The sequence below is a fragment of the Schistocerca gregaria genome, chromosome 3, assembly GCF_023897955.1.
Source record: "Schistocerca gregaria isolate iqSchGreg1 chromosome 3, iqSchGreg1.2, whole genome shotgun sequence".
NCBI classification, from domain to species: Eukaryota; Metazoa; Arthropoda; class Insecta; order Orthoptera; family Acrididae; genus Schistocerca; species Schistocerca gregaria.
In genome coordinates, this window is record NC_064922.1 from 470497521 (window position 1) to 471074236 (window position 576716).

General features: G+C 42.4%; 1 protein-coding gene across 2 annotated transcripts; it reads right to left on the reverse strand.

Moving 5' to 3' along the window:
• Nucleotides 1-86190: 86190 nt before the first annotated feature.
• Nucleotides 86191-413903, reverse strand: LOC126354277 (allatotropins-like). Of its 2 annotated transcripts, none has more exons than XM_050003818.1 (3): nucleotides 413798-413903; nucleotides 107678-107900; nucleotides 86191-87414 (listed from the first exon to the last, which is right to left on the reverse strand). In XM_050003818.1, the coding sequence occupies exons 2-3, from the start codon at nucleotides 107896-107898 to the stop codon at nucleotides 87282-87284; spliced, it is 354 nt and encodes a 117-aa protein (XP_049859775.1). In that variant the 5' UTR covers nucleotides 107899-107900; nucleotides 413798-413903; the 3' UTR covers nucleotides 86191-87281. The 2 variants fall into 2 exon arrangements, with proteins under 2 accessions (XP_049859775.1, XP_049859774.1); XM_050003817.1 differs by lacking the exon at nucleotides 413798-413903 and adding an exon at nucleotides 289383-289488.
• Between the last annotated feature and the right edge of the window lie 162813 nt (nucleotides 413904-576716).

Here is a 576716-nt window from a genome sequence, read left to right on the forward strand (position 1 = left end):
CCACTCGTGAAACTACCTTTTATTTCCATCACTGCTTCTTTGTTTTAGAGTCTGAACGCTACAAGTGAGAACTGTATCCCTGTCTCATACCCATTTTAAACTTAACACTTTCTTCTAGATCTTTCACTCTTGTTGTACGCTGCTTATCAAGAAAAGAATAGAAGCTTTTAACGCGTTATGCTACGAGACAGTGATGAAGATTAGTGGGGTGGATGATGTAAGTAATAGGGAGGTACTGAATACTATTGTGAAGGAAAGAAATTTTTGACACAACTAATGAAAATGAGGAATCCGTTTATAGCACACGTTCTGAGACCTCAAGGGATTACCAGTTCAGTATTGAAGGGAAATTTGATGTGTAAGAGTTGTAGAGGGAGATCAAGAGATGAATACAGTAAGCAGGTTCAACAGGATGTATGTTGCAGTAGTTATTCGGAGATGAAGAGGCTTGCAATGGAATAAAATGGAGAGCTGCAACCAACCAGTCTTCGGACTGAAGATCACATCTACAACACGTGGGTTCTATTACATATTCTATGTTACCCGTCTTTACCTAGAGCTTACTCTTGTTTCACTGTGAATTTCGAAAATCTGGTTGAGTTACATTGTCTAACGTACTTTCTAGCCCAACAAATCTTACGGATCTTTTAATTTTTCTTGTGTTTTGTTTCAGTTATCAAGCGGAAACGACAGTTTATACATTTAAGTTCCCTAAGAGAGGACTGGTCATTCTTCAGTATATTATTTTTGTGAGCAAATTCATGCATGAGCTGTTAAGCTGACTGAGAGATAGTGCTAGTACTTACCTACCATTCTGATCTTCGGTGGCGAGTGGTGATAATTTTTCCGATGTCTAATGAAATGTCTCTGGACTCATATCGTCTACAAACCCTATGGAATAGTCGTTTGGCAGCAACTTCCCTCAATGATTTCACAAGTTCCGAAGGATTGTTATATTTTCGTTCGGCATTCTTTGACTGCTATTCAAACCTCTGTTAAACTATGACCCTAGTAATAGCTGCCTTATATCTGACTCACATTTCTTCTTCTATCAAGTCATCAGCGAGTTTCTTCTCCTCGTAAATATACTCTTTCCTGCTTTCTTCTCTCTCCTGTCTCCCCTGTATATGTAACATTGGAATTATCCTTGCAATCCTAATTCCACGGATGGGTCCTGGTACTCACATTTTTTGTCCATTAATTTCTTCCGCTACCGTTTTCTTCTCAGATACCTTCCTTTCGTCTGCTTTGGTTTACGAAACTTCTATGACTGGCCGTTTTAGATCAGTAAATTCCTCATCTGCCAATTGTGGTATTTATTATCGCAATATTTACAGCTCTAGAGAAGTTCAGTCGCACCTCATCATTCTTCAGTACTTCAGTATCCCATTTCTTACCACATTGACTCTTCTGGACGATTCTCCCAAACTTCTCTTCCTGAGTACGCCTTGAAATCCATTAGCTGAATTCGGAATATCTCTCAGACCATTATGTAATCCAGCTCGAATATCCTTTCTTCCAGGGTGCTAGTTCTACTAGGTTCGCAGGAGACCTTCTGTGAAGTTTGGAAGGTAGGAGACGAGGTACTGGCCGAATTAAAGCTCTGAGGACGGGGCGAGAGTCGTGCTTGGGTAGCTCAGTTGGTAGAGCATTTGCCCGCGAAAGGCAAAGGTCCCGAGTGCGAATCTCGGTCCGGCACACAGTTTTAATCTGCCAGGTAGTTTCAATTTTATTGTTCCGTCCTGGATACGAAAATAATAATAATAACTTATTAGTCCGTTAATCCCATTCAACAAATCCTATAACTCTTCTTTACTTTCGCTGAGGATAGCAATGTCGTCAGCGGTAATATCCTATCGCCCTGAATTTTTATTTCTCTTGAAAGTTCCTTCGTTTTCGTCATTACTTCTTCACTATGGGCCTATATTCTGAATAGAAGGCGTGAAAGACTGCATGCGAGTCTTACAGCCTTTCTAATCCGAGAACTTCGTTTTTCTTTTCCGATCTTATTGGTGCCTTTTGGTTGTTGTACATCTTGTGTAGTACCCTTTTGTTCATATAGACAACTCCTACTTTTCTCAGAATTTCTTAAATATTGCACTATTTATTTCACGCTTTCGAACGCTTTCTCTAGATCGACGAGTACTATGAGTGTGTCTTGATTTTTATCCAGCCTTGCTTCTATTATCAAGCGCTTTGTGAGAACTGTGTCTCTGTTGGCTTCAACTTTCCGAAAGGCAAACTGATCGTCATCTGACTCATTCTCCGTTTTCCTTGCCATTCGTCTGCTTGTGATTCTTATCAGCAGCTTGATTGCATGAGCTATTAAGATAACTGTGTGAAGGCTTTCGCACCTATCTGCCGCTGATATCTTCGATATTGTGGGGGTGACATTTCTTCGAAAATTGACGATCATTGCGGATCAGCTATTACGAGAATTTTACTGCATATTTTTGTTGTTGAAACACTACATTCTCTGATGCACTGTTTCATGTCTATCCCACTTCGGCGTCATGGATGACTCAGTTCCTCTCCACTGGAAGGTTATCCTCCTGCTCACATTGCCTCTTACTTCCCGTTTCGCCTGAAATGTATCAACAGTTTAGAGAAGACTGATTAGCTGTTCTACATGATACAGCATCCGCCGACTTCAGTATTCACACTGTTCGCTCATCATTCTCCTCACGTTTTCCTGAGCAATGGCAACATGGCAGCCTTTGACTTGCTTCTGCTCCATTGCTCCGACAGTCTTAAAATTAAATGGGAATTAAACTGTAACTGGATTGCATCAATTAATTGGAAATTCCTTACTGCATATTTTCTAAACTATTAAACATTAACTTCAGTTATTCATTTCTTAACTTACGTTATTACGTAAAATTATTTTCTGTAATGACTATGGGAGGGAACATGAGATACCACTGGTATGTCGTAACAGTACTGGTTAACAAAGCTGGAAACCAGGTTAACGTAACTGCAGGTTTTCCCAGGCCTATGTTTAAGGGGAATTCAGGCGTGTTGATACAAAAACCCTTTGGTGTAGTAAACAAATATACTCTTGGGTGTGACGCTTACAGTATTATGAAGCAAAAAAAAATTGTGGACAAAATCTTTTACTAGTCCATATCTCAATGCGTGAAAGTCTGTGATTTAATAACTTCGGCTGAAAATTCTGCCAAAACGTGTAATCACTGGATATTATACAGTTTCAATCTGATCTGTTAGAAGATTTTGTCCAAAAAGTTTCTTTGCTTCATTGTATTTTTGGTGGCTCATCTCCTTCTAGACAATGTTAGGAAGTAACATAATTTTAAAGTAGGTGTTACAGCTATGAGCATTTTATTAACCGGGATAGCAACACAAAAATCCATAGATTAAAAGTATGTTATGTAGTCACGCAGACAAACATAATCAACTATCAAACCTCTAGTATTACATAGTGTTCTGTACGGTACATAAGAACCATGTATTTGTACTATTGAAAGGACTGGTTTTATGGCAGTATAGTGTCGCTCACGAAGACACAACTGCACACTCATCCTAACTCGATCCGAATCTAACTTGTTATCCCTAGCTACTAACCATCCAAAATAAATCCTACAAAAGATTAAAACTACTAAGAGTCCGAACATGGGACTAAATACTTGTGTCGTTCTCCATACCTACGAGAGCCTCATCTGTTCCATTGTTACCGATGCCAGTTTTCCATGGACCTCCACACCTCATAAATTTTACTACCCCCTTTATATAGGTGAACGCCAACACTCCATACTGTACCCATCAATCAGAATCCTGGCCTGCCACTGACCAGCTCTCAACAGATCCCATCTTCCCTCCATCGCCATGCACTCCATTTCCTTTCCAAATGGAATTCAGTCAACTTTCCCTCCCAGACCGTGAACTCGTTTCTGAAACCGACGTATGTCTGCAAACATAGACTGCCTTATCCATCACATCCGAGAAAAAAGAACACTGCAACCCGCTCTTTCCTTGCCAACCTGTCTTCCCAACAATATCCTGACATACTAATCCCAATTATCAGTTCCTTCTCTCAAATACATCCCTTATACGTTTCCATACAGCGTCAGCTCAATACTTCTCATATCCCAGTCTTCTCTCACACTTAACAAGACCCTTTATCAGATTATCCACTTTTTGAGTCGGTTTATACCTGACATCTCATTCATTATCTTCAAAAACATTGTAATCTGTATAATAATTGCCCGAATTGTTTGTTATTTTAATCTAAACTATTTTATAAAAATTACTGGTTGAAGATGCGCAATGAAGCTGCTTCCAGCTTGTCCCTCCTCACACCCTCAACTCACTGGGAGGTGGATGAATGTAAATAACTTCTAATAAATGAAACTAATGCTAACATTGGGCATATAAATTACCGGTAACATTATTTTAATTAATTTTCTAATATGGACAACTGCTGTATTTTGAACACGTTAGATTAGTTCATGTAAGTACTGCAGAGCACGTACATTTAATGCATGTGGAATGCCTAATGTTAGTATTTGTTATTGGTTGCAGCTTTGTCGAAATTCCAATAAATATTCCAATAAATATTGCGGCTTGCAGCGAAAGTGTGTAGTTCAGTCCATGATGAAAGTGTTGCAGTTCGCAAATTTCAACGAGACAAGTATAATTTTGTTGTTGTAAATGTGTGGCAAAATGTGAAGAATAAGGATTAATAATAATAAGTGATACCATTTAAAACACGGAAAAATTTACTTTCGTGAAACAATGAGCTATCTGCAAAACGAGGAGCACTTTGAAAATTTCAGTTATCATCATCCCGATAAGGTAAAGTTCTCTAGTTATTTTTTTAGGCATGTGTCTGAAGCCTTGGTGCACGCTGAAATCTCCGCTCCAAAAATCCATGCTGCGGTGCCAGATGTGCACATCAACAATGTATCATGATAAACGAGAGTGATTAGGTGGCGTAAACGCCTGAAGTGTGGTCATACAGGTCTGAATGGCGAAGAATGACGTGATAATCCATCCCTCTGTTAAGAACGTGGCGTGCAAGAGAATCACTAATGCTCAAAGCCGTATCACAATCGTTGCATTAATGGAAAAGGTGAAAATTAATCACGGATAATTATTTAACATATTACATGACATTCTGAACATGACAAAGGTAGTCTTTCAGCGGGATTCGGTAGTTGCTCACACTCATTCAGAAAACACACTGAACTGAGAAAGCAGCAAATGTGTTGTAGAGTCGGCCGGTGTGTTCGAGACATTCTAGGCGCTTTATTCTGGAACCGCCCAATCGCTACGGTAGCAATTTCACATCCTGATGACCTTGGGTTAGTTAGTCTCAAGTAGTCCTAAGTCCTAGGGGACTGGTGACGTCAGATGTTAAGTTCCATAGTGCTCAGAGTCATTTGAATCATTTTGAATATGTTGTAGTTGTGTCAGGTCAACACAGATGACTTCCTTAGCTGCCCAGTAACATGCAGGGCGAGTACAGGCTGCGCCACTGTGACACAGGGACAAATGAGCAAACCAAGCATGGGAAATTTGTGGCTGCATCACTGCTGAAAATTATGCATTTGTAACCATCGAGGAAGGTGACACTGAGTGTTTATTGATGTAGCGATAGATTGTGATCGTAAGGGGCAAACCGTCGCAGAGTGCAGAGTGCGCAGAATTACGTGGCAAGAATTTAAGCAATAGGCAGGGCACGTGTGGGAATAGCAGTAATTGCGGGGCTTGTGGGCATTCGCTGTAGGCGGAATGTCGAGCCCTTGAGGGGAAGTGCCGTTCTAAACTGAAGCCAAGGCTCATATTTTCTGTGAGTATTAAATGGAGCCCCTCCACAGCCACACTTGCATGGTGACCGTTGAAAAAGATCTACCGTCACCCTGCTTTTATTAGTATCTAGAAATAATTACGCTGAAAATATAAGAAAAGCAGCGATTTGTGTACCGCTGGCTTGCTATCTATTTGTTACTTTCAGAGAAGCGTCGTAAGTGTCGGTTTTTCAATAAACCTACATTTCTCTTTTTTTCACGTTAGAATGTGCTTCTTTTACCAAACACGGAGTTAACACAATGTCATTTCAGTAAATTGTTGTGCAGACGCAATGGCGAGAGAATTCTGAAACAGAGATTTATCAAGTTTGTGAAATAAGGAACTGAGGAAAACGTCAATAGCTTATGAAAAACACATACACGGTACAAAAATGAACGTAATATGTCTGCACGTAAGTTGTACCAAAACTCTTATCATTTCTTCGTCTCACCATAAAAATTACACTCCTTCACCGAAAGAGTATGTGGAATAATACTGTATATAATGAAGTTTTACATAATAACCACATGGCAAAAGACATTTAGATGTCTCAAATAGTTTACAATATATGAGGAATGTTGTGGATATTTTGTTGTGGCTTTATCGCTGGCGCGTTCGATGCAAATGTATGTGCTACATCAGATCAATTTTCTCGAGTCTAATGGAAAGTCAGTATTTTAGCTAAATTTCAGTTGCAGTAGCATATTATACACTCCTGGAAATGGAAAAAAGAACACATTGACACCGGTGTGTCAGACCCACCATACTTGCTCCGGACACTGCGAGAGGGCTGTACAAGCAATGATCACACGCACGGCACAGCGGACACACCAGGAACCGCGACACAGCGGACACACCAGGAACCGCGGTGTTGGCCGTCGAATGGTGCTAGCTGCGCAGCATTTGTGCACCGCCGCCGTCAGTGTCAGCCAGTTTGCCGTGGCATACGGAGCTCCATCGCAGTCTTTAACACTGGTAGCATGCCGCGACAGCGTGGACGTGAACCGTATGTGCAGTTGACGGACTTTGAGCGAGGGCGTATAGTGGGCATGCGGGAGGCCGGGTGGACGTACCGCCGAATTGCTCAACACGTGGGGCGTGAGGTCTCCACAGTACATCGATGTTGTCGCCAGTGGTCGGCGGAAGGTGCACGTGCCCGTCGACCTGGGACCGGTCCGCAGCGACGCACGGATGCACACCAAGACCGTAGGATCCTACGCAGTGCAGTATGGGACCGCACCGCCACTTCCCAGCAAATTAGGGACACTGTTGCTCCTGGGGTATCGGCGAGGACCATTCGCAACCGTCTCCATGAAGCTGGGCTACGGTCCCGCACACTGTTAGGCCGTCTTCCGCTCACGCCCCAACATCGTGCAGCCCGCCTCCAGTGGTGTCGCGACAGGCGTGAATGGAGGGACGAATGGAGACGTGTCGTCTTCAGCGATGAGACTCGCTTCTGCCTTGGTGCCACTGATGATCGTATGCGTGTTTGGCGCCGTGCAGGTGAGCGCCACAATCAGGACTGCATACGACCGAGGCACACAGGGCCAACACCCGGCATCATGGTGTGGGGAGCGATCTCCTACACTGGCCGTACACCTCTGCTGATCGTCGAGGGGACACTGAATAGTGCACGGTACATCCAAACCGTCATCGAACCCATCGTTCTACCATTCCTAGACCGGCAATGGAACTTGCTGTTCCAACAGGAAAATGCACGTCCGCATGTATCCTGTGCCACCCAACGTGCTCTAGAAGGTGTAAGTCAACTACCTTGGCCAGCAAGATCTCCGGATCTGTACCCCATTGAGCATGTTTGGGACTGGATGAAGCGTCGTCTCACGCGGTCTGCACGTCCAGCACGAACGCTGGTCCAACTGAGGCGCCAGGTGGAAATGGCATGGCAAGCCGTTCCACAGGACTACATCCAGCATCTCTACGATCGTCTCCATGGGAGAATAGCAGCCTGCATTGCTGCGAAAGGTGGATATACACTGTACTAGTGCCGACATTGTGCATGCTCTGTTGCCTGTGTCTATGTGCCTGTGGTTCTGCCAGTGTGATCATGTGATGTATCTGACCCCAGGAATGTGTCAATAAAGTTTCCCCTTCCTGGGACAATGAATTCACGGTGTTCTTATTTCAATTTCCAGGAGTGTATATTATGTGCCACATGGAAAACCATAACGATCCCCATGTTTTATTGCAAACTTTTTTTGATTCCACGTAGTGTCTTACTTAAATAGAAACGTCACAATAATTATAACGGTATGATAGGCAGGTTATTACGAAGGTGGCATATAAAGCTACAAGCAACGAAAAACTGATTTTTTTGCCATATAGTTTCTGCAAAAACCGTTTGAGAAAGACTGGAGGCCGTAACGCTTCGCCGACCGGCCGAAAGTACGCAAAGAACGTCGGCCTCCGGTGCTTAACTAAAGAATGAAGTCGCCCGGCTTGGATTCTACCACTGAAATCGCCTGAGGAGGTTACGGGACGGAGCAAAGACGAAGGTGCGTGGAAACCTCTCGTAGGCTTCGGTTTTGCATCACAACAGCCCTCCAACATGTCCTGTGCAGGACACAATCACACATGTGCTGGTTGTTTGGAGTAGTACGTTCTTTCGCCACATCCATGTCCTCCTAACATGCCACCCAGTTTCCTGAAGAGCCAAAATACAGAGTTTCACAATATCGTAGATTTCCGCCAAGTCTTCTTCCGGAACATGCGTCACATTGAATGGCACAGTAAACATGCAGGGAAGGACTGCCAGCTTCTCCAAGTTTCATGGTTGCAGTTTGGTTTCACAGTTAACCGTTTACTACGAGGGAGTGCTGAAAAGTAATGCCTCTGAATTTATTATGTGAAAACTCTTAAAGCTTTTTAAATAAAACAAACGTTGTTAACATTCCACGATTTCCATTTCCACATGTCTATATATTTATTCCTCAAAATAAAAATCAAATATGCGTGAAATCTTATCTAAGGTCATCACTCCCTGAGCTTACACTCTACTTATTCGCGGCGGGGTCAGGGATTTTCTCTGCCTCGTAATGAGTGGGTGTTGTGTGCTGTCCTTAGGTTAGTTAGGTTTAAGTAGTTCTAACTTCTAGGGGACTGATGACCACAGATGTCAAGTCCCATAGTGCTCAGAGCCATTTTGAAGCACACTCTACTTAACCTAAATTACCCTAAGGACAAACACACACTCACACACACCCATGCCAGACGGAGGACTCGAACCTCCGCCGGGACCAGCCGCACAGTTCAAGACCGCTCGGCCAATCCCGCGGGGCTTTCTCAAAATTGTCACCCTGGCGATGAAGACATATCTCCCAACGAGAGACCAGTTGGTTGGCACCGTCATAGTTTGCTGACGAGCAGCAACCTCACCTCAGTTGCACCGTTCCCTCACTATCAAAGTGAAGTCACACACGTTTAAATTAGCACCGCCGTTTCCCTCATTACGAGCAGGAACAACCTAACATCACACATAACTGATCTCGATAAAATCATCACGACACACAGCTTTCGTTCTGCAAAGGATTTCAATGAGAAGCACGTTTCCTGATTTTAGAAACTCGGTTATAGCACGCTGTCTCTCAGGCACCGCCACAGTTACGTTACATAGCGCCGTGTTACACGCTACGGTTCGGAGCCATCTTGCGACAGCTCGTCGCAACTTCCGTCGGTGAAGCGGGAAAGTCGACCGATTGATATGAATGACATATAACACCGCTACCGATATTCAGAACTCAATAAAAAATTCGGAGGCACTACTTTCCAGCACTCCTTCGTATCTTCAACTGTCATACGTGATAAGTGAAATGCTACTATCAATTGCGTTGGGCAGTTAAGCTTTTTTATCGTAATACGAGACAATTTTAGATGTTAAATCACATTTTAATGCGTAAAACGTCTGTTCTTGAGATTGCTCTGCCACTTAACAGATGACGCAAATAGCTATCAATTAGGGGGCTTTCGCAAGACTGCACGCCGTGTGCTTTTCGTTATCCGAAAGTGCCTTCTTCTTCCTTTTCTTGTGGCTTTGTCCCGCATCAGCCTTATTGTCGTCATGGTTAATTTAAAGGGTGACCGGCTGCCCCTCCTATCACCACCGCGTTCACCCCCCACACCCCCTTTCTCCCCGGCACGAAATATTAGTACCTCAACTTTCTGCATGTATTGTTAATTATGTGGAAGCCTTCAGATTTGTTGTGAATTGTGTAACCGATGTGGGACTGGGTCCCAGACCGGTATTCACCTAATGCAGTGGTTCAGAACCTGGGGGTGATTACCCCCTGAGGAATAAAACGAAAGTTTCTGAGGGGTTAAAAACTAAATGATTCGATTTTGTGAAGGTCACGAAACTAAATTGTTTTCAAGGGATAATTACTTTTATACAATTCTGTAAGACTCTAGTACTGATTATACAGGTTACGAATAATTGCTTTTTCTCAATTAGTGGCATCAGTGCGACGGAGGTTACAGGTTCCTCACATAGTCCATCCACTACCCGCATATGTTGTGCTTTGTCCTGTACATCGGTGATGATAAAAATGATATTATACGTAACAAATATTAAATAGCCCAAGAAAATGTCTTCTTTAAGTTGTAGATAGTACCAGCAGTAGTCCAGAAATTGCTTTATTACTCGCTTCGAAACAGATAAATGAATTAAGAACAGCACAAGACAGCAGTAAATACGTAAGGCCTACTATTGTTCCATACACAATGTTATTGATATTACTGTTGCTATTAGCGGCCGTGGTCAGACACAAAGCATTAACAGTCTGAAGTCTTTCAATTTGTGCCAGTTCAGAAATAAAGAATGCAGCAGTCAAGTGATTTAGGAGCAGTAACTATGGTGCACATATATCAGCTATGTTGATTTTATATGGGGCTGCAGTGTGCAGTTCAGGCAGATGGCTCGATGTTTCTTTTTCGTTATATCTTGTTTTATGGTTCATGGGTCTCGTATCCACCTACTTTTGCTATTGTACATTATAGGTTGCTTTGTGAGTGGTGGGTCACGTATCGAGCTACTTTTACACAATCTGGTGAAACCCAAAAGGGTGAAACGCTTAACTGACATTAAATAATTAAGCCAACAAGACTGTTTTTGTTCGAAAAGAATCTTAGTAATATCAGTAGGTTTCGTGAACTATGCGGTGTTTCTTGATTCTTGCCAATTTATCTAGCATAAAGAAAACACTGATGTGGTGTATGTAGATAACGAAATTTTGTGAGCAACTAATGGTATTTTCTCGTTATTTGAAGGAACATTTAGTAATCTGAAAAAACATAATCAGCAACATAAACAGTTCGTTTATCTGTGTTACGTACATTATGTACGTCCGTGGCTTTTATAGTTGCGGCAGATTACTTCTACGGGAGGAGAGTTCCTCAGTTTTGTATTCTAGTTTGGATATTAGACTTTGGACGAGGGTTTTCAACAGGCGACAGTGATTATAAAACTTGCTCTATGTATTATATTTTGCTTCTTTTTTTAAAGCGACGATTTCGCCGCGGAAATATCCGTTAATGATATGCAATTTGGTAATTTTAATGATAAATGTCGGCAATCTTCAACATCCGAAGAGGAAGAGTCATGTTTGCCATCAATATGCGAGTGGCGTGTTTAATTCCTCTTGATATTTAAAATAATGGCCATATTGTGTTTTGTAAACTGTGACAGGGCAGCAGCCAGTCGTCTGCCTTCAGGAGTGAGAAAAACCGTGTCAAAAACATAATAATTCCTGTCTCATGAACGAGCGTTCTCAGCGAACTGTAAGATTTATGGTACTATTTATTTTCGTACATTCTGTGAAGTAAAATTACTCGTATGGGTTTTTAATGAATGAAATGGGCAGCGTTTTTATTCTGATAAATCTGGAACAAAGTCTGCCTCCTGCTGATACGTGCTCTTATCAGGCTTTCGTATTATTTCTCAGAACCACTTCTACCTGTTGACGCAAGGAGAGAAGCGAAATGCAAAGGAAAAAACCTCTTGGACTTCAGAATGGCTAACAAACAATCTCTACAGGAGCTACAAACGTCATCAGTTTAAAGTGTTCGCCGTTATTCACCTCTCGCAATCGAAGATCAGCGCCCTTTGAAAGACTAAATTTCTGGCGAATCCGCCTCAAGTGTGGCAGACTGGTCACTCTGTTACAATCATTCTGCACTCGTTCCAGTGTACCAATGAGGAGCTCATCACCAACTACAATGCAGAACTTCTTTTAGGAGTACCATGTAATCGTCCTTCTGAAAACATGTCTCATTACAGCTAAGAGTAATACAAGTGTGTGAGATATTACTTCAGCATTTAGCGTCTCATAAGTGCGAGAATAGTTGCAAAGTTAAGATCAATAGCCGTCGGATGTTGGAGCAAGACTGTTTCGTTCAGAATTCACGAACCCGCAAAACAGTATCAGTACCTACGCAATGTTGTAGCAAATCAAAGACTTGAGGGATTTGCACAGATGAGCTACGACATTATCGCTCATAGTGAAATCACACCCACGAAATATATTTTTATATCTGAAAAAAATTCGGTTTGTCCAAATTAATATGGATCTCACACATTTCTTCAGTATTTCATGATGGGTCACACGAGAGTTTTGCTTGAAATATCACTTGTAGCACTTCATCACAGATAACTGCATCTTCTGCGAAAAGTCTGAGGTACCTGTTAATATTGTCTGATAGGTCATCGTTCACGTAAACAGTAAGTGTCCTACACACTTCCCAGGAGCTCGGCTGTAATTACTACATGTGTTGTCTATACCCCATCTCAGAAATATGCTGTGTTTTCCATACTTGCATACTTGAAATTCCTCTATCAGGTCAATAATATCGTTTGATACCTCATATGATTGTACTTTCGTTGTAAGTGTCGCCGTGATTTAGACTCAAACGATTTTGGAAGTGAGAACTATTACTGCACTTCCCTGACTGCTTTGATTAACGACTTTCAGATTCTCGGGTGAGAAAAAGCCGAGAAGCGCTTTGGAATGATTTATGTTCTCGGAATCGACGCTCGTTTCTACGGAGGCGGTAACTCTGTTCGAGATATCTAATTACGTTTGAGGTAACAATATATTTCATGATTCCACAATAGATAGATTTCAGTAATACTAGTCTGTAGTTTTGAGAGTAAGGTGTGGTAGCTTTTTGTGTTTGGGTGTGTCCTGCCTTTTCCTCCACTTACGGTTTTTGTTCGAGGATGTCCCGTACATTGTGGTTAAAAGAAGGGTTAAGACAGTCTAGTAATCTGCTCCTATTCTGACATGGATTCTATTAGGTCGTGGGGCATTGAATTTAGAGACTTACAAAATAAGTATCACTCATTTTTGTAGAGTATTTCTGAATCTTATTTATTTTCAGCCTTAATGGCTAATGTTTGTATACCGTGACTGTGTGGGAAAATTATTTACTTCAAGTTTCTGCTACCAGTCACTTTTTATTTTATGTTACCAGTCACTTTTTATTTTATGTTTAATCTAACATAGATTAAACATAAAATAAAAAGTGACTGGTAGCAGAAACTTGAAATAAATAATTTTCTGAATTTTGCTTTGTAAAGGAACAAAAATGGAAATCAGCATATCCGCTACCGTCAGTTTCAGTTTCTATATCATTCCTAAGTACCCGGACACGAAATTTAGTGGCACCAACTGCGACAACATATGATTCTCTAGGATTTGTGAGAGGACTTTGATTAGTTGCTGCTGATGTAGTTGTTGGCGGCTTCCGGCATTACCCTTGTGAAGCCCAAACGCATTTGGTTCTGCACCTCTGTATATATAGTCTTATGATTCGTTCAACACTTGTATAGAAGTCGCTGTTTCTTTTCAAGCATTTTACATAAACCGTGTACCATAGCTAACTGCTCCCCTAGGTACATGTCTACGTACTGGACGGTAAATTGTTCCTTTGAACTTGAACCACGACGTTTCTACGTTCACTTCCTAAGAGGCAAATGATTTTGATTTCTTTTCGAAATATCACATTCCTCTTTATCTACCTTAGTGAAAATATAAAACTTTCTACTTGTTTGCCTTAAAACTTTGGGATAATATTTGCTACAATTCTCTCATGGTCATCACTACTGTTCAAGTCGCAAATGGAGAAAAGGCAAACGACTATATGTATGCCTCCATACGATTCCTAGTTCCTCTTACCTTGTGTAGTGCCGGGTGTGTATGGTGCTTCATCTGAACTAACGTTTACTGAAAATCATATTTTTATCTGTTTTAGCTACTGAGGACTACATAAAGTAACCTATGTGTTCTTTCTTTCCAGTAGTTTTTCATTCGTTACCCTATGCTTTTCCCTTCTTTCTTCTGTCCATAGCCTGTATTTTTACTCTTTTCTTGTGGTAGCTCATGAAATTTTATCTTTTGCTATAAACTTTTTTCCTTCTCCTATTTCTTCCTTCACTATTTCCAGTTACCTCAGGGCTGTTTTAACATCTTTGATCCACATAATTAATGTTTTATGGGATCCTGTCTAACATTTTAAAATTAATTTGTTAGTCTTTGTTCATGCAGTCTTTTTTAGGTGTCCATAGAATACATCTCTTCCTATTGCATTTAATATCCGTTCGGTTTTTTTCATGAACATTTTATTAATTTTTTATTTCCATTTCCCATTGAGAAATTTTTGCTCCAAGATTTTCCTGATCATTTTTCCTTTCCTTTTTTTCTGTTTCACTAATTGTGAGTGTGTACTTAGAGAAAGGTATTCTGAAGCACAAAGGCAGTTTGGTCTAATGACATTTTTGTAGTTCTGGAATTTTGCATTTATTTGGATTTCTTATCACACATGGTTTTTGTTCTTCGTAAAGGCACTTCCAGTTTCCTCCCCATTTGCTAAATTAACTTCTTTGTCCAAAGCATTTGGTTGTATTGTTCCACATACATATTTAAATTTTGTAGCCATTTTTATTCTTCCATAATCAGTTTCCATGTATTTTGGGTGCATCCATTCTATCTGTCATATATTCCGTATTTTCAAAAAAATATTCATTGGTCTGCTTTTGACTCTATCTCGTGTAGAAGATTTATCTGCTTTGTTTCATCCTCTACATATTCAGCTAAGATGGCAATATCATCACCAAAATCCTAAAAATTAAAACTCGTATAAGCCCCTTTCTCTCAACTGTGTTTTCTTTAATTTAATTCTTCTTTTCTTCTTTTGTTCAATTTCATGAGTACCCTTTCCAGCACACAACTGAGCAGAACTAGGCACAACCTATGTCGTTGTCTTACACCTGCTATGATCTCAAAGGCCTTGGAAAATTCGCGTTGTTGTGTATGACTTTGTACACGTTGGCAAGGAGAGTTGGCCTACAGAATGGTGCGGCAACTGTCATCAGAGGACACCTCGAGAGAAGAAGAAATTATTAGTGAACAAGTTAACGCAGCAAACAAAAGAATTGATAGACTTGTATTTCTCCAAGCGACTGAGGACTCATTGCAAACACTGCAGAAAGGAAAAAAAAAAGTCAGGTTCTCAATGTCAACAAGGATGCGGCTCTCAGAACTGAAGCACAGACGATGGTGTCAGAGCTGTGACAGGTAGCGTCTGCGTATTATCATGTTGCGAAGCGGCTCCAAGTGTGAGTGGGCGGTGTGGTTGGCGGCGGCAATCCTGTATCATGGCGGCAGGGAGCGCTTGTAGTCAAGAGCTGCTGCAGGCATGGTTCAGTGGGCATGCACCATTGAGTCTACTAGATCCCTGATAATGCCATCGACGTCTGACGTGAACATGCAATTATATTGCCAACTTTGATGCCCTGGAATGAGGATCGCTACGTGATACACGTCCCTTCCCAAGAAACCTCCTCACCATTGCTATGTAATGTGGATGAGCGAATGACGAAAGGGGGTCGAGGATGACTGGATGCAGTTGGCAATGAGGAGATGGGAGCCGAAACTGATGCCAGTGCCGAGCTCCTGCCCACGCTGCGCCATATGCTCTGAGCCGACCTTGGGAACACCAACTAAAAAACGGGAAGGGCCAACATTCAGAGGTGGAGCAAAAATTGAAGACACAGACTTCTCAACAACTGCAGAGGGACATGAGGCGGCCTGTGTGATAGCTGCCAAGCGCAATGTCCATGCCAGGACGATGGTGGCGGTCACGATGGTAACGACGGTGAAAATGCATTGAGCTCCATCAGCCGACGGCGCAGAACACGCTAGAGCCAGATGCAGCGACGGCTGCTGCGTCTAGGCATGTATGGAATATGAAAGCACAATGCCTGCGGCAGGATCACGCAATTCATGTGGAAGAATTTGATTCTGATTACGTCTCAGCAGTCTGCTAGGTACCTGCAATAAAAAGAAGTCGTAAAATGGCGCCTTCGTCTCAGCACCTCCGCGCTATACGATCTCCACAATACCGAATCGTTATTGTGAGTTTTGCCTGTCTAGGCGGAGTGTACGCCGTCCGATGGGCAGTGCAGAAAGTGAAGCAAAGTGTAGCTATTATGTAACAAATATATTAGTGATGGTCCTCACATGGCTGGGAGTAGTAAAAAGACAACAACAGTAACAGAGAGGGGGATACCAGGTTCGTCTATCTGTTGCTCAATGTTCGTACAACGCGTTCAGCTTCAACGTTGGATTGCGTGGGGAATGGTGCACTAGTAATATGGTTGATGCTGGAGGCAGTGCAAAACTGTTCAAACTCGGTGGCAGCAAGTTCAGGTCTGTTGTGTCACAATCACTTCAGGCAAATACTCGAGGCAAAAGATCGACGATCATGCCTTAATTGTGGAACAAGCAATAGTGGAGTGCATAGGAACCACGAAGGGAAATTTGCTGAAAGCGTCAATGATGTTGAACCAATGTGTACACCAGTAAGGACGAGCAAAATTGAATTGCAAGCCCTGCTGAAGTGTCTGAAGATTGAGGCATTTGAAGAACTGCTGAAGTGGGGCGCTGAGATGTCAACTATTCCGTTTGAGCATCCAGAATATGCCAAGTGCAATGACCATGCGCCAACTGCTTTTTGTGAACGACATCGCTGTGCCCCTGGTATAGCAAACGAGGCACATCAGACACTTGCACCATTTGTTGACTCTAAAACTGAGTAAACTAAGTTAGATCGGCTGCAGGTGGCGCAGCAGAGGATTGCGGCGCAGTAGCGATTATAACTTAAATAACGTGTAAAATAACAAGACAAATAAGTACAAAGAAAGAAAAAAAAGTGAATAAGGAGCAACCGCGTAACCTAGAACACAAAGAGTACAAGCAAGGCAAACACTAGAGACACAAAAGACAACCACGACCACCCAAATCCAGTCAAAAAGACGGCAGAACAGGAAAAAGTCAACAAGCCACATGTAGATACTACCGCTTTGCTCTAGGGATGTTGTGTACGACCTTCGTAACCAATGGTAAGGAGAGGTGGGCTACAGAGTGTATGGCAACTGTCGTCGTAGGAAAGCTGGAGACGAATGGAAATGATTAGCGCAAGTTAACGCAGAAAACAGAAGATTTACTAAAGTTGTATTTTTCCAAGCCAACGAAAACTCTTTAGAAATGCCGTAGCAAGAAATAAAGTCCAGCTCTCAATGTCATCAAGTATGACACACTCTCACCTAACGAACGATGATGTAAGAGCTGTGACTAGGCGGCATCTGCTTAGCATCAGTGAGCTCCAGGCGTGAGTGGGCGATGTGGCTGCCGCCGTCCATCCTACATCGTGATGACAGGGAGCGCTCGTAGACCACAGCTGCTAGACGCATGGCTTAGTGAACACGCACCGTTTGGTTCGTCGGATCCCGCACGACCACGTCGACATCTGACGGAAGCATACAATTCCGTTGCCAGTTTTGACGCCCGTGGGGTAGTATTCTTTTGTAATGCTCTTGAAAACATTATTTAAGTCAATGGAAGGAAGAAAATTCCTCTATAGTTGTTGGAATTAGTTTTATCTCCTTTTTCAGTGTTCTGTACATTAAGTGGTAAAAGTGTAACTCTTATGGTATCAGTTTGTTGTCGTATTTGAAAGACTCCGTGTAGCTTCTTCAACGTTTCACTTGACATTTCAGCAGTTACTGAATCATTCTCAGGAACCTTCACATTCTTCAAATATTTAGTGATATTTTGGATTTCTGCCATGCTGGGGGGGGGGGGGGGGTTCTGAGTTTGCTTAAATGCCTCCTGGATATTGTTCTGCAAATTTTGCTTTGGTCCATCACAATTTAACCACTTCGTGATATAGCATTTCACAGTTTTCTTAGTTGTTTAATGCTAATTTTTCATCTTCACTTTGAAACACCTTGATAAGTTTGGAGGCTTTGTTTAAAGGTTTTATAGAAGTTCATGGTAAATTTCATTTGGGTGTCTTCCTCAATTTGTGACAGAATTTCCCTTTAAGTGCCCTTATAGTTTTTGTTGTTTGACGCATTTGTTGGTTAAAGCTGAGAAACTTTTCACTTGTTTTGGTGGCGTACCAATCCTGCCAGAACTTTTTTCTAATCTGTAATACTTTTCCACTCTTTTCGTTACACCATGTTTTTCGTGACTTTTGACAGGGACTGTTTCAAGCGCTGTTTTGACTAACTTTGTTCTAATTTCCTCCCAGTTTTCTGTGGCAATACTTAGCCATATCAGACATCGAGGTTTCAATCGCCACTGTTTTGTTAATCAACTCACACTTACTGTTGAAACGTCCCCTTAGAAAAATTATTTAATTACTGTGCTGATAAACCTCTTACATTATTTGATTTTCAAACAGCTGAGCATAACTGAACGTACTCAGACATTTCTCTTTATACCTATTCGGACCAACACTAAACGGAAACACAATATTTTTAGCGCAACCCAATCTGACTTTCAATAATCCCTACAAAAGAATGGCGCTGACTAACATTAACCTTTACCTTTCACAAATCACTTACCTCACAAAATCTTCGTTACTCGAACTACTGCAAAACAGCGAGCACCACTACTGCCAGCTAAATATAAGATTGAAACTACTGAATGCACTAACTACTGTTAGGCATAGTTAGCAAAGATTTTGATAGAGAACAAACAATGTATTTACCTTAATAGTGTTCAAAAGTCAAAATATAAATATCAGTTCATGACATCCATTCTTACAAATGTACTGTTTCTGATGGGCACACGTCCTCATCATCCGCTCTCGAAAATCCGCCATCTCAATTCCACACATCCACCTCTGCTGGCGGCTCACCTCCAACTGCGAAACGCTACGCTCCAGTTGCCCAACACTACAATAGCGAACAACAATGCAAACCAGCCATAGACTGCGCACAGGACAGCCAGTGATTTTTTATACAGAGCGCTACGTGGCGTTACCATTATAAAAACCTAAACAGCCTACTTACACTGTTATTTCAATTGTATTGTCATTCTGAAGTTCTCGATTTGTAGATGTGATGTTACTTTTAAACTTCACATTCTGGCTTTTATACAATTGTGCGTTATATACTTTGCCAGACTAGCAGTTTCCCATTATTGTTCTTTGCACTTTTTGTGTGGAATTTGAGTGTCGATGTCATTCCGCATGTTATAAGTCAGTTCATGTTTCATTGTCAGATGCTCGTTTGCCATATGACGCTATTTTAATTAATGACTAGCATACCGCAGTTTAACTATTAAATTTACAATTCCGATTACTCAGATAGCGTAGCTATAGTTCCCTCTGCTGGCCTCAGTTATTAATATAAACACTGGACTAATCCGGTCCATCACCAGCATTTACTATGTACCTAGATTATAAAGATTTTGACATTGATAACTACATAAGAATATTTTATAGTATGAGTTGTTGATATGCATGGCTTTTAATCATGTAACTGAAAACGGTAGTAGCTGGACCTGGTAATTCTGAATTGTAAAATTTGGGTAATCAAGACGGATCATTACATATCAAGTGCCATAAATCGGTCGTTGATTCATTTACAGACTTTATGTCTTCAGTCGATAGAGTTTGTATCGATGGCTGTGAAATTTAGTTAACTAATTATCGAACTGAAGACATGGTATAAACAAAACATGTACACCTACTTCTAGGGAGATAAATTATATGCAGACTTTGACCCAGTGACGATAAATGTTTAACTACGACTAGAAGCAACGCTACACAGACAGCTGCTTGATAATTATGTCTCTGATATTCATGAGAACTCAAAGGCCATTCCTTTGTGAAGGCTGCTCCTTAGGCGTCGAGAACCGCAAAAGGAGCACTGCGAGGAAGAAAATGTCTCCTAACAGCAGCCGAAATTTCGTCTGTATAATTCAGGTAGGTATATTTATCTGGTCAATGCTTACATTGCCAGTTTGCTTGCGATTATCTTGTCGTCCACGAGACAAGGCCACCACCGGTAAGCGTTGTCGCTTTTTAGGAAGGAATACCCACTTATAATAATTTCATGATTACCACACAACTCTGACATTCAGAAATTTTCACCATCACTTCACTGTATTTATGCTGTGCAATGTAAGTCTATCCCAACTTTCTGCCTTTCACCGTTGGCTACAGTATTGTATACAAATAAGTCTTGCAGTGGTAATCGTAATTAGAAACAATATGATTCGTTTACACATTTAATGACTCGTTTCCCTTAAACTATGACACGAATCTTCCTTATAATCACTATATGACTTGTGTACTTCGAAACCAAAGGTATTGAAAAATGGTTCAAATGGCTCTATGCACTATGGGAAATTCAAAAACAGAAACGATTTTAATGATACAGTGTTAATAACACTGATTTAGACCAACTATTGGACTGATAGGTTGTAACTGAAGACCTCTGTGTTATTAAACAAATAGCACAACTGCAAAAATAGTTGAATCAGTTATTATAAGTCCAATTTTTCACAGATTCAAATTTCGGCACTTTTTCATTCCCCATCTGTATTCTCCATATGTATCTGTGTTGAGGACGTCGTGAGTTTCTGTCTTTAAAGCCAAGAAAGTCGTTGCCAAATTCTTAGTTGGTATGAAAACGTCATGATTCCAGAACATGACTTTCTCATACTACATCTTCTCATTAGTTTTATATAATATATTTTAAATCAACGGAAGTAGCTTATGGTTTATCTCCCTACATTAGCAACAGTCAAATTTTACCAGTACCGATTTCATGATCTATTGTTGGTACCAAACTGTAAGACAAGTCTTGTGTGGTTGTTGTCTCGTCTTTCATTCGTAGTTGCAATTTAATCAGAAAAGAGAGCAGGGACTCAAATGAAGGAAGCTAACAGCCATAACAAGGCGAAAGGTGTACGGCATTATGATAAATACAAACACATCATAATAAATAAGTCTAGATTACGAGTAGAAGCGTACATTAACTACAAAGGACAAAACATTCTTGCAGCTGGTAAGTTTGAAAAATACTTTGCTAGCCGGGAGCACTCTTTCCTACCTTGTGATAGGGTGTTTGGAGGTATAGAACAAAGTTATGACAAACTTATAGAGTTTATACAGTGAAAGAATATATTGAACTTATTCTTCACTCTGCCAATAAAAGAACTCATTCATTGTCAGCTACCTTGAGGATAACATTGTTAAGGAGTATATAGTCCGGTGACCAGATCTTTTTAAATGCAATTCCCAGAGTTCATAAACAATGGGAAAAGACAGTTTAGTGAAAGTCAGCTCAGTGTTTCACAGTACGTATGTTTGAGTATGACAGCCATAACCCAGGGGTATCAGTAGCCCGAACATTCATTAATGGACTGACTCAAAACCCTTTCAGACTTTTAAAACCATTAGCAAATACCACTCTCCCAACAGCCTCAGCACACGGAGTGAGATGTTCTATGAACAAAGTTAAGATAAGCGATATAAAAAACTTGAACAATACATCCCAGAGGAGCACAAAAACTATATTGATTTACTCACTTGGCGGGCAACAGCTGAAGAAAACGAAAATGTATCAAACCTACAGAAAATGTTGCTACAATGCTGTCTGTAATGATGATTTTATTAAAATACTCGTTGTAATTTGTGTTTATTCATAAATCCTCAAAATTCTATAGTTTTATTATTATATATTTTAATTTGGTTCAAAAAGGTCATGAGTCCAAGAAAAAAAAGTAATTTGAAGAATTTGAAAATAAAAATTGATGATTTAAAGATGTAGATTTAATGGTTTCCTATTACACCAGAGTATAAAAGTCCAAGTACTTCATATCTTCTACCACTGAAGCAAAGAACAGTTTTCTCTGAATATCTCAAAATCATGTTTTATGGACTTATGACCTTTTCATAATAACTGATTCAATTGTCGTGGCACTAGTGGATCAAAAAAAGCAGCTTTGACTGGAAAGCTGTTTTTCTATTAGACGCGCAGAAAGTTTTAAAGCTCTGAAAATATTTAAGTGATTGAAATGCCAATGCTCACTTCTCTTGGTGGGGAGATGACAGCATAATGCTGAAGTGTTCGTAAGATAACATCTTTGGGGGCGCTGCCAGTTTGCTGCATTATACAATTTCCTCGCAAGATATTACTACATTAGTCAGAGGCAATAGCATCCACACCATCGCAGAACAATGGATCTCAATAACTCACTGTATTCCGAACTCGTCTGATTGCTTATAAGTTACATTGGGGCTAGAGGTGATAACAGTTCCGAGTAATGCTGCGCCATTGTCTACGGAGTGCATTGTAACTGGAAATCCGCATCAGCTAGTGGCGAAATTTTAGTCTATCTCTCATCTACCTGAAACCGTCCCACTACTACCCTTTTAACAGCTGACTTAGCGAAACAAGTGACAGGTATAGAGAGACCAGACGACATTATCCTTGTATTTTTCATACTAAAAGAAAAGCAACTTCCCTAACATTAAAGTAAATGGCTTGCGATTCAGTCAAAATGATTATCTCTGTAACGAATGAACTACTTACGATGAATCATACTACTGTCATATTAACACCTGTAGTTACTATGACTGGCTTAGAATCGACTGTATAAACGTCACTCACTGGGGATTAGTTTTGATGTTAGGTCAGAAAATGAGCTCAAATTACGAATTCCTTATGTTGTAAAGCACTAAATTTGGATCCACTGAACAAGGTACATTGCTTATTTAAACTGACACGACACACGATTTGCAACACCGCGACATCAAATATTGACACTGCTATTGAACTATTCAAGCCTAGAGAGCTTATCTGTATGAGATCTTAAGTTGTTATTCACTGCTGTCCATCACTATATACTTAACGATTCACTGCAGATAGAAGTTCCCTATGTTTCTCTGCCATTCTCGATAAAATATCTTTAGACTTTTCACGTTAATTACGAGTCATCTCCAAGAACTCTTAGGCAGTAGTTATTAGCTATACCCAGTACTTACATCACAGATATTTTCCTTAACGTAAACTTACTGATAGGAAAAAATGTTTCCAGCTGTATGGGAGTGTTAACAACTTCTTTAATATTTACGGCTTTTAATGCTGTATTTGCACAAAAATTTTTTAATTGCTACCAAATTTCACTCGCGCACTGTAATGCGTCTGTTATGTTTACCGAAGTGGGCCCCTGTTACCTGAGAGGTCAGCGCGATAGAATGTCAATCCTAAGGGCCCGCGTGCGATTCCGGCTGGGTCGGAGACTTTCTCTGCTCAGGGACTGAGTGTTGTGTTGTCCAAATCATCATCATTTCAGCCCCAACGACGCCCATGTCGCCGAAGTGGTTTCAAACCAAAAGACTAGCACCCGGCGAACGGTCTACCCTACGGGAGGCCATAGTCACTTGACTTTTTTTTTTTTTTGGCTCTTCCGCATAGAACTGTCTCTGCAGGAAACTTAAAACACGTATTCTTGTCGCGCAAATGCCGTGGAGTGATGGCCTTAGCGTGGGGCGGCATGTCTAACTTAATTTTTGAAGTACACTCATAGCAGAGCCTCTTAACTTTTCATTGTAAACATTCTATGATACTGAATCAACGTCAAAACAATATTAGTGAGGCACACACTCCGACAATTTACTATCCAAGATATTCAATCAAAAGCTTACCCAAAGAGTCTATTTTATGATCTGTGGTCAGAAAGGTTCTTAATTAGCACAAGAATACTTCAAAACGTACCGTGAACACAAGTCCTACATGATTTCTTATTCAGGCAACACCTCCAGAAACCTATGGAAGTTACCAGCTTCTAGAGGATAACACACTGCATATACCTTTACTGGAGCGGTGTGTGAATGTGTCCTCTCTCTCCAGGATCCATCATTGGACAGACATGTTGATCGAGTGCTAGCCTCGATTCTGTCAGCTGGTGGCACACAGCTCAGAGTTGCTGGCCAACTTCATTCAATGATATGTCACCATAGATTGTCTATTCAGACACAGAACCAGAGACACACTCATGAGCTCCTGAGAATCTAGCAATGGGATCTTTAAAGACAGCTAAAGAAAGACGATTCCAGTTACTATCATTGACATAAGAAAAACTGAAAAAAACATGCATTAAAATTTGTATGATACTTGTTACTTCTATAGAATTGAACTATTGTGTTTTTAATGTGGGTAAGAGCTTATTATAGATTGGGTTACGAAATGTATGGACCCATTAGTAGCTAAGGCGTTTCACACTGACCTACTGAAACAACTGTGGCTTTACTATAGATATTTCTCTCCTCTGGTTGATCCAAGAATCACTTCTGACCATTAGAATTCTTGTGAATAAAATCTAAATGTGATTGTTTATGAACTACGTATTATTTTAAACAAAATAGCAACTTTTATGGTCTCGAAACAAAGGAAAAGCCGCATTCCTTAAAAATTATGTCCTTTTTTTTACTCATTTAATCGCATAATGCGCACATTCTGTCTTTGGACATTTTTGGAAAATTCTCAAATAAGTCGTAGAATTCTACACTTGCTTCTATGATTCTTCTTTAGAGACATATCATCCTTGAAACGTTATTCTCATGCCATTTAACTGATCATTTACAAAATTATAAGAGTGTACCCTTCTCTCAAATGTTTTCGTAAATTAAATTCCAAATCTTGTGCAGCATCTTTCAATCTGTAGGACACCTCTGTATTTCAGCAAGTATATATCGAAGTATTTTCTGCCATTTAATTACTGTCTATAATTATTGCAAGGGCAATTTTCACACTCATCAGTTAGTTTTTCACTTGTGATTAGTTATCTGCTAGTTCCACGGTGCTTGGCTTGTTTTATTTACCATGGCTAAACTTTTCATCTTACTCATGGGTTCGTTTTTTTCAAATTTGCTTTTGGTCAGTAGTCAATAAGTCTATCACGCCTGCGGAGCAAAGTTTTCTCTTCGTTAATTTTTTATGTAAAATATACAATACACTCTTTCTCCGATTTTCATTGGTAAGAGCTGTTTCGTACAAATCATTTATCACTCAGAACCATATCATGAAATTTATCAATGCTTTCTTCTAATTTAACATCATTAGGACATTCTTTGTGTGGATATCGTTCTTTTTTATTTATTTATCTATTTTTCAGTGCAGACAGACAAACTAAATGAAACAGTGATCGTCATCTAACGAAATGCCTCTTTAGTATTTCTCATCCTAAGGTTACATAGTTGTATCATCACTGGTTTCGACTTACTAGTAAGTAATTATCAGATATTCTGAATGTGTTACATAGTTTCACATCAACTGAATATGTAAAGATGTTGTTGTGGTCTTCAGTCCTGAGACTGGTTTGATGCAGCTCTCCATGTTACTCTACCCTGTGCAAGCTTCTTCATCTCCCAGTACCTACTGCAATCTACATCCTTTTTAATCTGCTTAGTGTATTCATCTCTTAGTCTCCCTCTACGATTTTGACCCTCCACGCTGCCCTCCAATACTAAATTGGTGATCCATTGATGCCTCAGAACATCACAAACTTCTCTTCTCCCCAATCCTATTCAATACTTTCTCATTAGTTATGTGATCTACCCATCTGATCTTCAGCATTCTCCTGTAGCACCACATTTCGAAAGCTTCTATTCTCTTCTTGTCCAAACTATTTATCGTCCATGTTTCACTTCTATACATGGCTACACTCCATACAAATACTTTCAGAAATGACTTCCTCACACTTAAATCAATTCTCGGTGTTAAAAAATTTCTCTTCTTCAGAAACGCTTTCCTAGCCATTGCCAGTCTACATTTTATATCCTCTCTACTTCGACCATCATCAGTTATTTTGCTCCCCAAATAGCAAAACTCCTTTACTACTTTTATTGTCTTATTTCCTAATCTAAGTCACTCAGCATCACCCGACTTAATTCGACTACATTCCATAATCCTCGTTTTGCTTTTGTTGATGTTAATCTTATATCCTCCTTTCAAGACATTGTCCATTCATTTCAACTGCCCTTCCAAGTCCTTTGCTGTCTCTGACAGAATTACAATGTCATCGACGAACCTCAAAGTTTTTATTTCTTCTCCATTGACTGTAATTTTCTTTTGTTTCCTTTACTGCATGCTCAATATACAGATGGAATAACATCGGGGGTAGGCTACAACCCTGTCTCACTCCCTTCCCAACCACTGCCTCCCTTTCATGCCCCTCGACTCTTATAACTGCCATCTGGTTTCTGTACAAATTGTAAATAGCCTTTCTCTCCCTATATTTTACCCTGCCACCTTAGGAATTTGAAAGAGAGTATTCCAGTCAACATTGTCAAAAGATTTCTCGAAGTCTACAAATGCTAGAAACGTAGGTTTGCCTTTCCTTAATCTTTCTTCTAAGATAAGTCGTAAGGTCAGTATTGCCTCACCTGTTCCAGTATTTCTACGGAATCCAAACTGATCTTCCCTGAGGTCAGCTTCTACTAGTTTTTCCATGCGTCTGTAAAGAATTCGTGTTAGTATTTTGCAGCTGTGGCTTATTAAACTGATAGTTCGGTAATTTTCACATCTGTCAACACCTTCTTTCTTTGGGATTGGAATTATTATATTCTTCTTGAAGTCTGAGGGTATTTCGCCTGTTTCATACATCTTGCTCACCAGATGATAGAGTTTTGTCAGGACTGGCTCTCCCAAGGCCGTCAGTAGTTCCAGTGGAGTGTTGTCTACTCCAGGGGCCTTGTTTCGACTCAGGTCTTTCATTGCTCTGTCAAACTCTTCATGGATGCGCAGCATCCCAGCATACTGGCGCCTGTCCTGACCTGATCAGTAGACGAGTTACTATGTAACGTGTTAAAATTATCAGATGACGACTTGGTGAGAGATCGAAACCATTCATGACACTACTGTCAGTCCTGAGGTGGAAACAAAAACTAAAATATTTTCTGTATTATACACTTACTGTTTTCAACTCCTAAAGGTAGATGGAATCGTTCAGGATGTACGCTATCGCAGACTGAAGAGTGTTTCAAACCATATACCAAACGAGGTAGTATTTAGACAGAGGAACTGTAGCTTTAAAGAATGCGGGGGAAAATTTCCGGTGCAGGTAGCCGCGCGGCGGAGGTGCCTTGCTACGGTTCGCGAGGCTCCCTGCGTCGGAGGTTAGAGTCCTCCCTCGGACATGTGTGTGTGTGTTGTCTTTAGCGTAAGTTAGTTTAGTAGTGTGTAACCCTATGGGCTGATGGCATCAGCAGTTTGGTCCCATAGGAACTTACCACCACAAAGTTTGCACTTGGCTTCTGTTGCCAAATAAAAGTAAACACAGTTCCAAATCGAGAAAATTGTAAAATGTTATTTCTTGCTCATTCACTGCTGTGACAGACGAAATTGTTCTCCTTGTATCTAGATGCCCGTAGACGTAGGTACATAATGTTTCCTTCTGAAGTGTTTCAGTCTCCGTTTCAATGGACAGGCGCGTAAGAACAGCAATCAAGCCACAACGAAGATTTATTGTAAGGCAAAGTAAAGTCAAAGTTTCGCGTTCTGGCTATTGACGAGCCGATCAGGCTACACCGATCGCACAATTAAGCGCTGCCAAAGGCGCCAAAGTATGCAGTACTGGAGAGGCATGTGACCAGTACACCGCTCGGCTGGTCATTTTTGGGTTTCTTGATCTTGACTCCGTTGCTACATGATCGAGTAGCTCCTCAGTTGGTCTCACGAGGCTGAGTGCGCGCCGTTCCAGTCCTGCCACCGAGGAAGAGTCCCTGATAGTATCGGTAATCGAACCTTGGGAATCAAACGTACTGACCACTCAGATGCAAAGACAGACGACATGGCCCTAGCACTGTGATCTTAATTTCAATAACTTTTGTATTAGTTGCAGGGATAATGTCATTCATCCGTGGACGAGTTTGACAAGAATGTTTAAATTTTTACAACATTGTAGTTTATGAACAAAAACCAATAATTTTATGTAAAGGAATTTACTTTCATACTAGTCTAGTTCGAAGACGATGATACGGACAGTCGGTCTGGCCTGATAACAGGAGCCAAGCAACAGTCCCAGACTTTTACTGAAACAGTTTATGGTAACAACGGAAAAACTAAATCATGAGTGTCGGACGGAGTTAAGAGCCTATATTGTCCTTCATTATATCCGCAGTGACCAGTAGTGCTACGTCCATACATTTACACAAAAAAGTTAATTTCGTGATGCAAAACGCCACTGCTACACTATTCATTCAGTTCTAAACACCAATCACTGCACGAGCTTTACAGCCCCTAGTTCATAATGTAAAAACCTAGTCCTAAACCATTTATCTCTCAACAGCATTCACTGTACAGGTTCCAACGGTCTTGCTCTCTGAATTCGAGAGTCCCCATCAGATCGTCGAAGTTAAGCAACGGATGGCATGGCGTGTAATACGATGGGTGACCACTGGGTACGCCAAGCGCAGTTGGCGGCTTTCCGTCTGACTTTCTGATAATGAAGTGGGCATACGACACATTGAGGGTGATCCACAGGGTGCGTACGTTAATCTCAGCGGCCTGCTCGGTGCTAACTCGCGAGGACATAATCCGACTTAAACAAGACACTACGTTACACACACAATCTTTACATTCATCTGCAGGAAATTTCGTGAAGAAAAAGGGAGAGTATGCAAGAAGAGTAGGAAAAATGTTTCGAAAGACATTGAGGTGAGAAAAATCATGAGATACCTCCTAAATTCATGTGGAACCTCCTTTCGTGTGCCATAGTGCAGGAGCTCGACGTGGCGAGGACTAAACGAGTCGTTGGAAGTGCCCTGCAGAATATTGACCCATTCTGCCCCTATAGCCGCCCATAAATGCGACACATTACCTGTGCAGTATGCTGTACACGAACTGACCTCCCGATTTTCATTCCCCAAATATTTGATGGGACTCAAGTCAGGTGAAATGAATGGCCAGGTCACACGCCCGAACTGTCAGAACGTTCTCCAGCCCAGTAGCAAACAAGAGTGGTCTGGTGACATGACCTCGTTGGTTGGGAACATGAAGTCCATGAAAGGCTGCATATAGTCTCCAAGAAGCGAACATAATCATTCTGAGTCATTGATCGGTTTAATTGGATGACAGGACCCAGTCCATTCCATTTAACACAGCCCACAGTTCAAGGGAGCCTGTGCTGGGAAAGAACCAGAGCTCCAATCCCTAATAGAAATCACTGAAGCTCAAATAGTTGGCTAAAACCGGAAGTAAGTTCAGCCGAAATTTTTTCAAACGATCGAACAGTGTTCAGGAAGGATAGATTAAATACAGTTGGTGGTGGAGTATTTATTGTTGCCAGAAGTAATTTGCCTTGTAGTGAAATTGAAGTAGATAGTTTCTGCGAAATAGTATGGATAGAGGTTATACTTGACAATCGGTCTAAACTATTAATTGGATCGTTTTAGCGACCCCGTGACTCAGAAGATATAGTTGATGAACAGTTATAAGAAAAATCGAGTCTCATTTCAAATACGGACCCCACTCATACAGTTATAGTCGGTGGCGACTTCAATCTACCCTCGATATGCTGGAAAAATTATACGTTTAAAGCCGGCGACACGCATAAAACATCATCCGAAGTTATACTGAATGCTTTCTCAGAAAATTATTTTGACCAATTAGTTCAGGATGCTACTCGAAGCCTAAATGGTTGCGAAAGCATACTTGACCTCTTAGTAACAAATAATCCTGGACAAATAGGGAATATCATGACGAATACAGGGATTAGCGACCACAAGGCAGTTGCCGCAAGGATGAATACCGTAACACCAGAAACCATCAAAAAGAAACGCAAAGTACATCAAAAAGCTGTTAAAAATGCTCTTAACTCCATTTTAAGATACAGTCTCCACTCCTTCTGACCTGTTCACGAAAGGGTAGAAAAGATGTGGAATGATTTCAAAGAGATAGTATCGACATCAATTTAGAGACATATGCCACCTAAATTAATAAGTGATGTTACTGATTCCCCATAGTACACAAAACGGGGCAGATCGATGTTGCAGAAGCAACGAAAAACCATGCAAAATTTAAAAGAACGAAAACCCCGAAGATTGGCAAAGCTTGACTGAAGTTCGAAATATAGCGCGTACTTCAGTGCGATATGCTTTTAATAATTTCCACAATGTAATTCTGTCTCGGAATCTGGCAGAAAACCCAAAGAGATTCTGCTCATATATAAAGCACACCAGTGGCAAGCCACAATCAATACCTTCACTGCGCGATAACAACTTTGAAGTTATTGATGACAGTGCCATCAAAGCAGAGTTTTAAACACGGTTTTCCGAAACTCCTTCACCAAAGAAGACGAAGTAAATATTCCTGAATTCCACTCAAGAACAACTGCCAAGATGAGAAATATAGACATAGATATCCTTGGTGTAGCAAAGGCAGCTTAAATCACTTAATGAAAGCAAGGCTTCCGGTCCAGATGGTATACCAGTCAGGTTCCTGTCACAGTGTGCAGATGTAATAGCTCAATATTTAGCAATTATATACAACCGCTCAGTCACAGAAAGTTGCGTACCTAAAGACTGGAAAGTTGTTCAAATCACACCAATACCCAAAAAGGGAAATGGGAGTAACCCGCTGAATTGCAGGCCCATATCATTAATGTAAATTTTCAGTAGGGTTTTGGAACGTATTCTGTATTCGAACATTATGAAGTAGCTCGAAGAAAAAGATTTACTGATGTATAGACAGCACTGATTCAGGAAATATCGTTCTTGCGGAACACAACTAGCTCATGAAGTAATGAGTGTTATAGACAGGGGATGTCAAATTGACTCCATCTTTTAGGATTTTCATAAGGCTTTCGGCACTTCCGTGTTCTAACCAAACTGTGTGCCTATGGAATATCGCCTCAGTTGTGCGACTGGATTCGTGATTTCCTGTCCGAAAGGTCACAGTTCGTAGTAATAGACGGAAAGTCATCGAGTAAAACAGAAGTAACATCCGGCGTTTCCCAAGGAAGTGTTACAGGCCCTCTATTGTTACTGACCTATATTAACGACATAGGAGACAATCTGAGTAGCCCTCTTAGATTATTTGCAGATGATGCTGTCATTTACTGTCTTTTAAAGTCTTCAGATGACCAAAATGAATTGCAAAATGATTTAGATAAGATATCTTTGTGGAGCGGAAAGTGACAATTGACAATGAATGAAGAAAAGTATGAAGTCATATATATGAGTACTAAAAAAAATCCATTAAATTTCGATTACACGGTAAGTCACACTCATCTGAAGGCTGTAAGTTCAACTAAATACTTACGGATTACAATTACAAATAACCTATGTTGGAACGATCACATAGGTAATGTTGTGGGTAGAGCAAACCAAAGACTGCGATTCATTAGCAGAACACTTAGAAGATGCAACAGATCTATTAAACTTGACCGCTCTATTCTGGAGTATTGCTGTGCGGTGTGGGACTGACGGATGATACTAAAAAATTTCAAAGAAGGGCGGCTCGTTTTGTATTATCGCGAAATAGGGGAGACATTATAAGTGAATTGTAGTGGCAATCATTAAAACAAAGGCATTTTTCGTCGCGACTGGATCTTCTCATGAAATTTCAATCACCAGTTCCGATTGCAAAAACAATCTTTTGGCACCCACAAAAATAGGGAGAAATGATCATCACGATAAAAGAAGAGAATTCAGGGCTCGCACCGAAAAAGGTAAGTGCTTGTTTTTCCCGCCCCGTTCGAGAGTGGAACGGTAGAGAGACAGTTTGAAGGTGGTACATTGAACCCTCTCCCAGGCTTTTAATTGTTAATAGCAGATTATTCACTTACATGTGGACACTGCCTCTTGATCTCTTGGTCTATAGCCTCGTGGGGTCCGTGCCTCACTGGAACCCTAGCGTCAGTTCTTACCAATTGAAATCCTTACCCATCTGACCGCATCACGGTTTTCCAGTCGTCTAGGCTCAAACCGGTGGTTAAGAGATAATCTGAGGTGCTGCAGGCAATCTCGTGCTGTTGGCAAACGCAATAGCGTCGGCCGTCTGCCTGCCCATTAACGACAGACTTCATCTCACTCTCGTAACAGATACGTCGTACGTCCCACATAGATTTCTGTGGTTGCTTCACGCAGTGTTACTTGTCTGTTAGCATTGACGACTGTACGCAAATGCCGCTACTCTCGGATGTAAATTGAAAGTCTTTGGCCACTGCATTGTCCTTGGTGAGAGCTAATGCCCGAAATTTGGTATTCGCGGAGCACTCTTGACAATGTGGACCTTTGGATATTGAATTGCCTAACTAATTCCGAAATGGACTGTCCCATGCTTCTAGCTCCAACTACCATTCCGCACTCAAAGTCTGTTAATTCTCATTGTGCGACCATGAGCACGTTTGGAACTATTTCACATGAATCACCTGAGTACAAGTGACAATTCCGTCAACGCACTGAACTTTTATACGTTGTGTACGTTTGGCTTCAGTTTTGTGTATGCAACTTCTCATTTACTTCGCTGAAAAACTGAGTGAGCATCCCTCCATAATGAATGAGATGCAGATTTTTTCAGAATAAGACAAGAAAGTGCGAAGATATTTTATGAAATGACAACAATGTTTCATTATTATTATTATTATTTACATTTCTAATCGAACTCCTACAATGTGTTTTCTAAGTAATCCTTATCGTATACAACGTATTACTTAAAACTTAACGTTTTAACTGCATTTGTTGTAGTAATCTCTTTCGGCAGTTTTTGATGTAATTTTATTCCTTCGTAGAAAATTCCGTTTTGAGAACTTGTTTAGTCTTTCTTGGTATATATGTCTCCTGTCTGGATCGTCTTCCATGGATACACCTGTTCTTGTTGTGTGACAAGTATTCTCTTTGATATTTGAGTATCTTATTGTCAGATGTATTCAAATAGCATCGTTAAAGTCCACACTGTTTTGAAGAACTCTTTACAACGAGTGAGGTTACTAATTGTGATTACTTCGTGATATAGCCGTTTTCTAAATTTTTTAATTCCCTTGTAACTAATTTCGTAGCTAAGGATTAGGTATACATACAGACTAAAAACCACCGGGTGGTAAACGACAATTATAGGTTTCTAAGGGAGTAATGTATCAATGATAGCTTTTTATCCTAACACCACTTCAGCTGGCAATCAATGTTCATTCTCATAAACTTAAATTCGTTACAAAATCTTTTTAATTTAAAAGAATCACTTTTCTCTCGTCAGACTGAATCTAAGTTATTTTCTTTAAGTTAAAATTTACTTTGGAGGTTTTATTTGCTGACCTTTGACGAGTCAGAATACTAGAGGTAGCTATAAGTGTTTAATTATAGCCTCAAACAATAAGTTTATGTAATTAATCATTTGTTTGTTTGCAGGTATATGTCTGCAGTTCCGGTACAATTCAAATATCCGAGCCAGAGTAGCGTAGCACGTCCATAAACAAGCAAAAACTAAATGGCGCAGCCAATTGATGAGGCGGAACGAATTGCGGTAGTTCGTTGTCGGCAGTGACAGAAATGTTGCAGTTGTGGTGGGCGAATCCTACCGACTTAACAACTCATCTCCAAAGTGCTGTTTTTGCAGTCACAAAATTTTATTTTAGCATTTCGATTGTAGTACAGTGCAGAGAACATCTCCGACGCCGATGTGCGTGGGTGGTACGAGGTTGTTATCAACTACGTGTTGTTTTTTTTTTTTAATCAACGTACGTATACCTCAGGAGTGCCTTTTAAGCTTTGACTCCATGTATTGTAACATGATATTTTTATCAAGTTCTACAAGATCAGATGATGGCAGCATAAGACTGTAGAAACTGGTCGTCCTGGAACAATAAAAGTCTCATTATGGCGATCACGAGATACGAACTATGTTGTTCGTTTCTAACAATACACATCGGCCCACAACACATGGCAATTCTGATCACATGGAAAACACGGTAAGTGTTATAACCCGTTTTCTCAGAATGTCTCCTCGGTGGAAGAGCGGTCAAAATAAAAGAACACGTGTCTCGCCTAACCCGGAGATACTCGGCAGTTATTGAAAAAAAAAATTAAAGGTTTCCTCACGGTACTTTATATGCCTTTTAACGCACGGTACCTCCAAACCAAATAGTGACACAGTGGTTAGCATTGCAGACTGTTTCCTTTTTTTAAATTTGCACCCCGTTTTCGAGATCAAAATATTAATTTTACTGTTCTTTTCCATTTATATACCCATGTCAATAGAAGATTACTAAACTGATCTTTTACAGTGAAAAAAAATCGTTGTCTTTATTTGTTTGGTAATCACACATCAGATGAATGAATTAAAAGAAAGAAGAGTGGGACAATTATTTCAAATTATTTTCGGTGATATCCTTATCGTGTATCTTGATTCATAATCAATTGCAACCCCCTGTTTTCGGAAAAGTGATCTATTATACGTGAGTTTCCGCACAATTATTGCCACCGCGTGAAATCTACACCAACATTAATGACGTTTCTTTTCCAAGTGAGAACCGTACAAAGAAATGTAACTGTAGCAATCCAGCTTTGGTGTTGTGCATGTTTCTGCTGCGGATGTTTCTAGATCGGTAGATCCAAGGGAATGCACTAAAATATGAGAATTCATGTAAGAATTAATATGGAAATGAAATATGGGATACGAGAATTGAAAAAGTTTAAGCCCTCAACGTACCACACACACTTGCACTGTCTAGCGTTAAAATGTTTTGCTTTTCTCATTTAACCAAATATAACATTTATGATGATAATTTATGGCAATGTTTGCCGACAAGGTAAAGAATGCAACCTTTAACACTAGACTGCGTAGTCACGGCAGTTCTTCTTGGCCGTTTTTTGGTACGACGTGGAAAGAGAGAAACATTAATGAATTATCGCCGATGCGTCGGTTCTCGATTGTGTGCACGAGAAGTACAGATTGATTGCTCGAAAATAGTTTCTCAAACGACCTCTCTACCCGGATTGCTTTCACGCAATCAGACTCTTTAATGAAATTACCTAAGAGACCTATTTGAATACTTAAAAAAATTGGAAATGAATGCAAAACACTGAAATTTTGTAAATAAAGTTGTCAGATCGGAAATTAAACAAACTAATGTTCTCCCAAATACAATCGAGACACCACGATAAAGAGCGAACCTGTAACAAAGTTCATTTGAACATAAACATTTTTTGTGGTTAATTTAAAGAAAAGAATAAACATACAATCCTGGAAATTGAAATAAGAACACCTTGAATTCATTGTCCCAGGAAGGGGAAACTTTATTGACACATTCCTGGGGTCAGATACATCACATTATCACACTGACAGAACCACAGGCACATAGACACAGGCAACAGATCATGCACAATGTCGGCACTAGTACAGTGTATATCCACCTTTCGCAGCAATGCAGGCTGCTATTCTCCCATGGAGACGATCGTAGAGATGCTGGATGTAGTCCTGTGGAACGGCTTGCCATGCCATTTCCACCTGGCGCCTCAGTTGGACCAGCGTTCGTGCTGGACGTGCAGACCGCGTGAGACGACGCTTCATCCAGTCCCAAACATGCTTAATGGGGGACAGATCCGGAGATCTTGCTGGCCAGGGTAGTTGACTTACACCTTCTAGAGCACGTTGGGTGCCACAGGATACATGCGGACGTGCATTGTCCTGTTGGAACAGCAAGTTCCCTTGCCGGTCTAGGAATGGTAGAACGATGGGGTCGATGACGGTTTGGATGTACCGTGCACTATTCAGTGTCCCCTCGACGATCAGCAGAGGTGTACGGCCAGTGTAGGAGATCGCTCCCCACACCATGATGCCGGGTGTTGGCCCTGTGTGCCTCGGTCGTATGCAGTCCTGATTGTGGCGCTCACCTGCACGGCGCCAAACACGCATACGACCATCATTGGCACCAAGGCAGAAGCGACTCTCATCGCTGAAGACGACACGTCTCCATTCGTCCCTCCATTCACGCCTGTCGCGACACCACTGGAGACGGGCTGCACGATGTTGGGGCGTGAGCGGAAGACGGCCTAACGGTGTGCGGGACCATAGCCCAGCTTCATGGAGACGGTTGCGAATGGTCCTCGCCGATACCCCAGGAGCAACAGTGTCTCTAATTTGCTGGGAAGTGGCGGTGCGGTCCCCTACGGCACTGCGTAGGATCCTACGGTCTTGGCGTGCATCCGTGCGTCGCTGCGGTCCGGTCCCAGGTCGACGGGCACGTGCACCTTCGGCCGACCACTGGCGACAACATCGATGTACTGTGGAGACCTCACGCCCCACGTGTTGAGCAATTCGGCGGTACGTCCACCCGGCCTCCCGCATGCCCACTATACGCCCTCGCTCAAAGTCCGTCAACTGCACATACGGTTCACGTCCACGCTGTCGCGGCAAGCAACCAGTGTTAAAGACTGCGTTGGAGCTCCGTATGCCACGGCAAACTGGCTGACACTGACGGCGGCGCTGCACAAATGCTGCGCAGCTAGCGCCATTCGACGGCCAACACCGCGGTTCCTGGTGTGTCCGCTGTGCCGTGCGTGTGATCATTGCTTGTACAGCCCTCTCGCAGTGTCCAGAGCAAGTATGGTGGGTCTGACCCACCGGTGTCAATGTGTTCTTTTTTTCCATTTCCAGGAGTGTAGATTTTCTGTACAGTGAAGCATCAATATATTCTCAAAGAACAAAGATCTTAAACTATAAACATAACAAATTTACAATGAATACAAAACTTACATTTTTATGTTTTTCTCATACATGGGGCAGTCCAACAATCGCTGCTTTTGTATGTGTGATATTTTGTAAAAATTTAATGTCCTGGAGAGCGCGTAAGTATTTCTTATCGTCACAAGGTTTACAAAAGCGTTTTTTTTTCCCTGGTGATTACGGGGTTGGTTTCACACTAAATGAAATACAACTTGTAGTGGTGCTACACAACTCCTCTTAACAATTCGACGACCAAACATCAAAGGTAATGAAGTACATGTTAACATATCGGCGACCAGAAGTACAAATAAGTATAAAGACTGTAGACTTTTCCTAACAAATGATAAATTGTTTTCTCCTCTGTTTCGCAACTTCTTGCTATCAAGCGCTGCGGCAATGATTTTAAATATCTGCGCCCAGAGAGTCATAGTGTTTAAATGTACCGCGCCGCGCGTCTTGGTATATGCGCACGTTATAAACATATTTCGTTTCTTTACTCTCTCGTTGTCATGCTTAGTATCATTACAAACTACAGCTCGATGGCTGCCCTTTTCTCATATGCAAAATGTCTGAAATCCTATAATATCACAACTGAGATGATAAAGGTCATTGGATAGCGTTGTGCACATACGCAGCTGGTGCACACAAGGCATAAAATGGCAATACATTGGCGGAGTTGTTATTTGTACTCAAGTGATTCATATGAAAAGATTTTCGGCGTGATTATGGCTGCACTACAGGAACTAACAGAATTAGATCGCGGGTTGGTAGTGGCAACTAGACGCTTGGGACGTTTCAGTTCGTAAATCGTTACCGAATTCAATATTCCGAGATCAACATTGTCCAGAGTGTGCCAAGAATATTAAATATCGAGCGCGGGCCCTCTTCCTGCGGACGATACATCGCCTGCGTACTTCCGACAAAGACACCCTCACAGGTATACTGATTCAGGAGGTGGTGCCTTAATCCTTCCGTCCACCGATTCCTGTTGGACATATCACGCCAGGACAGGGTCACATTCGCACCTACCAGGTCGACATGAGTTATCTGTTGGGTGTCTTGCCGACCACGCGAGATCCTAGAACCACCGATCCATCCCGACGTCACTTACTTCCCTGCTACTCGTCATAACGCCACGCTGTAGGTTAAGCGTATGGCATAATCATACTTTTTAATGAGACCGTTGCAGGGTTGTTAGATTTCTGGCTTTATCTAACGAATAACTACACGATTTTACAGCGCAGAGCGTCGTGTGGTACGCTCTTTGCGAATTACTTGGTGTCGCTGTTTTCGCGCCCTCCAGACCCAGTGTGAGAAGAGACTGAGGTATTGCACATGATGGACTGATGAGAGACATCAACGGTAATTATAGGGTATTTCACCCGCGCTGAACGAGAAGACGACCAGGACATCCCGCTATCTGGCTGCTGTGGGCACCCTTGAAAAAAGAAAAAAAATATATAACAAAAAAAATTACAAGTAAATGCACACGAACAAACTGAACAACAAATCAAATGTAATAAAGTATTGTACCCCTTCCTTTATCCTTTACTTTTTTTAATAAAATGTTCAGAGGCATATTTTATTTTAGTTCGTGGGTGGAGCCTGAAGTAGTGGCGCACGACCGTCCTAGTTAGCTTTAGGGTGAAAGTGGCGGTGGCACCAACTTTGTTTTTGGTTTTGCGATTAAATAGTTTTTTGGGGGGTAGTATGGGTGATAGGGGCCAATGCCTGAAGTGGAAGAGGTCATAAATGAAAAAGTGGTAACGTGCTTGCCTTCCATGCAGCGCGCCCAGGTTCGATTCCAGGCGGGGTTGGAGATCTTCTGCACTAGTTGACTGGGTTTAGTGCTATCCTCATAATCATTTCATCCTCGTCACCGGGTCGTCCAATGTGCCGTCGGCTCGCACTCAGCGACCGAGCTTTCCCTGATGGAGCCTCCCAGCCAGCAATGCTATACGATCATTTCATTTTTTATCACTTAGGTACCGTACTGATGCTATTCCGGGGGTAACACCGAGGCCCATCGAATTTCTCTCCACGTATTCCAGGCAATTTATTGCAGAGGCTCATAAGTTGTGGTTTTCATTCCGAAGACTGATTTGATGCAGCTCTCCATGCTACAAGCAAGCTTCTTCCTCTCCGAACAACTGCCATCAGCTTACTGCATTCATCTCTTGGTCTCCCTCTACAATATTTGCCCCCTCACACTTCCCTCAATTACTAGACTAGTAATCGCTTGATGTCTTAGAATACGTCCTATCAACCCACCCCTTTTTCTTGCAATATTGTGCCAAAAATTCTTTTCTCTCCAGTTCTATTCAGTACCTCCTCGTTAGTTAATTGACCTATCACATAATCTTCAGCATTCTTCTGTAGCATCACATTTCAAAAGCTTATATTCTCTTCTTGTCTAAACTGTTTACCGCTCCTGTTTCACTTTCATACATTGCTACAGTGTCGCCCTAACCGCCGTCTGCTTCACGTCTGCTGTGCAGCGAGCTACCTTAATTTAAGTATTATCTGTATTTTTCTTACTTGTCACTTCTTCTGTGTGTTTTTGCTTTTAGGAAGCTTTAATAGTCGAGTGCTATTAAGTGTTCCATAGATCTCGTGTTTGTTTTGAATACAGTCAGAGAGTCCCTTTAGTCACTCATAGTGCTAGTAGTGCTAGTGTTTGTTTTCAATACAGTCCAGAGACAGGTAGTGCTATTTTCCTTGTTTTCTACAAGAAGTGGTTAGCAATCACAGTTTAGTCAATAATCAACCGCCTTTAGTGAATTAGCAGTCTAGTTAAAAGCTGATTAACACTCTATTGTAAATTGATTTCATAGGATGTGTGGCTGCTGTGTACGGACGCAGGAGGAGCTGGCCACTCTTCGCGAACAGCTGAGCGTGTTGATGGCCGCGGTCAGCCGTCTTCAGGCTGCTGCCTCGGAGTGTAGCGGCAGTGGGGAGTCTGGTGCGTCGCAAGGTACACCCCAGGTGTTACATGCTTCACCCATTGTCCCTGCTGTCGAGACATCTTCGCGGGTACCGGGCGCGGTTGGGCCACCCTCTCCCCAAGGGGAGTGGCGGGTTCAGCGGCGTTCGCGGCGCACGAGGCGGAGGGTCAATGTGGAGGCTGGCCGTGTGGCATCGCCCGCTCTGCCTGTGAGTGGACATGTGGCCGCTCCTTCAGCAAGGTCCGAGCAGGCACACGGGGGGAGGGGTTTATTAGTTATTGGGAGCTCCAACGTTAGGCGGGTGATGGAGCCCCTTAGGGAAATAGCGGAAAGGTCGGGGAAGAATGCCAGTGTTCACTCTGTCTGCTTGCCGGGGGTCTCATCCGAGATGTGGAGGAGGCCCTACCGGCGGCGATAGAGAGCACTGGGTGCACCCGACTGCAAATTGTTGCTCATGTCGGCACCAATGACTCCTGCCGTCTGGGTTCAGAGGTCATCCTCAGTTCGTACAGGCGGTTGGCGGAGTTGGTGAAGGCGGAAAGCCTCGCTCGCGGGGTGGAATCAAACTATTTGTAGTATCGTTCCCAGAACTGATCGCGGTCCTCTGGTTTGGAACCGAGTGGAAGGCTAAACCAGAGGCTCAGACGATTCTGCGGAGAGCTGGGGTGCAAATTTCTCGACCTCCGCTATCGGGTGGAGAAATGTAGAGTCCCCCTGAATAGGTGAGGCGTGCACTACACGCCGGAAGCGGCTACGAGGGTAGCGGAGTACGTGTGGAGTGCACATGGGGTTTTTTTAGGTTAGAGAATTCCCTCCAGAGGCCCGACAAGACGCCTCCTGAGACGCGCCAAGGCAGGAGTAGGCAAAATGCAACAAGGAATAACAATATTAATGTGCTAATAGTAAACTGCAGGAGCGTCTATAGAAAGGTCGCAGAACTGCTCTCATTAATAAACGGTCACAACGCCCACATAGTACTAGGAACAGAAAGTTGGCTGAAATCAGACGTAAACAGTAATGAAATCCTAAACTCTGATTGGAATGTATACCGCAGAGATAGGCTGGACAGTGAAGGGGGAGGCGTGTTTATGGCGATAAGAAGTGCAATAGTATCGAAGGAAATTGACGGAGATTCGAATTGTGAAATGATTTGGGTGAAGGTCACGGTTAAAGCAGGCTCAGACATGGTAATTGGATGTCTCTATAGGCCCCCGGGCTCAGCAGCTGTTTTGGCTCAGCACCTGAAGAATAATTTGGAAAATATTTCGAGTAGATTTCCCCACCATGTTATAGTTCTGGGTGGAGATTTTAATTTGCCGGATATAGACTGGGAGACTCAAACGTTCATAACGGGTGGCAGGGACAAAGAATCCAGTGAAATATTTTTAAGTGCTTTATCTGAAAACTACCTTGAGCAGTTAAACAGAAAACCGACTCGTGGCGATAACATATTAGAACTTCTGGTGACAAACAGACCCGAACTATTTGAATCAGTTAATGCAGAACAGGGAATCAGCGATCATAAAGCGGTTACTGCATCGATGATTTCAGCCGTAAATAGAAATATTAAAAAAGGTAGGAAGATTTTTCTGTTTAGCAAAAGTGACAAAAAGCAGATTACAGAGTACCTGACGGCTCAACACAAAAGTTTTGTCTCAAGTGCAGATAGTGTTGAGGATCAGTGGACAAAGTTCAAAACCATGGTACAATATGCGTTAGATGACTATGTGCCAAGCAAGATCGTAAGAGATGGGAAAGAGCCATCGTGGTACAACAACCGAGTTAGAAAACTGGTGCGGAAGCAAAGGGAACTTCACAGCAAACATAAACATAGCCAAAGCCTTGCAAAGAAACAAAAATTACGCGAAGCGAAATGTAGTGTGAGGAGGGCTATGCGAGAGGCTTTCAATGAATTCGAAAGTAAAGTTCTATGTACTGACTTGGCATAAAATCCTAAGAAATTTTGGTCCTATGTCAAAGCGGTAGGTGGATCAAAACAAAATGTCCAGACACTCTGTGACCAAAATGGTACTGAAACAGAGGATGACAGACTAAAGGCCGAAATACTAAATGTCTTCTTCCAAAGCTGTTTCACAGAGGAAGACTGCACTGTGCTTCCTTCTCTAGATTGTCGCACAGTTGACAAAATGGTAGATATCGAAGTAGACGACAGAGGGATAGAGAAACAATTAAAATCGCTCAAAAGAGGAAAGGCCGCTGGTCCTGATGGGATACCAGTTCGATTTTACACAGAGTACGCGAAGGAACTTGCCCCCCTTCTTGCAGCGGTGTACCGTAGGTCTCTAGAAGAGCGAAGCGTTCCAAAGGATTGGAAAAGGGCACAGGTCATCCCCGTTTTCAAGAAGGGACGTCGAACAGATGTGCAGAACTATAGACCTATATCTCTAACGTCGATCAGTTGTAGAATCAAACACGTATTATGTTCGAGTGTAATGTCTTTTCTGGAGACTAGAAATCTACTCTGTAGGAATCAGCAGGGTTTCGAAAAAGACGGTCGTGTGAAACCCAGCTCGCGCTATTCGTCCACGAGACTCAGAGGGCCTTAGACACGGGTTCACAGGTAGAAGCCGTGTTTCTTGACTTCCGAAAGGCGTTTGACACAGTTCCCCACAGTCGTTTAATGAACAAAGTAAGAGCATACGGACTATCAGATCAATAGTGTGATTGGATTGAGGAGTTCCTAGATAACAGAACGCAGAATGTCATTCACAATGGAGAGAAGTCTTCCGAAGTAAGAGTGATTTCAGGTGTGCCGCAGGGGAGTGTCATAGGACCGTTGCTATTCACAATATACATAAATGACCTGGTGGATGACATCGGAAGTTCACTGAGGCTTTTTGCAGATGATGCTGTGGTGTATCGAGAGGTTGCAACAATGGAAAATTGTACTGAAATTCAGGAGGATCTGCAGCGAATTGACGCATGGTGCACGGAATGGCAATTGAATCTCAATGTAGACAAGTGTAATGTAATGCGAATACATAGAAAGATAGGTCCCTTATCATTTAGCTACAAAATAGCAGGTCAGCAACTGGAAGCAGTTAATTCCATAAATTATCTGGGAGTACGCATTAGGAGTGATTTAAAATGGAATGATCATATAAAGTTGATCGTCGGGAAAGCAGATGCCAGACTGAGATTCATTGGAAGAATCCTAAGGAAATGCAATCCGACAACAAAGGAAGTAGGTTACAGTACGCTTGTTCGCCCAATGCTTGAACACTGCTCAGCAGTGTGGGATCCGCACCAGGTAGGGTTGATAGAAGAGATAGAGAAGATCCAACGGAGAGCAGCGCGCTTCGTTACAGGATCATTTAGTAATTGCGAAAGCGTTACGGAGATGATAGATAAACTCCAGTGGAAGACTCTGCAGGAGAGACGCTCAGTAGCTCGGTACGGGCTTTTGTTAAAGTTTCGAGAACATACCTTCACCGAAGAGTCAAGCAGTATATTGCTCCCTCCTACGTATATCTCGCGAAGAGACCATGAGGATAAAATCAGAGAGATTAGAGCCCACACAGAAGCATACCGACAATCCTTCTTTCCACGTACAATACGAGACTGGAATAGAAGGGAGAACCGATAGAGGTACTCAGGGTACCCTCCGCCACACACCGTCAGGTGGCTTGCGGAGAATGGATGTAGATGTAGATGTAGATACACTCGATAAAAATACTTTCGGAGAAGACTTCGTGATACTTAATGTTCGACATTAAAAAAATTGACTTCTTCAGGAACCTTTTTCTTGCCATTGCCAGTCAGTATTTTATATCCCCTCTACTTCGTCCATGGTCAGTTATTTTCTTGCCCAAATAACAAACCTCATCTACTACTTTAGGTGTTTCATTTCCTAATCTAATTCCCTCAGCATCACATGACATTCCGTTAACCTTTTATTGCTTTTGTTCATGTTCGTATTACATCCTCCATTCAAGACACTGTGCATTCCTTTCAACTGCTCTCTCAAGTCCTGTCTCTGACAGAATTACAGTGTCATCGGCAAACCTCAAAGATTTTATTTCTTCTCCCTGAACACCAATCCTACTCCACATTTCTCTGTCCTTCCCTTTACTGTGTCCTCTGTCTTAAGATTGAATAACATCGGCGATAGGCTTCAACCCTCCCTCACTCCCTTGTCAACCGCTGCTTCCCTTTCCTGTCTCTCAAGTGTTATACCTACCGTCTTGTTTCTGTACAAGTTGTAAATAGACTTTCGCTTCCTGTATTTTAGTCATCGTTGCAAAAAGCGTTCTCTGAATCTACCAATGCTATAGACGTGGGTTTGCCTTTCTTTAAGCTACTTTCTAAAATAAGTCGTACGGTCAGTACTGCCTTACGTGGTCCTACATTTCTCCGGAATGCGACGTGATCTTCCCCGATGTTGGCTTCCACCAGTTTTTCCATTCTTCGGTAAAGCGCTCTTGATTAACAGATGTTGATCAGAACATGATAATCGATGTGCTCCTGTCATATGTCGCAGGATTTATTTTATTGAACCAGAAAAATTTCGAAGTAAGGTACATCACATAAGTGATACTTACAAGAATCAAATCTTCGGTTTAGCGACAGTTGCTACTTGAAATCAAACTAAAATGAATATGATTCACTGCACGCTTCACAAATGAAGAGGTATTTCTGAGATAGTAGGAAAAGTGATTCGTGCAAAGTAGGGAGCCTCCACTGCGTACATATGGAAGGATACGACGCAATTAAACGCAATTCTCAGGAATTAAATACATCTGCTTTATACTGAAATGATTCCATCGTGATATTTCTCTTATGCAATGGATGACAACTTCGGAAAAATAAGCATGAGAGCTGGGGAAGATTTCATGACTTCAAGGTACTCATTCAATAGTTTCACAAGCGTTAACTTGGCTGTGTGTCGTTTTTCTAATGGAGACATCACCGTTTACTTGGACGCAACCAGCAAGTAGTTTCTTTCCCACAGTTTTTACCCACTTTACTTCAGAGCTGCGTTCTGCGACCTGCCTGAAGGACGGAATGGCACTTTAAAGCTTTTTTAATCTGAGCAATACCAAGATAATTTCAGTCAGATATGATAATCTAGATTCCTTAGTAAGCCAAATGTAGAATCATTAGTTTCCCAACATACATGCATAGCGAGAAACTGTAGCGCTTGTGCTTCATAATAAATCTGCTTCTTCTTCTTCTCATGTCACAAGCCTTTTTTAGCCTAGAAATGAATTGCTTTAACTTTGAATCAGGTATCATCATCATTATCTCCTGAAGTTCGTTTATCGGGTGGTGTCTAAACGTATCTTGGATATTTATCAGGTATTTACTTGATAATGTGAAAATTTGAAATTTAATGCACAGAATATTTATAAGGATTGTATAACGAAAATCACATTAGGGGGCTAGAGGCATGAGACAGATTACTATGACCATTCAATTCTCTCTCATTTTATGTTTTCTGTTGAAATATACAATGTGTTTCATTACTGAATGGACGATCGTAATCGTTTTTCTAAATTTCTTACGAACTTAATATAAAAGTGATCAGTTTCCAGAGGCTGCAAACGATTCACATGGCATCATATTATCATCTCCAATCAACAGGAACATTAACACCTAACACATTTATGGCGTCTAAATGTTTTCTATTACACAGATATATAAAAGCTAACATCATCACTAAGTTTCATACACGCATCATGATTCCTGATTTATCAGAAGGAATCTAATCTTCGTGCTATTATCACATGGAAACAACGAATTAATTTAGGCAATAAGCGATTATGTGATCTGCTTGCACGTTGCCACTAAGTGGTTAAACACGTGTCTTGATTGCAGAAATAATCTTAAAAAACTCGAATTCATTGGTTTAACAACTTACATATAACAAAAATTTCTACCTAATAACAACGTATAGTAAAAAATTTATTATTGCGAATGTGAATTACTGTAGAAATGAAGAAACAATGTGCATGCATATAATACATGTACTCTGTGTTACAGTCAGTTTCATTTTCAGTAATATCTTTTTAAACAGTGTTCCAGAGAATTTGCATAAACATAACATTGTTTTTGAAATTTAACTGATAATCCTCTCCGGAGTTAACACCTCATCATAATTATAATTCCTAAGAACGGAAGCGAAATTTCTTTTGAGACACAGAGGAAGTCGCTGCCATTTCCTTTTCCTTACACGCCCTACGCATTAAAAATGCTGCTGCATTCAGCTGCTTTCTGGACTTTCAGAAATAAAATAACTTACAACTCTGTCCCCTTTGTAGTCAGGAAGACGCTCATAAGACATCTACGAGGCTACGTAATAACGTATAATACGGGAACATTTGCCTTCCGCATGTCTTTTGTAGCCATCCACGCTGTTTAATTTACTTCAGTAAATATATGAAATTTACGGTGTTCCTTACTGGAGTAAAATTTCGTGTCAACGTTCGAGGATTCGATGGCAATGTCGGTGGTGAAAATCTAGCTACAAGGACTAATTTCGTAGTTCCTTCAATAACACAATACAAAGAAAGAACAAAACTGAACCAGCTGAATTTGAGATTATGTTTGATAACTAAGTGTTTGTGCCACCACTTTTCGGATACTTCTATGGTCTTTCAACTAGGACCAACACATTTCCTTGTCAAGAACACCTCATAAGAGCACTGTGGATACGATAATCCTAGACTCAGTACGAATGACGTATTCGTCTTATAGTAGGTAATTTAAAAATAGGTTCCAACCACAGGATTACTCCGTATACACTATTGGCCGTTAAAATTGCTACATCAAGGAGAAATGCAGATGGTAAACGGGTATTAATTGGAACATATATATTATACTAGAACTGACATGTAATTACATTTTCACGCAATTTGGGTGCATAGATCCTGAGAAATCAATGCCCAGAACAAACACCTCTGGCCGAAATAACGGCCTTGATACGCCTGGGCATTGCGTCAAACAGAGCTTCGATGGCGTGAACAGGTACAACTGCCCATGCAGCTTCTACACGATACCACAGTTCATCAAGGGTAGTGACTGGCGTATTGTGGCGAGCCAGTTGCTCGGCCACTATTGACCAGACGCTTTCAATTGGTGAGAGATCTGGAGAATGTGCTGGCCAGGACATTCGCAGGTTCGAACCCTGCCTCGGGCATGGATGTGTGTGATGTCCTTAGGTTAGTTAGGATCAAGAAGTTCTAAGTTCTAGGGGACTGATGACCTCAGATGTTAAGTCCCATAGTGCTCAGAGCCATTTGAACCATTTTTTTAACCTTACATTGTTTTGCGAGGTGTTCTTGGCGAGGAAAAGTTTCTCAAAGGTTTGATATTGTGTAAAAATTGTTGCAAGTTTTTAAGATCTATCTGTCTCAAATACTGTATGAATAAAATCAGAGAATTCGCGCATCGCAGCTACACCATTTTTTCACCACCACCCTCTTCTCTTTAATAGGTTCAAATTATGCAAATGGCTCTAAGCACTATGTGACTTAACAGCTGTGGGCATCAGTCCCCTAAATTCAGAACTACTTAAACCTAACTAACCTAAGGACATCACACACATCCATGCCAGAGGCAGAATTGGAACCTGCGCCATAGCAGCCGTGTGGTTTCGGACTGAAACGCCTAGAACCGCTCGGGCACCTCGGCCGGCCCTTTAATAGGTAGGTTGTTCTTACCCCACAGCGATTCCTTCCAGAAAGTGAGTGAAAAGTTTACTAAGTTCGGCAGAAACAGATCCGGTGTTTTATGAGGAAGTAGAATATAAATACATGCATGCATGCATACATACATTTTTACGATGTTACAGTGCCTGTGTTTGTAAGAAGCACGACGGAATGCTTGCATGCAATGCCTTTATGCCTGAAGGTACGTTGGTGCTTGTGTTTGCGAGAAGGACGATGCAGTGCAAAAACACAATGCATGCTTGTCCGAAGGAACGTTCCAATGTGCTTCTTACAAATTCAGGCAGTGCATTATCGTATTTATCCGCCGATACCAGGCTAGCCACTTTCAATGAAGCGTCTCCCCTGTACGGGAATTACAGAAAGTCCTAATGTCCGGAAACTAATGAAAGATGGAACATTTGAAAACAAAATGATTCAAATTTAAATATCGTATCATATATCCTTCAAACAAGTCGTCAACAAGTTTCTTGACAACTGAAAAGACATTGAGTAGGAAAATTAGTAATAACCATACTGGGCAGCTTCAAAGTGTTGGATACGTCAGTGAGCTTCAAGCTGTCCTTTCCTGTAATTCAGCGTCAGCTGTTTTGTAGAAAACTTAGGTGCAGCGAGTGAGGAACAAAGAGAAAGGTTTCATCAAAGCATTAAACAATTGAAACGGATGAACCGAGATTGATGGCATCGCAACATGTTAGCTGACAACTGCTGGATACTGCATCGGGAACGTCCTCCTTCAGTAGATAGAAGAAAAGGTAATGGAGGGCTGAGGACAAAAAGAGGAGACATTGTCATTTGTGCCTTTGTGTTAGAACTGAAGAACATTATACTTAACTATAATATCAGGAGTACCTTCTGTTATCATGCTTTTATTTCAATAAAGTTTCCTTGAATGTATGTGTTTTGCACGAATTTTCTGGGTATTCTTCATAACTTCGTGAAAAAACCTTATGTGATAGCGGAAAACACTTTGCATTTGTAATGTTAGCGCATCAATAAACATTATAATAACCTAAAAACGACAATGCACACTTCATCTGGAACGATGCCTCCCCCGTCAGTCTCATCAATGCGCGGACTCACAACATCGTGAATACAATTCATAAATAGGTCTAGATCTCGAGCGCGATAAATATTGAAAATCGCAGTATACAATATTTCCTAACGGCAACTTTTCTCTTATCCCGTGTTTTTGCTGATGAGGTATGATACCATCTATATGTATGTCTGATGTGTGTGTGTGTGTGTGTGTGTGTGTGTGTGTGTGTGTGTGTGTGTGTGTGTAGAATTTTCAGTCGCTGTCAGCATAGCGAAACCTTGTGCAGCTGCTTCGATCATACTTTGTGTAGTTGCTAAATCTAGAAAATGACAGCTTGTGCACATATAGATACAGTTGTAGAATCTGTTGATATGTACTGGTACAGCTATCTCACTGTACAATGGAATATGTTTCTATCTGTATGGGGGCAAAGTATTACAATGTTATTTATGGGTATAGTATAACGTAATGTTTTTTGTTGTACTGTTGAATTGCGACTAACTTTGTTACTGGTTTCATACGCATCGAGTTCGAAGTGCGACATCGCTTTGTTCACAAATATCCAAAATTTTCTCATGCCTCATGTACTACTGGATATAAATAACTGTGCTTCCGTATGCGACACACTATTTTAATGATATGGCAGAGATTTTTGGTTCATCAACTTCTAGTAGCTGTAATACCTTACCCGCAAAAAGTTTCTGAATCATTTCAAAGAAATTACAGTGCGGAACGTAAACTTGACCGTTCGCCTAAGAGACGAGGCATAATTTATTTTCTCGTATACATGTTACCAACAATAAATTGAGGCTTCCATTGTTTCTCTCCTCAAAATTTCACAAAAATATCCCGAATCGTCATCAAGCTTTATACCAACTTCACCATTTTATAGGTCTGTCTAATGTCGCTAAGAAGTTTTTGTTTCCATTAAAAGACGTAGTTGCATCAAAATCGTAATAACTAGAACGTTTGCGACTTTTAACCATACAAGTAAATATTCACTGTATCACGTACCGAACATTAAATCCTTCATGATATCATTGGCTCTCCGTATGGCTGTGGTTGTCTAGCCCGGTAGAGCCTGGAGATCTCTTGTTAAATACCGGTTGGCAACGGCGAATTTTCGTAGTTCCAGACACTTCCAGGATGCCTCTGAATCTAGCATCAAATTGAGTGTCGGAGTACTTTTCCTGGGGTAAAAGGTGGCCGGAGCGATGTGTTCCCCACTCTCCCTGTTAGTTACTTGTGATACAACAGTCACGATCGCAAAATGTCGTTTATTCAAGATGACCGGTTTCGGCGCATACAAGTAGGCCATCTTCGAGATTGATTGCACCATTTGCTGTAGCTGGCAACGTGCCAAGTAGGTGTGTTTTGTCAAGACGATAACTGTGAGTGTGAGTATTTCTTCATAAGTAATTATCACAAGTAAGAGCGCTGACACTCCCAACCATGTTGGTTAAAATAACTCCTGTTAGTTCTACTGCGAACGAGAGACCGCGCTATACCTACAGTAAAGCCAGACACCAATTCACGGAATGAGAGCCAAGTAGTTTATGCATTCCCTTTTTAACACTATTTACACAGAATATCAGAGGTAGCTGTGACAGTGTTTAAGCATTGTGCTACATACTAATTACTGAGGAGAATACTTACAGAAGTAAGGGAAAGGACAATACATCATTGGAACGCATCTGAAATGTCTTCCAGCTTTAATTTCTCATTTAACACAATGTGACTGACGGACTATTTCACTGGAGTACCGAAAGGAACGAAAGAAAATTGTAGCTCAAGCACAAAAGTGTACGCACAAACACACACACACACACACACACACACACACACACACACACACATACACATACTCTTTCCGCTAGTCGAGACTGATTTGTATGAGCCGTTTTAATGGATTGATTGTTTCATATACTTGTTCATTTCAAAGGTTCTCCTACTACACGCCTATTTCGCCGACATTTTTAGCATATGCGTAGCCTGGCCAGAAATGAAAGTAACTGAAGTGAGAGCTCCAGATGGCCGAGCGTGTGGAAAATACTACATTTCTGAGGTGGGACCGGCAAGCGTGAGTCACTTATGTCAGCATAGTTACGAGGCAGAGGTTGGCGAAGCGTAAAGTGTACAGAATGTTAATCCAGGGGCTGTGCGTTCGAGTCCCTATGCTCAAACTCTTATATTATTTTCAATTATTATGCTACTTACACTGCAAATAAACTGATATAAGACATACTGCTCAATGTCCTGAATGTTTTCATGACAGACATGAAATAAAAAAGGTAATGATGATGATGATGAACGATGCGAGAGACGCGGCGTAGTAAGCGAGGTCCTTGTGGAGGTGGTTGGCGATTGCCTTCCTCCGACCTTAAAGGGGATGAATGATGATGATGAAGACGACACAGCAACACCCAGACATCTCGAGGCACGGAAAATCCCTGGTCCGCCGGTAATCGAACCCGGGACTCTGTGCTCGTTAAGCAAGAACGCTATCACGACACTACGAGCTGCGGAACATAAGGTAAAGGAACATAAAAGATAAATGGAAATAAATAGAAATGTAAGGGGTACACGATAAGTTCGTAGACGAAAACAAACACCTTTGTTGTTTTGTCTGGAACCGCGCTACCGCTAAGGTCGCAGTTTCGAATCCTGCCCCGGGCATGGATGTGTGTGATGTCGTTAGGTTAGTTAGGTTTAAGTAGCTCTAGGTTCTACGGGACTGATGACGTCAGAAGTTAAGTCACACAGTGCATTTGAACCATTTGTTATTTTACAAATGATGATTTACACGTGCTGGGGAGATATTCATTGCAAAAGCAGGAGAAGCAGTACTTGTATCGACATCTTTTACATATTGTAAGCAACATATTTTTACAATGACATGGGTGTTGTAATTTTCTATAGACGGACAAACATGGTATATATTCATAAGAGAACCTCTCTAGTCCCACAGTTTGGCATAATAAGACGCGTCACGCATCATTTAGTAAAATACTGGCGCGAAATATTGTCGAGGATACGCAGTGATGTACAATGGAATGTATCTGACGCAGTATTCTGGAGATTTGATTGTTTTTTATTTCTCGATGCTCCGATTTTCTCTGCAACGGAACCTGCTGTTCGCGTGCAGCTGCCGAGGGCACTTGAAGGCCAAATGAAACTAACGGAATACGAAGTCTTGTATGCTTTAATTACAGTCCCATGTTAGAAAGTTATTTGTACAGTCCTCGTGGAGGCTTTTAAGTGTAATCCTTTCTTGGAAAATTATTTGCAGTTCCAAATTTCATTCCCATACGTTATCGGAAAATGTTAACATACACAATATACTAAGTATTATTTCGCTTTATTTACAAGGTTAGTTACGTGAAAGATGAAAACTAAATGAAATAAAAACTTTTCCGCACAGGGACTCCGACTCGCGGTCTCCAGATTGCCGGTCTCCACAATTTACTCTGCGCTAACTTCTTCCTGGTATCGACGATGGCACCACTGGTTCATGCCTCTCCTGACCCGAGCCAAATATTCTATTTTTTTTTCAAAACACTTTGCCATCTGGAACTCCCACTACCGTCACTTTTACTTCTGGCCAATTCCTACGTATGTTATAAGTGTGGACAAAATCAGTAACGGCGAAATGGCGTGGTCGCCTTGTTACTTCCCTGAATATGCATTCGGACTCTATGCTCGCCGGTTAGGTTGTTACCTGCGCCACGAGACATGATACCCCGAACTCGCTTCGAGCATTTTCACGTATGCTCTCATCTTGCTATGCGGAATATAAAACTTTTGGCGATGAAAAATTCCTTGTTAATGTTGTGGCCATCTTGGATAAAACGGTTTTTAAGTACAGATGCAGTACAGATGCAGATTCAGGAGGAACAGCAGCAAAAACAGCAACAGCCGAGACGCCTAACGACCCATTCCGACAGTACGCCCGTCCAGCCGCCTTCAAAGGTTACCACTAACGTCTCCGATGGGGATTTGTTTCGCTAGTGAAACTCACCAATTTTTCCACATGCCAATCTCTCGAATAAACATGTTTCCCTGCAACAATAAACTCTTTTGACGCTGCAATTTGTAATGACACAATCCGACGCAGATGCATACAATACCTTAAAGGCTGCGCCAAAGATTAAATTGAGAGGGAGGTACAATATTATCTCTGTAATGTTCATAATGGATTCTCTTTTGTTTCATACTCAAAGAAGGAGTTGAGATACACTTTCGATTATTACCTTGTAGGAGATGGACGTAATTTTTGATGTGTGCGGAAAGGCAGCCATATTGTTAGAATTTATGGTTTGTGCGACGAGCAGAGCTAGTCTTATTGTCTTGTGAATAAAAAATAGTGAGAAGTATCTAAGTTATACCAGAATTATTTAAAGCGGCGTAGCATTGTATTCCTTGGTTTCCGCCGTCTTCGTGAAGTAAACCGATGGCGACTAATGACTTAATATTGTGGCAGATGGACTAATTCTACATCTAAGGTAAGAACACTGATTAAATCAACAATGACGTAGAATTCAAAAAGTAATTAATCGGCAAATTTCACGCAGCACTGAATTTGTTCGCATTGAAGCCGGTCAATACAGTCCGTAAAAAAGCCTTTCAAAAATTCAAAAGTTACAATTCCATATCCAGAATTTATTCTCTTTTCAAAATGTCAATAAATTTAATTAATTTATTTATTTCGACACAAATTTGTGCTAGCTCATGCAATACTGGATCCGATTGGGCTAATGCTTTCGTCCGTACTGTCCAGTTTGGCACCAACCCCATTACTACACTGAAGAGCCAAAGAAATTGGTACACCTGCCTAATAACTTGTTGGTCCCACGCGAGCGCTCAGAAGTGCCACAGAAAGACGGGGCATGGACTCGAATAATGTCTGAAATAACAGTCGAGGGAACTGACACCATGATTCCTGCAGGGCTGTCCATAAATCAGTAAGAGTACGAGGGGGTGGAGATCTCTTCTGAACAGCACGCTGCAAGGCATTCCAGATATGCTCAATAATGTTCATTTCTGGAGACATTGGTAGCCAGAGGAGATGTTTAAACCCAGAAGAGTGTTCCTGGAGCCACTCTGCCCTAACTCTGGACGTTTGGGGTGTCGCACTGTCCTGCTGCCAAAAGTCTGTCAGAATGGACAATGGACGTGGTTGGATGCAGGTGATCAGACAGGATGCTTATGTACGTGTCACCTGTCGGAGTCGTATCTAGATGTATCAGGGGTCCCATATCAACTCTACTGCACACGCCCCACACCGTTACAGAGCCTCCACCAGCTTCAACAGTCTGCTGACATGCAGGGTCCTTGGATTCATGAGGTTGTCTCCATACCTGTACACGTCCATCCTCTCAATGTGAATTTGAAACGGGACCAGACAACATGCTTCCAGCCATCAACAGTCCAGTCGGTATTGACGGGTCCAGGTGAGGCGTAAAGCTTTGTGTCGTGCAGTTATCAAGGGTACACGATTGGTCCTTCAGCTCCGAAAGCCCAAATCGCTGACGTCTTGTTGAATAGTTTGCACTCTTTCACTTGTTGGTGGCCTGGCACTGAAATCTTCGGCAATTTTCGGAAGAGTTACACTTCTGTTCAGTCGTCGTTGGTCCCATTCTTGCAGGATCTTTTTCCAGACTTAGCGATGTCGGAGATTTGAACTAGTAGCAGAGAAGTAAACTTCATGCTTCATGTAACAGTTTTTCACGCTAAATGATGTTTACAGCGTCATATCTGCTGAACTATTATAGTTAAAACTAACCCAAACAGCAACTGTTGAATGACAACAGTAAGAGATATGTAGACCAAGTTTGGTTAAAATTGATCAAGTGTTTTGGGAGGAGATGTGAAACGCACACACACATACACATACATCCGTTTTTATAATACACTCCTGGAAATTGAAATAAGAACACCGTGAATTCATTGTCCCAGGAAGGGGAAACTTTATTGACACATTTCTGGGGTCAGATACATCACATGATCACACTGACAGAACCACAGGCACATAGACACAGGCAACAGAGCATGCACAACGTCGGCACTAGTACAGTGTATATCCACCTTTCGCAGCAATGCAGGCTGCTATTCTCCCATGGAGACGATCGTAGAGATGCTGGATGTAGTCCTGTGGAACGGCTTGCCATGCCATTTCCACCTGGCGCCTCAGTTGGACCAGCGTTCGTGCTGGACGTGCAGACAGCGTGAGACGACGCTTCATCCAGTCCCAAACATGCTCAATGGGGGACAGATCGGGAGATCTTGCTGGACAGGGTAGTTGACTTACACCTTCTAGAGAACGTTGGGTGGCACGGGATACATGCGGAGGTGCATTATTCTGTTGGTACAGCAAGTTCCCTTGCCGGTCTAGGAATGGTAGAACGATGGGTTCCATGACGGTTTGGATGTACCGTGCACTATTCAGTGTCCCCTCGACGATCACCAGAGGTGTACGGCCAGTGTAGGAGATCGCTCCCCACACCATGATGCCGGGTGTTGACCCTGTGTGCCTCGGTCGTATGCAGTCCTGATTGTGGCGCTCACCTGCACGGCGCCAAACACGCATACGACCATCATTGGCACCAAGGCAGAAGCGACACTCATCGCTGAAGACGACACGTCTCCATTCGTCCCTCCATTCACGCCTGTCGCGACACCACTGGAGGTGGGCTGCACGATGTTGGGGCGTTAGCGGAAGACGGCCTAACGGTGTGCGGGACCGTAGCCCAGATTCATCGAGAAGGTTGCGAATGGTCCTCGCCGATACCCCAGGAGCAACAGTGTCCCTAATTTGCTGGGAAGTGGCGGTGCGGTCCCCTACGGCACTGCGTAGGATCCTACGGTCTTGGCGTGCATCCGTGCGTCACTGCGGTCCGGTCGCAGGTCGACGGGCACGTGCATCTTCCGCCGACCACTGGCGACAACATCGATGTACTGTGGAGACCTCACTCCCCACGTGTTGAGCAATTCAGCGGTACGTCCACCTGGCCTCCCGCATGCCCACTATACGCCCTCGCTCAAAGTCCGTCAACTGCACATACGGTTCACGTCCACGCTGTCGCGGCATGCTACCAGTGTTAAAGACTTCGATGGAGCTCCGTATGCCACGGCAAACTGGCTGACACTGACGGCGGCGGTGCACAAATGCTGCGCAGCTAGCGCCATTCGACGGCCAACACCGCGGTTCCTGGTGTGTCCGCTGTGCCGTGCGTGTGATCATTGCTTGTACACCCCTCTCGCAGTGTCCGGAGCAAGTATGGTGGGCCTGACACACCGGTGTCAATGTGTTCTTTTTTCCATTTCCAGGAGTGTATGTATGGACTTTTTTCTAGTTACTGTATTGTGTAATTATGAATGACTTGTAACTCCACTTAAGCGAAAGCCTGTGGGAACTAGTCTTGTGATACATGTTTTTTCAGTTCTGTTTCTTGGAACTGGTGCACAAATTCAATATATTCTACAATGATGCTTCGATAAGCGGCGTTGTGACCAGTATTGACGTTTAAATTAACTGTGCTGTGAACCCTCGCTCATGACACTTTTAAATGATCTATCTCAGCTTATTTGGTACAATTTTTTAGGACTCTCATTAACTCATATGTTGTTTTTGTTAAGTAATATTGCTTATAAATTCTTCAGTTAATCCTACTCGCGGTGAGTTCGATCGCCTATGACACAAGATCTGGGCTCTTTGAGCGGTAGCATTGACATTAACGTGGCTCTCCTCTTCTGAAATAATAACTATTTTGACGCACAAGTTGTGGCGAGGTTTCCTATAGGCCTACTCCAGTACTACAACCCGTAATAAATCTACAGTAATTTTTTCTGTTACTTGTACTGCACGTATATCACAGATTTTAAGTGACTTTTAGTTACCTATATTCCGAAAGTGGTCATTCTGTCACAAGATCAGTTTTCTAGCAAAGAGGTGGCATGCTCAACTCACAGTCAACTGTTGCTCAACATATTCCGCAGTCGCAATGGCAGCTGTTGGGCCAATAGTCCAAACAGTCCTAATTTTACAGCAAAGTGAAGCACATTTAGAACTATTCGACCTCGGCCGTTTTTTCACAAGTGTTCAGTTTATTGTATCCTGCTCGACCGACGTGTTTCGGACTTATAAACTATTTTCAAGCGCAGCAGGTGGCGATGTGTTGCACAATTATGCTGTTAAGAAACAAAGATAAAGCAGACATGAAAGAGAGCTCATAACGTGCAGGCGTCAGCAGAACGCTTACTTGCATGTTATGTACTCGCTTTCATATCGGCTATATCGATGTTTATTAACGGGATAATTATAAAACGCATCGCCATCTCCTGCGCTTGAAAATGGGCTGTAAGACCGGCATTGGTCAGTCGTGCAAGGTACAATAAACTGAACACGTGTAAAAATAAATAAATAAATAAATTCGTCCGCACAACTTTGGTAAAGAACTTGCCCGCGAAAGGCAGGGGTCCTAAATTGGAGTCTCGGTGAGGCACGTAGTTTTAAACTGCCAGGAAGTTTCTTCAAACTTTAACAAATATGACGCTGTCGTGTCTCACATGACGAAAACGATGTGCAGGAATTGTTTTCCACCTGTTTTGGTAGATGAAGAGGTAGTCGTAAGACGTTTCACCTCATAACGCAAACTATACGGAAGAGTGATTACATGACTCAACACACAGACGGTAATCTTTTCAGAGAAGACAGGGAAGCTGATATACGATTACTATAAATATCTTGGTCACCGCGATTTATGATGAAATTACATTTCCCAATACAAAGGACGCCCTCAGAAGGCATGGTCGAATGCCAAAGTAATCTGATACACGTTCACACCATTGACGGCTATTGCTTCTGGATCACGGGGACCCGGGTTCGATTCCCGGCTGGGTCGGGGGTTTTCTCTGCCTGGGGACTGGGTGTTTGTGTTGTCGTCATCATCATTCCTGACAGTGACTAGACTGGACTGTGAAAAAAATTAGACTTTCTACGGGCGCTGATGACTGCCCAGTTGAGCGCCGCACAAACCAAACATCATCATCATCATTATCGACGGCTATCGAAACCATTACTGACGCGATTGTCTGTGACGGGTACATGTTGATCCATCGTGGATGCAGGACCGCGGCTAGTCAGATATTTAGCAAAGAAAAATAGCCGAATAGCCTTACGTTTTCAGAAGTTGTTATTCTATTTACATGGCTTGTTTCGGCATTTCGTTAATGCCATCGTGAGAAAACTTATCCAATCTACCAGGTACACACTGCAGAAAAAAATCCTCGGAATCCAGGTGTTGTTGGCTCCGGTAATGCATGCATCGATGTATCTGATTCTCCATTCATAGAATGCATAGAAGCAACAGTGAGATGCCGAAACTAGGCATGTAAATAAAATAATAACATCTGAAAACGTAAGGCTGATTCGTGATTTGTTTGGTTAGGAATTCACTAGGTTTGTTCGTGTTTAGTGTTGGTAGCATGTTTGGTAGGGCATGTAAGGCGCATGAACAGAGTCAGATGAACGATCGCTGTAAGAGACTTGGAGACTGCATCTGACACAGTTTGGCCGGCGCGAGAATTGTGCAGTATTCAGATTTTTGGGACATTAAGATGTAGCACTGACCCGATGTTGCACTGCATGGAAATATGAGGGCAGGGATACTCTTTGTCAAGTTTCCCGATGATCACGTGTGACAACAAGAAGTGTGGAGTACTGTATCGTGCACCAAGGGCGAGTGACCCCTTCACAGTTTCGCCTACCGTTATGGAACGTATAATGGAGTCTATGCAAGCAACTTTGTGTTGCCCCCCACCTTTGGTAGGAGATTAGCTGCAACCGAATCAGGGGATTACCGTTCCATGCGGCGGCTGCCGTTAACATCACATCACAAAGAGCTATGTTAGGGGCTTGTGATCAGGAAGCACTGATTGATGAATAATGGCAGCGCATGGTGTTCAGAGCGAGACTTTCTGCTCCAGTATTTGAATAAAGTAGCAACATTTCTAAAAAAATCAAATTGTTAAATGAATTCAGTTTCTTTCTCATTCAGCAATGGAGCAACGGTAATTTGATGGTGGCGTAACTTCCGCGCAAATTTGTGTTTGTATGCTCGCTTCCGAGAGTAAGTCGCTTACATTCGCGAGGCCAGATTCTGATACTTCAGTATAGCAATCTGCCTTTTGTTTGGTCGGCACGACTGTATTGTCGCCATCGACTGGCTCAAAAATGGCTCTGAGAACTATGGGACTCAACTTCTGAGGTCAATAGTCCCCTATAACTTAGAACTAGTTAAACGTAACAAACCTAAGGACATCACACACATCCATGCCCGAGGCAGGATTCGAAACTGCGACCGTAGCGGTCTCGCAGTTCCAGACTGCAGCGCCATCGACTGGAATTTGCTTTTGTGCGTCGTGACCTACCTTAATTTTTCCCAGGACTTTGCCATATTACTACAACTGAATCTCTGAATTTCATTATTATTTGCGAAATAAGAGAAAGACTAATTACTGAATTCAGCGTACACTTAATGCATATGCGCCACAACAACATTACCCAATCTAATATTACAAAATAGTCGCAGATTTAAAACACAGAAGAATGGCTAGCAGTACATCTTGGTGAGGCACTGCATTGTAGCAACCATGTTAGAAAATCTCAGTTTCAACGATGCTTTCTGTAAGTTACTATGACGAGGCAATAATCTGATTTTCATTAAACGTAAAGAATGAGCCACACATTAGTTACTAGAATTTTGAGAAGTTGTCGATCACGTTATGGTGAGCTTACGTGTTAGTCCGAAATCAAGATTCTCATGCTGTCAACAGTACCTTCGAATCACATTTGTCTTCCCACAGGCTGGGTACATGAAAATAAATTACGTATTAGATATACAAATTTTTATATCATGCCCACGTTTGGCGGCAAAAAATAAACTTGGCAAATGAATTTAATTTTTTACTCATTGACCAGTGGAGCAACGGTCGTAGTTGATGATGGCACGCATTATTTCTAATGCATCTCACAGACATCTAAAAAGAATGTAATGATTTCAGAATAAAATTGGTTCCTGAAGTTTTTACCGTTTACGAGCAGTAGTAATTTAACAGCACCATCAGTTCTTTGTAGCCTGTATCTGACAGAAGTGAGAGCATCAGATTCACAGTTCGGATTCAATGGCCAAATCATACCTAACTTGCACTTGCTCAGAATGGTAGCAACTCACTGTCAAATGATCCACAAATAATCTCAGGGACACGATTTGCTTATGGCCAAATGAAATCAGTGGCTGTAGGTCAGTCGCACTCGGCACATTGTGTTTCTTTGTAAGGATGTGCTGAGCTCGTGGTTCCAGTTTTTTTAAACAAATGTTACAAAAACCGCATTGAACGCACAACTTACTGATGGCTGAAGACTATACTTGTAAATGACAACAAGAATACAGCCCCTTTTTAATATATTTAATTGTAAATCAAATATACATCTACTACAGAGACGCTTACGCAGAATATGTCTGATCAAATCGATGGAGACAAGAGAAGTGGGGAAAATATAATTCGATGAGAGGAGCTTCGCTCATCGCTCTGTTTTTGAAAACACATATGAATATACAAAGTGGGGCCCATATAACCGACCCGAATCGACATGTGAACGCGCGTGAGTAGCATTACTAGCTTGTCGGTTTCTTTGCCACATTCAAGCAGGAGTAGCGTGTGAGTAGTTCATACGGAAAGTAGTCGTTATAAACCGTGTACTTCATTGTCATGCCTTACTCCATCGAAGAACGTGTGTTCATTGTTGAAGAACGTGTGCGGTCTGATTCCACTTTTCATGAAAAGTTTCCAGAAAGTAATATTCCTGCAAAATCAACGATTCAGGCAGGATCTAGTGAGAAAGTGGCGTTCGACAGGCAGTGTTGTTAATTCAAAGAGCCAAAAGGCACCGACTGTAAGTAGACCTGAAGTTGGGGCAAACGTGACAGCACACACTGAAAGAAGTCCCTACAAGTCAACACGACAATTATCACAACAATGTGTGATACCTCACAGGTCATCTCAGCGCATCCTTCATGGCTTAAAAATGAACCCTTACCGTGTGAGTGTTGTTCAGCAAATAAAAGAAGCGGACAGGAGTAAGCGACCACATTACTGTGATTGGTTGCTGGGAAATGTCGCTGGGGGACATCTTAATGCGTCCTCCTTTTTTCGACGGATGAGGCTTGTTTTCATCTGTCGGGGTACGTTAATTCACAGAACACAAGAAACTGGGGTACAGAGAATCACCATGGCATACTGCAAAAGCCGTTACACGATTTAAAAATTGGTGTATGGTGTGCTGTATCTGGTAAGAGAATTATCGGGCCATTATTCTTCAACGAAACTGTGAACACCCATGTTTACTTGTAATTATGCAATGAATTTTCGGCTCTTTTAGCTCCAAAGGAATAATGTTGTGCATTTACCCAGCAAGGTGGGGCAACTTGTCATACGTCGGATTTGTACTTAGCTCGTATACTGATTTTACAGAGGAGAGGACCATTAGTAAAGGCTTGTGGCATCCCCCGCTCTTCCGACTTCCGTCATGTGACTTTTACCTCTGGGGATTTCTAGAGGCTAGAGTCTACCGCAACAGTTCCAGAACACTTGGCACATTGGAAAACAACATATGTGAAGAAATTTCGAACATCCTTCAAAGAGTACTGAAAAGTGTTTTCCTTAACATGCATCGACGTGCACAAGTTTCCTAGGATGTTGGCAGAGAACATTTTGAACACAGACTTTAAACTCCTTTCTAAAATATGCTTGTTAAACTAATAAAAGTAAATCTGTCACTTAGACTGTCAATTACTCAGTTAATAATGAAACTGTACAATAAAAATGTAGGAAAGCGATGATTTTCTTCATTCATAATCCTTTCAGCGCAGGGCCCGGTTTTATGTGCGTGACTCTGTACAATTCCTCCCTTTCGTTTCAGTTATATCGTTGATCTCAATTTAGAGCTCATACAAGTCTTAGTACATTTTTCTTAGGTGACTTCAGATAGTTTATTAATAAAGGAGCACACATTTGTATAACGTAAATTACTATGAAATACTTTACACATGAAAGGAGATGTCATTCTTCAAGTATGGCTACAAGCGATGAATTGCGTTTTTGCACTATCCAGGATGACCGCCGTTGACGAGCACGGCGGCGTCCTGAAGAGAAGTCCTACTCTTCCATTGTGTTGGAGAGGCACAGATGTGTTAATCCTCTACTACTGTGGTCAACGTGTGACGAGCCAGCGGCACTCTTCAGGTCGCCGCTGGCAGTCATTGAGGACACTTTGGCGGCATTATGGTACGACACAGACATCCAGCGTGTTCGTGAGTTACCTGTCATACAACAATAACGTTGTGCCATTTTTCAACACAATAACGCTCCTTCACGCATAGCGCATATCCATATGAAATGTCAGCGTGATGTTGAAGTACTTTCGTGACCAGCAAGATCCCCAGATCTAATATATCCGTCAAATCCCTGATAAAACTGAAAAGAAAATTGGAGATGTGTTAGACGACGATGACTTTCCAGAATGAGGTTCGCAGAAGAGCTTCTGTAAAGTCTGGAAGGTAGGAGAAGAGATACTGGCAGAAGTAAAGCTGTGAGTACCGGGCGTGAGTCGTGCTTCGGTAGCTCAGATGGTAGCAGTTTTAATCTGCCAGGAAGTTTCATATCAGCGCACACTCCGCTGCAGAGTGAAAATCTCATTCTGGAAACATCCCCCAGGCTGTGGCTAAGCCATGTCTCCGCTATATCCTTTCTTTCAGGAGTGATAGTTCTGCAATGTTCGCAGAAGAGCTTCTGCAAAGTTTGGAAGGTAGGAGACGAGATACTGGCAGAAGTAAAGCTGTGAGTACGGGGCGTGAGTCGTGCTTCGGTAGCTCAGATGGTAGAGCACTTGCCCGCGAAAGGCAAAGGTCCCAAGTTCGAGTCTCGGTCGGGCACACAGTTTTAATCTGCCAGGAAGTTTCGACGATGACTTTAGTTTTAGGTAAAGGCTTCGAATAGGCAATTCTGACGTTCAGTTGATAAGGCAAGCAAGCCTAAAGAAAAATCAAGACACATTCATGGGATTTGTCGACCTGGAAATAGCGTTCGACAGTGCAAAATGGGGTAAGATGCTCGAAATTCTGAGAAAAATGGGGTTCAGCTGTAAGGAGAGACGGGTAATATATAATATATACAAGTGTCAGGAGGGAATAATAAGAGTGGACAACCAAGAACGAAGTACGCGGATTAAAAAGGTTGTAAGACATGGATGTAGTCTTTCGCCTCTACTGTTTAATCTGTAAATCGAAGAAGCAATGATTGAAATAAAAGAAAGATTCAGGAGTGGAATTATAATTCAAGGTGGAAGGATGTCAATGGTACGATTCGCTGATGACATTGCTATCTTGAGCGAAAGTGAAGAAGAATTACATGGTCTGCTGAATGGAATGAATAGTGTAAGAGGTAAAAAATATGGACTGAGAGTAAATCGAAGAAAGATGAAAGTACTGAGAAGTAGTGGATAAGGGAGCAGTCAGAAACTTAACATCAGGATTGATGGTCACGAAGTAGATGAAGTTAAGAAATGCTGCTTCCTAGGGAGCAAAATAACTAATGTCGAACGGAGCAAGGAGGACATCAGAAACAGGCTAGCACTGGCAAAAGAGGCATTAGAGGCCAAGAGAGGAGTACTACTACTATCATACGTAGACCTCGATTTGAGGAAGAAATTTCTGAGAACGTACGTTTGGAACAAAGCATGGTGAAACATGGACTGTGGGAAAACTGAAAAAGAAGAGAATTGAAGCATTTGCGATGTGGTGCTACAGACGAGTATTGAAAATTAGGTGGACTAATAAGGTAAGAAATGAGGAGGTTCTGTACGGAATTGGGGAGGAAAGGAGTGTGTGGAAAACACTGACAAGGAGAAGGTGCAGGCTGATAAGACATCTGTTAAGACATCAGGGAATGACTTCCATGGTACTAGATGGAGCTGTAGAGGGCAAAAACTGGAAGACAGATATTGGAATACATCCAGCAAGTAACTGAGGGCGTAGGTTGCAAGTGCTACTCTGAAATGAAGAGGTTAGCACAGGAGAGGAACTCGTGGCGAGCCGCATAAAGAAATAATGACAGCTGTGGATCATCTTGTCTGAGGAGTCAGTGCGCGCTTTCACCTAAGACAGGGTGCAACGTCATACAGATAAGTGAGCTTTTAGTTCCATGTTCTCTGTAAAGTTGACAATTTCGCAATCTTTGAAATAACATTACTTACCCCTCTCAACACGTGAAGTTTCACTCCACCCTTTCTGGGTACTTCGCTCTTTTGCTTGGGTGTGTAATTAATACAGTTGCGTTTTAACTGTTCGCAAACTATTTCTTTAAACGTCAATTATCTTTACAAACTCTATAACACGTAACTCTCTAATTAAACTACGGAATATTCGCCAGTGATCGTACAGAGGTGTTTTTATTTATTTATTTATTTGTGGAAGTGCTGGAGAATCCCTATGACTGACAAGTAACAAGTATCGTACTTGCGTCAGGAGTTGATTATAATCGACATTTCTCGACGCTGCGAACTGCACGTACCCTCAGCAGCAAATGTAAGGGGAGAGGAAGTCACATGAAAATGAGATGGCAAAAAATGGCTCTGAGCACTATGGGACTTAACATCTGAGGTCATCAGTCCCCTAGAACTTAGAACTACTTAAGCCTAACTAACCTAAGGAGATTACGAACGTCCTTGCCCGAGGCAGGATTCGAGCCGCGACCGTAGCGGTCACGCGGTTGCAAACTGTAGCGCCTAGAACTGCTCGGCCACACCGGCTGGCCATGAAAATGAGACAGATGTTAAAAAGGTAAATAAACTTTTTGTTATGCCAAAAGCAATCACCATAACTGTTAACACATTTTCCCATTGTGACATCAGATGCTCAACGCCGGTATGGAAAAATGTTTGGTGTTGCCTAGGGAATCTCAGGTTATCAAGGGTGTTCCGTTTACGCTGTAGTTTTGCTGGGACGTCCTCACGCATTCTCTATGCAGTCAAGAACAGTCCACAGGCGCTTTCCATATTTTAGGATGCCTGAAGAAAACATTCGCGGTCTTCGGTCTGCTTCGGACGAAAAGGTGTACGCCTGGGTACAAACGTGGTTCCTTACAGAACGGCAAACATTTTTCTATGAAGCTAAAGGTATTAACAACCTTGTCTTAATGTGTGATAGATTTATTTACAGTAACGGCTATTAGTTTCGAAGTAACAAACAGTTTACACACCTTTTTTCCATCTGTCTCGTCTTCATTTGACTGCCCCTTATACGTCAGCAATATCTTGAAATTAACAATGACCTAGGTGTGAATCATCCTTACAAACAACATCTCACACATCAAACACCTGTCACATTGAACATTGTGATAAAGTGAAGATTAAAATTATTATTCGCAATTATGCCGAATATGCGATGAGAAAAATCCTTTAATTGTGGTGACTGCTTTCGGACATGACGTCCTATATCAAACTATCAACATGTCCGAAACTAATCACCACATCTTCCTCAGAATTAGAAACAATAGTTTTAATAAAAGTGAGATGATGACCCATTTTCCCTGATTCGTGCTGCAGGCTCATAAGGACTGAGCATTCTCGAACTACCGACTACGTGGAAATGATTTGATTTCATGGGTGCGAAATGTGAATTCTGTACATAAAATGCTGTTGCTGATTTGTTGTTACTTGCCGAGTTTTTTTTAACGGTTAGTCTTCTGCTGTCCAGCAATACTGTATTTATTAATGAAAATTAGACCAACAGATAATTGTAACTGCGGTTTTGCTAATATAACACTCTGTCGCAAAATCAATACACGTTATGCTGAAATTATATAAGGTTATATGTTGCTATTTGTTTCATAAAGTAGAAAAGTAGGTGCGCTAATGATGCAGTCTCATAACTTTACGTCGCTTCTAGCGTGTCAAGTGGTTGACAGCAAGATAGTGCTGATACTGTGAGGCTTCTGTTTCGGCTACGACAGTACACACGCAATGCTGAAATTCGTAGTTGCGGTCATGCGCGTGCAAGTAGATGTCACGCTGATTCACATACCCAGCTCGCACAATGAAACATTTATGCTTACGTTTCCAGTGCAATTGCTATACTGTATAAGAGGCCTAGACTCACTATTTCTTTAATAATAAGAGGTTGAACGTGTACTTTTTCTCTTGTTACCTTCACTTCAGTTTTTGGATATTGGTGCCAGAAATGTTAAAACAAAAATAACATCTAAAGGTTTGGTCAAAATGGCTTAAAAAAAGATGTTGCAATCTCGCAGCTTAATGTAAGTGCAAAGAAAGCCATTGGAAATGTGTAACGCCGGTTGAATTGCATCGTACAGATTCAAATTGGTTGAAATGGCTCTAAGCACTATGGGACTTAACACCTGAGGTCATCAGTCTCCTAGAACTTATTAAACCTAACAAACCTAAGGACATCACACACATCCATGCCCGAAGCAGGATTCGAAACTGTGACCGTAGCGATCGCGCGGTTCCAGACTGTAGCGCCTAGAACAGCTCAGTCACACTGGCCAGCCTCGTACAGGTTCCGGATGTCAGTCTGTGGGATGGATTTCCACACCTATTGCAGTTGGTAGCTGAATACAGGTTGGTTAATGCTGGCTGTGGATGACGCTGATGTTGTTTCAGACGTGGTGATTGAGTAGGCTAAAGCAACACGCTCTGGAACATGTCAGGTTACAACAGTGGTATATGGGCGGGCGTTATCCTGTTGGAAATACTCCTTGGAATGTAGTTCATGAAAGGGAGAAAATCAGTTCGAATCACCAGACTGACATACAAATTTGCAATCAGAGAGCGTGGAATACGAAATCGACCTCATGCCTGTAGGTACTAAAGTGAAAGCTGTACTAGAGTTAAAACTGTCTTACAAAGCAAGCTGGTTCAAACAGATAAGCGCAGTGCATATGTTTGTGCAAATGTTAAGTGTAATATAAAATCTTTTTTGAACTGCGGATCTGTTCTGCACTCTGTGGTTTTTACGTTGGTTCAGTACGGAACTTCCTATTGAATCCCAGTATTATCAATAGCTATATTCTCTTATATGAATAAATCGTTCATATACACTGAAGAAAAAAATGCAATACCAAGAAGCAGTTGTGCGACGTAGGCATTTTTCTACATCTGAAAGGTTATGTCTATTCATATTTCGAGCTAGTCGCATAAGACTGGCGCTAGTAACGCCACGATGAGGATGCAAATCAGGTTCGGTTTAAATACACGCTGTAACGGTCGTGGGCGTTAGTTACCATTGAGATTGGACGTGGTGAGTTGATGTTAGTCATAAATGCCTTTCAGACGACAAAGACTCCCTTATCAACACCTCAATGAGATTTAACAAAGGCCACCAGTTCTCCGCTGAAGCCAGGTTGCCCTGTGATTGAGACGGTTGCCGTAAAGTCCGTGCGTCAGTCCCCAACGGCAACTGGTGCCGAAAGAACTCGGGCCGACCCCCAGAGCTGAAGTTGACATCTGACGGCGAACGGATGACTCCCTTCGAGCTGGAACAGACTTCCGGAATCGTCACCTACGAAGACTGAACATTCGTACACGGACCAGTCCGTCCTCAGATCCGAACTCCTTCCCAATGGCTTCTGTCTGTTGCTGCCTGCGCTCCACTATTTATATCCGCCAGGAGGACGTTTTTTCCCTCGTTGGTAACTTTTTGTTAGTACTCGCGCAGTATGTTGCAGCGTAATTTAGCGTGCTGGCCTCCTTACTCAGCACTCTCCACGCTTCGCACAGCGCTCGGTCTGTGTGCGTCCTTGCGTCAGTTTGTTGGTAGAATGCAACTGTCAGCAAGGCTATCTGTGCCGTGCTTACTTCGCAACGCCTCAGTCACGGGCTGCCTCTGTTTTGCCATTCTCCACTGCGTGAAGCAACGCTTACTTCATGTGGCCGCAACATGTACGTCAGTCTGGTGATTCGACCTGCTGCCATTTATGAACAGCATGCCAGTGGGTACTTTCCAGTAGGATAACTCGCCCACATACAACAAAAGAGGGAACAACAAGAGTTGAAGACGAAGAACGAAATGCTCGTGTTCAGAAGGGTGTAAGACAAGTATGTAGTCTTTCGCCCCCACTGTTCAGCCAGTAAATTGAAGAAGCAATGAGGGGAAAAGAGGGCGGTTCTAAAGTGGGATTAAAATTCACGGTGAAAGTATATCAGGGATAAGATTCACTGATGACATTCCTACCCTCAGTGAAATTGAATGTGAACTGGATGATGTGTTGACTGGAATGAGCAGTCTCTAAGTACGGAATATCCTGTTTCAATACATACCTCTAAAACAATGAAGATTTATGCGAGGCACTCCATCCCCCTGCCGCATCTTGGGCATAAAATCGAGTCTTCAGTTTCGTAATTACGGTGATTCTAAGTTCGCGACAGGTGTTTGTGAGGTACTACAATACCCACGTATACATCTACTTGACAGATGTCCTGTTTTTGGAGCTAGTCGCGGCATGACTTGTAATTTCACATGTCAAACAATGCTGCTATGCGTTTGTCCTTTTTTTTTTTAGAGTCATTTTCCGTTAGTATAGATCATTTTATATAGGACTGATACGAGCATAGTATAATTTTTTAACCGTCATCGGATGTGAATAGTGGAGGCTATACACCTCTGGAAGGCTATATTTTACGTCACAAGGAATCAATGTTTTAAGGAAGTAGTTTTTCATTTTACAGTTTATCACCATAGTTTATCGTAGAGAAATCTGAAAGGAGTATGTAAGTCAAGCGCTGGAAATATATTTCTTACATTGGGATAGTAATAGTGTTGCATTCCATACGACTAATAGCTCGGAAACGGCAACGCTCTAACATTATAGGGTGTTTTAAGTGCAGAATATTCTAGTTTTAGGAGTGCCTGTGTTTATGTTCTCTTATACCAAAACTTTCTTGCTAATGACCCCAGACTCTAGAACAATACTTTAGAACTGCTCCATCCGTCTGGTGCTCCATCATGCGAGAAAACTTCCCGTTTCTTGTTCTTAACCGTCTGTTATATCATCATCATGACGGTTTCGTATCTTCTGTACTCCTCAACATTCGCGCATCTGGAGAAATCTTGTACTGTTGGATGGGTGCTGGACAGTAGTCACAGCGTCGGTTCGCACTGTTCCTACACGAAACGTCGATTGTAGCGGTCTACTTTTGGTCAGATGCAGGGAGCGTTGGTCAAAGACAATGCGAGGTGATCTTTCGATCTCTAACTTTATTCCAAGAATGCGAAAATGCCCTGTGACTTACATTCACATAGAGAAAGGTCGTAAATTACACACTATGATCGAAGTGCTGGAGATACGTAGGTCGCTGTCCGACATACTTTTGTGTATATGTTCGAGAATTAACAATGAGTGCACATACTGCACAGTCATCTACTTACACTGCTGATGGTACTCGCAAAGAAGTGGAGGGGCTGTTTAGCATTGATACAGAAACTGGTAAGCATGCTGCCGCGTCATTGGTCTGTGTTGAAATTATCATAAAATTGCTAAAATTTGATGCTTATTATTACAGTACGTCGATGGTGTCTTTTCCATCCCAACACTCCCGGTACGCTGTGGATTACCACACAATGTGATTTACACCGTGCATTGTCTAGTTTCCTAGGGGAGTCGATGGACCAAATCTGTTAATGTCACTTTAGAATGTGACACACACGTCAAAGTCATGGCGGAAAAAAAAGTATGGCTATGTACAAAGCTTGATACAGCAGAAAAAGCTGTGCACCAAGCAACGAAACATGGTCCCTCTCCTGTGCCACATTTGTTTGGGTGATAGACATGAAAGCACACTAAGGGATTTCCTTTGGAATAGTTGTATGTAGTTTGGAGATGTGTCGCAAAATCTTCGTCCTTTGTCCTTCCTCCACGCCATGTGCGATGCGTAGTCTTTCCAACTTTCCCAACAAGAAACACCACCACAACTGCTCGTACTATGTCTCCTACTAACTCGTGTTGCAGGGCAAAGCTTCGTTTGAAACGTCCCCTTAGAAAAATTTATACAAGACTGTGCTTAAACTGACACACAATATTTTTAGCGCAACGGAATCTGACTTTCAAAAATCCCTACGAAAGAATGGTCCTGACTAACAATAACCTATACGTTTCACAAATCACTTACCTCACAAAAATCTTCGTTACTCAAGCTACTGCAATACAGCGAGCGCCACTACTGCCAGCTAAATAAAAGATTCAAACTACTGAAGGCACTAACTACTGATAGGCATAGTTAGCAAATGAAAGATTTTAATACAGAACAAACAATCTATTTACCTTAATAGTCATAATATATATATATATATCAGTTCGTTACGCCGATTCTTACAAATTTCAAAATTCCGCCATCTCTCTCCCCACGTCCACGACTGCTGGCGGCTCACCTCCAACTGCGTAACGCTACGCGCTGTTAACATCCAGCTGCCGCTGCCCAACACTACAATGGCAGACAACAGTGCAAACCAGCCACAGACTGCACACAGCACAGCCAGTGATTTTCTTACAGAGCGCTACGTGGCGTTGGCGTTGGCGTTACCAATAAAAAAACCTAAACATCCTACTTACACGTTTGGCGCTTGTATTATGCACTGTACACGGCTGGCTGAGATATGACAAAGTGTCCCAATTTCCACCGAGTGGTCAAAACGCGCTCCTGTCGCATTAACTCAGCTTGTCCTAATAATATTTTCACAACTTGGATTCGCAGCCATGTACGATTTTTTGAAAGACATAATGTTCATACCAGTGACTGTTAAACTTTTTATTTCCACTATTGCAATTTAGGCCTTAGGCTTTTATCAAGCGCAGATGTTTTGGCTTTAAGCCATATCAACTTTATACATGCTCGCACTGCTTTGCAGCGTTAGGAATGTTTATAACAGCAAATGACAACGACATATAAATGTGTCAGCGTGTATAAAGTTGACATGGATTAAAGCCAAGACATCTTGATTTGATAATGGCTTAAGGCCGAAACTGCAATAGTGGAAATAAAAAGATTAACAGTCAGCTCGTCCTCTTTTCCTGCAGGATGCAGTAGGTCTTAGCTATAGTGCTCTCCAAATTCCATACTGGTCAGACTTTAATTGTTACGACCACATGGACTAACCTGCAGGGAAGACGGGAGAGAGACTTCGGAGCAGTTACACGATGCAGAGGGACTGTCTGCAAACAGTGCTGGAGTTCCTGTTGTGTGGGATCCTTAGCAGGTAGGTTCGAAAAATGTGACACATTTCGAGATACGAGAGTGCCACGAATATGATTCACTAGTGGCTGTAATCATTAAAAGATGTCTCTACAGGATCCAACGCAAGTAAATGGTTGAATGGAGAGGTCTGATTCCAAATCGATTACAGCATTTCTACCAGAAGCCGTAACACTATCAGCGGCTCGTGTATGTACCTGTAGACTCTTTTTAAGGCAGCTTTTTATGCATGGTGACGGTAATGTAGTCGCGAAGATCGTGTTTTTAACATCATGGTCCTTAGGCGAAATTTATGTTGTGGGCTGTAGAATCCCTCTGTGGTCAGCTTCAGATGTCATTTCTCAATAGTATTCCTCGAAAGAACATCGTGTTGCCTCCACGGAATCCCATTTGACCCAATTGGTGAGTGTAATCCGACTACAGGAAAAACAAAAGCGAAAATTACTCGCCATGCTAAGTTACTTTTATGATCAATTTAATTTCGAAATAACGAGGACATTCTGCGGTGATCGGTAGTTTTCGCATCCAAATAGTCGAAGATATTTTTTTCCTGATTTTATGCAGAATGTGTATGTCTCTGCCGATCATTTGTGATCGGTGGCGGTACACTTCAGTAGACGTCACAAAATAATGAGATGCGACTGCAGTCGAACATAAAAAGCTATACCGGTTTTGCTCATAAAACTAAATGAAAATGGGCTTTGTCTATTTTCATGGTAAGAGGACGTTTATTATGTTTTTTTATTCCTTTTTTAAAAAGTTGCTTTATTATAGGAGTCGGTTTGGTGTTAAGTAGTCGAGCGCAGAATGGCAGGTGAGTTCTCTAGGAGATCGTGGCTCTGCCCGGGTCCCAGGTGGAGCGTCCTACGTGACAGCAAACAAAAGGCGAACCGTATTGGAGGCATTGAGGACCTGTCTGGTCTATGACAGCTCGTCGCTGCAGCTGCGACCCCTAACCATTGGGGGCAGCTGTGTCACTGTACTCTAGACAACCAAGATGCATTTGGGAAAGCCGCCCTTTTATCTTCTATTGTTTACTTAACTAAACCTGCTTTTGTGTTTGAGAAAGACCATCATCTCAAGGAGGACGGCGGCCAGCACACGTAGTGAGGCTGCTGGTGGAATAGCTCCCTCCTTCAGTCCATCCTGTAGATGGAGGTACGGCATCATTTTTCGGCAGTTTGTGATTGGACATGGAGGAGAACGCACGTTCAACTACCACCACCTCTGCACTCTTTCAGGCGGACGATTTTCCCCAGTACATGTGCTTCATTATGACCCGTTCAATATGAGTGCTGGTTTTTTAACGACGCTTTCCAACTGTAATTAGAATTGTGACGCATTCTTTCCATCAGCTGTGATAGCGTATATTGACTTCGATTAACTGGCCTGTAGGTTAGTTTTTAGTAGATGTGTGTAGTGACCTCTAATGTCAAACAGCTGTAGATGCTGCATACTTGCAGGTAATATACTTTTTTAACTCCTCTATGTCCAACACCGTCATCCAGTCACTTGAATATTTCCAAGCAAAAAGAATAAAGATAGTACCTTACACCCAAGCCTTTTCCCCCCTAGCGTGTTTTGTGTTTCTGTAGCAGGTTTGGCGTGATATTGCGAAAGTTTTTCCCATCAGTAGCACCACATCTCAAATGTTTCGATTCACTTCTGTTCTGGTTTTCTCGCAGTCCATGTTTCACTACCATACAACGGTGTGCTCCAAACATATTGTTTCAGAAATTTCTTCCTCAAATTAAGGCTGCTAGTAGACTTCCTTTCGCCAGGAATGCCCTTTTTTTATGCTAGTTTGCTTTTGATGTCACCATTGCTTATTTTGGTGCCTAGGTAGCTGGATTCATTAACTTCGTCTACCTCATGACCATCAACTTTGATGTTAAGTTTCTCGTAGTTCTCATTTCTGCTAACCTCTCATTACTTTCATGTTTCTTCGATTTACTCTCAGTCCGTATTCTGCATTCATTAGACTATTCATTCCGTTCAGCAGATCATAAAATTCTCCTTCACTTTCACTCAGGATATCAATGTCATCAGCGAATCGTATCATTGATATCCTTTCGCCTTGCATTTTAATTGCACTGCTGAACCTTTCTTCTATTTTCGTCATTGCTTCTTCGATCTAGAGGTTGAACAGTAGCGGCGACAGACTACATCCGTGTCTTACACCATTTTTAATGTTGGAAATTAGGCTCACTGGTAAGTTAAAGAACGAAGAAGTTCCCTACAGCTATAAGTTCACTCAAGCTGGTGTTTGATGTGAGAGATGGTCCGTTAAAGTTAGAAAATTACATTCGTTTCAGAATAATTTGGAATTTTTTTTTTGGGGGGGGGAGAAACTTTTCTCGGGAGTGCTAGCCTGTTTTTACTTTTTACCTTGAGACGATTCTTACGTACATTACAGGGACCAACGTAAATCGTCGATACTGCTAGTAACAACTTTAATCCTCTTCATAATGCTGTTGATCCACACGAACGCTGATCTTTTAACTGTAGCGGTGTTGAGAATTGATCAGTTTCACCACTGAACCGTTACTTGTTAATCAGCGATGCACTACTTCCCATTATTTTATCTCTGACGCCACGCATAGAAGCACGTGGGTTGTGAAAGCGGGTGAATCTTGGCGCAGTAGAAAAGCATCCCCAAAGATGGTTCACTGGAATATATCACCACAGGCAGCGTTTATACGGTGCAGTTATGCATATGTGTTTACAAACCATACATGTGGCATGAATTTTTGCATGTATGTAAGATGGATGTATCTTACATCCCAGGAAGCTGCATTGTATGTATATTCACTGTTTTCAACCGCCATACGGAAAAACAGCTTCCTCCACGAACCATGGATATTGCTCTTGGTGGGGAGGCTTGCGTGCCTCAGCGATACAGATAGCCGTACCGTAGGTGCAACCACAACGGAGGTGTGTCTGTTGAAAGGCCAGACAAACGCGTGGTTCCTGAAAAGGGGCAGCAGCCTTTTCAGTAATTGCAGGGGCAACAGTCTGGATGATTGACTGACCTGGCCTTGTAACACTAACCAAAACGGCCTTGCTGTGCTGGTACTGCGAACGATTGAAAGCATGGGGAAACTACAGCCGTAATTTTTGCCAAGGGCATGCAGCTTTAGTTTAATGATGATGGCGTCCTCTTGGGTAAAATATTCCGGGGGTAAAATAGTCCCCCATTCGGATCTCCGGGCGTAGACTACTCAAGAGGACGTCGTTATCAGGAGAAAGAAAACTGGCATTCTACGGATCGGAGCTTGGAATGTCAGATCCCTTAATCGGGAAGGTAGATTATAAAATTTAAAAAGGGAAATGGATACGTTAAAGTTAGATATAGTGGGAATTAGTGAAGTTCGGTTGCAGGAGGAACAAGATTTTTGGTCAGGCGAATACAGGGTTACAAATAGAAAGTCAAATAGGGGTAATGCAGGAGTAGGTTTAATAATAAATAAAAAAATAGGAATGCGGGTAAGCAACTACAAACAGCATAGTGAACGCATTATTGTGGTCAAGATAGACACGAAGCCCACGCTTACTACAGTAGTAGAAGTTTATATGCCAACTAGCTTCGCAGATGACGAAGAAGTTGAAGAAATGTATGATGAAATAAAAGAAATTATTCAGATAGTGAAGAGAGACGAAAATATAATAGTCATGGGTGACTGGAATTCGGTAGTAGAAAAAGGGAGAGAAGGAAACGTAGTAGGTGAATATGGATTGGGGCTAAGAAATGAAAGAGGAAGCTGCCTGGTAGAAATTTGCACAGAGCACAACTTAATCATAGTTAACACTTGGTTCAAGAATCATAAAAGAAGGTTGTATACATGGAAGAAGCCTGGAGATATTGACAGATTTCAGATAGATTATATAATGGTAAGACAGAGATTTAGGAACCAGGATTTAAATTGTAAGACATTTCCAGGGGCAGATGTGTACTCTGAGCACAATCTATTGGTTATGAACTGTAGATTAAAACTGAAGAAAGTGCAAAAAGGTGGGAATTTAAGGAGATGGGACCTGGATAAACTGACTAAACCAGAGCTTGTACAGAGTTCCAGGGAGAGCGTAAAGGAACAAATGGCAGGAATGGGGGAAAGAAATACTGTAGAATAAGAATGGGTAGCTTTGAGGGATGAAGTAGTGAAGGCAGCAGAGGAACAAGTAGGTAAAAAGATGAGTGCTAGTGGTGATCCTTGGGTAACAGAAGAAATATTGAATTTAATTGATCAAAAGAGGAAATATAAAAATGCGGTAAATGAAGCAGGCAAAAAGGAATACAAACGTCTCAAAAATGAGATCGACAGGAAGTGCAAAATTGCTAAGAAGGGATAGCTAGAGGACAAATGTAAGGATGTAGAGGCTTATCTCTCTAGTGGTAAGATAGATACTGCCTACAGGAAAATTAAAGAGACCTTTGGAGAAAACCACTTGTATGAAAATCAAGAGCTCAGAGGGAAACCCAATTCTAAGCAAAGAAGGCAAAGCAGAAAGATAGTAGGAGTATATAGAAGTTCTATACAGGGGCGATGTTATTGAGGACAATATTATGGAAACGGAAGAGGAGGTAGATGAAGATGAAATGGGAGATACAATACTGCGTGAAGAGTTTGACAGAGCACTGAAAGACCTGTCGAAATAAGGCCCCGGGAGTAGACAACATTTCATTAGAGCTACTGACAGCCTTGGGAGAGCCAGTCATGACAAAACTCTACCATCTGGTGAGAAAGATGTATGAGATAGGCGAAATACCCTCAGACTTCAAGAAGAATATAATAATTCCAATCCCAAAGAAAGCAGGTGTTGATAGATGTGAAAATTACTAACACGAATTCTTTACAGACGAATGGAAAAACTGGTAGAAGCGGACCTTGTGGAAAATCAGTTTGGATCCCGCAGAAATGTAGGAACACGTAAGGCAATACTAACCTTACGACTTATCTTAGAAGAAAGATTAAGAAAAGGCAAACCTACGTTTCTAGCATTTGTAGACTTAGAGAAAGCTTTTGGCAATGTTGACTGGAATACTCTCTTTCAAATTCTGAAGGTCGCAGGGATAAAATATAGGGAGCGAAAGGTTATTTACAATTTGTGTAGAAACCAAATGGCAGTTACAAGAGTTGAGGAGCATGAAAGGGAAGCAGTGGTTGGGAAGGGAGTGAGACAGGGTTTTAGCCTCTCCCCGACGTTATTCAATCTGTATATTGAGCAAGAAGTGAAGGAAACCAAAGAAAAATTCGGAGTAGATATTAAAATCGATGGAGAAGGAATGAAAACTTTGAGGTTCGCCGATGACATTGTAATTCTATCAGAGACAGCGAAGGACTGGGAAGAGCAGTTGAATGGAATGGATAGTGTCTTGAAGGGAGGATATAAGATGAAGATCAACAAAAGCAAAACGAGGATAATGGAATGTAGTCGAATTAAGACATGTGTTGCCGAGGGAATTAGATTAGGAAATGAGACACCTAAAGTAGAAAAGGAGTTTTGCTATTTTGGGAGCAAAATAACCTGATGATGGTCGAAGTAGAGAAGATATAAAAGTAGACTGGCAATGGGAAGGAAAGCTTTTCTGAAGAACAGAAATTTGTTAACATCGAGTATAGATTTGTCAGGAAGTCGTTTCTGAAAGTATTTGTGTGGAGTGTAGCCATGTATGGAAGTGAAACATGGACAATAACTAGTTTAGACTTAATTAGAAGAAGTAATCGGTTGGTAGTACATGTTCTGAGGCATCAAGGTATCACAAATTTATTATTGGACCCAGCGTGGAGGGTAAAAATCGTAGAGGGAGAGCAAGAGATGAATACACCAAGCAGATTCAGAAGGTTGCAATAGATACTGGGAGATGAAGAAGCTTGCACAGGATAGAGTAGCATGGAGAGCTGCATCAAACCTGTCTCAGGACTGAAGACCACGACAACAAGGAAAAACAGATTTAGAGGATCGATTGAAAGGTTAACATGGCTACTAAAGTCTATTGCTATAATTTTTGAACGACAGTAGTTAATTGTGGAGTTTCTTTGGGTTTCATTACCAAGGCATGGTTTCTTTGGCTACTCGGTAGGTGAGGCCCTTCAAGTTCCTCGACGGGGATAGCTCATACTAGCTCATGCTAGAGGTCGGTCTGCTGGGGGTTGATTGTCGGCGAAAGAGTCTAGGAGTCTCTCTGGACTGCAGCCGAAGCTTGCTAGCCGTGGAGCTTCGCTCGAGCATCTGGGTGGCGGATGTTTACTTTGAGGAGCGTGCCTGGGCCTACTGAACAGTCTCTGCTTCATCCTTCCTGTTTGGTAGCGGGCCACACTCTGGAGCCTGCTTCCTGCTAACTAGGTTATTTGGCGTGGCCAGATACACCGACCTTCATTCTTCTACGCCTGATGCAGGAATAACCGGTGAGTACCATTTTTTGTTTGTGTTAAGGTATCTGCCATAGTTCATGAAAACCCCCGTGCTTCTGATATTGAATTTGGTTTGATGTTATTGCCATAAGCTGATATGGACTATATTGCTAGCTGTTGTTTTAGCCAAAATCTTCAGCGTGGATCAACATCACCGTAGGAAAGACTTGTGGGAGTTAAAAATTTATTCAATTGCAAGAGTGCTTCCATTTAGCTTGTTCTGTTTGTGAGTACCTAGTTTAGAAAGACTTGCTTTCACCTCCACTACTGGTGCGTATTTTTTATACGTTTCGGTCATTTAAAATTTTTATTTAATTGCCTCATGTACTCAACAGGTTAAGGTATATTTGATATCTTTTATTGTCAGTTAAGATTAATAGGCCTCTCTGTAAGTGGCATAACTTATTTAATTATGTAAAGTCTGCTGTGTTTACCCCAAGTATCTGCGAGTCAGACGGACCCAGTATTGTGTCGTCATTTTTCTTCACGGTTGCTCTTGTGCTGTTGGTCATTTATATCTTAAGCCAATTAAATCTGTATTCTGTGTGTTTGTTTCAGGACCTGTATTGAATATAGCAACGGCTCAAGCCAGTTACCATGAATTTGTCAACCCAAGCGTTTCAGCCCCATCATTTGTTATTTTTGTAGAAGTTCTGTATTCTGTTACCTCGAAAGTTATTTAATTATTGCAGCTTTTGCACATTTTGGTCGTCGTAATGCTTTTGTGAGATCCAGTAAGTGATTCTGGAGGCAGTTCCTACTCTTATAGAACTTAAAGACTTCATCTGGCTATAAATAAAAAAGCAATTCTCTGTACTATTAGAAAACCCGTAATTTAAAGTTTTGCAAACTTGGTTGCACAGTTCCCATGAGACTGGTGGTTTGTAGCTGTTTATGTAAAACTGGACCTCTGTGGTGCATAAGTATTGCTCATCCTTTCTTATGTTAAACTTGACCTCTATAGAAATAAATGTGTTCAAATTATTGTTTTCGTTATGCTCAGCACCTTACCACAGCCAGATTGTAGGTCATCACCATTTCAAATAGTCTGCCACACAGTCTGCCGTAACTTGTATCGCGCTACCCGTCACTCGAACATATTTCGGTTACAGTCAAAACTTACCTTTGTCAGGCAATGTTAAAGTGCAGTTTGGTGGGTAGACTTTAACGTGACACAAAGTTTATCTTGAGCAAATGTAGTGCAACGTACGACTTGCTAGTACTGTTAGAGCTCTGAATGCATGAGAGCTTGACTTCCTCAGTTATCCCTTAAATTCCCACCCGCATCCCTTTCAGAGATTCCTGTTCACGGTTGTGACAGCAAATAGTTTCTTTAGTTTTTTCTCGCTGCTCCTCGTGTCTTTTTTTTCATTCAAAATGTATGAGGGTGGGCAATGTCAAGCTGTAAGTGACAAAATCATCGACTAATCAGGTAATGAAATGTTTGTTCTACGTTTTAAGGATATCGATCTGCCTAGGTTTAACGACGTCTCCAGTTTTTTTTTTTACCTTTTTTATAAAATGATATTGACAGTGAACTAACGATGAAACTGTTTTTCGTAATCCATATACAAATTTCCTTAACTGTCTAAAATGTAACATGTGGAGTAAGTCGTTAGAAATATAATGTATTAGATTGTCTTCAGTATGGAAATGATCATTGACAGAAACATTTCAGACGTTACTTGTGAATATTAGGTGAATTTTCTGGTTCTGATATACATAAGATGCACGTCTTTATTTTCTAGTTAGTGAGTATGCTTGTTTGAGAGACTTTTGTTTTTGAACGCAGTTACTTTTGTGTATGTTTATTCGCAATGTAGTTCAAGTATCAAGGAAGCTACCAGAGGCTGTGGTTAGTGACTATACGAACCAATAATCACCTTGATTCACAGTTGCTCCATCCAGCTAAAATGACTGATTTCAGTAACGCATGCTAATACACTGCCAGAAAAGTAATAGTACACCTGGAAAGACGACTTCGATTTTGAGTTGATGATGGCATATGCCACGTGGTGGAAAATAGATAATGGTTTCAACGTCGTTCACCAACTTATAGCATAATGTCATATGTGCCAGAGCGCAGTTTGTGTCTACCCTTTAATAGGGACTGCTTACAGCCAGAAGCCTCAGTGTGGCGCAGACGAGTCGACCATTCAGGCAACCGAGCCACGGAGGCGCACTCCTGCATCCTACAGCCAAAATAGCAAGTTTGAAAGGGGTTAGATTGTGGCCTTCCGAGTGGTGGGTTGTCCTGTCGGAGAGTTGCCACACACGTGGGATGTGCTGCGTCAGTTGTGCAACGATGCTGCTACCAATGGTCACGTGAACATTCTCACATCCGTAGCCGAGGTTCTGGACGTCCACGCAGTACAGACGCCCGCCGGGTAAGGGCACCAGTAGCACATGTATTGCTACCACAGCACAGACAAGGGGGCCTGTTAAGACAGATGCGTCAGCACTAACTGTTGCGAACCGATCATTAACAGTGTGGCCGTGGTCAGGCACGCCTCTAACCCATCCAGCACCCACGCGACAACATGGAGACTCGATTGGTGCCGCCAAAGGATTATGTGGAAGATGGAATGGTGAGCTGTGGTCTTCAGCCATGAAAGCAGGTTCTACATGTACCCAGGTTATGGCCGTTCGCGTGTACGACGTAGACCTGGTGAGCTCTCTCTCGCAGAGTGCATTCGTCCGAGACACACTGGGCCCATCCCAGGCAGTATGGTCTGGGATGTGACAAACTACAACAACTCGTTCACCATCAATGTCTTTGGAGGGGACGATATCCAGCGCTCGATACGTGGAGTGTGTTGTCAGAACCGTTCTTGTGACATTCTTGCAACAGTAAGATGTTATTCCAACAGGATAATGCTCGCCCACACACTGCCTGTAAAAGTCAACGTGCTGTGCAAGACGTGCAGAAAGTGGTCAGCACGATATCTAAGCTTGTCTCCAAATGGCATGTGTGGGGTATGATGAGACGAGAAGTGACATTTGTGACTCGTCAGCCAACAACTTTTACAGAAACAAGAGAAAAAACCGAGTAGGCGTGGTATTCGAGGGCAGTATTCGCCATCTGTACGATCGAATATTTGCCAGAGTCAGAGCCAGCATTTCTGCTGTGGAGGTTACACCAAGCACTAATATTGTTATTTCAGCATGGGACGATATCTGGTACCACAGAATCACTTGTGCTATTAATCTGTAAATGTAATCATTTCATGTACTCGATATGCACTATGTATCAATTAATCTTGAATGAGTTGAAAACTTCTAAAAGGGTATACTTGTTCGATTTCACGCACTGTGTGTTACTGCTTTACTTGTTGCTAGCCGGTTCTAGTTTTGGTGTTAAAAAAATATTTACCATCAAATATGACTAACTAAAGGAGTAGATGCGGTAACAGACAGTCACCAGATATTGCTCTTGGAAGAGGGACAAGGGCTATAGAAAGGCGAGGGTAGCACTAATCAGAACAATGGACAAAATGCTACTACATTACTTAATCCTCTTCCTTGACCATCTCCTCTCAGAAGCACTAATACAGCGCTTCTCTCTCCACTCTCTGTTCGCAGTCATCCGTACCAGGAATTAGCATTTTACGGCAGTGAATTCTCGTCCCGCTTGACAGTTGGCGCCAGTGCTGGTCATGTGGTCCTCCAGCGGCAGAGGATGTGCGAATCTGGTAGTGGCGAATGCAGTGCCACGGTGAGGTTAGCAGTGCTCGTATCAGGCAGCGGAGAACGAGTTGGTGCTGAGTGAAAGAGGTGGTGTCAGCTGGAAGAAAGGTCCAGAGGCCTCGGTAAGAGTGCGACGAGCTTTGGCCTGTGGCATGGTGACGAGCTTGGCATGCTGCCTGATCTTACATCCCTGCATTTTCTAGCTCAGGGACTTGGCCAGTGCCAGCGGACACGTGTATTTGGAGGACGTAGCGGCCGCTGTCGCCTTAAGTGCGAGGACTTCAGCAGAGACGTGGAGTATGCACATGGACACCGACTATCTGAGTGGCAATCAGGACAAGGTGGGGTAGGCTGTTGGTGCAGCAAAACAGAGGAGACGGCCTTGTGGAGCTCTGGGCTTGAAGCGGCTCGCTGTCATCAGGGGACATGGTTTTCTGTCTGGGGTAAGGGAAAGTGCTTGGCTTTGTGGATCCAGGGTAGGCGTTACTCACAACTTACAAGCCACGGTTTGTATTCGGTAATAACAGAAAAGATTGTATCATTTGTATTCAGCGAAAGCGTGTGTGTGTGTGTGTGTGTGTGTGTGTGTGTGTGTGTGTGATTGTGTGATTGTGTGTGTGTGTGTGTGTGTGTGTGTGTGTGTGTGTGTGTGTGTATGATTGTCCTGTATTATACCATAAGTATCTGTATTTCACTGTGAACTATGCTCATCGAGAGTTTAGCCTGTTTCTTTTTTTGTTTCTTTTTCTGCTGGCGTTAGCTGAATCATTAATGTCTTTTATTGCGGCCTGTGATCAGTAACGCTAATCTGGGTCAGTGTGTTTTATCATTTACTGTATTTACTGACTTGTTGTTATTGATTGTATAGTTTGATTTGGGGTGAAAGCTTCTTCTGGGACACTTTCTGCATATTGAGTCCAGGGCTAATATCGGCTTATATTTTGTCTTTCTTTTAAAGCCTACATAATTGTTTATGGTGTTCTGTATTTTAAATTGTAGTATATTTTAAATTTACGTTTTGTGGTTTGAGTCCTGGCTGTTTTACTTATGTTTCTTGTTATACGTACTCTCGGATTTGTTGAGTTGGCTAATAAAAATATTTAAAACTTGTTAAGGATTTGCACTCACACAACTCCCAGCCACTTTAAAGTCCCAGAATTTCCAGCGCATATGTTGTGCATACAAACATTTAACAAGCAAGACTCACATACAACGAAAGCTGTGTTTGAAGGAAGAAATCCTTTCCTGCTACGAGGTTGAAAAATCGCTTTACAGTCATGGTAGCCTACCGTTTGCTACCGCGGTTGTTACTATAAACCGCTCGAGGAAGTATTACACACTTTCTTTACCTGAGTTATTTGTAATTCTTCTTTTTTATATTAAACCTGTTCCCCAGTATTCTTTCGATCGAAGGAAAGCGCTACATACACCCATCTACGTACTGGAGGTACAAGTAAATTTGCATTCTCAATGTAGTTCAGTTCTCTGTGTCTCCAGCTGTGAACGCAACAATGTGCATACTGATCACTCCATCGAAAGAGTTTTCTGTACGTTAACTTTCCTCCTGAACTATAATTTAGCACACCTACGGCAATCAAAATTTCGACAGCTATTTGTGAGACACAAAGCAAACGAAGAAGGGCCCTGTAATAGTTTTGCGCAGTCAGTGAAACCAGCTGTGGATCGCTACTAAAAATTTACCGTTTGCAGGCTGCTACAGAATGGTGCTCACTGCCATTGGATGTGTTTCGTTGTGTTATATCGATCCAGGGAGAGCGCAATCGACTTCACACAATCAATTTGGCCAACAGGTGTCCATTACGAGCAACAGCACAAATCTCTGAGCACCATCGAGCGCCAAGAATTTGCGCAATAGATCACCTACAGTGAAACTTAGATCATTGGCATCGGGTTCCTTTTACCATTGGGTGCAGGAGTTATTTGGCGTCTGGTGAGCAGCATAGAAGAATGTGGATGTGGACAAGTACCAGTGGGCGTCTTACGGGGTTGGTATAGCAAATCTTCAGGTCTTAACAATAATAGCGACAACACTATATCTCCTAGTACGAACGCGGTCTCTTGATTATGTATGAAATTTTCGATATTTGTTGTTAAAAAGGAACAGGACTGCTTTTCAGTCTTTCCTATGCTTCTTTTGGAAACTCGCTGCTGGAAGGATGTGTTAGTCTTGTAGCTAGAATTCTGCTGTGAGATAAATAAAGCAGGCTAAATGATCTATATTTTGGCAGTAGTGTTGTGTCCATGAAATCTTTTTGCCTTTTTAAATTAGTTGTAAAAAGTCGGTTTGATGACGCCAAAAGCGCGTTACCGTTTTTTTTTAATCATCATATCAGTGTTTGTAAGGCGAACCTGAAATCAGATTATACTCATTGTTATTATGCAGACTATTTCTTTGCATTGACAATTAACAATAACACTGTTTTGAATCACCAAGCTCGATGCTTTCCAGCTATGACCTTCGGGCCTGAAGCTATATTTAAAAGTTAATATGTGTGATAAAAGTCAGTTTATGTCATAAGAAAAGATTTTATGAACATTTTTTATAATTACCTGTTATCTTTTCTTGTCGGCAATGAGATGTATCCTTTCTTCGATATCATACTACTCTCATGTACGAATTTCAAATATCATTAACAGCCAGGCGCAAGGCAGTCAGTTGTCCAAGCGTTCATCACAGCGGAGGGCACACACATTGTGGGCCGGTGGTCATCTACAGATGTCGGACGGCTCTTGTTGCCATCGAAAGTAATTAGAGATCTGTACAGCATTGTGACATGGTTTTCAAGCCTATCACCTTATCCTAAAGTCAACATTTGGGCACTGGGTTTGTCTTTCAAGACGATCATTCGCGATTACGCACTTCATGAAGTCCTTTCTCCAGGAGGCTTCAATCGACCGAATGAAATAGCCTGTGGTATGTGCTGACATGGACCTGGCACACAATGTTTAGGACCAGTTGAAAATTGCAGAGCAGTGTCGCAGAAATCCTCCAAACACTTGCCGGTACGCAATGCTACCTAGTACACTCCTGGAAATGGAAAAAAGAATACATTGACACCGGTGTGTCAGACCCACCATACATGCTTCGGACACTGCGAGAGGGCTGTACAAGCAATGATCACACGCACGGCACAGCGGACACACCAGGAATCGCGGTGTTGGCCGTCGAATGGCGCTAGCTGCGCAGCATTTGTGCACCGCCGCCGTCAGTGTCAGCCAGTTTGCCGTGGCATACGGAGCTCCATCGCAGTCTTTAACACTGGTAGCATGCCGCGACAGCGTGGACGTGAACCGTATGTGCAGTTGACGGACTTTGAGCGAGGGCGTATAGTGGGCATGCGGGAGGCCGGGTGGACGTACCGACGAATTTTTCAACACGTGGGGCGTGAGGTCTCCACAGTACATCGATGTTATCGCCAGTGGTCGGCGGAAGGTGCACGTGCCCGTCGACCTGGGACCGGACCGCAGCGACGCACGGATGCACGCCAAGACCGTAGCATCCTTCGCAGTGCCGTAGGGGACCGCACCGCCACTTCCCAGCAAATTAGGGACACTGTTGCTCCTGGGGTATCGGCGAGGACCATTCGCAACCGTCTCCATGAAGCTGGGCTACGGTCCCGCACACCGTTAGGCCGTCTTCCGCTCACGCCCCAACATCGTGCAGCCCGCGTCCAGTGGTGTCGCGACAGGCGTGAATGGAGGGACGAATGGAGACGTGTCGTCTTCAGCGATGAGAGTCGCTTCTGCCTTGGTGCCAATGATGGTCGTATGCGTGTTTGGCGCAGTGCAGGTGAGAGCCACAATCAGGACTGCATACGACCGAGGCACACAGGGCCAACACCCGGCATCATGGTGTGGGGAGCGATCTCCTACACTGGCCGTACACCTCTGGTGATCGTCGAGGGGACACTGAATAGTGCACGGTACATCCAAACCGTCATCGAACCCATCGTTCTACCATTCCTAGACCGGCAAGGGAACTTGCTGTTCCAACAGGACAATGCACGTCCGCATGTATCCCGTGCCACCCAACGTGCTCTAGAAGGTGTAAGTCAACTACCCTGGCCAGCAAGATCTCCGGATCTGTCCCCCATTGAGCATGTTTGGGACTGGATGAAGCGTCGTCTCACGCGGTCTGCACGTCCAGCACGAACGCTGGTCCAAATGAGGCGCCAGGTGGAAATGGCATGGCAAGCCGTTCCACAGGACTACATCCAGCAGCTCTACGATCGTCTCCATGGGAGAATAGCAGCCTGCATTGCTGCGAAAGGTGGATATACACTGTACTAGTGCCGACATTGTGCATGCTGTGTTGCCTGTGTCTATGTGCCTGTGGTTCTGTCAGTGTGATCATGTGATGTATCTGACCCGAGGAATGTGTCAATAAAGTTTCCCCTTCCTGGGACAATGAATTCACGGTGTTCTTATTTCAACTTCCAGGAATGTACTTTTGATTTCACAAATGTGCGTTCTCCAACAGACTGCTTTGGCTTAGGAATTGGGACAGTTTTGGTTTCGAAAGTGAAGACCTATTCTTTAGAACTGTGAGTATTATTCTCTTGTTTTCTCCACTTGAATATAAGCCCATACACGTTCAAAAATTTGCAAATGGTGCAAAACGTTCAGTGCACATTTTATGCGCTACAATGGATTGTGATATATGCCGAGCTCCACTTCCGGCTCAGCAATCATTCATGACGATATGCTCACTTTCATCTGGGATTATGAGCAAAATTTATTTGAAACACTTAAATCGACTTTCAGATGGCTCTCTAAGCTAGAATTATGTAGAATCTGCTAAGAAGTAATGCTACCTTCTACCTTTTAGGAGTGTGAGATATTTGGCCCTGTAATATATTCAATGAATACGATTGTCACGTCGTGATAATTGAGATCAGCGTCTTGAGCAACCCCTTTAAGGAATTCCCTAACCTGAAAATAGTTCCCAACTACTTACTGCTTTTGAAACGCCTTTCATTTTAGCAATAAAGTATTTTTTAATAAGTAACTACTATTAACTTCATCTTTGACTCTGTATAATGCTTTCAGTGGATGTCAAAAGAACTCGTGCGTTGTTGATACCAATGGAGGCCGTAAGTCTTAAAAAGCTCTGAGGTCATGGTAAGCATCAAAGCTATTTTTATTATTGCAGTACGTATGCTCTACATAATACACTCACTATAATTGTTAAGTTTAAATCAGAGCAATTCGTTGGACATGAAAGAAAAATGGAAGTTGGTTAACAGAATTTTTGTTTTATTTTCAACTAAACGGTCTGTACAGAACATACACGAGGTTATATTCATCTTACCTAATTTGTGTCTTACTTCCTCTCGTACTCTAAATCCAGTCGTTTGAGAGGATTATGATAAATAGCAGGAAGGCTGACGCGAATCTTCCACACTACCTATATTTTTTAGAATATCTGCCCTTAACAGGAATATATTCCAGCAATCTGTGCGAAAATAATCCCTCTACAAATTATTTACAACATACACATATTACATACTTCAGGTAATATTTTATTTGATCATTTGTTAGATGTACATATTTAAAAGAACTAGAATGTACTGGAAACTTTATCTTAGTAACAGTTCTACTACAAACAAAATCTCATTCTAATTAGAGAAGTCACATATGTAAAGAAAGGAAACGACAAGTTATTAAGGAATTTTTTCTACAGGAGGTTACTATTTCCCAAATAACTGATAAAAATATAGTCTACTGTTCAAGGTTTTCTCAGCTGTGTATCTACACATGCCATAGTTACATCAAGAAAAACGTTTCTCATCTCTCTATTATTTTCGTAAGTGAGATAGAACAAGTTGAAAGACATAGAGTAGCTAGAGGTTCTTAAACATTAGGCAAGATCTCAGTATATTTTCAGTTATTCGTATTTTATCACTCGGAATAAAGTATGAGACTTAAACTATAATTATCAATGTGTAGGTAGGAAGTGTAATGTTTTCCCACACTCAACTGCCTTGCAAGACATGAACACGAGTTTCAGTCTAACACTGCGCTATAAATAATCTGATTCAAATATTCGTATGCCGTAAAAGAGCATGCAAGGAAAGGAACAGGAGAGTGTAAATGTTTAAATTTTTTAAAAGATCCATTCAGGCAATGAAGTGCTACCACTTTCTAGAAGGCTAGGGATCTGGTCTGAATCTGCAAACAAAATGAGAGGAAAGTTCTTACGAAACATTGAAAGTTATTTTATTGGAACATAACGATACACATATGTCGACATTACAAACAAGTGACTCAGAGGTGTGGGAGTTTCTTAATATGCCTATGGCATGTGTAAGTTTCAGGTGGGGGACTCAGTAAGTGGGCCTGAGGAGTTCCTCTGCCGTCAGTTCTCCATCCTGGTTAGCGTCCACGAACTTGCTGACGATCATGCGAGCCAGTTCCGGGTTGTTCTGCATCTCGGCGGCGAACCATTCCACAGGGAAGCTGCACAAACAGAGACTTTCTTAGAGCAATGAACGTATGTTTGAACAAAAAATTTATGACTGATTAAATTCTATTCACAGGTGTGATACTTTTAATAAATAACTGAATCATTATACTTTTCTCAAACAGTTTCCTGTGAGATAAAGTGTTTGTTACTCGTTAAGATTAAACTTTATTTTTTTCGGAGAAAATGTATTCTAAATTGCAAATATGAGCCGAATCGGCTGTGTATGGAAGGGTGACGGCGAAAATTTGTGCCGGACCGGACCTCAGTCCCTAGATTACCCCCGCTTTACGTAAACAGTCGTCTTCATCGCTTTTGCTATAAGTGCACGGCCAGACACAAGATGTCGTATGTCGTCGTCCATGTGTCACAACTTGCACTTGGACGTTCATCCATGAAGGACATATTTACTGAGAGTCGAGGGCCGGATGTTGACGAATAAATAGGAGATAGCAGCGCCTGTTTTATTAAGAAGTTTATTGTGCTTACTGAGCAATGTAACAGTTGCGTAACATGGAAAACATTTTGCAGTATTATTCTCGCCGAATCTTGGTAGCCAATGAAATTTTTGGTTGGTTTGTTGATCTTGGGGAGGGGACGAAACAGCGAGGTTATCGGGCCTATCGGGATAGGGATGGATGGGGAAGGAAGTCGGCCGTTCCGTTTCACAGGAACCATCCAGGCATTTACCTGAAGCGATATAGGTAAATTGTAGAAAACGTAAATCATAATGGCCGGACCCGGGTTTGAAGCATCATCGTCCGGAATGCGAGACCAGTGTGCTGACCAATGCGCCACCTCGCTCGGCAGTGAAGTTTTTGTTTGAAAGAGGAAGACAGGTGACTCCTTACCGCATCCAGTCGAGAAAAATGTTACGGGCCTCACTCTGACCCACTAAAATGGTTTTATGAACTTTATCGTGTTGCTGGCGGCCAGTCCGTCGGGAACGCAGTGCCACGTTAAATGTCCGCCTTAAGTTGTATAGCAGCTTTCCCTTTCATGTCAATACTATCCGTAAAAATACAAATAAATGATCAAACGACGTAAATAAATATACGAAAAGTACAGTTATGATCTTATACGACAAATAAAGTTATGGTAAGACTGTAGTAACGGATGTTAAGATTAAGTAAGGAAGGAAAACTGCTTGACATTCAGATAATAAATGTCAAATATGTAGATGCCGTGGGCTTTTACCTACCTGTATGATCCTGAAACATTGAAACAAAGCGCCAGTCGTTTCTTTGGGAGAGTCCAACCTAACGACGGAAAAAAACTGCTTAGACTGGCAACTACCAGAGGTCACATAAGGAAGGAAATGAGGCAAGACATGTGAGCAGTACAAAAGCGAACGATCCCTATAAAACTCTAAGACAAATGAAAGAAGAAAAGACACATTACAAAATGGAATAAACGCAGAGTTACTGAATTATGAAGGATCACTGTTACAGCTACATTTACTGAAAGTAAACAGTACGAAGGTAATGCCAGACTACTAGGCAACAACGGACGTAACATTACCTTTTATAAAAGAACATCTTAATAACTATGAAAAGCCGATTACGTATTCCTAATAAGTGTTACAAATTATAAACACAAATAACCACTACTATATACTAGGAGAAAGACCCAGCATAACAATTTGAACTGTGGACACAAAGAAAACGATACCCCGGAAGACCACGGAAAAGATCGCTAGATGAAGACCAGAATGGACGAGAAGCATACTTCTCAAAATAAAGACGAATAAGATGAGCAAGAGGAAGGAGAAGAAGACTGTGTACACTCTTTCACCAAGATAGTATATTTACTAATAAAATGTTGGCTCCTGCTGAAATGGAGGTGTTCGATTATGGAAAACAGAGATTCGTGGTACATTCATGGTGGTACTGCACTCTAGGCGCGAAAATTCCTCCCTAATTACATGGTCACTGCACGATACTGTGATAATCACTACAGCTCTGAAGTGGATGGAGACTGAAACTCGAGCGTGACCGGTCAACTTAAAATGTAGAGAGTTTAATCTGCTCTGGTGTTACGTGGATGAGAACCTGCAGACAACTTCATTTTTTTTCTTTATGTTTTGCTTACGAGATTTGCAGAATTCTGCAGAAACAATTTGAAATGTTTAATGACTGTCTAAATTTAAATCCGTCTAAGATAAACCTTTTATAGAACTATTTGATGAACGAGAGTACAAATTTTCCACACGTTTTCGTCATTTGGTTTTTGATACCGTAGCACCAGCCTAGTTTGTGAATTGTGATTAGCTTGTTTGTCTAATACCAATGTGGGGCAATCAGAGTCTTATTTTCATGCTTGTCATCCAGACAAAAGTTGAAAACACCGGAGATCGCTAAGGAGAGTGTATGGTTATATATAGACATTACACGGTTAGCGATCTACTGCGGGGATGATTGGACAGTTTGAAAGAGCTTGTAGATGTACCAGCTTAGATGTTAACAAAACTCTCAGGTTTCAAAGTAAGATGTGTTCCATCATCGTGACATTATAAATTCACATTTAGTGGGAAATTTAGTTTTATTTTTTTGAGTCACTAGTCATCTGAATGGTTTGCTGCTATCAGCTACGAACTCCTCCCTGTGCCAACCTCTTCATCCGAGAGTAGCGCTTGAAACCTACGTCTTCAGTTAGCTACTGGATGTATTCCAATCTTTGTCTTCCTCTACAGTTTCTGTACTCTACAGCTCCCTTTAGTACTGTGGAAGTCATTCCCTGATGTCTTAACAGGTGTCCTACCATCCTGTTGCTTCTCCTTGTCAGTATTTTACACACATTCCCTTTTTTTTCCGATTCTGGGTAGACCATCCTCATTCCTCAACTTATCAGTCCACCTAATTTTCAAAATTCGTCTATAGCACCACACCTCAAATGCTTCGATTCTCTTCCGTTCCGGTTCAAATGGCTCTGAGCACTATGGGACTTAACATCTAAGGCCATCAGTCGCCTAGAACTTAGAACTAATTAAACCTAACTGACCTAAGGGCACCACACACATCCATGCCCTAGGCAGCATTCGAACCTGAAACCGTAGCAGTCTCGCGGTTCCGGACTGAAGCGGCTAGAACCGCACGGCCACAGCGGCCGGCTCTGTTCCGGTTTTCCCGCAGCCCATGTTTCCCTACCATACAAAGCTGTTCTCCAAATGTACATTCTCAGAAATTTCTTCTTCAAATTAAGGAATATGTTTCTTGCTAGTAGACTTATTTTGACTAGGAATGCCGTTTTTTCAAGTACCTGTCTATTTTGATGTCCTCCTTGATCCATCCACCACTGGTAGTCTGCAGCCTAGGTAGCAGAATTCCTTAACTTCTTCTATTTCGTGACTATCAATCCTGAAGCTGCTAGTTCTCATTTCTGTTACTTCTCATTACTCTCGTCATTCTTCGATTTATTCTAAATCCATGTTCTGTACTCATCAGACAGTTCATTCGGTTCAGAAGATCATGTAACTATTCTTCGCTTTCACTCAGGATAGCAATGTCATCGGCGAAATGTATCATTGATATCCATTCACCTTTAATTTTAATTCCAGTCCTGACAGTTTCTTTTATTTCCACCATTGCCTCTTTGATGTGAACATTGAACACAAGGGGCGAAAGATTATATTCCTGTCTTACAACCGTTTTAATACGAGCTGTACGTTCTTGGTCGTCCACTCTCATTATTCCTTCTTGGCTCTTGTACATATTGCCCGTCTCTCCCTATAGATTTCCTCAGAATTTCGAACACCTTGCACCGTTTAACATCGTCGAACTCTTTTTCCAGGTCGACAATTCCTACGAAATTCTCTGGATTTTTCTCTATTCTTGCATCAGTTAACAACAGCGACATCAGAACTACCCCTCTGGTGCTCTTACGTTCCCTAAAGCCAGAATCATCGTCGTCTAATACACCCTCCATTTTCCATTCTTCTATATATTTTTCATGTCATGCCGGCCGCTGTGGCCGAGCAGTTCTAGGCGCTTCTGTTTGGAACCGCACTGCTGCTACGGTCGCAGGTTCGAATCCTGCCTCGGGCATGGATGTGTGTGATGTCTTTAGGTTAGTTAGGTTAAGTAGTTCTAAATCTAGGGGACTGATGACCTCAGTTGTTAAGTCTCATAGTAATTAGAGCCATTTTTAAAATTCATGTCATCAACTTGGATGCATGATCTATTAAGCTGATTGTGAGATAATACTCGCACTTCTCGGCTCTTGCAGTCTTCAGAATAGTGTGGATAATATTTTTTCCAAAATTCAGATGTTATATTACCAGACTCGTACTTTATACCCACCAGCTTGAATAGTCTCTTTGTTGTCACTTCCCAAAATGATTTTAGAAATTCAGATAGAATGTTTCTATCGCTTATGCTATATTTGGTCTTAAGTCCTCCAAATCTCTCTTAAATTCTGTTTCTAATACTGAATCCCCCTATCTTTTCTAAATCTACTCCTGTTTTTTCTTCTATCACGTCAGGCAAACCTACCCCCCCCCCCCCACCACCACCACCACCCCTTATAGAGGACTCTTTCCACCTATCCGCTGTCTCCTTTGCATTTAACAGTGGAATACCCGTAGCACTCTTAATGTTACCACTGTTATTTTTTCACCTAAAGTTGCCTTGATTTACCTTTAGGCTGACACTGTCCTTCTGACAATCATTTATTTTTCGATTTCTTCACGTTTTTCATGTGGCCATTTCGTCTTAGCGTCCCTGCATTTCCTATTTATTTCATTCTTCGGCGACTTGTGTATTCCTCAATTTCCCTGAACATTTTTGTACTTTCTTCTTTCATCGATTAACTGAAGAATTTCTTCTGTTACCTTCTTTGAACCTATGTTTTTCTTTCCAACTTCTGTGATTGCCCTTTTTAGAGATATCCATTTGTCTTCAACTATACTGCCTACTGACCTCTACAGCCTTAGAGAACTTCAAGCATATCTCGTCGTTCATTAGTGCTTCCGTATCACACTTCATTGAGTATTGATTCTTCCCGACTGTGTTTATCATAAGAATAACCCTATCACTGAACTGTTCACAGTAACGCACTCTCTTACCTACCGTGCTATTGTTAACGATTCCTACTCCTGTTACACCATTTTCCTCTGCTGTTGATATTATCCTGCACTTATCTGTCCAGAAATCCATGTCCTTTTTCCATTTCACTTCACTGCCCCTCCTATATCTAGAGTGAGAGTTTGCAATTCCCTTTTCAGATTTTCTTGTTTCCCTACCACGTTCAAGCTTCTTACATTCCTCGCCCCGTCTCACCGACCGTTAGCCTTTCGTTGGTTATTCATGCTTTTTCTCATGGTCACCACCCCCTTGGTGGCAGTCCCCTCGTGGAGATCCGAATGGGGGATTATTCCGGAATCTTTTTTCAATGGAGAGATCATCATGACACTTTTTCAATTACAGGCCACATGTCCTGTGGATACAGGTAATGTGTCTTTAATGCAGTGGTGTCCATTGGCTTGTGCAGCCTCATGCCATTGACTGCTGCTGATTCTTTCGCCTTTTGGGTGCAGTTTCCCACCCCAAAGACAAGAGAATGCCGTGAACCTCTGTTGGCTTTTCCGCCATCTTTGGCAAGGCTGTTGGCAGAATGAGGGCGACCTCATATGCCGGAAGTCTTCGGCCGCCAACGCTGTTTATTAATCAAAATTTTAACGGTAGCGGGTTTCGAACCCGGGCCGAGGGTGTTTTGATTATTAATGAAAGACGCTAACCCTATTTATCCAAATTAACCCGACCTCATTGCTTGTTTAAAGGCTTCAGCACACGTACTGCTTCTTAGTAACTGCTAACTACTCATTTATTGCGTAACATTCAACGTAGTTTGTGGGACAAATAAAGAGTTGCAATGAGGGAAATGGTGTTGCTAAGTGTTAGCTGGTTCATTACCTTGAAGGATAAAAGTTGCATCACGCCACTGATAACGGTACTATCTGCATCTGAAACGAACACCAGGTACTTTTCCAGTCTTGTTTACCGGTGTGTCGCGTCACTAGTTGAGAAACAATAGCCAGCATAAACCTGATACTAGATTTCGCAAGTGTGTCACTGTGTTAATGAAGCACTTACGCCGTTTTCGAAACGCATCACTTAGTGTAGCCGCTGACGCACAAATGGGGAGGGACGTTTCTGCCTTTCTTCTTCGTTTCAGTGCGTCGCCGAATCTGGCAAGTCAATGCACACAGATCTAGTAGGAAGTTGTGCTGCACATTCCTGCGCTACTTTGCGACACTTTTGTTGACGCCATTAATCTGTCATTTAGACGTATGTGTGTCGCCTCTGAGTCTCTTAATCAGTTATTATGGTAGATAATGAGAGCAGACAGTTTAATCTGGGATAAGATGCAGGGCATGGTAGGATTAACGCACAAAAGTACGTGGTGTTTGGCTAATGCGTTTTGTTCACATGTCATATAATTAGAGTCTGAGAATGACTGCTCTGTTACAATAGCAAGTGAATAAATAACTGAAAAGTATGATTGGGCTATATTTTGCAGACATTGATGGCAGTTAAAATGTTTCATTGGTTGAACTCATTCATAATAATTAGAAGAGAATAGTGGTTACTTAGAGTTGCCCAGCGTCTCAGCTGTCGTATGTGGGGGACCTTTGGTGTTTAACGCCCCATCAGAAGCGAGATCAGAAGGGACAGACCGTAAGTTCGAATACTAATATGATTAAGCCAACTGGACGTTTCTTTGTCATTAAATCGTTGAAGTATACTGCCACGTCATCATTTGATATGCTAAACTACTAAAATCAGCGAAGTTTCAGACGTGCTGCAGCCTCGTTCCTTGGGACGTGGACTGATGTACGCACATTAATGTAATACCTGAAGAAGACTGTTACACCATGGTTCGGATTTAGAATTTTAATATTTTTCTAAGGTGACGAGACAGTCGTCTCTGAATAATTTTAATGCTATCGTCTCCGGCCATGGGAATCTACGTATTTGTATTGCACGTGTATTAGTCGTTGGATCACTCCGAAATTTGCCGTAATCAGATTAAGGAAACCCCAGAAATATTAAATTCTGATGATCTTGCAGGAATTTAGAATTGGTCCTTTCCATATGTGTGTTAATATTAATGCAAGTATCTACTTAACAAGCCGGTATATTACTAAACGGCTAATAAGGTCACACACTCGTAAGTGCAGGTTGCCTATGTGAGAGCTTCCAGGGCCAAAGTATTTATGATTTTTTATTATTTCGTATAACTATTGACCTAATTTAAAAATTTAAAATTGTTATCGTCATTTACTTATTAAGCTGTATAAGTTTACGTTGAAAGCTTATCTCTATAAGTCAAATATGAAAGCTAGAAAATGTGTCTTGAGACAATTCATGCCGCGCAAATTCCCCACACTATACTCAATCAGTATTTGATAATAAGAGCACTGAACGACTAACAACAAAGATAATACATAATATGAAGTCTTCCCGATACTCATCCCCACTGACATCCCCCACAAATTGGTGAAACGGAAAAGCTTTACACTCAGTACATTTCCGCTGTTCGTGCAATACAACTTCAACAGGACGCGTGAGGTTTTAATTTATCACTTGTTACCACAAACACTACGCAAAACAAATTTTTCAGACAGTATCCACATATACAGCTAAATGTGCCTGCAGAATTGCATTGTAGTACGACACCTTCTGTAGGCGGGTAAAAATGTGGAAACCCTTGAGCGAACAGCATGCCTGAACATGATGCAGGTGCTAGCCAATCCTTCAGGCTATGCTGTTGTGTTTGATCACGAGCGACACATGTGCAACGTTTCAAAGCGTTACAAGAGGCTTTCGCGGTCAGAACGGTGTTTTTTTGTAGTGAGTACATCATGTCGGAGCTCAACGCCACGGGCGAACTGTTAGTTGGATTAGTGTTTTTTTTAACGTCCCGTCGACAACGAGGTCATTAGAGACGGAGCACAAGCTCGGGTTAGGGAAGGATGAAATCGGCCGTGCCCTTTCAAAGGAACCATCCCGGCATTTGCCTGAAACGATTTAGGGAAATCACGGAAAACCTAAATCAGGATGGCTGGAGACGGGATTGAACCGTCGTCCTCCCGAATGCGAGTCCAGTGTGCTAACCACTGCGCCACCTCACTCGGTGTGCGAACTGTTGGTGCTCTTGTGGCGAATGATACCGTCACCTAGTAACCGAAGTGTTGGTTGTGCTACAAGAGGCACCGCTTTGAAGATTTGTACCGTATATATCGAAAACCCAAAGGCGTCATCTGCGAAGTCACAACACATTCCAAAGTGTGTTTTCAATTGTCAGACGGTCATCCAAGAGGTTTGTGACAGGAAATAAATGAACAACTGCTGCAAGAATCACTGCGGAACTAAATGTCACACCCGCGATCGCCGTCAGCACGATAACAACACGACTCTTGTTTCACACTGTTTCCATCTTCTGGCCGAGTATTTATCCAAGAATGAAACATGTCGGTGGTTCGTCGATGAGTTGAGAAACCATATCGTAGTATTCCAAGGGCCTTGTTGTTGCTCTGAAACATCGCTTAACTGCCAAGAATGATAACCATTTTGGTTGATCAGATCTTCCCTTGGTACAACGTATGTTTCCCCATGGTTATGTTGTGTTCCAAGACGACAGGGAATCTATCCACACGTCCAGGACTGTTTTCGGGACCACTTGGGTAAATTGTCTCATGTCCACTAGACATCACTATCAAAAGAACTGTGTTACAGAGCCTTTGTGGCCCACTCTTACTTTGGAGAGAAGGGTGCGTGATTGTCGGTCATCTCCATCATCGGCTTCCTGAACTTGTCGCTATTTTTCAGGAAGAATTCCATGAAAACTATACAGACTATGTATTTATACACTGAAGTGAGAAAAGTAATGGGATAGCGATATACACATCTACAGATGGCTGTAGTATCACGTTCACAGGGTATAAAACGACAGTGCGTTAGCTGAGCTGTAATTTCTACTCAGTTGATTCATGTCAAAAGGTTTCCGACATGCGCCGGGAATTAACAGACTCTGAATGCGGAATGGAAGTTAGAGATAGATGCGTGTCACATTCCTTTCCGCACATCGTTACGGAGTAGAATATTCCGAGGTCAAGAGTGTGCCGAGAACACCAAATTTTAGGTATTACCTCTCGTAATGGACAACGCACTAGGCGACGGCCTTTACTTAACGAGCGACAGCAGTGGCGAGTGCGTAGAGTTGTCAGTGCTAACGCACGAGGAACACTGCGCTCAGTTATCAATGCGGTACGCACGTCGAACGTTAGGACAAACCGGCGAAATTCGGCGTTAATGGGCTATGACCCAGGCGATCGACGCGATTTTCTTTGCTAACAGCACGATGTCGCCTGCACCCTCTTGGGCTACTGACCATGTCGTTTAGAACCCATACAACTGGAAAACCGTAGCCTGGTCAGATGAGTCCCGATTTTAGTTGGTAAAATCTGAAGGTAGGTTTCGAGCGTGGCGCTGACCCTACGAAGCCATGGACGCCGCTTGTTAACAAAGCACTGTGCAAGCTAGCTTTGGCTCCATAATGGTGTGGCCTGGGTCCTCTGGTCCAACTGAATCATAATTGATTCGAAATGCTTATGTTGGCTATTTGGACACCATGTGCAACCATTCATGGACTTCATGTTAAAAAGACAACGATATAATGTTTATGGAAGACAATGCGCCGTATTACCGCACCACAATTGCTCGCGATTGGTTTGGAGAACATTCTGAACATTTCGAGCGAATGGTTTAGCCACCCAGATCGCTCGATATGAATGGTTCAAATGACTCTGAGCACTATGGGACTTAACATCTATGGTCATCAGTCCCCTAGAACTTAGAACTACTTAAACCTAACTAACCTAAAGACATCACACAACACCCAGTCATCACGAGGCTCGATATGAATCCCATCGAACATTTATAGGATTTTATCCAGCGGTCAGTTCTTGCACAAAATCTTGGACAGACAACAATTTCGCAACTAGAGAGGCAGAATAGCTCAAAATTTCTGCAGGAGTCTTTCAAAGAATTGTAGAGTCCATGTCCCGTCGAGTTGCTGCATTACGCCGTGAAAAAGGGGGTACCACATGGCTTTTGTTACCTCATTGTACATTGCAAGACGACTGCAAGCTGTTTTGAAGGCCGTAACGTATTAGGCATGATACTGTGTAGTGCTTTTTCTGTTTCCATATGGTTGATCAACCCCTGTAGTTGAGATGATATGATGTCATAAACATTGAGAGGAGTAAAAAACTAACTATCCTTAAAACGTAGCGCAAATTACACTTATTATAAGAACACTTATAATAAGAAAACTGGTGTTCTACGGATCGGAGCTTGGAATGTCAGATCCCTTAATTGGGCAGGTAGGATAGAAAAATTAAAATGGAAATGGATAGGTTAAAGTTAGATATAGTGGGAATTAGTGAAGTTCGGTTGCAGGAGGAACAAGACTTTTGGTCAGGTGAATACAGGGTTATAAATACAAAATCAAATAGGGGTAATGCAGGAGTAGGTTTAATAATGAATAAAAAAATAGGAGTGCGGGTAAACTACTACAAACAGCATAGTGAACGCATTATTGTGGCCAAGATAGACACGAAGCAGATGCCTACTACAGTAGTACAAGTTTATATGCCAACTAGCTCTGCAGATGACGAAGAAATTTATGAAATGTATCATGAAATAAAAGAAATTATTCAGGTAGTGAAGGGAGACGAAAATTTAATAGTCATGGGTGACTGGAATTCGTCAGTAGGAAAAGGGAGAGAAGGAAACATGGTAGGTGAATATGGATTGGGGCTAAGAAATGAAAGAGGAACCCGTCTGGTAGAATTTTGCACAGAGCATAACTTAATCATAGCTAACACTTGGTTCAAGATTCATAAAAGAAGGTTGTGTACATGGAACAATCCTGGAGATATTAAAAGGTATCAGATAGATTATATAATGGTAAGACAGAGATTTAGGAGTCAGGTTTTAAATTGTAAGACATTTCCAGGGGCAGATGTGGACTCTGATCACAATCTATTGGTTATGACCTGTAGATTAAAACTGAAGAAACTGCAAAAAGGTGGGAATTTAAGGACATGGGATCTGGATAAGCTGAAAGAACCAGAGGTTGTACAGATTGTCAAGGAGAGCAGAAGGGAAAAATTGACAGGAATGGGGGAAAGAAACACAGTAGAAGAAGAATGGGTAGCTCTGAGGGATGAAAAAGTGAAGTCAGCAGAGGATAAAGTAGGTAAAAAGACGATGCTGCTAGAAATCCTTTGGTAACAGAAGAAATATTGAATTTAATTGATGAAACGAGAAAATATAAAAATGCAGTATATGAAGCAGGCAAAAAGGAATACAAACGTCTCAAAAATGAGATCGACAGGAAGTGCAAAATGGCTAAGCAGGGATGGCTAGAGGACAAATGTAAGGATGTAGAAGCTTATCTCACTAGGGGTAAGATAGATACTGCCTGCAGAAAAATTAAAGAGACCTTCGGAGAGAAGAGAACCACTTGTATGAATATCAAGAGCTCAGATGTTAACCCAGTTCTAAGCAAAGAAGGGAAGGCAGAAAGGTGGAAGGAGTATACAGAGGGTTTATACAAGGGCGACGTACTTCAGGACAATATTATGGAAATGGAAGAGGATGTGGATGAAGACGAAATGGGAGATACGATACTGCGTGAAGAGTTTGACAGAGCACTGAAAGACCTGAGTCGAAACAAGGCCCCCGGAGTAGAAAACATTCCATTGGAACTACTGACCGCCTTGGGAGAGCCAGTCATGACAAAACTCTACCAGCTGGTGATCAAGATGTATGAGACAGGCGAAATACCCTCAGACTTCAAGAAGAATATAATAATTCCAATCCCAAAGAAAGCAGGTGCTGACAGATGTGAAAATTACCGAACTATCAGTTTAATAAGTCACAGCTGCAAAATACTAATCCAAATTCCTTACAGACGAATGGAAAAACGGGTAGATGCGGACCTCGGGGAGGATCAATTCGGATTCCGTAGAAATGTTGGAACACGTGAGGCAATACTAACCTTACGACTTATCTTAGAAGAAAGATTGAGAAAAGGCAAACCTACGTTTCTAGCATTTGTAGACTTGGAGAAAGCCTTTGACAATGTTGACTGGAATACTCTCTTTCAAATTCTGAAGGTGGCAGGGGTAAAATACAGGAAGCGAAAGGTTATTTACAATTTGTACAGAAACCTGATGGCAGTCATAAGAGTCGAGGGGCATGAAAGGGAAGCAGTGGTTGGGAAAGGAGTGACAGGGTTGTAGCTTCTCCCCGGTGTTATTCAATCTGTATATTGAGCAAGCAGTAAAGGAAACAAAAGAGAAATTCGGAGTAGGTATTAAAATTCATTTAGAAGAAGTAAAAACATTGAGGTTCGCCGATGACATTGTAATTCTGTCAGAGACAGCAAAGGACCTGGAAGAGCAGTAGAACGCAATGGAAAGTGTCTTTAAAGGAGGATATAAGATGAACATCAGTAAAAGCAAAACGGGGATAATGGAATGTAGTCAAATTAAATCGGGTGATGCTGAGGGAATTAGATTAGGAAATGAGACACTTGAAGTAGTAAAGGAAGTATTTAGGAAGTAAAATAACTGATGATGGTCGAAGTAGAGAGCAAATAAAATGTAGACTGGCAATGGCAAGAGGTGAATACACTAAGCAGATTCAGAAGGATGTAGGCTGCAGTCGGTACTGGGAGATGAAGAAGCTTGCACAGGACTGAGTAGCATGGAGAGCTGCATCAAACCAGTCCCAGGACTGAAGAAAACAACAATATTTATTCAGTTTCAATTGTGAAAGCACTCAGAAACCTCCAAGAAACTTTTAATGTATTATGAGAATCTGATTCATTAAAGAATTGGAAGTATTGAGAAAGTATGCGGCAAGCAGTGCAGGTTCTGCTGCTTCGGTCTAAATCAATATTGATTGCCATGTCTGTAAGGTATAACTGCTGTCAGGCGAGTGTGTTATTGTAACAAATGACAAACTTGGTGACTTAGCACTTAAGTGACAACTACGAATCTAGAAATTTGTAGTTCGATCCCCTGTCAGTCCTAGGACTCTTATCCGCCCCAGATCACTTCTTTCACGTCTTGTTGGTTCCCGTAGAACACGGGCCGGTAGGTCGGTTAAAAGGTCGAAGGAAGGAAAAGCACGCAATTTCCAGCAGAACTCTGTCAGATAAAGCACAATCGTGATCAAAAGAAACTTCACAGAGAATAGTGAGAAGCATTTGTAAGTACCACTGGATCAGGGAATGTTGCGTCCTGTACCCATCCGCGATCGCACTGCTATCGTGGGGTGCAAGTAAACAGCTGTTGACTTCAAGTTACTCAGTATTCCTTTCGCTCATTTAATGGAAAACTATTATCTTGAAGTCTACCCTGCATCTCATTAACGGCTATGGGGCTGACTCAGTTTTTTTTTTTAGAGGGACAAAGAGGTCAATATGAAGGATTCAGTAGAATGGAAAGAGTCGTCAGAGTCCTGATGCAAGCCGAAAACGTGTGTTTCTTTGCGTGTAGTGTGAACAGTGACCGAAGATGGCGCCTTTGCAAATATTTATAAAAAGATCTCAACGTGTTAATTCAGATCTACATGAGATAATACAGCTGTATGCAATAATTATTAAAGTTTCTAAAATGGTTTCCTTTGTCTGTTAAGACCGCTCGTCTGACATAATTTTGTAAACGACCTGTGGATGAATAAACCAGCAACCTAAAACTAATTTGATCGTATTATTTTTTGGAACTCAACGCACAGAAGGATATTCGTGGTATAATCTAGTAAAACAATACATAATTTATTGAGGCTGGTGTTGTTGTGGTCTACAGTCTGAAGACTAGTTTCGTAAAGCTTCCCATGGTTACATATCCTGTGTAAGCCGCTTGATCTCTCGGTAACTACTGGAACTTATGTTCATCTCAACCTGGTTAGTGTATCCAGGCCTAGGTCCACTCTGACTACACTCTTAACCATCAAATCTGAGAACGAATCACAGAGGAAGAAAGGAACGTAGCAGTCTGGTTTCAACCATCCGCCTCAGTTCCTCTGCCCTCCTGTGCCACATCCTTCATCTAAACATTCTGATTCCATTTTCTTTAAATTCAGATCGCTATCGTGGTTTATAATTTTTGCCTTCTACTGCTCCTCACCGTACAACAAAAGTTACCCTCGGAGTTCTCCACACCTGTCTTCTCATCCTGTTCGTTCGTCTGGTTAGTGCTTTCCGTAGACGCCTTTACTCGACTGTTTTGTACATAAGCTTCTGACCTTCTACCAGTCCGTGTAATGTTAGGCATATTTTTTGTGAATAATATTTGCATATTACAATACGTAATGAAATGTAGGAAAGTTTCTCTCTTTTAGGTCTAGCGTACTGGCTAGAAGTATTAGCTCATATTCAGAAACTGCAGGTCGTTTCAACTGATTTGAAAGCGATAATCAGTGCTAGAGATAACTGAGACAGAAGAGGCGAAATCAAGATCCAGAACGTTCCTCACCTGGTTATTTAATTAGATACATGTGAATGCAGAGATAAAATACAACGGCGAGATTCCACACTCAGGAAACAGACTTTGGTTTCTTAAATTTATCTAGTTTTCCCTTACATAAGGTCTGCGGCTAAAGAACTGTACATTTCACGTTGCCAGTTTACTGTCTTTGAGAAGTACTCTGGATGGACAAAAAGTTGACAGGTCCCCTGCGCTCCACATTCTTCCCAGATGGCTATTTCTCACACCCTCTTGTTCTGTTGCATTTACACATTGCCTAAATTTTTATTGTTTTCCTTTATTGTTATTATTTGAAATTATCGACGCCTTCTCTGACTTCTTGCAGAAAACAAGATATAAAAGAAACCCATCGAAAACTTTAATAAGTCTGTGATATATTTCGTCTTTGCCACAATGATGTCCATCTCTTCAAACTGCAGAAAGTGGTACTGGAAATACACTCATGATCTTGCAGATACTGTATGTTATCCATATTTCCCTATAGCTTAAAACCATTTTCCTGATAATTCCGAACACTTTGAATGATTTGATAATGACGAACACATTTTGTAAGTCGACAAATCCTATAAGCGTATCTTGATTTAAGTGTTACTTGCATTATCTTGTGCAATGTTGGGACAGCCTCTCTAATGCCTTTAAATCTTCTAAAGGCAAACCAATCATCATGTAACACATCCCCACTTTTCTTTTCCATTCTCGTGGGTATTATTCTTTTCAGTGACTTTGAGCTCATTGTGCGATAGATCACGCGCACATATCGATTCTTACAATCTTCGGTGTTGTGTGTGTGGTACTTTTCTGGAAGTCTGATGGTATTCCTCCAGATTCATGAACTCTACAAAACAATTTGGATAGTGGTTTGGTTACCACTTCCCCCAATGATTTTAGAAATTCCGGAATGTTACCTATGCTTCGAGCCATATTTCATCTCAGATCTTCTAAAGCTTTATTAAATTCTAATACTACATGTATAAGGGCTTCCAGAATGACTCCTACTTATTTTGTCGCACCTTCAGACAGTTCCTCACCGTCGCAGAGGCCTTAATCATTCTTATTCAACTCTTCTTCCGCTTTCCCTCCGATGTTCCTGGAAATAATGACGCCTTTGCTTTTAATTCACCTAGCTAACATATTATTCGTAACTGGCGAACATAAGTAAAAAGCGAGAAATCAAATCAGTATCTTAGTTCCAATAAGACCCACGCCACCACAGATTTATTGTTTGATAATAAAAGCCACAGTCGCTGTCATTTGTTGGATTAAAATACTGTTTTAGTTTGCAACAGAAAAATACTTTGTACTGAGAGATAAAGGCGAGTGCAGCAGAATTTTTACAACGAAAAATCAGACATCATTAGGTTTCGCTATTATCTCCTATACGCTTTTCACTGTTCGTTAATCCTATTGTAAATAATCAGTATATACTGATGATCTCCATCAAACTTGAACATAAATATAGAGGATGTCAGTACTGGCTGGTGCTCACTTACAAAATGGGAACGGAAGCTATGGTTAAAGCTCAAACCATCTAAAACCCAAGTGGACTTCGTTGGTTATTCTAGGCTAACTAGACAGAAAATCGGGAATCCCTAATACCTTTGATCCTAAATGGAATCAATATCAAACTCCCTTCTTCAAGAAACCCTGTAGGTTTCGTAATATGTGAAAATGTAAATTGGTCTGGACACATTCCTTTACTTTACAGTAAGGCCCAGAAATGTAAAAAACCCTTTTTATTTTATCTGAGAAATAAATTCGTATAAAAGGTTATAATAGCAATGTTCTCCCGCGAGATCTCGCTCAGGAAAGCTTACATCGTCTGAAAATGGTTATGAGCGCATGTGTTCGATATACCTGTGACGTCCGACTCAGTAATAATTGTTCATTACCTAAGACATACCTACTCTGTCTACCTGTAGACAAGCGCAAAGATCCCCATACTCTCTGTCTGCCCTACTGTCGTATCTATGTAAACTGTCTGTCATATCTCTCTTCGACCTTAACGTTCTTTTCTGAACAGCATGGCTAAAAAACACCTGTTGCCATGACAGCAAAATACTGGGCATCCCTCTGCTGTATAGTTGGCACAGAATGACCAATTAGGTCCACATGGGTTTTAGATGGTTCGAGGTTTAACCCAAAATTTCATGCCCATTCTGACAGTGTACACAAATGAGTGCTGACCTCCTCCATATCTGTTTCCTAGTTTGGTAGTTTTTCACTCAGACGCTTTCTCGAATTCCTTTTCGCTAAGATGATCGCGACTTTGGAATAACCTCCCTCATTATATTAGAGAAGTGAGTAAAATCTCCAGCTTCAAAAGAGAGTTAATGATATATTTACTCAAGCAAGAATAACGTGTACATTTGTCCCTTACGTACTCGATACACAGCTAGATCCTTATTACTAACCACCACTTTCTCGCTTACGAGTGCTATTTGATGCAGTCTACCTACATTTACTTCTTTCAGAACTCGCTTTATCAGAACACATCACTTTCATACACCTGTCATTACTTTTATATCTGCCTGGGTCACTGTTGATGGCATCAGGGGCAGCGGTGTCAGCAGCAGCAGTAGTAGAAGTACTGCTAACATCAACTTCGTTAGATCTTAGTACGTTTTATACACATTTTCTCTACATACATTCGAATAACTTTTGATTCTATTAATGCTACTTTATTGCTATTTGCCATGTAAATTATTTTTATTTCTTGGGTAACTAAACTTGGAAACAGAACCGTAATTGTCTAACATTCGAACACGTAAGTTTGAAATTTGGCTCAAAGGTGCCCGAAACCTTCCCCGGTAACTGTGCAAAAGCGTGGCGCCCTGAGGCTTTATCCAGGCTCCACGACACATCAAACAACAAAATGTCGACACATGCAGAAATATGGCCAGAGCTCAAGTGTTCGTGTGATGTATAAGGTGGTCTAATGATGTCACATTCGCACAAAATATTTCCCTAATTGTGCCCAACGGCACCGTAGATGGGTCACACGATTGTATGGTCGTTAGAGACATTCCTATCCACATTCCACAGTTCTTCAGACGCCTCTGCGATGGACGTCAGAACCGCGACGCCCAGAGCTGCAATCACGCGGTTGGTTTTCTTATGAGTGGCTAAGGAAAACATTGGAGACACACTGCTGCTCAAAGTCGAGACGAAAAATGCAGTGGTAAGGATTCCTCTAAGATCCCTCAGTTCGACAGAACCGTAAGTGGCTCCTATCCACTTTTACTGAGTATTTTACAAACATGAATATCCAGAGAAAATACTCCTTGGTACATGCAGCCAGGCAACTGACCACAGGGGTGTGTCAAGCCACTGCGTACCTGCAGCTACCTTGGGCTAATCGCAAGTGTAAGGTCACAATTTAAAAATATTCAATAAAAGTGAACTGGTGTCATCGAGGATTTGGCCGAACGCGAGAGGTCTTAGAGGAATCCTTTGCCTTTTTATTCACGCATGTGTCATGGCGCATCCTTACATATGACTCCACAAAAGGGTATAAAACAAGAGAACCGAGAAAATGTAAGGATTCATAGCTGCTTCAGATCACTTTCAAATTTCGTCGAATGATTTCAAGTGGTTTATGCCCATCATAATAAGAATTACAGTCGATCTTCAGTCCAGGGGGGTGAGATTACGTTCAAGAGGCTGCAGCGTCATGATGTCCATCGAGAAGGGATGAATCGCCCATGACATGTCAGCAGTGCCACAAGCAGCAAGAACGTCAGGATTTTGTTCATCACACTGCGAACTGTCGTTTCCGACTGGAAAATGCGTTGGAATCAATGTTGCAAGTAAAGTGTTGGTTTCATTGAAGCCCTTTATGCACTACTGGCCATCAAAATTGCTACACCAAGAAGAAATGAAGATAATAAATGGGTATTCATTGGACACATATATAATACTAGAACTGACATGTGATTGCATTTTCACGGAATTTGTGAGTATAGATCCTGAGAAATCAGTACCCAGGACAACCACCTCTGGCTGTAATAACGGCCTTTATACGCCTGGGCATGGAGTCAAACAGAGCTTGGATGGCGTGTACAGGTACAGCTGCCCATGCAGCTTCAACACAATACCACAGTTGATCAAGAGTAGTTACTGGCTTCTTGTGACGAGCCAGTTGCTCGGCCAACATTGACCAGACGTTTTCAGTTGGTGAGAGATCTGGAGAATGTGCTGTCCAGGGCACCAGTCGAACATTTTCTGTATCCAGAAAGGCCCATACATGACCTGCAATATGCAGTCGTACATTATCCTGCTGAAATGTAGGGTTTCGCAGGGATCGAATGAAGGGTAGAGCCACGGGTCGTAACACATCTGAAATGTAAAGTCCACTGTTCAAAGTGCCGTCAGTGTGAACAAGAGTTGACCGAGACGTGTAACCAATGGCACCCCATACCATCACGCTGGGCGATACGCTAGTGTGACGATGACGAATACACGCTTTTAATATGCGTTCACTGCGATGTCGCCAAACACGGACGCAACCATCATTATGCTGTAAACAGAACCTGGATTCATCCGAAACAAATGACATTTTTCCTTTCGTGCACCCAGGTTTGTCGTTGAGTACACCATCGCACGAGCTCCTGTCTGTGATGCAGTGTTAAGGGTAACCGCATGGTCTCCGAGCTGACAGTGCACGCCGCTGCAAACGTGGTCGAACTGTTCGTGCAGATGGTTGTTATCTTGCAAACGTCCCAATCTGTTGACTCAGGGATCGAGAAGTGGCTGCACATCCGTTACAGCCATGCGGATACGATGCGTGTCATCTCGACTGCTAGTGATAGGAGGCCGTTGGGATCCAGCATGGCGTTCCATATTAGCCTTCTGAACCCACCGATTGCATATTGTGCTAACAGTCATTGGATCTCGACCAACGCGAGCAGCAATGTCGCGATACGAGTAACCGCAATCCTTATAGGCTACAACCCCATCTTTATCAAAGTCGGTAACGTGATGGTACTCATTTCTCCTCCATACACGAGGCTTCACAACAACGTATCACCAGGCAACGCCGGTCAACTGCTGTTTTTCGGTTGGAAACTTTCCTCATGTCAACACGTTGTAGATGTCGCCACCGACGCAAACCTTGTGTGAAAGCTCTGGAAAGCTAGTCATTTGCATACCACAGCATCTTCTTCCTGTAGCACATCATCTTCGTGGTGTAGCAATTTTAATGGCCACTAGTGTATCAGACGCTGAGGTTCTTACGTTAAGGTTCTCAACGGCGGTAGGTCTGAGATGGTTTGCTCGACCAGTCACAAGAAAACATCGTGATTTCGAAGCTGGGTATGGCAATTATGATCTCCATCGCAGAGACGTCAAATGAAAGAGCCAAATGTTAGTAAGCTGGTACGATGTGACAATCTTTCCATTGTGTGACACGTCCACTGTGGCGCCATCTTACTGTCTGAAGGATCGTCGAGCCCGGGGGTGAGCCACCGGCCGCCACTATTTTGCACCATTACAGAGGAATGCTGTAGACACTTTTTCGACAATTTTCAAACTTCTGCGTCGGTAAGGGAGGCATTTATGAGGTTTCGAAATGTATGTGAAAAAGTACTGTGTATGTTAAACCCTCGTCCTATGTAAGAGATAGCTTGAAGGCGGCAATGTCATGAGGTTGAATAAAGAAACAAACATTAAACGGACCCTTCGGTTTGAGGGAGGCGTACCTGTCCGGGAGGGTGGTGTCGCGGTCAGCGAGCGCGGCCTCCAGCTGGTTGCCGTCTCGCTTGCCGAAGCCCCGCGCAGTGGAGAGTGCCACGTTCTTGAAGCCCCGTATCGTGCGGGGGCGGGAGCCGCGGCCGTAGTGAGCCGCGGGGGCGGCGGCGGCGGCGGCGCAGAGGGCGGCGAGGGCGACCAGCAGGCACAGGGCGGCGGCGGCGCAGCGCATCTCTGCAACACCCAGACACTCACCTCACTCTCCAAACCACCTCGCACTGGCGTCGCACTGCAGCGCAACGGAACTTCTGCGTTACGACGGTGATGCCAAAATTACAGAACGTTGGCAGCGTAATTCTGCCTCGTCCCTACTGCCCTGTCGTGTTGTTGATGTGGTCTTCCATACAAGGCTACACTCTGGGCATATACCTTCAGAAAAGATTTCCTAACACTTAAATCTATATTCCATCTTAACAAGTTTCTGTTCTTCATAAACACTTTTCTTGCCATTTCATATTACTCTTTATTTAATATTGTCTCTCCTTCGTGCTTCATCAGTCATTTTGCTGTCCTAACCTAATTCCCTCAGAATCACCTAATTTAATTCGACTAATTTCCTTTATCCTTGTTTTGCTTTTGTTGATGTTCATTTATATCCTCCTTTCGGAGACACTGTCCATTCCGTTCAAATACCCTTCTAAGTCCTTTACTGTCTCTGACAGAATTACTGCTACTATATCATCGACAGACCTGCAAGTTTTTATTTTTTCTCTCTGAATAATTCCTAACCAGATTGTTCTTTGGTTTCCTTTATTCTACAGATAACACCGGCGGTGAGCTACAAGCCTCTCTCACTCCCTTCTCAACCTTTGGTTCCCATTCATGCCCCTCGACTCTAACTACCGACTGTTTTCTGTACAAGTTGTAAATTAGTTATTTTAACCGTTGACGCCAGTTCGACGCTATCAGCGACCAGGAACGTTTATCGTCTATTTGTACGGTTTTTGTAATGTATCACAAAATTAACACTCCAACTAAGTCTTAGATTCGAAGTGTAATACGGTTTTTTGAATAGTAATGAGTCCATTCTAGAAATACTATGGACAGAAGGTCAGCTTTTAAACGTTAAGACAAGAATAGCAAGGAGATTTTGAGCTACAGTTTCACCGGCAACTACACCAGCTGTCCTCATAAAATCTTAGAAACAGAACGCGAACCAATAGAATGATATCCATTTAAGAACCCCAACAGTAACGAAAATATTCAGATCTTAGCACCGAGAAGGCTATGGCCACAATATATCGAGTGTGAAAGGGAATCTTGATCATCGACTTTAAGCCTACACTTGTTCTTACATTGTTGTGTTCTACAAGTCTTCGCCTCAACTGATTACCAACATTTTCCCAGCTTGAAGGACTTTTTGGGCGGGTAACACTATCGATGGCATCCTGGAAGTGGACGTTCGTAACAACTAAGTACGCAAAAGGCATAGGAAAGCTTGTGCAGTTCCATGAAAAAGGTTTGAATGTCTCATCTCTGGTGACGATGCTAATCAGAAAATTGTTACCTTCAGCTTCATATTGGTCCAACAGGTCCCGACAAATTTCCATTCGATGAGTTTTTTTATTCTGTAAACATCCGCGGGACCCTTGCGCATAGACTTTGCGACAACCAAGTTAATCCAACATTGTTTCTAAGGCATTACAGCTGACATTCAGCTTTGCACACAATTTTCTGCTATTTATCCGTCGATGAGCACGGGTGGTCTAATCAACATGAACTTCATTGCGAGGGAGGACAGCTGTGCTGGGTCGACCAGGTCGCGGCTTTCCACGCACACCCTCCTCTCCACCTTCTAAATGGCGTGCCCATCGCCTCACATTGTTCACGTGTGTTGTATCGTTTCCATACAATTTTAGGATAACATGCGTCGATGGATTTCAATTGGCACAATTTCTTTAGCAGCGGGGAATTCAATCGCACATCGCTGTTTTACATGCGCGTCGAAATAAGACTGGCGCCAACTACCACAGAACGACAGAACCACCAGCAGATGAGAGGGGAAGGTTCAGGCACTAGCGCTACTTCAAGAACATCTGACATGGACATACAAAGTCACCACACAAAAGTAGGAGGCATTCCTTTCGGTACGATGCTCGTACAGACGAAACTCGTCAGTTTATGCTGGTCGTTTGTAACTTCAGATTACAAACTTCAAAGACATGGAACTCGCCGGAGAGCGTCAATACGCTGCTTTCTCGATTCAGAAAGCGGAACCAGCCGTGAACCGAAGGCGGCTCGTGGATTTACGACTAGAGCCATTGGGCCAGCCAGCTAGGATGTTGTTTTTTGGTGGTTTTCCGCATGTACCTAGGTAAATACCGGGCTGTTACCCACGTCCCACCTGAGATAGACGCTACACATACACTTAGAAAACACGTTCTCACATTTGAACTCGACTTGACTCTAAACGCAGGCAAATTGATTGCAGAGATGGTGGCATCTGGAAGGACATCTGGCCACCAACTAACAGTAACTTTTACAGAATCCATATATGAAGGCCGACTCCGTAGACAAACAGGGAAACTTAGAGAAGAAGTAGGGAAGAAAATGAAGGAGAAACTTGTAGGAGTTCTGGAAAGGGCTGAGCGCACAATGTTTTGCATAGGAACCTACATCCGGAATCGTAGCTTCTGGAATATGTGTTGATCCTATTAGTCACCATAAAAGCCAATTTCAAGACGCAACAACTGCCTCAACAGTAGGCCAGTAAGTATCTAAAAACGTTGTGGTTGTAGGTCGAAAACAATATGCATTCGGATTTGGGTATATGTTCAGATTGTTTGTACCCATTCCCCTCTACTAGTTCTTAAAGCTTGTAACAGAAATTAAAGCATGATCCGTAAAATCTGCTAGTAGAAGGATACCGAATGTTGTGTAGTTTTTCACGTGTTAAGTAACGTAAACGCTATTTATTTGTCAGCACCATAACACAGGAACTTCCTTTCTCTGGAAGAGAGCACACGTTAATGCGGAAAGACTATCCAAAATGTAAAACACCCTATTGTGAACTACCTGTTTCAAAGAGGTTCTTCTGGTTGTGACTAGACTGCTACGTAGGACACGAAATTACACTTCGGACTTCTGTGTCACTCTGAAACGAATATTTGAAAGGGAATGACTACCAATAGTTCAATGTTCCCTTTGAAATAGGTGTATGTACGTAGATGCAGTGTTTGTTAAGTCTAAATAAAATGCACTTCTTATCACAGTTTATTGTCATACAGAATTACCTAATGAAAGCATTTTTTGACATCGTAGCAAGCTTTGAGTACGTTTGCGCCTGTAAAATTTAACCAGAGAAGAATTTGGCTAACTGCTTTACCGTTACTTAAACATCGTCCAGAGGGCAGTGTTGACTTAACATTCAACAACGAAAGATCCTAGCATATGTAAGTCTAAGGTGGTTAGTATAGACCGACTCCAAACTGCTTTGCAGACATGTGCGCAAAGCAGTTTTTGGATCGGTCTGCAACTTCTCATCATTACATGGCAAGGGAAATGCTGGACCTCGTGTGTACGTAGAGTTTTTGCTCCGTATAACAACACGTTGTCAAACATTAACTGTTTTGTATTGTTTGATGAATTTCTGGAAACTCGCTAGTGTAATGAATTTCCATTGTCAATAAACAATGCACTCGAGGTCTGCACTTTGTAATTCCTTTTCCGTTGAAATATTTGGAAACATTTCAATGTTGTCACTTTATCTTTATGTGGCATGGGTCTGAGAAGCAGTGAATCACTCAACTATCATTGCTGCAACATATGCAACTCTTTAGGCTATCTCTCCTAAGAATCGTAGGCCGAATTTTCTGTGATGTTTCGCAGATATTTGCAATTTCGTTTTTTCAGTGTCTAACGGAAATCATTCCAAGCAAATATTCCTTGTCACATTTTCGATGCGACATCCAGTGTCGATGTAAAGAGTTCGTTTGTTTCCCGCTGCAAATAAAATGTCTTTTTAATGAAAGTTTATGTGTCCATTCAATAGACCGATCCCAGAATTGTCTAGTGCGATGTTCGTTGTGTGGATATGTTTAATAAGAACAGTAAAGAACGAAGAATAACCAGTACTCCAACATGAACTGGACAGCACTGCTGCATGGCGGCACCAGTCAGCGTGGGTCTACTGCGGTACGGTTTTGTTTTTTTCGTGTTTATCACTCTCGTTAGAGAAAACAAATATCGCGCCGGAATAGTACGGCACCGCTCAATCGAATGGGCACGTAAAATTGCGCTTTAAAGCTCATTTTGTTTGGAACGAGAAACGAACCGAAGCATTTCGCCCACGCTGAGCTTCGCATAAAAGACGTGATGAGCAGCATTTGTTTGGGCTGAGTCCAGCTATACGCTGCACAAGTTAAATTGCAAATATATGCCGAAACACCAGAGGAAATGTGCCTGACGACCCAAAGGTGAGACAGCCTGTATATGCTTTCGGACTTCAGGCAATAATCCTAATAAGCTACTATGCTTTTCTTAGTTTGAGGAGGGGGGGGGGGGGGTGGAGTATTAGGTTTTCATGTGCAGGACGATCCCCATTGCTCTCCATCCATTTTCAGTGTCTAAATACTCACTTTCTCGTATCTCCACTCGAAGGGGCAAGCACCGAGAATTGCAGTATTGACTACCTGTAGGTTCTTCATAATAGTGCCGAGAAACCCGCCATTTCGCCAGACGGGACTGTGTTGCTATGCGTGGAGCTCTGAGTAATTATGAGCACCCTGAAGTCACCCCCTAGGTGCATAAAGAGGTAAGTGACATTGCTCTCGGCATAAACGTAATACTAAAGTTTAATTTAGGAGTTACCAATATGCCAATGATAGATACAGTACTCCTGGATCCTTAAATGTGAAACACTACTTGAGAGAAAATGCGGTATGATGTGCAACATACTTAACGAACCAGCGAATACTGAATATACCGCAACGTCATAAGTTTCGAGATCCTAAACAGCTGTCATCCGATATTTCCTGTTTCATTGTGCTACAAATGAATGAAAAACAGAAAGAATTATTTGCTCAAAAACAACATAAACACTTGCCACACAACATATTCTCAAAACAGAATTTATCAATCATTTACCAACGACATTTGGAGGTGATAATTTCAACATACCTATGAACTTCTCTAGCAGTTTAATCACCCCGGATTAAAACTAGTTTTTTTTGTTACAGATATAGCAGCATTATATGGAAAGGACTGCAGCACAAGAGACAGAAAACAATTTTTGGGTACCCAATGCAGATATCAGCGTTTCCGGCGTAACAACATGAACTCATCGAACTAAAACTTCCTTCAAAGATAGAAGACGGAAATCTACTTCTGTGCGTAATAGTTAGTACTCGACAAAGTTTTATCACCTCTCATAACAGTGGTAGCCCGTGTCTTCTCCACGTTCAAACATTTTCCTTACATGAAGTTACATGTTCAGTGGCTCTCCATACGACAGCAAAGCCCTTCAGACATACAAATGACACGGCAGCTTTTAACAAGCTACTTCTGCTCTCGTTGTGACTAGTTTCCTTATTATATTTCCCTGTATTACAGATCCGTGTGGTATGTGTATCTGTGCGGTGAACTAACACTCCACCAATACATAACGAGTTTTCGAGACCGGAGCTACTTCTGAATCAAGCAGCTGCTCAGTTTGCGTCACAAGGGCTGAGTGCACCCCTCTTGCCAACAGCGCTCGTCAGGCAGGATGGTCAACCACCCAAGTGCTAGCCCAGCTCGACAGCGCTTAACTTCGGTGATCTGACGGGAACCGGTGTTACCACTGTGGCAAGGCCGTTGGCTGACTATTCTCTCTGCCACCCCCCCCCCCCTCCCTCCCCCAGTTCATTCAGTATACTTCGTCCATTTTGTTATCTTATATTTCATACTTTCATTCATACAAAATATAATTAATTCTATCTTTAATTCAGAATTCTTTATTTGATCTCCCAGAGTACATCGTTTCCCTTCCCTTAAAAATTTAATCTCAACTGACTGTATCCTCTTCCTGTCTGTTTTTGTTATTGTCCTGGTTTCACTTCCTTATGTGAGCATAGGAGTTGCCAGAACAGAAACAAAGAAAGACAAAGAAGATACATTCAGCCGATATTAAATTGTTAAGGAAAGTGAATGGATATACTCTGAGAGATCACATCCTTATGCGAGCATAGGAGTTGCGATTATTTGGTAGAATTTTATCTTCGTTTTTTTCCTGATTTTGTTGGCTAATGTTCTATGTACGATGCCACGTATCTTTTGAAACTTGAATAACTTATTGGGTATGTCAGTGTCGCGTCTGAATAGTTGAGATTGAGACACCATTTCAACTAATTTCCATTTAGAGTTATTACAGAACGTAACAAGGATTTTCCTTTAAAAGTCATGACTTTGGTTTTATTTCGTGATATTTTCAAGTTATTGAATGTACCTGCTAAGTCCAAGGGATGCAGTGCATATTATAAATCATTCTCAGTCTCTTTTGAATAATTTGATCATCAGCGAAAAGCAAAGTATTTAAATGTATGTTTCTAGGTATTAATTTTATTCCTGGGTTAACTTCCTGTTTCCTTTGTGTAACAATGTTGGCAGAATTTTTCAACCATTTCATACTCCCCTGTTTATTCCCCCTGGTTATTTACCTACAAACATTTTATCACTTGTATTAGATAATTTTCAACCTATCGAATACTTTCATAATCTACAAATGCTGTATGGTTCACGAGATTATCTTCTCGTCTTTTTTAAATTATCTACCTCTCTGCCACGCAACGACAACATTCACAATGCATGATGTACATTTCTGAAAAAATTTTCTTTCAAAGTAAGAGGTCGTCACGTATTCTTCTCAGTCTTTTATTAGTTATTGGCACATATGATATATAGCCAGTATTCGGCATATTTAATCCTCTGTAATATTTACAAACATTTCGAGTTTTCTTTTTTTGTGATGTCACCTCTGCCACTCTCCAAAAGCCTTCATCTTTTAACATCAATTTAATACATGCAACAGCCTCAATCCTAATGTTAGTCCTCCACATTTGATAAGTTCTGTATTAATATTATCGGGTCCTGTTGCTTTTCTATTCTGCCTCAGGAACTTTAATGCTACTTTTATCTTGTCCAATGTAACATGTTCTTCTTTTTCCTGGTCTATGTTCGTTGGATGAGTTATATCATTGCTTTTTAACGGTAAGGCTTGATATGTTTTATCTAAGTCTATCTGTTACGTGTAATCATGAGGAATCGTTTTCCTGTCTATTACTTCAGGAATTTATAAGCCCTCTTTTGTCTTCCATATAGATCATGTTCGATATCACTCCATCCGACGATTCTTGATACGCTTCTCTCACTATTTTCTTAGCACAGTCAAACTTTTTGGTACCACTCTATCATTTCTTCTGTATTGTCCATATATGTAACGTAAGCTTTTTGTTCCTCTTTAATTGCATTTGTTACATCTTCATTCCCTATTTTGATTTTCTCCGCCTAAATTTCTTTTTCGTCCCTATCGCATCCGTCGCGACCTGGATCACGCGCGCTTTTATAATTTCCTATTATGTATTATATTATTTTCTGTAAATTTGTTTTGTATATAATGCGCGAGTCGCAGTCGGGACAGACTTTTTATACTGCCTTGTTGCAGCCGGCCGGGGTGGCCGAACGGTTCTAAGCGCTACAGTCTGGAACCGCGTGACCGTTACGGCGGCAGGTTCGAATCCTGCCTCGGGCATGGATGTGAGTGATGTCCTTATGTTAGTTAGGTTTAAGTAGTTCTAAATTCTAGGGGACTGATGACCTCAGAAGGTAAGTCCCATAGTGCTCAGATCCATTTAAACCATTTTTTGAACTTTGTTGCAGGAGGTAGGCTTTGCAAACTCGAAATTTCGTGCATCTAGTAATCAGGTTTCCCTTGGCAGTAGCCAGGAAATGATCTATGTCGCTATCTCTATGTAGTTTTACATCTTATACTAGTCCTACGGTTTTTTGTTCGCTGTGACATAGACAATAGTCTGTCAACAGTTCATTGCTCTTCATTTGAATTTTGAATATCCCTCATTCTTAAGAAATTATTGGTAATTTTCATTTGATTATGTGTTAGAATGTGTTGTAATTCGTGCAAATTGTTATTTATTACCTGCTCTCCAATTGTTCCTATTGATCCAGGTAACGGCATCAATGCATGTGCATTAAGGTCTCCCCTTAGATACTCTTTCCTGTTTTGGTACAATTGCTTTTGAAGATATTCAGGGGACACTTGAGTGTCTTCTTTCCTTAGGGGTAAAAACAGCTGTTATTGTGAGATAGCACCTCCCTATTTTTAGATTTACTGACACTATTCTTTCATTTACGAAGGTAATGCTGTGAATCTTGTTTTTGCATTTGTTGTCGGTATTGCTACTCTACACTTTGCTCTATTCGTTTGGATCACTCCTCTATAAACCGTTACATGAACATCCAAATCCTTTTCCCTTTTAGTTTCTTTTCCGTTGATATTCGTTTCACAAATTATTGTCGAATATTTTGACATCTTCCGAGAAAAGAAATCATTCTGCCTTTCAAAATTGCATTCATTTGTTCTGAAATGACGCTGTTTAAGGCGCCGAAGGCTGCTCTCGATGATTGCGACAATTATTTTCCTGTATAGATTGACAAATTGCCTCTCACAACTCGATAAAGAAACTGATACCCTGAGGGTCCACTTGTAAAGCTTTAGCCTCGACTTTAGAACACTTCAAGTTTATCTGCTTCTGTGGCGATTAAGACTTACACAATAGCGCTCCCAGTAGATAATAAGTTGCTAGAAACGACCCTGTGCACCTTGTATTTTAATTTACAGCGGATTCACCTGTGCATCAATTTCCCAATTTATACCACGATGTAGAATGGTGTTGCTTCAAGGGGAACTGCAACATGAGACAGTTAACGACTGTCTAATCGTCGTGAGTCGAATAGCTGACCATGGAGCATGGCGCTGACGCTGAGACGTGCAGATACTTCATGGGCACACCTATTTAAAGACATACAATCATGTTCAGAAAAAATCAGAACACATTGAACGACTACAGACAGGACGTTCATATTCACACGTCACTTACATTAATATGTCTTGCAGAAATGATTTCCATCTCAGACATCTCGGTTCCACGTGTATCCTGTAGCCTAATAGGCACAGGGCCCGCCGTGGGGCATAACGTGTCCCTGCTTGTTGCCTTCGACATTGTATAAGACGCGAATGGTGTCGTGTGGTATTGTTGTGTACTTAGTTCCGCGTAGTCAGCGCGTACGCAACTTTCCCACTAGTGCGCGCCCCGCTAAGCACAACAGCGCAGGCGCAGCGCTCGTCCGTCTCCGCACTACGAGATGGCGCTGCCTTAGAGACGCACCAAATTCTGCTTCCGCCGATCCGCGTATTAATATGTAACGCAGCCAATGAGATTGCTGCTAACGTAGAAACTTTTCTCCTCGCGGATCACACTCGCGCAGTGATACCTGAACGCGCGAGGTATTATAACGAGTGTACAGACCTCCGATTAGTCAGTCTGCATTTGTCTGCACCAGTCTGTACGCGTCTGCGTTAGCCTGTACCAGTCTATAGTCAAGTTTCAGTCTGCACCTAAGAAGATTATCATATTCCTGTACATAGCCATGAACATAAATGTATAGACACTTGGTCAAATATCAGAGATATGTGAGAATAAGATTAACGTACCAAGACCAAAGGAACTTCAGATTGTCAATTGTAAATAGCATTCAGAATCAAGTTACGTAATGTTTATGCTTGTTATTATTTTAATAAATATATGCAAAAATTAATCAAGTTCTGTTTAAATTTGGTCACCGTCAATCTGCTACTCTAAGTGTGCAAGTGGCATTCCTATCGTCTGACCTAACGGCAGAAGATAAACACGCCACGATAAGACCACGAGACATATTGCTGACACTCGCCTACTTCGTTAGAGCGACAAGCCAAATAATCTGATGGTGTGTGTACCGAAGGTCTTACAGTACGCACACCACAGGTATAGCCGCCCATGCTGCTTTCACCTTGTTCCAAAGTTCATCTGTGGTGGTTGGCATTTGGTCACAGCGCTGCACCCGTTGTTTCTCCATAACCCACAATTTTTAATTGACTACAAGTCTGGTGAACTGGTGGGCCAGGGGGAAGGGCTATCCTATGATTCCAAGAAGGCACGTTTTCGTCCAGCGACATGAGATTGTGCATTGGTGGTGGTGGTTAGTGTTTAAGGTCTCGTCGACAACGAGGTCATTAGAGACGGAGCGCAAGCTCGGGTTAGGGAAGGATTAGATAGGAAATTGGCCGTGCCCTTTCAAAGGAACCATCCCGGCATTTGCCTGAAACGATTTAGGGAAATCACGGAAAACCTAAATCAGGATGGTCGGAGACGGGATTGAACCGTCGTCCTCCCGAATGATTGTGCATTGTCTTGCTGTTAAATGGCATCTGGAGAGTTGTGCAAGAAGGGTGTGTCTGAAGATGTCATTCTCGTAGCTCGCACTGGTCACAGGGCCATTGACACGCACCATCTGTGACTTGTAGCTGTACCCAATAGCACCCCACACACTAGGGCCGTGAGTTGGAGCTGTATGTTTAGTACGAAAGCAGTGACTGCAATGCCACTCCCCCTGTCTGCAGTAACCAAAATACGGCCATCATTTTCAAACAAACGGAACACGGATTCGTCCGAAATCAGCTTGACGTCATGCTTATGCACATTCGTCAAAGGTAGGAGGAGAACCTATGTCAAAAGAAAAGGCGACGGACTGTCATCCCTGATAGTGTAAGATCTGTTACGCTGTTGCACTGTTGTGCTACCGCCGCGGAGGACGCAGATCTGCTCATCAGTGCTATTCAGATATGTCGATCTTGTCGGGAGCTGGTCTGAGTGGTGCCACCCGACCCATCTAGGCGTGTTCTACAGCCTTACGTGAACCATTTTGCACAAATCCGATGCAGTGCCGGAACACTTCGTCAAACACAAGCACCAGTTTACCAGATAGATGCATGTTTCTGGCATGCCAACAATGCGCCGTCTTTCAACCTCACAGATTTGACGGTACGGTTCTCGCATACGTCTGCGAGGCATCCTACTCGTCTGTTCAAGTCATAATGAGCCGTTAACTTCGGTTTATAGCGACAACGAGATGTTGATCCTGAAACCACGGGCCGAGGTCGTTCAAATGCTAATCATTTCTGCAGAAAATACTAATGTACGTGTCCCGTCTACATGAACGTACTATCTCTAGTCGTTCAAGGTGTTCTGTTTTTTTCTGAACATGTGTGTATTACGTTAGCCCTAGTAAGGAATGTGGTAGAGGATACTTCGTGCACCAAATTATTTCCCAATTTTCCTTTCCCATTCGCATACCGCTGATTTGCTCTTTCAGGAGATTAAGGCACTTCTACAATGCCCTAAAATATGTCTCTGTGGGTCTATGTAGTCTCGATGGCCACCGGAGAACCTACTTAGTTCTCCAGGACACAAGCCTCTTTACAATGTGCCACGTATAGCACATAACAGTGAAATAGGTTGGTACTGTTCAAAATGTTAAATTGTGTGTGAAATCTTATGGGACTTAACTGTTAAGGTCATCAGTCCCTAAGCTTACTCACTACTTAACCTAAATTATCCTAAGGACAAACACACACACCCATGCCCGAGGGAGGACTCGAAGCTCCGCCGGGACCAGCCGCACAGTCGATGACTGTAGCGCCCTAGACCGCTCGGCTAATCGCGCGCGGCTGGTTGGTACTGATCTTAGGAAACACAAAAATCACTTCTGTGCGTTATTCCCATCTCATTAGACGAGGGCGCTAAGGGACCCTTTCTCGACTCTGTGACTATGTTGGCGGTGAAACTGTCACAGCCAGTTTATTTCCTCCAAGTGTAGTTTCTCATCACTAGGCGTTTCAGTAACGTCTTTCTTTAAATTACATGGTACTGTTCTCATGGAATGAGAGCAAGTGACACTGTTGATGATGATCCCATCTGATACCGAAGTAGAGCTATGCGGTATACTTGGTGCTAATCGAAAACAGTGTCACCACACTCTGTAAATACTCAGCACAGTCAATTTCCACTACACGAATAAGCACTTTACAGTTCATAAAATATTGGAGCAATGCTACACTTAAACATCTCTGCTTACTCAGGACGGCATGAGGGACACCCTGCATATTCGCCAACGCCCATTTGCTAAGCATAGAATTGAATTTACTTATTATTAGATATCATGCTGATAATATGCCTTCACTACGAACCAAACCTCTTCATTTGTTGTTTGGTAACTGTGTTATTAGCAGGCAAAGATGACGACAATATACGACTCCAGAATCAATGGTAAATGTCTGGAGCAGTCACATTGTTTAAATACGTAGCGCAATAATACGGAGTGATACTGAGGAAAAAACAAATATTATTTGGCAACTTTTTCAATTGTTCTATTTAATTTTCCAAAAAGTAGGTCGAACAATGCACCAACATAGCTCAGAGAAAATGATTTGCGAGAATAATCTGAAAGCAATTTATGCTGTTTACAAAAAATTAGTCTTGAATATCTAATACGCACTAGTAACGTCTCTTATCTGATTTCATTATTTAAATTTTTAAATTAAGTTCCTCGCTTAATGTGACTAATTTGGTGAACGTATAGACGATGGTTATGCTTTGCAGCAATAGTTGATTGCATTTCAGCACAATGAAAGATTTCAGTTAGAAATAATTTGACTGGGTGGCGTTGTTGTAAAATGCCTTACTAGAGATGCAAAAGTCTTGTGTTGGTTTCTCCCTTCATCGTATTTTTTTCCTGTCACTTTTACTTACTTCCTGTATTAAAATCGTGTTTTTGCTCAGTGTTTCTGGGACCACATTAAACTGCAGTTCTCGCTATAACTATCTCCTTAAGGCAGATTACATGGTGAAGGATTGCATGTGAATATCAGTTTACATAGGAATATACGTATTAAAAGCACTGCTGCATTAAATCTATCTCCGAGTTTGACAGATTCGCCTTATTTATGAAGCTGAGGAAAACAGATTAGTGTTTCCCTAAAAGCGTCTACCTAGAAGCGAATAATAACTGTGTGCCTGTCTGGAGTGACAAGTGTTTAGTTACATTTTCAAAGTGCCTCCTTAGTTTTTCGTGCAGTAACTTTCCAGTTAAAGGTAACTTATATTGTTTATTTTTTCGTTTAGGAGCATGCGGGTTTGGCGATCTTAGTCAGAACTTTGTATGGCATATTTTAGAGCTATTTTTTTATGTTTCTCGTTTCCATTCTGTGTGCATTCCAACTTCGGTAATGACACAGTCATGTAATATTGTCTCTTGCTGACAGGTGTGTTTGATCTTTCTATTAGTCATGACAGCTTTGTTTACCTTTCTTGCATTTTTAAGAGACCTTATAAAGGTTTTAACGCCCCGTGGGGTAGCTGCGCGGTCTAGGACGTCTTGTCACGGTCCTGGCGGCTACCCCCGTCGGAGGTTCGAATCCTCCCTCGGGCATGGCTATTTGTGTTGTCCTTAATGTAAGTTACTTTAAGTTAGATTAAGTAGTGCATAAGCTTATGGACCGATGACCCCAGCGGTTTGCTCCCATAACAGCTTACCATATATTTACAATAAAGTTTTTATACAGTATGAAACGGGCAAGGAGTGTGCTTGTTGTGTGCAGAAACAAGGAGAATTGGCCTCTGCCCGAAAACAGCTGGAGCTTCCAATAACCACCGTCTACTTGTGCTCGCAGTTGCAAGGACGTTGAGACACCATTGGAGAAAGCTCCAGCATCTTCAGTACCACTGGAGTGCCTTGGAAACCCAGCTCTCACAACGTCTTCTCATAGGCAACATCTGACCAGTCCGTCTGCTCTCGAACGTAAATGGTGGGCAACGGCGAGTTCATGTGTCTCTGGGTAGAGCGTGCAAGTGGAAACGTGTCTGAATGCTGGCTCCTTACTCTTCAACAACACGTGCGAGATGCTACCCAGTGATGCTAGCACAACTGGATCAGCACGAGATACCTCTCCTGTAGGACCAGTGGCCGATTTTCCTGGCAAGTACGGTCAAGTGCAGAAGGCCGTTGTGTTATCCATTTGCAGCTCCAACGTTAGACGGGTAATGGAGCCCCTAAAGGAAATAGCACGCACGTTGGGAAAGAATGGCAGTGTGCACTCGGAATGTCTGCCGGGAGTTCCAGACAGGGATATGGAAGAGGCTCTACAACCGCTTATCGAACTCACTGTGTGCAACATTCCGCAGATCACGGCATGTGGACACCTTAGGTTCTCGGGTCATCTAGCATCTCAAGCAAAATGCAAACTCAGCTCACTATATGTAGCATCGTACCCACAGTACAGGGGGAGCGCTGTAAAGGTCAATAGTGTGCTACATGCAGAAAGCAAGTAGCCCAGTATCCGTGGCGTGAACACGGCGATTTTAGATTAGAAATCTGCCTCTTGAGGTCACTGATGCTGTCGAGAACGAAGAGAGATACGCCACATTATTCCCACAGAGCGATTGTTGCCACATGTCAGATATACAAAGAGCTAATGTGATATTAGTAAGGTGCATCCAAGGTAATAGCTGAAATGGCTCTGAGTATTATGGGACTTAACTTCTGATGTCATCAGTCCCCTAGAACTTAGGACTACTTAAACCTAACCAACCTAAGGACATCACACACATCCATGACCAAGGCAGGATTCGAACCTGCGACGGTAGCGGTCACGCGGTTCCAAACCATCCAAGGTACGGTCCTGCAATTAGTATCACTTATGAAAGCAATAATGCTAGTACTAAGAACCGAAGGTTTATTGAAACTGGGATTGGAATAAACACTGCACGAAAAAAAATTTAAGGACAGGGAATCTAAGGAGGAAATGACAAGAAACATCACGAATTGAGAGCGTATCTGTGTTATATCGGTCATTACAAAACTGAATGAAATTTGCAGAGAACTTAGAATTATGAGGTTGCGACCTTTGCAATGGATGCAAGCACTGATTCGGTTTCGTCGTACAGCTGTTGTATCCTCCCGTGGGGCAAGCTGAGCCAGAACTATTGCAGGGTGTCCTTGATATTCTGGATACTGACACTTGGACGGATTTAAGTTCCGAGCTGGATCAATATCTATCGGGGACTGATCTGAGGATATTGACGGCCAAGGAAGTGTGTCAGCAACAGGAAAGGAGTTCAGAGAAAGAATTGCCATGGGTGGACAATTATTGCTCTGCTGAAAAATGGCACCAGGTAACTGTCGCAAGAGAGGTAGCGCATGAGAATGCAGTATGTACAAGTTGTAACATCATGGCGCCAGATCTTTCTCAGTCGTAGCTTGAAGTCATACTGTTGGCTCCCCAATCCTTGGTGCGTTTAATCAAAACCATCGAAGAACAGGAGATCTCCACCAGTCTCGCCTCCAGTGTAGTACAGAACCCTTTTCATACGCTGAATACGATGTGAGAGCGTTCATCAGGAGCCCATGCTTCCCGTTCATGGCTCCACTCCCATCGCAGCCTTTTGTCTTATGGTGCTAACGGCATTCCACGCATTGGATGGTTATTTCTTAGCCGAGTTGCTGATAGTCTCCGCCCTTTGGCGCAGAATGGCACACTATGTTTCAAGTATGTTCTCGTTTGGTAGGCATAGATTTCAAGGGTTACGATGTGCTTGCCGCACGATACGGCGATCATTCCTTGTGGTGGTCAGACGTGGACAACGAGTATGTGTGCCCTCATGTTTCCATGCGTCCAACATTGCGACGCTATCACATCCTAATGCTCAACAAATTTGGATGTTGCACAGCGTGACTAGCCTGTCAGAGGGAGACCCAAAATGAGGCCATTTACAAACTCTGTCAAGTGCTGATAACACATTCTCAGACGGCACGTAGCATCTCTGCGTCCTTCAGAGTGATCACTCAATATCAAACACTGTTCACACCCCTTATATGTGCTACTAAGGTTTGATAGAAACACTAAATACGAATAATGAAAGCACTCTAGTGGCCATTCTATCTGTCACAGAAAATGGGATGTCTCCGACGTCTCAAGAAATGAATACAACGAGAAAATCTGGGAAATGTGAGCTAACACAGGTGCTCAACGATAATCATTCTTCGCGCGCGTCATTCGCAAATGGAACGGGGAAAGATATATGAGATATTGGTGCCAGAAGTACCCTCCACCGCACACTCTAATAGATGTAGATGCAGTTATACTGAGGCAACTTGAACTAGCATAGACTCAAGAAGGTTCACTTAGAATTTACCCAAACAAGTTGTCGGAAGGCCAGAGTATTGACATTCTAGGAAGGTTGCATGTCAGTTGTACATTATGTTAGCCCCATCGTACATTTCGTGTAAGGATGGTGAGATTAGGATAAGCTAGCGAAGGCGTAAAGACGGTTTTTCATTTACTGCTTGAATGCATGGAGAGTTGTAGGGAACGTTTCATATTTTTATAAACCGTATGGCGTGCGCCATTAAGCGCGTTTTGAGTTAGTACTCGTCGAGGGAGATCACTATGGCTGATAATTTACAAGACTTTCGTGAAAGTGAAATCATTACCAAAATAGGTAATTGTCTGTACGGAATAAAACTTGTAGTGCGTCACACACGTGAATGTGAATATTGAAGTTACTAATATCACTCTGCTTCTTCCTTTGCATAAGCATATTTATGCGCAGGGAATGAATGATTTGTGGCTAGCACAGTCATGGGGTCCTAGAATTTTACCACACAGAAACATAAAGAGACCTAATTAGCATCTAAACAATGTATTTTATACAGAAAAGATAACTGCCTGTAACGATATCTTTCGTTTTCTGATACTTCGTTCAGTATTTAAGAGGCCTCAAGAGGAGTGTATCTTTCGGTATACCTAGGAAACATTTACGAGGTGAGAGGGGAAGTGGACTGGGCTAATGGAGGGGTTAATGGCCCGCAAATGAAGAGCATGTTAGAGCATAAAGGCCAGATATCAATCGATGCACCTGCTGAACGTATGTAATTTTGTTGGTCTTTCGTGTTTCGAAAGTGCTGCTGTTCCCAGGTGTGTATTGATTTAGTGAATAATCGCTCCCTCTGATAAAAGGTCAGTATTCTAGTCCATGAGTTTTGGATTTTATATTGCAGGCGTTTACTGGTGGAATCTGAATATTGCGCCATGGTGAGGTAATTTGTCTCTATGATGAACTATTTGACCTTGCTTCACTACATCATAATTTTGAGGTACCACTAGGAAGGAAACAGAAAGGCCCACCAGTCAGTTGTTTACCGACGAAGGTCCAACAAGCTGCTAACCAGCTCACTATACACATGAATTAGTTGAAGAAAAAGACAATTTAATTGTTTTTCAATTTTGTACAAAGAAGGACTGAAAAATTTATATAATCATGAATCTTGATCGTTTTGTGCTCGACTGCTGAATGCATTGACGTTTATAAAAGGAGCACCATAGCTGTATTTCAGGTATCCTACGTTTCTTGCGCCACAACCGATATCATTCGAAATGAACATCTTCAAGAGATCGAAAGTATGGAGATTGTTGATGAATTTTCGACCACCTGAAGATATTCATTTAGAACTAAACCGGGTGTGGCGTTGTTAACAAACCTGGAATACAGTTGTCATGGTTTTTATTAACACTGATTAAAACGGCTTCAATATAAATGAAAAATAAAAACCTTTTAGCAGCGTGGGCGTTTATTAGTAAATTCAAGCATGTACCACTGTTTTCTTTCACACACTCTTAAACTTCAGAAGACGTTGCCTTCAGTTCAGAGTCAGCGGCAGTTGTGGCGGCATGTCCTTACTGCTCACAGGTGGCAACTCGTCAATTACATGTAAGTAGTGGGTAATACTGTACTTCCACGGAGCCAATGAGAGGCAAGAACTGAGACAATTAAATTCTAGCACTGATATTGAAACCATTCATTTCTGCACTGATGTCACAAGTATTTGAGCGTTCTTTTTTTCGAATATAGCATAGTTTAAAGTGATAAGAGTGAAAGGAGCTGCAACCACATTTATAACCTCGGAAGTCTTAGGTGTAAGGTTGGTGGATAAGTTCGGAGCGTTTTTGTTTTGCATGTTGGTATTCCAGTTGCTATGGCTTTATATATAGAATATCATTTTTTATGTGTAGTTTAGTGTTGCTATTTGAGTTTATATATTGTCATTCTGTCATTTGGAGATAATGAGTGCAGCTGTGGACGCTAGAAAATAAGGTACAGGGTGGAGAAATCGGAACATTTCGGAAATATTCTTTCGTTTGAGTTCACTGGAGCTGAGAATGACAGGAGCATTTGTGCAGTGTATGGGTGTAATGCCATTGGACAGAGCACGGTTAGAAAATGCTGTTCTCGTTTTAAGGAGGATCGGTTTGGCGTTAGTGACTCTCCACATCCAGGAAGATCCTCAGAGTTTGGTGAAGATCGTTTAAACGCGTGAATCCACATTGACCCCACGTCATTGTACTCGAGAACTGGAAAATGTGATGAACTGTGATCATTCCGCCATCGTTAGACATACACATGCAATGTGGAAGATTCAGGAATGTGGTGTACGGGAACGGCATGCTCTAAACAAAAATAAGAAAAACCAGCGGGTGGCCATATGTGGATCTCTTCTTACTTGTCATCAATTGGCTCGTGGACAGCATCGACCATTCCTCTCCTGTATCGTTGTTAGTGACGAGAAATGGTGTCTATATGCTAACATACGTAAAAGAAGGTAATAGTTGAGGCCAAAGAAAGCTGCAACTCCTCGTACAAAAACTTGTGCGCATACACAAACTATAATGCTATGCATCTGGTGGAACTGCGACGATGTGGAGAACTAGGAATTGATTCCCCTTGGTTTAATCATAACTGCTGACATTTACTGTCAGCTGCTGAGACCCGTTTCAGATGCAGCTTCGTAATAGCGACAAGGAAGACTGCGTGAAGTTATGCTACTCCACGTTAATGCTAGACTCACAAAAAACGTGAGTTGGGTTGGGAGATCGTTCTGTACCCACAATATTCACTTGATCTTCCGCCCTCAGATTTTCATCTTTCCCGTCCTCTATCGACCAACCTTCATGGAACTTTCTTCCAGAATGAAAATGCGCACCGTACATGGCTCGTCGAGTTCAACGCCGTAAAATCACGTGACTTCTACAGGTGCGGAGTCGAAAAGCTACCCCAGCGTTGGCAGACTGTTGTTAAGTAGTGAAGGAAAATACATTATTGCTGAGTGAGTTCTCTGCTATGTAGATCTCTTGTGTTTATTAATATTGTGGAAAAACGCTACGAACTTATGCACCAACCCAATGTATTAACTATTGTTCCCCAGTGTGCTACGATTTACGAGATTGTAGTTAGGTTGCAAATTGACAGTTTGGTTGAAACCTCCTGGCAGATTAAAACTGTGTGCTGAGCTTGGGTAGCTCAGTTGGTAGAGCACTTGTCCGTGAAAGGCAAAGCTCCCGATTTCGAGTCTCGGTCCGGCACACAGTTTTAATCTGCCAGGAAGTTTCATATCAGCGCACACTCCGCTGCAGAGCGAAAATCTCATTGTGACAGTTTGGTTGTTTGCTGGCGAAGCGAACAAATGTGGAAGCTTTAAGAACCCGATTGTGGTGACAAACTGCTCCATAGGTTTAGCTGAAATTTGACAGTCTGATTGTGAGTTGGAGGAGCCTGCGGTGGAAGCCTTATCTGTAGATTGACATGAGGCGTAGGTTGGGTTATAATGAGATTCACACGCAAAAATTAAATTAATCTACATCTTGCTTGTTCAAATATTTGAGTGTCCCTTCCGACTGTGTTAAGGTTTCGTATGCTGTGATACAGTGACGTGAGAATGTGACAATGTTCCTTAGTCTCCTGTTTCGAAACAGGTTGTCTGCCTGCCGTTTTCTTGCTGGCCGCGTAGAAATAGCAACTAAAGCACCCCCTTTCCTTCCCATCATACCTCAAGGAGAGCGCTGACAATATTGCTAAACGGTACACGTAAGTATTCCACCAGTTCTGTTGTAGACTATTGACGGAAACTTTCGTGTTGGCTACAGGAACTATTATAAAGCAAAGCTCTGCGCCAGGAAGAGCTGTGCTATCTGGGACGAACTCCCCGCTGTGTGTATCTGCTCTGAAGGGTGTCGAACCATTATGCATGCACCTGTTGTCTGGCTGTCGCGCTGATTCGACCGGCTTGCGCCGCTCTACGCCGTGTGCTCGCGTGCTGACAGGTGCGTGCTAATGTAATAACGGCGGACTCGCCGCCCCGCCCGTCACACACCGCGGACCTGTTGTTTGTGGTGCAAACATGCGCTCACTTCAACCAGGCGCAGTGGACTGCACGAGCCCACGGTCATCGTAGCACGCTGGCTGTGACCTCTGTGTGTGTGTGTGTGTGTGTGTGTGTGTGTGTGTGTGTGTGTATATATGCCCGCGCGCACCTCTCGTGCTGCCTGTGAATGTAGCAAAGAGAGGCCGGGAGCAGTGGCCCTTCGACGTACTAGTCAAGCACCACTGGCAACCAACTGCTGTAATAGAGGTTACGTCACTATGCTTCAGTTTCAAGGAAGTCCTTGCTAACTTGGGCAGTGGCGGAATCCTGTGTTTGGAGCGAAGACATCGTCCTTGTGCATCTGTTCGAGTAACACAATTCGCAACACTTTTGCCGCCCGGAGTGGTCCAGCGGTTCTAGGCGCTACAGTCTGGAGCCGCACGACCGCTCTGGTCACAGGTTCGAATCCTGCCTCGGGCATGGTTGTGTGTGATGTCCTTAGGTTAGTTAGGTTTAAGTAGTTCTAGGGGACCGATGACCTCAGCAGTTGAGTCCCATAGTGCTCAGAGCAATTTGAACCATTTTTTTTTTTTTTGCAACACTTTTTACGCCTTAGCAAGCGAATGACACATATAAAGGGATTTATATCGTGCCAAAGTGAATCAAAAAAATGTTATAGCATTGTTGCTGTCGTTGTGGTCTTCAGTCCGAAGACTGGTTTGGTGCTTCTCTTCACTTAATGTATCCTGTACCAGACACCTCCTCGCCGTATAACTACCGCAACCTTTTAGCTGCATCCAAGCCTTTCTCCTTGTACAATTTTTTTACCTTCCACACTTTATACCATTACCAAATCAACAATCCCTTAATGCTTCAGGAAGTGTCCATTCTTTTAGTCAATTTATGCCAAAATTTCTTTTTGCGTCTCCAATTCGATCAGTGCCTCCTCATTTCTTAGTCTCCCCCTACAATTTTTTACCTCCCACACTTTACTCCATAACCATAGGGATGCTTCAGGAAGTGTCCTATCAACTGATCCGTTCATCTAATCAAACTCTCCCATAATTTTCCTTTTTCTTCAGTCCGATTTGTTAGTAGATCTACCTATCTAATTCTCAGCATTCTGCTATAGCACCAAATTTCAAACACTTCTATTGTCCGCCTTGGTAACTGCGCGGTCAGCGCGGTGGACTACTAAACGAAGCACCCCCCCCCACCCCCTCCCCCCCGACTTCGATTCCTCGATTTCAGGCCGGATTAGAGCTTGTCTCCACTAGCGGATTGGGTGTTGTGTTGTCCTGTGTCCTATCGTTATGACTCACATTCAGCTATTGAGAGGCTGTTTGAGTAAGTTCAAATGGTTTAAATGGCTCTGAGCACTATGGGACTTAACATCCATGATCATCAGTTCCCTAGAACTTAGAACTACTTAAACCTAACTAACCTACGGACATCACACAACACCCAGTCATCACGAGTCAGAGAAAATCCCTGACCCCGCCGGGAGTCGAACCCGGGAACCCGGGCGTGGGAAGCGAGTACGCTACCGCACGACCACGAGCTGCGGACGTTTGAGTAAGTGACGAAACCGAATAAAAATTAGTTTTCTATACTATTCTTGTCTGATTTGCTTATCACCTATGTCCCACCCCACCTTCGTACATATGCTTACACTTAAATTCCTCTTATTCAGAAATTCGTTTCGTGATATAGCTAGCCTGCATTTTATATATGCTATACGTCCGCTGTTCTCTGCTATTTTACTGCTCAAATAACAAAAATCATCTACTAATTTTAGTTTCGGATTTCTTAACGTAGACTCCCTCACCACTGCCTAATTTAATTCGGTTACTCTACTTTACCCAAGTTTTCGTAACTTTGATGTAAGTCTTACAATCTCTTTTTAAGGCACTGTCAAGTGATTCAAGCGTTCTTCCAAATCTTTTGCCACCTGTGACGGAGTGACAAAGTCATCAGAAAACCATAAAAGTTTTACTCCTTCTCCTTGAACTTTAATCCATTCCGTATTTATACTTGATTTCTTTTACTGATTCCCAGTGAACAGGTTGAACAATATCGGCTACGACGCCGTCTCGTTCCCTTCTCAACTACGATGTACCTTTCTTAATTAAAAATAGCCATTTTCTAGTTTTGTTTACAACGCGTTTCACTTTCGTGGGGCATCTTTGTGTGTGTGGTCCTACCATTGCACAATTCTGACCTGGTGGTATGACTTTATTAAGGTCTCTGCGGTTTCATCTGATTCGAGTGGTACATTAGTCTTGTACAGAACGTTTTATGGTTTTCAAATTGTTGAAAAAGGAAAATTTTAAGATAATCTGAAGATCTCTGAAAAGACGAAACTCACGGTCTAGAGATAGTGTCTTTGATCAATTATCAAAACGTCCTCAGTCGAGGATTCGAATTCCACCATCGCTTATCTTTTGAATAAAAATCAGCAGTGGTGGCCTCATTTAACCAACGGCCATGTCAGAGGGGCCGGAGGAGTGGACAGAAGTTTGCTTTCGGCTGAGAAACTAAACTAAAAGGTGAAAGAATCAGCAATGATCAACGGCATAAGAGTGCAGAAGCCAATGAAGAACGCTGCATTGAAGACACATAATCAACAGGACATGTGGCCTCTAATTGAAAAAGTGTCATCATCATCTCTCCACGGCAGGAGATTCCGGACTAGACCCCATTCAGATCTCCGAGAGGGGACTGCAAACGGGGAGGTGACTATTAGAAAAAGACTGAATTATCAACGAAAGTATAACGTTTTACGAGTCGGGGCGTGGAATGTCTCAAGTTTGAACATGCCAGAGAAGCTAGGAAATATGAATATGGAAATCCCAAGGTTCAATCTAGATTTAATGGGGGTCAGCGAAGTGAAATGGAAGGAAGACAAGGATTTCTGTTCAGATGAGTATAGCGTAACATCAACAGCAGCAGAAAATGATATAACGGGAGTAGAATTAGTTACGAATAGCAAGCTAGGACAGAGGTTGTGTTACTGTGAACAGTTTAGTGATAGAGCTGTTCTCAGTAGAAACGACAACAAACAAACACCTACAACGATAGTTGGGGTATACACGCCGACGTCGCAAGCCGAAGATGAAGAGATGAAGTATGTGAGAATAATGAACGGGTAGCGGAGAACACGGTTGTAGGGGGAGTAGTAGATGAAAGCATTATGGGAGAATACGAGCTTGGTAGTGAGAATGAGAAAGCGGGTGCTCTGGTCAAGAATCACAAGAGGGAAATGTCGGGAGGTGTAGGAAGATTTCAATTAGATCACTTCATGGTCAGGCAGAGATTTCGAAATCACGTACTGGACTGTAAGGCGTACCCACGTGCAGATATAGACTCAGATCGCAGTTTACTAGCGATGAAGGGTAGACTGACGTTTAAGAGGCTACTCATGAAGAACCAAAGCGCAAGGAAATGGGATACGAAGATACTATGGAATGAAGAGATTGAAGTTCTGATTATACATGCTATGATAAGAAACAGCTCAGTAGGTACTTCACTTGAAGAGGAATGGACGTCTTGAAAAAAGGCAATCACAGAAAGTGGAAAGAAAGTCAAAGATACAAAGAATCTAGCTGCGAGTAATCCATGGATAAGAAGAAACACTTGAGAAAGAAGGAAGTACAAAAATGTTCAAGGAAATTCCGGCGTTCAGAAGTGCAAGTCACGTAGGAATGAAACAAATAGAAAACGCAGGGAAGCTAAAGCGAAACAGCTCCACGAAAAATATGAAGAAATCGAAAAAGAAAGGCTTGTTAGAAGAGCCGACTCAATGCATAGAAAAGTCAGAACATCGGTGAGATTAAAAGCAAGGGCTGTAACATTAAGAGCGCAGTGGGTACCCCGGAAAATACAGAGGAGAGAGTAGGTAGGTAGAAAGAGTACATTGAAAGCCTCTATGAAGGGGAAGACTTATATGATGCCGTGATAGGAGAAGAAATAGGAATACTTATAAAAGAGATAAGGGTCCAGTATTAGAATCAGAATTTAAAAGTGCTTATAGTTCTTAAGTTAGAATAAGGCAGAAAGGATAGATAACATTCCATCAGAATTTCTAAAATCATCGGGGGAAGTGGCAACAAAACGACTGTACACGTTGCTGTGTAGAATTTATGAACTGGTGTTACTCCATCTGACTTTCGGAGAAACATCATACCATCCCAACAATTCCGATGATTGCAAGAGCCGACAATTGTGAAAAGTATCGAACAGTCTGCAGAACAGCTCATGCATCCAAGCTTCTGATAAGAGTAACATACAGAAGAATGGAAAAGGAAATTCAAGATTTGTTAGATCGCGATGAATCTGGCTTCGGGAAAAGTAAAAGTACCAGAGAGGCAGTTATAACGTTGTGGTTGATAACAGAAGCAAGAATAAAGAAAAATCAAGCCACGTTCATAGGATTTGTCGAATCTGTAAAGCGTTCGACAATGTAAAATAGGCAAAATGTTAGATATTATGAGAAAAATATGTGTTAGCTTTTGGAAGAGAAGGGTAATATACGAGACCCAGGAGGGAACAATAAAAGTGGAAATCCAAGAATGAAGTTTTCGAATTAAGAAGGATGTAAGACAGGGATGTAGACTTTCGCCCCCGCTTTTCAATTTATACATAGTAGAAGCATTGATAGAAATAAAAGAAAGATACACGACTGGAATTAAAATTCAAGATGAACTTATATCATTGATAAGATTCGCTGATGACACTCCTATCGTTAGAGTAAATGAAGAAGAATAACATCACGTGTTGAGTGGAATGAACCGTCTAATGAGTACAGAAGGTGAATAGAGAATAAATCTAAGAACGTGGAAAGTTGTGATGAGTGTCAGATATGAAAACTGAGAGAAACTTAACACCAGAAATGGTGATCAAGAAGTAGATGAAGTTAAGAAATTCTGCTACCTAGGTAGCTAAGTTACTCATGAAGAATGGAACAGGAAGAAATTTCTGAGAATGTAAGTTTGGAGGACAGCATTGTCATGTAGTGAATGATAGACGGAGGGAAAATCAGAAATGAAGACAATCGAAGCATTTGAGATGTGGTTCTACTGAAGAACATTCAGTACTGGGCGGACTGGTAAGGTAATAAATGAGGAGGTTCTCCGCAGAATCGGCGAAAATGCACATATAAGGAAATACTGACAAGATGAAGGGAGAGAATGGTAGCACACCTGCTGCGACTAAATGAGTAACTTACCATATTACTATAGGGAGCTGTAGATGGTTAAAACAGTGTAGGAAGATAGAGACTGGAATACATCCGGCAAATGATTGAGGATGTAGGTTGCAAGTGCTACTCTCAGGTGAAGAGGTTGGCACAGATGAGGAATACTAGCGAGATCCCGAAGTGGTTAGCACACTGGACTTGAAATCGGGAGGACGACGGTTCAAACCCACCTACAACCATCCTGATTTAAGTTTGTTGTGTTTTCCCTAAATCTCTTCAGGTAAATGCCGGAATGGTTCCTGTGAAAGGGCACGGTCGACTTTCCTCTCCATACTTCCCTAATCAGAAGGGACCGATACCCTGGATGTTTCATCCCTCAGCCAACTAACAGATGAGGAATACGTGGCGAGCCGCATTAAACCAGTCAGAAAACTGATAACTAGAAAAGAAATTGCAGCCCAGACTGTTCTAATTCAGATATTCTAGATATGTTTGCTGTAAACTATTTGATATCCTGCGATCCCTATAATAACACTCTTAGTTCTTGTCCGAGGTTTTATAGTGAAGAAATAAGGAGAGATCGGGCTAATTGCTCACTGCCGTTGCTGATTCATATTTCATCCTCAGTGCAGATTGTACCTCTCCTTTTGTGTTTTATTCTTTGTTATAGGAAATTGCTGACAGATTCAGCATTAGATTCTCTTACGACACAAATAGAACACGACTGCACGTTGTCCATTCAGTTTCCGGCAATGGCGATTACATCCTCTTATGTGCCCCCTACATGTGCCGAAAAGATATAACATGGTTAAGAATAATTGTTGACAAGTAAATACACGATCCTGGAAGACTGACATACGATTCTGCTCTTAAGGCAGATGCTGTGTGGTTGGTTCCGTAAAGGTATGTGGCCTTGTACGACTTTTGTCACTCGTAATATTCCACACGATGTTATCCTACGCATGGTGTACCACAAAATTAAGCGCCATGAGATTCATCTTCCCAAATGCTAGACTGCTGTCCATTCCATACTGATCGAGAAATACGTGCTTATGGGATGGCTTTGACAGAGTATGCTTCTTGTAGAGAAATCCTCTGACTTTACTGGTTCAATGATGGATGCTGTCGTATGCACTGTGTAGGATCAACAGGAAGAAAATAAGTGCCTCTTCGCGAAGCTGAAGGGGAGATAGGGGACGTATGTGAGAGAGGATATAGAGAGAGAGAGAGAGAGGGAGAGAGAGAGACAGACAGAGAGAGAGAGAGAGAGGGGGGGGGGAGGGAGGGAGAGGTACATTATTTACATTCCCCAAATAGTGAATATATTTCATGATTAAAATCACAGAGGAACCTACAAGACCGTACAGGCTGCCTACTCCAGCGCATGACATCAGTCGTTTCATCACCTTGGTAAACAATGTGTAGTGAATATTGAATAAATTTTCAGCTTCCAAGACTGTTAAAATCATTTATTGACACAGATTACCGGTTTGGCATTTCTCTGTTACCATCTTAGTAGCTATGGTCACATCATTACAAATCTACAACCCACAATCTACACTCCTGGAAATTGAAATAAGAACACCGTGAATTCATTGTCCCAGGAAGGGGAAACTTTATTGACACATTCCTGGGGTCAGGTACATCACATGATCACACTGACAGAACCACAGGCACATATATACAGGCAACAGAGCATGCACAATGTCGGCACTAGTACAGTGTATATCCACCTTTCGCAGCAATGCAGGCTGCTATTCTACCATGGAGACGATGGTAGAGATGCTGGATGTAGTCCTGTGCAACGGCTTGCCATGCCATTTCCACCTGGCGCCTCAGTTGGACCAGCGTTCGTGCTGGACGTGCAGACCGCGTGAGACGACGCTTCATCCAGTCCCAAACATGCTCAATGGGGGACAGATCCGGAGATCTTGCTGGCCAGGGTAGTTGACATACACGTTCTAGAGCACGTTCGATGGCACGGGATACATGCGAACGTGCATTTTCCTGTTGGAACAGCAAGTTCCCTTGCCGGTCTAGGAATGGTAGAACGATGGGTTCGATGACGGTTTGGATGTACCGTGCACTATTCAGTGTCCCCTCGACGATCACCAGAGGTGTACGGCCAGTGTAGGAGATCGCTCCCCACACCATGATGCCGGGTGGTGGCCCTGTGTGCCTCGGTCGTATGCAGTCCTGATTGAGGCGCTCACCTGCAAGGCGCCAAACACGCATACGACCAATATTGGCACCAAGTCAGAAGCGACTCTCATCGCTGAAGACGACACGTCTCCATTCGTCCCTCCATTCACGCCTGTCGCGACACCACTGGAGGCGGGCTGCACGATGTTGGGGCGTGAGCGGAAGACGGCCTAACGGTGTGCGGGACCGTAACCCAGCTTCATGGAGACGGTTGCGAATGGTCCTCGCCGATACCCCAGGAGCAACAGTGTCCCTAATATGCTGGGAAGTGGCGGTGCGGTCCCCTACGGTACTGCGTAGGATCCTACGGTCTTGGCGTGCATCCGTGCGTCGCTGCGGTCCGGTTCGAGGTCGACGGGCACGTGCACCTTCCGCCGACCACTGGCGACAACATCGATGTACTGTGGAGACCTCAAGCCCCACATGTTGAGCAATTCGGCGGTACGTCCACCCGGCGTCCCGCATGCCCACTATACGCCCTCGCTCAAAGTCCGTCAACTGCACATACGGTACACGTCCACGCTGTCGCGGCATGTTACCAGTGTTAAAGACTGCGATGGAGCTCCGTATGCCACGGCAAACTGGCTGACACTGACGGCGGCGGTGCACAAATGCTGCGCAGCTAGCGCCATTCGACGGCCAACACCGCGGTTCCTGGTGTGTCCGCTGTGCCGTGCGTGTGATCATTGCTTGTACAGCCCTCTCGCAGTGTCCGGAGCAAGTATGGTGGGTCTGACACACCGGTGTCAATGTGTTCTTTTTTCCATTTCCAGGAGTGTATATGAATAAATGATTTTAACGGTCTTCGAAGTTTAAAGTTGACTCAATGTTCATAATACTACATATCACCCTCATACCGACACTGTCAGCTGTATAATGAGTGGTGAACTGGGACGTTTTGTCTTCTGGGACAGCATTATAGCTATGATACCTCTTGGGTCAATGCTGGCTGGAGTCAGCGTGGTAGCTCTTCGTTGTAATAACACGAAACCTATTTTGTTCCTGTCCTTAATATTCTGTATTTCTACATTCTTTAAACAATTACGTAGCAGGTTTTCAGGAACCATAAATTTAAATAAATATAAATATTTGAACTTCGATTGCTGATGTATTGTGTTACTGATGTTACCTAGATTGTCGGATTGTTTTAGTCCACTATGTAATGACACTATTACATTAGTAAGAACTCATTTTCGGTTATGTATCGAAAGTCAAAATTGTGCTCATGTGGTTGTGTGTTAGTACAGTACTGCGTTTGGATTGCTGAGAATGAGTACGGAATGGAATAAAGAGCAGTAGTCAATCGTTTGGACGCTGTAGAATCTACCCCAGAAAGAATGAACGCAGTCTGTACTGATGCTTGATTCCTTTTGATCAAGAATCGTTGTTACATGAGCAGATACCGTCTCATATTGTTAGTACTTTGCAAAGTAATAATACATCACTCGCTTAACAGCACTAAGATGCAGCATTTTCCGTAACTGTAAAGGCCACGGCTGTTGACATTGGTGACGTGAGGAATGGCGTTCCACAAGTCAGACTCGAGTAATACGTTTGAATAATTCAACACCCTGGTGGCCGCCGAATGTAGCAACCAGGCTTCACACCCGACGGCGGTCCCCTGCGCCTCCAGTGGCGCTGAATGTATAATGTTCTTTTTTTCAGAATACCATCATGAGGCAACTTTTTGGTTTAACAATTTAACATTTCGAGTATACTAAAAGTTACTGTGCCATTCACACATCAAAATAAGAATCGCACACACCACACGAATTTCGCATCACGTGTGGATGTCATAACACATTGCTCGTCAACCTATGTTGACAGAGTTGTAAACATTCGTTCAGAAATACTGTGTACGGCTTTTTAAACAATGTGTAAAACTGCTGCGTTCCCAAGAAGACAATTATCAACGTATGACTGTACACGGATTGTTTCTTTATGTCAGTAAGAGAAGTCGCAAGGCGATTAACTGTGAGCCACACAGATGTGGTACGGATTCACGCCTCCACGTTGAATGAACTTAATTCATACTAAAGAAAGGAGAGGTTCTACACAAGCAACCTGCCAAATTTGAGCCGAATCGGTTGGCCGTGTCTGAGGCCTTCCCCTTGTTAGCCAGGATCGGCGACTACCTGCCCGCGCCTATCATCCGTCCCATACATGTCCGTCCTGCACACACATAATTGTGGTGCAGTAGATACATTCTACTATACCACACTCATGGCGCTGCAGTCCGCTCTCACTTGAGAACACCCGTTGAATACTCAACTGGAAGGTCGTAGCATTTTAATTGCTTAATACGGGTGGGATGTCAAGAAAATTTCTGTAGTGGATTCCCATTGCCTGAACATTGTTTCAGTCCTGAATTTCCCACCGTCTTATTCGAATTTAATGGAAGTTAAGAGACTGATGTATACATTTTTCAGGACATTAACTTATATTTCATGTATAGCTTCTCAAAGTCTGTTAGCACAGATTGTTTTTAAACTGAGTCAGAATCTTTCCCTAAATTTATGCATTCCAGAGTAAGGTGTAATCCGTAGTAATTGCTCCGTTTTATAAGTCAGTTCGCGTTTTTATAATGCTCTATAACGTTGTATTCACTTCCAAAGACAACTTGTTCCTTTCACTGATTAAAAGCCAGTATTTCCCTAACAAGCTGGTTATACTTTAATGACTATCTTGTATTTTGTGGGATGAAGTATCATTGGTCCATCGTACTTAGTTCCTGTGTCACGGCGTTCCATTGTTTCACCAGCGCGTTTGACACCTATCGTATGGTCGTTGGCACATATGGATGCACTGTAACACGTCTTTCCAACGTATAGGGCCTACCACACTTGGTCGATGGAATTTGAGTGGGAGGAACGAGCAGATCGGTCCATTCCCGAATATCCTCTCGTTCTAAGAGACTCTTCACATGCGCAGTTCGGCTTTGTCGTGAATTGTTATCAATTAAAATTACATCAGGCAGAGTGCTCTACTATTTCGAGGTCATTACGCCCATGCAATATTTTGTTACCACACACCATAGCACCCGGCTAGAAGGAAACTATCATATTCGGCAATGGTTCTGGGTGTATTATGTATTCCCACCTTTAACTGTGTGAGGATACGTCCAGAGTTGTGGTACATGTTCATTTTGGTGGTCCAACTGCTATGGTGTAGGGAAGCAGAATGTTGCATGGGCGCACTGACCCCAAATAGTTGATCCTGGTACATTCACCGGCCAAAGATGTACCACTGTATTCTTTCCCTTTGTGCATCTTTTCAGGGGTGTATCAGGCCCTGACTTAATTCGCATGGATGACAATGTGCAAGTGGAGGAGCTCTTGGAGCAAGAGGTAATTTGGTTTGGCCTGCTTGTTCCCTGACTGATGTCGTGTCGAGAGTATGTAAGTTGCGTCCACATGCACCAACGATCATCCAACAGTTACCAACATTGTGGCCAACATGGCAGCGTATTTTAGAGCATGTATTGCCGTCCATGTCCCACCTTCTGTAATGTCCACAGGAGCATCGTAAGTCGGTGTAACCTCGATAAAAATATTGTCTTTGACTAAAAGTGTCGTTTCTGTTCGTCTCATTGCATGTTTCTTTTAGTTAACGTCTGTACTACACTGCAACAGCTTTTCCTATGTGTTATCCAAGTTTAACCGAGCTTTGTTACTAGGCAGTGAGACATAATGTGAAAGTTACTTCCGTTTTCAAGTTCTGCTCAACATTGTAGAATTTGTGAGAGACGCCTTAATTTCATCTTATTGAATATTAATGCGACCGGCAGTGTGGCTCTCTGAGTACGACGAGCGCTGGAGACTGCGTCACGAGTGAATGCCTGCAGCTGTATAAATTTAAATACATTATTGTTACACGAATAAGTGACAGCATATACTTGCAGGCTGTGAAAGCATGTGATCATCCCACGACTTGGTCGTGTTGAACCGAAACCCTCATGTTACGTAGGATTCATACATGTGGGAGAATACTATTAATTCATGTTCGGTGAGCTGTAGCACTTTTCGCATGTCTAACGAAACTCTTCAGAGCCTGATTTGTAGAGCAGTGCTAGTTTGCAGGACGGCGAGACTCCGGTCAGACCGATGAGTACCGGCGTAGTACGTTGAGGGTACACAGACAATGGCTGCAATATACTTCCACGTCCGAAACTTGCTAAGCTTAAATTGATTAAAGAAACGGTAACACGGATCAGGGTTTTCTTGCGATATTCTATCCAGTCAGTGTATACAAACTTAACCATGACATCTCATGTCACAAATGTGGCTTTGTAAACTTCGTGGAAGGTCGTTGTAGACCATATTACGTAATGATCTGGTTATTTTTATTGGACTTGAGAGGCACTCTTATTCCACAACAACTTGTATTCTAGAGGCATCTCTCATACTCTAAATGACGGTCACCGAATCATTGAGTATTAATTCTGTGAGAGTTGAAAATAAAAACTAGATTACATGCTAAAAAGTCATATTGTAATTCATTCTTCTCGTAAAAGGCGAATTTCAATACGTTCTCCACAAATATTCTTTTGAACTCACAAACGAATTGAATGACAATTTTTTCAGACTCGATGTAGAACACGAGGAGAGGAAATTCCAAGAATTCGATAAAGCAACATTTGATGCCTTAGATAGTATCGCAGTTGTTTTCTAAGTATTCTGTCTGATAAGGTACGGTAATTGTAAAATAATGATTGCGCTTCTCAGTAGTTGATAAAGAGGGGAAGGCAATCTCTCCTGTAAACAATTATGGCGTGATTTTTGAACTAGAATAACAGATTACCTATATCTCAGTCGACCTGAACGCCGATAACGAACTTTGAAAATGCAAAACATGTCTATACTATTGATGGGAAAGACAGCGGAGAAAAAATGGTTTAATAATATTTTTAAGAGACAGTGGAATAAGGATATTGGGGCTGTATGATTACGAGGGTTGGAGTGGCTGGAATCAAAGGATAAAACTGTTAGTAGAAACGGCGGTATACTGTTACTTCTTCGCACTTAATAATCAGCGACCATTCATTACACCAGCTACTTAAAAAGATACCCTACATTGTGGCGTAATCCGTAGACACTGGATGCTGTACAGATAAAAGCGTACCAACGTAAAACGTAAAGAACGTTGTGAGACTGCTGCCAAATGCTACCTATGTAACACATCTTGTAGAGCGCGTTACCTGAACCGTTACAACAGCTCAGTTCGATTCATACTTGTGGCTGCGCTAAGCATGATACGTCGATGTCATCACTTTGCTGACAGCTCTACGTTCTTGAAGTGTTGTGTTAAAAATATAAATACACGTTCGTCGGTTTCAACAGCGTAACATTTTGCAGTGCCGTGTGCATCACACGGCGAAATGCTTTTCTGGTGCGACATATGGTTAGTACAAACTTTTCTTAATCACTTGCAGCAACTAGAAATGCGTTTGTGAGACATCTTAATGGCAGTCTTCCTGTATTATGTTATTATTGATGACTGAGGCAAAGGCAGGTTGTGTATCGTTTTCAGCTGTCTCATTAAGATTGTTCTTCGTGGAAATCGTGTTATTTAGCATTCTTCCTTAACACAGTTGTAACATTGATTTCATGACGATCACACAACCCTTCATTCCACTGGATATGCATCCAGCATTCGGTCGTAGTAAAATTGTCAACAAAATCCGGAAATCGTCATCGAGCGCCGTAACTTGAGACTAAGAGTTTCCTGTGCCACAATGTGTGTGCTTGCAAGAAAGTTTTCATAACAAATGAAGATTAACAGCCTTCGATCATCGCGCTGAATGCAGGTATTCACTGCCGTACGCTGGTTCGGGCTCTCAGTGGATGTAAAACACGTGTCTCCGAGCAGTGTACGTGCGTGTGTAACGTGAGCGTGCGTGGCAGCAGTATCAGAGCCGCACGCCAACTACAGCTTCGGGACGGCCGCGACGGACCTCTCGTGCTGCCCTCGGGATTGCGTAAGTCATGCACTTGCCACTGGCTACACTCGAGCCAATCAGAGGAGAGGGATCTCGGACGTCGGACGATTACGAAACTTCATGACATGTTCCCACGAATCGGATGCAACACCTGCATGGTAGATAACAACCGCTGCGAATCAGTAACAGGAATTGAAGGGAAGAATGAAGAACATTATATTTCTTCCAATTTTAGATTAGTAAGTATTGTTATCTCGTATATCAGTGGTGAAACTAATGAAAAAGAAACATTCAGAATAGCTTTAAGTTCAGTTTCTTTAAATCCTGAGAAAAATCGTTATGGATTGTTTATCCATCATTGGGGTAACAGCATTTACCTCTATTTTTGTCTCAAGATGCTGTAATTGAAACCTAAAAACTCTAAATGAAAATTGAATTTTTACCATGTTACGTACACTGTCAAGCACCCAGAAGACATGATCAGATATAAGTGTAACTACGTACCCACACAGATCGGCCGGTATTACACGATTAGTTACAATTATCTGTGACTGGCCACCAGAGTGCATTAGTGTTCTTCATGTCTAGTGCTGTCAATCGGACTGGTGGAAACTTAAGATACTGAGTTTCCAGTCCGAAGGACATGGACGTTCCGAGTACCCGTGAGAGACAGCGTTATCAGCACTGACAGAGTTTCAAATGAGCCACATTGTGGGTCTCCATTTCGCCTGCTGATCAAATTGTATGACATCTAGATTTTTGGGGCATTCAGATGTCACAATGCCGCTGTGTCTGGCTGCACAGAAAAGTAAAGGAGGGATACTCCTCGTCACTTGTGGACGACTAAGTCTGATGACCACAAGGGACGATCGCCCTATTGTGCATCAAACCCTTCGTCACCCCTTCACTTCTGCCATCCGAGAACAAGTAAAGTACTGCATGCAACATTTTCTGACATCCGGTACCATTAGTTGGAGACCAGAAGCAGTAAGCGTAGGGAATTAACATCACAACATCACGTCACTATTGGAAGTTTGACAGGAAAACCATCCGTCACGAGTATCCTGCGTCCATGTGTTACCAGTGCTCGTCCTTACATGACGAGTGTTTCTATTAATCGTCTGCGTGAGGTTCACGTATTCTCGTGGCCAGTAAGGTGCGCAGATCTGTCCCCGACAGAACTTGTGTCAGACCAGCTGGGAAGTCAACTACAGCCCAGTGCAATACCCAAAAGATCACGTACCAATTACAACAGTTCTCAGCTTACCTCAGGACAGGAATTCAATGGCTTTATGAGATCCTTACTATCCGAATCGGTGAATGCTCCCATACCAGAGAAGGTAAGGCGCCATACTGAAAACAGGGACCAAACTCGAAATTGACTGCATAATCTACAATTTCGAGTAATCAATGTTGTTGCTTAAATTAAAATAGAATACCTTTTTATAATTAAAAAAGGAATATTCATAATCTTCGTTATGTTATACTGCAAGATGAATTTCCTTCTTTGGAGGTATGTATATCTGTTCTGTTACATAAAATTCTTAAATCCTTATGATGTTTTAGACAACTAATCCAGTCTCACTTTAGTTTCGTTTCGTTCTTCTGAAGTCCAGTTTCTACTCATTTGGTCCCGGAAGAATGAGTTAAGAACAAATGCGTTGTGGTCCTTGGCAAATTCTGTACCTTTTTACAATTCTTTTATCACATACAAACACTATCTCTAAAGATTCGTACGTTAATTTTCATCCTTCGTATTAAAATCGCCCATTACAGTGGAATTTCCTGCCGATTATCTGCTCTATGCGTCTTCCACTACCTTCGCAGAATAGAAGTAGGTGGCCGAGCGGTTCTAGGCGCTACAGTCTGGAACCGCGCGACTGCTACGGTCGAATCCTTCCTCTTGCATGGATGTGCGTGATGTACTTAGGTTAGTTAGGTTTAAGTAGTTCCAAGGTCTAGGGGACTGATGACCTCAGAAGTTAAGTCCCATAGTGCTCAGAGCCGACCAATATAGTACGTTAGTTGATTTTCGTGGAATGACTTATATAATTTTTAAATAGTTAATGTTGTTGATCTGTATAATATTCATTAAATAACACATCTTATGGTGTTCTTAATTTTTTTGATCATTGTCAAACATAGATCCACGTAAAGCGTACATAAAAAGCATACAGCTCCACTGTTTATACGCCATACAACACACACCTTAATCTTTATTATATGTTATACTTCATACTGTGAACGAGATTCACTTATACGATCACAAGGGGCTTAAAATATTTTACAGTCACTTAGGGTAATATACATAAAACATCTGTTATAATTGGTCTTCATTTTGTAGATGCACTTCTGACAACTTCACTGCATCGTAATTGAAGATACTTTGGTACTTTTAGAACTCCAGTCTATCGAATCTTATTTTCCGTTGCTTACGTTCTACAAACTAATCCACGTAATTAAGAATCAATATTAACGTAAGTATTAAAATTGTTTTGTGCCCTAAAAGTTTGTTAAACAGGGTTAAATATTTTTGGTGTTTCGCGGAGTATATGTTGGAGTGGTTATTTATGGGATATGATATCTATCTACTGGACCGACACTCAAACTCCAACCCTTCCTATTCGGTCCTAGTCTGCAACCAACAGCGCCATCGGAATGAGCCTCAAGAACTGACGGAAATCTTCAATGGAGCACTGATATTTCAGTGCAGGAAGTTGTCTTGTGACGGAAGATACAGCTATGAGGAAACATTTGAGTCCCCTTGGTAACTTTACTTAACCTGATTAAATTATCAAACTGGAGACTGAATGAAAGATAAATCTAGATCCATCTAATGAAGTGCAGTGTGTGAAGTGTGCCGAAGAATATCGATAGACGGTAGCAGTACTAAAGAGAATTTCAAGAACAATGTTTGGGACAGTAAAACCCTTCAACGACCGGGTGTTGCTAAATGACACTGTATACGTCGGTAAAACCGATACTCTGACCCCTTTTCACCGTGACGTCTTTCATGTTAGTTCCAGCGATTTGAGTCTGCAAGAATGATGTGTGGGTAAGCAACTCGTTAAGATGCAGAAAGTTATTTATAACTCGGTAAATGGCGGGTCGTCTTCTACCTTATTGTGGAGCTGCCACCCCACTTTGATTACTGATGTGTACTCTGATCGTTTTTAAGTGTTACTTTGTTTTGCTCTTTCAGTTAATTTACTATCACATAAATAAGTGTAGCCTATAATACAACATCCCATCAACAAAGACATCAGGAAATATGGTCCTTTTGGAAAAAAGAGGCAGTTTCGTTGAACGAATTCACTGGCTAATCATAAAATGTGCCACACTGTACCTCTTACTGTACTGACTATAGCTAAATTGTAATACATGGAAATGAATGCACAAACCCCATACATGTTACTGAAATTCATTCACAAATAATCAAAATCACTAAAATCATAAAAATGAGATTTCAGTAACTTTACTCATTATATGTAGTCTTATAAGCTACACAAGACAATTACTGACAGAGTCTATTTCAAGGAATTTTAAGTTATTTAATATTTCTTCGAAGTCAGCAAACGATTAGACAATCAATGCTGCTGTATAGAAAGTGTAGGCTTCCGTTAGATGTCGATAGCTAGAATTTTTATTTACTTGTATCTTTTGGAACCCTACCTATGACTTCCTAAATGTAGTACACAGTAACGGTTATATACTACGCTATCATCTCCAATAGCTGCTGTAGATAAAGCACATTTGTACATGTCATATGGGTGGTAGTACAGCCTCGCCAGTAGTAATGAAAAGGAGAGGATGTGGTGGCGTCGGACTTTGGATCTAATCCCTTCTGTACATTTAAAACCTTTCCGGCCTGCCTTATGGAACTTGGGCATATGACAATGGATGGAGATGTGGTCTTCGGATGGAATCTGTGTAGGCTATATGCCGACCCTTGTTTTCACGCTCTTCCTCATGTCGTCATAAACTAGTACAAACCAATCATTGAAGTTCGGCGTGCATGCCACCTGCACGAGAAACTTCAGTAAGTCTCGTCCCTACCATTCTATGACAAACAGAATGATTTGTACCACATCGCTAACGCACTAGACGAACCTCGCTGATAGCAAAGGAGAATGTTTCATTAACTTAGAGGTGTACAGTATAAGCAACAATAAAAAAGCACATTTTTATCCATGAATAAATGAACTTTAGCAGGCCTGGGTGGCCGAGCGGTTCTAGGCGCTACAGTCTAAAACCGTGCGACCGCTAGGGTCGCATGTTCGAATCCTGCCTCGGGCATGGATGTGTGTGACGTCCTTATTAGTTAAGTTTAAGTAGTTCTAAGTTCTAGGGGACTGATGACCTAAGAAGTTAGGTCCCATAGTGCTCAGAGCCATTTGAACCATTTTTTGAATAAACTTGGGAATTTATCATCTCCGCTACTTTCATTGTACTAATCCCAATAGGTCATTTGATGATCCGTATCTCACATGGATCCCTACGGCTGACCAGTCAGTTCCGTGGAAGGATCAGTCGCGTACCACTTAAGGATTTATCTCGGGATTTCCATGATGTGATTAACGACTGAGGAAATACAACAGGGTGACAGGATTAAGATTGGAAACGTATAATATTATACTACCCTATGACTGTACCATTCCGAAAACGTATTCTGCTACCATTATTTTTGTCATTTTTTCACTTCTCTTGTTCGTTTATGTAGCGGACAGAATGTTCCGACGTGTCAAACGTCTATCAGTAACACAAAAATTTTCATTCCCCTTGCATTTGCTGCTCGATGTCGTTATTATTTCTGCCCGAATGCGCCTGCCTTTCCAGCACTTAGCAAAATTGCCTTTCGCAGAATAGATGTTATCTCAAGGATGGTGCAAGCAGAGCGCGACCCGGGATAAACCAAACAAGCGATGGCCAATGACAGTTCCATCCAACTCATCACGTCAGACTTGCCTTTCCGCTATTAATTAAAGCCAAGACTTTTTGTTCTGTCGCTTTCTTAATACGAACTCAGTTCTAATATCCACACTAAACGGATTTCATTGTCTGCAGAAACTATGTCACCGTGATCCTAGTTCTAGCAGATGTCAAATATTCTGTTAGAATAACTTGATTAGCTGTCATGTGAAACAAATTGGATGTTGTTAAAAGCGTTAGAAGCGTATTATATTAATCTCTGCGAGGAGAACCAAGATACACAGGAAACGGCCTGACGAGAATTTTTCCAGTTTTAACAGAGAATAACGAGCATTTAAGAAAAACTGTTTCCCAAACCATTACACATATTTGAAGAAGTAGCTCGCATGGATAAGCTAAAGCAAGGAAACGAACTGAAAAAAAAATGTAACAAATAATGTGTCATGGATGAATACTTAATTACAGTATACATTATTTCAAAGTGAAAGAGTGCTTGTCTATGACGAAGACCTCGTTTTCCGAATGTGGAAGATTCGATTCTTATTCCGCTTGAGGATAACTTTTGCAATAAATCAACGAACACATAACTCCTTCGTCCTCGAGTGCTCTTTTCTCTAATGAAATCGATATCGGCAACATGTCAAACGTTAAATTTCCTTTTCCATGAATGAAACTGTCAAAAAGAGCGAGCTGCAGGAAATGAAAAAGAGAAAAGTCTGGTCTGTCTATCAAATATATCAGACAGCCCTTTTGTCTAATTTATGAACGCTATATGAAGATAGCTCAATATAGGAGGAAGTATGAGCTTTACACTAGTTGGTAAAAAGTTTTCGATTGTCAATCGTATATGCAGCTATACAAATTTTAGAATATTCTACTGGTTGATTACGTATTGTACGAAAATTAGTGTACATAATGTAGTGGTTCAAATGCTCCTGAGCACTATGCGACTTAACTTCTGAGGTCTTCAGTCGCCCAGAACTTAGAACAAATGAAGCCTAACTAACCTAAGGAAATCACACACATCTATGCCCGAGGCAGGATTCGAACCTGCGACCGTAGCGGTCGCTCGGTTCCAGACCGTAGCGCCTAGAACCGACGGCCACTCCGGCCGGCGTAGAGATATTTCACTGAGAAAGCACAGAAGCAGTCTGTAGCTACAACAAAATTCAGGTAATAAACCTATATATTCCACAGGAACGGGGGAAAAAAAGCAAAAATGAGAAACAGAGGTTGTCACGGATTAGAATTTTTTAAGGAGTCAGAAGAGGTGTACAAAGGTTGGAAACCAACGGAAAACGCTACAGTTTTTTTACCACATAAGCTTCAAGTACTATCACAATATGAAGAATAAGAGAAAGTTTACAGATCGGTAACAGAACTGAATTTGTAATCGTATTGAGAATCTGGTTAATATTCGAGGGGTATGCAATAATTAATGTAACTTTTTCCTGCTGGCCGGTATGGCCCGAGCGGTTCTAGGCGCTTCAGTGTGAAACCGCGAGACTGCTACGGTGGCAGGTTCGAATACTGCTGCGGGAATGTATGTGTGTGATGTCCTTAGGTTAATTTGGTTTAAATAGTTACAAGTTCTAGGGGAATGATGACCTCAGATGTTAAGTTACATGGTGCTCATAGCCATTTGAACCATTTTGATTTTTTGCTACTTTTTCCCGGAAAGCAGTATACTTTTGGCTAAAAACCGCTATTTGTGAATATAATCTCTGTCTAATACCACGACCTCAACGTACCATACTTGAAGGACCTATATACTCCCATGGAATCAATCTCCTGGTCTATGTCGGAGCCAACGTCCTGCTGCATCAATAACCTCGACATCACATACGTCCTGCCTCCCGCAGAGTGCATCCTTCATTGAGCCAAACAGATGGAAGATGGGAGATTCACTCTGTAGGACGGATGAGGAACAACAGTCCAATGACGTTTCATGAGCTCCTCTCGGGTGCGCAATCTTGTGTGAGGCCTTGATTTGTTATGAAGAAGGAGAAGTTCATTTGCATTTTTGTGGCGACAAACACGCTGTAGTCGTTTTTCAGTTTCTTGAGTGGGGCTCTTGAGAGTAGATCGTTGCACTATGATGGAAGACATCAAACAGAATATCCCCTTCAGAGTCCCAGAAAACAGTCGCTATTACTTCACTGGCTGATAATGAGGCTTTTTACTTTGTTTTTGTGTTTGTGTAATGCCACTCCAAGGACTGCCAGTTTGTTTTCGTTTTGAAGCCATGTTTGGAAGCCTTTGACTAGCTTGGGCAAAAAATTGTCACAATCCGCCTCGTAAAGCTCAATCAATTTCGCACAGATGGTCCTCTGTTGCTCTTTTTAGTTTTCGATTAGGCTGTGTATAGCCCAGCGGGCACACATCGTCGAGTAATGCAACTGCTGGACGAGTGTGTCAGTACTAGCAACAGAGACGTCCAGTTGAGAAGCGAGGCGTCTGATTCTGATCAGTGGATCACCTTGAATGAGAGGGTCCGCACGTTCCAGTATCGGAGCAGTAAAATCTGTTGGCGACGTGACGAAGACAGAGCCCTCGTCCAACGATTCACCGTGCTTTTATTCACTGCCAGGTCTCTGTAGACGTTCCGGAAGCATCTGTGAACATCTGTAATGCTCTGGTTTTCTACTACGAGAAACTCATTGACAGCTCTCTGCCTGGAACCCAGATCCGTTACAGACGCTATTTTGAAAGCTGTATATTGCACCGCAAACTATCAGACGTTCATGAAACTTTAGTGGCTGGAGCGGGAATTCGACGTTTTTTCAATCTAAATTGGCAGAGAACATAAATATGTTGCATTACTAATGGAACTCCCCTAGTTTAATCACAAGTATCAACTAGAAGCCGTCATTTCACATGAAGGAAATACTTAAGAGCATCATGATACGTTTGAAAGAAAGAGCGATTGGAAGGGAAAAGGGGCATCTACCAGCACGACAATGCAATGTGTTACCCCGCTAGCAGTGAACGTGCTCGGTTCGAAGAGCACCAGGTTGAGTTTACCGTACTTTCCTGCCGCTAAACTCTCAGGATTTACACCCAATCGAGAGTCTGTGGGACATCATCGATCGGGCTGTTCGCGCTATGAATCCCCAGCTGAGAATCCTTGCGCAGCTGGGCACAACCATGGATCAGGCATAGCACCACAATCCTGTCGGTGTATTGCAGAACCTTACTGATCTCTTCCTGCACGTCTGCACTGCAAAAGGTGGTATTCAGGCCTTAGGCAGCTGATCACATTAAGCTCATAGTACCTTGTATTGGGCGATTAATCTGTCTGCATCCACATCTGCCAGAACAGTTCGTCTGACTGCCCTGCTGAGGCCGTGGATTCAATATTCGTTACTGTCATAGATGTTTCCTTGATGTGGGAACTGTTAAGAGGTTGTGCATAGGCTCGTGAGGCCAACTGAGGAGCTATTTCAATCAGAAGTATCGGCTGCAAGGTGCAGGAAAGGTGACAACGGCTGGGAGTACGTTGTGGTGAGCACACACACACACACACACACACACTCTCACGCTACATCCAAATGACGCCTCATGGCAGTGGATGACGCGTAGGCCAACACGCATCGCGGGCCAGTAGGGCTAATCACAACTCTCGCCAGAATTAGCACCTTCTTTCATTGAAATTGCGAAATTCGGCACGAACTAGGCTATTCCAGTGAAGCCCGAATCTTTAAAGAACCGAACCCTCACATGCAAAACAGCTTCAAACTTATAATTATATGAGGGTTTTTCGATAAGTAATACAACACATTTTTTGCCTGAAATTTTTCAAATAATCTCCATTCACTGCGACAGCCTTACGCCATCTTACTGAGAGTCGCTGTATCCTTACATAGTACCACTCTACTGGTAGACGTCGAAGCATCATCCACGTATTGCTTTCCGCAGAGAGCATCCTTCATTGGGCCAAAGACATGGAAGTCGGAAGATGCGAGATAGGGCTGCAGGGTGGATGAGGAAGAGCAGTCCGACGTAGTTTAGTGAGCTCTTGCCGGATCCGCAGATTTGTGAGACGTCATGCGTTGCCACGGAAAAGGAGAAGTTCGTTTGCATTTTTGGGGCGACGAACACGCTGAAGTCTTTCATAGTTGTTCGTTGCATCATGAGACGGGAGATCGGACAAGTTATTGTGGCCTTACTGTGATGGTAAGACAAGCGTCGCTCAAAGACTTCCGTGTCAGGTGTCCAAACACATCCCGCAAGCATGTACGAATGCCTGAGGTCCTCAGGTTTTCGGCCAAGAGGAACTCAATGACAGCTTTCCTCTTACAACACTTCTCCCTCACAAACTCCATTTTGAGGGCTACATTTAGCGCCGCCACTTGTCGGAACCTCATGAAATTATGGGACTGAAGTGGAAACATGCCATTATGTCCTACAAGATATACCGCATTTTTTCAACCGCAATTATCTAGGAATAAACAATGTGTTGCACGACGTACTGAACGTGCCTCGTGTAAACAATTATTTGACGTTGCCTTGGAAAATGTATGATATTTTGTTTAAACTTTGTTGGATGTCGTTAGGCGCTCGTATTATCTATACACTAGATAGGCATGTTATAGGTAACTTGCGCTTGGTTTTAAGCCAAAGATAGCTTTTCACGCATCCCAATATTAATGACGTCGTGTCTCCTAAACGATTGCAAAAAGCGTTGCGAATTACATCTAACGTTTGTTGAAAGTCAGCCAAAGCCACTTTTTGCCGTGAAGGTCAGCTGCCCGGGACCAGGCCTGTGTACCTACGAGCTGGGGTAGGGCATATTGACGCTGTATGCCTCGGCTTGCGAGTGTGGGCACCACTGCTGAGGGCCATCTTCCTTTGCAAGAATAGTGGCGGTTGACTAAAGCCGAAGTGCGCTCTGCCTTCAGCTGCAGAGCTGCTGTCGCAGACTGCACGCCAGCTCTCCTGCCCTACCCCGGCGTCAAACGGGCCGTTGGCCGCCTCTTGCAACAGCGCCGTCGCAATAGATGCCTTCACCACACACCCAGGTCGGTATTTTCACTGCAGAGCATCGCTACAAGAGTAGTCGTTTATTCCACGAATAGTATGACTAATAATGATGGATCCCAGAGCAACCATCGGTCATCATCCTAACGACAACCCACTGCCACTATTTAATCCACAGGCCTTTACAGTTCCTTGAGTTGTAAAAAGTTCAAATGTGCGTGAAATCTTATGGGACGTAACTGTTAAGGTCATCAGTCCTTAAGCTTACACTAACCTAAATTATCTTAAGGACAAATACACACACCCATGCTCGAGGGAGGAATCGAACCTCCGCCGGGACCAGCCGCACTGTCCATGACTGCAGCGCCCTAGACAGCTCTCCTAATCCCACGCGGCGTTCCTTGAGTGCACGTTGCCAATGTTCTTGGCTAAAATCGGTATGCCACGTGCTACATTTCACTACCCATGCAAAGTCGGATGCAGCGCTTGTTTCTTACGTGGGACAATGTAAAATGATCTACGAGCTAGTGATTATACACGTAGCTCCGTACGTTCCACTGTCAGTTTCTGCCATGAGTTTTTCAGTTAATGGCGTTTGACTCCTTTCCTTCAGCTTATAGCTATATTTTCACCTGTGGAGATATTTGGTAGCACACATTATATGAGACTAGTTAATTCACTGAATATCTGTTGCTGCATATCTTCTCATTTCACTACGTCATTTAGTTGAAGCTCATCTGTGTTTCACACAAGGTTACAATAAATTTTATTTTTACTGTAGGAGGTTTCTTTTATCTGTTCACCGTTGTCACTCATAGCCTTTCTCTAAATATGATATCTCTTGGACGAACATTGTTCCAAAATAAATATTGTTGTAGTTAGGCTATCGCCAGTTTTACTTTAATTTCAAATTTTGTTTCATATGTAGAAACTTAGAACTTTCCTTCATACTCTGTTTTCATGTTTGACATTTATTTTTAGTTTTCCAATTTATCAACTTAATGTTCACCTTGAAATAGTGTATGAGTAAACAAACGTGAAGATTTCTCCGAGACTCTGAAAGAAAATCTGATACAGCCGACTTTTGGATGACAAGACGCGTGCGCTCCTGTCGGCCTTCAGTGATCGCAAAAGCCGCCCACGTCACCCGGGACCAGGCGACACGGCGTTTCTGCCTCCATTAACAGATTAACGCTAAGCCTGCACAAGGCTACAGCCACCCACCACATTCGCTGTCAAACTTGGACCATTTGTTGCCTGCCGTTGCAGCCTCTTAAGTAGCTGCTGTGGAAGGAACAAGCTGCATTAATATGAGGACTGACAGCTAAGCGGAGCACTTACATTATTTCTTCTTGTTATTAATACTGCTGACGATGACGATGTTTGTTTAAGGTATACATCTCAGTTATCTGCGTTCTTACTAAACCGTTCGAACACCAGTGTGTTTGAAATGTTCAAAGCTTGAATCTGATGGATTAAAACCGCCTAATTCGCAAAGAGGACCTTACAGGCTCTCCGCTCCAAGTTTCCTAACACTCGTAGCATTACAATGTCGCCATACGAACATCAGTTTCCTAAGATGTAGAAGTAAACTCCGTTCACAAGCCGATCCTTACCGACCTACCGCCGTGTCTTCCTCCGCCTATGGTGTCATTGAGGTGTATCGCTCTCCCGGTACTTGTAAATTTGGGTGACATGGAGCAGCTGATAATCGGTCAAGCAGCTCCTCAATTGCCCTCAAGAGGCTTCAAGAGGCCATCCCACCAAGGAATCCAGCATGGACCCCCCGTATGACAGTCATCAGCTCCGAGTACTCGTCTACGGACACGAATAGTAGGACGAAGGGATCAATGCCGAGTTCTTTGAGAAACTTTCCGTTTGACCATGGAATACATGAGACGAATATTCTGCTTAAATGCCATGTGCCATTGTCTCGCTATAGTATTCCCTTTCAGTTATATCGATGGCTACGCTTTGCACGTGAAATGACACTATTGCCCTGAAACCTGGCTGTGCCTTAAATATCTGGCCGTGACGTCGCGAAACGATATGAATCGGAAAGAGCTTGTGAGGACTGTGGCAGGAAAGTCGAATGGTAGGCATCGGTTTATTGGGAGAATTCTAGGAAAGTGCGTCTTACCTGTAAAGAATACCGTATAGAGGACGCTAATGCGACTTACTCTCGACTGCTGCTCGAGTGGTTGGGATCCGTACCAGGTCGGATTAAAGGATGGCATCGAAGCAACTCAGAGGCTGGCTGCTAGATTTTCTACTTGTAGGTTTGAATGTCAAGTGACTGTTACGGACATGACTCGGGAACTCAAATGGGAAATTCTGGAGGGAAGACGATATTGTTTTCGATGAACACTGTTGAGACGATTTAGATAATCGGAATTTGAAGCTGACTGCAGAACGATTCAGCTGCTTCCGACATACAGTGTGCGTAAAGATCAATAATATAAGAAAAATTTGGACTCATACGGAAGCAGATAGACAGGTGTTTTCCTGTCGTTCCTTTTACTAGCGCAACAGGAAAGGAAACAGGTACCCTCCACCACGCGCTGTAAAGTGGACTGCGGAGTATCGATGTAGATGTAGATGTAGATGTGGATAGATGCTCGAAGCATGAACCATGCCACATAAGTGGGCAAACAGGGTCAGTATCATGCCGTATTGCTCGTTCACCTTGGCTTCCAGGAGAGTTTTAGCAGTATCGATGGCGCGATGACAGCTGTAAATTACTTGAAATTGTTCACGAACGATGAAGCAGGACACTACTAGTGCTGTACCTGAACATTACCGGTTTGTTTTTCCTAGTCAGACACATTAACTTACATTTTTTTCTACATTTAGACCCGCAGGGTGACATTTATTGAACTATATGAAAGAAAACGTAAATTGGTTACAAACTACGGCGTGCATATACTTTTTTTAACATGTAATCGTCACTAAAGATATTCGTATTTAGATTATGATATGTTCGATATGCCTGCTATCATTGGCGATGATGTGGCGCAGACAAACAGCGGAATTTGCATGACCTGCTGCAGTGTCGGAATATCGATGCTGTCGATAACCTTCCCTTCTGAATGGCTCTTTCCAGTTCAGCAGTGGTTTTCGGGCTGTTGCAGAACACTTTGTCTTTAGTATATCCCACAAAAAGGAGTCGCATGTGTTCCGATCCGGAGAATATGGTGGCCAATTGAGGACCATACCAGTGGCATCTTGACACCCCACAGCCAGAATGCGCCCCCAAGTGCTCCTCTAGGACATCGAACACTCTCCTGCTTCGATAGGATCCAGATCCGTCTTGTGTGAACAACATCATGGCGAAATCAGGGTCACTATGGATAATGTGGATGAAATTATCTTCTAAAACCTTCACGTACAGTTCGGTAGTTACCGTGTCACCAAGGAATATCGCAGCGATTATTCCGTAACTGCAAACGGCAAACCACGCAGTAGCCCGTTGAGAGTGAATAGACTTCTAGATCGCGAAATTCGGTTTCTCAGTCCCCAAAGGAACCAATTCTGCTTACTGATGAACCCATCCAAATGATAGTGGGCTTCGGTGCGTTTCTTATCTCAAGGCAATTCGCAGGTTTTAGTTCGTCCCTATAAAAGAGGCTCAAGAGTTCCCAATACGCTTCATTTTATCAAGAAGATGTCTGCATTCAAAATTTACATAGCCGCGTGGTTTTACTGTTCTAAATACGACATTTGGATTACATATAACTTTTCATTCAATTACCTTGCTTTGTCTAACAAATAGATAATTTGTCACGTGCGACATTTAACCATCAGCATACCTTTTTGGCATTTGCACAGCCATTCCGGAAAAAAGTAACTGGCATTCTTTTTCGTATTGCACAACTACTGAGAACGTAACGCTGTTCGAAGTAACGACGTAATTACGATAGGTGTCGCACATGAAGTCAGGATGTCAGTAATCTTGCCAAAACCTTTTGAGCACCATAATCGTCACATCATGTGCAAAGAGGTTTTCCGTCTAACTGGGTCGTCATTAGATATTATACGCTACGTACAAGTCAAAATATTCGTTTTTTAATATGGTTTGTAAAGCTATGGAAAGAAGCAGCACAATTCTCATTGAGAACTCTATAAAATTATATCATTGTGACTCACGTTTTCCCGTTGCTTCAATATACTTCTTTTCTTTCAGCAGTGGATAGGGTAATTACGAACCCATCGTATTATTTAAAGCAGCTCTCGTGAAGTAATAACTCAATGCAATCTGTCGTGTCCCCGGAAAGTTATAGAACCCTAGTTTTCTCCATGTTATGCTAAAAGCGGTATATTTGTTCTTGTTCAAATACAAAACTCTTAACCGCACGATTTCATGCTCTGTAGTATATATTACTTACACAGCTTACTAATCTGTAGTACTTGCAAAATTAAACACTTAAAACCTTTAATTTTCCAATGATAAATTCCCAATTTTTGAAAATAAGCTCCTGGCTGATGCAGTGGATTGATGTATGTTAATATGATATTTCATTAGACCAAAGTTGAGTAGGATCGTAATATACCTGAAAACTTACTTTTTCATTGAAATCTTCATGACCTCCAGGAAATTACGTTGCACCCAGTAGTAACGAAGTACAAAATAGGTTTTTGACCAAACGGAATACATGCTCAATAATTATCTTTACTGGTCCAGAACTGTCGTTCTTTAATGTGCATGGTTTTCTTTAGTTTACGATAGGATGGTTTCGTTCTTAAATGGATTGGTTTCCACGTGTCGAGGATAAACCACGAACAAGGCGGCATTACACCGCTGCGAAATAGTATCGACTTCGTTAAAAATCCGAACTGCGCTGCCGTTGACTATACCTGCCATTTCACTTAACTGCCTTAAAAAGAAACGAAAATCGACTTGCTTCCAAAGGTCTGTATAAAATGGCCCTTCCCTACATGCGATAGCAATGAAAGCAATTTGACTGTTCTCAGCAGAAAATGTTGATAATTGACTGTTAAAAAGAGCCAACTTTCAGCTGAGATACTTCCCATGATTAGCGTCTACAGAAGACGATAGTGTAGTGCTATCAAACTTTGCAGGCGCTTGCGATATAGGCAAAGCACTGGCAATTCTGTACCTTTCGCAGATTCCTAGAGTGACACTGGGGAGTCGTAATCACCCACAGTAGCCCCCGATAAGCGTGCAGCCCGCAACGCATGGGTACTATCCGAGGCTAGCTCCCCTTCTCCGTCGTTAAGCAGAATATTTATTTCTGCTTCTCCCTCCCCCCCCCCCCCTCTCTTCCACCGAATTTACGATATGGCTGAATACAAAATTTCAGCTGCACCCACTGGCAGAAGAACTGTTTCGATGCTCCATCAGCAGCACGTTATGGAGTTTCGTGCTGCAGGAACCAAGAACTTGGACAACCAAGACTAATATGGAGTCAAGAAACCACTGGATTTTCGGTAGCTGAAGTAGTGTCTCAGGTTATGTCTTGTAAGGGAACTATCTAAAGCAGTTTGTAACGGACAATTTTTAAGTAAGTTGATGTAAATATGTCAGTTTGCTGTATATATTCTTTCCGGAAAACGACCTGTGCAAAAAATCGTCTACACTAACAAGTCGATGTTGGGTTACAACCAGATCAGTTCCAGTCAAAGCCGCCAGTGTTAACTGTAACATCAACAGTGAGCAATATCAGAAACTAAAATAGCGACCGTCTTGTGACATATAATTGTAAATGGCGAAGTTTTACGAATACTCGAGAATTTAGAGTATACTTATTAATGAAGCTGAAGAATCTTTTATTGTACCAACGAGAGACGGTAGAAGTAAACAGTGAAATATAAAAGTAATGTGTCTTACAATGTGTTTAGGCTACATTTTGAGACAATACAAGAGCTTGCATGTTTTATGCTTACTACAGCAATACTGATTTTCGATGTGTTTACATTTTGGATCTTTCATTTACTTCAGTGTTTCGACTGAGTTTGACTGTCACAAGGTACGATAGTGTGCTTTAGAAATCGATCATGTGAAGTAAACACCAGTAATAAAATAGTGAAACAAATTATCCAATTACTGTAAATTACTGAAGACTATTTACTGTCGTACAATATACTGCTGTTTTAATGATAAGTCACGCTATGAAACTACACTTTTTAAACGATTTGCATCCTTTTAGTAGCTCTATACACGCGAGGAAATATAGAAATCACTAAAATTTCTAAATTTCGTATTCGGACATCTTATGACGTACGAGGATCAAACCTAAGCATTCTGTTTTCCAAACACCAAAGTTCAAAGAGCAGTCCGCAGGATTAACTTCCATACTTTGAAACAAATGGGTACGTACGGTAATAGAACGAGGGCTGTCCAGAAAGTAAGTTACGATCGGTTGCGAAATGGAAACGACTATGAAAATCCGATAAAGCTTTGCAAAGATGTGTTGGGAGGTGTCGCTAGCATGACTCTAGGTAGAATTATGTCGCTCTTTTCATTTCTGAGCTCTTAGTGAGCGCGTAATGATGTTATAGAAAATAGTGTCTCCCGCCAAGCTCGAGGGCCTGGTGAGAATTTTCCCCTGAAGCTATGCAACCAACATTAAATAACTGTCGTGCGGTTTCTTCTTCAAGACAATTCTCAGCCTCATTCTGCAGGGGCAATGAAGATGTTCCTGCATCGTTTCAATTGGAAATGTTTGGTCACCCACAATACAGCCCGTAATTGTCTCCCACTGAGTTTCATCTCTGTTCAAACTAACCGCTGGCTATGAAGACAACATTTTGGCACAGACAACGAGCTTTAGGCCAGCGTAGAGAATTGGCGGAAAGCACTGGCGGCTGCCTTCTACGATGGGGGTATTGGAAAGTCGGTACAACGCTACGACGAATGTCTGAGTCAGAACGGCGAGTACGTAGAGAAGTAGGTGAAAGGTGTAGCTAACTGTTACAAATGAAACGTTTCTGATTTTCACTGTGATTTTCATTTCGCGATCAATCATTACTTAGTTTCTGGACAGCCCTCGTATACACCGATGTTACGTTTAGGGCATGATGAAGATTACATTGAGAGATGGATTTCTCCAGCGTACATGGGAAGCTTATCGTAAAAGTAACTGGGAACCTCACCAAACACATGCATAAAGAGCATTTCCGCACTCACCGAGGATAGCAGCCATTTTTGGTTCTGTGAAACAGTAGCTTCCTTAAGGCGGGAATTTAGAAGATTCCCTGACGGGGTGTCCTTTCACACAACGGCTTACGATCCATACACGGAACAATGAATCTGCACGCAGCCATTATATCCCAGTAAATCAGCTGTGTGGGTCACTTCAAAAACACGTGTCACCCCACGCGAATGTCAAACCCCTAGCACTGACGTCATCTTTTTTTGGACTCAGGAATGCATGAGGCAGTAGAAATTAGTTTCTCGACGAATTTAATTAATATATGTAGCGGCTTCAGAGTATGGACTCTAGCACTTCCATCAATAAACGTACAGAGACGTCGTCTCAGTGCAGATCCTACTGATACATTTTCACTCGATTAGCCAACCACAGATTATGCACAGATCTTTGCCGGCAAACGACGTCCCTTGTGCTGTTGTATCTGTGACCGCATGCGCAGTGACGCGGTCAGCGGGCTTAAAAGAACTGTGTGAATGGTGTAGGTTCATGGTCCGAATACATTTGAAAGACTAGACAAAGAAGAGAATCAGGTAGCAATGGTACCAAGAACGTGGAGCCAGGGCCAACTAGGAGTGTACTTGTTTCTCTTAACAGATGAGAGCAGACTGAATCCAGGTAGTAATACAGCGAGAAGTGGGAATGCACCCAGGACCATTGTTACTCCAGCTTTTACAGTGTGAAAAGGAATAATGTGGCATGGGCGTACTCACCTCCACATCGTTCATCACGGTACACTCACCAGCTCACGGTATAGTGAAGCTGTACGCCTTCTTTAAGTGCGTCTTCTCGGGGGTATATTAGCTCTGTCGCAATTTTGTGCAATATACGACCGTATCGGACCGCTCAGGTGGGGATATTAGGCGAATGGCCTGGCCCAGACTTAAATCTATGGCATACTTCCGCTAGAAGTATTTCAACACGACCACATGCACCAGCGACGATGCAGCAGTTGTCAACCACGTTGGTGTACGAATTCGATACCAACCTTGTGATTAGCATAGGAGCACCTTGAAAAGCAAGCAATGCTGTGCTTGATGATCACACACCCGAATTACGAATCATGTCCCGTGTTTTGTTCAAATGTCTCTGAGCACTATGGGACATCACAAAACATCCAGTCATCACGAGGCAGAGAAAATCCCTGACCCCGCCGGGAATCGAACCCGGGCCGTGTTTTGCAATGTCCAGGGGACCATCATAAATTGCTGTGACTTCAGTGTAATTATTGTCCTTGACTGAAAGGGTCATTTCTGTTAGTCTTATTGCGTATTTCTTTCAGTTATCTCCTGTACTATAATGTAGCAGTTCTATGTATGGTACACGTTTCATTGAGCTGTGGCAGTACACACGTCACACGAATGTTACTTTCGTCCTCAAGTTTTATACACCACTGTATCTGGTGAAGAACTAGTCTTTTGGGGGTCACATGTCCGAAAAATTGTGGGTCGTACTCTTTAACGGGTCGTATTAGGGCCTTGTGTAGGGTATTCATTGCATTTCCTCGGAGACATCCAACAAAGCTTAGTATTCCGTAACGCTGACTTCAAATCACGTCACACTATTACTGCGAAACATGTATACGATGTTACATGTTCAAGATGTTCTTTGTTACAAAAATGGTTCAAATGGCTCTGAGCACTATGGGACTTAACAGTGGAGGTCATCAGTCCCCTAAACTTAGAACTAATTAAACCTACTAACCTATGGACATCGCACACATCCATGCCTGAGGCAGGATTCGAACCTGCGACCGTAGCAGCAGCCTGGTTCCGGACTGAAGTGCCTAGAAGCTCTCGGCCTCCATGGCCGGCTGTCCTTTGTTACATAAATTGTCCTACATTTATCAACGAGTCAACAGAGCTGTGATTCACTAAACGAAGGTGAAATTTAGTCCACGTCTTCCTGCAATTCCTTACCATTGTTTTACAACGACACCGCACACAGCAGCATCGTCACGAAAGACTATATAGGCTTGGTGATTCTGTCTCATCAGTTGTTTTGAGTATTGAGAAGGCTAATGTTACGATTCCTTGGGAACAGTCGATGTTACTCTCGTTTGCTAGATCACCCAGTGTAACCTACTTAAGTCTGACGTATTTTCAGTAGGTGGTGCTCATACATATCTGAAAACGCGACGTTACCTCCTTCAGGTGCTGGAAAATTCTTTATTTACACGACCACCATCAGGTTCCTAAAAGATCAGGTTAGACGAAATACACAGTTATTAACGTCATATGATGAAGCCACGAAGTAGAGATTGTTAAAGATTTGCAATATAATTTATTTGACGATATTATAAAAATGTGTAATTCATCGTTTTATCATCTGACGATATTATGTTTCGCCTAAAGTATTTTTATGTGCCATATGATGGTCCGTCGACCGAAACTGGTTGTGCAAGTAAAGAATTTTGTGAGCGGTAACGTGACATTTTTCAAATACTTAAGCCTAATAGTCAAATATTCCTTGTACTAGTCACATACGTGCTGATATCGTATGATCAGAGCTTCACTGGTAGTCGACATCTCTTATAATGTCGAAGCTTAACAGTAATATTGAACGACAGAACTTACATGAGGGAATTTACCTATTCAGTTATTTACATAATTTGCAAGTTATCAAGTATGAATAAAGCCAGGTGATTTTCACATGAATGGCTTTTCTTGAATCTCTGCTGATTATTTGAGTAAAAATGGTTTCCTCTAGGAACTTCATAATAAATCGGCTTAGTATAAGCTTACTCAAAGCCTATGCATTGTTTTGAGAATCAATAATTCAGTCTGCAGCTGAGTGTTCACTAAAGCGAAATTGCGGTCAGATTAAAATATGTGAAGGACCGCTATTCTGCCCCGATCAGTACAGGTGGAATTCCGCTCGTATTGTGCTGTAATGATATGAGTCGTGCTGTACGGAAAATATATTGGCGTACAGTTTTTTCCATTGGACTAATTAGTGCACGACAGTGGCATGCATACTGCAGCTGCAAAGAGGAGCTGTGTGTAGTAGTGAGAGATGCTTGGCTAGCTGCATTTGTTCCGCAAGCCCAGTATTAATTCAGCCGCACTTAGCGCGTATTACCGATGCTCATGGCGCCAACACCGCATTTGCCTAACATGCTTCCAAATATATGCTGATGAGCTAATTGGACCGCCATGTCACCAGGATTTCCTAGGCCGAAGCGCACTGTCAACCGAAGGATCGACAGAGCAGAACATATCTGTCCATCAGACGATAGCCCAAAACACCAATGGCATTTATTCCTCGGTTACTGTTAACGGACTCGTCGAAATTATTAGCATGAACTCACATACGAGCTTACTTTTAGATTGTTGATGGAACTATCGAGGAACTCGCTGGATGAGGTTTGGGAAATTAATGGATAGTAAAAATTTTGATTGCGATGCTGGTTTGAATTCGAGACCCCTGAATCCAGTGTTTGAATCGAGATATACGCAGCTATTAGGCAATTCTTGCTCCACGGAGAACACCTTGATGTCTTCCTATTCTAACAAGAAATCTCTCAGATCTCCGAATGCTTTCGGTAGTTTTTTCTTAGACAGTGGATGCATTGTTGTCTTCGTGTTCCACTAATAAATCTCTCAATCCTAGATCGTAACAGTGTAAACAGGTTACAATTATTTTATGATTCTGAAGATAGTGAAGATAGGAGGTCCCTTTTCTCGTAACACGTAATTCTCCAGGGTCAAAACAGAGGTCGCAACTTCCAGTATCAGACTTGATTTTAATATTTGTAATATTTTTTGAATCTTCCGATAGGTTTGTTTTGTCCTCATCTCTTCTTGATTTTGATTGATCTTTGCTCTGTCCCCAAGTGAGACAGAATACTGTTTAAGACAAAGAACTCGTAAGGCTATGAGGAGGTATTACAATTCCCATCCCGTCTTCGTGATTTTGGTTTTCCTTTAAACGAGTCGAGTGTTTGTACAGCTCTTTCTACAAGGCCACAATTTCGACTCGCGTCGTTATTCATTAAATGCTCTGGCACTAATGATCTCTAAATTGACCGACGACAAACATTGATATTGTTTCATTTCTTCTTTTAATTTGTCGTCTTTGCAAACCTATCAAACCCAATATCAGCCCAAATCAATTTTGCATTGTCTCTGTTATCCACTGCAATTTTATTCAAAATGTTTCAAATGGCTCTGAGCACTATGCGACTTAATTTCTGAGGTTATCAGTCGCCTAGAACTTAGAACTAATTAAACTTAACTAACCGAAGGACAGTACACACATCCATGCCCGAGGCAGGATTCGAACCTGCGACCGTAGCGGTCGCTCGGTTCCAGACATGGCCGTTCCGGCCGACTGCAATTTTATACCACGGTATTTACCCACAACAGTTATAATTTGTCGGCATCTCGTTCCATCGATGTGTTCAACTATTCCGAGATGACTACGTCTAATTGATCTATCCTTTTTTTCAGTGCCCTACCTGTCCTAGATCCCTTTTATTTTCTACTTACTCAGTGATTAACAGAAAAATGTTAGATTCTCTCAGCAGGGACCTCGGATACACAGCTCATTTGTTTGTATAAAGAGTGAAACTTTGTTAATTGAGCAACCATAATTATGGTTTTAGTTTCATGTAACTTAGTGCTGAGTGAACAGCTTAATGAGTGAACAGCAGGTAATGCATTAACATTCCCTGAAATTCACTCATTAACAGGAAACCTTAAGTTATGCAGACGCTTCTGGATTTTGTTGACTTTTTTAGCACCGTCTAAACAAGCCCGTGAAAAAAAGTGGCGCTTCTTGTTGGATATTAGCGCATGGTAAGAACATCAAATAGACGAGGAATTATACATAACTGACAGAACAAATGTTTCGTAAGCCAATGCTCCCGTGAAGGAATTACACTTCCCCTAAGATTCTCCCATTGAATCTTAAAACTGTCATCTGCCTTACCTAGAGCTAGTTTTGTGGGTTAATTTCAGTTAAAATCAGTTCGGATGAATAATCCTAAATATTTTGCCGTAGTTGCTGTTTTTGTTGATCTGTCGCCAATACCGTTATTGGATAGTAGTGAATGTCTTCGTCTACCTACGCTCAATATGCTAACTTTATTTACGTTCAGGGTCAAATGCCGGTCTCCGAACAAACTGTCGATGCTCTGCAGGTCTTTCTGCAACTCACTACGGCCTTGTCGTGTTGCAACCTCCCTACAGAAAACAGCACTGACCGTGATTAGTCTCACACAGCCTCCAACGCTACCCATGTGGTAATCAATAAAAACTGTTCTATAACACTGCTGAAGTTATCTTTCCAACGGAAAACTGGCTTCTGTAAATTACTTAATCAAGTGGAAAATCATTTTTGGAAAACTCCTGACTGTTTGATACACACCAATAACACGGAATTTTTTGTCGAAATTAAGTATTTCAAACTCAGTACTACGCGGTACGTGACTAGCTTAATCCACCTATTTCCTTTCCTGATGGTGAATAGTAATGAATTCCTTTATTTTCTTAAGAATGCAAGAATTAGTTTCGCCAAGTGCTGAAACTGTTGGCAGAAAGAATCTGATAATTATAAGCTTCAGTGGTTGGGTGAAACCGGTAGCTGATACCTGCCCAATATTATTGGGGAATGTTAAATTTCTCGAGTTCGCGAGACTGCAGTGCACAGTGCTCGCCGTCACCATTAAGACTACGGATGCCTACGTACGGTCGTCCGTATCCGTGATTGACGGCCCATTAGCGTAATTCGCTGTCCACAGTTGTAGTGGACTCACGGCGTGCCAATCAGGCTGACCACCACAGAGCGCTGTCAGCTCCTGGCAGTACTTCCTAAGGGTTGCATTATCCCTCAATTCTCGAACAAAGAGCAAAACACAGTACCTGTTTCGCTTTGTTCCAGTCGGGCTACTTCTGCTCTAATTTTTCCACTTCAGCAAAAATACTATACATGAAAGAAATTTAATGAAGTAGAACAAGTTTCAGTAAAATTCTGTCTGTAGTAAAACATAGTACATATACTAACTAAGACAACTGATACATCTGAATTTCATGCGCTGCGCTAATAAGAGATGTACTTAGCTCTACGGTTAAAAATGAATTCAGAGGATCTTAAAATACGGAGAATAATGGTTCAAATGGCTCTGAGCACTATGGGACTTAACATCTATGGTCATCAGTCCCCTAGAACTTAGAACTACTTAAACCTAACTAACCTAAGGAAATCACACAACACCCAGCAATCACGAGGCAGAGAAAATCCCTGACCCCGACGGGAATCGAACCCGGGAGCCCGGGCGTGGGAAGCGAGAACGTTACCGCACGACCACGAGATGCGGGCCGGAGAATAAACTGTAAAACTCTACTTCTACGTAAAATTGATAATTAATGTTAATGAATCTAACTCTTACAAACAATTAAACATTTATTAGGCAGTAAAATCTGTATTGCAAAAGTCTCGTTCATTTTATATGCCTTTCCGTTGAAAAATCACCAGTCACTTCCCATAATACGTATTTCATCACCCGTATTCACTCCTGTTGTCGACAACCTACAACCTGCACGGACATACAGCTGTGTTATACGTGTGGCAAAGATCTGGTCACGTACTAAATATGACATTGAACACTGTGGCCTTCATTGCAGGACTACCGGAGCGCTGGTACATCTTAAATGATGGTACATGTCTTTATGTTGCAACACAGCAGTTTCTGTTTGAGAAAATATCACTACGTAAGTAAAGCCAGCGATACGTATATAAGAGAGAAATCCATTTCCAAAGGGGGTAAGTGGCTAAAGAATATGATATTATTGAGCTATTTGTTTAATAAATCATGTTTGAAAAGTTGTAAGCTGGTTTCATTAGAGAAGGACTTGTACAGAATGACTTGTAGAAGGCGATAGTGATGAAGTTCGTTGTGGTGACCAGAAAATGTGGAAATATCGAGGCAATGTTGGTAACTGGAATAGAGTCTTTGAAATTCTGAAGACAGCAGGGATAAAAAACAGGTTACCGCATTTAAACAGAATTAATAGTTATAAGGGTCGATGGATATGAATAATATGCAGTTATTGAGAATTATATGAGACATCTTTGTAGACTCTTCCCGAAGTTATTGAATCAGTACATTGAACAAACACAAAGAACGGCAAGGATTGGTTTGGAATTGGAATTAAATTTCAAGGAGAAGTAAGAACTTTTAGTTTTTACGATGACACTGTAATTCTACACGAGACGACAAAGCACTTGGAAGGTCACTTTGTCGGAATGGATAATGTCTTGAAATGGCGTTAGAATTATAAACAAAAATAAAATAAGGGTAACGGGATTAAGTAGAATTAAAGCAGGCACTGCTGAAGGATTTGAATAAAAATGAGACACTAGAAGAAATAGATGAGTAGTACTATTCGGGCACCAAAATAAATGAAGATGACAGAAACGGAGGGGTTATACGCTGTCCAGACACACCGCGCGGAATGGCTGCGCGGTTAGTTGCGCCTTGTCACGGATTGCGCGGTCCCTCCCGCCGGAGGTTCGAGTGCTCTATCGGGCATGGGTGTCTATGTTGTCATTAGCATAAGTTAGTTTAAGTAGTGTGTAAGTCTAGGGGCCGATGACCTCAGCAGTTTGGTTTCATAGGAATTTGTCACCACCACCGCCACCACGACAACAAGTAGTGGTTGCGTTTCTATGTATTGCTTCAGGCAATTATTTATCTTTTTGTCAAATAATTTATTTATGACTCGTGTGATCTTTCGGTTATAATGGCCTGTATGATTGCTTGATAGGTTCCCGGGAATTACGCCTGATAATACTGTAGAAACCGCACAACATTTCAGCGAGACAACTGCACGCCATCTTCAGGTGCTACCTGAAGATGGCGGGCAGTCGTCTCGCTGAAATATTGTGCGGTTTCTACAGTATTATCCGGCGTAATTCCCGGGAACCTATCAAGCAAATGCAGCGCCGGGAATGCCTCAAACAGCAGGTCTGTATGATTCTTCAGCGATTTGCGCTTCTCTAGTCTCTAGATGCGTAATATTTCATCATCGAATTCACACAAACAAAGGGTTTTGCAGAAAAAGACCTTGATTTTTGGTAGAACGCACTCATCCCCACATTTGGAAATCATTTTTATTCGGATTCAGCTAATCAAGCTCATAAGGTAATGTTTTCACTGGTGATCGTAAATGACCTAGATATTTTCCACGCGATAGTCTTACACGCTAACTCTGGTAGCGTCAGAACAATTTCTTCATCTATTCTACAAATCTGTGAAAGGGTAAGCTTCCTGGTGTTGTACCTCTTTGTTCTTATTTACATGACTGTCGGAGTTGGTGTTTTGAAAAAGACATGTTGGATTTTCTTTCCACTGTCGAAACCAAGTATGAGCTTGTCCCCAATGTTGACATCATCGTTACTAAAAACCCTGATACTCCTATTCCGTTTATGAGTTTCGTCGAAATACTATTCATTGTCTTCCCAGCTACTTAATACACTCCAAGCAAGACTACCTTTTTATACACTATCAGACGGAGAAACATGTTCTGGCGATGATTAGCGTTATAGGGTTCTAATGTTTTATAGATTCTCAACTGGACTTTTCCAAAGACGAAGTCCTGTTTGGCACAATGGAAATGAAGTGGTGTCATAAAGAAAATTTCGCTTCGTTCAACTACTTTGAGGCATATTTCCTTGACTGATCTCGTCCGATCCAAATGATTTGCGTGTCTACCAAAAAACAATAAACAGCAGTTCAGTAATAAAATTCTAATGGATTTTAAATTCTGAAACCAGTTAAAAATTTAAGTTTCCTTGATAGGTAGCTGTAGGAAGTCTGTTGATAATAACGAGGCAGGTCAGGCAGACGATCCAAAATCTGGTAGAGGAGTTATTTATTGAGAATGTCACAGTGATCATCACGAAATGAAAATCCAACTAGGTGCGGCATGTAGCTAAACGATTGTCAGAGGATGGACCCATTTCAGTAGTTCGTGAGAGGAAAGTGTGCTGAAGACGAAATCGTGGAAGGTTTGTAGATGATATCTATCATGTGACATGCACACATTTTTACCTAATAGCATTTCTTCAGCAGTGGATGAATAGTACGAGTGAAGGTTCAAAAGAAAACTTGTAAGACTGAGGTATATCATCAATGAGGCTAGCTTAAAGGATATAATTTGGTGTCTTCTCACACTTACGTTTCAGTAACATGAGGTCTTTTCGGGAGGTGAAATGTAAATGACTGCAATTGAGACGTACCTTGTGACTGTTGGAGGCAAACTGATGGTACAATGTCGGTCCCGGATGATACCTGGGAACAACTACATCACTTTTAGCCTTATACGCTTTTGATATCTAACTACACTCCTGGAAATGGAAAAAAGAACACATTGACACCGGTGTGTCAGACCCACCATACTTGCTCCGGACACTGCGAGAGAGCTGTACAAGCAACGATCACTCGCACGGCACAGCGGACACACCAGGAACCGCGGTGTCGAATGGCGCTAGCTGCGCAGCATTTGTGCACCGCCGCCGTCAGTGTCAGCCAGTTTGCCGTGGCATACGGAGCTCCATCGCAGTCTTTAACACTGATAGCATGCCGCGACAGCGTGGACGTGAACCGTATGTGCAGTTGACGGACTTTGAGCGAGGGCGTATAGTGGGCATGCGGGAGGCCGGGTGGACGTACCGCCGAATTGCTCAACACGTGGGGCGTGAGGTCTCCACAGTACATCGATGTTGTCGCCAGTGGTCGGCGGAAGGTGCACGTGCCCGTCGACCTGGGACCGGACCGCAGCGACGCACGGATGCACGCCAAGACCGTAGGATCCTACGCAGAGCCGTAGGGGACCGCACCGCCACTTCCCAGCAAATTAGGGACACTGTTGCTCCTGGGGTATCGGCGAGGACCATTCGCAACCTTCTCCATGAATCTGGGCTACGGTCCCGCACACCGTTAGGCCGTCTTCCGCTAACGCCCCAACATCGTGCAGCCCACCTCCAGTGGTGTCGCGACAGGCGTGAATGGAGGGACGAATGGAGACGTGTCGTCTTCAGCGATGAGAGTCGCTTCTGCCTTGGTGCCAATGATGGTCGTATGCGTGTTTGGCGCCGTGCAGGTGAGCGCCACAATCAGGACTGCATACGACCGAGGCACACAGGGCCAACACCCGGCATCATGGTGTGGGGAGCGATCTCCTACACTGGCCGTACACCTCTGGTGATCGTCGAGGGGACACTGAATAGTGCACAGTACATCCAAACCGTCATCGAACCCATCGTTCTACCATTCCTAGACCGGCAAGGGAACTTGCTGTTCCAACAGGAGAATGCACGTCCGCATGTATCCCGTGCCACCCAACGTGCTCTAGAAGGTGTAAGTCAACTACCCTGGCCAGCAAGATCTCCGGATCTGTCCCCCATTGAGCATGTTTGGGACTGGATGAAGCGTCGTCTCACGCGGTCTGCACGTCCAGCACGAACGCTGGTCCAACTGAGGCGCCAGGTGGAAATGGCATGGCAAGCCGTTCCACATGACTACATCCAGCATCTCTACGATCGTCTCCATGGGAGAATAGCAGCCCGCATTGCTGCGAAAGGTGGATATACACTGTACTAATGCCGACATTGTGCATGCTCTGTTGCCTGTATCTATGTGCCTGTGGTTCTGTCAGTGTGGTCATGTGATGTATCTGACCCCAGGAATGTGTCAATAAAGTTTCCCCTTCCTGGGACAATGAATTCACGGTGTTCTTATTTCAATTTCCAGGAGTGTAGAAACACGGTGTAGCCACTGTGCATTTCACCATTCGACCTTATGCTCAGACTCTCGGCTGGAGGCACGCGTGCTGTCCTGTGCTCCCTGAATCGGCTCTGCCACAGCAGCTGCTAACTGCTGGTAGAAGGAAGGTCATCGAGCAAGTCCGATTGGCCGTTATGTGGGTCTGAAGGCTAAGAGCACCTGCCAGAATTTCTGAGCTGAAGTCTGGATTGCCATGTTAATGTGACATGGAAATGGGGCCAGACGGTATTGATTAAACTCTACACACAGGCGTAGTGATGTGGTGGAGGCATGTAGACCTGTTTGATGAGATATTGTGTGCTGTAGGCTGCTTGTACTCTGTGCTTCAGTTGACTCGCTTGCCAAGCCGTGTTTGCCGATTTCTACTTCCGTGAATTGGACTTTACCGTATGCTTATGTGCGTCTGTGGCCTTTACGTCTTATGCATTTTGGGTAATCCACGAATAGTGAGAACTGTGCCTGTAACATTTACTGACCAAGGAGGCAAGCCCTTTTTTTGTTGTCTTAACTGAGCCTAATGGAGCGTTCTGGTGTTAATTGTATATACATGTATAAATACATATTAAATCTCCAAAATACATATCTGTACATGTAACAAATATTCTGTTAGTGGAACCCAGCCGGGAGGGTTTCTTTTACGCATGTATCTTTCGTCGCTGCCCATTTATTTAATAACGTCCTCTCTTAATTGTAACTGTGCTGAGTTCTCCTTCAAGTTAATTTTCATTAACATTCAGATCAGGTGCGTTTTAGTATGGGCGTTCCGGTACTCGTTATTATTAGAGCCCACTTGTACGTATTTTTATCATTGCGTCACTTCTCTTATTGCATCCATCGACTGTCCTGTCGATTTTCTTGGAAGAATATTTTATATGTTGTGAATGAAAACACACGGAAATGGTGTGATATTGAACAGTATAGAATATTAAAACAGTGCCGCTTGTTTTCATCTTGCAGTGTGAGATTTCTCTTTTAAGTTAATTGTGAGTGCCCATGTCTTGTTATTCGAATCAGCTGGACGCTATGAGGTGAATATTACTTGTAAATGTCTACCATTGCTCATTGTACTTACAGTGTTTGCAATTGTGGCTCACTGTTGATCTGAGCCCATGAATACATGTCCATTCGTATTTATTATTAGGTACTTTTGTTAATGAAGATGTTTTCCTCTTTGTTTCAGTTCTTATGTGCTTGTGCAATACTTGTGAAAACGGAGCGACTGAGGGGCTTAAAATTAGCTGATGGTTAATTATACATTTTAAAACTGGAATTTTTATACCTGTTTAATAGTATGTCTCTAATGTCTTATACTTGAGATATTAAAGAACACAGTACATATATAGGGTTAATGAATAAATGTTTTTTTTCTGACACGGATGTTATTTCATTATGCAATCAGCACTTTACAGCTCCAATTGCTTCGCTAGCTGCACTGTTCCAGAAATGAAAAGAACTTGCAGTATTATTACACATAACCAGAAAAATTTGAAGTGACTACATCAGTGTCACATCTAGTGTTCACACAGGTCAGTAAGGAGTGATATCTGAAGCGACGCTGTCCTCCCACACCGGCACCTCCATAATCTCATCGTGCTGCGTAATCCGCGAATGAGGTGTTCTAATTGTGTAGCGACTGCAGAAGTGCAGGACACGAGGGCGTCGTGACTGCGAGCACAGTGGGGGGCGGAGCGCTGGCGGTCGGCTATTACCGGGTAACAGCTGCGGGCGGCGTCGCCGCTACCTAAACCAATTTGCTCGCCGCTTTTAAATCACATCGACAAGGCATTTCCAAAGCGCTGCTCCCCCTTTAGGCGTCCGCGGTGCTGTCTGGCATCATTAGCGACCCGTCTGACGCCTCCCACGCCACCTACACATGGCGCGTGCTACCAGACGGGGAAGTCGGTAACCAAATAACGATATAAGCAGCTTTTCCAACGGGTATTTAGGTTCTTTTTTCGTTATTAAATTTCGAATTCAAAGACGCTAGAGGAAAAGTATAAATGTACTGCGGTACTTAAGATGTAAAGAATTGAGGCGCTGAGAACCATAAAGGCCTAAAGCTCATCGTCGTCCATTTACAGTTGGTAGCATGTGAATCTTACTGGGGAATCAGCTTTATCTGTGTTGTACACCTATACTGGTATATATGAACAGTTGCCAAAAGTTGCTGTCTCATCATCTCTGTTACTTATTTCCATATGAGCCCAAGGCACATATTTTCATTGCTATAGAATCACTGATTACACAGACGGCCATTTCTTCACAAAAGCCGGAAGCTCTTGGAGGAATGCCCCACTGCAACTTCACATTCGACGGTTTCAGCATTCAAGTTTGTAAAATGGGCACTAAGGATTTCAGAATCTTTTAAGAGTGTAACCGACCTCACGAACAAACCAAAATTTAGTCTTCGTGGCAACAAAGTACATTTCAGACATATTACGCTGATGAAGTTTTCAATACGCTGCAATGAACTGTTGTGTAAAGTAGCATATTGCGCTCGCCATCATTTTCTTCAAGTCACATCCAGGGAGACTGCAGTATGTCATTTCCTCACAGTTATTGACACTAGCCTACATATGAAAATTTTGTCAGTTAGCATCAATACTAACAATAATAAACGCTAACATAACCTAACATAAAGTGGGTACATTGTTCTTAATAAGGAATATGTGATATTGTGACTTGGTTAAAAAACAAGCCAAACCTGTAAGATTGGTGATTTGCCCACAAATTTGATTTTCGCAAATATCTATTTTTCTCAAAATTTTGTGCTTTGGGCTATTATCGTTCTCAGCGCCTCAGTTATTTTGAGAAATGCAGCTGTAACTAATGACCGTACACTGAACAATGGGATGAGACAGGCAATATCGTGCCCGACTGTCAAGAGAGATACTAGTCTATACCCGTATATCTATAAGGATACCTTCTGTGCATGAGAAAGTTTACGAGTTTCCTCTATTATGTTACCTTCTGTGTTTGGGGAAGAATGACCGGCCTTACCAGTTTCTTCGACACGATACGTATGCTGAAGGGTGAACAAGTTAGGAGCTAGTATTATATTCCTCATATCGTTACATGAGGTGTCATTGTGCAATTTTTAGAGCATCGAGAAACGGTAACTGAAAATTGGCAACATTTGGGAGTAGCAAAAGTTCATCATTTGCGACAATAATGTCCACAGTAGCACCAAATCAAAACAGTACGTAATTGTCGTAGAAAAGAACATATGCCGTAGTTTAGCCTCAATACACTGAACGCAGCGTACTCTGTGTAATATTTTGAATAACGCAATGCTTGTTTTTTAATTTCATGCCTAATGCCATGATGTTTCTGGCCCATGATCTTTAATTCATTTCATTCTCACCTCTAAAGGGTAAAGAGGGCTGTTGCAGCTCCAGCCCATGTACGTCCCAGCCACTATGAGTCAAATTCCATGCGATCTGCGAATGAGACTGAGGAGTTCTAAAAAAATGGTTCAAATGGCTGTGAGCACTATGGGACTTAACATCGGAGGTCATCAGTTCCCTAGAACTTAGAACCACTTAAACCTAACTAACCTAAGGACATCACACACATCCATGCCCGAGGCAGGATGTATTGGATACGTTTTCAAACACATTTATGGGGCAATACGTCTCAGATACTCTCAAAAATATGGAGGGCTACTGCATGTTTGAATATTTCATTATGTGTGTCCAAAAATAAAGTCGAACATTCGCTCGATATGTGTAATGTACCTACACAACCATGCGCATATATGTAAAAAATGGTGTAACTATTATTTGAACCATCACTACCACTTCGGTTAAGCATATTATTGGATTTGAGTCCTGCAAGACTGCTCTTTCGTAACTGAGTTACACATTGTAGTAACTCTTCCTGTGAATATCACCTGGCATATGCTGTCTGGGCAAGTACGTCTACGTGTTGCTCCATCTAAGGCCACAGTGGCCCACCTAAATATTTCACACCGACTGAAAGGGTTTGTACATGTAACATTACTTTCATTTCCATAACGTGAAATGAAAGAACGTTGTGATCTCATGACCCATAAATGTCGAGGTTAGTAAAGACGAAACACAAGCTCGCGGAGCAGGAAATGTGACGAATCTTTTGTAGCGAAGATCCTAAAGAAGATCTCAGCATAGGGGTCGGAACGTCGATCATAATGAGTAAATATGATACTACCTATCACCCAAAAGATATCATCATAAATCAAGACTAATCGGAGATACTGTTTGGCGGACTCCTATAACGTAACATCTTCCTTTTCAGCCTTGTAGTCTAACGGATGTTAGAAAGAATATAAATGAATATCTTGGCCAACGGGAGAAAATGCGGTGTTTTAAATACTAAGAACATGATTATTAACATAGATCTGCTGTCTATGGATGTACAGAGCAGCAATAAAAAGCTAAATAGAAAACATTTGAACTATATTGGATTTTATAGAATGAATGAAAGAAAGATGAAGCAAAAGGAAGGAAAATATCACAGTCGAAAAAACCTTTCTCCAGTGGAAATTTTGACAACTCTCAGATGTGGAAGACACAGCAATACCTGGAGACTCGTATTTGGTGCAGGCTCGTGAGAGCCAGACAGAGATATCTGGAGACTTCAGGAATAAGTTGGTACAGAAAAGCTTTGAACATTTATTGAGTAGAGAAAGGATAGCCAAGTATATAAGAGAATGTATATGTCAGTAGAATGTCCTTTTGGAATGTAAGATATTGGAACAACAGTAAACAGTGGGTAATGTGGCACTGCAAGAAGCAGAAAAATGTAAGTAGTAGGGCATCTTTTCATTATCCAGGCTGTCAGGTCCGGCGCCTTCATAGTGATTAAACGACTGAAAGAATGAAAGGGAGGAAAAGTACGATAAACGAAAATAATGCGGTCAAAAAAATTGTGTACCTCTGATCATAAAATACTCATTCGTTCCTTAGTTAATACATAAACGAATAGGTCAGTTATTGTTGTTTCTCTCTCTCTTTCTCTCTGTCTGTCTGTCTGTCTGTCTGTCTGTCTCTCTCTCTCTCTCTCTCTCTGTCTCTCTCTCTCTCTCTCTCTCTCTCTCGTTCTCTCTCTCTCGCGTCCACTCACTCACACGCACTTACTCATAGTATTACACATCTAGACAAACTGAGAGGCTATTCGGTGGGTTTTTCTGTTCAAGGAAATAGTAACTACGATGCAGATTTGTCACCGGGATACTGACTGGAGTACTTCACAGATTCATTCAATTCTGTAGTTGCATTTGCTGAATATTGCTGAGTTCTGTTGAGGGAAAGGTAATGAGAATGCCTAATGTTAGCTATAGAAGTGTAAAGGGGAGTAATAGCATGAGTGAACCAGGGAGCATCATATATCATAGTCGTTCTGTCAAATTGTAAAAACAGCCTAAGCAAAGTAAAGTCGAGATTAATCAATGAAAGAAACATCAGTATGAAATACACTCAGGCATGCAGAGATTTACGTAAACCAGTTGCTGAGTGGGAGGGGTCTGTCTGGCGTTTCCTACACGGTTAATAACGCAGCTTTCATACTGGAATAGGCAGGGTGCTAAAGAGATGAGAGAACACCTTTACAAAACCATTACTCAATATTGACGTCGTCCGTGACGCCACGCTGTTGTTGGCTCTGAGAGATCGATGCTGTGCACTTTGTGAATGGCCAGCTCGCAGCGTGCGACAGCGGTTTGGCCATCGGTCAACTGCAAAAGCAAAGTCTTGGCACTGCAGTGTCGTGGTCTTCGTATGGGTGGTGTTGTACGTCGAAGCGCCCGTTTGGAATGGCCTCCGACCCTCCGACCCTTGTATGCTTTGGACCTTCTTACAGTAAATTGATATTCGCTGTAGGCACTCTATCAACACCGTCAGCTTCCACAATACTTAACGTAACGCTGGTCTACGATTTATTCCTCTCTGACGACCAACTTTTATGTAGACCATAAAGGCTGAAAGTTACGTTGCTCTGTCACTAAAGAATATCGCAAAACAACACGACGTGACAGTTAATATGCAATACGATGGCGCTGACTCATTGTAACTAGTATTACCAAAGACCGATGGTTGATATGCAAAAAATATAAGTAATTGTAAAACATGTGAGAGAGATTATAAACGAAATAGCAAATATAATTTAAACGTAACTCATATAATTTTGCAAGGTCCCCAGATATTGGAAGGTGTACTTTCATGGCCGGCGATTCAGTCTGGAACCGTGTGACCGCTTCGGTCGCAAATTCGAATCCTGCTTCGGGCATGGATGTGTGTGATGTCCTTAGGTTAGTTAGGTTTAAGTAGTTCTAACTTCTATGGGACTGATGATCTCAGATGTGAAGTCCCATAGTGCTCAGAGCCATTTGAACCATTTTTTTTGTACTTTTATGTCCAAGTCAGCTGTAGCCATAAGGAAGGGCGTTATTTTCATGTATACGGCATACTAAACAAAAACGTGTGTAACCAGCGCCTATAACGTGGAAACTGGTAGGGCAGTTGGCCGTAAGTTCCAACTGAGTTTCATGGGTCGGTTAAAAAAAAGGATCTCATAATGAATGTGAAAGTATTTTTAAATTTGTCCCAGATACATGAGAGTGTAACATCTACCCATAAAAGAAGAGTTTGTACATTTGAAGTACACTTGGATCAAATAGAAATCAATAAGTACTGAAAATAATAGCTACAATATTATAAAGATGATTAATAATAACGATAATAATATTAATGAAAAACTTTACACATGCAAAACAATATTACTCAACCTGTGTACAGTGACCCGAGTCAAAAACGATGTGTCCCTTGTTGAAATGATGAACGTTATTTGAAGAGAACTGATATCAGATAGTTCTGCACAGACTTCAACAGGAAATTTAGGAGTACAAGTAGCCGGTAGTAGGATTTCAACAAAATGGCTATACAATGGCGACCTGAGAGTACTTTAACATCCTTGCAGACTAGTTTGGGAATCTATGATAGTGCCAGAAATTCCGTCAAGACCGGGGAGTTCATACCCAGGCACTCAAGTTTCATGCTGACGACTAACACGAAAACAAGTGTTAAGCTACCCAACTCAAATGCAACAGAGCACCAAACGAATACTAAGTAAGCACACAACTACTGAAATACGGGGGTTGCCCAGAGAGTAAGGCAGCGCATTTTTTTCTCAGCCGAAATCAATGCTAAGAATGCGAAACGTTACGTATGTATTATTTTAAGTCTCCTGAGTGAGCTTCCGACAGATAGCGTAGCTGCAGGACAGTTTCAAAATTGCGTCTGTAGATGATGCACGTTACAAGCAAAGTGCCGTCATTTAATTTCTCATTAGAGAGAAAGAACGTGTGGAGAATATTCACGAACGCTTACACAAAGTCTATGGAGCGTCTATTGTCGACAGAAGTACAGTTAGTCGCTGGGTACGGAGGCTGAGATCATCAGAAGGTTGTTCGGGGCAGCGCCATGATTTGCAGCGGTGAGGGAGGCCATCCACGGCTGTCACATCTGACATGTTGCAGCGTGCTGATGTTGTCATTCGTGAGGACGGACGCACTACAACTAGGCAGTTGTTCCTGCGTCTGTCAATCAGGAAAGAAAGTGTGCATACAATTAGCCCCACACTTGGCTATTCAAAAGTTTGTGCAAAAAGGATCGCGCGGTGTCTAACAGTGAATCACAAACTGCACAGGAAAAACATTAGTCTTGGTTTGTTGCAACGTTCTGAAGCCGAGGGGGAGGTCTTCTTGTCTCAGATTGTGACAGGTGATGAAACCTGGATTCACCATTTTGAGCCCGAAACAAAACTACAGTCGATCGAATGGCGCCATCCCTGCTCCCCACAGAAGAAAAACTTCAAAGCAACTGCTTCCCCCAGTAACGTCATGATCGCCGTGTTCTGGGGCTGTGAAGGTGAGATTCTCATTGATGTGATGCAAAGAGGTGGTACCATTAATTCAGAAGCATATGTCAACACATTAACAAAACTCAAAATGCTCTTCCGGCGACTTCGGCGTCAGAGCAACCCGGGAGATGTTTTGCTCCAACACTATACCACTCTGCCCCACTCAATTCTGAGGACTGCTAAACACGTCGCAAAACAGGGCTGGACCTCGTTACCCCGTCCACCCTACGAACCTGACCTACCTGCCTCGGACTTCCACTTGTTTGGGCCGTTAAAGGATGACACTCGTGGAAGACATTCTGAGGATGATGAGGAGGAGATTCGCACTGGCTCCGCCACCAAGACAAGGATTGGTACCGACATGGCACATACGCCCTTGTTTCGCGCTGGAGGAAGGTTATAGAACGAGATGGAGATGCAGTAGAAAAATAAGGTGTGTAGGCAAAACACCCTTCTTTCGTGTCTGTAACTCTCATAATGTTCAATAAAGAACCGTCGAAGCAAAGAAATGCGGTGCATTACTTTCTGGGCAACCTACATATATCCCGACGAGTGGAAAAGAAACTTGACTTCTCGATCGGAAAGTTTTACGACATGAAGCACCAACTTGTTAGATATTAAACTTTGTGGAGAGCTCAACAAATGAGGTAAATGAAATAATTAAATTTTCATTCAATTCGAAGCTACTGGCTGGGGACTGATGTGAAAGTATACGTCGTATCCAGACAACGTTGCTGACAAATCAGGGAACCGAACTCGCCGGTCAAGGCTCCGTATATTCTTCATAACGTTTGCGCTCTGACGTGCAGCGTGCTGGCTTTCACTGTCCTACTCGAACATGCCAGTTCCATTTGGGAACCCTTTATATTAAAGGTATGAGAAAAGAGTTTACAACTCTTTCTATATAGTAACAAGTTCTCATAGTCCAACTGTGACCAAATCAGTTCTGTTCTCATATCGATTAGCTGGCCACATTTGGAGTCCAGCAGTTGTAGAGGTGAGTGCCTCGAGGGCTGCTGCCTGGTCAAGTAACGGACACATCATCGCCAATAGTGACCGCCACAAACACCAGTGAGACTGAACTCTCAAAACCAGAGAGTGCTGTATAATATCCAAATTGTTTATGGTATTGTGTCAGAGGTAAATGGTGTCTGAAACTCTGGATCTGAACCCAGCTCGCAGTAATCAGTTTCTGACAATTCGTGTGGACAATAAATGCAACCTCTTTCCGGATTTCAGTTTCTATCATTCGTGTATTTGTCAAACAAATGGAGCAGACTAGTTAGCTTTTCGTTGTGTACTTCTCCTAGAACGAGGCTATTCTTCTCGCGACTGAATTGCTTTGATCGATCTCGTCATCATTCGTTCTACCATGATTTCAGAAATAAGTATGATATTCCCACGTCCTCGTGTCAGTGATTTGAGTTTGCTTAAGGTCTGAGTGATCGCGACAAGCTGCACCCCAACTGTATAAGAAGTGGACCGGAAACTGAAGAGACTGACAGTCACTATGTACATAGCAACCTCACAGCTTTTGTTTGCGTGTTACAGTAGCAGCAGATTTTGTGGATGCCTTGCTTACGTGAGGAGCCGTGTAAGGAGAAGGGCAGCTCATTGGTCTTTTTTTCTTTCCAGTTTAGGCCATTGGAGGACGATAAATCATCGTTTGTGGCAAATACCGTACATCAGGGGTAAATACTCAGCAGTGGTAGGAACGGACATACGTACATCATCGCGAGATGAGCCTCATCGGATAGTAGCTCATCAGCTCGTCACCACAGTGGCTTATGCTGCAAGAAGGAGTTCCATTCACGTAACGATAGTGCTTATCTTCAGTGCACAGTGACGTCCATGCCAGAACCGAGATCCTAGGGTCAAATCCGAATCCTTAAAGACGCTGCCGGTATCTTTACACCTCATTTGTTGCCGAGAAAGTAATCTTTCAACAACAGTTATACGATAACACAAAATACCAGTTCCCCCTGGATAAATGCTGCTTCTGTTTATTGATTTCAGTTTTCAACTTCGAATTCACTGGTGAACTTTAGTTCGACGTATTAATGACACTACGTTAGTATTTTCAGGAAAAAATCTGTCTTTTTCTGTAAGAGTATCTCAATGATTTTGTACGTTAATTTTCTTACCTGTATGGAATATCATACAGTTTTCTGAATGGTTTGAAAATCACTGTGTAAAGAAATGCACTGTGTTCTCATGGCGAATAGCATACAGTATTACATTTCATTAATATGCTTTACTTTTTAGTGAATTTGCGCCCCCCACTACAACAAAAATATGAATTAACCCTGATTGTAATTCCCCATATGTGGGCATATTAATGAGTTAAAAAAGTGAAAAACACAAAAAATTGTCTGTGTTAACCTAATATTTATTTTACATCGATTTTTCCGGATTTGAGGCCATCACCATCTTAAACCACTCACGTATACTTTTTAATGATTGGTAAATCCTAATAAAAATGTGTCGAATGAAGTGACGCCGTAAAGTACTCGGCCATGATATCTATTACACTGTTAACACCTTTTCGTTAATCAAGGTCTCAATATATAAAAGTTGCGGTTCTGAGAGTGAAACCAAACTTTCCAATCCAAGCGCGAAGTTCCCTTTTGTGATTGAGAAACAGAATGATGCAGAATTCGATTTACAACCGGGTTACGTGCGTTTCGCTTTGATTTCCTCGGCAATGTGTTTAGGAAGATTGTTTCTTTTTTCCTATTAGTCTATGCGCTACAAAACATTCATCTAAAACCGTTATCTATACCGTCACCAACAGCTAATGGATTTCTGATGTCAGGATTGTTGAAATGATTACGGTTCAGTTGGGTGACATATTTCTACCTCCCCTTCACCTTCCCCAACCCCAGCCGCCTCCCCCCCCCCCCCCCAAAAAAAAAAGTTAACAAGAAACAAATGGTGCATGTTCCGTGTCAGGAAACCGGAAACAGAAAATACGTATTACTGCACTTGACATCAATTTTCCATCAAGAACTGGGGAACGTCCGACATATGAATGAGAGATCCTTAGATACGACGAAAGTAAGGAAAATACTCATAAATTGTAAGGTGCAGACACACAACAAAACACAGAGGACTCCTAGTCTGACAAAAACAACAAGGTAAAGACAAATTTCCTCACGAATATAGCTGTCACTGAATGTACAGAACGATAGCAAATGAAACTGACTATTTTTCAGCTGATGTTCAGTTTGTGTTTAGCAAAGAGTAAGAGCACCTTCGCAGCAGCCCTATTGAGTTTGACAAAATAATGGAAGCAAAACAGGTTAACAGGATTTGTCGACCTAGAAAAAACGTTCGGCGACGTACAGTTGTACAAGATGTTCCAAATTGTGAGACTAGTACTAGTAAGCTATAAGGAAAGCTGGTAATACACAATACGTTCAAGAGCCCAGAAATAACAATAAGAAAGGAAGAGCAAGACCGAATTGCTCGTATTGAAAAGGCATGCAGTCTTTCACCACAATTGCTCAATCTATAAATCGTAGAATCAATGACAGAAATATAAAGAGGTTCAGGAGTGGGAATAAAATTCATTTTGAAAGGATAGCAATGATATCATGGACTGGTGACAATAATATCTCCCACGAAAGTGATGAAAAGTGTCAGATCCTGGTGAATGGAATGTGCTTTCTAATACGTACACTCTATGGATTGATAGTAAAACGGAAAAAGTCGATAAAAAATTGTAGCAGAAGCGAGATTAACAAAAACGTAACACCAAACTCGTAACCACGAAGTGTGCAAAAGTATTCTACTGCCTTGGAAGCAAAATAATACGTGACGGATGGCGTAAGGGCATAAAAACCAGAGTACCATAGGCAAAGATGTTATTTCTGACCAAAAGAAGTCAACGAATATCAAGCATTGATTTTAAGTTTATACATAAATTACTGACAATTTTCAATTGGAACACAGTAATGTACGGAAATGAATGTTGGGCTGTGGGAGATTCATAAAAGAAGAGAATCAAAGCGATTGAGATGTGATGTTGTTGGAATATGTTAAAAATTAGATTGTGTTGTGAGGAATGAAGTTCTCCGCAGAAATGCACAAAAACGAACGTATTGGAAGACACTGTCAAAAATAAGAGACAGGATTATAGGACATGCAACACAACGTTAGAGATTAACTTCCATTGTAGTAGAGGGAGGTGCAGGAAGCCAAAATGTAGGGGAAGAGGGATAACTGTGGACGTGTAAGTGCTTTTTTGAGATGAAGAGGTTAGCACAACAGGGGAATTCGTGTCTTACTCCATCAAACTAGCTAGAAGACTAGTGACTCACAAAAATAAATAAATAAAAATAAAAATAAAGCAAATAAAGAAGGGCTTTGCCGGTTGGGAGTCTCCGGCTAATCGCGAACAGTTTTTCCCTCCACACTCGAGGGCTCCTTGCCTCACCCTGTGTGAGTATCTGTTCAGCGTAGGTGACAGTAATTGGTGTTTAATAATGCAGTGTCTCATGTCTGTGTTGCACAGTGATGAGAGAAGGGAGGAGGTTAAACCCGTTGCGGGCACGTAGCCTACACCGCTGACACGGCCATCGCTATCGGACGGGCGAATCACTACCAGCTCTGTCAAATAACTTTACCCCATGAGGCACTCCAGAGAGATATAGAATTTAATTCAAGACACCTGCAAGACACCTCTTTTCTGCTTACCGGCCAAATCCTGTTGCCAAAAATTTCCTCCCCCCTGTATTACGATTAGGGTTCTTCCTAGTCGAGCACAGCCACAGATACGGAGACGAATTGTAAACTTAGTTAGTTGGTTAAATGTTCCACAATTCTTTTATCTTAATGGTTTGATATGAGTCAGTTTACAGCATATGTATACATGATAAGTGTTAACATTAAACCGCGCGACCGCTAAGGTAGCAGGTTCGAATCCTGTCTCGGGCACTGATGTGTGTCAAGTGCTTAGGTTAGTTAGGTTTAAGTAGTTCTAAGTTTTAGGGGAATGATGACATCAGATGTTAAGTACCATAGTGCTCTGAGCCATTTGAACCCTTTTTTTTGCTAGCATTAAGGCACACATTATTATTTCTTTCTCATGTCATACTGTACACCTGAAGAGACATTTAAGGTACGGTATTCCTTTGCAGACGAAGACAGTGTGTAAATAAAAAATGATAAAATGAGGCCGTCTATTGTCCATTGACTAGGAACGTAACACTCAGATCTAAACCAGTCATTATAACACGCACCCAAGATGAAAAATTCCAGGTAAACGTTTCAGATGGAAATGAGATAATCTCGAGACCAGGTCTATTTATAAGGTACAAGACACTGCCTCTTAGTTAGGGTGAGCGTGTGGTTGTGAAGGTTCTTGTCGACGGCGCGCTCCTGCTAGAAACTTTGTAGCCAGATCCGTATCTCGGTGGGATATTCTCATTAGTATGGGGGTGCGCCGTGACAGCGGCTATTACGCGCCCTATTGAAGTCACGGCCCTTCAGGACGGGCCACCGGCTGCAGCCCCGTGAAAAGAGACAAGGTAACCCCTTCCCTTCGCCCCCTGACCCACCGCTGCTACGGTGGACGTCACAGAGTTCCGGAGGATGGCGACGCAGTTTTAGAGGACGTGTTTCACCCAACGCTTAGCTTGTGCTGCAGCGTTATTACTTGTTCCATTGACACGTGTAATTCGTACCTTCATGCCCTGCACACGTCATTTGTCGTTACCATAGCACGAAACCTTTTCCCCGAGAGTCTACACCACACAACAGTAATGTCAGAACTTCGTAATTTTAAGAGCCTTTGCTGTCTGCTTCGCCCACTTCTGCAAACGAAGTGTTAACGCATCTCATGTGTAAGTCCTCTTTCAGTTGACATAAGTTTTCGTTGACGGTATCTGGCAAAATAGAGTGAGGAGATGTGGTGTAGCACCGTTCCTGATTAATGTGATGTTTTAGACTGTCAAAAATGATCTACCTACTCATGAAGCGCTCTATCGGTCTGATTCTTATTATATTTCTATATCTCTAATGTCTCCAGGAGATACAAAGTGCGGTCCTTTGAGGACACTATATGTGTACTCTCCAGTTTTTGTCCACTATCAGACAAATTTATACCAAGTGAGATCCACTTTCTGGTCACTAATGCACCCTAGATTTTACATCAAATTGTCTGCCTGTGTGACTTATGTAGTAAGGGTTGCTGAAAACTTACTTTCGATTCCTATGTTATATCTTAGAACCAATCTTTTGCTATTACTAGCTGACAAACCGGACATTAATGGGTATTCCTTTTTCGAGTTTTCTATTAGAAACGGAAACAATTAGTGAACTTCTTCTTTAATGTAATAGCGGAAGTATTTCATTCCCACGTATTCGACAAAATACGTTTTAAATTATGAATCAGTCGTAGAAATTATGAAACATTCTTAGAAGTTATGAAACATTCCTAAGCATAATGTACAAATGTATTAGTACAACTATTTCACATGTGTTCAATGCGAATCTGTAAACGTCTCTACATATAGCAACCCCTCTTCATAGGTATATAGACGGCTATTGTTATCGCCTACAGGTGTTTGCGCTTCGCAGTTAAATCTTTAACAACGCTGCTAGGTGTCTGTGTTTCCCTCAAGTTGCCTCGACTGTGGGGGCCTCTTAGAAGTAAAGAAGAAATGTATTAAAACTTCATGCGGCATTTATTTCACGCATCTCAGAGTTTGAGAAGCCATATCTCATGAACTGTGTGCCGTAGAATGATGTATTAGTATAGGTACATTCACATCCATATATCCATATATGTTGTGAATGGAGTTAGTAGCAAAGAAGCAAGAAATTTAAACGTCATGCATGATGCGGCAGGTGTTGATGACACCACATCTCCTGATCTGTGATAGGCCGATGGTTCTTATGGCAATAGCAAATTATTGTCTGACAGTGAGGGATACGTATATCAAGTTCGATTGAAGTCGGTCCCGTGATTTAGTAGGAATTGTCGCACACGCACACACACACACACACACACACACAGACACACACACAAACACACACACTCACTCTCTCTCTCTCTCTCTCTCTCTCTCTCTCTCTCTCTCTCTCTCTCTCTCTCACACACACACACACACACACACACACACACACACACACATACACACACACAAATACATACATATATTCTTATAATACTTACGCTTTCTTAGAATCATTTGCAAGTTATAAAATTTGTGCTCGCAGTGTGCTGACGATTGACAAGTCAGACCGCAGAGAAGAAAGGAAAAAGACAGCCTTTTATACTCTAGTCTATAAATTTACATTTTAAAATTCTCCAGTGTCATAGAAGTTGCTGAAAAGACCTTTACTATAACATGAAACGGGACCGTATACTCCTTTTCTCCCTTCCTAGAGCAATGTATCCTGTACGCTGTACAGTATTCAGAGTACAGTATTCTGTTCTAAAATTCTCATGTTTTATAGAATGAATGATGACTCTGCAGCGGAACCTGCACTGATCTCAAACTTCCTGGTAGATTGAAACTGTGTGCCAGACCAGAACTCCATCGTGGGATCTTTTTCTGGTATTGACAGTACTAGACAGATTGTTTGTTTGCAGTTTATAGGCAGAGAAAGTGAGTTACAAAAGAAATTCCAGCACTGTGATGCGTATTATATTGTGTGTGTGAAAAAAGAAGTAGGATACTCTAGAGCGAATAAGTATTGACAATCTGAAGTACGAGTAATTATCACTGAAAGAATAGCTTTATGTGACCACCGGGACGGAATGATATTTGTCGACAGCGCTGATTCAGTCTAAGTGAGGTAGTGAATGATCGATGGTTCATAGACAAACAGCATAAATTCGTTATGAAACATATGTGTGAGATTGTAATCGAAGTGAAGAAATGTTATTAGTTACATAATTTTGCAAAATGTCCAAATACTGGAAGGTACCCATCTCAAAGTGAACCAGCCCCTAAGGTGTATGATGAAATGAAACCTTTGTCATCGTAAAAAGGGATTACTTACTAAAAGGGTCAATTTTCACACTTCAATCACTTAAAATAGTTGCCTAAGTACCGAGAGTTGCAATCGTATGTTGTACCATGAATTTGAGTTAATATCCTCTAACGTGATACTTTTACTGCGCTCAGTATGGTGAAAAATTTAAAACATCCAGATTTATCATTTTGAAGGAAATTTACAATTTTCTTACCAAAATGAAACACCTACTGCGTTTTGATGTTATTTTATTATATTGCCACCAGGTTTCGTGACTCGGTACACCAGCTCAGGCTGTATGCATAAACAGTAACGAGAGCATTATCAGCTCACCAACTATGCAAATAAGAAGAAAGATTAAAAACAGTATAAAAGTGAGCAACATTGCTATATAGATTTGAATTTATAGGAATAACTTGATAAAGACGAAAAGATACATCCACTGTCACATATCTGAAACACAAATATATATAGTTCACCATAACGAATTTCAACTCTATACAGAGTACGAATGTACGAATTATTAATGAAATCATTTATTATATATGAAATGATTAAAAACTGTTTAGTTACACGATACACTAAACTGCAAAATCTTGAAGTAACCTCCCAAACTAAATTAATAGTTGTAGAAAATGAGAGATGTTTGAAAGAAACTACAATAACATCAGAAATAAGTGAACCAAGGAAATATGCATCTGTGTGCAAGCAGCAATAGCAAAAGCAAAACACCAGCAATGTCTGAGTGCCGATATACGCAAAGCTATCAAGATGTCAGTACAGATGTATCTATGTGTCACATCGAAATTATAAAAGGCTGAGGTGAAAACCGTGTAAGGGCACATTTATATCATGTGCATAAAATGAATGTCCAAGAACGTGTTAAAAGACCATGTTTAGAAACCCACCTATCATACCATTCTGTCATATCATACACAGAATGTATAAAACCAAGATAATGTTAAGGTTGAACAACTTATACTCATCTATGTGCAAGTAGCCCTTGCACAAGCACAGCATAAATGAATTCTAAGTGTCGATATAGGTAAAACTGTCAAAATGACAATATGAATACATCAATACGTCGCATTAAAGTTACAAACTGCTGAGGCGTAGGCCATAGTGGGGCACACCTACGTCATATGCATGAGTTATGCGTCCGAAACTCGTCAAAGACCAAGTGTAGAAAACCAGCTGTGTGATAACATGCACAGAATATGTGAACAAGTACCACAAGGTAGTACTCAGGGTGAACAACATATATGTGTGAAATCATCGCTATATCTCTTACTGTCATAAAACAAATATCAAATTAGAACTATTATCTAACTTGTGTGATTGACAGAAACTAACTATGCGCATCCAAATTACACATAGTATCTATAGGTCATATGATAAGTTATCACTGAAGCTTCATAATTATGTATCCAACGCTGTACAGAACAATTAGATACAGACGAAAAATCGTATTATACCTAACAGCGTGTATCTAACCCACTAACTGGTCCCATCCAGACAAAGTGGTCAACAACCACAAAATATAAAAATTTTATATGACCTCTCCATATATCCTTTATCACTAACCGTTACAATTGTATTTGAAACTGTCATTTGGTAATAGTGGAAATTTTCTACCACTTGAGATTCAGTGCAAGATTGACGATTCCTTTGTTCATACTTCGATATTTGCAGTTCATTTGACGCCTCTTAATTGGAATCAGCTTGATGATAAAGTCGGACGTACGGCTACACCAACGCCACCTCATAGCTGTCACTTGTTGATAGAGCGTTGTTACACACATCGTCCGAGTTAAGATATATCTCACTCATTCCGTCTTCACGTTAGCAATTTTCATAAACGTTCATGTAACGCGATGAATCCCAATGTCCTCGTGGTTATCTTCCTCTTCCTTCCTGAAAAGAAGCATTCCCGAGGTTTTGTTGATCTGCGCTCTGCAATCTTCCATTAAGTAAAAGCTTTGTTAGCGGTACTTCACACACATCGGTGAGCGAGCACAATGCCTCCGGTCGTGAAAAGCTGCAGCCTGGATTCGCGGCTACAAAAGCTGCGTCGAACAATACGCGCGCTGAGCTATCCCGCGTGTCCGCGACGTGGCTGCAGCCTGCAATAGCCGGCCGTAAGCCACACCCGCCGCTCCCAAGATGCTCTAACACTTCCGGAGGGTACGCCTTTCCGACAACCATTCGGTTCTCTCAACTCCCAGACTGAGTGTCGTCAAAGATATTAAACCATTTTATGACGAATATCTTATCTGCAACACTGCAGCCATTAAACGAGGGAATTTTACACTATTTTACTGTCGTCCAGCGACCAATTGAGAGCCCTTCAATGTTTCGTAGGAGCAGTGATCGACTACTCCTTTTAGCGTAGCCGTTCTATGATGAAAAAGCCCAAGGGTGATCCTAAATTAAGTATACACTGGTTCTGCCTTTACTTAATGATTGGCATGTTTTTGAAGCGAAATACTTCTGTTGCAAGTAGTTTTACATACAGCGTCAGAGGGTTACATCATCACACCCCTACCATTTTCTTATCTGTTCAAGATACAGAAATGAGATTTTCGGCAAATAATATATAGCAGGCAAGCAAGTACACTGAGGTGGCAAAAGTTATGGGAAACTTCTCAGTGTTGTGTCCGAAGCTCCTTTTGCCAGGAGTGGTGCAGCGACCCGACGTGGCATGCAGTACAAAAATCGTTGGTAGTCCCCTGCAGAAATACTGAGCCACGTTGCCTCCACAACCGTCCATAATTACGAAAGTGTCGCCCCTGCAGGATTTTGTGTACGAAGTGACCTCTCGATTATGTCCATAAATGTCCAATGGGATTCATGTCCGGCGAAGCGGGCGGCCAAATCATTCACTCGAATTGTCCAGAATTTTCTTCAAACTAATTGCGAACAATTTTGACGCGGTAACAGGGTGTATTGTCATCCACAAAAACTCCATCCATGGGAACATGAGCGCCTTGAATGTCTGTAAACGTTCTCCAAGTAGCCGAATATAAGAATTTAAGTCAATGATCGGTTCAATTGGACCAGAGTATCAAGTCCATTCCATATTGTTATGGAGCCAACACCGGCTTGCACAGTGCAGTGACTTAGATCCAAAGCTACGTGGGGTCTGCGCCACAATCGAACAATACTATCAGCTCTTACCAACAGAAATTGATCTAACCCGACCATGGTTTTCCGATATGGTTTCCGATATGGGTTACGTGCCCAGGAGAGGCGCTGCAGGTGATGTCATGCTGCTAGTAAAGGCATTCGAGTCCGTCGTCTGCTGCAATAGCCCATTACGGCAAATTTTGCCGCACTGTCCTAAGCGGTACTTTCTTCGTACGTCCGACATTGATCTCTGCGGTTATTTCACATAGTGTTGCTCGTCTGTGAGCAGTGACAAGTTGACGGAAACACCGCTGCTCTCGGTCGTTAAGTGAAGGCCGTTGGGCACTGCTTTATCCGTGGTGAGAGGTGATATCTGAGATTTGGTATTTTCGTCACACTCTTGACACTGCGTATCTCGGAATACAGAATTCCCTAACGATTTCCGAAATGGAATTTCCCATGCTTCTAGCTTCAACTACCATTCCGCAATGAAAGTCTGTTAATTTCCTTCGGGCTGCCATGATCATGTCGGAAACTTTTCCACGTGAATCACTTGAGTACATGTGACAGCTAAGCCAATGTACAGTCTTTTTATACCTCGTGTAAGCTATGCTACCCTTGTATCTGTGTGTGCGTATACTGTCCCACGGCTTTTGTCACCTGAATGTATTTTTTCCTTATGACTGACATAACCCGCCTCCGTATCCGAGGTCATTAAACACGCCTATGCGGTGGCGCTTGACTTGGAGGTACTCTCGTTTGAATCGTAGTGGCGGAAAAACTTCGTATCTCGTATACTACCAATAAGAGGAGGAAAGATATAGGCGTAAAGTTCGTGATAACCAGTCATTGCGCCAGTGTCCCGAATTAAATTCCCATCTTAGCTGTGTCTTATGACGTGAGGTAATGTGACAGTTTTGAGGTTGCTCCGTCCGTCGGATGGGGATGTTAAGTTTGGTGGCCAATTCCATTCTACACACACTAACCCGAGTCTCCACTGCTCGAGCCATCATCATCCGATACAAAATTCGATACTAAAGACACTGGTGGATAGAGCTCGAACACTTTCAGATTAGCAGAGCATCACCCGAGAAATTCAACACGAACGAGTGGTGTTCCGAAGGAATGGATGCTCAGATCGCAGAACTGAACGGGCATTGGAGTGAAAAATGAAGAACGCCTGAGGAAGAGGTTGAGACAAAGAGAGAAGATCAGCCAAGACAATCTCTTTAACTACTTTCCATCAATAAAGATTATTTTGCTGTTGTTCCTCCTCTTCGGTTTCTTACTATATAATTTCGTAGCAATTTAGCTGCTACATACACTGAAGCGCCAAAGAAACTGGTATAGGCATCCGTATTCAAATGCTAAGATATGTAAACAGACAGAAGACGGCGCCGCGGTCGGCAATGCCTATATAAAACAACAAGAGTCTGGCGCAGTTCTTTATCGGTTGCTGCTGCTACCTTGACAGGTTATCAAGATTTAAGTGAGTTTGAAAGTGGTGTTATAGTCGGCGTACGAACTATGGGATACAGCATCCCCGAGATAGCGATGAAGTGGGCATTTCCCCCTACGACCAATTCGTGAATGTAACGTGGTAAAACACCAAATATCCGATATCGCTGCACCCGGAGAAAGGTCCTGCAAGAAAGGGACCATCGACGACTGAAGAGAATCGTTCAACGTGACAGAAGTGTTTCCGTAAATTGCACCAGATTTCGATGCTGGGTCATCAACAAGTGTCAGCGTGCGAACCATTTTGCGAAATATTATTGATATTGGTTTTCGCAACCGAAGGCCCACTCGTGTTCTCTTGATGACTGCACGACACCAATTTTTACGCCTGCGTCTGTCAACACCGACATTGGACTACTGATAACTGGAAACATATTGCCTGGTCAGACGTGTCTCGTTTCAAATTATATCGAGGGGATGGACGTGTACTGGTATGGAGAGAACGTCATGAATCCATGGACGCTGCATGTCAGCAGCGGACTGTTCAAGCTGGTGGAGACACTGTAATGGTGTGGGGCGTGTACAGCTGGAGTAATATGGGGCCCCGGATACGTCTAGATACGACTTTGACAGGTGACATATACGTAGGCATCCTGTCGGATCACCTCATTTATCGCGAATCTTTCGTCCAGCGCGAAGTCCCAACCGACGTGTGTATAAGAAGCGCAAAAAACGGACTCTCAAAATTACAGACCAATATCCCTAACTTGAGTTTGCTCGAGAATCCTTGAACATATTCTCAGTTCCAATACATCGGAGATCTGATTCGTAGGAAAGGAATCTCGGTAGACACTGTGCGACAGGAGAAGGAATGCTGACATCACAGAACTGGAAGAGAAAGCCTAAAAATATGGAAGCCTTAAGTAAGCAGACTGAAGAACTGGAAGGACCATGTCACAAGAATGAAAGACGACACAATGCCAAAAGAACTGGAAGGACCATGTCACAAGAATGAAAGACGACACAATGCCAACTTACACGGAATTATTAGCCATGGTTGGAAGATGTTTGTGAAGGCCGAGGAAAAGGTGAAAAGATCATTAATCTGAACGGAGAGGGAATAATGGATAAATTCCCAAGACATGCATAAAGTAGAAAATGAAGGAGAAAGAGGAAAGAGAGGATCTCAATACTCTTGCCTGGAGAATACCTAAAGTTACTTCTACTTTTGCCAATGAATGTTATCGAAGCTTCCTTTTCCACGATCAGATCCATAAGGCGCTGGTCCACGGTTCAGATTTGAAGGGGGTGAAAAGTTGTCACCGACTCCACATCCTCTCTCCCAGCCACGGTTCGACGATTGGGTTCTGCGATAAGATGATGTGGTGGCGGGAGGGTGACAATTTGTGGCTCTTTCACCCCAAACACACCACCTCCCAATATAAATTGATGTCACCTTCACTTTCAATGTGCGACAGATGCTTAGAATTTTAATCATGAAAATATACGTAGGTTCTTTTAGTATAATAATGATGACGTTAATTTGTCTACATTAGCTCTTTGTATATCACTTTAGCATTAACTCAAAAAACTGTAGTTCAAAGAATAAGTGAACGCATTTACCTCGCTGGAATGTTTATTGCAGTCGATCTAGCGTCACTTTAATAGTGGCAACTATTTATCTACTGCTCGTACAAAATAGATACGTGTTTCAAAGTTTTACTGACCTTCAGAGTAGCAAAGTGGCAAACGCCGTAGGTGTAGAGTTTCTGAAGATGAGTTCAAACAAATGACAGAGATTTATAAGCAGCTATATTCCGTGCCATGACTGTGTATGAAACAGGAGAAGTTCTTAAATTTGATGTAATGAGTGATGAGGAACTTGAGAAACCTTCGCCCAAGAAATCCTAATAAGACTCTACTGAAACAACTCGGTACGTCTCTGTACAGCATAATTGTACTCCTACGTAAACACGCCCACAATTTAGGTAATTTAGAGCAGTTTGCGAGATGTATACGTAGGAGAGAATTTGCTTCAGGGTATTTCATTTCCCAGTGTCAGACGTTTCTGAAGCGCTGATTGTTCATTTAGCTTTGCAGCGAGCTGAACAATATTGTATTAACTCACGCTGCCCCTGCAGTAGACAAGAAAGTTGCCTTGGATGTCTTTGATCCTAGCTGCAATGTTTCTGTTCGTTGTGAGAACTGAACGGGCGCTTTCCTGTGTAAATTAGTTGATAGAGTAGTTCCGTGGCATTTCAGTTTGCGTAATGACATTCCTTTTCTGGTGAATTTCCGAATTCTCTGTGATGTTTGTGTAAAGTGAGATAACGCAGGCGATATTAATTAGTAAATAGCTCGAAATACTACACAGGACGGCGAGAGTGTGATACAGGCGGAATGGAAGGCGTGGTTGTCTAGAGCGAAGGAAAGTCACGCGTAACTGGAAGATGTCTGTATTTATTGCAGATCCGGGTTGCAACGGGACCGACGAAGGAGGACTTAGTTTTTCCAGATGCCAGTCACATTGACAGCAGCGCTGGGTTGCCGAAAGTTAAAAGTCTTTTGGGTGGTATTTATCTTAACCGCAATTTAGTTAGGAACCATTTTTGCCTTCAAACCGATCTTATTAAAACGAATGTTCCCTGTCAACTGGAACTTTTTAACTTTTGTTCTTTGCTGCCCAGTAATTCGATAGATAGTGCCTGAATAATCTTTTGTTTACAACCGCTGCAAATGTCTTTTATTTGTGAAGTAAGTGTTTTATTCACGATTTTCCTCTATTAGCTAATTTCTCCTCCTCGGCTATTTTCTATCTGCCTGGTAGTGAAAGAAATGACAAAAGCTAAAGCTTCTTCAAGAATACAACTATAAGTCAGATATACACTTAAAAACCTTTTAACGCCCTCATCCGAGTTAAAACATGTAATATTCCACACTTCGGTGTGGAGGAACCGCCATCTAACGTTATCTCTAATCAAGGTAATTTGTGAATGTGATGGTAACGGAAACAACTTACATTAGCATCGATATTTAGCACGCTTCACAGAAAAAACGTAAAAGTATGAATTGCATTCGGTATTACCGTCAAATGATGTTATAATTTACTTACAAATAAGAATTTCTTACGTAACGCGATGAAATGCAACCCTTAGGCGGGTGTTTGTTGTGTGCCAGCGTAAAGAAAGTCAAAATCAGTTAGTTCGCATTTCATATAAACCTGAGGCAGTTGGAACCAAAAGTACAGTGGACGTCTGTCCGCAACGGGAACATCGCTGTGCGCAAACTAGTCACGCTGACCCACGAGAATCACACTCCCTCAGCGGCAACGCCATCAGGAAGAGCCTAAGCATGAACAGAAGTTATCAGTTGTAAGTTGTAAGTCAGTGCGAGAAGTCGTCAGTTGTAAGTCAGTCCGAGAACCGTACATGATCAGCGGTCGTCAGTTGGAAGCTGGAAGTCAGTCCCAGTCTTACTAGCGAGTTCCTGCAGAACGCTCGTCATGACTTCAAGTGTTCAAATCCTCGAGTGAGATAGAAACAGTGGCCGATAGATAGAAAGTGGTTAATTTTCAGTAGAAACAGAACAGTGAATAGAATTACCATGTATGCACAGAGACCGCCTACCTAGAGAGTTAACTGAGTAGCGTTAGTTTGGAATTGTTTTTTGAATAGTATATCAAAACGACGATTAGTTTTCTCTCAACATTAGTCCAGAGAACATTATGTACTATGTATTCATAGAATTATAGTCAACGCAGGAAAGATAGAGTAAACGTGGCCGAGCGGGATTAGCAGAGCGGTCAGAGGCGCTGCAGTCATGGACTGTGCGGCTGGTCCCGGGTCGGGTTCGAGTCCTCCCTTGGGCATGGGTGTGTGTGTTTGTCCTTAGGATAATTTAGGTTACGTAGTGTGTAAGCTTAGGGGCTGATGACCTTAGCAGTTAAGTCCCATAAGATTTCACACACATTTGAACATTTGACTAAACGTGCATTCAACAACTGCTCAACCAGCGTCACCAATTGTGTTAATGTCATTGCTTGTGTGTGCTTTCCTAAAAACAATGCATCCATCTTACCGCGGCACCTTCAGCTACTGCGAGAGTTTCCTCAAAGTGGACGCGCCCAGTCCACAACAGTGTCAGTATGACAGTGCTCGCTGTCATGAATCGGCATATGTGAGGTAACCGTTTGTGGACAATAACATTCGTGAAACGGACTGTCCTGCCCAGAGTCTCGACCTGAACGCAATGTAATACGTTAGATATGAGTCAGAATGCCAACACAGCTCCAGAATGACTCGCCTTTCCTCCACAAACACTTAGAGACCCCACTGGGAACGTCTCCAACAATGGCAGTCGTAAAGAGGAAGGGTGGATACACCCCACGTTAATGTCTTTAGTGTGTCCCGGTAGCCAGCTGATGGAAACACAGTGTAGGAGGCCGTGGTCGTCTCGCCACACGGCGCCGTGCGAGCCTGGATGGCAACGCTTGCCCAACGGGGTGGGTCCCCAGAGGACGCCCTGCCTGTTTGCTCATGGCGGGGCGCACCGCTACATGCAGACACTCTGCGACATCGCTCCAGCTGGCTATGCCGACCTGGGAACTTTCCACCGCGAGCCACGCAGAAGCCCAGCGGAACAGTAACCGTGTCCGTTTCAGGACAGGCGCAGATCCAGGTGGGCGGTAAAGGTCATGGTGGTCAAGAAGCTCTCTCGCCCAACACCCCCCCCCCCCCCCCACTCACCTCCCCCTCCCTTCCTCCGCGCCATAAGAAATATAACGTATTGCCATTGTGCGATTAAGGATAGAGGGGGAGGTGGTAGTAGGATAAATCGTGCGCAAAGCCTCTGTGCCAGCAGGATGGTGTAGTAGTTAGGGCATCTGCCTAGTCGGCAGGAGACCTGGGTTCGAATCCTGGCCTTGCTAAGATATTTTATTCGTTGCTTCGTGCGGTCTGTATATTATATACATCATAGATATTTGAGACTTGAGAAAGTCTCTGGAACCATATAGTTTCATTTGAAAAAACCTGCGACTTCTGATAGTCTTCTCGGAGCGGATATGACGCCGTTGCGCAGGTGACACCAGTGACAAACCTGTCTCCCTTCGTGTGTCACCGACAGGTTAAAACCGGTTTGGAGCACAATGTTGCCGCCATGTTAGTAAACGGTAACCCTTGTGTTCCGTTGCTTCTGTGTTCCGTTTCTTTCATCATGGAGTGTAATGGCAATGGAATCCATCTAATTAAATCAAGATACGCTGAACTAATTAGATTAGGATCTAAGACACTAAAAGTACAAGACGATTTTTGCTACTCTGGTAACTGAAAATGGCCGACCTAGAGACGATACGAGTATAAAACGTAGACAATCAGCAAGGAAAGAGTAAATTTTAGAAAGCTTTTCTGAAAGTACGTGTATGAAGTGTAGCTTTGCATGTAGGTGAAATGTAGACGATAGGTCGTTCAGGCAAGCACAGAACATAACCCAGGGAAACGCTGAATATTATATGGGTAGATCACATAACTAAAGAAGAAATAGCGAAACGGAATTGGGGAGGAAAGAAATTTATAGCGTAAATTGACTAAAAGAAGGGATCGCTGGGCAGGACACACTGTGAGACGTCTTGGGATCTCCATTTTACTGTTGGGGGTAAGTGTGATGACAGTTGTAGATGGACAGCAGGAGACCAGTACAGTAAATGGGTGTAGGGTGAAGCAGTTATTCGGAGATAAGAAGCTTGCACAGGATACTGTAGTGTGAAAAATGGTTCAAATGGCTCTGAGCACTATGGGACTCAACTGCTGTGGTCATTAGTCCCCTAGAACTTAGAACTACTTAAACCTAACTAATCTAAGGACATCACCCACATCCACGCCCGAGGCAGGATTCGAACCTGCGGCCGTAGCAGTCGCACGGTTCCGGACTGCGCGCCTAGAACCGCGAGACCAACGCGGCCGGCTGTAGTGTGAAACGTTGCATCAAAACAGTCGTCGAAGGCCACAACAACAACAGTGCTTAGAACTTTGTAGTGTTCTGAGCTCTCCAGCTGGTGCCCTAGACTAACGTTTTTGTACTATCATTGTTTCAGTAGCGGTGTGAGATGTCTCAAGATTAGCTTTGGCTAACAGCTTGTCGTCTGCCAACACGTTCACCGTCTTCGAAGGTATCGTGGGTTGGAAGGGGAATTCCAGCCCACATACATGGCGACGAATGTGTGCACAGTTTGTGCTAGAGAGAAATGGCATTCTGTCATGGAGTTGCGGGTATCTGCGCGTCGTGATCAGCATTTCTTTCAGCGACATCCTATGGTTCTTCGGAAAGTTGTCGATTGCACTGACCGCACAGGCAAAGGACAATAAATGCGCCAATGGGAAAACATAGCAGGATAATCGCCCTTCACGCTGTCTCTGTCGTGACTTCTTTGCAAACAGTTTATTGCTCTCTCTTTCCAGAAAGGAAAGTGCCTATTATTAGGTAATGAATGCCAAAATTTTCACGGAATGCCACAAAACCTGCCCCTGAATTTAACGACAGTTACGAACAAACCTCCACGTCTCTCCGTTGTAGACAAACCTCGGACAGTGCAGTGGAGTAAAGTGGATATTTTTCTCCTGGTACAGAGAAATATTTCATAGGAGAAAATTGGATCTGGCGTCAGTAAGACGGAATTAATGGAACTTGTAAAGCTGCACAAGGCAATAAGCCCAAGCCACCAGGCCGGCGAACTGTCTATGACGAAGGTACAATGTGTGACCCGTCTTTAGTTCCACTCTCATCACAGTTCTTTGTAACTTATATGGAACTGGGTGAAAACGTACCTGGAAAGAAGGAAGAAAAGGATAATCTCAATGAGGTGAAAATGACGACTAAAGTGGCTGTAGCGAACGTTACCCAACAGCACTGGTCTCGAGTTGTGATCAATATCAGGGAATTAGTTGAAGAAACATGGATCAGTGAAGGAAAACGAAAAGACAAATCGAAAAAATGGCTATTTTTAATCAACAGTTCCAATACCAGAGAAAGAGAAGGGCGATGAGTGTTCACTTGGGGTTGCTGCGTTTGTACCATAACCGTATACATAAAATGTTCCTCAGAATTATCTTTTATTACCTAACGAAGTCTCACTGACTGTCATTTAACGACTGCGTGCCGAAAGTAGGCCAGGAGTGCTACGTACTTGCTTGGAACAGAGCTACAATTCACAGCATCCGCGAAGAACTGTCCAAAAAAGCAGTTGTAATTTGCTCACTACGAACGCTTTTAAGTTTTTAAATACATCCATTTTTTAATTTCTGAGCTACAAAGAGCATGGATACAAAGAGTATTGAAACGTTTTAGAGAACTAGAAGCTGTTTTTAGTACAGAATACTTCACATTACATGCCTCAGGGACTAGCCATATACGAGGGTTGGAACTTTAATAGTGGCAACTATTTATTTACAGCTCGTACACAATAGATACGTCTTTCAAAGTTTTACTGACCTTCAAAGTAGTTACCAGCATTGTGTATAACCCGTTGCCAGCGTTGTGGAAGTAGTGTTTGCTAGTTGAGATTTCTGTGTATTGATGGGACGTTTCAACTCAAGTAAAAAAGTTAGGCATCAGTGTTGCAATTGTTTGCATTTTTTGTGACATCTGATAAAGTTGTATATTTACCACACACTACAGCAAAATCACATACTGATCGTACAAGTAATTTCTAAACATTTCCTTTTTTGATAGAGCAGCTATCCCTCACTAGGTATTTAATTTCAAAGTATTAACCAATCATAAAGAGGCAAGTCGTAAGTGACATATACAAATGTAGTGTTATAAGACTAACAATTTCGATAAAATATACACAAGCACATAAGCATAGGGCAGATAACTACAAGCTAAAATCTAGCCATAATATACTCCTGTCAGCAGTGTCATCCATTATAAACCTAACCTACGGCAATAATGGGCCACTGGTAGTGGTGGCAGCACTCTCTGAAGCGTAGTGACGTTTTCTGCGGTCTCTAGTTTTTTCTGTGACATTAGATGACAGTGTAATGACTAAAATATTAGAGAATGTCCATCAGATGCATTTCATTGGATTTAAACGAAGTGGAGTTAGTGGAGTTAGTTGTACTGGATGTTTTCGTAAGAGGGTGCGAAAATATAACAGGACATGTAGAATGGTCCACTGAACAATTTGAGGTCTGGGTGTTGGAGAAGCCAGCTTAAGGAAATATGGAAGTAAACTTGTTTACCGCTTTCTCTAGCGTTACTGTTTTTTAGTTTCTTTATAACTAACATGGGAACAAGTTTACACGTGCATTCTTTCTTTCCTGCAAGAAAACGAGGAGGACGAGCCTAATTACTAGGAAGTATTTCCTGGTCGCTGAATTGGGAGGTCCCATTCCATGGCCTGCGATGTCACTCATCTGGATCCTCTCGACTATTTCCTATGAAGGTATCTAACGTCACTTGTGTATGAGACCCCAGTGGATTCGGAGATGGAATTAGTTGCCAGAATTGTATTTGTCTTTTATTTTATTTGAAACACACCTGGATATTTGTGTGAGTGTGCTAGAATCTGGTTCACAAACGTAACGCTTGCATTGAGGCTGATTCAGTTTCAACACATTTTGTGAGATGCAGTACAAAGGTACGCTCATTGTGTCAATAATGATATTTGCGGTTAGCTGTAACTAATGTAAATCAGAAGTACACAGTACTGTGATATTGTTCCTATTATCTCCTTAAGCTGGCGTCTCCGGCCACAGGTTCCCTACTTCAAACTGTTCAGTGGAGCGTCCTGTCTGCCTTTTTAAATATTTTGCACGCTCTTACGGAAACACCCTGTAGATTCCACATAAGGAATCTTTACAAGAAGACTTATAATACAGAGAACATAAATAAACTCAATATTTCGAATGTGACTGCACTTCGGCTGAGAAAATATTATAATTTCCTTGTCACCCCTCCAGAACATGGCCGCTATCGACAGGGGATCTCAAGTTGATTCCGTATTTCCAGATTTCCGGAAACTTTTGACACCGTTCCTCACAAGCGACTTCTAATCAAGCTGCGGAGCTATGGGGTATCGTCTCAGTTGTGCGACTGGATTCGTGATTTCCTGTCAGGAAGGTCGCAGTTCGTAGTAATAGACGGCAAATCATCGAGTAAAACCGAAGTGATATCAGGTGTTCCCCAGGGAAGCGTCCTGGGACCTCTACTATTCCTGATATATATAAATGACCTGGGTGACAATCTGAGCAGTTCTCTTAGACTGTTTGCAGATGATGCTGTAATTTACCGTCTAGTAAGGTCATCCGAAGACCAGTATCAGCTGCAAAGCGATTTAGAAAAGATTGCTGTATGGTGTGTCAGGTGGCAGTTGACGCTAAATTACGAAAAGTGTGAGATGATCCACATGAGTTCCAAAAGAAATCCGTTGGAATTCGATTACTCGATAAATAGTACAATTCTCAAGGCTGTCAATTCAACTAAGTACCTGGGTGTTAAAATTACGAACAACTTCAGTTGGAAGGACCACATAGATAATATTGTCGGGAAGGCGAGCCAAAGGTTGCGTTTCATTGGCAGGACACTTAGAAGATGCAACAAGTCCACTAAAGAGACAGCTTACACTACACTCGTTCGTCCTCTGCTAGAATATTGCTGCGCGGTGTGGGATCCTTACCAGGTGGGATTGACGGAGGACATCGAAAGGGTGCAAAAAAGGGCAGCTCGTTTTGTATTATCACGTTATAGGGGAGAGAGTGTGGCAGATATGATACACGAGTTGGGATGGAAGTCATTACAGCATAGACGTTTTTCGTCGCGGCGAGACCTTTTTACGAAATTTCAGTCACCAACTTTCTCTTCCGAATGCGAAAATATTTTGTTGAGCCCAACCTACATAGGTAGGAATGATCATCAAAATAAAATAAGAGAAATCAGAGCTCGAACAGAAAGGTTTAGGTGTTCGTTTTTCCCGCTCGCTGTTCGGGAGTGGAATAGTAGAGAGATAGTATGATTGTGGTTTGATGAACCCTCTGCCAAGCACTTAAATGTGAATTGCAGAGTAGTCATGTAGATGTAGATGTAGTCCTCTCTACTTTTCCCTCTTCTTTTCCAGTTTCCTTCTGCACCGTTGCCCCTGGCTACCCTTCAGGACTGTTTCATATATAAACGGCGATGTACCTTTCAAAGAAGAAATAAAGTTTAACGTTCTGTCTACAATGAGTTCCTTATGAACGGTATTTACCTTTGGAAGACTTGACTGCCAACCTGTCCAGCACTGAGTACAATTCTGCACTGCATAGAATATTGTAAAAATTGGTATCACTCAGGAAGTGTTACACGTAAGTTGTAGTATGTGAAACACTTCCGTGACCTGACTAGCCCTATTGATATAGACTCAAAACATTGCTCTTATCCATCACCACAGTTTGTACGCTTGCTGAGTGTGTGATAGTGTAGTTTATAATAGCCATGGCTGCAAAAAGTCGAATGTTGAAACTTATAACATCTACACATTTCATAACTGAAAATAATTGCCGCACTATATTATCTGGCAACTCAAGTAACGGCTTACGTTGTAAAAGACGCTAACACACTACTCCCCAAAGCTTTCTGCTTCTTGTTAAAGTATCGTACTTCTGGCGCCCCCTCCCATAATTCTGAACTACTGACCTCTTTATTTCTAGCATTATTTTTGCTGGAAGTCAATAAAGTAGTTTGCAAGTAAATCCTGTTAAAATTCTCTATCTTTACGGACATATGAGCAGCGGAGGACGCACGCTACGAGTAACATAGAACTGTCCAGTTTATTCAAGCGCAGACAGAGTACGTAGGAGGAAGTAGGAGGCCGATGGTTCCGATGGTTTTAATACAGAAGAGCGCCATGACGAGTATTACTACCGGACTGCACAGAGGATGTAGTTCCTAGTATTTAAAGTTGAGGCAAACTGCTCTGGGTGGGGATGATTTTCATAACTGCTACGGTTGTTGACAACACTAGGTGAAGCTAAGCAATCAAACACAGCACCGTTTATTAGGCGTTAAATATTTAGCATATTTCAGCGTCATCGTGATGTTGGTTAAGAAGTGACTCAAATTAACAGTGTGGCAACAGTAACAACAATCAAGAATGCATTTTAACTATTACTTAAATAAAAGTCAGCTGAACAAATATACTCTTACACTTTGAATTTGTGACATTCCATAGCCGACCGTGGTGGCCAAGCGGTTCTAGGCTCTACAGTCTAGAACTACACGACCGCTAGGGTCGCAGGTTCGAATCCTGCCTCGGGCATGGATGTGTGTGATGTCCTTAGGTTAGTTAGGTTTAAGTAGTTCTAAGTTCTAGGGGACTGATGAGCACAGACGTTAAGTCCCATAGTGCTCAGAGCCATTAGAACCATTTTTAACATTGCATACCACTACTAAATATTACGTAATAATTTCAGGCAGGTCGTGGCTTTAGAGGATGACCTGGTTGAATATAACACCAGTCATAACCAGTTTAGTTAACTCGACAACAGCAAGATCCTAATTGTCCGAATACCTGCAACACTATATTGTATAATAGTATCAGTAAGATCCCAAAACATAGTGACAAAATCTTTATACATGATTTTAATGCATAGGTTGGCATGCACGAGAAATATCGATCAGTAGTAGGATTTCATGCAGCAGATCGGCAGACAAAAAAGAAACCTTGGAGATTACCTAACACATTGTTATAGGGATTCCACATTTATCATGTAGCATTTACTGCAATGAATGAACATGGGAATAAAGATGTCTGTGTAAGAAAGGAAGTCATTGATTTGGATCATAATTAGATCCCAGTGAAACAGAACCAGATCCAAGGAGTAGCCAGACCTCCACAATACATTAGAAACATCAGTCTTGAACTTAGGACCGCCACCTAGGAAACGTAAACACATATGGTGGAACAAAGACTCTCATGAGGTCGTCGATGAGTGAATCGAATCTGGGCATCAGTGGGAAGGACATCAAACAGTTGAAAGATGGGAGTCCTTCCTGAAGTTATAAAATTTAACCCCAAAAATAATTCGCTGTGGAAAGCGAGACTAAGAGAAAAGCAGCCTGATAGACGTAGAGCCGGGTTTATATAAAACAACAAATTATATTTCTACAAAACGTTCCGTTAGGATTTATCTGGGAATGAATCACCAGCATTGTGTTTTGCCCAAATTAGTGACAAACTAGAGATAAAGAACAAAAGGGAACTTCATGATCATAGCTGAAGTATGATCCTACAGGGGAAATATTGAATTTTGAAATACTAGTACCAAACTCAGACTCATTCTACAACAATTCAATAAATAATAAAGATAATTCAATCGCTCAAAAATAAAAAGCGCAGGAGAGAATGACACACCTACAGAAATGCCGGTAATGATAGGAGAGGACCTCGCAAGAATAATTTATACACTTTTAAAAGAAACATGGGGATCTGCAATAGATCCAAAGGAAGCGAAGATAGTTATTATAAATCCGTTGCATAAAAAATGTGATAGACCAGACGCCAGCACCTATCTCGTCTGCCAGGTAAAAACACCAATGTACAGAACTTACAGACGAAATTAACTTTCTCATCATATGTCACTGCCAACACACACTATGCAATCAAAAGTATCAGAACACCTCCATATTTTGTGCATTGTGCCGGCACCTATTGCCAGGTCTCCATATCAGCGACCTCCGTAGTCATTAGACATCGTAAGAGAGCAGAATGGGGTGCTCCGCGGAACTCACGGAGCTCGAACCTGGTCAGCTGATTGGGTGTCACTTGTGTCATACTTCTGCATACGACATTTCGACACTCCTAAGCGTCCCTAGGTCCACTGTTTCCGATGTGATAGTGAAGTGGAAACGTGAAGAGACACATGCAGCACAAAAGCGTACAGGCCGACCTCGTCTCCTAAAGAGAGTCGTAATGTGTAATAGGCAAACATCTACCGAGACCATCACACAGGATGCATGAGGATACAGAGCCGGTACTATGACAGTTAGGTGGGAGGTGAGAACACTTGGATTTCATGGTCGAGCGGCTGCTCATTAGGCACTCATCACGCCGATAAATGCCAAAAGACGCCTCACTCGGTGTAAGAAGTGTAAACATTAGATGATTGAACAGTGGAAACGTTGTGTGGAGTGACGAATCACGGTAGACAGTTGCACCATCCGATGGCGAATGCCCGGTGAACGTCATCTGTCAGCATGTGAAGCGCCAACAGTAAAATTCGGAGGTTGTGGTGTAATGGTGTGGTCGTGTATTTCATGGAGGAGGCTTGCACCCTTTGTAGTTTTGCATGTCACCACGACAACACAGGCCTACATTGATGTTTTAAGAATCATTTGGTTTCTCACTGTTGAAGAGCAATTCGGGGATGGCGATAGCATCTTTCAACACGATCGAGCACCTGTTAATAATGCATGGCCTGTGGCGGAGGGGTTACACAACAATAATATCCCTGTAAAGGACTGTCCTTCATAGAGTCCTCATCTGAGGAATTCCGACTTCGTTGCAGGCCCCACCGACGGACATCGATACCTCTCCTCAGAGCAGCATTCCGTGATGAATGGGCTGCCATTCCACAAGAAACCTTGCAAGGCCTGATTGAACGTATGTCTGCGAGAGTGGAAGCTGTCAACAAGGCTAAGGGTGGGCCAAACACCATATTGGATTAAAGCATTACCGATCGAGGGTGCCACGAATTTGTAAGTCATTTTCAGTCAGGTTTACAGATACCATTGATCACATAGTGTAGCTCTATGGAACTGGTCTCATTCTTAAAGAACTGTTTCAGTATAGTACAGAAGGAAACTGAAAGAAATATGCAATGAGGTGAACAGGAATGACATTAACATTCAAAGATAATTATCACAATGAAGTTTGCGTGATTTACTATGATCGTTTGGGACATAACAAAAGGCGGGACATGGTTCTTAACAGGCTGGGTGAATATCACGGACGGAAGTGCATGCTCTGGAAAGCGCTCCCATACTGCCACAGGACTGGTAACGAGTTCTTGTAGTAGGGCGGCGTTCCTTCCTCGACCAGCGTGGTTGGCTACCAAAATGGCTCTGACTACTATGGGACTTAACATCTGAGGTCATCAGTCCCCTAGACTTAGAACTACTTAAACCTAACTAACCTAAGGACATCACACACATCCATGCCCGAGGCAGGATTCGAACCTGGGACCATATCAGCCGCGCGGGTTCAGACTGAAGCGGTTAGCTACAGCTGGATGCTAGTTGGTAAATGTGGATGTGGATGTAATACGTCTCTCCAAAGCATCCCACACATGCTCTATGGGACTAATGTCAGGGGAAATAGTAGGCCAGTCACCAAATATACTCTAGTTCCACGAGCGGCACCTCCTGCACGTTTCAGTGGGATCAGGCATTATTATCCACAAAAAACCAAGTTAGGTAAAATGCCCCCGTCAGAGGACACAAATGAGAAAGGAATGCAGTGTCACAATGATGTTTACTTGTGGGTGTACCGTGTTCAAAGAATTTTGGGTCAGTTCACCCATGCAATGTTACTCCTCCCCACACAGTAAAACCAGGACCATCACATAGATCATGTTAGACAATGTTCCTGAGTGCGTAACGCACCCTCATACGGTGAGAGGTGGGAATAAAATTTTCAAACTCTTTTTTTGTGAATTACAATATAATCCGTAAATTGAAAATGGTCTTAGTCTACAATCTGGAGATGAACGGTACTTCATTGTTTCAGATTTAAAGTCATCCAAATGGACTAAGTGGTCTAAATCAGGGAAAAGAGACGCCTTACTTGTAAACCTCACGGACGGTGGGAATAAAACGCGTGTGATAAATTACTAATCACAATACTGTCCTAGGATTGGGAGACAATCATATAGCTTCATAGCTAAAGAACAGCTGAAGTTAACTGCTCAGGTGGTTCACCAACAGCTGCACTTTATCAAAAAACTACGCACTAATTTGAGTGGGAGTGCTGCACTTAGAGTAACGACACTAATATTTCGGTAGTTAGTGATATTTTTGTTATTACTAATCTTAAATCACTGCTATCCGATTTTGACATCCTTCTTTGTTTCAGCGTTCCAGACTTAATGCTTGTAGCAAAATGTGATGATAAGAAAGCAATGAGAAACTTCTATGCTGCATCTCATTGAGTAGGAAATATTGTGAAAGGTGTCATATAAGCGAACGTTTTTGAAATAAATTTTTTAATATCAAATTTAACTCTTCAAGTGCTTGCTATTCTACACTCCTGGAAATGGAAAAAAGAACACATTGACACCGGTGTGTCAGACCCACCATACTTGCTCCGGACACTGCGAGAGGGCTGTACAAGCAATGATCACACGCACGGCACAGCGGACACACCAGGAACCGCGGTGTTGGCCGTCGAATGGCGCTAGCTGCGCAGCATTTGTGCACCGCCGCCGTCAGTGTCAGCCAGTTTGCCGTGGCATACGGAGCTCCATCGCAGTCTTTAACACTGGTAGCATGCCGCGACAGCGTGGACGTGAACCGTATGTGCACTTGACGGACTTTGAGCGAGGGCGTATAGTGGGCATGCGTGAGGCCGGGTGGACGTACCGCCGAGTTGCTCAACACGTGGGGCGTGAGGTCTCCACAGTACATCGATGTTGTCGCCAGTGGTCGGCGGAAGGTGCACGTGCCCGTCGACCTGGGACCGGACCGCAGCGACGCACGGATGCACGCCAAGACCGTAGGATCCTACGCAGTGCCGTAGGGGACCGCACCGCCACTTCCCAGCAAATTAGGGACACTGTTGCTCCTGGGGTATCGGCGAGGACCATTCGCAACCGTCTCCATGAAGCTGGGCTACGGTCCCGCACACCGTTAGGCCGTCTTCCGCTCACGCCCCAACATCGTGCAGCCCGCCTCCAGTGGTGTCGCGACAGGCGTGAATGGAGGGACGAATGGAGACGTGTCGTCTTCAGCGATGAGAGTCGCTTCTGCCTTGGTGCCAATGATGGTCGTATGCGTGTTTGGCGCCGTGCAGGTGAGCGCCACAATCAGGACTGCATACGCCCGAGGCACACAGGGCCAACACCCGGCATCATGGTGTGGGGAGCGATCTCCTAGACTGGCCGTACACGTCTGGTGATCGTCGAGGGGACACTGAATAGTGCACGGTACATCCAAACCGTCATCGAACCCATCGTTCTACCATTCCTAGACCGGCAAGGGAACTTGCTGTTTCAACAGGACAATGCACGTCCGCATGTATCCCGTGCCACCCAAAGTGCTCCAGAAGGTGTAAGTCAACTACCCTGGCCAGCAAGATCTCCGGATCTGTCCTCCATTGAGCATGTTTGGGACTGGATGAAGCGTCGTCTCACGCGGTCTGCACGTCCAGCACGAACGCTGGTCCAACTGAAGCGCCAGGTGGAAATGGCATGGCAAGCCGTTCTACAGGACTGCATCCAGCATCTCTACGATCGTCTCCATGGGAGAATAGCAGCCTGCATTGCTGCGAAAGGTGGATATAAACTGTACTAGTACTGACATTGTGCATGCTCTGTTGCCTGTGTCTATGTGCCTGTGGTTCTGTCAGTGTGATCATGGGATGTATCTGACGCCAGGAATGTGTCAATAAAGTTTCCCCTTCCTGGGACAATGAATTCACGGTGTTCTTATTTCAATTTCCAGGACTGTATCAACTCATTCTGTAGTGGTAATTCTGGAACTTGTAGGTATTACTAACTCTGTTGAAAGAAATTTGTAATAAGGTCGAAACGTTGGCTTTACAATACGACGCAGTCTAAATTCAAGAAAACAGCTTGGCGCTTTCAGGATTCTAAACATGTTACCTTCCAAAGAACGCTTTAGTGACCGCCAGTGTAGTAAGAACTTTGGTAGAACTGCTGTTCACAGCTACACTCATTAAAATAACTTTAGAAGGTTAATGTTATTTTTAAAAAATAAAATTACCGTATGGCACTAAAGACTGGGGATCCCGTCTGGGATTGTTTGGCTGCCTCGTGCAAGTCTTTTCAATTGACGCCACATCGGCGACTCACACGTCTTTGTGATGAGATTCAGATGAAATGATTAGGACAACACCAACAATACCACAAATCACTCGACTATTGTTTTTGCGAAATATACATACAGTTTTCAATATGGACTGTATCTTTGAAGCTCGGAGGCGAGACAGAGCCGGTTTAAATTATTTCTGCTTTAATCTCGATCTTTTAATGATTCACGTGATTTGCAGATTGTTTCGCTTCTGTCTTCACTCTTACCGGCGTAGGCATATGAGTGACCAACTCGTTATTAGTCATTGTTTTGCAGTTTACGAGATATTACAAGCTTATTTAATTTTCTCCTTGGTCAAGAACACTGTCACTTACGTAAACAGTTATCGCATAGAGTATCAATGGAAAGGAGTCATTAAAAATAGCAGGCATTACTCATTTATAGCAAAGAGCCTGACCTGTACCATTGTTAATAAGTATTCTATTGAAAGATTTTTTATAAATGTTGTGTACAGTTTCGTTTATTATTCAACCAAGCACCTGCGAAAACAAATGGGCAAATTTCCATAGATGAACTCGCAGCCTCTAATTGTATCTGCAATAAACTCGGCCGGTGTTTGATTACATCCCACTGAAAATAAGTAAATGACACAGTGTTTATAATTATCAACATCATTCTTATATATTTTCTAGCAGCGATTTTTCAATTACTTTAACTCAATTGCAAGTGTTTCCTTTCATTATATCTCGAGGACGCCAGACCAGTCCCTGGGCGAATAAAATCTCTACGTCAGGCGAGAATCGAACGCTTGATATCCCGATTTAGGAGCTTCAACGCTAACAATTTTTATTTCTTTATTTATTATTTTATTCGCTATCGACCCTTCCTATGACGAGGTTAAATTAAGTAGGTAGATTGGCTTTGCCTTCTCACTCTAGTGGATACTCTAGAATTCCCTGTTTCTAATAACATGTTTCACTCAACTCAATGCACGAACGTTCACGAATAGACGATCTGTGAGGTTCACGCAATAACACCCTTCAAGTGCATTTTTGTACTATATATGACGATGAATAACTGTCAATATATCATATATTTATATTTATAGAATGAATAACCACCCCTACCAGCGTTAAAGAAAAAGGCGAAGAAAAGCGTTCTGATTATCGGAACATTATCAGGTGAACTGAAAAGAAATATGGAATGAAAAAAAAGTTTCTACCAAGAACCGAACATGGACCAACAGTTTAACAGTCTAATGCCTTAACCGCTGTTTCTTTTTTATTTTGTTTTACTAAAAAAAGAAACCTCTTAGGCAGTTTCTCTTATGAAAGAATAAGTCTTTTTGTCTCGTCTAGCTATCCACTTAGCTATGTTTCATCTTTGAAAAAAGTGAAACAAAAATCAAAGTAACCATGCTAGAGTCACCACTTCTACCCTATGAACAAAAAACGAACTATCCCTCTCCAGGTGTTATTCCCAAAAATTCTCCCAAGACCATGGGATCCACGGTTCTATAACTTATTTCGTGATAATAATTGGCTAATGTGTACAAATGAAAATCATATGAGACTTAACGTTACAATAAAAGTAATTCGAAACATAAATAGAAATAACATTTGTATATTACTTGTGTAACTCCAGCTGAAAGAATGATGCTTCATGAATTGGTACAACTGAATTTTTTGGACGCTGCCATTGATGATTTATTTTTCCAATAATGCCGTGTAAAACATAGCAGACTGATTCTGCTTTGCTAATGCCTCAGTGAATGCAGCTTTCCCTCAATCAGCCAGTATCTGTCGTTCCCCGCTACCTACAATTCAGGACTTTTTGTCTTCAATGTGATGCTGCATGGAACGTCAAAATGAGCCTGACACTCCTCAACTTGGGGGAGAGTTAACGGATACACTGCCTAAATAATTTGCGAAGAGCGTGCGCTATCTCGGTTTGCATTTGAGGGTACATGGTTGTAACAGAGATTACATGAGTACAAAGTTATATCAATTCCCGTGTAACTACGAAAACGTAACAAATATATTTAATATATTCATGTATTCTTTCCGGGAAAAGAAAGTAAAACACTCAACGTTGGTTGAGAATTATTATCCAATAGTAATCGATCCTTCTTTTCGTTTATAGATCAGCCTAGGGCTGCCCAAATCCATGAAATAACACTCAAAATGTTTGTATGCGTGAGTGATAGCGTCTCCATTTCATTCTACTTCAAGTGTTATCTTTTATTTCGCCGTGTAATTGATCTTTCATAATATTTGATCGGCAAACACCTGTATGATATCGGGAGGAAAGGAGAGGCAAACAGGTTATCAAAAGGACGATGTGTCACCTCCGTATTCGGCAAAATTAGCCTCGTATCGGGAACAAACTTGAATATACCGAACGCCCATTAGTTCCGCATTAAGCCGGGGAAAAGCAGCCCACAATTTTCGACGGGCGGTGAAAGCCTGCCGAGAGGAATTACACTAATAACGGCGCTGCATCAGCCGGCCCACGGTCAACAGACCAGACACCGGCGCCCGCGCCAGTTGGCGGTGGGGGCTAATTGTCAGCGCCGACCCACGCACGCCGCCAATGGACGGCGGCCTCCGAGCCTATTAGCAGCCGTCACCGGACGCCCGAACTGATATGGGATCTGCTGCGTAACGTGTTACCGGTGTGCGTAAATAATCAGTATCACTGTTACTTTCTCACCTATGTGACGTCAATCGCTGGCGAATCAGTAACTCTGGATACTGTTCGGACAGTGTGACAAAATCTACGCCAAAGTCATCTTTCGTTTTTGTACAGTTACCCGCCACAAAATAGTTTGCAAAACAAGACGATGGTCCGAAGTAAAAACTGAATTGTATAAATGCTGTACGGATGAATATTCGAGCTCCGCGTGGTTTCTCTCCACTCGTTCTAGCTGGTAGTTGTAACGTAACACATCGTGTTACGAAGCCTCCCCAAGAACGCACCGTGCAGTGACGAGCGCGTGGGCGGCCAAGCAAGGCCGGAAACAAAGAATGAGTCGAGAGTAATCAGTGAAAATGAAATCAAGTGACAGATTCGGGACCTTTCGATGAGGAACATACCACTGTTCTATCCGTAATGTACATATCAGTTTTATTTCGCAGTTCTGAAGATTTAAACTCGAATTGAAGCACCGAAATACTAACGGAAACGAAACAAACCTTGTAACAATAATACCCTACGTACAGAGGAACAGAGATCTGTAAATAGATCTCGGCTGCCGTCATTTTTAGAGGAATTTTAAATTGTTAAAAATGGTGGTACCCCTTAAAAAAGATTCAAGTTCCAGTGGAGCGTCTTCTACGTCTTGAAAGGCGCGCGAACACAGAAGTTCCCGCCAACTCAACGGCCGAATCTGGGTCAGGTTAGCAAACATCTGGGGCAGAAAGGAGGCGGCCAGATGTATGACCCAGCAGGTGACAGCTAGCCGCTTGACCACCCAGAAAGTTGGCAGCGGATCTATTCTTTTGAGCTGTAGATACATTAATGTGAGGTCCTCACCAGTTGACACAGCCCTGAGCATCGCCATTCCAGCCAATTCTGGAACATCGACTTGGAAGCTCCACTAGTTGCCGTCTCGCCTGCGACCGTCTATTGTCTGTAAGTACTCTCCGCCATGAGACGGTAAACCTTAACGGTTCATGAGTTCGGGTACAGTCTAATGATGACGCCCGGATTCGATGATCGCCTTTTTGGTCGTTGGCGACCATTAGTGATTCGCGATGCTATCGCAAAGCAGCAATGCCATCCATGCTTTAGGGATTCAGGATTATTTCTTCGTATGTGTTCAGTTCAACTTATGTAGATATAGGCGGATACTATCTCTATATGTCATTCTTGAATGTGTCTGTGTCAGTGGATGCTGCCCTCAAGAGTACGTTGTTGTGTGCTTATTTCAGAGTACATCCGTTTGTGCTAATTTTAAAATCTTTTATTTGTGCTGCGATTACTACCACCTTTTTCCAGTATCCATCCACATCAGTGGCTCCCAGCAAGTAGGATCGTAATCCTTGCCTTCCCACGGTCTTATGCAGGGCACAGTAATAACATCAGACCCGACAGCATATTTTCATCTTACCCTCTAACTGGAGCAATCCCTTTCCATTCAGATCTCCTACAATACGGAAACTGTGGCAGTGTGATAGCGTATACAGATGAAAGAGGGCAAAAGAATCTGCGCCCAACCCGTAGACAGTAGTGTTTTTTTTTTTTTTTTTTTTCATCAGTCTACTGACTGGTTTGATGCGGTCCGCCACGAATTCCTTTCCTGTGCTAACCTCTTCATCTCAGAGTAGCACTTGCAACCCACGTCCTCAAATATTTGCTTGACGTATTCCAATCTCTGTCTTCCTCTACCGTTTTTGCCCTCTACAGCTCCCTCTAGTACCACGGAAGTCATTCCCTCATGTCTTAGCAGATGTCCTATCATCCTGTCCCTTCTCCTTATCAGTGTTTTCCTCATATTCCTTTCCTCTCCGATTCTGCGTAGAACCTCCTCATTCCTTACCTTATCAGTCCACCTAATTTTCAACATTCGTCTATAGCACCACATCTCAAATGCTTCGATTCTCTTCTGTTCCGGTTTTCCCACACTCCAGACGTACATCCTCAGAAATTTCTTCCTCAAATTAAGGCCGGTATTTGATATTAGTAGAATTCTCTTGGCCAGAAATGCCTTTTTTGCCATAGCGAGTCTGTTTTGATGTCCTCATTGCTCCGCCCGTCATTGGTTATTTTACTGCCTAGGTAGCAGAATTCCATAACTCCACTGACTTCGTGACCATCAGTCCTGATGTTAAGTTTCTCGCTGTTCTCATTTCTACTACTTCTCATTACCTTCGTCTTTCTCCGATTTACTCTTAAACCATACTGTGTACTCATTAGACTTCATTCCGTTCAGCAGATCATTTAATTCTTCTTCACTTTCACTCAGGATAGCAATGTCATCAGCGAATCGTATCATTGATATCCTTTCACCTTGTATTTTAATTCCACTCCTGAACCTTTCTTTTATTGTCATCATTGCTTCCTCGATGTACAGATTGAAGAGTAGGGGCGAAAGGCTACAGCCTTGTCTTACTCCCTTCTTAATACGAGCACTTCGTTCTTGATCGTCCACTCTTATTATTCCCTCTTAGTTGTTGTACATATTGTACATGACCCGTCTCTCCCTATAGCTTACCCCTACTTTTTTCAGAATCTTGAACAGCTTGCATCATTTTATATTGTCGAACGCTTTTTCCAGGTCCACAAATCCTATGAACGTGTTTTGATTTTTCTTTAGCCTTGCTTCCATTATTAGCCGTAACGTCAGAATTGCCTCTCTCGTGCCTTTACTTTCCCTAAAGCCAAACTGATCGTCACCTAGCGCATTCTCAATTTTCTTTTCCATTCTTCTGTATATTATTCTTCTAAGCAGCTTCGATGCATGAGCTGTCAAGCTGATTGTGCGATAATTCTCGCACTTGTCAGACAGTAGTAGTAGGTGTAAATAGACACAGTAGTTTCATACAGGCAAGAATCAGCTTCGCCAAGGTACTGGACTTATCACGGTGTTACGACTGATCAGAATGTTACGAGATAAAGTCAAGCGCCAGCACACCAGTCGGGAACGACAGGGAAGAGAAGGCTGTGAGAATAAGTCAGCCAATCGCACGCACCGAGATAGACAACAGCGGCTCCTATGTGAAGAGGACATAAGCGCCGAGAGCGACTGGTGAAGGCCCAGTTCAATAGCAAGTTCAAGATTAGCGCCTTCTATAGCAGCGCCAACGCTAGTCAAAAATGGTTCAAATGGCTCTAAGCTCTATGGGACTTAACATCTGAGGTTATAAGCCTCCTAGGCTTAGAACTACTTAAACCTAACTAACCTAAGGACATCACACACATCTATGCCCGAGGCAGGGTTCGAACCTGCGACAGTAGCAGCAGCGCGGTTCTGGACTGAAGCGCCTAGAACCGCTGTGCCACAGGCGCCGGCCAACGCTAGTCACGTCGCTTGCACTCGCTATGTGGCACAGACTTGAGATTGTCTATACTGAAGAAACTGAGTATTTTGTAAGTCGCCCTTTGCTTGCGACACATCTGTGTAATTTTCGAAGTTAAGGATTGTAATTTTTTTGTAAATAAAGTAATTAATATGCGACTGGTTTGATTGTTTGTCTAGCGATCCGAGTATGCAGCCTACCTAGACACTAAAAAAAAAAAATGAAAATCAAATGTACACGAATTTATCTACCTTCAGGTCTAGTTTGACATCATTATCATCATCGTCATTACCAACGATGTGAAGTTAGTCGCTCATGGTCTTACAACTGGAATCAACCTGGCATTTCCCTCACGTAATTTTTGCAAAACGTGGAAACTGTAAGTCAGTATCCCTCCACATACAGGCCTGTTCAATATAACGCAGCGTCATTCGATTTATTCCTCGTGCGCAATACAATAATTGAATAATGAGTAAGCTACTGCTACACTTCTCATTCAGTTTTCTGTACTAATCACCTTGCACATATTACGCACATGTTGTATATCATGGTGTAACACAAAAACCACATTATCATTTACATGCAGAATAATTTCGTGATGATATTACAAACTTTCAGGAATGAGGAAGGGAACACGTATTAATGTGATGTAATCGTTCCTGGTCCGAAAATGACCGAATATAAATTTATAAATTAAAAGCGTCTGAGATCTCAGATACTGGAATGCAGGTACCGGTAGTGTTGTTGGGTTGGGTTGTTTGGGGAGGGAGACCAGACAGCGAGGTCACCGGTCTCATCGGATTAGGGAAGGATGGGGAAGGAAATTGGCCGTACCCTTTCAAAGGAACCATCGCGGCTTTTGCCTGGAGCGATTTAGGGAAATCACGGAAAACCTAAATCAGGATGGGCGGACGCGGGATTGAAGTGTCGTCCTTCCAAATGCGAGTCCAGTATTGTTGCTGTGATTGTAGCGTAGGCTGTCGCGACAAGCGCTTAGGCCGTCCGCACACTTGGCGGCTGAAAGGGAACGCAGCGCGTAGGCGATCTAAGTATCACATTTTTTTTTAAACAGGTACGGTCGATTAATAGCCAATACGGCTCTAAACAAAGTTATCACGCATTGTATGTATTGAACGTGTTCCATTATGGGCACAAATCATAATGACAGTGTATCCCATGCAATATATGTCTAAAAAAGGAAGGTCGTTTCATTTACAAGAATTCACATTTCTACAAGAATATACAGCTAAGTGTTTTTTGGGTAATGAGTTACTAAAATTACGCTTCAAAAACTTACGTTTAATAATAAGCGCTTATGCCAGTTCTGTAACATAAAAAAATACGTTCCTCTCAAGTGCTGTGATCAGAAAAATCTGAAAGTAGGAAAAATTTTTTGCTCATTCTATAACAAATTCGATTGTTGTTAACTTTGTTGAGAATGGCTGGAAGCGAACAACCACGTAGTGGGCTGCAGCCCGAAAATATGAAGGCCTTAACCAGTTTTCTTTGAATGATGATACACCATTCCGCAATAAATGAGTACGGGTCATCACGAAACTGTTCATTATAGTCACATAAACTTAAAAACTCTTACAATGATCAGCTGTTTATCTGAATGAAAACTCTCAATTATTCAGCTTTCGTGGTATCGGGGAAATACTATATAACAAGCAGAACAGTAACGATGCAAAGTTAACTGTTCACGCTACCAGAGGCGCCGACCGAGACGCAGCCTTCGCCAAGTTATTCGTCACTAATTCGTATTAAAATTTTACGCCTTTCCAACAAGCTGAAACTTTGAAGCTGCCTAATGTCCGGCAGTTTGTGGGGTTAATATACACTTTGCATAATGTATGGCTCCAGCTCGGCTAGTGAGCTCTAGCAGTAAAAGTTCCTTCGCATTTCCGCGTAATTACTATAACCATAAGCTAACTCTTTATAAACGGCTTGAGAGGCATATAAGTATATTCATGGTCCTTCATCACATTAAGTATGCACGCCAGATTCATATAAAATGATTTTGCGTTCTGCGTTCTCAGGCGTAGATCACTCAACGTAAATGTTTTAGGATAAGTAGTGTATCAGCCTCCTTAATACGTTGTTGCTTCCTCACAGGGATTTCTCTATGCGGGGTCCACCTATGTCCTTTTGGCTTTATTAAAACATAACCTAACAGCGACGATACCCGGCGTTACCCAAGTATTTTTTTACAACTGTGTGTCCACGCTTGCACAAATTAGCGCCTAGCCTTGTGCTCGATGTTTAGGATGCCATATTTTCTGAACTATGTGACCTAAAAGGATATAATATTGTCGGTACATTCAGTGGTATACGTGGATAATATCTGCGAAATTTAGTGCGAATATAGTTGGTTCCAAAGCAGTAATAAATTTGAACACCATGCATGGTGCGGCAGTTTTTCACGCGTTTCATTGTTTATAACGTGATGTCTCCTCGTAAAAAAGCGTGTTAATGCCGTAAACAATATAGGGTTTCGAAACGCGCAGAATACAATCAGTTCGGTTATACCTCACGCATGTATAAGGAATATCTAGCTAACGGACGTAGTATTATTACAGTGCACGAAGGTTGCTCCTTGTACTTAACTGCAATATTAAACACTTGTCAGAATTCGAAGTAGCGCTAAGAGGAACTTCTTTCGTTCTTAAACTTGAATATTGCTAAAGTCTTTCCAGATTTTTCGTCAACCTGCCAAATCAGCGCACAGAGAATTTCACTGCTTTTTTCGTTGATCGCATGAAATCCGAGCTAAGTCCTTGGCTACTAATGATATTCCTGTCACGAATTTTTAACAACGAAAGCAGAATGTCCATTAAGGTGCTCTTCCTTTTGTCAGTCGCCGTCGCCTTCTGAAGTTCCTTCAGGATTTACACAGAAGTGGAACCAATTTCCAGTACGCTAGCGCTTGAGGTGACAGTATTGAGGTGGGCGGTGCTTTCGCCAGCGTAAGATAAGCTCGAGGGTGCTGCATGTAAATGTAGCTACGTTCGTCTGCTTCGTTACTGCTCGGAGGAGGAAACTCTGCAGCTTTCCACCGAGCAAATTCTGCAGTGTGTGGTCTGTAGAGCTTTGAATACGCCAACGGCAGACCTATCAGTTTTCCATCACTTGGCCGCGACGTTAATATTTTACAAGTGAAAATAAAAGAAACGGTTTACACATGTCAAGTGTTACACTGCGGCTTGAACTGCAAGAAAACAATACAGGCATGTAAACAAATAGCTGGAAAAAGCACAAGTTACACACGTCTGTGTAGCAGGGTAGCAGAAGTGATCCACAAAACTGTTGTCCAATAACCATCACGTTCGTCTTAGAATACATTCTAAATTCATACAAAATGAGTAATGTCGAAAGAATAACCTCTTACATGCCCACCAGCATCAATTCCGAAAATGCTGATCGTGCTGAATCCAATTCCCACTCTTCCTGCATGACACCCTGAAAGGTAGTCAAGTAGATGCAATAATTCTAGATTTCCGAAAATTATTTGACCCAATACCACGTCTACGCTTATTGTCAAAAGTACAATCGTATGGTGTACGAAGCGAAATTTGTGACTGGACTGGGAATTTTTTGGTAGAGAGTACGCAGCATCTTTTGAGAGAATTTCTAAATGTCAGTTAGCCATGTTGCCCCACGGTAAGGACCTTTTGCGTGACATGAGTGGCACATTGACAGAAGAGAGTACCCGTCCTGGGTTTCCTGTAGACATAATTCTGATGCGATACTGGTTACAGACACTACACAGAGTCAGACTGAAATGGCGTGCCGACTGCAATTATTTTCTTTTTCTTCCATCAGTCTTCTGATTGGTTTGATGCGGCCCGCCACGAATTCCTCTCGCGTGGCAACCTCTTCGTCTTAGAGTAGCACTTGGAACCTACCCTCTCAATTATTTGTTTGATGTATTCCAATCTCTGTCTTCCCCTACAGGTTTGCCCTGAGCAGCTCCCTCTAGTAACGTGGAAGCCATTCCTGGATGTCATAACAGATGTCCTATCATCGTGTCCCTTTCTCCTTCTCAGTGTTTTCCACATATTCCTTTCCTCTCTGATTCTGCGCAGAACCTCCCCATTCCTTACCTTATCAGTCCATCTAATTTTCAACATTCGTCTGTAGCACCACGTCTCAAGTGCTTCGATTCTCCTCCGTCCCTGTTTTCCAACAATTTACGTTTCGCTACTATACAATGCTGTACTCCAGACGTACATTCTCAGGAATTTCTTCCTCAGATTAAGTCCTATGTTTGATACTAGCAGATTTCTCTTTGCAAGGAAAGTCCTTTTGTCCAGCGCTAGTCTGCTTTTGATGGCCACTTTTGCTCCGTCGGTCCTTGCTCCATAACCAATGTCGGACTGACGGACTTCCAACGTACAAAGTCGAAATAACTGTTCAGTTCTTGTGCGGAAAACGTCTAAATTACCTACGATTCACCGTGAAATTCTGGAGGTCTATGAACCAAATGCAGAGTCGCATATAGCCGTAGTGAAATGCTGCTAACCATCAGATCAAGCTACACAGACGTGTATGAAGGTGATCAGGAGCGAAGACCACCAGCATCTAGCTGAGACAGTGTCCAGGCCGTCGAGGAACTGTGAGGACGTTCAAAGAGCGGTTCTCGAATGGCTCCGTGATCAAGGAGCTATATTTCTGTCGTCGAGGAATTGGAACGATTGGTAGACCATTCCGACCACTGTTTACAGGGACTTCTACATCTACATCTACGTCTACGTAGATAATCCGCAAGCTACCGTATGGTGCGTGGTGGAGGGTACCCTGTACCACTACTCGTCATTTCCTTTCCTATTTCACTCGCAAGTCGACCGATGGAAAACGATTGTCTTTATGCCTCGGCATGAGCCCTAATTTCTCGTATCTTATCTTCGTGGTCCTTACGCGCAATGTATGTTGGCGGCAGTAGACTCGTTCGGCACTTAGCTTCAAATGCCGTCTCTCTAAATTTTCTCAATAGTGTTTCTCGAAAAGAACGTCGCCTTCAATCCAGGATTCCCATTGGAGTTCCCGAAGCATCTCCATAAGACTGACGCGTTGTTCGAACGTAGCGGTAACAAATCTAACAGCCAGCCTCTGAATTACTTCAGTGTCTTCCTTCTATCCGAATGGTAGGAATACAAAACACTCGAGCACTACTCGGAGTAGGTCGCATCAGCGGTCTCCTTTACATGTCAACTAGTCTTTCTTCAAATTCTCCCAATGGAACGAAGTAGACCATTCGCCTCCTCTACCACATATCTCACAAGATCGTTCCACCTCATATCGCTTTGCAACGTTATTCCTAGATACTTAAACGACTTGACTGCGTGAAGCAGGACACTTGTAATGCTGTATCCGAACATTACACGTTTGACCTTTCTACTCGTCCGTATTATATTTTTCCACATTTAGGGCTACCTGCCATTCATCACAACAACTGGAAATATTGTCTAAGTCGTCTGTGATCTTCTTACAATTACTCAAATTGGACACCTTACCGCACACCACGTCATCGTCAGCAAACAACCACAAATTACTACCCACTCTGTCAGCCAGATCATTTATGTATATAGACAACAACAGCGGACCTATCACACTTCCCTGAGGCATTCCTGATTATACCCTTGTCTCTGATGAACACTCGCCGTCGAAAATAGCACACTGGGCTCTGCAAATAAGGAGTCTTCGAGCCACTCATATATCTGTGAACTTATTCCATATGCTCGTCCTTCGTTAACAGGCTGCAAAGGGCACCATGTCCAATGCTTACCGGAAATCAAGAAATATTGCATCTGCCAATTGCCCTTCATCCATACTTCTCGGTATACCATATGAGAAAACGGGAAGCTGAGTTTCGCAAGAGCGATGCTTTCTGAAGCCATGGTGATTCGTGCACGTAAGCTTCTCAGTCTCAAGAAGATTTATTATACTCGAACTGGGAACATGTTCAAGGATTCTGCAGCAAACTTAAGTTCGGGATACTGGTATGTAATTTTGCGGGTCCGTTCTCTTACCTTTCTTTTATAGTTCGTGTCTGTGTCGAAGAGTAATGTCATGTATCTGTACCAGTTAGTAGCATTCTGTAACAGTTACTTGGCTTGCTATAGTGATCTGTAATTTGCTTCTCTGAGTGTCGAATCTTGGGTGGAGAGCCATCGAAAGATGGAAAAGTATCATCGAATGTGTCATACAGCTTGTTGATACCTTTTCTGTATATTATGTGTGTAAATGAGCATGCAGATGATATTACCATTAACGAGAGATGATGCAGTAGCCTACTGATAACGTATGATAAACGCTGTAAGACTGTTCAGTCAGATTATGATACTTTACAAAGTGTGAAAAGTTACAACATACTTTAAATTTTCAGAAATATACAAGTTTGCATTCCACAAAACAAACGACTACAGTGTCAATATGCCACAGTTGGTATAGGTCACGTGGTACGGATAGCTAGTTGTAACAGTTAGCAGGGATCCGAAAAGGAGCGATGCCAGAGGCTCAGCCGTACGTAAGCCCTGTGGCCGACGTTGATTCATTGGTAGACCACCAGGGAATGCAATTAGGCTACAAAAGAGATTGCTTACAGCTCGTACGATCCATCCCAGAATATTGCTCGTGTGTTTGGCGCCGGTACCAAGTATGACTAACGGGGGCTACCGAACGTATACAGAGAGTGGTAGCGCTAATAGTCATAGTTTTGCTTCACCCGTGAGAGAGTGTGACATGGATACTGAAGAAACTGAACTGGCAGACACTGGAAGAAACATATCAACTATCCCACGAAAGCCTACTAAGAAAACATCAAGAAACAGATTTCAGTTTTGTATCGAGGAATATACTACAATCGCCTACGCTTAGGTCCCGTATGGGTTGTAAGCATGCCTTTAAGCTAGTTATAATACGTACAGATGCATTCAATCAATCACTGATCACACCCTCCGCACGTGAGTGGAACAGGAAGAAGTTCTCATAACTGAACAGTGGGAAATAGCCTCTGCCGTGCCCTTCAAACAGGTTTGAAGAGCACAGAAGCAGATGTAGAAAATGAACAAGGTGACTGTAAAAATATTTGGTATGCTTAGAAAAATTTATAAGCCTGACGCAAGAAATACCCTTCTACTGCCTGAATTTCTATAACCTGCCGATTACAAATTTTTTAACTTAATTGTGTTTCACCTCCTTTTCTGTATTTGTGACCAATATTCATTTAACCTTGTGTAAACCAGTAGTCTGTTTTCTATTAAAGCGCAACACTAGTTGATAACGTTAGTTATCATTCTAGGAAAGGTGACTCAGATAGGCTTCTCATGAGAAGCAGTGACGTCAGGGTATTTCAGCTGAAGTACTTTTATCCTCTCGAGGTCTCCAGTTCTGATCTTATCATGCAGGCGATTTATTTGTGACTTTTAATGTTAGGTAGATGCACTCGGTTGCGCAAAGACACGTTCGGGGCAAATTTTCATTTCCTATTCGCATTCCCTTGTCGTACACTCAGGCTATTTGGGGAACTATACTATACACGGTTTAATACCGGTGTGCACGCCGGTAGAATGTAGGTAATCAGTGCAGGTCTTGACGATGTGTCCCACGACCCACTCCGTCTAAGAAAACCGGAGTATCTCATGTTGTTGCTGACACTTACGCGCAGGACATGCATCACTCTGAAAGATGCGAGTTCTGTTAGAAATACACCATGAGTCGTACTCGTGCCGAGAAGTGGCAATAATACTACGATTTGTGTACCGTTTTTTGCAACTCATGAAGGAGGAAGAAGTGTTCTGTTCGTGTCTGCGACATATGAGAGCTAAGGGATTTCCTACTCTGGAATGTTATTCATGGCCTGATCATATCCCAAGCTTAACAGCTGACGTTTCCAGAGCTACACTGTTTTTATACAGTAAGTAACTTTCACATCCGGCACCAGAAAGGAACCTTAACAACTCACTAAACTTATTGGTTTTAAGATCAGAACTGGTAATGCAATTGTTTGCTCAGAAAAAAACAGTAAGAACCTTTACCCTGACAACCGTAGATATGTTGTACCGCATAAAAGCGATTGGTGGGGATTAAATTGTATGTCTCATACATACAGCATCTACAGACGTTTTGTGATATCTATAGGGAATTGGCGGATCTGTTCATGTAAAAATTGGAACCCAATCCTAAACTTGCATCTGAAGAACAGGTTTCAAATTGCGCTTCGGAGGGAATGGGTGTGTGTGTTGTTCTTAGCGTAAATTAGTTTAAGTTAGGTTGAGTAGTGTGTAGTCTTAGGGAGCGATGACCTCAGCAGTTTGTTCCATTAAGAATTCACACACATGTGAACAATTTCTCGCGCTTCGGAAACCCGGAAAATGGTTTTCTGCAAGGTTCAGCAAACACTGGAATACTATTCTACTTTGTCAAGAATTTTTCGTTTGAATGGTCCATCATCTCTGATCTTCAGTGCTGTGACTCACAGGAATACGTATTTGTATTTCATCAGTCTCCTTTTTGTCCTGAGCAGAAATGGTACTTTGACGTCTCTATACTAATGTTGCGATCGCATCTCACTTCTCTCACTCTGAAATTGCGACCTAGGGCCCTATCGTCAAAAACGCACGCCGAAGTAGACAGGACATAGAATTGTGACTGGAAATAACCAAAAATAATATACATTGAAGTACTAGACGTCTTTCATTAGATATTTGTCTCGAGTGTAAAATGTGAATGATAAGCGGTTGAGACCAGAACAGAATAGAAGCTTTTGAAATGTAGATCGCATTACTAATGAGGAGATAGTAATGGGAATTTGGAAGAAAACAAAGTTGTGGCACAGTTTAACAACAAGAAGAGAACGGTTGATAGGAAACAGACGGAGACATCAAGCAATAATTTCTAGTATTGGAGGTATATGTCGGGGGTAAATATTGTGGAGGAAGACTAAAAGGATAATGAGGTAAGCAGGTTGAAACGGGTGTAAGTTGCAGTAGTTAGTTATTCGGACATTAAGGCCTCCAGAGGATAGAGTATCGAGAAGACCTGTATCAGAATAGGAGTGAACACCGTAACAACAACAACAACAACAACAACAACTCGCTGATTACTAGGTTTCTGCCCGTAACACATCAAAGCTAACTGCATACTCTTAAGGTTCATTCCGTAGCTAGGGCATAATGCTCAGAGATCAAGACTCAATTAATCGGGATCTGTTTTCAGTTGGGATGTTGATTACAATTTCCGTAATAGAAGTAGACTTGTTACGGAGTAAGCATGTCCCTAAAATAAGAGACACACAACTGTCTCACATGTTTTTCTTATTTTTGCTATAAAGACTGACATCGTAGTTCGTAGTACTTTTCCTCACATCCTCTGCCCTTTACTAGAGTTAACGTTGCAGTTTCCTTGTTATTCTTCACTTTACGATCGAGGAAACCATCCTTGCGGTCTTTACGAAGAGTTCCTTTGTCTTTGTCTCACTGCTCGTCTTTCTTGTGGTGACTGCAAAGGAGAAACTCGGTCTCATGTTCACCCAGACGTTTTCATTTCTGTACGTCTGTCTAAGCTGTGAAATTATCTTCACAATATACCTTGGTACCGTATTTGGAAGGCTTTTTTCACTGATTCCAATCTGTCTGAAGAAATCCAAGCGAAGGAATCAGCAGTATTCATATCTAAGGATTCATTCCGCAGTTTGTCTGTAATGATTTGGAGAAACAATTGAAAACCTAAATAAGGACAGCCAAATTACAGATCAATATCGACAATGGGCGACTCAGTCGTCATTTGATGTAAAGACACAACTATCGTGCAGCATTCGATTACTTGGATGGTGAATGCTCTGAGATGTTCCATATGCATTTCTCTTTATGGAAAACTAACAATTTAAGTCCTTTTTATCAAATTGTGGCGGTGGGGTTTGACTGACAGTAATGAGGGCTAATGAAATGATTTTTTGGGCATGGTTCTGCTTGGCCGACTGAGAAATTAGGTCTTTTGCTTCCCTTGTGCAGGTTTTGTTCGTTTACACCACGGCAATATACCTTTTGATTTTAAAAAAAATTGTATTTACACTTGTTTATTATGACCCATTTGTATAAATATTTTACCTGGAACTTTAAGCAAGATCTTTTACATGGCTTTGCTGTTTGTCATGTTTCTCTATGTTATTATATCTGGTAACCTAATAGCCATTGCAGCCCATCTTCTACATGCGCCATCTGGTATGGGCTGTGAATACTAGCCAGATACTTCATGTATGTTTTTGTGTGTGGTACTGTGTGCACAGCCGGTAGCATGAGCAACTGTGCCTTCTTTGTATTTACTGTCTATGTCATGTTCACCATTTTTTAGTGGCTGTGGACGTCGGCGCATATCTGACAAGGTAATCTGCTGCTTATATAAACAGATGTACGCGCTTCTTGCGTGACTAAGCCGGTTATTTGCTTTTGAATACTTCTAGACTATTCTCGAGATCGTGGGTTTTATTGGAGTATGCGCGCAGTCTTTTCACAAATTTTTAACATGCGCAACTAACCGCTGTGGCTTTCATGTGGCTCCAAGTACGCTTTTCAGTGTATTTAACAATTTATATAACTGCAAGTCGTTTTTTTATAATTTTTTTAAAATTTTGTTTGAGTGTGTTTTCGGCTTTTTGTGCATTCGCTAGTTTAGGCTTCGGAACATTTTATCGGCCATACTCCCACGCAATTTTCTCTTTTTTTATAGGACACAGCACAATGTTTCTTTTTTCAAATTATAACCGCGGTGGTATATAGCTGGGACACTTGGGTGCTCGGCATTCTATGTGCTTAACACCATGTTTTACCAGTAAGTTGTTTTAGTTTTTCTTGGTCATCTTGCTGGATTGAGGTCATGCCATTTATATGATAAGTTGTATTTTTTATCGTACGGCAATCTGTAAGGAGAAACGTCACTGGACGTTAAATAAAATAAAAAAGCCAGCTTTGCATCACGTCAATTTGTTCCATTATCATTCGATCGTTTTTAACGGAAGGATTAGTCCGACACTGAAAGTTGTATATAACTGTTTAGGAATTAAATTTTTCAATTTATTTTGGGGCCGAAAGCAAAGCGCAAATTAACTGCCGTACTACTGGATGTTAAGTGTACGCTATAAAACTGACTGTTACTTTTTTTTTGTAGGCAAGCAACTGTCTGGTTGCACTACTTTATTTTTCTAGAGCCTGACTGAGTAATATTAATGAAAAAAATTTGCATTGCGCAATGTCTGTTCTTGAGTATTGATTCTCATTGTCTTCATGTTGCAAATGTGCGCTGATCTGACCACTTCGCAAGAAGAGATGTGTTCTCGAGCATCGCTACAGTTTACTCTGTTTCACCTCTATTATGGCGGGAAACTCTGTTTGAGTGTATCGCTTCCATCATGGTGACGTCCATGTGAATCTCTAATGCGATATTTGTGGAACGTGATTATGATGACTGAGAACTTAGGAATTTTTTTTGATTTAGTTCCACTAAATTAACACACAATACTGAGCTTTGGGACATATATACCGCATATCTGTCTAGTGCTAGCATGTAGGGAGATAATTTTGGAACGTGGAGAACAATACTACAGACCATGGGATTGATATATAAAGGGCTGTGAGCCATCAAATACGGTGGCGCGCGCTTAACACGTGGAACAGTGCGTCTTTTTCACGAAAATCAGATCAAATCACCCACTTCTCCATCCCAGGACTATCTGAAGTAACAATGTTTTTTGATATATCATAGATATTGTTTTGACATCTCAGTAATTATGCTCAACTTGTCGTATATAACTGTTTAGGAATTAAATTTTTCAATCTATTTTGGGGCCGAAAGCAAAGCGCCACATATGCCGTAGAAAATTTCATACAATGTGGTATGTCAAAGCCATCTTCGAATTTTCGGAACTTGAGTGCGATATTTCGAGTTTTTCACTGTCAGGTAAACATACGTGTTTCGATAATAATTTGTTATACATTTTTCTGTAATTGAAACTATGATAAAATAATTCTAAACATAAAAATTTAAATCTGAAAATCTTAGATTCAGATGAAACATGGTTCTAATTTGGTTCCTAGGCCACATGTGTCCCACATCGCCGACTATCAAAATTGATCTGCAAACTTTTTTAGTGGCAGTGTAAAAGACCTCTTATTACTGAAATATATGTAAAATAAATTTTAACCAACAAAGAATTAATCACTTAGGTTCTCGACACCAGCTCTAAATTCACAGAATTAGAACAAATTGCTCCTTCATCGCCAGTCACGTTAGACTCTTCGACGATACTGAACTGAGGGCAGTAGTTTGTGTACTATTAACTAGTCATTCTAGCGCCTTTCCGGTTCCCACAACATGATTTTTATATTCATTGTATTTTGTCTCGCAAATACGCTTCCGAGTGTGCCCACACCCCAGTATCTCCTCAGTTCGTCTGCGACCTTCGCTACCTTCCCATTCCTTCAGACTGCGATCTTCGTAGCTGCCACGCTGGCTTTCTTTCTGTGAGTTGTCTCCAGTTACTTGTCACGCGAACTGCATTCATGGGTTCACAGTAGCAACATATGTTTCGCACGTTGTAGTCTGACGAGCAAAATGCTTTCTGAATGATTTCTTTCTTTCACGTTTCTACACTGAGATGATAAGTCACAACGTACCACCTAACATCATGTCGGCATTTCTTTCTTTCACATTTCTACACTGATATGATAAAAGTCACACCATACCATGTAATATCGTGTCGGACCGCTTTTTTTTTCAGGCGTAATACAGCACCTCCACGTGGCATGGTCTCAATAAGTCGTTGGATGTCAGATGCAGAAATACTGAGCCATGCTGCTTCTAAAGCCGTCCATAATTGCGAAAATTCTGCCAGTGCAACATTTTGTGCACGAACTGACCTCTCGATTATATCCTATGGGATGATTTCTACGGGTTTCATTTCGGTCTATTTAGGTGGCCAAATCATTCGCCCGAATTTTCTAGAATTTTCTCCAACAAATCGCGAACAACTGTGGCCCACTGACAAGGGGCAATTTCATCCATAGAAGTTCCGTCGTTGTTTGGGAACATTAAGTCCGCGAATGCCTGCAAATGGTTACCAAGTAGAAGAACGTAACTATTTCCAGTCAACGATCGGTTCAGTTGGAACAGAAGACCCAGTCCTTCCATGCAAACACAGCCCGCACCATAATGGAGCCACCACAAGCTTGCCAAGTGCCCTGTTGATAACAAGGGTCCATGGCTTCGTGGGGTCTGCGCCCCACTCGAACCCTACTATCAACACTTACGAACTGGTACCGGGACTTATCTCACCAGGCTACAGTTTACAGTCGTGTAGGCACCAACTGATATGGTCACGAGCCCAGGAAAGGCGCTGGAGGCGATGCCTTGCTGTTAGCAAAAGGTACTTGTGTCGGTCGCCTGCCGCCAAGACCAAATAATGCCAGATTTCGCCGAACTGTCCTAACAGGTACGTTCGTCGGACGTCCCACATTGATTTATGCGATTATTTCAGCCAAAGTTGCTTGTCTCTTAGCAATGACAATTCTTCATAAATGCCGCTGCTCTCGGTCGTTAAATGAAATCCGTCGGCCACTGCGTTGTCCGTGACGACAGGTAGTACCAAAAATTTGGCATTCTCGGCACACTCTTGACCCTGTGGTTCTCGGGATACTGAATTTCCTAACGATTTCAGAAACAGAATGTCCTGTGCGTCTAGCTGCAACTACTATTAAAGTGTGTTAATTTCCGTCATGCGGCCATAATCACGTCGGAAACCTTTGCATGTGAATCGTCTGAGTATAAATGACAGCCCCGCCATTGCACTGTCCTTTTATACCTTATTTACGTGGTAGTACCACCACCAGTGTAAGTGCGTATCGCTATTCTATGACTTAGAATGTAATCATAGGTGGTATGAGTTTAGAGCCTAATTCAGCTATTAATTTACACACTAAAAATTAAAGGAAAGTCTTTTAATAAAAATATGAGCTGGCACTTGAAGTCTCCGAGAACACGATGGCTTTACAATCTCACGGACATAATTTTCTTGTAGTTATCAGATACTACTCAGTAACCCACATGGAGTTTCTGGACAGCCGTGGCCCGCAACAGCAGATAGCAGAGCATCGGTGAAACCTGTCAACTCAATTTCAAGCAGACCGCCGTTTCCCTGGAGACGGCCGAGTACACGTAATGGAAAATTTATCGTCGCCGTCGTCCTGTGGCCACGACGCCCGACGCTCCACAGCGGGGACCTGCATATCATGAGCTCCACGACGAGCCTTTAACGTACCCCCTCTTACATTAACTCATTCACTTCCTGCACTTCTTTGTACTTCCGATGCGGCGGGCTATTCATGAGATGGCAGACCAAATACAAATTACACAGAAGCTGGAAGATTAATGTCCATGCTGTGACCTCCGCACAAATGAGAGAATAGTGTATGCAGCTTTATCTGACGATGTTGAGCTACAGCAGCATAGGAAGCTCTCTGTAATTACGATATTTCAGTAACGCCGTCCGCATTGAAACAATATCCGATATGGTTATGGCACTGTACTGATCACGAGCGACATACAAGATGGTTAAAACCTTCTGTATAACGTGGTTTCTTACCAACACGAGCTAGAGTCTAAATATTAGAACGTAGGATATTGGCAAATGCCGCTCTGCCTTTAGAGTGCGCACAAGTAAAGTAATAAAGAAATTCATGTCAATCGGCACGTACCTGACTAAAGACATCAGATATAACAATAAAATGCCGGAATGTAACGTGCTAGTAATACATCCATGAAATTTAAGAACGTTCTTTATAATGAAGACATCAGACTGGATCTCAGATTCCTACTTATAAAATGCTGTGTCTCGATATTATAGAAGGCTCGAGACTTAATATTAGCAGCAATTTGGATGTGGATTGAACGTTGACACCTTGGGATCCTGACGACATTACTGGTAACAAATAAAATTCTATAGTTATTAAAGGAACATGGCGAGTTGTTAACCTCAATAAAGAGTAGACAAGTTGCATGTTAGGTCCTCTAAATGCTAAATTGAAAATATCGGCTACTCCTGTTGACGATAAAGGGAGAAAGGAAAACCAGAGACAGATGTAACAGATATACAATAAGATTCCTAGTTAGCAGAAGATAAACCAACGAAAGGGACTGTGGATTTTCTACACACTTCCTACACATGGAAACGAATCTATACAGGACGAATTAAGAGATCTTAAGCATCGAATAATGACTGCGCATTAGAAATAAATGAAGACGAGAAGAAGACCAATCGCCGATCAACAAAATTGAACATGGTGAATAGAAATGTTTTCGTTCTGTGGACTGATAGTTGCAGAGAAGAACATGTATTTCCCATGTAGAGCTGTTAATAATAGAATACATAAAATTCTCGGAAGAGAATAATTCTACAGAGCTTACAGTCGAATTATTCCACTCGAAACTTTCAGAAGCAGTGTATTTATTTTCCTTTTTCATGTTACCCAATATTGTTCCCAGTCTATTTACCGTCATCAGTCTATTGTACTACTTATAACTGGCAATAAACAATCAGTCTTAGCATAACAGCACTGTACTTATCGATCTTAGCCACATATACTCAACTTCCGTTTGGTAGGGGCTCAGTGTTACAGCGAGAAAAGCAATATGCTGTGATACTTTATTTTAACGTCAACTCATACAGATTTGTGCACGCCACATAGTGCCCTTACTGGTAGATATCATATCTACATGTGCATCTACATCACGACTCTGCGATTCAGATTTAAGTACGTGGCAGAGGGTACTTCAAACTACCTTCGGACTGTTTCTCTACCGTTCCAGTCCGTAGCAGCACATGTGAATTATGAACACTTAAATCTCACAGTACGAGTTCTGATTTTCCTTAATTTATTTCGATGGTCATTTCTCTCTATGTACACTGGCGACTATAAAGTGTTTGCGCATTCAGAGGTGAAAGTTGGTGATTGAAGTGCCGTGGAAAGATCTCCTCGCAACGAAAACTGTCTTTGTTTCAATGATTGGCATCCCCAACTCCCATATCAAATCCGTGACGATTTCTGCCTTATTTTGTGATAACACAAAAGGAGTTGCCCTTCTTTGACATATTCCTGTCTTTTGTCAATTCTATTTGATAAGAATCCCACACCGCATAGCAGCACCTTAGCAGAAGACGAACAAACGCATTGTACGCAATCTCTTTAGTAGATTTGTTAAATCTTCTGATTTTCTGCGGATAAAACATAGCCTTTGGTCTTCCCCCCCCCCCCCCCCCCACAACATATCTTTGTCGATCGTTCCAAAGTTACCGGATTTCTTTTCGCACTCGTGTGGATCACTTCACGCTCTTCCTTACTGAGGAACCACATAGATATCATGTCGAAGTCATTGTGCAACTGGTTTTAATCTTCTGATGACTGAACTAGACGGTAAATAGCAGCATTATCTGGAAACAGTCTGAGAGGGCTGTTCAGATTGTCTCGTAAACCGTTTATACAGATTAGCAACAACAGACAATGAATAACATTTCCTTGGGGAACGCCGGATATCACTTGTATTTCACTCGATAATTTTCCATCGGTTACTAGGCACTGTAACCTTTCTGACAGGGAATCAAGAATCCAGTCGCATATCTGAAACGATAGTCCGTAGGCACGCAATTTCATTGTAAGTTTTTTTAGAATAACACCGTCAAAGGTCTTCTGTAAATCTAGAAACATGGAATTAGTTTGAGATGTCGTGCCGATAGCACTCATTACTTCGTTCGAATGAAGATCTAGCTGCGTTCCACAAGACCGATATTTTCTGAATCCGTGCTATGTGTCAATAGACCGTTATCTTCGACTCAATTCTTAATGTTCGAACATATGTTTGAATATCATGTTGCAAATCGTGGTCAGTGGTATGAGTCTATAATTCATCGGAATACTGATTCTTTCTTTTTTGAGCACTGGGGGTGACCTACGGCAAAGCTGGAACCGTTGTCTAAAAGTGAAAATGTTCTAAAGAAATTAGTGTTTAATTACTGATATTCTCATGGGCATATTTTGGAAATCAACGTGTCGATTTTAACTTATTCTGATAAAATTTTTATCCATTTCTTTGACGCAAGACTGTTTACCTGTTTGTCAGCAATGATTGTCACGCTGAATGAAGTCAACGAAGTACAGTTGCCAGTGATTATTCATTTCTGAAAGCGTGTAAGTGTCCGTATTTTTTCTCTCTTTTAATGAGTGTTGGTAAATTATTGAAACTATGCCAGCCTTACATACTTCGAAGATCATCATAAACGGATACTCTATTTCCTCAGAACTTGAATGAAACTGTATAAATCGGCCGTGCAATTTTTGATATTCAGCATTGCGCAGAATTTTCTTTTTATCTTTTTCTCGTTGTTTGTATTAGATGTTTCTGATATTCTTTCGTGAGTGGGTTCATGTGTTTTCTTTGCGCTTCAACGTGCCGAGGAAGAATGGAAACTGAAATAAGCCTTTTGCTCTGTGTCATTCGCAACAACATGGTAAGCCCTTTCCCATTTCGTTTAGAGCATGTGAATTGGAATATACAAGTCTGGTCAGTTCAGTAGGTCGGACTATGGATCAAAGGACTTCATGACGAGCTGTAGTATTCGTCCCTTATGTCACGCAGTAACTGTTAACAGAATGCAAAAAAAAAACCGTTTTTGGTTGGTTGGTTTGGGGTATAAAGGGATTAAACTACAGGTTCATCAGCCCCAAAACATTTTGTGCGATATATCAAAGAGGAGAAAGTGAATTATGCATAGTAGTGGTTCAGCCACGGTTTTTGTTCTTGAAAAGACGAGGCTCAAATCTCCATAAAGCAGGCCTAACGTTTCCAAGTGAATCTCTAAATCACTTTAGGAGACTACTGTCACGTTTATTGCCCGCTGGGTTATGGTTCACATGACTCTAAGCACTGTGGGACTTAACATATGAGTTCATCAGTCCCCTAGACTTAGAACTACTTAAACCTAACTAACCTAAGGACATCACACACAGCCATGTGCGAGGCAGGATTCGAACATGCGACCATAGCAGCAGTGCGGTTCCGGACTGAAGCGTCTAGAACTGCTCGGCCACAGCGGCCGGCCCCGCTGGGTTAATTTAGAGGAAAAATTAATATTAAGAATTTTTGCGCAAATGAATGATTTTAATTACGTAGTTACAGGTACTGCTCTCCAATAACAGTGACTAAAAATTCTGTGCACGTAAGGACAAAGAATACTAAAAAATCAGGAATTCCTATTATTCACCTTTATAGCGAGTGGTTAATATGTTGTTCTCAGTCTGGAGAGCAAATTACGTTTTGATATCGCTAATGATTTATAATGAGACTGATGGAACGGTATCAAAGCCGGAGTGTCTTTTCAGGTTTTAGAAATATAATAAATGAAGCCTACAGGCGTTGGCGCTTCAGAGTCAACAGTACGTCCTCAAGTTTCACAACTCGCCCCAGGGAGTATTCGAGCAATAGGCGCTGGAGTATGTTACTGTTGTACATCACCGCTCACGTTCATATAGTAACTGGCTGAGAGGCACTGGCCAGATCTCTTTGAAGTCGGATATGTATCGGCCACACAGACGGCGTATGAGGCGTGAAGAGCACCGCGTGTTATCTGCTTACAAAGCGGAAATATATTAAACACCCACACCCCGGGCTGGTGCTCTCATTAAAAGCGTGTATGAGGATTCTCTTGCGTCACAACACGAGTTCTACTTTCATAATTTGGCCTTTATAGAGAAGAAAATATTTGCACAGAGAATTTATTTTTGTTTGTGTTCACGCAGACAACAGCGACATCCACTCGTCGAAGTGCAGATAAAAGTACGGAGTTTCACTAACCGATCCCAAATTTCACGCTCTGGAGGTCAGACGGAGGCCTTCCTTAGTGGCCCAAGTTCTGTTACTTTGGAGCTCAGACGGAACTCGGAGGAAGGAAATCAGACTAAGAGCAGTGCTTAGAATATTTTACCGGTCAGGAGTCGGTGGCGGCAATGTATTTATGTGACCTTTAATGTGGCGGTAATACCATGGTGAACTATTCTCTTACCCAGGGTAATAAATCATCTAGAGTCAGAAATAATGGAAGCTATTTATTCATGCGATTTGAAGGAAAATTTGTCAATACTTGATCATATCATACGGTATGAGTCGTCTGCATGGTTTTGACCACACTCTTTACTATGACAACTGCGAGAGGGCCAGTTTAACGCCTTCTCCGTAAACCCAGCCGAGTACCGGTAATTTCTGTAGCATTATTGACGGAAGGTGATCCATACAAAACCAATTTTTCCGCAAAAGGCGTAGCATCTCACTGTGTAATTTGATCCGCAGCTCAAAAAAATCTGTGAAGAATAATCGTTTATGCAAAATATTGTTAGTATTGTTATTGAAATGTTTTGCAGCTATATCACATGCCATGTTGCGAAAGATGGTACCTGACATACTGTGTGTCAGCCATGAAGTGTAAGAAGCCGATGTCAGTTTTGACTCAAAAGATATGCACCCACAACCTCTGCAACATTGTGATGTCCTAGAAATGAATATAAAATGGCGTTAGGGGTTTGGTCGTGAGAGAGGCGAGAAGAAAATGTGCAAAACGTGTCTGGACTATGTTTGATATCACAAACATTCTTCACTTTCACTGTGGTGACCTCGGTAATGTAAAAACGTAAATATCTCCCGGGGATTTGGCCTTAGCCCTGTTCCGACAGGCCTACTGCTGACTCTTAAGGCAGTACGAGAGTGATCTGTGATATGATATGATCGTGGGACACGTGTGCCGTTTGCCGCCAACCCCTCCGTATGTTATTAGCACTAGATGATTCCTGATGATGCCACTCCATCTTGAGTCAAGCAACTAGCAATCTGTGCTCACGAAACTCACTGGACCTCGTACCAGACTTCCCCTCCTCATAAAGTCCCAGAAGGTGCTGGGAAAGCAACCCAGGCACTACTGCATCGAAGACAGCGACACTAACAGATTGGCTGCGAAAGTAACCGTATTACAATAAACCATCACATTAAATTGTCACCCGAAAAGTCTGTTTTGATGCAACAGAAAGGGAAATAATGAAATGAAGAAAAAGGTTAAAACATTCTATAGGTGATGATAATAGCGATTGTCGCAGCTGAAATTACACATCTTCAACAGTTCTCGCCTACAATTCTCTCAGTTGAGAATCTAATTATAGTGTGCGACCTCTTTCGGGAGCCCTTGCCAGGGCATTTCATTCGCTTGTTATGATTATTATTTCGCTTGGGAAATTGATTTTCTTTCGAATCAGCTGGCCAGTGTAGTCACCGAGAAACGATTGATCTCTTCAGTTGCTGCAGCATGTCTTTCCATCAATTTATTTATCGCATCTCACGACCTCTCCCGTTGCGGTCTATCATAAACGTTTTCATTTCCTGGAAGGAAAGTTCCCAAATTTGGAAATCTGTGGTATGTTCCTATGGGACCAAACTGCTAAGGTCAACGGTCCCTAGGCTTACACACTATTTAATCTAACTTAAACTAACTTATGGTAAGGACAACACACGCACCCATGCCCAAGGGAGGACTCTTAACCACCGATGGGGGGGAGCCGCGGGAACTCTAGCAAGGCCCCTTCGGCCGCGCGGTGAAAATTCCCATCTCAAAGGCTTGTAGCCAATGTTTTATTCAATTATGAAATCTCATTATCGCTCGAAACGGACACTCCTCCACTCTCTTGCGACTCCTCATTTTCACAAATATATTTAATAGTTAGCTCATAGCTGTGAGGCGAAACAAGCTCTGTGTCATTGTAAGAGGCACAGAGGCGAGGGAGTCTGCCGGGGCTTACCCCGATTCGCTGCTACCAGCGCCACATCAGAACCCTCCTGTACTTAACAAGCAAACGACTGCACCATAATCTATAACAGAAATTAAAAATTAAAATAACTTTTCTACACTTCGTCAATGTATGCTTCAATATATTAATGTTAATATTGTTAAGTCTCATAATGAACTTGAGCAAAGCAATATTTTGGTCAAAAACGGCGTTTTTATAGGAAATTGAAGCGGCTAAATATTAGACTCAACGAAAATTAGTATGTCGCCTCAGATGGTGAAGTAACGGAAGTAACTGTTTGCGAGCTGCCGGTAATGTTGGGAAAACTGCGCGGCAAGTGCCGAGGTCATATTCCACTTTTCAGGCGACCTGCTAAGTTTTCATGATTAGAAGTCAATGCAATAGTCCATTTTATTTGGAACTTACCATAAATCTCGCCTCTTAACTATTAATGATGTTGTTTCTGGTAGGGACATTCTTACAATAATAACAATTATTATTATTATTATTATTATTATTATTATTATTATTATACTTTGTATGTGAAATTTTATTGAATATATCAGTCAGTTAAAACTCAAAAACTTTATTTATAGTCATTGTTCCTGATCCCATTGGTAAACAGAAAGTACGAACATTTTCTTTGAGTGAACACAATGGGTAACGTGGATTTGCAGACTGGAAATTTTGGCCAGTATGTTCTCCATCGCTACCTGGCAAATAGTTTTGAGACTCTGGTAAACAGCGAAGGTAGGTGTAGAACAACGCAGAGACAATGTAAGACGTAACCAAAAGTAAAGACCAGATAGACTGTTTACCCGCCGCTCCCCCACACCGGCCCCCACAGTTGCAATTAAAAAACATCTCCTGAAAACAAAAGCTATCATTACGTGATGCTTGTAAAAACTGTAACGATTCATGAGAGAACATTTCTTATTTTTTGTCGATCATTTTAGTGATAAGAGCCCCTCAGTCTGTAGTAGCGTGAAAAATACCACAGTGAAGTGATCAGATAGGCTGGTTGTGTTCCCCTGCAAACACAATAACGAAATTCCAAGCGCCCACCACATCACTCGAACGAATATACCTGTAAAAATCTGTAAAAATAGATACTCCTTCCGTGAATACAGAGGCACATACTGAGACAAAGAGAAGAATCCTGTCCGCCTATAGAACCTGGACCTCTACCTACTCTTGCCTTCAGATTTGTTGCAACGCTGCGAAAATCGCTTGCAGCAATTGTCCTTAGGTTTAATTTATAAATCATTTTTTAGGCAATTACTTAGCAAATTAAGTGGGCGTATTGGTTCTTATTTCATCATTTCATTCCTTGAACGCCTGAAGGTGACCACTAGCTGGTCGAAACAGTAACTTCTGCTGTGATTGTTATTGCGAGATACAGAAATCAAAAGAAGAAAGTGTAAATTTGTGATGCAACGTAAAATGAAGTTTTTGGCTAAATCAAAAATTGCAGTTCTCATTAAGTATACGATATCGTACATTATAAGCGGCACATCGGCTAAGGCACAACTATGTCTCACAGATAATAATTTTTATTAGTGCAATGACAGAAATAATCCCAACAACAGTAAGGAGCTCTGCGGGAGAAACGGAAGTTGGCAGGCTTGCTTTTGCATCCGAAAGGTGACGCCTATTTCGATTTCGCGGCAGTCTCCTAAGAGTGGCGCTGGTACTGCCACCATGGGGAAGAAAAATCACGTTTGCTTTAAACACGAGCTGTAGCTATCGCGACTCTTAGTTATCTTTGGGACTGAGGGTTGTGAGTTGATGTTAGTCAAAAATGCCTTAAAGGTGAAAAAGACTCCATTATCAGCACCCCGCTGTGTTTGGACGAGGTCGAGTAGTAGGGATAAGAGAACCCGGATATGCGTTCTGTGATATTGCAGATAGGCTTGGTAGGTATGTAGTCACTGTGCATGACCGCTGCAGCGGTGGTAACGGGATTGTATAGTCTCAAGCAGAACTGGCCACGTGGCACTAACGAAAGTGAAGACCTCAGTGTTCGGCGTATGGCACTGAATCTGCAGCAGTTATTTGAGCAGCACTTGGCACCACAGTAACACAACGAACTGTGAGAAATCCGTTAGTTCAAGGACAGCTCCGAGGGAGTCGCCCTGTAACATGCATTCCACTGATCCCAAACCACCGAGATTTGCGACTTCAATGGTGTCACGTCAGAGCTCACTGGAAGACGGAGTGAAGGCCTGTTGTGTTTCCTGATGAAAGCTGGCCCTGTCATAGTTCCAGTGATGGCCGTGTGTTGGATAGGAGGAGGCCACCTGAGAATCTGCAGCAAGCCTGTCTGCGTGATACACACACTGGACATACTCCCGGAGTTATAGTCTAGGATACGATTTCGTACGACAGCGGGAGCTCTCTACTCATTATCCCACGCACCCTGACTGAAAATTTATACACCAGCCTGGTGATTCGAATTGTGGTGCTGCTATTAATGAACAGCATTCCAGGGGTTTAAGATTTTTTAAAACATTGTCAATGATCTTAAAAGTAGTTAAAATTAAAATTTAAAACAGTCTTTACCGCAAGCTTGTTAACATACTTTTTTATTGGTGTGAGTACTCACTTCAATAAAAAATATTTTAACCAGACTGCGATCAAGACTGTTTTAAAATTTTAATTTCATTCCAGAGGTTGATTTAGCAACAAGACAACGCTCTCCCACATACCATTGTTGTAACCCCATGTGCTCTACACTGTGTTGACGTGTTGCCTTGTCCTGCTCGAGTACCAAATCTGTCTCCAGCCGAGCACGTCTTGAACGTCACTGGACAACATCTCTAGCGTTATCCACAACCAGGATTAACCGTCCATGTTGTAACCGACCAAGTGCAACAGGCAAGGAACTCCAATCCCCCCCCCCCCTCAAAAAAAAGTCATACGGCACCTGCACGATACACTGCATGTACGTTTGCGTGGGTGTATTCATTACTCCGGCGGTTAACCGGCTATACGTATTTCAAATTTGCAATGTCTTTTCTCACGCTTTCATTAACCCGTGACCTTGTAACTTTAATATCTTGAAAATTTTGCCTAGACAAAAGTATTCGCGAAATTTGATTTTTCTACATTAATTATGAAATGTTAGTACACGTGAAGCAATACTGACCCTACGGATTATCTTAAAAGCTAGATTAAGAAAAGGCAAACCTACGTTTCTAGCATTTGTAGACTTACAGAAAGCGTTTGACAATGTTGACTGGAATACTCTCTTTGAAATTCTGAAGGTGGCAGGGGTAAAATACAGGGTGCGAAAGGCTATTTACAATTTGTACAGAAACCAGATGGCAGTTACAAGAGTCGAGGGACATGAAAGGGAAGCTGTGGTTGGGAAGGGAGTGAGATAGGGTTGTAACCTCTTCCCGATGTAATTCAATCTGTATGTTGAGCAAGCAGTAAAGGAAAGAACAGAAAAATTCGGAGTAGGTATTATAATCAATGGAGAAGAAATAAAAACTTTAAGGTTCACCGATGACATTGTAATTCTGTCAGAGAAGCAAGGACTTGGAAGAGCTGTTGAACGGCACGGACAGTGTCTTGAAAGGAGGGTATAAGATGAACATCAACAAACGCAAAACGAGGATAATGGAATGTAGTCGAGTTAACTCGGGTGATGCTGAGGGAATTAGATAAGTAAATGAGACTCTTAAAGCAGTAAAGGAGTTTTACTATTTCGAGAGCAAAATAACTGATGATAGTCGAAGTAGAGACGACATAAAATGTAGACTGGCAATGGCACGGAAAGCGTTTCTGAAAAAGAGATATTTGTTAATATCGAGTATATATTTAAGTGCCAGGAAATCGTTTCTGAAAGTATTTGTATGGAGTGAAGCCTTGTATGGAAGTGAAACATGGACGATAAATAGTTTGGACAAGAAGAGAAGTTTTCGAAATGTGATGCTACAGAAGAATGCTGAAGATTAGACGGGTAGATCACATAACTAATGAGGAGGTATTGAGAAGAGGAGTTTGCTGCACAACTTGACTAGAAGAAAGCATCGGTTTGTAGGACATGTCCAGAGGCATCAAGGGATCACCAATTTAGTATTGGAGGGCAGCGTGGAGGGTAAAAATCGTAGAGGGAGACCAAGAGATGAATAGACTAAGCAGATTCAGAAGGATGTAGACTGCAGCAGGTACTGGGAGTAGCATGGAGAGCTGCATCAAACCAGTCTCAGGACTGAAGACCACAACAATAACAACAACAACACATTAATTATTTCTTGAGATTTTTTCGTCCGTCAGTGTAGATATCACCTGTTTTACGATGAGGCTTTCCTTGATTCGATGTGCAACACCAGTCTTCTTGCAACCAACAACAGTTGGGATGTTATGTAACATCATAAAATTTTATCTTGGTGCTTGTGACCATTTAATTAAAACCTGTCATGTCTCACTCGGTAGTCCACATGCAGTTGTCCTTTGCTTCCGCACTATGTCTTATAGCCGCTGTAAGATCTGTGCATTTTACCTTTATTTGTTCAAAATAAAAACTAAGACCGCAGTGGTGCCGTTGTTTCGGATCTGTTCATCTCGCACAGAAAACTCTCATCTCCGGATAAATGTAGGTCGTAGCGCACATGTCCGTTTCTCCCCCTCTTTAGTGCCCTCTTTTCAAATATGGTCCATTAGGACTCAGCTCCTGCCTCATTTCAAATGTTCTGCGCAACACCTTTCCCGAGGCCCCGTCGGAATGTGTCTGTTAATGGAGCAGTTTCGTGACGAATGGTCGGAGTAAAACTCGCAGGCGGCATTACTGCTTGTGGGACATCACTGCGGAGGGCTATCCATTCCTTAACGACTCTTTTGCGTATGGCTTATGGGGCCAACGAGGGCGTAGTGGACCACTAGTGGCGAGTGCTGTGTGGTCAGTGTGGGAGGCGATGACCGTGTGGCGGGTGGCTCTGCGTCTGGGGTGGTCCGTAACGCAACGTAGGAAACCCATTGGCTCACAAGAGCCTCTTGGTTTTTACGTGTAGAGGAGTTCTTGCAAATCTATCTGCTACGTATTGAGCAACAAACATCAAATTGGAATCAAATGTACTACATGCTTGGATATACGAGTGTCATTCCATAAATTATGGCAACAATGGTATCTTGCGCGAACGTGTGGCTTGTCCGTAATCGCAGCAAATGCTTTCCAAACCCGCGGCAAACACCTCAGTTCGTGTTTCTCCGTCCTCATGCCTCAACTGAGGAAATCACTGCGTTAGTGGTGCTTTGTAAACAGGGCGAATGTGTCCAAAGCATTTTGCCGAAACGGTGGCTCACATTAATGGCAACGCCAGTATCACTCATCGCCTTTAACATCGTTGGTAACGCCGTGTGTATGCACTGGGGGATCATTTTGTAGCATAGTAGTTGATTTTATGTAATTTTTGTTCCAATTTGTACTCGTTCTCAATAGATTTACACAGAGTTCCAATGCATGTGTGTCATTTCAATCTTTACCGTGCCCGCATCTCGTGGTCGTGCGGTAGCGTTCTCGCTTCCCACGCCCGGGTTTCCGGGTTCGATTCCAGGCGGGGTCAGGGATTTTCTCTGCCTCGTGATGGCTGGGTGTTGTGTGATGTCCTTAGGTTAGTTAGGTTTAAGTAGTTCTATGTTCTTGGGGACTAATGACCATAGATGTTAAGTGCCATAGTGCTCAGAGCCATTTGAATCTTTACCGTGTCCTTATGTATTGGAACCCCTGCTTACGTTGCTATTCAGAAACCCACTGCCATACGAATCCAGTACACATCGCGAAATTTTCATGTTGAATCGTTATCGCAAGATATACCATAGTTGCCATGCCTTAAGATATGACGCTCGTACAAATACATTTTTCTCGTCGAAATACATAAATGTGCAGTACAGCATATTAATGATACATCTGAATATCATGTTCTGCTTATGACGTGTTCATTATGACCACCATGACGTCTACCAGCTTCTTCAACGTAGAACTCCTATGTTCTGAATTACTCGCGAGAGACATGTCCTCAATTATTAGCTCTTGCAGGTCCATCGTTGTACAAGAATGCTTAGGGAAAATCTTTTCCTTTATAAATGTCAAAAGAAAAAAAAAGTCACACTGATTCAAATCGGTACCGTTCGGAAACCGGTTTTGTCCACACGCGAAACGATTATATTTGCCTCAAATTTTCACGTGGGAAGTTCAGCTTGGCTCCATCCTGCATGAACCACTGTTTTTCTAGTTGAAACCTTTTGCATGAAGCCGAGGAACAATATTATTACGTATCATGTTTAAATAACATTCACCGTTCAGAAAAGAATGGCTCTATTACCCCAGTCCTATTATCCCATGATTTGAGATAGTGGTCCATATGAAAATTATTGACGTGTGAAGCACCTTTTCATGAAGCACGTTTGGATCCTCAGAAGCCCAAAAGCACGCATTTTGTTTATTAACAACACCATCGAGGTGAAAATGTTCCTCATCTGAAAACCAAATACTGTTCAACAAACACCCTTGAGCTCCTGAGAATTCTTGCGCGTTGTATGACCGTGGTCCATGAAACTCTTCTATCGCCGATGTTTCGTCCAAGACTACATTGGACATCAATCTGAGATGCTCCTGCTTGTGCTGAGTCTTGCCGACAACTAGAAGCACCTCCGGAGATATACAACGTAGCGTTGGGCGAAGTGTCAGGGATAGAAGAGTCCCATGGACCACGGCCATACAACCCGGAAGAGTTCTGAGCAGCTGAAACATCCGGTCGTCAAAGCCTTCATTGTATAAAAAGCCTTGATTCACAGCTCATTCAGCGAATGTCATTTTTCGGTGTTTGCTGCCTGTCGTAAATTTCGGCAGCATTTCTATTTTCCACGGATACAGGTTCAGATCAGTCTTTATCGTCCAGAAATCCCAAGCTGTGCTGTTGTTTTCCTTGTTGATTTGTCTGGGGGTCTCAGTAATGCTACTCCGACAGCTTCGACATTCTGTGGAGAACAAACGTTGGGAGGCCGTTCTCGCTTCCACTGAAGCACTAAACCATGACTGATAAATGTTTCTTAGTTTCGTAAAGTCTAAGCATTGTTTTATGTGAGGGTGAACAACGAGTTTTAAAATGTGCAGGAAATCCTCTTTGTGAAAGCAGAATACTTTCCGTTTCAGGAGAAAAAGAAACAGCAGTTTTAAAGCGCTGTTCATCCTTCGTCAGCCGCATGGGAACGATACACGAACAGCTCACTCGGAAATAAAAGAAACTAATCTCCACGATCTACTCTCACTTCTGCCAACATAACATAGGATAACAACTGATAACCTAATAAACTAATGCTAAAACAAATGTCTGATTATTTCCTGCGCCACCCTGTATATTTTGTATATAATGAGAGACTACTTAGCGATTTCATCATTCCCGTAATCTCATTCGCATATACGTGAATAATGACGAGATAGTGCCATGCCTCCTGTAAGAAGCAGAAATGTCCACCAGCACGTGTCAGAATGTGACAGGGCAGCATCGTGGCCTACCATAAAATGCGGTTTATCTTTCCGGCGACATTGCTCCTCACTTTGGACGACTGTCATATGGTACTGGCAGATTCAGGAGGAACTCACTAGCACCATTAGGGATCTCAAAGACACCACGCGACGTGTGTCAAAGATGATATACTTTTGCCAGGACAAGACAACATCTCGATACGGTATGGTCTCAAAAAGTCGTTGGATGTCCGTTGCAGCAATATGGAGCTTGCTGCTTCTATAGCCATCCGTAATTACGAAAGTGTTGCCGGCACAACATTTTGTACACGAACTGACCTCTCGATTACGTCCCATAAATGTTCAATGTTATTCGTGACCGGCGATCTAGGTAGACAAAGCGTTCGATAGAACTGTCCACATTGTTCTGCAAATCAACCGCCAACAGTTGTGACCCGGTAACCGTGCGCATTGTCATTATGAAAAATCTACCGTAAGTGGCTGAAAACGGTCTCTAAGAAGAGGAACATAGCCATTTCCAAACCAGAATCGTTTCAGTTCGACCAGATCACAGAGCCCATTCCATGGTAACACAACCCACACCATCATGGAGTCACCACCAGCTTGTGCAGTGCCTTGTTGACAACTTGGCTGTATTGCTTGGTGGACACTGCGCCACACTGGAACACCGCCATCAGTTCTTTCCAAGTTAAATCGGAACTAATGTGACAAGGCCACGGTTTCTAGTCTTCTACTGTTTAACCGATACGGTCATGAGCCCAAGAGAGGCGTTGCAGGCAGTGTAGTGCTATCAGCAAAGGCACCCGCGTCTGTCATCTCCTGGCATAAACCATTAACGCCAGATTTCGCCGAAATGTCCTAACGAATTCGTTCGTCGTACGTCCCACATTGTTTTCTGTGGTTATTTCACGCAGTGATGCTTTTCTGCTAGCACTGGCAACGCCGCTGCTCTCGGTCGTTAAGTGAAGAGCGCCGGCCATTGTGTTGCCCATGGTGACAGGTAATGCCTGAAATATGGTATCCTCGGTAGACGCTTCATACTGTGGATTTCAGAATATTGAATTACCTAACAATTTTCTAAATGCTATGTCCCATGCGCCTTGCTTCTACCACAATTCCTCGTTCAAAGTTTGTTAATTACAGTCATGCAACCATGACAACTCCGCCAACGAACTGCCCTTTAATACTTTATGTAAGCGATACTACCGCCATCTGTATAAGTGCATATCGGTATACTATGACTTCTGTCACCTCAGTATACTACTGGCATGGCCATTTATAGGTCAACAGCCATGTCATGTAACTTGAGTCACGTAACGTGCTTGCTTGTAGAAACACAAGTAGCCACACCGAGAGTGTAACGACATCAAGAACAGAGAAATCAGCTATGAGCTCGGTATAATAGCTTTAAAGTCACTAACGAGTCATACGACGTTATCTTCGAACTCGCCGTCTCCGTGTGCTCGGAGACTCGATTCACGATTTTTCGCTTTTCGCTTTTCGGCTTTTCCGCCTCTGCCCACACGTAACTTGAAAAGTCCACACGATTAATTAATGATTAGGTATTCAAGACGTAAGTTGTCGTGACCAAAGGAATCGAGAAGTAGTGTGATTTTTGGTCGTTCGGACGTAACAGTGACGTTGGTATGCGTCCAGATTTCTCACGGTGGAGGGAGAATCAGGATCAATAGATACTTTGATCAATAGATACTTTCTGTTTGCACTGGGTACAGTTTGTATATTTTTCGTCTGAAGCGTGGACATGGAACTTATTCCAGAGTTTACTCTTCCTCTGATCGAACATAGTTGCAATTTTATACACTGCCTTTCTTAATTTTGTCTTACATCCTCCACATTATCAAAAACGCGGCTTCGTTAATGGCCATCCCGTCTCGAATATTGGTTATTTCGCTTTGTCAATCGTACTTTACAACTTCAAGATTCTCCATCTAATTTGAACACTAATTCATGACTAGCCTTACATTCCTGCACGCTTCGGAGAAAGAGAGGGAGAGGGAGAGGGAGAGAGAGAGAGAGAGAGAGAGAGAGAGAGAGAGAGAGAGAGAGAGGGAGAGGGAGAGACGAAGAGCACGAATCGACTCGAGTGCCACCGTCCTGATACTAGTCATACTAGCGGAACCATGGTGGGAATGAAGAAAGGCGGTATAGCATTGACGTAACGCAGCTCCTTGATTTCTGAAGTATACTACCCACAACATTAGACTCGTATCCTCTCTGTATTCGGTCTTTAATCTAGAACACCGCAAGACGTCAGTGCAGCGACCATTGTTGGATTTCTTGAGCCGGCAGCAGAGAAGGATGCGCTAACAACGCGCTGGACACCGAAGTATTACCACATCGTCTTTCCCGGCGAGTACCGGTTCCAAACGCACTATCAAGACGGATGTATCCGTGTTTGGCTGCTCTGAGGAGAACGATCTTTACGATATTACGTTCTTCATCGCCACATGGTACCATGAGGGTAAATAATGTTACTGTGTACAAAACACGATCCAGTATTTATCGCGTAGCAGATAATTTGGACAGCAGCCGTTGTATTTCTTACTTCCTGAAGCATCTGCTGTGCTCTATCTTTTGGTCTCCATACGTCATCTTGCAACTGTAGAATGCAAGACAGCATGTTGGCCATGTGTCCTGACCTGCCTCAGTACAGGCAGCACTGATGGCCCCTTCTTCAGATATCTCACCCAATGAAGACACCTGGTCACGTATTGTCACGAGACAAGCATGGCAGCAATTGCCAGCCACCAAGGTTGACGAACTCTGGCGCAGACCAGGTTAGAAACATTGTTGCTGCCAGGGATGACGGGTCTGTGTACTAAATTTTGTAAAATACACAAGCGGCAAGACGCAGTCAATACCTTCGCTGCGCAGTGCCGATGGTACTGTTATCGACGACTGTGCCGCTAAAGCGGAGTTATTGAACGCAGTTTTCCGAAATTCCTTCACCAGGGAAGACGAATGGAATAACCCAGAATTTGAAACACGAACATCTGCTAGCATGAGTTTCTTAGAAGTATATACCTTAGGGGTTGCGAAGCAACTCAAATCGCTTAATACGGGCAAGTCTTCAGGTCCAGATTGTATACCGATTAGGTTCCTTTCAGATTACGCTGATACTATAGCTCCCTACTTAGCACTCATATACAACCGCTCGCTCACCGATAGATCTGTACCTACAGATTGGAAAATTGCGCAGGTCGCACCAGTGTTTAAGAAGGGTAGTAGGAGTAATCCATTTAGCTACAGACCTATATCATTGACGTCGGTTTGCAGTAGGGTTTTGGAGCATATACTGTATTCAAACATTATGAACCACCTCGAAGGGAACGATCTATTGACACGTAATCAGCATGGCTTCAGAAAACATCGCTCTTGTGCAACGCAGCTAGCTCTTTATTCGCACGAAGTAATGGCCGCTATCGACAGGGGATCTCAAGTTGATTCCGTATTTCTAGATTTCGGGAAAGCTTTTGACACCGTTCCTCACAAGCGACTTCTAATCAAGCTGCGGAGCTATGGGGTATCGTCTCAGTTGTGCGACTGGATTCGTGATTTCCTGTCAGGAAGGTCGCAGTTCGTAGTAATAGACGGCAAATCATCGAGTAAAACTGAAGTGATATCAGGTGTTCCCCAGGGAAGCGTCCTGGGACCTCTACTGTTCCTGATCTATATAAATGACCTGGGTGACAATCTGAGCAGTTCTCTTAGACTGTTCGCAGATGATGCTGTAATTTACCGTCTAGTAAGGTCATCCGAAGACCAGTATCAGCTGCAAAGCGATTTAGAAAAGATTGCTGTATGGTGTGTCAGGTGGCAGTTGACGCTAAATAACGAAAAGTGTGAGATGATCCACATGAGTTCCAAAAGAAATCCGTTGGAATTCGATTACTCGATAAATAGTACAATTCTCAAGGCTGTCAATTCAACTAAGTACCTGGGTGTTAAAATTACGAACAACTTCAGTTGGAAGGACCACATAGATAATATTGTTGGGAAGGCGAGCCAAAGGTTGCGTTTCATTGGCAGGACACTTAGCAGATGCAACAAGTCCACTAAAGAGACAGCTTACACTACACTCGTTCGTCCTCTGTTAGAATATTGCTGCGCGGTGTGGGATCCTTACCAGGTGGGATTGACGGAGGACATCGAGAGGGTGCAAAAAAGGGCAGCTCGTTTTGTACTATCGCGTTATAGGGGAGAGAGTGTGGCAGATATGGTAAGCGAGTTGGGATGGAAGTGATTACAGCATAGACGTTTTTCGTCGCGGCGAGACCTTCTTACGAAATTTCAGTCACCAACTTTCTCTTCCGAATGCGAAAATATGTTGTTGAGCCCAACCTACATAGGTAGGAATGATCATCAAAATAAAATAAGAGAAATCAGAGCTCGAACAGAAAGGTTTAGGTGTTCGTTTTTCCCGCTCGCTGTTCGGGAGTGGAATAGTAGAGTGATAGTATGATTGTGGTTCGATGAACCCTCTGCCAAGCACTTAAATGTGAATTGTAGAGTAGTCATGTAGATGTAGATGTAGATGTAAATTTCGCTCCATGCACACCCCTAATTACGCTTTCTTGCTACTTTATGAGATAATTGTAATAAATGTATAGTTCCAAGAATTGCACTTTAATAGCCATCAGTGTACATAACAGCTAGCGGTATACTCAATTTTCAGATTTTCGTATCTGCCAAAATCAGTTTTTTCTTATAGTTTTCTTCAGTTTCAATTTTTTCATCAAGCATCATTGTAACAAGTAATTTGATAGTTTATTCCATATTGTCATATGGATGAAATTTGGATAAACTTTGAGTAAATTTTATCCTTCACTTACTTACTGCATCCAGTACATACAATAAACTGGTGACTATGTTACTAACTTGGTTTTTCCTGTATATTTCCCATTTTTCTCCCTCCACACCGTCACGTTAGCTATTTCTGGATGCCGTAGCACATAGTCCAACAATGTACCCTCTCCACTGAAAGGAATTTTCCATAGACTTTTTCAGTGTCTGATGTATCCATTATGCTCTCAAGGTGGGTTTTAATTGTCTACTTATCCCTGAGTATTCTTCTACTGCTCAACATTTCGAAGGTTTTTCAGGTTTTTCTACTCTGATTTCCCCTGTGTTCACCACCTACTGTCATCCGGAACAAAATTTAAGTCGATCCGTATGAGAAACGTCTTGCTCATAGACTCCTGGACATCGTCCTGCTCTTGCGCAGTCTGCTGCCTTTTGTCTCTCGTCTTCCTGTTTATGGTGCTTATCAAGCAAAACGATTTCTGTTCTTCAACTGAGTTTAAGGGGATTCCCTAGAAATCTGCCAATTTCTTATTGATCTACAGGCAAATACTGTACCCAGATGGATCAGAAGGCGTTCCGTTATGCCGCAATCCAATAGAATCGTTATATGTATGTCCCGCGGTTTTTCCGTTATCCTGATTTCTTTTTCATTTGTATCTTAGACTAAAAATTTCACTACAACCTCTCCATACTCCCATAGTAGCACCAAATAGTCAATTTTCTAATTTTCTAATTACTGCTGAATCTTAACAGCAGAAATCAGCTTTGTAGATTCAGCGGCACTTCACTCGGTATGAGCGGATGGAAACAAAGTTTGTAGGATAATGACGTCACCACTATAAAGTCAAACTCATGCCGTGATAAAATCTGAAGTTGCTATGTAGCAGTGGCATTACAAGCAAAACATTCCATAGAAAAATGCAGAGAAATTAATACGAGCTGAGGTGTCAGGAATTGAAAGATATGCCATTGAATTATACCGAGAAAAAACTACAAAAAATTGAAGGCATAAAGTATAAAGTTAAAAGGGAAATGAGAAGAGAGAAATCTAAAACGAGAGGGAGAGATATAGGAGTATGATATGACCAGAAGTGAGTTATTGTGATAGAGCAACTACATTCTCCTCTTTAATAGTCCGCTTGGTACCATCAGTGCAGGAGCACTTAGATTTTCATTATCAGTTTCTGATAATCAAGGAAAGGCTATTGAATGGATTAGAGTCGGGATAGTATCATGCAGTACAAAGGAATGTGTGATACGCTCTGCAAGCAGGCACAAACATTGTTTTAAGCATACTACAAAAGATTCTTAACTTTGCTCGTATGTAGTGTAAATTATGAAACTCTCTGCAACACGAAAAGCCAGTTTTACTGCAGTGTGCGAATTATCATCACTGGAGGCAACTGGAGGTGAGTGTCTCTGCACAAAGGAGCTCAACTCTGATAATCAGTTAATTCACGCGACACTGCACTTTCACACAAACGGTGAATAATTACCGACTCCAGCCTTCGGCGTCAATTAGAAGTTCCTTCAGAGAGCAGTCGCGGCCAACGTTTTAAGAGAAATCCGTCACTCTAATAAATAGAATAATTTTACGCTGGCGGAAGCAATGTTCGCACCGCGGACCAGGGTCATAATGAATAAAAAGGCTATAAAGAGAAAACTGAGTCTTCTATCTATGTACATCGGTATGGGATATCTAAAAAAATGGCTCTGAGCACCATAGGACTTAACAGCTGAGGTCATCAGTCCCCTAGGCCTAGAACTACTTAAACCTAACTAACCTAAGGACATCACACACATCCATGCCCGAGGCAGCATTCGAACCTGCGACCCTAGCAGCAGCGCGGTTCCGAACTGAAGCGCCTAGAAATGCACGGCCACACCGGCCGGCTATGGGAAATCTAGATCATAGCTGGATTTATTATAGCATTGTTTTAGGAAGCGCGAACGAAAGAGCTTGCTAATATTACACAACACTTGATAGCCAGTTTAGCATACGCGTCTAGTTACTGAGTGTTGGTATTAAGGTGCCTAATTTACTTACTTATTAATTTACTATCGGAAAGGCTCTTCTTTGATGGCAAAGAATGCATATTATCACGCGATCCCCTCTTTTAGTGAAATTGTGGCATTAATTTCTTTTCTTCCCAACGTGACTCAGTAATTTCTCATTAGTTATTTGATCTATCCATATAGTCATCAGTCTTCGACAAATACCTCCAGCAAAAATTTCTAAACATTTCAATTAATTTTCAATGTTTGGATGTCCTCATATTCGGAAATGCTTCTCTTATCATAGTCAGTCTACATTTTACAATTTTACAATCTCTTTTCATGATACTGTCTACTCCTGTCAGTTGCTCTTGCATGTTCTTTGCCATCTGCGATCGAATGACAGTGACATCGATGAATGTCAGAGTTGTTATTTCTTCTCTCTGAAGTTTAATTCCAGTTCCAAAGTTCTCACTAGTTTCCCCTTACTGCTTGTTCAATGTAGGTTTATAAGTTTAAGAACATCGGGGATAGGCTACAGTCTTATCCTACTTTCTTATCAACTTCTACTTAAATCGTTTCTGAGGGAACTACACACACACACACACACACACACACACACACACACACACACACACACACACAATATGACCCATTCGTGTATAGTATTAAACAAAACAGAAAAATATCCCAAGAATAGCACATCGGCTGGTTACACACTATGCGCTATGCTGCCAGTCTGGCAAACAAGATATTATCAGCCCGGGAGTTTTCCGGGTTGTATGGCCATGGTCCATGGAACTTTTCCGTCCCTAACGATTCTAGAGATGCGCTGGATATCTTCAGAGGTCCTCCTGGTTCCTTCGTGTCTTGCAGGTTGAGTCTGCAAGACTCAGCGATTGCAGGCGAAGCAATAATGTCACTGTCTGATAAAAGGCCTGATCAAAAGAAGTACATCGCCTGAGTGTAGAGTAAATCTGACGAACACTGGACAATGCTGTTTGGTATAGTGTACTCGTCGAATATCTCTCCAGAGACAGATATAATGCAAGGAAGTACCTCCAGTTAGAACTACGGTATATACTGATAATCAGATAACGCTGTTTCACATATAATTAACAGTGTTTAAAAATTTATTGTCAAACAAATTCCCAGGTTGGAGTGTGAGCTCGTTTTCCGATAAGTCATATAGTTAGAAAAACGTGTATTGTTGATATTTTAAACAGTGGAATCCTTCCAGAGATATACATATGTTTGCTAATACATTCATACATAGTTGGGGGAAAAGGAGATAAAATTTAGGCTATCCACATTGGTTTAGTTTGTCAGAGTATTTTATTCATCTTGCTAACTTTATTTCTACACTAGTTGTCACCATTTCTTACCTGGCAACGCATGAAGACGATTATTCCTATACAGGAATGTTTTATCGGTAAGTTGTATTCAAGAAGTGACTATTCGTGAGTGCATATTCCTTTCCTTAGCAGTAAATAAAAGCACCCGGATGCTTTGTGAATTCTACTTATGATTTTGTATTTGTTTGATATCATGTTTGGATCTAATTTCTGTTGTATGCCCAGTGCTGTTTCTATTTTAGTTTGCATTATAGCGTGGGATGTACGTTGCACAAAACGTTCCTTCTTTTTGCGTTAATGTGCAGCGACAAGCAGTGTTGCTTAGATTAAATGCATACTGAAACAGTGAAGTCATCCTTCAATGCGCCATAGCTTTGTGAGCTCCACTGCTGATTTTGTATTTGTTTGACTTCATGTTTGGATCTTATTTCTATTGTATGCCCAGTTCTGTTTCTATTTTAGTCTGTATTATAGTGTGGGATGTATGTTGCACAAAACGTTTCTTCTTTTTATGTTAACGTGCAGCGACGTGCAGTGTTGCTTAGATTAACTGCATACGGAAACAGTCAAGTCATCCTTCAATGTGCCATAGCTATAGTCAACAGTTCTGTTGTCTAATACGCCAGAAATTATTTGAAGTGCCTCTCGTTTTAGACGCTAATACTATGCAGTAAGCAATAGTGTTACACAGTCTGCCCACGCTGTACACAAAACAATTAACTGCTCCATCGTGCATATTTGCTCATTCAAATCGTTCTTAAGCGTACAATATTACAGAGTTACTGTAATGCACGGTCCCCACTATTAGAACTGCATAATTAATTATATTTGCACTCCTGTACTTGATAACTCAGTAGAGAAGCAGTAATGGAGTCACAATATAACAGTCTTGTTTTAAATATCGCAGCTGCATCAAAGGTTTCTGCTTCAAAAGACAGACGGAGGTTTTACGCCAGCCTGAGATGGTAACATGGTATATTAAATAAGTAGGTAATGACTCTTGTTTTCCTAATGAATGTATTGTAGAGGTGCAGAACACGTTGTCAGTCTACTGAAATGCATTTTTCAGTTTCGTAGTGAGGGAAAAGAGTAATGAAAATGGGATGTCATACCAATCTTACCTTAAATATCTATTGTAACGTGTTCGTTCACAGTGATTTTTTTAACTGACTTTTGATTTCAGTCTGTTAATTCTTATAGCAGTCAAAGTGTTAAATTTTCAACTATTTCCAATTTACAGCCGACATAAAGATGTTTGGCATTTACATCTGCATAGTACACACACCGAGACATGATATTTGAGACCAACACTCTAGTTCTCGGGATATACAAACAAACGACTCCTGCTTTACGAGTCAGCAGCACTACAAGAACGGAATGCTGTCCATAAAACGTTATTAGGTGAACTTCAAATGATCAAGACTCCTTATTGATACACTGTGAAACAATATGTGTGTAGTGCAAAGAAGTAAGTAGGTCAGGCAGTGCTTGGCCGGAAATCCTGCTCTTCCGCTTTCTCGGCTTCGGAATAGAGCTTTCATAATGCAAAGTTCAACATAGAGATGTTAATACTTGGAGCGATTACCAAATCCTCTTACAAAGGTCAGCGGATCCTCCATGCACGTGCATGTAAAACTTTCATTGAGGTACGTCGGGTGGAACGAAGAGTTTAGCCCCGGAGCAACCTTTATAATTTATCGTTCGTGGCTGAGTAAGAAGCGACGGCCTACGAGCTTGACCTCTACCGTAACCTAGGCGTTTGTGACTCAGTGACATCTGACATTCAGTTCTGTTTGATGACACTGTCACCATGGCTATAAGAGTGCACAGGCAGGAGAAGCGACCGCAGCTTTTACGAAACACGAAAGTAGAAAGAGATGCCCTGACCAATCTATGTACCGTGTGATTAAAAAATAAGATATTTCAGTTCTTTACTATACACAGACTACAAAGGATACAAACACATTGCGCATGTCACTGGATGGAACAGGGTTCAAGTTTTGAGTTAGCAGCGCAGTTACGTGTTTGTAGCGGCAGAAGAGAAATCATTATGTGTTTTGTAATTTTTCGCGAAGCATATTCATTGCTCGTGTGTAACGAGCATCCACAGTCGATTCAGCAAGAAGCCGCCTTTGGACAAACAGATTTATGACTGGCGTACAAAATTCCGAGATGCTGGTTGCATATATAAAGGGAAGACCACTGGTCGGCTGCGCAAGCGTGATGAAAATGTCGAGCGCATGCGAGATATGTTCACATGGAGCTCTCGCACGTCCACAAGATGAATATGCCAGGAACTTCAGTTTCCTCAACCAACGGTGTGGCATGTTCTGAAACGACGCCTGCATATGAAGCCTTATAAGTTGCAGTTACTGCAGCAATTGCGTACTGGCGATCACAACAGAAAGTACGAAATCTGCATTTCTGTTTTACAGGATATGGTAGACGACACATTTTATTCAAACGACTCTTCTTTTCGAACGAATCGGCGTTTCATCTACGGGGCAAAGTAAACCGCCGTAGTTTAAGAATTTGGAGCTGATTCCTGACGTCTTCGTTGAACTTGACAGACACTCATCGATACTGAATGCGTTTTGTTCGGTTTCTGTTCTCAAACTTTATAGAACTTTTATTTGCCGAGGAAACTGTGGCAGGACTGTCATAGTTGGATGTGCTGCAACGCTGATTGTTTCCTCAGCTTGGCGAACATTCCAAAGATTTCATTTTTATGCACGACGACGCCCTGCCTCACGTTTTTTAGGTGTGGCGTTATCTTAACAACACCATCCCACAATGGTGAACTGGAAGAGGTGAACAACAAGGCTTTCTTCGTTGATTAGGCCTCCCAAGTCATCAGGTCCCACTCTTAGCGGTTTATTGTCTGTGAGTGTACACAAATACCTAGAAAAACAGCGTCTTTGTCCCATGTACCGCAGCGACTCTTCAAGAGCCGAGAAATCGAATGGTTGAAGCAGTCGATTGATTAAATAGGGAGCTGTTTATTTGTTTGTGGAATGAAATGGACTCTATTTTCGATGTTTCTCGAGCAACGCATGGTGCTTATGTTGAGAGTATGGTATAGTCTCTGCCCGACAGTAAAACTTTTGAAGCATCCGCTATCCAGTGACATGCGCGATGCGTTTTTATTATCCTTAGTTTGTAATGAACAAATGAAATCTGTTCTTTCTTTATGAATCACTCTATATATCTAAAAAAAATTTGTCTTATTGTAGGACTAAACTGAGAAACTTTGAAGGAGGATGGGTGACACGCAAGGCATATTTTTTCTTAAGTATTTATCCTTTGTTACGAGGGTAGGCCTCCAGAAAGGTTACTGCGGCGTGACGTTACTTTTGTTGTATAATTCGTCCCTGAATTCTGTTAACAGAGTTCCTGCGGAGTAATTTGTTTCCAGCGTTGTTTTAATTTCCTGTGAAGGTTTTCGTTTTACGACTCTTTTCTAGTTTTCTTAAGATCTAATTCATAACAATACCTCAAATCGTTTCGTTTAACTTAGCGTAATCGATTACTTCCACAAAGGTACCGTATGTTTAATATTAGTTTATAGCATTTCGTAGCGATCGGGTTTCCGTCGGCGGTGAATTTCATGAAGGTGGACTAAAATGGATTGTCGATCCCGATATTGTACACAAAATCATGGTCCCTCGCTAATGCGATGCAGCATGTGAGAAAAGCATTCTTATGCATATCGAAGACTGCAGTACATCCGATTTTCTGTGGACGTTTAGATGTGGGTAACATTTTTTCAATGCATTCCTCAGAATTTGATGAGTAAATGCAAACACCACGTACACAAAAATGTAACAAAGGAAGAAAAGTGCATACATTTATATGACTCAAAAACTAATCAGTAATCAAATGTCTAGGAATTAGAAGTTGAAACAACTACTTACTTGACTGGCAAATACCGAACAATATCTCATCAGCCGATTTATCTTATACGAATTCTCTTTATTCTGTTACGTTAAACAGGAACGAGCAGACTGCGCTTTACACCACATCTAGAAGCTACTGATCCTTCCGGAATCATGTTTTTGACATACCGTTATCATAGTGAGAAAATAATTGTTTGCAGGTTTGGTTTGAAGGCATATAAAATAATCTGTAAATTATAGTGGGGAATAATTTGTGAAATAATAGACTGATGGTCAAAAAAATATTTTTCTTTCATTCTTTTTGTAAAAGCTTAGAACAGACCCAAAAGTTTTGGGAACATTTTTAAAGATGTTGAGGTAGAATGATGCAGCTGGTACCCCAGTTTTCTGTAGGAGTCTTCTAGTAAATAAAAGTAAATTCGTCTTTATTGTGCTCCGATAGGAGCAGTTTTCCGCTGGTTTTTGCTGCTTCGATTTGTTGACGCCAGTGGACTGCCAGTATTTACTGTGCGGCAGAGGACCAGGGGAGAAAGAAAACGGTGGGCACCTTTTGCTGCGTGAGGCTAAAGTACTGGTTGTGATTAGTTAAAACAGCTATACTTTTAGCGAGGACTTGTTATAGAAAATTAGTTTGGCTTCTAGTGTATAGTTCTGTAACGCCTTCATTAGTGACTATTATATTCTGTCTTAGTGCTCGTTGTGGATCAGGATTCCGAGTAAGCAGACTATGACCGAGTTATTGCCAAGACAAACTTCTAGAAAACAATACCCTGCCAAATCGAAACTCTTGTACTATGTGGTGCCAACATCGATGGGTATAAAAATAATTAATCAATTTAATTTGTGTGTTTCCTTTTACCAGTGTGTTAAAAATGTTATCAAGTATTGCTCTTTTAGAATTGTTTGTTCACTTTTAAGCACTCATGTGGCAAATTTCCCCAATTATTATTTTTAATTCAACATTACTGAGCCGAAATGTGAAAGCTTACATTCATCCTAGTTAAGGTTTCAAAGGGCTTCATAAGACCTTTCAGCTTGAGATCTGTAACTTATTTCAGGTGTCGGTTTTTAGCTATGGGGTTGCAAATTTCTATCCTGTGAACTTATTAGGGTACCTATTCTGAGCTGAATTAAGGGATAGAGCGATGTCTGCGCTAAACGCAAGCTGGTCGCCTTACGTTAATGCCTGATTAATAAAAAATATATTTGTTTTCTGCTTTTTGAATTGTGACAGTTAACACGGGACGTCTGAGAACATACACAGGTACATATAAGCTAACGTAACTTTTATTATTTGAGAGATAGTAGAGCCAAATTTAGTACATGTTGGCATTATGTTATTGGGCGTGAAGTCGATTTCTTTTGGCAAACATTTTGATCAAAACGTTGCTGGTTATTTTTAGAATGCATTACATTACGTGAGGAAGATTCGCTAAGAATGTGGCAGGTCATTGTTTGTAATTCGATAACGAATCTGTGTACCAGTTTCTTAATGTCACACTTAGAACTCTAGCAACAATTTTTTAAATTAATGTGTACAATATTTCATAAAAATTTAAATAAATTTTACACTAATGCACTTGGAAAAATTTTCTACCTATGTAAGTTTTGATAAGAACGTACAAAACCTGCAGCAAATTTCTTCTTTTTATCTGTAATGGTTGACCCGAAAATGCTCTTTATACACTGAAAATGAGAGTTGCGAGAAGTGCAGATGAAAGATTGTATTAGCACCTACGCCAGAAATCAATATCTTAGTGATGAGGCTGACCATACATTTGTTCTTTTTGGTCTTAATGTAGCTCTGTTCTTCTAGCCTGATCCTTCACTGATATTTCAGAACTAGCAATACGCACGTCACCAGTTTGCTACAGCAGGTTTTCAGTGAAGCAAGCTGAATCAAACCCTACTCTCATAAGGGTCCTGAATCTTTTCAGTGTTACTATCACTGAACGCCGGAAAGGGACAATGTGAGGAAATTTAACAATAGTAGATGAGCAAAATGTTGTTCTTGGGTATCTTTCCTAAACGAAGTTATTACACCTTTCGATCAAGTTTTGTGTACAATCAACAATCTTCACTGTTGGGAAGAAAGAACAAAACATCTCAGACAAGGACAAAGTCGTGCAGAAAAGGATCGATGGTGCTGCTCATTGGTTGAAAGAAGATGTATTTTACATCATTTTCAACACGAACTATTCTCCGAAATTTGAAAACAATCTTTCTAACATGCTATTGAACCATCTGGTGGCAAAAACAATTTTGAACGTTTCTGACCAATTTCACATTCGTCTTTACTTATGAATTGTGTATTGTATTAACTCATGTACTTGATAGCAGATAACTGCTGTGAAACGTGAGAATTTTGTTAATATTGATTAGCTTACTGTTTATGGGATCTAAAACTCATATGTACAAAATTTAAAAATTTTCTTTAGACGTTTGAAACTAACAAGCTGAAGTGTTATTCTTATATTGTGACTGAAATAAGTAGTCATTCTCAGGAAATAAACTGCCCATAATGCTGATGAGGCGAAATTTTTTTTGTAAAATACACTCAGGAGCATTGAGAATAGCGCATCCATAAGGAAGACAAGTACAAAGGCGAAGTTTTCGAATCGGTACAGTGTAACCCGATTTGTAGATGATCGAAGTTTGACCAGTGCACATGACCACAGCCCCTGCACTAACGCTACAACCGGGCAGGATGCCCTATTTCAACACTACGTAGTGGACAAGTCTCACGCCTGATGATCACATCCCCACTAGAGGGGAACGATAGTAGGCGCAGAATGCAAGGTAGACGTGTTAGGTGAAATTTCTCACAGGCAAGTCAGCTTTGGAGTGGCCTAATCATCGTCATGAAAACGGCATTCTGGTCGACAGGCCATGTGGCTCAGCAGGTTGATCGTTCGGAGTGTACTTTAGATGATGTAGGGGGAAGTGGATACAAGATATCACCATCTTGCGGCGTGCTGGATCTGGAGCGACCAGGAAGACGAAGATGAAAGTGGATCGAATGATCGTGCGGCAAGCGACCATGGATCCTACAGGGACTAGCTCCACAATTCAGGCGGATGTATGGGTACCAGTGGTTCCACAAAAACCACTTCCAGACGCCTTACGGATGTGAATGTGCAGTACAGGCGCCCTTGTCGTGTACTACTGTTAACACCGAGATGTCGGCGGCTCTTTCTACAGTGGTACCAATCCAGAAGGACGTGGGCTGACACAGAATGGAAAAACGTGATGTTTAGTGAGGAATCCCGACTCGTTTTGGGGGCGAATGATAACCGCATGTGGGTATGGGAGCAGTCTGGCGAACAGTTCCACTCACACAGCAGTCGTACAGGCGGCCTGATAGTCTAAGGGTTCTAGCGTACTATAGCCGGTCACGTTTAATCGTAGTTCATGGAACCTTAATGGCCCAGTGCTAGGCCGACGACATTTTTCACTCCTAAAAGGCCCACCAGAGGTGCTTTTCCAACAGGCTGACGCTCTTCTACACAGAACTCGACTTTCCCGAGACTTTGTACATCATGTTCTGACTCTTCCACGGCCGGCCTGCAGGACATTGTCCTCTATAGAGCAGGCGTGGGACGCGCTATTAATGTTGCGCTGTATTTGTTTACATGTCTTGATTTTAGGATAAAGTGAGTCTCTAATCAGTATCATTATATACCGGGTGATCAAAAAGTCAGTATAAATTTGAAAACTTAATAATCCACGGAATAATGTAGACAGAGAGGTAAAAATTGACACACACGCTTGGAATGACATGGGGTTTCATTACAACAACAACAACAACAAAAACAAAGTATTGCTAGACGCGTGAAAGATCTCTTGCGCGTGAATTTTTGGGGGATGATCGAGTGCTCAGCCGTCACTTTCGTCATGCTTGGCCTCCATGGTCCCCAGACCTCAGTCCGTGCGCCTATTGGCTTTGGGGTTATCTGAAGTCGTAAGTGTAACGTGATCGACCGACATCTAGGGATGCTGAAAGACAACATCCGACGCCAATACCTCACCATAAGTCCGGACATGCTTTACCGTGCTGTTCACAACATTATTCCTAGACTACAGCTATTATTGAGGAATGATGGTGGACATATTGAGCATTTCCTGTAAAGAACATCATCTTTGCTTTGTCTTACTTTGTTGTGCTAATTATTGCTATTCTGATCAGATGAAGCGCCATCTGTCGGACATTTTTTGAACGTTCGTATTTTTTTGGTTCTGATAAAACCGCATGCCATTCCAAGCGTGTGTGTCAATTCGTACCTCTCTGTCTACATTATTTAGAGATTTATTCAGTTTTCAAATTTATACTGACTTTTTGATCACCCGGTACAATAAATTTCATTTCGAGCTGATGCTCTTCTCAGTGTGCGCTATTTTCAGTGTTCACGATTGTACGTTTCTTTTCTCTGGGGATGTTTAGTCCAGCACCTTGTCACTCCCAGCTCCACACAACCTGTCGAATGTATAACTACCTGTGGTTGAAAATGCCTTTAGTCCTCCAGTACCTAGGTAGAGCGCCAGTGGCGGTTGGCGAGAGCAGAATCGCTGACAGCGGAGGAAGCCGCCCGCTGTTTGCACAGGGACGCCTTTCCAGGAGCGTCGCGGCGCGGCGCGGCGCCGGAACTAATTTGTGTGCGCGGGCCCTGCGCGCCACGGCGCCGCCGCCGGCTACGGCGCTCTCATTCCGAGCAGCGAGGCTGCCAGTCCGGTAAGCGAAACAGCGAGCGGTTCGTTTGCACCGGCTTCCGGCGTAGCGTGATTGGACAACGAGGCAGTCTAAATATTAGCGGTATTCCGAAACACAGCTCAGTCATGCCAAGAGTACAAGCCGAGAGTCAGGAGAGAAAAATATTCCACCTTAGCAGTGTAGGCCTATTTTCTTGCTGCATACAGAAGGTGGTCAGAAATACGGAAACACCGTAAGCACATTACCACGACTAAAACGATGCAATGTATATAATCCAGAAATCGAATTTAGAACAACTACCAAAGGAAAGGCAAACCTACGTTCCTAGCATTTGTAGACTTAGAGAAAGCTTTTGGCAGTGTTGATTGGAATACTCTCTTTCAAATTCTGAAGGTGGCAGGGGTTAAATACAGGGAGCGAAAGGCTATTTACAATTTGCACAGAAAAGAGATGGCAGTTATAAGAGTCGAGGGGTATGAAAGGGAAGCAGTGATTGGGAAGGGAGTGAGACAGGTTTGTAGCCTCTCCCTGATGTTATTCAATCTGTATATTGAGCAAGCAGTAAAGGAAACAAAAGAAAAGTTCGGAGTAGGTATTACAATCCATGGAGAAGAAAAAAAAATTGAGGTTCGCTGATGACATTGTGATTCTGTCAGAGACAACAAAGGACTTGGAAGAGCAATTGAACGGAATGGACAGTGTCTTGAAAGGAGGATATAAGATGAACATCAACAAAAGCAAAACGAGAATAACGGAATGTAGTCGAATCAAGTCGGGTGATGCTGAGGGAATTAGATTAGAATATGATACACTTAAAATAGTGAAGGAGTTTTGCTATTTGGGGAGCAAAATGACTGATGATGGTCGAAGTCGGGAGGATATGAAATGTAGACTGACGATGTCAAGGAAAGCGTTCATGAGGAAAAAAATTGTTTACATCGAGTATAATAATAAATGTCAGGAAGTCGTTTCTGAAAGTATTTTTAGCCATGTTTGGAGGTGAAACGTGGACGATAAATAGTTAAGACAAGAAGAGAATTGAAGCTTTTGACATGTGGTGCTACAGAAGAATGCTGAAGATCGGATGGGTAGATCACATAACTAAAGAGGAGGTATTGAACGGAATTGAGGAGAAGAGAAATATGGGGCACAACGTGACTAAAAGAAGGGATTGGTTAGTAGGACATGTACTGAGGCATCAAGGGATCACCAATTTATTATTGGAGGGCAGCGTGGAGGGTAAAAATCGAAGAGGGAGACCAAGAGATGAATACACTAAGCAGATTCAGAAGGATGTAGGTTGCAGTAGGTACTGGGAGATGAAGAAGCTTGCACAGGATAGAGTAGCACGGAGAGCTGCATCAAACCAGTCTCAGGACTGAAGACCGCAACAACAACAACCAACATGAGTAACTTACAAGTAGATGTCGCTGCTGTAGCGAAGTATCTTAAATCACTACATAAGGGAAGGCTTTCGTTACATAACAGTCAGGATCCTTTCTGAGCATGCTGATACAATAGCCCCATACTTACCGATTATGTACAAACCCTTGCTCATCGTATGTTCCGTACCTCAAGACGGGAACGTTGCACAAGTCGCACCATAGTCCATCAAAGGAAATAAGAGTAATCCACCGAATCACAGACCCGTGTCACTAATGTACATTTGCAATAGGATTTTGGAACATATGTTGTTGTCTACAGTCCAGAGACTGGTTTGATGCGGCTCCCCATGGTACTCTATCCTGTGCAAACGTCTTCATATCCCACTACCTACTGCAACCTACATCTTTCCGAATCTGCTTAGCCTATTCATCTTTTGGTCTCCCTCTACAATTTTTACCCTACACGCTGCCCTTCAGTACTAAACTGGTGATCCCTTGATGCCTCAACACATGTCCTTCCAACCGATCCCGTCTTCTAGTCCAGTTGTCCCACAAATTTCTCTTCTCCCCAGTTCTATTCAATGCCTCCTCATTAGTTATGTGATCTATCCATCTGATCTTCAGCATTGTCCTGTAGCACCACATTTCGAATATAGTGGTGCCAAGCCATAACGACGTGGACTGACACAGAATGGAAAAACGTTATGTTTACTGAGGAATCCCGACCAACTCGGGATTTATCATCCACGTTTCACTTCCATACATGGCCAAACTCCATACAAATACTTCCATAAACGTCTTCTTGACACTCAAATCTATACTCGAAGTTCTTCAGAAACCCTTTCCTTGCCATTTCCAGTCTACACTTGATTTCCTCTCTGTTTCGTCCATCATCAGTTATTTTGCTGCCCAGATAGTCAAACTTAAGTCTCTCATTACCTAATCTAATTCCCTCAACATCACCCGACTTAATTCGACTACATTTCATTATACTCGTTTTGCTTTCGTTGATGTTTATCTTATATCGTCCTTTCAAGGCATTTTCCATTCCGTTCAGCTGGTCCTCCAGGTCCTTTGCTGTCTCTGACAGAATTACAATGTCATCGGCGAACCCCATTTTTTTTATTTCTTCTCCATGGAACATGTATAGTGTTTGAATATTACGACCTACCTTGAAGAAAACGATTTATTCACAAATAGGCAGCACGGATTCATAAAATACTGTACTTGTGAGACACAACTAGCTCATTCTGTCCAAGTAGTGAGTGCTATCAAGAGAGGATTTCAGACTGATTCCATATTCTTAGGTTTCCAGAAGGTTTTCGACGCCGTTCCTTCGAATTAATTTGCGTGTCTGTGGAGTATCGCTCAGCTCTGCGACCGTATTCGTGAGTTTCTGTAAAAGAAGGTCACAGTTAGGAGTAATCGACGAAATCGTTAGGTCCTCTCTTCTGTTCCTGATCTACATCAACAACATAGGAGACAATTTTGCAGCTCTCTTTGAATGTTTGTAGATGATGCTGTCATTTACCAACTACTGAAGTCATCAGATGCTCAAAACATATTGCACAACGATTTAGACACTATATCTGTACGACGTCAAAATCGGAAATTGACTCTAACTAATGAAAACGTTTAATTCATCGACATGAGTGCTAAAATAAATACGCCAAATTTTGATTACACGATCAATCACACGTGTCTAATGGCTGTAAATCCAACTTAGTACGCACGGACTGTAATTGCAAATAATTTAAGTTGCGAACATCACATATAGATATTGTTATGGGAAAAGCAAACCAACGTCTGTGATTTATTGGCAATACGCTTGGAAGGTGCACCAGATCTGCTAAAGAGACTGTTTACTGCACGCTTGTCGGCCCTCTTCTTGAGTACTGCTATGCAGTGTGCGATCCGCAAGAGATAGGGCTGTCGGAGTTCAGAGAAGGGCAGCTCGTTTTGCACTGTCGCGAAATAAGAGAGTGAGTGCGGCGGACATGATACTTCAGTTGGAGTTGTGGTCATTAAAACAAAGGTGTTTATCGTTGAAGCAGGATTTCTGTTGAAATTTCAATTACCAACGTTCTCCTTCGGTTGCAAAAATATTCTTTTGGCACCCACTTACATGGTGGGAAATGACCATGGTATGATAATAAGAATATTCAGATCTCACATAGAAATATTTAAGTTCTCGTTCTTCCTCGCGCCGTTCGAGAGTGAAACTGTAGAGAAATAACTTGAAGGTGGTTAGATGAACTCTCTGTCGGCACTTCCTTATGAATTATCAGTTGACACGAAAACAGCTTCAAATCCGTTGGCATTCAAAACAGCTGCTAGTTGTCTCGGGAAGCGTAAACAGTGGTCCTGTATGAATTTCTAGGGAATATTATATATCATTCTTCCCGCAAAATAGTGGCAAGTTCGATAACGGTGCTGGAGGTAGATAGTGATCACACAACGTTCTCTCCAAAGTAGACTATAAAATTTCCATTGTATTGAAAATGGTGATCCTGATGGCCGGGAGAGATGCGACAATTCATCCTCGTGCTCACGAATCCAGATGACGCTGCAAGCTGGCTGGACAGGGAGCCTGTTGTCTTGGAACACAGCAACACATTGGGGGACCAATATTGTACCATGAGATGGGCATGATGTACCAGAATAGCTACGTAACCCTTGTTAGTAATGCCACCTTCCAGAGTAACCATGGTGCCCTAGGAATACCACGACATGGCTGCCCAAATAAGCAACGAACCACCGCCATGTTGCACTTTCGGCAGCAAAAACTCGGCATCGTAGGCTTGGGACGGCGTGAACTCGGTTAAATGTTGGAAACAATGTGCAACGAGACTTATCCCACCAAACGGATATGTTCCATCGCTCAACAGTACAGTTTTTACTGCTTCGGCGTCAGGTTTTCCTGATAGGGGCACTGATAAGTGGTTTTGTAGTTTCAGCTCTCCCTGCAGCTCCGTACTTGTGAACCTACGTTCCTGTTGTTTTTGTGCTGACGAGGTTCGTGAATGCGACAGTCTGCTCCGAATATGCCCTGTTATTTTTCGTCACACTTGTCTTCAATGAACATCTGTCACGGTCATCCAGCGCACACATTCGTCTGGGTTGTGAGTTACCGCAAAATATTTTTCTGCTTTCCCTGTTTGCGATACACATGCTCGATACGGTGCCTCTTGAAGCATCAATCATATCGGCTGCCTTGATTATGGAAGCGCCCTTCATACGATCACCAACATTTTGCGCACATTCGAATTTGCTTTTTCTGCGACAGAAAAAGACTCACAACCGCACAGACCATTGTTCTGAGAACAACTGACATTTGCAACGTACTAACGTTATTGCACACGTGTCGTTCTTGGTCTCATACTACAGCACAACCTGAAGACTTGGGTAGCATCTGCAGTTATCTCGCAGTATGAATCTTTCGCTTTGGTTCCATTATTTCATCCATCCTCTATACATCAACATAGCTATGGTCGATTTCGTAGCTATGGCCGATTTCGCCAGACTTACTGTGGCACATTTCTCAGATGCTTTTCCGAAGGGTTTCAGCGCCAGCATTGGTTAGCATTATATAACTTTGTTAATCTTTTCAGAAGATTTCTCGTGCCATAGAAGAAAGTATATTGTTTTATTTTTTGATGGTCATGTTTTCTTATCTACCTTAGTTGGTCAACAGTCATGGGCAGTTCATGAAGGAGTTAAGGTATACAGGCTTTCTGTTGATTCACCATGTACGTTAATGACAGTTTGGCTAACGTTGTAGATTCCGTAATGCTAACTGCGGTTAATACAAGGCGACAACGCCAGAAGACTACATCGAAATTTAACAACACCTGCAGCGAGTCGACGATTACTGCAGAGTCTGAATGTAAATAAATATGATATAATGGGCATAAATATGCGATGAAATGCACTTTCATACCATTTCACTTCTGACAACAAAACGCTGGAAGCAGTAATTACCTTAAAGTATCCAGGAGTGACTTATCGGATCGACTTGAAGTGAGATGGCAACATCAGACGAACTGTAAGAAGGGCAGATGCTGGGCTTAGGTTAAAGGAATGCTATTCTTCCAGGAGAGGAGGAGGAGGAAATTAGTGTTTAACGTTCCGTCGACAACGAGGTCATTAGAGACGGAGCATAAGCTCGAATTAGGGAAGAATGGGGAAGGAAATCGACCGTACACTTTCAAAGGAACAATCCCTGCATCTGCCTGAAGTGATCTAGGGAAATCACGGAAAACCTAAATCAGGATGGCCGGACGCGCCATTGAACCGTCGTCCGCCCGAATGCGAGTCCAGTGTCTTCCAGGAGAGAATGCCGATTTTGGAGTGTTGTTCAACAGTCTGGTACCTTAATGAGGTTCGATTAATAGAACAGAGAGAGAGAGAGAGAGAGAGAGAGAGAGAGAGAGAGAGAGAGCATTCAACTCCGGCGCGAGAGCATCATGGAGATACTGAATATGCATCTATAACAGGCGCTATGGAGATGCGTTGTTCATCACTGAGTTGTTTACTGCTGAAATTACGAGACAGTACGCTCCATGAAAATTCGCTAACGTGCTGCTTTCTCCCATATATTTCTCTCTAAGTAACCATGACGAGCAAATCAGAGAAATTAGAGCTCGTTCTGAGTTTTTGTCGATAATCATTGTTCCAACTCGTCATGCGCAAATAGAACACGAAACAAACGTAGGCCGGTCTGGATACTACAAGTGTCCTCCACCACACACCGCAAGGCGACTTGTCGAGTATAGATGTAAATGTAAATATAATTTGCATAAGCTGCACGGACGCCCGTGACCCAGTTCCAACCTCAGATCTTTGTTGTTCTGTGTGCGTGTATCCAGAAACAGCTCCGTGGATATAGTTGATGACATGCGTACACATCAGCTCTATCATTTGTGTGTGATAAAACATCACACTAGATTAAGCAATACTTATTGACTGAATCTACACACATTGAAAAAATGTATGAGTGTGAATTTATGTTCCACATCTCCTAAACCACTGGACCAATTTCAAACAGACGTGGTACACTTATCCCATATTGTCAGGCAACAGTCGATGTGGGGTAAGAAACATCCGTCAATCATAATTCAGGAGTTATGACGTTTCTTCTGTGTTAGTAACTGTATTCGTAATAAATTTCTTAGCCTGTACCCTCATATATCGCTAAATGCACTTACAAAAATATATCATTGTACCACCATAGTTAAAGACATACGAAGTGGGAAACAATGACATGTCTGAAAAATGGCCGTATTTCAGAATAATTTGTTCTTCTGAAATATAGCAGTATTTCAAATTTATAACTTCTTTTCTACTGACTCCATTCGAAACACTTTTTGCGGACAGTATCCACATTGCTGCACAAAACTATAGCATAGTATGACGCAGAGATCATTAGATAGGGCGTCATAAATAATGAAAATGGTGAAAAATTGGAGCACCATGCTTGGCGTTTAATTTTATTACTCTCTTATTACTCCTTTGCTACTAACTCTATTCGCAACATATTTTGCAGACCATAGCACCACCGCTGAGTGCATATAAACAAATACATTACTTTACGACACACAGTTCAAGAGATGACATCGTAAACGACTATATACTTGAAAAAATGCGTCATGAAGCATGAAGTCTTATAGGTTTATTCTTTAATGCTAAGGCACCTCTACAGTCAACTTACGGAAATCCCTGAAATGTGGCAGGGTTTTTGACATTTTTCGAATGCAAAGAGGAAATGGCTCTAGGAAAAAAAAGGTTCAAATGGCTCTGAGCACGATGGGAATTAACATCTGAGGTCATCAGTCCCCTAGAAGTTAGAACTACTTAAACCTAACTAACCTAAGGACATCACACACATCCTTGCCTGAGGCAGGATTCGAACCTGCGACTGTAGGCGAAAGCGATAGCCCTGTATTAAGCTATGAAGAGGCGTTGCCATGGAAACGTTTAAACTCGCGTTGCAGCAGAAATTGTTGCTGGCCGAAAACATGCGAAGTAGCTACCTACGTCCAGCGTATAGAAACTGTCCCGGATCATGTTTCTTGATTTGGATACTACACTTAAACATTCGTAGATTACGCATCATGCTCTGAACTACTGTTTCATAATTTCGATAGTGTTTTCACGAATACATGGAAATGAAATTTTTTGGTAATTCGTACAAATATAATTCATTTCTTGTTATTATTTCTATTGGATATTGGAAAAATGAGTACAAGTGCAATGGCGCGTTTATTAGCTAGTACTATAATGAATGCGGTCCTCAACTTGTCCAAATCTTTGTGATAGTTAATAATTATAACTGAGCTTTTCTGGATGCATACAAGCCTGCGACAATTTTTAGTCATCTGAATACTCTGTTGAGGTTGGAAACTCCGTCATTTCTCTAATTAAATCCTCGTCAGGAGACTGAGGTTTTTCCTCGGGCAACATAACGGGCAATTCCTATCTCATTATTCTGAATTACTGTTCCGTCTCTAACGACGAAAATGTCTACAGGACTTCAAACCGCAAACTTTCTTTCCTTACGGTTTTGTGCGTGTAACAGCTTGTCTACAGATGAAATCAGTTCCAAAGAAAATGATAGATAATTCTGATAAACGTATACTTTCCATTATAATGAAAGTTTCCTGTTGAATTAACTGTTGCTTTCTCGCAGTCCACCGTTTCCTTTTTAATACTGTCGTATAAACTCCCATACAGAATATCATCCAGGATCGGAAATCTCTAACTCTCTTGTCTCCTCTTCCATGTCACACACACTTATAAGACTGTTTTGTAAGCTCCCCATTTTTCACAATGTCCTATTCAGTTTGTTTTCACCGAGATTGTGCAGTGGTCAGTACACTGGACAGGCAATCGGGAGGACGACGATTCAAATGAACGTCCGCCATCCAGATTTAGGTTTTCCGTGATTTCCCTACATCCTAAACGCGGGGCTGGTTCTATTGAAATGGCACGGGTGATTTCCTTCCCCAATTTGACACTATCAGAGCTTGTGCCCTGTCTCTAGTAACCTCGGTGTTGGCGGGACGGTAAACCCAATCATCCTTAAAGTTTGTTTTCATTGTTTACTGTCACATTCTGCAGCCAAGTTGTTTTTTCGCTCTCCACCACGTCCACATCTGAAAATTTCCGCCAAGCTGTGTATTTGCAATCCGAAAACGAAGCAAGTAGGTTACAGTACGCTTGTTCGCCCACTGCTTGAATACTGCTCAGCAGTGTGCGATGCGTACCAGATAGGGTTGATATAAGAGATAGAGAAGATCCAACGGAGAGCAGCGCGATTCGTTTCAGGATCATTTAGTAATCGCGAAAGCGTTACGGGGATGACAGATAAACTCCAGTGGAAGACTCTGCAGGAGAGATACTCAGTATCTCGTTACGGGCTTTTGTTGAAGTTTCGAGAACATACCTTCACCGAGGAGTCAAGCAGTATATTGCTCCCTCCAACGTATATCTCGCGAAGAGACCATCAGGATAAAATCAGAGAGATTAGAGCCCACACAGAGGCATAACGACAATCCTTTCCACGAACAATACGAGACTCGAATAGAAGGGAGAACCGATACAGGTACTCAAGGTACCCTCCGCCACACACTGTCAGGTGGCTTGCGGAGTAATGTAGATGTAGATACGTCTTTGTCCAAATTTCAAAAACATTTAGGAAGATACTCGCCACAAAACCCTTCACCAGGGAAATCTTTGCCCATGTTGGTGCAGAAAACTATACTCTTCTTGCAAAACTTTGATATGTTTCTCCATTGAGCATTATTTTCACCCTTTTCTTTCCTTCTGGTAACATTTCCTTCGTTTTGTTTGCATTTATTTTACTTTAATTTCTCTTTCCTATTATTTCGCACAACAGTTTTTCATCCACTGCTAGACGTACCATATCGTCTGCAAACCTAAAATACTTGGTTTCTTGAAGTTTTTCTGGCAGGTCGAATATTGCACAACTTTTCGGAAGTGCATCTGGTATATTATTAACACTTTTACCGATATTTGCGCTGACAATCTTTCCTTGAAAAAGGTGAGTCGATGGCAAAATGTTAAAGCACTTTATTCTGTGTAGTAAATGCGCAAGCGTCAAAGATAAAACTTTTAGTAACAAGACCATCATTCAAAGGTAAACGTTGGCATCTAAGAGAAAAAAAGAAAGATATCCACTGTTTTATGAAGTATATGATTGCTTATTATACATGGCGTATGTTGGAATGCCAGACAGTGAAGACCTAGAAAAATATTTCCTTTCAGGGCGCACACGTGAAATGAGGGTTTCCATGATTTGTCGACCTCGGTAGAGCAGCTTGTTTACTAATTGTATTTCCAAGTCTACCTTGGCCACTGAATTCCAGTAGGATAAGCTTTGGCCAGTATAGTAACTTTCCCGTATTTCATGTAATGGTCATTGGAAATACGATGTTCATCCGTCGCAGATACGGTGGCCTATAGTAGGCGAGTGTATCGCGAGGGCCCAATAAACATTCCTTTACAGTGCGTGTTATTTGTCCTATGTACCTCTTACCAAAGGAATTTCGTGTGTAGCCGGTTTTCGTAAAAGCAGATCTTTCTTTCACATATTCCAGAAGAGCTGCTGTCTTGACTGATGGGAGGAAATTACATCCACTTCATTCTTCTTCATTATTATCGTAATTTTTCCCACACGTGGTAGAAAGTCTTAGACTGTTTATCTCTTTTCTTCTTTCACTTTTTTTTAAATTTCTTTATTCTCCATAGCGCAAATTACCTTCTCACTTTCATTGACACTTTTAAATGTGATGAGATTTTAAGTAGCTTGCTTATTTAGATCACTCTCTAAGTCTTCATTATATTTGCAAGCTTACCTATAGACAGAGTGAATACAACATACACATAAGTTTCGTCTCAAAAAATCTTCTCCCTAAATTTTCAGTTCTGTTTCATCCTCTGTGACTGTATTCCTTCTAAAATCAAACTGTTCGTCCCACGTGCAGTAGTAACACCTGAATGGAAAATTGTGTAGTCTAGGAACGGTACGTTTCGTGATACTGTCAAGTTTCATAAAGGCAAAAAGCCGTGCACTTCCTTTCTGCACAAGTGGGGAAACTGGAGTCTGGAGAAACTTGAGTCTGTTAATAGAAAAGGGACGTCTAGGACTTATCTCAATGCAAAAATATAATATACGTTGTGCTCTGACGTGGTGTTTCTCGTTTGTCGTTTGGAGCAGAGAGGGTGGCAAATAGATGTGCCGCTGGGGGCTGCATGCGGAATGAAACACCGCAGCGCTACTGCTCCCCCGTGGACGGCTGCGGGCGTGGCACCAAGAAATAAAGAGCTGAGCCAAAGCGGAAGAGCTTCTCGATACGGAGAACCGATACGGGCAGCCTGAATAGAGACCAAGTGCTGGGCACCACGGCTATCGCACAGACCAGCTCTGGGATACTCTGCTCGAGACATCAACCCCAAAGTAATGTCAATTCCATCACTTGTTTCACTTGATCCGCCGCTCTCCCTTCCTCAAAAGATGTTTGCTTGTTTGTGCGGTCACTCCAAACACAAATCAAATGGTTCAAATCGCTCTGAGCACTAGACGACTTAACTTCTGAGGTCATCAGTCGCCTAGAACTTAGAAATAATTAAACCGAACTAATTCAAGGACATCACACACATACATGCCCGGGGCAGGATTCGAACCTGCGACCGTAGCGGTCGCTCGGCTCCAGACTGTAGCGCCTACAACCGCACGACCACTCCGACCGGCAAACACAAATCGATTCACCTGATGACCATCAATTTTTTACTTCAAATACAACTTCATTATAAGGGCAGCCACAGCCGTTGAAGTTCATGGTTAAATTAACTTGAATAAAACGGCAAACAGCTGTTACATCTTCTGGTAAACCTTCCGGGATGTAAGGTCGTGGTCCATGAAACGCTTCAGCTCCAAACGTTTAGTCCAGAGCTGCGCTGGACATCTTCAGAGGGGTGAGACTTGCCGACTCACCGGAGGAGAAACACCCCTCTGAAGATGTCCAGCGCAGCTCTGGACGAAACATTAGGAGCTGAAGAGTTTCATGGACCACGAACTTACATCCCGGAAGGTTTACCAGAAGATACGTCATCCGGTCGTGAAAGCCTTCATACTATAAACAGCTGTTAATTAATGATTTAGTCACGACCGGTTTCGCTGTGTTAAAGCAGCGTCTTCAGGAGGTTAGTAGTGTCACATACACTGGCACACCGAGACGCCCCTAACGTTCGTAGTCACAGAATCCAACCCCATACAGAGGGGAAGTTGTCAACAAATGATAGGCTTTTTAGTATGGGATATATTACAGCTTTCCTAGCAAAGAGTATTACGCTCAGTATAACTATCGCCCGTTTGAATACAGCACATTTAATTAACCCTGAGAGTTAAAACACTTTATAAAATGAATGAACAAATAAATGTCAAGTATTGATAGTGAGGGGAAGAACCCTTTGATTCAGGGAAGGAAGTGCCCTGTAGTCACCACCAGAAAAGTAGACCGCTCAGCGATGCTGCTTACGCTGCACCACGTTCCGTCCCTGGTCTTGTAGTGTTGCCATATCAGGCAGCAGCTGGTCAGTCGTCACAATTATCTACTTTCACATGTTTGGTTTCGCTTCGTTATGTGAACGCGTTCCGCTGTACGTGCAGTTATGGGAGATACAGACTAATTACAATACAAAATTAAAGTACAGTAGCTCAGAAACGTGCTTTCTCCCCCTTCTAAATTACATCAGTTTTAAGTCCAGAAAATGTGATGATAGATGCAAGTTTCTTACAGGTGCGAAGAGATATTGCCGCCTCAGTAGCTAAATTTGTGCTCTAGGCATTTATCGCATTTGCAGGAGAGTAGGTCTGTGATTCATCTGGTCGAGGGTTTTCTAAATCATACAAACAAATATATATAGCAAGACTCTAAGGGAGATGGTGGCCCGAGAAATCGACAGTCTCTTTTGCATATTGAATAACGTTGTTTTGGGTGATGGATGTAGTGATGAATAGTGTAGTGTCACCGCCAGACACCACGCTTGCTGGGTGGTAGCCTTTAAATCGACCGCGGTCCGGTAGTATACGTCGGACTCGCGTGTCGCCACTATCAGTGATTTCAGACCGAGCGCCGCCACACGGCAGGTCTAGAGAGACTTCCTAGCACTCGCCCAGTTGTACAGCCAACTTTGCTAGCGATGGTTCACTGCCTACTACGTTCTCATTTGCCGAGAAGATAGTTTAGCATAACTTTCAGCTACGTCAATTGCTACGACCTAGCAAGGCGCCATTATCAGTTACTATTGATATTGTCAACTATGTACCGTCAAGTGCGGCGTTCATCATTGATGGATTAAAGTTAAGTATTCCACCAGCTACGTCCGTTTTTCTAAATGCTAATTTCCTTGTCCTGTTCGAGACCTCACGCCAGCCTGCGTGAGCTAAAACGGTGCATTTCGGCCTCCTCGAGTAACACGGTGTTGGCTCTCCTGCCAACCACAAAAAATAGTCTGTAAGAACTGCTGCAGAGAATATTCTTGGTCGAATGAAGGCGAGTCGTTGGAAAATAAATACTAGCAGCAGCTTGCAAATCCTTGTGCGATGCTGTGCACAGAGCACAAGGTGTGATACAGTAGTGTTGTCTTAGACGTTATCGAATTTAATTGCATAGTTTTCTTAACAACTTTCCTTCTGGAAGTTTTTGCAAGGTCCAACAGAATGCAAATTAATCAGTGACACCTTTTTTCGTTGCACCCCTCTTATGGTATTACATTTTATCTCAGATTTCATTTATGTCTTCACCATAAAACAGTAACGTATACCAGTATGTTAGGGTTTCAGGCTGTTTTGTTTGGGAAGTACTGCTTTATATACACTACTGGCCATTAATACTGCTACATCAAAAAGAAATGCAGATGATAAACGGCTATTCATCGGACAGATATGTTATACTACAACTGACATGTGATTACATTTTCACGCAATTTGTGTGCATAGATCCTGAGAATCAGTACCCCGAACAACCACCTCTGGTCGTAATAACGGCCTTGAGCTTGGATGGCGTGTACAGATACAGCTGCCCATGTAGCTTAAACACGATATCACAGTTCACCAAGAGTAGTGACTGTCGTATTGTGACGAGCCAGCTGCTCGGCCACCATTGACCGGACGTTTTCAATTGGTGAGAGATATGAAGAATGTGCTGGCAAGGACAGCAGTCGAACATTTTCTGTATCCAGAAAGGCCCGTACAGGACTGCTACATGCGGTCATGCATTATCCTGCTGAAATGTAGGGTTTCGCAGGGATTGAATGAAGGGCAGAGCCGAGGGATGGAACACATCTGAAATGTAACGTACACTGTTCGAAGTGCCGTCAGTGCGAAATAGAGGTGACCGAGACGTGTAACCAGTAGTACGCTATGCCATGACGCCGGGTGATACGCCAGTATGGCGATGACGAATACACTCTTCCAATGTGCGTTCACCGCGATGTCGCCAAACACGAATGCGACCATCACGATGCTATAAACAGAACCTGGATTAATAAAAAAAAAATGACGTTTTGCCATTGGTGCACACAGGTTCGTCGTTGAGTGTGATGCAGCGTCAAGGGTAACCACAGCCACGGTCTCCGAGCTGATAGTCCATGCTGCTGCAAACGTTGTAGAACTGTTCGTGCAGATGGTTGTTGACTTGCAAACGTCCCCGTCTGTTGACTCATGGATCGAGACGTGGCTGCACGATCCGTTACAGCCATGCGGATAAGATGCCTGTCATCTCGACTGCTAGTGATACGAGGCCGTTGGGATCCAGCACGCCGTTCCGTATTACCCTCCTGAACTCACCGATTCCATATTCCGCCGACTGTCATTGGATCTCGACCAACGCGAGCAGCAATGTCGCGATACGATAAACCGCAATCGCGATAGGCTACAACCCGACCTTCATGAAAGTCGGAAACGTGATGGTACGCATTTCTCTTCCTTATACGAGGCATCACAACAAAGTTTCACCAGGCAACGCCGGTCAACTGCTGTTTGTGTATGAGAAATCGGTTGGAAACTTTCCTCATGTCAGCGCGTTGTAGGTGTCGCCACCGGCGCCAACCCTGTGTGAATGCTCTGAAAAGCTAATCATTTGAATATCACAGCATATTCTTCTTGTCGGTTAGATTTCACTTCTGTAGCACTTCATCTTCGTGGTGTAGCACTTTTAATGGCCAATAGTGTATATTATTAGACCAAAAATTGAGACATATGACTTCCTCTTCTGAATTTTTACTAGTATTTGAAATTACCGATAAGACGGTTGACCTAGCGATGTTCGTGACGATCGCTACGATTGCTGACTGCCATGATTATCGATATGTATATCGGAATTGTGTTCCCTTTGCACAGGCTGTGATGACATACGTCATGCACGTGATAATAAAGTACGGGAAAATAAAGGCCCCAGAAGAGAACATTAGGAGCGTTTATTGTGTCCCACTGCAGCAACGTGTGTGGCTCAGAGACATTCCGCGGCTCACTTTTAGCAGCCCTTTGAGTGGGCAGACCCTGCAGAGCGGGCCTTAACTCGGCAACGTGGCTGGCGCGCTGCCCACACCCCCGCTTCCCGCTGCGTCCGTTTTGGAAATGACGCCTCGCGACCTGCACGCTAGGTTTCCGGCGCTTTGTAACAATTAGCGTTGCGTTTCTGTTAACAGACCGCTGCCCCATGCAATGTTTGTGACAGTAATGTCGCGCCGGGCGTCCGACGCACTGCTCACGCATTATGTGGCGTAATTAGCTGTGTAATGCTGTACAGGCCACGTCTCATTAGAATTTCAAACGTAACAGCAGAGGACGCTGCCCCATCCATGTCACCGCGACTTTCCGTTCTGTCGCAATCCTCGAACGTGCGGCGTTCGGCTTCCATCTGCCGTCACCGGGACACATCCGCGGACGAAGCCGTCTGACAGATTTGAACAGCCGACCAGGTCTTACGCGAAACGCGACCTTTCTGTTTCGCCAGCAACGGTCAACAGTATCACGCCACATAGCCCCAATGAAACGTGTATTAATGTTGGCATAGGCTGCAACGTCATGAAGGCTCTTTGTGTCGGGTAACATCTAAGGTGTTCGCATTGGAACTCTCCACTGTTATGGAACTGAGCCACCTGAGTTTTTACGGTCCCAACTCTTCTCCGAATTAAGTAGTTTCTGACCAATAAACCCACGTTCCTTTAACGAATGGAGCCTCCATCTATAAAAGAGCTTCAAACGTCTGATAACTTTACAACCGAGTCGAAACACTTTAGAAATAACCGGTGATTATAACTAAACCGACAGTGTTCAGGTTGCAGGACGCCGAAAAATCGTATGTATGTTCATTAAATGTTACACTTGCGGAGTAAGCTGAAAAAAAAAAGAAATAGTTCCACTTTCTGCCACCATATGAAACTATGTCGTTGCAAGCCGTCAGAATGTGGTGTGAAAGCACATTGATTTAAAACGCGGGATTTGCAGGGCCACACATTCTGAAATAATTGCCTAGAGATGGTGCGTCGTTACTGATTATTCTCGACCCGAACCATTCACCTGCAAGTGGCATGTGGTGTGGGCCCATCTTGAACGAAAGGAGTGATGTGGATACAGTCGCGTCCGTGCAAAGCCGGAATCGTGTTGCCCAAGGAGGTCATTACAACGTGCAGGTATCATTGTACACCTAACAGACGCACGAGTTGTCAACTACTCGATGGAAAACGGACCGAAAATGAAGGAACTTGTGAAACCACACCACAATGTCACATGAGCTGCGTGCATTGAGTGTTCGTGCAGAACACATAGCGGAGTGGAACCCCCATGCTTCCTAAGAATATTCCCCGGCCACATGTCATCCTTGGGTGCCAAAAAAACTAAGTAGACTATCTTTCGGCTTCATTTGGAACACATTATGACTCTTCGGTGCATACCAGCGTAAAATGCGCCACAAAATCTTTTGAACTAAAACCAGAGAAGAGACAATTCTCATGACGGAGCTCGAGCACTGGCTGCAAAATGAAAGCTATGTGCTGGGCGGTCGGCCGTAACAGCTGCATCAACAACTACCATAGGAATGGGCCATCTGCCTCTCCCTGCTGCACCATCTAATCCACCTGTTTCTTCAAATGTCTTAATCATACTCTTCAGCTAACATATTGACATGGTACCTCCTCGCTGCTACTGCTGCCATTCCGATAAATCAACGCTCCCAGCAGTGCAAGATCTTTTTTCTCAATATCCGTCGCTTATCGTACGGAAAACTTTCATCGTTCATATCCCTTCACACCGTAGTTCAAATAAAGAAATCAACACGACTCACCAAGTTAAAAACAGTAAACTGAAGTCAAAACTGCCAGCAGTCATGTATAGTGTCTACATTTGTGCCAAGTGTTTCTGCAGTGTCGCAGAAGGAGCATCCACCTACTCGTAGTCCCATCACGTGACCTCTTCAAACCTCAGTGGGGTGTTTATAATGGTGTCTTTGCCATCTTAAAGACACCCTTAGCAAAAATCAAATTACTACGTCCAATATCAAAAGTGAGTGGCATCCACTACTGTTACAGTGCGTATTTAAAGCAATCCTGATTTGTGGCCTCGTAGTGGTGCCACTCTTACGCGAGTGGCGCGAAATTTTAATAGGTGTCACCTTTAAGATGCAGAAACAAGCCTATCAACTTTCGTTATGTACACAAATCCTACTTGTTGCTGCGATTTATTTTATCTCAGTGTATTAATCACGTCCATAAAAGAACATGCTGGTCACTTTGAATCGCTGTAAATGAAGTGAACTAGCGACTGCGAGATCCCCGACCGCTGGCGTAAGTGACGATAGTGAAGTGTTGTTTATGTGCCAGTCACTTTTATGGAACCCCTGCAGTAAGATAGATCGACGTGGAGACTTGACAAAACGCAGAATTGAAATATCGTGTTTGGGCGAGTCTACAACCACAGTCGGTTTCAGATCTGACAGAAAATATTCTTTCGGTGAATACAGATCCGAGTCAACCGTTTTCGTAGAGAACATTACGAAAATAATTGCATGCAGGGGACATTTCGAGTGGTATAACCCGCAAAGACCACAGGTCACAGCCTCACATAACATAAAGCTGCACGTCATCACTCGTCTGACCGTAGGTGACTGGAGAAGTGTAGAGTGGTCCTCAAAGTCGCAGTTTCGCCTCTTTTTCAAATGTTGCGAGGTGTCGAGTGCGCAGACGGTCCAATGCCACATTTAATCTGCACTTTGTGGTGGGTTTATGTGCCTATGTGATGGACACAAGATTTTTATCTCAGTATTTGAGAAATATATAGCTAGTCAGAAACGTCATATAGATTCAACGCAGAGGTGATTGTGCCGCGTTTTCGGAGTGGTTTTAGGTACCGTGACTTGGGTCGACTCAGTCACTTTACCATAAACATGAGCCAGGATATTCCAGCATTTTCATTGACCAGTTGTTCCTCTTTCGTCTAAATCTTCATGATTAGTATGTTGTGGAAACTCGCTCGACGCCAAAATTCGTTCTTCGGGAGGCGCTGTTGCTTTCGTCGAACTGGCACCGTATCGTGTCGGAGGTCGTCCGCTAATCACCTGATATTATTTCCATAGGAAGTGTCAGGAAGCGTAACGAACAGCAAGTCTAACTTAGCGATTGACATCCTTCCAGTTTTAGAGCTCCATGGAATCCAATTGTCAGTCAGTCGCTTCAGCCTGATATGATACAGGTAAGGAAATGGTGGCTTCCCATCTTCAAGGCTAGACGCGGAGTTACATGGCAGGGAGAAGCGCTGCATCTGGAGTAAAGTACACCTAGGAACATATGACGTTTCCTGGTCGGTGTTTCAATCTAGTAATAGATTTTAGAATCACATGAAGGAGTGATTAATGCTTGCGTTTAATACAGTTGTGTTCAGCATTGTTGTGCTAGACTTGTTCAAATGGTTCAAATAGCTCTGAGCACCATGGGACTTAACATCTGAGGTCATCAGTCCCTTATAACTTAGAACTACTTAAACCTAACCATCCTGATATCACAGACATCCATGCCCGACCCAGGATTCGAACCTGCGGCCGTAGCAGTCGCGAGGTTCCGGACTGAATCTCCTAGAACCGCTCGGTCACCGCGGCCGGCGCTAGACTTGTGTTGTGTATCTTGGATTTAAAAGTTTGTATAATTTGTAATGTTGCTTTCATAATTACAAATTTGATTATCTTTAACATGTTCCTGGACTGAAAACGATTAGTAAATAAATTGAACTATAGTCAGCATTAGTGTCTGCATTTTCTACAGTACCGGATTTAGGTTACCAAGATGTCGTATAACACGTATGGAGCCATCACTCAATGAACGAGTACTCTTTTTGCCTTGTGCTCCACAGGTGGTGAGTCTACTGTAAATGTCGTAATGTATAGACACATTAACGACGGGTAGGTAGAATTGCTTTAATTTTACAACACGCTGAGGTTACTTTCAGGCCCCGGTACATTACCAAGGTCTACATACACAGATGTTACGATTTGGCAGCACGTTCGTCTAGTGAAGGGAAGGAGCACTAAGTTTTGACGAGTACCGGAGTAAGATCGACAGTGGCAAGAGTTCGTCAAGATGCTTTGTCGGTACCATCGGATATGAGACTTAATATTTGCTGAAGAATTCAGAAGAGGCGTAGAATCATCTACAGTTGCCACTACCGTGCACGTGGGTTTATTCCTCGCAGTGCAGGTAGTGGAACGGCGGTTCTTGTGAGTCGGCGCGCAGTATGGGCCACGTAGTGATTCTCAGGTTTGGTGCAAAATAGCAGACGGATGCAGTGCTTGAAATAAAGCGCAGACGTCACTCCTCCATTTTCTAGAACTTGAGTGATGTAGCTGTTGAGTTTGTGCCACAAGATAATTTTATTAGTTTTAGAATATCGACGATGGTGAGAGTTGTAATTTTCAGGATAGGTTTCTACTTCAAACGGTAAGAAGTAACACTGTCATACTAGTATTGATATTCAAGTAGTCTAGTGTACCGTAATAAGAAAATTCCGTTCACTCAACCTGATTTCTGTTTGTGTGATGTCAGTCGGAAGTGTTGGCCCATACCAAAACAAGAAGTATGGGCATAATACTAAGGATGAAGAATAAACCTGTCAGTGAGGTTAGGGAGGAGGGCTTATGAGTGCCATGAAACATGGGGTTTCAAGTGTTTTCGAAGATGACGTGATCGAGAGTCTGTTGCGTTCCTACAACTACACTCCAAAGGAAATTCAAATCAGTTGTAGGGAAACAGCAAACTTGTATGGTTCCCCATAAAACGTTTTTCAGATCGATGATGGAAGAAAATTCTGAAGAAATGCTGGTAGCACACATAAGAGGTTTACATTTCTTGTTGGTGTCGCTAGCTGTGATTGACTTGCAAAAGTTGGCTTACGATTTAGCAGAAAATTTAAAACAGCCCCACATGTTTAGCAGCGAAATCGAATAGTCATGTCAAGATAACTACCAAATCTGTGTGAAGAAGCACCCAGGGATGTCTTACAGATAGCATCAACCCACATATTTGAAGTATTGTGTCAGGTTCAAGATGAAAGGTTTCTTAATTACATGTATTTTTATTATCTTGTACTTTTCATATACAAACTGATTAATTTTTTGTGATTTACAAAAACTCCCTTTTACTTTAAAGTCGTATATTTTATTTTACGGCCCAAATTACCTGACAATTTTCTTTACAGGTCGAATTGTAAATCTTGGAAAGCAGGAAAATCGTTTCTTCCTGTGTGTAATTTTGGTTAGAAATTATTTTTTTTTATGATTTACACAAAAATAAATGTTGAACGAAAGGTTTTACGCAGTTATACCTTATTTCAAATCAAAAAGAAAAGTTTTTTAGCAATTTGGATTTCAGTGACCCATACTAGCCACTGTAACCCCTACTAATTTTGCTATACAATCCATTTACGATAAACGTAAGTGAAAAATATTACTTGACAACCATTAACAAACATTGTAAATTAGAATAGCCATAAAATTCCCATGGACTCGAAGACACAACGCTACAGTTACGAGCTGTTTTGTATTTATTATTACATTTGGGACTTCGAGTTTAACTGTTATGTAGAATGGTGATTGAATCATAGCGTACCCCGTTTTTCTAAATCATTTTCTGTACAGTGCAATGATTGTGACAACGAATGTTCATTGCGTCACCATTGCGAAGTATTAGCTGTAAAAGTTTATAGACTTAATGGGCTGCTCCAGTAAGTGGGTACCTCGATTCGGTTTTCTAAATAAATATGGATGTATTTCAGTTGGCGGTATATTCAGAACGCTTTTAGCTCCGGTGCATGAGCGATTCCTAGCATGTGGAAAAATGAACGTCTTAGTTAAGTAAACACTTAGATAAATATTTCACCCGTTCGATAATTTCACAGAAATGGTATGATATTATCTGTCGATAATGGAAACAAACCAAGAGGAAGTTAACCTACTTAGACACAGTATGTGACGTCAGTCAGACAGACGACGTAAAAGCTGATTGATTAATTTAACGTCTCTACGATCGATATGACTACTCTGCCGAGCCTTTCTGGCTGTTTTTCGAGGGAATACATTTATACAAATGTCAAGATAGTTTAGTGACAGTGAAGACACACAACATACCAGAGTGGTCCAACAAGTTACTGAAATTAGATAAGCGCTACTCACCAGCTCTGTCACTTGGTGGCATTAGACTTAAAAGGCGTTCAAGAAGTAAAGCGACTTTCTTTGTGTTGTAAAGACTAAGTTCAGTACAGAGGTCACAAGCTCGAGATTTTAGATTCTGAATTCAAGATGCGCGGCTAGAAAACCTGGATATCGGGATGATATCATGCAATGACACCAGCGCGAAAGACTTCAAGTACACAACAGAAAGAAAGTGACACTTTACTTTCTGTGTTTCGGAGTCAGCAGTAAAGCTGGAAGAGACATCTAAGGAAGATGCCTTAAACAAAATCTATTGAAATTGGTATCCATGTTTTAAGTGGAGGAAAATGTTTCCTGAAGATCAGCTACTACGAGATCGACCTTGACTTTCACGAAATGCTAAAAACTTTGTGAGGGTGCGAAATGCCGCCTACGGAGGTCGACGTCGGATGAATTACAAAGTTCCGTACTTTCGCGTCTTGAAGCATGTTTCAGCGTATTTTATCGCGGGGAGTCAACCGACAAAGAAGTTTGCCCACAAAAGACCAAAGGAAAAATTACACCTGTGTGCGCGGTGGCAGGCAATATCTTTTGTACAATGAAACGAATTTTCTTTCTGAAACTGTGACTGTTGTTGCCTTACTGTGCTGCGCGGCAGCTTTACACATGTGAAGCCAACAGGAAGCACTGTCGGTAACGAGGGGAAAATATGGCAGTGGGTTCACATGTGAAAACAATGCTATTTATTTCTTTGATGTGAAGGGCTGTGTACAAAGGTCGTACTTCATCAGGAAAAACTCTTAATCGAGCATTTTACCTGACCTGCTTTTGAAGAGATTGTGTGAAAATATGCGACTCGAACGCCCAGACATAAAGGCAAATAACAAATGAATGGTGCATAATGATGGAGGCTCAGCACGCGCTGCTTTCAGGTTAAGCTCTTGGCGAACAGCAGGACTGCTCTTATTCGTTATCAGATGACTGCTTATTTTCGTGTATGAAAAAGAATCTTAAAAGTTGATCTAGATGAAAAAACGTAAAGTTAAAATTATTCTATTTAACTGTTTGGGTAGCTGTTAGTTTTTCCACCCGTCTCTCCCCCCCCCCCCCCCCCCCTCTCTCTCATCTCTACTTGGTCTTCGCTTCCCATGTAAGTACTGTTTCTAGTCTTTGTGCCTTTCAATTAGTTTAATGCTGCCCTACACGAACCCCTCTCCTGTGCCGACCTCCTCATCTCAGAGTAGCACTTGTAACATACGACCTCAGTTATTTCCTGAACGTCTTCCTCTACAGCCTCTGGTACCACGGAAGTTGCTCCCTGGTGTTTTCACGGAAGTCATATCATACTGTCCCTTCTTCGTTCCAGGGTTTTCCACATTTTCTTTCCTCTCTAATTCTGCGCAGAACCTCCTCCTGCCTCAACTTATCAGTCCATCTGATTTTCAACATTCGTCTGTAGCACCTCATCTCAAACGCTTCGATTCTCTTCTATTGCGTTTTTCCCACATTCCACGTTTCACTATCATACAATGCCGTGCTCCAAACGTACCTTCTCAGAATTTTCTTCCTCAAATTAAGACCTATGTTTGATACACAAAGATTTCTCTTGGCCAGGAATTTTTTTTTCAGTGCTAGTCTGCTTTTGGTGTCGTCCTTGCTCCGTCCATCATTGGTTATTGTACTGCCAACGTAGCTAAATTACTTACCTTAATGACCATCAATCCTGATGTTACGTTTCTAGCTCTATTCATTTCTGCTACTTCTAATTACTTTCGTCTTTCTTCTATGTAGCCTCAATGCGTATTCTGTACTCAGTAGACCGTTTCATTCATCAGATCTTGTAATTATTCTTCACTCTCGGTGAGGAGAACAATGTCAAAAGCGAATCGCATCATTGACATCCTTTCGCCTTGAATTTTAATTGCACTCCGGAACCTTTCTTTTATTTCCATCATTGATTCTTTAGTGTATAGATTAAACAGTAGGGGCGAAAGACTACATTCCTGTCTTACATAGTTTTTAATAGAGCAGTTCGTTCTTGGTCGTCGACTCTTATTTTTCCTTCTTGGTTCTTGTACATGTTTTATATAACCCGTCTATCCCTATAGCTTACCCCTGTTTTTCTCATAATTTCGAACATCTTGCCCCATATGACATTGTTGCACCCTTTTTCCAGGTAGACAAATCCTGTGATCAGAACTGCCTTTCTGGTGGTTTTATCTTTCCTAAGCCAAACTGATCGTCATCTAACACACCTTCAATTTTCCTTTCCTTTCTTCTGGGTATTATTCTTGTCAGCAACTAGGATTCATGAGGTGTTGAGCTGATTGTACAACAATTGCAGCACTTGTCAGCTCTTGCAGTCTTCGGAACTGTGGTGATGATATTTTTTCGAAAGTCAGATTGTATATAACCAGGGTCACACAGTCTACACACAAACGTGAATAGTGGTTTTGTTTCCACTTCCCCCAATGATTTTAGAAATTGTGCTGGTGTGTTATCTTCACCTTCTGCCTTATTTAATCTTAAGTCTTCCAACGCTCTCTTAAATTCTGATTCTAATACGTGGTAGCCTGTATCGACTCATGTTTCTTCTTCTATCACATGAGACAAGTCTTCCCCCTCAGAGAGGTCCCTCAGTGTACTCTTTCCACTTATCTGCTATCTCCTCTGCATTTAACAGTGGAATTCCCATTGCACTCATAACGTTACAACCCTTGCTTTTAATTTCACCGAAAGTTGTTTTGACTTTTCTGTATGCTGTCTCATTGCTTCCAACAATAATTTTTTTTATTTCTTCACTTTTTTTGTGCACTCATTTTGTCTTAGCTGCCCTGTATTTACTATTTATTTCATTCCTCAGCGACTTGTATATCCATATTACTCTATGTCCAAGAGCATGTTTGTATTTCCTTTATTCATCGATCAACTGAAGAATTTCTTCTGTCTCCTATGGTTTTTTCGCTGTTACCTTCTCTGTACCTATGTTTTTCTTTCCCACTTCGGTGATTGGTCTGTTTAGAGATTTCCATTCCTCTTCAACTGTACTGCCTACTGAGCTATATTCCTTATTGCTGTATCTATAGCCCTAGAGAATATCAAGCGATATCTCGTCATTCCTTAGTACTTCTGTATCCCACTTCCTTTGGTATTGATTCTTCCTGACTAATCTCTTAAACTTCAGCCTACAGTTCATCACTACTACATTGTGATCTGAGCCTATATCTGTTCGTGTGTACGCCTTACAATCCAGTATCTGATTTCGGAATCTCTGTCCGACCATTATGTAATCTGACTGAAATTTTCACGTATTTCTCAGCCTTTTCCAAGTACACCTCCTCCTCTTGTGTTTCTTGAACAGAGTATTCGCTAATACTAACTACAATTTATTACAGAACTCAGTCCGTCTTTCTCCCTTCTCATTCCTACTACTAAGCCCATATTCTTCCGTAACTCTTTCTTCTATTCCTTTCCCCTGCAACCGGTTTCCAATCTCCCACGGCTATTAGATTTTTATCTCCCTTTACGTACTGCAATCCCCGTTCAACATGTATACATTACCTATTTCTTCAGTGTCAGCTTGCGACGTCGGCATGTGTACCTGAATAATCGTTGTCAGTGTTGGTTTGCTGTTCATTCTGATGAGAACAATCCTATCATTGAATTGTTCTCAGCAACACACTCTCTGCCGTACCTTCCTATTCATAACGAATTCTACGCCCGTGATACCGTTTTATGCTGCTGATGCTGCTGCTGATATCACCGTATATCATCTGACAAGAAATCCTTGTTCTCTTTCCTTCACTGATACCCGCTATATCTAGATTGACCTTTTGCATTTCTCTTTTCAGATTTTCTAGCTTCTCTACCGCTCTGAAGTTTCTGACATTCCACACTACGATTCGTAGAATGGTATCTCCTTTCGTTGGTTATTCAATCTTTATCTCTTGGTCACCTCCCACTTGACATTCCTCTAGCGGAGATCCGAAAGGGTCCTATGGTATTCCAGAAGCTTTTGCCGATGGAGAGACACATTTTTCAATTGAAGAGCTTAGTTAGCAATAACTAGTAACTACTTAACGATGAAAAGGCGAATGAATCAAAATCCATGGGGATCAAGGAGACGCGACACGCCAGTTTCTTGAAAAACCTGAAGAACAGATAATACTGAACATTGCAATGAACAGCTGATGCACCATTTTGTTAAGAGCTCAGCAACCTCTATGTTACCTGGAGACTGGTTGTATATGGCTCGAGCTGAGGAACTCATGAAACTGGTAACGATTTTTTGATCCTGATAAGGAAGGATACTTTCCCCAGTCGCTGTATCAAAAATCCTGGACGCTGTGGCAGGAGTGAAATAAAATCAAGACAAAAAAAAATGACATTCATGGTTTACTGGTCCAAAAAGGAGCATCTTCTTTTTAACGAACACGCGGCTCATTGTGAACCAATACGAGTTCGAAATACAGTGTAATAAAACATCCCCTAAATCGTAAAATTGGGCACAACGTTTGTCACCTAAGCGCTAAAGATAGAAATGTCTTGATTGTACAAGTGAGATGCGCTGTGTTGTCCACACGTAGGGTACTGTACTTAGACACTCGTTGCAACGACAAGTTTCTTTTCTTGTCAAAGAAATACGAATCTGACTTACAAAAAACACCATGAGAGTTTTGTATGTTGAATCCGGAAAGGCAATTAAACTCTCAACCTCATTTTCTGCTTGCAATATCGAGCAAAAGTATTCTTGTATTCTACAGAAACAGTGACGGCATTCACGTCACAGACATAAGTAGCGACACAGGGGAGGTCAGCGAAGCCCTCGGGCTGACGGATGGAGTTTGCCACAGAAGAGCCATTGCTACCGATCACTGCCACAATAGCGTTATCCAAGACGATCCCCAATAGAAGACGGACGTCTCCGTTGTCATCTGTCGATCTCACGCCATACAAAAGGCACCACTGTGAAATGTATACAGTGTTATTTTCTTCCTGCTGTAGTTGACATGTTCCTGCAGCGTGAATCAGCTAGATTCCATTCAAGATCGCACTGCCTTCTAAATAGAAGTCAGATTGAATGGGGCGCATTTTATCTTGGCTCTTTACAAACAGCTATGAACGGGCTTCCTCTGAATACCACTACTGAACAGTAGACATGGAACTGAGCTCAGAGTTTCTGGAATACTACAACGATAAAATGTAGAACGTTGCTAGAAGTAACGGTAGCATCTGTTGCAACAACCTATGCTTCAAATACCGTGTCCGAATATGCTGGAATGAGTAGAGCATCCTCTAGATTATAGCGGTATACCACTAAACGTAGCAAATATGTTGTTCAAACATTCGCTTTGAAGACCGTGTGAGCGCTGGACACCTAACATACTACCCCAGATCGTCCGTCACTCGTTTGCTCGTCAGGAAAAATAGGTTAATTACAGCATTAGAATGATAAAAAGCAGAAAAGTATGAAACATATTCAGAGCGGAAAATTATTGCTATCTGAGAACATTTTCGTCATGATAAATGACCATGTTTCTTGGCGATCACGGCACACGGTTTTACGAGTGTAAAACATAATTTTGAAGTGGAAAATGTGGGTTTTTGGAATTAAAAAAAAAATGGTTCACATGGCTCTAGGCACTATGAAACATATCATCTGAGGTCATCAGTCCCCTAGACTTGGAACTACTTAAACCTAACTAACGTAAGGACATCACACACATCCATGCCCAAAGCAGGATTCGAACCTGCCACCGTAGCAGCAGCGCGGTTCCGGACTGAGGTGCCTAGAACCGCTCGGCCACAACGGTTGGCTTTTTCGGGATCTGTTTAAGCCCATTTGCATTATGAATAACAATTGGTGGTATATCGTTGTTGACTGGGAGAGCTCGTCGACGGTTGTTCGGTCCCGTGTTGAACGTCCCTCTACAAGACGGAGATATTACGACTAGCGTGTCGATGAAATAATTAAGACATCACAAACACCCTGTTCCCGAGCGAAGAAAATCTTCCAACCGGCCGGATTCGGACACGGTATCCCGAGAGGGTGACAGTCCCCAACTCTACAGCGTTATTGTGCCTGAAATCAGCGAAATTCTTTACATTTCTACACTGTTAGTTCAACGCTAAAACCTTACATTATGTAACATCTGTGTAATATGCCACCTGCTCGGTTGTATGGAGCTCCGGTAGTATGATCGATGTTCTGTGCACAACACTATTAAAGGATCACGTCTTCATAACGCCACAATTTTGTTTCATTGCGCGCAAAATTTGTTTTCAGCACGTCTCCCCATGAGTGAGGTAGTGAGTGATCAAATTGGCTTAACCACATTGAGCGCCCTAAGCCGTGATTTCGGTCTGGAAAAAGAGAGTAAGGTTGTACAGACACAAAGCTTCTCCTGCATTCTTCCTCGTCACTCTCGAAATTCGCACCGCTGTTCGTCGTCCGCACAGGTGACGCCAAATTTCATCTCACATTACTGCGTCTCTATTCAAAGTCAAGGTATTCCTCGTCTTCTGCACGCCTACGCTTACTGCTGGTGCTTTTTGCTCCTCTGGCTGTGTTACTAATAGTGGCACAGCCCTCTGTGCTTTCGTTTTCCGTAGCTTGTTATGAAAGTCAGCTATTAGGTCCCGATTGCGTTTGTTTAAGTCTGCTTGCACCCTTTTAAACTGCAGCAGAGACTGTACTTCTTCGGATTCCGCAATTGCGGCTGGCTGTGTTCTGTCCGAGTCTGCCTCATTCGTTAGCGTGATCTTCTCTACCAAACTCGTTAGGGCGCCCACCTGATTGATTACTTTCTGAATCTCGTCTGCTAGCGCCGTAATCTGCGCACCCTGAGCAGCCACTTGTTCGCCCATACGAGCAACAGTTTCTGTCTGCTCCTTGCAAACGTCTTCAGCGACTTCCTTTCTTTGCAACTCCGAAGGAATGATTTCTCGCGAGTACAGTTCGTTTTCTAACACTAAGTTTTACATTTGGCTCAAAGGTGCCTAAAACCTTCCTCTTTTAGGGGGTGCAAAAGCGTGGCGCCCTGCGATGCCACCCTCGTGTTCGGCGACGCATCAGACAGCAGGGTATCGTCACATCCGAAAGAAAGACTTCGGCTCTGAAGTTAAAGTGACGTGCAAACAGAGGTAATGATTTCACACAGACGCCAAATTGCATCACAACTCTCTCCAAGGCATCTGTGGATATGTCACACAATGGGAAAATCGTCATAACACTCGTACCCACATTTCATCACTCCTTTTGATGTCTCTGGGATGGAGGTCAGAACCACGATGCCCACCGTTGACGTGACGCTGTTTTCCTACGCGTAGCTCAGAAAAACTTTCAGACACGCGGCCGCTCAAGACCGACACGGCAAGGCATTAGGAGGTGGCAAAAAGGGTCTCAGTGGAACCACCCGTTTCCTTGGGGCGTTAACTCCCAGATGACAGTGCGCAGTTTGATGAGCAACAGAATGACGTTCTCGATAACCTTAGACACTGAAAACACCCCGCGGACGATTCTGTCCTTCTCTAATGACATCATGATTCAGCAACCGCATTGAACGTGATAGCACCCCTTCGGAGAACAGTGCGCCCGCAATTTTTTCTCTGATGTGCAGGGAGGAACCTGTGGGGACCGTTCAAAACCATCGACGAAATTTCAACGGTATCGGAAGCTCCGCTCGGGATTAGCCGAGCGGTCTAGGGCGCTGCAGTAGTGGACTGTGCGGCTGGTCCCGGCGGAGGTTCGAGTCCTCCCTCGGGCCGGGGTGTGAGTGTTTGTCCTTAGGATAATTTAGGTTAAGTAGTGTGTAAGCTTAGGGACTGATGACCTTAGCAGTTAAGCTCCTGTTTGCTGCACTCGTGTGGTGGGATCACGGAGGTGTGTACAGTGAAACATGCGTGAAGAGTGCATTTCGGAAACACCCTCCAGTTCGGCAAGACCCTCGGTGTCATCCGGCTGTCTTTTTTGTGCACTAAAAAGATGTACATAGAAGAATTCTCAGGCGCTTGCAGACAGGAAACACAGTAGATTCCCCCCACCCTTTTTCAAAAAAATGGTTCAAATGCCTCTAAGCACTATGGTTCAAAAATGGTTCTGAGCACTATGGGACTTAACTTCTGAGATCATCAGTCCCCTAGACTTAGAACTAATTAAACCTAACTAACCTAACGATATCACACACATCCATGCCCGAGGCAGGATTCGAACCTCCGACCGTAGCAGCACCGCGTTTCCGGACTGAATCGCCTAGAACCGCTCGGTCCCAGCGGCAGCCCCCTCCTCCCCAACCCTTTTCCAGATTCCTATTAGCAAGCGCAACAGCAACAGCGTATCCTCCTTGCAGTTGCCTAGGACTCATAGGCCATTAGGTTGTCTCTTTCCACATACATTTTAAGGCGCTTAATAACGGTGAGCAGGTGGCCCCGGTTGCGCCGATGGTGTTGCCAAACTGGGGGACCTCGGAAGGACCCTTTCCCCATTTTATATACGCATGTGTCAATTTCGCGCATCCTCTCGCCTCTCTCCACATCCTCCCCCCCTCCACAAACACACGTCTCACCCACCCACTGACCACATAATGTCACAGGACACCTCAAAATAGGAGGGGTGAAAAAGCATAAGCATCCTTTCCTGCTTCGTGTTTAAATTTCGTCGAATGGTTTTGAACGATCACTAATGGTCCCACCCAGTACACCAGAGCAAAAATTGCGGTCGCACCGCTGACCAAGAGCGTGTGATGACGTTCAATGGAGTCGGTTGACCACGCTGTGCTTAGAGAAGCGCTGTATCGTCAGAGAGCTGCTACCAATGTCAAAGATTGTCCTGTTGCTTATTGCCATGCGAACTTTCTTTTGACCGCGAAATGTGAGGTACTCAGCGCCTCAAGGGGAGGGGTGGTTTCATATGATCTCCTTATGCATCCCTCTGAGTCCCCTCCATGTCGATTCTGAGTGGCGGTATGTCTGAAATGTTTTTCACAGCAATTAAAAAAAAATTCAACGCCGGGCTTCGCTGCTCTGATATCCATCGTGGAGGCACGGAAAGGAGGAGTCGTGCGGCGACGTACGCTTAGTGTAACACGTCCACGGTGGCGTTGGACGGAATTGTGTTGAACTTTGTTATCAATATGAAAAAAATGGTTCAAATGGCTCTGAGCACTATGGGACTTAACATCTGAGGTCATCAGTCCCCTAGACTTAGAACTACTTAAACCTAACTAACCTAAGGACATCACACACATCCATGCCCGAGGCAGGATTCGAACCTGCGACCGTGGCAGTCACGCGGTTCCGGACTGAGCGCCTTAACCGCGAGACCACCGCGGCCGGCCGGTATCGCGAACTCATCTCTCATAATATCCTGAGCTGTGGCCTTTTTCTTCATGCGTCTACACCTTTCTACTTGAAGTGTCGCTTAGCTCCAGGGTGATGTCTCACGCTTTTACACCAGTACAGAGGAAGCTTGAAGGCACCTCTGAGACAAATTTCGAACTGATGACTTGTAATGGGGGACACGATGTTTCGAAACACCGATTCGTCAACTGTGTTGCGCAGCGTACAGTGGTATTCCGTATTTTCTGAATCTCGTCGTGCTTCTGTGGAACTTCACTGCGATCAACGGAATCTCCAGCGTCCTCTGTAACCACAATTTAAATTGTTCTATACGTCTGCTACGATTCATTCCTGTGGCTCTTGTCGCACTCCTGTATAGAAAAGTGCTGCACATGAAAGACTTAACAACTTTTCTCTTTCGAATGCACGTTGAATCTCCAAGAAGAGAGACGAAATTTCACAGAGAGGTGCATTAGCTTCTTTTGTTCATGTGGTAATATGACTTCGACATCTGCCGTTGGTGGTTAACCGGGAATCTCAGCAGAAGAATTCTTATAAATTCTTATAAAATTCAGAGCCTTTGATGACGAAGGCAATCATCGAAAGTTTGGAAATTTCATCTGCCTTTGATACAGCAAGTAACCGATAACTTTTTAAGCAAGGAGTGCGTCGAAAAAAACTAGGCAGCCAAATTAATCTTGTTATTCATTTATTCACCACAGAAATAAAGCTTTGTAACTATTATAATTTTGCAACGAACATACAGCCTACAGTCTCTTTCAGAAAAATCCTTTCTTCACAATAGCCCACAGCCTTCCACCAATATATATACTAGTTTGAGTTTATTCATAACTCGATGTGTGTCGTGGTTGCACTCAGCTTCAAAAATAAATTGTTGACTCGGCCGCACATGATATAAAAGTACTAATTTAATATATTTATTAGAAATAAACCGCCAGCATATACACGCGAGAATCTTCATTGCATGGAATATGGGAGACACTAAGTCACGCAAAGCTGTTGCATTTGTGTTAATGTGTAAAAAGTGAAAACTTTTGAAAGTCAGTAGAAATTAACTTTGACCTCACCTTCAAACGTAGCGCATCAACATCAGCACTTCAGAAAAAATAAATGACTGAATGCCTCAGATGTTGGTAGTCACCCCCGCAGTTCCACCAGGAAAACACGTGTATGCCATGCTAGATTTGTCTCATTTCCCGCTACGCTACCTGGACAGGGGAAGTACCAGTTCAATTGGAGAAGAACGTCATACGATATTGCAATATGTGGAAAACTATGTAGAAGTCACTGTGATATCAGCTCTGAATTGAAGATCTTACAGATCAGTTAAGTTGTTAGATAGTAACCATGCGCTATATCTTTCGATCAACTTTCACATCCTCACCGCAGTAATTCAAGTATCTGATAGAGCCGCACGTCAAGGTTTGTTTGGTTCAGATTTTAATTGCATTAGACGTTAGTGATGGAAGCATTTTCTTTTCTTTTCTGTGTATCACTTACGTCAATCGGACGAAAGATTGCGCAATTTTCTTAACCGTGAATGGTCGCATATATTTCCTTTCTTAACATTCTTATCATCACACATTTTAAAAATTTTCATTTATTCCAGGAAGCGTTTAGTCTTTTTTATTGTAATCTTCCTTTAGAAGAATGAAAATGTCGTTTTCTCAATGTTCTTTTTGCACTCGAGTTCACGCACACTGCTCAGTGGCCTAAATTACTTCATTTTAGGCTATATATTTGTGCTCCGCCGTTACGTATTGCCTCAAAAAGAAATTTATATCCGGGAATGTACAGATTGTGCTCATTTGAGGTGTAATTGCAGTTAAATGTTTCAAAATGAGTACTATGCGACTATGTGACGTAGCTTCTGAGGTCATCCGTCGCCTAGAACTTAGAACTAATTAAACCTAACTAACCCAAAGACATCTCACACCTCCATGCCCGAGACAGGGTTCGAACCTGCGACCGTAGCCTTCTCTCGGCTCCAGACTGTAGCGCCTAGAACCGCACGGCCACACCGGCTGGCAGTTAAATGTTTCTACAGAGCAGAAACCTATTTCTAAATAACACCTAGTGATTTCTCCTGTCCTTACGTGAGGATGAGAGTGACTTAACAAAATACCTCAGCTAAACAAATCGTAAATGGTTACAACTGAAGAACACGTCGAACAATTCCAGAGCACTAAATACATTATATACGCAACGAGAAAAAATTCTGTTAAAGTATACAAACGATATCTCTGCTTGAAAACGTCAACAATGCCTCTAGTATAGTTCTTGATTCATTAGAGAGTGTAGTTCCTTAAGCATTTTCTGAGAAATAGAACCTGAATATTCCCCCATCAACTGCGTACGTTGTGGAGAAAAAATGGTAATAGGTGGGAAGTGCACCGTTGTGGCGATACGGCAGTGAAACTACAGGCAAACAGCGGTGGGATTGTGGAAGTGTGTACGTTTAAACTAACTTGCTCCCGCTTTTAAACTAATTAGCACAGACACTAATTACATAAAGGCTCCGGGGAAACAATCATAACTAAACAAACTTTAAATTCCTACCCATAGCTGGTTACCATACGCACGAATTATCTGTAATATTTACGGGGAACAACATGACTGTTAAATGAACTATGTTAGCATTGAAGTGATACTACGGAGATGACGTCATAGGATCCGCAGGCGAATTTAATGCGAGTGTACGGACCTTATTTCTCACCTCCAGTTGGTACACGTAATTATATTTTACTTTATTGAACCTTTTTATATTCATTGCCTATTCAATTATAAAAAACAGTCATCTTTCATCAGATCCGCGAGTTCTGTATACTGGGTGACCATCAATGAATTCCCTGATTTCAGACTTAAATATTTCGAAAGCTTTGATCGATGGACGAATCGAGCAGACACTAAATTTACTGTGAAAGTTGTAAGCATTTTATGCAGACGTTATATTGAAGTTCTGAAATGTTTCGAATAGCTGCTGACAGAGAGCGCTGCCATTTCATTGCATAGTGTCTACAAATAGTGCGCCGCAGCTGAGACCAATTAATACCACCGCTGAAACGTGAAATTTCCATTCAAAATCTAAAGCTACAAGGCTATAGCTCTACGAGCTGGGCGACAGAGGGTTGACTTTGCGAATCAGATTCTCGCAATGTTCGATAAAGCAGCGTTTGATGTTGGATGCGTCTGCTTCACACATGAAGGACACTTCCACCCGAATGGAACCGTGCTAAAAAATTTCCTGGTTTCCGAAATCACCATTTGTGTGACGCGAAATAACTGGATATTCCCAGAATTACTATTCGGGCTGCGGTATGAGGAAGAGGCATTTTTTCTCCGTATTTTCAAACGAGAAACGATCACTAGTGAACGTTACGTTGCAGTTTTTGAAAAATTTATCGACCACAAACCAACCGCAGGAGAATAGACCAGGCACCGACTGGTCCAGCCCACGTCCCACCGAAAAGTGTTTCGTTTTCCTAATAAGCAGTTCGGGAAAAGTGTCATCCCGTTGGAGTATTGCAGATTTACTGACGCAGGGAAGGATTTGCTTCAATATTCGCCAGATCTGACCTCTTGTAAGTAGATTTTATTTGGCACATTGGAAAACACTGTCTACTGCATCCATCCCAACACGGTGGACGAGCTGGAATTGGCGACTGACGTCGGAATCTCGTTTCCGCCAGCTCCGTAATGCGAGTGGTGATTTGGAAACGATTGTGATGTGAATGCAAAGACTGCTTTCAGAGAACGAATTTAATTATTAACGCTGATACTGTACGAGCTACACAGTGCACACGGCCATCTGTTGGCAGCTTTTCTAACCTTGTCCAAACTTCTGCATTAGTTCTATGTAAGATTATTACATTTTTCACAATGAACGTATCTTCGCCTGGCTGTTTTAGTTTTATTTCTAGACCATGCCCTCTCAGACAAATTAGAGATTCAGGTATATATTCTGAAGAATGCTCAATTATTTGGGCTCAAACCTAGGTAAAGGTTGGTTTCATACCGCAATCGAGACTCATAGTTCCTTATATATCCGTAGGTCCACTGTTTCCGATGTGATTTTGAAGTGGAAACGAGAAAGGTCACGTACAGCACAAAAGCGACTGACTGAGACCGCCGACAGTTGAAGAGGGTCGTAATGTGCAATAGGCAGACGTCTATCCAGACCGTCACACAGGAATTCCATATTGCATCAGGATCGACCGCAAGTACTATGACAGCTAGGCGGGAGGTGAGAAAACTTGGATTTCATATTCGAGAGGCTGCTCATAAGCCACACACATCACGCCGGTAAATGCCAAACGACGCCGCGCTTGGTGTGAAGAGCGATTGAATAGTTGAAAAACGTTGTGTGGAGTGACGAATCACGGTACGCGATGTGGCAATCCGATGGCAGGGTGAGGGTATGGAAAATACCCAATGAACGTCATCTGCCAGCGTGTGAAGTGCCAACAGTAAGTTTTGGAAGCGGTGGTATTATTGTGTGGTCGTGTTTTTCATGGAGGGGTTTGTACCCCCTGTTGTTTTGCGTGGAACTATCACATCCCAGGCCTACATTGATGTTTTAAGCACATTCTTGCTTCCCACTGTTGAAAAGCAATTCGGGGATAGTGATTGCCTCTTTCAACACGATCGAGCACCTGTTCATAATGCACGACAATAACGTCCCTGTAATGGACAGGCCTGCTCGGAGTCCTGACCTGAATCCTATAGAACACCTTTGGTATTTTTTGGAAATCCAACTTAGTGCGAGGCCTCGCCGACCGACAGTGATTCCTCTCCTCAGTGCCACACTCGGTGAAGAATGGGCTGCCATTCCCCAAGAAATCTTCCAGCACCTGATAGAATGTATGCCTGCGAGAGTGGAAGCTGTCAACAAAACTAACGGTGGGCCAACACCATACGGAGTTCCAGAATTACCGACGGAGCATGGCACGAACTTGTAAGTAAGTTTCAGCCATGTGTCCGGATACTGTTGATCACATTGTGTACATTCATATGTCTGTATATAGGGTGTCCTAGACAATTGAGACAAGCTTTGAGAGGCCCATATCTAGAAATCCCATCCAACGACTCTACAAACTGTCGAACTTACGGGAACCGGCTTCTACCTGTGTACCGAAACATACAGGAAATTTTAGAGGGTTCCAGTAGAAAAATAAACTGCGGATCGAAACTCTTGTCCGAAACTGTCACCCACCGACGTCACAGAGCACCTCATGCATAGCGGACAAGGTCTGTCTACGCCAGAGCTACTTTCATTTTCTCCACTGGTGACCAGACCACAACACTGGATAACAAAACAACATTGCGAGACGTTCCATCTACGATTCGTTAGGGTACGTAGTCATATTTGCTGCGAAAGGGATGATCCAGTGGCAGTCACCGGCGCCTATACCTTCGCTCTTAACGTCGATGGGTGACGTTTCTGAACACTGGTTATCCTCAATTTGTTCCTCGAGGAACTTCCTACAACCATCCGGAGTTTGTCGCAAAATTTCTGGGACACCTTGTACGTGACGTGTTTTCCTTGTATTGCAAATCCTACATCAGAGACCTTGGAGGAATACAATTATTAACACTACTGACACTACGTTGGTCAGCTCTTAGGTAGCTGTCCGTCAGTGCCATGACTCCCCAGCCAAAGAGCGGGCTCGAACCGCAGTGTGAGTGGAGTGAGGTACACGTCCGCCCCTCTCGGTGGCGTTTTCACGGCCCCTCTAATGCGGCTCGCTACTCAGCGGGCAGCCCCACGAGGCCGCCGGACGCCGCCACACGCTACGCTAATGGTGCTTTAGCGGCCACTGGAGGATGGCGCCTGTCGCACCTAGTGCGTCATTTCCTGCCCACCGCAAGGTCGGTAAAAGCGACTCCCTGCAACACGGCCTCGCCGACCTCTGCTCGCCAGTACGTCGCAAGGCGTAAATCGGCCGACCAGCCACTGAGTTGCGGGACGGAATACATTCACATTAGTCGACACGTTGAGACGAACTTTCTAATTAGAACTACAAAGACGTACAAAGCTTCATATGGAGAGAAAAAAATAATGAAAGAAAAGAGTGGCTGCGCGAAATTAGCCGAGCGGTCTGAGGCGCTGCAGTCATGGGCTGTACGGCTGGTCCCGACGGAGGTTTGACTCCTCCCTCGGACATGAGTGTGTGTGTTCGTCCTTAGGATAATTTAGGTTAAGTAGTGTGTAAGCTTAGTGATTGATAACCTTAGCAGTTAAGTCCCATAGGATTTCACACACATTTGAACATTTCTTTTGCAAAGATTATTGGGGGACCGCAAGCAGCCACACGCCTAATGCCAGTAAAAAGCTTTACTTCGTGATGTGAAAATGGCCGTATGATAGACGCATGGTACGTATTAGCTGTGTCTTTGGTTGTGATGATAAAGAGCGACCATGGAAAACCTCTGTATTCATTCTGAATAACACCAAAAAACTCGACAGCTCGATATGCCCATCTATGGCAGATAACCATCAACAGCGTCGTATGTCTTCTCAGCCGCACAACGTCCAAGATCCGTAGACTACGTCAGATGTCCAATTTATTTTCACAGTACCACCGTCTCTGCTGTCCACGTACGTATCACTCCACTTAATTACCGTGCGTTATCCATCTCACTCACAGAGGTAGCTACGTCTCCGGCATATACTTACCCATCTCATTCACCTGATAATATATATATATATAAACGGTGTCACTTTTCATTGAAGTATCTGTAGCTTCCAAGGTAGTTTCCTGATGCAAATTGCAACTCCTTCCTCTTCCCATCAAGAAAAGTACAAGGCTATATGCGGAACTGAATCGAGGCTTCCGCTCAGCTGTGCAAGAAGTGTGTGTGTGTGTGTGTGTGTGTGTGTGTGTGTGTGTGTGTGTGTGTGTACCCTATCTTCAACAATGCGGAGAGAAGTTGCGGATGTGAAGGGATTCACATGTAAAAGTTATCACAAACGAATGATATTATTACCAGATAGCAAATTTTGCGATCGATGGACAGACTGATGATTTTATCGATGGCGTTTTCGTAACGAAGGAGTTACGGTTAAGACGCTTTCAACTGAATTTGGTACTGAAATGACTTACTACTGGAAAAAAATGCACTTCAGAATAAGAGACCCCTAACACCCCAAGGGTTAGCTATTTCGGTACCGGAGAATATAAGGTAAATTGTATGAATAAATCTGAAATAGTTAGAGTAATTTGTACCACAGCACCCAGATCACCACCATAAATGGAGGTGGGAGTGGGAAACACATAACATTTGAAATTAATCGACGACTGTCGTTTGTCGAGTCCATCGTTTTCGGCGCTGCTGGGCTGATAGCTGGCAGTGCCATCGGCATTTCACCAATGGGAATATGATAATGGATGGAAAGGGATTTGCAAATATACCGTGCAAGCAGTTTGTAAGTTAAATTAATATTACAACGGTTCTGTAAAACATTTTACTTTGTGATTTGTATTGATAGTTTTAAGTGCATACAGACAAACTGAGACTTAAGCCATCTCATCAATTACAGAGGACCAAGAAAGAGCTATTTCAGAGTAAGATGCACATATGCGAAATAGGTAAGTATATCGTATATCGTAGGGAAGCTACAGAAATTATCAGCATGAACTCAAAACGCCAGTCATCGCTTAATATGTTCTTTTCCACCAGTTCTCCTGGAGAAGAAATCCTCATTTTATCTGATTCAATTAAAATGACATTGTGTACTATTTTTTAGTTAGACAAACTTCCTGAGAATTCTTTACGAGTCATACACTACTCCCTCCTGTGATTAAATATCCGATCATTTAACTTCACCGACTTAGTGACACATGACATCGAGGAGGTGAGTGTGTACGGGAGTACTGCAATTCTCTATTGACGTTATAACAAGAGCTCTCTTCCTCAAAAATGTCGAACAGTCGGCGGCTTTGCTAGAACAAACAAACGGCATAGGGGTTAGTAATCATCGCAATCATAGCTTTCGACAAGGCGCAAGTGCCTCCTGGTTGTTACCAAATGGAGAGCACTTCATGGACCTCAGTCTCCCTGGCTGGGTACGGCTGTGTTGAACCTGATGTGAGGACTGTATATCGCCGCCACTATACTATGTTCTTAGCGACCATCTTGCGTTATGACGGTGGAACCTTGTGTGTGATCGGGGGTTTTAGGTTGTTTACCTCACGTTGTGCAACTTGCCATTAGAGTGGTCTGTTAATTGGGTGAAGCAATAATGTGCCACCATTTGAGTACCTATTGCACACCTTTTGTTGTAGTAGGATATACTGTTTACATCTTTCTGGAAATTTTAAATCAGCGAACACTCTGCTGCACAGTGAAAGACATATTCTGGAAGCTGTCCTATTTTTTTTGGGAACGACATTGGAGCTGATGGTTAACCGACATGTTGAATGATTCTTAGAATCCATACAGCTCTTTAGACGTTCTCAGAAAGAGGTCAGGAGATGTTGCTCAACCTTAGATAATTGGGCCCCACTGGAATCGGGTCTACGGCAGGCATCATCTCGTAAGAGTGTTTTCTGAGGCGCGAATCACCTAGAACACTTCTTGGAGACATAATAGCATCGGGCAACTACCTGAGTGTGGCTTTGTAAAATATCTTCCTGCACTTAGACGGTAACTGCGCTCCCCACGCTATTTTAAATATCAAATCGGATACATCCCTTCTGACCGTTTACAACAATAGAACGGTGTCCCTCTCTTTGTCGTAGTTATTAATAGCGTAAAGTTGACAGTAACTTGTCTTTGTTCTTCGTTTGTGAACAACTTCATCTGTTCCTCCTCAAGCGTTTCGTCCAGTACCCGTCAGTTTCAGTTGACAGTAACTGGGGTGAAGTAACGGGCGGAGAAAAAATATATTAATTTCTTACCTGATAAGCCTGTGTGTGTCCGTAATATCTGTCCACACTTGCTTGTAATGTTACTGAAATAGTGATCGAGGACAGGGTTTCTCGGCCTCCACCGGCCGGAGTGGCCGTGTGGTTCTAGGCGCTTCAGTCTGGAACCGCGTGACCGCTACGGTCGCAGGTTCGGAACCTGCCTCGGGCATGGATGTGTGTGATGTCCTTAGGTCAGTTAGCTTTAAGTAGTTCTAAGTTATAGGGTACTGATGACCACCGTAGTTAAGTCCCATAGTGCTCAGAGTCATTTGAACTATATTTTTTTCTCGGCCTCCAATTTTGTTTAAACCTTATTTGGTCGCCACGCGTTAGAGACCTGACAGCGTGACCACTAAAAGAACTAGATGTTTTCGTTAGTAACAGTTTATTGTGAACACTGCGATGATGTCTGCTTCAGGTCTTCAGAGCTTTCATACGTTCCAGCTTTATAATCCGTACATAGTATGCGAGTCTGAAAAATGTGGACGACATACATAATAGAAGAATTAGGCTGGCCACATGGGAACTTTGAACCAGCAGATTTTACAAGTGTGTTGACGCTAGTAAGCCGCTACAGGGGGTATACCTACAAGATTCTGTCCGCCTACATACATCCGCTTGCCATTCCGTTGCTCCTTCATCTGGGGAACGACTTTTAGGCAACCGATAGCAAAAAGGGGGCCATTGGGCAAACGTGCCTTTCAGAGATGGCTTCTTACGAGGGACACAACTATTTTAGACTACAAAGTTTTACTAGAGGAGCTCTACACTCTTAAATTTAGATAGGTTACAAGATTTTTGAAAGAATAAACATCTTTCGAAGCAAGGAAGCTCAGCTGTATACTCATTCCTTTTCCTTTAGGATACATCTACCCATTGAGTATAGTGTATACGGCGCAGAGCTGCATGCAGTCGTGAAGGCACCGGAACAAATAAATCATCAGCAAAACAAGAAGATTCTCATCTGCTCAGACTCCCTTCTTCCCTTACACACATTACAAGAAATGTATACCGCGGAGAAAAAATCAGCTGTTGATATTGAAAGCATGTTTTCTCTCAGAGCAAGGAAAACATGTATAACTGAGCCAGGTAGCATGCCATGCGCAAATCTGGGGAAAGAAGCTGGAAAATGGCACAGAAGTAGACCAGTTCTTGCCGATGAGTAGTCTTGTTAACGTTCAATATATGCAACGTTTTGGTGCTATGAAAGTTTTAAAATCAGTTCAGACAAAATATCATGGATTGATGAATAAACAGTTGAGGTGACAATGTAGAAACGCAGCTACAGCTGTATGGGTTAAACCGAAAGGCAAAGAAGAACTTTTAACAACAATCTTGTTATACAGTTTAAAAACAATTTTTTCCTTAAAATGTAGTGGATAGCTTCAAATTGTAGTGTTACAGCGCATTGAAGAGAGCAGGCGACCCTTTCCAAAAAGAAAATTAGCAGGAAAGAAGAGCTACAGTCGCTTTCCGTAACACTGAAAAGTGATACCGATTAACATCCATCTACGGCACGTACCTCATGTCAGTGGGAAAGTGGATCAGAGGTTACGTGAACTGTAAAAACACCCGAAATCAGTATGCCACCTTTACACTTGTAAACGACATTTGAGATGAACGAAAATGCTTTTTTTGTACATTCCATTGTAGATGAAGGTAAGTATACCAATGTAACACATTTTTATAATTGCAGAAAAATCAAACACACATGGATGGCTCTTTAAGAGCGTACTTCTGCACCAAGACAAGACTAGAGCCAGTTTATTAATGAATTAAAATCGATGAAGTTTTCAGATTAGCACTCCTTTGATCAATGAAATTACCATCATGGTGATGAAAAGTTTGACTCCGAACAATATGTCAATGATAGTTTTCCACTGCACCTTACGTAACACTGTAATGAAGCATATTAAATGAGTTAATAGTAACCGCAATCTCTCTTTATGAAACACAGCCGCTTCCGAAGCAGTAGCACACAGCAAGAGCAAATGAGGTTACGTGGATAAGCAATAATATTTGAATTTGATTCCATACAAAAAAAGTAATGTTTATTGTGGAACGCTTACCGTACATAAGGTTAAAAGTGGAATATGTAATTTCCAGAACTGTTTTTTTCTTTGTTAGGAGTGACTGTTTTCCTACCAACCTTCCTCCGGTATCCGATAAATGAGAGATCCGCTCCTTTTACGCAAACGAACCACCGTTACCTTCCCCACTTCCGTTACCTCTCAGTACAACCCCTTGATTTCTTGCTAGAGAGACATTGCCACCTACGTGCCCAACTTGGGGCCATCTGCGGTCACCCAGCGAAGACCCACGTGTCTTAACAGAAGAGGCAGTCGCCCGCGCGAAGCCATTTTCGAACTTTTCTCATTTGGCGGGAAGGGATCACAGCACAGGTCAGCGAACTGCTTTTCGGACGTGAACTGCAAAACCAGGACAGACGACTCAGCTGCAAAGGGGGACTAACCACCTGTCTATGACGTACTCCTCTGCACCGAAAGGGCTCTTGCAAGAAAATCTGCTTGGGCTTAATGGTCGACTGGCAGAAAGAAGTCGTAGATGATGTAAAATGAATGGCCAAATGACACGGGAAAGATTCTCCAGTTTATAGATGTGTATGATGCCCAATGCCCGAATGTAGCGGCTAGGGGCGACTTACGTCGCAAGTGTAGACATGATACCTGAGCTATCTATTATACACAGCTGTGTAGTGAAAGTGACAGCGCGTCGCGAATTTTAAAATGGGATGATAATCTATGCAAGATCCATGATTCATTGCATATCTAAGATAACACAAGAATTCCGGTTTAGGATGAGTGCGTAGTGTGAATGTTCAGTATTCCACAGACAATATTGTTGTTGTTGTGGTCTTCAAGCAAGGACTGGGTTAATGCCTCTCTCAGAGCTACTCTATCCACTACAAGACGGTACATCCCCGAATAATTACTGCAACCTAAAAGCCATTCGAAAGTGTTAATTGAACTCGTCTCTTTATCTCCCTCTGCAATTTTTACCCCTACTTTCCCCAGCAGTCCCCAAGATACTACATTAAATGTTCCTTGATGGCTCAGATTAACGGAGCTCTTCTCTCAGTTTTTGCCACAGATTTCTTTTCTCCTCAGTTATACTCATTATCTCCTCATACTCCTACCTAACCTTCAGCTTTCTTAAGTAGCACTCAATTTCAAAATCTTACCATAACTCACATCCATGGAGACGTATGGAGTGATGGACGGTTTGCTGTGTTTCTGGTGATCGCTATTTTGTAAGAAAAGTGTCAGGAACGCATCTCCAGGAGGACTGTACAAAGAGAAATGAACCGCATATTACTCAGCAGACGACTACTGTCCTTACATACAGATTTCATACCACTCGTTTTATTTTCCTTGTTTGAAAAATCTACTGTTGCAGTTTAACTTCTGAATATTTTCAGTAAATTATTTACTTATTGGGTCTCACGCAAACAGCAAGCGTAATCCATGAAATGTTGAAGAAGAAGGTCTAGTCTGAAATATATAGCTTAACAGCTGTTACTGAATTACGAGTTTTAAGTGTTCATAAAAAGGTATAAAATTTTAGAAAGTTGAAAAACAGCGTCATGAGAAACAGCACTACGAAGGGTTTATGTAACTTACGTCTCCCTTCACAGCTGTGATCTCCAATGATGCAAAGTAGGACACAACCAAATAATGGTACCTTTAGTTATCTATTTCATGACGTATCGTCAATTATTTATCCTTGAACATAGCGCAATGCTGAAATTGCGAAAGAGGAAACCACGTCCTTCCGTTTTAACTAAACCGTAAAAGCCTAGTGTTTACCAATGAAGGATAATCTTAACCATTAATACATACTTTTCGATCAGACTTTCATGATCTAAACAATCGTGAGCTCACACTCAGTTTTATCATATGTTTTTTTGTTGAACACATGAATCGACAGCTGCTAATGGTGATAGCGTCTCGTCTCCTTGTTTTGGGCACTTCAACGCTGCAGTGCTGCTGAAAATCATTCAGATTAATAGCGAGTGTCAACTCAGAACACATGGCATTTTGGACGATAAATACTGAGGCGTGAATTTGCATCATTTCGGCGGCGAACGAAATAATAAGTGAAAGAACGTCAAAACAATTAGCATATCTTCGGACGGCGCTTATTTCGTCGTCGACAGTATTGCTTCGACGACACATGCACTATCGCAGTTGGTGAGACGTGTACTAAAACTTCATCCAAGCAACCAAGCAAGTACATTCCATTTATTAGATGTTTTGCCTACGAGAACGTCCATTAGTCGACATGAATGTGTAAAGCGATGTGTCCGTAATATGGTCGGTTGCTTTTTTTAAGTTTATTATTGGCCGCAAAAGTTTTCAAGTGATAAAAATTTCTATTACTGCGATCTATGATCTCGCTCACCGGACATGTAGTCAAACCTACTGAAAACCTAGTAAGTTTTCATTTATTTCTTATTTTTGTTGTTAGAAAAAATGAGGATAGGTCCTTCGATATTCTCATCATAATCACACAACTAGAGATGGCAACGTTACTGTAATATACACCTTCAAATTCTACAGTTATCAGGAATAAAATACAGAGCGGATGGCTACTTACAAGTTTTACAGTGACCAGACGGTCTTCATTAGGTCAGATGGGCGTTAAAAGGAACGAGTCGTTAGGGCTTCACACGCATCTAGTCTTATTCTCCACTTTATTCTATCTGTACACTGAACGAGCAGTGAAGAAAACCAAGAATAAAAATAGGAAAAGCATTAAAGAGCATGAAAGAGAAATTTGAGTCTTACATTTCTCCTATGACATTGTAATTCTGACACAACAAAGGACCTGCAAGATCAGTTGAATAAATCTGATATTGTTTTCAAAAGAGATCGCAAGATGAACATCAGCAAAAGTAGAACAAGGGCAAAGTATACTGTCAAATTTAATGCCGCAACGTTGGGACGATTAGATTAGGAGAAGGTTCGCTGTATGGGAAGCAAAATAACGGACAATGGCCGAAGTATATAGTCTATATATTCAAGCATAATAGGAAGAAAAGTATTTCCTAAATAATACAAACAAATCTGAGTGTTGGACTGACATGCTATGCTAGTATTTGTCTTGAATGTAGCCATGATATAGAAGCTGAACGTGGACGATAACACTAGAGATCAGAGGGGATTGGAAGTTTTTGAAGTAAAGTGTTGCAAAAGAACGTTGATGGAGAAACGATAAGTTTGGTACAATATGACTATAAAAATTTATAAAATGATTGGGCATATTCAGCGGCATCACGGAATTAATTTGACAATGTAATGGAGGGTTTGTAGTCTGATGCAAGCAAGAGATGGGGGATTTGGCAGCCAAGGCTGGACTAGATAAAGCTGGTTAAAAGGGGACAACAAGCGCAGTAGTTACGCAAAAGATGAAGGCGTTTGCACCAGAGACCTGCATCACATTAGTCTTCGAAATGAAGACCACAACAGCAACAACAACATGAGCTGCACTCTATTATTGTTGGTAAGAGCTACTGAATTTCGAACCAGAGGCTCCTAGAACTACCCTCGGACCTATCTTGGAATGGCGAATATAAAGACGAATGTGCTTGTGTTTACGCGCCACCTTGCGAATCACGGCGGCGAAGCAGTGTTCGAAGTTGACTCCCATCCTTTCTCCCTTGCCTGTCGTAAAGGCCCGTGTCGGCCACCAGAAGCGCTCCGCAAATGAAGAAGAGTTCGCGTGTTTGCGGAGGGCGTTACGGGCGAGCAAACACCCTCCTGCGAGTGTGTGCGCCCGCCGGTCTTCCACTGGGCTGACCGGCTTCCTTCGTCGACCGCTCCTCTGCAATTCCGAGGTCTCGGTCGTTCTAAGCTTTGTGCGCTCCACATTCGTTATGGGACCATACTGAAGTACCGAGTGATCAAAAAGTCAGTATAAATTTGAAAACTTAATAAACCACGGAATAATGTAGATAGACAGGTAAAAATTGGTACACATGCTTGGAATGACATGGTATTTTATTAGAACAAAAAAACAAAGTTCACAAAATGTCCTACAGATGGAGCTGGACAGAAAAACGTCAGTGACTGCGCATGACAATCGTGTATAATAGGAGCTGCGCCAGCAGTCGCAGCATGTTGACGTTACCTGAAAAGGCGCTTTTAGTGAAGCCGTATTATCAGAATGTGGAATGTGCTAGTTCAGCGTTACGATCCTATCACCATAGGAAGGGGATTCGAACAGGTAATGGTCCGTTGACAAATGCAGCTGTGGCGAAAATGATTTCGAAGTTCGAAGCCACGGGTTGTTTAGACGATAGACCCCGTAGAGGTCGACCGAGCATAAGGTGTAATGCTGCTGAGACAGTTCAGGAAGAAATGGAGACTGTAGCGGGTTCGTCTGTGCACGGGGTAGTCAGCGCTCCTGCAGTCGAACGTCGCACCGGCATTCCATACACTACTCTTTGGTTGGCACTGAGGCGTACCCTCCGATGCTATCCGTACAAAATCCATCGGCATCATGAACTGTTACCTGGCGATTTAGTGAAGCGAAGGGCATTAGCAGGTGGGCGTTTCAAAAGATGGCGGAAGATGACGATTGGTTGAGTAACGTATTGCGGACCGACAAAGCTCATTTTACGCTCCGAAGGTCTGTCAACGCCCACAACTGCAGAATTTGGGCTACCGAAAATCGTAGAACTGTCGTGGAAACTCCATTCCACGACGAGAAAGTCACGGTATGGGTTGGGTTTACCACATCTACCGTTATCGGGCATTTTTTCTTCGAGGAAATGCGTGATTCTGGTTTTGTAACTGCTACCGTGACTGGTGAGAGGTATGCCGATATGTTACAGAATCGCATCATCCCCAACCTGGCTGATAAACACCTGCTAGAACGTACGATGTTTATGCAGGATGGCGCTCCACCCCATATTGCTAGACGCGTGAAAGATCTCTTGCTCCCGTCGTTTGGTGATGATAGTCTGCTCAGCCGCCACTTTCGTCATGCTTGGCCTCCCTGGTCCCCAGACCTCAGCCCGTGCGATTATTGGACTTGGGGGTACCTGAAGTCGCAAGTGTATCGTGATCGACTGACATCTCTAGGGATGCTGAAAGACAACATCCGATGCCAATGCTTCACTATAACTCCGGACACGCTTTACAGTGCTGTTCACATTATTCCTCGACTATAGCTATTGTTGAGAAGTGATGGTGGACATATTGAGCATTTCCTGTAAAGAACATCATCTTTGCTTTGTCTTACTTTGTTATGCTAATTATTGCTATTCTGATCAGATGAAGCGCCATCTGTCATTTTGTGAAATATTGTATTATTTTGGTTCTAATAAAACCCCATGTTATTCCAAGCATGTGTGTCAATTTGTACCTCTCTGTGTACATTATTCCATGATTTATTCAGTTTTCAAATTTATACTGAATTTTTAGATCACCCGGTACCTCTAACACGTTTAGAAGCGACTACTTCATCATATATCCTTTATAAAAGTGAAATGTTACGTTAGGACGAACTAATTGCCTTCAACAGTATAGTTGTTGGAAGATCCAGAAGTAATTTTCAGAAATAGCAGTTCACTGTGGGTTCCAGAACTGTGACTGGAGAACTATAGACGATGGAGCACTACCAGATTGTCAACTATGTCCCGCATCTTTCTCAGAAGAAGATCTGCTTGCGACTCCAGACGCAGTTGAATATGCAAGATTTTGGTCAACAGCATTGTATTCTGATAATTATTACTTTTGACTTCCTATAATGATAATTACCGTATATTTTGTTCTGCGCCGAGTGAAGAAAACATCTTCCTTGACCCCCAGTTCTGGTAACTTCCATGAATCCCCGCGTCTGTGAACTCAAGTAAGTACCCGCTTCTCATGCATAGCTTCAATCGGTTACTCAGCATTATACGAACGGAACTAACCAGAGTAATAAAATGTAACATAAAGACTCGGAAAAATTTAAAGTTAGTTCCAACCATCTTAAGAAATAACCAGCAACAAATGAACCGACAAGTGAATTTTCATCTCTGATTTATTTCAGAGTCAAGCTGCTTCGGCATTCAAGTATGCCATCATCAGATCTTCTGCTGTAACAAAGAGTCTGAGCTTATGCTGCAAGACAAATAACATGCAGAAGCTAATCAGTAGCCGAACCCGATTCTATAACAAGGCCATACACCCGTAAACAATCTGAGTGCAACTTTAGAAATGTCCCAGATTCTTCAGCGAATTTCTCGCCATCCTTCACATTGTTGTTCTCTACACACGGTGTTACCCAGAGTAATGGAAAACATCTACGGCTCTTTCCTTCTGATGAACCACACTCGCAAACCTCCTCCGACCTATCGGTCTCATTTTAGTACTCAATAAAACTGAAACTATTCTTACCCAACGACTCAGCTTGCGACAGAAATACCTATTTCAATACCAAATTGTGGCTAAGTCACAGTTATCTATGACCAACTACTCTACCTTACCAAACTTACTTCCCATCAACTTAATACACGATAATCTTCCAGGTTTGTTTCCTTCGACCGCGTAGGATATGCTGGACTGTTGTTCAGATAGCAAACGTAGGCACTGCCAGTTATCTATATTTACCTTATAGTATACGTCGATCACAAACGACCTACGTATGTCACAGTCAAATACATTTTCTACCGCATGTAGCATCCATTGCTGGTCTGCCGAAAGGCTTTTGCACCTCTCTTTTTCGCCCTCCACACTGCAGGTATTCTCAGATCTCCACTCGACCTGCTTCCTGCAACATGCTGACGACAACCCCTACCTAGCAACCCACCTCGTCTCTCAAGTCGATCATGTCTCCCTCCAGCGTCCCTTGAATCTCCTGGACGATTGATGTAATGCGCGGAAACTTTAAGTAAATACATAGATAAGCAAATCCAACATTTTCCGGTACACCACCCTACGCTCCGTCGTCCAGATTTCTATCGCTCTGTATGCAACCGACCCATTTCGCTCACTAGCACAGTAAAATATTTGACGGAAAACATGGAATACAGAGCTTCTTACAATCTAATGACAAATCCGTTTCCGGTGACTAAGAGTCCTATTCACTAAGATCACTAACTGGCCGCACATGGGTTCTACATCTACTAGCGTTACCCTTACAGTATCATGAACTTATGCTTACTTCTCCAGCAAACTACATTATGTCGTAGTTACACGGGCGGGCGGAATCAGATGACATTCGAGGGCTGCCTCGCTACATGATGCCATCAGACGGCAACTGAGGTCATCTTTCATGCTCCAGCCATGTGGGAGGAGGGAAGACGAAATGTATCCTGGCGCCATGGACTGCACTTAGGCCGGTTCACAGTGCGCGTTCTGGGCCAGGCGCCTTATACTTGTCCAGGTGAACGTGTAATATTTCCGTTTTTATCTTTATTCGTCTTAGCTGGACTTAGAAACTTTGTCAATGAGATCTTAGACTCTAACTGGTCTTTATCTGACTTACGAGTGTCGATAACTATTAATCAGATTTTGGTTAGTGCTAAGAACTTTAATTTAAAACTTTAGCTTAACTTAATTCACAACTTCCGAGTTCTTCCGAGATACTTCTGTGTCTTCATTACCGGGCTTTCTGAATGAACTACCGTTAATCACAAGAGAGGTTAGTTGGAGTTCTCTGAACTAAGATTTCAAAGAGCTTTGTTTTCTCCATGATCTACTAACAACCAGTTAGGCCGTTCGCGACATGTCCTGCTTGTTGTTCAGACCAGAAGAGTCATTTTTTCACATTTTTTCCAAGAACTATATTTGTATTCTGTTAACTCAAAAAACTTTGTTTCCATTCTATACCTGGGCCTTTACTTTTGGACCGCGCTGCGGCGGATGCTTTGATCTTCACCTGTTAATCACTCATCCCTGCACACAGTGCCAATAATGACTGGATGGGCTCCTTTCCTCAATTCCGCGTCCCTTAAAATCTTTTGGATGTACGTACATCGTCTCGCCAGCAGTATTCACCTACCTTCCCCTACACCTATACTATACCATCTCATTCAGTTCCCACGTCTCCTTCTCTTCTTGAAGCAACTGTCTGACAACTGGAAAACCCAAACTCGGAATTCAATATACCATCCACTAATTAACAATTACACTCACATCCCGTCTTCCACAAGACTTGTATATCTTCTTCGGCCATATATTCGACCAAGTTCCAATACGTAACGATGAAATTCGACCGTAGGTACAGACTGCATTCCAGCCTTAGTCAAAAACTCGGCACTTCACACGATCCTTGGGTTTTCCGACCCACCACCTTCCACTTAGTCTCTGACTCCTTGTCCTTCATGCAGTTCGTGGGGGCATTATCGTAGTTCTTATTCCACCTCATTGTTGATCCATATGTAAAACCTTCGCCTAAAGAGTGGTTTTATGTGTTTCCAGCATACTCCCGCGTTGTTGTAAACTATACAACAGGCATGCGAGTCTATACAATGTATTTGAGATATTCATCTACAGGTAACTGGGCAAAGTAAATTTAAAAGTTTAAGCGATTTTAAATTTTGCCCCACATACAAGCTAGTAATATTTTTATCCTTGTGGCTATCATTAATTACGAGGGGGTAGATATATCTGAGGAATATGTATAGGAAGGAGGTCATTGAAAACTCAAAGGTCACATTACAAAACATTTGCCACTGGAAGGGTGTTCGCAAAATCTAGCTATGAACGTCGAACAAGAATTCACATCGAATAATTCGTTTGTGAGCTGCGAGCAGATAAGAGATTTTTAGATTCAATGCCTATTGAAAAATGACAATGTTATTGGCAGTGAAGAAATATATAGTGTTGTGAGAGCACACAAACTTATTTACTTAGCTTTTGATTCTGTAATTGAGCTCCACTTTTCTCTAGCATGGGACGATACCGCTGCGTGAGAAGCGTAATATTAGCTGTTTTTAAACGAAATAGTTTTACTGGGGGCTCCCAAAATAAGACCTCAGACACATTTCTCTTGATATTTTCCTCTCGCAAGATACTACAGCCACCATGACATCTTTTACATTCAACAAGACGTTATTACTGATCCTCTTCTCAGTTAACATTGTAACGAGTAAATTAACTACTGATAGCATTAAAGTTATTAATAGTAAGCGCAGAATCGACAAGAAAGAACATGAAAAACTTGCAAGGTATGTGGATTTGAAATTCGAATTACAGAGCCTGCGACGTACACCATGAAAGTGGTCACAGTGCTTCTCAACACATACTTAACAATGCCAAATCATCTTAGTAGGCGACTGAAAATCACTGACATTTATAAGATATCGAAACTGCCAAAATGAACTTTACTAGGGTCTGTCTGAAGTGTTTGTCGTTTCATCACGCATATCCAAACGATTTGGAAGTATCAGAATAGTGATAAAATACGAAATCTAGCCTACTGAACTCCCTGTTGTGTTCACTGCCATAAATTATATAACTGACTTAATTATTACAGTAACATACACTGATGGGCTAAACGTCATGACCACTACCTACCGGGAGATTGAATTCCACCTGGGAGCTCTTTGGATCCGCAACGTTGCAAGCGATGAAACGGATCGCAAAGGGGGAAATCCATTTGGGAAAAGCTGCTTTGACAAAAGACATATTACTGTGGACCGGCGACAAGGATCCATCATCTCGGAAACGACAAAGCTGGCCGGCTGTTCTCGTGCCGTTGTCAAGAGCATCTATGGGAAGTGACTGAAGGACGATGAAAACACCATAGAACGTGGATGTCCGTTCTTTAGAAGATAGGCAGCAGTCTGTGTTAGATATGACGACAGAGCACCGTGATGGTACGGGAACAAGTGTTTCGCAGCACAAGAGTCTGCGCACTTTGTTGAAGATTGCATTACACAGCAGATGGCTCCTAGAGTATCCATGTTGACGTGACGAAATCGACTGTTAGAGTCGCAATTGGTACCATCGAGACTGCACCGGGCAGCAATGGAATCGTACTACTTTTCGTGGTGGTAGTATTACACTATGGGTGACAGCGCGTGGCCTTCCAGGGCTTTCGTGGTAGAAATCGAAGGTACCATAGCAGCTGCGAATAACATGAAAATTTCTGAGGAACACTTGCATCTCTTCATGGTTGATGGCTTCTCCGACTGCTATGGTGATGGCATCTTCCAGAAGGATGACTGTCTGTATCACGAAGGCAGAATCGTGGTACACTGGTTTGGGGAACAGGATGGTGAACTTACCTTGATGACTTGACCTCCAAACTCGCCTGCCTGGAACGGACAGGAGTACGTCTGTGACGTTACAGGTTGCTAGTTCCAAGCTGAAAAACCATCGGCCCACTATTTTCAGGAATTTCGTGAAGTTTCTGTAAACTTCTGCTGCTACATGCCTACTAAAAACGAACGACGACTTGCTTAATCCACGCCACGTACAATCGCTACTGTATTGCGTTCTAGTTGTAAACTAACACGCTATTAAGCACATGGTAATAATATTTGGCCTAGTAATGTACCAGTCCTATTAGCACTCTGCGAAGCGTATTTATCGTAACAATCCCGTCCCTGTGAAAAGTAGTACACTTCGGAAGGTCATGGTAGAATCAAATTGTCCGGGGCACGATTATACAGGGGTGTCACTGACTGTTGCCACCTAGAATAACTCCGAAAGCAATTATAGTACAGAGTTATATCACCAGTTAAAGTTAGATTCTCAGCAAGACCTTTCATCCGTACATGCATTTTTTCATCATTACTAACTTTACGACTAGTCGTCTTAGGAGCGCGCTCCGCTGGTGCGTCCGCCGGCCTGGCGCACTATTTTTTAGATTTTTTTTCAAACTGTTGCATCCTGGTAGCTGAAAAGTTTGTTGGACACATATATGAAGACAGTAAGAGTTCTCGAAAGAAGAGCTACTATTGATGACCGCGCAGCTTTCTTTAGAAGAAATGATAATTAGTTGAAACCCTCAGCTGCCGACAGGTTTTGTAGACACACCTCTATAGGGACAGCTAAAATGTGTGCCCTGACCGAGACTCGAACCCAGAATCTCCTGCTTACATAGCAGGCGCTGTAGCCATCTTAGCCACTGAGGACACAGACGAATAGCGCGACTGCAGGAACTTGTCCCTTGCACGCTTCCCGTAAAGGTATGTCAACAACACCTGTCGGCAGCTGAGGGTTTCAACTAATTGTTATGTGTGTTGCACATGTTTCATGGAACAACGGGGACAATAATACGACATAGGTTTTCCGTTGCTAGTTGGGACCGCGTCAGAGATATGAAGGTCAACTTTGTTTTTTTAAATGCGATGCTATAGTTTGGTACTTATTTTCTAATATCGGCTATCGAGACGAATTCAATGATGTGTAACAGTAAGGTCTTTGAAGATGAACGAACGCCAAAAAGGTGACATGAGCGTCCATTTACACAAGGTGTTCGAGGAGATGACCACTGGTGTCAATGAAGTGCTGCAATCTTCTTATCATGGAATGAGTAGTGTTCCTTATCACTTCGCCGGCCGCGGTGGTCTCGCGGTTCTAGGCGCGCAGTCCGGAACCGTGCGACTGCTACGGTCGCAGGTTCGAATCCTGCCTTGGGCATGGATGTGTGTGATGTCCTTAGGTTAGTTGGGTTTAAGTAGTTCTAAATTCTAGGGGACTAATGACCACAGCAGTTGAGTCCCATAGTGCTCAGAGCCATTTGAACCTTATCACTTCGGCAGTTATCGAAGTACATGCTCTGACAATTCCCTCTCGTATGTCGTGCAAATTGTAAATATTAGTCGAATACGGCGTATCAATCTAGAGTGCCATTGACATGTAAACTCCATTCGACAGTTTCGCAATTCAACACTAACAGGACCGGTAAGACTTGTATCGTCGAATCAAGCGAATGTGAATGATGTATTCCTTCGAAGAACAAGTCGATATGCTTCTCATTTACGGAGAATGCCAACGAAATTCAGTGAGAGCTGAAAGACATCCTCAACGGACTCACTCTATACGTCGTACATTTAAATATGTGTATGAATTGAGAACAACGGGGTATTTAACGCATCGGAAACATATCCTAAAAAGGAAAGTTACTGACGAGGGAACGGAAATTGGTACTCGTGCCACTGTGGTTCGAGATCGTTGTGCTACTTCGAGTCAGCGAGACAACGGAAGAAAGAACCATGGGTTTGGTATATAAGAAATATGAGAGGTAGGTGTGAGGGGATATAGGAGAACTGAGAGAGTGCTAACATTGTGACAGAACTACAGGTTCCTTGTTGTACAGGAAAAGAAACATTTCATCACTTTGGGAAGCCGGAAAGCAACGCAAGAAAATAACCACATAATGTTGGTTTGAGAATAGTTTCCACAGCGTTGTGGCAAGAATTGAGAAGAAGATGGGGAACTCAGCTTACGGTGGGAAATACACAGGTGAAGTAATAACGTCGGATGTACAAAATATGTAGACGACATCATATTATGATAATAGGTTTTTTATATATGAGCAGTGATACTACGGAGTACACTGGCTGAGAAAGCCGTGAAGGTATTTAGACATGAGAAGAGCACCTCATTTTTGCTCTTGAATGCACTCTAACATGACCACGTACGGTATATTAAGCACGTATTTGACATAATGGCCCGTGCGGTCTAGGCGCTTCAGTCTGGGACCGCGTGACAGCTCCGGTCGCAGGTTCGAATCCTGCCTAGGACATGGATGTGTGTGTTATGTCCTTAGGTTAGTTAGATTTAAGTAGTTCTAAGTTCTAGGGGGACTGATGACCACAGATGTTAAGTCCCATAGTGCTCAGAGTCATTTGAACCATTTTGACATAATGGCATGAAAATACAACGTTGCGTCTAAAAAAAATCTTGCGGTCTTGAATCTTTTATTACATTGTGTGATTTGCGAAACAAACCCTCTAACGTCATATTGTATCATATTCTCTCGTAACAATCTATTCTACACCACTTCGAACAATATGACTTGCTTAAAACACACGTAAAAAAAGTTTTTCAGCACCCCATTTCCCAGAACTCATGAAGGTATAGGTTGGTTGTTGATATTGTACCACAGACACAGCGCCTATAACTGTTCAGAGATGTCACTAAACCGCCCAAAGATGAAAAAAAAACCATGCATGCACAAAGCCTGTTAGACGGAGGGGTCCGACAGCCGATCAGTTCCAGGCATTCCTCCAGGAAGGAGGTACACGGCTTGTGTTGTCTTTAGTTCAACCACGCCTAGACACACTGTTCAACGAGTGCAGCAAGCAGGAGTTTCCCTGCTGTTTTTGGGTGGCATTATGTGGGGCCTACGTACGCTGCTGGTGGTCATGGAAGGCGGCATAACGGCTGTACGATACGTGAATGCCATCCTCCGACCGATAGTGCAACCGTGTCGGCAGCATATTGGCGAGGCATTCGTCTTCCTGGACGACAATTCGTGTCCCCATTGTGCACATCTTGTGAATGACTTCCTTCAGGTTGACGACATCGCTCGACTTGAGTCGCCAGCATGTTCTCCAGACATAAACTCTATGGAACATTCCTTGGATAGATTGAAAGGGGCTGTTTAAGGACGACGTGACCCACCAACCCACCAACTGCTCTGAGGGATCTACGCCGAATCACCGTTCAGGAGTGGGACAACCTGGACCAACAGTGCTTTGATGAACTAGTTTTTAGTTTGCCACGTGTATCAGACATGCATCATCGCAAGAGGACGTGCTACTGGGTATTAGACGTACCTCTGTGTACACAAATCTGACCCACCACCTCTTGAAGTCTCGCTGTATGGTGGTACAACATGCAATGTGTTGTCTTCATGAGCAATAAAGAGGGCGGAAATGATGTTTACGTTGATCTCTGTTTCAATTTTTTGTACAGGTTCCGGAACTCTGGGAACCGTATGATGCAATAGTTTTTTAAATTTGTGTATATAGTTATTTTTCCTAAACTTGAATCTAGTAATATGAAATAGAAATTTCTTTCGAGTTCCTTTATAATTCATTACTTCTAAACAAATGCATACGAGTTTAAACCACAACTTAAACGTGAACTTGATATTAAATTTTTTAAAGTTTTGCAACATTTACAGGCGCTTTTTCCTATTGTACGAATGCTATCACTAATTTTTCTGAACTTGGGGTTCAAGAAAACGTTGCACTATTTCCTGTGGACACCAGAGACATGTAAAAAAATGTTATTTTATAGCTTTGAGACAAGTAAACTTAACGTTTATGTAAGTGTACAGTAACAAAGAAAAGAACCGTTCCTTATCGTATGAGAAGACACATTCCACCACTCATAATACAGTCACGAATAGAGGAACGGTCATTCTGTCATTTATTAAAACTGAAAAAACATAAAAATCTTTAATTCCTAAAGGGCATTTACATAAAACAAAATTATGTGACTAGCTAGTTTCGACTGTAAATAACAACCATCTTCGTATCTGTAAACAAACAAACAAACTGACTAGTTCCTATAATATGGTACGTGGATGAGCGATATACAAGACATAAATAGAACATAGTCCTGTGCATAACAGCTCATGCGATATTACACAGGTGGTGGTATTTCACGTGGCTTCCGGCATCCTCTTAACAAAATAAATATACAAAAGGAAAATGTTTGAACAGCTTCAAAATACAAAGGTACATTCTATTTCGCCGGTAAAAAATAGCATGACATGGCAAGAGAAACTATCATATCTAAAAATTAACCTTCATCACAGTCACACCTCGAGTAAATTTTTTTCTTGCTAAGTTACGTGTTTTTGTGCGGATCTGCAGGTGTACAGCCTGGCCTACTCTTGTGGTCACTGTTCGAAACAATTTATCTTACACATGTTGCTTTCTACACGAAAGGGTCTCACAGCAGGATTGCTACTGGTATTTCCATTTCGTGTTCCACTCACATATTGTATAAGCGTGTTAGGTTACATTAAAAGCGTAAAAATTTGTTGTAGCTCAATACTGCAACGTCGACTGAATTATAGGCTATTTTTTTTACATATGATAGGTTTCCTCTACGATGTCCTGTCATTTCTTGCTAGAGATTCTTTGTACCCATTCAAACATTTTTATCTTTTACTTTGTGAAGAGGTTTCTCTAAGGCCATTTCTTGTATTATTTCGTTCTATATACAAAAATTCATAATATGGTCACACTTCTTCCACTTTCATTCGGACTGTCCATGTAGCTGTCTTAGTAACGCAAGAAACCATCTTTTGTACCATCACGTCTCCTCGTTCTACATTTCCATCTCTTTTTCCGTTCATAATGTTTTTGTGTAATATATTACCCCGATTCTGAATCCTGTGGTAAGAAAAATGTGTGAATATGGTACGTGGATGAGCGATATACAAGACATAAATAGAACATAGTCCTGTGCACAACAGCTCAGGCGATATTACACGGGTGGTGGTATTTCACGTGGCTTCCGGCATCCTCTTGGTCTCTCATTTGTTCTGCTCCTCGATGACCTCTGTTTAAATACCGCGTCGGGGTTCAAAGGCGCGACGCCTGTTGACCGTCGCAGCTATTTGCCGCAACTCCGTCTGGTCGTGTGGGAAGCCTGCCTTCCAGGCGGCAGCGCTTTACGTGCCCACGTAGTGGCTGCCAGCAATGACTAAAGCGGAGCGGCTACTTCCACATCCTTTGCTAACACAGGACGCCGTTGATAATGTCGGAGCTCATGACGTCTAAATTCCTTGTGAAGTTTACGAACTTCCAGCATGCTGACGTAGCTTGAATCGGCAGCTTCTGTTAATTAGTAGAACGCTGCAACTTTTTAATTTTTACTCTCTCTATGAAATGTTTCGTTCCTAGATCAATTTTCAAATCATCAACACATAGTCGAAAATGGCATTTCCAAAGATGTCAAAAATGTGCAATGAACATTTACAGTGCAGACAGGTAACTCAAATGACGATCGTATCCAGAAAAGTGAATTACAGGTATAAGATCGCGATCCTCTATGCTCCACGTGACGTCTTTCTTCTTAGCAATCACTTTTCTAAATAATATCACTTGAACAGTAATAAGAAGCCAGTTTCAAGACCACCCTGTCATTCTGAACTCTGCATGTAGCTGTATGGAAATAACATGCTAGTAAAATGTCACTTTATAAGACCTATGCGAGGTGTTTCAAAATTACTTTTAGAGACTTTGGGGACAGCTGCCTTACGCAAAACAAGAAAATAAATTCATATAAACGTATGTCCGAAAAGCCTTCGAGTTGTTAATAAAAGTTGACACTCAATACATCCCAGCAGCATCACCTGTCTCATTGTATCGTATATGGCGCTGTATTGCCGCTAGAGACGTTTACAATCGTTATTCGTCTTGCTTCATCGTATCCAATGCGTACGTGTTCTACAGGTAGTGAGTTCACTGTAAGTGCTCCATTAAGACATGACAGAATATTACGTTCGTGAACCGGCAGACATTAGTTTTATGTTTCAGATAAAAAGCAACATGTGGTTAATGCATAATGGAGCTCCAGCACATTTCAGTCTCACTGCTTGGTATACTATAGCTTGTATTCTCCAATGACAGACTGATCGGAAGAGGAGGACGAGTTTCGTGACTTGCACGTTCCTCGACCTCAGTCCTTTGGATTTTGTATCAATGCAGTAGACCACTCGGATGAAGAACCTCCTCATGGAAGCATCTTGGTAGTCTGCTAAACCATTGTAAACCGTCAGAAAGTATTTGAAATGATGCGACAGTCCATGATTCGACGAGTATATGCACGTTTAGAAACAATGGGGGACATTTCGAACATATAGAGTGGGTTTATGTGTTGATGAGCTCCAGTCACCTAAATTGTAAAGGATTTTTCGGACATATGTTTATATGTGTAAGGAACCTATAGTCAATGTTTATAAAAGTGATGTACTTTGCTGTAAGAAATATAGCTATGAACATTCGCGACAAATACAAACCGCACACAAACACGCCGATCATGCTAATAATTTCCCATAAACAAGACAAATTGTGGCGTCTCATCAAACGTAACGGAGTCTTCTGCACAGAAAGAAAGGGCCTCAAATTTTGATTCTCAGTGTGACAGCCGCCATTGCCTATGTTTACCGTTACACACAACATTTTATTTCCGAGCTGGTCACACGCAAACCCTGTAAATATAGGCTGTAGCAAAATTGCGCAGACAAAACTGCGGAGGTGTTCGGCAATGTATTCCAGATATTTTAGTTTGTGTGTCCCGTGATCTCCCGTAGCCTTTTACATACTAACGGTGTGATTATTATTTACTGAGTTTATTACAACATTTACAAGTGTTTCTGTGAAAATACCTTAAAAACTGAAAAAAGCATATAATACGTACTTGCATAAAACACAGGGTAATGCAGCAAGCACCACTTTTCATTGATTTTGGCACCAAAATCTTTGGTCATTCGCCACATAGTACTAAAACTCTGACAGATAGCCAACCAGCATTTAAAAACAAATTAAAAGAATTTTTGAATGATTACTTCTTCTACTCAATTGATCAATTTTTAGATATTCCGCGTAGTAACTGTAAAAAAAACAACTTATTGATATTGTATAAAGGAAACTTACGTTAAACTGACACGCTCTACATCATTACGAAAAGTAGTACACATGATCTATGGAACTAGCATTAACGTATTGTAAAAAGATGCAAAGGTAATGTAATGTAAGTTTCTTCGCTGTGAGATCCCACTTGGGCATACTGAAATGTAATGCCTCATAATTTTTTATATGAAAGGTCTTAGAGATTTTTAAATAAGTGAAACTCTGTTAACATTTTACACCTTCATTTGCAGTGTTTACATTATTATTTCTTAATAATTATGGTCATCCTGGCGAGCAACCCTTTTCTCCCAACAAGAGACCAATTTGTTGATGCCGTCACTGTAGAATGTTTGACTTTATTTGACGAGGCCACAACCTCATATCTGCTTGCACCGCTCCATCAGTATCAAAATGATATCCTCGAGGTTTGAAAACAAGTTAAAATTTGATGTTGTCTAGTCTGGGCTGTATGGAGGATGATCGATGACGGTCAATCCAAGGCGACGGATTGTTCCAGATGTCGTAGCGCTCGTGTGTGGTCCGACATTTTCATGCTGAAAAAAGAGAGTTCTTCGTGTGTGGGCGAACTCTTTCTGCGCTAGAAACTCGATTACACCATGCTGTTTTTCACGTACCTATATAGTTACGTTACACAAGCCATTTTACATGCTACAGTTCAGAGCCCTCTATCGGCGGAGGGTGGCAACTTGCATCAGCGAGGCGGGAAAATCGACTGAGCACAACATGCAAAACCTCAAGCGAATTTGAGGACAGAATAAAAGATCTGGAGGCATTGCTTTTCCGCACGCCCTGCAGCTATGCCGCTGTTTTATGGCCCACAGTAAGCCCATCAGTAATTCTATACGTGTCAGTGTCACTGTACAGCTAACACTCCAGGAGAAACTAACCTCAGACATAAACGGGCAGTTCTGAAGAAAAGCGACGCGGAATCAATGGAACAAATTTGTCCTAATATGTCACACAGCGCATGCCGTCACCATATGGACATTTGCATTGCAGTACCGATATAAAGTTAAATGGGGGAAGAAATCAAACAGAACACTATCACTCTGTGACGAGAAACGTCACACCATGTCTCCCTTATACCAAAATACTTCGAAAATATCCGTGAACAACATTCGAAATTTCGACAATGCCCTACGTCTTTACTCTGCATAATTCTCAAAACGGATTTAAATCTTTAGGAGTGTTGCTTGTATCACCAACGTAGCCTTCAGTGTGCCTGTGTCTTAAGCATAAGAGAAACAGACAACATGAATAGCGTCCTTTCGTATCCTGAACCCTCTGTACACTCCGCACATCACGGCACTTATGATGTGCGGCTCACTATACACGATTTCCTTTTTAAGCTTTGAATCCCATTCACCACACAGAAATCTTATTTTACAATGTTGAATACGTCCATTTGGAGTTATTACAAGAAAAGGTTTCACAATATTACCCTTCTAGTGCACACACATAAGATCGACTAATAGCACACTATACTAAGATTTCGTAGAATCCTATCTGTAGAAACTATTCTGATCTGAATTATATTTGTTTTTCTCTTACGTGGATCATGTTGGAAAACGAATCCATTTAGTATATTGTTGCCTGAAACCTGGAGAGATTAGCTTTCTTTCCACTTGATTTAATTAACTGCACAAACGCTGCATAACATAAGGTTCTGTTACATGATAGCTACTTCATAAACAACACTTGCTCTTTCCCTGAGAAGTTCAATGGACCGTAATTGCTATATATGAGTTTAATCAAATTTGGTTGCTTTCGTATTTAGTGATGCAATTAACTTTTTCCAGCCAAATTCATCAACCTATGCAGAAAGAAAACCTCTAGACTTTACATTATTATTCTGGTAACATTCTTATCAAAACTCCATTCCTTACAGTATCACTGAAAACTATATTAAACTGATTAACTATCACTTTAAACGTGGATTAAGTATAATGTGAACATCAATACAACGTACTACTAAAATGTCCACGACGTATCTATATTCACGGAAAAAAATTATTTTTTATTTGTAGTACGGCGGATATGTCCGTTATAACAGCGATTTATTGCGAATGCAGTTCACAGAACACGAAATTAACTGGCACATTAAAGATACTATCACATGATGCACCCAAGACTGGTACTGATATGTTGTGCACACGAGGCATTTGCTGTTACTTACGTCGATGAATATACGTCGCTGTAAATGACAAATACCCTTTTTCAAGATGAATGTGTGGATAGATCACGCATTTTGTATACATCTGAAGTTTCCAGACACGTCTCCCGCCACCCACTTTCGTGAACTTGTGAGGCAGTCGCCGTCGCTTGTCTGTTTATTTTCTATGGACTGCGAATGTTGGTGTGTAATTCGACAACGCAGGCTCCAATACGGCACTGTTAGGAGGTCCTCGTTCGCAGCCCCTGCTGCTGCCGCCATCCATTAGTTTAATACTGTTATTGAAACCCGGTTTATGGATTGCGGTACCGTCACGTGATTTAATTGTTCGACAATGCCAATTATCGGCGAACATGGAAACGAGCGAGCTATTTATCGCGATGACCTGTAACGAACGCTGAGCACGTTGCTCCGGGTTAAATTTGTTCCACCGTCAACTTTTTTTTGGCTGTTCGTGCGAATCGGATACACTTCGCGCCATATACGCTCCACAATTGCTGTTACGATCCATGACGTGGAAATCGCATATTGCCAGAATTACGTTGTAATTCACGATTTTAAAGCACCGTTAAAAGCGTCCCTTCTAGGACAACCAAGGGCGTTTCGGAAACGTTTCACAATATCTAACGTGTCAATGCAATTGTAAAAAGTTTACATAATTTGTTAGGGACTTGGAAAAACTTTTTCTAGTGTCATTAGTGTGACTTACATTACATATGTAAGCCTCTCGACGGATTCGATTGCCAGAAAAACAAAAGACCTTAGGTAAGTATGCTCGTAAGGAGCCGGTTTTAATCCAGACTGTGAAAGATTAACATGATAAAGGATTAGACAAGCACTGTTACAGCCCAGTAAGGAAAGCTGAGTGTATCCCTAGTTCAGAAGATAAAACAAAAATTATGTCTGCAAATGGACAACCCTTGCACTGGGCAAGCAGTTTCAGAGGTTTTTTGGAAAATGACGAAAGGTAGGAGTAAAAAAACTGCACGGATTGATTTTGGTTGATTTACGGAAACAATACTACAATTGAGACAACATGGTACAACCTTTGTTTGTACTGTCCTTCGGCTGGGTCTTAACCACGACACAATCACTCAGTTGCCTAGCAAAAAAAGTTAATTTTCTAATGTTAATTTTTTAATTTACGAGTAATAGCGGGTGTGCTAACGAAATACGGCTTTATTTGTTTGTTTAGTTTATTTGATCCAAGTAATTACTATCAGCCGCATTTACAATCACATTTCAGGTGTGTAAAGTGAATTTTATTATTTGTGGAAGAGCGTTCCCTCTATGCAACTAATTCAAGGCAGTTTGTTTATTGCCATATACGTTTCGCTTTATCATAAACGCACAGCAACAGTTGGCAACACTACACACCGAAAACAGGACACAAAATATGAAGCATAAGTGATATATGTGATATATTGAATCAAATATGGGTGAAAGAACGCCGGAAATCGCCCATCTGGAGCATGAGCACTAATAATCACATCTCTAGGACCACACATATGGGCTAACAGTGCTGGAATGATTATTTCACATCACGAAATTTTTACCACAAAAGTTGATTCTAACCTAAGGAAAAGAGAAAAACACGACAAAATGTAACATCGTAATGCTTCACAAATAAAAAGAATCGAAACGCGTATGGCAATAAACAAATTACCTTCAATTAGTTGCCCAACGGAACATACCTCCACGAATTTTGAAACAGAGAGAATGAATTTTTGAATGGTTTCAAGGTAACTTTCATCGGAATACCTTTACTAACTGACACAATAAGCTAAAAATAAAAAATAAAACTGTAGAACATATAGTTAAAAACCGAGTTTCAATAATATCACAATATATAAATTGTTACACCAATTGGTCCACTGATTTTTTCAACATGCACACATCTAAAAAAGGGTTGCATCACCCCAGTTCCCAGAACTCCTGAAGATAGACGTTGGCTGGGGGCACTGTATTACAGACACAGTCCCTTTGACAGTTCAGAGGTGTCACTAAACACGCCAAAAATGTAGACAACCATGTAATGAGCAGCGCCTATTAGACGGAGGGGGTCCAACAGGCCATCAGTTACAGTCATTCCACCAGGATGGAGGTACAAATCTCCTGTTGTTTCTAGTTCAACCATGCCTAGACGGTCAATACCGCGGTTCGATCGGGTCCGCATTGTTAATTTGTGGCAGGAAGAGCTCTCAACAAGAGAAGTGTCCAGGAGTCTCGGAGTGAACTAAAGCGATGTTGTTCGGACATCTAGGAGATACAGAGAGATAGGAACTGTCGATGACATGCCTCGCTCAGGCTGCCCAAGCGCTACTACTGCAGTGGATGGCCGCTACCTACGGATTAATGGCTCGGATGAACTCTGACAGCAACGCCACCATGTTGAATAATGCTTTTTGTGCAGCCACAGAACGTCGTGATACGACTCAAACTGTGCGCAGTAGGCTGCATGATACGCAACTTCACTTCCGACGTCCGTGGCGAGGTCCGTCTTTGCAACCACGATACCATACAGCGCGGTACAGAGGGGTCCAACAACATGCCGAATGGACAGCTCAGGATTGGCTTCACGTTCTCTTCACCGATGGGTGTCGTTTATGCCTTGAACCGGACAGTCGTCGGGGACGTTTTTGGAGGCAGCGCCTTACAGACACTGTCCAGCAAGTGCAGCTAGATGGAGGTTCCCTGCTGTTTTGGGGTGGCATTATGAGGGGCCAACGTATGCCGCTGGTGGTCATGGAAGGCACCGTAATGGATGTACGATACGTGAATGCCATCCTCTCACCGATGGTGCAACCATATTGGCAACTTATTGGCGAGGCATTCGTCTTCATGGACGACAATTAGCGCCCCCATCGTGCACATCTTGTGAGTAACTTCCTTCAGGATAAAGACATCGCTCGAGTAGAGTCGCCAGCATGTTCTCCAGACATTGCCCCTATCGACCATGCCTGGGATAGACTAAAGTGGGCTATTTATGGACGACGTGACTCCACTCTGAGGGATTTACGACGAATCATCGTTGTGGAGTGGGACAATCTGGACCAACAATGCCATCATAAACTGGTAGATAGTATGTCACGACATGCATTATCGCAAGAGGACGTACTACTGGGTGTTAGAGGTATCGTTGTGTTCAGCAATCGCGATCACCACCTCTGAAGGTCTCGCTGTATGGTGGCAGAACATGCAATGTGTGGTTTCCATAAAAAAAAAAGCAAAGAGCGGAATGCTGTTTATGTTTAGGTCTATTCCAATTTTCTGTACAGGCTCCAGAACTCACCGAACCTAGGTGATCCAAACATTTTTTGAAGTGTGTATAAATACACGTATTTTGTTTGATATTAATGGAAATGTTGTGAAGTACGACCAAATCACTCAGTAACAACAAGGAGTGATAGAGTGCGTCTTACTGAAAAATGCCCATTCATGAATGTAGAAACCTGCTGAACGGAGAATTTTTCTATTGATCCATATGATCCTTAAATATTTTGAACGTGTCATAAAAAATAATTCTTTTTGAAGAAAGTACTTGCTAATGTACCTTACACAAATACTAAGTAAAATTATTCTCGTGGACTTCGAATGAATTAGAAAATTTGAAGTAAATTTAAGACATAATAACAAAACACTGTTGTGTCAAATGAAGTGGCCATCGCTATTGTGAAATCGAGCAAACAAGCACCAACCGGGAAAATAGTAAATTATGTTTTTGTGAATGTTGTTGACTGGTTTTACTTAAATGTGCAAGCTTTAAACTTTGAAGAAACAAGGCTCATCCAGTTTCGTACTCTCAAAATTGTTCCAGTTCGTGGACCTAAAATGCCAACATTAAAGCATAATCAGCGTAGAAATTTCTATTTTCTTAGACACTGTCAACGATAGGCAGCAGCAGAGTTCTACATTTACCGATCCACTGTGGTTCCCACGAACAGTACAAAGGTCATTGACGGCATTATACTTACAAACTATACTCGTAGACTTCTCAGCCTTTGTTTATAGGTATGCTTTTTAATAAAAGCTCACTTAAAAACTGTTCATTTAATAAACTGAAGGTAACAGCACCATATAAACACGAGAGACTGGGCAGAAAATGTTTGGGAGGTGTAGTCTTCCTGCAAAAGGATCAATAAGCACCTTTCTTTTCCCGAAAAAACGCTTCAGCTGCCGTGTGAGATGACTAAGACCCAATTTACCTATTAGCAGTGTAAGACAGTGTGCAGAGATTTAAGTGCGTTTGGTCCACAAAGTCTTTTTGCCTAGTGTTATTAGGAACTCATATCCATATTCCATGTAGTGATAATGCTCTTCGTGGAAAGTAAACTAGCTCCGGTCATTTCTGAACACCGTGATTCATGAGGCGTAGTGCGCAGGGTCTCTATAACTTAGTGAAACACTCTGTTGTTGCTCGTTGGAACGCAGTGAGTTACATGTAGTGGGGAATTCCATTTCGCTCTCGAGTTTGTAGATCTAAGCATGTCCACAGTCCGATGACCTACCTTCCCTTGTGCTTCTACACTTCACTTCCGCAAACTCCACTGTGTTACATCCCTAGTACGGAGTTAATTACGTAATGTAGCTCAGCTGCGCTTAGGTGTGGTACGCACATTTTATATTTGTTGTTAATTCACTTCATTTAACAATAAACATTAATTTTGTACCGTTAAAATAATATTTTTAATAAATGCGATATTTCCATCCCATGCAACTTGGAAGTTAATTAGTCCAGAGAAGAAAAAGGAATAGGACGTTTTTATAACAAATTTAACGTAGTTTAATTTTGCACCTGGAAACATTTTCATTAGAAAGTTATCTTTGAACGCCCATCTACTCAAAGACCACACTCGTTGTTGTTCATGACACTCCCCCCCCCCCCCCCCCCCCCCCACCACTATACGAATATTTGTGAGTACAATATTTCCTTCCCCTATTCGATCTTTCTTTGTCTCCATTTGTAGCACCGGGGGTTAATCCGCGACCGCAGTTTCTGCAGTAACTTTTGTTACGTTATGACAAACTGTATTGGAAGCCTGCGGTATGGTAGCATCCAGCGGCGGCCGACTTGGGGCCTGCCGATAGCGTCGTCTGCCACCTGCCCTTCTGGCCGAGCGTGGGAATGCTTTTGTGTGCACATGTGTGGAGTCCACTTATTCACCTCACCTAAGAAACTAAATAACTATGTTAAATAATATTTCTTTTATTCCAAAAGTGGTACAGGACCTTTTGTTATACAAACGAACAGTGTGTCGGAAATTTGATGCTGCTACCTATAATAGTTTCGGAGCTATGAAAAACCCATTAAAACAGTGCTTCACCGAAACTTAAGAAAGTAAATTTAGATAGGACCCATAACAGTTTATATTTCTTTTGCTATCTGAAAACAGTAATAGCAGTCTCAGTGTGCCGATTTATTTTATAAAGATTTTCCATTGTAAAATTCGGATAATTTTTGTTTCGTAGCGAAAATAACAGTTTCAAAGTTAATATTTATACCTTGTGTTGGGGTGAGAGTAAATGAGAGTGAATGTGAGTGCGTATGAGAGACATATGTCACATTTCAAATTTATATGGCAATACACCTTGTGTAAGCAAGTGTTACGCCACCAGGGTGTCATCAATATTGTAAATCCCCCTAACTGGCGGATGACGTATGTCTATGAGTGTTTGCCTATGTAATAAAGCAGCTAGAAAGTTGGTAACGATATAATCAGTTTTCTAAAGTTATCTCAAGATTAATTTTCGTTTATTTTCAGTTAATTAACATTATACTAAGAATCTGCTTGTCGAAGTGACGTCAATGAATCTGATGTAGTGATTGGTTCAGAATAGGTTTGGCGCGAGTTAAGTCTGGAAGGTGTGAGTAAATTGGCTGGCCTTTTAGAACAGCCAATCGAAAGTCAGTATTGTTCCCGCGCACTGTGAGATACTTCGGTTGCATGAGTAGCTAGAGGGAAGAGCCGTTGACTAGCTTTTCAGACGCGAAGGTCATGTTAAATGTGTCGGTCCGTAAATTGTGTAGGACGAAGAAATGTTAGGTCCTTCGCATTCAGATGGATTTGATATGGTAGCTTTTGTTGCTACGAACATTGTGTAAAAGTTTCAGAGTCGTCGGATATTTTGTTCGGGAGATATACGCGTTGAATTGTTGGACTTGGAAAATTCTGCGTCGTGATGTTCTGTGTTCTACTACAGAATATATTCGGGAAGCAATCTTTGTGAAGAAATCTACTGAATGATTTAAGTGTGAAATCAAATTTATGTGTAGAAAGTGACTGTATATTCGCGTGATTATTTTCGGAATCGACTTAGGAGAATTCTGACTGCTTTGCGTGTGACATAAACTGAGAACACAGAATAGCAGTTTTGCATATTAAATGTGGGCTGATGACACATGTTTAAGCAAAGAAAGTGAAACCTACTTTTACCAGATTTCCGTAACTTTCAATGAAGATCAGGACACCGTTCTACCACCCGAAAATTTATTATGAATATTTACAGGAACGATCATAACGAGATTTGCGCAGTCTCGGTAATTGTAGACATTAGGTGCTGTTTTCATCGACGTTGCTTTTTCACCACCTTGTAAGTATCTATGTTGCAGAATGAAGGGACACTGAGCAGACGTCGGTCTGAGGTTGGTGAATATCATTTTGCAGCTTGCTTCAGTGACAGTGGACTAAGAGACAGTTCCGTCGCACATTGACTCAGCTACTGGCTTAGAATATGTCTTCTGTTGTTGATAAGGCTGGAAACATCGAAACCGGTACAGTCAATAAACGAGAGTTTTGCTTTTTTGTTAGCAAAATAACTGATGATGGTCGTAGTAGAGAGTATATAAAACGTTGAGTGGCAATAGCAAGGAAAGCGTTTCTGAAGAAGAAAAATTTGTTAACATCGAGTATAGATTTAAATGTCAGGAAGTCGTTTCTGAAAGTATTTGTATGGAGTGTAGTGAAGTATGGAAGTGAGAAGTGAACGATAAATAGTTAAGAAGAGAATAGAAGCCTTCGAAATGTGGTGCTACAGAAGAATGCTGAAGATTAGAAAGGTAGATCACATGGATAATGAGGTGGTATTGAATAGAATTAGGGAGATGAGGAGCTTGTGGCACAACTTGAGTAGAAGAAGGGATCGGTTGGTAGGACATGTTCTCAGACATCGAGAGATCACCTATTTAGTATTTGAGGTAAGCGTGGAGGGTAAAAATCGGAGAGGGAGACCAATAGATGAATAGACTAAGCAGATTCAGAAGGATGTAGGTTGGAGTGGGTACTGGGAGATGAAGAAGCTTGCACAGGATAGAGTAGCATGGAGAGCTGCATCAAACCAGTCTCAGGACTGAAAACCACAACAACAACAACAACATGTCACCATTAGCTGACAGAAATTTTTATAGTCGTAATTAAAGAGCTCGCGGACGCTATCCGACAAGAAACATCGCAATTATGAAAAGATGACACGTGACTGTTTGATGTTTCGCTGGGAACAGTCCAGATATTGCGATCCATCTTCCTGGGCAAGCAGGTGGCGCAGCCAGAGGTGCTCGATGGCGGCGTACCATTGCCGTGGCGTGGCGCGGCCCGTGCGCCAAATGAGATGTTGACAGTGGCGGCGCGCTGGCGCTCATTACGGGGGCGCGGCTCGGCTGGCAGCAAGCAGTGTGCCACAGGTAGCAAGGGGCGAGCGCGCGGCCACAGGCCAGCTCCGTCTCCCCACCGACGCTCTCTTTCACGGCTGCTACTCTCCGCATCAGAAGCAACGACACTTGCCGATATTTTCAGTGTGTGCACCCAATACACCGATGTGGCAAAAGTCATGGAATACCTCCTAATATGCTTTCGAACTTCCTTTTGTCAGTGCAGCTGCTCGACGTAGCCGGCTGGTGTGGCCGAGCGGTTCTAGGCGCTTCAGTCTGGAACCGGGTGACCGCTACGGTCGCAGGTTCGAATGCTGCCTCGGAAATGGATGTGTGTGGTGTCCTTAGGTTAGTTAGGTTTAAGTAGGTCTACGTTCTAGGGGAATGATGACCTCAGATGTTAAGTCCCACGATGCTCAGAGCTATTTGAACCATTGGAAGCTCAATGTAGCATGGGTTAAATAAGTCGTTGGAAGTCCCCTGCGTAAGTTCTGTTAAACTTGGAGCACACCCGACTTTACTGTCGTTTCTGTGGAACTCTCCAATATAGTGTTTTAAATCCTATTAGAAAAATGTAGGGATGTGAAAACTGACGGGTTAAGACCGATACCGGTATTTTATTTCTGAGTAACCGGTACTTTTCGGTATCTGTTTGGGCTCGGTTACAACAGGAGTTCTTAATTTTTTAGTAATAACTGACTTAAAGAAAAAAAAAAAAACAGAAATAACGATTAGCCACTGCAGCAGAGCTAGAACTATGGTTCTAGTTATTCATTTTTCTTTAAAAAAAAGAAGAGTTTTTATTCGTAAAATTTAAATTGAATTGAAATTTTACGTTATTATAGAGATGGGTTAAGCGATCGTTACTATTTTAATAAAATGGCGACAGAAACGAGCAACAAAAACATGACGTAACAAATGGCACAGCATTGCTGAGATAATAATGCCCGTGTGATGTGGCTTATGATACGGAAGTACGTGCCGTGTGCGAGACCTGGTCCCACCTAGCCTTCACCGTAGTTTCTCGATATCGCCGCTAGACATCCGTTTCATTACAGAATGGCACCAAACCCATTCAGGAAATATTTGAACGAAGTGACGTAACAGTGAAGTACAATAGTTCACTTGATTTAAGGTATTAAATGTTTGTCTGCCGCCGCGTGGGCTTAGCCAAGCGGTCTAAGGCGCTACACTCATGGACTGTGCGGCTGATCCAGGTGGAGGTTCGGATCCTCCCTCGGGCATGGGTGTGTCTGCTTGTCCTTAGGATAAGTTAGGTTAAGTAGCGTGCAAGCTTAGGGAATGATGACCTTAGCAGTTAAGTCTCAGTCCGCAGCTCGTGGTCGTGCGGTAGCGTTCTCGCTTCCCGCTCCCGGGTTCCCGGGGTCGATTCCAGGCGGGGTCAGGGATTTTCGCTGCCTCGTGATGACTGGGTGTTGTGGGATGTCCTTAGGTTAGTTAGGTTTATGTAGTTCTAAGTTCTAGGGAACTGATGGCCATAGATGTTAAGTCCCATAGGGCTCAGAGCCATTTGAACCAATTTTTTAGTTAAGCCCCATAAGATTAAAAAATAAATAAAAAAGAAAAATTTGTCTGCGATATTTATGAAATAATACACTGAATCGTCGAAGAAACTTGTATAAGCTTGCGTATTCAGATACAGAGATATGCATACAGGCAGAATACGGTGCTGCGGTCAGTAACTCGTATATAAGACAGCAAGCGTCTGGCGCAGTTGTTAGACTGGTTACTGCTGCTACAGTGGCAGTTTACCAAGATTTAACTGAGACTAAACGTGGTGTTATAGTCGGTGCACGAGCGATGGGACACAGCATCTCAGAGATAGCGATGAAGTATGGATTTTTCACGTATGACCGTTTCACGGATGTACCCTGAATATCAAGAATGCGGTAAATAGCAAATGTCCGACATCACTACAGCCGGAAAAAGATCCTACAAGAACGGGATCAACGGCGATGGAAGAGAATCGTTCAATTTGACAGAAGTGTAACCGTTCCGCAAAGTGCTGCAGATTTCAGTGCTGGGCCATTACCTAAGTGTCAGCGTGGGAACCAATCAACGAAACATCATCGATTTGAGCTTTTAGAGTCGAAGCACTCGTGTACCCTTGCTGACTGCATGACACGAAGCCTTACTCCTCGCCTGGGCCCATCAACACTGACGTTGGACAGTTGATGACTGGAAACAGGCTACCTGGTCGGACGAGTCTCGTTTCAAATTGAATCCAGCGGGTGGAAGTGTACGGGTATGATGGCCATGGAGACAAACTCATGAACCCATGGACCCTGCATGTGAACAGCCAACTGTTCAAGCTGTTGTAGGCTCTGTAATGGTGTGGGGTGTGTGCAGCTGAAGTTATATGGGATACTTCTGGATACGGCTCTGACAGGTGACATGTACTTGGGCCCCCTGTCTGATCACCTGCATCCATTCATGTCCATTGTGCATTCCGATGGACTTGGTCAATTCCTGCAGGAGAATGCGACACCCAAAATGTCTAGAATTGCTACAGACTGGCTGCAGGAACACTTTTCTGAGTTGAAACACTTCTCTGGCCACCTAACTCCCAGACATGAACAAAAAAAAAAAAAAAAATGGTTCAAATGGCTCTGAGCACTATGGGACTCAACTGCTGTGGTCATTAGTCCCCTAGAACTTAGAACTACTTAAACCTAACTAACCTAAGGACATCACACACATCCATGCCCGAGGCAGGATTCGAACCGGCGACCGTAGCAGTCGCACGGTTCCGGACTGCGCGACTAGAACCGCGAGACCACCGCGGCCGGCGACATGAACATTATTGAGCATATCTGGGATGGCTTGCAACATGCTCGTCAGAAGAGATGTCCGCCCCCCTCGTACTCTTACGCATTTATGGACAGCCCTGGAGGATTCATGCTGTCAGTTCGCTCCAGCACTACTTCAGACATTAGTTGAGTCCATGCTACGTCGTGCTGCGGCATTTCTGCGTACTCCCGGGAGCCCTTCAAGATATTAGACAGGTGTACCAGTTTCTTTTGCTCTTCAGTGTAAAATAGAAAGGAAATTACAATAGCGGAAATAAATTACAAATTTAAGAACAGTTTGTTGCAGTACACAATAAAAACAGAAAGTAGCTGATTTACAGCGTAAGTCTTCATTAAATGCGTTTACCTGCTTGTAGCTCTTGAAAACAGATAGAGTAACAAAAACAGAGTTCATCAAGCTCTGTTTTCTCTTTTCTCACTGTCTATTTATAATGACGAAATAGTGGTATGATCCCGGAGTACAACATAATTCTTGAGCAGAGTTTCAAGAAGTTACAAACAGTAGGGAAATACTGATGATTTTTTGTAGTACTCAACCACTTATCACTTTTAGAAAGAAGCAGCGAACGGTAGACGGACGAAGTTTTCTTATAGCAGCCTCTTTAAATTAATATTTTGATTCTATATATCTTGGAAGTGGGAGAGCCAAAACCTTCCAGTCTTTGTTCTATTTTAACGTTTATTACAGGAAACTGGTTTTCCGGATGCTGTGTATTCTGAGCTATTTTATCTGTCAGGTTCAACCAGTGTGGTAAAAAACGACGTAACTGAAAACTGGTTGTTTCTGGGATAACCGCCATCCCTTGTTAAATGTTCCTCGGACCAGTCGCATATATTTCAATTTTTGAAAATGCGTAACATGACCTTAATTTGGTTAGTAGTTCATGGTGTGGTACCGTATAGAGCGAGTTCCTGAAATCTGGGCAGGCGCATTCACATGCATATATTTTTTGCAGAACCCCGTGTATGAATAAAGCAAGGTGAGTTCCACATATGTGCTGATTGCTTGGGAAATGCTTGTTCTCTTCCGGGAATGGTATAACGCTTGAACTTATAATAAACTCTAGAATTCTACAACTAATGGATATAAGCAGTATTGGTCCGTAATTCTGTGAATCCGAATTTTTCCAGTCACGCGGGAATATTATCTACGCAGGAGACTCTCGATGCAGGATAGGCAGTACTGAGTATTAATTAAGATAAACATTCGATACTTTACACCGATTCCGAGTTAATCAGCGTTCAGTTTAATCTAACAGGCTGTTGCGCACGTAAATTCAAACGGTCTGTAAGAGACGGTTTCCTGAAACCGAAAAAAATATAATATTAGGGCAGGAGATGGTAGAAAAGACAGAACCCGAACCAAAGGTTGAGCAGTCTAGTGTGCTATCCTCCATGTTCTGAGAACAACTGACACTAATTGTATTTGGCGGTCCACTTGAAGTTTTGCGCGCAACGGCCTGATAGGCTAACTTCAATGCTAATTAGCTCAGAAACGGTGCAACCTATCGAATTTTTTCTTGACAATTATTTATCAGTACAGCCTAACCTAAAACTCCCTTGCAAACTTTTTGGACTATTTCTGACCTCCCTGTGTAGCTCGTTATCAACAATTCCTACGTACAGCTATCAGACACTGCCAAAAGTCGAAAGAGTGCGGCTGATACAGTTTAACGGATCTTTGTGTATGTTATCTTTTCCCGTCTGGGATTCGCAGTTATATCACTGGATGTAATACTAGTCACGTGCCGTTAAACGTGCACATTCGTCGATGTGGAACACTGTAGATGGTTTACAAGTGGTCCTAAGCGGTCGTGTAAAATTCCTCCACTGACATATATTATAGCTGCGAAATGGTACGGCTGTAACAGTCGGTTATATAGAAACATCACAGTATGTTTCATCGACGTGGAGACGTGACAGAATGCCAGAAAGGAGGTGTCACGTAAGGAGATGCCCGTGAATACACCGTGAACGAAGTTACCTGCTTTATTGCGGACCATTCAGCGTGTTTAAAATGAATAATGTACCACTCGCTGCCCTGTAATACGGTGTAAATTCATTCCTCAGGCTACAGATACAGCGTATAGATGAACCCCATCATCTGCTTTGGACAGTTATTGCCTTATCCATTAACTTATATTGTCCAGTTGAATAAAGACTGTAGTCTGCGGGATACAAATACACTACTGGCCATTAAAATTTCTACATCAAGAAGAAATGCAGATGATAAACTGATATTAATTGGACAAATATATTTTACTAGAATTGACATGTGATTACATTTTCACTCAATTTGGGTGCATAGATCCTGAGAAATCAGTACCCAGAACAATCACCTCTGGCCGTAACAACGGGGATGATACGCCTGAGCATTGAGTCAAACAGAGCTTGGATGGCGTGTACAGGTACAGCTGCCCATGAAGCTTCGACACGATACCACAGTTCATCAACAGTAGTAACTGGCGTATTGACACGTGCCAGTTGCTCGGCCACAATTGGCCAGACGTCTTCAATTGGTGAGAGAACTGGAGAATGTGCTGGCCAGGGCAGCAGTCGAACATCTTCTCTATCCAGAAAGGTCCGTACAGGACCTGCAACATGCGTTAGTTCATTATCCTGCTGAAATGTATGATTTAGCAGGGATGGAATGAAGGGTAGAGGCACAGGTCGTAACACGTCTGAAATGTAACGTCCACTGTTCGAACTGCCTTCAATGCGAAAAGGAGGTGACCAGGACGTGTAACCTATGGCACCCCATACCATCACGCAGGGTGATACGCCAGTATGGCGATGACGAATACACGCTTCCAATGTGCGTTCACCACGATGTCGCCAAACAGGGATGGGACCATCATGATGCTGTAAACAGAACCTGGATTCATCCGAAAAAATGACGTTTTGCCATTCGTGGACCCAGATTCATCGTTGAGTACCCCATCGCAGGCGATCCTGTCGTGTGATGCAGCATCAAGGATAACCGCAGCCATGGTCTCCGAGCTGATAGTCCATGCTGCTGCAAGCGTCGTCGAACTGTTCGTTCAGATGGTTGTTGTCTTGCAAACGTCCCCATCTGTTGACTCAGGGATCGAGACGTGGCTGCACGATTCATTACAGCCATGCGGATAAGATGCCTGTCATCTCGACCGCTGGTGATACGATGCCGCTGGGATCCAGCTCGGGTTTCCGTATTACCCTCCTGAACCAACCGATTACATATTCTGCTAACAGTCATTGGATCTCGACCAACGCGAGCAGCAATGTCGCGATACGAGAAACCTCAATCGCTATAGGCTACAATCCGACCTTTATAAAAGTCGTAAACGTGATGGTACACATTTCTCCTCCTTACACGGGGCATGACGACAACGTTACACCAGGCAACGCCGGTCATCTGCTGTTTGTGTATGAGAAATCGGTAGGAAACATTCCTCATATCAGAACGTTGTAGGTGTTGCCATCGGCGCCAACCTTGTGTGAATGCTCTGAGAAGCTACTCATTTGCTTATCACAGAATCTTCTTCCTGTCGGTAAGATTTCACGTCTGTAGCACGTCATCTTTGTGATGTAGCAATTTTTATGGCCAGTAGCGTACGGATTGGAATATACGAGGGGCGTTCAAAAAGGAATGGAATACATTTTTATCTCTCCCAGTGTTCGGCTGGAAAAATGATAAATCTGTTGTGAGACATTGTAGAATATTCCCGCATTAGGAGCTGTAGTTTCATAAAGTTCCGATCGGTGGCAGCGCTATACGTAACCTTTCAAATGGCGTCTGTAACGGAGGTGCGTTCCAAGGAGAGAACTGTCACTGAGTTTCTTTCGGCGGAAAATTCAGAGAGAGGGTCGCAAGTGTTCACAGGCACTTCAGAATTACAATGACACGGCAGGGATACAACAGGTATAGCAAAGAGACTGCTTAACCACGCTTGTCCGCAATATTCTGGAGTATTGCTGTGCGGTGTGGAATCCGCATCACGTGGGACCAACGGATGACATCGAAAAAGTACAAAGAAGGGCAGCTCTTTTTGTATTATCGTGAAATAGGGGAGATAGTGTCACAGACATGATACGTGAATTGGAATGGCAATAATTGGAACAAAGGCTTTTTTCGTTGCGATGGTATCTTTTCATGAAATTTCAATCATCAGTTTTCTCCTCCGATTGTGAAGACTTCTGTAGGCAGCCACCTACATAGGGAGAAATGATCATCACGATAAAATAATAGATATCAGGGTTCGCACAGAAAAATTTAAATGCTCGTTTTTCCCGCGTGCCGTTCGAGAGTGGAACGGTAGAGGGACAGCTTGAAGGTGGTTCACTGAACCCTCTGCCAGGCACTTTATTGTGAATACCAGAGTAATCACGTAGATGTAGATGTAGATACAGTGAACAAAAGCTCGTTAAGTCGTTGGGCGAGTCGTTTGGCACCACAGCAACAAGGTTGCGCGAACCTGCCCGATGTCCCGCGTGCCGGCCGGCCGCACACAGCTGTAACTCCGGAGACGTTGTAACTTGCGGATACTCTCATTCGGGGTGGCCGACGGATCACAATCAAACTGGATGTCTCTGTTGGCAGTGCTGACCCACTCGTCCACCAGTTGGGGCACTCAAAGATGCCTTCCTACTGGGTCCCTCGCCGCCTAACTGAAGACCATAAACTGCAACGAAGGAAAAGTTGTGTGGAAATGCTCGCACCGTACGGAGCTGATCGTGACAATTTTTGTTGAACGTCGTCACAGGCAACACAGGTCACCAGAATGTAATGCGGAATTCACCCCCAAATGTCACTAGACTTAGAATAGTCATTGACTGTCACTTGAGGGAGCCATCAAGGATATTTCATCCCTTCAAAATGTGAGTGTGAAGTGGAAACATTAGCGTACAAGGAGTGATGGAACAAGACCAGGCAGGCCACATGTATTGACGAAGAAGGACCGTTGAACATTGCGGAGGGTAGTTGTGAATTCAGTGGAAGGCATCACTCACTAGGTCCAAAGTGCTACCAGTAGTGCAGGTAGAACGATTACTGCGCGTGGAGAGTTGAAAACAAAATGCAGTAAAACCATTGGGAAGCTCATCCTATTCCTTTCATTGCTGTAGTCAATGATGAAAGTCCGTTGAGATGGTGTAAAAAGAGATCCCACTAGACAGAGAATGACCGGAAATGAGTGATTTAGAGCCAAGAATCCGACAGAATGATATTGGTTTGGCGAATGGCCGAAGGAAGGTATCTGCCTAATATATCACGGCAGACTGCCTAAGCACTTCGGCCACCTGCACAACAGATCCGTCAGGCGGGTCACCGACGGAGTTGGGGCGAGTCCGTCGCCCATCAAGCGTAAACCAGGTCAGGCCGGCAGCCGCTAGAAGGCAGCAGGTAATCCGCTAGAGATGGTGACGTATAACGTATACAAACTAGTTGATTACGCGTAGTCGAGTGCAAATAGTGTGCAGAGTATTCTGCCGCATACAGACCACAGAAGGCAGTCTTCACTAACCCACTGGGGCAGGCGTCGAGAACAACATCTCGGGCCGAACGGTTCTAGGCACTTCAGTCTGGAACCGCGGTGGTCTACCGGTTCTAGGCGCGCAGCCCGGAACCGTGCGACTGCTACGGTCGCAGGTTCGTATCCTGGATGTGTGTGATGTCCTTAGGTTAGTTAGGTTTAAGTAGTTCTAATTTCTATGGGACTGATGACCTCAGATATTAAGTCCCATAGTGCTCAGAACCATTTGAATAATTTTTGCCCGAGGGAGGACTCGCACGGCCGGCGGGAGGGGCTCCGCAATCCATTACATGAAGCTGCAAACCGCACGGCCATTCCGCGCGGCCTAATTAAATGGAAGAAAGTCTTTCGATCGTAGTTTTGTTTCATATCAGTCGCATCTTGATAGGATGTCGAAGTGGTACAAAACTGGCAGCTTGCTTTAAGTGTTTGGAAATGCTACATTGTGCACTTCTCGAATGACTGCTGTAACAGCGAGTTACTGGAATCTCTCAACTAACACAGGTTGCTAGTAAATTCTCGTTAGTATCTTCTAAGATTAATAGAGGGGACTGAATACAGAACCGGACCGTTTTCATACTACAACCATTTCAAAATATGTTGGTAGCGCAGCCACTTTTACAAGTAGTTCATTAAGCGTGACTAGTACATCACTTGTTTTACAATTCCACTCACTGGTAACCGCAGAAACAAAAAGAAATCTTAATGAGTTTTCACATACACTGTCGTTTACAGTTAAGCTCCTCTCCTTGGAGCACTACAATCAGGCTTGCTGACAATGAAGGTACTCCATCTCGGAGCCGTTGCGTAATTAAGGTGAAAAGGGTATGCGGTGGAGTCTGACGTTGTGGAGAATGATCTTGATAAGAGCGTCGAGCAGTTCCTCCATTAACGTGAGCGTCGCCGAGAAGAAGGAACGTGTCGGTGTATTCTGCAAACTCGTACACAACCATATTGCTGCAACACTCACAAACACGTGCATGAGGCTCGAACCTGGTCACAGAGGTATGGTAGACTTCAGCCAATCGGCCGTAAGTACCCCTCCCCCCCTGTCAAGACTACCCTGATGCACACAACTACCTAGCAAAATTTTTTTAAACGCTGTAGCAACTATTCAAAATGTTATGTAACGACTCCCCTCTACAGGTCCTAGAAGTATGTAGCTAGAATTTCCGAACGGTCTGTAAAAATTCCTGCATGTATTACTTTGTAGGAATATGAAATGTAACGATCACATGGAATGAGTTCTGGGTAAGGCAGGTCTCAGACGTCTGTTCATTGGTAGAATTCTTGCGAAATGCTGTTAGTCTGAAAATAATATTCTTAGAATTCCCTGGTGCGACACATCCTAGAACATTGCTCATATGAGTGGGACTCGAACCAAATAGGAGTAACATGAGGTACTGAACATACGTGGAAAAGGGCAACCCGGATGGTTACAGGTTTGCTTGACCGGTGGGAGAGTGTCACAGAAATGGTGAAGAAACTGAACTAGCTGACATTATCTAGGAATATGTATGACAAACCCACACGTATGTATCTCGTGTGGGATCCTGAGGACAGGATTCGATTAATTTCAGCGTTACAATGGCTTTTACAAATGAAAATTATTCCTGCACTTAATACGAGGACGGAAGGGGAAGAAACCGTAATAACTGGTAATAATAAGAAGTACCCACTGCCACGCATTTTTTTTCAGAATAGGGATGTCACCTAATTTCAAACGTTTATTCATAAAAAGCCTTTTTTCAACTAACGAGGCCGAATGTCGCAATTTAAAGTGTACTAATCATGCATGTCACATACGCAGTCCTTAATAAAGATCTCTCAAGAGTCTTTTACAATGAAAATTCGCTTTTGAATGAGAAGCCAGTGACTCGCAAGGATAATCAGGTATTAAGGGCAAAGACTCAGCCTGCACAGGAATAAAGCGGCTGCTGTCCGTTCATCCACTACGGGAAGCCGTACACTTGCTCTGGACAGCCCTACCTGCCTACTGCCTGGCCACTTAAATAACGGCGGCTCCTCTTGGCAGACAGGGCCGCTGCACGGGGCATTCACCGGCAGTGACGTGATTAAGAGCAAAGAATAACGTTCAAGCACCTGCCCGTTGTAAGTATTGTACTGGTTGCTTTAAAATAAAGCTCTCGCTTTTTAGTGACATTAAAAATGCCAATAGTTAACATTTTCTGTTACGTTTCTGCATTTTGCATTTGTTAATGCTTTTTATTTCCACTCCCTGAAGATGGGACGAGGTATTCTGGTAATGATGCATTGGTGAGTGATAGACTCTTCAACCAAATAACGTATGCAATTGTTGTGGGGCAAAGGGCGTCTCAATTGGGAATAATAGGAGCTCAAAAATTCGCCTTACAGTCAAGGGAAACCTCCGGAAAACCTTGTACACAACCATGGAAACTTTAATTAATTTAAATGTGTGAGAATATGTTCCTGACAAAAAAATATAATGTCCACTGGATGTACAAGTGTATTTTGTATGTGCTTATGTAGTAAAGTGGAGGACTTGCTTGATATTTGGATTGTACCCACACCAACGAATAACATATTGGATTAGAATTTTTCTGTAAGGTTGTATCAAATAATTGCTTTGGGCGACACACAATGGGAGCTGAAGTAGCAATTAAGAAGATCAATTCTCATACACAGTTTTCAGTTTAGCCTACAGGTTAGATCACATTTGATGGCCCGGATGTTCTACGTTGCACAGAAAAATACTCAGATTCAGCCTATTTTGAAACTACGCCAAAAACAGCGACAAACTACTATATGTAAACCCTTTCACGATCTATAAATATGGACAAGAGCGTTTAAAAAGGCAGCTACTGATTTCAACCAGCTTACTGTGAAACTAGGCCACATATTTTTAGAGAGTGCTGTGTGCAAATTAAATGCAACTAGTAAACGTTGCCAAAAGCATTTCAGGATATAGCTATCTATTTGGACCAGGCAGTGGTCGTTATAAGAGTGTCTAAACCAGGGCTGGCCAAGGCATGCCAAATTTGGCACGTGTAGCTTGTGCGGAACGGGGCCGAACGAAGGCAAGGCCTGTCACCAGGATTTGCTCAGTCTTTCTCGGATGTATAGCTTGAGCAAAATGCCATGGCAGCTAAAAGGGCAGTCGGCTGGGGAAGCGTCGGGATAGAGACAATGCTGATAGGGGTAATGCTGATCACTGGAGGGGAAATACCGTCCTAAGCCGAAGCTTACACTCAAATTTTTTGTAAATTTTACATGATGACCATTCATAAATATCTACTGTCACCTCTCCTTTTGTTAGTTCCTAATAGGAATTCCTCCGAAAATATAGAGACTTATTTTCACCTGGCTTGGTAACTTCCAGAAAAGCATCATGAGAGGCAAGTTTTGAATAAAAAGACCGACACATTTCTCTGGTTGCCATGTCAAAACTTGCTTCCTTTGCCCAAAAAAAAAGAAAAAAAGAATTCTGAGGCAGTGGTTTATTAAGTGAGGAAAAGCAAATTCAGCAGGTTACGAAAAAGCATATCCTCGATACAAAAAAACGTGTAACGTCGTCACATATGTTGTTCAAAGCCAACAGTAATTCTCGTATCGCCAGCTGTCAATGGGCCTTAAAAATTACATTCTTTCACCAAAGAAGTCTCTAATTACTGGTATAACACGGCAGATAACGAAGTTTTACATAATAACGATATGGAAAAATACTCTCCTCTTTGCGTAGTATCATTTGCCGAAATTTCATTTCGATATTTAAAATCATTTATGAAATATGAGGAATGCTGTGCATATTTCCCTCTTTCTTCATAGCTGGCGATGAAAATCATTGTGTTTGTACTATTTGTATTTGTACGTATATGCGTATAGAAATCCAGTGTTTACTGTCAGTTCTAATGTTTCTTATTATCAGCCTCTAAACAATAGTAGCGGCCTGTCATAAAAAGTAAGTTATAAAATAGCGCTCAAAGGAGCCAAGCCTTTCAGTGATGGCGACTCCATTAAAGAGTGCATTGTTGAGGTGCGAGATGAGACCATTAGAAGTATAAAAGTTTTCGGAAATTAGTTTGTCGCGACAAACAATAACTCGGCACATAGCTGTCATAGCAGCGGATGTCTACAGGCAGGAAATTGGCAATGCCAGCAAGTTTATTGTGTTCTCAGTTGTTATGGACGAGTCTATCAATATTTAGGACACGGCACTACTTGCGATTTATGTTCGTGGAATTGATCACAATTTGCACGTGACAGAAGACCTGTTAATCTGGTGCCAATGAAAGACACAACGAGAGGAATCGAATTTCGAGTTAATACCTGCTACTGTTTAATTTATGAGAGAAATGGGAAACATCGGATTTTTAGTTAACTTGACTGCTTACTTGAATAGCCACAATGAGGCGTTACAATGTGAGAAGCAATTAATATCCTATTTAATGGGAAAGCTGGGAGCATTCAAAATGAAATTTAGATTCTGGAAGGGACAACTTCTAAAAAAAAAAATCGCCGCCCATTTTCCCTAGCAGGAACAGTTTTCAAATGGCTTTCAGGACACCGACAAACTTGCATGTGTTACTGAGACGTTTTCAAGACCATTTGACGTATCAGTTGAAAGCGCCCCCGTTCATTTACAAATGGAAAATATCGATCTACAGTGTAATTACCGATTAAAAGACAAATTCTACTACGTTAAAACGGTACAGGAGCTCTATTACGCCACGGTTTCCCCGCGAAGAGTTTCTACGTCTCCGTAACGAGGTTTCAAAAATGATCAACTTACGTTTACGAAAGATTGTTTTCAATAAGTCACGATTACACGGCAGCGTCAGTAGCAACCGTCAGATAAACCGCCTCCGCCTGTCAGTGTGCCGAAAGTTTGCACCAGATATCAACTTTATTACGTCTTCAGCGAATTTAAAGTTATCAGGTAGTCACGAAAATTTTGTTTAGTTTGTTACTTATTATGTTGAAAATTGTAGCCAAGGCCTTTTCACTTGTAGTTACGGTAATTTATTCCATTCCTAACGGTACGCGATACAGACTATTTTTTGTCGTTTTTTCTGTATCTCAACTGAAATGTAAGAATTTTACATGGAACAACGTGGCTCGCACGCAGTGCACTGGGCGGTTAACTGTTCAATGTATCTGTCTATGCTCGGCCACGTGCAATGTTGGCGAGCAAGTTATTTAGTGCGCACCATTCCCCAGTGGCCCTGATGGGGCAATTTCAAAACTTCGCGCCTTAGAGACGTGGGAATGACCACACGTGTCTGTCCAGATTGGGAGCGAAGCAACAACACATTACGTTGCGTCATCAGGTCGTGGCGTTGGGCAAAATAACGCCGGACGACGGAATTTGCGATGTCCTTCGGTGAAAGTGGATATGCAGTGTGAACAACACGTAAAAGTTCCTTCAAGTCAGTGTCTGAAGCCGTGGCCTGTGCAAGTTTCCTAAAGTCCAGGGGGAAACTATGCACCACTTCACTGTCTTGGGAATCAATGTGAAAATACGCAATGTCTAATTGATCGAAAGCACTGTCATGGGATAGCCGGCCGCGGTGGTCTAGCGGTTCAGGCGCTGAGTCCGGAACCACGCGACTGCTACGGTCGCAGGTTCGAATCCTGCCTCGGGCATGGATTTGTGTGATGTCCTTAGGTTAGTTAGGTTTAAGTAGTTCTAAGTTCTAGATGTTATGTCCCATAGTGCTTAGAGCCATTTGATCCATTTTTGAACTGTCATGGGATATGGGCAATCGGGACAACACATCCGCATTAGAATGTCGGGATGTGCGGAAATACAACATGTCATATTGATAGTTTGACAATAACAAAGCTCACCGTTGCAGCTTCTGCGCCGTACGGGGGGAGGGGGGACCGGCTTTGCAGGGTAGAATAATGACTAACGGCTTGTGGTCTGTAACTAAAAGATGCAGATGCAAACCCTATTTAATTTATAATTTTTTATTCTCTTTTGTACCAAGAGTCAGTAACAGTACGATACCACTCGTCATGCTACACAGCTTAAGTTTTTCGAATTTCATAATAGAGCGTAATATGAAACTAGGCCGTATGCAAGCTAGTCTGCGTTCCGCGTACGACTGCTCTGCCGTCAATGCGACGCGTTAGCAGTTCCCTCTCAGAAAGCGTTTTGTGTTGGCGGGGGAAACGTTCACACAGACGAGACAGAGAGGTCTGCTTGCCAAAGCGCCCCCCGCTTGCTGAGTTTCTGGCCGGCTCGGGTCAATATGCTCGCTCTGCAACGTAAATAAATTGATGTAATACCAAAACCGAACTCCGTGGCTCTGTAACGGCTGACCACAGCGTCACCTTCTGCCTGTGCCTGCCCTGTTTGCAAGGATTCAAAAGACGTAATTACCAAACTGATTTGTTGACAGAAACTGTCATCGGCGAATGTATGTACTCAGACGATGTCGTTGCTTTTGCTACCTGTTTAAAGAGCCGCCTGTAAGATGTACGGATGTGAACACATCACATAATATTAATTACTTTCTTTTGCGAAATTAATACTTTGAGCCTGAATGTGCAAAAACTGGCTCTGAGCACTAAGGGATTTAACGTCGGAGGTCACCAGTCCCGTAGAACTTAGAAGTACTTAAACCTAACTAACCTAAGGACATCACACACAAAAATTTGTGACGCATTAGTACTTCACTTTTATAGGTTATAATTGGGACAAACCCTCGTAATCTTCGTAACGTAAACGTACCTGCACAACAGAAAACACAGTACCTTGAAGAAAGAATGAAGCTTTATGGTTGTTATTGAAGTCATAAGACATGAAACACTGAGGGAAGGAATACGTCGTAGGCTTATGAAAATAACGGTCCTAGGGTTATTCTGGCTACTTTGGCTAAATGACAGGAAAACCTGACAAAGTTTTAAGCTCTCTCCTCCCGCAATCGACACCCGCTCTCTTGACCATACAGTCGCCTCGCTCCATAATTCATTAGATATGTTCGTGCAGTCATATTAAAGGTCGTTGCTACTCTGTTACCTACCGAAACATCACGATCCCTAGCAAGCCCTGAGCCTACAGGAAAGCGCCACGTCAGCCCAGCGGCACGTCACGTGGACGTGTTATCTGCGCGTGTTGGCAGCGGTCAGGCGTGTGGCGGACACAATGACATTGTTTCATCTCACCGGCCTGCCGCTGTTGACTGTGTCAGTCCGCGCTGTAAAACCGCTGTCTAAATACTACGCCCGCGGACCTTCACACAGCGAATAACATTGCCCGCTGCCTGCCGAGCGACGCAGCGCCTCGCCGCCGGCGAGTCGCGCACACGGTTCCCTCCGCGAGGAGCGAACAAATGAACAACCGGCAGCGGTGGCGCCTCAGCCGCTGTCAGCTCCAGGACACGCTGCGTTGGACGTTACATGGACATCCGCGGAAAGGTGGCAGCCCTGTTTCCGACGCCGGCTCGAGGGGCACGCCCTGTCACTACGGCGCCCGACTGACACGCGTGTTTACATCACCTGCTGCCAATACAGCCGCGCTACCTGACAAACCCACGGGCGCCTTCACAAAGCCCCTCCCCTTCCACACGGCCAATGCACTCTCGCCTTCAGCAGATATGCTTGACACCGAGAAGACATTGTTTTACTGAATCTTTTATGTTCACTGAATACAAGTTGTTCACCGATTTCGACAACCTCGAATAACTTTTTGTGCAGAAGCAAAAGAAACAAAAAAGTATCAAGCAAGTGTTGTTTATCTCCGAGGGGAACATCAAGTAGCATGAACGAATATCGTGGAACACTGTTCGTTACGAAGATATGAACAGCAGTACGACTTTTTCAAAAACGTAACAGTGCCCCGTCCAGCTAAATTCCAGGCCTTACGTTACGTGTTATCCTGCCTTTCATACGCGATTATCATATCAGACTTCCATTTCTTCACTTTGCTTCCCGAATCGTTCTGTATTTACCGTGAATTTCTCGCAAATTCTGCAGATGAAACTCATGAGTGGTTAGGCCGTAGTTACTAGTAATGCACATGGGTGATCGTGCTGGATTTCGGTACCAAGCTCGCTTCTTCTCAGGTTCTCTCTTCACATCTTGGATCTGCACACGATTATCTCCTCACGCTCTGCAAAGTGACATTTGAGTCAACCCTCGTTTTTCTATGAACTCGGGTGGTGAACGGTGAACCGGACATTACCCGATGGCCACGTCTGGTAATTGGCAGATGGACACAAAGGTGCTCATCCGAGGTTTTAGGACAATAGCATCCCATTTTTCGGTAAAAGTCATCAACGAGCGGTTTTACCCGTCCACATGGGAACAACCTGCTGTGTTTCACTTTGTGGCGCTGTCTCGCTAAACCAGGATACTGCCACGAGGGCATTTCGAAAACCTCCCCAGCTATCCATTTGTGGGAACAAGGCTTGTAGTATTCCGAAAATTTGCACAATCAGCAGTGGGGATCATCGCCCGGCCACTTCCAGCTAGTGAACTGTTTACGTTAGCTGTAGTTGTTATTGTGGTCTTCAGTCAAGAGACTGGTTTGATGCAGCTCTTCATGATACTGTACCCTGTGCAAGCTTTTTCAACCTACTGCAACGTACATCCTTCTGAATTTGTGTAGTCAATTCATCTCTTGATCTCCATCTACGATTTCTACCCTCCATGCTGACCTCCAATTCTAAATTTGTGATGGTTCAAATGGCTCTGAGAACTATGGGACTTAACATCTATGGTCATCAGTCCCCTAGAACTTAGAACTACTTAAACCTAACTAACCTAAGGACATCATACAACACCCAGCTATCTCGAGGCAAAGAAAATCGCTGACCCCGCCGGGAATCGAACCCGGGAACCCGGATGTGGGAAGCGAGAATGCTACCGCACGACCACGAGATGCGGGCTAAATTTGTGATTCCTTGATGCCTCAGAACGTGTCCTACCAACCGATCACTTCCTCTAGTCAAGTTGTGCCACAAATTCCTCTTCTCTCCAATTCTATTCTGTACCACCTTATTTTACACTTCAGATTTCTACCGTAACACCACATTTCGAAAGGTTCCATTCTGTTCTTGTCTGAACTATTTGTCGTCCAAGTTTCACTTCCATACGGGGCTACACTCCATACAAAAACTTTCAAAAAAGACTCCCTGACACTTAAATCTACACTCGATGCTAACAAATTTCTCTTCATCAGAAACGCTTTCCTTGCCATTGCCTGTCTACATTTTATATCCTCTCTCCTTCGGCCATCATCAGTTATTTTGCTCCTCAAATAGCAAAACTCATCTACTACTTAAAGTGTCTCATTTCCTAATATAATTCCCAGAGCATCACCCGATTTATTCGACTGCATTCCATTATCCTTGTTTTTCTTTTGTTGATGCTTATCTTATATCTTTTCATCTCATACTTTCTTTTCAGGACACTGTCAAACTGCTCTTCCAGATCCTTTGCTGTCTCTGACAGAATTACAATGACACTGGCAAACCTCAACGTCTTTATTTTTTATCCATGGATTTTATTTTTTTTGTTTCCTTTACTGCTTGCTGAATATACAGATTGAACAACATAGGAGATAGGCTACAACCCTGTCCCTTCCGAACCACTGCTTCCCTTTCATGCCCCTCGACTCTTATAACTGCCATCTGGTTTCGCTCCCTGTATTTGACCCCCGGTACATTCAGAATTTGAAAGAGAGTATTCCTGTCAATATTGTCAAAAGCTTTTTTTAAGTCTACAAAGGTAGACACGTAGGTTTGTATATCCTTAATCTATTTTCTAAGATAGGTCGTAGGGTCAGTATTGCCTTAAGTGTTCCAACATTTCTACGGAATCCAAACTGATCTTCCCCAATGTCGACTTCCACAAGTTCTTCCATTCCTGTGTAAAGAATTCGTGTTAGTACACTCCTGGAAATGGAAAAAAGAACACATTGACACCGGTGTGTCAGACCCACCATACTTGCTCCGGACACTGCGAGAGGGCTGTACAAGCAAATATCACACGCACGGCACAGCGGACACACCAGGAACCGCGGTGTTGGCCGTCGAATGGCGCTAGCTGCGCAGCATTTGTGCACCGCCGCCTTCAGTGTCAGCCAGTTTGCCGTGGCATACGGAGCTCCATCGCAGTCTTTAACACTGGTAGCATGCCGCGACAGCGTGGACGTGAACCGTATGTGCAGTTGACGGACTTTGGGCGAGGGCGTATAGTGGGCATGCGGGAGGCCGGGTGGACGTACCGCCGAATTGCTCAACACGTGGGGCGTGAGGTCTCCACAGTACATCGATGTTGTCGCCAGAGGTCGGCGGAAGGTGCACGTGCCCGTCGACCTGGGACCGGACCGCAGCGACGCACGGATGCACGCCAAGACCGTAGGATCCTACGCAGTGCCGTAGGGGACCGCACCGCCACTTCCCAGCAAATTAGGTACACTGTTTCTCCTGGGGTATCGGCGAGGACCATTCGCAAACGTCTCCATGAAGCTGGGCTACGGTCCCGCATACCGTTAGGCCGTCTTCCGCTCACGCCCCAACATCGTGCAGCCCGCCTCCAGTGGTGTCGCGACAGGCGTGAATGGAGGGACGAATGGAGACGTGTCGTCATCAGCGATGACAGTCGCTTCTGCCTTGGTGCCAATGATGGTCGTATGCGTGTTTGGCGCCGTGAAGGTGAGCGCCACAATCAGGACTGCATACGACCGAGGCACACAGGGCCAACACCCGGCATCATGGTGTGGGGAGCGATCTCCTACACTGGCCGTACACCTCTGGTGATCGTCGAGGGGACACTGAATAGTGCACGGTACATCCAAACCGTCATCGAACCCATCGTTCTACCATTCCTAGACCGGCAAGGGAACTTGCTGTTCCAACAGGATAATGCACGTCCGCATGTATCCCGTGCCACCCAACGTGCTCTAGAAGGTGTAAGTCAACTACCCTGGCCAGCAAGATCTCCGGATCTGTCCCCCATTGAACATGTTTGGGCTGGTTGAAGCGTCGTCTCACGCGGTCTGCACGTCCAGCACGAACGCTGGTCCAACTGAGGCGCCAAGTGGAAATGGCATGGCAAGCCGTTCCACAGGACTACATCCAGCATCTCTACGATCGTGTCCATGGGAGAATAGCGGCCTGCATTGCTGCGAAAGGTGGATATACACTGTACTAGTGCCGACATTGTGCTTGCTCTGTTGCCTATGTGCCTGTGGTTTTGTCAGTGTGATCATGTGATGTATCTGACCCCAGGAATGTGTCAATAAAGTTTCCCCTTCCTGGGACAATGAATTCACGGTGTTCTTATTTCAATTTCCAGGAGTGTATTTTGCAGCCGTGACTTTTAAACTGATAGTTTGGCAATTTGGCACCTGTCAACCCCATGCTTTCTTTGGGACTGGAATTACTATATTCTTCTTGAAGTCTAAGGGTATTTCGCCTTTCTCATACATCTTGCTCGGCAGATGGAAGAGTTTTGTCATGTCTGGATCTCCCAAGGCTATCAGTTGCTCTAATGGAGTGTTGTCTACTCCCGGGGTCTCGTTTGGACTTAGGTCTCTCAGTGCTCTGTAAAACTCTTCACGCAGCATCATATCTCTCATTTTATCATCATCTAAGTCCTCTTCCATCTCCATAATATTGCCCTCGAGTACATAGACCTTGTATAAACCCTCTATATACTGCTTCCACCTTTCTGCTTTCTCTTCTTTGCTTAGCTAATGCTTGTTAAATTATGTGGCGAATGACAGGTAACCAATTTCTGGTTCCGGGACTTGCGGTTCTCTTAGGCCGTTTTGCCGATTGGTCTCGCTGGATTTTTTGCAAGTGCTGGTCCGAGGTGAGGAGGAAGGGTTTGCGCGCCATGGTAATGGGAGTCGAGTTGGTGGTTAAGAGATGGTTGGACTTCGATCTTCTGTAAAGTCATGTTTAGCGACTTAGAGATTATTCAGTCGCGTCGGTATCAACAAGATGATATTTTCGTTTTCCTGCAATCAATAAGTGACAAAAGGCAGCACCATCCATTAGCAGATATCTCGCCTCAGCTGTTTACTCCGCTACCTATGGGTGCGATTACGTGGCCGTGGTAATACCGCGAACTGAGACGTGCGCTTTCAGTTTCAAGTTGAGTGGTAGATTGGAGAAACAGAGGCTTAAGCGCGCATTTCAACTCAGTTAGTGTTTCTGAGGCACTGCTTGAGTTACTTGAAGTATGTACGTTCATTTCTATACGGCAACGTTTCTTTTCTTGGGGGAATGTAGTCGTTGTCCACTCATCAATCAGTTAGCTGTTTCCAGCTGTATGTATCGCTACTATTCCAATGATTTTGCAGCTCTCTGATTCCAGATGCTACTCTACTTGTGCATGCTCTTGAGGTCAACCTAATTAATTGTTTTATTTTCTACTAAGATTTAAATTATTATTTGCGTGTCCGTAAATTGTTTTGTGCTCACCATTTCAATCGAATTGTCTAGTATAATGGTGGTGACAGACACTTGTAATTAATTACTCATAATATACCTTGTTAAAGAAGGCCATGTGTTAATAACTCTCCTTCTTAGAATCTGTTCAACAAGTTTCCTAATTCATCTAGATTCTTTTTTAATAAAAATATAAATGTTACTTGATCCTATGGTCTCATTTAGTAGTTGTTAGATTAGCGTAAATATTCATTCCCAGAATTCTATAGCAATCAAGTAGTGGATAAAACCACGCGAGAATTTCAAGGTATTTCATTTCAGCGTTTCGTCTGAGCAACAGTCGGTATATTCGGGTAATTCACGTAGTTAATGGGGGTGTGTTATCGTCTCTCAGGATCAGCATTGATAAATTCGCAAGATTTCGTCATTTGCATACCCATAATGAATTCGTTGAGGGAGTGCCTGTGCTGACAGGACACCGACTTCTGGCAAAGGTAACACAAAACTGATTTTCGGAAGACTAAGGAAGCGGTAAGTATCGAAACAGACCACTATGTAACATGATTCAAGATAAATTTCATCCTTCAAGATCTATTAAACGTTGACTTCATTTACAACTCCGGCACATTGATATCCCAACGTGCACAGAGGCGAAGGAGAAGATGGGAAAGATTGCTCAGGAAACAGCTGTGACAAGGAGAACGAAGAGTGTGAGAAATCCCTGAACAAACGGAAGCTGCGCTGCCAAGAGTGGTATTCGAACAAGAACGAATTTTTTTTTTATTTATTTAAAGAAGGTCGACGAATAAACGGCAGAAGTTATAAGAAACATAAAGCGTATGTATCAGAAAGATCAGTTCCGTTGAGCTGAAAGTGATTTTCAGGAAAGCTAGGTGCGCGAATTCTGCTAAGTATTTAAGTGGAACTCTCATCGTATAGCCTCCATCCCTCCCCCGTACATTCTCTTTTGAAAAGGAAACGGAAAGAAAGCGAAGAAAATTACAAACTATTAGCTAAACGTTTCAACAAACTATTAATCTGCGATTAACAGAGAAAGATACTGCGCACCTTACCTCCTGATGTAAACTTTTCAGAGTCGAAACAACGGGATAGCAAGGAACTTACAGAAATCACTCAAGTCATGGAAAACTGCAAAGTATCAGATGAAGAGCTATGGAAATCAGTGGATAGAAATTTATTGCAGACATTAGAAGGTGTGATGCAGAATATATGGGTAACAGAAGAAATTCCAGAGGATTGGACGTTGCATTAAGTAATTTATTCCTCACATACTAAGAAATAAAACTGATTACCACAAACGATTATCACAAAGGAGTACTACTGTTACCAGTTACCTGTGAAGTCCTCCCCAAAGCCCTACTTAATAGGCTACAGAAGCCGGTAGGCGAAATGATCGGGGAGTATAAAGATGAATTTCTGAAGGGAACGCCTTATATAGAGCAGATCCTCTCTTCAGCTTACTATTCACGACAGAGCAGCAGGATGAATGTCCTGTGTCGATGTGTTTGCCAGCGTCGAAAATGCATACGACTCTGAGGATGGTAAAACAAAAAAACATGTTTAGACAAACACTAATAAACACAGAATCTAAAGATATAATTGTAGGAGAGAGCTCTGAAGCTTTCGACGTGAGGAGTACGAACAGATGTTAGACAATGAGATCACCCCGTGATTTGTTCACTTGTTTTTTTAAATATGATCCGAGAACTGGAAGAACTACTCGAAAAGTACACATTAAATCATCTAATACAGTAACACTCATTTTATAAACAAGATTTCAGTGTTTAGCATTTGTAGATGATATTGCAATACAGTCCGGAGGCAAATCAGTGTCATGAAGAAGAATCAAAATTTTGCAAAGAATTACAGAGAAAACAAGTCTTCTGATATATTATGTAAAGACAGAATGTTTGAAAAATAAAGAGACGCTCTAAACTCTATTTATATAAAACTGACAAAAATTATAAGTCAACAAACGTTAACATCTTGGTGAGATAATTCAGAGAAACTGCCGTGACTGGGAGTCTAATGAACTCAGGAAAAGAAAGGTGACTTTTTAGTTGACGTAAGATGTGTACAAAAAGTGATTTATCTCCTCTCAAGCAAATTTACAGCACTATGTCATTGCACTAAAACATGAATGTTTATACACAAAAGAGTGTCCTGATTTCACTAAGAGAGGAGAAGTAGAAAATATGGAAAAGAAAGAGATGAAAATTCAAAGAAAAATGTTTTGACCAATAAAAGACAACGGCGAAAACAGGCATAGTAGTCATAGAGTTTTTCACTAGAAAAATGAACAACAAAACGTAGTGATTGTAGTAATGTTATATGGCCCTCTGGTTCGGATGAATGAAATCAAGGATGGGCAAATGAATTTTTGAACACGTTCACTGGAAGGCATCTCCAAGGTGGAATTGGTTCAGCAATATTAGAAGTGATGTGACAGAACTGAGGGAAGGAAGGCCAGAGTTTGATCTCGGTTAATACGAAAAGCGAGAGCGGTGATGCCGTGGTCAACACACTGGGCTCACATTTCGGAGGACGACGCTTCAAATCTCCGACCGGCCATATAGATGTAGCTTTCCCGTGATTTCTCTAAATCGCTGCAGCAAATATATGTTATGGATCCTCTGAATAGGTTACGACCGATTTCCTTCCTCATCATCCCCCAATCCGAGCTTGTGCTCTGTCTGTAATGACCACTCTGCCGAAGGGACGTTAAACCCTAATCTTTCCTTTTTAAGGAGGACGAAAGGTTTACGAAGGAAATCAGCAGTGACGTTTTCAAAGGAACCATCCTATTATTTGCCTCGATCAATTTAGAGAAACCACGGGAAATATGAATACAGATGGCAAGACGTGGATTTTAACACTGTGTTACTCCAGTGTGTTATCCACCGTGTCACCACAATCCATTAATCTTAAAGAGATGAAGAAGAACATGACATTCTGAACAAAGATGCGTTTCGAAAGTGAGTTTTAGATACGTAACTCCAAAGAAGGTAAAGAAAGCAAACGGGAGCAAAGTATTCACAGTTTGGAAAAGAAAGGACTCTAATCGAATGAAAAACCTGAAGTTAAATCAGAAGAAGTTATGTATGTGGTCCACCATAGGCCTAAACAGTGCATCAGTAAGAAATGAAACCTGAAGAAAGCTTTCACCAAGTTCATGCTTATACATCTATGGCACTATAGCATAAACGTGCAAGGTTTCAAACTCTGTATATATTGCAAAACTTGGATGTAAGTATTACCTTCTTTCTACTGCACAGTTTCGACTTAGTGCTATCACATAACCATTTTTTCGACCCCCTGGTTTCGACTTCATGGTTGTCGTCACTTTGTAAGTGGCAAAAATATAAGAAGTATCTGTTATAGTGCTAACACACATGATCTTTCACAAAAGTGGACAAACGTGTTAAATGGGGATTTGTAGGAGAGCAAACGGTAGACTATTAATCCGGAAGATCCTGGCTACATATGTGCAAATTATAACAGAAGTGGAGGACGTTAGTCACAGCAAAATATCTCAATGGAATGAGGAAACCAATTGTGCCTGCGCGTGCTGAAGGAACTATCGTCCTATAATGAAGCCACATTATGTAGGATGGACAGAAATTTTGTTAAACCTTGCTCTTACCAAGTACGAATGTGGTCTCTAATGTGAAGGTCGATGACAGCATGTCATGACCTCACACAAAGTCAGGATGCTGAGATTTGCAGTGGGATGACAGAGGCAAGCACGAGTGGAGTGGTTGTAGGAACCTGGAACATTCTATAATAATTAGTACTGGAACACTTTGGTAATAACTTTTAGTTAACTTTATGCTGCTACTGCACTCCAGGAACATACCTAATGACAACTATCTTTCTTTAATACAAATGACTCTTTAACAAACATTAACTGGAATATACAACAAGCTAGATAAAACTATTCTAGTATTAAGTGCGTAATACATGCGGGAACTAGAGGCTGCGATCCTAGCGAGATGAAGGCTATGCTATTTTGTCTTCGCTCGGAATCTATAGCTGACTCGGTCGGTGCGATCTCCAAGCCTCTGTCCGTACCAGACGGCGGCGTTGCAAGCGCCAGCGAGTCCTGAGAGGTTTGCAAGTGCTGGACCGTAATCGCTGATCGCAACCTCTATCGTGGTGTCTAACGTTGACACCACAGTCTCTAAACAAATTAAGACCTTGGATATATGAAAATAAAAATACAAAATGGGAAGCCAAAGGATATTCCTGAGGGCGTGTGTTATTTTTAATGTGGGCTGATTTTGTTGAAATGTAGAGTAGATTAAGATACATGAGATTTAAAAGTGATATAAGGAGGAGACTACGACAGATAAAGCTGAATACATCTAAATATAATGACTCTGGATGCGACTAATGCGATTCATGTCGAATACAACGCTGTTGTTTTGCCTCATCACTCGCCCATTCATGGGCAGTCCGAGACAGGACTAGGTACATCTATATATAAAGTGAAATCGACATATTTTGACATTACTACATAGTCATTTTTTGGATGTGTTCTCACTAATGAAATCGACAATTGTCATGCAGTACATTATTTACGTCTCACACAACTCTAGGTTTGTTTACTAGCCCATGAACGTAATTGTTTCGCTTCGTGTGGCTGCCCTGCGGTTTCGCTCATGGAACCAACAGGTGTTTGCCCCGCCACAAGTAAACTGGCACTGGTCCAAACCCAGCCAGATGCGTTCACTGTCCTATCAACACGTGGTTCTCAGTGCAGCTGGGCGAAGAAGATTCTGCGGTGACTTGTCACGAGCGGGACTCGTATGTTGCGGTATTCCAATGAATCAATTACAAGTATTCGTATTTATTCCCTCACACGGGTAGGATTCGCAAGCTCTTCTGTTATCTGTTATTTTTCCTTCCTTTTGTCGGCTGAATATGTCCCGTACCCTCGCAGAAATTTTATTCCACGAATCGTCGGGTTTCGTACTCTTTAATGTGACAGTATAATTTCGTGTTCAGTTTGTGATTCCAGATCCTTTCGAAATCACTGGACGAAATGGACATTTCTTAACTGACAGGCAGGGAAAACGCTTTCTGTCCCAAACAGAAAAATGAAGCATAAGACTGGTTGTGTCCAGTAGAGGAGCACTTACAATCATTTGTAAAAATGTGCTATAGTAACTTCAGTACCAAGGTAAAAATTATGAAACCTATCTGACCGATAAATGTAACTGTTTTCTCTCGGAAACAGTCGCAGTGTTTCAGACAGAAGATCAATGTTACGAGTTACTGCACTGTAGAAATTACAGAATTGAAACAGTAAATAGTGTGTGTACAGCTGTTTTCACGTGACTGACCGAGGGAAAGGAAATCCCGGAACAGCCTAGATGAGATTTAGAAGGAAATTTGGATTGACTTGATGCATACATATGTACCAAATGGTTCAAATGGCTCTGAGCACTATGGGACTTAACATCTGTGGTCATCAGTCCACTAGAACTTAGAACTACTTAAACCTAACTAACCTAAGGACATCACACACATCCATGCCCGAGGCAGGATTCGAACCTGCGACCGTAGCAGTCCCGCGGTTCCGGACTGTGCGCCTGAACCGCTAGACCACCGCGGCCGGCACATGTGTACCATAAATACATTAAAATCCAACTCGGTCCTATGCACCTACCATATTTTATGAGTGCTGACGTGGCAACTGTAAGAGTGCTTTCAGCGAGAAAGCCAAGGTCACGTAGTTCCAAACGCAATATACAACAGGGATGTACTTTCTCATTTGCTCTGCTTTTGGCAAGATCAGCATGTAGCATGAAGGGAGGATCGTTATACTGTTGCACAAATAATATGAGTATTTCGTCTGAAAAACTTATATTATTACAGCACATATGCCTACAACTTTTGCGTCACATAATATCTAACTAAGGGACACAGTCAAGGTTCTGATGTACGTATTGAAGTTTCGGACCCTTGTTTTCATTAAATAGATTCTGTATTTGCTATAAATATATTAAAATATATTCTGGAATCTCGCTTTACCTAAGGGGATTTTATTTGTACTACCTCGGCAGCCATTGATCAGTACTTTACGCATGGAGATAAATGTGAATAACCTAGCGGGATCGAATTAGCTTTGTATTGAGACATGTCTAGACAACACGAACAACTTGTAGTCTTGCGCTGTAAACAGCTGTCACTGGGACCTTGAATTTAAGGGCGCAGCAACTAGGTTATACGTGCCTCGGATGTGAGGTCTGAAGTCTAACTTACCGGCTGCCGGAACAAGAGCTGATTGTGCTTTCTACTCACTGACATCCTTATCACGTAGCCAATAGCTGGGTCCATTTGACGATGAATGAAATACAAAAATCGTTCTGCTGAGGGGCTCCTCACAAGAGTACATTCATCCTTATGCCGTACATTGATACAGGACTCGCCTGAAAAAGAGCCTCCTAGTTCCAGTGTTGTCGTAGGGCGAACCACCATCGGCAGGTCTCTCCCGCGAGAGTAAACGAGGTGATGACTGTCCCTGATGCTCAGAGGTCGGTGTACCGTTCTCCACCTCAAAGTACGGGAAGTAGCTGTGGAGATCCTCCACAGCTAAGGGAGCAATTTCTGTGCTCTAGGACGCTAGTCGCGCGGTGCCATTGAGATTCTGGTGGTGTCTGGGCTTGGCTTCCCTGAACTCATCGATTCAACATGGCAGTCGTGATATTCTGACCGCGACGAATTGCAGTATCCCAGAATGATGAAGCACTATCTTGATAAGCCATGACCCCGCCGCCCCTGAACTCTGACATGTGCTGCTAGACATTTCTCTTTCTTACACGAGGCATAACACGATCTTCTCACACACAACCAAAATTCAAATTTTATTTGCAAATGGGAAACATGCTACATACTTTTTCCATATATGCCGGGTGATCAAAAAGTCAGTATAAATTTGAAAACTGAATAAATTACGGAATAAATTTATACTGACTTTTTGATCAGCGGTACATAATGTGAAAAGCTTTCCTCTACCATTATTGAGTGGTTACGCTGCAATGCTCTTCCATTACGAAATAGCAGTGCAAGTGCCGTGCGTCGTTCTTCGTAATAACACAGACACTGCTCTTTCGTATTTATTCGCCACTACCAGATCCTCGGCTCTCAATACATGTGTCCTTCCAGGACGTAAAATATATACAACGTACGAGTGCAGGTTGTGACACTTGGGCGACAGTACATGGGAGCTCGAGTCTGGCCTTGATTCGTGCACGGATAGCCGAAGCTGTTAAGGGGACCAGTCTCGTAAAGTGGAAAATATGGGTTCGAGTTCCGTTCTGGCTTTCCAACACACAGCCGTTGGTGGTTGCGAACACATTTCCCTTATGCTGGTCCACTGCATGTCCAAGAATGCAGCATACTTCATTCCAGCTGTTTCTTCATCGTCCTTCCAATTCAATGACTAGCAGTGCCGATGAGTAATTTGCATTAATATTGAAATCTGTTGTTTATCGTCTGATGTTGTCGGCGAGGTAACTAAACTGTACAATGTGAGAACAGCAACACTACGCTGGGGACATCAGGGGTCTGTTTCGCCTCAAGGATCGCCACTACAGATTGCGCCTGTTGGCGGAGAGATTGGGGTGAGTGATCCCGGCACGGCCCATCCAGCTCAAAGCAGAATTTCATTAAGCCCGGCCGCCTGTATCACGCGCGCCGCCAGCGTTGCGTTCGGCTCAGACCTTCGGGCCTGTTAATTTTGGCTGCCAGCACCTTGGCAGCTGACACATCGCACAAACTATGCAGATCCCACCGGAACACGGTACGGGATCACGCAGTCACCATGGTGAACTGTTACCGCACGATACACTATGGAAGCAGCACCTTCTCTCAGAAATGGCTGAAAAACATACACAACAACCGAAGGAACATAAAAAAGTTATCTTTAATGTAAGTATTAAGTTACTGGGTCAAAATAAAGCGAAATCTCGTACACTTCTTTTCCACTAAAACTTTTTGCCTATCAAGAAATTAAATGCGAACTGAATGTGACTGCAGCGACTTTTTGCACTTTCTTCTTTCGTATATTCGACACATCTCGACTGGATTCTCTCCACATACCTTTGCCCTGTACATCTTCTTGATCTGTTGCGCTGGTAACTTCAGCTTATTTTAATGTCCTCCAGTATTGCATACCCTATTCTTCGCCTTCCTCCCGACTCTGTAATCTTTCCGTTAATGACTCGCCATTTTAGGCAATTTCTTCGCGGTTAAGTTTCTTCCCTCAAAAAAAGAAAAAAAAGGTTAAAATGAGTCTGGGACGTAATTGCTGTGGTCATCAGTCTCCTAGAGCTTAGAACTACTTAAACCTAACTAACCTAAGGACATAACAAACACCCATGCCCGAGGCAGGATTCGAACCTGCGACCGCAGCGGTCGCGCGGTTCCAGACTGTAGCGCCTAGAACCGCTCGGCCACTGCGGCCGGCTTTCTTTCCTCAGTTTTATCAGCTCCACTACGGTCTTGTCTTCTTAGCAGTACTTCTTCATTCGTTAGTCTTTTGGTTCAAATCGCTTTTAACTTTTTTCTTCACATCCATATTTTAAAACTATCCACCTAGTTTCTTTCTTTCTTTTTTAATGAGAAGCTAGTGTCACTTATTGCTTACTGTGAAGTGAATCCAAAACGGCGTGTCAGAATTAGATGCGAACAAGAAGTCCCATAGCAGGCGACACGTGAAGAGCCCTGAAGACACCACATTGGATTTTGGTCTATTTCATTGTTTTTGTACTATAGCTTGCGCATTATGACAGTATGCCGTTTCAAGGCAATGGTGCGCTGAATAATTATCACAAACACTTTATTTTTGGTACGATTTGTTAAAAATTAATTTCATTTACTAACACATAGCTGGTAAATTCATTTAAAGATGAAAGACACAGTTTGTTACATGTCTTCGCAATGTGTAGTGGTTAGAGATGCTGAATTATGGATTTATAATCGGTAGGTTCGCATTCTTCCTCTACTCAAATATTTTCTATACGTTATCACGTTTGTAAAATTTTGGGCATTTATCATTAATGTAATGGCAGTAAAATTTAAATCGATGGGAATGAAACGAGCACCAGCGACGATTATATTCTTGGTTGCCACAAGTGTTAAATTCTTTTTCTCGAATAAGTCTCGTTTTCCGAGGGTCCTCTCACACACCTTACGTCTGTAAAACACGATACGATCACGAAACACGATAGCCGTCAATTAATTAATGCGATGGACTATTACACGTCATTTTGGCCTAACTTCTCAGTAAGATTAGAGGAACTAGCTTCGCCCTCTTTTTGACTATCCATGATTCGCTGCTATACAGAACCACAATGCGGATAAAAAACTGCAAATCTCAAACTTAACTGTATCTAAATACGTTTGCTTCAACAAACCTTTCACATTTTCACAGCCTCTTTTGTCCAAAGACACTGTACTTTGTTTCCTCGGTAAGGCTTTCATTTTCATGTTAACTGAAAGATTTCCTTCCAGTGATACTTTGATGGAATCGTTTCATGTTCGGTGATTCTCATCACTTTAGTTTTTTCTACATTCATCGTCACTCGATACTCTTTTGCAGACTCCAATCCAACGTTTATAAACTGAAGTTACTTCTCTAATTAACCAAAAGTGCTTGATCATTTGCATACTTAACTGTAAATTATTCTAAGGAGCTGAAGACATACAGTGTTTAAGTATTTTTGAAAAGTCAAGATTTATCACAATATCTGTACGTCACTTTATCAAAAGTATTAGCTGTAGTCGGACAACAGCCTGCCCTTAGGTGTAAAAAATTAAATTCATTACAGCACATGCGTCCAAAATGATCATTCGTACTAGAGCGTGCTGAAAAGTAATGTCTCCGAATTCTTTATATGAAAACTCTAAAATCTTTTCAAATAAAAGACCATTGTCAACATTCTACGTCTTTATTCTCCATGTCTACATAATTTCAGGCTTCTACCGCTAGAGGCGTAATATGGCGGGATGTAACTTAATTATGTCAGTGGGTGAAAAACAGCGAGCTATAATCGAGTTTCGAATTTGAAGAGTTCGTCCACACATGAAGCACCCTCTGCTTCACCATGACGGCGCCAGACCACACACGAGCGCTGCGACATCTTCAACAACCTGGCACCTTGCGTCCACTGTCATCGATCATACTCGGTCCCTACTTGACCCCATCCAATTTTCATCTGTTTCCAGAACTTAAAGAACACCTTCGAGGACCTCACTTTCACAGTGATAAAGCGGTGTAGGTAGAGGTGGTGTTTCAGCCCCTTCAACAGAGTGAAACATTCTACAACGACGGTATCAATAAAGTTATCTCTCGTTGGGAGAAATGTGTTCGTTGCCAGGGTGACTATGTCGAGAAATGAATATATAGACGCGGAGAATAAAGATCTAGAATGAGTTCGAGTCTCGGTCGGGCACACAGTTTTAATCTGCCAGGAAGTTTCAAGATCTAGAAGGTTAATATGATTTGCTTGGTTTAAAAAGCTTTAATAATTTTCACATAAAAATTCGGAGGAATTACTTTTAGCACGTCCTCGTATACACAATTACAATCTATGTCCACACACATTCGTACACTTCTCTTGCACCGGTAAAATCATTTTGGCTCGACGTTTCTCGCGAAGCTGCGTATGGGATCCGCCTGTATTACCTTCCCACGGTCGCTTTGTGCAATAGTTCACAACAACACAAATTTTATGCTGCAGAAGCGTAATCGCCTGCGATAGAATTCTTACACCGAGCTAAGTGATGCAGTGGATAGCACGCCAGACATGATATTGTGAGAAATATTGATATCCCCTTGTCACTTTCCATATTTTGCTTTACCATGGTCACCCTAAATCCATGAGTGCGAATGCTCGGCTTGTTACTTTGACTGTCTCGTCCAGCTTTAACACAAGCCCGTACTCCGTGTTTAATAACCCCGTCATGGAAGGGACGTTATAAATATTAATGTCTGACCATTTTCGTTTTTTCATTAAAATATACTTTCTAGGCTACGGAATACAATATAATGGAAGACACCCCTGTAAACTGATCACAATGTGCACATGCAAACTAATGATTGGAGTAGAAAATCATTAAAGTAACAAAGACGGTATAATACAGTGTTGGTACTTCGCTCACGCGTTTAAAATGGAACGAACACGTAAGTCTATCCAGTCGGAGTGGATGAGGTACACTGGCCATTTATAAAGTGTGAGATATCTCTCCCACAGTGAATACATTTTCTTCAGCAGTATCTGGAATGTTTACCATGCCTGACGATATGTATGCACGGAGCAGGCTAAGGAATGAAAGGCGCTGTTTTTCTTTTCATCTCGACTTACTGACTAGTTTAATGCAACTAGCATGAATTGCTTTATTGTACTACGAAAAATCTAAAACTATTTGAAGGGTAAAATCCAATTTCTGTCTACAGTTTTTACTCTCTATGGCTCCCTCATGCCTTCATATGTGCCCTGTTATTCTGATGACCCTTCTTCTACCCAACGTTTCCGTATATTCATTTTCTATCCTGTTCTGCGGAAGACGTGCTACCTAATTTAGGTCATCCTTCTCAAGCCTGCATTTCAAACACTACAGTTCCTTTTTCGTTTTCCGACAGTCTATGAACCATTTTCATCCACTACTGTGCTCCGGTTGTACGCTCTCGGAAATTTTGTTCCTCAAACCTGTGCGTAACATAGTAATTTTTTTTGTCAGAGTTGATGTGTGCCAGATTCACGAAAAGCAGAAAATATTACAGGAATGACACTATGAAATTTCCAATATTTCAACTTATTAGACAAGGAAAATCTTTCTCCACACGTACCATGTATCAATGAGAGCCTACAAATACTCATCCTGTGCACTATGTTTTGTCAGAACAGAAGGGTGGAATAGTGAGACTGGTACACTATGTTCGGCATTACTGAAGTACATCCAGACGACTGAATCATTGTGTCCTTAACGTATGTCACGAATAGAAGCGAATTGTTCCCAGGACATGAGCTGCACTAACTTTAACTTTCTGGCATAGCCACATTTTTTAAATGACGCATACATATATATATATATATATATATATATATATATATATATATACATATATATATATATTCCTGGAAATGGAAAAAAGAACACATTGACACCGGTGTGTCAGACCCACCATACTTGCTCCGGACACTGCGAGAGGGCTGTACAAGCAATGATCACACGCACGGCACAGCGGACACACCAGGAACCACGGTGTTGGCCGTCGAATGGCGCTAGCTGTGCAGCATTTGTGCACAGTCGCCGTCAGTGTCAGCCAGTTTGCCGTGGCATACGGAGCTCCATCGCAGTCTTTAACACTGGTAGCATGCCGCGACAGCGTGGACGTGAACCGTATGTGCAGTTGACGGACTTTGAGCGAGGGCGTATAGTGGGCATGCGGGAGGCCGGGTGGACGTACCGCCGAATTGCTCAACACGTGGGGCGTGAGGTCTCCACAGTACATCGATGTTGTCGCCAGTGGTCGGCGGAAGGTGCACGTGCCCGTCGACCTGGGACCGGACCGCAGCGACGCACGGATGCACGCCAAGACCGTAGGATCCTACGCAGTGCCGTAGGGGACCGCACCACCACTTCCCAGCAAATTAGGGACACTGTTGCTCCTGGGGTATCGGCGAGGACCATTCGCAACCGCCTCCATGAAGCTGGGCTACGGTCCCGAACACCGTTAGGCCGATTTCCGTTGACGCCCCAACATCGTGCAGCCCGCCTCCAGTGGTGTCGCGACAGGCGTGAATGGAGGGACGAATGGAGACGTGTCGTCTTCAGCGATGAGAGTCGCTTCTGCCTTGGTGCCAATGATGGTCATATGCGTGTTTGGCGCCGTGCTGGTGAGCGCCACAATCAGGACTGCATACGACCGAGGCACACAGGGCCAACACCCGGCATCATGGTGTGGGGAGCGATCTCCTACACTGGCCGTACACCTCTGGTGATCGTCGAGGGGACACTGAATAGTGCACGGTACATCCAAACCGTCATCGAACCCATCGTTCTACCATTCCTAGACCGGCCAGGGGAACTTGCTGTTCCAACAGGACAATTCACGTCCGCATGTATTCCGTGCCACCCAACGTGCTCTAGAAGGTGTAAGTCAACTACCCTGGCCAGCAAGATCTCCGGATCTGTCCCCCATTGAACATGTTTGGGACTGGATGAAGCGTCGTCTCACGCGGTCTGCACATCCAGCACAAACGCTGGTCCAACTGAGGCGCCAAGTGGAAATGGCATGGCAAGCCGTTCCACAGGACTACATCCAGCATCTCTACGATCGTCTCCATGGGAGAATAGCAGCCTGCATTGCTGCATGCTCTGTTGCCTGTGTCTATGTGCCTGTGGTTCTGTCAGTGTGATCATGTGATGTATCTGACCCCAGGAATGTGTTAATAAAGTTTCCCCTTCCTGGGACAATGAATTCACGGTGTTCTTATTTCAATTTCCATGAGTATATATATATATATATATATATATATATATATATATATATATATATATATATATATATATATATATATATCCAGTCGTAGAGTCGGCCGGGGTGGCCGAGTGGGTCTAAGCGCTACAGTCTGGAACCGCGCGACCCCTGCGGTAGTGCTCAGAAAATGGTTCAAATGGCTTTGAGCACCATGCGACTTATCCTCTGAGGTCATCAGTCCTCTAGAACTTAGAACGACTTAAACCTAGCCAACCTAAGGACATCAAACACATCCATCCCCGAGGCGGGTTTCGAACCTGCTGATCGTAGGGGTCGCGTGGTTCCACACTGTAGCGCCTGGAACCACTCGGCCACGCCGGCCGGCCGACTATTTCCATCCAACACTGTTACTGGTGACGATAAATGGTTTCTTTACGCTAACATAAGGAAAATAAAGGAATAGTTGGGCCCAAACAAAGCAGCAACTCTCCTACTAAGGCATGCGCACATTAGCAAAAGGTAACATAGTGCATCTTGGAATCAGCGACGGTGTGTTGTACTATGAATTGCTTACCAGGGTTGTAACCATCACTGCTGACATTTATTGTCAACAACTATGACGTCTTGCAGACGCAACCAAGAACAACGACCAGAAAGTCTACGTGATGTGTTGCTACTTCACAATAACGTCTGTCCGCATTTTGCAACACTGACAGAAAACACGATGCGGGATTTGTGTAGGTACGTTATTACGCATCCACGTTATTCATTTGATGTTGTGCCATCAGATTTTCTGCTCTCTATTGAACAACCTTCAGTGAACTTCTTTTCTGGGTGCAAGAGCGCTACGAACATATCTCAAAGAGTTCTCCGTCGCAAAACAACGTTATTCCTACTGTCACGGAATCGGAAAGTTGGCATACTATTGTACACTACTGGCCATTAAAACTGCTACACCACGAAGATGATGTGCTACAGACGCGAAATTTAACCAACAGAAAGAGGATGCTGTGATATGCAAATGATTAGCTTTTCAGAGCATTCACACAAGATAGGCGCCGTTGGCGACACCTACAACGTGTTGACATGAGGAAAGATTCCAACCGATTTCTCATACACAAACAGCAGTTGACCGGCGTTGCCTGATGAGACTTTGTAAATCCTCGTGTAAGGAGGAGAAATGCGTACCATCACGTTTCCGACTTTGATAAAGGTTGGATTGTAGTCTATCGCGATTGCGGTTTATCGTATCGCGACATTGTTGCTCGCGTTGGTCGAGATCCAATGACTGTTAGCAGAATATGGAATCGGTGGGTTCATAAGAGTCATACGGAACGCCGTGCTGAATCCCAACGGCCTCGTATCACTAGCAGTCGAGATAACAAGCATCTTATCCGCATGGCTGTAACGGATCATGCAGCCACGTCTCGATCCCTGAGTCAACAGATTGGGACGTTTGCAAGACAACAACCATCTGCACCAACAGTTCGACGTAGTTTGCAGCAGCATGGACTATCAGCTCGGAGAACATGGCTGCAGTTACCCTTGACGCTGTATTACAGACAGGAGTGCGTGCGGTGGTGTACTTAAAGACGAACCTGGGTGCACGAATGGCAAAACGTCATTTTTTCGGATGAATCCAAGTTCTGTTTACGGCATCATGATGGCCTCATCCGTGTTTGGAGACATCGTGGTGAACGCACATTGGAAGCGTCTATCCGCCATCGCCATACTGGCGTATCACCCGGCGTAGTGGTATGGGCTGCCATTGGTTACTCGTCTCGGTCACCTCTTGTTCGCATTGACGGCACTTCGAACAGTGGAGGTTACGTTTCAGATGTGTTACGAGCCGTGGCTCTACCCTTCATTCGATCCCTGCGAAAACCTACATTTCAGCAGGATAATGCATGACCGCATGTTGCAGGTCCTGTACGGGCCTTTCTGGATACAGAATATGTTCGACTGCTGTCCTGGCCAGCACATTCTCCAGATCTCTCACCAACTGAAAACGTCTGGTCAATGGTGGCCTAGCAACTGGCTTGTCAAAATACGCCGGTCACTACTCTTGATGAACTGTGGTATCATGTTGAAGCTGCATGGGCAGCTGTATCTGTACACGCCCTCCAAGATCTGTTTGATTCAATGCCCAGGCGTATCAGGGCCGGTATTACGGCCAGAGGTTGTTGTTCTGGGTACTGATTTCTCAGGATCTATGCACCCAAATTGCGTGAAAATATAATCACATGTCAGTTCTAGTATAATATATTTGTCCAATAAATACGCGTCCATCATCTGCATTTACTCTTGGTATAGCAATCTTAATGGCCAGTAGTGCATATAGTGAAGGTGAATGTATTATTGAAGACTAAAGTGTCCGTTATATGTAGCCTATTTGTTGTGTTTGTTAAACTTATGGAAAAACGCTACTAACTTATGCAGCACCGCAATACAACAATGAAGTGATTTAGACTGTAGCTTGTGTGTGGGAGTCAGCGTCAGATGCGGGTTAACACCCAGCTGCACCCCGAAACGACGGCACCCGTTTTGTCTCTTTCGGGAAACGGTGCTTCTCCTTGCCTGGTAATTTTATTAACAACGGAACGGTAGTCCCGGTTCCATCGGCGCGCTCCTACAGCCACTTGTTTTATTTCCTGTCTCGTGGCTCTTCCGTTCCCCGCTACCCCTACGTCCAGAGCAAATTTGCCGCCACCGGCAGCCCGCTGGGCAAAACTGAACTGAAAGGACGAAATCGAGCGAGAAACGTGATGGAAAGCACTGAACTGCGTTCTGTGTCCATCGTCGCAATCTACCAGCTATTGGAATTCATACTTGTGCCCTTTCCGAATGCAATTACTAGCAATTTTGTGTGGAGCAGACCAAATGAAAAATTCCACAATTTTCCCGAGCTCTTCTGAAACACTCCGCCCTGTGCTGTTACCGAAATTCCGTGGCGTTCCGTGCCGGATTCGAGTGTTCGGCATTAGAAGACGCTGTCTTCCGCGTGCTGCGCCGGTCGATCTCTGCTTGCCGCACATCGCAGGCCTCTGACTGTGGGTCCTCTCCACTCCTCCTCCTCCCCGTCGAAAATGCTCCGCGGCTACCGAAGGAGCAGTCGTTGGCGCTGAAATCGCCTATCGGCACTGCCAGCGAGGATGGCGTTAAAGCTAAACTGCATCCCGATAGTAACTTTTCGTATAATGTGTCACATCCCGGATTTCGCGTTAGCACGAGGAGATTGGACGAGCGTTCCCCATCGATATGCATTACTCAGTATTAAAAAAATATAAAAATAAAAAATCCTAGAGACTCTTCACTTACATGTAAACGCGCCTTCCTAGATTCCATTTCGAAATAACAACGAATCCAGTGTAACAAAGTACTGTCGTTTCTGTAGTCTCTGGTCTGTTTTTTATATCTGTATTCGTTATTCCTTAATTTTTTTCACCTGTAACGGTAACTCACTGATGACCTTTCCTAACTGCCATCAAGATTTCTTCGTAATTCTGATAGGATGAAATCTGAAGATGCGTGTCCGATACCAAAGTTTCGAAAATGAAAAGTAGCCTAAGTAGAATCGATAGAGTGCTTGTACTTAAGACAAAAATGTACTGAAAAATATTTTGAAGTGGCGTTCGCAGTACTCTGGCAAATACCAGGCAGTTATAATTAAACTGCAGCTACTCACATAGATCCAGCGTGAGCTGTATTCATAGAATGGCAGCGAAACTTCGTAGATATTCTAAAGTGTTAATGCGGAACCGATTTATGCTGGAAATTTTGGCCACCAGGTGCGAATCTGGCGCTGTCACATTAAGACTGACGTTGTAAAATGTTTCCGTATGTAATGGCTTAGGAAGGAGCGTGGGCAGAAAAGATCAAACAAGTGGGAAAAGCATCATGTAACTTTCATTATTAACTGTCACTTACTCTGTTTAATACGAGCATCGGGGACGTCGAGGTGATGCTGTACAGGTCAGATTTTGCACCCGCTGGCCAACATGGCAACTTTTTTTTTTTCATAGGAACTCTGTTCCGCATTAACGCTTAGCATATCTACCAGGTTTCTCTCTCATATGATAGTTACAACCCACACTGGACCTCCACGATTAGGTGCAGTTTGATTGTAAACACACAGTATAAAAATGGTGTAGATACTGGGCCATCAGGTTGTGCATTAACTGTTCATCTCATGTCGGTGGATTAATTTTTGGATTTCGCAGTGTTGGTGACGGGATGACGTTCCTCTCGTCAAGTCCCCTTCCCCACTGCTTCTGTGAAACAGTGGGAAAATTTTACAGTTTTTGGGAATAGTGCAACTAACGCCGGAGGTGGTTGTCAGCTCGGTATTCACCTAGCCGAACATGGAAAACCATGAGAAAACCACGTCATGGCTGGCTGATGGCTGATGCACCGGCCCTTGCTGGGCGGATTCCATTCGAGGCTGGGGTGCCTCCCTGAGTTTCGGGAGCGACGTGCTGAAGCGCGACTCTGGAAGGACGAGTTAAGTTACGCACTGATTAAGACATAAAACTAGTAACGATGTTACTGTCACATATTTGGACTGATGTAGCAATGGGTACGAAGAGGAAGAAAAGCAAAAGGAGTCTAAAGCGACTGAGAGTAGTAGGGATGGGAGATAAAGAGAACTAGAGAGAGATGGTGAATGATATTAATAGAAAAACGTGTAGAAGGCAATGAAAGAAGTAGAGTGGATGGTGAAGACTGGTTTGATTTAGGGCTCGGAGCAATTTTTTTTAAAATTTGAACTTGTGGATCTCATTATGATAACAGCAGCTGACTGGTTCATCATATTCTTGAATGAAACATAGGCAAACGTCAGGGTATCCTGTTTCGTTAGAGATTTGTATCAATATAGAATTAATTCGAGAAGATTTCCATTCTGTCGAAGGTTATTATCAGTATGCCATACAAACCAGATCTAACACTGTAGGCATGTATGAGATACATTTAGCGTTATGAGAGTTGTTCCTGATTTGGGCGATATTACTGTACTATATTCCTATTACATTTCTTTTCTTTCAGTGTTTAACGCTGTAGATTAGCTACATTCAAGTGTAAAATCTGCATAGCTGATATAATTTCATTCAGTTTTACTTTTAAATTATGATCAAGTTCCTGGTACCGGGTTCTTGTAACACCCTACTTCTAAGATGACTGATGTGTGGGTTTATAAATGAAGTTATTTAAAAAGAAATTATTTGCATGCGAATGACTGTGATCGCCTGCATAAGACCTCCGCCATTTCCATGTAGGAGAAATAGCGAGTTCACAGTGCCCTTCAGCTGTTAGCGACGTACACCTCCGTAGGCGCCTCTCCACACTGAAATACAAAAACGTGTTTCTCATAAGATTTCTTTCAATTTACAGGTGTATTCTGAGCTCGAATGTAGGTGGCTTGGAGGTCACGGATCCTCAAAGACTGCTGATAAAGTGCAGTGTAGGAACCGTGAGATAACTGAAGCTGTAGGAGAAGTGAAACAGGTGCCACTGATGCTGGAACAAAAAAGAGAAACCTTTCTCAAATATTTTTATAAAAAATGTAATTCCTTCAGCTGCACTTAAAATTTTGTATTTACTTCGCTACCAGTTTCGGGGTTGCGTCAATGCCATCTTCAGGCTCATACACTTGGATCAAATCAGTTGTGTGTGGCTCAGTTTAGAAATCCGCAGTGAGACCAACACGCAAGTGCTCCACTTGCATCAAAATCACACCATCTGTGTCCCACCTTCAGCCAGCTTAAATACGGATGTACGAAGATTTCTCAAATATTGATACTAGAAGGAACTCGTAGTACTACTACCACTAGCAGTAATTTAACTCCTGTGTGGATTACTTGAACAAGGATGTTAGACAAGTTGTGGTTCAACTATGTAACTGTTTAAGAACAAATGTGATGTGGAGAAACATTGTGGTCAGTGCCCCCCCCCCCCCCCCCCCCCCATCCCCGTCCCAACCATCGCAAGCTTGAATGGGTCGGTTAGGATAGCTCAGAGACTTCGAACGTGCACTAGTGATTCGATCTCACCTTAGTAACTAATCCATAAGGGACACTTCAGTCGTTCTGAAGCTGCCAAGTTCGATTGCTGGCGATGTGATTGTAAATTAGGAACGTGAAGAAACAACTAAAACTAAACCATGACCAGACAGACCTCATGTATCGACATACAGGGTCTGTCGATGTCAAGCACTGCGGAGGGCGTTTGTGAAAATGTCATGAAATCAGCGGGGGGAATCACTCATGGCAGCAGGCCAGCTATCAAAATTACTCTACGGAGGCAGGTAACAACAATGGGATACAATGGTCGAGTAGCTCCACAATAGATAAATGTTTCTGCTGTCAGTTCAAAATGTTGCTTTAGGTGGTGTCAAGAGGATGACTCACAGTATACCCTGTAGCAAATTCGATGGGTTTGGGTTCGCAGATGCCTGGAGAACGTTACTGCCATCATGATTATGCCGACAGAAAAGCACAGAGGAGTTGGCATTACGGTATGGGGTATTTTTGGTGGTTATGGTGAAGTCATCTTATTGCTGTTAACGAAACGCCAATTTTCCAGAATTGTGTAGTGCATGCAGTTTGGAGACACTAATAGGCGCCCAACTACTTTTAATCATACAATGCATAGCGACGATACGGGCCGCAAATGGAGAAAATCACTGACACAAGCGATTTTGACTAAAGATAAATTGATGTGACCCAGCTCCTTTTATGAGCACCTCGGAAGCGGTGAAGCTTTTCGGCTGTTTATATGATTTCGTCATGAGCATCTATTAAGAGCGGCCGAAACGCGGTGAACCACAGAAAGGCGACAAGGTTTGGGACGTAAACGCCTCGTCAACAGAAAACTTGGAACTCCTCTCTGTAAAGCAGGATAGGCGACGATCTGTTGTGGATCTGACCACATATTACAATGCTGGTGCAGTCACAAATATTTCGGAGCACAGCTTTCAGCGTACATGCATTAAATGTATTCGCCGTTGCGAATAATGACAACCACCAGCTGTAGAATGGAATGACGACAATGAAAAGTTACGTCGGACAGGGACTCGAACCCGCATTTCCGTGCACGACTCACGGCCACTCCCAAACTTCCACATGTCGTCAACCATGCGTCATTGTCGTCATTCCATTCGACAACTGATGGATGTCATTTTTCGCAGTTACGAATATATTTAATGTATTTCGTAACGGCTGTAGTCATCACGGAACCTGTTCCTATGAACATGCATGTATGTGCAAAGGAACTTTTTTTCATAATGAGAATAGCTTAGGCAATGAAATGTCGTATACAGCGCACATTGTTGAACACAGTGCTCCGGAGCACATCCATCCTACGTGTTCCCATGTTCACGAAAAGACAGCGTGAATTACGCTCGGGACCATCGAGATTGGACCGTGGGTCAATGGAAACGTGACGCCTGGCCGAATGAATTACGTTTCTTATTAGACCGGGTCGCAATGGCCTTGCCACAGTGGATACAGCGGTTCCCGTGAGATCACCGAAGTTAAGCGCTGTTGGGCGTGATCGGCACTTGGATGGGTGCCCATCTAGTCACCATGCGCTGTTGCCATTTTTCGGAGTGCACTCAGCCTCGTGATTCCAATTGAGGAGCTACTCGACCGAATAGTAGCGGCTTCGGTCATGAATGCCATCATAACGATCGGGAGAGCTGTGTGCTGACCTGACGCGCATCCTATCCGCATCCTCCTCTGAGGATGACAAGGCGGTCGGATGGTCGACGGAGTGATTTTGTTTTAGACCAGGTCGATGGTTGCATTAGAATGTGTCATCATTCAGGATAACGGCTGGCCGATACATGCACCACGCATCGGACGCAGGCCGGCGAGAGAAGTATTATACGTGGTATGTATTTACGTGTGCCTACAAGGGATCTGTGGCACCATGACAGCTAAGGGCCACCTGAACATCACTCAGACCCTCTGCAGTCCTTTGTGCATGATGTCTTCTCTGACGTCGATGGCATCTTCTAGCAGGGTAACTATCAGGCCACAAAGCCCGAATCGTGTTACAGCACCTTGAGGATTGTGATGGTGAACTCACTTCGATGTGTTGGCCACCAAATTCGCCATATTTGAACCAAGTGGATCTCATCTGTGACGCTATTGTTACCGGAAACCTGCCAAGGACTTGACAAACCAATGTAACTAAGAATAGCTGTCGTTTTGCGTCTAAATATAGTCCAACACACTGTTAACTACGTGGTCATAATTTTTATATCATAATTGAATACAGAATACATCAGTTTTAATTTAACAAGGGTGGGGCAAGTATTCTGCAGTGGTCTTATAATCTAGCAGGAACCATTTCGGCATTTGCGTGAATATGAAAACCACGTAAACTCTAAATCATGATGCTCTGGTGGGGATTTGGACCTCAGTTCGATTTAATCCTATCGGTTTAGTCCAAGTGGACAATACTGTCCTGTTCATACAGACTTGCAGGAATATTATTCACATTATAGTAAGCTCATGCTACTCTGCTCATTCATTTTTTAATGCCAAGTACCTCAAGCACGACAAACACGATATTAGCCGAATAACTGGAAAAATTAGTAGTTGACGAACCGTCCATGACGTCACTGAAAATGATGTTCAAGCTTGGATAGGCGAAAAAAAGTGTGAGATCGGCATTGTCTGCTCACACATCAACTACGTCCGTATTCGCCTTAGGTATACTAGAAAACTGCAGCGGATCTAAAACTGAATGGCTTGGCGGGTACGTATTTTGATTGTATTTCAACACCGATTTTCCCGAATGTGTGCCCAGTGTAATAACTACCGCGTCATGTAAATCAGGTTCCCTTGAAAGGCCGATACGAAAATCTAGAATAAAACATTTCAAGCGTCAGTTCCTATGCAGTCTGTTGTGTCCGCCACTACTTCGGATTACAATACAATTTACGATAAGCTTCCTCTCACAGATAAAGGCAAGTCTTGAGGTTCAGATTACATACCAATTAGGTTCCTTTCTCAGTATGCAGATGAAATAGGTTCGTGTTAGGAAGCATACACGACCACATGTTCGACGAGACATCCGTGTCTAAAGTCTGGGAAGTTATACACGTCACACCAACACACAAGAAAGGAAATAGCCTAGATTCCGAAATCTACTGCAGATCGATGTGAATTATGCGGGTATATAATTCAGCGAAATACTTATATGTGCGAACTTTATGCAGTACCTCGCAGAACACGATCTATTGACACACAAGTAGTAAGTATTCAGGAAATACCATTCTTGTGAAAAACCTGCCTCTTCATCCTTGCCATCGGCAAGGATGTTAAATTAATTCCATATATGTCAATTTCCAGCAGGATTTTGACTCTGTTCCAAGCAGATTCTAATAAAATTGATTGCCTATAATTTTCGGCTCACTTGTGGAACAGGACTCGTGATATCCTTGCAGAAACTTCTTAATTCCTATAAACGATTTATGTGCCAATCTGAGCAGCCATCTTACATTATTTGCAGGTGATGCTGTAGTTTAACGTCTAGTAGAATCATCAGGTAATAAAAAGGAGTTGAAAAATAATTTAGACAAGATATCTGTATGGTGCGAATAGTGGCAATTGACCCACAGTAGCAAAAACTGTGAGGCCATCCACATGAGTGCTATAAGGTATATGTTACATTTCGGTTACACGATAATTCACACAAAACTGAAGACTGTCAGTTCAGTTAAATACCTAGGCAATACAGTTACAAATAACAGACGCAGGAACAATCAAACAGAAAATGTTTTAGGGAAAATGATGCAAAGACCGTGTTTTATTGGCAGAACACTTAGTAGATGCAATAGATTTAATAAAGAGGCAGCCTGCAACACGTTCGTCCGACCCTTTCTGGAGTTTTACTGAGTGGTATGGCATCCTAACCAGACAGGACTGACGGAGGACATCGAAAATTTTAAGGAACTGTAGACTGAGACGCTAGTTGGGGTGGCAGTCATCAAAATAAGGGCGTTTTCGTTATGACGCGATCTTCTCACGAATTTCTCCTCCACGCGCGAAAGTATTTTAAAGATTCCCATCCACATAGGGAGAAATTACTTTTGTAAAATTTAAGAGAAATCAGAGCTCCACCCAAAGATTTAGGTGTTTATTCTCCCCTGATGCCATTCAGGTGTGGAATGATCAAGAAAGTCTTCTGTATATACGGGTCCATAGTCGCTGCAGATTTTTTCAGGGACGTCATAGTGCGGCATAGACTGTTTTTGATTCTGAAATAAACCCTTTATTTCATTATATTTTGCTATTAGCTAGTAAAAGTTGACCGTGTCATGAGCAGGTTTATTTTAAATATGAACAAACGGAATTAGCTTGGGTACTGCTGTCAAGGCGACAGAGACCCACATAAGTGTTGTATTTTATCATTTTACAGACGGAATTCACATCGGTGTATCTTGAAAATGCCCAAGGGGTTTAAATTAGCTAATAGCGAAAAATCGTAAAATAAAGGGTTTCTTTAAGAAATAAAAAGCAGCTTACTCAGGACAGTGACCTCCCTGAAGGCCAAGAAATTGTCTGAAAATGGTTTGTTAACCCTGTGTCATACATTTAAATATGAATTGCAGAGTAAGTATAGATGTCAAGACTATCGGACAACATAGCTTCTGAAGTTTAAAGTTTTCTTACAACCTGAGCTAGGAAATTTGATATTGTCAATAATTTACAAGTATATATTAATTTCCGACGGCATGTTCGAATCGTCCATTTCCTAATGGATTTACCGTTTCATTAAGTGTAAAAGCAGTAATATATAACAGCAAGTTCATGATTTCCAAAATTACTAATATGAATATGACCTGGAACTATCTGCACCTCTTTTTAAGGAGCTCAGTTAAAACTATTTGGGGCTCTTTGACGTCTTGATCGTATTGACACACCTAACTGAAAACGTGAGTTTGCGTCACCATCACATTAAGCATAATAATCAGATTCACTCATTTATTAGCTGACTGCTGTTCAAAGTCCAGTTGGCCTGCAGTTCATACCTTGTATAATGTTGTGGACAATTCGATATGCTAACTAAGGAAATTTCAAGAGGTACGAATGGCGTATTTCCTGCTTTTGAATCTATTTCCTTCTGACCGCTTGGCTTGACCGAAAAATAAATCTATAAAAAACTAGTTCATTCTGCGTATTCAGCTGCTGTATCTGAGATACACGTCTGCCAACGATGTCTAGGACGCTTACTTGGTTCCCTTCTGGGTACAAAGCAGTAAACAGAGACAGGTGTTCACGACATCTAGCGAAAGAATTTTCCAGGGAGTGCCGCGGCTAATTAAAGATCTGTTTCAGCATCTCTGTGTGTGTCCGAGGTCCCCCAAGCATGTTCTGTTTGTCGGGGAAGCGATGTTAATTCCACGCTCTTGGAGAAGTTGGCGTTATTATTCAGAGCGCCCCCTTGTTAAGAAAAAGTGTGAAGCTTTGTTACTGTCTCCAGACGGGTGCAGGTGAAGGTGACCTTTCCAGCTAATGGCGTGCGTGCACGAACCCTGAATGTAAGAGACGCTTGCGGTAATTTGCGCTTGGTGGATGCTGCCAGCTGGCATTTCTCGTGTTCCCGGTCACAAAGGAAGTGAGGGTAGCGTTCAGCGTTTCGTCGAAGGGGCACCAGCTGAGACTGGACATACATATAATACACAACCTTCTTACAAATATGATTTCACAATTCGCTTGTTATAACAGCAAACACAAATCTAGATCGCCAAACAGATTGCTCTTACCCGCTTTTCGGGAATAATATTCCAGCCCCTTCATCGCCGCAGCACCTATCTCGATGGTCATAGCCGTAATTTATTAATATTCGTATAGGCATGCATCATAGCTTCGACGAATGGCTCTGTAACGGTAGCAGTCTGTTTCATGTAATGTATATTACACCAGAATGGTACTACTCACAAATGACGACACACATGCAGTTAACCTAGGATACCGGGTGATCAAAAAGTCAGTATAAACTTGAAAAATGAATAAATCACGGAATAATGTCGATAGAGAGGTACAGATTGACACATATGCTTGGAATGACATGGGGTTTTATTAGAACCAAAAAAATTCAAAAGTTCATAAAAGTCCGACAAATGGCACTTTATCTGATCAGAATAGCAATAATTAACATAACAAAGTAAGACAATGCAAAGATGATGTTCTTTACAGGAAATGCTCAGTATGTCCACCATCGTTCCTCAACAATAGCTGTAGTCGAGGAATAATGTTGTGAACAGCACTGTAAAGCATGTCCGGAGTTATGGAGAGGCATTGGCGTCGGATCTTGTCTTTCAGCATCCCTAGAGATGTCGGTCGATCACGATACACTTGCGACTTCAGGTAACGCCAAAGCCAATAATCGCACGGACTGAGGTCTGGGGACCTGGGAGGCCAAGCATGACGAAAATGGCGGCTGAGCACACGATCATTATCAAACGACGCGCGCAAGAGTTCTTTCCGCGTCTAGCAATATGGGGTGGTTTTTTTTTGTTCTAATAAAACCCCATGTCATTCAAAGCATGTGTGTCAATTTTTACCTCTCTATCTACATTATTTCGGGTTTAATAAGTTTTCAAATTTATACTGACATTTTGATCACACGGTATATCACGCTAATACCCTATAAAACAGCTCTAGCTTTCAAAGTGGTGTCAATTTGTCGAAGAATGTAAAGTAAAATCGTAAGGTGTAATTAGAAAGGTTTTTCCTATCGTACTCACAGGCACCCTTTCTGTGTGAAGCAAGAGAGCTGTGTACGTCCCTTTTAGGTGTAGGTGACTGAAATGGTATGTGTGTAGTGCAGCGTCGTTTCGAGATGATGATAGAAGGGAGAGGGGAAGTGATCCCACAAAAGATTATATGTGGTTCTTTCGGATATATCCGAAAGGACAGACACCACTTTGATCCTGCAGCCACTAAGGATCAAGACACAAAGGAATTAATAATATTTGCCTCCTGCGGGCATTCATTTAAATCGAAAGGGAAAGTGCAGGTCAGGGAATCGAATGTGGGTCTCCTCCTTACAAGGCATATGCCCTGACCACTGCGCCATCCGGACACAGTGGTCTTCGCAGCTGTGTGATGTCTCGCGTCAGACACAAATTCTCAACTTATATGCACACTACTGATGAAGTACCTCGCCCAATATCCTCAATACTTGCGGCAGTTCGCCAGTTACAGCAAAATTTCGAGCTTGGTGTGCGTCAACGATAAAGTGATCATTGGCCGCCCACATTTTTGATCATGTAGTAATTATGAATCAAGATATAACGGAATTAATGACAAAAGCTGCCCACAGGCAAGGGGAGATGGGAGACCCTCCCAAAAAGAGGGGACGCGGGTTCGAATCCCGAGCATGCACAAAATTACTTTTTCCCGTTGTTTTAAATCAATGGCCACAGACAGATAATGTCATTAATTCCTTTGTGCCCACAATACATTATTTATACTATGTTATGTCGTCCATAACAGTCTGCGGTTTGGTAACTGCAACTTTTTGTGACATAAATGTAGATTAAAACAATTAGATACGTAAAGATGATAATCACCACTAGAAATGCGTAGTGGAAGAAACCAAAGTTGACTGATGGAAATAACTGTTTTAGTTTATTTTTCTTGTTATTTTCCTGTTGTGGCCGTCCAAAGCTTGGTCTGCTGCAGCTCTCTACGCTACTCCATCGTGTGCAAGCTTGTTCATGTGTGCTTAATAATTGCAATCTACATCCGTTTAAACGTGCTTACTGTAGTCAAGCCTTGTTCACATTCAACAACTTTTACCGGCCACTCTTCCTTGTATTAACATATTTATGATTTTTTGATGGCTCGTAATGTTTCGTATCAAATGATCCCTTCTTTTAGTCAAGTTGTCCTCCGACCAATTAAGAGTTGAATAGTTCGGAAAAAGTGATATCTCTCTCTGTCTGTCATACCTTTTTTTGATAGGAATTTATTGTAATATGACGAACGTACATAACACAATACTAATACGACTGACAGCATACACTGCTATAATTATTTTCATAATTATTGTTAATGTTAAATTATCGTTGTGCCTAGTTCCTTTTCAGCTCTCATTGCAATGTTAACAGATAAGAGAGTGACTATGCACATCTGGATAGACATGTAAAAAGACCACCGATGTCCTAATCTTGACAGACGAAACAGACGGGAAAAAATTATTTATCAACAGAAGTGGACTAATTTTGTTTTGTCTGATGACACTGAGTAGTGTAAACCTACGCCATCGTTCGACTTTAATATGTACTATCTCTTCAGAATTTAATGTGTCCTATGTGCATACCTCATATCACCGCTAAACGCTTCTCACAAAGAAGGCCGGAACAAAAGAACATATAGAAGATTTTCAATACAACGTAAGTTGTGCCTCTCGGCTTTTGCTCTCTTTCTGAATCAATCGACAGGCGCGTTTTTTTCCCCTTGGCTGTACAGTGGATGGCAGTCGCGACGCGAGGCTCTTTGAAATGCGATGCCATCCAAGGGGGGGGGGGGGGGGGAGGAGCCTCTAGTGACGCCTGCCTCTGTTCTCCACGGCCCGCAGTACGCTGTTTCTGCATCAAGTATCCATGGCGACGGCCATTTGTTCCGATCGTCAGCTGCTTTCTCCGTTATTCACAGTGCTATGTGCGGATGAAAGTTTCCTCGCATGAAGCTTGTACGTATTGAAAGATGTCAGTTCGCCACCTTTCCCTTTTTCATTATTAGTTAGTTGACACTGTTGTGGCGCAACACACTCATAAATAATATAGAGTTGTTTGCCGCTCGAACAATGCTACCGAGTGTGGTGGAGTTGGTAGCACACTTGGAGAGCATTCGGCGGGGTTCGGGTTCAAGCTACCTGACACTAGTTGTGACTTAAGCTCTCCGCGCTCTCACTGAATCACTTGGGGCGGATGCCGCCGAGGTTGTTTGAACATAGCCGTAGCTGATATCGTTACCCTGTGTTGCCCTGCTGCGTAATTGCTTTGCTGCTAAGGCGTCGAATTCGATAAGAAACTAACCTCTTTTTTATCCTGCTTCTTTTAGTGGCCGCTTTTGTGTGATTCAATTCATTTGATTTTCCACGATTTTCTTTATCTCACGCCTCTCCTTCACCTAAAGAACACCCCTTCGTTACGTTGTTTTTGTGTTCTTTTTATAACATCTTCATTTGCTCATTTAGAGATTTCTCCAATATTGTCGTGATTCTTTCCGAATTATCTTTTGTTTCGCGTTCATTACCATATCGTAGAGTGCTCGTGGTATTTCCTTTAAACTATCAGGTTCCTGGGTCTACCTCCATGTGTTATTTCTAAATACATGTTTTTCTGCTGCAGAGACGTCGTTTTACAGGTGCCATAGTAGAACAGATTTCCTTGCTCAAGTAAAAGTTGTACTAATTATGTTATTACATCACATATTTCCACATTAGTCCCGAATTCTTTTATCACATGTTTTCTCTCAGTCGCGCACTTTATATCGCCGACGTAAAAGCAGTTAATTTTACCCACTTAACGCATAACAACGTGCTGTACTTACAAGGTAACATTCCATAGTGTAAATAAACGATCTTGATAAAGTAGGCGGTTGTGTAGAGGGGGCAAAACAATACAGAACTGTTTTGTGCTTAGTTTCACTTTAAGGGATAAAGCACACATCAAAAGATCATTTCGCATATGAGGGTTAGATATAATATCTTCGTAACGATGGTATATAAAAATGATGATATGTAATTAACGTTCTTGAAAACTGTGTAATCAACTTTTGGAACAATTTGAAATTTTGCATAAATTAAAGAAGCTTTGAAGCCACATTCTGCCATGTGCAATAAAGCTGTTATATGAATTTTGTTTTCGGAAAACAGGTTGTACACAATGTGCTGTCAGACTATTTTCATCATACCTAATTAAAATAAGTATAAATTCACTATTTTTCTCATTATTTATTTTACTTACATTTGTTTATATTAAAATTGTTACTGTAGTTTCACATTCATTTTTTTTAAACTTATTGTTTCGCATAGGGTATTTTTTTAAATTAAAATAATAAGTTATTCATCATTAAAACGACACAAAATCATTATAATAATGATAACTGTAACGAAATGCTTAAAACGTTGCTTTTTTCACCCCGCTCGTAAACTGAACAAAATATCTTCACATTATATACTCAACGGAGAACAAATTATTAAACAATATTCAGGAAGATTCTCAAATTATTACGATCGGTCCTCTGAATATCCTGACTTGTATCAGGCATATTTCAGTAGATTGGTAAGCCTTGGCGAAGAAAATTGATTCTGCTGTAGTGACTGCAATTGGATTAAATTGTTTCACAAATGGAGATTGAAATCATATGCGTTCAAAAGTACAAGATCTCTCAACTTCGAAAGCCTTATACGTCCCGTGGCTGTTCCTGTGCCACAGAGCCCTTTGGTATAACCAGATGAGCAAGTTCCTTGCTGTCAGGTACGATGCTCCAAACTGTTCTTTCACTCCGACCACCCGAAGAATATAACAATTACACAAATTTTTCTCCCTCACCAGGGAAGAAAACATCTTGCAAATATCTTTCGACAACGTCAGGCGTTGGTTTACCAGATTTCTATGCTGTTATAAAGATGTTTGCGGCTTGAAAAAGAGATTCTCGAATTCTCGACCCAAAATTCACTACCTTATCATTAGATTTTGTAAAACTATGAAAATGCAGGTGATGCTTAAGTACTACCCCAGTTTTTGCATGTTCTTACAGGTAAGATGTAAATCCAAGCGAAGTCCAGAGTGCACAAGAACTGAGTGTGAACTACCATATAACTGCCACTTGCACGACAGATAGCGTGTACCACGCTCTGACGTCTCCATTTAATAAACGCAAGGGGCTTGTGACCGCACTATAGGTTCTGCACAAGGTAAAAATGGCACTAGCTGAGCATATGAATGTGTATAGTATCTTCTTTACAGCTGGAAATCACTTCCACTTGCAGAACGTTTATTGAAGATACCCTCACTGATTCTTCCTTGAATCTGCTTGACTGTATAAGTTTGTACGTATGAAACTAGTGGATGGAATGTGTAGAGGCAGTTATTAAGCGCAGATAAATGCCCATATTCACTTTTAGAGAGGGATTCGGACTTCCGTGGTAGATTTGTGGCAATAAAACTTTTTTCGTTGGTCCTCTGGCTAAAACAACATTTAATTATTAGAAACTAGAAACCGTTAACACGGTGGAAAAGTGTACGTGCAGTTTGTGTCCTGTGATGAAAATAGTTTTTAGTGCTACAGGTGGAACAGCAGCGTTACTAGAAGCATAGTAAGAGCACATGTATCAGCATATACGGTAAAACATGTTCGTCAAAACAAATATTGCCTTTATACAGGGTGATTCCGTGTGGATATTACAAACTTTCATGGACGATGGACAAGGATAAATGTATCAATTTGAGCTAGGGGATTCTGATCCGAAAACGACCTAATCTGAGGTTACCAGCGAAAACCATTCTGATACTTCTGACAGCAGAACACATATTTCGATGCTGTTGTTGCTATAATTGTAGGGTATGCAATCTTGGGGACTAACTAGATGTAGAAGTTGAGATAGTAACTCAGTTTATTCAATGCAGATGGCGTACTGTGGACTGACAACAGCAATCTAGGTGTACAATTTCTGAATTTTAGTAGACTCCAGTCCGTGTTTACAGGTTGAAGTACTTACGCCAAGTAGCCCCAATGGTTGAAATAGCTCTGAGTACCATGGGACGTAACTGCTGAGGTCATCAGTCCCCTAGAAATTAAAACTACTTAAACCTAACTAACCTAAATACATCACACACATCCATGCCCGAGGCAGGATTCGAACGTGCGATCGTAGCGGTCGCGCGGCTCCAGACTAAAGCGCCTAGTAGCCCTAAATAAATGGAATTGCACATCGTGACGCAACTTTCAGATATTCTTTCCGTGTCTGGACAAGGAAATTAAGCGGAAAGGTTATATGCGATCAAATATCGGCATAGAATAGATCCTCCTAACACCATGTTCTCAAGTCCAGTGATTGGGTGAAACAAGAAATTGCTACCACCGTACAATGTGTGAAGAAGATGACGAACTACATAGACACCCAACATAGAAAATGCAGTTCTAGTTCAGTTGGATGAAGCGCTTACAATCTGCATTGTATCAGTTGTATGTGAAATGAATGTTTCCTAGAGCAATGTGGGCTAGTATTATGAGAAGTACCGCTGCACCCCTACCATAGATAGAGAGTGAATGCTTTGATCCACCAGACTTCACACTTCGTGTCGTTTTGAGCCATTGGTCTTGCAGTTCCTTGCAGTCGATCCTCACTTTCCTCCTTCCGTACTTTTCAGGGATGGCGCTCCTTTCATTAGAGACGGACTTCTGAATAGTGTCAATAGTCGTGATTGTTCCGATAAGAGCCCCTCACTATAGCTGTGAAGAGCCATCAACACCGAAAATTTGGCACACCTAGCCATTGTTTACGTACTTGGCCTAGGTTTCTTCCTCCCCGCCTAAATGTACCGTTGTACACAGCGTTCATCGGAGACTTTCTACTCATGTTCCTGGAACATATCACGTTATTCGTCAAGGAATGCGGTTCCTGCATGAAGGACCCTCATCTCACGTTGGACTGATGGTCGGTAAACACCTGTATCAGATCCAGAATGAAATTTTCACTCTGCAGCGGAGTGTGCGCTGATATGAAACTTCCTGGCAGATTAAAACTGTGTGCCCGACCGAGACTCGAACTCGGGACCTTTGCCTTTCGCGGGCAAGTGCTCTACCATCTGAGCTACCGAACACGACTCACGCCCGGTACTCACAGGAGACGGATACTGGCAAAAGTAAAGCTGAGTACCGGGCGTGAGTCGTGCTTGGGTAGCTCAGATGGTAGAGCACTTGCCGCGAAAGGCAAAGGTCCCGAGTTCGAGTCTCGGTCGGGCACACAGTTTTAATCTGCCAGGAAGTTTAACCTGTATCAGATGTTCTCTGGAAAGTGAATAGGCATAAAACGTGCTGTCTGTGACGAGCAGGTTCTGTTATCTCACTCAACTTCATTTCAACTTGAGAGGCCTTTTAAAAAGTCTTGACTGAGCTCAGCGTGAAGCTAAGACGGTTACCTGGCATTGGTACATCTAACCTTGTCCATTATCCCAGAAGATTACAACCGTCATCACGGAATCACCGGGGATAGGTGCACAGAGACGGTTGTAAACTATCACCTTTAACATGATGTTAACAGCAATTGAAGATTGACAGATCAACAACGTTGAAGATGTTTAGATGAGCAAGTCATATATTTTGCTAGCAGTGACGAATAGTTCACCTGTTGCTTTGCGTGTTCATTGATGGCATACGAGCTTACAGCGACGAATTTCAATCGATTATATTTCTTTGAAAACATCTAGACCCTGTTTCCACAAAAATTCTTCAGAATGTAGAACATTAGTGAATACAGTTACAGAATATTTACTGTCGTCCATATGTCTGTTTGTCCGATTGTTCAGACCATTTTTTCTCAAGAAAGAGTATTACATCACATATTTAGAAACTCGCAAACCGACTCACCATAACCCACAGGATACCGCCCGTTGAATTAGAATCAAGAAGTTTGACAAGATACAAAGGTTCACGGCACAAATCAAAGCAAAACATGTGAATATCCTTAACTACCATTTTGAAGTTACTTTTGTTATTAAGGTTTGCAGATAAGGGTACTTTGCTACTTATGCCCTCTCTGTCACCGACCGACAGTATGTTAGTGCTTGCAAAATTATGGCATCTGATGTCTTGTGCCACATTCAGAGATGCAATATATTGAAACACCCCCTCCCCAGATAACTAGTCTACGCCCTGAGGTTACGGAAATACAGTCAAAAGTTCATTTATTTTCTTATTTTACCATTTTAAGTCTTTATGAGATGACAGGGCAGTAAACACAGAAGGATTTTACTGAAAAAGGCACGGGCCGTGAATCCAACATAGTAGGTCTGATCAAAAGTAAAGTGAATGCTTGTTTATCTTGAGTTATTTTTATTTGTTCGTCGACATCAATTACGGCCCCTTCAGAGTAATTGCCCTCACATATAACACACTAGTGCCAGAGCTTTTTGCGATCTTGGAGTCACTTATGGAAACGAGTTTTCGTTACGATGTAAAGCACCTTCAGCGATGGTTCTCGGGGATAGAAAGAAGTCGTAGGGGGCCACGTCCGGTGTATCCGCTGTCTGGATGTGAGCGGGAGCTTTATCGTGATGTCATTTCCACGAGTGGTTTTGCCACAGTTATAGTCGTCTTCTTCGGACTGCTTTATGCTAACGGCTCATATCATCCAGGTAGATTTCCTTATTGACCCCAGGACCATAATGCAGAAATTGATGACGCAGCTTCCCGTAGTAATCGAAGAAAACAATGAGAAGGGGCTTCACGTGTGATCGAACTCGTCGAAATTTTTCGGTGAATACTCTTGAGGCAGTTTTCGTTGGGACGTCATACCTTATAGTCATGTTTCGTCACCTGTTGTAACCTTCTTTGGAAGTTTTGGACCTTGGTCGACTTCGCTCGGCAACTGCTGAACGATGTATGCGCGACGTCGTTTTTGTCGAAGTTCAACAATTTCGGAACAAACTCTGTTACTACACGTTTCATACCCAAAACATCAGATAAACTGCTTTGCACGAGCCAAGGAATATCCCTTCCACATTGTCGTCAGTAACCGATGTGCTAGGGTTTCCAGATAGTCTTCGTCTTCAACCTCTTCTCCACCCTCTTTGAAACGTTAAATATTACTCGATAACTCTTTCCCCTTTGTGTTATGTATATACACCGAAGAAGCAATTACGGAAATAAAAGAAACGTTTAAGAGTGGAATTAAAATTCAAAGTGAAAGGATATCAGCGATCAGATTCGCTGACGATATTGGTATCCTCATTGGAAATGAAGAAGAATTACAGGATCTGCTGAATGCAATGAACAGTCTAATGGGTACAAAATACGGACTGAGAGTAAATCGAAGAAGGACGAAAGCAGTGAGAAGTAGCAGAAATGAGAACAGCGAGAGAATCGATGGTCAAAAAGCAGATGAAGTTAAGGAATGCTGATACCTACCCAGCAAAATTACCCATGATTGTCGGAGCAAGGAGGGCACCAAAACCTGACTGCCACCGGCAAAAAGGACATCCCCAGCCAAGAGAAGTCCACTGGTATCAAACACAGGCCTTAATCTGAGGAAGAAACTTCTGAGAATGTATGCATGGAGCACAGTATTGTACGGTAATGAAACATAGACTGTGAGGAAATCAGGAAAGAAGAGAAGCGAAGCATATGAGATGTGGTGTTACAGAAGAATATTGAAAATTAGGTGGACTGATAGCATACGGAATGAAGTGGTTGTCTCGAGAATCAGTGAGCGAAGAATATATGGATAACACTGAAAAGAAGGGACAGGATGGAAGGATATCTATTAAGGTTCAAATTCAAATAGCTCTGAGCACTATGGGACTTAACAGCTGAGGTCATCAGTCCCCTAGAACTTAGAACTACTTAAACCTAACTAACCTAAGGACATCACACACATCCATGCCCGAGGCAGGATTCGAACCAGCGACCGTAGCTGTCGCGCGGTTCCAGACTGAAGCGTCTAGAACGGCTCGGGCACTCCGGCCGGCATCTATTAAGGAATCATTACATAGTTTACACAGTCTTAGAGGGAGCTGTAGAAAGTAGAAACAGTAGAGGTAAACAGAGATTGGATTACATTCAGCAAATAGTTGAGGACATACGTTTGCAAGTGCTACTCTGAGATGAAGAGGTTGGCATAGGAGAGGAATTCGTTGCAGGCCGCATCAATTTTAAAAAAAAAAGACGAAAAAAAAGAACTCGTGTCCTTTCACTGTAGATTCATCGCTGTCAACATTTTGAATCCGGTGATGCACTTCGTTCCATTTTTGAAGCAAAATTAAATGCAAGTCCTTTTTCGTGTGTAATAATTCACTGAGCACTCGAAAACACATATATGTACTTTTCGATGACATCTTGTATTTGTATACACCGGATATTGCCCACAGATACATAGTCGAAGACCTCACATAAAACTGCATATGACAGTCCCAAACTAAGTTCACGAGCGCTTGCACGTGCCCCGACAGTGTAATAACACGGTTGGGCGACGGCATCAGTGTCGCGATTGGGGGCGGCAGCCACACCCCATTTCGCATTCCGCCGTACTGTTCCAACTTCTCACGGCCAAACTAGCCGCTAACTATTGGTCAGAGAGAGAGGCAATGTCAGCCATCTTGAAATTGTTATGCCTCAATCACCGTGGACCGCCAGTTAGGGCCGGGCAAACAGCGTGCCGGCGAAGCGGGCAGCCCCCGCCCCACCCCACCCTCCGTTCCAACCAGGGCCCGCTTTTCGTGCGGAAGGCGAGGCGCTAACTGGCCAGATCGGCACAGGCTGGGCCTCGGCCCGCGGGCCGGCCGCCCACGCCTGTTTGCTCTTCCGCTCTGCTGGTCGCCGGCAGCGCTATGCGCCGCCAAAAAGTTGCCGACTTCCGGAGCGCCTCGAGTGAGCGGCCCCCTGAATTTAAGCTCCGTTACGTCTCCCGTACTACCGGCCGAAGCTGCCGTATAGCGTGATTCACGCATGAATGCTACTCAGTTGCTAAAGATCCCCTATTTTTGACTATCCCGCGTCGTTTAACTCACACGCTGTGCAATATTTCAACATATTGTGCCGTAAAATGCGGACTACGCCACTGGTTTTAAGTCATCAGCCTTCCAGCTGTTTTGATGATCTCCGTCGTCTTTGTCTTAAGCTAATCTTTTCATCCTTACTTAACTAGAGCCTGCAATCTGGGGACGTAGTTTCTCGTGGCAACATTCTTGGGTAGACATCTCTCGGTTTTCATACCGCGTCAGATTGACAGATTCAAAGGTATGCTGGCAAGTAATGCCTTCAAACTAGTGAGAAAACAGTTAAAGATTTTTCAATAAATCTGTAATGAGGCAATATATTACCTCAATGCATGTAATATTAAACCAGTTCCTTTGCGTATTTTGTTGGATATGAGATCGCGATTGACGATGGTGCTCTGATACTAAGTAGCAGCATGAACTAACATATTTCTGTACTGGCGCATGCATAGGAGTTAATTTGAGATGTCCCCTGACAGCAGGGTTGGTTACCCTTTCTCGAGAAGGCGGCGAATGGCAAAACGGCGGTTTGCAAAAATGCAAGTGTCGCGATCGACCGAGAGGGACGTTCTACTGCCGTATACAACGTGTGAGAAAATTCCCGTTACAAACTTGTAGGACTTGTAGAGCGAGAGATTACATAATTTTCTAAATTGGAACCCATGTCCTGCAACGCACCATTTCCGTGCTGCAACCGTTTGAAAACATGTTTGTTAGGTACGTATCGAACAGGGTAATCATAGTGGGAGTGGTCACATCGGACCGGTTGATGTCATTTGACATCTACTCCAACTTTCTGACCTTGTTCGAGCCTCATTAACGAGTCTGTGAGAGCGACACAGCTGAGTATGCGTTTGCACAATACATCGACATGATCCTTCTGAATGACGAAGCGCAAGGAAGTAGAGGAGCTGCTTGTTGCCTTTACCAATGTCAGAATGAGATTTTCACTCTGCAACGGAGTGTGCGCTCATATGAAACTTCCTGGCAGATTAAAACTGTGTGCCGGTCCGAGACTCGAACTCCGGACCGTTGGCTTTCGCAGGAAAGTGTTGTAACATCTGAGCTACCTAAGCACGACTAACGAAAGCTTCAATTCTGCGAGTGAATTGTCTCCTACCTTCAAAACGTCACAGAAGCTCTTCTGCGAACCTTGCAGAACTAGCATTCCTGGAAGAAAGGATATTGCGGAGACATGGCTTAGCCGCAGCCTGGGTGATGTTTCCTGATCGAGGTTTTCACTCTCCAGCGTAGTGTGTGCTGATGTGAAACTTCATGGTAGATTAAAACTGTCTGCCGGACGGAGACTCGAAATCGGGACCTTTGCCTTTCCGTGGCAAGTGCTCTACGCGAAAGGCAAAGGTCCTGAGTTCGAGTCTCTGTCCGGAACACAGTTTTAATCTGCCAGGATGTTTCTTTATCAATATCGCTCTCCATCACATACCCTTCTCGCCACAATTACGCAACGGCTTCGAGGAAAGGTAACCTTACGTTCAGCAGGCGTGACTGTGCTGCTGCGAGGAAACGCCACCACGCGCGGTGGAAGAGGCCGTACTACATCACGTTGAAGAGAACCCGCCGATGAGTACACGTGCAAATTCTTTGCCTATTAATAAGTGATATCAATTAGTTGTAAAACTGGTAGCGCTCTCATCTTGTTTTCGAATGGCTGCAGCAGGGAAACGGTACGTTTCTGGACGTGGGTTCCAATTCAAAATATTATCTGCTCACACCCCTCTACAGATTCTATAAGTTTGTAACGGGAATTTCCGATCTCTCTGTAAAATACATCGTCTTTATAGCCCTGCGGGTAGTTTCCGTGTGGCAGGCTTGATGAATTAAGGCTGCACGCACTTATGCCGGTGGAGAGCGATAACACTTTACAAAAGAATAAGGCCTCCTTCCAATACGGAGGAATGCGCGGGGATCACGAACGGCGATACGAGTTGACCTTTCGCAAATCTTATCACGAGATACTGAAAGCAAAAATAAAAAAAAAAAACGCGCAGTTCCATACTGAAGCGCCTAGAACCGCTCGGACACACCCGCCGGCTACTGAAAGCAACGTTTCCCGTAAAAAAGCACAAAATTCAATTTGATTGGCTGTGTTCTTAGTCATAGCCGGGGTTTTATAATGAGCATGAACTACAGGCGATTTCTGACAGTTTCGTGACCCGTGTAGTGGGAGCCACTGCTTTTGGAATGGGCGTGAGGATTCATTGAACGGAGAGCACACGCGGATGCCATGAGTCTTGCTGGAAACCTAGCATACGATATGTAAGGGACTCTCCTGTGAGTGTCGAAGTGAAACACTTCGCCTACGGAGCGACTTAGAGACTTCTATGACAAGAGCGTCAATGAAGAGTGTTAATGTCAGACTTTACAAAATATCAATTTCATCACTGCGAATGAGATGACTCGTTTCTCTGCAAGAAGAGTGACAACTATTTGCTTCTCTCTGGAGTCTGGTGCACACTGATGTGCTTTTCTGGAAACGAATACTTGAATCAGTTTCTGTGTCTGACTTATGAGCAAACAGAAATCTCGACTCGTGTTTTGTGTAGTACTGAAGCACTGCAGCTCTAGGAGTTTGCGGATGCTATTTACGTCCATTGTGCAGACAGAATTTCTAGGTACACAACATACATCCTCCGCACGGCGACCAACCAACGGGACCGAGGAGATCAACGCTGCGGTACCACCTCTCCCTGTTGATACATGCACCGTGACGTGGCAGACAGGGAAACAAATAAATGTTTTTCGTTCCTTTTGCTTGCTCTCTGAGCTCTTCACTGTCCGTGCTGGTCACGATGGTAGTCTTCTGTTTCACAGGATTAGTCAGTATCAACCAGCTTAGTGTGATCAGTCTCTTGTACTCAGCGACTTTTAAAAATCTTTCCTTATTTAGTCCACCTGTTCTTGACACTGCACCTTATTCCAATAGCAAAGCATCCAGCGCACCTCTTTTCAAAGTATTTAATCCCACCAAAACTGTTTTTGGTAACCGTTCCCGTATACAGTTGTTAAAACCTATTTGGGTTTTGTGTCCTACCATCTACGCGCTTCCCTGATAATCTTATGTCAAACGGCAAAGAATGCTTACGAAGAGAAACAAATTTCTGTTTTTCAACCATCTATCTGCGGGACATGGGGACGTCGTCACGTGTGTGGTCACTGTTAAATTTCTCTGATGTTGGTAGTCTTCTCAGTGGAATTTCCTCGAAGTAAATTTTCTTATTGTACAGGAAATTACAGAGAATCTTTTAAGACAAAAATAAAAAATCGATTTTTATGAGATTTATTCACTTACTAGTCCCTTCAGCTGTCGAGGCTCAAAGGGTGCCGCCGACCGTACCGCAAAACTCTCGAAAAGTCATATATTCGGAAACAAAGGTTTTTAATAACACGAGTGGAGTCTTTCAAGAAACAAAACCACGGACACAGAAATTAAAGCTGACCCAAATGAAACGGGGGTCTGCTAGTACAAGACTACGAATGATTTGCTATAGTTAATCTTGTATCTTGAAAGAGAAGAGAGTCGTTCACAATGGAACATGTGATACGAATTTTTTAATGTCTTACAATTTTTGTCTTAAAGTAGGAAATTAAGGTAGTATCCAACAGCTTCCATTTCTAAATGTATTTAATTTACTAATCAAATGTATTTCTCAGAATGGCTCTGCTTAAATTTTTTTTCAGTTATTGATTATTGGAGTGTAGTAGAGTAATAATGTCACAAATATTCTATTAAGTATTGTACTGACAAGTTTTTTAACATTAAATGTAATATTTTTGATGTTTATGTGATGCCTGTTCTTTCAGACACTTTCAGCGCGACAGACTCCATTTTGATCTCGTAGTTATTATGAATCAAGACACAAAGGAATTAAAGACATTAGCTGTCAGTGGGCATTCATATATCAATGGAGCAAGTTGAAGATTTATGCCAACTTGTGATTCTAAACCGGGTCTCAGATGTGCTGACTCCTACGCCATCCGGTCACGACAACCGCAATTTCTCAACATGTACCCCACACTCTTGAGTAGGGCACCTACTCATCAGCCTCATTCACTGATTCCCGTAAGAGTTCTAGCTCGACGTACATCAGCACTGAAGGGATCGTTGGCGATCATCGCGTTAATTATATGTATGTGGTGTCAGTTCCAAGAAGAAATTGGCAACAAGTAAACAACGGATTGATTTAAGGAGGTGGTTTCACTTTGAAACTTCGAGAACATACACTTTGCCATTTGTCTTCATTTCGTATGATTTAAACAGTCCAAGATCTCAACAAGATAGGTCCAGGCTACTAAGATAAAACCTCATTTCCTTTACGACACAGATACAGAATCAGCTGTGTATGGAACTTTCATACACTGATAATGTCTAAAACAAATAATAGTCCTAAATAACAAGCAAAAATTTTATAAAATTTAATAAATTTTGTATCAGAACTCTATGTTGCCCTAGTGGCACATTTCAAAACCACTCATAAAAACAGCAGTACAAACTCAAATTTATGTTTTAATAACTTTCAGTGATCTCCTTTGTATGGCCACCACAAAAAAAAAAAAAAACGCATGTCACTTTTCCCTTATTGCAAGAAAGAAGAAATTCTTTATACAGCAAGTTGTTTCAAATAATCGTCACTTTTTGTAAGAATGCAAAACACGGTGTTCGCAACCAGTTTCTTTTTAATTAAAAAGTGTTGCTGAACATCAAGAGAAACATTTAATTCATAAACGAAACATGCCATTTATTGTACTGCAGATAGATCTAAAGCTTTTGGTACTCGGAGTACTCAGAGAACTTATAAACGCTTTGCACCGATGTCGTTTTCAGCCGCGCTCTGTTAGAAGGTATCAGCAAGGTCTTGTTACAGGCAGTTTCCCGTATCTCAGCGGACAAAGACGCACTGATTGCTCAGGAAGCTCCCCTCTCACCTTTGTTAAATCAAAACAAAGGATATCCTACCTGCTGCTGACGTTCTCGATTAGGATCAGGAGACAGACAAACACGTGTTCTAGAAATTTCTGTCTCGCTATTCTCCGAAATTTAAGTGTAATGTACCATGAAACGGTTACGTATGTCTTTGATCATAGCTTTTTTTTTACACTGGTGAAAATCTTACTGAGATGACTGGCGTATAGCACGGAAAGTTTAATTTCTATTATTTATTAAAAAAAAACAAAAAGAATGATCATGAACTGTTAGGCTACAGGGCAGAGTCATAGGAGTTTCGTAAGTCTGCCAGCTCTGGTAAAACGAACAATGATGTTCTTGTAGCAGCGTTCGCTGATAAATCCTGCTAACAGTTTTACTATTTCGTTGTGGTTATTGTTAAGATGAGCAACTGCTCTTCCTAGGTAGTGAAGTTAATAATGTGAAATCTGGCGTGATGACCGTATTCGAATCACCTGGACAAGAAAGCGAGATGCGATTTAATGTGTCCTCTGCCTCAGCGACAAGACTTTAGTTAGACAGAAGGTAAAATTAGAACAATGAATCTGTATGTAATAAGCTCCTTGTTAGGCAGTAACGAAGTGGAAAACACCAGTAAAGGGAAAATTAACACCCTGTGCCTTTGGACATAGCGCCATAATTGAATTATCTTTGTCCTTTTCTGTTTAATGAAGCACACGTTGAATTTCTAATTGAGAACAAAGGTACGCACCCGGAGATTACGAACTGTAAATGCGTCTCATGAATTGATATTTTTTTGGTTCGTGACAATTACTAAGCTCGATAGGCACTCGACATAAATTTTCAAGGACTGACAGTTACTTGACTGGATGAAGAAAGGGCCAAAACGAGACATAAAGCGTTCAGAAATTAAATACCTTACGAAACTCATGTTGCAACTGCAGCACGTAGTTGTATCACGAACTGCTGCAGTATCGCTAGCTCGTCCAAGAATCATGCGTGTACCCGTTGTTTTGTACATAACGAAGTTTACATTTGATATTGCAAGTTAAGAAATTGAGTCAGGGATACCTCCTTAGTACCTCTTTGCACGCCATTTCATCCTGCTGGTGACGAGTATCTTGCGTGTCATAGATTTCGTAGTACGCTAGAAGTGTCATGGAGTAGATGCTTAACAAGTATCGGCATTCACGGAGCTACAATGGTGCAAGATGAAGGGTAACAACATCGCACTTCATGGAATATCAAATGTGACATCATTCCATCAGATGTTCTCTGAAACCAGGGAAATATTCATAGAGTATTCGTCAGATCACAGTCTCTGGAGCAGCCAGGATGTGTGCTGTCCAGCTGACCGAACTTGTATGTAAAACGTGCTGGACAAGATCGGAAAGGGACATGATCCATATTTAACGACTAGGAGACGTAGCAGGAACGTAAGTCACGCTTATTAAATTTTCTTAGAATTAAAACTATTTACTGCCGTTGCCTCATGGTAAATGCACCAGTTGTCTCATGTACTCTTGAATGCTTCGTTCTCCACTGTCGCCATTGTCATCATGTAGTACAAAATTTGTTGAAATTTTGGTTATCTAGTAATGGACTTTTTGGTCCAACACCCCATACTGTGGTATCAGTATTACTCGTAGAATCACACTGACGAGGATATTTTTTTGAATTATTTGCTTACTTTTGACCAGGCGTTTGAACTACTTCAGAATACACTGCGATAACAGGAGCTTGTCATGGTGAACCCAGTATTCACGCATTTTGGACACATAAGTGAAGACTAACGATAGCGGTTTTACAATATCGATGATATGTTCGTGTGCCTGAAACAGAGGCCCACGGTAATAACTTACCTGAGCGACTACATAATTCTAATTTCTTGCTCCGACGAAAGTCTGAGATTGGTTTCGCTGGGTTTGTGTCTTACCAGTTCTCTGCTAGGCTGTCCGCCTCCTTAGCTGACAGTGCAGCGGGCCCAGGTTCGACGCCCGCTAGAAAATCTCCAGAATCTGACGCGCAGCCCACTGAGTACTATAAACAGTTTTGGACGCTAATAGGAGATAAGTTCATCGAAATTGTCAGTGAAGTTTTACGGGGAAAGTCAGTGCCTGTGGAGTTCAAACACTGTAAAACTGCGTTGACACAGTGAAACGGAAGTTGCAAAGGAATACGTAACCTACGGCCGATCTCGATTTTTAAATTCGGATTATAAAATTATAGCTTGAGTAATCAATAAGCTCTTTATACTATGCACCGCTGACATCATAGGTGAACAGCAGACCTGTACTTTTAGAAGCACGATTTTACAAACTACGGCTTTGTACTGCGATGTCATTGCGGTAACACAGACAAGTAATGTAAAATGTGGAGCGCTTTTCATAGCCTTCCATAAGACACTCATCAAATTAATCACAAATACTTAGTAGTGACAATGCGCCGAATGAGCTTCCTCACAAAAACCACCGACATCATCCAGAAACTGGCAAGAATGTTACTGCACAGATCTCCGTTAATTGTCGAAAGACAAAACAAATCGAAGTAAAAAGGGGCGTTACCTAAGGAAGTCCCTTATCAATGCTTCTCTTTGTTATATCGTTGGAACCTTTCCTGAGATAGCCAGAGCGTAGACTGATAGGCATTACCGTCCAAGGAACAAAGAGAGTGTTTGGTGCCTACGCGGACGATGTTGGCGTAATCATCCGAGATCACGCACACTTGTTACTACTAGAGATAGGACTTGCAAATAATTGTTCCGCATCATGTGCGAGGGGAAATGAAAACAGAAGTAAATTTCTAATTTAAAGGGCCTTGCTAACTTGCGCATTGAGTGGGTGAACCATGTTAGTGAACGCAAGGCTCTCGGAATACCATTGACAACTTCCATTTTAAAAATGATTGCAAAAGATTTTCAGATCAAGGGAGCTTTGACTGAAAATTGTCAACGTAGTATGGACCAGTTCCAGAGAATACAGTTTATCAAAACGTGTCTGTTACCAAGGGCCTACTACATAGCACAGGTTCTCCCCATCCCACCATTGGTGGAGAAGACGATCATGTCCACCTTAGCAAAGTTCTTATGGAAAGTGATTTTCTGAGCGCCTGTGAAGACAGCAGTGTTCAATCCATGCAATGGAGGAATGGGAATAACCAAGACCAGATCGAATGCGATGGCATTGTATGTCAAACGAACTTCGAGCATAATGTCTAATAATCGAGAAGGCATTATAGCAAAACTAAACAGCCTTGTCAGGCCGGAAAGTGTTGAACCGCCAATCAATATACAAAAATAAGTTTTAAACTAAAACATATTATGGAATGTTATCTTGAACGAAGCTACCTCAGCAAAAAGCTTTTAAAGTCAAAAAACATTATAGCAAAGTCGATTTTAGAAGAAAGAGCGAAACACGAAAGGAATAATAACACAGAAACTAAATACTCCGGAATAGCATGGGATGTAGTCTGGAGAAACATCAGTAGTGATGTGCTTTCGTCTGACGTGAGAACAGCGTGGTACAAGGTAGTCAATAACATCATGTTGTTGTTGTTGTGGTCTTCAGTCCTGAGACTGGTTTGATGCAGCTCTCCATGCTACTCTATCCTGTGCAAGCCTCTTCATCCCCCAGTACCTACTGCAGCCTACATTCTTCTGAATCTGCTTAGTGTATTCATCTCTTGGTCTCCTTCTACGATTTTTACCCTCCACGCTGCCCTCCAATACTAAATTGGTAATCCCTCGATGTCTCCGGACATGTCCTAGCAACCGATCCCATCTTGTACTCAAGTTGTGCCACAAGTTCCTCTTCTCCACAATTCTGTTAAATACCCCTCATTAGTTATGTGATCTAACCAACCAATCTTCAGCATTCTTCTGTAGCACCACATTTCGAAAGCTTCTATTCTCTTTTTGTCACGCTATTTATCGTCCACGTTTAACTTCCACACATGGCTACACTCCAGACAAATACTTTTAGAAACGACTTCCTGACATTTAAATCAATACTCGACGTTAACAAATTTCTCTTCTTCAGAAACGCTTTCCTCGCCATTGCCAGTCTACATTTTATATCTTTTCTACTTCGACCATCATCAGTTATTTTGCTCCCCAAATAGCAAATCTCGGTTACTACTTTTAGTGTCTCATTTCCTAATCTAATTCCCTCAGCATCGCCCTACTTAATTCGACTACATTGCATTATCCTCCTTTTGCTTTTGTTGATGTTCATCTTATACCCTCCTTTCAAGACACGTCCATTCTGTTCAACTGCTCTTGCAAGTCCTTTGCTGTATCTGACAGAATTACAATGTCATCGGCGATCCTCAAAGTTTTTATTTCTTCTCCATGAATTTTAATACCTACTCCGAATTTTTCTTTCGTTTCCTTTACTGCTAGCTCAATATACAGATTGAATAACATCGGGGAGAGGCTACAACCCTGTCTGACTCCCTTCCCAAACACTGATTCCCTTTCATATCCCTCGACTCTTATAACTGCCATCTAGTTTCTGTACAAATTGTAAATAGCCTTTCGCTCCCTGTATTTTACCCCTGCCACCTGCAAACAATTTACCAACTACCATTTTCTACAGACCATAAGAAAGTTACTACCCTCAGGCAAAAAATAACGCAGCGATCCGCTTAATGGGAAAATATACAAGCCACATTTTTAAAATATTGGAGGAGACGAGTATCTCGAACGCGAAATGTACAAGGAGACTGAATCTGAAAAAACACTTAAGTATCCGAACCACAATAAGAAAAATGGTAACATGTTCCGAATTGTCTTCAGCAGAATAGATATACGTTAAGGGCACGTGGATTTCTCATGGAGATTAAATGGATTGGACTTCCAAGCTTTATCAGTGCCGCGGACGGACCCCACCACTTCTGAGGCGCGTTCCCAGAATAAATCAGTAGTACTGCAGATACAGGAATATGACGCAAACATCTCGTTTATATTGTAAAGAAAAATCTTGAATTCCCTAAGGATGCTCTTAGAAGGATGAACCCAACAAAAATGACAATGCAGTGAGGAACTTTGCGATGTTGCTGTTCGGTACTGGTCTTCAATCTACATAATTTACCCTGCAGGAGCGTACATAAAGGATTTACTGAATGATTAAGTTGGGTCTGGGAAATGACAAAGAGAAACCTCAGGCTGTAGAAGAAAAATATCTGAACTGCCACCAGTTGAAATTGACAGTGAAGATGTCTCACGAATGGGGGACATTGTTAAATTGGTGCTACTGTTTAAAGACTGAATATTTTTCCTCGCTCGACGAATGCTGCAACTGACGATAGTTAGCTGTCACCTTATTTATGTCATTTCATTGTAAACTAGTCATTTTTGTTACTGTTGTTGTGGAATTAAAAAAACAGGCAAAGAAAAAAACAAAATGTGGCCAGTGCTTCTGACTAAAATGCAGCGGGTGGGGGTTTGATTCCCGAATGGGTCGGAGATTTTTTCTGGTCAGGGACTGCTTGTTCTGTTGCCCTCATTATCATTTCATCATAACCGACACGCAAGTCGCACAGTGTGGCGTCACCTGCAAAGACTCGCAATTCGGCGGCCGAACTGCCCCAGGGGGTACTCCCTGCCATCAACACCATATGATCATTTCATTTCATTCTGCTCGACTGCGACTGAATGGTCTCAAAGTCTCACGGTATCAGAGAAACGAACAACACCAAAATGTACCATTCGTCTACTCTGACCCCTGACAATGGATTCCATCTTTGCGTAAGCGTGCAAGCCAACTAGGAAGTGTAATCGGATTAACAAATTGGATATTTGCTCATGGGTTCGATACCAGGAACTTCACAACAACACACCCATAGATTTCCGTGACGTACTAAAGACTGATAGAAATTCTAATACCATACCGATAAAAGAGTAATAGACATACTAACATTACGGCGACTACTCCCGTGCCAAAGCACAGATTGATTCAGTGAATGTCCGTCCACAATATTTGTTGAACAATATAATCGGATGCCAATGTTGTTTTATTTTCTAATAATCTGCTACCGGTAGTCTGACGTAAGCACACCATTAATCCATCGTGCCGAGAAGCCTGACTGATCGGTTTGTTAATTTTTAAACGGGTAGACGTTGACAGCATGAAAATGAAAGTTTTTGTTTGGTCTGTTATTCTACAATGTTCGCTGCAACTGATCAGCATCGTATCGCCTATACCTGTAGGGTACAGTTAGATGGTAATTATCACCCCAAACATGGCCGATGGTGAAGAGTTTCGTTTCATCCCACTTGTAGCTTCTCATTACACAGATTGTACTAAACTGTAAATCTCATAATTTTCTGGGAACTCCAGTACTCGAGAACTACTCATTTTAAAACAAGTTTGTTTGTATAGTTACTCCCAGCATAAAATATATACATAAAGTAAAAGTAAATTTCGGCGACTTCCGTGCCATCCTCTGCCAATGGCATCTTTGGATGCGGTGCAGGGATGTGTGTGGTCAGCACACTGGTCTACCCGTCGTTGTTCATGTTGTTTCTTGACGTCGGAACCGCCCTTAATCTGTGGAGTAGCTTTCCACTTGGTCTCGAAAGGCCACCAAGGAGAGGTCCCTGGCCCATCCTGGTCCTCTGCATGACAGGCAGCCACGTTGACTGCTCGCCCATGGAGATGGCCGTGTATATAAATATATTTTAACATAACACACACACACACACACACACACACACACACACACACACACACACACACACAGAGAGAGAGAGAGAGAGAGAGAGAGAGAGAGAGAGAGAGAGAGATAACGACCGTTAGATGGCAACATTTACGTCACGAGATGAGACACCCATTGATTGCCGGCCATCGTGGCAGAGCGGTTCTAGGCGCTTCAGCCTGGATCAGCGCTGCTGCTACGGTCGCAGGTTCGAATATTGCCTCGGGTATGGATGTGTGTGATTTCCTTACGTTAGTTAGGTTTAATTAGCTGTCAGTCTAGGGTAATGACCTTAGATATTAAGTCCCATAGTGATCAGAGCCATTTGAACCAAATGAAGAAACACCTAGAACAGAAGTCGCTCACAGCTATAGTTAAAATAATTGCAGTTATTGCTACAACAGTAGAGGTTTTCCATTGCAGGTATCTTAAGAAATATGAAAACTACAAAGCGAAAGATTGTGATTTGAAGATGTGACAATATTTTAGAAGTGAAGTGAAAGTGTCATCTCTAACTTATGACCCTATGAGAGGAAAGGCAGGATCCAGCCGAATAAACGCGTAACAGAGGCTACTTATTTATTAATGTATAAGTTATGGGTTGATTTGTTTTATAAACTATAGGTTAATGCTTTTAGAAGCAAAGAAGGACTATTAGAGATTAAATTCACTGAATATACTGTAACGCACAAGGCGAAACGTGCCTGAAACGTAAATGTCGATTGCAGGAAGAAAAATGTTGTTTAACTGAGTAAAACTAACAACTTTTATTCTTGTATTATGACTAGTCAGTTATACTCCAAAGTGTTGCAGGACCATATACTTTTCAATGTGTTTCTGGATGTCTCTCAATGCGCCTATTTTTTTTTATATTTACGTGATCTTAGTCTCCACTGCGTGGTTACAGTATAGCACAACCATTGGCACTTTAGACTATCCCTTCTCCAATAATATAATTAGATTTTTCAAGCTTTTCATCGCTGTTGTGACAAATGTTTATCATTATGAACATACTGTAACAAAAGCAGCCGCTAAAGCTCAGATGAAGATTGTAAATCAAACCATGAGTGCTATGGCGGTAGTTTGAAGGGGTGCATATTGCTAATGCTTGCTGCCCGTGCGTTCCGCGATTTAAAGGCCAGTCATCATTAGACAGTACAGACGCATGTAGTTTCCACCAGTGTCGTTACAACTGTACCCCGTCACACAGCACAAGAAATATTTGTGGCAACAGAACAAATAGAAGAGTAAGGCCTGTTCATAAGATTTTAAACTTCCTAATACAGGAGCTTCTACAACTTTTATATTTAATATTACAAGATCATACTTCGCGAGGAACAAACCTCTAAACACAAAGTAACGATAGGACATGAGATAAGATTGTCACTTCTGTTGAGGATATCTCTGTCATGAAAGTGCCCCCTGAGCACTGACTGAAGTTTAAAAGGCAATATCGCAAATCGGACTCAATAGATATACTCAACATGGCTTTAATTAGCTTGTGGGTAACATGCACAGTATTTTCTTTCTTTCACAATCTCTGAGATTGAATATAAAGAAAATGTAAGGCCTGTATTAGAAAATCTATAGAACGCCTATACCTTCGAGCATCATCTAAAGTAGGAACTGAAACTCTTTGAGAACCATGATATAAACAACTACTGACTGCAATAGGGGGCATTCGAAGGAGTCGAATCGTCGCTCTGAACCCTCCTCGGAATGTTTGAAATTTTGAGATTTTATATTTTCTAAGCTTTGTATTTCGACCTAGAAACAACAAAGTATAGAAAAAATTATGTTAAGTATTCATAAGCTTACTGATTTCTTCAGTCTTATCCTTAATCTCGGTTTTCGACATGTAGGATGTGGATCACGGAAAAATTTTACAATCACTCAGAATTTACCACTATAAATATTTTATTAATTTTTTGATGACAGCGTTATCTTCCTATCAATGATTCAGTATTAAGAACCTGAGTCTCACCATGAACGGAAACGCCCTGTTATAGCGCACGTAGAAAGTCTGCAGATTCTCCAAAGTCTTCCTTCAGTTCGACCTGATGACCTCTCAGTACAATGAAACAGTGATGAGCAATATTTTTTAGGTATGTCAGATTTTGGTTCACCATGCTGAGGCACTGCCCCCCTCCCTAACTAATTCATTTCATTCGTTCACTTCTTACAAAAGATTCTGCGTGCTAGTTCCACTTTTGGAAATTTTCCGGTCGCTAAGGAATTAAGATAACACCAGTAACATTATAATCGATTGCTAATGAATTTTTTTCCTCCAATTGTCGTTCCATTGCTGCACTGCTCATAAGCAGGATCACACGTCTTTCACTACACAATGTGTAAATATGTCTCAGGTGATCGTATCTAACCGTTACACTTTGCCTTCAATGAGGAAATGAAGAGTGCTGTTTGTCTGTGCGTTAAGTGTGTATCTTCTATTGGGAATATTACTGATCTTATCAGATATTCTTATGATTCGCTGAAGGTTACATTTTCTTCTGAAGAACACTTATGGCTGGGGAATATGGCTTGAAATCCAAGCTTCAGGAATGCTTCGAATCTTTTACTACAGTGAAGGACAGTACAAAGCGCCTCATGTGGAGAAGAGCGTTGCACCTCCTACGAACCACAAATACGTCGGTAATATATGCTTCAAGACACTAGAAGAATAAGAGTGGTTGAGAGCATACACCAGAAAATTTGAGAGTGCTCTATAAGGTGACAATATAGGGTCTGGAACGTTTGTGTAGAAGAGCTAGCACGTGGCTAAAAAATTGTGGCGGAGAATAAAATTTAGAATAAGATAATTCACTGCTTGCTGTAAAAAGCTGAAAGTACTTTGACAGGAGCATCTAAGTCAATCAACAGATCAAGATGACGACCACGAAATGTAGCTTGCATTCAGTACATCGCAGTTCCAGCAGATTACCCGATGCGGAGCTACGTTCATGATAAAACACGCATAGTATGCAGATGCATAAATAGTAGAGAGGTAACTGTGATGTTACTGATTGCTGTGAAGAATGAATTTTATGACTAATGGTAAGAACGATGAGGAGGAAGATAGGGAACCTCGGAGAGATAGAGAGAGAAAGAGAGAGAGAGAGAGAGAGAGAGAGAGAGAGAGAGAGACAGAGTGAGAGTGGGAGGGAGAGATAGCGAGACACAGGAGGGAGGGGGAAGATGGGAGAGAAAAAGAAGAGGGGACAAATTCGCGGCCGCTATCCAGTTTATATGTAAATTCTGCACAGTCGAAAATAAAATATGTTTATGTGATGGAGTAGGTCACTGTGGAGCCGTTCTCGCATTACGAAAAAAAAAAAAAGAAATTGGGTTATTAGGTTTCAGGGAGAAAACTCTGAGAAAGTAAAATTTCGTTTGCGACAAGCCTGTAGCTTGTACAAGAAACTTTATTTTTCGCCAAGTCAGAGATTTACATCTGTAACAAGAACAAAGTCCTCCCAAGATCGCAAACGATATTTCTTTGACTTGACAGTGCACTTATTATTTTCCTGGCCGACGCTACTTTTTCCTCTTGTTTCAAGGTAGTCAGCCACACCAGAGGCTAAATAAGAACGGGGCATTCGGGCGGGAAGCATACAACAAATAGTACGAAGTTTACGCGCCAGAGTGGAGAAGTATGAAGTGTCGGCCCTCCCCGGTTGACTGCCACAGCAACGCCGCGACTGCGCGAGTGCTCCGCGTGTCCAAAGCTCGCAACACTCGCCATGTAATTCCCGTCTCATTTGCTGCCCCACTTCCTAAAGTTATTTCGCTGAAATATCAGCGTGTAATAACTTCTGTTACTCTGCACCCTGATTGCAAACGTAATTTTTGGTCGTACTCGCCCTACTGTTCAGTGTCATGTGTTTCACGTATTATACGAATCTTCACGGAAATGGAGTGACAGTTCATTACGAATGTATGTGCCGTGCTACAAATCAGCATACCGAAGTCGAGGTAATGCAAACAGAATCGTCAACTGTGAACAGTAGGCCAGACTAAAAGTAACTCTTAAAATGTGAAAACCGGCCGGAGTGGCCGTGCGGTTCTAGGCGCTACATTCTGGAGCCGCCTGACCGCTACGATCGCCGGTTGGTATCCTGTCTCGGGCATGGAACTGGGAGATGTCCTTAGGTTAGTTACGTTTAAGTACTTCTAAGTTCTAGGGGACTGATGACCACAGCAGTTAAGTCCCAAAGTGCTCAGAGCCATTTGAACCAAAAATGTGAAAACTCTTGCATCAAGATTCATTGCACGTGGAAGAACTTCTGCTGGTGGCATCTGCCTGCTTTCTATATGTTTGAAAGAATTTTCGAACTAATTATTTCTATATACGTTGTGGGCTGTAAGCGAAGCTTGTATTTTTAATTTGACTATTTGACCAATTTTATATTAAATGCTAACCACTGATATACACTCATAAACATAAATCACAGGAATTGTTGTTTCCTGCTTTTTATTTTACCTAGGCATAGTCTATAGCTCAACTATAAATCATTACATTTACGTGAAAAGTTGCTATTTTAAACTCAAGCCAAAATATTTGTCCCCGCAAGAAGTAAAAAGACTGGGATCCACACGTTTCCCTATTATGGACTCTCTCTTTTTCATTTCCAGTGTCATCTCTCTTTTGCTCCTACTATTACTATCTCCTACTATTACTATCTTCCCTTTTACTGCCTCTGGAATTGACCGTAACTATTTCCTCTTCCTTTGGCTACCATTTGTCCTCAAGCGCCTTTCCTTCTCTTTCTCTTTCACTGTCATTTCTCTCTCACCATTAATGTCTTCTCTCTTCCGCTGACGCTGTCTCTTCTCTCTTCCACCTGCAGTGTCTCTTTCTATTCTCTTTCAGTAGAAAAAAGGACGAATATGTTCTCATGCTAACATGCTTAGTGAGGAAGGCGAAATGAGGATTGAGGTGTCTCTTTCCCCATTATCCTGTCAGAGTCTTTCAAAGAGGAGAATATTCGCCATTTTTATACTCCGACAGGAGTATTTTTCAGCAGGTTCCATTTTTTCCTTGCTAGAGCAGAGTGTGCTATTTATATATTCTGGAGGTCAGTAAAGTTTTGACACACTGCTAGGTGATCTCAGAACCCTTTCGATGTTCCAAGAACCCTTTTCACGTGCTCACTACACCAGTTACACATACAAAAATGGTTCAAATGGCTCTGAGCACTATGGGACTTAACATCTGAGGTCATCAGTCCCCTAGACGTAGAAATACTTAAACCTAACTATCCTAAGGACATCACACACATCCATGCCCGAGGTAGGATTCGAACCTGCGACCGTAGCAGCAACGCGGCTCCGAACTGAAGCCCCTAGAACCGCTCGGCCACCGCACATACATTTATGCCTCAGATTCGATACTGAGGTCATATTTTACGAGCATAAGCAGGGTAACTTTGAACCTCTGAATCTTGGTAACGGATAATGTTATCGAAATCAGTTTCCGAGTTTCCCAAAAAAATGTCTTAAGGAACATGTGGTAAAAATTTCGACTTTTTGTCCTCCTTCTTCTTTTCGTGGTCCTAGTGCTGTCGCCACATCCCGTATCTCTGTCGCCAAACCCCTCGATCTGGCCATTTTTCCTCAACCTCTTCATCTCTCTGTCGATTCTTGGATACCCCTTAGCCACCCTTCCTGTTGTCTTCCTCTTCTTCTCCTTTCAGGAGGGTGCTTGAGTGTACTCTCTTATGCCGGTGTCTTGTTCTGTTCTTTTGACACGCTCTAAGTATCCTAACTTCTTCTTCTATTCTGTCCACAATACTATAATGAATCCGGGTCGTCCCTCTTATTTTCTCATTTCTCACATGTGAAGTCTGGAAATTCTTCATGCTTTTCTCAGGGGCTCCATTTCTGAAGCTCTAAGTCTATCTGAGCATTCTCAGCACTCACTACCATAGCTTGTTATTAGTTTCACGCTGGTTTGTATAAATGCATTTTAACGTTTGAACTTCTTTCCGAGGACCAAGTACAGGATTTAATTTGTAGATAGCCAGATCGTTTCTTGGATATCTCTGTCAGATCTTCCGTCACAAGACAGGATACCCCACTAGTCAAAATCTTTACGCAATATGATGTCCGCCAATGCACAAGTTACTTTCCTCCTTCCCGCAGTACAGAAATTACGTCTTCTCAGAACTAATTTTCAAACCCAACTTTTTATACATGGCCAACAATTTCCTAAGCAGGTAAGATATATCCTTTCATCGTTTGTAGGGACTACCTGATCAACAGTATAGAAAATGGTTTACATACACTGGTTCCCTACATGAATACCCATGCAAATGCACTTTCTATACCATAGATCCAGTACCTCTTGCACATACATCTTAAACATCTTAAAGAGTGTACGAGACAGGTAGCATCCTTTCTTTTCTGTGAACCTGTCTAGACTCTCACTCACATTGTTGTAGAGTTTCATGATATTTCTTAGATAAAGTTTCGGCAATTTCTCTGCCCACAGCACGTCGAATAATAGCTTTAGTGGTACAGTGTCATGTGCTTTTTCAAGATCTATGAAGACCGAATGGCTGCTTAGATATTTATCGAGTCGCTTCTTCGTGATCTGTGTTAGGGTAAGTAAGGTACGTGACCATGATGTGCCTCTTCTAAGGCCACGACTTGCCATGAATAGATGTTTCAGAAGTGGTCTTCCCCACTGTTTGTACTTTTATTACTCAAAAGTAATCGTTTTTCGGGATTTTCTCAGGAACTGCTCATTAACAGATGGTGCTTTTACAAGCCATCTAAGTCCCACTCCATAGCACACGTACTGCAAAACAAACAAACGATTTGCGTAATTTTTTTGGGCTTGAGGAAATGTGTAATGCTTAAACGTTGACCCTAGACCATACCTAATGCAAAAGAAACAAACGATCTGCTCAATTTTCTTGGGCTTGAGGAACTGTGTAATGTCGAAATTTTGACCCTGTAGTGTAGGAGAACTATAAATGGCCGTTCTTCTAACAGTTACGAAAATGATCAATAGGCCAACAGCTGTGAAAACCTTTGACCACGTATCTCAATAGAACCCTAGACATGACCCTCTGAAAAATTGCATTCTCGTGCGCAGCTTTTTGGGTCATTTTGCTAATGACCGACAAACTAGACTCGCGGTCGAAATGACGGTGGTTCCGATCTCAGAACGGCCATCCATATTTCCGTTTTCCGTGATTTTGGTGAATCACTTAACGTAAATCGCCTATCTTCGATTTACTCTCAATCCATTTTCTGTACTCATCAGACTGTTCATTCCATTCAGCAGATCATGTAATTCTTCCTTACTTTCACTCAGGATAGCAATGTCATTGCGAAATGCAGTTGAAGTTCCATCATGATCTTCGACCCGATGAATTATTGTGGAGCACATAATTCACAGATAAAGAGATCTTTATCAATGTTTTTGTGTGCAAAAACAAATAGTTACATCTCGGCATAATAAAACAGGACAGGATGAGTAGTTACAATTTTGTGTTAGATTAGCGTATTGGTGCTTCTTAACCCTGCTGCATTTTTACGTGTTTTGATGTCTATAGTTACCGATTTCCATTGTCATACAATTCTAGTAACAGAAAGGTAGACTGACTCCAAGAATTCGATTCCGACATATCAGCCATCATGTGAGCCAATAACACGAGTTTGTTATTAACTTTAACGGAACTAACATAATAAGAACACTAAGAACATCATACGACCTCACTTTCTATTTACAAAAAGTATAGCCCACAATAGAATTTTCGCTTTGTTAGATTCTTGTATTACTTCAGGTCCCAGAAAGAAATTCGGTGTTACTAGCAATCACGGACGACAGCAGAAGTGCAGTGATAAAAATAAATCGAACCAACACTCACTAAGCTTCTAAAAAAGTCTTTTTTTGAAACTACTTTACTAACAGAGAAAGCAGTACCAAGGAGGCTGCTGCCCAGGGTGGCCGAGCGGTTGTAGGCGCTACACTCTGAAACCGCGCGACCGCTCCGGTCACAAGTTCGAATCCTTCCTCGGGCATGGATGTGTGTGATGTCCTTAGTTAGGTTTAATTAGTTCTAAGTTCTAGGGGACTGATGACCTTAGAAGTTATGTCCCTTAGTGCTCAGAGCCATTTGAACCAAGGAGCCTACTGAAGTGATACTCCCCAAGGCAGTGACAAAGAACGAGCGTATGCCTACAAACGTAAGGTGTGGAAAGAAGTTAGTCCACGTGGCCAGACGTGTTAAAAGAAGTAAGTTGGAAAAGTCTGTGATGCCTTTAAACTATTTTGAAATCTGATTGAAATTGTTCTATAGCTTGTTTCAACATACACTGACTGATATCGCCTTGTATTACGGAAGACTATGGGGACTGGAAAAATAAGTTGCTTTCATTTCTGATTGTTTCTCCAACCCAAGACCGTTACTATGAAGCATCCGTAATAAGCAACTTTTCCCTTGCTGAATGTTAGTGATAAGCCTATTTTCTGCTTGACATTTATAAATAAACCAGTCATATATCTAGAAAAAGTCACTGTAACTACCTGAGTAGGTAGGATACAGCAAAATGTCACATACTCGTGAAAGCAGAGCACGATACCAACACCTTTCAATACGTGTCATGCATAACAGATATGACTGTGTCATTTTCATTATGTAATATTTCTATGATACCACTGAGATATGCTTGGGTAGCATACAGCCGTCACCTTTGTAGAATATTTATGAGACGGGAGACGGCATGATTACGGTACTTGCGAATATTATGCCCTTGCAGGAGGGTTGGACCCGTAAGCTACATACGATACGTCGACCTACGACACTGTAGCCCGAGCTCCTGAAAGGTACAAGAAAACAGCACTTACTCCTGGAGACGGTATCACTATGCATCGCTGGCGTGCATTCTTCTCTTATTCATCAATACCAGCTACATTTTATAACCTTCTGTTGTGTACCTTGCATTTCGAGAACATGCTCGTCGATCATAATGCGTAAAAATGTTTTTGTAGTCTTTTTTTCTGGAAGGATTCGTCAGGTTTTGTACAGCTAACTATTATAGATTTAGCTGTACCTGCATGCCCAATGCTTCCAACTCTCAACAAAGCTTCGTTCTCTCATGACGACTTCATTGCACCGTCAGAACCCTAACCTGCTACCGACAGCCGAGTTACTTACGTAACGGTACTGCCATTTGCAGGCACCTCACACTCTGGAAGCAGCATGTTAGAAGAGCACATGCGTGTAACAGGTAGCAGTTCAATTTCTTTTAATCTCATCAATCTTTCGACTGATTTCATGCCATCATCTAGGTTTTACTCTCATGTACGAGTACAGTATTTTGTTTATGCGGCTAACTCTCCTAATAGCCTCGACAGAGCAGCTACTGTAAGCATTGACCCTTTCCAATTTTTCCCTCCACTAGTCCTTGAAGCACGAATTTAGATGTTCCTGGCTGGTACAGCAACTGCTCGACTACAATTGCAGATGATGTGCAGTAATCGAAGTTCCGCTGGGTCTCTTTATTTATTTTTTACGTGTTGTATGTCTCTTTAATTTAAGGTCCTATACAATTGAATTTCAAGTTCTTTCACATGATTTCCTGTAGTCCGTGTTTCACTTCTATGTTATGTGTATTCCAACGTACATTTTTATCAGGGTGACGATTCTTCTGGAAAACCTGGAATTCTTAGGGAATTAAATTTTCGCTGGAAATATCAGTGAAATCTCGGAGAATTTCTTGAATTTCATAAAGTCTTAAGAAACTTTGCATTTTTAACCTAGCATTAAAGTTAAATTTTATTGAATTTTATAAATCACAAATTCCAAAGTTCTTAATGTCTCAAAGTGTGAATTATACCAATATTATTCCATAAAAATTATCGATGTATGAAAACTGCGGTTGAACTGCTGCTTATGCCCGGTATATAGCTTATCTGAGAGAAAAGTGGTATGCTGTCCCCACCGCACCACGCTCAGATTAATTCATCAGGAACTTCTTGACTCCATCTTCCCCCTCACACCTGAAATTCTTTAGGACTTTTTCCAAGATTGAGTAGCCACACCGTTTATGCAATTGCTCCTGAATATCGCGTACATTTAATACCAGAGAGATCAATTGGTGAAGAAAGTCTGACATCATCTGTGCTTTAACTTCGACTGAAATTTTACTTTTTTAATGGAAAAAATGCTTCACTTCGAGCTCGTACTATAGTCTTCTAAATTGCCATGTTTATGTTTGATAGTCGATAGTCTCATTCTTTTCGTTACTCTTGCGATGACGCTCTTCATCTTTAACCGTAATCTACGCTGAACATACTGTTCCAACCGTCTTTACCTTCGTACTGGAAATCTGTGACGCCTGGGATCTTTTGCGTTAAGATCTTTTTACCCTGCACTTCTATTACTCTTTCATACACTCCATAGCGGATAGTAATGAGGATGAATGAAGATATATTACAGTGAACATATTTTCCAGGACTGTTTAACGTATAGCCTCTTAAGGAACTGTTAATGGATAGCAGTAACCTACGACGGCTTTGTACAGTCATGGTGCTTTGAGCCATAGTTCAACTAATGATGTACAGGTACAGTGTGACACAAAGATTCATAAAAAACACGTTTGGGAATTTATTTTATGATACATTTTCTCTGACACAAAAATAGTGGTTTCTGTGCATTCTCCATTAGAAATGGTATTGAAACTGTGATCACAAGTAACTTAAAAAAAAATCGGTTTCACGAACCAAAGAAAGCGTAAGATGCAGCTTTCGCGAAGCAGATCGAACAAATATTTGTAAGAATCACAACACGCGTGGCAACAGGAGGGTGTATGCGCAGAGCGAGTACCATTACGACAGTTGTAGCTGTTCACAATGGCTGATGGTGTCATTCATTCATCAGATACGACTGGAAGCCGGAGATGATTCTTCGAAGAAATTGGTTACTTTGGGTAAAGTTAATGTCTGAGGGTTAATGACGTAATCCAGTTTTGTAAGCTTAATTCCCATTGTTATGTTTTTTTGGGTTTATGTCTACTACATCACTCCCTAATACATGTCAATAGACGAATGGCGCGATCCGTCACTGCACCTTTTCATCGCATACAGTTCGTGATGGAGGTAATCGAAAGACGGATTTAGATTGCAGAACATGAAAGTTCTCTAGTGAAATGGCTATATTTTCAAATGGGTAAACCGTACCGTTTACACGTTGCTATGAGTGCTACTTACTGCGCTGCTGTGAAGCCTTAGTCATGGATGCCCACTGGTCTGTTTCTTTCTATAACATTGATAGAGCCATGAATTATATTTTGTTCATTAACACAGCGAATATCACTGTGGTGACAAAAATCATGGGATAGCGATGTGCACATAAGCAAATGGCGGTAGTGTCGCGTACACAAAGTATAAGGGGACAACGCATTGGTGGAGCTATCACTTGTACTCAGGTGGATCAAGTGGAAAGGTTTCCGACCTGATCGTGGCCGCACAACGGGAATTAACAGACCGTGAGTGCGGAATTGTAGTTGAAGCTAGACGCACAGCACATTCTGTTTCGAAAAAGTCAGGGAAATATCATGTTCCGCATTCCACGTAGGCCAGTGTGTGCCGAGAATACCAAATTCCAGGCTTTACATTTCACCACGGATAATGCAGTAGCCGACGTCTTTCACTTAACGACCGAGGGTAACTGCGTCTGCGTAGAGTGGTCAGTGCTAACAGACAAGCAATACTGCGTGTAATAACCGCAGAAATCAATGTAAAACGTACGACAAAAGCATCCGTTAGAGCAGTGCTGCGGAATTTGGCATTAATGACAGCAGACGACCGACGAGAGTGCCTTTCCTACCAATGCTGCATCCCCTGCAGCGCCTCTCCTGGGCTCGTAACCATATCGATTGGATTATAGACCACTGGAAAAGCAAGGCCTGGTCGCCTGAGTCCCAGTTTTAGTTGGTAAGAGCTGATACTAGGGTTCGAGTCTGGTGCAGACCCCATGAAGCCATTCCAGAAAACAATGTTCAAGCTGATGATGGCTCTGTAATAGTGTGGGCTGTGTTTGCTTGGAATTGAATGGGTCCTCTGGATGTTCGGCTACTTGGAACCTTTTTCAGTCTTTCTTGAACGTCATTGTCCAACAACAAAAAAACCATGGAATAGTTATGGATGACAGTGCGCCGTGCCTTGTTCCCTGTTGGGTTGAAGAATATTTTGACAAGTAATTTGACCACTCAGAACGCCCGACATAAATCCAGTGGAACATTAAGTTGCAGCGAGAGATCAAGTCTTGCACAAGTTCCGCACCTGCCACACTTTCAGAATTATGGAAGTATACAGAGGCAGCATGGCTCAATATTTCTGCAGCTGACCTCCAATGACATATTAGGTCCATGCCACGCCGAGGTGATGCAATAAGCCTGGCAATGGGAGGTCCGAGGAGATATAAGTAGGTATCCAATGATTTTTGTCACCTCAGTGCACACAATCCTTGAGCATATGAGTCTTGAACCGACACTAAAATGAAATGTAGATTGTTGCGTTTATACATTGCTTAGGGAATCTTACTTAATGGAAGGAACTACCTCGGACTTATGTGGTTGTGGTGAGATAACATTCTGCCGTTCCGGGACGGGAAACCAGGATGTATGGCTTCGACAAACAGCGGCCTTCTTATATACCCGTAGACCGATGCAAATCTTCACAGTGCAGCACGTTTCTCTATAAAACATTCACATTAACCAAGAAATCTGGCTTTAGTAGAAACCATAAATGTTACATGTAGAAGACCCGAAACTTCATGTTTCTGTGTTGAGCCAGTTCACCGAATGGGCACCATCCGCGGTTGGTGTGTGTCTGGTTTTCAGTTGCGGCTTGGCATACAGTTCTGCATTCGCACAAATGTATCGCTCACGTTTCCCCCCTCTAAGGAGCAAATAAACATTTTCTCTCGCTACTTTCAGTATTTTCATAACAAATATATCCCTTTTTTAGTTAGAGAAATATCAATGAGCAGAAGGTAAAGTAGATAGAATAGAGTTGGTAACCTTCCTAGAATTTCACTCCCAGATCCACAAGTACATCCTCTTTTGTGGTAAAGGTAGATAATAATTACGATGCGCTAGTGTAAGACCGCACAGAGAGAGCAGCTACGTCCTGGCGGAGAAGACCGCTATGTCATCCGATGGAGTAATTATATGTCATTATGGAGGGCCATGTGCTTACCGCACCGCTCATATGAGATTTTCCAAACTGGGACCGATACGTAGTTATTTGAATATCCTCACTGGCTGAATAAATCCACATTCATTAAACATTAAATTCTTGACAGACTAAAACTGTGTGCTGGACCGAGACTCGACCTCGGGACCTTTGCATTTCGCTGGCAGGTTCTCTACCAACTGAGCTACACAACCACTACTCACGACCCGTCCTCACAGCCTCAATTCTGCCAGTACCTCGTCTCTTTCCTTCCAAACTTCACAGAAGCTCTCCTGCGCACCTTGCAGAGCTAGCACTCCTGGAAGAAAGGATATTGCGGATCCATGGCTTAGAGGACTTGCCCACGAAAGGGAAAGGTCACGAGTTCGAGTCTCGGTCCGGCACACAGATTTAATCTGTCAGGAAGTTTCTTATTAGTGCACACTCCGCTGCAGAGTGAGAATCTCATTCTGGAAACAACCCCTAAGCTGTGGCTAAGCCATGTCTCCGCACCAGTAACTCTCCTCTACTCGTATGTGACGTCATTTTTAGACGTGACTCTCTTGTGCGGTTCTTAAGTAGCTGCCGTTGTTTCCTCGGCTAAAATAATTGAAACTGATGGGACTTGATGTAATGACCCCTCACATTTAGACATTTGTACATAGTTTTTTGCTCGCAATATAACGCATTTCAAACGGAATTATTTAGGTATGATGGGAAAATCCTTACGATACGTATTGAGGTAGCGTGCTCAAGATTTATATTTTGTTGGATTCTAACGAACTTGTAGTTCTCAGGTTTGGTTCGAGACACCATCGTTGCTTGAATTCTACGTTCTATATCATTCTGAACAAGAGGTCCTATACTGAACAAATTTTTTCTCTATCAGGTTCAAATATTCGTGATCTACAAAAATATTAAACTCAGTTTTAAGTGGAGATAATGAAATGTGATTACGTACATGCGTCCATATCGACAAGTGTCAGTTTTTCTCTTAACATTTGCTAGGAGACTAACGAAAGAGTCGCAAAAGGCTGTAGAGAAGCCTAGAACTGGCAGTCTGCTAACAAACGTGATGAAATTTGATAGTAAAAAAAAATTGAGCACTATTCGTCAGACGGGAAACATTTGTTTCGAGACGTTGCGTCGCTTGTGAAACGTAATTTTGTTCTGTGTCTGTCTGATGCTTCACAAAGTTTGGCATTTCCTTAACAGATATACAGTGGTAAAGGTAGTATACAATGATAAACCCACTGAGACTACGGCCAAGGCCACTTCTAGTGTAATACCATTGTTTGGAAGATTTCTGGAGGGTACTGTCTCTTTATATTAATGGAATGAAACCAATCTATTGTGTTAAAACTAAAGTCGCATAATCATGTCTAGGAGATTTGTCCCAGGGGTAGAGTGAATTTTTTAATTGAGTTGCGTGACCGTTCATTCCGAGATGAGCTTCCAGAAATGGGTGTCTCAGACTTCTCAGTGTGTTGAGTGATAGGATCAGTTGTGCCGCCAGACTAATAAATTCAGAATGTAAAACAAAGAAGAACTTTTGATGAAATAATACAAAATATACTTCTCAGGACAACCACAGATCGCGTATTGAACTGGTGATCGGTATGTTGAATTTCAGTATTTTCGGCGTGTGATTTCCGATTATGGGACTAGATATCTGTATTCCTCTGGCGTACATTGGCCTTCTCTATCGGTCTATTTGTTAACATTGCCTTCGAGCTACAATAGTGAGGGAATGTACACACAAAAGATAGAATCACAGTTCAAAACTTACATACTAAATATAACATTTCAAAAATGCTGGATTTCTGTTCAGCTAGGTTAGCCTCATTTAAATAAAAAAGTAATAATTGTTTCTCTGCAGTTTTCTACAACATATTTGTGTGAAAATGCATTTTGTGTTATGACTAATGTAAAAAAAAGGTAAACGTGTAAGTTACATTAAGCCCCTGTGAATCATTTAATTCATAAAAGCACCAAACGTTTAGTGTCGGTGAAGAGTTGTTTAATGAAATATTACAATTAATATTTCTTTAAAATATCATTCGCTACTAATATTACTGAAAACGTGACTCGTGAAAATGTGTGTATTAGGAGGGTGTCACCATGATAGGAAGTTTGAAGAGTTCGTATCTGAGTGAGTGGTAAGTAAAATTTTTATTCACAATTACACATTTCTGTTTTCAGGATGCCCCTGTCCGATATGAAACAGGCCATAAAGTGGCTGCAGTTTAGTCGCATTGGAAAAAATAAACTGCTTGCCACTTTCATTGGAATTTAAACACTCAACTGAGCTAAAATGATAAGAGCGTAACAACATCTTAATTATGTTTAATTGTATAAATTGGTTTTTATCTCTCCGTAGACTCAATATTTATATTACGAGGAACCAAATCCCATTTTTCATTACCTAATTACTAACCAACGAGAAAGAAAGTATTGCTGTAATATTTACACACTTCTTAGACTAAGTAATAAGCTCCTGTAAAATAGCATCTCTACCTCAGTAATCATAACGAAGAGAAATAGACGTTACATTTATTACACAGAAACAGTATTTAGTGATATGTTGGCATGGCTAACATAATGAAAGCAGTACAGTCTCAACGCACTGTCCTCGTAGTGTTATGAGAAAATGTAATAGAGTGTTAACAGGTATCGATGAATTGGCTATTAGTATTCATGAGTCCTAATTTTACTTACTAAGAGCTCCGAGTATGACTGCCTTTTATAAAATTAGTACATTGTATAACACGTTCGTATGAATTTCTTGGGTAACTAGTTAGTTAACATGGAAGCGACCCTCCAGCAAGCACTTTTTGGATTATTTCTTTGATACAAAATGCTACGACTTGGATGCTCGGTGACAATGAGTTTGCAAGTTACGCGAGTATAAAACAAAAGAGAATGAAAATATAGCGTGTTATTAAACTTTTCTTTCATCTTCAGACTGTTTCATGTCCAACCGGTAACACTAAGTTATATCGAGGTGTATACCACGTTTCGGCGCCACCCACAACCTAAGCGTCAGCGCTAATGAATGCCGCTATGTTTCCGCAGAACGACGGCGAGGCCTATGAGACATAAGTTGTACTGACACAAAACGGAGAAACTGCGTTTCCAAACGGAAAATTAGCTGTTAAAATGTATGAAACCACAGCTTAAAAATTAGGAATTTCTGTATGACACCTCTCTAATATTGGAACGGCGTCAATCCACTTCGAAGGACTATGATACATCGTTTCAACATGGATTATGAAATTATTTCGTCTACTATTCTACTTAAGTATGGATACTAAGTGTAGATGCACAGTGCCAGTGAGAGGCATTAAGTGAAGGAATTTATTTTGTTAAAGGCTTGATATGGAAACGTATTACACATCTCACTAAACAGAACACGATTTGCATGGAGATAACCGCCTCAGTATTTCTGCCCCTGATGGAATGACTTTGTATTTGAAAGAATAACATAATTGAAAAGAACAACTCCTCGCCCTATAAACTAAACTAGTTAGTCACTGGAATTTAGTTCCTTTGACTAAGAGAAGCTCTTCCGAAACAGGAAAATTTTTACATGTGATGAACTAAAATTTATCTTAACATTTACTCAAGTATCAACGTTCATTAAAAGAGGAAGTTAAGGACAACAGGGAGAAAGAAAGAAATGTTTCTTTCTTGAAAGGATACTACAACTGAGCATCCCTGTTCGGGAAGTGCGCGGCACTCCACAAATGGTACTGACCTGGTCGGTAAGATGTCTACAAATGCATGTGGACAGTGAATGCTAACTGAATCGTCGCTGTTCTCCACTACTCCAATTAACCGTGAAGAATGTGTCGAAAATTATTGATGAGTGGCAGTGACGGCAAATTGCATTTCTTATACATGTATTCGAGCGATAAAACTGAAGTACTTTGTAAGGAAGAACTTGTTTGATAATAGTGACCACCTCACTTTTCAGTTGTCAGCAACATAGCAGAGACATTTGGGAGTTTTAAAAGTATGAAACCTTGTTTTGAGAGATAATGGAAACAACAGTGGCCAGAACGGAAATTCATTTGTTCTTAATCACGGAAAAGTGCTGTGCAAGAGTTACTGTTTAACAGTAGGGTAACGTTAATACAGAACTTACAGGTAGTTCGATGAAAAGAGTTAACTTTATCAGAAAACACAACTGTATCACCTCATTACTTTTCCACACAATGAATGAGAGACATTCAGATCGAACGTCATAGGTGGGAGTTGATACATTTTGTTTTAACATGGTTAAAACTTTGCATGAACAAGTGTAGCAACAGAATAAAGCTGAATATGGCGTTTAGCTAAAGAGATCAGCGATGTTCGTCGACATACCATTCTTAGAAATTGCAAATTCTGCAACTTACTTTCGCGAAAACTTCTGTTAAAACTGGAATTCGTCAATGATATATGAGAATGTAAATAGTCTTCGTGAACGTATGGAAAGCTCTATACCTCTCGTATGTGGAAATATTAGCTTCTATTTACTTCACTCCACAGGGCTACAGTATTTAAGAAATGACAATCTGTTTCCCCATTCGCGTTATTGGAATTATGTTTCCTTACTGAGGTCAAATGAAATATGTGAAAACGGATGTAGGCAAGGATTAAGCACTCTTTAATGAATAATATGTAGTGTCGCCTTTTGTAATAATCACTTAAAAACGGTGGACACTCGTAAATTCGCGATGGTGAGAGAAATAAATGCTGCAGATAACCAGGCGAAATGCACTGTCGTTTCTGGAATTACATAAAGAAAAACTACAGTTCATTAGATATTTAAAGACCTTATTTGTTATACTGCAACATCAGTGGCTGGGAAAATTATCCACGACAAGTTTCTGTCCTCAGGCCACGCTGTCTAACTGGCAAAGGAGCTCATGTTGCTTAGCTGCGAAAATTTGAAAATAGCCTAAGGACAGAAACCGGTCATGGAGAAATTTTGGCTTAATTACTGCTAAAATTTAATAATAATATTAATGACAGTTCAGGGTGGGCTGGGTATAAGGAAAAATGTTGGACATCATGACTTTTAAAAATTAGCATTTTAAAACGTTTGTCAGAGTGACAAATGGCAAATTCAATTTAAGAAAAAGGAAGAGAGGACTTATTTCGCTGTTACGCCGCTACCTCAATACAGGCCCCGTTAGCTGCAATCGAGAGCTTAAAAGGGGAAAACGGAAGAGATCAGAAGTAATCGCGGTGGATGGCAGCCTACCATTTGTTGATCAGTGCTTAAAATACCTCAAAAAATGGTGGAAAATATTGTAAAATTAGAGTTGAAGTAGGTATCGGCAAGTGCGGATGCTGAGTTGTGCCGGCGTGTAGAGTCCTCGCCGGTACTCACCGGCTGTGGAGGTGGTGTGGTGGAGGTGGTCGGAGCGGAGTGCGGTCGCAGGCGGCGTCGGCGGCGTCGGCGGAGCGTCGGGTCGCAGTGCGCGCCGAGGCGTCGCGGCGCGCGTTAAGTAGGTTCGAGCGGACCGCGCGCGGGCCCGCGCGCCTGCGCAGGAGGCCCGCCGCGGCGCCGGAGCCGCCCCCGCCCCCGCCGCGGCAGCGACGCCCACGCGAGCGTCCGGCCGCCTCCAAAAGTGACACAATTTGCTCCCACCGCGACGAGCGCCGCCGATTGGCGCCGCTCCGCGCCGCGCCTCGCCGCTGCTATCGCTGAGTGTCGCAATCACGACGTGCCGTGTGTTTATTGCTCCTCGTACGGGGACTGGGTCGCCTTACGACGGGCTGAGGAACTTGAGGCGAAATTACCTACAGCGCGGAATTTTGAAATTCTTCTTATAACAGAATCGCTATCGTCTGAAGCAGACGGTGTTAGGATGGGCCACAAGTGACTAACGCGCCCATTCCGTTGTGTCAGCGCTGATTTCGTTGCGTGTACATATTGATCAAAACTTCGCCTCGAAGATACATATTACTGAACTGTTCAAAGAATTAAATTTAGCTACCTTTTCTCTCCCTAAATTGCTAATCTTGGAAACAAGGTATCAACCTCCTGACATATTTTGCATACTTCTCCTTAGTAATGTTTTATGAGATAATTTTCTGATGTAACTCATCTCTTAGAAAGAAAATATTTGTTTCACGTAAACGATCAGTGAGAATACTTTGTGGTGTTCAGCCACGGACATCATGTACGTACTTCTTCAATGAGGTACTCATTTGAATTGCGGCATCATAATACATTTATTCACAATGAAATTCGTTATAAAGACTACGTAAAAATTTGAGAAGAACAATGATGACCACATCTACAACACTATACGGAACAATTATCTTTATTACCCATTGTTAAAGTTGTCAGTGGGTCACACAAGAGATCAACATGCAGCAACAAAAATTTTTGATCGTTTGCCAAATGACATAAAGTGCCTGACAAGTATCGAAGCACGTTTCAGATCTAATTTAAAATCATTTCTCCTTCCAACTTATTATGTTCCACCGATAAATTTCTACTTAAAATGGTAGCCAGTAAGGTAAGTGTAGCTGCATCAGTAGCACTAATAACAGTAACGTGTTCATTAATGTTAACACTAATCGTGTATACATATCCTGTAGACTAATTCCTTGCACATCATTTCGATAAAAGAATCGTTGAAGCTGTCTGTGGAAAAGGTAGCTTACTAAATAATTAAGTTCCTCAAACAATTACGTTCATCTGGTTTTGCTCTTTGTGTAATTGCTAGTCTTGGAAACAAATGAAATCAGACTCCTGACACATCTCGCAAGCACATTTCCACTCAGTAATGTAGTAAATTGTTGACAATTGCAATTGTAGCTGCATGAGCACGACTACAAAATGAGATGCTCATTAATGTTAACACTAATGATATACAATGTCCTTTTAAAAACATAATACGGAAAAAAGACTCTTTCAAATGATCTAGGGAAAGTGTAGGTAACTAATCAGCTGACAGAACAATTTCTTAGGGCAGCTCATCACATGGAAAGGAAGCACTGACCGCATAAAAGAGAGCATTAAGTACCTCTTCAAGAACTTAGGGATTTTAACTGCACTTTCAAAATACATAGATTCCCTAAGGAAATTCGCCATTAGTAATCCATCAACACGTGAGCACAATAATGTCCTAGGTATTAATAATCGCTCCAGCTGTATTTTGGTCCTTTATTACTGTACCACAACCGGTTTTGTATCGTTTAAGCCACATCTTCAGGTGACATATGATTAAAACATTAGAGCGGAAAAGCTCGGAATCTTCTTCCCCAACATTCGTTGTCACATGAAGAAGTGGCTTTAACGCCACGAAACCAGCAGTGGAACAGTAATAAAGGACCAAAATACAGCTGAAGCGATTATTAATAGCCAAGATGAATACTCATAGCTGTGGTTGCCCAACCTACAAGGTTCTCTGGAGAATAAAGTCCATTCCTAATAGACTAAAAGATGACCTTAGTTACCCATTATTGATATCGTCAGTGGCTCAGAAAGGAGCTCAAAAATTTTCGATTATTTTCCCAAAAATTAAAATGCCAGACAGTTAGCAAAGCAGGTTTAAATTTAACCAGAATTCTTGCCCTGGAGAAATCGTTATATTTCATGACCCAATTTGTAAGCTGGTAACCTGTAAAAAACTAATTTTCCAATGTAGTTGTGTGAGTAAGACTAGAAACTGATATGGCATTGTAGTGGCCGTGTTACTCCGATTTATGATGTGAACTTTCTTTGAACACACACGCATGTAGACGCGTGGTTGACGACATATGGATGTTTGGGTCTGGCCATGAGTCGTGTACGGATAGCTGACAGAGCGCTCTAAGTGGAGGATCTGGATTCGAGTCCAGGTGCGGCACAAATTTCCACTGTCGTCATTCTATTCTACAACTGATGGTTGTCCATGTACGCCATTAGACTACATTCGATGTAGAAAAAATGGCATGTCCATTATTGTTAACAGTAATCGTGTGCACGTATCCCGTAAACTGAATTATTTCACATCATTTCGATAAAAGGTATCTCAAATAATCCATGTAGTGACGGAACAATATGACTGAATGCTTTGCATGTAATTAGCCAATTAGCCGCTAGTACTCAAGCCCTTCAAGCTAAGTATATACTCCACAAGTCAACGAACAGCCTGTGACGGAGGAGACACAGTTCCCAGAATAATTAGCTGGACGTATTATTACAATGACGAATGGTTAGACGCATAGCCAGATTCTGATAAGATTTCAGCGTGTTGCAAAGATCGACAATTCGCTTAAAATGTTAAGAAATGTAAATTTGTGTTCTTGAAAAGATGCAGAGAATAAATTCCTGTGATTCCAGCGTCTATGAGTTTCAACTGGAATCAACAGACTCATCCAAATATATGAGTGAAGCAATTGGCATGGGTGTGAAATGATCTGATCACATAGGCTCATACGTAGGTAAGGCAACTGGAAAGCTTCTGTTCATTGGCAGGATACTTCGAAAGTTTTGTCAGTCTACGAAGAAAGAGAGGAAGGAAAAAGGAAGGTTAAGTTCATTGACAGGATACTTCGAAAGTTTTGTCAGTCTACGAAGAAAGAGAGGACGGAAGAAGGATGGTTAGAGTTTTAAAGTCCCATTGATTGCGTAGTTATTAGAGACAGAGCACAAGCGCGGATTACGAAAGAGTGAGGAAAGATATCGGCCATAAACTTTTCAAAGGAACAGTTCCGGCGTTTGACTGGACTGATTAATGGAAATCGTTGAAAACAGAAATTTGGATGACCGGACGGTGATCTGAACTGTCGTTCTCCTGAACGCGAGTCGAGTGTGCTAACTTCTACTCCAACTCGCTCGGTAGACTGTTCGCGAACCACTCGTCTGTTCCAAGTTAAAATACAACTCACGTGCGTGGGTCCCATACCCAGGTAGAGGTGTGGGATACATTGGATGGATGCCAGACAGCGGCAGGGAAACAGTCTGCAAATACTTAATGCTCTTTAGTAATGCATCTTCCCGCTACCCAGTACAGGATGGCGGCGACTTGGCCGAGGAATTCTGTTGCCTCGGTACTTGCTGCCGCCGACGGAGAGCGGCGCTTTCTCGTGGCACGTCGTGCAAGCGTAGGCACGTTCCGCAGCCCGCCTCTCCACATTTTCGGAAGGCGGCCGACAGCTGACGTAGCGGACAGTGGCCCCTGCCCTCGTGCTGGTGGTCTCACGATGCTTCTCTGGACCGTTGTCGGCCCCCTGTAGCTGCAGATAAGAATCAGAAACTTTCAGAGTGGGTTGCCCTGACGCAAAGTGTGGTTCTCGATCAACATCCCATACAGTGGCTAGGCGACACAACCCCTGACAGAAGTGATTTTAGTACAAATGGCTTAGGGGTATACTCTTTCCAGCAGCAGGTCTTAAGTCTGAGCTGAATGTGTATTAAACGCTACGGCCTCCCCCAGTGTGGAAAGGCTCGTGACGCGTTGCTCCTTGAGCAGTGCTGTGTTAACTCTTACTACACAATAAGAATCCGGTTCCATTCGCAACACTAAGACTCCTGCGGCTGGCGGTGCTGCAGTTCTAACATTGTGGATTAGAATATTTTGAACATAGCTTCACAACAGCAACGGTTCCGCGTAATAAAATTATAACCAGCCGACCAGTTGCAATGGATAAAGAAATTCTTTACCTAGGTATTGACAAATATAAATTTGTCTACTTCAGAAGGTAGCAATTTTACATTAGTATGGACTAATGTACCATCGCCGTTTTTACAATTATCGTCATAGATCCATTTGTCAGAAATGAAAGGTAGTCCTAGAATTAGGGTTTGTCCCGTAAATACAAAATAGTTCATTGATATTACAGAGCTCACAACCACATAAGTGTGGGTTGCTTTGTTACTGACAAGTGCAAAGCCATCTTCTTCCAAATAGTTCATGATATCTGTTGTTTTCCATGAAGTGATGACCACGCGGTAATTCAGGTGTCCTGCCAATACGACTGGGTCGTCCTCATTGGTAGCATCCAAGCATAAACTGATTTCCCCTATAATATTTACTGCTGTGAGCCCAGGCTGAAAGTACACACATACAAGAACACATGGCGGTCCTTACCACTAGACAGTGTTTTGATTTGTGTGAGACTGAGAAGGACGAGAGAATTTCTTTGATAAGACATGTGATGCTGCCTTTAGGTCTACACTTTGGGCCTTGATCGCGTAATGCGTCTTTACTTTGTCACAGTCTTTTTTTAAGGAACGGTTTCCTCAGGACCACTATATTGTAAGGTCTAAAGAAATTAACGTGGTCGCGCGCTATTGCTGTGCTAAGGCCTTCAGTATTCCAGTTTAATGTTTTTAATCTGATTTTGTTGAATGGTGTTACAACCTGGCTGCTTCAGGTCTCTTAAAAAGGTACTGTCTAACCAGCACTCCTGTTGACCACAGTTCTGGGTGTATGGTGCGTTCGCGGCTGTCAAAAGGCACCCCAATGTTGAAGGCCTTTAGGCGGCCCTTTGTTTCCAGCTCATCGCATTCGATTTCTCCTGCTATTCCCAGTCCATTGAGATGTCTGATGATTTCCTCCTTTCCTCCTGTTGAGTGCATCGTCCCAAACACGAGGGGACATTCATTGTTTCCTCTCCCCTCTCTATGTCGTTCCCTGCATCTTCTCCTTTAGACTAAAATGCAGCCTTCATTTTTTCTTCTTTTTCTTCCTCACCCTCCGTAGCGTGGCGTAAACTATAGAGCCAGCGCCGCAACGAGAGCGATAAATAATGTGAAGTCGATAGGCAAACTCTCCCTGGAAACAGCTCTGCGACTGTCTGAAGTCAAAGCTGTTGCAATTTACAGAATGGAAAACATATAGATACATCTGAAGAAGACAGATCTCGAAAAAATAGAGAAGCTGAAGGCTACTTACTTAAAAAGGGTGCTATGTCTCTCCAAATACACACACTCGCGGTTTATGTGTGAATTGGCTAGAGAGTCCTTCTTGACAGAAGAGCTGCTACTGAAGCACTTATTACCAGTGGCGACAGGCTGCCAGAACTTATTGACGGAACTACTTGAGAAGAAACGCAAGATATGGAAGGATTTCTATTTTACAGACGCCATGACAAACCGTTAATATACGCAGGGAGGATACGAACTCCGCCACGTAGTAACAAGACGTCCCGTGCATGGATTTCACTACAAACTGTGCAACCCCCAGAGCGTTCACGAGCCCAGCACGAGCTGTATATGTGCGAGGTACGGTGACCAGTGAGAGAGACATCGTGTGCTAATATGAAGGATGAGAACAGAATCGCAGGTGAAATTCTGTATTGACTAAGAATAATAATAGTGAATAGAGAATAATTCCGGTCCTTCACGCACTAAATGTCCACCTTGGCTACAATAACTCTGTTATTATTATTTAGACCAACTGTGGGTGTGCTACATCAAACAGGACTAACACAGGCTGAATGTTTACAGAGAAAAGTGACACGAATAGTCACAATTTTTTTTGATTCGTGGGAGGGCGGCAGGGAAATGCAGAGAAACTTGGATTGTCAGAAACTTGACGACAGGGCCACATTACCCCTCGATAACCTGCTTACAGAATTTCAAGAATCACTGTGAACTGAGGAATTTATATTCATCAATCCCATTCGTTTCGCTTCCCTTGAAGATAAGACTGGAATAATTACAGTAATGCCGCGCGGGGTAGCCGTCCGGTCAGAGGCGCCTTGTCCCTCAGATATGGGTGTGTGTTTTGTCCTTAGCGTAAGTTAGTTTAAGTTAGATTAAGTAGTGTGTAAACCTAGGGACCGATGACCTCAACAGTTTGGTCCCATAAGAAGTTACCACAAATTTCCAAATTACAGTACTCACAGATGCATTTAAATAATGCTTCTTCTTCCGCTCTGTACACGGTTGGAATTTGAAGAAACCCAAACGTGTACCACTCTGACGGGTACCCTCTGCTTTGCAGTGGTTTTCCGACTGTGTTCACGGTCCAGATACTTTATTGTGCCCACCCCCCATTTTTGACGTCAGTGAGCAATAAACAGAAATGGCAGTTGCAGCACCAGCATTGGAGGGTATACTTCATAGAACATGTCTGGAGACAGGGAAAACACTACAGTCAGAACCGTGCGACTGCTACGGTCCTTAGGTTAGTTAGGTTTAAGTAGTTCTAAGTTCTAGGGGACTGATGACCACATCAGTTGAGTCCCATAGTGCTCAGAGCCGAGTCACTACAGTCATTGTCGTAATGTGGTAATGGTGCAATTTATCTGACGTCGAAAAGGGCATTATCATTGGCCTTCGAGCCAAGTATGGAAGCATTTCCGAAACGGATGTCTGGAAAGCGTCCGAGAGCCACCATGTGTGGCAAAATGACGCTGTCTAAAACCATCGTCGAGGCAAATGCAGTGCACCAAGGGCCATAGATGACAGGGGTGCATGACGCCTGTGTGGATGTGTACGAGCGAATAGACCTCCAAGTCTTGAACAACTGACCCCACAGATGAACCAAGGGGCTACCAACAGTGTCTTGTAAAGGACGTTCAGCCAATGTTTCTGGGTATGGGCCTCCGTAGCAGGCGCTTGATATATGCAGCCATGCCGAGTACTGCACATCGGCAACGAAGGATGCAGTGTCCACACCAATACCGCAATGAGACTGCCTCTGAGTAGCCACAGCTGGCATGTTCAGATGAATCACATTTTATGTTCCGTCGGATAGATGGCCGTTGACGTGTACGGCTTGCAATGTCTGAAAGCAAAAATCCTGCAATATTGGTAGCAAGGGTCCAGGTCGGAGGAGGGATGTCACGGCTTGGGGAACATTTTCAAGTCATTGCCTGGGTGATCTCGTCGTTCCGGAAGGCACAATGGATCAACACAGTTATCTGTCTATCCTTGGGGATCATGTCTGCCCCTAGGTGCAGATTGTTTTTCTTCGGCAGCTACCAGCAAGGCTATACAATGTGCCTCACATCCCCGAATGTACATGTAAGGGTCGTAAAGCACCAGGATAAAGTTGGTTATTGCGGCTTTTGACACGTGGTCACATTAACCTGACCGTACAATGTATGTAAATGTAGAAGCGCCGTTATGAATAATTCCTCCTTTCGACTATTTTGGTGTAGCCTTCATATTCTAGTTTGATGAATTTAATGTCTCATGTAATGTGGCAAATTCCGTTTACTTAAATAAGTACTGTAAACCGTACTTCTCACTTCCTGTCGGAAGAGTCTTGCTAGGTTGATTCGTAGTGTTCCATTACATTTTGCAATCACTAAATTTTGCAAAATGAATTAGGGTAATCATAACTGCACAGTTTCTGTACTGAATGGTAAAGTAAGGCCAGTTCCCTTCTTACGTCCATCTGGTCCTTGCATTTTTTACTTAGTTCTTTTAGAAGATTTTGCTGAGTGCCAGGATGTTATCGTATGGCTACAATGTCAATGATCACAAGTGGGATCAGTCAGCTCTTGAAGTGGAATAACCGTGTATGCTGACTCGTATCTAAACCAGGTCCTGGTACCACACTTCGATTAGTTGCTTGGATACCGCGAAAATGTAATCTGTCTACAAAGGGGATTACGGAGGAAAAACACGTGCGACCCACCACAGAGTATAGCTCATGTGCGAGCAAACCATTCCATTTAGGATTATCAGACAACACTGAAAGTATCCAAGGAGAGGCCACACCCTTGTGGCAGGGCGGGAGGGAACCGCTGAGAAAACGTAACCGGTAAACGCTTGAAAATAGACGCCAACGATCCCGAGAAAGTTTGCTGAAAAATTTTCAACACCTATCTTTAGTTGAAGAGCCTAGAAAGATATTAACGCCCCACCCCTTAGCACTGCTCCCGTCGGAAACGTAAATACAAGATTGGATTAGTTGCAGCGGGCGCACAGGCGTTAAAGTAATCAGTCATAGGGCAATCTAAACGAGAATGGAACGGGGAAACACGCTAATACCTGGTACGTTCTGCCATGCACTCTACAGAGATATGCAGTGGAGGGTTTGTAGCACTTCCGGATTCGGCAATGGCTAGTGCCATCCGAGTGGATGGACATTTCCACTCTGTGCGCGTCCTCGGGCACGGAAGCAGGTTCATTGTATTCAATTTGTAAATAGTTATAGAGAATCTAAACTGCTTTGTGCATTCAAAAGCACTTGGTATTCAAGGAGCTTTATACTATTTGGTGATTTAAAAAGTATTGTTTAAAAAACGATAATTATAAAATTATGGAAAATACAATGTTTTGCCTTGTTTTCCGCACTAGGTTTTAACCGAAAACATGTGAACAGTAACGGAACGATCAAGGTATCAGGGCATTAAAACATTATAGAAATTGTTTCCTTATACTTTTTATGAATTTACGGCTTTCACACCCTCTGCTTCATGATGTGTACCAGCGGCAAGGGATTTACTATTAGCTTAAGATTCTAGTGTTACTGGATGGGTGTCTTTTCACACCATTATTTGCATCTGACAAGGGTAAGGAAAATAATATACAGACGTAAGACACCCTACAAGTCACAGAAAGGCTGCAGCTTATGATCACTAACACGATCGGGAGACTGCAGAAGGCCCGATGTATTAAAAAAACTTAAACTGATGTGGAGCGCTGGAAGTTTAAGCTGTTTGACCAATCTCTTACACAAGAAAGCTACTGTCTTTTTGTGTTACCTGAAACACTTTTCAACTTTTGAAGCCATCCTGCATCAGAACAATGAATGGAAACAATAAAATGTATTCCAAACTTCAGGGCAGGGTCCAAAATGCACTCATTTACTACGATTCACGTAAATTCACTGTTTTTTTATTTTTATTTATTCCTATGCCCACTGAAAATCGTTTCGCGAAGTACCATGTTCGTGCCATTACCGTTTACGGTTTTTCTGTTAAAACTCACTGTGAGGAACTAAAATATCACATTTCATAATATTATAATTATCGTTTTAAGTGTTTTTTCACAACACCGTATCATATATAGACTGTTTAACACAGTGTGTTTTTGAATACGCAAAACACCTTTGTTTCTCTATGATTATTTCTGAATTATGAAATCGAGTCACACATTTTGAAAACGTATTATCTTCAGATTCTTATGAAATATGAAAGTTTGTTCCGGAATTGGATTGGGAACCGCATTTCCCGCTTATCATGAGCGGAATTCTTAACCACATTTTTCATTTTTTGAATGCTTTTTTCTTTTTATTACCGTTTACACAGAGGGTCGTCTTAACCCCTTTCTTACATTTTTGTTAATTAGGGAAGTAAAGGGCGAGCGGCCTTGCCGCAGTGGTAATATCGGTTCGCGTCAGATCACCGAAGTTAAGCGCTGTCCGGCTTGGTTAGCACTTGGATGGGCGTGCATTCGGTCTGCCTAGCGCTGTTCGCAAGCGGGGTGCACTCGGTGCTTGTGAGGCAAACATAGGAGCTACTTGATTGAAAAGAAGCAGCTCCGGCCACGAAAACTGACAACGGCCGGGAGAGCTGTCTACTGGCCACATGCTCCTCCATGTACGCATCCAGTAACGCTGTGGGCTGAGGATGACATGGCGGTCGGTCAGTAGCGTTAGGGTCTTTCGAGGCCGGTTAGGATAAAGTTTATTTTTAGGGAAGTCGAACAGCCACTTTCAGGACGATGGAGGCAGGGTGGGCAGGGGAGGAAAACCGAGGCCTGGCCGCGATACCTCCCCCCTTCTCGTTCCAGAACCGCTCCTCCGATTTTCCTTTTTATTTTATGCGTGCTTTTGTACCCTTCTAGGAGCAAAGATAACATCCAAACAACAAAAACAAAATTAAAGCATACTACAACATAGAGGCCGCCCTTCTTGCGGAACCAACATGCACTCTACACCCGTGGCTACTATCTACAAGACGTGCAGGGATCGTTCTAAACAGCCGTTAGGGCTGGGAAGATCTTCACAAAGAAAGTGTCCGTATGGTTTTGTCACTTGTTCCAGTCTATAAAACTGACATGCACGTAGGATTAATTTCTCATACACGCATCTAAGAAGACTCTGTCCAGAGATTTAGAAACCTATAGAGCGGATTTCGTCAGAGACTAGTAGATGTTCCAAACGAAAAATCCAGAAACTGAGAAAGTGCTTATCACCATCCCGGGAAAGACGCAATTTGGTTAAACCCTTGATCCAAATCATTGCATGCATCTTAATTTGTGGATAAAACTTCATAGCCGGTATAAGAAGAGATGTCGGTCTCACTGAAGTTGGAGTCGTGCACTGAATGAGAATCAATACCGGTCTCATCAGCTTACACACCTTCACAGCATGCTCATATTCCATTCAGATTTTTTGCAAGGGATACATAATAGAGAACCCGCCATACATACTGGATAGAGTCCCTTACGATTCAGATATTTGCGGCTGACCACCAGTGGCAGGTCATTCTGGCGTCTGAATAGAGGAGAGGGCCGTTTACTGAATGCCAGAGCACTCGCCAGGATACTAGGCTCCGAGTCAGATTTCAGGGATACCTCGCATCATTTGGCAGCAAACATCAGGGCCTTCCTGCTGCAGCTCACTCGTCAAGTAGGCGTTGACGTAAATGAAGTCCACAAAAAACTGCTCAACGTTGCTCAGTCTTGCGGAAATATCAGCCAATGGAAATGGTTGTTTGTGAGAGCTGCGGGGCAGTCCTTCTATCAGAGTTCCCGTCGAGTTGCGCTGATAGCCGATCTACATCTTCATCATTATGGCGACATATAAAGCAGCGCACTGACCATTCACAGACTGTCCTCTGCGGTATGGAAGATACGTGTATCATATCGCACATTCGTGATCATTCCCACACTAACGAAGTAACCAAAGACCGCCTGTAAATGAAGAGGACAGTAACGAGATAGGGTATCGTGAACGACAGAGAGACGTTGGCATAAACCACCTGCTGGGCCAAGATCAAAGATTACAGCAAGTCGGTATGAATTCCCCTAAGTTTACCTTATAGGAAATGAGTATGGTAAGTAGCGACTGTTGCACATAATAATTGCTCCCAAATACACTCCTGGAAATTGAAATAAGAACACTGTGAATTCATTGTCCCAGGAAGGGGAAACTTTATTGACACATTCCTGGGGTCAGATACATCACATGATCACACTGACAGAACCACAGGCACATACACACAGGCAACAGAGCATGCACAATGTCGGCACTAGTACAGTGGATATCCACCTTTCGCAGCAATGCAGGCTGCTATTCTCCCATGGAGACGATCGTAGAGATGCTGGATGTAGTCCTGTGGAACGGCTTGCCATGCCATTTCCACCTGGCGCCTCAGTTGGACCAGCGTTCGTGCTGTACGTGCAGACCGCGTGAGACACGCTTCATCCAGTCCCAAACATGCTCAATGGGGGACAGATCCCGAGATCTTGCTAGCCAGGGTAGTTGACTTACACCTTCTAGAGCACGTTGGGTGGCACGGGATACATGCGGACGTGCATTGTCCTGTTGGAACAGCAAGTTCCCTTGCCGGTCTAGGAATGGTAGAACGATGGGTTCGATGACGGTTTGGATGTACCATGCACTATTCAGTGTCCCCTCGACGATCACCAGAGGTGTACGGCCAGTGTAGGAGATCCCTCCCCACACCATGGTGCAGGCTGTTGGCCCTGTGTGCCTCGGTCGTATGCAGTTCTGATTGTGGCGCTCACCTGCACGGCGCCAAACACGCATACGACCATCATAGGCACCAAGGCAGAAGCGACTCTCATCGCTGAAGACGACACGTCTCCATTCGTCCCTCCATTCACGCCTGTCGCGACACCACTGGAGGCGGGCTGCACGATGTTGGGGCGTGAGCGAAAGACGGCCTAACGGTGAGTGGGACAGTAGCCCAGCTTCATGGAGACGGTTGCGAATGGTATTCGCCGATACCTCAGGAGCAACAGTGTCCCTAATTTGCTGGAAGTGGCGGTGCGGTCCCCTATGGCACTGCGTAGGATCCTACGGTCTTGGCGTGCATCCGTCCGTCGCTGCGGTCCGGTCCCAGGTCGACGGGCACGTGCACCTTCCGCCGACCACTGGCGACAACATCGATGTACTGTGGAGACCTCACGCCCCACGTGTTGAGCAATTCGGCTGTACGTCCACCCGGCATCCCGCATGCCCACTATACGCCCTCGCTCAAAGTCCGTCAACTGCACATACGGTTCGCGTCCACGCTGTCGCGGCATGCTACCAGTGTTAAAGACTGCGATGGAGCTCGGTATGCCACGGCAAACTGGCTGACACTGACGGCGGCGGTGCACAAATGCTGCGCAGCTAGCGCCATTCGACGGCCAACACTGCGGTTCCTGGTGTGTCCGCTGTGCTGTGCGTGTGATCATTGCTTGTACAGCCGGAGGAAGTATGGTGGGTCTGACACACCGGTGTCAATGTGTTCTTTTTTCCATTTCCAGGAGTGTATTTGATCATACCCCGAAGTGGGTATACAGCCAAGCTCCCTTCCAGGAGGCAGCTGCCAATGACCATCACCCCAGATTTCTCCACGTTCATGCAGCTTCCAACTGCAGCACTGTGTTGGGCAATCCACTCCAGTGACATTTGGACTTAGTCTGGCGTACAGACAGAACACCAGATCATCTGCATATGTATGGCAACCGAAGGTATGGTCTCTCATTGTGAGTTCCTGTAAAAACAGCTCCATGGCAATGGCATCCATAACTGACATGGGGCAACAATGCCTCACTGGGCCAGCAATATGATGGCTCCTGCTGTATGCCCATTGATATGCTGTATAGCTGTGTTACTCGGTAGGTGCATGATCATGTTGTTGAAGGACTTGGCGAAAGCCAGCTGTCGCCACACCTCCAGATAGTTGAAAGCTTTCTCAAAGCCCACCAATGCCAATGCCTTGTGCACACAACACACCTCAGCCAGTGTTATGATAGCGCGATAACCACCGAGCACTGTCGGGATGTTATTGTTACCACCAAGAAACGTATAGCCCATAGACACATTCTGAATGCGGGAAGCCAAATCCTCCCAACGATGTTGAAACTGCTGTTAAGCAAAATAAGAGGCCACTATTGTTGAACTGCCCGTATGGCAGACAGCTTGGGGACCTTTGTAAAGAGCTGCCGGTAATGACTGAGGAAGGTGTTGGCGATATCTTTTCGGACCATTAAGCGCTGGACATCTGGTATATCCAACAGGGGGATCAGTGCTTTTTCACGTCCGCAATGTGCGAAGATAATATTATGCGTGGCTGGAGGCTCACCCTCGATCCAAGCCTATACATATGCTGATATTGTTAACAAGAAATGACAGTAAGGAATATATATATATATATATATATATATATATATATATATATATATATATATATATATGTATAGAGAGAGAGAGAGAGAGAGAGAGAGAGAGAGAGGCCAATGTCAAAATACCCAGACCCGTAAGTAGGGGTCGACGAAGTTTGTGAACTTCCATCACTTATAACCCGAACCGCCCGGTCAGGGCCCCTAGAACTTAGAACTACTTAAACCTAACCAACCTAAGGACACCATACACACCCATGTCCGAGGCAGGATTCGAACCGAACCGCCAGTTTCCAAGCCAAAACTACCCTTTCAGTATGGGAAGACTTAACTCAAAATATAATACCATACGACATAAGCGACTGAAAATAAGCAGTGTAGACTAATTGTAGTGTCGAACGATCACTCAATTCAGATACTGTTCGAATAGTAAAAGTGACAGTGTTAAGTCTTTGAACAAGATCCTGAAGTGGGCTTTCGACGACAGTTTATTATCTAGCTGTACAGCTAGAAATTTGAACTATTCTGTTTCACTAATGATATGCCCAGTCTGTGAAATTAAAACGCGAGGTTTTGTTCAATTGTGTGTTAGAAACTGTAAAATCTGAGTCTTACTGTGATTTAGTGCTAGTTTATTTTCTACAAGCCACGAAGTTATGTCATGAACTGCACTATTTGAAACCGAGCCAATGCTGAACACAACATCCTTTACTACGAGCCTAGTGTCATCAGCAAACAGAAATATTTTACAATTACTCTTATCATTTATATAAATAAGGAACTGGAGTGGCCCCAACACTGAACTCTGGGCACCTCCCCCCCCTCCCTCCCACTTGACAGCCATTGTGAATAATGAACTTTTTCAATCAGTTGCTAAAGTAAAAGGTCAACCAATTGTGAGCTACTCTCCGTATTTCGTAATGGTCCAACTTCTGGAGCAATATTTTGTGATTAACACAATTAGACGCCTTAGTAAAATCAAAAAATATGCCTAGAGTTTGTAACCTTTTGTTTAACCCATCCAGTACGTTACAGAGAAAAGAGAATATAGTATTTGCAGTTGTTAAACGACTTCCAAGTCGAACTGTACATTTGATAGCAAATCGTGTGATATAAAATGATCACTTAGCTTTATGTACGCAGTCTGGTAATGTATGTGTACCCCTGTCTGTTAGCCGGCCGGTGTGGCCGAGCGGTTCTAGGCGCTTCAATCTGGAACCGCGCGACCGCTACGGTCGCAGGTTCGAATCCTGCCTCGGGCATGGATGTATGTGATGTCCTTAGGTTAGTTAGGTTTAAGTAGTTCTAAGTTCTAGGGGACTGATGACCTCAGATGTTAAGTCCCATAGTGTTCAGAGCCATTGAACACTGTCTGTCAGAGTGAATCCCGTGCGAGGTATTGACGACGTGAAGGTCTTGCGCCCGTCACTGCAGTTCCCAGCATAACCAACAGTGTGGCATTTGATCCTATGGTGACAGGACACAGTCAGTTAACGGGGCCCCCTAGGCTAATATGATCGCAGCTTTCCTTGAGTAATGGCGCGACCTCTTCCACATAACTCGTTGAGCGACCTTACCAGAGGGGTGTATCCAATCATGTTCCTGATACAAGTCCTCATGCTGAGGGGATATAGGTCACACCATCAGACACTATGCTTTCCTTCACAAGAATGGCCATAATGCTACCACTGTCCATGCATAGTACCAGGTACACGTGGTACCATAAATTTATGGCGACTGGTCCAGGGTCTCTTCCTATAGAAATGTGACATAGAGATCCGCCACCTGCAACATGTTGTGAAACATGTGCAACTGGAACTGATGGTGTTGAGGCTGACGATACCAGTCTCTAGGCCTGGCATGGAGATGAAGTATTGTTGACGTCAATTAGAAGGGGTTGATGTGGGAGATGCAAAGGAGGCCCCACTGTTGACAATGTATCCCCTCGTATAGCCATCGGCATTTAACTGTTGTGAATGAAGTAAATGCAACCACATTAACTACAGCAGCAGACATCAAGTTCTCGATTTTATAGACTGATGCAGTCAGGCTTGTGTGGTGATCATCTATTAAAAGTAATGCAGTAGCTGATAGTTGGAACATGTGTGTCACAGGCATAGAGCCTACATTTTTTCCATGACTGTGCCTAACGGGTATGCATAACAGGCCTACCAAGGGACGTGTTACAATAACACTACAGCTATGTATTAACATTGGATAAAATATAGGTTAGATTGTAATGAAAGTCTCTTTTGAATCTGCAATATTAGACAAACGTAACCTATTCCTTTTAGACACACAGTGTGAGACAGTAAGCCCTTCGTTTTTGAAATAACCCTCCATTAGTGTCGGCGAACTTCAGAGAAATTAAAATACTGACTGTCGTACGTCCCTCTAATTATACACATACGTGTTCAACACCGTGATTCAGTCAATAACGCAGTTATGTCCTGCATGTTACTTACATTTGTATTATATTCAGCATTTTTTTACGTTCACTATAATAGAAAATACACTTTCTCAGCAGTTAGTGAAATTATGGATCTCACTTTAGTGTCTGTCCTCGTCGAGAGCTACTTCGAGCACTGCCGGTGACTTTTCTAAGCCATTTCTAATAATTGAGTAAGAGCACGGCTGACATAGCGCCCTCTGCGCCTCGACCACGGTATTCGATGTTTAAAGGCGACCGTGACTTCTATAGGTACACTATTAAAAACGATGAATAAGGGATCATGGATCCATTACAAGACGTAGATGTAGACGTAGATATATATATGTAGATGTTGTTGTTACCGTCTTAACTTCGAAATTTTTCAGACTAAGGCTCTGCGCGATACAAAAGCCATTCCTTGCTTCACTGAAGTTTGCTGAGTCCCAGCGTGCTGCTTTCACGTTTACTTACTCCAACTCCTCTCTGAAGCATCTCCGTCTCTTCCATTCACAAGATCTGGCTAGTGTGCCACAACGGCTGGCAGTAGCAAAAAGCCGGTCCTGTAAGGGTTTGGTAACCGATATCCTTCTTGGATAAATAGCACATTCTCAAAATGTCTTGACTAAATAACATGACACCTACCTTCCGCAAAGCAACGTTTATACGCTAGTTTAACGTAAAACTGACGTGGACAAAAATTCATTGCTAGTTGACGGATATCACCGCTTTTTCGGAATTTCCGTCCTTCACATCCATTACATTATTTTTATTTAATAAGGATGTCATCTTACAGCTATTACACAAGGGTTGATTATATCAAAGACAATTTGCATTTCTCAAAAAATTCCTAATTACGTGATCATCATAATTAGAACCGTGTCAGTTGCGTACCTACATTTTTTTTTATTAATTCATGAGAGGCAGAAGAAAAAGTCTAACACGAATTAATTTACGTATAGAAATATTAGCATAGGCTGGAACCTACATATGATCATAATAGAAAATCTGTGCAGCCATAGACATTTTAATCGAGAAAATAATTTGACTAGCGTATGCATGGTAGAACCACATTTCTGTTTGTTTGTGTGGCCATCCTTTTGCAGCAGCTGCTAAAATAAATTATTATTGGAACCTCAAATTTGGACCATTACTTATATGGATTCCATGGGACCCCAGAGCTTTGTTTAGTTTTAATGACTTCAGCTGTTTCTCTACACCACTGAGAAAAATATATATGTTCCTTGTCCGTAGCAGCGGTAGTAAAAATTCACATTCATTGGTCTTTGGTGGTAATACAGACTCATATTATTGTAATCAAGTTTTTAGTCTGTGTTTTAATCCAATTCCTTCCTTGGTTCTTCCGTATGCGGATCGAATAGCATAGGAGAAAGACTGCTTCCGTGACATATGGCGAATTTCAAACAGAACAATTCTATGCTTGCCTTCCACTACTATCCATATTCTTCAGTGTATGAGCCATAAACCTGATTGTGCAACAATTATCTGCCCTTTCCATGTTGAACACTGTGTGTACGACATTCGTTCCAGAGTCCATTGGTAGGACGGGAGTGTTACAGATTCTACAAAACAACTCTAATCAATATAATTTCGTTCCCAAGATCCCAAAAGGTTTCGGAAATTCCACTGGAATGTCATGTACCAATTTGCGTAAAATTATTAAATGTTTTGCGAAGCTATGTGAAACTAGGTTTATAACAATGGATTTCTTACGCATTTCAAAAAGATATGTACTTCAATTGTTATTGATTTCTCTGTCTTAAGCTTACTGCAATTAGCTATAGTTATTTATTAAGCATCTTCTGTGGTTATTCTGCGAACTGGATACATATATTTGTATATTTTTGATTGTTTGAGATTAAAACAGCAATTGTTTATAAAGTAGGTGTGCAGTTTTATTTACCATGTCTGTGCCTCCTGTTTACATATTCTCCAAATCACTGCTTCTTCCCTCTTAATTAGCAGATGTAGATGTCGGAACGAGCTTTTTTACACATACTAACTTAGCAGTTTTAGCCTTTCTGCAATTTTTCTTAGGCTGTATTTTGCATTATTTACACTTCACCCCACTTTCGGAAGTCGAACTGAAGTTTGTTCTCACTCAGCAAAGTATTACAGTTTTTATAACTGCTTATTTTTTTTCTTGTAGTTTGTGAGCATTGCCAACCTATGCAATGTACTGTTATTTATTTATTTAATACTATAGTTCTCATGGGTATGACTGGGAGAAGTGGAGGGAGTGGAAAGAGAGACAGATAGACAGAGAGAGAAACAAAGAGACAAAGAAAGGCTTGGGTAAGGGCAGAGGGGGTTATGTGTGTGTAAATTAGTGAAAATGTCTTCCATATTCGGCAGAGATGTAAGAGATGATGGGAGGAGGGGGGGTGTAATTGCTGGTTGTGGTTAGTTCTTTTTCTTTTTAATTTTTTTTTCTTTTTAGGGGGATGATGATTGTAGAAAAGAAATGTGGGGGAGATGGTAGTGTAAATAGAGCCTGTGGTTATATGTGAATATTTAATGCTATATTAAGTGATCAGTCTATTGAAGGAGTGTGTGGTTTTCCTCGTTCGTCCTACATTTATGAGCTGCTTCTTTTCTGTTATGGTTTTTATGGTTTTCTGAACGTGGGGTCGTTTCTTGCTGTCTCAACCTCACTAATTTACACTCACTCGATCACTCCTCCACTCACACACACACACACACACACACACACACACACACACACACACACACACACACACGAACTATATTATTAAAAATTTATAAATAAATAAATAAGAATGATGTTTCACGTTTTGGCAGTGCTCACAACCTACACGAAAACAAATAAATAGACATAAGAGCTGCTATACTGTGAGTGAGAACTGTAACTGGACATCCTCCTCTAGCATTACTTTTCATGAACAGTAGTTGTCGATACCAGAATCATTTCTAGAATTGTGGACAGGTCAGTATTATCTCAGTTGCTTTTCATATAATTTTATACACAGTGTGTTAAATTTCAAGCTAAAATTTATCAAAAGGAATTACTTTATGAAGTGGTTTCGATGTTATAATCGATACTTACTGGTTCCGAACGTACAGTTAAAATAATTTTTTTAGAAACATTTGAAATTACGAATTATTTGCACACTTAAAATTTCTATTCTTAATTACGCAATCCTACACTGTTTAGTATGTTCGTTTCTGGATTCATTTATGAAATAATAATCGAAATTAATAATTTATCGAAAACTAGTAATACTTCATTTGTTAATAAAAATTGTAAACCCCTTGGAAATTGGTTATTTCCGCTGAATGTGAGAGTCGTAAACTTGTCTCTGATGTGATCGGACGTATTTTTCTGTAATAGGTGCGAACAATGTAGTTTCGGCTTTTTTAATCCGAAAAGTGAGAAAATCAGTAGAAATATATGTAAGTACAAAATTTTACAACACCAATCTGCCAATTTATTTAGTTCAAACCAATAGTGAGCACCTGACGTTACATTTTCAGCTTCAAAAATCAGACCTCCAGATAATTAGAAGAGCTATCTCTGGATAACAAGTTAAGTACACTTGAAAGTTTATTGCGATCATCACTCCTCTCACACCTTCATAACAGACTTGGCGTATTAATTACTTGGACTAGGCATTGTTTAACGTGGGAAATAGATGGAAGAAGGGAGAAGGAGGTAGATTACAGAACACACCTAACTTCAGTTTGACTTTCAAAAGTGAGGTGAAGTGTAAATAACGCAAATGCGGCACAAGAAGAAGTGCGCAAAGGCAAAAACTGACAAAAGCATACGTATAATGAACCTTATTTCGACATCAACTTTGCTAGCGAAGAGGGAAGAAGCATGGGAGAATATATAAACAAGAGGTATAATCATGGTAAGTGAATTTCATACCAACTTTGGAAACAAATTGCTGCTTCTAATTTAAAACAACCTAAAATGTCCAATCGTATATATTCAATTTGCAGAATGACCACAGAAAATGCTCTATAAAAGAAAGCGAAAAGTTCCTCGAATTACATTCTCTTTAAGTAACTGAAGTGCACTTACGACGGAGAAACCAATAACAATGGGAGTAAATTTGTGTTCGAAATGTGTAAGAGATCCATTGTTATAATGAGAGTTTCACGTAGCTTTGGAAGACATGTAATGAATCTATGCAGTTGGGACACATTCCAGTGTAATTTCCAAAAGTTCTGGGGCTAGTCGGAAACAGACTACCAACCAAATCAATGTGCTGAGTCAGAGACTCTCCGGTCCTACCACTGTAGACGTAGAAATAAGCGTTCGATAACATAAAAATGTACAAGATGTTTGCAGTCTTCAAATATATGCATAGATAATCTGTAGGAAAAGACGGATAATATACAATATGTAAATGAACAATATCTAAATGATGGAAGACAAGGAGAGAAGTGCTCGGTTTGAAAATGTCGTATGCCACGGATGCTGTCTTTCTCCTATGCTTTCGGCCAGAACCAATCGTGAAATTGGATTAAAATAGAGACTGAAAATGCGATTACAATGACATGACTCTGCTTTACCACTAAAGAGCAATGAATGTAAATTTTGCTATCCGTGCTAAAATAAAGGTCATATATATTTATTTCAGTGGCGTCTAGAAACAGTTGCCTCATTAAAATTACTAAGCCCCACGGAATCCATATAAGATTACACTCCGAATTTGCTGTTCCCTCGAACAAGAAAACGTGTCCAATGGTTGGAAGAAAGCACAGGTCGCACTCGCGTGCAAGAAGGGAAGCAGAAGTGAGCCACAAAACTAGCGTCAAATATCATTGACAATTGTTGTTAAAGAATCATCGTTGATCATGTTGGACCAAGCTCACCTTTTCCCTCATGACATCCTGAAAGCAAAGCATCAAGTGAGTAGAGTAGATGAACTTATTTTCTGACTTCTAAAAATTATTTGTCTCTATACCACACATATACTTACAAACGCCCGCATCTCGTGGTCGTGCGATAGCGTTCTCGATTCCCGCACCCGGGTTCCCGGGTTCGATTCCCGGCGGGGTCAGGGACTTTCTCTGCCTCGTGATGGCTGGGTGTTGCATGTTGTCCTTAGGTTAGTTAGATTTAAATAGTTCTAAGTTCTAGGGGACTGATGATCATCGATGTTAAGTCCCGTACTGCTCAGAGCCATTTGAACCATTTGAACCATTTGAACCACTTACAATCGACCGCTGTGTCGTGCAAGATATCAAGTGAAGTTTATGACTGCAATCAGAATACCTCAGTTGGGAGGCAGAAATATGTTATCTTGAAGGATCATCGACAGAAGCAACTTCGGGCGTTCACCAACGATGTATACTGGGACCATTGATATTAATGTTGTATATAATTGTGCCAGCCACTATTGATAGCAGTCTGACATTATTTAGATGATGCAGTTATATACAGGCTGTCTCCAAAATCGTCGACAACGCTTGGTATGTTGTGCAGGAAGGCAAACTTTTCGGTTTTCAAGAAGGAGCCTGTACCACTGTTTGAGCGGTGGAGAGCGTCGGAGTCTGAGAGCGAACGGTTGCGACGGTTTGTTCCGATTGGGTTTGGCGTCAGAATACGGAAGATATGCAGCCCTTTAGCCACTTGAGTACTGCGGTGGATGATGTGAGCCTAATAGCATTCCTTGTCATGGAATACATTCCACACAGCCCTTGAGCCCATCCTACTGCCGGCCTTGTGTGGTCTGCCAGTGCAGTAACATTGTTGACAGTAGTGTGACATATACTAGTGCACTGCCGTGGAAATGACCGAAACAGTGCTGGCATACGGCAAAGAGGATTGCAACGGGAGAGCTGCTGCAAGATGCAAGGTTGTATGTCGAAAAGTTTAAAAAAAATGATGTACACCACATCATTCCACGTTCGCTGCTATCGAGAGACGTCTCGGAGAAGCCGGAACGTTGCATGTAGGTATTTTCTACCCGAGCGTGTCAGCTGTACAGGAAAGCAGTAGCACATCGCTCTTGGTACTTGCGAATACTATCCCCCCTCTACTGTTTGTCCTTTGGTAGGTACCGAACCATGATGAGGGCGGTGAACGCTCGGCTCGAACACTGCGGTGGGATGAGGACGTTGTGCCAGTGTTGTAAGAGGACCTGATCACCAACATTCAACATGTGGCACAGCCGATGCACACCGATACAAGTGCCGTGTGATGTCTTGTCCATGAACACCGGCTCGATCCATGCCATCTGCAGAAAGTCCAGCAAGTACAGGAGAAGGATTGGACATAGCAGGTACAGTTTGCACAGTATTTACAACAAGGCATACTCCAATCACAATTACTGAGCTTGGTGTGCACGAAAGAACATTTACTAGAAATGGCATATTAAGCTTGCACAACATGCGTGTTTGGGAGTTCCAAAATCCACTTGCAGAGGTGATTCAAAATCAACAACACAGGGTCATTATTGACACATTGGCTGGAGTAATTGATGCTCATATTAATGGGCCATTTCTACTTCTAAACAGACTAACAGGACCAATCTATCTCTCATTTATTAGACATGTTTGGCCTACCCTGTTGGGTGTAGTGCCACTAAACTTTCGGATCAATATGTGGCTGCAACACTTTGAAGTCGATGTTGGGAATCGCTTCAACGCTGCATATCCCAGTGTATGGAATGGGCAGTTTCAATGGCCGGTACGGTCGCCAGATCTGATACCTCTCGATTATTTTCTGTGAGATAGAATGAAGGGTGTGGTGTATGGCATGTCAGCTGAGGATCTTATTGCTCGAATAAATTTAACGGGTGAAATACTTCAGAGAAAGCCACAAGTATTGGCTCACGTGCATGAGGCTCAGCGCCACCGATGTAGGCTCTGCATTGACGTAGGAGGTACGCAGTTCGAATCCCGTTTGTAATGCAGCTACTCATGTTGGGTTTATCTTCGTAATGTGAAACACATGTCCATCTCAGACTTTGACACTCTCCACCACCCAAGGTATGCGTTTCCGGTCATGGATTCCTTCCTGAAAACCGATCATTATGCCTTCCCACACAACATACTAAGTGTAGTCCATGTATTTTTGGGACACGCTGTATAATGACGTACTGCTTGAAAAAAAGCAGCAGAAATATTCAATCAGACCTTAGAAAGCTTCAGAGTTGTGTAAAGATGGAGAACTTGCTTAAAAAGTTCAGAAATTTGCTTTTCATAGTGTTCAACGACTATGATGTCAATGAACCGCGTGTAATAATTTGTAGTACTATGAAGCGGAACGATCACATAGGCTGTGTCGTAGGTAAATCAAGTGGTTGACTTTGGTTCATTGGTACCACAAGGGAAAGGCAACAACCAACAAAGGAAACTAGAATATTGTTCAAGTATGCTGGATCCGTAGCAAATGGGAATAAAGGATGATACTGAACGTGTACAATGAATGGAAGCACGAATGACCACATATTTGTTTGACACACGGCAGAACGTCAAAGAGATATAGGAAGAAATAGAAGACAGACACTAACTACCTTGCTTACTAAGTTAAAAGTACCAGCTGCAAATGGTGGATCTGGGAATATGCAACAACGCTGACGTATCTCATATGGCTTGCGACGATGTATTTAGACTAATAGCAACGCGCTGAGGCGTTTCAATAATTATTCTTTTCGCACCCCGTCCGTGAAAAGCCCTAATAACTTCCATAACGCGAAGTATCCTCTGCTCTGTACTTAACTTCGGTTGCAGAGTATAGATGTACCAGGTAGTTTCCACAGCATTGGGCTCTTCCAAAGCAGGAATCAAATGCTGTACATGGAGGGCTCGGTAAAGTGCAGATGTCACGGTACACCCAGCAGGCCCTCTGAGTGTATACTCTTCAAAAAAGAACGGATTTAAAATAAAGGTGCTTGTGAATCCACATAACGCAATCACATATTGTGAGTGCTGTGGTTCTCCATGGATAACATGCGGTTTTACAACACCCCAAATTTGGCAGTTCTTGGTTCTAAGGTTGGTTGGTTGCTTGGGGGAGGGGACCAAATAGAGATTTCATCGGTCCCAAGATCTATGGTGCCAGAAACAGAGGGAGAAACAACGCAAACAGCACAGTGCACGATCACAATACAACGGGGCTACATGAAGGGAAGAAGATGAAAGAAAAGAGGAAAAAACTTGCCAAAAGACTAGATAGATGGGAAGAGTACGTTGGAGTTCTCTACGTCGCTAAAGACATGTCTGATGTAATAAAAGAAGAAACAGGAGCCGGTGTAGAAAATATAGGGAATCCAGTGTTAGAATAAGAATTTGAAAGCAATTTGGAAGACGTAACATCAATCTTTGTTTGATTAACAGTGGATTAAAATTCGGACCACGAACAACAACGCGTTATGTCATTTAATGATTGAATTAAAGACTTTTCACTGCCACTTATAATGCCGTTTAATCATTAACGACTTTCTCATCCCTAATAAAGTATTTTGTAATATTTGTTGTACGACGGAACTGGTTTACATCTGGATCAACTGCTATAAAGAGCAGTGTTCTCTAGTAGTCTCTTCTGGTATCCATTGTGTATAGTCAAACAACTGCACTTCAGAGGGTTTAGAGGACCTACGATACGGCAGTGTAATGTTAGTTGCATAGACTCAGCTGTGACATACACATTGCAATCCAGAAATAGCCCACTTTTTGTACTGTCGAGAGTACATCTTAAGAAGATACAGCGCCAAGGGAAATGGCCTTGTTATTTTATTGTCCTCGTTTATGTTTTGTATTGAACGCTTTTATAAGTTATTTTACAGTAATTTTGAGAACGGAGACCAGAACTTAGAAACGTGTAAATTGTAGTATTTTTTACACTGCAAATACTTTAACGTTGATTTTTCTTATCACAACTTCATATGAATTGTTGGTAAAATCGAAGTAACCGTGACCTAATTTCAATATTATGATAAAATTGTTCCACATACCCATTTACTAGTAAAAAGAGTCTCCAAAGACACACGCTATAACCGTTGCCTTGGTTGTCGAGTACATTGGTCTTCGAGTTGAAATGCTGTTGGGTAACCTAGTTCCTTGCGTAACCACGGTGAAGGTTCTGATAGCCTGAAGGAAAAATACATGCAAGACAGAGTTTTGCTCTTGTGACTTAGTGACACAAACATTGAGAGCCACGTACGCAGATGAGATCTAAACATGCTTTAGGTTGAAATGCATTGCTGCAGTTAGCTTTTTCTGTCATTCATGACTGACTACTTTATTCCCGTGGATTCTGCATGAGTTGTGTTTAATTGTTATTTTGTAACATTTGTAAATTTGTATGGAATAGGGCCTTGAAGATTCTGTAAATGATTTCTCATGAGGCAACCAAGTGGTCGAGAGTGTAGAATCGCTATTTGCTCAGTCGCGCCTAGATCAGGTCTGACTAAACTGAAATCGAAATGAGAATGAACTCTTGTTATCAGACAATATCTTGTGAGGATAGGTCGTATATTGTACGCCAGGATGTGTTGTGATTTTTTGTTTTGTTTTGGTGAGTAGGAGACCATGCGAACTACAGTTTATACCACCCCAAGTTTTTGTTGCAATCTTTAACAGAAAGTCATGCTGACGAAATTTTCCTATGTTTCCCTTCTTTACTTCTCTACGAGACACTGAGTTTTGGTCAGCAAGCTGAGCGTATTTACTGTTATTGCCACTGTAGTTAGCGAGATAACCATCACTATCCATCTAAGTATCATCTTGTTTAAACAGATTTTTAGAGATTGATTCCGGTCTCCTAGAGTTATAACATCTCTTCCCACACCATTACCAGAGCATATTGTCAGCCAGGCCTTGAGTACTCTCGTAGCTGTAATATGTTTGTGAAATCCTGTCTCTGATACGACCCTAGTAGCAGGAAAGCTAACTTTTTTTGTAGTTTTGAGCTGCGTTAAGGTAAATTCAATGCTCTGTGAGCATGTATAGTACCAACATTTACGTGTGGACCAGGAAAGAAATTCACATAAGGACTATATAGACAGCCAAAATTTTATCATTGCTTAAAGATTTTTGGGCTCGCAGATAAGGTAGCATTATGAAATCTTTTTGCCTTTGTAAAGTGCGTGTATATTTTTATCAAACACTCATTACGTACTTTTGGCCTGATACATATACTTCAATGTGTTTTACTTACAAGTAGTCACCCATTCACACAAAAGTCATAATCTTCCAGGACTTGACCATCTAAATAAATTATTTGCTGTAAACTCCATTCTACCTACCACAAGGCCAGTTCAGTTAACGCAATTGTTTAGTTAGCAATGGATTAGCAAAACTGATACATGTTGTCGTCCACGGATCATTAAATCTTAATCTTCCTGCTTCCTTTCATATCAGACTAAGACATTTGCAATTATGTATTAGCGTCTTTCGTACTTGCTCGATTTTGACAGTCGACAGATTGATTATCTGCCCACTATCGTTCCCTCTCGGTCTAATGAAATCCTCTAAATCAGTCATCAAAACCATTTCTTCCTACAACGTGTTCTGCGTGCATTTCCTTCATCAACTGTGTGTATTTTGCAGTTACTCACAATTCGAGAAGAAGAGCTCTGGTAAGTCTATCGATTATTGACAGTAGTAGGCAAAGTCATTAGGCCCACATTTTCGCCTTTACATGGTCAGACAACTCTCCTTCATCTTAAAGTATTCGAGGTTGCCCTATGTTTATCCACATCTGTCTTCATGCTGTTTGTTGTCGATCTATTCTCTTGCAACTGTAGATTCAGTTTGATATTATCCTTAGCACAACCACGATTTTGAGTGAAAAAATTCGTACACTGTTTATGGATGTAGCGCATGTGGTACATGAAGTGTGGTTTTCTATTGGTTTGTAAGGCTTGGAGGCTACTGAAATCTTGGTTAGATTTATGTATTAAAACGTAGAGCAAAAATATTTTGTATCCCATTTATGAAGGTATCATTTATTGTTTTCCCGAGAATGCAGGTGACGTCGGCACCACGGCAAGCATCTTGTTTGTTATGCATAGATTTGAGTTTACTTTCACAACGAGAAGCATAATACACCGAAAAAGGTAGGTCCCCAACTTTTACGAGGGGCTTACACAGCGTCACGAAACGTGATTACAACCTGGCTGCTCCGTTTGGATACCTACTGTGGCACTTAGCCCTGCTTCACTGGCTTTTCACAGCTCAGGCGGGTTGTGTCTGTTATTCGCACGAAACTTTATTTCCCTGTTCTTAGCTTTTATTTTGCATGTGAAGAGCGGTGAAAGCTCTGCCAGCATTTGCGGTGCGAAAGCCCTCCTAATGACCATACCACCCACAGGTTATATGCTCTGTTGGCTGTGGCATATTCCACTTTTAGCGGTCGCTACTGTTACCAGTCGACATGGAATATTATTTTATACCTTTTTAAACAACAGGTTAAGCTTGTTGTTAACGGTAAGCGTTTTTCACACCACGCAGGTGATTCAGCTGCCTTTATCTATGGGTTTTATGTAACCTGCAACACCTTCAAATACTACGCCCAAGATTTTCATATTCTCTCTCTCGCTATACGCAAACTATTAACCCTATAGAATAATTAACAGAACCTTTCTATTGGAAGTTCAATGGAGTTTAAATCTGTACTGGGATACGATATCGCTACAGGCAACAGAGTCGGGTTATTCAAGAGAAACCTACCAAAGTGACCAAAGTGACCTTCAAATAGGTTTTTCGTGAATAACTCAAAAATAATTGATTTCAGCGAAAGCCTATCCCAGTACAAAATTCAGCAACGTTAAATCTCCTACAAGAACGTCATGTACATTTTTCTGACGGACTAACAGTTTGTATAGAGTGAACGAGAGAAAATGAAAATCTCGCACGCAGTTTCCGAAGGAATTGCAGATTGCATACAACTCATAGGTAAGGGCAAATGCACAACCCTATATAACTAGAACCACGGATTATCGGGCTCTGCGGAGTTTTAATGTAACAGAATTGCTTGATAGCAGTATTCGATAGTACAAATCAATGTACGGTATTGTATTATGTTTGGGAAATAAAATTTGCCCACTCGACTCTGTCCATTACAGGACAGGTATTGACTGCGTAATCCCGGATAAATTCCTTCAGTCATTTAAGGATTATAACAGTTTTTAGAGGCTCACCCGAGGCCTACGGGTAGCGTCTTCGATATGCACTCAAAACGTCCTCAGCCTTGGGTTCGAACACCGACGCTGCCTACATTTCGAATAAAAATCATCAGAAATGGCAGCCGAAAAAGTCCAGTGTAAGAAGTCACCCTTACTCAGTCAATGGCATTGTCAAAAATGGCAGAAGACCGGATAGAGGTTCAGGGCACTCTCTTGCCTCGGTATAGGAAACTGCCCCTAAGGTGGAAGAATCAGCAATGTTTAAAGGTACGATGATGCAGAAGGCAATGGAAACCACTCCACTAAAGAGAAATGTGTATCCGCAGGACATGTGGCCTGTAACTGGAAACGTTTCATGATAATCTCTCCATTGGCAAAAGATTCCGGAATAGTTTCCCAATCGGATATCGCGGAGGGGAATGCTAAGGGGAAGTTGACCATGAGAAAAAGATTGAATAAAAAAAAAAAAAAAAACATTGTTCGAGACGGGGTGTGGAATGTCGGAAGTTTGGGTGGGGTAGGTAAGCTATAAAATCGGAAAGAGAAATGCCAAGGCTCAATCTATATACAGTGGGCGTCAGTGAAGTGAAAGGGAAGGAGGGCAAGGATTATAGAGTAATATCAGCAGCTGCAGAAAATGGTTTAACGGGAATGGGATTCGTTATGAATTGGGTGTTACATCGAACAGCCCAGTGATAGGGTCAGAATCGACAGCAAACCAACACCGAACCAAGATGAAGCAATAAAGGAAGTACATGAGGATACTGGATGGGCACTTCAGAGAAAGTATTACGTGACAATATTGCCTTCGTAGGGGAAACTACAGAAAAGAAAGGCCAATTGAGTTACTTAAAAGCGAATACACTGTTCAAGAATCACAGTGGAAGGGATATATTTGCAAACGCAGGGAGATACAGGAAGATTTCAGTTACATTACATCATGATCAGGAAGAGATTCTGAAATCAGATTCTGGACTGCAAGGCGTACACAGGAGCAGATACAGTCTGAGATCACAATTCGACAGTGTTTAAGAGTAGGCCGAAGATTAAGAAACTAGTGAGTGAAAATAGATGAGCCAAGAAGTGGAATACGGAAGTACTAAGAATTGAACGGATACGTTTGAAGTTCTCTGAGGTTACAGACATTGCTATGATGATTGGCTCAGTAGGTAGTACAGTTGTAGAAGACGTAATCTGGGAAGAAACCATGGGTAACAGAAGAAATACTGCAGCTGAACGATGAAAGAAGGATATACAAAAATGTTCAGTGAAATTCAGGAATACAGAAATACAAGTCACTGAGAGGTGAAATAAATCGTAAGTCCAGGTAAGCTAAGGTGAAATGGCTGCATGGAAAATGTGAGGAAAGCGAAGAGTAAATGATTGTCAGAAGGACAGTCCTAGCATAAACAAAAGTCAAAACAATAAACGGTGAAATGAAAAGCAAAGATGCTGACATTAAGAGTGCTATGGGAAATCCATTGCTAAATGCAGAGGAGAGAGCGGATAGATGGGAAGATTACGTTCAAGGCATCTGTGATGGCGAAGACGTGTCTGATGTAGTAGTAGAAGAAGCAGAAGCCGATATATAAATAGAGGACCCAGCGGTAAAATGAGAAATTCAGCCGGCCGCGGTGACCGAACGGTTCTGGGTGCTTCAGTCCGCAACCGCGCGACTGCTATGGTTGCAGGTTCGAATCCCGCCTCGCGCATGGATGTGTGTGATGTCCTTAGGATAGTTAGGTTTAGGTAGTTCTAAGTTATTGGGGACTGATGTCCTCAGATGTTGAGTCCCATAGTGCTCAGCCGGCCGGTGTGGCCGAGCGGCTCTAGACGCTACAGTCTGGAACTGCAAGACCGCTACGGTCGCAGGTTCGAATCCTGCCTCTCGCATGGATGTGTGTGATGCCCTTAGGTTAGTTTGGTATTAGTATTTCTAAGTTCTAGGAGACTGATGACCACATCATTTAAGGTCCATAGTACTTAGAGCCATTTGAACCATAGTGCTCAGAGATATTTTTGAGAATTTCAAATAAGCCCTATAACATTGCACGGAATTTTTTAAAGTGTTGCAGGAGTTGACAACAAAACGACTATTCCTGGTGGTGTGTGCATTCTATGAGACCGGCGATATACCATCGTCCTTGCAATTGTGCTTATAGCAAGACCAGACGTGCACGAGATTTGGTTCAAAATGGTTAAAATGGCTCTGAGCACTATGGGACAACATCTGAAGTCATCAGTCCCCTAGAACTTAGCACTACTTAAACCTATCTATTCTAAGGACATCAGACACATCCATGCCAAAGGCAGGATTCGAACCTGCGACCGTAGCGGTCGCGCGGTTCTAGACTGAAGCGCCCTGAACCGCTCGGCCACATTGGCCGGCAAGCACGAGATTTATCGCACGCTCAACTTAACTGTTCATCCTTCCAAGTTGCTGACATTACTATGCAGAAGAATGCAAAAGAAAACTGAGGATCTGTTAGTTAACGATCAGTTTGGCTTTAAAAGGTAAAAACGCAAGAGAAGCAGTTCCGATGTCGCGGTTGATGATAGAAACAAGACTCGACAGTAATGAAGTCACATTCACTGGATCTTTCGACCCAGGAAAAGTGTTCGACAATGCAGAGTGGTGCAAGATATTGTGAAAAAAATAGGGGTAGGTTATAGGAAAAGGAGGGTTATGTACAATATTAATAAAAACGAAGGGGGAACAATAAAACTGTACAACCACGAGGTGCTTGGATCAAAAAGGGTGTAAGACACGGATGCAGGCTTTCGGCCCTACTGACCGGTCTATACATCGAAGAAGAAATGAGGGAAATAAAATAAACGTTCAAGAGAGGAATTAAAATTTGGGGTGAAAGGATATCTTTGATAAGATACGCTTGTCGAATGGAATGAACAGTCTAATGAGTACAGAATATGGACTTAGAGCAAATCGAAGAAAGACTAAGGAAATGAAGAGTAGCTGAAATGAGAACAGTGAGAAACTTAAAATTACAACTGGGGATCACAAAGTAGACGAAGTTAAGGAATTGTGCTACGTCGACTGTAAATTTACCTATGACGGACGGAGGGCATAAAAAAAACAGCCTAGTACCGGCGAAAAAGGCATTCGTGGCCAAGAGAAGACTGCTAGTATCAAATATACGTCTTAACGGGAGGATGGAATTTCTGAGGATGTGCTCTTCGATTACAACAGTGTATGGTAGTGAGAGACGGACCTTGGTAAAACCAGAACAGAAGAGAGTCGAAGCATTTGAAATATGGTGCTACAGAAAAATGTTGCAAAATTTGGTGGCCTAATAAGAATGAGGTGGTTCCCCGCAGAATCGGTGAGGAAGAGAAATGTATATGTAAACATTGACAAAAAGAAGTGACTGGGTGATAGGGTATCTGAAAAGGCATCAGGGGATTACTTCCATTGTACTACAGGGAGCTATACAGGATAGAAACTGTTAAGGAAGACAGAGATCGGAATATATCCACCAAATTATTGCAATTGCTACTCTGAGGTGTGAAGATCAGCACAAGAGAGGAATTCGTGGTGAGCCGCATCAAACCAGTCAATTATAAGACTGATGTCCCAGAAAACAAAATAAAGGAAATATGTGTATATAACTATTGCATCGTCAACATGAGGAAAGCAAGGGAATACCAAAACATTGTCTTGTGCTTGTAAACGTAATTCTTTGTCAAAAATGTTATAACATCCTGCTGGATAAAATAATTCGGGGTTAAACAGTTTTATATTCGGTTGTCTGGGAGAGGGCTAATCGAGAAAAGCAACTGGGAGAAAAACGGAATATGAATTAGAGAGTGCTTATGAAATAACTGAATGCTTAGACAGTGTGAAATACCAAAAATCAGAATGCTCCAATGCGGGGGATTGAGATACATATAAGAGCCGATCGTAGTTTCCGTTCAGAGGCTACACTAGCCCCTTGCCTACATGCCGGTGCCTGTATAAAAGCATCGGCGTCGAGATGCAGTAAAGTTCTCGAACGGAAACATTTTAATCGCCCCTTATATTTTAAGAATCATTGAAAGGCGATGGAAAGAGGGTAGCGAGGGCTATCCCGACTTTATAAGAATAGTGGATCAGATGATATAGAAACACTATGTAAATTAATGAACAGGGTTATTGGAAATGTATTAAGAATTATCTGCTGCTATCCGAAAGAATTACATTGATGATATTGAATGGGTATCTAAGTGAACTTCATAATTATACAAGCGTACATGTCAGTCATGATTCAGGTGAGAGCTAAACCGTTGAAGTTTACCGAAGCACTAAGTAATTCGTCAAATATGTGGAATATGACAAGAAATTAACCGTAATAAAAATTTGAAATGAAATCATCAGGGCACAGGAAACAATAGTATGGATTGGTGAGAGCAAAGAGAGGAGAAAAGGATTAACAGAATTTTGTGCTGGTCAGGAAAGGTTGGCAATGTCCTTCTCGAGAAACATTTGATAATGGCAAGTACGTGGTATATACCAGCTGATTCAAGAAAACATCACATTGACTATACTTTAATACAAAACGGTTGAGAAATAAATCCAAACATTCTCGGTGAATTTTACTGCTTAGTTCTTCTCGGAACATATGCAAAGTAAAGTGGCCGAGGTGTAGCAATGTTTCAGGGATTTTCTTAAATGTTATTTTCTGTGGATTTCTTATTGAGCCCTCTGTTTCTTGATGTGTTTAGTCGGCTGTCACAGAAGTCTTTTTAACTTATTGCTCGCTTCTACTACACTGACGAATTTATTATCAGGACCACTTAGTGCATGTTTAAGATCAGGCAAATAAAAGTGGCTCGGAAAATATTTCATACATTTTAAGATAGGCGACCTATCTTACATCACCCACTATGGGAAATGTTGTCTATCTTCAAGGGCATGAAATATACTGACGGAAAAAGTCATATCACCAAAAAATAATTAATGCAGAGAAATGAAATGTCGGGAATAAATTTGTATAGGTAACATATTTCGATGATTATCGTTGCAGGAGCACAGTTAACGTACGCGCGGGATAAGCATAGCTAATGTGCCGAGTTGATACATTAATAACAGGTGTAGCCGCCAGAATATTGAATGCATGCATGCAAACATGCATGCATTGTGTTGCACAGTTGCAGGATGTCACTTTGTGGGATGGAATTTCATACCTGTAGCATGCGCTGTGTCGTACAGTCGCCGTATTTCAGTTTATGCGGTGGAGTGGCAAGCCTGTTGCAGTTGGTGGCTCAGTGAAGGGACGGTTAATTATGTGTGTCGATAACAATGGAGTTGTCGTCCGATGATATCCCATTTGTGCTTCATTGGAGACATATCTGGTGATCGAACAGGCCAAGGCAAAATGTCGGCACACAGTAAAAATGTTGGACTACAACAGCGGTGTGCTAGCGAGCGTTATCCTGTTAGAAAGCACCCGCTGGAATGTTGTTAATGAATGGCAGCACAACAGGTCGAATCACCGGACAGACTTACAAATTTCCTGTCAGGGTGCATGGGATAACCAACTAGAGTGCTCCTCCCGTCGTACGAATTCGCGCCACAGACTGTAACTCCAGGTGTAGGTCCTATGTGTATAGCACACAGACAGATTGGTTGGAGGCCATCAATTAACCCTGTTCTAACCAAGACACGGCCACCACTGGCGACGAGACAGAACCAACTTTATCAGAAAATACGAAAGACCTCCACCCTGCTCTCCAATGAGCTCTTGGTTGACACCACTGAAGTCACAAATGGTAGTGGGTTAAAATGAATGGAACGGTTGCTGCAGCGCATCTGGCTTGGAGCTATCCTTGAAGTAACCGGTTTATAGCAGTACGCTGCGTCACTCTGGTGCCAGTTGCTGTTCAAATTGCTGCTGCCGATGCAGTACAACGCGACAGAGCCACACGCCCGAAACAATGGCCGTCTGGTGTCCGGTTTTCTTCCGACCGTACATTCCTCTAACCATCGCTGCCAATAGTCATGTACAGTGGCCAACTCTCTCTCCAGTATTGCAGAAGGAACATCCAGACTCTCACAGCCCTATTAAAGGATCTCGTTCAGACTCAATGACTCGTTGATAAGCGTCTTTGTTAAAAACTATTTGAAAGCCAAGATCAGACCAAATATTTTTTTAATTCCAGACAACCTGTTACAACACTCTTAGCTGTCATCTTCCGGTCTTAAAAGACCTTGGTCTTTGAATGGTTTTTAACAATTAAAACAGATTGTCCTTCAATACTCTCATAATGAGGAATTCAATGGCGGAAATTCTGACGGCTAAAGAACATTTGCTTGACATATTTTGTAATTTACATCTGGACTAACAGTTATTTAGGATGTCCCATATATATATATATATATATATATATATATATATATATATATATATATATATATATATATGTTTGTATGCCCCGGTCTGTTGCCCAGTATGTGTGCATGACATTGTTTGTAAAGCACACATGTGTTTGTGAAACATACTTGTATTGACTGTTTTGTCCTGCTACTAGTCATGGTCAGCGGTGTTGGTATTGTATCGTTTTTTGTTATCTGTGTAAAAAGTCCTCTTTCCAACAATGTTGTAGTGGTATCAGCGAAAAAAGGAAACTGCAACATTGTAACAGCTGTATTCAGAAAAGAACACAAAGTCCAACATTGAAACCTCTATAAGACTGTCATGGAAACTTACTAAACTTCCTACTACATGTTATTTAATACATTATTTCTAGTGTATGAATTGTTCATGGTACTAGTCATATTATTGTTAGCGTAAATTTAGCTCTAATTATGTCACCTTCTCTTAAAGTAGATACTGTACAGAAAGCTGGTGCTAAAGAAAGTATTGTTAAAATTTTGAATAAATCAAAGATTAATTTATTACCATATATGACTGTAGTTCTTGTTAACAAAAAGCAGAGATTCCATGATTTCAGAGTTCAGTGACATACATAAATATCTGTTCAGAGATAGTGCCTAATATCTGGACAGTCAGTACAAGAAATACGTTGTGGTAGGCAAATCAAAAATTTTACATCGTGTGCCAACTGTGGAAGAGAATCTGTAGATTGTGTGAATCAACCCGTCGTTTAATTGTATGTATTGCAATATTGCACTCGACATAAGCAGTACTGAGCCGTTATCGGAATTTTCCAATGGATGACTTGTTGACAAGAATATTAAGCAGTCCTGTTGGAACTTCTTTGCTAAAGTCTGTTGTTTCTTCTGCCGTTCTTTATTTATATTTTAAATGTATTAAAGTTAGCAGGGAACTAAGTCCTTTTACAGACTCTTTGTAAATGAATTTTAATCATCAGTATCATGAGAACCAAGAAATATTTCCACAAGTTCCATACCTCTTCGTAGACATAGTTTGTTGTTCACCACAGTGACATTACGAATGATGTTACATGTTTTCAATCCAGACAATGCAATACTCCATACAGCATCACTTAAAACAATCGGTGGACAGCAATTGACGCATAGAAATGATGATTCTTGTTTTAAAGTAGGAATGTGTTATATCACATTTAAAACTCATGGATTTTGTTTTTAATGCAGTCATCGAGGGGAGCTTGATGCAAAAATGCCTGCACAGATTTGTATCGAACTTTTGGTAGGATTATAAGTTGTGTAACATATGGCTGTTGGTAACAGAGTACTTCAGGCAGACCTAAGTCTTTGAAGTCATAATAGTAGTAGTTGTTATTCAGTTTTTTTTAAATATTTGTAATTCAGTGACCTCCGAGTTTTCCTGCAGCTTTAAAATTCTCAGCTGCGCGTTCTTTAAGTTTCCACATACCCTTAGGCATCGTATTCGACATTTACACTCCTCGAAATCTTGGAAAGTGTAATTTTTTTCACGTATTTGAGAAGAAATTGTGGTTTTTCGCGTCAAGCTGTGTTGCTCAGTTTGGCTGATGGCTGCTGCTTCCCAGCTAATGATCCAATGGCTGAAAGATATTTATCATTGCACTGAATGTAAGTGCTATTTTTTAATCAGGTTGAAGTACTGCAATACAGTGACCTTCACATGTCTTTTCTTGCATTTATTTGCTTAGCTTTATCAGATAAAATTCGATCTTCAGCACAACATTCTGCCAAAATTTTGTTTGCAATGTGGTACTGTCCACTGTGCTAGCCTCATACTACAGATTAATTCCCTTTTAGGCAAGTTATGGCCATTTTGCTTGCTTTGTCCAAAATAGTGTAGGAATATGTAATTATACAGGTAGTTTGTTGATAATGTCACGACTGCCCTCTACAATGCGAATACAACCAGTTATGTTGTGATGCTGTATGGTTGGAGGATTTATGCACCTTAGCATATAAAGCATGTTTAACAATTCCTCAGTTGAGTATGACGAAGGAAAGCCGAGCCATTTAACAAAGACCTTATTCCACCATCATATTATGACACTCTGTGGGAAATATGTTTGGTTCACTGCTTCCAAATCATTTTCTATATTTAGTTTCTTCTTGCGCAGATCGCCATTCGAAAAGTACTGTTCATTGTATTTACAAGCTTATTACCACAAACAACAATTGGTGTCATTTTTATTTTTTCACTTACAATTCAATAATACACTCTAGTTATATGCATAATAATATTCATCCATTTATACAATCAACAAAGATTAAAATATACCCTCACATGTATCTTTACCATTCTGTGCAAATGTTCCATGATAGATGCCCTAATCTGGGAGAATGTTAAGTAATAGCGTGATCCATAGTACTCCATGTCATCTTCGAATGTCTATTTTAAACTCTGCACCAAGAACAGCTTGAAATTTTATATGGGATTGATTATTCCATCGGCAGCAGCTGTTGAGGTACCTGTGTTACTTCCTTCATTCTCTTTGATTTCACAGGTAAGTCTCAGGCGAATTTTGAGTATATATCAGTGATAATTAAAATATATTTGAAATTTTTATTTGGCTATGAGTATTCCCTCATATCTATAAAAACTACCTGCCATAAATCATTGAAACATGAAATTACAATAAACATGCATGGTAATGTTTTGTGCTTATGTCTGTGGAGTTTTTGATCTACTGCCTGCATAACATCTGAGTTATGCATCTTTCTCATCTGAAATGACTAACACAAATAACTGAGTTCTGAAGTGAGAAATGTGATTTTATTCGTGTGAGCTTTATCACAGTGGTGGCAGATGCCATGATCAGTCACAATAATAATATTACTTTGTTGGGATCTTAATAAAACAATGCAGAGAACGATTCTTCCTTTTATGCAGAATGTCGATACCTTTTTGGGCACCACCTTTACCAGCTAATTTGAGTTAATTAATATTTTGATAATTCCTTCTGTTTAAGCTTTGCCTTAATACAGATGAAGTGTTCTTTCCTATGTACAATACCCATACATAACATTTCAGAATACATTGACATCCCTGTCTGAAAATATTTGTTTCTTTCTGAGGTTTCTATGAAAATTAGATCTGCTATGCCAGGTGTTATTACAAAGTGCCTGTTTTCTGTCTGTGTTCCAATCTTTACAAATCTTATATGTTCATTCTCAGCATTCATGGTTGCTCCCTGGTGATCCTATGTGTTCCATTTATCTCACTATCCCCATGATTTCTAATGGTATCAATAATGGTATATCCTTTTATTTCTTGTCTTCCATCTTCATCTTCATTTCAGATGTGCATAGGAGTTGTTAGAGACTTTTAGTTACAGGAAATTTTTATATCTGCGAAATAGATTTCTGCATTTTGTTGATATGCTGTTATGTACTAAAGAGGTTTTGAGATTGTAAGCAACTTATACAGGCTTGCATATACAACTGTCGATTTATTCAAATACTTAAATTTTTTCCTATCATCGACCTCTACATTCCACATTTCGATTGACTTGAAAACGCCACTAATATCTAGAATATTTAGATTATGTAACGTTTTGTCAACTGCATGAACATTTGCAGCTAGTGTATTCATCAGGTTCGCATCATCTCTGCTATTGAACTCTTCTCAAACATTTATATTCCTGCAAGTTTCCATAAAAAAATACAAGCATTCGTTTGAATTATCATATTATTATATTTAAGATTCTTGTTAAGAGTTTTAATTTTTGTATTATGTATTTTGGTACTATCACTCAGCATTGAAATTCTTGCAGAGTGGATTTTCAGAAGTTTGTTGATTGTTTGCATTTTCATAGTGTGATGTTTAAGACTTTCTTTGATAGGTTCAATTTTTGATCAATGTACAAACATGTACAAACATGTACAAACATATGCATTCGTGGCCATTGTCACTGTCAGTAGCATTTCTCAGGGTATGTGACATTGTCAATATGCAAAATTCTCTGACATTTGAGGCACAGTGGAAAACGGAATTTCTCGGGATTCTCTGCTGATTGCAGGCAGCAAAAAAGCTAAGGAACAACTTACAAGCAATGAAAAAACCGTTATAAAATTTCACAAATGGACTCTGTGGTCACATATCTTGAAGAATTTTATAGGCAGTGCAAATGCACATTATGCCTGTGCATCACTCCCTAAGAATGAGTGCATGACATGTTATGTAAATTTGTCAATGTTATGAAGTAATGTAATATTATTAATTTTGGTGCACTGTCTTTTAAAAAGAAACTCCTGGAAATTTCATCTTCGTCATCTATTACTGAATTTTCGTTTGTATCAATAACCAAAACCCTGTACTCTAATTCCAGAAAACTCTGCACATGGTTAAAAATTGAATGAATGTCATTCCAGATTCTACATGTGATTCTAAATGTGTATTGTCTTGTTTGAATGTGATAAAAGGTTTGCATTATCTTTCATCAATTGATTTGAAATCCTAGAATATGTCTGATACAAATGAAAGACATCAACCTGCATATGATAACCAAAGCAAAAATATTTGTGTGTTTGATCATGGTTTCCCATGCCAACATTGTTGAAGATAAGCACAGTGTTCAACTTAACTGTTGTTGGTGGCACAATATCAATGATTTTCCTGAATATTGTGTATGTTACTTAATCAATGCCGGACAATATTCCCTAGAACTTGGGCAGAAGTAGTGTTTTCAGAAATACATACACAAGCTCAGAGCGAATCCTATAAGGAACCGTCATTACTGATATAATAGCATTTGTCCTGACACTGTCTGATGCTCCAACAATTACCACCCCTATATTGTCAGTAGCGAGTGCTCCATTCTTTTTCATGATCTTCTTCGGGTTTTTGGTAGTATATCAGGATGTGCTAATTACTATGAATCTGTGATGTTGTTTCCTCCACTAAGCTATAGTTATATGCTTCATCAACAAACGCTAGATTTTATGGAGAAAAAAAACGTACATGTGGTCCTTGCACTCGTTCATTTATGATCTATTACATCTATGCACATGCTTGAAGAGCGTAGATCTGTGCCTACATCTAGCATGGCTGATTCATAAATATTTCCATTTATTGAAGCATAACATTTTAGTTAAATACATCAATGATTTCTTCCAATGGATGCTAAGTTTTTCACACTAACTCCCTCAAATTGACATATATTTATCGCAGAATGTGTAAAAAGCTGGCTGGCAGCTTATTCGTTTGTCTAGAACAAGCTGAATTTCGTAACTGGCATACAATGAATTTTTAAACGTTTGCCCTTGCAGATGACTGCACTCTCTATCGATTTAAAGTTTAACCATTCGTGGGAAGTTCCCTGTGGTGACTGTGTGGTCACCTTACGTCACAAAGGAAAACTGGGCACTTAACTGAACAAGGCTGCCATTTTCGTTGAGCTATCACATAGACTCACCCAGGCATAATATAAATTTCGTGTCACTATTCTGAGGTTTTTTGAAAACCCCCCACGCTGACTCCATTCCCACACTAACGTGTTAACTTTTGGTACTGCAAATTGTATTTTTAATTAAATATCATTACATTGCTAGAAGAAAATTACTACAGCTGGAAGGAATCAGTTTTTATATGATGATGACATATGCCACCTGGGGAGATAGATGCACTGATAATGATTTCAGTGTAGTGCGCCAACAAACAGCGTAGCGGAATAGCTATCAGAATACCATATTTGTCTACCGCTTAATAGGGAATGCTCACAGACAGAACGCTCAATGTGGAGGAAACGTGTGAAGGAAGCAAGCAACCATATACATAGATGTACATGTGCTTCCTATAGCAAACTGAGTAAGTTTGAAAGGGAGAAAATTGTGGTCTTCCAAGTGGCAGAATGGTCTTTTCGGAAAACTGCCACACAAGCTGGATAGCGTTCTGCAATGATGCTGGTATCAGTGGTCATGTGAACATTCTCACACCCATAGACGAGGTTCTGGACGTCCACGCAGCACAGGCGCCCGCCAGGATCGTTGCATTGTAATGGCAGCAGTGGCAGATTTTCAGCTACCACAGCTCAGGTAAGAGGGCTTGTTAGCCGAGACGTCTCAACATGAACTGTTGCCAGCCAGTTGTTAGCAGTTGCGTTAGAGGCACACATACCTATAGCCAGTCTTCCATTCACATCACTGCATCAACATGCAGTGCCCGACTGGTGCCGTCGGAGGATACCAGAAAGTCGAAATGGCAAGCTGTTGTCTTTAGAGATGAAAGAGCATTCTGCCTGTACCCAAGTGTTGGTCCTTTCCAGCTATGGCGCAGACCTGGTAAGTGCTGGCTCATAGACTGCATTTTCCGACCCCAAACGTTATGGTCTGGATAGTCACGAGCTACAACCCTCGTTCGCCTTTGGTGTTTCTCGAGAGGACGTTACACAACGCTCAGTACCTGCAGAATGTTGTTAGACACTTTCTTTTGCCGTTCTTGCAACAGGAAGGTGATGTGTTGTTTCGACAGAATAATGCTATCACTCACACTATCCATTAAACGCCACGTGCTCCAAAAGACGTACAGAAACTTCCCTGTAGAGCACAATTTCTAAACTTGTGTCCAGTCGAAAATATGTTGGATATTATGGGACAAGAAGTGACTCGTGCGACCCATCTGCCAACAGCTCTTATGAAACAACTGAACAGATCAAAAAGACGTTGATAACGTATCACAGGACTGTATTCGTCACCTGTATGACTGACTGGATGCCGGAGGCAGTGCGGTTATTACTGCAAGTGGAGGCTACTTATGTGCTGACGTGTGTTTCAGCATGGGTCGATAAGTGGTACCTCAGAGCCGCAAGTGCTATCGATCTGTAAATGTAATTATTTCATGTTGTTCATATACACTGCTCCAATAATAAATTTTGAGTAGTTGGGAACATCTAAAAGGGTGTACTAACATTTTTTTTCTGACAGTGTATTTTCACATACAGGTGTTTACGATCGGTTGTCTCAGCTGCACAAAAAATACCGACAATGAGTTAGACAAACATTTACGACTACATTATATTATCACTATCGCTGTCAGTAACATTTACATGACGGCAACGTTGAGGATGGGAGCTTTGCTGTTAATGTAGATATGTTCACACTTTGAGAGTTCTAATACAACTGGACAATTATTTGCAGCTTTACTTAATTTATGACATTGGCAGCAATGTAGACAAAATTAACACGCAAAAGCTTTTGAGTATGTAAGAAACAGACACGCTTACAATAAAAATCACTGAGGTTAGCAATTGGGGCAAATGCATGTTTTAGATACTTGTCTGTGTGTAGTCACGGTTCACAGTAATACTTCACAAATAACTTTTTATGTGCCTGAAATTTAGCTTGTACTGCGTTTAGACCGATAAGAGCATCAAAATGCTTAGATATTCCGTCTGCTAATTCCACGCATAGGGATTTAATGTTTGTGGGAATAATAGCAGTAGACTCCGATACTGCATGACTACTGCATGATTACTAAATTATTTCTACTTATCATCGCCCACACTGTGCTCACACACATAGTTCATAAAATAATCAAATAGTGCTCTTAAATACGTTTGCTATCGACTCTGTCAGAGTCAATTAAGCACTGTAAAGAGCACATGCATTTGCAACACTCGAGTGATGTAGTGCAAAGAGTCTCCTGATTTTCGATGTTGGAGCTCCATACATGTTGATAGTGGACGCCATCTTCGTATAGAAGTAGATGTCTCGATGGGGATGAGACAGGTCATACTCCACTGTCATAATGACTGTCGATGTACTATGTCGTGTTACATAGAAGGTCCCACTATTTCCATGTACAAGGCATCGCACTGAACATTCTTGACTTCAGTTATTGCCTGGCAGTCACTGTTTGGTGTCTTGACTACATTCACAGGTTTATATCTGCTGGCAGTCAGTTAATAAGTAGCGGCAAAGAGCAGTATACTGGATATATGCTCCAATAAGCCAGGTATTGTTGATTTCTATTCCAATTGTTTCAGCACGTCACTACTCTGTGGGGCAATTTAAAGGATAGTCATAATAATTTGTGAAAACACACACACACACACACACACACACACACACACACACACACACACACACACACACACACGCACGCAAATGAATAATTATGAACAATGAAAAGGGTTAATATTTACATTCAATTGGGCATGTCATATTTTGGCGTCTGGTGGTTGGTGGCAGATACCTGCTAACACTTTGTGACCATCAAGATTTCACTAAAATGTACAGAGAATATATAACGAGCCTGTATGATGTTTACCATGTTCAAATGGGTGGTGAGGGTAGGTGCCTGCAGCACCACGGAAATCAGAACAACAAATTTTGAAGTGTTGTGGGGAAAACTGGGGAGATTCACACAACAGTTAACAGAGGAAGATATTTTGTCTACCCTTTGACCTTTTGCCATTTTGAAACCATCACATTTGATTACGATGTCATAGCGCAGGCTGTAATGCATCTGCTTTTTTAGAAAATTCTTGCATCTATGCTGGCTGTGCTCTTATCCGCTAGCCAACACTACAGTACACCATCCCTCATTTTGGAATTTCATGCTAATTATATCGCACACAATTGTCCTAGGAGGGAAAGGGCGTGGGAATGGCGAGGGAATTGGATGACCTTAACCTAGGCCTAGGGGGGAGATCTGGCAAGAATGGAGACAGTGCTCAGACTGGTACACCTCAAATACTACAGTATTCGTGAATCTCCTTTCTTCTACAGTGATTTCAAGACTGTTGAATTTAAATAAAAATGCAAATGGCTGGCCTTCTTCCTTGAGGAGGTGTAGTGAACACAACATGACCACCTTTTGATGGAAAAAGACGAGGCAAGATGAGCAACCTTTCTGGACAGATGATGTTATTGGTTCTATGAGTACTAGGCGTGTTGTTTGAGGGGAGTGTGATCATTCTGAAGTCATAAAACGTCAGACTGCAGCTGCCTGAGCCTAGGTTTGCTAGTTGTCTTCGGACCAATCTCAGAAGCAAGGCGGCTTTCACACGAATGTGTTATGCTCTTCGTACCTGCCACCTCGAATAAGACTAATTTCTCCATTCATTACCTTGCACAGAAGACAGTGATCTCACTCGTGTGCAGGTGCCAAGATTTTTCACTGAGTGTGAATTTTTTGTTTTGGTCATCAGTCTTCTGACTGGTTTGATGTGGTCCATTACGAATCCTTCTCATGTGCTAACCTCTTCTCAGAGTTGCACTTGCAACCTACTGGATTTATTCAAATTCCTGCATTCCTTTATAGTTTTTGGCCTCTACAGCGCCATCTTGTACCATGAAAGTCATTCCGTTATGTCTTAGCAGATGTCATATCGTCCTGTCCCTTCCCCTTATCAGTGTTTTCCACATACTCCTTTACTCTGCGATTCTTCGCAGATCCTCCACATTCCTTACCTTATCAGTCCACCAAATTTTCAACATTCGTCTGTAACACCACATCTCAAATTCTTCAATTCTCTTCTGTTTCGATTTTCCCACAGTCCATATTTCACTGAAATACAAAGCGGTGCTTCAAATGTACATTCACAGAAATTTCTTTCTCAAATTATGGCCGATATTTGGTATTAGTAGACTTCTCTTGCCCAGGAATTCCATTATTGCCATTGATAGTTGTTTTTGATGTCCTCCTTCCTCCGTCCGTCATTGGTTATTTTCCTGCCTAGGTGACGGAATTCCTCAACCTCGTCTACTTCCTGACCATCAATCCTGATGTTATGTTTCTCGCTGTTCTCATTTCTACTACTTCTCATTACCTTCGTCTTTCTTAGATTTACTCTCAGACCATAATCTGTACTCATTAGACTGTTCATTCCGTTTAGCTGATCATGTAATTCTTCTTCACTTTCACTCAGGATAGCAAAATCATCAGCGAATCGTATCATTGATATCCTTTCACCTTGAATTTTAATTCTACTACTGACCATTCTTTTTTTTCCATAATTGCTTCCTGCATTTATAGATTGAACAGTCGGGGCGAAAGGCTACCTCCCACAATCTTTTTAATGCGAGCACTTCGTTCTTGATCGTCCATTCCCTCTTAGCTGTTGTACATATTGTATGTGAACCGTCTCTCCCTATAGCTTACCCCTACGTTTCTCGGAATTTCGAACATCTTGCTCCATTTTACACTGTCGAACGCTTTTTTCAGTTCGACAAATCCTATGAACGTGTCTTGATTTTTCTTTAGTCTTGTTCCATTATTAGCCGTAACGTCAGAATTGGCTCTCTCGTGCCTTTCCCTTTCCTAAAGCCAAACTGATCGTCATCTAGGTCATCCTCAATTTTCTTTCCCATTCTTCTGTATATTATTCTTGTAAACAACTTGGATGCATGAGCTGTAAAGCTGATTGTGCGGAAATTCTGGCACTTGACAGCTCTGGCCGTCTTAGGAATTGTGTGGATGATGCTTTTCCAAAAGTCAGATTGTATGTCGGCAAACTCATTCATCTATACACCAATGTAAATAGTCGTTTTGTTGCCCCTTCTCCCAATAATTTTAGAAATTCTGATGGAATGCTATCATTGTCTTCTGCCTTATTTGATCTTAAGGCCTCCAATGCTCTTTTAAATTCTGATTCTAACACTGGGTCCCCTATCTCTCCTAAATCGACTCCTGTCTCTTCTTCTATCACATCAGACAAATCTTCTCCCTCATAGAGGCTTTCAATGTATTCATTCCACCTATCCGCTCTCTCCGCTCTCTCCGCTGCATTTAACAGTGGAATTCCCGTTGCACTCTTAATGGTATAGCCCTTGATTGTAGTGTTACGAAAGGTTGTTTTGACTTTCGTGTATGCTGAGTCCTTCCTTCTGACAGTCATTTCTTTTTCGATGACTTCACATTTTTCCTGTTACCATGTCGTCTTAGCTTCACTGCACTTATTATTTATTGCATTCTTGAGCGACTTGTATTTCGCTATTCTTGAATTTCCCGGAACATTTTTGTACTTCCTTCTTTCATCGATCGTTTGAAGTATTTCTTCTGTTGCCCATGGTTTCTTTGTAGTTTACCTTCTTTGTACCTGTGTTTTCCTTCCCAATTTCCGTGATGGCCCTTTTTAGAGAAGTCCATTCCTTTTCAACTGTACTGCCTACTGAGCTATTCCTTATTGCTGTATTCTATAGCCTTAGAGAACTTCATGCGTATCTAGTCATTCCTTAGTACTTCTGTATCCAACTTCTTTGCATACTGATTCTTCCCGATTAATGTCTTTAACTTCAGCCTACTCTTCATAACTACTATGTTGTGATCTGAGTCTACGCCTGCTCCTGGCCACGCCTTACAATTCAGTACCTGATTTCGGAATCACTGTGTGATCATGATGGAGTCTAACTGAAATCTTCCCGTATCACCCTTTTCCACATCTACCTCCTTCTATTGTGGTCTTGAACAGAGTATTCGCTATTACTAGCTGAAACTTGTTACAGACCTCAATCAGTCTTCCTCCTCTCTCATTCCTTGTCCCAAGCCAATTTTCTCCTCTAACTTTTTCTTCTACTCCTTCCCCTTCAGCTGCTTTCCAATCTCCCATGACTATTAGATTTTCAGATCACTTTACATACTGCATTACCCTTTCAATATCCTCATACAATTTCTCTATCTCTTCATTTTCAGCTTGCGACGTCGGTATGTGTACCTGAACTATCGTTGTAGGTGTTTGCTGTCGATTCTGATAAGAACAAGCCTATTACTGAACTGTTTACAGTAATGCACTATCAGCGCTACCTCCCTATTCATAACGAATCCTACCATTTTCCGCTGCTATTGATATTACCCTATATACCTCTGACCAGAAATCCTTGTCTTCTTTCCACTTCACTTCACTGAGCCCTACTATATCTAGATTGAGGCTTTGCATTTCCATTTTCAGATTTTCTAGTTTTCCTACCACGTTGAAGCTTCTGATATTCCACGCCCCGACTCGTAGAACGTTATCCTTTAGTTGATTATTCAGTGTTTTTCTCATGGTTACGTCCCCCTTGGCAATCCCCTCCCGGAGATCCGAATGGGGGAATCTTTTGTAATTGGAGAGACCATCATGACGCTGCTTCAGCTACTGAGTGTGTACAAATACATAATGCTGTTGTCGAAATTCAGCATCATCTGCCATGTTGTAAGCAGTCATCCGAACCATCCCCGTTTGTCACCTATCATTTAGGTTCAGATCTCTCTAGTGTGTTAGGCCTCTCACATGCATTCGACGCTCTACAACATGCTAATAACGCAGACGTCTTTTTAGCCTATTTATCAATTTTTCATTTTTATTCCTGCACTTATTCATTTCAGTTCCTGTCTGTAAGAAGTTTTTCCACGTCTGTAAAGGCTGATCTCGATTTTTGATCAGGATTTCTGGTAAAATAAATATCATCAAACTTTAAAATGTGTTATTAGTGATTAATCCCCTGTCCATCTTCCGCAGTCTCCCAATGAATTGGGATCACACGTCAAGTAGGAACGGAGCTGACTTCCTTCATGGTTGTAAATTTCCACTCAAAATGGAAGATACAGTTCGTTCATGTTTGTAGCAGAGTGTGTGGCACTGAGGTCACTCTCTGCAGGAGAAATGGGGATATTACAAACTGGTGATAAAAACTGTAGAAATACGTTGTTGGTTTCGAAGTTCAGTATCCAAGTGGCAGTTTCTTCCCAGTTGAGGTACTAACGGTACACCATTGCCACGTCTCCTCTTGGAAGCCCCAGAACCTGCCGATCTCCTATGCATCGGGGATCCGAGATCTGGCCACGATTTTGTTGCCTGATATCGCAGGTCTTGTCCATCCTCCTTTGTGTTGGCGCAACGACAACAGATGCTGTGTCTGACATAGCAGCAATTGCATGACTTGACGAGAGGAACGTGTTGTTCTTAACTGAATCCCGAACTGCACATGACTTTCAGTACTGGCTTATTAACAAGTATAAGCGGCAATCAAATGAAAACGAGGCAGATAGAGTGAAGTAATTAATCTTTTATTACCTCAGAAGTAATTGCTATGATTGTCGATATATTTATACCACAGTGCTAAAGTTTGCAGCTTTCTACGGGAACGTGACTATACCCAGGCGTGTCCCCCTTCGTCCGAAGCCCGTTGACGGCAACGAATATCTTTCTTTAGGGTTCCAAATTTATTGAAATCGCATGGGGAAAAGTTGGCTCTGTACGTAGGATGCGTAAGGGTTTTCAGCACAAATTTTGCAGCGTAGTCGAGACAACCTTAACATGTAGACCCACCCACTGCCACGATCTCTTCCCATTAGATTTCCGTATTTTTTGAGCAATGGAGGAAGACATTCGTAGCTTTTGATTTGCTTCGGAGCAAGACGTGCAGTTCTCGGTGCACTCATCGTGCCAGAAGCAACCGCAAACATTTTTCCACGAAGGCACTGATTGTCTTATCTCATATCGGCGTAGACGTATTAACAGTTATGGCGATTACTTTTGAAATAATGAACAGTTTACTCATTTTTTTCCATGTGTCTCCTTGTTATTTGACTGCCGCTTACTCGTACCTCCAGGATTTCAAAAGACTACTGAACGTGACGTGCAAGACATATTGAAAACTGAGACATGTCAATGGATGTAGGAACCATCCAACTTTGTTTGGTGATACTTGCCACTGTGTAATAGCACTAGGAGGGAGCTGGAGGCTTGTCAAAGCAAATACACCTTTTTCTTTCAATTTATTGGCTCAAAAGCGGAGTGTCAATTATGACGATTCGAACGTAAAGTAGACTAATCGACCGCTCCATATTGTCACATCGAATTAGGTCGCCCCTGCAAGTGGGCAGCACAATTATCAGATCTCCAAAGTGAGCTTTTGTCGCGCCTTGCCGGACACTCCTTATCAGAGATTTCAACGAATTTTACGTATCTATTGACGTTTGCCAAGTCAGAAGGATGTCAGTTTTCAGGACCTGTTACGTGAGTTAATAACCTGGAGAGATGTCCTACCTAACGATAAGTGTCTACCTTCTATAGGGAATGTAGATTGAGCGCCATCTTGTGAAGACCCCGAGGTACTTACGAATAGCCCTGTGTACTCTACAATGGCTTTAATCATCTAACTTGGCTGCAGATACATTCTCCCTACATAGATCTACTCGACAGCCGTGGTATTTTGCTGGAAAATATGCCTGAACCATGTCGCGCAATTCGTCCAATAGTAAGATTGTAAATGATGTACTAAGTGATGGAAGCTAATACTCCCTGTTGAGAAACAACTTTGGTGGTGATTATAGTTTTAGATTAATCGTGTAATCAACGGGGACTCACTCCTGCCTCGGGGATGAGGGTGTGTCTGAAATAAACTAATATTGGATATTTTTTCATTTCATGTAACAGAAAATAATAATAACACTTATGCACATGTTTCAAACGGATAACGTAATAAGAAGATGCAATTAATTTCAGGTGATTCAAACATTTTTGGCAATTATATCTGGGAAAGAAAGTCCATTACAAAAATATTGCAAAGAATGTACCTTCTAAAGTAAGTCCTTGTCTAATAGCAGATCACAGACGTGACAGTGACATTTACCAACAGACATGAAGTTCATTGCGCCTTCTGTACAACCACCTCATAAGAGAGTTGACGTGAAGGTCCCACTGGTGTCTCTAACCAAGAGGCGTATTGCATAGGGTCGAATATGTGGAAACCAATTTTCTTGGAGAAGATTTGAACCGTGGTGACCAAAGTCATGGCATAGCGATATGCACATGTACAGATGGTGGTAGTACAGTGTACACAGTGTATGAAAGGGAAGTGCACTGGTGGAGCTGTCATTTGCACTCAGGTTTCCGATGCGATTACAGCATGACGGGAATTAAGAAACTTTGAAAGCTAGATTCATGGGACATTCCATTTCGGAAATACTTAGGGAATTCAGTTTTCCGAGATTCACAGTGCGAATAGTATGCCGAGAACACCAAATTTCAGACATTACGTTCCACCACGCACACCGTAGTGGCTGACTCCATTCACTTAACGACCGTGAGCAGTGGCGTTTGCGTAGAGTTGTCAGTGCTAACAGACAAGCAACATTGCATGAAATAATTGCAGAAATCGAAGTGGGACGTTCGCCCAACGTATCTGTTAGGACAGTACTGCGAAATTTGACAATAAAGAGCTGTGGAAACAGACCAGTATCGCGAGTGCCTTGGCTAACATCACTATGCTGCCTGTAGCACCTCTCCTGGGCTGGTGACCATATCGGCTGGACCCCAGACGATTGAAAAACCATGGCCTGGTCAGATGAGTTCCGATTTCATTTGGTGAGAGCTGATGGTAAAATTGGAGTGTGGAGCAGACCTCACGAAGTCATGGGCCCACGTTGTCAAAAAGGCGCAGTTGAAGCTGGTGATGGCTCCATAATAATGGGGCAGTATTTACATGAGATGAACTGTGTTCTCTGATACTACAGTTGAACCTATCATTGACTGGAAATAGTTATGTTCGGCTGCTTGTAGAATATTTGCAGCGGCTCATGAGCTTCATGTTCCTAAACAAAAGTGCGCCAGTCACCAGGCCACAACTGTTCGCTGTTGGTTTGAAGAACATTCTAGACAGCTCCATTGAATGATTTCACCCCCCCCCCCCCCACACACACACACACACACTGCCAGACATGAGTCCCATCGAACATTTGGTGTCATAACATAGAGATCAGTTTGTGCACAAAGTGCTGCAAGTATGGTCGGCTATAGAGGCAGCATGCCTCAATATTTCTGCAAGGGATTTCCATCTACTTGTTGTGTTGCTGCACTACGCTAAGCACAAGGAAGCCCGACACGGTATTATGAGGTAGCTCAAGACTTTGGCCATTTCCGTGTATTATTCCAGAAGACACTCAACTCACTATCTACCATTACCAAGTGACAATCTAGAAGTCAACAAACATACCAACTGTGAATTGTTCCAAGGACAGTGTCCAGAAGTGACTATCTAAATTTGGAAACGATCTTCCGTCACATTGCTGCGCTGATGAAACTATATCCCAATGACTGCACATTTCCTGCTGAGAAAGTTTATGAGTCATCGCCTTCATGGTGTATGGCTTTGAAATACATGTTGGTGTGCCCACAAGCATTTTCCTGTGGTCTCTAATCAAGTTTCGCTACACAAGTCCACTGTCATCTAAGGTAAATCTCGTATTTTAAAACTACGTTATGATCTACCTTTGTCAAATATAGTATATAATTCTATGTTGTATTAGCGATTCGTCAGTCTTGCATAGATCCTGGCAGAGAAAACACCTCGTAGGTAATCTAATGTTTCATATTCGTGTTTCCATGAGTCTCACAAACGCACTTTTCAAGATTTCATAAAAATTCAAGGTACTAAAATAAGATGTGGAGTACTTAAGGGTTGAATATTTTCTGTGTAGTTTAAATTTCTACCATTTTTACCTTTCAAGACACGAGAAACACTGCGTTTACCAGTTTTCATTACGGCTGCCACGATATCCTTAAAACTGCATGTTGGTGAATTTTGTTCTTTTCCTTAATGGAAATTGTCTTAAAACAGTGACTAATCTAAAGACACACCGCAGTTAACGTTCAGATCATATAAATGGAATGACAAACGAAAGATCACTCTTTTCTCAGTATTGGCACATTGAGGGTAATTTAACCCAGACGTTTTTCAAAGACATTATATTATTGAAATTATATTGCCGCATGCACACATAAGCCGTTAGACCTTTTCCACTATCTCATAACTATTTAATCAAACAGCAGTCGTGTTGGATTATCTGCACATGAAAGACTTGTGAGTATTAACAAAGAATGATTTTCTTTATTTTGTCTATTAACACACAGAAATATTAGCGGGTAAATATGTATGACAAATGAAAAGTAATTTTAATTTTCTTAACATTTGAATTCTTCCATTTGATAATAGGTTATGAAATTTACAAATAATCAAAGGATTCAAACTGTTTCCCAAAACACTACAGTTATCTCTTGTGCATAGAATACAACACTCACCTCTATTTCAGGGGTCTGTATTATCGAATCTGAATTTGAATGCTCTCCTTGATTATCCTGTCTGTAAAGCCATGTGGCCGACATTATCATAATAGCAGTAATCGTGAATGATAATTGTGGTTGGCTTGTCCGCTAGATCCAAACTAAGGAATATATAATATGTTCCATTTAACCTGCCCTCTATGGCTGTCTGGGATTTAAACGCTTGTACCCTCGTGGGATGATATGAGTCGCAAATCACCGTATTCCTTAAAAAAATAGTCTCTTTTTATTCATGATAGCAATGGATTTTAATCATAATAATTTGTCGAAATATGAGTGAAGGAATGTTGCAGATGTAAAGCCCAAGACATTTTGTACAGTACAGTCAAGTTTATGCATATTTAACATAAATCATACCACTTTTAACTAAAATATTTAATATTAGAAGGACGGAACATGTAAAGTGCCTTTTTCCTTCGACATTACACTATTGAAACTACAGGTGTCTGACGCTGTTTATTTTTATACTATGCTACTTGGATTATATTTTAAGATGTACTTCTTTTTTGTACTTAAGCAGTTTTTTCTTATCTTTTACATTGAGACTTCTGTTTCAAAATGTAACATAGCAATGAGAGCATTTCTCCTCTCATTTTGTAACAAAAGAACTAATGACACACACACACACACACACACACACACACACACACACACATACATACATACATACACGCGCGCATGCACACGCACACAATGACTGGTACAGATCATTTCACCATGTTCAGTCACTTCAGTTGTGTATATTTCATAAATAAAAGCGAGCAGTAAAAACTGTTTGAGAGGTGGTTCTTACATAAGCAAACAGATTGTAGGACAACCCACACTTTCTGTCGTGTTGCGGCAGGAAACCTTTACTCATGTGTTGGTAGCAATCTGTGGAGTTACCGAAATAGTGTTTTCCGTGCATTAGTCTCTTACCAGCAGCTGAAAAAATGCATCAGCCCTCAAGTGCCCAGCTGAAACGTGGAAGATATCTGTTCAGCATAGATATGAAAAAGAAGCCCACTTTTTTCTTTTCCAATGAACTGTGACGAATTTTGCACTATCTCAACGCAATTTCTGTCTGTCCAGTTCTGTGTGCTGTCTCGTCTACGGGACATTGTGTGTGCTATATCAACCGGTAGTAAAATATTGTTTACACTAGGTGCCAAACTAATAAATTGTGTACACATACTGGTATGTCATGTCAGGAAAATTTCTGCAGCGTTCCCATCTGTTATTAGCTGCAAGGCACTTTCATATTCATCTCATTGGTTGCAACCATGCTCCAACGGAGTTTGGCTGAAAACAGAGAAGAATCTGTTCAGTTATTTCCTGGCTTTCATCCATCTCCACTGTTCAGTTTGAAGGTGTGTCACATTCTGATAATAGCATAGCATAGAGTTTTTCCTGCGAGCAGTTTGCCCTTAACTGATTTCTTCACCATTATGCGGAGTTCACTGGGTTGTTTCTGTTGTTTATTTGAAAATGGGGGTTGCTCGGATGATGAACTCTGCTTTTGTTCTTCTTACAGTCTTCAATTGAAATCCCACATAATTAACTTCAGGTTTTCGTGTTTTTGTTTTACAAGAGTAACTATGCAGTGAATTCTCACGTAGATTTTTAAATGTGAATAAAAGTTTGATGCTGTGAAATAGATTTCCATTTATGCTCACTCCTTCCTGTAACTTCTCGCATGATTAGGCGACATTTATTTAACAAAATTGGAATACACTGGGGTGTTTTTTATGTGATGGCACTTTCCGTTGCGTACAGAGCCCATATGGGTGTAAATTTGTATCGTATGCGAATATGTAAATTGTGTGTTGCATGAGAAGCATTTCCACGATTTATTTCAGTGCTCAGACCAGTTACTGATATGAATAAGTTCCATGTAGACCTTTTTTCAGGATGGTTTCCTGTGGTTTCATGTGCACTGCAGTCTAAGTATCATATTGAAGTGCATCTTGGGGTATAGAAGTTGTAGCGACGAAAACTTATTCTTTAAAATTCTTGCACGTTTACCGCGGCAGCAGTATGGTTATTGCTAGTGTTATTTCGAAAGTAAAAGTTTATCAACCGATTTGACTAAAGACAGCTGCAAATTGTCTATCCAGTCACTCGGTGACCATAAATCGGAAACTGATAAAGAGAAGGCGTAAATACTGATTTCAGTTTTCCGAAACTGTTCCACTGTCGAAGATCGTAACACAGTCCTTTATCTCCGTCGTCGTACGAACTTAAAAACGATAGATATTGACATAACTGAACTGGGAATAGGAAAACCACCACAGGCATCAGGTTCAAATGGCTCTGAGCACTATGGGACTTAACATCTGAGGTTATCAGTCACCTAGAACCTAGAAGTACTTAAATGTAACTAACCTAAGGACATCACACACATCCATGCCCAAGGCAGGATTAGAACCTGCGACCGTAGCGGTCACGCGGTTCCAGACTGAAGCGCCTAGAACCGCGCGGCCACTGCGGTCGGCGAAAGGCATCAGGACCATATGAGATGCCTTATGGAGATTATGCTAAAGAACTTGATCTCCTTGCAGATGGAGCAACAAGGGTACTTGGCGACAGGAAAAATCGCCGGGCATTTCCATTTTCAGCAAGGGTCATAGGCCAGATTTATCTTCGATATCAGTCTGTTTTGTTTAGCTGTAAAATTGGGTTATTTCTATTTTGTTGTTAAAGAAGAATACAAGTATATATAGATTGTTACATAACAATTTCAGAACAGTTGTCAATAGAACGCATTACTTCCTGTTTAGCAGTAATAACATTGAACACGACAATATCAATTTTAAGTAGAAGGTTGTGTACAAGATTTTTCTTACTTACATACAGTGAAGTTGACAAATATTACGACAAATCATCTAATTACGGTTCTAAGTTCGGTACTATTTAGGATGACAATGTAGTCTACAGGGGATGGTTAGTTTTTGTGACAAGATGAGTAAATTATTACTCAAGGTTGTTCGAGTTTGCAGTGGATGCAAGCTGGTGAACCAATAATTGTACGCCTCTGCCAGCAGCATTTACCTTTAGCTGCGACGTACTGTCGGCTGCATGGCTGCACTCACGGTCAGTAAATCCTATACAACGCTAATCAAAATCTTTACTGATTTTATCAGTTGTAACTATGTCTCTGAGCAAGCAGTAAAGGAAACAAAAGAAACATTTGGAGTAGGTATTAAAATTCATGGAGACGAAGTAAAAACTTTGAGGTTCGCCGATGACATTATAATTCTGTCAGAGACGGCAAAGGACTTGGAAGAGCAGTTGAACGGAATGGACAGTGTCTTGAAAGGAGGATATAAGATGAACATTAACAAAAGCAAAACGAGGATAATGGAATGTAGTCAAATTAAATCGGGTGATGCTGAGGGAATTAGATTAGGAAATGAGACACTTAAAGTAGTAAAGGAGTTTTGCTATTTAGGAAGTAAAATAACTGATGATGGTCGAAGTAGAGAGGATATAAAATGTAGACTGGCAATGGCAAGGAAAGCGTTTCTGAAGAACAGAAATTTGTTAACATCGAATATAGATTTATGTATCAGGAAGTCGTTTCTGAAAGTATTCGTTTGGAGTGTAGCCATGTATGGAAGTGAAACATGGACGATTACTAGTTTGGACAAGAAGAGAATAGAAGCTTTCAAAATGTGGTGCTACAGAAGAATACTGAAGATAAGGTGGATAGATTACGTAACTAATGAGGAAGTATTGAATAGGATTGGGGAGAAGAGAAGTCTGTGGCACAACTTGACCAGAAGAAGGGATCGGTTGGTAGGACATGTTCTGAGGCATCAAGGGATCACAAATTTAGCATTGGAGGGCAGCGTGGAGGGTAAAAATCGTAGAGGGAGACCGAGAGATGAGTACACTAAGCAGATTCAGAAGGATGTAGGTTGCAGTAGGTACTGGGAGATGAAGCAGCTTGCACGGGATAGAGTAGCATGGAGAGCTGCATCAAACCAGTCTCAGGACTGAAGACAACAACAACAACAATGTCTCTCGTTAGGCGAGAAAACATGCACTCATCTCTAATCTGGAAAATATAGCGATATGAACGTGGCATAGATGGAGCAGCGTGTATGCTTCAAGACCCTCACATTTCTCACAAGAACAATTAACTACGTGGCTGTTTCGTTTCTCCGCTATCGAATTCAACGACTCTTCAGCTAATTTCCAGCTGAATATCAGCCAAGGCGTGATGCGCCCTGTTCTACATTGGACGCTGGTTAAGAGGAGCGTTCCCGAACTTTTTTGTGTTTTTCGTAGCAAAGTGATCCCCTCCTGTGTTCTTTCGTGCTTAATGCAACGACTTTTTCACACCAATGGGAGCGTTCGTTTCATCTTGTGGAAACTACCCCTGCCAATTGCAAAGGGCCTAGCTTTAAACTGTGTCGAAATATCATCACTTTTTCACCTTCCTAGTTTATTTCTGCCAATCGGACATTTTGTGCATGCTCCTGATGCCTAAATGTTACACGCGTACATCACGAGCATACCACGGGCAATTCATGTGACCAACTGCGTCACTGGTCTGTTGGTATCTATCTGCAAGTTTACCAACACAGTTTTCTAAGGAATTTCTCCGTTGCAAGCAACGCTGCGCTGCTACCCGATCCCCTCAATGTATCGCCCGGCGCGTTCGTGTCCCTCTCGTCACTGGTCACAAACCCATTTTAGAAGCCTTCCATACAATGCAGGCCGTGATGACACAACTCGCATCTGCCCCAAAACTAGAACGTATCTTCCAGCAGATTTTTCCACCTTTTGCTCATTGGCATGCTGGATTTGGGTTTGGTGTGTTAATACCGCCGAATCGAGTGTCATCCCTTGCATTACATACGGTACATTTTGAGATGCAAATTCGCTCACTATCGCTGAAGTATGTCACGTGACATATCTCTCTGCTTGCTGTGCCGTATAAAATCTCATGTAAAGTGCTAAATTGACGTCCATTCAAGCTGCAACCTTACAGCCTGGCTATAAGGCCGCCATGATGCCAACGCAGCCGTGCCACCATGAGTGAGAGCGACACCTAACCATACTGTTAACAGCCAGCTATGCTGGTGCCGTCGCCACCACTGATGCTGCAGCCACCTGCCCACGGGTGAGAGGCTCACGTGACTATGGGACCGCCACTGTAGCCACGCCACTATGCATGAGTGGCTCATCTATCCAGAGGGTAATACTTGCGACGCTGTAGCCACCGCCGCCGCCACCGGGGCCGCCGCTACTCTTGCAGTCATGAGCAAGATGCTCACTTGACTTTGTGGCTGCCACCAACAGTACCGCAGCCGTGAAGGCTTGAGCCATAGGCTCACCTTGCCAGTAGGCATCTGCCACCAACGCCGATCTCTCCACTACCAACGCTGCCTCCACCACACTCTTGAGTGAGAGATTCACCTGGTCCAGAACACAACGCAGCAGCTATCAAGGCAACGACGACAACGGGAAGTTAGTGACCACCAGTTCACCCACTTAGTCTGACAGTGTTAACCCAGAGAGCACACATCAACTATATTAAGCTACAGCGAGGCAACTAAATTGATGACACAAATGTTTAACGAGATCGTGAAGAATTATCATAATTTATTAACAACTGTGGGATCTACTTGATCCTAGCCTTAAGAAAGTTCAAATGGTTCAAATGGCTCTGAGCGCTATGGGACTTAACATCTATTGTCATCAGTCCCATAGAACTTAGAACTACTTCAACCTAACTAACCTAAGGACATCACACATTACCCAGTCATCACGAGGCAGAGAAAATCCCTGAAGAAAGTGTTATTAAAATTTGTAACAGGACAATTAGCGAGGACAGGGCATTGTAAACTATTAGTCCGTGAACATACAGAAACCTGGTCCACAATGTGTGAGATTTTGATTGAGAAACATATAAACGATCGAACGTTACGCTATTACATTTGCAAATTATTTGGCAACAGGCAAGCACGAGATGAAAGTGTGGCTCTGTGAGAATAGATACGCTGCAATTTCTTTTAAGGGAATGAAGGAAAAGGGTACCGAATGATTTAACGCATTGATCACATGACTTACGCAGGCGGTTTTTTATTCAGGGACTATATGAGGGCCAAATAAAGACGATCGTTAGATTTTATTGAGTTAAAATTCACGGATTCATGCAGCCCTCAGGTAAAGTTAGTAATAGGAGGCAGTGGTGCGAATGTGAGTTTAATAGAAAAGGCAGGAGTTAATGCAGGGAAACTCTGGAATTTGCGGAGAGTTATCACCATTCAGAACATAGCAAATTAGGAGATCGGAATTAAACGGAGAGCAAATATAGTCTTGTACATGCCACAGGGGACAAAATGTGTAGAGTATTTTCAGTTTGTATGGGGAGATGAAGATCAGTTTGGCTCTAGGAAAGGTGAAGGCACGAGAGAGGCAATTCTGACGTGGCGTTTTATAATCGAAGGATGACTAAAGAAAAATCAAGACACGTGCATAGGACCTGTCCACCTAGAAGGAGAATCGACAATGTAAAATGGTGCAGGATGTTCGAAGTTCTGAGAAAAATAGGGATAAGCTGTAGGTAGAGAAGGCTAATATACAATATGTACAACAGCCAAAAGGCAAGAATAATAGTGGATGACCAAGAACGATGTGCTCGCATTAAAAACAATTCAAGACAGGGACTTAGTCTTTCCCCCCTACAGTTCAATGTGTACATCGAAGAAGCAATGATGCAAATAAAAGAAGGGCTCAGGAGTGGTATTAAAATTCAACATGAAATCAAGAATAATACGATTCGCTGATGACATTGCTATCCTGAGTGAAAGTGAAGCAGAATTCATGATCTGCTGCATGGAGTGAACAATCTATTGAGGACAGTATATGGACTGAGACTAAATCGCAGAAAGATGGAGGTAATGAGAAGTAGCAGAAATGAGAACAGGTTAGGTGGTATTTCAGATCTGTCGTCCAGACTAACAAAATTCAGGTCAACATTGGAAGAATATGATTGCCAAATATTACACAAGGACGGAGAGCACTGCAGTGTGGCAAACGCATTCTCTCATATTCTGAATACACCTGAAGTAACAAGCGATCCAGAGACTAGAGCAAGAGTAAGCGCAGTGAGTTGTGAAGATAAAGCTGTAGATACAGGCAGCAAAAGTGATGAAGTAGCCAAGGCCACATATGACAAACTACAGATAACACGAAGGGACGAAAAGATACGCCTGAAGAGTAGTTCGGAGGCAGCCAAAGGAAATGAGCATAAGCCAATATTGTAGCTGGATTGGCATGATAACAGACACAGATAAGTTTATTCGTGAGTGCAAAAATTGCCAGAAAGATAAGACTACCCAGGCTGAAACGAAGCAACCATTACAAAGAGCGCCTATCCCAGAATTTATATTTTAGAGATATGATGTAGACATCGTAGGTCTGTTACCATAATTCAGCACCATTAACAAATACACTCCTGGAAATTGAAATAAGAACACCGTGAATTCATTGTCCCAGGAAGGGGAAACTTTATTGACACATTCCTGGGGTCAGATACATGACATGATCACACTGACTGAACCACAGGCACATAGACACAGGCAACAGAGCATGCACAATGTCGGCACTAGTACAGTGTATATCCACCTTTCGCAGCAATGCAGGCTGCTATTCTCCCATGGAGACGATCGTAGAGATGCTGGATGTAATCCTGTGGAACGGCTTGCCATGCCATTTCCACCTGGCGCCTCAGCTGGACCAGCGTTAGTGCTGGACGTGCAGACCGCGTGAGACGACGCTTCATCCAGTCCCAAACATGCTCAATGGGGGACAGATCCGGAGATCTTGCTGGCCAGGGTAGTTGACTTACACCTTCTAGAGCACGTTGGGTGGCACGGGATACATGCGGACGCGCATTATCCTGTTGGAACAGCAAGTTCCCTTGCCGGTCTAGGAATGGTAGAACGATGGGTTTGATGACGGTTTGAATGTACCGTGCACTATTCAGTGTCCCGTCGACGATCACCAGAGGTGTACGGCCAGTGTAGGAGATCGCTCCCCACACCATGATGCCGGATGTTGGCCCTGTGTGCCTCGGTCGTATGCAGTCCTGATTGTGGCGCTCACCTGCACGGCGCCAAACACGCATACGACCATCATTGGCACCAAGGGAGAAGCGACTCTGATCGCTGAAGACGACACGTCTCCATTCGTCCCTCCATTCACGCCTGTCGCGACACCACTGGTGGCGGGCTGCACGATGTTGGGGCGTGAGCGGAAGACGGCCTAACAGTGTGCGGCACCGTAGCCCAGCTTCATGGAGACGGTTGCGAATGGTCCTCGCCGATACCCCAGGAGCAACAGTGTCCCTAATTTGCTGGGAAGTGGCGGTGCGGTCCCCTACGGCACTGCGTAGGATCCTACGGTCTTGGCGTGCATCCGTGCGTCGCTGTGGTCCGGTCCCAGGTCGACGGGCACGTGCACCTTCCGCCGACCACTGGCGACAACATCGATGTACTGTGGAGACCTCACGCCCCACGTGTTGAGCAATTCGGCGGTACGTCCAACCGGCCTCCCGCATGCCCACTATACGCCCTCGCTCAAGGTCCGTCAACTGCACATACGGTTCACGTCCACGCTGTCGCGGCATGCTACCAGTGTTAAAGACTGCGATGGAGCTCCGTATGCCACGGCAAACTGGCTGACACTGACGGCAGCGGTGCACAAATGCTGCGCAGCTAGCGCCATTCGACTGCCAACACCGCGGTTCCTGGTGTGTCCACTGTGCCGTGCGTGTGATCATTGCTTGTACAGCCCTCTCGCAGTGTCCGGAGCAAGTATGGTGGGTCTGACACACCGGTGTCAATGTGTTCTTTTTTCCATTTCCAGGAGTGTACCTTTTGAGCTCCCGAGTTTCGCCGACGAAAGCCATAGTGCTGGAGCTAGTGGACAGGCAGGGTACAGATAGCGTCACGTAAAAGTCAGTAGAGAACATTATACTGAAATTCAATGTACTGACATCGCTGATGAGTGATATGGGTATAAATTTTGTGAGTGTCATGACGGAACGTTTATGCAAACTCTTAAGAAACAGTAAAATGAAAACCACCAGTTACCATCCTCAAACATATGGTGCACTGGAGCGAACTCAGGTAACGTTAAAAGAAATGTCGAGACCTGACATAGACCGAAACCAAACAGACTGCGACATGTGGGTGTATATCACAACCTTTGTGTATAGCTACACTGATGACGTCATCGAGATAGGCCAGACCCGCCAGGCAGGAAAGCAAGGAAAGGAATAAGTTCATCTACATCCATACTCCGCAGACCACCTGACGGTGTGTGGCGGAGGGTACCCTGAGTACCTCTATCGGTTCTCCCTTCTGTTCCAGTCTCGTATTGTACGTGGAAAGAAGGATTGTCGGTATGCTTCTGTGTGGGCTCTAATCTCTCTGATTTTATCCTCATGGTCTCTTCGCGAGATATACGTAGGAGGGAGCAATATACTGCTTGACTCTTTGGTGAAGGTATGTTCTCGAAACTTTAACAAAAGCCCGTACCCAGCTACTGAGCGTCTCTCCTGTAGAGTCTTCCACTGGAGTTATCCATCATCTCCGTAACGCTTTCGCGATTACTAAATGATCCCGTAGCGAAGCGCGCTGCTCTCCGTTGGATCTTCTCTATCTCTTCTATCAACCCTACCTGGTGCGGATCCCACACTGCTGAGCAGTATTCAAGCAGTGGGTGAACAAGCGTACTGTAACCTACTTCCTTTGTTGTCGGATTGCATTTCCTTAGGATTCTTCCAATGAATCTCAGTCTGGCATCTGCTTTACCGACGATCAACTTTATATGATCATTCCATTTTAAATCACTCCTAATGCGTACTCCCAGATAATTTATGGAAATAACTGCTTCCAGTTGCTGACCTGCTATTTTGTAGCTAAATGATAAGGGACCTATCTTTCTATGTATTCGCATCACATTACACTTGTCTACATTGAGATTCAATTGCCATTCCGTGCACCATGCGTCAATTCGCTGCAGATCCTCCTACATTTCAGTACAATTTTCCATTGTTGCAACCTCTCGATACACCACAGCATCATCTGCAAAAAGCCTCAGTGAACTTCCGATGTCATCCACCAGATCATTTATGTATATTGTGAATAGCAACGATCCTACGACACTCCCCTGCGGCACACTTGAAATCACTCTTACTTCGGAAGACTTCTCTCCGTTGAGAACGACATGCTGCGTTCTGTTATCTAGGAACTCCTCAATCCAATCACACAATTGATCTGATAGTCCGTATTCTCTTACTTTGTTCATTAAACGACTGTGGGGAACTGTGTCAAGCGCCTTGCGGAAGTCAAGAAACACGGCATCTACCTGTGAACCCGTGTCTAAGGCCCTCTGAGTCTCGTGGACGAATAGCGCGAGTTGGGTTTCACACGACCGTCTTTTTCGAAACCCATGCTGATTCCTACAGAGTAGATTTCTAGTCTCCAGAAAAGACATTATATTCGAACATAATACGTGTTCCACAATTCTACAACTGATCGACGTTAGAGATATAGGTCTATAGTTCTGCACATCTGTTCGACGTCCCTTCTTGAAAACGGGGATGACCTGGGCCCTTTTCCAATCCTTTGGAACGCTTCGCTCTTCTAGAGACCTACAGTACACCGCTGCAAGAAGGGGGGCAAGTTCCTTCGCGTACTCTGTGTAAAATCGAACTGGTATCCCATCAGGACCAGCGGCCTTTCCTCTTTTGAGCAATTTTAATTGTTTCTCTATCCCTCTGTCGTCTATTTCGATATCTACCATTCTGTCAACTGTGCGACAATCTAGAGAAGGAAGCACAGTGCAGTCTTCCTCTGTGAAACAGCTTTAGAAGAAGACATTTAGTATTTCGGCCTTTAGTCTGTCATCCTCTGTTTCAGTACCATTTTGGTCACAGAGTGTCTGGACATTTTGTTTTGATCCACCTACCGCTTTGACATAGGACCAAAATTTCTTAGGATTTTCTGCCAAGTCAGTACATAGAACTTTACTTCCGAATTCATTGAAAGCCTCTCGCATAGCCCTCCTCACACTACATTTCGCTTCGCGTAATTTTTGTTTGTCTGCAAGGCTTTGGCTATGTATATGTTTGCTGTGAAGTTCCCTTTGCTTCCGCAGCAGTTTTCTAACTCGGTTGTTGTACCACGGTGGCTCTTTCCCATCTCTTACGATCTTGCTTGGCACATACTCATCTAACGCATATTGTACGATGGTTTTGAACTTTGTCCACTGATCCTCAACACTATCTGTACTTGAGACGAAACTTTTGTGTTGAGCCGTCAGGTACTCTGTAATCTGCTTTTTGTCACTTTTGCTAAACAGGAAAATCTTCCTACCTTTTTTAATATTTCTATTTCAGTTTTAATTAATTTCACGCTAATTTTGACAAAACCCCCAACCCACGTAACAAGCTATGTAGCGCTGCATAACAATGTTAGATACAGTTAAATTGGCTGCAGTCGAATGTGAACGTGCATAGCAAGCCCTATCATGACATGCAGAAGAGATAAGCATAGCTACAGAGTTGATGGCAATAAGGTAGACACGAATTTGTCATACGGAAAAGAGATATTTAAAATGTTACCCTGGAAATGAGTAAAATTTCGTTTGACACACTAGATGAGAATGATACGTTGTTTACAAAAAAATGGTTCAAATGGCTCTGAGCACTATGGGACTCAACATCTTAGGTCATAAGTCCCCCAGAACTTAGAACTACTTAAACCTAAGGACGTCACACACATCCATGCCCGAGGCAGGATTCGAACCGGCGACCGTAGCAGCCCCGCGGTTCCGGACTGCAGCGCCAGAACCGCACGGCCACCGCGGCCGGCACGTTGTTTTCCAAAGTTAAAACAGATGCTCTGTAGGAACAGCAACGATAATTATTAAGGGTATCCAACGACCAAGTGAAGGTAGTGAAGATTTCCCTAACAAGTTTTTATCAGACGATCAATGTATTTACAAAAATGAAAAAAACAGTTACTGACGGAAAATTAGGTAACTATGTGTAAGTGTATGAAAATAGTATGAATAAGAAGTTACAGCCAGCATTGATTCTGATAATGGTAATCGAACTATTGGTCCAATTAATGAGACTATGATTTGATAATTATGGACATAGTGAATGCACAGAAAGGGTTCATGGAGTCTTACTTGATAAGCCTGGTACAGCTGGTACAGTACTTAAAGTTAATTAAAGATGATATGAAAGACAAACGGTTTCCGACTGATCTCAATGAGGGCCATGGTTACTAGGTGTTGCAGATTTAGATGATTTCTTCGTCAGCAGCACTTTAAGTTATGTTCGAAATGTACTACTAGTGGATAGCAATGAGTATAATATACACATGGTCATTACCAGCAGAAGTGGATCCAACTAATATAATGTTTACTTATACTGATCCCACAACACAATTCTTACTAATCGATGAGGCCAAGAGACAGTATGCGGAGCCGTCCGTTGAATAACTAAAGACTGAGAGAATTCAGGTTTGGCATCAGATATGTAAATAGAATTTTGTACTCTTGTCTATTGATGATCATGAGAGATTCGGAACACAAGTGCAGCAACAGGTGAGAGAGGTACCTAAAGATTGCAGTCTAAAGTATATTGTACTGAACTAAATTATCTGGACGCAGATACTGAATCCTCCCCTTAGAAAAAAGTATGAATGATTGTGCTGATAAACCCTTTACGTTATTTGATTTTCAAACAGCTGAGCAAAACTGAAGTTACTCAGACATTTCTCTCTTTACTTATTCTGATCTTCAGTAAAATGTTACACAATATTTTTAGCGCAACGCAATCTAACTTCCAATAATCCCTACAAAAGAATGGCCCTGACTAATAATAACCTATAACTTTCATGAATCACTTATGTCACAAAAATCTTCGTTACTCGAACTATTGCAATACAGCGAGCGCCACTACTGCCAGCTAAATGAAAGATTCCAACTACTGAAGGCACTAACTACTGAGAGGCATAGTTAGGAAATGGAAGTTTTCGATAGAGAACAAACAATGTATATACCTTATACTGTTCAAAATTCATTATATATATATAGATATATACAAATTTACTCTCTCTGATGGACACATGTCCAGATCATCCGCTCTCAAAACTCCGTTATCTCTCTCCCCACAGCCATCACTGCTGGCGGCTCAATTGCCATTGCGCAACGCTACGCGGTGTTCACATCCAATTGCCCAACACTACAATAGCGAATATTTCGGCAATGCCAACCAGCCACAGACTGCACACAGCACTGTCAGTGGTTTTCATACAGACCGCTACGTGGCGTTACCAATATAAAAACCTAAATAGCCTACTTACAACACTGGACAGCAAATGATTATTCTTAGCTCCCAAGGACGAGGCATTAACAGTTTTGTGTAATGAGCTACCGCCGACTAATGGTAAAGTATGCGGTACCAGCCAGTTTACATTCCTATGAAAATTTGAGGGTTACGGAGCTCAGATCATGTTACCATCAGAATATGTGATACATAGTCATATAAGAAATGTAGATATAGTACGTGCTTTAACTAAATAAATATTATAGAACACTAGAAACAAAAATTATCAGAAATGCCTTTAATGTTACATAACAGTTCACCAGCTGGAAGACTCAAAAACCGCTGGACGTAGGACTGATGAACTACGAGAGGAAACAGATTATTAACAAAGAACGACCTTCGGAGATTGGACGAGTTTTCTACATGGGGATACTAAGGATTCGCCATTTTATGTCTTGTGTTGCCTACGTATTAATTGTAAACACTATCGAAACTGTGGTAAGAAAATGTGTCAAACAGCGAGCACAGATTGCTGTACCAGAATTTGTATGGCAATGAATGTTGTGAATGAACGGGCTCCAAGTACACATATGAGGTATACCCAGATTGCCAAAATGATATAGACTGTGGTGAGAGAGAGCTGACCTCTAACGAATTAAGCTCAATAAATCATTCCCCTTCTGCAGACGAAAGAGTGCAGACGGCTTCCAGTCCTCTACCAAAGAGAGTTAGGGACACTGAATTCTTCTCCCCAATACAAGATTCCCCACAATTACTTACTAATGAGCAATAAGTTCCCAGTAAGGACTGGAGAATGATACAATGTAGTGTTAAAACATTGACATATTTTGTAAATATATGTCTAGCTCGGTCGAAAATGAAGAATGATCCAGTCATAATTTTGTGAGGTGTGGTCATCTGTAAAAATGTAAGGCGAATAAATGTTGTATAATTCCTCCGACAATAAGGAAAGATGCCAGACATAACATTGTGAGCAATCCCAGAGGAGGTGCAGAAAAGGGCTTCTGCATATCAAGAGGAATACTACCTACCAGCGTATTTTTCAGTTGACGGTAGCACGGCAGTGATTTTATGGCTGATGCAGTGCAGTGTGTGCTATACCAGCCGTGCCTGGGTATCTTCAGCAGCCATACATTCTGCGTGGAAGTGCCATGGATATCGTGTAGCATGTTGTGGTTGCGTACTGATGGCACGTAGGAGTATGAATGTGTCTTCTGTGTGAGAGGAGATCAGTTTGTTAATTGCGCGCTGCGAGTGTGATTTTTTTAATCCTCAACTGCTTATTTCGAACTATGCCGTGAGCCCGTCTCGGTTGTTGGACGCAGGTCTGCTGAGAATTCACTGTGTTACTTGCTCTAGTTTTTTTTTTAATTTAGGGTACGTGGGTAGTTTGGAAGAGCGTTGTGTGTAGCTCGCTATGATAGCTATCTGGTGATATTGCACCAATTCTTAGTTGTGCTTTACGGTCCTACATACTGCTAAGACATACTTTTCATTCTACGATTTATTGCTGAAGTTGCCTCAGACAGTTACAGCCGAGGACCAATCAACGTAAATTTTAATGTTTTACCCAGTTCCATATATTCTAGGGTAATGGTTGGATTTTAATTCTTTAGTGTATTACACTACATCAGCCATAAATTCATCATAAGAGAGACGTTCAACAAGTAATGCAACACGTTTTTTTCCTCTAAGTAGGTTGGTTTTATTTAGGATTTCAATACACCATATTATTCCCCATTCTTTAGGCTACACAGCCCTATTTTTCAAAATGATTTCTGTTCAATGCGACGGCGTTACGCAATTTTACCGGAAGGGCTTGTATGTCGGTTTACTACCACTCTATTGGTCGACGTCGGAGCAAAATTTCTGCTGCACTAGTAACCTCCCCATCTCCCAAGTACTGCTTGCAGTGGAGTGCATCTTTCATTGGGCCTAACAGATGGGAGTAGCAGGGTCGAGATCCGCGCTGTAGGCTGGATGAGGAGGAACTGTCGATGAGGTTTTGTGAGCTACTCCCGGATGTGCAGACTTATGTGAAGCCTTATTTTGTCAAGGAGTAGAAGTTTGTTTGAATTTTCGTGGTGACGAACACGTTAAAGTGGTCCGCACATTACACTCTTCTGAGATCACAGGTGTGTGCCGCCGGCCGGCACGTTGGAGGCGGATGGGTCTGCGCAACCTTATTGGTTTGTACACTAGCAGGTCTGCGTAGATATTATGCAAGTGCCCATGAATATCTCTGGTGCTCTGGTCTTCCAGCAAAAGAAACTCAATGACGACTCTCTGCTTGGAACGCAGCTCGCTTAAATATGCAATTTTGAAGGTTGCGTAAAGCGCCGCTACCTGTCGGAACTTCATGAAACTATGGCGGCTGAAGCGGATATAGTACACTATGTCTCATAACTAATACCGTATTTCGTCACAGAAATTAGCTGAAAATCGTAATTTCGAAACATTTTAGTAACGTATTTTAATCAGTGACTCTCTTGTGAGACTTCTTAATTAAACGTGGAACACCTCTCCGTCACCATACCCGAACCGAACCTCACAACGCCCAAACCACGATCTATTGCCGATATGAGTTTCGTCTTGAAAACGGACAGGTTACAGTCTTGCAGAATATGTTAGACGTTTTGTGGACGAATTCGGTACATCCGTTTTTTACTGAGATTAATGAGTGCATAACTAATTGGGAAAAATGTAAAACGCTAAGAAGCTCGGTCGCCATCATTTTCTAACTTCGGCGTTAGCAGCTCTCGGTCTCGTTGGTAGCGTTCCTGACTTTCGACTTCTAGGTACTGGGTCCCATTCGCGGCCGGGTCTGGGATTCTCTCCGTTGAAGCTGGGCGTGTGTGTGTCGTCATTACTCCGTCATCAGCGACGTTGTCACCAGAGTGGCGTCAAATAAAAAAGATCTGCAGCGTGCGGCCGAATTTCCCACATGGTGTCAAACAACCAAGATTGGTATTCACCCATTTCAGTTCTTTTTCTATTTTTCAAATGTCGACGCTACACTGTGTCGAAATAAAGCATTTCAGGACAAGGGTAACGTCATAATAATTGGCCAGTTCACCTTTCTTCTCCAGCCGGTGTGACCGTGCGGTTCTAGGCGCTACTGTCTGGAGCCGCGAGACCGCTATGGTCGCGGGTTCGAATCCTGCATCGGGCATGGATGTGTGTGATCTCCTTAGATTAGTTAGGTTTAAGTAGTTCTAAGTTCTAGGTGACTGATGACCTCAGAAGTTGAGTCCCATTGTGCTCAGAGCCATTCGAACAATTTGAACCTTTCCTCACTAATTCCTTAGTCTTCAATTTTTTGGTAAAGGCTGTGTACGTCAATAATAAAGATTCACCTAGAGTTCATCATTAAAATTTAGTAAATATTTGTTGTATGAGGAGCCAGAAAAAAGGCTTAAAACCGTTGCAGAGTATAAATTGCAGCCTTTGAAACCATGAATTAAATAAACTTAAAAAGTAATGAATAGGAAAGTCTTATTACAGACAAACCTCTTAACATATACGGACATACGGCAGGAGCGGAGCGCCAGGACACTAATTTGACCCTGATTTATTAATGAAACATTCAGACAGTACGGTGGAGACTGGCACGTGGTGTCCAGTTGCTGCTCGGGAAGCGGGAAGTTGTATTCAACATCCTGGTTGCTAAGGATCGGACACGGCAGAATCACCAATGTACTGTCCCGGAGAATCACCAATGTACTGTCCCGGGAAACCCGAAACACCATGAAACACTACAGCATACTTGTCGATACCTTAGTACAATCCCTGATGACCGATACGAATATTAATGAAAATCCACTAAGAGAAATTTCGTTTGCCCTTGAACGCATTCCCACTGAAAGCTCAAAATATTTAAAAAGGTCTTTCTTTCAATCAAAACAGTTTCTACATTTGCACAGTGAGAACTGCGCAACCAGCCTTTAATTTCATAATCAATATACGTAAGGGCATTGTTTAAGACGCTGCCCTGAAATTAAAGATGCAACGAGACCGTCATAATCCAACGGTGACATTAATAAAACTAGTTTAAAGCTGAAATAATGACTTTCTCAACCAAATTTTGAAAATAACTTAACTGCCAACTACTTGATAACCATAAAAATAACGAAAGCTGTCTTGGCGAACCAGTAACAGAGATTGGAATAAAGCCCCAAGGAGGACGATAAAATAAGCTACTTTACTAAAATAGTATTCAAATACATCCTCTAGGTACGTCCTCTACGTCTATTTCAAATACTACAAAAGACAAGGTAATTTTTGAGAACATTTCTCTTGGAGCACAGCGGTTTCCTGATGTTACTTAAAAATAAACATGAACAGTCACAACCGCTACGTACTTCTTTTTTATGAGGTTGAAAGGCATGTACACATGACTCCACAAGCGCACTGTAGGTATGTAACAGGCTGACAGACTGCTTTAAATAACGGACCGGCTTCGTCACCTTGACTAAATACATCGCACAGAAATAAGTTTTCACGGGTACGGCATCGGACCGCAGAGCATACCGTTGAATCATCAGACCATCTATGAGGTATAGCCTGACAACTCTTCAATACAACCGTTTACACATCGATAACAGCTTAAAGAACTACCTTCAGTCATGCGCCACTACTAAATTAAACAAGGATTATTACAACTACTTCTCTATAAGATACCACACAGAATAACTGCCACAGAAAATGGAACAGCTGTACAATATCATTTTTTTAAGTTAATTAACAGGGCGAATCTTTTCAAAACACGATTCCACTCCCAGAATCGTCTGACCATCCAACATCATAATTCAGAAACGGCGCAATGCATCCACACTAAAAGATCCGGTGGCTCATAGCCAGACCGACATCAAGTGACTACGCTTTGTAAGACGTACTGATATAAACAATTGTAAAGAAGTCAAAGCAAAAAGCCGTTGTAGTTTGATGGTGTCACCATCCCTGTAACACTCGGCTCTGATGCTCAGCTACGTTAATTAAGCGTTAACCAATACTCCGTCGAACGCAAAACAAATTTGGCACCAACTAATCTTGTTGCTACACTCAATCCTTACCGTAACACATAGCAGCGCCTCAAAACAGGATGCCATCGAGTGCTTGTCTACATCAACATGTACGTGAACGTTGACTAAGTCATAACTTAGTAAATGAAAAACACAAAATGGTTCAAATGGCTCTGAGCACTATGGGACTCAACTGCTGTGGTCATTAGTCCCCTAGAACTTAGAACTACTTAAACCTAACTAACCTAAGGACATCACACACATCCATGCCCGAGGCAGGATTCGAACCTGCGACCGTAGCAGTTGCACGGTTCCGGACTGCGCGCCTAGAACCGCGAGACCATCGCGGTCGGCTGAAAAACACAACTAACAGCTATACTGACAACGGTTAATCTAGTAGTGGTGCCTGACTGTAGTTAGCTATTTAAGCTAAGTTCTTGTCGAGGCAACAGTCGTATTGAAGGGTGGTTAATCTACACCACTTACTTAGTATGATGATTCAACGGTAGACGCTGCAACTGGGAGTTGTACCCGTGAACACTTATTCTTGTGTGGTGTATTGAGTCAAGGTGACGAGGCAAAAATTTCAAATCAAAGGTCTCCACCACGAACAACCGACTCAGAAAACTGTCCGCATCACAGTGGAGCAGTCAAGCCGAAACCATCGGAACTTCTGCAATGCCACTTTGCTACCTGTCCTGTTTGGTATAAGTCAACACATGCCAGAACAGGTGGATATTGCCCTAAACGACACACGCAGAATCATAATAGGCTGCTTGAAGTTAACTTGCAGGAACTGCATCATCTCTTGTTCGAAGAGAAACAGCAGCAAACAGGGAAAGAACGAAACAGGAGCAGGAAAGAAATGCATCCCATGCATGGACAACAACTCTACTCACAAAGATTAAGGACAAGGATAAGTTTCCTCAGGCTGCCACTACAGAAGGCTGAGACATCCGAACCTCCTGATTGGAAATAATTCTCAGAATCTTAACCCCTGGTCATGATGAGAATTGTCGAATCTGGTAGTCCTTGAATAAGCTGAGATCAGGAGTGAGTTGATCACTGGTTAACCTGACAAAATGGGGATACACTTAATGACACGAAACCAAACGTGGCTGCGGGGAAGAACAGACTGTTCAACATGTGCTTCAGTGTCGAAAGTGTCCAGCCACTAGCACAGAAGATGACCTTCACCAGGCGACGGAAAATGCACTGGGAGTGGCCAAATTTTGGTCAAAAATTATATAAACTTAGCTAATATGTCAACAATTGTTAAACAGTGTTTATGTATCTTTTTTACAAGAGAATAATAATCGTAATACTACTACTACTACTACTAATAATAATAATAATAATGTTGTAACGAACCTCAAGCATAGCAATGAATACTCGGAGCCAACAGCAACAATCAACTACGTATTACTGTGGCCTGTGCTTACACTGTGGCCCAGCAGCTAAACATATCAACGGAGATTAAGCTGTACAAACAATTAAACCTTTTAATCCAAATATCTCACAGACTTACGACCACATCTTGCAGGATCAAACTCAGCAGCAGGACTACGGCAACCGCCGAAACTCTACATCGGCGCTGTACAGCCCCTAGGAAACACTGTTATCTTAATCATCGACGGTATGCCACTGGAAGCCTCCCGGACAGCGGATCAATGCTGACGAACAGTCGTCAAACAGGAAAAGGAACTGCTCATCAGTGGCTGCGGCGCGAATTCACAAGTGCATATGACACAAGAAACTGGCACAAAAACGTAATAATTTTATAGTATAGAAGTTACAATATTTTGGTACGTGATTAATAATAAATGAAAACAATTAATACAAATTAATCTGTTAAAATTTAGATTGCTCTTCTAATACTAATAACTGTCAGTGAAACACAATTCAAATAACAAATAATGATATACCAACTCATCAACTTGTGCCACGTCCATTGGTACGGCCCATTTGTCCGCCGTCAGAGTTTTGTTTCAAGTGGTGTGTCACCTCATGCTGAAAAAGGACGGATTGAGTAGCTTATGTGACAGATACGAGTGCTGCGGACAGACACGGGCTGCGATGGGTAGTCCGAAGCAGAAATGGGTACTACCAATTAGCGGCTCGTTGGTGTTTATGTCACACGAGGCGCGCAGCAGTGTGTGTTGTGATACACAGCAGGAGTAATTGTGTCACTACACGCCTCCCGCCAGATTGAGAAAATTAAACATATGTGTTTTCCCTTTTTATTTTTACCAAGAGATTCAATCAATTCTTTCAAAAGTTGATCGTATACTGCGTTGTGATTGAATCAGTGGTTCACTCCTGTGCATTGAGATTAGGTTTTGTTATTGGCTTATGTGAATGAAATGTCATCTAACAATTGGTCACATATGTGTCATATAATAAGTTGTTTAAGAAGTTATTCAGACCTAGGTATGAGTCGATTGATAGTATTGTTGGTAACTGGTGTCATAATTGTTGGGTATTAGTAGCAATAGAAGAGCAAGAAGCAGTTAGAGACTGTATTACAGATCCTTAGCAGGCGTTCTGTGGCATTCTTGGATTTTGCTGTCGTTTGTGTTGGTGCCACTGTGCCAGACGTTTCAAAGTGTAGGTCGCTGCTTGGAGGCCATTGTATGGCCGGACAGAATTTAATTTTATCCACTGATTTCGGATTGATTATGTTCTATATCTGACCTCTTTCTTTTGTTGTCTACAGGATTTTTGTGCTTCGTTATTTTACCCCTATTTACGTTTTTTTCGAGATTCAGGAAATTATATTTATTTTATTGTAAGTGGTGTATGTTCCCGTAACTGAAAATTTTGAAACTAAGTAAAATAACTGAGCTCAATACGCACTCCATCTAAATCCCACGCTAGAATCGGACGTGACTTAACAGCTCTAAATATTTCTCTAAACGAGCGTTGCAATTTTTTTCCCATGATTTCCTCTTCTGTGCCGCCCTGTTCATTTCAGAGTAGCACTTGCAACCTACATCCTCCATTATTTGCTGGGTGTATTCCAATCTCTGTCTTCGTTTGTAGTTTTTACCCTCCTCAGTTCCCTCTAGTACCATGAGAGCTATTCCCTGATGTCTCAATGGATGTCCTAACATCCTGCATCTCTTCTTCTGAGTGTTTTTGATATATTCCTTTCCTCTCCGATTCTGAGCAGAAACTCCTCATTCCTCACTTTATCAGTCCGTCTTATTTTCAATATTCACCTACAGATGCATATCTCAAATGCTTCCATTCTCTTCTTTTCCGGTTTTCCCACAGTCCATGTTTCACTACCATGCAATTCTGTGCTCCAGACATACATTCTCAGAAACTTCTTCCACAAATTAAGGCCAATGGTTGATACTACTAGACTTCTCTTCACCAGGAATGCCCTTTCTGCCACTGCTACTCTGCTTTGTGAAGCCCTCTTTGCTCCGTTCGTCATTGGTTATTTTGCTGCCTAGGTAACGGAATTCCTTAACTTCTTCTACTTCCTGACATTTAATGCTGATGTTTTCTCGAGATTCTCATTTCTGGCACTTTACTTTTACTCTCAGATTATATTCCGTACTCCGTAGGCTCTTCATTCCATTCAGCACAGACTGTAATTCTTCTTCACTTTCACTGAGGATTGCAATGTCATCAGCGAATCTTATCATTGATATAATGTAATCTTGAATTTAATTCCGCTTTTAAATCTTTCATTTACATCCATTATTGCATCTTTGTTCTATAGATTGATTGGAGCACTTCGTTCTTGATCTTTTACTCTTATTATTCCCTCTTAGCTCTTGTACATATTGTATATTAGCCATACCCCCTTCAACTTACCTCTATTTTTTTTTCATAATTTCGTACATCTTCCATCATTTGACATTGTAGAAGTCTTTTTCCAGGTGGACAAGTCCTGTGAACATGTCTTAATTTTTCTTTAGTTTTGCTTCCATTACCGAACGCAAGGTTAGAATTACCTACCTTGTGTGCTTACATTTCCTAAACTCAAACTCATTCTCATGTGACACATGCTCAATTTGCTTTTCGTTTCTTTAATGTATTATTCTTCTCAGCAACATGCATACATGAGTTGTTAATCTGATTGTGTAATAATTCTCGCACTCATCAACTCGTGTATGTTATAGAACTGTGCAAATGACTTTTTTTTTCAAAAGTTAGATGGTATATCGCCTGACAAAAACATTCTACACACCAACGTTGACTATCGTTTTGTTGGCATTTGCCTCAATTATTTTAGAAATCCTTGTGGATTATTATCTTCCTCTTCTGCCTTATTTGATCTTAAGTCTTCTAAAAGTCTTTTAAACTCTGATTTTGAAACTGGATCCCCTACATCCTTCGACCTATGTCTGAATAACTTCTGAAATAATTTATTATACAACACATATGTGACCAGTCGTTACATGTATGACATTTCATTCACATAATTCAATAACAAAATCAAGCCCTAACGCACAGCATTGAACCACTGATTGAATGACAACTCAGTATTCGATCAACTTTTAAAACAACAGATTCAGTATCTTGGTAAAAATGAAAAGGAAATACACTTCTGTTTAATTTTCCCAATGAGGCCTACTGCTGTTTCTTCTTTTGTCACACCAGACGAGTCTCCCCCTCATTGAGGCCTTCAACGTATTCTTCCTACCTATCCGGTCCCTCTTCTGCATTTAACAGTGGTATTTACATTGCGCTCTTAATGTTACCACCCTTACTTTTAATTTCACAGAAGGATGTTTTGACTTTTTTGTGTGCTGTGTCAGCCCTTCCAACAATGATTTCTTTTTTGATTTCTTCGCATTACCCCTTAACTTCCCTGGGCTTCCGAGTTATTTCATTTTTATGCGATCTGTATTTCTATATTCGTGAATTTACCTGTACGTTTTTGTACTTTCCTCTTTCATCGAGCAATCGAGTTATATCTTCTGTGTCGCACGGTTTCTTCGCCGTTAACTTCTTTGTACCTATGTTTTTCTTTCCATCTCCTGTTATTGCCCTGTTTAGAAATGTCCAATCCTGTTCAACTGAACAGCCTACTGAGATATTTATCGTCGCAATATCTATAGCCGTAGAGAACTTCAAGCGTACCTCTTCATTCATGACCAGTTCTGTAGCACATTTCTTTGCGTATTGATTCTTTCTGACTAACCTCTTAAAACTCAGCGTACTCTCCAACACTACTAAATTGTGATCTGAGCCTACTGTATGTTTGCTCCCAGGTACGCCTTACAATCCATTATTCGATTTCGAAATCTCTGCTTCACCATGACGATCTCTCAATTGAATCTCCCCGTGTCGCCTGGCTGTTTCCTTTTATATCTCCTCCTCTTGTGATTCTTGAACAGAATATTCGTCATTACTAACTGAAATTTGCTGCAGAACTCGATTAATCTTTCACCTGTCTAATTCGTAGTACGAATCCCATATTTTGCCTAACCCTTTCTTCTACACCTTCCCCTACAACAGTATTCCTGTCCCCTATGGCTATTAGACTTTGATCTCCCTTACGTGCTGAATTAGCCCTTCAATATCCTCGTACAATTTCTCTATTTCTTCATCTTCATCTTCAGCTTGCGACGTCGGCATGTATACCTGACATATCATTGTTGGTATTGGTTTGCTGTCGATTCCGGTGAGAACAACCATATAACTGAACTGTTCACAGTAGCTCACACTCTGCCCTACTGGTAACGAATCCTACTTTCGTTATAGCATTTTCTGCTGCTGTTTATATCACCCTCTATTGTGTAACCAGATATCCTTGCCTTCTTTCCATTTCACTTTACTGACTCCCACTGCATCTAGATTGAGCCTTAAAGTTTGTCTTCTCAGACTTTCTAGCTTCCCTACCACGCTCAGGCTTCTCGAATTCTACTCCCCTATTCGTAGAACATTATCCTTCAGACTGTTTCTCATGTGACATCCATCTTGTTAGTTTTCTCCCGTAGTTACGAACAGGGTACTGATCCTGAATCTTTTGTCAATGGAGAGTTCATCAAGATGCTTTTTTTCAATTACAGGCCACATGTCAAAAAAAATGTTCAAATGTGTGTGAAATCTTATGGGACTTAACTGCTAATGTCATCAGTCCCTAGGCTTACCCACTACTTGACCTAAATTATCCTAAGGACAAACACACGCACCCATGACTGAGGGAGGACTCGAACCTCCGCCGGGACCAGCCGCACAGTCCATGACTGCAGTGCCTCGCCGGCCGCGGTGGCCGAGCTGTTCTAGGCGCTCCAGTCCGGAGCCGCGCTGCTGCTACGGTAGCAGGTTCGAATCCTGCCTCCGGCATGGGTGTGTGTGATGTCCTTAGGTTAGTTAGGTTTAAGTAGTTCTAAGTTCTAGGGGACTAATGACCACAGCAATTGAGTCCCATAGTGCTCAGAGCCATTTTTTTTTTTTTTTTTTTTTTTTTTTCAGCGCCTCAGACCGCTCGGCTAATCTCACGCGGCCACATGTCACACATTATGTGGATAGGTAATGTTTTAATCCAGTGGTTTCTGTTGCCTTCTGCATCCTCATGCCGTTATAACTGTTGATTCTTCCACTCTTCAGGTGCAGGCAGTGTAAAGATTACTTCTTACAGTGGAAGTCTTCGGCCGCCACTGCCAATAACTGGTGACACACACGACAGCTGTTCGCAACACTGGCACACAACGTACGTGGTTGTCACGGTGGATTTTCACTCTATTCACCGACATTTCCTGGGAAAGTCTTCCGTCCCTCAGCCAGTTAAACTGAGAGAGGGCGGACGCGGTCACTGCGCAGTCCGAGGACAACTGTGAGTTCTGAATGGGCCAACGGGAAATGCAAATCGTTGGCCATCCCCCAGTACCAGATGAGTGATCTGAACACTGAATACAAAAGATGAAATAACGTAATGAAGCAACTTTGAATGTAACTTTAAATAAATAATATGATTACGTACAGAACGATTATAATCAAACTTCGCTACTTGAGAGGGCTTCCATGAAAAACGAGTGATCTGACAAGCATCATACTTTATCGAAACGTTTGTAAGGACAGGGCATAAAAGAAATAATGCCTAAATCATTGAATGAAACTTATTTTAAATTTCACATGAGGGAGTAACATTTGTTAATTGCGTACCAAGTCCAGATTATAAACATTCTTACTATGACGATCATCTGCATCCACTACAGCCTGGAACCGCAATAGAGATTGCTGTACTTATTCGTGAAACAACGGTGGATGATGAAATGTTGAGCTCTCGTGAAATGACTCGTGAACTGCTTGAATATCGCACATTGCGTACAGCGCTTTCAAACATGGCAAAGGTAACTTTTTCAACAATATCTCTGTTAGCCCATCATGGTCAAAGCTCATAGGCTGATAAGTGCCTTTAATATCAATAAGCTTCACCAATAGCAGTATACTTTAGTCGTATACATAGTTTTCGTAATAAATTGAAATATCTTAAAGTATACGGCTGTTGGCGAAGTTTATTGACATTAAAAGTCTTCAACAATTTGTGTTGCAATTGGCCTGCAGCCTCTCCCAGGAGCAACTCCAAAATCATCAGTTGACTGAACTTAAGGATCATGTTCCTTCAGCTCCAGCGTGGAAAGGGAACTTGTGTTTCAGTCTTACATCGCCGTACGGGTGACAGTCCCTAACGGCAAGTCATGACACTAACACTGCTAGCAGCGCAAATACTACAGTGAACAGTCTGACTAGAAAGTGTGTAAAGTTGAGTATTCAAACTGTAAATATTTTTTCCGCTTATACTCTTCCAAGTAGCGAAAGTGTGATAATAGCAAGGACAGTCGAAGACTACTGCTAGACTGACTGCAAAAGAAATGATTGAAGGAGTGCTGATTGTCTGGAGAGCATTTGAAAAATTAGATAGGGGACATAGTACGAAGCGTCCGATATGTCTCAAACGGGAAAATCCTTGGGCATTACAATGTTTGGCAGGGAGATGAGGCGTTGGGCGCAAAAGCCATTCTGAGACTAAAGACTGCTCCACTACTAACGCAAATATGGCCAACATTTATTAGTGGGAGATACGTAAGACATATGAATGTATCAGGGTCCAGACTGGAATGGTGGACATAATTATGATGGCACTGAAGATGTTACGGATATTCATTGTTCATATAACTGGCCGAATGGATGACAAATTCACCTACAAAGTTATTTTCAACGTTAAAGTAAATCTAGGGATTATAAAATACCCACACGATATCCAAATTAAGGTGGACAGCTGACATGAGAAGACATTCGCGAAAAGCATGGATGCGTATCGCTGGGGACTGTAGATCATAGCAAAGTCTGTCCTACAATGTGTGCCTGTTGGATATCAACCTCAGATGTTTGTACTAATATCCTTTGTAATATGTAGTTAAATTTATTTTGACGGATTCACTTCTATAAGCACGTACTAGGATTGTTAAAACGGCAGATTCAACGCAGAGAGAGATGAAACAAAGACTGGTATATACTGCCTCACCAAAAAAAGTGAAGCACCCAGAAGGGGTGGGGTTACGTGATGTAATTTCAGTGATCACAATATCTAGACGGAATGACAAAGGACTTCCCAGCATGAGCTCACATCACTAGGACATTCACCCCCTTTGGCCTTTAAGCATTTGGTGATACGTCGAAAGCCTGCCACAAAGCCGTTGGATCCTCGTCTGAGTCAAGCTATTGCACCTGGTTCATGATAGCCTGGATAACGGCACTGGTATGGAGTTCTTCCACAAGCTGGTCGCATACGTGTTTTACCAGCGACAGATCTTGTGCTCTTGTTGGCCATGGGAGTACCACAGCATCATATAGACACTTCATAAAGATACATACTACATGTAAACGAGCATTATGCTGTTGAAAACTGGCACCATGACACTTTAGTATTAGACGTAGCACAAGAAGGCACAGGAGGTCAGTGACGCACTGTTTGACAGTCAGAGTTTCCACATAAATACTAGGCACGTTCGGAAGTCGTACCCGAAGGCTCCCCACGCGGCGACACACGAAGTAACACTGCTGTCCGTTTGAGATTCGCCGTTGGGATGAGACCTATCGAAGGTCACTGCCACACCACGACGAAAATTATCAGTGGTGGTGCGGAATTGCGATTCCTTAATCGATACACTGCGGTGTCAGTCACCAGCAGTCCATGCTTCCCAGACGAAGCGTCAGTCCAAACTCAACCGTTTGCGCTGTGGTGTTAACAGAAACGTAACTGTGGGATGGAAATTCGGTAGTCCAGTTGGTGCTAGTCTCAGACTGAAGAGACGACATAGACTATAGCAAAAAAAAAAAAAAAAAATGTAAATGTCGTGTGACTAGGGCCTCCCTTGTGGTAGACCGTTCTCCAGGTGCAAGTCTTTCGATTTAGACTCTCTGTCTCTCCCTCTCTCTTTTTAATTTATTTATTTTACTTTTATAACATTTTTTATTTTTATTCATTTATTGTATTTATGGATTTATTTTTGTTTCGTTTTTTTATTTTTTTTTATTTTTTTGGTTCGATGTATTTGGTCGTAGCGGACGTCACATGACATATATTGAAGTTCATTGTTGATCTTTTCACTCAGTTTTTTTGTGACAGAGACACTCTAGGTCTCTGACCGAACAAGCTGGGCTACCGTTCCGGCAGTCCCTGAGCGGATAAAATCTCCGACTCAGCCGGGAATCGAAGCCGGTCCCTTAGGATTGACAGACTGTCGCGCTGACCACTCAGCTACCGGGCGGCGGACAGACTACAGGAGGGAGTCTATTACTTGGCTCTATATGTACAAATCACATTCTCAGTCAGCAGCCCTTCCCCTCACCACCGTCATGTAAGTGGCCTAACTCAACAGATGACAGATGGAAGATTGCGCAGACTTACTAGGCCGAGAGTCGGCAGGGAGATTATCTCTAGAGGCAAATGGCCCTGTTGTCTTGCTTTCTTTTGCAGGTCACGTGTCCGCAAATATACCGAAACGGGAAAGAAACTGGTGTAAACATAAGTATTTAAATAGAGAGAGATGTAAAGTGGCCGAATACGAATCTTCGGTCAACGACGACTATATACACTCCTGGAAATTTAAATAACAACACCGTGAATTCATTGTCCCAGGAAGGGGAAACTTTATTGACACATTCCTAGGGTCAAATAAATCACATGATCACACTGACAGAACCACAGGCACATAGACACAGGCAACAGAGCATGCACAATGTCGGCACTAGTACAGTGTATATCCACCTTTCGCAGCTATGCAGGCTGCTATTCTCCCATGGAGACGATCATAGAGATGCTGATGTAGTCCTGTGGAACAGCTTGCCATGCCATTTCCACCTGGCGCTTCAGTTGGACCAGCGTTCGTGCTGGACGTGCAGACCGCGTGAGACGACGCTTCATCCAGTCCCAAACATGCTCAATGGGGGACAGATCCGGAGATCTTGCTGGACAGGGTAGTTGACTTACACCTTCTAGAGCACGTTGGGTGGCACGGGATACATGCGGACGTGCATTGTCCTGTTGGAACAGCAAGTTCAATTGCCGGTCTAGGAATGGTAGAACGATGGGTTCGATGACGGTTTGGATGTACTGTGCACTATTCAGTGTCCCCTCGACGATCACCAGAGGTGTACGGCCAGTGTAGGAGATCGCTCCCCACACCATGATGCCGGGTGTTGGCCCTGTGTGCCTCGGTCGTATGCTGTCCTGATTGTGGCGCTCACCTGCACGGCGCCAAACACGCATACGACCATCATTGACACCAAGGCAGAAGCGACTCTCATCGATGAAGACGACACGTCTCCATTCGTCCCTCCATTCACGCCTGTCGCGACAGCGCTGGAGGCGGGCTGCACGATGTTGGGGCGTAGCGGAAGACGGCCTAACGGTGTGCGGGACCGTAGCCCAGCTTCATGGAGACGGTTGCGAATGGTCCTCGCCGATACCCCAGGAGCAACAGTGTCCCTAATTTGCTGGGAAGTGGCGGTGCGGTCCCCTACGGCACTGCGTAGGATCCTACGGTCTTGGCGTGCATCCGTGGTCGACGGGCACATGCTCCTTCCGCCGACCACTGGCGACAACATCGATGTACTGTGGAGACCTCACGCCCCACGTGTTGAGCAATTCGGCGGTACGTCTACCCGGCCTCCCGCATGCCCACTATACGCCCTCGCTCAAAGTCCGTCAACTGCACATACGGTTCACGTCCACGCTGTCGCGGCATGCTACCAGTGTTAAAGACTGCGATGGAGCTCCGTATGCCACGGCAAACTGGCTGACACTGACGGCGGCGGTGCACAAATGCTGCGCAGCTCTCGCCATTCGACGGCCAACACCGCGGTTCCTGGTGTGTCCGCTGTGCCGTGCGTGTGATCATTGCTTGTACAGCCCTCTCGCAGTGTCCGGAGCAAGTATGGTGGGTCTGACACACCGGTGTCAATGTGTTCTTTTTTCCATTTCCAGGAGTGTAAGACAGCGAGGATTTGCCACAGTTGTTAGGTCGATTACTACTGCTACTACGGCAGGTTATCAAGAAAACAAGGCTCTGCGCACTACGGGACTTCACATCTGAGGTCATCAGTCCCCTAGAACTACTTAAACCAAACTAACATAAGGACATAACACACATCCATGAACAAGGCAGGATGCGAACCTGCTACCGCAGCTGTCGGGAGGTTCCGGACTGAAGCTCCTAGAACCGCTCGGTCACCAAGGCCGGCGGTTGTCAATAATGAAGTAGGTTTCAACGTGGAGCTATAGTCGGCGCACGAGCGATGGAACACTTCAACTGCGGCCGGAAAAAGATCTTGCAAGGACGGGTCCCACGATGACGGAAGAGAATCGTTCAGCCTATGAGAAATGCAATCCTTCCGCAAATTGCTGCGGATTTCAATAGTGGGCCATCAACAAGTGTCAGTGTGCGAACAATTCAACGAAACTTCATCGATATGGCCTTCGGAGCCGAAGGCCCACTCGTATACCTTAGATGACTGCACGACACAAAGCTTAATACCTCGTCCCTTCAACACCGTCATTGGACTGTCGGTGACTGGAAACGTGTGCTCTGGTCGGACGAGTTTCAAATTGTATTGAGCGGGTGAACGTATATGAGAATGGAGATAACCTCATGAATCCATGGACCCTGCATGTCAGCAAGCTGGTGGAAGTTCTGTAATGTTGTAGGGCATGTGCAGTTGCAGTGATATGGGGTCCCTGATTCTTCTAAACACGGCTCTGACAGGTGAAACGTACGCAAACATTCTGTCTGTTCCTTGTGTCCATTCATGTCCACTGTGCATTCCGACGGACTTGGGCAAACACAAGATGGCAATGCGATACCTCACACGTCCAGAATATCTACACAGTGGCTCCAGGAACATTCTTCTGAGTTTAAACACTGCCGCTGGCCACGAAACTCCTCAGACACGAACATTATTGAGCATACCTGGGATGCCTTCCAATATGCGGTTCCGAAGAGATCTCCATCCTCTCGTAGTCTTACAGATTTATGGGCAGTTCTGCAGGATTCCCCTATAACTTAGAACTACTTAAACCTAACTAACCTAAGGACATCACACACATTCATGCTCGACGCAGGTCCGAACCTACGACCGTTGCGGTCGCGCGGTTCCGAACTGAAGCGCCCAGAAACGCTCGACCACCTCGACCACACGGTATTAGGCAAGTGTACCTGTGTCTTTGGCTGTTCAGTGTAAATTCACCTCTATCCTGGCGCTATTCCGGTATTTAGGCTAGCGTCAAGCTTCAGTTGCCTTTCCCTTCGAGACCTCTAGGCTAGGCGCCGACCCATCAAAGGTCACGCTCACTAAAACATTCATGTTGTGTCAGAGCCAGTCGCCACCGTCTGTGTAGTCGACAGTGATTGTTTCATGCATTTCCAGGAAGTAGCCTGTACAATATAGAAAGCAAATGGACTTTGTCATTGGCCATTCTACTACACAAGGAACTCTGACTTGGACGTTAGCCGTTATTGGGGCCATCTGACTACTTACCAGCTTGTGTAAATATAGTGATTTCCACGAACTTGGTTTCGATACTACTACGAGTATCTTCCGCAAAACTACGTGATATGAAAGAGACAAAAAAATATTTCTAACCACTAATTATATTTAATTTGCTGTTACTTTTGCAGTACCGTTGCATCGTTTTGTACTAGAAGCAACATAGATAATTATTTGGTTGTTACGATGGTATGTTGATACAAAGAGAGATAAATTTTACGTAATTGAGCTTTTCGTTACAATATCAGCTCGACAGCATGTGGAAAGCTTTACAATAGGTTATGTATGTGCATTAGATAGATCGTACGGGTTTATTTCTCTGTTCAGTAGCCATATCTACTCACTTTTACAGTTTGATTTGACTTATTTATTATGGTTAATGCATGTGACTTGAGTTGGTTAGCTCGCGATTCATGTAGCAGGTTTTAATAAAGCCAGAGTAAGTAATGATTTCATTTCCCAACGCTACATTTCAGTTAAAGAACAGAAAGTGTTACTGAAGAAGATACTGACTATAGTATTCAAACCCATGACAAGTTAAAATAAATAAACTCCTGGCAACTAATTGTCTGTTTATTTTATCAGCTGAATATACTCACAGTTGCTGTTAACAGCCATGTTTAAGACTGCGTGAACTTACTCTTGGAGAGAAACTTTTGTTTCATGTTCGTATTAGCAAACTTGAGTGACGTTGTTAACCTGGGTTGTGTTCTAATTGCACTTAAAACGGAGTAAGACACATCAGTTTCTTCTCGGATGGCAGGAGCAAATCTGAAAGGGTTACGATGTGTTCGAACTCAATACGGCGATACTCCCTTGGGGTTGTGGGATGTAATCCGAAGGAAACTTGACGACGAGAACGCTTCTCCTCATCTTTTCATGCAGTCCGGTATTGGACCACTGTCACATCCGAATGTCACACAAATCTTGATATTGCATGATTCGAGCAGTCGGCCAAAAGGAGGCCCACAATGAAGTGGTTTCCAAATGCTGACAGGTGTTGACTCCGTCTCACCGGATTACGTGCCATCTTTGTTTCCTTCACAGTAATCACTCAACCTCTGACGCTCTGCACGCCCTTTTTATACTCTTTCATGGCTAGTACAATATTAAACACGAACGAACCTAATGCAATCTGGTGGCCTTTCTATCAGTCAGAGAGAAATTTATCCCTAGTCATTTACGCAGCAGTTGACGTTGTGTAAATGTACGAATTTACAGTGAAATCCGACAGTAACTTATGGGTGCTTCATTTTCTTGTAATTTAAAAATTATTAGTATGAAACGGGTAGTGCTTCCAGTGTCTGAATTGCATTAAAATGTGCACCCGTTGTGGTGGTGAAGGATAATACTGTAAATGTTAATTACGCCCCACTTATTAAAATTTCTTAAACCTACGCCATTGGTTTGACCCGTTAGCCGGCCCTCGTTCCTTTAATCAAGGATCATTATGCATGCAGAAGCTTTTGAAATATTCAGTACTGCTCTCTCTGAAAGCCGCTGCTATTACATGTTCATTGCTGCACTGCCAGCTATCTTTCCAGACATCTGTATACTCTTTGTCAGTTTAGTATCGCTAGATACACCTCACGTCTTCAGATAGTTAGAACCTGTAATGAACCAGGGTTAACGTTACAAAAGTGATGGCGTTTCAGAGGATGTGTTTCGAGGGCACCGATGCTGCCCTAAGCTAATCGTACTTCCACTGTTTGCTGAAGCGATCTTAAGCAAAGTGAACATATTTTTAAACTGTCACTTGTTTGCTTAACGTAACTATTGTCATACAAAAGCTGTAATTGAACCTCTCAACAATTAACCTATGCTGTTAAAATTATTGTTGAGATTAATATCAAGTGATTGTGAAGTTGCTTTTTTTTCTTTTGCAATACTGGGTTCAGTTATATCAAGTGATTTTTCTGAATTGTAAATAAGACATTTAACTCAAATGTGTTTATATATCATAGCGTCAGTATTACTTGATCTTAAAACTGAACTCAGAATCTAAACAAATATTATGCTCATACGTCAACAATCATTGACCTAACCATGGCCGAAAATGAGATCGCACGTAGTGCAAGTCACTACTTCGTGACTTAAACTAACTTACGCTAAGAACAACACACACACACCCATGGCCGAGGGAGCACTCGAACCTCCGACAGGAGGAGCCGCATGTACCATGGCAAGGCACCCAAGACCGCGAGGCTACCCCGCACGGCTGTTTTTAATTCTGACTCTAATACTGCATACCCTCTCTCCTCCCTGTAGACTCTTTTTCTTCTTCCATCACGTCATCAGACAAGTCATCCCAATCATGGAAGCCTTCAATGTGATCTCGCCTACTGGTTCCCTCCTCTGCGTCTAACAGAGGAATTCCCACTGCGCTATTAATGTTACCGCCCTTGCTTTTAATTGTACCAAAGGTTGTTTTGCCTTCTCTATGCGCTGGATCAGTTATTCCGACAATAATTTCTTTTTGATTTCTTCACATTTTTCATATAGCCATTTCGCTGTAGCTTCCCTACACTTCCTATTTATTTCATTCATATGATACTTGTATTTCTGTATTCCTGAATTTCTCTCAACATTTGTGTGCTTACTTCTTTCGTCGATCAACTGAAGTATTTATTTTCTTACCCTTGGGTTCTTTGAAATTACCATCCTTATACCTGTGTTTTCTGTGGAACTTCCGTAATTGCCCTTTTTAGAGGCGTTCATTCTTCTTCAAATGAACTGCCTTTTGCCATAGTCATTATCGCAGAAAGAGATCTTCAGGGGTATTTCCTCATTGCTTAGCAGTTCCGTGACCCAGTCCTTTGCGCATTTATTCTTCCTGACTAGTTTCTTAAAATTCATCAAAATCTTCATAAACACTAAATTGGATCTGGGTCTATCTCCCCGGGGGACACCTAACAATACAGTATGTGATGTGGGAAGTTTCATCTGCTGATCATTAACCTGAATGTTATCTTTCCGTTTTTCCCTGCGGTTAGCAAATAAATCTTCTCCTCTTGTGATCCTGAAAGAAGGTATTTGGTATTACTAAGTGACATTTATTCCAAAACACAGTTACGTATTCTCCTTCCTCATTCCTACCACCAATCCCTCATTTTCCAGGGGCCTTCCCTGTGGTGCTTCTAATACACTCTCATTGCAACCACTCATCTACCTTTACTTACTGAATTACCCGTTCAATATCCTCATATGCATTCTCTTTCTGTTCATCTTCGGCTTGCGACGTTGGCATGTATACCTGAACTGTTGTTACCAGTGTTGGTTTGCTGTCTTCTGATAAAAACAACCGTATTAATGAGCTGTTCCAGGTAACTCACTCTCTACTCTACCTACCTACTCATAAGGAAACCAATTCCTGTTATTAAATTTTCTCCTGCTGTTTAATTCACCATGTAGCTGTGTGACATATACTTGTCTTCTTTCCATTTGAATTCATTGACCCCCCCCCATTCTATATCTAGATTCAGCCTTAAAATTTCCTTTTTCAGACTTTCTAGCTTCCCTGCCACGTTCAGTCTTCTGACATTCTATCGACCCCCCTGTGCCCCCTGCCTCCCCCATCGATCGATTCGTAGAACGTTACCCTACAGTCTTTCTCTCATTATCGCACTCATCTTGTTAGTTCCTCTCCCGCAGATCTGGACAGGGAAGTCACAAATCTTTCGTCAATGGTGAGTTAATCATGAAAATTTTTTCAATTACAAGCCACAATCCCTGTGAATACACATTATGCGTCTATAATGGAGTTGTTTCTGTTGCCTTCTGCATCCTCATGTTGTTGATCATGGCTGATTCTTCCATCTTTTAGGTGCAGTTTCCTACCCCAAAGGCAAGAGAGTGCCCTGGAACTCAGTCCGCTCTTCCGCCCTCTTTGAAAAGACAGCCCTAGACCACGGTACCTCTCTACCCATACATTTTGATTATTTTCTGTTGAGGGGTAGGGCGGGGGTGTGGGGGAAGGTGATATGTTGCCAAGCTTCCAACTTGTACGATGCGACACGCTCTGAAGTCCTCCCCTGTTACAACTGCTACATGTCAGAGTATGTTATCAGCCATTTGTTGTATGTGTTACTATACTTGCCTTCCCCTACTGTCTCCACCCTCCACAGCTCGCTCAAGAGCCCGAGGACGTGATTCTTTGATGTTTTAACTCATGTCCTGCCACACTGTTCCTACTTCTTGGCAATATTACCCACATATTCTTCCCCTCCCCTATAGTGCGAGGAATATTCTCATTTCTTGTGTAATCAAACCCTTCGATCCTCTCCTGTTCTCTCACAGTCCATATCTCAGAAATTTCGTCCAAAGATTTCTTTTTGCTATGAATGTCCTGCTTACTTCTGTTAATCTGTTTTTTATGTCGTCTTTGCTTCGTCCGTCATACGTTATTTTGCTTCCGAGGAAGCAGATTTCCTTCACTCAGTCTAGTTAATGGTCCAAAATATTGATATTAAGTTACTCAATTAGTGTCGTGGGTCGGCCTGGAATGGCGTCTTCCCCACCTCCTACGGGTGTTACATCGTGGATCAAGCCCTAGTTGGCCAAGAAAACTATCAATAGTGTCATAATCGTCGCTTTTGTCATCAGATTTTTTGGGGAAGCGGGTTAAGACAATGGAACACCATGCCATTGTTGGCTGAACTTTTCAAAGCGCCTTGTATTAATAGGCTTCGAAACCAGAATACAATGTTTGAGTCATACACACTAATACAGGGTGTTTCAAAAATGACCGGTATGTTTGAAACGGCAATACAAACTAAACGAGTAGCGATAGAAATACACTGTTTGTTGCGATATGCTTGGGACAACAGTACATTTTCAGGCAGACAAACTTTCGAAATTACAGTAGTTACAATTGTCAGCAACAGATGGCGCTGCGGTCTGGGAAACTCTATAGTACGATATTTTCCACATATCCACCATGCGTAGCAATAATAAGGCGTACTCTCTGAATGAAATTACCCGAAACCTTTGACAACGTGTCTGGCGGAATGGCTTCACATGCAGATGAGATGTACTGCTTCAGCTGTTCAATTGTTTCTGGATTCTGGCGGTATACCTGGTCTTACAAGTGTCCCCACAGAAAGACGTCACAGGGGTTCATGTCTGGCGAATAGGGAGGCCAATCCACGCCGCCTCCTGTATGTTTCGCATAGCCCAAAGCAATCACACGATCATCGAAATATTCATTCAGGAAATTAAAGACGTCGGCCGTGCGATGTGGCCGGGCACCATCTTGCATAAACCACGAGGTGTTCGCAGTGTCGTCTAAGGCAGTTTGTACCGCCACAAATTCCCGAAGAATGTCCAGATAGCGTGATGCCGTAATCGTTTCGGATCTGAAAAATGGGCCAATGATTCCTTTGGAAGAAATGGCGGTCCAGACCAGTACTTTTTGAGGATGCAGGGACGATGGGACTGCAACATGGGGCTTTTCGGTTCCCCATATGCGCCTGTTCTGTTTATTGACGAAGCCGTCCAGGTAAAAATTAGCTTCGTCAGTAAACCAAATGCTGCCCACATGCATATCGCCGTCATCAATCCTGTGCACTATATCGTTAGCGAATGTCTCTCGTGCAGCAATGGTAGCGGCGCTGAGGAGTTGCCGCGTTTGAATCTTGTATGGATAGAGGTGTAAACTCTGGCGCATGAGACGATACGTGGACGTTGGCGTCATTTGGACCGCAGCTGCAACACGGCGGACGGAAACCCGAGGCCGCTGTTGGATCACCTGCTACATTAGCTGCGCGTTGCCCTCTGTGGTTGCCGTACGCGGTCGCCCTACCTCTCCAGCACGTTCATCTGTCACGTTCCCAGTCCGTTGAAATTTTTCAGACAGATCCTTTATTGTATCGCTTTTCGGTCCTTTGGTTACATTAAACCTCCGTTGAAAACTTCGTCTTGTTGCAAAAACACTGTGTTCTAGGCGGTGGAATTCCAACACCAGAAAATTCCTCTGTTCTAAGGAATAAACCATGTTGTCCACAGCACACTTGCACGTTGTCAACAGCACACGCTTACAGCAGAAAGACGACGCACAGAATGGCGCACCCACAGACTGCGTTGTCTTCTACACTCCTCTAAATGGGAAAAAGAACACATTGACACCGGTGTGTCAGACCCACCATACTTGCTCCGGACACTGCGAGAGGGCTGTACAAGCAATGATCACGCCCACGGCACAGCGGACACACCAGGAACCGCGGTGTTGGCCGTCGAATGGCGCTAGCTGCGCAGCATTTGTGCACCGCCGCCGTCAGTGTCAGCCAGTTTGCCGTGGCATACGGAGCTCCATCGCAGTCTTTAACACTGGTAGCATGCCGCGACAGCGTGGACGTGAACCGTATGTGCAGCTGACGGACTTTGAGCGAGGGCGTATAGTGGGCATTCGTGAGGCCGGGTGGACGTACCGCCGAGTTGCTCAACACGTGGGGCGTGAGGTCTCCACAGTACATCAATGTTGTCGCCAGTGGTCGGCGGAAGGTGCACGTGCCCGTCGACCTGGGACCGGACCGTAGCGACGCACGGATGCACGCCAAGACCGTAGGATCCTACGCAGTGCCGTAGGGGACCGCACCGCCACTTCCCAGCAAATTAGGGACACTGTTGCTCCTGGGGTATCGGCGAGGACCATTCGCACCGTCTCCATGAAGCTGGGCTACGGTCCCGCACACCGTTAGGCCGTCTTCCGCTCACGCCCCAACATCGTGCAGCCCGCCTCCAGTGGTGTCGCGACAGGCGTGAATGGAGGGACGAATGGAGACGTGTCGTCTTCGGCGATGAGAGTCGCTTCTGCCTTGGTGCCAATGATGGTCGTATGCGTGTTTGGCGCCGTGCAGGTGAGCACCACAATCAGGACTGCATATGACCGAGGCACGCACGGCCAACACCCGGCATCATGGTGTGGGGAGCGATCTCCTACACTGGCCGTACACCTCTGGTGATCGTCGAGGGGACACTGAATAGTGCACGGTACATCCAAACCGTCATCGAACCCATCGTTCTACCATTGCTGGACCGGCAAGGGAACTTGCTGTTCCAACAGGACAATGCACGTCCGCATGTATCCCGTGCACCCAACGTGCTCTAGAAGGTGTAAGTCAACTACCCTGGCCAGCAAGATCTCCGGATCTGTCCCCAATTGAGCATGTTTGGGACTGGATGAAGCGTCGTCTCACGCGGTCTGCACGTCGAGCACGAACGCTGGTCCAACTGAGGCGCCAGGTGGAAATGGCATGGCAAGCCGTTGCACAGGACTACATCCAGCATCTCTACGATCGTCTCCATGGGAGAATAGCAGGCTGCATTGCTGCGAAAGGTGGATATACACTGTACTAGTGCCGACACTGTGCATGCTCTGTTGCCTGTGTCTATGTGCCTGTGGTTCTGTCAGTGTGATCATATGATGTATCTGGCCCCAGGAATGTGTCAATAAAGTTTCCCCTTCCTGGGACAATGAATTCACAGTGTTCTTATTTCAATTTCCTGGAGTGTATATCTTTCACATCACTTGCAGCGCCATCTGTTGTTGAAAATTGTAACTACTGTAATTTCGAAAGTTTGTCCGCCTGAAACTGTACTGTTGTCCCAAGCATATTGCAACAAACGGTGTATTTCTATCGCTGCTCGTTTAGTTTTTATTGCCGTTTCAAATATACCGGTCATTTTTGAAACAGCCTGTAATTCAGTCATGTAGTTGTCCATTCATCCCGCGTAGATGGAAAAATTCAGACAGACCTGCACTGTACATCTGTGTAGTGTGGGATGTGGTAGAGCTGGCAGAAACTCGTGGAACTGTCATTTGAGATGCCGAATGCTACTGAAGAACAGAAATCAGACTTTGTTTTATTGTAACCCATAAAATGTGATACGGCGTGATGTTGTATATATACTCTCGTAAATTTATTCTGCGATCGATATAAATGTGTATTCATGTGCACAATTTCATAAAACGATACGAATGTATAATATATGAACTGCAAGTGTCACGAAGCAGAAAGTCTATTTTCGTGCAGCTGAGTGGATTTGAGTGCGTTTGAAAAAATGACGCATCACGTTGTGACGGCGATTCAGTTCGAGAGCGTTTCACTGTAGCAAAGACACCTGCAAATAGTCTAATTCTGCCATCGGCAGTTTATTGAAAACGTCCTGGCAAAGTACAGTGAATCCAAGCCTGCCTAATGTATCAAATTGATGAAGCGCGTAGTATAAATTCACTGGGTCTGTCATTTCACGAGCTCTGCACTGTTATGCACTAACAACGACGCAATAAAGCAAGTAAATAAAACATCATATTCGATCAAAGCAGAGTGGTTCGCCCCGTCGATAGGATGGGTGTGTGTTTTCTGTGAAACAATAGTAACTTGCATCACCCGAACTGTATTCCATCCCATTTTCTGACTGTCGACGTTTCTAGACTGTACAAATGCAGAAAGGTATTAAGTGATGTGTACGAATTTGTGTTCCGCAAGGCTTTGAAAATTAGGTAATAGATTTACAACAAAGATTATTTTGAAAAATTATTGTAACGATCCCACAAAGAAGCTCAGATTGCATTAGGATAATTAACCGTGTCACTATCTGCTCAAAATTATGGTTTGGGAAAATGTTTCAGCAAAGATAATTTGAGCTGAGAAAGTGAACCTCATTACTGTAGAGTGTGGGACAGGTCAAAGTGGACCAGAGAGAAGAGTTCAAGGGTACAAAGAAACACAGCAAGGGAAAGAAAATACAGTACTAACCCGTCTATATCAGACGTTGAAAGTCACCACCATTCATCCCTTGGCGATTTTGGGCCGTATTCAGCAAGTTACTGAAGACGGTTCGAAGCTGGACTGCTGGAATTTCTGCAATCTCATCCAAAATATTCTACCGCAGTTCCCGAAGACTATGAGGGCAGTTGAGTTGCGATACGCCTTAGACTTTAGGGCTCCTCACACAAAGAAATGGCACACTGACAGACAGGTGATCCGCATGACCAGCTAGGGTTCTGACGAGACTGATCTCTGCTAACAACTCTGCCAAGCGTAATGATTGTGTAAATGTGATCCAAGGTTCGGCCGGTGTATGAGGTGCACCTCCATCCTGTCGGAAATAAGTATAAGTTTTTCTCCTCTGTTAATGCTGTCACAAATGGTTTCAATATGTTTCCAACGTAACGCGCCGTTGTCAGTGTCTGATGAAAGAAGATGGGACCAATAATGTGGCGTGCAGACACTGCACACCAAAGCCAAACCTGATCTTCCATCATGCAACGGTGTTCTGTGGAGGTAATGTGGATCCTCCGCAGCCCAGAACTTGCGTTTTTGTGAGTTGATAGAACCACTCAGGAGAAACCAGCCTTCACCATACAGAAAGAACAGACCCACGTCCAAGCCATTCATTGTTATCTCAGTAAACAGTCACTCACAAAACTGGAGGCGATGAGAAGCGTATGCTGGTTTGAGTGCACGAACAACAGACACGTGGTAGGGATGGATTTGCGAGTCCAAGTGGAGTATTCGTCCGCATGTTCGATATTATATGCCAGTCTCTTGATTAATGTGCTAGGACTATGAAGCATTTTCTGGTGAACTGCAGCCAAATTTCCTGGTGTGCCGACACGTTTCGGATTGCTTTTTGACTTGTTGAAAACGGATCCTGTCTGAGCCATTTTCGGACTAAGCGTTGCATGGCACTCTTCGCTGGCACTTCGACACAATTAAACTTCTCAGCAAACTACTGACCACACCGTTACCACGACTTCGTTGCGACGTAATTCCTCGCAACGAACACCGGCAGCTTTACTTTAACTATCCTTTGCACTGCTACACTCACACTGACGCAACCCGCAGTACACTCTGATCCGGTGTGGACTACGTAGCTGGCGTACACGTGGTGTGCGCGTCACGGGGTGCGGCTATAAACATACATTCACATCTAATCGTATCCACTCCTCCGGACAAATTTTGTTTGCTCCCGACCTGTAGAATATATATTTACCTAATAATAAAAAACTTTATGTAGTCTAGAACATAATGCTGTTAATTCTAGGTGCAATTGTAATCATGATTTTACACTAGAGATTGTGCAAAATCATTAGCTTTTTTTCACATCTCAGCACAGCAGCCTGGAATTGAAACGGTCACCTTTGACAACCTTATCAATAGGAGAGACGTATTTCACACAAAATCAGTGGAAACTCTTGAATTCATTATGTCTCCAAAATTAAACCACATAATTAACATCATTTTACCAAAGAGATTCGTCGAATTCACCTTCCGGGGATGTATGGCCACTGCAATGATTAACGGGTGACCTACAACGCCAAATGTCAACGTTAATACGTTCCTGCTCGTATATACGCATGTTCTCTCCCCTGGGTTTAGAAATAAGCGACACCAAATTATGAGTGAGATCCGGACTATCAGTGAGGTTCAGATTATGAGTGAGGGCCGCCGCAAATACAGCCATCATGAAAATATAGTCCAAATAGTTGGTTATTCCAGGAATGTTTCTCATTAACCTTTCTAGATATCTCTGGAATAAGATTGGTGTGCTGGAAATGCCAGAAGACTGAAGGTGAAACGCTTCATTCAACGGATATTCACCATTTTTCCACCGGATAAGAAGAGCTTTGCTGACAAGAAGAATATACATAAGAATGTAAAAGAAAATTGAGAACGTGTTAGATGACTATCAGTTTGGCTTTAGAATAGATACAGGCACCAAAGAGGCACTTCTGAGGTTGTGGTTGATAATCGAAGCCAAACTAAAGAAAAATCGAGACATTGTCATAGGATTATTCGACCTGGAAAAAGTGTTCGACATTTTGGAAATTCTGAGAAAAATAGGGGTCAGCTGTAGGGAGAGATGACCAAGAACGAAGTGTTCAAATAAAAAGGGTGTAAGATAGGGGTGTAGTCTTTCACCTCTACTGTTTAATATGTATACTGAAGAAGCAATAGGAAAGGCTCAGGAGTGGGATTAAAATTCGTCGTGAAAGGATATCAATGATACGATTCGCTGATGACATTGCTATCCTCAGTGAAAGAAAAGAATTATGTGATTTGCTGAATGGAATGAATAGCCTAATCAGTGCAGAGTATGGATATACAGTAAATCAAAGAAAGATTAAAATATTGGGAAGTATCAGAAACGAGAACTTAACATCAAGATTGATGGTCACGAAGTAGATGAAGTTAAGGAATTCTGCTACCCTAGTCAGAAAAATAACCATTGACGGACGGAGCAATGAAGACATCAAAAGCAGACCAGCACTGGCAATAAGGGCATTCCTGCTGGTATCAAAAATTTTCCTTGATTTTTGAGAATGTACGTTGCAGCGCAGAATTGTATCGTAGTGAAACATGGACTGTGGGAAAAGCGTAGCAGAGGAGAACTGAAGCATTTGAGATGTAGTGCTTCAGACTAATGTTGAAAATTAGGTCGAGTGATAAAGTAAGGGATGAGGAGGTTCTACACAAAATCGGAGCGGAAAGGAATATGTGGAAAACTCAGACAGGGAGATAGGACAGGATGATAGGACATCTGTTAAGACATCAGTGATTGACTTCCATGGTACCAGAGGGGGAAGTAGAGAGCAAAAGCTGTAGACTGGAATACATCCAGGAAATAATTGAGGAAGTAGGTTGCAAGTGCTATTCTGAGATGAAGAAGTTAGCACAGGAGAGGAATTCGCAGCGGTCCTTATCAAACCAGTTAGAAGAGTGATTACTCAATAAAAACAAAATAAAGATAGATGAGGGTAAACAACTTAGAAGCACACTCTGAGGCGCACAATACTATGTTACCGTAGTCCAATCCCAAGTTTTTAAATGTTGTAACATTTCATTCTCTCTGCGGGAAAGATTTTTATTTTTTTATTTTTTATTTTTTAAATTTGTGGTAAGGTCTTATGGCCTAAACTGCTGAGGTCATCTGTCCATAAGCTTACACACTACATAATCCAACATAAAGTCATTTACGCTAAGGACAACACACACACACACACACACACACACACACACACACACACACACACACCCATGCCCGAGTGAGGACTGGAACCTCCGACAGGGGAAGCCACGCGAACCGTGACAAGACGCCTCTGACCTCACGGCTACAGGTTCCTCATCTGACTGCAACCCCTGCAAGAGGATGAGGTTCTGTCCCTAGCGCGCAACAGTAGAGGGGCATCCCTCACTGTCTTAGTCGAGAAAAGCAATGAAGCACTCACTGACTCATATCCAGTATCCAGAGTTGAAGATTATATGACTCTCCTATCTGGGGGCAGAGTGCTTTCCAAGACTGACTTAGATGTGCCTATCTGTAAATGATCTTCGAAACAAATGTAAGAAGTTAATGCAATAATCTGTTTGGACTTTTCCAATCAAATCGATTGTCTTTTGGCATTTCCAGTACACCAACCATATTCCAGAGATAATTATAAAACTTAACGAGAAAAGATCCTGGCATGGCCAACTATCTGGACTGTATTTTGGTACTATTTTTGAGAAAGTGAGTTTAAATAGCAACATGGATAAGTGTGAATTCTTTGTGAAGCAAGGGTAGTGTTGAGACACAGCAGAAGCATTACATCAGCTCTTTCGAAAAATATGTATCATGGAAATGGACTGATCAATGTGATCGAACCTTCCTCATTTGGAACTGGGCTCTTCTCGCTAACAGCTTATGATCCAACAAAGCTAATGGTGCCCAAAGCTGATGCAGCTGATTATGGGGTGAGGGCAGTGTCTCACACATTGTGAGTGGGATGGAACACTCTGTTACCTTTGTTTCCAAAACATTGAATCACACGGAAAAATTACGGTCAAATCTAAGAGGAGGCTCTAGTAATCACATTCAGCTTAAAGAAATTCCATTACTATATCTATGGCCGTCATGTAACACTCCTCACAGACCACAAGCCACTCATTCCGCTCCTACGCTCTTCGACAGCTCTTTCCTCCAAGACTGCTCGACACTTGCAAAGCTGGGCTCTCTTTTTATCAAGTTACTCATACGACATCCAGTTTCATTCTTCACTGTACCATGCTTCTTTCTCGTTCACCTGGAGCGCTGGGTCCTTCTTTCGACGAGGACGCCATATCTGCTTCCATCTCGATGCCACAGTGGAGGAAGCCTTCGACAACCTTCCACTGGATTCTAACGCCATGAAATGCCACTCAGCACAGGACCCAAAGCAACTACAGAACCCAGAGCTTCAGACCTTCCAGGATAGCCACCACGACTTCTCTAAACTAGTTGGGTGGTACTCCTTGAGGAGGAAAATGGCTAAACACACGTCGTAATCCCTAGCTCACTTCCACACAGGGCTGGTGAACTCCACCACCAGGGGTAACGAGTGTGTTTCTCACATAACAATTGGCCAGACATCACTTGCACTGGCAGGAAATGGACACAGCTATCACGAGACTGGTTTCTGCCTGTATCACTGGCCAATACAAGGAAGCGGCTCCTGCCCTAGATGTTTCCTGTGGTCATCCACCTCAACCCTTTGGTCAAGGATTCATCTACACTCCTGGAAATGGAAAAAAGAACACATTGACACTGGTGTGTCAGACCCACCATACTTGCTCCGGACACTGCGAGAGGGCTGTACAAACAATGATCACACACACGGCACAGAGGACACACCAGGAACCGCAGTGTTGGCCGTCCAATGGCGCTAGCTGCGCAGGATTTGTGCACCGCCGCCGTCAGTGTCAGCCAGTTTGCCGTGGCATACGGAGTTCCATCGCAGTCTTTAACACTGGTAGCATGCCGCGACAGCGTGGACGTGAACCGTATGTGCAGTTGACGGACTTTGAGCGAGGGCGTATAGTGGGCATGCGGGAGGCCGGGTGGACGTACCGCCGAATTGCTCAACGCGTGGGGCGTGAGGTCTCCACAGTACATCGATGTTGTCGCCAGTGGTCGGCGGAAGGTGCACGTGCCCGTCGACCTGGGACCGGACCGCAGCGATGCACGGATGCACGCCAAGACTGTAGGATCCTACGCAGTGCCGTAGGGGACCACAACGCCACTTCCCAGCAAATTAGGGACACTGTTGCTCCCGGGGTATCGGCGAGGACCATTCGCAACCGTCTCCATGAGTCTGGGCTACGGTCCCGCACACCGTTAGGCCGTCTTCCGCTCACGCCCCAACATCGTGCAGCCCGCCTCCAGTGGTGTCGCGACAGGCGTGAATGGAGGGACGAATGGAGGCGTGTCGTCTTCAGCGATGAGAGTCGCTTCTGCCTTGGTGCCAATGATGGTCGTATGCGTGTTTGGCGCCGTGTAGGTGAGCACCACAATCAGGACTGCATATGACCGAGGCACGCACGGCCAACACCCGGCATCATGGTGTGGGGAGCGATCTCCTACACTGGCCGTACACCTCTGGTGATCGTCGAGGGGACACTGAATAGTGCACGGTACATCTAAACCGTCATCGAACCCATCGTTCTACCATTGCTGGACCGGCAAGGGAACTTGCTGTTCCAACAGGACAATTCACGTCCGCATGTATCCCGTGCCACCCAACGTGCTCTAGAAGGTGTAAGTCAACTACCCTGGCCAGCAAGATCTCCGGATCTGTCCCCCATTGAGCATGTTTGGGACTGGATGAAGCGTCGTCTCACGCAGTCTGCACGTCCAGCACGAACGCTGGTCCAACTGAGGCGCCAGGTGGAAATGGCATGGCAAGCCGTTTCACAGGACTACATCCAGCATCTCTACGATCGTCTCTATGGGAGAATAGCAGCCTGCAATGCTGCGAAAGGTGGATATACACTGTACTAGTGCCGACATTGTGCATGCTCTGTTACCTGTGTCTATGTGCCTGTGGTTGTCAGTGTGATCATGTGATGTATCTGACCCTAGGAATGTGTCAATAAAGTTTCCTTTTCCTGGGACAATGAATTCTCGGTGTTCTTATTTCAATTTCCAGGAGTGTATATTCGCTGGACACCTTCTGGGGACTTCTTGGCTCTTTGTGGTAAATGTATGCTCGGGTTATCCATGAGCCTCAAGGGTGCTTTTCACTATTTCTACTGCCAACGTGCAGCGCTTATACAGGATATTACCATTAGAGGGATTCCCAAAAACTATAGTAACAGACAATCTCCCAGAAATTGCAGTAACAGGTAACAGTCCACAGTAAACATACATATTGTTACAGGAGTTTTGTAAGGTTAATGCAATCGCATTAGTCCATACAGCCCCATTCCACACAGCTTCAGAAACCCATATGTGTACACGCTGCCAACATCAAGCAGTCATTTGAGCATTATGGAACTTAACTTCTGAGGTCATCAGTCCGTAGAACTTATAACTACTTAAACTTAACTAACCTAAGAACATCACACACATCCATGCCCGAGGCAGAATTCGAACCTGCGACCGTACCGCCTAGAACCGCTCGGCCAACCCGGCCGGCCGTTTAGGTACTCTCCCTTTTTCTATCCCCTTACTGGAGACTCCCTCCCAAAGTGGTGTTACCCATCGAGAAACACAGTTTTAACACGTCACCATTATTTTGCCCGTTATAATCAGTACACGTAAACTAAACTGGAAAAATGTTTATTGACACAGGTATGTTGATCCTCTAACTGATCCGCGCGAGTTGGCGCAGTGGTTAGCACACTGGACTCGCATTCGGGAAAACGACGGGTCAAACCCGCGACTAGCCATACAGATTTAGGTTTCCCGTGATTTCCCTAAATCGCCTCAGTCAAATGCCGGGATGGTTCCTTTGAAAGGGAATGGCCGATTTCCTCCCCCATCCTTCCCTAATCCGGGCTTCTGCTCCGTTTCTAACGACCTCTTTGCCGACGGGACGTTAGCCACTATTTTTCTCCTCCTCCTCCTCCTCCTCCTCCTCCTCCTCCTGGTAGAGGATGCCAGTCCCGCACTGATTCGCTCATTTTATAGCTGTTTGCGAGTAAGAAATGGCGGAACCCGTGTGCCTGTTGGTGAGTGGTGGCAGCCACCAGGTACGGACTGTGAGGCCAGTCGATGTGGTGATCGTTGGGGCCTCTTGGTGTATTCCGAGCCGTATGCACAATAGCATCCTTCGTGGCAGATTTGTGGGTTTTTGATAGAGCGTGTACCAGCAATTTGCCGTCTGAAATGATATTGCCGTGTGTAGTTTGGATGTTGGCGGCCGGAATAATGCTTCGAATGATGACATTTGGAGTACTAAAGGAGTTATGCAGCCTATTGTGTTTGTTCCCTCAGTGAAACTCGACTGTGGAGTTTCAGACATGAAGTTTTCTTACAGATACTATAATCTGTTTGATGCCGCGAGTGTAACTTTGCTGATTAGCTTAGTGATTTTCGTTTGTGTGTGTATAAGAAGGGTTGTACAGGCGACTGGTCTGGTAGAATCTCGGATTTAGTTTCGGATTACATGAATGTTTACTTGGAAGGACTACTGACTGAAGTGGTGTATTTGTGTTTGAACTGTCATGCTCCGATTCTGCCTGTGGTGCTTAACGTGCACTGGTGCTTCCTTTTGTTGTTCTTTAACTTTAAGAAATGGCTCTGAGCACTATGCGACTTAACATCTATGGTCATCAGTCCCCTAGAACTTAGAACTACTTAAACCTAACTAACCTAAGGACATGACACAACATCCAGCCATCACAAGGCAGAGAAAATCCCTGACCCCGCCGGGAATCGAACCCGGGAACCCGGGCGTGGGACTTAAGCTTTAAGACATTCCTTACTTGTTGTAAGTGTTGTGCAACTATGTATCAGTTTTTGATGTTTTAAACTAGTGCTCTTTTAAATTTGTTTTAGATGGGTTTAAATCTTGAGGGTCTGTAACCTCAATCTCATCTGTAAACGTTAACCCAAAGTCCGTGCCAGGCGGGTAAGCTTGTATCTGTTATTTTGTTGTGTCAAAAGAGCATTCGATGTCTGTTGGTCTGCCTGCTATAAGTTATCACGAGTGTCTTTTCCTTTTGTAATAGCAGTTTTAGTACAGTAATTGAAATTACTGTTTATTATTGACAAGATAAGCCATATTCACTTAAGCTACAGTTCGGAACTAAAGTTGCGTTACTTTAAGTGTTGAAAGACCAGAAGACCTTACTGCCGGAGCTCTTGGATTTGGTGTCGTAATGTGTAAGCAATTTGACGACAGCCTTGGTTTCTGAGCCGTGACACTGTAATTGACGAGGCGCTTAACCGCGTGTACGTAGTCCTGTATTTCGTCCTGTGCACGTAGCCGACGGAGTCTCCGGTGGCCGTTAGGTCTTGCTGGTGTTCCGACTCCAACTGCAGTTGCTAAACAAGTTAACTTTTCCGGATATTCTCGTTGATGGTCGATTCTCATTAAGTGCATTTTCGAGCATGCCCTGCATTGTGATCGTACGTAACGAAACGAAGAATCTATATTCTGTACCAAAATTTACAAACATTTACTGTACTTCAGTTTTTGAACGCATAAATTCCATCTGTAATCCACTGCTCTTGGCAGTCAGCTTGGCCTAACTTGGTTGCACACTCAATAGATGCATACCAGACTTAAAGTTGTAAATTTTTCCTAATTCTCCTAGGAATGATTCTTCTTCTTGTTTGTTGTGTAATTTAAAGTAAGGACCTGTACTTAATTCCACTGTTATACTTTTCCGGGTTTTATTTAAGGGCCTTATGACCATTTATATTTTGGGTCACTTTAACTTCTTATCTACGGTATTCCGAGAGGGGCCCCTGTGGGTGGTTTCGGCCTACTTATAGCAATTATTGCTTCTCCGTTTTAAATTCGCTTGTGTAAGTGAAGCTTGTCGTTTGAATTGACATTTCTCTTGTCTTAATGAATGCTTATGTACAGAAACTTGCTGTTCGTTATTACAGGTCAGGCGCAAAAGAAGATTGTGGTTTTAATTATCGTTCTGATTGTTGGCATGTTTTGAAATAAATTTGTAATTTCTCAAGGAAAAATAATGAGGTCACCTTGGGTTCATCCTTCTACGTCTCCCATCCTTTGTCCATCCTATGTTCGGACAGATAACAATGACCAGTTTAGATCCAGAGACTCACAGGAATTTTGTAAGTTTAATGAAATCACATTAGTCCATACAGTCCCATTCCACACAGCTTTATAAGGCCTAGCGGAACGTTTTGTAAAAACTTTCAAAACCCAAATCACTGACCAACTTTCCATTTTTTTATCCTCTTACCGGGAACTCCCTCACGAAGGGGTGTCATGCATCTACAAGCTACATGGACGCCCAATGCATTCCCAACTACCCATCATCCACCTGACACTCCCATCTCATCATCCCTCCTCCACACCACTCTACAGAAATATCCCAGAAAAAAAAGGACACAGCCACCGCCACAGCTACGACTTGGATCTGCGAATCAAACTAGTCTGAAAGGCAAGCCTTGAGGGCATTACAGTGGAAGCTTGATGATCTGCTGCAAGGTGTTTCACTGATGGAAAAACTGAAGGGATCACAAGAGCCAGGTGAAAATCGCGGCAATGTGTGACACCTGACATATCACAGATGCAAAAGTATTGTTCCTAACAGACTACGTAGCAGTCCCTTGATTCCGCCCTCCCGTTGAAGAGTGGGAAGATTGGGGGCGATTGGCAGGTATTCCCCAACTATGTGTTAGTTGGTCCATCACCGGTGGCATAAACTGGGATGTAGTCCCCAGCCTCACCACCATTTCTTCACTGATCTGCAGTAGGAGTACAGGTCCTTGAGGTCCACTGTCTCTGGTGGAGCTGCCGTGGAGAATGGAAGATCACCAGGGAAATTTCTCCAACAGCTCGCGAAAAATACGGTTTTTAACTCGTCGCCTTTATTGTGTCCGTCATAGTCAGAACCTGAAAAATATTTATTGACAAAAGTATGTTGAATGCGGAAGGTTCTGAGTGTTAAGCTCAGTATTAACCACACAAAAAATTCTTCCTCAAGTTTCTTCCAAAACTAGCCAATTAACACCATTGAAAATAGGTAATTCCTTAGAAAATTTTCTGTGCAAGACGGGGTATTGTTCCACAATATAGTAAACAACACAATTTTGTAAAATGTCGATATTGAGACAGCCAAACATCTAGTCCCATGCTGGACGATGTAACTTGTAGGACAAAAGTTCCGACAAGCCAGAAGCACACTCGCAGTGAGAGCTAAGTCCGTACTGAGCACCAGCAATGAAGAAGTTAGTGTTCCTAGTTACAGTCACCGAAATGACGACAAAGTCGAGACTCGGTGAGCTGGTGACATCCCCTGCTGACGGGCGCGAAGGTTTGGCTGAAGAGCGGCCGTGGACAGCGTACTGGAAGGCGACGGCGACAGCGGCGGCGACTCTGGTGCCGTACATCGGTAGCTAGACTGGCATATCGGTGCCTTCTGCTGTCTCGGCCCGACCCTAAATACTACACGTGAGGAGTACTACGTCTTTCTGACTGGCTGCTTAGCCCAGTCGCGGGAGCAGACCATAGCTGCGCGCCGCGACTGAGAATATGGTCGTAACCGACGGTGTCGCTCTAACCGTAGTTACAGCGGAGCTGTGGGCGTTAGAAATATGCGGCCAGCAGAAATTCGGCCGCCGGCACTCCTCTGTAGGCGCGCCACGCCTGTAACTGGTGCTACTAATTACGTGCGCGAGTGTGTCAAGTTCAGGACAGTGAGTCATTTCTATCTCAGAAGTGAAATGTTGAAATTACGCTCCGAAGAATTTATGGGGAAACTAACGCATGAAAGGTCTTGACCCCAAGATTGTTCAACAACAAACACCGTGTAATTTCTTACACAAATCTGTGTTCATTATAACCATTAAGTAAACAACAATTTAATTAAATAATTAATCAGTCGAAAGAAGATTACTTGAAATCGTCTATTAATCCAGAATTTGCTTTACCAGTCTCAATAGTATGCAAGGTGACCCCAACCATAGCATCAAAATGAAGTATCACGGGTTAGCTAATGATCAAAATAAAATTGTACATCCAAATGTATATCATTAAAAAATAATTAGCACGGAGAACCAGTCCCTTAAGCGAAACTAGTTGAATAAAAAAGTGCACCCTTTAAGAAAATTCACTGCTTCAAAATTGGATATATAATTAATATATTATCAATAATATTGCCTTAGAGAAATAAAAGTCAGGCCAATACACAATTAATGGTAGACTAGATCTGTAAAACTATTAATCAATTAATCAACACAGTAGCATACCAAATGAATGCACGTCAACCACACAGTACGTATCTCCTTGGAGTGTGAAAAATAAATAGGTTTCATTTATTACAAGAAATATTGGTCCAAGACCAGTTTCCAACCATGATGAACAACAAATTAACTTTGTCAATGAGTTGTGTGGACTATTTGTATCTGGCAGAATATGCAGACGTAGTCTTCATAGAATGGTTATACATTACGTGACGCGTCGCCCGATACCTAAATGTCCCTTCCAGATCGCAGATGTGCCGACAGGACAATACAACCACCTCTGCGACCCAGGCGTGGACCATTACCGCAAGCAAGATAGCTCCATCCAAGCAAGTACATTAACAACTGTGATAGGAGGCATACCTAGAAAGACAAAAATTGTTATTCGAGATACAAAGGGGAAAATTCGCGTTAAGTGCACACAGGGGAGGCCAACTTTGAACTTAAGTATGAATATTAAATTTTCCACCAGGACACTACGTTTGAGACTGGCACAATTATGAGCAGTCCCACCGAATACTTTAGCCCTACCACCTTGGAACCTCAATAACATGAACAAACTTGACATCACGAAAAACGCAATTATTCTGCTAACTCGATAGAACAAGAAATTAACAGGAATTTTAAATACATAATTCACAATAAAATATTAACTAGGTCTCATATTTATGTAAGTCCTGCAATGCTGCGCAGCAAGCCATGCGTGATATTCCAAAACTTAAAACAACCCAAATTAAGCTTCAGTAGTTTACAGTTCACCACAGTTCTAGCAGTGAGCCCACGAGTAAACAACAGGTAGTGTGCACCCAGCGGAACAACCGTCCAGTGCCGTAACCGTAGTTTAAACTTAGCAGTGCAAATGGGCAATACTAGAATACACCAAGTTTCCATTTTAAATACAAATAAATCCAAGAATTTAAAATAAATCGGTCACATGCACACTTACACAAGGTTGCATAACACAGAGCCAGAGTCAAAGCAGGTGAAGGAGCCATTTAAAATACGCCAAGCCAGCTCTCAGCCACGGCAATACAAATGCGGAAAGAAGCAATTACAATCTTTGGATTTAGAGTTCGGAACAGTTATATCTTCGCTTCCACAAGATTGGCTTCGTACTCCGCAAATACTGTTAATGGACAAACGGAAATCAGTTCTGCCCGTCGACCGGCTCGCAGCCAAAATACGACACGACCACCAGTTTTTTTTTTTTTTTTTGTCGTCAGTCTACTGACTGGTTTGATGATGCCCGCCACGAATTCCTTTCCTGTGCTAACCTCTTCATCTCAGAGTAGCACTTGCAACCTACATCCTCAATTATTTGCTTGACGTATTCCAATCTCTGTCCTCCTCTACAGTTTTTGCCCTCTACAGCTCCCTCTAGTACCATGGAAGTCATTCCCTCGTGTCTTAGCAGATGTCCTATCATAGAGTCCCATCTCCTTATCAGTGTTTTCCACATATTCCTTTCCTCTCCGATTCTGCGTAGAACCTCCTCATTCCTTACCTTATCAGTCCACCTCATTTTCAACATTCGTCTGTAGCACCACACGTCAAATGCTTCGATTCTCTTCTGTTCCGGTTTTCCCACAGTCCATGTTTCACTACCATACAATGCTGTACTCCAGACGTACATCCTCAGAAATTAGTTCCTCAATTTAAGACCTGTATTTGATATTAGCAGACTTCTCTTGGCCAGAAATGCCTTTTTTGCCATAGTGAGTCTGCTTTTGATGTCCTCCTTGCTCCGTCCGTCATTGGTTATTTTACTGCCCAGGTAGCAGAATTCCTTAACTTCATTGACTTCATGACCATCAATCCTGATGTTAAGTTTCTCGCTGTTCTCATTTCTACTACTTCTCATTTCCTTACTCTTTCTCTGATTTACTCTCAACCCAAAAAGTGTACTCAAGAGACTGTTCATTCCGTTCAGCAGATCATTTAATTCTTCTTCACTTTCACTCAGGATAGCAATGTCATCAGCGAACCTTTCTTTTATTTCCATCATTGCTTCCTCTTTGTACAGATTGAAGAGTGGGGGCGAGTAGCTACAGCCTTGTCTTATTCCCTTCTTAATACGAGCACTTCGTTCTTGATCGTCCACTCTTATTATTCCCTCTTGGTTGTTGTACATATTGTATATGACCCGACTCTCCCTATAGCTTACCCCTACTTTTTTCAGAATCTCGAACAGTTTGCACCATTTTATATTGCATAACGCTTTTTCCAGGTCGACAAATCCTATGAACGTGTCTTGATTTTTCTTTAGCCTTGCTTCCATTATTAGCCGTAACGTCAGGATTGTCTCTACTTTTCCTAAAGCCAAACTGATCGTCACCTAGCGCATTCTGAATTTTCTTTTCCATTCTTCTGTATATTATTCTTGTAAGCAGCTTCGATGCATGAGCTGTTAAGCTGATTGTGCGATAATTTTCGCACTTGTCAGCTCCTGCCGTCTTCGTAATTGTGTGGATGATGCTTTTCCGAAAGTCAGATGGTATGTCGCCAGACTCATATATTCTACACACCAACGTAAATAGTCGTTTTGTTGCCACTTCCCCTAATGATTTTAGAAATTCTGATGGAATGTTATCTATCCCTTCTGCCTTATTTGACCGTAAGTCATCCAAAGATCTTTGAAATTCCGATTCTAATACTGGATCCCCTATCTCTTCTAAATCGACTCCTGTTTCTTCTCCTATCACATCAGACAAATCTTCACCCTCATAGAGGCTTTCAATGTATTCTTTCCACCTATCAGCTCTCTCCTCTGTATTTAATAGTGGAATTCCCGTTACACTCTTAATGTTACCACTGTTGCTTTTAATGTCACCAAAGGTTGTTTTGACTTTCCTGTATGCTGAGTCTGTCCTTCCGACAATCATATCTTTTTCGATGTCTTCACATTTTTCCTGCAGCCATTTCATCTTAGCTTCCCTGCACTTCCTATTTAATTCATTCCTCAGCGACTTGTATTTCTAAATTCCTGATTTTCCCGGAATATGTTTGTACTTCCTCCTTTCTTCAATCAGCTGAAGTAATTCTTCTGTTACCCATGGTTTCTTCGCAGCTACCTTCTTTGTACCTATGTTTTCCTTCCCAACTTCTGTGATGGCCCTTCTTAGAGACGTCCATTCCTTTTCAACTGTGCTGCCTACTGAGCTACTCCTTGTTGCTGTATCTACAGAGTTAGAGAACTTCAAACGTATCTCTTCATTCCTTAGTACTTCAGTATCCCACTTCTTTGCGTATTGATTCTTCCTGACTAATGTCTTGAACTTTAGCCTACTCTTCATTACTACTATATTGTGATCTGAGTCTATATCTGCTCCTGGGTAAGCCTTACAATCCAGTATCTGATTTCGGAATCTCTGTCTGACCATGATGTAATCTAATTGAAATCTTCCCGTATCTCCCGGCCTTTTCCAAGTACACCTCCTTCTCTTGTCATTCTTGAACAGGGTATTCGCTATTACTAGCTGAAACTTGTTACAGAACTCAATTAGTCTTTCTCCTCTTTCATTCCTTGTCCCAAGCCCATATTCTCGTGTTACCTTTTCTTCTACTCCTTCCCCTACAACTGCATTCCAGTCGCCCATGACTATTAGATTTTCGTCCCCATTACATACTGCATTACCCTCTCAGTATCCTCATACACTTTCTCTATCAGTTCATCTTCAGCTTGCGACGTCGGCATGTATATCTGAACTATCGTTGTCGGTGTTGGTCTGCTGTCGATTCTGATTAGAACAACCCGGTCACTGAACTGTTCACAGTAACACACCCTCTGCCCTACCTTCCTATTCATAACGAATCCTAAACCTGTTATACCATTTTCTGCTGCTGTTGATATTACCCGATACTCATCTGTCCAGAAATCCTTGTCTTCCTACAACTTCACTTCACTGACCCCTACTATATCTAGATTGTGCCTTTGCATTTCCCTTTTCAGATTTTCTAGTTTCCCTACCACGTTCAAGCTTCTGACATTCCGCGCCCCGACTCGTAGAACATTATCTTTTAGTTGATTATTCAATCTTTTTCTCATGGTAACCTCCCCATTTGCAGTCCTCTCCCGGAGATCAGAATGGGGGACTATTCCGGAATCTTTTGCCAATGGAGAGATCATCATGACACTACGTCAACTACAGGTCACATGTCCTGTGGATACACGTTACGTGTCTTTAATGCAGTGGTTTCCATTGCCTTCTGCATCCTCATGTCGTTGATCATTGCTGATTCTTCCGCCTTTTGGGGCAATTTCCCACCCCTAGGACAAGAGAGTGCCCTGAACCTCTATCCGCTCCTCCGCCCTCTTTGGCAAGGCCGTTGGCAGAGTGAGGCTGACATCTTATGCCGGAAGTCTTCGGCCGCCAATTCTGATTATTTATCAAAATTTAGGCAGTGGCGGGGATCTAACCCGGGACCGAAGACGTTTTGACTATGAATCAAAGACGCTACCCCTTTTTTTCCTTTTTCTGAATTTTATTGTTATTGTTGTTATGTTATTATTATTTTTTTGTTTTTGTTTAGTTTTGTTGTGTGATTGATCAGAGGTCTTCTGTGCCCCGCTGGTAATATGCTGAGTCACGTCTTCTCGAAATTGATGTGTTCTGTTGAATTGTTCAGAAGTGTTCCTTGCTTCAAACAGGAAACGTTCTTCTCTCTTGGCTTAACACATTCCAGCTGCGAGGCGGGTCGTGGAAAGCACTCCCAAGGAAGTTCGAGAAAAATTGTCTGAATTTTTGGTGACGGACAACGACATAATGACGGTCATTGAACTATGTCCAAAATTCGAGTACAGAGTCTACAGTTTGTCCAAATAGGTAGTGAATGGCATGTCCGCGAATCCAATTCACAGCATTGGTCTTTGTCCGAGGAAAATATTCACGATCAGGAAATAATAATGAAAGGGGAGTCATCCGATCCGGAATGTCCCGCGTTAGAAAAGCGACAATAAGTCGAATCAAGTGTCAAACCTCCACCGCCGGCCGCAAACAAACCGATGTTCATCATTGTCAGGCACTCCACACGTGGAAGAGAGAGGTGATTGGGCGAGGTGGATACGATGAAGGCGAGATTGATTGATTTGCTTACCATTGACAGTTAGGTACCAGACAGATTGAACATTCGTGTCAAGGTAACGGGCGAAAACCGCGCGCCGTACATGACGCCAGTCTACCTGGGGGAACTTTTGTTCAATCGGGTTAGGTGGACGACCTAATTGGAGGACATTGTGTACTGCCTTTGTCTTGAGTAAAGGCTGTCTTGGTAAGGTGAGGCGTAGATAACTGAATTCAAGAAATAAGTATCGTACATAATGGAACTGGGCCGGAACGTCCGAGATCATCACTGGGGCTGACAGTGAGACCGGCGTATATGCCGTCAGGAGGAGACCAGTGAGGCTCGTTGGGCATCGTGTCCATACCGTCATCTGGGAGCTGACAAATAGGGCGCGAGCTCTATCCGGCACCTCGTTCACGGGGAAGAGTAAGGGTTGCATAGTTAACTTTGAACAACAGCCCAGAGCTGACGAAAGATGCCATCGCTGCCAACATGCGACGTGCCACAGTAAGCGGGAAAGGTAGAACTTGTGCTACATGGAGAACTCGGGATGCGATATATATATTGACATATCGAGCTCGTTGGAGAATATGTAGGGATCGAAGGCGATGGTCCATAAGACCTGCTCTGATCATTAAAAGGAGGCGTCGGCAGTTGATGGCGGCTGAACGCCGGAGATCAGATGAAAAGTCTATTCCCAAGCAGCGAATGGTATCAACGGTGATGAGAGGTGTAACACACTCCACATGGAGTCCAGTGCCAATGAACATAACTTCTGACTTACATACGTTTAAAGAGCTACCCGACGCCTCGCCATAAGTCGCTACCCACGTCAAAACAGCTCCAACCTCGTCGGCGTTACGTAAACAGATGACTACATCGTCAGCATAGGCCGTGCAACAGAATCGGTATCAATCTATGGACAACCCTACCAAACGTTGTCTGAGTCCACATAGCAAAGATTCCAAGGAAAAGGCGTACAAAATCGCTGATAGAGGGCAACCTTGACGTACGGATCGACCTATTTTTATCGAGGAGTGAGTCTGCCATTGTACATAATCCTGGAAGAGGCACCCAGCAGAAGGCGCATCACTACCGTGATAACGGCGACTGGGAAACCCATATGGTGGAGAACGGCTGTAAGGAACGAATGGTCAACCCTATCAAAAGCTTGACTAAAGTCCAAAGACGCAAGTGCCCCGGAGAGGCGTTGTGCCTGGGTAACGGCGATCATATCCCTGTAACGGCATAAAGCCGTGCGGATATTATTATCCCCTCCCAAAGATGCTTGGTCTGGCGACACAACATATCGGGCAACTGTTTTAAGTCGTGCCGCCAAAAGGCGAGTGAAGAATTTCATATTACTGTTAAGGAAGGTGAGTGACCGATAATCACTGATATTGTTGCCACTATGCGGTTTATGTACAGGAATAATAATTCCGTCCATGAAAAAATCCGGCACAGGTACTTCCGGAGATATCATTTCCCGACATATGGAGGTGAAGGTGGACTCTGACAAATCACGGAAGGTGCGATAAAATTCAGGGGAAGACCGTCGGGTCCTGGGAAGCGAGTGATGGTTCCTGCTCGGATCGCATTGCGGACTTCATCATCAGTCACCTCTGACACCAAGTCAACTGCCGCATCTCCTGGGAGACCACCGAAGTTGAGCTGTGAGACTTTCTCGATCAACTCTGGGGAATGTGGAATTGCGGCGTCGAGCTGCTGGTAGTGGGCGTGAAGCACATTCCCTATTGCAGATCGGGTTATGTAGCGACACCCTTCTTGGTCTGTTAGGACGGGAATAAATTTTCGGCGACGATGTTGGCGTTCTTGGATGATATGGTACATAGATGGATGTTCGTGAGGCATGCGATCAGCAGTACGAGATCGTACTATCGCTCCTTCCAAATGCCTTCGCATGAGATTGGAGATTTGGGCCTTAGCATGATTCATCCTTGTATGGCGCTCGGGAGAGGATGGCATCGTGGAGCATTCTCGTAGAATCCTGTAGTAAAAGTCCATAGTGCTCTTCCTCCAGGAGACAACATCTTTGCCATATCGGATCAAAGTTTTTTGAAGAGCAGGTTTTGCACACTGGATCCGCCAGGATATGGTAGACGGTTACGTGGGACGGCGTCTATTACATGTGATCCAAGTGTCTTCTATTAGAAGTCGACAGTCAGGTGAATTAAGAAGTGCCGTGTTCAGTTTCCATGAACCACGTCCGTGCCATACTGCCTGTCTTGTGAGAACAACGTCACAGAAGTAAGCCTCATGATCTGAAAAAGCAACAGGCCAGATTTCAGCCTGTCGTGTGCGTTGAATTAGGGATCGCGAGATGTAGATGCGATCCAGTCGGCTAGAGGAATGCGCAGTGTAGTACGTAAAGCCATGCGTACACCAAAGAGAGTAAGGGCCATACCTCTGCCGTTGGGGAGGTATAGGACATCTTCGCCAGGAAGACCTTCTCGTAAGATGATGGCAACACAACTACCGGTGTCCGAAGCGGGAGAAAGATGCGCCGTGAAGCCATGTGGTGGTGAAAAATCGGCGACATGCACTTCCTGATAAAGCGCAATATCAATGTCCTCATCATAAATGATATCGCGGAGCAGCGCTAGTTTGTGGGGCACACGAATGGTCGCGAGGGTAATCGTTGCGACACGATAATGCTGGTGTTGGAGTCCCACAGGCACAGGTGGGGCTGCTTCTTCAGGACCGAGAGGTCGTCGATCTTGCCGGTCCGCTGAAGAGGTTGCTATTGTGGAGAGTTTGCGGGCGCGGGCGCGGGCACAACCGATGGGGGCGCCTCATCATCAGCACCGTCCACCCCAGTCCCTTCGATCACCACGTCGTCTGCCCAGGAGACTGATACTGCGGTAGGGTACCGACTGTGTACATCATCCATGTGGAGAGGAGACGTAGTTTTCGGCTCAGCATATAGACTTTCTTCAACGTCGACTTGTGGGGGCGACGGTGCCAGTAAAGAGGGGTGATCGTTGCCAGTGGTCACCTGTGGCGGGTCGTTCGCATGAGACTTTTGGACATCATAGAGCGGTTTGTCGTCCATCTTCGGTTCTGCATCTCTGGCATCCATCCGTAGAATGGGTTCATCAGGGGGTGTACGGCTACGTTTCTTTCTCTTTCGTGTCGACCCTTGTTTTCGAACAGGTTGTTCCGAGTCTGATTGCGGGTGGCCTTCGTCTTACTCCGTACCAGTCTGAAGGAAAGCAGAAGTAGGTACCAGTCCCGGATCAACGTCCATCTCAGCAGCATTTTCAGTCACAGTGCTGCGATGATGTGGCAAGTCAGGATCTGGCGTCTGTGGCACCACAGAAGGAATATCAGGAGCTGTTGCATCTGCCTTATCAGACGACGTCAACAGAGCAGGAAGACCCTGTGTAGAGGTGCTACCTTCCTGGGCAACCTTGGCATATGTGACAGGGATCTGAGTGATCACCGCTGGGGACGCTTCCTCGCCGGCCGGCGTCTGGATCAGGCGGCGTCGCATGCAGGCGGATCTGACGTGGCCTTCTTGTCCACAACCCGCACATGTTTGGGGTTGGCCATCGTACATGACAATGGCTCGCACACCGCCAATTGTCAGGTATGATGGTATATGTTTTTATAGTTCAATTTTTACCTGACGCACACCATTAAGGACATGGTAGGTCGTGAAGGTTTGCCATTTTTCCTCTACGTAACCGATGACGTTACCGTATGGTTGTAACGCAGAAACAACTACGTCCTTTGGCACTTCAAATGGTAGTTCAAACACCCTAATCGTGCGTTCACCGTACTCTGCGAGTTCAAGTGTTACTGCTCCGACGTGACCATCAGAGTATTTGAACTTAAGTCCATTGGTATGGCGGCGAATAACATCTTCACACACATCGGTGTTTGTCATTTTAATATGAGCGACACTACTCGTGATCGAAAAATGGATTCCGATTACGTGGTTAGGATCTAAACGAACTTCTTCACGTAGGAACGATTCAACTTCATGTGCACGAGGTCGCGCATGTTCAGCTGGGAAGGAAACTTTAATGGTCGCATGGCGGTAAGCGCTCGACATGTTGTTCACGGTGGACGGACCCAAGCATTAAAGCTACGACGCGGAAGTATACAAACCTGCAGCGGAGCACGGGGCCGGCGCGCGGGGCCGTCCGCACGCTGCCACGGCTGAGAGCCGACTGATCCCCTAGACCACCAGGATAGTGACCACTGAAAAATGTTGCCAGCCCTCAAGAAACTACCATTGGCGCTCACAAGCCCAATAGCGCACACTTCCTCGCACACAGTCTCGCTAAGTTCGCTGCAACCGACTGACTGTCGCTACGCCAACTCTCCCGCCCTGGACTCGGAGCGCCACCTAGCCACACGACGCGGCAGTGAACCGAAACTACGTAAGAAGCATTTGGTCGACTCGAAACGAGCCACCACGCCTATAGGAGGTACATTTAGATAAGAGATGTCCTCAGGAATTAGTTGTTAACACTATAATTTTGCACTACATGTTGAAGGAACTCGTAGCTAAACATTGGAGAAAATGGCAGGAGAAATTAATAGAAGTTAAAAATTCGTTGAACCAATAGTACGACTCCCCGAGAGGTTGATGCGCGGTCAGGGGGCCTTGTCACGGTCCGTGCGGCTGCCCCGTCTTAGGTTCGATTCCTCCCTCGCACATGGGTATGTGTGTTGACCGTAGCGTAAGTTAGATTAAGTAGTGTGTAGGGTTAGGGACCGATGACCTAAGTAGTTTGGTCTCTTAAGACCTTACCACCAAGTTCCAAATTTCCAACTACGACTAAGTAAGATACCTTCAGTTTGGTATGTCCACCATTCAGGATCACGGAGATCGCAACTATCCGCACACCACCTGTTCCACTGACTGTTCGAACGCCAGACACCACTACAAACACCACCGTCATTGCTCCTAAGGCCAGTGGGCTAGACATGAAGGGACCGTCACAGCGGCAGACAAACCGTTATTTTATTTACTCTACACTTATTCTTATTTACTTCTAAGGTCTTCTCTCCTCTTTCGTATAAATATATCTACACCTATACTTCCCAAGCCACCTTACAGTGTTTGGCGGAGGATACATTTTGTGCCACTGTCACGTCCCTCTTTTCCTGTTGCAAATGCGGATGGTTCGAGAGAAGAAAGATTACTGCTAAGCCACTGCATTGGCTCAAATTGCTCTAATTTTATCTTCTCGGTCTTTTCCTCATATAAACGTATGACTGAACAATATATTGGGCGATTCTTCAAAATGGCTCTGAGCACTGTGGGACTTAACAACTAAGGTCATCAGTCCCCTAGAACTTAGAACTACCTAATCCTAACTAACCTACGGACACCACGAGCATCCATGCCCGAGGCAGGATTCGAACCTGCGACCGTAGCGGTCGTGCGGTTCCAGACTGAAGCGCCTAAAACCGCTCGGCCACACTGGCTGGATGGTTAATTCTTGTAACTCGTTTAAGAACGTATGCTTTCGGAACTTTAACCACGAGACAGAACGCTTCTCTTGCAGCGTCTGCCGTCTAAGTCACCTAAGCATCTTCATAAAGGTTTCGTGCTTACCAAATGAACCTGTAGCGAAACATGCTGCTCTTCTTTGTATCTTCTGTCCTTCCTCTGCTAGTCCAGTTTGGTACGTTTCCCAGACTGCCGAGCAACAGTCAACTATTCGCCGAACAAGGGTTTTGTAAGCTACCTCAGTTGTTGATGAATTCATTTCCTGAGGGTTCTTCCAGTGATTGTTCCGTAATCATGAAATCATAAAATAATGAATACTTCTCTCTCTCTCTCTCTCTCTCTCTCTCTCTCTCTCTCTCTCTCTCTCTCTCTCTCTCTGTCTCTATATGTCTACGTTGAGAGTCAGCTGCCACGCCTTTTACCCATCGCCGATCAGCAAGTCTTCCTGCATTTCTCTGTAATTTTCTAGCGTTGCGACAGCGTCATCTGCGAAAATATCATAGCACTGCCCTAACTGTTGAAGTGTCACAGGTGGACGCTTGTATGAGCCGATCTCAGGTGTAAGTTGGATGTTTAGGTTTTCTTATTGGTAACGCCACATAGCGCTCTGTATGAAAAATCACTGGCTGTGCTGTGCGCAGTCTGTAGCTAGTTTGCATTGTTGTCTGCCATTGTAGTGTTGGGCAGCGGCAGCTGAATGCTAACAGCGCGTAGTGTTGCGCAGTTGGAGGTGAGCCGCCAGCAGTGGTGGACGTGGGGAGAGAGATGGCGGAGTTTTGAAATTTGTAAGAATTGGTGTCATGAACTGATATATGTATTATGACTATTAAGGTAAATACATTGTTTGTTTTGTATTAAAATCTTTCGTTTGCTAACTATGCCTATCAGTAGTTAGTGCCTTCAGTAGTTTGAATCTTTTATTTAGCTGGCAGTAGTGGCGCTCGCTGTATTGCAGTAGCTTGAGTAACGAAGATTTTTGTGAGGTAAGTGATTTGTGAAACGTATAGGTTAATGTTAGTCAGGGCCATTCTTTCGTAGGGATTTTTGGAAGTCAGATTGCGTTGCGCTAAAAATATTGTGTCAGTTTAAGCACAGTCGTGTATAATTGTTCAAAGGGGACGTTTCATATGTCGACCCTTACCCGAGGATACCTCACTGGAATCTTCTGATTTTTTTCTTGTAGTTTGTGTAGTTAGAGTAGTCTTTGTTTATTGCTAGCGCGTAATCATAGAGAGAATTTCTTTGTAGTTGCAGTCTTTCATTGTTGTACAGTAAAACAGTGTGGAATGCATGTAGATTTGCACCAAGTATTTCGCAGCTGCGCTTGCAATTAACTAGATATTATTTTCAGTGCTATGTTATTGTGTTCTCTTATTTTTGCTCTTCAAATTGTGTTTTTCTGTGTTGTCGTGTGAAATATTGACAATAATGGCGTGTGAAAAACGTAATACTAGGCTCCAAAGTAAACTGAGAAATGACAGTGAAGACGAAAGCAGTGTGTTGCGCCACCATGTAATGAATTAACTAATGTTCGAAGTAGTAATTTGGTAATTGTGCATAGGGAAATGGAGCGGGTTGCAAATAATGGTGTAGGCAGTGAAACAATTAGTGAACAGGGAAGCATTATCGATCGATCGGTCGGCAACAGCTCGCCTCAGGATTCCGAAATGACAGGACACAATCTTGCAAATACTGTAGATTCAGATTTTGCGTCCTCACCGTTTTCTCAAATAAATCAAGACACATTTTCTGCTTTTCAAAATGCGAATATTGCCGGTTCAAATGCACTGCCGAAAAGCACTGAGGAACATGTTTGAGACACCAGTGCAGTTATTGCAGTTAATGCAACAAATGGGACAAAGGCTACAAAAGTTAGACTCAACGCTGGAACAAAATCAGAAAGAAATGGGACAATATCTTGAAAAGTTAGACACAATGGAACAAAATCAGAGACAAATGGGACAAAATCTTCAAAAGTTAGACACAATGGAACAAAATCAGAGACAAACACAGCAAAAGCTTCAAAAGTTAGACACAATGGAACAAAATCTTCGGAAGTTAGACACCACACTTGAACAAACACGTGAAGATTTAACTACTGAGTTACATAACATTGAATCGAAATGTCGAAAAATCTGTAATGACGTAAAAACACAAATTTGTGAGCATTTTCAACCTATTTTTTCGCGGCATGAAAACGCATTACAGAATCACGAAGCAGCCATAAAAGAATTGCAAACTGTTGTTCGTGAAAATCACGACACCTTGCAAGCTAAAATGGACTGAGTTGCATCCACCGATTCGGTTACGCAACTTGCAAGAACTCAGGAAAACTTAAAGGACACAGTAGATTCGATTTCAACACAAATGGACACTCTGAAACTTGGTTCAGAAAAACACACTGAGGAAATGTGTTCACTATCGGAAAAAGTAGCCGAACTTTCGGATCAGTTTACTAATTTATCTGCAAAGGTAGGTGATCTGAATGACAAAAGACCTGTAGCCATCACTGACACAGAAGAGTATGAACAAATTAAGAAATTCAAACAAAATCAGAATCAAATTAATACGCAATACAAAAGAGAAATCGGGGAAGTACAAGATCAGTTGAATCAGGTAATACAAAAATTACATATTTCAGAGGACACTCGCGCTCCAACACGGGAAGAGGAACTTAGAAATACGGAAAGCCACAAAATAATAACACAGGGCATTTCGGAAATCATGAAAGAAATTGGCAAGGTGCACCGAATTTTGAGATGGAACCGCCGACACGACGTAACAATGACCGATATGCTACTTGCCGACACAATGATTTTGACTATAAGCTGTTCATTACTACACGTAAATTCTAAACATTTAAGAATTCTGGCAACGACATTCATCCACAAGCGTGGCTCCATCAATTCTCTCATTGTTTTCCTCCCAACTGGTCATTAGAGCACAGATTAGAATTTATGTGTGGCTACTTAGATAATGAACCAGCTGTAAGAATGCGATCGGTCATTCACGATTGCCACAGTGAAGGAGAATTTTACCATGCCTTCCTCTCAGCATATTGGTCTCAAGCTACACAAGACAGAGTAAAACATAGCATAATGATGATGAAACACTTTGAACAATCTGAATTTTCCAGTATTGACAAATATTTTGAAGACATGTTGCATAAGAACCAATATCTTTCAAACCCATACAGCCCTTCAGAACTCATCCGCATTTGCTTAATGAAATTGCCTGAACATTTAAGGAATATTATTTTGGCAGGCCGTTGCAAAGAATACATTGAAGCTTTTCAGGGACTCTTACAAGAATTAGAAATTGTCACTGACAATCGCGGAACGCGAAAACAGGAACACAACAGCTACAGGTCACATCCGTCGCAAATCCGCGATGAAAGAAATAGTAACTGGACACGACAAGGCTATTCTCACAACACAAATCGTGACCAAAACAGACACCACCCATATGACAACCGTTGGCAGAGTAATAGTTACAGAAAAATATCTCATTTCCGTAGTAATGATTATAACAGAGACAATCGTAGAAACAGACAATATGGGAGCCAAAACAATTATTATCAAGGGAGACGGAATAACTTAAGACGCAACGGTCCACCGCGCAGTTACGATTCAGGGAGAAATTCTCCACCACATGACCGACAAGAAATTAATTACAGAAATTACAGACATGACGACAGACGATATGATCGTAACGACAGACCTGAATTTCATCAGAACTGGCGGGATTCAAACAGAGCAGGGCCCTCTCGGCAAGGTGAATTTGTAGAAGTTAGGTCTCCTAAACCCAATAACGACGCGCGCCAACAAAGAAACAGACAATGACTCGCACCGCAGGCAGCCGCGTGCGCCGGCCGGCTAAGAGAAAAATAACATAAGCTACCCTTGAGCAAAATTCCAATGTTCCTTACCGACGTAATCACATGATAATTGCTTTTCAGTTGACAGTCTGCGTACTACGAAGAGTAAAGGTTTACACCACATTTCACATGTAAAACCGTTTATTGAAATATAATCTGCTTTTTAACTTTGTCTTTGCCATAAAACATTTCACTTCACATTTCTAGTATGCTTTGTCAGACTTAGAAACTATTAACATGCAACAATGTTTTGAAGTTCACTATCCAGTCTAGAACCTAGGGAACATTTTTAAACAGAAATTACGAATGCATTGTTATAGTGAACAGACGACACAGTGTTGTTACTTGTACATTCTTGCTTGTTAGTTGCACGATTATGTAACGACTATAAGGCTTACATACTTAGAACATTTACCAGTACTGCCAATGAGATTTTAATGCAACATTTTGATTTACTTGAAAATACATTCTTTATTTGAAGTACATGCGGTGAGATTAAAGATGACTTAGCATTTGGATTCTCTGATAGCTACACCATTTTAGCACGACGCTACTAATGTGTGACACAATTTACATTGTGCTTTTGCGGTGTATCTGTTTTATATCTGCACAGTTTTTCTGAATTCTTCTGGAAAGGAAAAAATGTTTTAGTGTTAACTTTGTGGTATAGCTACAATGAGACAGCCTTTTCTGTAGCACAACAATACGTACAGTACAGTACTTACTTCATCACGGCAATAAGCGTAAAAACTAAGATATCTATACGGAAAGCATTTCACCTTCGTTTATGATGAGGTAAGTACATTGACTTCAGCAGAACTTTGCTGACAGAGGACGATAACTACGACAGTTCCACAGAATTATCTTACAGCAAAACGCACATTTAGCACTACAGGGCAAGCATTTGAGTGATTAATTTGGTACTTAAACAATTTTTTATCAATATTGTTGAATTAAAAAGAAAGTTTTTTGTTATACATTTCATTCCATTGCTGTAATCTGCAACACCTAGGGATACAATTGCATTAATCCTCAGGGGGGTACACGCTTACTTTGTGTACCATGTGTATGGCAAGCACAAGGAGCCCTAGCTAATATGGTATTTGCTTATACAACTTTACACATCGGTACCATATTTCTCTAACACATTAATTACACATCTATCTGATCATTTGACAGAGAAACCAACATCTTTTTAGTACGTCAGTGAAACATGTTTACGCAATTACGCAGGTGGATAACTTCACACTTTGAAATTGTATTTTGTCTGTACTTTGTGGACTGTTTATACTTTTTCGGAACCATTGTGATACTATGAGAGCTTTGAATGGCGTATTTGATATGGGATCATGATTTTTAAAGTACGTTTGAGGTAGATGACACTTTTGACATGAGCAGAGAATTTTTTTTAGGTTTTCAAATTATTGGAGGAAGCCACGACGATTTTGAGAGTTGACTGAGGTGTTATGATATTATTATGATGACGATGTGTATTACGCTGTTGCGGTATGTTTATGATCAATAAGCTGATGCTATAGGAGTTATTTGATTATGCTGCGTATCTGTTATGATGAAATATTGAAGAACTGTCGACGAATAACGTAAGGAATAATGAGTAGTGGTTAGGGACTCTGGTTTGTAAGAAAGGTTGTTGAAAACCAAGAATCGTACTTTAAGAGTTATGAAATGTATGTAAATGCGTGAATGTATTACAATGCCGACGAAAATTTTTCGGACACTGTTATATCAATAGGATTTTGTTTCAACTGATGTATAACGCAAATTCTCAACCTGTGAAAATATTTTTATATGAGACTGCCACTGTAGCGGAAACTGGTGTCGTAAATATATCGTTAAGAAAGTTAAGTGACCACGTGCACGTAATGCGTCGTGGGCACGCACCCAGCTGCGCGACAGCCACCTGGAAACAAGTCATTAGTGTGTGCCTTTCAGAGACACAGGTAAAAAAAAAGAGGCCATTATCCTCGCTATTGACATTCATTCCTTTGTAGAAAGCATCGCAAATACGACACGCTCAAACTTGAAAACATATGATTATACTGTGGAGCTCTTAATTTATGATATTTACTAAAATGCCTAATGAAACGATGAGAAACATTACACAGCTATTGTCTTGCTAGTTGAGAGAAATGCCATATGGATTGCTTTATATATTTATTTACTCATTTTGTTTAATATCTAGTTTCTATCTGCACTGCAGCATTGGTTAAAATACAATTTAATGGATGTACTAATATAAATATTTTATGCCTACAGATCCAGTAAATAATAACTTTATGATGTACTTAAAAAAACGAAGTAGCACAAAAAGACATTTCCCTTCACAGAAATTGCATACAAAATTGCCTTTTCAAGTACACGGTAATATTTTTTTTACAATAAATTATTGTGGTGCACCACTTTAATTGCATAGACATTAAGATGTGAATAGACATTGGCCTTATCTGCATTGTTGTCTTTAGTGTAACATTTTTTCTGATTGAGCTTTGTCATGTTTAGGTATAAGTTATAGCATTTGCTGCAGCTGTTTGCCATTCATAGTGCTACTGAATGTCACTTTGTATTACTAGGTTAAGCCAATTTTATTATTGATTTATTTTTCTTGTTTGCTGCGCATTGCCTTATATTAGTTGTAATATTGCTGCCTCTTTTTTTGCCAATTTCCATTTTTTTTATCATTGCTGTTTGTATAAATTGTTTTGTGCTACTGCATTGCCACGTCCCTTAGTTAAGCATCTGAGCTCAGTAGATTTAAGTTAGCTTAAGAGGGGGTAGCCTATATAAGAGAATGAGTTTCGATGGATTTGAAGAAATGCACTGAGAGGTTATATGAGAAAAGTACAGAAAGCAGGTATAGATAGGACTTTTTGGAAATAATGAAGAACGATGGGAGATCTCCGAGAAGTAAAGGAAGTTTTGTTTGCAAAATACTGCAGTAAAACAAACCCTGCCCTTTCCTTGTGTTATCCCACTATGTGTTTGTGTACCCTTGTGTATTTATGTTCTTCCTGTCTTTATATGTTCATCTGATAAGACTTATGTTGTGGAATTTTCTAATATTCAGCTAAATTCACTATGATGAGGAATACTGTTATCCTCAAATATAATTAGCATTAATAATATGTCGTTTTCTTTGTAAATATGTTTAGAAATTATTTATTCTGTTCTGTTTTAATGCTCATGTGTGAAGTTGATGCTTCAAAACTTATTCTGATCTTTTATGTATGTACTTATGTCGTAATTTTTGTAACACTGATGTATTTGCTATTTCGATTCTTTTGTAAAGCCTATACTACTGCAAATGTTATCTGTATTGTTATGTTCTTTAAAGATGTATTTTGTACCTTTGTTATTGCATTCTTATGTTATAAAATTGTAATTGACACCAGTTCATCAAATTAAGTAACTTGTAAATTACATTTCACTGCACACATTTCTGTTGGTCATAGTATATGGACAATATGTGAGAAGTAGGGACTGATAGTGTTTGCACGTGTGTTAATAATTCAGTAAGGGACTGGATAACAGCATTGCTGGTTGTAAGAACATTTCAAAAACAATTTTTGTGAGTGCACAAGTGGTGGTTTTGGACTTGCTATATTATCCGCAAGACTCTTTGAGGTTGATTGTGCACCTGCACAGTCACAACAGATGGCTGTTGGCCATCTCTACAAGGACTACAGAGGGTCTATACCTTTGATGACCCACCAATACCATTATTTCTACAAGGACTGCGATGGGTCTGCACCTCTGGTGGCCCACCAATAGTAATCTCTACCAGGACTACAATGGGTCTGCTCTGTGATGACCTACCTACCGATAGTCTTCAACGTCGACTGACTCTGTTGTGGACCATTACCTGTCTGCATGTCAAGAGTCAGCACTGTCTTTCCGTTGGAAGGACAACACTACTTCTTCAAGACTGCATGGAAATCCACTACTTCCGTGTGCATTTTCTTTTTTGCTCAGTCTTTGAGAAAAACACTACTATTTTACTGTGATGAATGATCAGGACTGTCTATAGAGACTGTGAGAATATTTTAGCTTTTGACCAACATTGTATCAATAAGTGTGTGCATTTGATTACTTTGCTATTGTAATCATAATTATGAAAAAAAATTTCAAATCTGTATTGTCCACTGCCCAAAACAATTTGTAAATTTTTTGTGGGGAGCATTGGGGGCTATGGAAGTAGGCTGTTTACGTTTTCTTATTGGTAACGCCACTTATCGCTCAGTATGAAAAATCACTGGCTGTGCCGTGTGCAGTCTGTGGCTGGTTTACATTGTTGTCTGCCATTGTAGTGTCGGGCAGCGGCAGCTGAATGCTAACAGCGCGTAGTGTTGCGCAGTTGGAGGTGAGCCGCCAGCAGTGGTGGACGTGGGGAGAGAGATGGCGGAGTTTTGAAATTTGTAAGAATTGGTGTCATGAACTGATATATGTATTATGACTATTAAGGTAAATACATTGTTTGTTTTGTATTAAAATCTTTCGTTTGCTAACTATGCCTATCAGTAGTTAGTGCCTTCAGTAGTTTGAATCTTTTATTTAGCTGGCAGTAGTGGCGCTCGCTGTATTGCAGTAGCTTGAGTAACGAAGATTTTTGTGAGGTAAGTGATTTGTGAAACGTATAGGTTAATGTTAGTCAGGGCCATTCTTTCGTAGGGATTTTTGGAAGTCAGATTGCGTTGCGCTAAAAATATTGTGTCAGTTTAAGCACAGTCGTGTACAATTTTTCAAAGGGGACGTTTCACAGGTGCTGAAACAGATAGAATTAGGTGGGCTGTATTATTTGAAAGCGGGATGAATGTAATGGAACAAGTGGAATGACACAACTTTATGCAGACGGTGTCGAGGGCGTAAAGTGGGCCACTTGGTGACCCAGCTTTGAGCCACAGCGATCACTGGGCGCCTGCCACCTTCCGAGACAGTAACTGAAACCAGAAGGCAGTTTGTCATGTAGCTTGCGTGACTTCAGCAGCTGTCCGGGAAGGGTGCTATAGGATCAGCTTCCGCTGTGAGATCGCTACCCGCCGCCAGAGGGACAGACGGTCGCACTGAGGCCTCCCAGCCTGTGCCAGTTTCCTCCAGCTGGCCACGCCTGTGGTCGAGGCAGCATAACCCCGCGCACTTCCGGCTGGGACGTGCACGATAGAGCTCACAAGGGAACCTCCCCATCGCACCCCCTACAGATTTAGTTATAAGTTGGCACAGTGTATAGGCCTTGAAAAACTGAACACAGATCAATCGAGAAAACAGGAAGAAGTTGTGTGGAACTATGAAAAAATAAGCAAAATACACAAACTGTGTAGTCCATGTGGAATATATTCCATATCAAGATATCAAGGAAAGTGTAATCCCAGGAGCGCCGTGGTCCCGTGGTTAGCGTGAGCAGCTGCGGCAAGAGGTCCTTGGTTCAGGTGTTCCCTCGAGTGAAATCTTTACTTTCTTTATTTTCGCAAAGTTATGATCTGTCCATTCATTCATTGACGTCTCTGTTCACTGTAACAAGTTTATTGTCTGTGTTTTGTGGCCACACCGCAAAGCCGTACGATAAGTAGACGAAAGGACGTGCCTCTTCAATGGGAACCGAATACATTTGATCGGAAGGTCATAGGTCAACCGATACCTCCACAGAAAAACACATCTGATATATTCTATACGACACTGGTGACGGCATGTGCGTCACATGACAGGAATATGTTGTCGACCCACCTAACTTGTACACTTGCCGAATGGATAAAAAGATTCTTCTACCTTGCCCGATTTAGGTTTTCGTGTGGATGTGATAATCACTCCCAAAAAAGGGATGAAACCATAAGAGTTTGTCACGTAAACTGGAAATAAAAAAGTTAAACTTCTCACTGGACGGAAGACTTGAACCAAGGACCTGTCGTTCCGCACCTGCTCGCGCTAACCACGGGACCATGGCGCTCCTGAACTGACACTATCTTTGATGTTGCCTATCTTTCGTATGGACTACTCAGCTTGTATATTTTTACTTATTTTTTCATAATTCCACAAAACTTCTTCTGTTTTCTCGATTGATCTGTGTTCAGTTTTTCAAGGCCTATACACTGTGCCAACTTATAACTAAATATGAGGGGGGTGCGATGGGGAGGTTCCCTTGTCAGACACGGACTAAATTCGGTTGGCACACTTGACAAATCAAAAGGCCGATGTAACGTGATACGAGCCGGTAACGCCGTGGTAACGAGCTTTCTTTGTTCCTGTTGTAGTTTTGGGAATATGAAGTGTATGAGAACTGTGCCCCTGCCGTTGCTTCATTTTCAGCTACTCATTCTGTTCTACTGAACCTCGCAGGAGTGTGAGGCTATTCATGTGTATATGTCACCGTAGTAGTTCAATGTTGTCTTAGAATATACTGAATATTAAAATAAATTTAGATCAGTCTTCGAAAACGTTTTATCTACACTGAAATGCCAAAGAAACTGGTACACTGGCCTATCATCGTGTAGGGCACCCGGGAGAACGCGGAAGTGCCGCAACATGACGTGGCATGGATTCGTCTAATGACTGAAGTAGTGATTGAGGGAACTGACACCATGAATCCTGCAGGGCTGTCCATCAATCTCTTCTGAACAGCACGTTACAAGCCATCCCAGATACGCTCAGTAATGTTCATGGTTCAAATGGCTCTGAGCACTATGGGACTTAACATCTAAGGGCATCAGTCCCCTAGAACTTAGAACTAATTAAACCTAACTAACCTAAGGACATCACACACATCCATGCCCGAAGGAGGATTCGAAACTGTGACTGCACCGGTCGCGCGGTTCCGGACTGATGCGCCTAGAACCGCACGGCCACCCCTGCCGGAGAGTAATGTTCATGTCTGTGGAGTTTGGTGTCTAGCGGAAGTGTTGAAACTAAGAAGAGTGTTCCTGGAGCCACTCTGTAGCAATACTGGATGTGTGGGGTGTCGCATTGGGCTGCTGGAATTGAACAAGCCCGTCGGAATGCACAATGCACATGAATGGATGCAGGTGATCAGACAGGATTCTTACGTGCGTGTTACCCGTTAGAGTCGTATCTGAACGCCAACTGCAAACGCCCCACAATATTACAGACCTTTGCTGACATGCACGGTCCGTGGATTCATGAGGTTATCTCGTTACCTATACACATTCCTCCGCGCAATACAATTTGAAACAAGACTCGTCCGACCAGGCCACACGTTTTCAGTCTTCGACAGTCCAATGACGGTGCTGAAGGGCCCAGAAGAGACACAAAGCTTTTATGTTGTGCAGTCATCAAGGGTATACGAGTGCGCCTTCGGCTCCGAAAGCCCATATCGATGATGTTTCTTCAAACGGTTCGCACACTGACACTTGTAGATGGCCCATCATTGAAATCTGCAGCAATTTGCGGAAGGGTTGCATTTCTGACAGGCTGAACGATTTTCTTCAGTCGTCGTTGGTCCCGTTCTTGTAGGATCTTTTTCCGGGTGCGGCGATCTCGTATGATGTTTCATCGGATTCCTGATATTCAGGGTTTACTGATGAAAAATTTAATATTCATTCTCGTGAAATGATCGTACGGAAAAATCCCCACTTCATCGCTACCTCAGAGATGCTGTGTCCCACCGCTCGTGCACCGACTATGACACCACATTCAAACTCACTTAAATATGATAACCTGGCATTGCAGCAGCAGTAACCGATCTAACAACTGCGCCGGATACTTATTGTATTATGTAGGCTTTGCCGACCGCAGCGCCGTACTCTCACTGTTTAAATACCTCTGTATTTGAATATGCATGTCTATATCAGTTTCTTTGGCGCTTCAGTGTATATAAATGTTTGTGTAAACAGACCAATATTTATTGCTAACCGATCAGTTCTTGTTCGTACAGAATATGAGCACACGATCTTGGTGTAAAGTATCACTGACAATGCGAAATGACTAAATTTAACGATTAGATGCCCACTAACGGAGATGTGTCGTGTGAGTGTATGGAGTGCAAGACGATGCAAAGTACACAGTGGCAAATGTGTTCCATTAGCTGAGGAATGATATCCACTCTTCAGACGAAAATGGTACACTTCTCATCCAATGGAAATTAAATGGTTGTATTCTTGTTTATTCCACCTTCACCATGAGAAAACATATGTGCTGTGTCAGACGAAAACGGGGGACAGAGCAAGGTTCCTAATGTACCTCTGTTACAAAAAAGCGAACAAATTCTGCATTTATTTGGTCTCGGCAACTTGCGTTTAGGACTAACAGCGAGTTTTCTAGCTCATCATTCATTTCTGTAATTATTTTGATAATTAACCCCCATTCAGAGACTTCATCCTCATACTGGTTAACATACTTGAAAACTTCTAGGAATTGCATATGTGTCCACGTAATTGTTTGTTATTATCTTAGTAGATATTAATAATAAAGTAAATGTACAACAGTCTTCGAAAAAGTTTTGTCTATAAAAATATTTGTATGAGCAGAACAATATTTATTGCTTGCCGCTCAGTCATTGTATAGGTATGCAGGGTGTTCGGGAATTTCCGTTACAAACTTCTAGGACTTATAGAGGGGAGCGAGTACATAGTACATGAATGGGAACCCATGTCCGGAAAGATACTGTTTCCGTTCTACGAGGATTTCAGTTCACGTGTTAAACTCATTTGCTTCTGCTTGACGAACTGAATTAGGTACTGCGCAGTTCAGTTATCACATAGAACAGTTCGAAAGGAAACATGTAGAAAGATCCATTTATCATTTACACACATTGGTTTGTATTAATATTTATATTTTACTCGTTAAGTACATACTCAACACCCCATAAAGTAGAATTTCTAGTGCAGCGGCTAGAACTCGTGACACCAGATCTTCCTCGCCTCTATAGGATTCTCGCAAATTAAAAATTGCGTACAACGCCACAAGAATTAGTCCATAGCTGTTAAATCCGGTGATTGCAGCGGTTATGTGGTTGAACCACCTCGACCTCTTCATGATTCACCATCTCGTCTGTTGCGTGGATGTCTCCAAACCGCACGTAAGAAGTGGCGTGGTGCAGCATCATGCTCAAAACCAAACTTCCTGTCAGACATTTAGTGACGCAGCATGCAAGTACGGGTCCAATATGTTTTGTAGGAAGATCAAGTATTCAGGACTAGAAAGACTGAGTGGAAGGAAGTATGGCCCACTGACGTGACCGTTAAGAATGCCTGCCCACACTTTAATCCCAAACCAGTGCTGAAATCCCTGTACATTTGTGGCATGACCTGGATGTTTCTCAAATTCAGAACACAGTCCCTAGTGAGTTTACATTCATCTGCGAGCAGAACTCGACGCCGAAACGGAGGGGTGTCGCTGCAGCGGTGTAGAAGCCGCATGCAGTAGGCAACGCGTTGTAGAAAAACGGCTGGACCGGAATAGCGTGGACCCTTTGTAATTGTTGCTCGTGCAGAAATTCCCACACGATGCTGTGGCTAACACCCATTGCACGAGCAATTCTTCAAGTACTCGTTGACGAGTTCTCTTCAGCTTGATGCAGTGTATCTTCTTCAAATTATTGCGTGCAGCATTCCCTCGCCACGATGAAAGTACCTATTTCTCGGAGACGCTGCGTAACTTGGGCAGAAAGTTGGTGCTCTGGAGCGCTACGTTGCCTGAAAACGTTCGCGATACAGCCGATTAGTAGTCTTCCATTTGCACTAGCTTCGCCATACACAAGGAGCAAATCGGTCTATCTCGAAAACATGTATTGAACCATGTTTACTGTATCGGAGGTGTACAGGCACTGAATATCTCTGGCAGCAAGGCAGATGTTAAGTAACCTCAGGTGACCATCTGACGTAGTACACCTCATCCTGTCTACCCTATTACATACTAGGACAAACAACTCTGAGACTTATCTCTTTCTCTCAGCAGACGTGGGCGCGTTACACATCTGAACTGAAACTGTTGTAAAACAGAAACGGTCATTTAGGCAGGTCGGACACTTTGTGACATTTCAACCTGCAAATGAGAATGGCTAAAAAGCCTAAATCACGATTTTGTGCAATAAATGAATAGTAATTTATAGTTTAATCGAGGAAATTTCTTTCCAGATGGTTGTGTATGTGACTGGAATGCCACGAGCCCGCGGTTACGCTTGTAAACTCGTGTACTCGCTCTCCATTCTGAGCAAGTCGAGTCCATTTGTACCCAACAGCACGCTCAGGTGACGACTGAGTGGAGATGCACAAATTAAGTCTAAGTTCACACGGAGACAGCGAGTCCAAAGATTACGTCACAGGACTCGCTGGCGAGTTTATATCCAGTATATGGAGATCGTCTCTGACGTGCAACGTATGGTCATTAGGGCTTGCAAGAATGCTGCGCTGTCTTCAGCTATAGGCTACTCTCGCTGCTCAGCACCATTTCACCACGCTGTGTCCCTGCAGCATGCGTAACCTACAAGTCTGCCGCATGTGCAGCACCAAGACGAAGAAATAGCTGGTCGTCCCTAGGCCGCACCACCAGACGAGGATGCACACCGCAGCTGCCATAATTTTGTTCAATAATAAAGAGATTTCGTCTGCACAGTCGTCTTGCTGCAGCCACCTTGCTGTTCGGACCATTAACACACAAGTGGAAGAGCCGGTCATGTTTTCTGTCAACGTGAAGAACGCGGTTCTACCGTGCATGACAGTCATTGTACTCCCAGACGCTACATAATCAATGCACGACCAGCTGGCTGCAGTAAAAATGAATCAAGCTACTATTTTAAAACACAAAGTTCTCGATTTCTAATGAGGATACATAATTTCTGAGAGGTATGTTTCATCTATTATTGCCCTAAGAAAATAGTTTTAGCTTTCCCAAGGCCTGGAGGTTTCACACTACAGCCTAAATAATCTTTCACAGAATCACTAATTGATTTACTTAATTATATTTTAGTGTCTGATGTTGTATACTTTAATTTTTCTCGTACTTAATCTACCAGAATTACTCTTAAAGAAGAAAAAGTTAGAAATATTGAATATATGGTAAAATGTTAGCAGTAAGGTAGAAGCCGTAATATCGCCCCTGCTCCTAATTTGGTAACAAATGTTTAGCTGCTCGCTCGTATACGACATCAGCTCATTATGTTCTTGAGAGAGACTGTATTGCGCAACGCATTTAAGCTGAGTTAATGCAGCAATGAAATTAACTGCCTGCTATTTCTAGTGTGAGCATTGATTTGTGTTCGAATATTGGACTTCATTCCATCGTGTCCTGTAATTTCTTACCTGTGCTCGGTGTAGTCAACAGTTTGGCCTATGTGGCTGTAGCGGGAATTGTAGTAGTTCTGTGGACGTTCCAATTTCGGTCTCGGGGACGAAATTTCGAACAGTTGTCAAAATTGTTTTTATTTTATGTTTATTAAGATTATTTTACTTTTGTTATGTAGGGAAAGCGCAGGCGGAGAGAAACGGATTCGTTGCACGAAATGCTTGGCTTGTTATCACGAAATATACTCTTTATCTGCAGAGACATAGAAATCCATATCTGACAGATGCTCGTAAGGCCGATAATAACTTGAAAACACTGTTAATTCTTGGCCTTAACGTGATTTGTAATAGCGGAAAAGTTTATCGGTGTCTGAATCGAAAAAAACCATTTAAAACAATTGTTCTGTTGAGAATTTTTATAAAAGACAAAGTTACGAACACTTTTTTGTATTTATGTAGTTTTAAAATTTGTGTCGTGTATTGGCTTTAGTATGACAGTTTAATTGTAACTTGCCTACAAGTGAAGAATACATTGAGGAAAGGACATACCAATTAATGGTATTTTTAATGTACACTAAATACTCACATTATAATATTATGGTTAGCTTACTTTCTAGGTACGGCTGTCGAATGAAACAAGTGTGGACCTTTCTATAATAATTACACTTGCAGAACTTGAACAGATGTAACTCGATCTTCCAAGTAACAGTTTTTACGCACACTATGAACGGAATAGTTTGTGATGTAATTATACATGTGTTGATTTTAACATGCTTTGTTTGACCATCCGCTTGAGCAGGAATGTCGTTCTTGTAAGGGTTGATACAAATGTTGTCAAATATAAAACACAGGGCCTACCAAACCACGTGAAGCACCTAAAAGGATCAGCGAAAACGAAATGGAACTTAACAGGTTGAGCGGGTACGCGGTGTTGTTTCAGTGGTTAGGAAATCGATTCCAAGTAATAAGGAACTAGGCAGTATGGGCCGACTTACCGATATAACGTTGCACCCCGTCTCGTCTGCCTGTACGCCCTGATTCGGTTTGGAAAGGTGCCGTGAAGGCGTTGTATCCTGTCAGAGGCAAACGGATCAAAAACTGATGTAACTAGACCTGGGTATCCTGTATACTAGCACTGAGAGGGAGTTAACGTCCTAGCTGGTTCCATACATGTTCTGTCTGGGAAAGATATGGGAATGTTGTAAATCATAGCACCTTAACATCACACAGGAACTTTAAAAACAAACGTGTCCTTTTAAAAAATAACATGACGATACAGTCCTGTGAGAGATCACACATGAGAGCGCAGGATGTCCGTAACTTGCCGTTGTGGCCAGAGTTCCCTAAGTCCCTGCCAATCCATGATCTCAAAGGCTCTCATACCATGACAAAAGGAGTAACACCAAACTTCGAAAACACTGGAAGAATGGTACCGCTCTCCTTGCCGGTGATGTTCATCCGAGGTAGTTCGGAACGTGATCCGTCTCTCAGCACAGTACGACGCCATTCATCTTCAGTCCACGCTTCGTGGTCAACAGTGTAGTGGTGCAAACGACAGCTGACGCATGAAACGGCAATTCCCTAGTCCGGCTCGTGCTGGTCTCCGACTAGCGTTGCAGAATGACACATAACGTTGCAGGGACGCCCATCACCAATTTTCGAACGGAAGGCGTTGATGTAAATCAGCCACGGTGGGCTTGGTGAACAATACAGTGATCCTCCCTTGAGGTGGTGAGACGTGGTCGACCGGAATCTTGATGAGGAGTATGTCTGCTCGCGCGTTCTTATGCAGTCCAAAATCGGACCACCGTGAAATCTGAATGCCCCAAAAGTCTGGATACAGACCGCTTCGTCCAGCTGGCCGAATTAACAGCCAAAATGAGGCCCCTTTCAATTTCTGTCATTTACTGTTAACGCTGTCTCACACTAGTACGCTGCATATTCATATCCTTCAGCGTAATCACGTATTATTCGATGCTGTTCACACCCGTCATACGCCCTACAAGGCCTGTATAACACCCCAAAGACCCCCTTAAAGTCAATTAAGACAGAATATCATAATATGAAGTAGGGAAGAGTTATATGGAAAATGCGACATCTTTGCCGATGAGCTATCACCAAGAACTTTTGATAACAACAACATTATACATCACTGAGAGTTTTTGTTATGAAAAGAGGAGGAAGGAACCTCAGATTTAATTAATGGACAAATATCCAAGTGATAATTGCAATTAATATCTTGAAAGCTAAGTCCAAGGTGATGTTAGTCAGAGGTAACTTTTATGTGGAAGAGAGTTGTAAGCGCAACGAAGAAATTCAATGCGCCTACAATACTCTTTCACAGAAGAAGTAGTTTGCTGGCTCTCGTCCTGTAAAGACGAGCGAGAACAATTCTTTTCTTAGTTATTGAGAGTACGGAACGCGACGAGATTGTTTTGCGTTCAGAAGTGTTTCTTGCGTGACATGATTCACGAACTTCGGAAACTGATTTTATAAACAGAGACTGGAACTGATAGACGCGTTCTACCGTGCATAACACGTTAATTGAACTTTATTTACGAAACTAGTAAATATTGGATTTCACTTTCAAATACTTGCAACTAAAAGAAGAGTGGATAGTATATCAAAGGACTACACTCAATTAGTCTCGAGTAGGACACAATTACACGACTTCACGAAGATAATACAATTACGCTGAAGAGTCAAGTTGTCGTAATTGTCAAGAAACTTAATTTTAGTACAACTGACTTTACTAACCAACTTCGTGTGCGTGTGGTGCGAAAGTTATAAAGTATTTAGTGGGCGAGGAACAATAAACTGTTCGTTCCAGGTGAAATATCAAGCGTGGACTACATTATTAAGTGATTTAATCAATGATAGTTAACCAACGACTGTTCAGCAGGGACAATTTAATCTGATTATCAAAATAGCTACTTCATTAATTGAAAAGAGAACTTTTGAACATTTTTTTTAACATTACGGCGTAGGTTCACTCAGGCGTGATCAAAGAGTATCTGTGAATCTCGCTTCATACAGGTTCAACAACTCCATAGCAACGAGTCAACAACGTACGACTCCTAATTAGAATGTTTCCTCGTAATTTCTGGTGTCTACGATGCGGATGAGGTAAGATTTAATGACTACTGCATATCCGGGCAATTAGTCATTCAATCATAAATCAGAAGCAGCATCCATCGGACGAGTTCGCATTTCTGTCTCCCGTTCACCAACGGGGACCTATGTCATCGCGCATCGTGTCTCAACTCCACTGCGAGAGCTGTGGCAGTAGCTGCTCTATGGCGTCGCAATATCAGCACCCGGTTGGAGTGCGGGGACGCCACAACTGATAACAACACTAAGCACGAATAACACTAACGTACTCTATTGGCCGTTTTACCTCCCACAGAGAATTGCAACTCAAACCATTTTCGTTCCAGTCGATGTTGTGTACGTACCAAAGTTACACTGACCTCGGATCTTGTCTTCTTCGGGCTTCAGCTTTCCTCAGGAATTGTATAATGCCTGCGTCCTATATTTTAAAATAATGGTAAAGTACCGGTTAGTTATAATCAGACTTTCCCTATTTAACATGTTGTAAGACGGAAACTAATTACCGTGCGAGGACAAAACTTCGTATCATTTATGTAAAGGACATGGGGAAGAGAGATAATGAAGAATCAGTTCAGGGGAAACAGTTTCAATGTGCTGCTATGGTATATCATGCCATTACACACCGGTACGATTCCTGCTACAAAAGGGGCTCAATATAGCGCCCATCTGTGTCCAGAAGACTCTGACAGCGCAGGATTGCATTGTGCATAGCAGAACGAAGCATGTCCATAGGTATGCTGGCTGCGTCTCTCGATATGCTGCTCTTCAGATCAGCACATGTGTGAATGTTCCCCTGGTAAATCCTGTCCTTCATGTAGCCTCAAAACCAGAAATCACAGGGAATGAGGTCAGGTGATCGTGCCGGCCAAGTATTTGGAAACGATCGGCCGATATTTGAGTCGCTTCCAAATGTGGTTGTGAGAAGCAAGCGAACTTCACGAGCGATGTGGGGTGAGGCTCCATCTTGCATGAAAACTGTTGCATGTGACTGTAGGTCGGGTATAACACGCTGTCGAAGCATATCGCAGTAACACTGGCCAGTGACACAGCACGTCTTTTGTCCTTGAGCGCCAGGTGGATCAAAAAAGAATGGACCACAGAGGAACGCAGCCGCGAAGCCACACCATACGATGACATGGCCACCGCACAGATGAACTTCATGCACAGTAGCTGGAGGTGAATATCCCCATACTCGGCAATTCTGTGTGTTCACCTCATCCGTCAGAGGAAAATGAGTTTCTTCTGTCGAGAGGATGGTCCAGTGCCAACCTTCATCAACTTCAGTCCTTGCGATAAAGTGGAGAGCGAAGTCAACACGTCGTTGTCGTTCAAGCTGTTGTACGATATGTATCTTCTGCGGATACCATTTGAGAATGGTTAGTATCACCACGGGGTGTTCAACTGTCGTGGCACAGCCCGTGCACAGTCTGGCGATCGGGAATTGCACGCAGCGTTGTCTGCCATAGCAACAGCCATTTCGTCAGTCACCTGTGGTGCAACCGGTCGCTGGCCTCTTCCCAAAGTGACGCCCAGTTCTCCAGCTGATTCGAACTTCTTCATCACGCTCCGCACAGCAAGTGGAGAAAGCGGCCCCTTCCGTAATCCTTTCATCCGGGATATTCTCGAAATGCAGCTGCAGCATTACTGTTGTTTTGATAGCAGAGCTTCACCAATAACGCCCTGTACCTTTTCTCCAAGCTCATGTTGATACGTCAACAAGGGCACTGCGACTGGTCAGATATGTGAGGCTATGAATCACTATGACTTATCACTGAACCTGGTGGCCATAGTTGGAACTGGACAGTGTCCCTGTGACACATGGAAATCTTGCATCCCATACTCCGGACATTAATGCTGCAGAGTTTAGTCCTCGTACGGTAATTAGTTTCCGTGTTATAACATATTAAATAGGGAAAGTTTAATTATAGACACCCGGTGTAGCAGGAGCCGCAAAATTAAATTAGAAAACATCCCAAGTCTTGTGTACATGAAAGCTGCCGTCAAAAGAACTTCTAAGGGTCGTTATTCTAGTCAATACTCCACCTGTACCAAGCCGTACATTACGAGTGGTGTCCAAGAACTCAAGTCTCTATGGGTCGTCGTAAGAACCAGAGTTCGACCATATAGTGAAATGTACTGCCGTTCTCCTTTAAGAAGAATAATTATTTTTGAAGCAGAACTGAGCGCGCCTCTGTCAATACGAATTCATCCCACGAAAGCAAGGAAGGTCGCTTCCTACACTCCACTCAACCCGTGTGCCGTCAGTCCTTGCTTTCGACGAATACAGCAACAGAATACGCCTTCTGATGTAATTACGTGTTCCCCGAAGGAGAATTCCATTTTGGTAAATCAGGTTATACTGCCTCATTGCGGAAGTTTTAAACTTGTACTCAGTTCTCCTAGTCTTTTTGGACTTCTCAGACAAAACATTACATCCTTCAGTGACATCCAAAGAACGACTATTCTTAGAGCATTTCATTCTGCACCTATTGCAAGCTGAACTAAATATCACATCGTTGACAAGACGGTAGTCCATCAGCTTCCTCCCCTTCATATGCAGAAAACTACGTTGCATATAGAATTATATCATTTTCATTAATTATTAATTTTATTTATGTTCAACCTGTACTTAGCAGGAAATTATAAGTAGGGAGTATATGACTTCATTACTGAGTGTCAATTTTATTTTTTCAGTGAATATGAGCTGTTGAAGGCTTCATAATATTGTTATCATTATGGTGAAAATATTTCTATGAAACATATCATTTATTCTGATAGTTAAGCTTGACCTACTTGTCTATTCGCCTATTTTGTAATAGTAGTGTTTTAAAGGCGCTGATTTGATAATTTTTTTTGCAGAAGTTGAGGATACAAAAGAGTGCTTCGCCCCAGAAAAACTGTTATATTCCTGTTGTCTACTTGAGAAACGCGAAACGCGGAAATGTGGGTCATGTTTGTTAATTAATATTCTTCAGACTAAATGGTAGAAAGATAATCTCTATCTGCCGTGGTTCGCCTCACGTTTTTTTGTTGACGTATACATCATTGTTCTAGTGCCTCTCGTTTCATCACGTGCGTTTAGAACTAGTTCATCCTCGGTGTTGGTACTAAAGACTTCATACACATGAAGTACTGCTGTCTATTTTTCTGATGGTGTGTAAGTCACACTGTTTGAACATCGGATGATGACTATACCGGTTTCAGAGATCTGAGTTTCTCATTCTTGTAACTGTAGCATGCGGTACACTGAATCCTTTTTCTAGACAGCTGTATTTTGATTTGTTGGTGGTAATGCGGCATTACCCATTTCTAATTAGTGTGATACCTGTCGCTTTCGCTATTCATTCAGAGATAATAATAATGTACTTTACTGCTGGGTTAACTTTGCATGTGCACCTAAAAGCAATATACCGGGTTATGAACTTAACAAGGCAGCCTCTTTTAACATCCATCGCTTTTTGGATAAGTTTGAACTTTTCTGCTTCATAGCTGTAACTTAACGGCGTTTTACTTTGACTTTCTATATCCTTACACTAGAGGCTATATTTTTCGATATGTAAGTCTTTATTCGTGAGTGTGTATGTAATCATTTTACATATACACAAGTACCAACTTCATGTGACTCTGATTTGTACAGCCATTACCAGGTTTTAGAATTGGCGTTTCACCTGCTTGAAATTTTGATTCGTATTTCCTCATAACTATAGGCTATGGATGAGACATTGTCATTTTGTTTCCTATTTGGTGTACCACATACGGACTTGATCACAAGGTGATTAAATGCAATTGCCCTCTCTGTTAGTGTGTCTGTCTTATGACAAGTTTCAACTGGACACTCTCTATAGTGTCCTGTTCTGGCTATCTTCCTTCATCTGTAATTTCGTTCTCTTCTAATCTCACCCATCATTCTAATTCTCTTCCTATCTCTTCCTCTCAATGCTCCCGCTTTTCTCTCTATAAACATTTTCAGCAGACAGTTCCTATGCAGTGTATGTCACTTCCAAGGCTTTATCCTCTTTATGATTACTTCCATTAATATTCTTTTTTCCGTTATTTCCTTCATTATTTCTTCATTCTTAAGTCTGTCAGTCCTCCTCACCTTAAGCATTTTTCTCCATAGCCTCATCTCAAAATATGCTAAATATGTTTCTTCATTCTTTTTAACTGTTCGTGCGTCAGTGCTGTATAACACTATGTTTCAAAGATAGCATTAGCAAATCTTTACCTTGCTCCTGTGGAATTCTTCTAGATGTTAGTAAGTGCTTTACCTTTAGCATAGATATCCTTTGCCCTATTTCTTCTGTCCCCCTTCGATTCCATGTCATTAAACTTCACAGGTGCAGAACGGGTTTCAGTTTTTTTTTTTTTTAATTTACTGGAGCTTCCTACTTTCTTACTCTCATCACTTGTTTCTTAGCTACATTTGTTTTCGTTCTATTGACCTCGTCACTTCTTGCAATACTCTACAACATCTAAGGTAGCTCCACTTCTCAATCTGCAAACACTGCTTGATCATCACGTCTTTCATGGTCTGTAACCTTTTTTCAATTACCCTTGCGTTCTCAGTGGCCATGGTACAGTAATTAAGTTTTCATCCACATGAAGCGTAAAAAGGTCCCCACCAAATGACCTAAAACATATTGTTATAGATGCGTTAATTAAGAGATGTTAGTATAAACTTCTCTTTTTGGAATGGAGATTTTTGATTTCTGCAACTTGTGTCATAGACCACAACTAGACAAATTCAATACCCGGTAAATAATTTCGGAGGTGTTTCAAACAGTTGAAATTTTCAATTATCTGTTTTGAAGCTTCCCCATGAACCATGGACCTTGCCATTGGTGGGAAGGCTTGCGTGTCTCAGCGATACAGTTAGCCGTACCGTAGGTACAACCACAACGGCGGGGGGGGGGGGGGGGGGAGGGGGAGGGAGTATCTGTTGAGAGGTCAGACAAACATGTGGTTCCTGAAGAGAGGCAGCAGCCTTTTCAGTAGTTGCAGGGGCAATAGTCTGAATGATTGACTGATCTGGCCTTGTAACACTAACCAGAGCTGGTACTGCGAACGGCTGAAAGCAAGGGGAAACTACAGCCGTAATTTTTCCCGTGGGCATGCAAAGCTACTGTATGGTTCAATGATGATGGCGTCCCCCATTCGGATCTCTGGGCGGGGACTACTCAGGAGCACGTTGATATCAGACGTTCTACGGATCAGAGTGTGGAATATCAGATCCCTTAATTGGGCAAGTGGGTTAGAAAATTTAAAAGGGAAATGGATAGATTAAAGTTAGATATAGCGCGAATTAGTGAAGTCGGTGGCAGGAGGAATAAGATTTCTGATCAGGTGACCACAAGATTATAAACATAAAATCAAATAGGGGTAGCTTTAATAATGTATAGGAAAATAGTAATGAGGGTAACATACTACAAACAGCATAGTGAACGCATTATTGTGGCCAAGATAGATACGAAGCCCACGCCTAACACAGTAGTACAAGTTTATATGCCAACTAGCCCCACAGACGACGAAGAGATTGATGAAATGCGTGATGAGATTAAAGAAAGTATTCAGATAGTGAAGGCAGACGAAAATTTAATTGTCATGGGTGACTGGAACTCGATAGTAGCAAAAGGAAGAGAAGGAAATGTAGTAGGTGAATATGGGATGGGCTTAAGGAATGAAAGAGGTAGCCACCTGGTATAACTTTGCACAGAGCATAACTTAATCATAGCTAACACTTGGTTCAAGAATCATAAAAGAAGGATGTGTACATGGAAGAGGCCTGGAGATACAGGAAGAACTGAGACAGATTATATAATGGTAAAACAGAGATTCATGAACCAGGTTTTAAACTGTAAGACATTTCTTGGGGCATATGTGGGCTCTGACCACAATCTATTGGTTCTGGATTGTAAGTTAAAACTGAAGAAACTCCAAAAAGGTGTGAATTTAAAGAGATGGGACCTGCATAAACTGAGAGAACCAGAGGTTGTAGAGAGCTTCAGGGAGAGCATTAGGGAACGATTGACAAGAATGGGGGGAAAGAAATACAGTAAAAGAAGAATGGGTAGCTTTGAGAGACGAAACAGTGAAGGTAGCAGAGGATCAAGTAAGTAAGAAGACGAGGGCTAGTAGAAATCCTTGGGTAACAGAAGAAATATTGAATTTAATTAATGAAAGGAGAAAATATAAAAATGCAGTAAATGAAGAAGGCAAAAAGGAAAACACACGTTCAAAAATGAGATCGACAGGAAGTGCAAAATGGCTAAGCAGGGATAGCTAGAGGACAAATGTAAGGATGTAGAGGCACATATCACAAGGGGTAAGATACATACAGCCTACAAGGAAAATTAAAGAGACCTGTGTAGAAAAGAGAACCACTTGTATAAATATCAAGAGCTCAGATGAAAACCCAGTTCTAAGCAAAGAAGGGAAAGCAGAAAGGTGGACGGAGTATATAGGGGGTCTATTCAAGGGCGATGTTCTTGAGGACAATATTATAGAAATGGAAGAGAATGTAGATGAAGGTGAAATAGGAGATATGATACTGCGTGAAGAGCTTGACAGCGCACTGAAAGACCTAAGTCGAAACAAGGCCCCAGGAGTAGGCAGCATTTCATTAAAACTACTGACAGCCTTGGGAGTGCAAGGCGTAACAAAACTCTACCATCTTGTGAGCAAGATGTATGCGACAGGCGAAATACCCTCAGACGTCAAGAAGAATATAATAATTTCAATCCCTAAGAGAGCAGGTGTTGACAGATCTACATCTACATCTACATCTACATCCATACTCCGCAAGCCACCTGACGGTGTGTGGCGGAGGGTACCCTGAGTACCTCTATCGGTTCTCCCTTCTATTCCAGTCTCGTATTGTACGTGGAAAGGAGGACTGTCGGTATGTTTCTGTGTGGGCTCTAATCTCTCTGATTTTATCCTCATGGTCTCTTCGCGAGATATACGCAGGAGGGAGCAATATACTGCTTGACTCTTCGGTGAAGGTATGTTCTCGAAACATTAACAAAAGCCCGTACCGAGCTACTGAGCGTCTCTCCTGCAGAGTCTTCCACTGGAGTTTATCTATCATCTCCGTAACGCTTTCGCGATTACTAAATGATCCAGTAACGAAGCGCGCTGCTCTCCGTTGGATCTTCTCTATCTCTTGTATCAACCCTACCTGGTACGGATCCCACACTGCTGAGCAGTATTCAAGCAGTGGGCGAACAAGCATACTGTAACCTACTTCCTTTGTTTTCGGATTGCATTTCCTTACGGTTGTTCCAATGAATTTCTGTCTGGCATCTGCTTTACCGACGATCAACTTTATATGATCATTTCATTTTAAATCACTCCTAATGCGTACTCCCAGATAATTTATGGAATTAACTGCTTCCAGTAGCTGATCTGCTATTTTGTAGCTAAATGATATGGGATCTATCTTTCTATGTATTCGCATCACATTACACTTGTCTACATTGAGATTCAATTGCCATTCCGTGCACCATGCGTCAATTCGCTGCAGATCCTCCTGCATTTCAGTACAATTTTCAATTGTTGCAACCTCTCGATACACCACAGAATCAACTGCAAAAAGCCTCAGTGAACTTCCGATGTCATCCACCAGGTCATTTATGTATATTGTGAATAGCAACGGTCCTATGACACTCCCCTGCGGGACACCTGAAATCACTCTCACTTCGGAAGACTTCTCTCCATTAAGAATGACATGCTGCGTTCTGTTATCTAGGAACTCCTCAATTCAATCACACAATTGATCTGATAGTCCCTATGCTCTTACTTTGTTCATTAAACGACTGTGGGGAACTGTGTCAAACGCCTTGCGGAAGTCAAGAAACACGGCATCTACCTGTGAACCGGTGTCTAAGGCCCTCTGAGTCTCGTGGACGAATAGCGCGAGCTGGGTTTCACACGACCGTCTTTTTCGAAACCCACGCTGATTCCTACAGAGTAGATTTCTAGTCTCCAGAAAAGACATTATACTCGAACATGATACGTGTTCCAAAATTACACAACTGATCGACGTTAGAGATATAGGTCTATAGTTCTGCACATCTGTTCGACGTCCCTTCTTGAAAACGGTGATGACCTGTGCGCTTTTCCAATCCTTTGGAACGCTTCGCTCTTCTACAGACCTACGGTACACCGCTGCAAGAAGGGGGGCAAGTTCCTTCGCGTACTCTGTGTAAAATCGAACTGGTATCCCATCAGGACCAGCGGCCTTTCCTCTTTTGAGCGATTTTAATTGTTTCTCTATCCCTCTGTCGTCTATTTCGATATCTACCATTTTGTCAACTGTGCGACAATCAAGAGAAGGAAGCACAGTGCAGTCTTTCTCTGTGAAGCAGCTTTGGAAGAAGACATTTAGTATTTCGGCCTTTAGTCTGTCATCCTCTGTTTCAGTACCATTTTGGTCACAGACTGTCTGGACATGTGAATATTACCGAACTGTCACTTTAATAAGCCACGGCTGCAAAATACTAACCCGAATTTTTTATAGACGAATGGAAAAAATGGTAGAAGCCGACCTCAGGGAACATCAATTTTGATTCCGTAGATATGTTGGAACACGTGAGGCAATAATCACCCAACGACTTATCTTAGAAAATAGATTAAGGATAGGCAAACCTATGTTTCTAGCACTTGTAGACTTAGAGAAAGCTTTTGACATTGTTGACTCGAATACTCTGTTTCAAATTCTGAAGGTGGCAGGGGTAAAATACAGGGAGCGAAAGGTTATTTACAATTTGTACGGAAACCAGATGGCAGTTATAAGAGTCGAGGCACATGAAAGGGAATCAGTAGTTGGGAAGGGAGTGAGACAGGGTTGTAGCCTATCCCTGATGTTATTCAATCTGTATATTGAGCAAGCAGTAAAGCAAACAAAAGAAAAATTCCGAGTAGGAATTAAAATCCATGGAGAAGAAATAAAAACTTTGAGGTTCGCCGATGACATTGTAATTCTGTCAGAAACAGGCAAAGGACCTGGAAGTGCAGCTGAACGGAATGGACAGTGTCTTGAAAGGAGGATGTAAGATGAACATCAACAGAAGCAAAACGAGGATAATGGAATGTAGTCAAATTAAATCGGGTGATGCTGAGGGAATTATATTAGGAAATGAGAGGCTTAAAGTAATAAATGTGTTCTGCTATTCTCGTGATGACTGGGTGTTGTGTGATGTCCTTAGGTTAGTTAGGTTTAAGTAGTTCTAATTTCTAGGGGACTGATGTTAAGTCCCATAGTGCTCAGAACCCTTTGAGCCTTTTGTTCTGCTATTTGGGGGGGGGGGGGGGATAACTGATGATGGTCGAAGTAGACAGTATATAAAATGTAGGCTGTCAATGGCGAGGAAAGTGTTTCCGATGAAGATAAATTTGTTAACATCGAGTGTAGATTTAAGTGTCAGTAAGTTTCTTCTGAAAGTATTTGTATGGAGTGTAGCCTCGTATGGAAGTGAAACGTGGGCGATAGATACTTTAGACAAGAACAGAAGAGAAGCTTTCGAAATGTGGTGCAGCAGAAGAATGCTGAAAATTAGATGGGTAGATCACATAACTAATGAGGAGGTATTGAATGGAATTGGAGAGAAGAGAAATTTGTGGCACGACTTGACTAGGAGAAGGGATTGGTTGGTGGGGCATATTCTGAGGCATCAAGGGATCACCAATTTAGTATTGGAGGGCAGCGTGAAGGGTAAAAATCGTAGAGGGAGACCAAGAGATGAATAGACTAAACAGATTCAGAAGGATGTAGGTTGCAGTAGGTATTGGGAGATGAAGAAGCATGCACAGGATAGAGTAGCACGGAGAGCTGCATCAAACCGGTCTCAAGACTGATGAACGTCAAACTCATCAATCGGAGATTAAAATTTGATATCATCGGTGTGGCTTCCATTTCGGCATAGTCGGAATGACAAATTAGCAATGTGAATTACAAAAGGGTGAGTGTAGAAACCAAATTAGTATCTTTCATTGTTGGGAACTAACAAGCTAAGTTTATGCACATTATGATGTCATTTGTGGCATAAACACTTGTAATTACAAGTCGTTGCCTGTTAATTGCAGACAGTCCACGAACAAGATATGGCTGTTTTATTTCTGTGTCGAAAGTGATCTGTAGTAAGCTGTCACCCTTAAATGACTGATCACCTAACAACCAAAAAATTGTGGAGCATTTATAACTCAATATAGGAGAACTTATAATATGCATTAATTAATTAATTAATTAATTAATTAATTAATTAATTAATTAGTTTAGTCTGTCAGCTTTCTCGCTTTATTGTGCCAGAGTTATTCAGACAGTAAACCTAGCATTTCTAATCTTCCTGATTTCTTGTTTCGGTTCTCTTTATCAGCCATAGTGTCCCAGCCTTAGTCTTCGTTCACTACTCAATGCATCGAGTGGTATAACGTGTGCAACAGTTAGGATTTGTCGATCTGGAATAACCGTTCGTCAGTGTAAAATGGTACAAGGTGTACGAAATACTGAGAAAAAGAGGGGTAAGCTTAGTGGAAAAATGGGTAAATGTACTGTATCTACAAGAACCAAAAGGGAACAATAATACTGGTAGGCTTAGAACGAAGTACTCGGATTAAAAAGGGTGTAAGATAGGAACACAGTGTTTCTTCCCTGCTATACAATCTAAATGTCGAAAAAGCAATGACGAAAATAAAAGAAAAGTTCATGAATGGGATTGAAATATAAGTTGAAAGCGTATCAATATTAAGGTTGCTGAAGACATTGTTAGCCTCAGTAAAAGTGAAGAAAAATAACATGATCTACTGAATGAAATTCCCAGTCTAATGAATACAGAATAAAGATTGAGAGTAAATTGAAGAATGTCGAAAGAAACGAGAAATAGTAGAAATGAGATCAGCGGCAAACTTAACATCATAATTGATGATCACGAGGTAGACAAAGTTAAGAAATTCTGCTACGTAGGTAGCAAAACAATCCATGACGGAGGGAGAAAGGAGGACGTAACAAGCAGACGAGCACTGTCAAGGAGTAATTGCTGGCTGGGAGTATTGTAGTCGTATCAAGCATAGGCCTCTATTTCTGGAAGAAATTTCCGAGCATTTACGTTTGAGGCACAGCATTGTGCGGCAGTGAGACATGTACTGTTTGTGTCAAGGACAATGTTGAAAATTAGGAGGACTGATGTGGTCAGGAATGAGGAGGTTCTCAGCACCATCAGCGAAGAAAGGGATATGGGGAAAACACGGACAATAAGAAGGGACGGGGTGTGAGGGCATCTGTTACTTCCATAGTATTAGAGGGAGCTATAGACAGTAAAAACTGTAGAGGAAGATGGAGATTGGAATACATCCTGGAAATAATTGCGAGCATAGGTTGCAAGTGCTACTCTTAGAAGAAATGGTTGACACAGAACAGGAATTCGTGGCGGTCCGCACCAGACCAATCAGAAAACATGGAATGAAATAGCTTTCTCCATTGTGTATGTGAGGACAGAATTTAGTTGCAGAGATATCTTTGTGGAATTGCTCGAGTATTTTCACTTTAAAACAGCGGGACGAGTGGTACTAAATCTGCTGAAGGGTTAGGCGTATGAACTAAGAATTTCCTCCTAACAACCGGTCGTTCTAACTATGGCCGTGACAATGTAGTAACACGTTTTCTTGTAGCACTGAACGTTTTTGGTGTAACCAATTGGTCGATACTTATCTGGAGATAGGGTGCGTCCTCTTTTACATTTGACCATACTCCAACCATGAGTTGCCCGAAACTAACAGAGCTACTTTGGAAAATGAGTCGGTAAACGCAAGTCGCAATGTAATACGGCATTTAAGAGAGAAGATTGTCGAATAGATAGTCGAAACGACATGTTTGAAATGTCCCCCAGAAGTGTCCTACATGGCAACTTAAAGCTGTTATTAATTTCTTATTGTGACCTCTTCAAATTTATGATCTTATTTCAATGCTTGTATTTAAGATATCAATGATGAAAGTGGTGGTGAGATGTGAAATACCCCGCTCCTCTTCCTAAATATATATCACTCTCTTGTTGTTGAGTAACCATTAGAGATGGAAGAACTAATACCCTCCAGAAATGTAGCATTACTTCCAAGTTAAACGCGAACATAATATGGCCACCCAATACATGTCATTCCTTACATGCAAGCTCCGTTGTTGTGAATATTCTTTGTGTAGACGTCATTGGTTATCGCGGATGTTACGGGAGCGTTCCCGAAGTTGGTCGGCTGCCTAAGTCGGACCACCTTAGTATCCCGCTATGTGCTGCTGACGTAAACCTTCAATTACGTCTGCTGGTGAGAAATGTTGTCAAGGTCGCGTAGCACAGCGATCATTCGACTCGCCATTGAAGCAAGAATAGTTGCCATTGTTCTATTCTCTTCGTTTTTGTTATAAGTGATGTCCTACACATCATAAGCTTCTGTATACACTACGATTAAGTAAATAAACTTTGTGCAGTGAAGTTCATAAGAGCCATTCGTTAGTTAGTAACCGTACAACGAAAAACTAAGATTAAATTTTGTGTGTTCTTGTAGTATTATCTTCTTTATACACAGTGTGTAGTTGCCGAAATTGGACCACTGCGTGTTTCCTGATGTGGACCGGTTCATTTGAGGAGACACTCACCACAACTAATATTCAGCACCCTTTTACATTAGCATGTAGACTGGGTTAATGTTTTTAGGTTTTCAGAATAACAGAACAGGCAATGACGGGAAATGGGAAGAAGGTGAACTGAAGGTCGACGTTGCAGCATAAAGATACGTAGGTATGGACTTCATGAGTGTGATCCTGCGTGAGGAGTATCAAAGCTAATATAAATAGACATGCTGGCAATAAAACACGTTGTCAAATGAATTAAGTAATTTGGGAGTTTTTTACGACTGACATGGAAAGAGTTCTTGTATATCACCTCCTTTTATTAGAAGAGAGATTTTCGGATTTACGATGACAGCTGTTCGTACACTAAAATTCGACAAAAACAGAGAATTATGAGTTAAAATATGAGTAAAAGTATTGTTTCTGCAGACAGAAGAAGATAGCTGGGAGTTATCTAAGAGACGAAATCCACAGCTTTCCATCCATCAGCCACAAGGAACATCACCGGGCAGAGCAACGGGGTTTAATAAAGAGAGTATGAAACAGTTTTTCGACTTCATGGAGAAAGCAATGGAATCTGATAACGCTATCTTCGAGGTCTACGAATCTGGATTTAAAAAGGTTAAAAAAAAAGACAGCAAATGTCATCGCGCATAAAGCCAAGCACCAAGTGGGATCCATCACAGCCGGTCGCGGTGGACGAGCGGTTCTAGGCGCTTCAGTCTAGAATCAGGTGACTGCTACGATCGGAGCTTCGAGTCCTGCCTCGGACATGGGTGCGTGTGGTGTCCTTAGGTTGGTTAGGTTTAAGTAGTTCTAAGTTCTACGGGACTTTTGACCACCGATGTTAAGTCCCATAGCGTTCAGAAACATTTGAACCATTTGATCCATTACAAGAAGGGAGCAACGGGTCCACCTATGATTATACTGAAGTTAAAAAAGTCATGGGACGCATCCTTATATCGTGTCGGACCTCCCTTTGCCGGCGTAGTGCAGTAATTTGACGTGGCATGGACTAAACAAGTCCTAAGTCCCCTGCAGATATATGTGGCAGTGCTGCATGTATAGCGTCCACAACTGCGAAAGAGTTGCGGTACTCGAACTGAATTCTCGATTATGTCCCGAAAATGTCCGATTGAATTCATGTCGGACGATCTGGGTGGCCAAATCATTCACTCGTACTCTCCAGAATGTTCTTCAAAGGAATTGCGAACAGTAGTGGCACGGAGACATGACGCCGTTGTTTAGGAATATGACGTCCATGAACGGCTGCAAATGGTCTCCACGTAGCGGAACATAACCATTTCCAGTCAATGATGAGTTCAGCTGGCCCATAGGACCTATAGAAAGCATGCAAACACAGCCCACATCGTTATGGAGCCATCACAAGCTTGCACAGTGGATTGTTGACAACTTACTTACTGAAATAGGGACTGATCAGACCAGGCCACCGTTCACGTGTCGTCTGACCTAAAACTAATATCATGACGAGCCCAGGAAAGGCGACATCATATTTTTAGCAAAGGCACTGTCGTCGGTCGTCTGCTGCCGTAACCCATTAACGTCTGATACCGCCGCACTGTCTTAAAGGAAAAATTCACCGCTCGGTCCAAATTTATTTTTGCGATTAATTCACACTATGTTCCTTCTGTCTTAATACTGACAACTGTGCACTAACGCCGCTGCTCTTGGCCACTGCGTCGTTCTTGGTGAGAGGTGGTTGTCGTTGTGCTCTTCAGTCCAGAGACTGGTTTGATGCAGCTCTCCATGCTACTCTATCCTCTGCAAGCTTCTGCATCTCCCAGTACCCACTCCAGCCTACATCCTTCTGAATCTGTTTTGTGTAGTCATTATTGGTCTCCCTCTACGATTTTTATCCTCCACACTGCCCTCCAATACTAAATTGGAAATGCCTTGATGCCTCAGAGCATGTCCTATCAACCGATACCTTCTTCTAGTCAAGTTGTGCCATATATTTCTCTTCTCCCAAGTTCTGTTCAATACCTACTCATTATTTATGTGATCTACCCATCTAATCTTCAGCATTCTTCTGTAGCACCACATTTCGAAAGCTTCTATTCTTTTCTTGTCCACACTATTTATCGTACATGTTTCACTTCCGTACGTTGCTAAACTCCATACAAATAATTTCAGAAACGACTTCGTGACACTTTAATCTATACTCTAATTCTATATTTAAGCGAGTAATAGATCTGAAGCAAACTTCTAATTCTCAGAATTCTTACTCTGATTGTCTGAACATATTCGATATTTTTCAGTTTCGACGCACTCTCCATACCAACCTCCCTCCCCCACCCCTCCCTCTCTCTCATTCTCTCTACATGAATGCTTCAGTTTGATTGTAACAATATCTCATATTCCAATCTGACAGGCAGATACGCTTCACATGTCGAGCAGGCCATCGCCTTTACTATATAATATAACTGAACACACACTCCAATATGCACTGGACATTCATGGTTTTGTCCACGACATATTCTCGCAAATATATAGTAACAATACACTAATACCAAGGTTCTGATGAAGGTTTTTCGGAGGTCTTCCTTCGTTACAAGACAAGTTCTGGAACGGAAAATACCGTGTAAGCTCTTTCCAGTTTCCTCTGATCAGTTACATGGTCAACTAACAGTCATTTGAGCACTTCAGTGTTCGATATCAACATACAATAAAAGTACACTCACGGCAGGTGGCTGCACTAGCAGTGCGTATGGAGGTGGAGGGTGGCGAGGGGGTGGAACACGGAAAACATTGTTGTTATGGTCCTTAAGAAGAAAAGGAGCGTTTTAACCTACATACAAAAGGGCGTGATAATTGGTTTTCGGGCAAAGGGAGGAAGCATTTCAGGGATGTTTAAGCTTGTAAACTGTTTGCGTGACGCCGTGGTTAAAGTATACAATGAATGGGAAAATGGCACTAACCAAATGGGCGCCGAGGTAGCTATGTGCACCATGATGAGAGGAATGACTGAAGGCTGTAGAGACGTGTACGGGCCTTCTCGTAGCTGATCGCCCAAATGGAGAAAGAGGCTACCGACACTGTCCCCTGAACTGCCGTTCAGCAAAGGTTGCTCTGCGTGGGCCTCTGCAGCAGGCGCCTGGTTCATGGATCAGTAGTGACTGCGGTTCATCGGCGATGAAGGCTGAATTTACACGTCACTACCGTAGCTGAACGTCCACTAAGTCGCGACAGTGGCCTTTCCAGATTAATCAGACCCTTTGGTCCTTAAGGCAGATGGCTGTTGGCATTAACGGCGCGAAACGTCTGAAAGCAAACACCTTGCAACAATCGTCGGAATGGTCCAGACCGGAGAGGGAGCGTTGTGTGTGGACATGTTTTCGTGCCATTCTGTGGGCGATTTCGTCATTCTGGAAGGCACAACTGATCAACACACGTATATGTTTATCCTTGGGGACGAAGCTCACTTCCACGTGCAGCTAGTTTGTTTTTTCTTCACTTGATGGCATCTAACAGAAGGACAGTGCAATGTCTCACACAGCTCACAGTGTACATGCGTGATTCTACGAGCAGCAGAACAAGTTAACCATACTCCTCTGGCCACCATACTCACCGGATCTACGCCAAGTCGAGACTGTTATAGGGCTGTATGCGCCATGGATCCTCAACCGAGAAATCTAACTCAGCTTTCCAAGACACTGGAGCCAGCATAGTTCCCCATCACTTCCAGACATTTCAGAACTTCGCTGATTCTCCAACAGTACGTCTCGATGCGGTCTGCGCTACAAAATGTGGTTATTCAGGCTTTTGACCGGTTATCGCATTAATGTGGCTGGACAGTGTATAACTATTGCCAAGTCAGTGAAGACCAAAAATGATCGAACAGGCCAAAAATTCGTGTAGTTGCCAATTCCTGCACAGGAACACAGTGATATGGTAGGATCGTGTGCCATTAACAACATAATAACAAAGCCCGTCCGTCAGGGTGTAGCGTGTGTGCGTCAGGGAGGGTCACTTAAAATGTCTTTCTTGAGTAATTCGAAATTTCGGTTTCTAGCGCAAGTGTTTCCACAAATTAAATTAAATTAAATTAAATTTCTTTCAAAAAATGCCTCTTCATTGTTTCACTAACACTTTTTTTTAAATGAAGTAGGCTAATAACAAATATTAAATATGAATACCGCTCCTAAATGCAGTAGGGCCTAATTATGAGATAAACTGTATTCTCGCGACGAAACAGTGGCAGGGTGGGTGGGGAGGGGGGGGGGGGGGAAGGTTACGAAGATTGAGTATAGATGCGCGAGGGCTGGTAGTTTGCCGGATTGTGATCATGCACTTTCCTCCTTCATAGAAATACAATCTGATTAATTAGCATGTGATTCCCCATGGTATCAACCCCAAACTTCGCAAGGTGTTTCACAAAGCTATACCTATTCTCCGCAAGGCGCAAATTTGCCCAATGGGGGAGGAGGTGTTTATATGCTTATATGTGCTTGGGTAGCTCAGACGGTCCAGAGTTCGAGTCTCGGTGTGGCACACAGTTTTTATCTGTTAGGAAGTTTCAAACAGGAAACTGTCAGTCATTCTGTACGGCAGCACCAGCCTTCTTCCGCGAAAGGTAACTTCTCCCATCATGTCCGCACTATTCGCTTTTCCTTTTACAGAAAAGCTACGTAGACGTCCCTAGCAGTTGCTATCTACTTATCTTACTTTAGCAGACAATATGATTTCACTGAGTATGCGTTTATGTAGAGGAGATAGTTTCAGTTTGTGTGAGAATTTATTTGTAGTTTGTAAGTGCGCCATTATGTAAAAAAACTCATCATCTGGAGCTGGCGGTTACATTGTCTCCAATGTCACTGCCTGGAATACTTTTCACAGGATCAGGGGTATAAAATTTACCACCCCAGCCTCGGCACCCTAGAAATCTGAAGAAGCCCAGAGGCTCAAATTGTCTTCCCCTGCTACAGAAGGAGGTATCCTAGGTTTTATGGAACTTCAGATGTTTAAACAAAATTCAAGTAATGCATTACAGCAGGCTTTAACAAGGGCTGTCTTATTCCATCAGACCCATTGACACGCATCTTGGAAGACATATTGTGGATGTTTGGTAAGTGGTTCCGCTAAATGCAGCCTGTTCTACAGGTGCAAACAAATTTTTGAATGGAAGGGACTTATACAGCCTATCAGTTATACAGTTAATGGAAAGTGAAGTAAAACTTTCTGGTCAATCATAAGTTTACCACCAAGTGATTACAACCCAATTACACGGCTTTAAAATACACTGTCAGTGATAGACGATTGCAAGGTGACACATTTGCCAAACCAATCCCTTTCCCACAGATACTGCGCAGGCCACTGACTTCATCACGCATAAAAATTGAAACAGCCATTCATTATAGCAAAGTATTTTACACAACGGTTCATTTACCAACAGCAAATCTATGCTCGAATAACAAATTCAAAATCACTCCACTATATAACCATGTGCTCAGTGCAGTTATTTTGTCTGCTCACATAAGAGAACTGGATAGGAAATACTCGTGAGTGGGAGCATTTGAGGAATGTTTAAGCTTGTAAACAGTTCGCGTGCCGTCGTGGTTAAAGTATGGCAAAATGGCGCTAACCAAGCACGCGCCGAGGCAGTCTGCATGTAAACTGAAAACCAAGCAGCGCTCGAGCTGGGTGAAGTGGCCTCTCCCGGACGAATACTGCAGGTGCCATACAGGAATACTAAGAATTAATTTCCCTTCCACCAGTGTAGGAAAGTCTGCAGGGAGTTACGTAAATTCTCTCCATACGCGTTTCTTGGGTTAGTATTATCGGTGACTCATATCTTCGTACCATGTAGTGTTGACGTCCTTTGTGTAAGATCTACACCTTCTCCGCCTCCTTGTCCCACCCCCACCCAGTTTCATTTCTGTGCACTGCTGATGGTATAGCTTTTTGAAACGCCGTGTAGTTAGAGTAGTTGGAAAGCATATGGTCGCTCTTTAGTATGCTGACCAATGAAGGAGGAAGGAGAGTGCATAATCACATGATCACAATCAGACGAACTATCTTCTCTCCGGCTTGTCCCGGAGGAGGTTCGAGTCCTCCCTCTGGCATGGGTGTGTGTGTTTCTCCTTAGGATAATTTAGGTTAAGTAGTGTGTAAGCTTCGGGGCTGATGACCTTAGCAGTCCCATAAGATTTCACACACATTTGAAAATTGTTTTATCTTCTCTCGCGCATCTATGCTCCCCTCTGCCCTGGCTCCCCCGCCCCTCCCATTATACCATTAAAACAGAATCTATAATTATCGATGAATTTTAATTATTACCAGTCCTAGAGAAAACACGAATAGATCTTTTCTTGTGGGAAATGTTTTCGCTGGAAACCGTAGGTTTAGAGGTATTTAAATGTGTGTGAATTCCTAAGGGACCAAACTGCTGAGGTCATCGGTCCCTAGACTTACACACTACTTAAACTAACGTAATCTAACTTATGCTAAGAACAACACACACACCCATGCCCGAGGGAGGACTTGAATCTCCGGCAGGAGGGGATTCGAGTTATTCCAGAGAAACGTAAAAAAGTGATCTTTAAACGTCCCCCTCCTCTCCTGCCCCTCAAACCGACCGTCTCCCCCCCCCCCCCCGTCAGACCATACCGAACGAGATTTTTAATTTGTTGTTCATGTCGACACGCAATGATCACCGTAACAAACCTTAGTGCATTAATTGTTCATACATATCCGTTAAACAAATGAATCATATCTGTTGCAATTAATAACTAGATGTTTATTATTTTGCGATAATTAGAGAAGAAAAGGAAGTATTGTCAAAACACGCCGATTGTATAATAAAGCAATAAATTTCAAGTGCATGTTAATAAAGAAACATAATTAATTAGTTAAGGGAGTCAACATTTTTGCACTTGAGTATACTACAGTGATTCGGGCAGTGAACCTGGCATTACAGGAACTTCTAACATCCCAATTTTTTATTTTGGGTATCTCTCTGCAATGGAGCATTCCGAAATGTTAATAAACGATTCTGATGAACCTTGGGGATTGCGTAGAAGGGGAAAACAATGCAGTAAGCTTTATTTGGTTTGTGCCCAGTTTTTACTTTCAATGGGTAAAACATAGCCCACAAGATAATGTGGTATATTAGGTTTGGAGGGAATATCTTCGTAACGATGATGTATAAAAATGTTTCTCACGTAAAAGTTCATACATATTATTAGTCTAGTTGCTTATTTTACTTTTTTCGTACAACATTGTTGTTATACGTTTTGCATTAATTTTTGTTTCTTCTGTTTTTTTTTTTTTTAGTTTACCTTTTCACATACGTGTATTACGTTAGTTGAAATAGTAGTTAACTCGTTACTACAATACAAAATCACTACAATAATGATGTTTGTGAATTAATGTTTCAAACATAATGTTTTATTACACCATGCACATAAAATGAACGAAATTTCTACACATAATATACATGACGGCAAGAAAAATGAAAACATGATTCAACAAAATTTCAAATTGTCGCCTTTGACCCTCTAAACATCCTGATTTGTGTAAGGTATACTCCAGTACACTGGTAAGCCGTGGTGAAAGGAAATGATTATGTACTAATGTCTACAGCTTAATTATGGTGTTTGTCAGTGGAGATTGACAACAAAATTATTCAACAGAACTAGATCTGAAAATCTTCTCACGAGGTTCTTCGAAAACCGAAAGCCATATACATACGACTTTCCGCCTGTGTTATTCTGCTATGTGTTTGTGTACTTTTGTGTATTTCTGTTTTTCCTGTCGGTATGTGTTTAGCTAATAAGGTTTACGTTGTAGAATTTTTCTGATATGTTATTTACATTGTAAAGATGCTTAGACATTATTTATTCTTTTTTCTTCTAATGCTCATGTGTGAAGTTGAAGTTTCAAAAGTTATTCTGATCTTTTATGTATGTACTTATGTCGTAATTTTTTTAACTCTGATGTATTTGTTATTTCGATTCTTTTGTAAAGCCTGTATTACTGCAAATGTTATCTGTACTATTATGTTCTTTAATGATATATTTTGTACCATTGTTATTGTATTCTCATGTTATAAAATTGTAATAGACACCAGTTCATCAAATTAAGTAACTTGTAAATTACATTTCACGGCACACGTTTCTGTTGGTCATAGTATATGGATAATATGTGACAAGTAGGGACTGATAGTGTTTGCACGTGTGTTAATAATTCAGCAGGGGACTGGATAACAACGTTGCTGGTTCTAAGTACATTTCAAACGAATTCTTTGTGAGTGGGCAAGTGGACAGTTGGCTGCTAGCCATCTCTACAAGGACTACAGTGGGTCTACACCTCTGGTGGCCCACCAATACCATAATCTCTACCAGGACTACCGTGGGTGTGCTCTGTGATGACCTACCTACCAATATTCTTCAACTTTGACTGACTCTGCTGTGGGTTTGCTCTGTTGTGGCCCATTACCTGTCTGCATGTCAAGAGTCAGCACTGTCTTTACGTTAGAAGGGCAACACTACTTCCAGATGGCATGAAAATCCACTACTTCCGTGTGCATTCTCTTTTACTACTCAGACACAAAAAAAAAACACTGCAATATTACTGTGATGAATGATCAGGACTGTCTTTATGGGACTGTGAGAAAATTTTAGCTTTTATTGTAATTATGAAAATTTTTATGAAATCATTATTGGCTACTGCCCAAAACAATTTGTATCATTTTTGTTGGGAGCATGGGGGCTATGTAAGTAAGCTGTTTAGGTTTTTTTATTTGTAACACCACCTATGTATGAAAATCGCTGGCTGTGCTGTGTGCAGTCTGTGGCTGGTTGACATTGTTGTAATACTCGCCATTGTAGCGTTGGGCAGTTGGCTGTTAGCGGCGCATAGCGTTGCGCAGTTGGAGGTGAGCCGCCAGCAGTGGTGGACGTGGGGAGAGAGATGGCGGAGTTTTGAAATTTGTAAGACTGGATGTCATGAACTGCTATATATATTATGACTATTAAGGTAAATACATTATTTGTTCTCTATCAAAATCTTTCATTTGCTAACTATCCCTATCAGTAGTTAGTGCCTTCAGTAGTTTGAATCTTTTATTTAGTTGGCAGTAGTGGTGCTCGCTGTATTGTAGTAGTTCGAGTAAACAAATTTTTGTGAGGTAAGTGATTTGTGAAACGTATAGGTTAATGTTAGTCAGGGCCATTCTCTTGTAGGGATTGCTGAAAGTCAGATTGCGCTGCAAAAATTGTGTGTCAGTTTCAGCACAGTCTTGTATACTTTTTCTAAGGGGACGTTTCACCTGTCCTGTCGAGCCCTTAGCGTTCATCCCATGAAAAATTTTCTTGTCATGTATGATGACCAAGACGGTTTCTTGATAATGACCTCCCACCTTTTCGCAGTTTTAAGAGAAACTAATGGTAACTTTTGATCACGAAATCGAAAATCTGTTTTTGAAACCCCAAATGTACTTGTATCACCATTGAAATCTGATAAGCAAACGTCCGACCGGGTCAAGAGGTATTTGAAATATGGTTCCTTTACCAGTGAGGGAGAACAATCTGTATTCTTGTTAGATTTTAAGGGCCGTCAGTGTGAAAGAACCGTATAGAGCATCGTACCTGAGTACAAGGAACTTGTTCATCCGGTGATCCCAGAGGACTCATCGGCACAGGTACAATCGTGAGGTGCATACGGTATTCGATTTTGGAAAAACTGGGTGATAAGGTTTGCAGATTTAGTTCTGTGGAATGATTTGGATGTCAAACTCTACTTAAGAAACAATATAATTAAGCTGCAGTCGCTAGAAAATTATCAGTTCTTTCCCCCAGGGCTAACCAGTCAACTGAAATACGCTTGATACAAATCAGGATCAACCGCGACAATTTGAAATCCTGCTCAATTTGGTTCTTTATAGTATTCTCATTCATGTATATTACACGAAGAAATTTCGTTCATTTTATGTGCACAGCGTAAGGAAAATGTAATGTTTGAAGCAATTATTTACTGACTATCATTGTTATAATTATTTTGTATCATAATGAGTTAACCATTATTTTCAGTTAACAAGATATTTTTTGTGGGACGGTCAACTAAAAAAAAACAGAATTTTAAACATTTTTGGAAGGTGACTGTCAACGGCCGTTAAAACAAAAATGAATATAAAACGTAAAATAGTGATTTAAACCCAAAACAAATGTAAGAAAAATAAGTAATTAGACTAATAATGAATGTTTAGCTATTTGAATTACGTGTGTTGGACATACTCTGGAAAACAAGCTGTTCGCAGTGTGCTGACAGAGATGGTATTTCAGCAACCAGCTTTATTATATTTGGAAATATGTAGCTTCTTGTAATTTATGTCGTAACAAAAGTTTTCATTTAATTATTAGTAATGAACTATTTTGCTAAATTTCATATTTTTAGGTTAGAGAACCTCGGGTAAACACAAAAATGGTTGAAGCCTGAAAGGGTGCAGTTTGAACACAGAAAGTACGTAGATGTCGGAATCATCGGTGTAACACCTATAAACTGTCATAGCTGTGTTGGGGAAGTACCAGAGCTACAAGCGTTAATAGAAAGTACTGACGCTCATATCGTTATAGACACTAAATGCTGGCTAATGCTGGAGGCAAGTGAAGCCGAAATTTTTGCAAAGCACCAAATGGTGTTCATAAAGGATATGCTTAATCCAGTTGTTAGTCATTCTTGGCAACTGTATCCTTTTTCCGACCTCCCAAATGAGATTAACCAGTTGCTGAAAGATTCAAAGAAAACTTGAGTCTAATTTTAAATACGTACCCGTCTCATACAATTATACTTTGTCGTATGTAAAGTATTGTAGCGATAATACACAATCAATGCCTTCTCTCCGCGATAGCAATGGAAATACTCAACACGCCATTCTGAAATTCCTTTGCCAAAGAATACGAAGGAAATATTCCAGAATTCGAATCAAGAACAGCTGTTAATAAGAGTAACTTAGAAGTAGACATACTCGGAGTAGTGAAGAAACTTAGATCACTTAACAAAAGCGAGTCTTCCAATCCAGACTATATACCAATTAGGTTCCTTCGAGAATATGCGGATACAATAGCTCCATACTCAACAACCATGTACAACCGCTCCTCGAAAAAAGATCGGTACCCAGAGACTGGAAATCTGCACAGGTCACACTATTACTCAAGAAAGGCAATAGGAGTAATCCACTGAAATGCAGGCCCATATTATTAACGTCGATGTGCACTAGGATTTTTAAACATATATTGTGTTCGAACATTATGAATTATCTCGAAGAGAACGTTCTATTGCTACATATTCAACACGGATTTAGAAAACATCGTTCGTGTGAAACACAACTAGTTTACTCACACGAAGTGTTGAGTACTATCGGCAAAGGAATTAAAATTAATCCCATAGTTCTCAGTATCGGCTTGTAATCAAGTTGAGTGCTTATGGAATATCGTCTCATTTTGGCGCCTGGATTCGCGATTTCTTGTCAGAGAGGTCACAGTTCGTAGTAATTGACTGGAAGTCATCGAATAAAACAGATGTGTTACCCAGGGCAGTTTAATAGGCCCTGTTATGTTCCTCATCTATTAAAAATATTTAGGAGGCAATGTGAGCAGCAGTCTTAGGTTTTTTGCAGACGATCCTGCCGTCTACCGTCTGTAAAAGTCATCGGAAGATGAAAACCAATTGAAGATAATTTAGATTAGGTATTTCTATGGTGCGATAATTTGCAAATGACCCTAAACAATGAAAAGTGTGAGGTCATCCACATTACTGCTAAAAGGAATCCGTTAAATTTCGGTTACACGATAAATCATTCAAATATGAAGGCCATAAATTCAATTATATACCTAAAAATTACCATTAAGAACAACTTGAACAGGAAATAACACGTAGAAAATGTTTGAGAAAGGTGAATCAAAGATGAGTTTTATTGGCAGAAGACTTAGAAGGTGCAACACATCTACTAAGCAGACTGCCTACACTACACTTGTCCGTTCTCTTTTTGGAGTACTGTTGCGCGCTGGAGGATTCTTATGAAATCGGTTTAACGGAGTATATGGAGAAAGTTCAAAGAAGGGCAGCACATTTTGTACTATCGAGAGATGTGGGAGGGAGTGTCACGGATATAATACAGGATTTGGGATGGACATCATTAAAACAAAGGCGTTTCCCTTTACGTCAGGACCTTTTCACGAAATTTCAATCACCAACAATCTCCTCCGAACGCGAAAATATTTTACTGACGCTGACCTACATATGGAGAAACGACCATACTAATAATTTAAGGGAAATGAGAGGTCGCTTTTCGAGAGGAGAATAAAAGAAAAATATTGTGGAAATTCGATCATAAATTTTTCAAGAACCTCACTTACATATCAACTTATAAATAAGAAACATTTTTTTTATATATCTTCATTTCAAAGATATACCCTCTAGACCTAATATCTTAAATTATCCTTCGAAGTGTATTGTCACACACTTTATCGCACAATGTATATATCCCTGTATGGACTGCAAAATTAAAGATGTGTATTGTGTATACCAACTGGACAACAGAAGCAGACATCACACAATGTTAAACTGCAAACAACTAAAAAACCTGATGCAAATCACTAAAAAGCACCTGAAGGTGAGCCTCCAGGGCTCGAAATGCACAATGCAGTAAATAAACCCTACTTGTGACGGAAGGCGGTTTGTTCTGCATGAAGCAGACATCACACAATGTTAAACTGCAAACAACTAAAAAACCTTATGCAAATCACTAAAAGGCACCTGAAGGTGAGCCTCCAGGGCTCGAAATGCACAGTGCAGTAAATAAACCCTACTTGTGACTGAAGGCGGTTTGTTCTTCATCGTACGATTTTGCTATTGGTCTCTGTCCGTGTAGACAAATATCGTGTGTAACATTTAAAAAACGAATGCATTTAGTTACCACAAGTTCATAAATCTTGGCATTCGTGTGGCTCTTCAATAAACCGGGACAATAACCAAATCCGCTCATGTAATTGTTTATAAAGATGTATCTTGAATTTATATTGTATTTTTAAATGACTGCGAGTTTGTAGTACGCTGGATCAGGTAGTCTCACCTAGGGTTATATTTAATGTTTTATTCCGCTCGCCTTAGCGTGCAAGTAGGCCTTGTTACTAATCATAATATGGTTGTTGAGTGTTAATGCGCAAGCACATAATTATGGCTTCTTAGGTTCCGGTTTTTATTTGTGGTCGGTTATGAGTTAATAGATGAAAGTGGCTGAAAGTGCTGAAACCTATGGTAGACTGTGTAGTGGGTGCTTGTATATTACATCTGATCTTTGTATCCTACCTTTCACCTTATCATTTCGGTGTGCCAGGTAGCCGCCTCACTGTTAGCGGGATGACGGTTGCGCAGCGCGTGACCAACTTTCTCCATGCATTTCATTCCCTGTTTGGTGTTTCGTGGCCGGCCGAATGGAGATGGACTACAACGAGGGCGAACTGCGTCCACGCTATAGGCTCCTGTGTTCGGTCGCGGAAATTGGGACCAAGCCAAGCCGTATCGACAGGCAGCTCTGTCATAGAGGTTCACTTACTTACCGGTTCTTATTCACATATTTTGGCATCAGTCACTAGAGTCCAAACAATCCAAGAGTCTGCTAGTCCTAATGTGTCATGAGATCAATTAAGAAGGTGACTATTAGTTTTTATACCTTCATTGGAGCCACTACTTTCCTTGTTCTTCCTGCATGTTAAAAGCCCCCTTTTTTGGATCTTTATTGACGATCTTATTTTCCTGTTCATTAATGGCAATGTAATGTTCATGTACTGATGATTGTCTGTGTATGGAAACTGTTCCGTGATGCTGCTTACGCTATCGTAAGTTTAGACCTTCCTTTCTTCTGTAATGACGTTGAAGTCTTAAGACCTGCTTTTATGATAAAATTCTGTTGCAGGTTCTCAAGGAAGTTGAAATTGATGTTATAATTACAGTTAACTAATTGGGTTTGCTTCCACTGGGATTTCAGCGACATCCATGTTAACTGATTCTTCTTAACTTACGGCACGCAAAATCACTGTTCACATTTATAAATATTGTAAAATTGTTTGGTGATAATTTTGCCAAAGATATTTTGTAACTGAGTAAATCGTTAAATTGAATGGTTAATGAAACGTATGATAAAAGGGTGAATGAATATTTGTAAACCCGTTGTTCAGATTTCCAGAAATTCCCCATAGTCACCGTTCACGTAGATTGGTTACACAAAAAACGTCCTTGTTCTGAAGCAAGACAACTGTAGAGATACGGACACAGGTGTTTATGGATGGAAGATATTATCGTCTCATACACATTTCCATTGGAAGTGAAGCATTCTGGCATCGACATCGACACTTATGGGAGAAATACATTTCAATAAAATAAATGTCTGGAATTGGTTACGTTGCCATAATGCCAGAGAAAGTGACACGTCTGTAACTAGCGTTAGTTGTTGTTATGACGGATTCCTTGGCACATACCGGTTAACTTTCAGGCACGTTTAGTGCCACCTTTTGGATCGTAAATATTAGAAGATTTCCACTAAGTTTATATGCAGATAAATCCTACTCCCACAGACACAATGAAGAAAGCCACTTGATTCCATGGTATGCACTCGATTCAGGCGGTGCCAACTATAATGACGTCTGGGGCAGTGTGACTGACGAGGAAATATTTCCAAGTGTCCATAAAAGACCTTTCTGAAACTTGGCAGGCGTGTAGACAAGGGAAAACAACGCAGTACGTATTTTCCTTCTTTGTGACCAGTTTCACCTTTAAAGCGTAGAATATACTTCGAAGGATAATTTAACGTATTAGGTCTAAAGGGTGTATCTTTGAAACGAAGATATATAAAAAATGTTTCTTATTTAGAAGTTGTTATGTAAGTGAGGTTCTTGAAAACTTTATCATCGAATTTCCACAATATTCTTTTATTCTCCTCTCGAAAAGCGACCTCTGATTTCCCTTAAATTATTAGTATGGTCATTTCTCCATATGTAGGTCAGCGTCAATAAAATATTTTCGCGTTCGGAGGATATTGTTGGTGATCGAAATTTCGTGAAAATGTCCTGACGTAAAGTGAAACGCCTTTGTTTTAATGATGTCCACCCCAAATCCTGTATTATGCCCGCGACACTCCCTCCCACATCTCTCGATAGTACAAAATGTGTTGCCCTTCCTTGAACTTTGTCGATATACTCCGTTAAACCGATCTCGTAATAATCCTCCAGCGCGCAACAGTACTCCAAAAAGAGGACGGACGAGTGTAGCGTAGTCCGTCTGCTTAGTAGATCTGTTGCATCTTCTAAGTCTTCTGCCAATAAAATGCATCTTTGATTCACCTTTCTCAAACATTTTCTACGTGTTATTTCCTGTTCAAGTTGTTCTTAATGGCAATTCTTAGGTATATAGTTGAATTTATGGCATTTATATTTGACTGATTTATCGTGTAACCGAAATTTTACGAATTCCTTTCAGCAGTACTGATTGATCGCGGATTACCTCACACTTTTCATTGTTTAGGGTCAATTGCGAATTTTTGCACCATAGAAATACCTAATCTAAATTATCTTCAATTGGTTTTCATCTTCCGATGACTTTTGCAGACGGTAGAAGTCAGGATCGTCTGCAAAAAACCTAAGACTGCTGCTTACATTGCATCCAAAAATTTTTTTATAGATGAGGAACATAACAGGGCCTATTAAACTACCATGGATAACACATCTGTTTTATTCGATGACTTCCAGTCAATTACTACGAACTGTGACCTCTCTGACAAGAAATTGCGAATCCAGGCGCCAAAATGAGACGATAATCTACACTCCTGGAAATGGAAAAAAAGAACACGTTGACACCGGTGTGTCAGACCCACCATACTTGCTCCGGACACTGCGAGAGGGCTGAACAAGCAATGATCAAACGCACGGCACAGCGGACACACCAGGAACCGCGGTGTTGGCCGTCGAATGGCGCTAGCTGCGCAGCATTTGTGCACCGCCGCCGTCAGTGTCAGCCAGTTTGCCGTGGCATACGGAGCTCCATCGCAGTCTTTAACACTGGTAGCATGCCGCGACAGCGTGGACGTGAACCGTATGTGCAGTTGACGGACTTTGAGCGAGGGCGTATAGTGGGCATGCCGGAGGCCGGGTGGACGTACCGCCGAATTGATTAACACGTTGGGCGTGAGGTCTCCACAGTACATCGATGTGTTGTCGCCAGTGGTCGGCGGAAGGTGCACGTGCCCGTCGACGTGGGACCGGACCGCAGCGACGCACGGATGCACGCCAAGACCGTAGGATCCTACGCAGTGCCGTAGGGGACCGCACCGCCACTTCCCAGCAAATTAGGAACACTGTTGCTCCTGGGGTATCGGCGAGGACCATTCGAAACCGTCTCCATGAAGCTGGGCTACGGTCCCGCACACCGTTAGGCCGTCTTCCGCTCACGCCCCAACATCGTGCAGCCCGCCTACAGTGGTATCGCGACAGGCGTGAATGGAGGGACGAATGGAGACGTGTCGTCTTCAGCGATGAGAGTCGCTTCTGCCTTGGTGCCAATGATGGTCGTATGCGTGTTTGGCGCCGTGCAGGTGAGCACCACAATCAGGACTGCATACGACCGAGGCACACAGGGCCAACACCCGGCATCATGGTGTGGGGAGCGATCTCCTACACTGGCCGTACACCTCTGGTGTTCATCGAGGGGACACTGAATACTGCACGGTACATCCAAACCGTCATCGAACCCATCGTTCTACCATTCCTAGACCGGCAAGGGAACTTGCTGTTCCAACAGGACAATGCACTTCCGCATGTATCCCGTGCCACCCAACGTGCTCTAGAAGGTGTAAGTCAACTACCCTGGCTAGAAAGATCTCCGGATCTGTCCCCCATTGAGCATGTTTGGGACTGGATGAAGCGTCGTCTCATGCGGTCTGCACGTCCAGCACGAACGCTGGTCCAACTGAGGAGCCAGGTGGAAATGGCATGGCAAGCCGTTCCACAGGACTACATCCAGCATCTCTACGATCGTCTCCATGGGAGAATAGCAGCCTGCATTGCTGCGAAAGGTGGATATACACTGTACTAGTGCCGACATTGTGCATGCTCTGTTGCCTGTGTCTATGTGCCTGTGGTTCTGTCAGTGTGATCATGTGATGTATCTGACCACAGGAATGTGTCAATAAAGTTTCCCCTTCCTGGGACAATGAATTCACGATGTTCTTATTTCAATTTCCAGGAGTGTATAAGCACACAACTCGATTACAAGCCGATACTGAGAAATTGCGTTAAAAGCATTTTGGAAATATAGAAATACGGGATCAATTTTAATTCCTTTGCCCATAGTAATCAACACTTCGTGTGAGTAAACTAGTTGTGTTTCACACGAATGATGTTTTCTAAATCCGTGTTGAATATGTAGCAATGGAACGTTCTCTTCGAGATAATTCATAATGTTCGAACACAAAATATGTTTTTAAATCCTGGAGCATATCGGCGTTAATAATATGTGCCTGTATTTCAGTGGATTACTCCTGTTGCCTTTCTTGAGTATTAGTGTGACCTGTGCAGATTTCCAGTCTCTAGGTACCGATCTTTTGTCGAGGAGCGGTTGTACATGATTGATAAGTATGGAGCTATTGTATCCGCATATTCTCGAAGGAACCTAAATGGTATGCAGTCTGGACTGGAAGACTCGCTTTTGTTAAGTGATCTAAGTTTTTTCACTACTCCGAGTATGTCTACTTCTAAGTTACTCTTATTAACAGCTGTTCTTGATTCGAATTCTGGAATATTTCCCTCGTATTCTTTGGCGAAGGAATTTCAGAATGCCGTGTTGGGTATTTCCATTGCTATGACAGAGAGAAGGTATTGATTGCGTATTATCGCTACAATACTCTACATACGACAATGTATAATTGTATGAGACGGGTACGTGTTTAAAATTATACTCAAGTTTTCTTCGAATCTTTCAGCAACTGTTTAATCTCATTTGGGAGGTCGGGAAATGGATACGCCTGTCAAGAATGACTACCAACTGGATTAAGCCTATCCTTTATGAACATCATTTGG

Bases quoted from the DNA above. Each gene is read 5' to 3' on its own strand.
- LOC126354277 (XM_050003818.1), bottom strand. From the start codon at position 107,898: ATGCGCTGCGCCGCCGCCGCCCTGTGCCTGCTGGTCGCCCTCGCCGCC. The intron at 87,415-107,677 runs GTACGCCTCCCT...CTGTTTGTGCAG, and splicing joins GACACCACCCTCCCGGACAG to CTTCCCTGTGGAATGGTTCG.